Genomic DNA, 522,873 nt, shown 5'->3' on the forward strand with positions numbered 1-522,873 from the left:
TTCTCCTCTGAGAGTCAATAACACACTGAGGATTTTGGAAACCCTGATCGCGCCCCCGCTCCAGCGCCTCTTTCCTGGCCTGCGTGGGGAAGCCCCTCCATGCTGCTCATGGTCCTGGCCGCCTTTGCGGGCCCTTTTCTAGTCACAGGTTTGAAATCAGTTCCTCGTTCCTAATATTAATGATGGAAAAGGAACCAGGACAGGGACAGAGGGCCGGGCTGCAACCCTGTCCTTGTGGGCCCTGGCTGTGGTCTCGCCCTTGGGGCCTCGTTTACACTTCTTCTATCACACACGGCTTGTCTGTGCCAGGGTGTCTCAGAGCCTGTGGAGACGCTTTCCCTTGGCAATGGCCCCGAGGCCTGCCTGCATGTGGGAGCTGCCCCATCCCTCTGAGGGCAGGAGAAGGACCCATCGTTGGAACGGCGCTCTCCGCCGCCATTTTGAACAGCGCGGGCCCTCAGGTGAGGCTGGGCCCATCGATCACTCGGCGTTCCCCGCCGCCATGTTGGACGCTGCGGTTCCGCCCTCAGGTGAAGCCGGGCCCATCGATGACTCGGCGCTCCCCCGCCGCCATGTTGGACGCTGCCGTGCCGCCCTCAGGTGAGATGATCCGCAGTGCGGGCTGGGTGCGGGCGGTGCCGCAGGTCCCGCCTCTCGCGGTTGAGCGGGAGCTAAGCAGGGCTAGGCATGGTCATTATGTGGATGGGAGACCGGGGGGTCGGGTTTGCCCCCTCCCCTAGGAAAACCGCCCGTGCAGTCCTCAATGGCCTTTCCCCTTCTTGGCTGGGATCAGGCCTGCACAGAGGTGGGCAGTACCCACCTGGCCCGTTTTGTCCCCATGTTTCCCGGCCCCGTCTCGTCTGGCGTTGTGAGGGGCCCCACCGGGCATGTAATGGTGTCAATTTCACTGAATCCCTATCAGGAGAGCCCCCTCTCGCTATAGGGGTCTCTTGCTCTGTGCATGTCACCAGACTGACTCCACAGAAGGGCAGTCAAGCATCCACTAAATGGGGATAACTCTTAAACTGTATGGGGAGGGGGGCTTCGTTTCAACTAATGCCAGCCCTCCCTTAGCGATACCCCTGGCTAGTGTGTACTGGTGTGAAGGGACGCTGACATTGCCGAGGCAATTGATCGCTCAGGATTTAGAAAACCAGCGCTGGTCACGCCTCCCTGTCGCTTTAGACTATCCAGTCCCAAAGATAGGAAGGTGAAGGGGATGAAGTACAGTCCTGTGTATGGTAGACCAGAGGCTGATAAAGCCATGCTCAATAGTAAGAGTTGTCAACAGGAAAACATTTTCCTGGGCTACAGCTGAGGGGGTTGGAAAGCCTCTTCTTCCCTACATCCCCCTCCTAAGAAACCTTGGGTGGAGGCCTCAGCCCTGAACGCAGGGTGCTCGCACGTCTGGAGTACAGTTATTTATACAGGCTTTTTTTATTTCTGCTACAAGAAAACATAACCACTTTGCCTCTCTCATCACTTGCCTGTCACATGAAGTTTTGGCACGGAGAATCAGTACATGAAGGCTGCCATAAAATTTCCCATAAAACGTCGTTACTCTCAACTGAGAGATGAGTTGTGGGATGTTGAACACTGGTGCCCTGTTTTAAAAGCCGTAATAGTGAAGACTAGATTGAAAGGGGAAAATAAACATTACAACGATAACATTTTCCAGAAATTAATATGCTGTCAGATTGCTTTATTTGTAGAACAAGGTAGTAAGTAGTATAGTACCTGGAAACTTATAAATGATTAATTCATCATGATGTCAATTAAGTAACTTAATATAGTTACTAGGTAATTTGCCCATTAAAAAAAAAATCTACTGATTGAGCAGACTTTCAGCATTTTTAACCAATAAGTGACTTGATTATAAACATGGTGTGGCATACGGTCTAATACAATTCATGCATGAGAATACTGGTAGGCAGCGTTAAAGCAATACAGTCAAAATATTAATCACAGTTGGATAGCATGCTATGAGTATCTTAGCTTCTAAACTGCAATGTAATCACCAAAATTAACATTATTTTTGCAGCTACATATGGCAAATAATTTCTAATTGTTTTTAAAGTGCATCTGACAGAACGCTAATCAGGAAATTAGTATCAGTTGAATAGAAAAATAGAAGACATAAGCACCCAAGAAACATGATCACAGTTCCCTAAAACGGCATTGCCATATATTTCCAGTCAAGTGATGCTCTTTAAGGTCCTGATCCTGTAAACATGAGTAACTTACATGTGTAAATGTGTGCAAGATCGGAGATGAAGCTTGTTAGTTCATGTGAGATCATGTGCAAGTTTGACTGATTTTAGTGGTTCCTGGTTTTGAAAGAATAGTACAGCGACTAACCTAGTTCCCGAGGTAAGTTATGCTAAATGCTTCCCAGTAGGCATACTGCTAGCAAAATTATTTCAGAATGCAAAGAAATAGCATGGCGTCAGAAATCATCTTAAATTCAGGGAATGAGTATTTGTAAGAATTTAGATGCAGCTGGGTATCATGCAAACTTGTATACTAGAGGTGCAGTTTTGCCCTCAACTTCTTTCAGGACAGTTGACACCTCTTGGAACTAGGTTCTAGAGTAGCATTTGGGAATTGAATGGGTATATGCTAAGCAAATTTTGAGGTGCAAACTACCATTAACTTCCATTGACTCATGAGAACAGTGAAGACGTAGCAGGCAGCTAGTGAATAGTACTTACAAAAAAAAAAAGAAAAGTACTGCTTAAAGAGCAACAGCATTGATCACTTCTTGAAGCTAAATGATGTGTGGTAGCTCTTTGATACCAAAGAGTTACATGCTACTCTAAGTATTTTGGATTTGTGCTAATTAGCTTTTAAAATTATAGAGACATAGGAAGTAGAACTGGATTTTTATATGATTTTATTTGAAAATTATATCTGAAAATATGGATTCCTGTTTGATGATAGGGAAACGTTTTCTTTCTTTTTTTGGCAGAATTTCATTTACAACAAACTTTTTTCTTACTTTCAGCAACATCGTTAAGTGTCTCATTGCTTATTTGAGCTGCTGAAATTATTTTCCAGCTGTGAAACATCTGCAAGAATGTTTAAAAATGAATATCAGGTAAAGCAGCGATAGCTATTCTTTCTGTTTCACCCATGGAAGAAACGAATGGAAGCTACAAACTGTGTAGCAAAAAAAGTGTTGTTGAAATTTTCTTGGATATTTAGTCATACAGTATCTTCTAATCCCTGTTTGCAAATATGGAAGTAATTTTCAACGTAACTGCCAGTAGTGTGGAATATAAAAATATCCAAGTTTGATGTTGCAGGAACCGTAGTTCATGCCACAGTCCTCTTACAGGCAAATGGTTCCATTAACTTTAAGTCTCTTGTCTGCAGTGGGTTTATTTCCCCCCATTTCATCCCTTATTCATTCAAAAGAAAATTGGGCCCGTGTTTTCATGAAACACCACTTTGAATCTTCACTGAATTTAATGATGAGTTAATGGGCTTGTTGTTTGGTTGTAAACCTTTAGTCAATTCTGTGAAGGTGCAAAGCTGGCATTCTTGGAGACCATCAATTAAGTGTTTTCATGGAATATTGGGGAAAAAAACAAACCCTCCACAATATCAGCTATATTCATTTTACCTTTTTATTTAGTTTTTTTAGCTGGGTGTGACTCAGAAAAATCCTTTTTTGTCTGAGTTGCAGAATTAAACACGTCTCTATAAAGCCATTCATCTGTTGCTTATTTAATTTTTTTTACATACCATGTAACTTTTTGCTCTTAAAAGGATAAAATAGTAAGAACAGTTGGTGTTTCTTTACTATATCCATGGTGTATTGGCTTTACTTAAGCATCAGTTCAAATATACAGTCAAATATCAAATGTGATGTGTGCTGTTTTTGGATTGATTAGAAGCTGGGATTAAGATTGGCATCAGAATTGTGGTCAATAATATTTATATTGACTGTGGTTAGCCATTGTTTGGCAGTTTGCCCTCATGTGTTCAGCTTTTATCAGACTCCGCTCAGTGATGAAGCCATGTTCAACACTTGGATGGGGTGATGGATCTTTAAACTGTTTTTTTCACAGGGTGGCCAGTTTGTTGAAATATTCAGTGCTCAAGGCAAGAATCCAGGAGCAAAATGGAAGATCTTTGGCAGCCCATCAGCAATTTGGAAAGTAAGTTTTATGGGGAATTTGTAGGTCGCAGAGTATAAAACATCCAATAGTGTACTTGGAGTTCAAAATTAAAAGGTAATGAGGGCTTTGGCCTGAGTATAGAAAAGTTGTCACTTGCAGTTCCATCATGATGACAGAATAAACGACCACTTAAATTTGCACTGTATGCCTATTTGCAAACTGGATTAGTCACAACTGCAGTTTTGTAGTTGAACTATTTCTAGTAGAAAAAAACAAAGTAGTTCTGTTATTCCAATATCTCTTGAGTCAAGTCTGGGCCAGTGGGTCACGAATTCAACACGTCGACACAGTCTATTCACAAAATATATGAATAAAAGGGACGCTTTATGGCATGTGTTTTTTTTCTAACATCTCTTAATTGTTCTGCGATTGACTGCCATGTATCGTAGTGTAAATCCTGTTTGTCTTGAAAATAAAACTAAGCTAACCTTACATGTTGGCTATGTGTTATTGCGGGGATGACACTTGCTTTCTTCAGCGAGGAGGCAGCTATTTTGTTTGTTTTGTACACTGTCCTGTTTTTGTAGGAGTTTGATAAGGAGGTCAAAGGCTTTATCTTTGTACTTGAGGGAAGCAGTCAAACGAACAAGATGCAGCTACCAAAGGAAGCGAGACAGACTCGTAAGTATCAAAACATTAAATATTTGAGATGTTATTAAAACTACTAAACCTATCTGCAATACTGTCTCTTAGTTTGGCCTCTTCTACTGTCAGTTAAATAAATGATGTCGCTGTTCCGCAAGGCAGTCATTACCAGTGAGCAGAAGGTTTAGAAATGCCACACACAATTAAGCATTTTGTAGCAGGAGTAAATTGTTACAGCTCCATTGTTATCACTTCATTTGTTCCATTCCTGACTCTTATTGTCTGACCTTGGGCAAATAACTTAGGGTCCAAGCCAGTGCTCATTTAAAGCAGCAAGTTGTTCAGTTAGTGCTAAATGGGATCATTAATCTATTTAATTTTATTCTTTAATTTAGTGATATTTTACCCACTTCAGAGATGTTTAGTGGCTTTATGGTAAAGGCCATTGTGAAAGATGCTATAGAGACCAAGGATAAAGTATTATGTTGGTTGCTTCCGATTTGCTTTTTACAGAAGAAATGTCTAAACCACTTCACTTTTAAAATTAGAATAGAAAATAGGAATGGATGAAAAGATTTTCAACAGCATGAAACTGTATTTTTACATAATTTCTCACTTTTTAAAAGTACTAAAGTAACTCTCATGGGTTCAGGGATTTTGGCAAGCAATTTTACAGACAGATATTTGTCTTCTGGCAGCTGGGTCCTGACCTGGGGTAGATTGGCATCATTCCATCAAACTCAGGGAAGAAATTCTGACTTACATTGTCTGGTATGTGATCTTAAATCAAATATACCAAATATATCTAATTCTGACTTTCATTGTTTGGTCTGAGATTTCCCACTGAATAAACCCAAACTGATCATCACAACTTTGGCTGCTAAAATATTCATATTTGTGTATAAGGATTTTGTCTTGCAGATTGAACATCAGCTTAGGCCCTTTTCTTGTAAGCTGATTCATAAGGACTGACCCATGTACCTGTTCAAAGGCCAACTGGATCCTAACACGTTATCAACACTAACAGATTACAAATAAACTTTATTTTCTAAACGTATTACTTGCATTTTCCCCCCATAACTAGATTTTTTTTCCTATATGTGTCATTCTATGGGTGGTAAAATACCACTGTCCCCTAATTTAAAAAGTGTTTAGAAATCTTATCTCATGAAGTCTCTGACAAGCATATATTCACTTTTCATGTTTCTTTTATTACCAAATTCATCCTTCAGGGTGAAATACTACCTTTGTGCAAAGGGTCTTACGAAGCTTTTAGCCCCATTTTAAGCCACTGTAAAGACTGTTAAAGGTCCAGTAGCAGAGCCCCTGCCAAAAGGTAAAACCCTGACGTGGAAGTTATACCCCCTTCCAGTAAGTCTGTGGCTGAACTAGAACTTGAAGTCAGGTCATTCCCCATCCATTTCCCTGTCCCCTAGAGCAGTTAGGTCCAAACTTTTTAGCAGGTATGCCGCAAATTGGCTGCACAGCCTATTTGAATGCCACTCTGATCCTCATGCCCTGACAATCAGCTGCTCTACTTTCTGCTGTATCTGCCCCTGTGCTGCCTGTTCCTTCTCTGATCTGCTGCATGCCATGCACAGAGGTTGTCCATGCCACTTGTGGCATCTGTGCTACAGGTTGGCCATCCCTGCCCTAAACCAAAGATCAGCATCCTACAGCCTGTGGGCCACACCTAGCCTATAAAATTGGATATCAGCAGCATTTTGGTAGCAGACCAGATTGGTGGCATTTCAGCAGCAGGCGACTCACATCAGTGGCACCAGTGTTGGAAGGACTGGGCTGCACTACTTTGGCCTGCCGCTCCAAAACAGGTTGCCAACCCTTGCCCTAAACCATCCTTCCTACTATCTTAATTTTTGGTGATAACCTGAGTCAGAATGTGCTAGGCCTTTAGATTCCAGAATGAATTTGGAAAGTTAGCATTTAGAAAGGTGGAAAGACTGGGGACAAAGGTAGAGGTGGCAGAGCCTTCCTTGGGAGAACCTTGGTGTTTAGGACTTGGGCCTCTGACCATCATTTACTGGGTGGGCCTCTCTTTGCTGTTGTTAAGACAAGTCTGCAGTCTCCTTACATGTCAGTCTCTGCCTAGTAAGTCTGGCCTCATTGCAAAACTTTCTCCTCTTTGAGAAATAGTGACAGTGATCAGTCAGCTATCACGAAGCATAATGCCATTTATTGTCTGGGGACTCTGAATTCTGTGACAGGTCATGTCCCTCAACTTTTGGTAGCCTGCCAGAGTACCAGCAGGCAGGATGGAACAGTTCCCAGGGCCGGATCAGGCCTGTGGGCCATGTTTGACATTCCTCCTGTAAAGCAATATTTTACAGCTGTGCTAAACGTTCCAGATATTACCCATTAACCTCAGGAGATCCTGGCAGTTACGGATGCCACCTCATCAGGTCTTTGTCCCAGTCTGCATATCCCTTGACCTTGGCTCAGGGTTGCCTCTTTAAATCCTTCTCTTTTGTCCACTTATGTATACCAGGGCAAACCAGTGTACTCTGTTTCCCCAGGAGGTAAAACTTTCCTAGACTTGTTTATCAGCTGTGGGATTTGCATTAGTTACCCCTTGCTGAGCCAGGAACACAGAGCTACATAAGACTTACAGCAGCCATACAGTCATCTTTTTTAATGTTCACTGTGTTTAGAGCATCTACCACATCTCAATATAATAGTCTTTGAAGTTTCTGTGCTTCCAAGGTCTTGCATCTGTCACACCTAGGAACAAGGCAGCCTCAGGGGACAGCTTTGCTAAGGTTTGTATTTTGCTATTTAAGACGGCAGTAGACAAACTAGAAAGAGAGTAAGTTTGCTTTTTTAATGCAAATCCTGTGTATGTAAAGTGAGTTGATAGAGCAGGATGGGGACTTGGGTCATTCATATAGATATTAACTAATGGTCTCCTATACAGTGGTTGTATGAATGTTTATTGTATCATTAAATATCTTCTGTGGGAGCTGTAATAACAAATGAAGCTATAGCAATGAGTTACCGAGTATTTTCATAAGGAAATAGTTTTCTGTAAATTATGCAATTTTTCATGTTTTTAAAACATTCTTTAAAATTATTGCTGCACTTAGTAGAATTCTTGGTAATGATTTTTTCCCTCCCCCCAAAAAAGTCCTTACGGAGACCTAGAAATTGGATCTTTTTCATTTCAACACGGTCATAGTTTGGGGAAGATGGTAATAATATCTGAAAGAACACCTGACTCTTCCCCCAAATAAAACTGGCACTGCAACAGTCAGAAAAAGTCTGCCCACGCTTCCGGCATGGTTATATGATCAGTTGTCTGATCAGCAGTATGGATTGTTTTCCACTATTGTCTGCTCAGGCAGCACTCAAGCTAAATTCAGAGGCAGTTATTTTCCTGTGAGCACACCACTAACCCAACTGCTTGTATCTGAAACTCTGTGGCAAGATGTAATGCCTGTATAAGGCCTATTGTAATGAACCAAGCTATGTGTGATTTAACTGCTTGCTTTTTTTTTTTTTTTAACTGTAAGACAGTTAGTTATTTTAATTGGGTCAAACAGGAATCTTCTAATATATTTCTTGTACAGTGTCTTGTAATTACAAATTAATTTAACTTTTCTCAAGCATACACAATGAAGTAGTAAATGAGAAATTGTGAAGTCTGGTCCTGCACTAATGATTTAAAGATTAATTATTCTGATTTTACAAAGGAAATTCAGCACTATCTTTAGTATTATAAATATTACACTAATGAATCTTTATAAGAAATCCAACTTCAATTTTTTATTGGCAGTGCTAAAATAAACTGTTGTGACTTAAATTGAAGATTAAGAAGTAATGCATTGTGGAATCTCTGGGCTAAAAATAGATTTGGTTCTAAATTAACTCAGTATTAGTGTTGTAATGTTGTTTGCAAATTTCCATCTGTTATCATTCCCTCTCCTTTGGGGTATGTGCTGCAAATATTTCAAATGTTGGTAAACTGAATTCAAATATACAAGTTGTCAGTAGCACTGAAAATTTTGCCATCTCTCCTTTATAGTGATCTAAAAACTTGTTAACATGGCATTTGATTCCCTCTCTGCACCACTAAAAGGCAAGTCATGGATGGAAGCTTGTGAGAATAGCTGGCCGAGATTAGCCATTTTTCCCAATTAGTCATCATAAACTTTTCACAAGGATTTGCAGACCCTGGCTTTCATCTTTGTCTCTCTTTGCACTGAATGTTGCTCTAAGTGTCTCTGGCCCTTCTCTCGCAATGACTCCACTGTACAGGTGCTCATTTCCTGAGTATATGTACGTGCTGTGCCCCGCCCCACCCTAGCTGAAGGACAGTCAAAGTCTTTGACCAGTCCTTTCTAGCCACCTTTAACATAATTTATCACTCCTTTACTGTAGCACGGAGCCCTGTAACAGGGTTGCCATGCTCTTCCTGTCAGGATGTACTGCTAACTAAGGTCTTTCAAGACCTGGCTCAAATGATGCAGAATGCTCTTAACTTGTGACATGCAGAAATGTGCATTATATGGTTTTCTTTATTTTAACAGAAGGCAAACATTCATTCACCCTTACATCAGGGGTACCCTGCTCTTTCTGTCTGTTTATTCCCTGAAGCCCTTTCCATGGAATGTTTCAGGGATGTATTTGGTAGCCGTGTTGGTCTGTGACAAAAAGATGAAACATGGAAGATGCCAAATTTTGCCTGATTTTGGAGTTATAAACTTCACTGCTGAACAACAAAGAAAGACTGCTCTAACTCCCTGCCTTTCTGCCATCTGACATCACTGGGGAAGGAATCCTGCCTTATGTGCATATCAAAGAGCAACTCGCACAAAAAACTCTCATGGACCCAGAGGAACAGATATTTAACTTCAGCTTCTTCTGTGCAAGATGAAGCTTATTTTCTATCCATGGGGGCTTTAACCATCTTTAATTTTCCCTAAGCCTGAGAAAGGGCACATGTGCCTGAAAGCTTGCAGCAAAAAGATAAATGTTTTGCAGTTTCTTAGCTGATCTAATAAAGGTATCATCTCTGAACCAGGAGTTTAGAGTTTTGCATTTCTTCTTGTCTCAGACCAACATGGCTGCCAAATACATCCCTACCTGCATAGGAGCACCTGTGTATTTCTGGAAGAGTAATACTGAGTGGAGAAGAGTACTTTGCTGCATGTTACTGAGAGATTTTATTTTGTTGCTTTGTAAGTTAAAGCCAAAACTTTAATACTACAAAACTATAATGGGTCATTCTGGTCTCAGTGGTCTAAAGGGGGGATGGTAGGTCTTGGGCAGCCTCCACTGTATCAGCAGAATTTGCTATAAATACGTAATATTTTCATAGGCTTCTAGGGCTGAAATGAGTGTTGTTGGTCTTTGAGCCCTGTCCATTGCTGTCATGGGCACCCATGACATACAACACCTTTCATAAACTGATCAAGTTCTCTGATGATTTGAAACCTAACTTCTAGTGAAAATGTATTCAGGGTGCTTCATATGTAGTAAGCAACTGTCAGTCCTCTGGATCATGGTGTACATGTAAGAGGTCTAGTCAGATGCCGGATGAATTTGCTTGTACCAAACCCTGCGACTATCACACCACAGGACCTTTGACGTCTAGGCAAGAGTATGGAGAAATGGCGCCTGGCCAAGACCTACCATCCCCTGCTTTAGACCACTGAGACCAGAACCCAAAGACCAGACCAAGTCCAGATGTTCAGTGCCTCGCTGGGGTAGCTTCTGACAGAGAGCAGCGGATCAGAACTAATAACAGATAAGGCCTAATGCCTCAGTAAGGGCACGTTTCTGTCAAGGTGATGTCACTTAGCCTTTCTCCAAACAAGTAGTACCCACAAGGCAGTAGGGGCTAGGGTTGTGAGGTGCCCTATACTCACTGGCTGTATTCTGGAGGTTGCAACATTAGTATTTAATGGGAGCTACCCCTCCACCAGTAGCCCCACCACACTGCCCCCAGGCTCACCATTAGGCTGCAGTTTACAGTCATACCTGGGACCAACTTCATATGTAGATAGCAACAAACCAGCATAATCCTTACAGAACCAGTGAGAGGTAGGTAGTGTTATAGGTTGTTTATTTATGGTGAAAACTGAGAGGCTAAAAGGTTATGTGACTCTTTAAAGTGTATGCAGTTGTCAGTGGCCTAGGAGTAAAGACTGGTGACTTCTTATGTTCCAATCAAAGACATAACAAAATCAAAATGTTGGGAGTTAAAGCTAGAGAAACTCATTTCACATTTTAGAGCAATTGACTGCTGGAACAAATTCACAAGTTATGTGATGGACTCTCCATCACTAGAAATTTTCGCAAGAAGTTTGGATAGCTTTCTACAAGATACGCTGTAGCTCAGCCAGAACTTATGGACATATTGCCAGAACTGCTTGGTGAAATTGTTCTGCTCACGTTTTTATCAGGGGTCAGAATAGGAGCGCGTCTGTCTGCACTTTACACTAGCTTGCTCAGGAGCTGCTGTAGTACAGAGCTCTGCACAGGCTACAGAACCTGCCCAAGACTCTGCAAAAATACGTGGGTGGCTCCCCAACGCTCAGCTCCATGCTGCTGCAACTGCTGTTCATAGTAACTAAGCCAGCTAATTTACCTCTAGCCAGGATAATGCTCTGGCTAGCTCTGAGATATTGCTTTGATTTGCTGCCGTAAACTAAATAGTAAGCGCTGGAATAACTGTTGTCTTAAGCTCTGTGGTTGAGCTTTTTTTGTAAATTGGGGGGTGACCAGCGGTAGCACAGGAGCCAGACAGGTAAAAACAAAGAGCTGCTTTGAGCTACTGCTCAAAGGCTTTGAGCTTCTGTGTGGATGATCAGAGCTCGTGCAGACCTCCTGAGACTCATGCGGCACTTGAGGCTAATGTTACTTTCTAGGCCTAAATCTCCTCCACAGTTCCATGAGGGGGCAACTGCCTCCCTTACTGAATCAGTAAGAACAGATAACAAATTTGGACTCGAGCCGTCTTGTGCTTGTAAGTATATGGCTTTTCCTGCACAGGGAATTGGCAGGACCCTATTGTTTGCTCTTCCAGTTAAGCTGTATTTTTACTGCCTTAAGCATGTGAATTAGATCTACCTCATCAAAGCCTCAGTTGCCCACACTTGTCATAATCTGGATTGCATTTTTGATAGATTGTTTTTGATTAAGTTCTTTAATAAAGTTTAAACTGTCTCAACAGTGAGAATAAGTTCCACATGCTTTTATGTAACATTGGTGTGAATCTGTTGTTTTGTTTTATGTGTCTTCCTGGGATACACTGAGTTTACATATGTTCACAACACAACGAAGAACTGTAAACAGAAGAAAAAAAAATAGTCCTTTTGTTTTCCTAAGAACTCCGCCAAAACCACAACTGGGACTTTTAAAACGGCACATTTATTATGGTTTGATTTGGTTTTCTTCAGTTCTTTTTTTCATTTCTTATATTGTGTGAACCTGGGGAAATAGTCTTACAGCAGTATGCCTATATATCTTTGAAATGTTAAATGGCAGTTCTTTGTGCAAGTATATCCTTAGTTATATGTCTGTGTCTTTTCTCTCTTTCTAGTTGGACTAATCCAGCGGTTTCTGGTACTTCAGATTTATGTACCATTGGGACAAGACTTCTCCACTGAATTACTGTAAGAAATGTAGAACACCCTAATATATTTTATGTATAGTAGACACTAGATCAATTGAACCACTATCGGAAGCTATTAATAGCAAGTAGTAGATTCTGTATTAAAGACTTTGTATCAAGTTAACCTGAAGTAATTAAGCTAATTTAATGATGACACCTCTATATTCTGGTATTCCTCTGGGGAAAGGAAAGAAAGCAAATTCTGTTAACAAGAGTGAAAATAATGGAAACATACAGAGCAGATGGGGATCTAACCATATGCAAGGTACATAAATGGAAAAAGTGGTGCTTGAGATTCCTCTTGACATGCAGGAGAGAATCAGAAATGGTATGCATTAAATTAGTCTCCCCCAGCTGGGGAAGAGAGAAATCTGTTTAGTTTAAGAACATTTTTGTGTACTTCAGAGGGATTAAAAATAAAGGTGCTTGACTTTAGTAATTTGTTCAATTGTTCATGTAATCAATAATCTAGTACATTGGCACTTTCAGATGATTCATAAACTTTTCCAGTGTTGCCTATTGAAATGTCACTAGTTGTGGTTATCTATTGAAGTTGGATGGTGAACTTGACACAGATTCACTAAAAGAATCTGTCTTGAGCTCAAAGAATGTTCTTTTCTTCTGTAAACTGATTATTTACTTAGAAATTGGTGAAGGAAACAGAGGAGAAGCTTCCTTCTTTGTGCCATTTCTCTCAGCTCACAAGGTAGCTCTACAACTAGACCACTAGTCTGAGAGATAACCTCATTATTAAAGGGAGTGCTTGCTTAGGCCAAGGTTTAGTGGATAATTCTGAGGGGCCTTCTATTCACCAGCCTGTTGCCAAGATCTAAAAACAAAGAAAAAGCTATCTAGGACCAAGACCAAAATTACTCCTCACAAAATAGGTTTGATTTATAATAGCAAATACACCATATGCAATATCAGACTTGTGCTATTCCCAGAACTATACTACTATAATAAGAGATGCTGTTACACAAGCCTATGTCTGTAATACTGCAAGATCACATCTGCCAAATGGAAAAAGATGACAACTTTGTTATGAAATTTCATTTAAGTTTCTTTAGGGGAATTATAACTAGTAGAGAGGTTGTAACAAGGCATATGTTTGTCCTAGTTTGGACCCTAATCAACTCCACTCTGTCCAAGACTATCGCCCCCTTTCCCTGTCCCAAAGAAAAGATGGTTTGTCTTTTTCCGGCTTGGTTCTAAAAGGTTTACTGACCTTGAAACAGAACTTAAGTACTTTGTCCCTAGATAATATTTAAACAAGAAATGTGAGTTTTATTCACCTCACATCAATAATAAAATAGTAAACACAGACAACAAGTGTGTAGGCATATTGCAAGACCAAGACATTTCAGAAAAGTTTAGATGAATAATACAAAATTATGTCGCTTGTATGAACAGCTCATGATAGATGCTACTGAGTTCCAGAAGCTGGAGGCAGAATTCTGAAGTGATGATTCTGAAGAAGAGTCGAGTAACAGCTTCCACGCATTTGTTACTTTTGGGATTTGCTTTTTGTTGTTTTGTTCATAATGAACTAAAACATTGAGGGATTTCTGTAACCTAATTTATTCCCTGAGGGATGGAGACCTATCAGTTTTTCTTCAGTGCATTTTCACTTGCAAGGCCTTGAGCACAGAACCAGATTTGAAAGCTACATGTGTTCTGGGCTGCTCTGAAGTCAGTTTTGCTTGTCAGGACTGCAAGTGTCTCTTCTGAAACAGTTACCCTAGAACTACAGAAAAGGCTAGTTCTAATTGGTCTGTGACTATAAACTGTTTTATCCATCTCTGCTTTAGCACTAGCTAATGTACATATTTTTGGTATGTGGTAAAGACTCCAACAATACACCCCTGAGCACGTTTCAATAATATCTATAGCTAACATGCCTGATAGCCAGTTGCCTTTAGACTTTCTTGCTTATGACAAATTTTCCTGAGACTACAAAAAAAGGTTGGGAAAAAATTAAACAATAGGCCTCCTTTCTTGAATTCATATTCCCCGATTCTTATTCTTGGAGTTTGAATTTAAATTTTTGGCACAGTTTTGAGACAGTGTGGAAAGTGGCTCCCCTTTGTGGGCCACACAGGCAGCTAGCCAGATGTGAGGGATGAAGGAGTTCCCATGCAGCGGCAGCCATCCACCATCCCACGCAGCCGCCACTTCATTGATTCTGATAACCAGAATTTTTACATAACCAGCACCCTCCTTACCCCACTCATGCCAGTTAACACAGCTTCTACTGTAATAAGTAGAACTCAAATATAAGAACCTGCCTCTTGTAAACCTGTTAGTCTCAAATTCTAATTACCATCACAATCTTGACCAGGTCTCCACTTCCAGTCTTCCCTTGTCTCTGGGCAATTTGCCCACTCCACTTACCTGCCATGCCTTGATGAAAATAAAGTTCAGCTGTTACTCGAGCGGAAGACTACCATTTGTATGCCCTGATGACTAGAGCTGTAAGTGCATACTTTGACCACCCCTGTACATGCCCCAACCTTTGCAGATGTTCCACTGTGTGTTACCTCTCTGGCCTAGGTCTGGAGCAAACTGGGCATATAGTTGTAGCTCTACCATACTACCCTGGAGGGCCACTCTCACACCACCCGTCTCACCGGGGTCCCATTCACTCTGCCAGCTCTCACCTGGTCTCTTTCATGCTGCACACTCTCCTGGGCCACATTCATACCACCTGGCCTCACCCAGCTTCCAACTTGTCTCTCCACACCTAGGTCAGCCCTGGCACAGTCTGTTGGGCATCTTCCACTGCCCTCACATGAACGTTTCCACTGCCCTCACATGAACGTTTCCACTGCCCTCACATGAACAACTGTTAGCCTGCTTTACTCCTGGCCCCGCACTAGGCCTCCATGGCCCCATTGGGTCTTTTCCCTCTTCACTATGCCCCTCTCTTAGGGCCTCTATTCACTCACAGGACCTCTCTCTCTCTGTCACCCCTCTCTCACTGGGTCTGTACTCATGCCCCCAGGCTTTACCCTGCTGCCTGGGTGCAGCTCCAGGTCCTTCTTCTGGCCTGGACTCTGCCTTGGGGCTCTTAATGAACCTGGGCTCTCCCTGCTCTGCTGGAGCACCACCAGGGATGTGGGGCTAGGGTTATAAGGTGCCCTTTCCTGCCCTTCCTTTCCTGAGGAGGTAACTGGCCTGGCATTTCCTGGGGGCTCCTATGCCACCAGAAGCCCCACAGGCTACCCTTCCTCGGCAGGGTGCAGTTTCACATCTTAACCAGGACAACAGGAGCCTCCACCTCCCCATAGCACTTCTCTTTACCTCCAAGTCCCCGAGCAGGAGCTCAGTCAGCTGATGTTGCTGCCTCCCTTGCTAGCAGCCAACTGCCCTCTTTATATAGCTGGCCTGCATTTGAAAATGGCTGCTGCAATCAGCCACCTGGCAGCTGCCTGCTCCAGTCCTTAAAGTGACAGGCACCAAAAGTGCACTGCCACAGAAACCCTACCAGATAGCAGGGATTGGCCCCAGAGCCAAGTCGGAAGAAAAACTTCAGATCTTCCATGCTTTTATTTAGAATTTGTCCATCTTCTGCTTACCTGTGGCTCTTTATCAAACCTTTTCAAACCACTGGCGGGAATATTAGAACGCTCGTGGCGCACGGGTCAAGTCCCGGAGGACTGGAAAAGGGCCAATGTGGTTCCCATTTTCAAGAAGGGGAGGAAGGAGGACCCGGGTAACTATAGGCCAGTCAGTCTCACCTCTTTGAAAATCTTTGAAAAAATCATCAAGGCTCACATTTGTGAGAGCCCGGCAGGACAAATTATGCTGAGGGGAAACCAGCACGGGTTCGTGGCAGGCAGATCGTGCCTGACCAATCTAGTCTCTTTTTATGACCAGGTCACAAAACGCCTCGACGCAGGAGGAGGGGTGGATGTCGTATACTTGGACTTCAGGAAGGCCTTTGATACGGTATCCCACCCCATACTGGTGAACAAGTTAAGGGGCTGTGACTTGGATGACTGCACAGTCCGGCGGGTGGAGAATTGGCTGGAGGGTCGCACCCAGAGAGTCGTGGTGGATGGGTCGGTTTCGACCTGGAAGACTGTGGGCAGTGGGGTCCCGCAGGGCTCGGTCCTTGGACCGATACTCTTTAATGTCTTCATCAGCGACTTGGACGAGGGGGTGAAATGTACTCTGTCCAAGTTTGCAGATGACACTAAGCTATGGGGCGAAGTGGACACGCCGGAGGGCAGGGAGCAGCTGCAAGCAGACCTGGACAGGTTAGACAAGTGGGCAGAAAACAACAGAATGCAGTTCAACAAGGAGAAATGCAAAGTGCTGCATCTAGGGAGGAAAAACGTCCAGCACACCTACAGCCTGGGAAATGACCTGCTGGGTGGCACGGAAGTGGAAAGGGATCTTGGAGTCCTAGTGGACTCCAAGATGAACATGAGTCGGCAGTGTGACGAAACCATCAGAAAAGCCAATGGCACTTTATCGTGCATCAGCAGATGCATGACAAATAGGTCCAAGGAGGTGATACTTCCCCTCTATCGGGCGCTGGTCAGACCGCAGCTGGAGTACTGTGTGCAATTCTGGGCGCCGCACTTCAAGAAGGATGCGGATAACCTGGAGAGGGTCCAGAGAAGGGCCACTCGTATGGTTAAGGGCCTGCAGGCCAAGCCCTACGAGGAGAGATTAGAGAAACTGGACCTTTTCAGCCTCCGCAAGAGAAGGTTGAGAGGCGACCTGGTGACTGCCTATAAGTTCGTCAGGGGGGCACAGAAGGGAATTGGTGAGTATTTATTCACCAAGGCCCCCCCGGGGGTTACAAGAAATAATGGCCACAAGCTAGAGGAGAGCAGATTTAGATTGGATATTAGGAGGAACTTCTTCACAGTTCGAGTGGCCAAGGTCTGGAACGGGCTCCCAAGGGAGGTGGTGCTCTCCCCTACCCTGGGGGTATTCAAGAGAAGGTTGGATGTGTATCTAGCTGGGGTAATGTAGGCCCAGCACTCTTTCCTGCTTATGCAGGGGGTCGGACTCGATGATCTATTGAGGTCCCTTCCGACCCTAGCATCTATGAATCTATGTTAGCATCTCTTGCCCTCAGTCTTCTTCACTGGGGGCATTTCTCCTTCCTGGGTCTCTTCACTTCTCAACAATTTCTACCTACTTCTTCCTCAACTCTTTATTCAGCCTGGAGCCATTGTTCAACTCTCCTACTTAACAAAAGAGCCATTCACTTGAGTTGATCTTCTCTGAATACTGTTCACATGTGTACTCATTCACATACTTACGTGCATATGCAGTTGCTCTTTCTTTTTCCAGTTATCACCTGATCTCTTGTAAGATCATTTCTTAGTCCTTGTCCTGTGGCTCATCCCATTTGCTGTGACTTCTGGTCCAGACTGGCTTTTCTTCTACTCTAGTTCTATTCCAGACAGTATCCGATGTGGCTCCCCCCTGCTCTCCACTGAAATGGCTCTTCACACTTCTATGGTTTCATAGATTTCATAGATTTCATAGACATTAGGGCTGGAAGGGACCTCGGGAGATCATCAAGTCCAGCCCCCTGCCCAAAGGGCAGGAAGTCAGCAGGGGTCATAGGATCCCAGCAAGATAAGCATCCAGTTTACTCTTGAAGGTGTTCAATGTAGGCGCTTGAACCACCTCCGCTGGCAGACTGCTCCAGACCTTGGGGGCTCGGACAGTAAAGAAATTCTTCCTTATGTCCAGCCTGAAACGGTCTTGCAGGAGTTTGTGACCGTTCGACCTCGTCATCCCTTGGGGCGCTCTGGTGAACAGACGTTCCCCCAGATCCTGGTGGTCACCCCTGATAAACTTGTAGGTGGCCATCAGATCACCCCTGAGCCTGCGCTTTTCCAGGCTAAAGAGTCCCGTGGCTCTCAGCCTGTCATCGTAAGATCTGTTTTCCTGACCTCTGATCATGCGCGTGGCTCTCCTCTGGACTCTCTCAAGCTTTCTCCACATCCTTTTTGAATTGTGGACCCCAAAACTGGACGCAGTACTCCAGCTGCGGCCTCACCAAGGCCGAGTACAAGGGGAGAATGACGTCCCGGGATTTGCTCGAGAAGCATCTATGGATGCACGCCAGCATTTTGGTTGCTTTACTAGCCGCACCATCGCATTGGAGGCTCATGTTCATCTTGTGGTCAATGATGACCCCCAAGTCTTTTTCTTCTGTAGTGCTAACCAACGTAGCACTGCCAAGCCTATAAGGGTGCTGCAGGTTTTTCCTCCCAAGGTGGAGAACCTTGCATTTTTCTGTGTTAAACACCATGAGGTTCTCATCTGCCCATTTGCTGAGCTTGTCCAGGTCAGCCTGGATCACCCGCCTATCTTCTGGCATGGATGCTTTGCCCCAAAGTTTGGTGTCATCGGCGAACTTGGCCAGTCCACTCCTGACTCCAATGTCCACATCGTTAATGAATATGTTGAACAGTATGGGTCCAAGGACAGAGCCTTGAGGGACCCCACTGGTCACAGGGCACCACGATGAGTGGCTGCCATCTATCACAACCCTCTGGGTCCGACCACGAAGCCAATTTCCCAGCCAGCGGATCGTGGTGGAGCCAAAGCCACAACTGGGCAGTTTGGCCAAGAGGTGATGGTATGGCCTTTCCTTTCCATCCACACAGCTAAAACATTCAGCCAAATTCCTTCTGTCTTGCTTCTCAGTTACTGTCACATCCTTTTCAAATACAGTCTTGGCCCACTCTCATTTATTCCAAATGCTGCTGCAACGATATGCTTCTAGCCTTCTTCTTTGACTTACTAACCTCTCTTTGAATCCCCCCAATTGTTTCCCTTTCTTTTGTAACTCTGAACATCAGGTGTTTGTCTTCAGTAACCGTGCCATCAGCCTCCTTGCCCTGACCTGTCATTTCTGTCACTGTTGCTTTTGTCATCTCCTGTCTCAGATCAGCCAGTGTTATCTATCCCCACTGCCCAGCTGTTAAATTTCCAAACAAATACTTTCATGTTTTCTCTCTTGCTGTCCTTCCTCCCTGGAACCACCTCTTTGTGAACCACTGTAAAGCTACTCATTGTCCCTCTCCAAAGACTCCTCTTTTGCTATGATGTGTCCAAACAATTGGAAAGTATAGGTTGCTAGTGAATTGATACTGCCACAGTCATCTGTTGCATCTCATCTTAGATCGTAAGCTATACGGTGCAAGGACTGTTCTTTTTGTTTTACAGTTTGCTCAGTTTTCTGTTTCTGGCATTGAAAAGACTGTCTCTGTATTGTCTGTCTGCAATACACTTCCCTCTTCTCTTTTCACTTTTGTCTTTTCTTTCTGGGATTTTCCACGCTCTAGCCCTTAAGTGGAACTGCTAACAGAAGATTGTTTGAAAGGTCATAGCAGTAGCATAATGTGGGGTGGAGGAGTGGGGCAGGTACCCTAGGTGCGGCTTAGGGGAGGGGCACCAGAAGGATGGGGCAGGGAGCAAAGAAAAGTGGAGTGAAATTTTCTTGTCTGGTAGCAGCAAGCTCCATTGCTACTCTAGAGAACGATGATTCCTTGGGTGCCCTCTGCTCTGCTTGCTGCTGTTCCTGCACCTGCGAGCGAGAAGGTAGGAAGGATGAGGAGAGGCCGCTACCCCAGGTGCATTTTTCCATGCTATGCATCTGGATAATAGTTCTGCTGTACCCTTTGTTTTCCCACCACAGCTGGGCTTTTCAATTGTACATGGCTGTTAATGAGTATCAGATTCACCTGGGCACCAAAATTCACTTCCTTAACACAGAAGGGATGATGCAGTTGAGAGCGACAGTTATAGCTGAAGTGTATGATCCAGGTGATACATGCAATGGAGGCTCCATTTTTTTCCACAAAGTTAAATTGAGACATGGACATAGCCCTCAAATTGTCACTGTTATTACAGGAGGACAACGAGGCTCCAGCTAGGATGGGGGCTCTACTGTAACAACACTCCGGTAGATATAGGCCATGAATTGAATAAGAGCTTTATTTCCTTTATCTTTTAGCTCCAGGATCACTCACATGTAGTGAAACACAACGGCTTTGTAGCAATGGCAGAAAGAATTAAAACCAATCCCATATGCAAGGTAGAGAGATGAAAATACTAAAATATTTGGTTTTTATATCTCTTACCTTTTAAATAAGAAGAAAAACAATTCCTCCTCTAAAACTCTTGGTTACAAGCTTCAAATAAGAAAACTGGCAGGAAGTAGTAATTACATCCAAGCATTCTCTCCCCCCCCCTCCCCTGCCCCACCCTTTTGCATTAATGATCTGTCATTTAAATTTTATTTCAGGTTTTATTTAAAATGCTATTTTATGCAGCCCTGTTTGCATTTCACACACTTGCCAGTTTTCTCAGAGTTTAGCTGTATATTAGTCATATTGTTGTTACCAGTGAACAAGAACAGCTTCCCTGCCTCTACAGAGATAAAAGCTTCATAAACTTTCCCTACGGTTACAGACTGCTGGCATTTAACAATGGCTTTAAAATGGCTGCTGAATCCGTCAGCAGCCTGTGAAGTATGACATAATAAACCAAATTCACCATGTTTATCATGTAAAATTAACTGTATCTTGGTTTAATTTTCTTAATATTAAATTCCCTGCAGTATATTCACCAGTTTAAAACAGTGAATCCATAAATGAATTAAAATTGTGAATATTGAGCAGGACTTTAGGAGAGACTACAAAGCTATCATAATCTACTTTTATGAGATTTTTCACAAACATAAATGTCTAATTCAGTACAGCTGTTTGTTTCACTAGTCCCTGATTTATATTATCCTTAAATTGAAAGGAAAATATCACCAGTAAAGAATAAAAGAATTTGCTATGAAAGTCTTTGTTACCAAGTCAAAAAACTGAGCATTGTATATCTTTAGGTAACTCTGGTCTAACTTCATGAGTCTGATCTTCTTAGTTAGCCCAGCTACTATGTAAAAATCATGGTTTAAACTTCTTTTAATACTTTATTACCATTTCTCCAAAGACATTAAGTCAAATACATGTAGGCAGTTGAATTAATATATATGTGGCTGACCATCAAATAAATAATAAAGGTAAGTCTCTTGTTTGATATTGTATCAGTTAGTGAGCTGCTGAATGAACTTTGCTGTTCAACTCTTAATAGTTAAGACTTCACTTAAAGAATCTCCCCTCCTCTCCCCCCTCCGCTGTCTATTTGTCTTTAATCTGGGAGAGAACATACGTTTTTGCTTAAAATTTTGTGATTTTAATGTCACAGGAGGGTTCCTTACATTCATATTAAAGCCAAGTCTTGGGTAGTGGTAAATTTCAAAGTACATTTCAGACACCTTAGCTTCAAATGTGCTTTATGTAAAAACTCTCTTTTGATTTTTTAATAGCTGTACATTATAGTTTATGGTACATTTCTTTCTGTCCCAGTTTTGCATACAGGTGGAACAGTTATGAATCTAGTTTGAGGCTGATCCCTTTTTTTGCATTCTGTTCTGTGATTGATCTGATCAACAAAAAAGAATTTCTTTCAGGCCATCCATCACTCCTGGCGCCAGCTGAGCTAAACCCCTAACTTGCTGCTACAGCCAGTCATGCAAGATTCCTGTCATAAATACTGAATGTGCACACAACTGTTTAAATTAGCTGTCTTGTCTGTTTTAAAGAAATTTAAGTGGAAATATAGGTTCATATTTTGTTCAGTGGCATGGGATTTGAAGATACAAATTTAAGGTATCATTACATTTAAGAATCAACATATTGGCCTGTCAGGCAAATACTTGAAATAGGTTTGAGATTAAAAAAATGTTTAATCAGGCATAATGAAATTAGAACTAAGGTAGCAGAGCATGTAATTTATGCAGCTTTTTTTTGAAGCAAATAATAGCAAGACTGTTAATAATACTGGATACAGCCAGCCATCTGCTGTAAATATAGTAGCCAGTTCATAAACACTCATTTTTATAATTTTGCTACCTTTTTGAGAAAAACAAAAGTAGCTCACTGTTTGGAAAATATTTGGGCATGAAAGAAAACAGCATCTGGCTTGCATTGGCATTCTTGGTAAATCCTCCAGAATATGGGGTATGTGCAGGTGCTAGTACTTCTGCTGCCTGGAGTCTTACCAAGTGTACACACATTCATTCTTGTTGAAGTACTAACCATGATGCCAGTCATTTGTCATCATTTATATCCAACTCAATCTTATTTTACATGTCAGGTATTAAGCAAGCTGTGAAAATAAAAATAAAAAATCCTATTATACCAAGTTCTATGGCAAATAAGTAGACATCTTCATGTGAGAAAATGGGTCTGTAAAATGCACAACGCAGTTAGACTAGAAAGGTCTGGAGTAATGAGCACAGCATCAAGAAGCCTTGGAGTTCGGATTCTGGTTGTGTTACTGACTTGTGTGACCTCAGGCAAGCCACATTGCCTGTTTGCCCCTGGTGTCTCATCTGTATTTTGAGAATAATTCTTATATATTTGCCTTGCAGGGGTGATGAGAGCTAACTAACTCATACTTTTGTGATATGTTGAAACATATGAAGTGCTATAAAGAGGGCAGTAATAACAGTAACTTAAAAAGAACCTTTTAAAAGATTTTTTTAAAGGACAGTCAACTTCCATGAATGTTCAGGATGGTATATGTTGGTAAGATGTGGTTTGTCTCTCATTGAGTCTGTCACCCTTTATCAAAGGTCAGCTTAGAGAGAGAGCCTGCTCACCAAAGAAAAAAAGAATACTTTTTCTTTCTAGTTTCAATCTAGACATGTAGATTGACTGCACAGAAGATCCTTGTTCAGACTCCCCGACTTCTGTGTAATACTTGTGACTCATGGATCTCAAAATGTATTTCAGAGGAGGGCCATGAATCATCCTTGCATTTCCAGATGGGAAACTGAGGCACAGAGCAATTAAATTGACTTCTCCAAGCTCACCCAGCTATTCTCAGAGCCAAGAACAGAATCCAAGTCTTCTGAATCAGAGTCTTATGCTCTTGTTAGGCCAAACTTCTTAATGTCTCAGCCTCAAAGTGTAGTTGTCTAAAGATATACTGTTTGACACAAACACTGAAGAACGCTTATTTATTAGTATATATACCTATCCAGTTTCATACTGATTAGGCGTGTGCCATGTGTTGCTTATGTGTACAGCTGCACATTTCATTTACACAAACATTTGACAAAAGCTAGTTTTCATTTTGCACCCTATTTAAGTAATTATCGTAAGTCATTTCCTAGGGATAAATAGCAATGCCACTGCAGAAGCTCAGATTTCATTAGAGACCATCTCCAATGCAGACCTATTTAGAGAGTTTTTTGCTGCCCATTAACAGTCAGAAGAACGTGGTAAAGATAATATCCCACTTTCTCCTGAAAGACATGGTCTAGATTCACTGGGAGATGCTTCTCTGCTACAAAGAATGCTGCCAATGTCTGCAAAACTCAAAACACTGAGTCTGTCTAACTCATGCTTCTGCCATCAGCTGTATTCTGTACCATCTTGCTGACTTGAATATGATGGTGATGGCAGCCTGTATAATCATCCACTGGGAAGCTAGCTGTGCTCTTTTGTCCCGCAAAATATTTTTACCTCCTCTAGTAGGGTCCAACTAGCAACATGCTTATCAACATACTTGCTCCGTCAACAGTGGGCTGCAGTCTCTGGACTTCTCCCCAAACTGGGGATTCGCTTACCACTGGCTATCATAAATTCCAAAAGTTGTTAGTCATTATTATGCAACACCACAGGAATCATTTGATAGTGAATAAGTAAATATAGTCTGCAGGAAAATAATTATTTAAATTACATTTCAACTATTGCAATCTAATCCTGTGCCTTTTGCTTTGTCAGGATGTAATTTTTCTTACCCCCTCCTCTGGCATAGGAAAAAGCCTTTATTGTGGAAAAGAGAGGTTGAAATAAGAACTGCCTGTCCAAAAAAGAACTTGTGCAAAGCTGCCCTTAATCTTAAACTCTGTCTCCTCTTATTGTGCATTTGTGTTTTGAATATCTACATTTTAGAGCTAAGAATGTTTCCTTGTAGTGCAGCTGTCTTAGACAGTATATATGATGTATCTAAAAGTGTGAAACATAATAAACTGTGCTTCTTGCAGTACACTGTCTGAATTCTAATGTGAAACATTACCTACTAGTCGTGCTGTTGCAGTGGTTCTACCTGCCCCACACACTGGAGAGCCAATCGGAGTCTGAGCTGAGGGGGTTTTAATGCAGTATGTCTGAAAAATTGGATGATGACTTCTGTACATGTGGTGAAGTAGATGGAAATTTGTAGTATGGAAAAGAACCACTAGGCCAATGGGAGTTTAAATTGTTCATGGCCTGTGAACAATTAAAAACACGTTTAAAAAAATGTGGAAAGTACTTGAAATAATACAAAAGAGAACCTATACCACCAGGTTTGGGGCATGGTGTGGCAGAATATGGAGATAAAACATACTGTGGATCCAAATTCACAGCCTTTCACACTCTTATCTAGTTTTACAACTTCAGAATTTCCTGGCTTTTGAACTTCTTACAAACAGAACTGTCTACAGGTATTTTCTGAAATAATAGATGGGTTTAAGTATTTAATGTGAATTAAATTAATTTGATGAATTTACTTGAATTGTTTAATAACCTAGTTAACTTTTCGCACTTATAATGATGGGATAAATTATTCATCTTTGCTATAAAGACAGCATTTTTCAGATATAGGGCAACAAAAGTATGAAGCATGATTAACCTCTTAAAACTTAGACTGGCCTTATAAATCTTGCTGGAATTAGCATGTATTTCCTGATGCTTTTACTTTTGACAGAATGGAAGATTTTAGATACAGACTAACAGCATTTTTTTAAACAGATTTAGCCAGTGAGCAACATTTGAAATTTAAAACTTGATAACTGACAATAGTATGCACCTTATTCTTTGATTATTTTGTGAAATAAAAATGAAATGTGGAAATGGAACTATTTAGAAGATTTGAGTACACTTATTTCTATAATTTATGGAAAGGGATTAACTCTTACATTTGCAAGTAATATAAGCATTAAGAAAAATCTCTTCTACTTGTCCCTTTCATTAGAGCATTGATGCCACTTTAGTCATGTAGGAAACAGTTATTTAAAATGAACACCTTGCGGGTTGTCTTGCTAGCTGGGTATCAAAGCAAATTAATGCAATTTTTTATGGAATTAATAATAAAGTGTACACTCCCAGCTGAAAAATGAGCCTCCATTTTGATTAGTATGTAGTCATAAGGAAGATGAATTTTTTTTTCTCCTACTCCAAATTCATTTCTTAGCTTCTGTCTGGAAATACCTTTTAATCCTTGGCATTTGATCGCATTCATTCCTCCCTTGTCTGCGATTCTGTTCAAATGTTACATTTTTATGAAGTTTTCTTAAATCAGGGATCATCTGGTTCTTTCAGTATTTATACAAAACTGAAAACTAGTGCTAGCACTGAAGGGTTTCAGTGGTGGGGAGAAGGCCTGTTTCCTGATGATAGAATACACCTATTCTGGAGGAGACTTTCCTGAGCAGCAGAGGAATGAAGACTACTTTGTGCAGATGAACCTTTTAATATCCTCCTTAGGAACAGTTGTCATCAGGGTAAAACTAGCGGCTGCAAGGTAATGCCCCTCGTCATTGCAGTAAGACTAATACAGGTAGAGCAGACAGAAGGTTGAAAAGGTACACAAGTTTTTAAAAATATAGTTTTAAAATAGAAAAGGTAGGTTGAAGATATGAGAGATTAGTCTACTCTTTGAGTACCCTGGAAAATAAAATGCTAACAGGCAGCATTACAGTTGTGCCTGCAACGGAGCAGGGAGGCAAAAGGCATCGTCACGCAAAGTCAGTATGAAGGAGCTGACACGTTTAGCCTATTTCATCCATACCTAAGGCATCTTGATGTCAACTCTGTGTGAACCCTTTCTTTCTCTTTCTAGTTTTCCCAGGAGATAAACTGATAGATTCATTTTGTAAGTATTTCTCTTTAGGGTGGGTTTGGGTTGGTTTGGTTTTTTAACTCCTTGTATTAAAGTGCCCTTGCTAGGTTCTGAAAAGATTCCCACTTAGGTGTCTTCCTCCAGGGCTGTTTCCTGAGGCCTGGACACAATGCAGAGGCACTGTTATGTTCAACTGTTAGGATATAACCACTTTGTGAAAGCGTGACAAGGGACAGAGCTTTACTGCAACTGCCCACATTCGTGCTTGTACCCTAGCATAAATGAATGAAAGCTGCAGTAACTTGGCCACTCGATACCTCTGGAGTCAATCACTACAGGCTGCTTCAGCACCTGAGTGTAGCCCTTTGTACCCTTAGGTACACCCTTGAGAGCTGGAATACCCATTCCTCAAGTTCTGTTACAGAGACAGGTCCCTCGTCAGAGAAGATTCACACACCCATGCGTCATCTCCTCCGCGTCTTTAGGCAAATAAGCCAAGCCCCAGTCTTCCATGACAGATTTACTTTGTGGTCCCCATAGGAAGACCAGCTATCTCTGTTCCCAGTTTCAGGGTCTAGCTCTCTCTTTTCCTTTCACCTCCCCTTAATTTCGAGGGAATCTTTTTTAACCTTGTTGCATGTACCCAGTTTCTTCAGAAAAGCAGAATAATTTCATCTACTTCTGAATTTATCCTTTGAATTTCAGGCTTTTTGCATAATTTAATATTAATCTTCTCTTTGAAAGGGTAACAGCCTAGACAACAAAAGATCTGTGCGACTTGCAGTGTAAATACATGAACCTCTCTGTAGCCATGGACCCAAATCTGTGAGTCCCACAGTGCACGTGTCTGTCTGTGACCGGAGTAATGCACCTGGCAGGTGAGACCTTGGGCCTTGCCCTCAGTCACGTAACTGAGTGGGGTCGGCTTGATTATCCCTTTGCTTCCTTCCCTTAAAAGGCTGGCCTTCCATAAAACTCCCAAACTAAGATTAAATTGAGCACAATAATTAAAAAAGTGAGTAATTGGCTTAAGACAACACATGACCCTTCACCCTTTGTTACCCCAAATAATCTTTTTGCAGGTAAAATAGAGTAGATGTTTAGGTCACATTGACCCTCAGCCCTGAAAGGAATTGGGATTGGAAGAAGTTCTTTTGAGATTTTAATTAACCTACTTTCTGCTGTGTACTGTCTCTGACTGAAGTGTTAGCCTAGCAGAAATTTCATGGTCTGCTTTGCTTCTGAGTTTGAAGAGGCAACACTCGTAATTCTTCATAATTAGACTTCCCTGAACATTTTATTTCTTTTCTAGCTCAGTAAGAATTCTTGACAGATTAAAACCTGTCTTGCCCTCCTTTAGGCAGTTCACAAACCTTACAGACAGTTCAGACTCTCAAAATTTATGTACTGGTCCAATTTAGTTATACTGTTACTATTTCACCACTTTCTGCTGCGTTCTTGGTAAGATGGGTTGTGTGTGTTCCCTTTCTTCATTATGCACCTTCTCACTGCATACTTTTGAAAGAGATTATCATTGTAATAGCTGTAGATGACAACTCCCCACTTCTTAGCCATCTGGCCCTCCAGGTGTGACCAGTTTCCCAATGTTTTAGGATGCTTATTCAGCACCAATATCCTCATTACCATCCTTCCATTCTCAGCTTGGAATATCTTTATCTACATATTAAGTGGTTTCTTTGCTTCACTTCCAGCTTACAATAGAATTCTCTCCATGGGAAGTGATCTTATTTGAGACAGTTATACAATTATTCTGACAGTTCTGAATCCCTGTATTATATCATCTTAGTATAAGTGACTGTAAAATGCTATGGGATACTCCCCAAGATATGGCATGGGCAAGAGGAAAACCAATTTCTATTGCTCTTTCAGTGGGGGCAGGGGCGTGTTTGTGTGTGTGCGTACCCAAACTTGGCTTTTACCTCTTTGTCCATGCCACAAATCTTGACACACAATTAGGTTTAGGAATCTGACGACCAAAACATCTTTCACACACAAAAGGAAATTCTGTGAATCTGGCTTAACATTATCCTGCCCTAACTTCCAAAATTCATGGAAAACAACTATTTGTTACAAAAGGTGCAAGGCATTCATAGTTTCATAGTAGCTAGGGTCAGGAGGAATGAATGCGAGGTTCACAAGACCAGGAATTGCCTACCTTCCAATAACCTCATTTTGGCAGAGACTGATTTCATAGACTATTCCTGCCCAAGTCCCAGGGAATGCTGGCTGCCATGGTTGGCTGGAGATTTCTGTGAGGGGGCTGATTGGTTTTTGGTTTGTGCTGGGGTTTTTCCCCTCTGCTTATTAAATAAAGCTTCAGATTTTGTTTCTAGAAGAGTTTGAAGCCAGAATAAAAAGGAGTCATATTAAAATATTTTGGAGTCTTTTACCATAATGTAGAAAATCCTTTATCATCTGGAACCATTCAAACACTTACCTGCTTTTAAAATTATCTCTGCAAAACATTAGCAACTCTGTGCTTTGCTTTTACCCCCATCTTTATGACCCTACTGTCATATGATGGTCCTAGTGTTTCCTACGCCATTCAGTTGTGGAGCTCATTTCACCTCAAGGCATCTGTTACTGTCCAGGTCTTGCTTCATTTAAAGAAAGAGGAAAAAATGCAAATATGCCTTTATTTCAGGTGACTGTTTCTGAATAAACACTGGCCTCACATCCAGCAGCCTTAACCCCTTTATTACTTAATGCTATTAAATGGTTCAGTGAGTTTTATGTTAGTTTCTGAAGTACTCATAAAAATCAGCATTTAGCTTGTGCACCTTTGTGTGGATGAGTGCTTTATAAATTAAATGATTCTTGTTTGTTTGCCCTCTGCCTGTGAATTTAGACTGAATCTCATGCAATAGCACAGTGTTTCCCTACAGTTATTTCATAGCCCTTGTTGGCCAAGGTGGTCCATCAACCTTATATCCTGTTCACACTACAGATTATTAGGGTCAGTGCTACAGATGTTACAAATGTGTATACTCTAAACACTGTCTGACAGTCCCAAGAGGATTCAGCATGACAAATGTTCATTCATCATTCTCCTCAGTGGTGTGCAATCCTTATCCCTTGTGCAGTCAATGTGCCAAATACAACACGTTAGTTATTTTCCCAGTTGTTTCCCTTTACCCAACGTGCAGTTTTAATCCTTTTATTCATGCTGTAAATCACTAGTAGTCTATTTTTTGTGTTGTATGGATTCTGTAGTGGGCCTTCATAGAGCTTCGGATATACTTGATAAGAATGTGTTCCTTGTTTTTCTGATAAGCTTTTGCTTTCTTGCAAGAGGTGCTTGTGTAATCTGCCTATAGCAGGTTGTCAGTTCATATAACACAGTATTTATTTCCCTGGGTAAACTTGCCCCATAGGACACCACATAAACTATCGATCAATAACCAAACAAATACATACACAATAAAAGGGTTAACTCATACCCTGCAGTCTTTCCCAGACCACAAGAGAATATCATGTCTCGAAGCTGCAGTCATGCAGGCTCCTCCTCTTTCCCTGCACCCAAGCCTTTGCCTTCCTCTGGGCCAGCCAGTTATCCTCATCATCTGGCCTTCTCCTCCTAGGCAGGCTTACAATCAATCACTTTCTTACTGCTGGCAGCTGGGCTGCAGTTACTGAGGTGTGCAGCCTGCTACTCTGCCTAATTTAGAATATTGAAACTATATACACTAGACCAGCATTTCTCAACTCATGGGTCGCAACCCAGAAGTGGGTCACAAGAATATATGTGTGATGGGGCAAACTCAAGGCTGGATCTCAAATTGGCCTGCCCACCTGTCTCAGGCAGTCTGCCCTGACTTGCCAGCCACGAGTTGAATGTTATCCTGATGTATTAAGTGGGAGGCTGCCCATTCACTACCCCGGTGCCAGCAGGTGCTATCCATGGCTCCATACCTTCCCTACACCATTGCCCATGCCTTGCAGATCAAAGGCATGGACCAGGTCAAATTCAGTCCACTGTTGGGCCTCTATCATGCACACACTCACTTCACCCCCCTCTCACAGGGGCCTCTTTCACTGCACCCATCACCGACCCACTCTCTACTGCCCTGCTCCATTGAGCGGCCCCCTCCGGCCCCCCAGGCTTGCCTGCTCCTGCTCTGGCACGACACATGGAGCACCTTCGGTTCACTCGAGCTCCCCTACTCTACATGGCCTTTCCTTGTGCCGAACACTGGGCTGCTTTTGCCCCTAGCCCCTCACCAGGCAGCTGATTTCCCACACCTACCTGGGGTTGGCCCATGTACCACCCTTCAAGCTGCTCAAGCAGCCCTACTCTACACCCCACACACTCAGTCCTTCAGACACCCCTTATTGCACCCTACTCTGAGTGGACCCATACCATCACTGTTCACAACACTGCTACTCCCCTCTGGGTCTCCAGGACTCTTTGTCCCTACAGGACTGAGGTGCCTATTAACAGGCACGCCTGGCCCCACTGCTCCCATGGTTCTCACAACTACCCACCAGATGGTGGGGACAAGGGTTAAGGCACTCTGAGCCACCTTTCACCAGGGAGGTTAGCAGTCCTGGCATTTTAATTGAGACTGCCCTGCCATAAGAAGTCCCACCAGGCCTCCCTATCCTGGCAGGGTGCAGTTTAGGTTATGCCCAGGGCCAGGAGCCTCCAAACCATCCCCTTAGCTCCTGCCCTTACCTCCAAGATAGTCCCAAGCCATAGCTCATCTGGCTGATGTTTCTCTCTCAGCAGCTGGCTGCAAACTGCTCCCTCACCTATAAGAACTAAGTCCTAAAACGGCCTCCCTAACAATCAGGCACCTGCCAGCTGCCAGCCTCCAGCCCTTGAAGAGGCAAGCACCCAAAGGTGTGCTGCCACAATATGAAAGGGTCATGAACAGACTTTAAAAATGGGTTCTCCTTTAAAGGAGAAAAACATGGGGAACTGTGGCTTTTCCCTTGCAGGCAGGCAAAGCTGCCCCCCCATTCACCTTATACCCCCCTGCCCACACCCAGGAGGGCTGGGACAGGGGGCAGCGGGTTGTGAGTGAGGGGCACTGGGTCAGGACTGGCTATCTATGTTTACAAATGAGCTCTGGCACAAAGAAGATTGAGAACCACTGTGCTAGACTCCTCTAAGAACTGTGAAGGCTACCCCTGAAATAACATTAAAACGACACACAAGTTACCAGAGTTTCCTAACAGTAAAAATTAGAATTACTGCAAGAAATGCTCTTATTACCTAGATGTAAGTAACAAGCATTTCTTCGTGTGTCCATTGTCTTGTACACAGTTTGCTTCAATTTCTAACAGGCATTGTATGCATTAGCAAGCCTACAAGAGAATTAATACATTGCATATAGATATGCACAACACAAGGGCTCATTCTACAGACAGTCCTTAATACTGAACACTACATCTCTCCTCCTACAAGTTTCACATAACTTGTTTTTGTTTTTTGTCTGCGTTTGAACTCAATAAATTAGATGCATCATTTATCTCTGTATTGTTTTATGTTGCTTTCTTTTCCTTTTCCTATCTCTTTCTGTTAAGAGTAAATTGCTTAAGGCAGGAAATGTTATTCATGTTTGTAAATACCCTCATACATTGTTGGCATTGTAGTTAATTGGTAAGTAATGCAGTTCTGGATAAGAAACTTGAGGTAGCACATTTTGCAATAGAATTCAATCTGTCCCTAATGCACTTAGCTAAATATCAGGGGGTTTTTTTCCTTTTCTTGCAATAGTTCACCTCTCTTGTAATGATAAAGTCAAGCCACTTATGTTGGCAGCTTGATATGATTTTGGTTCTTTTTGTATTTTTCAAGGAATGTCTCTGGGTGCCATTATCAAGGCTTTTTTGAATGTTCTGCACTAAACAGTCATAGTGCTCTAAATGGGAAAAGTGAACTCATTACTTTGATTTCTGCTCATACTTCTCATGAGTCAAGACCATTAAAGCAATAGGCGCCGAGACACATTGTGATGTTATCAGTAGTTTTTGATATGTCGATATCACCGAAGCGCCTACTCTTAGCTCTGATGTCTTGATGTGTTTCAGGCAGGCAGTTCACACTCAAGCTCCCTGAAAATTATCTTGCAGATTGTGTCAGGAAACTTGTGATGCCATCCAATTAGAAAATTATCAAATGTTTGATATGCAATAGCATCTGAAAGAAGATGAAAACTGTGTTCTTTATCAAAGATTGTTGATCCTCTGTTAGGGAGAAAGGAAACTGGGGGGGGGCAGGTTATTTATTTCTTTATTAAAAGCAACTGTTGTGATTTTTGGATCATAGCTAAGATTTGTGAAATATCTTTTCAGCTTATTTCCTATATCGTAACCTTCCTTCACTTTGTTTCTATTTTCTGGTTTCCACAGATTGTAGCTGTGATGATAAAATAAGTAGTGCTTTCCTCTTGGAGTTAAATAACAAATGTAAATATTTTAAACTTTTCTGAGTTTTTTTTTGCTTAAATCCAGTTCAAGGATAAACAGAGATTTAAAATACTATTTCAATAAAACCTTGAAATAATATTGGAAACACACTGGATTATTTCAGCTTGAGCCTTTATACTTGTCTACCCCTTTCATTGAGTTGCCTTTTTGTCAAATTAAATGACAAAACTTTAACCTTGACCTTTCTTTAGTTCAGAGTTTAGTTGTCTGTCCAGTGGTTCTCCCCAGGTTCCCTCTTTCCTTTGCCCCTTGTAGTCGATGCCCCTGAAAGACCCTCCCATCCTTATTTTATCTTTTCTGAATGCCAGAAGTACTGAACAGAACAGTGCTTCCTTCTGCATCCCATGAATAAGGCAGTTATACAAAGACATGCAGGTTAGGGAGATCTAAGGGTAAAGATGTGCATATATGAGAGAGAGAAAGAGACTAGAACAAAACTAAGAATACAAAAAAAGGCTCCCCTTGCTCTCCTCACCTTGAAGCAATGAATTTCAATAAACAACATAAAAGGTATCTTATGATAATATTAAAAGATACAGCCATAAAGTTCACAGAGGGGTATTTAACATAACTTCTGTTGAAGACTTCTGGTAGCCTGTAATTTGCATGAGAAGAATGAAACTTTGCTTATTTGGGGGCAGAATTAGGTTAACAGCCATTTTAGGCTCTGGTCTTTTATTCAGATCGGTATGGCCTGGCTGTCATCATTAGCTTAGCACATCTGAGGACTCGAACCAAATCATATCCAGTAACAGTTCCGGGTGTTTGCTGTGTTATTTTAAAATACCAGTAGACAAAACTGTTTCTGGCTTTTGAGATACTTATTTCCCCATCCCCTGAAAACAGACCAGAGCAAAGTGAAAACAAAATAGCTTCGCTTACTGAAGTCTTAAATAGGACCGTTTCGCAAAGTCAAAGTGGGAAGAGGGGTCAACACAGTGGAAAACCAGTGATATAAACCTTGATGGAAATAATTTTGCTGCACACTACAAGAAACAGAAGAATACAATCAAAATACAATTACCTACTCTTTTCAGTGACTCAATTAAAAAGAATGATAAGTTAGACACTGTATTTCCCTCCCCCACCCCCCAGTGAAATTCATTTCTGTAATAGCAAGCATGTCCTAATTCTAGGGAGAGGAACGGTCTGTTCACAGGAACTTCAGTCCTCTGACAGGAGATATTTTTGCTATTGGCAGGATGTAACCAGTAAAGTTTCATAGTAGGAATTAGATGTGATCATCATCTTTCCTTTGTCTTTGTTGTTGCAAATTTGAAGGGGCATATTGCCTCTTCTGAATAGAATAATTTTATGGAAAGATGAACAAAATGGAAAAGATAGCAGCCAGTAAACCAAAGGAAAGAGCCAAAAAAATTAATTAGAAGTATAAATAGCCACACTTTTAAGTATAAATAATCTAGGCTCTGGAAGAGAAGTGTTTCCTGAACATTGTATCCATTTATACTCATTACAGTACCTTGTACTGAACAAATTAAAAGCTATTTTGCAGAATTACATTTTCCTAAACTATCTGGCACAATTAGCCAACCTTCAGAAAAGCAAATCAAATTTAATTTAGTAAATATTGGAAGCCCAAGGAAGAAGCTACAGAGATGAGTTTGTATACAGTGTCACAAACAGATATGTGAAAGAGTCTCTATTAGAAATTTCCAGGAAGTATGACATAAAAACGTATTTTGTATCATTATTTCTGAAATGGCTTTAAAATACATAAAGCTGTGAGAGGGGTGAGAGCAATAGAGGAAATATTTCCTATTCGGTCAGTGTGTCAGGGTTACTCAGCTCCTTGTATACTGATTTCATGCATCAGAAAGTCTGACGGAGTGCCATGAACATCCATTCCTCCCCGTTTCACAGCCCTTGTATTTGCAAAGTGCTGCTCTGATTCAGCCTCTCCTGAACACACTGGCCTTCAGGAACTTGATTCCTTTTCTGAGCCTTTGCACTGATATTGTTGCCATTTTATAGATACTCTTTTTTTTTTTATTGTATTGGGTAATGTGAGATCTATGGAGAAAAAATCATGCTATTAAATTAAACAGACAAGGGTCTTTGGGTGAATCTGATATCTTTTATTAGACCAACTTAAATAGTTGCAAAAAAAATTTCTTAGCAAGCTTTCGGGTTTAAAAACCCTTTGTCAGGCTGAGAAAGCCTCTGCAGTTGGTGTGTGCTCTTCCTGGCTGGAATTTACATCTTGACTGACTGCCCGTCTCGCGTTGCAGCCCAGCCCAGCCTCTGGCTTTACTATTCATTCCCAGCCAGGAAGAGCACACACCAACTGCAGAGGCTTCCTCAGCCTGATGAAGGGTCTTTAAACCCAAAAGCTTGCTAAGAATTTTTTTTTCCAACTATTTAAGTTGGTCTAATAAAAGGTATCAGATTCACCCAAGGAACCTTGTCTGCCTGTGAACTTAGAACAACACGGCTACAACCTACACCCTGGTATTAAATTAGGCCTATACTCAATAATTGTTCAATCTGCTATGATTACCTTCTTGAGTACTTAAATTTGTAGATGGGCTGTTGACGTAGCCAAGTGTTATGAGAGGACAGAACTAAATTGCATTGGATTTTGGGCCATAGGGCAAAATGATAAATATGCACTATTAGCTGAAAGAGGGAATTGAAGTCTGTGACATTAGTGAGTCTCTTCAACTTTTCTCTTCTTTGGTTGCCTGCCTTCAGAACAGGAATAATGATCTTAATCCACCTGTACAAAGCAGTTTGTGATCTATGGATAGCTCATATGAAGGCTGAATACTTTTAGAATACTAAAATTAATGTTTGTATCTGCATACCAGTAATTAACTCCACTCTGTCTGTCTTTACCAAGATACAGAACCACAGTTTTAAGAGGCTTAAATGAATAGGTGAATTATATGGAGTTTTCTTTCTTCATCAGCCTTAGCAAAAGATCTGCTTTCATATTTGGCAAACTTTCAGGCTGATCCATTTAAAAGGAGAGGAAACACACTGATTTTTAAGGACAAGCAAGTAAAATGAAGCATCCCTTCAACAGTCCAACATCAGTTTTTTTCTAAGTTGTTTTTAAGCCTTGAAATGAACATTAACAAATGTTTGTAAAGTGTTGTATATATAGGAGCAAAGTGAATAGGTAATCTGAGCAGATGAGTTTATCCTCTTGGGTAGTCGCTACCATTTACTCACATTTTCGCTATAGTTGCCATTGTGAGGAGAATAGTCAATCAAAGTTGAAGATATAAAATAGAATTTGAAAATTGAATTCAAAAGTAATTTTACTTTCAAATGGGTTTGCAAATGTAGACGTTAAGTGTGAAATGAATGCAGTTAATGACCATAGCTGGGAGAGTTATGCACCTGCTGATCACAGGGATATTATTATAAATGAGGTTGATTTTCCTGTTGACTACCTCATTTTTTCTCAACATGGTCTCATTACTTTTCTATCACATGTCTGACCCTTAGATATGAATGCTCAAGCACAGACATAATAAAAGTACATTAACTCTTATATAGCTTTTTAAATATGTCTCTGAGTACAAGGAGAGTAATGCTCATGTTTTTTGTTTTCATAGGTTTAACATAGGTCAGGTTTCTTGATAGCAACAAAAAAAAAGGAAGCACAATATGAGCCATTTTGCAGGAGAGATTCCTAAATTCTACCTTAGCACCTGGATATCTACATTAGCCCAATAAGAGTTGTGCGTGTGCGTGTGTTAACTGTCAAGATCTCTATTTGCTTGTATTATTAACAAGAATAAAACCTGTACTTCTGAGTAAAAAACTTAAGCAACAAGTCAGTTGTCCCAAAAGCAGACATTTTTAGCACTTTCCTCAAGTCTGCCCCTGGCCGTTTGAATGTTTCTGTGGGAGAATATGAATGCACATATAGATCTAAATTTATTTCAGGAAAAAAACCCATCTCTTTAGGAGTGATTATAATTGTATGTCTTAGTGTAGCATTTGTTAATACCAGGCATGTGATATGATATTGGACTCTTGTGTTTCATAGCTGATTGTTTAAATTGGTACATCTTTATCTGACAGACCATGCTTTGTATTGAGCCTGGATATTACTGAGCTACACATATGCCAATGACCATTTTATTGCTATGGTAGGTAATTTATTCCAGAGGAAGGACAATAAAAAGAAATGTAACCAAATCAGGACAAAAGATTAGGTTTAAACATAGGTTGCAAACAAATCTTGGTATTTATGGTATGCTATTAAGTTTTTATTGCCACTTATTTGGAAAGGCAGGTCTAACTTATATTTGTATGGTTTCAGTTGCATCCAGTCTTATTCTCAGCACTTTGCTGTTGCTCTATCTGGAGCAGCCCTTTCCATTAAGAATTGTACCTTTTTGACTTCAGTGATAGTAGGTTTGGGTTCTGCTTAAGTAATGAGATCATTACAGCTAATGGCTTCTCATTTTAGCTGTTGAAAATAAGACACCAGCAGCTCGATCTTCAAGAAAGCTGACCAACTTTTGTTCCAACTGTGGGAGCTACAAGTTTTCAGGATTTCTAAAAAATGGTATACTGGTTAACCCAAGTGAATAGCCTCCTAAAATAGCTCTCAGTGGGTGCATCTACATGGGGCCATACTGCGCCATTGTTACTGCACTGTGATTTAGTACTTCATTTTGGAAGTACAGCTTTAGCAAGGACCCATTACAGCTAGGTTAATTCTTGGAGTGTGCATGATATCTGACACTTTGTTCATCTGCTGTCCAAAACCCTTGCCTGGTGACAAGACTGGATAACAAGTAAAGGGATTCCTATAAATTCTATGAAGTTGCTATTAACTTTTAATGGGTTTATAACTGGGTCTTTGACTCGGTTATATCTGTGGTGTGGACAGGGTTGGAGAGACAATCTAAGTATGTGTCACAGGCTTCAGAGTTGCACCCTGTTGAGGGGGATGAAGGCACTTCACAGTGTGCTCTCAGGATACCCATCAGCAGCTCCAGAAAGAAGGTGTTATATTAGCTCAACTCTGGGAGGTTGTCTTCACAGCTTACAAAAAGCTAGAAACAGTCTCTATTTTCACAATGCTTTTTTGTAGAAATCAAAGGGGAAAATGCCACTTGTGCTGAGAAGAAATTCTTGCTTGGCTTTGGACTGAAACACCTGCATTAAACCAGCTTTGATTAAAATGGGGGAAAAAAATCCAAACTCTCTTAACATTAATTGGGAGTCATTTGTCAGAATGAATTGTCATCATCTTCCCGGGGGGTTGTTAATTGCAGGAAATGATGAGTCTAGTAGAAATAGATAAAGTTGTTCAGAAATAATAAATGAATTCATCATGATTTCCCTGTATAAAAAAATAGCCTTTAGGGTAACATCAATTTTCCAATATAACAAGGCAGGACAGGTAGGGGGATGCTAAGCCTGCTGTGCTACCCCTGAGACCTAAAGGGAACAGAACATAAAAATGAGCCTCTTTATCAATTTGAAGCAAACCTAATCTTTGTGATTACGGCTGTGGTCTAAATCTATTAGAGCTGTTCGGATTCAGTGTCCTTGGTGTCACTAGAAGATGACCTGAATTGTGAACAATAAACTTGTATATTATAATTCACATTTGGAGATATGTGCTTAGGAAGTGAAACCGACAGTCAGTGTTTTGTGTCTATCCTTAAGTTGACAAAGAGTCTATATAAAATGACAGGTGCATTTTTAGGAAAAGGCGGCCCATAATGTTTTTCTATTTAGTAGGTGACAGCGTGTCCCAAAATAACACAGGCTTAAGGGGCAGTAACAAGCATGATTATTAAAGGCTAGTGGCTTCTCAATGCATACAAATTGAATTCTTTCATAGGCTGAAGGGCTGTGAAACTCGAGTGAAGAGTGTAGAGCATTGAAATAGAATTAGCATGTAAAGTGATTTTATATATGCAGGCTTGTAGCCACCAAGTTTGGATTTGAGCAAGAAATCTCATTACTTATCTTGTAAAAGAAGTAATTCTTAAATTCCCCATTTGCTATTGCTGATATAAAGGTTCTGCATATGAATAATAGTTTTCTGTAGTTGCCCAAAGATAGTGGGTTATTGAATTGACAAAGATCCATCTCTTCTAACACCCCCCACTTTCTCTTTTACAGAGTAACTGATTTAGGAAATACTAAAAGAAGATTGTATTTATCAACAGTCCAGAAAGAGTTGTCTATAACTCCTCTGCATGCAAAAATTCCTCTTTTTATGATCAAGCGCAAAATAGTAGGTATTTTAAGAATGTTACTTAATGTGCAGTTTAACTCTGTTTGTTTGTATTGGAATACATATACATATGTAAATCTATTTTATTAAGATTGGTGTCATATTAATGGTTGCAACTTCCTCAAGATATTGTTGAGGAGACATGTATCATGTTGTGTGTGTGTGCGCATGTATGTGTGTGTGTTCATTGAACTCCCCCCGCACTGAGTGACAGACAAGCTGCTCAGTAGCAAGTAGCCCAAGCTACCTTTGCACACAGATCTGAGGCTCCTGGCACACATTGTATTTCTGGAGCAATTAACATGTTAATCATGCCATAAACAGCAACTGACCACACATTCAAATTTATGGAGCCATAACGTGGCCAACCAGCCACACAGATATAACTCAAAAAATATGTGAACATCTTTGTGGCAGGTTAGCATGGTGCCGTAAACTGAATATGTGACATGCCCCATCATCCTGATGACAACTGTAGGCTAATTGTCAGCATCAGGATGCAGGCTTGCCAGGACTGACACCTTCAAGAGCCTTGCCCTGCAGCCCCCAATCGTTACGTTTCTTTAAAGTGCCAGACCCTGGCAAGCCTCAAGGCATGGTGCAGCTCTGGAGTGTGACACTCACTGATCCTGAGGATCAGGCAGGGACAGCTTGGATCTGAACCAGGACTAGGGCTGCCTGGTCCTGAATCCTGATGCTCAAATGAGCATCAGGGTCCAGCATGGGGTATCTGCAGGGTTCAGGACAAAGCTGCCCCTTGCCCAATTGGCAGGATCAGGTTGGAGGCCGCTCCAGGTCCCGAACCCAGCTATCCCTCAGAGGATGCTGGGTGTACAGCTAGGGATGGGGGAGCTGCTTCTAGCCTGTTGCATGTGCTGGTTTAAAGAGGTGCCTGATAGGAGCAGCAGGGGAGAGGGGAGCTTTTTCCATCCCCAGCTGCACATGTCCCTTTAAAAAGATGCCCAGGATGAGCAGCTGGGGGTGAGGGAGCTGTTTCTACCCCACACTGCTTGTGCAGGCACTTCTTTAAGCCAGCATTATGCAGCAAGGGAGGTGAGAGCTCCCCCATCCCCAGCCATGCTCTTGGGGCACAGTGAGCCTGACACTGAGAAGCACCTCCCCGATGCCAAGATTACTGCGCTTGGGAACATAAAAAAGTGCATGGACATTCATTCAGGGGTCCCACCTCCACACACACATTTTAAAGGTCCAGAGCTCTGTAAACCCAGCACTAGGGAAAGGCTTCCTGATGTTGGGCTCATGGCACTCTGGACCTTTTTAAAGTGGGCGTGCAGCTGAGACCCAGATACCTGTGGAAGTGGCACCTAGAGTGAGGGGAGCTCCCAGTTCCCCAGTTGCTGTTTTCAGGTGTGTGGGGGGTGAAGCTCAAGAGCTGGGAACTTTCTGCTCCCCACTTGTAGGTACCCCCTATTTCCAGGTGCCCACCACTCCCCAGTTGTGTGTGGCATGGCAGGTTGCATGATTTGGGGAATGGAGCATAATATTCCTCAGACTCCAACTGCATGACTGCCTTCATCCCTGCCTCCAGCCTGAGTGACAGCCAAAGCCGAGGTGGCCGCAGAGCTGTGGTATAGTTGGCGTTTTCTGTCTGTTATAACAGATCTCTGCTGCTTCCTATTCTGCTACACTCCGTTTATTCTGTTACTCTTTCTATTCAAACGCATCATGTCACTTCCCACTTGCTGTTCTCTCTGGCTACTGCTCATCTACCTATATAAACCCACAGCCTCTGTATCGGGTTTTTTCTCTTGTATCATCTTGACCCTTCTGTCCTGATAAATTTTGAACTCCTGCGGTCTTTCTAGTCTTAGTATCACTCATGACCAAACTCCATCTCTCCAATTCTCCTCCCTTGCAGTCCTTGAACTTCCCATCCTCTCCTAAACCTTTGTCTCCTTTAATGGAGTTCAGGGCCAGTAACCCTTTTCAGCCACCTCGTGGGGTTTTTTTTGCCGACTCTAAAAAGCATGAAAATGACTTGTTTCAAAATAATAGAATAAAAATCAACCTCCACTCTTTAGAATTTCACCACATCATATGATAAGCATTTAGTAGAACAGAAATCTGAGTAGTTAGTGGGCACCTCATAGAGAATCAGCCGTGTCAAATACTGCTGCCACTTATAGAAGTATCTGAAGATGAGATGAGTGAGTTTACTAAAATTGTTTAGGAGTATGTATACACTGCACAAATACATAACATTCATAGGATACTTCACAGCTTTATATATTTCACAGATATAAGGCCAGATATCAGAGAAAATATTTCACCAATTCAAAAATTTATTAAGGGTTATTTTAAAATAGTTTAGTTGAAGGCAGTTGTATTAACTTTGTACTTTTAAATTCCATGAGTTTTTCTACTTTTATGGCAAGAACTGTTATTTAAAAATGAATATGCATCAGGCCATACCCTTGAAGTAGTTATTAATTCAAGATCCATTGAAATAAATTTTTTTTCTTCAATATAGTTTCAATTAGTTGGCCTTGGTGTCAGGCTAACAATAATGTTTCAGAACTAAAGTATGCATTAATGGACAATAAATTAAGATCAATCAGAATATGAACTTCAGTTATAAGGTTTAATTCAGAAAATAAATCATTCATCAGAAATCTGACTAAACATTCTGATCAGTTATAATGAGAAAATGTTTTAATAACTTTAATCCTTGAACAGCATCTGTATCTTAAGGTTAGGTCTAAATTCTTTGGACACTGAATATGTAACTATGTTTTTAGTTTGTTGGCTGTCCAGCTTTTTATTGTACATCTTGGTAGAAGCTTTGTTGTTCTTTCTGATCAAAATTAATATTTCTGCACATCTAATATTGTATGTCTATGAACATGTTGATAATTACTGGTGGCTCCTCTCTTCAGTGTAAAATCAGTATTTCTATAAGCATGCTAGTCTTGTATAACTAGGGGAATATTTGTTGTGCGTAGTTCAGTGCTGTTTCCAAATACATCTCTTGTTATTCAGGAAAGCCAGGTGGAGCATGGTTTGTATTCTTACATGTTGATTGCTCTACTGCAGTTTTATAAGTGATGCCATTTTTTGAGCAAGATAACTTCTCCAGCAGTAGACTTAGAAATGTCAGTTATGATTAAAATTTGCATTTCTGTTCCATTGCATAGTTTATTCATAATAAGTATTCCTTACCTTTTTGAACTTCCAGAATTAGGGGCTGAACAATAATGGATGCCATTTTCATCTAAGGTTGGCTGGGAGTAGATTTAAAGTGTGCACCTGATTTCTACTGCCTCCCCTCCCCCAATAAGGTTTTACATTTGACATTTAGAAACTGGTATTTTTTATAATAGATTCTTTTTCCCCTTGTATTTTCTAGGAGAATACTGATTTGTATTATATTCCACACAAGAAAAATTTTCAGCTACTTATCTATCAATACTATACAAAAATGAGCCTCATGCAGATGTCAACCTGCTAGAATAAAATCAAAACTGACAGGTGCAGAAACTATTGGAACAATATAAGAACATTTAGTGCAGTGATACTATACAATTTTTGTCATAATGTTTTATGACCCTACTGGGAAAATCGTCCTTTAGGCTTTGTCTGTATAAGAAATTGTATTTAAACAGTAATTTTAACCATCTGGTCATGATGATATTCTCAACTTTGCTGACAACCTTGGACAAGAGCAGGTCATATGTGACATGTTTTCTACCTGTAGTTTAACCATGATTATCTGCTATACTTCTGGTATCTTTCTAGCAAACTTGGTTGGCATCAAGTTAGCAGTTCAGTAGTTAAAAAATTGTTTAAACCGGATAATTTCCTAAAGCACCTAAGGCCCTTATAATGTCATTGCTTGGAAGAAAGATTGAGAGGTCAGTACCTGGAGCTGTATTAGTAGAAGTTATCAAACAGCATTTCAGCATAGTCTGCAGAAATACTGAGGCACTGAAGTGAAGTTAAAAAAAAATAAAGTAATGTTGAAAGGAAAAAATATTTATCAAAGCTCTAGCAGTTAACAATTTTGTTTAACTGTTTCCTTTAGTTAATAGCTATAAAACCGTTCTGCGTGGATATGCCAGATATTAGTGCTTATTTGAGTATGCAGTCATCAGTTTAGATGTGCAGATATTGATTTCTGGATATAGTGATTATTGTAGGTACAAATACAACAATAATAACTGAGATAATATTTTTAAATAGCAAAACACAATGGCATAACAGAAAACTGCCAGTGACTAATCCCATACCACAGTTTTGAATAGTAGCGAGTTAAACGTTATCACTGTAGTGCAATAATTTAAGAATTGAACTAAAAATGTTTTGTTTCTCTTTTCTAGTGGTGTAATCTGTGTATTGACTTAGTAGCATTCACCGGTGAAATATTCAAAGGCGCTGTCTTCCAGTCTTTGGATGGAATCATTATCTCAGCTAATTGTAAACTCAGAAAGATCTTCACTTTAAAATCAAAGCCTCAAGATACAGCTGAAGGGGATGGTATGTTTATAGATAATATCCTGCAGTGCTGTCATTAATTTTCCTGTTACAGAATCAAAAGCTTCTTGGATCAGTCTTTGGATTAAACATTTCAAGGCTTTCTTGAAAAATGGAGTATAGGCTATACCTATCTATTCTTGGAGTATATATTACATCAGATAAATGCATGTATATGTAGCTCTGTAGACTAGAGGTTGGCAACCTTTAAGGCAGCTGGGTCTGAAGGCGAGCTGCTGCTTGCACCCTGGCAAGTGGCACTGCCACTGCTTTTCTGGATGCTGCTCTAAAGGCATAACTCTCTGTAGTGCCCAAACTGCCTGCTGCCACAGCCCCAGCCTTCCCTGCTTTGAGCTGGGAGCTGCTGTCTTGCTCTTGTCCCCCTCTGTTGAAGCTTCCCCAGCTGCTCCTCTTGCCTGTTGTCATTGACTGCTGCCAACAGTGAAACCAGTGGTAACAAAACCAGTAAAAGGGTAAAGGGCAGCACAAGTGAAGCCACATAAAAATAGTTGGGGGCAGAGGAGTGCAAGGTTAAGAAGAGGGACTTGCTACAAGGAGTTGCACTGCAGCAGGTGGAAGGGACCTACAGGTGTCCCCTCTGGATCGGCAGTGGTGCCTGTCACCCACCACTACTGTGCCCCATCCTGGGAGGGGCGGGGAGCAAATGCCACTACTGTCCTGACTCCAAGGGCTCCATGGATGTGGTCACCTGGAAGGACAGACCCAGCCTGTAAGCCGTAGGTTGCCAACCCCTGCTATAGAGCATCAGCTTCATCAAACCGCTTTTAGGTTAGAATGCCTGGGATTATTTTGGCACAGAAACAGATTCCACAGAATAGTCTAGAAGAAGATGCAAACAATCAAATAAGCTGTATTTCACCAGTTCCCAAATTCAGTGCAGTGATTGGAGCATTAACCAGTGATGGAGGCTTCCTTCTTTAAATAACCAGACATATTCACAGGGGCAAGACGATAAGAAAAGGGAACTAACCCCATCATGTTGTCATAGATATCATGCCCCTGTAGTCTCTATAGTCTGTATGTGCCTATAGTCTCTGTGCCCCTCACAGTTGCTAGCAGCCTTATCTGCAGTATGGTCCAGGTCTGTTGAAAGTAATACTGCAGCAATTTTGCAGCTGGGGAAATTAGAAACCAAGAGTTTGAAATGACCTTCCCTTCCCTTCCCTGTGTCCCAGGAAATCTGGAGAACATTGAGAGTTTACTGATTCTGCAGACAGGGTTCAATCTGGAGGCTGCCCAGAGCCCGTTTTAAGCCTTTCATGAAGGCTAGTACAGCTGTCACCCTTGTTGCAGTGGCCCCTCTTGGATGTTGCAGGATCGCTAAGCCCAAAACGCCCCATCTTGGTCAGTGCATAATTGGTTAATTTAATTATTATTAAAAACTTTTTCTAAATATTTACTGAGCCTTGCAAAAAGCGTAGAGGGAGCCATGGTTCTCGTTAGACAAAATTACAGAGTAAATTGGACATGTGATGAACATAGTAACAGGATGACAAGTTCCAAAACCAGCATATAGAGTTGGGGATTTTCTTATCAATTTAGGTAGCATGAATTCCTCAAGGATTAACTTTGAAAGATGTCACACAAAACTTACTAGCATATTTTCAAGAGCAGTCTGAACAGAGGGAGTACTCAGTAGATGTACTTGAAAAGTTCTCCCAATGCATCTTGCAGCACGGGGAGAAAACGCATGGCAGCAGGTGAGGAACATCAAGGGAGACACTAAGTAGGTAGCTTGGACAGGGTAGTGGAAGCAGGAAGAAAAGGCCCTGAACATTAGGGGTGGCAGAGGATTTTAAAGTGCCTGAAAGCACCCAACTCCCTGGGTACCTAACCTGATTTTGTGCTTTTCAAAGTGATCTGGTACAGTCTCTTGTATGTGAGTAGTGGCCACTGAAGCTCAATAGAGGAAACAGTGTCAGCATTCACGTGGCCCAAATTATGAAGAGATTGTGATTATACATAACTGGCAGTAATTACATTTATTTTGGAACCATGTAGACTGATAGAGAGGTTTTTCTAAAGAATGTGTCTGCCCATGACTTAAACTACCATTTTATGTATTATCACATTGATTGCACGCAGTGTTCCAATCCAAGCTATTCTTAATTGTCCAAAAAGACATCAGAGAAGCATTCTGCTTGGTGCTATTGTATCCAGGTTATTTAAGTTTGTAAAAGATTCTGTTTTGAAGGACTGCTGTTTACTTCACAGACCAATGCGGCATGTGCAAGTATCCCTTTCAGTATCTGTTAGCTGCTATGTCCGTCTGGAATTACGTCTGTCATATTCAAACCTTCGCTGAGTGGCTTCTGACGCTGACAGCTGAAAGGGGGTACTGAGAAAAAAGACAATTGGCAATGTCCTTATTTCAACTGACGTGACTGTGGATTCTTCAAATGTTGACTCAAAGCTGGCTCAGGATAAATTTTTCCATCTTTGTTTAGTATTTTAGGTTAGATAGCAAGTGCCTACGAAATAATTAATTGGCTGTTAGAATATTGTGTTTTCAGTGTGGATTCGTGGTAGGTTGTAGTGAATTCATCTTCTGTATAAAGGAACGTGACACTATGAAGCTACTTCACATTTTTTTTGTGATAAAGTTTTTAGAACAAATTATTCTTTGCAGAATTAATCATGAACCAAATCAGAAAGTCCAGTGTGGTCTCAATTAGTACATATGGTGATGCTAAAGGTACTTAACTGGTTTTAACTTAGTTCCATACTAGCACTATATGTTGTTTCTCCTTTCCATTCTCCAGTTTTTAAGTCAGTGCAAAAGTGTCCTAAATAAGCTGCAAAATTCAAAGTGTGATGTGGGTAATGGAATGAGTAGACAGTTTTAATAAATTGCATGCATGGCACTGTGTTGCATTTTGGATTATCACATTCTGTGATTATTACACAGCTGGTGGGCATTAATATTTTCTGTGCAATTATGAATTTTCCTTATCTAGAGAAATGTTACAATTAGGAAACTGCCCAGGGTTTAGTTGCATTAAAATAGCCCCATACTATATTCTCAATTATAGATTAACAATAATTATTATTATTTATAAACTTTCAATTAACTTTTAATATTTTGATCAAAGTTGGCTTGTTATCTAAGAAAAGCAGGGACCAGATATTCAGCTGGCTTAAATTAATTTAAGTCCAGTGAAAGTGCTGAAGTTAAGATGATTTATATCTGCTGAGGTGCTAACTCTGTGTGCATGTTCAGTGGTTATTCTTGTTTCCAGGTTCAGAGTCATCCTCTTTCATATTAGCACCTGGGAAGTTATTTTCCATGCAAAAGCAATTAGGTGAAAGGGAAAGAAATATTTTACTATGCTGACAGCTTTTCATTATATCACTACATTTTTAGGTCTAATCTCTAGTTTCTACCCTAATCTGTCTGAAATGATTTTTTTATGCATCTTCAAGCAGTGAGAACTGCTTTCTCATTTAACCATCTTGATGTATTTGTTGTTTTAGCACTTTTTTTGTATGAAAACCAGAGTCCAGTTGTGCTATTCCTTGTCTGAGCCTGTAAGAAAAATATGGTCCCTTTCCCAAAGGGTTTATGGTTTAAGTATAAAACAAGAAACCGCTTTGTGTTTGCTTAATCAGGATTAGAAAAGGAAGGTTGAAAGCTGATAGGGATCTTTGAAGTCCAGTATTAGGTGAATAAGTAGATTCCATATTGCAAAGATTTAAGAATATTTCTCTAGAGGCTGAAGTTCATTCCCACTCTTGTTTTAGTATTTCACTTTATTAAACTAGGTTGTAGGAAGATACCTTTTTAGTTAAAGATGACAAGTGCACCTACAGCTTACTGCTGGATTCTTCTTCCTTTATCCATATGATTTGATTTTTTCCTTGCTCACATGCTGCTTATGGAAACTAGGCTAATATGACTTAGTTTGATTCTATCTTATCAAAAATGTGAAGGGTTTTTTCCTTAACACTGCAAGAATGATTCAATATCTAGAAAATTTGCACTATAGAGAGAGACTTAGAAAATTCAGTTCATGTAGGTAATGCAAGAGAAGGTTAAGAGGTGACTTGATCAGTCTCTTCAAAAGAGAGAGATTTTAATGGTTAACTGCACTTTAGTCTAGCAGGAAAAGGAGAAATCGGATCCAAAGCTTGAAACTGAAACTAGGCAAATTCAGGCTAGAAATAAGGTGGAGAGAGTAATCAGCCATTGCAGTCAACTTACTTAGCAATATAGTTGATTCTCTAATGCTTAAAATTCTTAAATGAATCTTTAAAAATATGCTCCAGTTCATACAAAAATGATCAGCTTGAGGCAAAACTTACTAGACGAGTTAGTAACCTGTGATAGGAAGTCAAGCTTCAGTAGTACTAGAATCTACAAGACTTTGGTTTTGTACCACTTAGTAATGTGTTGATGTCATCAACAGCTAACAAAGAATTGGGTTTATAAATTAAATTTGTAATGTTGGTATATGTGATTAAGGGCGCATCTACACATGATGCTATGTCACTATAGCACTATTGACTATTTGACTTTGAGACTATGAAAACAATGCAGAGTATGAAACACCTGACTCCATTTTTAACCTGTAGTTTCCCTTTGCAAGTACTGTGATTCCCTTTAAATGAAGCTACATTATAGGACAACATGGATGATGCAGAGGGTGGCTTGTTAGAGCTTCAAAATCTTTGAGCACTGCACCAGAGAAGCAACTGAAATTGAGCAAAAGGTAAAAAGAAAAAGCAGACCCAGTTAATCAGGGTCTGAAAGTCTGATGCTTAGAATCTGTAATATAATGTAGATTGACATAGTTTGAAGATGCAAGAGAACCTTGCCTCATGCTTTGAACACTCTTATTTTTAAAGCAAACAAACAAATTACTGCACTTTTTCTGAACACCAAAGCCAAGATTGAATAGTGGAGGTCCCTAGTATTATTAGGCCTCAGTTATTTGCTTCTTCAGTAATTCTTCCTTTACCTACTGCTACCACTGATTTCAATACAACTTTGCACGCTCAGCCTAGCTGAAAATGAGAACACTGAAGTATTCCAACTTAAGCCTAATTTTCAAAGTAATAAACACAGTGCATAGTTAGCCCAGTCATTTGCAGACTTGTCAGTTTAATAATAGTTTACATTTTGGGCTTAAACATCTTTGCCTTTAATTTTAGAGATGCATGGGTTATTCACAGCTAATGAACCCACTGATGTCATTCCTCGAGCCTGCCAATTAAATCAAGATGTGCCACAAGTTATACAGCTGCTGAACATGAGTAAACTTCGCCAACCAGAAACAAGATTTGGAAGTCATCCCTTAACTTCATCAGAATCAGGTATGCTGTCATACTGAAACAGTTCTCTGTGGGACCTACTGTAATATAGTGTTCATACAGCTAAACAGATACACCTCATGTTTCCTATAAAACTAGGAGTCCAGTTTCATTACCTTTGACTTCACTTGCACTTGCTTAAAATTGTGCGTGGAAAAATGTGCCTGCATTTTGTAGATGCAAGGACCAGTATGTGGTCTTGACCACGTGGCTGCAAACCTCTGAAATACAACAATAAAAACATACCTAAGTACAGCCTTGGAGATGCAAATTCTCATGTTCGTGCATCCGGTGCTGTAATTTTAAAAATGTACATGGGTATTTAAAACAGAATAACATCAGGGAGCTCATGATCCGAAAGGCTGTAACCATCATAGGAATGTGAAAGTTTAAAGGATCAATTGTTTAACCGATAAAGTGTAGTGATAACTGGTTAGCCCACCAGTTATCCTTTAGCTCAGGGGAGGCACAGTCTGGCAGGGAAGTGGGGATGGGAAGCTGCATGGTGCCCAAGCAGGAATCAGAAGGCATCCGGGCAGGCAGGAGGGAGTGGGGAGGGAAGCTACTCTTATAGCCTGAAATGCTTTGCATTGCTTACCATTGAAAAGTGTATATAATAACGAATGGTATAGAACAGTGATTCTCAACTGGGGTGTCACAGCACCCTAGGGTGACAGTCTTTGAAGGAGACTCAGGGAGAAGGGAGATAAGCAAGATAAGTGCAGTCTCATTCCTCTTCACTGCAGGTGTGGGTTCTTCCCTGCCAACTGTGCCTCTTCCTTCAAGCAGGTTAGTAGTATACTAAATAAATTAGTTTTTGAATCAGGGTGCCACTCAATTCACAAAAGGGATATAGGGATGCTATATACTGATACAGAGAAGTAAATCAAGACTTTCTGTTCTTTCCATCTTGAAAAGCAGAACAAAGCAAGGGATATTTAGTTAAATTGGTGGAAAAACCTGTAGTCATCACTGGATTCAGTAAATACAGGCATACAAAGGCTAAGAGCTACCTCTGTAGACCCCAACTCGCTGACTAAAGAACTCCCTAATAAGGGTCCATCTCCCAATTTCCACATTCCTCAGTCTTCTGTTTGGGAGCACCTTTAAATTAGCACCTCTAAGTTATAACTTCTACTACAAAAACTGTTAGAAGGAAATAATTGACCCATGTGATTAAACTGAGCTTAAGATTCCAAGAGGTTGAATATTTGTATAGAGGCCAACAATATCCAGAGTTATTTCATGACAGCAGAAATTTGGGGAGGGGTATTAAGCTGCATGCTTAAAGATTTTGCCAGTCTCTCTTGAGCTGAGGATGAACAATCTGCTTTGCAAGCATCTCTGCAAGTCTTTACTGCAGGGTTCTTGCCCTGTGGTTTGAAAATCCTGGTTTTAGTCATTGTCAGAGACACTTGCCTGCAAAAGCATAGGCCTGTCTGAACCAGGTAGTCTCTTAAGGGCATCTATACACATGCTCTGGGGTGGGGGGTGGGGGATGCTTTAATTAGAGTGGCTCTCTGAGCTCTAAGTAAAGCACCCGCAGTGTCACACGTGACATGAATACAGCATCACATATATTCAGTGTCCCATGCCTCAAAGTGGTGGTGGGGGCACTTAACCAAGGCTTAGGTGCCCCAAGGTGCAACGCTACCCTGCCATCCCTCTGAGACAGACACTGCTTTAGCTGAACCATTGGTCTGTTCCCACATGACATGCCTGGTTCTGTATTTATGTGTCCACACGGTACATGCGCATAACATTTTATGTGCTGTTAAGGTGAGGCTTGGCAGAGACCAAGCGCCAAGACTATGTTCCGCATCTCTTCACTTCCTGTTACAAAAGTTATTTCTCTTTCTAAACGATTTGGTAACAACAAAAATATCCTTATTAAAAACCTGCCGCAAAATACAGTCATTAAGAATTAAAATATTATCTTAGTATCATATGCCTGTGAAAAATATACATAAACAAAAAGGTAACAGGGCTTATTTTAAAATATAATTTCAGATAACAACTTAGGATTGAGAGAGTTGTAATTATTCATTATTTTTATTCCATTTTTCCCATGACAGCCTGTTCTAGTTTAATTTTACAAGACTTTTAATTAAATGTTTGAATAAAAATTCAAGACTACCCCAAGAATTTTAAGCATCTTTTTACTTTAAAGTTCAAGGACACCATGATGCATTGCAGTAAAAGGGCATTTGGAGAACTCGTAACTGAACTATTAATTAATTCTTTTTATTCCCAAGTTAAAAATTCTTGATAGCTGTTATAGTTGAGCCTGCCCATGAATTAACAAGTAATGTGTCACTGTGTCTTAGTGAGGTGGTGAAGATGGACTCTCATTGGAGAACGTTCTCCAATGAATCTCATGATCATATGTTATTCAAGTGGAATATAAACAGGGAAGAGTCTCCATTCAGGAACTGTTCCTACTAGGTCCTTGGTGGCATGCACCTTCATCGCTTTGAGACTGAGTACGTAGAAACTTAAAAAGATCTTTGAACAGTCACTAGTGAATATGAATAATATTCATTGCCACAACACTATGTTCACATAAATCACAACATTTACTTCTGAATGGATGTGTAGTATGAGAAAAGAACTGACAAGCATATTGCATAGATTCTGTTTAGTTCATGGACATATTTACATTGTTTCCAAAAATTAAGAGCATGCTGCAGCTTATAAATTGTTATGTAGGATTAATTTTCTTGAATTACAGATAGAAATGTAACCTGTTCAGGAGCAGTAGTGTTTTGAATCCTTTAAATGAAATTAATAAAACCAGCATGTATTCAGTAAATCATTGTGTCTAACTTGACTAAAAATTTACACTGCTAATTCCTTCAATTCCCAGCCCCTATTAACTAATGACTGTTAGTCAATGTAGGACTGTAGGAAGTAATTTTTTTTTCATTAATGGGACCTCAATTTAATTGAACACAATATCAAGTCTGGTTATGGAAATTGAGCAGTTCAGCTCACTAATGACAGGATGTAGTGGTCCACTAAGCACAAATCAAAACCAGTAATTTACTGAAAAATTAGTATTCAGTTTGCCTGAGAGCTTTCATTTCCAGAGAGCATTAGACTTCCTTCCCCCCCCCCACTTATACAAAGAAAGGGCAGCCATATTTCATTTGACCTACACTTTTTAATTGTAGGAATGGAAGAACAGGAAAAATACTTTATCTACTTAAAACAAATACAGAAAAAATGTCTGTATCAAAACTAATGATACTACTAATGTTGCTTGGCTTTATCTCAGTGCTACAACTGCCTATAGCCCAACTAGTTTAAAACAAGAACCTTTTTCTCATGCTGCATACATGTTTCAAATACTGGAGGGACCCAGTTCACTGCTTGCTTTTGTTTTTCTTCAACCATAGTTATATTTTCATAGGATAAATTAAATAAACTGAAATGGAAGGAAAACATGCTTCCTTGGTAGCATATTTATGAATATGAATTTTGATATTATATATGTAAATCTAGTTTTGCATACTCATCCATTATTTCCAAAAAAAATAAAGTCCATTTGCAACACTGAAACCCCCTGGAAAGTTATCTAGCTGCTTCTAAGGAAGAAAAAAGTTGCCTTTTTGACAAACATGCATGTAGTATGCCCACATTCAGATGTCGTTCTACAGAACTTTTTTCCTGCATTTCTCTCAGATTTTTTCCCTATTCTTACATCTTCCAAATTAATTTTTCATCCACCAAATAACATAATAGGTTTTGTAGCTGTAATATGAACCTGGTCCAGAATGACCTACATGTGTTACAACAGCAGTTCCAAAGCCTGCATCCTGATGCCAGCCAAACCTCTCCCTATTCATGGTCCAGCCCCTTGTTTCCAAATCCTCTCAGTTCATCCTGCCTGTGAGAGGTGCTTGTAAGTACTTCTATCGCAGCCTTACAGGTGAGGAAACCCCGTCCTTGTCATTCACTTCCCCCCAACAAGGAAGCCAGCCATGCTAGGGCCAGGTGCGGTCATCGGATCTTTCACAGTTCCAGGGGCTCCAGAGTTCGGGCGTCCATCCCGGGTCACCTGGCTGTGGCAGCACTGCCCAAAATAGGAGTCAGTTCTTTGAATGCCTCAGTTCTGTATGTCATCTCTGCTTGCTGGCATTTTGCAACAGGAGTATGTTCTTGGGCAAAGCCTTTTGCTTCTATTTGTACTTGGCTGGTATGTTCAGACTCAGTTGGAAGGCTATCTTGGAAATTAGGGGTGTCATATACAAGTAGGATGAATTAACTCATGGGCTATTGGTGTTCTGAGTTTGGTGCTGGGCCACAGGAGAAGCTTCTGTGTACAGCTGGAAAGTGGTCTGTAGTTCATCTCTACCCAACAGAGCCTAGAAGGGTTTCTCATTGTCAGTCAGTGGCTAGACAGCCACGCTGATGACCCTTGCAACTCTCTTGGCATAGTCCACATTTCTCTCCGAGGCCTTTAAACTAGATTTTATAGCCAACTGGAGGGCTGCTGGGTAGTTAAAGAGAAGGATTTCAAATACACTAGAAGGTTGCAGCATTTCTGCTAGGTGCACTTGGCCTCCAGCTTCTAAAGACCCCACATATATGTACTCAGGTGTAGGTCTTACTGGTAATGGGAAGCTTAAGGCATCCTTATTCCTAGTGCCTAAGGAAGAGATGTTGAACTTCTTTCCTGGTGAAGTTGGTTTTGTTTCTGGTGTTAGTTGTTACCCGAGTTTAGTACATCTCCGTTAACTTCACATGTTTAGTGGCTTTGACAGAATGGATCTTTTCAGGAAGGACTAAAAATCACAGGGAAGGAGACCAACAAGTTGTGACTTCCTGCTCACTAGTTCCATTTGTTTTCTCTGCTTCTTCTAATAAAGTTCACATGTCAGAAAAGGTGGTAACTGAGTGCAAGTCTGTACTGCTCAGATATGCTTTTGATAGTGTGGGAGAAAGGAGGCTTTTACAGTTTCTTTTTTTAAGAAAAAAAAAAAGAAAAAAAAGAAAAGTAACACCCACCTCCTCCTTTCATTTTAACCAACTTTTGCATATTTTACTCAGGAAACTCTTTTTAATCCCCTGCTGTTATCTTATGGATGATGTCTGATACTTTTTGTAAATTTTTTAAACTTTTTGCCCTGTTTTGATTCAGCTCTTCACTAATTGAGGGCTCAATCCTAGGATACTGAAACTAATAGGAGTTTTATCATTTGTTTTGATATGAGAGTAGCACAGGAATATCAAATGAATACAAAAGCATTAAAAACAAGTTTAAACAAGTACAGGTGAGTATTGTTATGTGAACATCAGAGAATAATATTCAGAAACAGATAATATTTGTAGTGTTTTCTGGTCCCAGATACAGTCAAGCCAGAGTTGTGGTAAAGAGTTTCAAATGGATTTTATTGTTCGAAAGCAGAGAAGGCTGGAGTTTGACCTCAGTGACAGTATTTGAGAACAAAAAAAAAAAAAAAAAAAAAAAAAAACACACACCACACACAAAAAAAAACCACAGCAGTTTTTTTTGGTCAGGCTGTGGGTTTGGGGGAAAACATAAGTTTTAAATGACTAATATAATGAGAATGATGCAGCTGGAGAGAGAAGTGAGTGTTTATTCAAAAGATGACAATTAGACAGAGCCCTCAGGTTTTACCATCTAACTACAAAGACTTGTAGCCCTTGGTAATGTGGCAAAATAATTAGTGGTAACATCCTTGACTTGCCCAAAGTTCATTTTCTCTAGTTAGCAAAAAATGGAATGCCTTGAGCTACAGGTTTAATCTAATCTTTATTTTTAACCTTGTATTATGAAAGTAACACGAGTGCTTCTGGATGCTCCTCCTTTCAGAGTTCAGATAGCAGGCCTTTTTGCACATGCCGGCTTTGATAAGTTTAAGTTAGTTTTTAATTAAAAACTTCTCTTTTCAGTCCACTAAACTTTTTTCTTGTTTACTAACCAAAGCCCAAATTATTTTTGATCACATCTATTTGTTAACTACACACGTTTTTCATTATGGCAGGTGACTGGTATGTGTTGATGTAGGCAATTAATTGCAGTTAATTCATGTGATCATAAATGGAGATTTTTATGTTAATCATCTTTTATAATTGGTATGTGGACAGCATCCCAAAGCAGTCAGCAAATTAAAGAAATTGATGTAAACTGGAAAGGGTTATCTTTGAAATGGCAGCTGGTAATAGCAACTGAATATGAGCTAAGGAAAAGGAGAACAAGAAGCTCATGGCATACAAGGGCTTCTCTTGTTTTATTTAATCAGTGAATTATGCCATGTGCTGGTGAATGTATGAACGTAGACATTTAACTGAATATAAAAATCAGGTAGATCTGACTTCATTTAGCTAGCTTTGTTATGAATTTTAGACTACTTTAGAATATTTTGCTTTAACACTGATGTTTTACAGAAATTTTGCATCTCAAGACAGAAGATAGCTATCAACTTACATTGAAGAAAAGTGTCTCTTTTTCCATAAAACTGCATTATTAGCATTGCTTTTTCTTGAGCCATGTAATTTTGTTATGAAGATGTCCTCCACCTTTATCATCCTTAGACGGGAGAGATTGTAATAAGATGATGTTAGGAGAACCTTAAAAAAAGCCTCTTGCCCATAACTCTCTGAAGAGAAGCTGTGTGCCTCTGCGTAGCCAGTTACCACTAGGGTGATACTCAAAATTTCCATCTGTTTTTTCCTGCTTTGACCAGCTATTCAGCTGACAGCATTTTAACTGTTTAAAAATATTGTCAACATGGGGGGGATTTTTTTTTTTTTTTTTTTTTAAAGTTAGAGATTCATTAAAAATGGAATTTAAAAAATTAACTGGGAAGTTGCTCAGGTCTGTATATAGCACTGCTGGGCAACACTAGAAACTGAGCTGTCTCTGGATGGTAGAAGGAAAGAGAAGTGATTCTTGTTTCAGTTACTTCAGATTTGTAACTAAAACGTTGATTAACTAACTACTGTTTTACTTTGATTCTTGACTGATTTGAGCTGTTTCTTCTGCCCGATTCAGACTTAGCTGTTCTGTTGTCATTCTTTCATTGTCATGTAGAGAAAACATGATATCTATAACCACAGTTATTAAACAGCTTTTAAATTCAAAAATGTCATATTGACCAGGAGCTTTTTGCTTCAAGTGGGTAAATTATATGGTGGTAAAGAAAAGGCATATGCATCTGAATTTTTTTAGCAGTAAAATAATCCCTGAATCTATATCTCTGGGGGTTGTTAGAGAGAAATATAGCTATTTTTTGGATTTATTTCCTGTATGTTTTGTAAAAATAATTTCTAAGTGACTAACGAGTAATAGAAGAATTCAAGACCTCTTTTTCTGTTTAAATACTGTGATATTTTCTGCCTATAATTACACTCAGTCTAAAGCATAATGATCATTTAAAGTCAGTTCTTTTAAATCCGTCTTCTTTCCCTCCTCCCCCAATCAATCCTCGCAAATAGACCAGTTACTTAATAGAGGACAAGGCAGTATCCGCCACTGTAAAACTCAAGATGTGTCACACATTGCATTTGGATCCAAGGTCCTTGGACCACCTCCACCTTCTGGCAGAAGACTTAGTACCAGAGCATCTGGAGAGGTAAGAAGAAAGGCTAAAATATTTGCCTGCCCATGTCATTAACCAATACAGCTACAACCAAAAACCCAGCAGCATAGTTCAGATTACAGATAAGTAGTAAGTTTACCAAAAGCAAAGTATTTTCCAAGTATGCTTGGCAAATATTCTCATGGGAAAGGGACACATAGATCATAAAGCCAGGGGAGATTGCTGAGACCTTTTAGTTTGACATGTTGTCCTTCATAAACAACAAGGCTTCCCCAAATTAATTCCCATTTGAACTAGAGCCTGTCTTTTAGGCAAAGAACCAGTTTTGATTCTGAAGTGCCCAGTGATCATGAATACACAGGTCTTGGTAAGCTGCTACAGTGGTTAGTTACCCTCATTTGTAAGTTTACAACATATTTCTGTTCTGAATGTCTAGCTTCAGCTTCTAGCTATTGGATCTTGTTATACCTTTGTCTGCTAGATTGGAAAACCCTCTTTATGATTGTGCTCGTTTCCCCACGTAGGTACTTACAGACTGCTTATGTCACCCTTGTGACTCTGTAAAATGAACATTCTAATAATATCTTTGAGACTGAAGAAAAAAATTCCTTAATCTTTGAATTATTTTGGGGACTCAGATCTTGCTTCAGCACATCACCATCCCCCTTCTCTCCCCAGTTATGGAGCTAGAACTAGGCATAATATTCCAGTTGTGCATTTGCTGGTGACAAATACAGAGATAATATAACCTCCTTACTCCTACTCAGTGTTTCCCTTCATAGACCTAGAGATTGCATTACATTTTTGACACCGTGCTGCCAGTTCGTGTTTAGCCAATTAGCAATTACAGCTCCCCAAACTTTCATTGTCAGCACTTTCCAGAATACAGTCCCTCCTTGCCATAAACTGTTGACTTGCAAGATCAGGCATCCAGCAACAATGAATTTAAGCTAGACAGGCTATGCCCCTAGAGATTTTAGGCACAAACACAGAAGAGAACCTCCATTTAAGGGAATTGTACTGTAAAAGCAGCTCCCCAAACTTTTTAACCTTGTTACTGTCCATAGTAATGACAATGTGCTTTTGAAATATCAACTTCCTACATGTGAGGAAGGGAATCAACTTGTGTTGGCTTAACCCAAAGTGGATTCTGACTTGGTGCCCTCCGCTACTTTCATTTTTCCCCCTTCCCCTCTCCCAATGTACAGGCACAGGGTGTATAATCAGGGAAAGCAGTTAGAAGGCAAAGAGAGGCAACATAGGCACTTCAGTGTCTTCCTTCACTCAAAAAAGTTACTGTGGAAAATTTATGATGAAAAATAAATCATCAGTGTTTCACTAGTTTTTTCAGTAGTTTGTTAGAGTAATTTATATTGCATATTATTAAATAATTCTTTCCTTTCCCTCTTCCCCCTACCTTTAAAAGATAAAACCTGTGGGGAGCCGAAGTAATAGATCATGCCAACAATCAACCTTAGAAAAGGGAAGCGAATTGCTACAGGACACTGAGCAGCCTGAACCATCACCCTCGCTATGCTCTGAAACTTTAGATCAGGGAGACAAAGAAAACATTCACCAAACAAATCAAACTGCAAGTCAAAATGGTAAGAATCCACATGGAAGAATACCCGAGGATTGACTGGTTATGGGGTGTTGGTTGTAGCCATGTTGGTCTAAGGACACAGGTGAACAAGGTTCTTTGGGTAGATGCGATCTCTTTTCTTGGACCAACTAATTAGCTGGAAAAATTGTTCTTTGCAAGCTGTTGGGCAAACACCCTTTCAGGCCAGAAGGATGCCTGAAAAACGGTGTTTGTGCCCAACAGGTTGCAAAGAAGGATGGACTGTTAACTGTAACATCAGCCTGTTGCTTAGAGCTGCAACTTCCAACTGCAGGTAGCTTTTACATAAGTCTCTCAACCTCCGATGTCATGATTATTTGTCAAGATTGCTAACTGATAATATTTATGTTTAAATAGGATGGCACAGGAAGAAGCAACAACTATCTCCCCAACTGATAGTACCATTAAGTCATAATGAAAGAGATTAATATTAACAGATATGTTAACAACACTGGCATGGCCGTGATGCCTCCAGGGCTCCATGACTGTGCCAGCTTCATGCTGCAGGCATTTTGTAGTCTCACCTGCCATGTCTTGTTGGTTAAGATATAGATAGGGAGGCTGCCCTCATATTGCTGTGCAATCACAGTCCTGATAGACTCCACTAAACCCTGTGGGTTCTTAAGACCCCTTGCTGGGTTCTGCTATAAGTAGTTGCCTTGCAAGGCACCCCAAGCCTTATGGGCTAGGTGCATGGCTCCAAAACCTTCTCTTTACCACATCCCATGCTGCACAGGTGGTATTTAAACATTGTCACTTTTGATGAGGCCTTAGTTCAGCTCAGCCTCCTTTAGTTCCTGGGAGCTCTGCAGCCCTGTCTCTGCACCCTCTCCAGTGCTGGGCTGTCTGCACAGGAGTCTGCCCCAATGAGGCCTCCTCCCTACTTAGCCTTGTCCCAGTCCACATAACATGAATACAAGCCCCTGGACTACAACATAACCATAACCATGAGACTGGAGGTCACACTCTGTTCCTTTAAGAAGGCAAGCTTCTCTCTCAGCAATATGTGCCTCCTAGCCCCAGGTACTTTAGGAGCTCCTAGAGCCCAGTCTTACCTGCAGCAAAATAGGCAACCCAGCAGCTCTAAGTAGCTTTTTCTGCAAGAGCTGCTTCCTCCTGGCTGTAGCCAGAGCACTAACTCCAGCCAGCCCCAACCCTAGGGCTTATATGTGCCCAGGGCCCTGTCTCCTTCCGGCCAGCTGACCAGTGCAGGTGCAGGTGTAGGCTAATTCCCTCATTAGCCCCCTGTCCAGGCTACTTGCAGCTGTGGAGCCCTGCCTAGCTCTCAGGGCTCTCTAGCTAAGCTGCTTTTGCTCATAAAGGGAGCAGGCACACTTTAGTGCCCTGTGACAAACACACAACATTGAAGATGGTTAACACTTCCTATTATGTTTCCATTTTTTCCATTGCTTATAACTTTGCCAAACTTTGGCCAGCTTAGCAAGTTTTAGGGAAACTAATGCTAGAATCAGATTAGTGGAAAATATGGCTTTCTGCCATTGCTAGAAACTTTCTACGAACTCTATGCAACTAAGTTATTTGTATACCAGAACAAAGATTAAAAAAGCAGAGCTGCTGTTGCAGGTTGTAAAATATGGATTTCATAGATTTCATAGACAATAGGGCTGGAAGGGACCTCATGAGATCATCCTAATGGGTAGGAAGTCAGCTGGGGTCAGATAACCCCAGCGAAGTTATCATCCAGACACTTTTTGAATGTGTCCAGAATAGGTCCTTGCACCACTGCTGGGGGGAGTCTGTTTCAGACTCTGGAGACTTGGACAGTAAAGAGGTTTTTCCTTATGTCCCCAATTTAAAATGGTTTTCCAGGACTTTGTGACCATTAGACCTTGCCTTCCCTTGGGGTGCCCTGGTGAACAGATATTCTCCCAGTTCTTGATGCACACCCCTTATATACTTATAGGCTTCCATCAAGTCCCCCAAGCCTTCTCTTTTCTTTGTTGCCTGATGCCCAACCCAGTGTCCTTAGTGGAGACTGGCACTTCTAAAGGGCTGAACTGGCTTCTGTGCAGTGACAGAGCTGCAAGGCCAAGGCCCAGCACTCCCAGAGAGGGCTCAGATAACTCAGCTAGGGTTCTTTTTGAGAGAGGTTCCCCAGCCTTAGGGGATACCATGCAAGGCCCCCTTAATCCTCTGCCCCATGGCAGTTCTTAGACTAGAAACAGAGTGGTGACTACAGCAGGAAACAGAAACGCATGTAAAAATGAGGGAAATGGTACATTAATGAGGTGATAAGAGTATAAAGAAATCAGAATGGAGAACAGGGGTAAAACAGAACTGGTTTGGTTCAAAATCACTGTGGGAAAGAATGGAAAAAGGGCTAGTTTTGAGGAGCTGTTAAAGTTGCTGTATGGACCCTCTGAGTCATATTTTCATATGGATTGCAGAGAAACTGGGGAGATAAGTACAGATAGGAGCTGTCATTCTAGAAGACTTTAACTTTATAGATATTGATTGGAGAACAAATGCAACTAATAATAGAGGTTCTCATTTATTCTTCAGTGTGGTAGCTAACATATATCTTTTCTAAACAAGCACTGACCAAACAAAAGATGATGCTTTTTAGATTTTATTGCTACATTAGGAGGACCATATAACAGAGCTACTTATATAAAATAATGTTGCATCCTGAGAATATGAGACTGTAAGAGACCTCCTGGGTCACTGAGTCCAGCCACCTGCTATCACAGGAAATCATGTCATATATTTCCTTACATAAACTAATCCAGCTCCATCTTAAAAACAGTAAGAAGCAATGGGGACAAGAAATCCTTTTAGAAAGTTGTTCTGGAATCTAGTTTCTGATGGGTAAAAAATCTCAATTCCAGTTCTTCTCCCTCCTTGAATTTTAATCCACTGAACTATTTAAAAAGAGATGCCCTGTCCCCTTTCAGCCTTCTTTTAATATGTTCATTTATGGCATAAAAAAGCAGGACTGCATTAATGAAACATGCTTGATAGAAACTGAATCAGATGCCAAGAAGGTCTACTAGGATGGTCAGGGGAAGGGAGAGGGGAGAAATGTAGCTTGGCTTGTTTAGCATAGCAAAGCAGAGATGCAAAACCATTGTTTTGTAGAGTTCTATAAAGGAATAAAAGCTGAGAAGGAAGCAGCACTATTTAAGTGAAATGTCAACAGTGGTACAAGAACAAATGGGTAAGAAGTGGCACGAATAAATGTAGCTGGAACCTGGGAGGTTTCTAGGTAGCAGAGCGAGGACGTTTGGAACAGCCTCCTGACAGGAGTAGAGGGTGGAGAAATCATAATTATTTGTAAGAGGGATCAGTTTATAAAAAGCTCTAAAGAATGTGATTGCCTGGGACTGCAAAGAACCTGACTCGGTAACCCTGTGGGTCCCAACCTATCCTTTGTTTCTATTTTACTGAGCTCAGTGCAGGGGTAACTGGTGAAGTTTAATGGTCTGTGATGCTGGTGCTGTCTTCTGGTCTTTAGCTCTGTGAGTCTGTAATGTGTGCATCTCTCTGTAAGCAGCCTGAACAAAGGCTGCAGAAGCCACTTTACTTTAGCATTTCCTAACTCCTGAGTGTTGACTTCGTGAGTTTAACATTTTTTTTTTGCAATTTTTACATAAATGCTATTATATATATAGTTCCTTTGATTGCAGGATCCAGCAGAAAAGTCTGTTCTATTAGATTATAAGATGTTGCTAAATCACAGATTTCTAGAGTAAAGAAGTAGGTAAAGGGGCAAGCCAAATAAATTGATCTGTACATAATTAGGCTCTTTAGAAAATTACACCAGTTTGAAATAATTCCCTTTAAAGTGTTCATACAAGACCTGACCTGCATCATTCAAACCTATCAAAGTTTTGTCATTGACTTCAACACATAGAAGATTGGCCTTTCATTCCTCCAAATGCTGCTAGAAAAATCAAGTACAAAATTCTGAAAGCAGAGTGCCAAGTAGGCTGCATGGATGATGTATGTGTTAGTGTATGGATACAGCAAGTTCATATCTGCTTGTTTCTGCTCAAATGCTGGGTTTAATTCTGCAGTGGTTGCATGTACAGTTATTGTGTCAAATACAACGTAGTAATTTGTAACCTAACTTCTTTATGATAATTACTGCAACACTACAAGTTTTGCTTCATTTTTTTACTAATGGAACAGCAGATCGTCACACTGTGAAGCTCCATCTACCCCAAGAATCATTACCAGACAGGACCATTCATAGAAGATATTGGTTAAAAAATACTGGCATCCCCCACCCTGAGATAATCAATGGTATGGCGCTAATTTTCTGTTGCTTTACACCTCTGTTCTATCCAGGGTAAGAGACTATTTCAATGTTATAAATTTCAAAGTATTCTGAGCCAGTTCACATAAAATATAAATGTCTCTGCTTTAGGGATTATGGAAATCAAACACCCTGCAACAGAATTGCTTTAGAGCATTGATAAAGATTTGCAGGATTAAACAAAGAGTAGCAGAGCAACACATAAAAAAAATCTTCCCTACTTTCATGTTTAAAGAGAAGTAAAATAAATCATTCTTTAAATCCTTATTAAATTTAACACTGAAGAACCCAGTCATCAAGTATACCTGAATTTTTGCTTGTTCCAGTTAAATTTCTCCTTTTAATTATTTTGGTACCTATGCAGAGTTGAGTTGCATTTATTAAAGCTGACTATGTAATATAAATTGCATCACTTATTTTTCTTCAATTCATAAAACACTAACCTGTGTGTCCTTCTCTTCTCCTCCCTACCCCACCGAAAAATTGTCTTGTGTTTTTCATCCATGGGCTCCTGTCTATAAGAGAATGTCATTGTGCCAAAAAACAAAAGGGAAAAGTAGTGATATTTTGAGAGAAGAGTTTTCTCTGAAACATGCACATTCCAATCCCAGGGTGAGCAGCATGTTCAAAATCAGCCAACGTAGGTTAATACGGAGTAGCTGTTTTGATGCAGAGGGTGTTCACAAGCGATTGGATTTACCATACTGAAATTATGGCATTTCTGAATAGTTGTTGCTATACATTTCTGTGTCTGCCTGTTACCTCTCATCCCGAGAATGTGGACTTTCTGGATAATGTTGAGTTTCCGTTTGCCTGGATTGCAAGCATCATGCCTCAGGAGACTGTCCTTCCCATGACTTACTTGTTTAACATGAAACAGAGGAGTCCATAGGCTCACATTCAATAAAGATAATATGTTTGTTACTTTATGCAAGTTTGGGACAGATGGACATGAATCTCTAGAGAGGCTATGGTGGGCATAAGCAGTCCTGAGACTAAATATAGGCACAGGCAATCTGAGAAGAAATCTTGAGATGAATTTTATTGTTAATTATGTTAATAAAAATACCACCAGAAAGTCTGTGGGTCAAAGAGAAGCTTGGACCCTGCACATGTATACTGTTTTTCAAGACCAGGTTAAAAAAGTACCAAACCAAGCAGTAGATTTCTGTTCCCTGAAGCTGCATGTCCAACATGCCCTGCTATCCTTCTTCTTCTTGGCTGGTGCTTTGGCATATTTGCAAACTCCAGTTCCGGTTTTATATGCAGACATTTGACTACGTCATGGCCATAACGTTCTAGCTGCCTACCTCGCAGCTGTGGGCGAGTCTGTCTTGAAGAACTAGCTGTTCTGAGAAGGATGGGGCCTTCTTCTGGGCTCTGGCATAAATGCTCCCCTCCAAGTACGTGTTGAACATGCAGTGTCTTAGAAAAAACGTTTGCAGAGAAAAGGGATACATTTGGAGGGGGAAAGATTGAACAGTGAAGGTGAGGCCTCATTGCCTTAAATAAAACATCGCTACAGTACACATGACTTTGGGCAGGAAATCATTCTTGTCAACTTAAAAATACTGTGCAGAAATTGTCTACAAAAGAGAGGAAATGATTGTATGCTGCTGGTATCAAATCAGAAAAAAACCAGCCCTTGTTTCCAAAACAATCTCCAACATTTACATTTACATTTGCATTTCAAAAGCAAGCAAGATTTTTATTTAAAAAATAAAGAAAAGACACTAGGAGCAAGGTATATGTAATGAAGTAATCTCTCTTATTGGACTAACTTGTATAATTGGGAGATGGGTGACAAGATTTTAGGCTTCAGGCCCCCAGTGTCAGGTCTGGGAAAGAAGTGTGGCTTTCCAGGCTCTCTTGTCAAAGAGTGCCGGTTGCAGAAACACTGAGCCACCCGGATGCAGAGCATTTCGGGAGCTAGCTGACTTCGGGAGAAAATTGATGCAGGCCCCCATGATGAAAAGGCTGTGTGAAGAAAACTGTTTACATTTTTCAGTTCTTCCTTTCATAAAATGCATTGTTGACCTATTCAGACTAAATATTAAAATGTTAACTATCCCTAGAGGTTTCGTTTGCAATTGTCTTCTATCACAGGATCAGCCATATTTGCTTGTGGTACTTCCATTGCTATTTATAATGGCAATTCTTTAGATTTGTAGCAGAGAGCGCATAAACATATCTTCCCTAGCAGGTGTGCAATAGTTTTACAAAGGTAAATTGTTTTTGAGCAAAGGAATAAATAAAATAAATGAATATTGTTTATAGTTTGTCAGTCTTATTTATGCAATGTTGAAACCTTCATTAAAATGTTAGGCTGCAATTAGAAGCTCTAGCATAAATCTGACTGTGTAGAGAAACTAATTAGATGTTTAGGTGATCATTCTTGCATTTATCTTGTTTGCTGCAATATTGTGATTACACAGTAATTTACATATTTCCCTAAGAAGATGCACCAAATTATTCATTACAATTGATGTGGAAATACTTGAGGTAAAAAAAGGAAATTCCAGTATGATTTGTAGTTGTGAGATAATAGGATTTGGTTTGGTCCAAAACATCCCATCTCTTTCACATGTAGGCAATTAACACTGCTACATCAGCTGCAGGTCACGCAGGTTGTTGAACTACATAACCAGTGCGAAGTGTCATCCTATAATCTTCCCCCATTCATGCATTTATATTTTCCCGCTGCATTTTGGCATAGAGATAAGTAGTGCCGTTGTATAAGCTAATTACATGTGTTTGGCTTATTTCTAACCTGAATGCACTTTACAAACGGTGCTAGAAAGTGCTATTGTGAAGAAGAGCAGTCTGGGGAAAGCAGTCTTTTACAGTAGGTAGGGCTTTTAACACTTTCACTGGGCCTTTAATCTGGAGGGTCCAGTACTTTATTTTCTGTGCAGGTAAGTATTGCCTCCACTACATTTGTGGATTAAAAACTAGTTTAATGGATTGATTAATGATACATTTGTCTGTAAAAGTAATTATAAATAGAGAACCTTCATCAAGGAACTGAAGAAAGATATAGTCTTTGCTTTTTTTTATGTGGAGTTAGCCATTGGAACAACTTTCCAGTCAATGGTTTTATTTATTAATCCGCTGTTATGGTTGTGCAGGGCTCTCCATCACTGCAGTAATTCCATTAACAATACATGTTTTTCTCAAAGATGCTGCAGCTCACATCCAGATGTTGAACATGGAGTAGCATTATCCTAGCTGTTGTTATGTAGCACAGGGCTGTCCAACTTCAGAGTGCCTGGGGGTCACGTGCATGGGCAGACACTCCCCTCCCTCTCCCCCCCTGCACTGGGCACTTGGGTGGGTACCCCCAGCAAGCTGCACTGTCTGAGCAAGTAGGTGCTTGCCTGCCCTGCTACGCCATGTACATGGGTGGGCAGTCCCCATTCCAGTGCACCATGTGTATAAGCAGGTGCCCCCCCTACCCTGCTGCACTGTGGGCAGGTGGCACCTTGCCTTGCCTTGTTTCCTATGGCATGGTGCCACCCAGGTACTCTGGATGGCCAGCCCCCCTCCACACTGTAGGATGTCACTCTGTGTTATGCTGCATCACCCTGTGGGGCAGGGGCAGGGGCATGCAGCATTCAGCAGAAGCCAGACTACGGAGAGGGAGCCCCAAGACCCCACCTGCTGCTGCAGCAAGAGCAACAGGAGCAGCAGCCAGGGGGGAGCCCAGGGCCATCATGTTAACCTCCCACAGACCATCAGTTGGACAGCCCTGCCATTGAAAAAGAGAGCAGCCTATCTGCACAGTCTCCTCTTAAAATGTATGACTATAAGCATATATGCCTCAGGAGGAAATATGCTGGAGGAGAGATGGATGCTTGTGCTGGAGGATAGAGAAGAGACAGGATGGTTGTCCTTGCCCCTGCCAAAGGGGACCCTGTCTTAGAGCATGTACTCTGAGGTCAAAATGTTTCTTAATTCTAAAAAAGTCACACATTCTGCTATGGTGCTTAAAGGAACATCTCCCACCTGTCATTCTAGAGCATCTTGATAATTCACTTTGTTGCCCTGTGGGATCAGGCCAACTCTCAGGATCTCAATATTGCGCTGTTAGACAGGGGGGTGTGACACAATTGCACATATACAAATACACAAATCAGTTAGGTGCTTACACACACACACACTACCAGCTCAGGCACATACACATCCAAACCAGCCTAGGCACATGCATACCTATGACCAGTTCAAGCACATACACTAGACACCCCAAAAGTTAGACACAGATCACTGATTTGTATATCATGTACTCAGTGACATATATATACACACACACACACCAGTTCACACACATACAATCCACCTACACATACATACAGGTAAGTTCCTAACTTGGATGGTACAGTGTGTGTGTAAGTGCTTGGGGTACCTGGGATACTTGGGGGAAGGTTGAGATGAGAGAGAGAGAGTTAAAGTGTAGGCAGTGAAAGTTGCCAGAACCAGGATTAGAATCGGTGGACTAGAGAGAAGCTGGCTGAGGAACTGAGGCTTGGGTTTACTTAAGGTAGACTGGGGCTGAAAACTGAGGCAGACAGCTGAGATAGTGCAAGGGGGGGCAGATAAGTGGTGGCAAGGAGGAGACAGCCAGGAAAGAAACTGAGGCACAAACCTAGTTGCTCAGGGGAAAAGGAAAAGGCATTGGGGATAAGACAATGGCAAAGAAACGGGCGTTAGAAGCAGAGAGGAGCTCAGGACAGGTGCTGGAGGTGGCAGTGAGCCAGAAGCAGGAGAGGGAGAAATGAGACAAAAGTTAAAGGGGCGAGGAGCAGAGATTGGAGCAGGGCCAAACCATAGTAAAGCAAAACCCAACTTATGGGTCCAAATAATAGTTTTATTAAACAGACAACACGCCACACAGCCCCATGAAGTTACTGGTTCACACATACACACGCACGCGCTCACAGTGGCAGCAGAAGAAAGAGAATCAGTGGAACGGTTGGAGTCCAGGTGGGGAAGAGAAGCAGAATCCAAGTCCGTGGTTGAAGAGGGAGTGGGGGATGATAGCTACCTATCCAGGCTGGAAAGGGGTAGGTCCAGTAGGTGTTGTCCAGAGGGGGAGCGCCGGCAGGGCCTCTGGGTGGATAAATGGTGTGGCATGGCGCTGGTCTAGATGGAGAGAGCATCCCAAGGATGCTCCTTTTATGGGGCAGATGACTTCTGATCTCCTATGGGGAGGGCCTGTCCAGGCAAGGTCAGTCCTGTCCTAGAGGCTCCAGGTGTTCTCACTGAGCATGTGCAGCCTGGCACAATGGTGGGTTACCTCATCTTTTGTGTCTTGAATACAGAGGGCGGCTCCAAGGGCTGGGTCGTTGGTTCAGGTATTGGTGTTGATGGTTCAGTCATTCAGCGGGAGCTATTTTTAGACTTATTGCCATTGTCTTTCAAGCACCAGCATTCATCACCATTCATTCAGGAACCAAGTTACATAGGATTTCATAGATTTCATAGACATTAGGGCTGGAGGAGTAGTATGAGTCATGGGTTACACAACCAGACCTGGGGACAGGATGGAGACTTGACAAACAACATGGAAACTTGACATGACTTACGCTAACTTACACATGTAGGCCTAAATCATACAGTACCACTAAAACAGTAATATAGAACAGTAAAAATCAATATAAGCATAATAAATTATACAATATAAAAAGGAGAAAAAACAAAACAAATACAACTTGCTACTGAAATAAATGCTGAAGCTTATCTTATGTCTTAGCTCACTTATACTTATCTATAGGGAATAGAGAGGGAAAGAAAAAGTCAGAAATAGTTGGGAAGGGGAGGGAATGCATTTTAGAAGAAAAGAAAAACGGGGGGCTTTGCTACAACTTGATCACTTGTGGGAAGTTCATGGGAAAATACACTTGTTTCAGTGTTCTCAGAAAGAATGGTTACTTCAAACGCTATATTTTACATATATATTAAGATAAAGTGATAATGTAGAAACTGAAAAATGATTTGTGCAGTATGATACTCTTTCTTGTGGTTTCAGTGTACAGATTTAGTAATGTATAACACATTAATTTCCCCTTCTGGCAAATGCATTATCTGATGAGTTAGAGAAAAGGTTTTCATGACATGTTCACTTGTGATTGGTTTGGACAAGGGTACCGAACAATTCTGTAGAAATTCTGATTCTTCTTTGGAACAGAAATCATTTACACAAGAGAGAATTTCCAAATTGCTGCTAAATATTCTCTGTCATTTGCCATGGCTTCTGAAAGAATACTCTACATTCTTCATCAAATAAACCAGAGCATGTGTGTGTTTGCCTTAATGCAACCATGTCATTTCTTTTTCCTTTTCTTAATGTAAAAAAGAGAGATGAGCTAGACCTATATTACTCTTAGCTGGACTTTTTTTAGAAAACATCTCATTTAGCTTACCCAAATGTCATGGGCATATCAGCTAGAGCATCTGCTCTGCACCTTCTCCAGAGAGATTACTGAAAGCTTCATAGGACAGATGAATGAGACCTCAAGACAAACTGCCTTTGAATAAAGCAAGGTTCTTTCAAGTGCCATAGGCATGAAAAGAAGTATTTGGTACCAATGTCCCTTCACCTTTCACCACATTTCTGGGAGAAGCTAGCTTCCCGAGTTGGTTTCCTAACCCAGGTCTGTTAGTCCTCTGTTGGCCAGCTCTATGCCCACTGCAGAAGTCACAGCAGTTACAAAAAAGGCAAGTCAGATGACATCAGCTTCTCCAAAATTGCATTCTCATCTCCTCTTTTTTCAGTTGTTTTTTGCCATCTAGAAACAAAGTGCTTCCAGACCGAGGCCCTGCGTCTCCTCTGCCCCTGCCCTGCACTTGGTGGAGCCAGGTCCTTTTTTAAAATGCTGTTAAACTATGAAAAAAAAATGTTTGAATCCCACATGAAACCTATTTCTTTATCAGTGACAAGCCATGTTGCTATAACAGGGCTACTTCAGTATTACCATTTTAGTACTTTATATTGAGGTTTTTTAATGTTAGTGGTGGTAACATTGGTTTATGAAGCCAGTAAGTCTCAAGCTCTAGTGAACAGTCCACACTACAGTACATTTAATGAAGATAAGGGAGTATTGCATACTTGAGCAATTCTCCTGTTCTCAGATGCTATTTGAGATATACCTTAATCAATCAAATTGACACTTTTTTTCCTCTACCATCATCCAAACAGTAAAATATAACTTAACAATGAGAGTATAAAAATGGTCTTTTCATGTTTATCTGGTGCACTCAATCTTTAAATCCATTTTGGTAGTTTATTGTTTGTTTTAAAAGTGGCAGATTAGCACTGCCTATATGCAGGAGAACTTTATAAAATAGATATCTTCATACATTTTTCATGTCACACCATGTTTCAGCAGAACTGTAGTTTTGAAATTCAAATTGAAACCAGACTTGCAGGCCTAAAACAAAGTGTAGGATTTCAGCAATGGAGAAGAAACAGGTTGTAACTTCGTGAACCTTCTGCATAGCACATCCAGCTTTTCTAGAACGTTCCAGCCAGCAAAGGGAAGTCCACGTCACAGACACAGGCCAGGGCCGACCATAATGAAACGTGTTTGACTTGAGCTGTCTGGATAAATGTTCATTTTCAGTAAGACTTGTTAGTTTGTCATGTGTTGTTACTGTGGCCTGCAAATCAGTTGCCTGGAGGGGTGGCCAGTAAAATCTTTGGCGTGATATAAGATCATTAGACTAGACAGTGTGATTTTTCCAGCTCTTCCACATGAGAGTGTCTGACAAAGGTTATTGCCTACAAAAGCCCACACACCTCTTCGAGTCAGGTAGTCTGTAAGGTGCCTCCCGGTCTGAGCTAGCTAGTCTCTAAGGTCAGGTAGCCATCCTGCCTTGCCACTTCCCTGTTTTCCAGCATTTTAAAACTGAGAGTGAAGAACAGTTTAGCATGTCAAAATCTGTTTGCTATGTAACTTTAGTATTTTACTAATAAAGGTAGTTTACGGAGATATGCTGTGGCAAAATACTCATTTTACTGAAAGCTACAACATTTTTGTAACATTTAAGCAATTGTTCATTTCAGATGAACAGTTATGTCCTGAACATCGCAGGAAAAGCTCTCACCTGGATCCCAGTGGGCCGTTGACTGAATGTGCAACCTACAGGAACTTGGTCGTGCCACCGAACACAGATGAAGGTGAAAGCAAGCAAACAGGTGAACGGCAACTCGGCTATAAACAGATTTTCACATTTTCATCAAAGCCTCGATCAGCCCCTCGTGGGAAGTCCCCGAGTATGTCGCCAGAAAGGTGTACATTTCCCTTGGATGTAGATGAGACCTGCAATGGGCTCCGCAGAGAAGCCCAAATGGAAGATGACTTCTATGGGACTGACAGCAATGAAGAGGTAGGCTGCTTTATTCCAGTAACTCTTAGTTAGGCACTTTTCACCCTAAAACTCTAAAGATGAGATTCTGTCTTGAGGTTACATATAGGTCTTCAGAGGAGAGACGCCAGTCCCCCCTTCTCCCTGCTGTTCAAACTCTGTAAGCAAGTTTCCCTTAGCTGCATTAGTGTCTCTGTGTTGGGGAGGCGGGGAGGAAGAAAGTGGACATGGGATGAGGAGTGAAAGGCCACCTTGCCCCGACTCTTCCCAGCTGAGTGACAAGGGTCATACGCTGAAAACGGCAAAAGAACCGTAGGAAAGCTTGCACTGTCCTGGCCTGACGGGAGTAGACCTCCTATGCTGGCCTGAGCCTCACGGCTCCCCCCAGCACTGGAGAGGTTCTACAAGCCGTGTATCCCGTCACAGTACAGCCATGTGTGGAGTTGCTCAGCAGCACATTTCAGCTGTTAGGCAGCGAAGAGTATTTCACAAGCCTTACAAGGGGAATGCAGGAAGGCACATTGGGATTTTACAAGGCAGCGATTTGACCAGAAAAGCGGATCTGATACTGCAGTTTTACATCTTGTCTGATGTATGCCAGTGCCCTGCACAGTCCTGGGTTTTTATCCTTTTGCAATTTCAAAATTTCGGAGTAGTGGGATTAGTGAGAGAAAAGAAAAAACTTGCCAAAGTATCAACTGCCACTGTATTTATAATATTGCAGCAGATTGTCCTGTCAGTGAAGAGTTGTATCAGGTTGTTATGGTAACTGCTAAGCGTTTCTTCCTTTATTCCCATACCAGTCTATTCCATTTTTAATTATAGAAATTGTGTCTTATCATGCTAATCTTTCTCACAGCCCAGGAATGAAGTACAACTGAGTTTTGTGATAGCAGGACAGATGAAACTTTGCAAAAACATTGTTTCATTTCTCTAGAGAAATCATATTGCAGATGCCAACTATAACCCATAGACAATCTCTTGGGGTTTTTTGTACCTCTTGTTTTCTTGTCACCTTAGACCTGTCAGGCCTCATTATTTCAAATATTGTCCCAGAAATTCAGGGTTAAACCAATTAAAGTTGAGATAACGAATCATGAACAATGCTAGGGTCTAATCTATGCCATATGGTGTCTGTTCTGGAACAGCACAAGCCAAAGATTTTCTCTGTGTCAATTGTCTCAAGAAAAGCAGGACAGGTTACTAACTGAAGCTAGGTTAAGATGGCCTGTCTAAATCATAGCATGTTGGTAAACTTTGCCCTTTCTCTAAATATTGTACGTTTGGAATTTTTTTGGTATTTGATTTTTCAAAAAAAGAAAAAGAAAAGAAAAAAGCAAGCTGCCTCTCCTCTCTTGGTGCACGCACATATTCATAGATTCCCATTCCATTTCGTATAGGTTTTGGGTGTACAGAATCAGTGTTCCTCATTTATTATATTGTACACAGCGGACACATCTACACAAGACACTTACTGCACATTGGCTTTGTGCGCAGTAGCGTGTCATAGCAGAAACCATGCTAATAGCTCACTGCACAGTGTTATCAGGCTAATGCGCAATAAGCATCACTAAAAAACTGTGCGCTGGCACTACTGTGCAGTAACCCTAATTACTGTGCATTGGATTAGTACTTCATTAAGGCAGTACTAAACTTAATGTGCAGTATCTAAGGCGTATTAATGAATGTGTACATGTGCCTAGTCATGCCAAACTGGGTTAAAAAACCCTGTTTGCATAGGGGCTTGAATACTCTCAACTATTTGAAGTTTAATGTTAATGTAAGATTTTTAGGTACTTAGTAATATACATTGCCTTTCATCCTTGATTTTGAACTGTATGGAGTACTGTATCAGAGCAGTAAGTATAACTAGTTTGAGAATGAAAACATGTAATCTGTTGCATCTAGTAAAAGCATTTTGAAAAGGCAAAACATAATTGCATTAGATGCTCTTTCATCAAGCAGTGTAGGTTAACATACCTTTTTATGAACTGATATGAAGAGATTCTGGCTCTCTGTCTTGTTTGAACCGTACACCTTCAGCAGCGTGGTGTGACAGTGGGTAGGTCCAGATTGAGAGTGAAACTGAATCCTTGACCACCGCTTCCTGCAACAGGAATCCTGAAACTGATTCCTGCAACACCGCTTCCTGCAATGTCTTTTCCACATATGTACCTAGCATCTTCATATCCTGATTAGCTAGCAAAAACTGGCAAAATAAGCGTAGTGATGTAGTCAGAAGCTTTTGAATCTGGCTACAATCTCTTCCAGAAGACTCTGCTAAACATTTGCAAGTTTAGTGATGATATATGAAGCAGGTAACATCAAATTGCTGGCACAATGATCCACTGTAGTGAGCTAATTATTTTGTTCTATATTCAGAGATAAAGCTTTTAGCTATGGTATTAAGCCCCACGCAAGTGCATAGTTACACGTTAAGTTTTATATTAAAGAATCTTAAAAATACAAAAAGGCTGGAGGAAACCCTGGATTTACAACTAGTCCAACCCCCTGTTCAGGGCAAGCTCATCCATCCTTGACACGTTTGTCTGACCTGCACTAAAATCTTCCAGGGATAGAGATCTCACTTCAGCTGGACAGTTCTGTGTTGTCATGTTGCTCATTATATCTTCGTTGCATTGTGCTTTTCCAAGTGGTTTGACAACTGATCAATTAGATGGCAAGCGTACACACCATTATTTATGATCCTTTTAGAAATAATGGATGGGAGATTATCCCTTTTGGTCAGGAATAGATTATTTTAAATATTGCGTAAACTAAAAACTCTAGAGAATGATTTTTGATTTGTGCATTATCTGTTAACATGGCCTATATGAAATCCTATCAGTACTGCAGCTAAAGGAACATTACTTGTACATAGTTAAAATGCAATTAAAATAAACAAGTGTACTGCCCAGTAACAGATTATCATAGCTTTTTTACTCAGTTTCAGAACTAAATTAGTGATTGAGAGTTAAGGCTTTTCTTCATGTGAAAAAAGTCACTGAACCAAGAAATTATTTAGCAGTTATATTTTGCTCATATTCATACCGTTTCATGTACAAATGTATTTTATGTTACTTCAAGTCATCTTTGTACTGATATTCCAGGGGCTCATTTAATTTTCAAATCATTCTATATTTGAACTGCAAAAACAAATTATAAAAGTTTTACAATAGGCTATACAGTCAGGACTACGCGCTAAGATGATCATAGAAAAGCCATGAGAACTAAGCGTAGAACTAACTTACCGTACCCATTATATCAGCACAATCTAAGACATCATTGGAAAACCATCATCAAAATTCATTGGCCCAGGCAAAATATCCATTCCGTTTTATCACCATTACAACAGAGGGGGAAAAAAGATTCTTCACTTAGTCCAGTTATTTTGCAAGCTTACTCAATATAATGTCTGGCATGCTGTTAGCTGCTACGTTCTTTCACAGATGATCCCTTTGTGTTGTGGCCATGTAGCTACATCAGCTTTGCACCCTATTTTTAATTCTCATACAGAACATTTTTTAAAAAACAGAGTCACATATAAATATAGATGCAGATAAAAACTTTTTTTCCATATGTATGTCTGTCTCTTGTACCCTTCTCTTATTAGGTGTAGTTGTTTTCTGGATGTCTTTTAAATTAACTTGTACTATACCTAGTACCTTACTGCCAAGAAGCATACGTTTCATTGATCATTAGGGTACGTATATTGATTCAGGGGTAGCCAACCTGGGGAGCACGTGCCGCAAATGGAACGGAGAGCCTGTGTGCGTGCGTGTCATGGCAAATCAGTGTGTGCGACAGCCTGTGTGCATGTGTCATGTGGCAAATCAGGGAGGTGGTAAGCAACACTGTGGTAGATAGGACACAAAGCAGAAAGTAGAGCAGCAGATAGGGAAGGAAGCAGAAAGCAGAGCAGCAGATCAGGCAGGGGAAGGGGATCAGAATGGCACTCAGGGAGGATGCACGGCTAATTTGTGGTATGCCTGCTAAAAAGGTTGGCACCCACTGCATTCCATTGTACTTATGCTGTCAGCCAGTGCCATCCTAACAGGTTACGTCCACTGTCTATGACAAAATACCATTGGAGCCTTTGTGAAGAGCTGCTTTTGCCGGCTGTGTGTATTTCACAATTGATGACTCGATAGTAAACTCGCAGATTGTGGAAGCTAACACTGGCAGCTAGCTATGTACTAGCAGACTGGAAAATAGACTCCTGCTTGACAGAGCCCACAGACTCTTGATTATGACCTCTACCTTATTTTGAGACATTTGGAATATAGTGAGCAGCAGGGAATAATTAGGTGGGAGTAAGATATAGATGGGCAGAAAAAAAGAACGTTCCACCTTTCCTGAAATTAGTGCAATTCATCTATTTTACCGTTGCTTTGAAGCATCTTTTTGGCAAAGCATACTTCAGGCTGGGCCTAGTGTTCCCCTCAGTGGCCATGTTTACATGTGCACTTAAGTGCAGAATAGACTAATTAGCTGCAAAGTAAAGCATCACCATCTACACGTGACGCAGTTAGGCTGCAGTAAAGTAACACTACTGTAAGAGAGTATTGTTGGGGACAATCCTATCTTATGGCAGGGTAATTACATGCAGTTAAATGCACATGTAGACACTGTGCCTGGGAGTAGATTACTCCAGGTCATACTGCTCCAGAGTTTATTGCTTCAATTAATTGCATGTGCAGCAGCACTTTAGAAAGAATGGAGACTGTATAGATCTGTGTGGTCTAAATGTTATGGAATGGGGGCAATGTCTGTCTCACAAAGAGCATCGTCTTCACAGATATTTAACAGGAAGTTCTAGGGGCCAGAGCCTGGTCTGACATTGGTGTGAACTAGGAATGAAAAGAGTTACTTCAGTCCTAAATGAAATCAGAATCTGGTCCTAGGACTGTAAAGTTCAGAAAGACAAGTTGTGTCCCTGGTACTAACATGTTAGGAAAGTGGGGTTACCTGAGCATAAAGAATAACTCACCTAGAGGCATGTGAGATAAGCCAAGTCATTTTGTTTTGAGAAAAGTTTCAACAAAGCAAGCTTTGAATCTCTTATGCCGTGTGCTGGAGGCCACATGATTCCCACCTACTCGTACATCATAATAGTGTAAGAGAACTCACCGTGGCGGTAACTTCCCTTTTTCTGTTACATGGTGGGAAATGTTTGGCTTTGCAAATTAGTTTGCAAGTTAGAAAAGGCAGGTACTTACAAATACTTGTAGTGTCTAGCTAATTTGTTATTGAAACAGCTGAGTGTCATAATTAAACTGCTGGTCCCAAATGATCAGAAAAGACTAAGGCAGCTTCTTGTCTTGCTGTAGCTTACCTCCAGTGACTTATTCTCTATTTGTGCAAACAACTGTATTTTCAAACCAAGAGATGTACTGGCTGTACATCTCTTTTGTTATAGACTCTATCTAATTAGACTTGGCTGTCAGCGTCCACACATTCAGTCAAACCAGCAGCAAAGCAGGAATTCACGCTGGTGTGAAATACAGCGTAGAGCTCGTGCTGGTTTCAGCCCAGCATAACAACTGCAGCATTACACAGTGTTACCGAAAATGTTGTCTTGGGTATAACAGACAAGTTCATCTGAGAAGGTTTCAATTAAATCTGGAAATTTCCTGCACTTTTGTAATTAAAAGAGCAAGAGTAATACAATTAAATAAGAGTGTATGTACTCTTACAAAGCCTACAAGGCAATTTGACTTCTCAACATCAAAGCTCTGTATACAAAGGGAGCACGTCCCATCTGCTCCACGTATGTGGCCCTCACAAGTCATTAAAATGATCTTCTTAAAATTACAACCCAGCAAGAGCAATCAGTTTTATGTATCCAGAAATTATTGTCCCACTGCCCATCTGCATGTCTTTCAAGGAATGTAGTACAGAAAAGGAAGAGCTAGCCCCTCAGGGAAATCATTCTCATCTTCAATATACATATGCTGTGCTACAGTTAATCAGACAAGCTGTATTGATGTCCTTGGCACCACTGCACAATTGAATATGTAACAAACAAATAATTCTAGGACCCAAAGATATACGGTACTTCAGGTCATGCATAGATGGGAGGGATTTAAATAGTAAGGTGAATCAAGGTTATCTCTTTGTCTCTTGCAGGTTAAAATAGTGTGATATTGTCCTGAATCACCTGCCAGATCACACTAATTCAGTTTAGTAATGCTGCTTTACACTAGCGGTGTTAAAATGACTTCATAACATATGAAAAATCTTGAAAAAAAAGAGACATCTCTCTTTGTGTCTCAGTAAAATCACTAACTACAGGAGTAAAGCAGTATTTACAACTTCCCAAAATGCATGTAACTTCACTAGTAACAAAAATAAGATGAACAGAAGCAGCACATTTAAATATTTATAAATTTCAAAGGCATTTCATATACCAGTAAATGTCTTCTTCTGCCTTTAGAGCCTACCAGAAAAATAAATGTTGTAGAAAGGACTGCTTAGCAGTGCTGTTTCAGATGTGTTTTATAAAAATACTGTGTGTTTATTTCTTGTCCCTAAGCCAAGAGAGGTCAGTTATGTGAACTTTAACGATGATCATTTTATAATCACACTGCATTCTCACTTGTATATCCCTATAAATGCTGTATCATTGTATAAAGGAACACATTTTCCAGTGTATGACTAGCTTTTGCAATGGAATGTGTTCTTAAAGTATTATGAAGCATTGTGGGCACATCAATAGCTCATGTCTTTGTGCAGGCATGTCACAGATCAAACGTAGAAGGGTTAGCCCAAACAGATTCCTCTCGGGGTCCTGGAGGGTACAAGAGTGGATTTTGACCTCCTTCATCTCCTTTGCATCCGGCACACATCCCACGTAAGCCTCCATTCAAAAACATACATCATTGTGACAGGAGTATTGCTACTGGAGCCTTTCTGTTGGTGACTCCGCCCTCCTGTTACGAACCAACCACCTGCTTACTCGCCTGCCATGCCTTGATCTTAATTGATTGATGTAATTAGTGGGAGGCTGCCCACTTTATACGCCCTGGTGCCAGGGGGCACTATCTGTGGCTCCTTTTCCTCCCCTACACCATAGCCCAAGCCTCGCAGATGGTAGTGACATGGTTTTAACCTGGGCCCTGTTGTGACTTGGGCCCCCCTTGCCCTGGGGCTCTGCACTGCCCCTCTCCCTTGCCCTGGGGCTCCTTGCGGCCCTCTCTCTGGGCTACTCACTGCCCCCCTTGCTCTGGGGTTGGGGTCAATGCACCCCAAATGCTGCGCCCTCTCTGGTGCCAGGATCCCCATGCTACCGTGGAGCCCCTATGAGGCCTCCTCCAACCCCTAATAGCCTCACCTGGTCCTCTGGTGTAACAACAACAAAAAAAACAATAACACAAGCCCCTGGGCTATAACATAAAAAGCTAGACCATCCGGCCAAACAACATTCATTCCCTACCAGGAAAACACTCCAACCCCCAGCAATGACCAGGGGCTGCTCATGCAATCAGAGTTCTCCCCTCCATCTGCACTGGCCAAGCTCCTCTTCCCTTGGCCGCCAGAGGGGAACTGCCCTCCTGGCCTGCCGCCTGGGCTTATATGGGTCAGGCCCTGCCCCTTCCTGTCAGCTGGCTCCCCAGCAGCTGTCCTGGCAACCAGCACCTGTTATTCCAGCTGCCCTGGTAACTCCCTCTTCTTGCCACTGTGGGTCTCTCCCAAGCTGTTTTCTGCTCTGCATGCCCTGCGACAGTCATGCACAAGCTTCACTTTGCATGGAACTCAAGCATGTGCTTAAGTACGGGAAAGACAAGATGAAACACTTTAATCAAATCAAGTGCACCGTAATACATTTGGCTCTATTACATCTTCCAGTGTGAGGTAGGAAGCCATGAGCTTACGGAGGCTATCTAGAACGCCTCTGCTGGTTATCGTTCTCCTCTTCCCAGATAGATTTACACTCTCGTGGCACCTAGCTCATGTAAGTCACCCTCGTGTAACCATCTCTGTTGTACGCTGCTTCCCAAAAGATGGTGGATGACAGAACAGGAAAATATCAGTCCTCCACTCCGAGAGCAGTGTTGTTTTTAAATGTCTAGGCTACAGAGATCAAAGAGAACCTTGCAGCTAAAATGTCTCCTGATTTATTTACTGTTTCTGTTGTTTACTTGACTATTTCTGTGGTCTATATTTGCAACTAACCTACTAATTCCTTTGTAAAATGTTGTATAAATGGACAGTGCTATGCAGAGGTGTTTAATAACTAATACTCTAGCTCTGCTTGTTACCCTTAATCTTTTTTCAGAGGCAAGTGAAATCTGGTGACTTGAGTGCCCAAGATATTTTTTTCCACACACACAGCTTGGTTCTTCATAGGGAAAGCTCCGTGAATGAACTGAGACTGTTTGGTTCTGCCATAGCATGGTTGTATTAGAATTTAGGAACAAAGTTATATGAATGATGGACTGCACGTAACCGAGAGAGTTGCATATAATCGTTACTCCCTAGACTGAAATAAAAGGTCCACTTAACTCACAGTCCATGTAAGCTATCCAAAGGAAACAAAAGAAAGCAGTAACAGAGATGTCTAGCATGTGTACAGTACTGGTATGTGGCTGTCTAATCCAGGGCTTTTTCCCTTAATTGAGCACGGCACTCTCTTAGGGCCCAGTCTTAGATCTACCGAGGTGAATAACAGAGCTCGTTTTGATTTTAGTGGCAGAGGGCTGGACCATACAAGGTGACCCTCATCTTTGTAGCCAAACTGTGTTACTTGTCAGGGATGGTGTTTCAGAGGAGTGGTGTTTCAGAGTGGAGGACTGATATTTTCCTGTTCTGTTATCCACCATCTTTTGGGAAGCAGCGTACAACAGAGACAGTTACACGAGGGTGACTTACATGAGCTAGGTGCCACGAGAGTGTAAATCTGTCTGGGAAGAGGAGAACGATAACCAGCAGAGGCGTTCTAGATAGCCTCTGTAAGCCAATTCAGAGTTTCAGTAGGATGGCTTCCTTTTATGCCTTTCCTGGTCAGCAGGGACCCTTAGATGACTATCCCTTTCTTATCCAATATCTCCATCTTCCTTGTCATTTGGTTTTCTGCTCAGTGTTTATTTTTTGAGTTTCAATATCAGGGTACTCTCGATGTGTAGTTGTTGGGTGTCTCATGTAGACCTTGTTTGGAACAGGAATAGAGAATGAGTAACATTGCACTTTTTAAAAAGTCCCCCAAATGATTTTTTTAATTAACTTTCAAAGAAAGGGAATCTCTGCAGGAAGAATTTCTTCTGTTTGTGACTTAAACTTATGGCAGGTCACATATCAGTTCAGCAACGACATGAAGAGACACGTGGTGCTTACTGGTCGGCACCCATTGTCCAAACTGTAGTAATATTGGGACCCACGGGCTTCCATCAGTCTGAGCTAGAACAGGATCTGGACCTGTTTGCAAAAGTGTCTGATGTGGGGGTTTCCACAGGAGAAGCAAAAATTTGTGTTTAAAGTCCTGAGCCCCTGTGTTCTCTTCCCACTCCATGACAGTGGGAGTTGCTTGCTCAAATATGAAAGAGTAATTTTGAAAGCCTATGTCCAGATGTTCTGAGCTGCATCATAAACATCATCATGTGCTACAGGTTTCTTTCACAATCACAGTTGTTTTGTTTTCCAAATTTAGGATGACCTCAGTGAGTCCATCCAGAGCCCTCAAACCATCAAGATCAGTCATGGTACATCGTTTGATTTGCCACTATTAAAAGTGATCCCATTAAAGATGATGTCAAGAAGTCCCGAACACTGGAAGAGTGAAGGATGGAGCAAGTGTACCCACGTGGAAACAATGTCCTCAAAAACAGGAGACTTACTTGTGAAAAAAGTAGATGCTAATAACACTCAGAGCAGCTTGATGCCCACCCCCTGTCTTTCTCCAACTGGAAATAAACCTGACTGTAAAGAAATCCCAGAGGCCTCTGAAAAGGTGAAGGGGAGTGCAGTTGGTCAGTTAAGAGCATCAAATAGTAAGAAGTCCCACAAAAAAATCGCAAGAGAAAATTCAAGTCCGGCAGCTGAGACATCTGTAAGTGAGTTCACTTTGGAATTAAATGATTTCCATGGTTTGAACAGAGATGCTGCAACACATTTCAGACCTATTTTATTTATTTATCATACCTACTTTGCACCAGTTGAGAAAAAGTAGAATAGTGTATTTTTTTCTCTAGTGTTTTCATGATCACCACAGTGTTTTACTGATAACCAGTAAGCAAAGCACAGTTTAGTTCCTATACTGGGTTTTCCAGTATTAGACTGACATTATCTTGCACATAAAAATATTACTGTAGTTGCAAGTAGAAATCAGTGAGTTTACAACCAAAAGGCAGTATGCTCGTACAGTCCCACAACTTGGGTTCTCAGACAGTGTGAACTGTAAATGCAGACATGCTGGTAGTTTTGGGCTGAAAGGCTAGAGAGGCAAATTGACAGTTTTTTAGTAACAATCTACAGGAGAAACTATACAAAGATCATTAGCCTGTGCACTTCAGAGTTTCTCTGCAGCAGCCCAGAAACATAATAAATGATATGATTGAAGGCTAACAGTAAGGCAGTGTCATAGACCAAATCCCCGGGCTACTCCAGAGACTGCATTCATGTCCATCAAATTGTTTTTTTTTCCCTTGTGGTTTTATTTTTTTTCCCTTTCTGTGTTTTCCATATAAGAGGACAAATGAGCCTGTTCTAAACAAGTGACATTGCTGTGCACTCCTTAACAGTGCAGGCTCTTTCCACCAACTTTTTATGTTCAGTAAATAGCTTTGAATATGGAATTAACATTTATTATTCAAGTGTGTTCTGTATGTAGAACATCAAAGCGCATATTCTGATCATGCATTTGCTTGTCCTGTTAGGCAGGTTGCCTTTTTAACTGAGTTATCCTGCTTACGTGATTGTAGGTTTAGGAGTATCCAATACCCAATTCTCAAATATCCTCACGCATCGTCACACTTATTTCTGCCACTCAGTATTGTTCAGTTGTTTTAGCTTTGGGAAATTGTTGAATTTTTAAAGCACCAAGTATGTTAGTCCTAACCAGAACTATGTTCTCTTTGCCCAGAAGAAGTACACTTAGTTCAGGGCAGGCAGCTCAGTGATCAGTTCACTTCCACCTATCTTGGGTATTCCCAACAAGAAAACTGCTAGGTCCTGTAGATGGAGGCAACTTAGATAGAGACACTTTCCCCCCAAAAGCTGCTTTTGTTTTTATCCCTCCATATGTGGTCAATGAATTGATTTGTGCCATAATTTCTCCTGAATTTTTTGGGTGGTTTACTATATATTGTGCTTATGTTCACTTGATATAACATTTTGTTACTTCATTTTTCAGGGATTGCAGACTGTTTTCTTCCAAGATGTCTTTCTATTGCATCATTGTCATTTTTTCCTACCACCTTGCCCAGCCCATTAGGAAACATCTATTTTAGCACCTGTTATTTGAAAGTTACCTGTTCTGTTTTGGATTTGGAGTGCTCAGCTGCAAAGAAACAGAATCTCTCTTTGTGAACAGAGCTACTATATGATTATTTTTTATTTATAATTACTATCATTATTTAGATTTATGTCTCGCCTGATTCAGAAAATTGTTGGTGAAAGCCAAGCATATGAATCTCAAAAAGTAAATCGCTCTTCATTTTCTTGGCTTATAGCATACTTGTAGAGTGCTAGAGTGAAAAATAAACACACACTGTCACAGTCCTGATCCTCTTATCATACCTGGCCATTGGGGAGCTTCGTGTGCAAGGAAAGAGAATTAACAGCTGGAAAGAGACGCCTAACTAGAATACAGGATGGCTCTAGCAGGAGTGGTAGCAATGAAACAATCCTGCTAATATCTCGCCCTCCCAATCACCTTCATTGCTGCTGCAGAACATAGGAAAGAGCCAGAGGAAAATGTGGTGTAGGACCGCAGGAAACCAGGCATGGTGATTTATAGCAGCGTTTCTAAACCCGTGGGTCATGACCCAAAAGTGGGTCGTGAGCATATATGAAAGGGTCGTGAACAAACTTTAAAAATGGATCAACACACTTCAAAAATTTTTCTCCTTTGCAGGAGAAAAATGTGGGAAACAGTGGGTTTTCCCTTGCAGGCAGGCAGAGCTCCAGCCTGCTAGGGGCTGCTTGGGGGCCCCCACGTCCAAGCTGTGGAGTCAGTCTTAGCAGGGCTGCCATTGTGGGTAAAGTAGTCAGGTGTTAGCAGGACTGCGGTCTGAGATGGATTATATATACACAGTACTTGGTTAAAATTGGATATAGCGTTTTCCAAGCTGCCTTTATAGCTGGGCATTCTTTGCTCCTTTTCTTTCTTATTTCCTTGCTACAGATTTTGTGCCAGAATGGAAATACCACTCACTGCTCTGAGTATTCTGTTTTGGTATTAAAACCAGGCTTTTTTAACACGTCAGGAATAAAATCTACTATATTTTCTGGTGTTAGAGTATTATAAAGATATGGGTCATTCCAGTTAATTTTAGAATAATTCTAACAGGCTGTTAGAAATGGACTTTTCTGTATATTATTACACAATTAGAACATGTGCAAACCTAGAATTAGGGATGTTTTACATTGCAGTGGTTTTAGGTTTCCATCATATTTCAGGAAAAATATATGGAAGTAACACATCATTAAGGATCACTAGACAACAGTATTTTAGTCTGACTAATGTAAGGAGCTCTTCTTTCACACTCCATTTTTTAAAATGTCATTGAGCTAAGAATTGAAAGGGAAGTGATGCAGCCGGGTGACAGAGGCACTTCCATGTTGGAGGGCTTGCCGTTTCCAGGGAAGGGACCTCTTCCAATCTTCTCGTACAGAGGGTTGGTGAAGATGCGTAAAAGACTCTTAATGAAATTGATTTGCTAACTGCTTAGTAAACTTTAAGGACCTGGTTGCTTGCAATGTTTTATTCATGTTTTAATAGAGTTCTCTATTATTAAGTTCAAATATTTTTAATTAAGAAAGAAGTACAGCCCTCTGGGTAATATTGCAACCATGTAGATAGCTGGTAATTAAACTTTTCCGCACGCATAACTACATTCAAACAATTCTGAATAAATCATTTGAGCCTAGTAGAATGCGAATGTCATTATGTGCATCTTTAACAGAGGACAAATGCCTTTAAATAACAGGTTTTGTCAATCCAACAAAAGTTTAAGAGCTTAAGAAAAATGTTTCTTATCATAAGGAGAGGATATACAGAAAGACAAGATAAGCATTTAATTACTAACTGAAGTATTCATTTTGAAAAAATTTAGGAGCACGGCAAAATTACTTTCTACATCAAAAATGTCCTATAAAATACAAAGTGAACTTAATCTCAAATTCAGTTTTCGAATTCTGTCTTTGAAAATCAGCTAAGACACTGAATTTTGTCAAAGGGTTTTGTAACTAGGCATCTGAAGCTGCAGAATACTTCCCCAACCTTCCCTTTTTTGTACAATGGAGTTTACTGAAGGGAAGGAAAAAGCAGAGGATTGATCAGTCTTCTCTTCTCTAAAGATGTTGCTTGCACTGAGGAGGAGGAGTTTTATGTAGAAGGGAAACAGACTGCCGAATTCTTGATATTTTTAAATAAGCATAAAAATATCTCAAAAGACCAAAAAAATGTAAATGGGGGATGAGGAGGATAATGGGTTTTCTTTTCTTTCTTGCCTGGATTTTTCTCTCTGAAACTCACTGAAGGGATTTCACAAGTTCATGCCATCTGAGTTATTCCATGCCAGCTAGTCTGAATGAGAGGGCTGCAAGAAGCTCTGATCAAAAGTAAACTATATGAAGCAGAAAGTTCATCAGCAGGAGAATTCGTGAGAAAGCTTTCAACAAGTTCAGCAATAGAGAGATTATGGTAGTGAGAGCTCTTATTGAAGATTGATGCAGCAATGAAAAAGATGGGGGTTTTGCTACACAGTCTTCATGTTATGGTCACAACTGAAAGTTACTGTATGTATATTATTGTCAGTTAGAGTTGAGAGAATCTGGCACGTGGTGTAAGAGGATTCGACTGTGGTGATAGTGATCACAGGACAGATGAAGAAAGCAAGAAAGCCTGGGACTCAATACCCCCCATCAAAATGGAGTTAAAGCGTTAAAATGATGAGGCCAGTTGTCACTTAGACATCATGGAGATAGATGCCTTAACAACTGCATGTTTGCTGCAAAAATCCCTGGGTTAAAATATATCTAGATAAAAGTGATTTGTGCCAGCATAAATCATCAGTTTGCATAGCAATACTGAGAAATACCAATGCAAATTCTTTGCACTACCATGAAACCAAGAAATGCTTCTCGATCCAGAGAGAGAGATTTTGGAGAAGTTGCTGGTGAGCCATTAAGCTTGGAGACCTGGGAACACACCAAACCTGGGGAACGCAGTTTAAATCGTTACGTTTCCAGGGTGGACTTAGCGCCATGTATCAAGAGAGACAGGTATTCGTGCATGGTCACACCTGTGGCTGCAGGACCGCACAAATTCTGCAGTCCCAGAGCCTTTTGGCCCAATAAGGCCTGACAAGAACACAGCTACCTGCATCGGAAAATCTTGTTGCAGCGTTTAAAACTATTGTGCAGGTTCTCTCTGAGTCCATAAGTCCAGAGAAGTGTTTTCTTCAGAACAGTAGGGTAAAGGGGGCTCAAGGTGTGTGCAAAAGGTTGTGAACTAGGCTTTGATCTCGATTTTACACCCACCCCAGCATCCTCTCTTTGTATACTCTGTTGTACAGGATGAACTTGGCCACATCCGATTGAGGCTGGCTGTCAGCTGGCAGGCACGTCTGCCCATTTCAAAAAGCGTGTAAATGAGTTTTGCTTTGTTACAAATCCCCCAGTGACTTGGGCCATTCCAGGGGGCTCGCAATGTAAAAGCAGTCTGAAATGCATCAGTCTGAGACGAGTTGTCAGACCACCTCAAAAAGCATTATCCTGGAAGGCATAAACAAGTGTGAAAAGGCACCGTGGAGGTGAATGACAGAATGGGGCGAAGATGGAAGACCTGAGGAAACTGGGAACGATATCGTTGCCTTTAAACTCGAGGATGGACCTGGCTTATTTTCCTGTCGTGTGTCGGAGGAAGTAGCTGCATCTGCACCCGTGGGGAAAACACTACACCTAGCAGCTGTAAAACTCAAGAGCAAGCATCCCGAACTAGGAGAGCCCTCTGGAGCAGGGGCTCTGCCTTCCTCTAGGTGGATGGCACTGAGTGTGTCAAATGTGAAATAACAACCGCAGACAGACACACACCAAAGCTTTGTTGTTGATCACTGCCTGGCTGTTAACACAGCTGAGGGGACGGCAGGTTTGAATGCTGCAGCTTAAAAAGCTAATTTCCAGAAGGAGCTGCCAATGATTAACAACTGGCTGTCAGCTCAAACAGGTCTTGGTGTTCTGAAATACATTTGGTCTTGAATATTTCAGCACTTCAGCACAGTGGCTGGGAACATTTTATAAGGCACAGTTTGGGCACTGTGACTCCCTCAGTTGGCTGAGAACACCGCAGGCCATTCAAAATAACTCTCATAATACAGAGGGATTGAGCTAGATGTTGATTTTTGGATACTACACGTAGGCTTCAAAATAATGAGATAAGCTTAGTCATGAGTTTTTAAAAACATGTAATAAATGGGTTCTCCTTATTTAACACTGTTTTCTACATTGGCCTTTGCAGCGATGAGAACTAAAAAGTTCTTCCTGAAAACTGAGATTATCACAGAATCTCTTGCCTCCATAACCTGGGGCTTTCAGTAAAATGCTAAATATTGCAGACCTGCAACACTGCGTATGCATGTCAGGAGTAAATAGTATGGTGGCTGCCAGTAGGTCCTGCAGAGTGGCACCAGAGATGCCGAAATTTCCTCCCCCACAATTAAAACATGATTTTGCACATCACTGGATGGGAACAGTTCCTCTGTTAATGGTGGCCACAGCCCGCAGGTAAAAATACGCTGCATGTCTAAACACAAGAAATTGAAGCACCAGAGCAGTCTAGGTGCAGAGTGAAAAGCAAGTGCCCGCCTGTTGCGTGATCTCTTGGCATTTCTGATAAATAGCAGGCTTCTCCATCTCGTGATCCCAGTCTCCCTCCCCCTGCCATTGCACAGGACACAGCATACAGTGCTTCAGTGCTGGGAATACGCACTGGGCCCCAGCCCGGCCCTTATTTCGGTGAGGAAATGAGCAGTGCTTGCTGCAATTCACCCTCAGCAGGAATCTTGATAAATCACACCCAGAAATTTGGAGGCATTTTAAAAAGCAAATGCCATGCTTAAGCAAGTCATTAGCCTGGTGGCAGTGGAAAATTCTCTCAGTAAAATAGATCCAAGCAGCAAGAGAAGCTTCCCTATGTCACCTTGCCCAAACGCTTCGAACTCCCCGGGATGGGTTTGCTTCTCTTGTGTGAAGGCTTACCTAGACAACACCAATTGTTAGTTTTGATGCTAAACTTCATTCAGTAGGAGCCGGAGTAAGAATACCAATTCATTTTTGTAGTGCTGCCGCCACAGTATTGCAGCACTCAAGCCAAACTCCACCACTTAGGATTCACAGCTCAAGTAGGAAAACTTTGCAGTCCCTATGAATGTTGCAGTGGCTCTTAACACCTCTGACTAAAAGTTTCAGAAGTCCTTCTTGTGCTGCTCGGAGAAGCAGGGATCCTGAAAGCCTCTTTTAAAAGTTGAGGTTCCGCTGAAAAAAAGAAAGCCCATTTAAGGCCCAACCTGTTGTGACATTACCTATTTTTTCTTTTATATTGTAAAGGTTTTCACATGAGCCAGACTTATTAATGGCAACGTAGGTGACAACGTAGCTCATTGTCATTGCAGCTTTTGGATTGAATACGAGGCAGTGAGAAGAATGAAACGTTCTCTGTGAATTCTGCAAACTGACCCCTCTCAAATGACTGGACGTACAAAATCCAATATACACCTCAAAGTAAATGTCGCTGGGTAGTTGCCAGAGGCCAAATCATCTTTCCAAAACCCAGATCCAGTACGTCTGTTATGGAAACACTGTATGTGATGTAGCTTGTGGCAAACACTAGACCTTCTGCTTTGTGGTCTTTGACTGCTCAGTAAATGGAGGCTTTGTCATCTTCAGCATCTTTGATTCTTGCCTTATTGGAGACCTTCTACCTGCAGAGGAACAGGGACTTCCCCGCATGCTGTTGGTTCAAACTGCTGCACTGCACAGCAGGATTTTCCAGTTTAGGAACGTATTTACAGCTGGTCCTCACCACTGAAACAGAAATCTGTTCCTTATCCCCTTCTAATAAATAGTTTGCTTTTTTTCTTGCCATGTTAGCTGCTTCTAGAAAAAAATCTCTTCTGCTCACTCAGAGAATCTATTTTGCTTGTATATTCACTTCCACTGTCCTTTCTGTGCTAACTTTTGCAAGTGCAATTTGGTTTCCTTTCTTAGGAATACGACTGGAGAAAATATCAGCCAAGTGGCCTGAGCACGTCTGAACTGCAGATGTTGGCCAGCATGAAGAGGCAGCAGAGTGAAGACTCTGAGGATAACGGGGTCCCACATGGGCTGAGCGCCTCTCAGATTGACACCTGCAATGTCAGCATCAGCACGAGCAGCGACGACACGACAACCTGGAACTCCGGCCTGTCACCCGTGAGTCTGTCCCTTCACTGTACTTCCGTAAAGTTGTGTGAATGGATAACCAATGCCAGTCTCCAGCAGAGGTCCAGTGGGCTCATTTAGTAAGATTTCTGTGGACATGCCTGAAAAGGTAATTCTGATATTGTAGGAATGCACACTTTTAGTAGAATTTAGCCAAGGAAATGTGGTCACTGCACAGAGTTTAAATTCCCTGTGCAGAAAGCGCTCCTCTCGCTTCAGGCCGCAGACAAAAAGAATGCTTTGCCCTCTTCCCCTCGACGCCATTGTTCAAGAAACATAATGTTCCACCCCCACGCACCCCTCCACGGATGTGCTTTCTTTAAAGCTGTAGAGCTGTAGTTTAAATGCAAGGTCAGCTGATAATTTAAAAAACAGCCCCTGCTTTGATTTAATTCAGCTCTGATCTACTTGCTTCTTCCAGTGCTGGAGAAAGAAAAACTGGTCCCCAAATGTGCGCTGCTCCAAGAAGCAGAGGAACATTTGTTATGGTTTGCTGAGAACTTGAATGCCCAAGGTCACAAAATAACATTTCAGCAGCATACAGAGGCACTTAGAGACTCTACTCCAAAGCAAGACCATCTTAGTCCATTTAACATAGTTCTTATTTCATAGTTCGTGAAACAACAGTAAATGCTGAAAGTGGCCTGTGGTTGGGGAAGACTCAGAGCACATCTAATATGGGCAGGCTCGACCCGGGATCAGCTGCACACGGGCACACTGGTTTGCGGTGCGAGGGGGACTGGAACTTGACTGGCTGCCAGTGACCTCCAGGGGCTGCTTGGCACTTGGGGGTTGCTGACATGCAGATCTTTTGTAATGAACAACAGCACGTTCTGCATTGGAGTTTGGTGATAGCCCAGGAAGTCGAGGCTGTTTAATAAATGTACAATTATCCCCATAACAGCCAGATTACAAAGCAGTGTTTGGAGGAGGTCAGAAACGTGGTTTTAATTGTTTAGGACACGTTGATACTGTCATTCCTTGGCGGAGTCCAGTCCAGCTTACCCTTTTCTAGGATTCACTTGATAGACTCAAACATAAGGCGTAACTTTCTGTCCCTACTCATTGGGGTCTCAAGTAAAGGAAAAGACTAGAAGCCTCATTAATTTTTGAGTAGCTTAATTATCAAGAAATGGATAAGAATATGTAGACATGTCAAGTTTGGTTTTACAGGCATTACGTGCTTAAAACAAAAAAGAACTTTTAAAATAAAATGTCCGACTCCAATATTTAGCCAAGCATGATATGAATGCAGAGAGAGTTTGTTTGATCCTAGTGCTTTGATCAAATTCTCTACGCTTCAGACTAATGTCTTCAGTTTAAAAATGTTTAGATATAATAAATTAGTAATTTAAAAGTGTAATTAGATGTAGCTGTGGTTATTCATAAAAGTCTTTCGTGGCCATCTCTCTACATAAATCAAGCCTACAAGGAAATCTATTGGGCTTTGAGAGAGACAGGTTTTTGAAGGTTTTTTAACTTAGGAGCAAATTCAATTAAAAAAAATAATTTCCAACATCTGAAGCTTTCTAAGCCCAGGCAGTCAGTGTGGCCATCTTACCTGTGCAGCCCTGCTCAGGCTCCTGCTCTGGTCTTTGCAAGCTGGGCAGTGGGCCATTAGGATACCTAGGTGCCAAGTGTACTGCCTGTTGCATTTCCAGTTTTGGAAGTGATTTGTAACATTCCTCGGAGATGTGAGATGGAGACCACTAGGATCTGAAATCTACTGTGTATCCACAGAGCCACTGCAGCAAGGGACAGTGGCCTAGCAAGAAATACACCTCTGCCTTGACCAAGAGGAGTCTGTGGACCAGCAAGGTGGCAGTTGATCAGTTGCTGTGACAACTACCAGGGTGCCTTTGGATACTAGTTTTGGGGGTGGATGGGAGTCTTCTAGACACCGTCAGCCACCCCGAGTGTTGGATTGCAGTGCTATATTTGGAAAGAAGCAGGATGATACACTCATATCTCTCTAAGTGCTTTCCAGTCCAGTAGTGTTAGATTGATGTTGTAGCCATGAAGCCATGATGAGCCAGGAATGAGATCTAACTTTATCCCAACCATGCAGTTGGTCCAGTAAAAGGTATCACCCACAAAGATCCTTGCCTCTTCCAGTGCAAAAGTGTCTTAGGGGAATGTCCATCAAAACCTACTTGGGAGGAACCTTTTTAAGTCAGCCAGCCCAAATAACTGGCACCTCTAGCCTGTTGTTAATCTTTAGTACACTTGGTAACCTGGGAAGATCGCAGAAGGGTGGAGGAGCTGATGTTGTGCCGGTATTCAACAGGGGCAAAAGGGCAACACAGTAACTGCAGGACACTTGGCCTGGTAGCTGTTCCAGGCACAGCACAGGAAAAGTGTATATGGCATTCAGTTAATAAAGAATTGAAGAACAGAAATAATGATTGATGCTAGTCAACATAAGCTTATAGAAAACAGGTCTGGTCAAGCAATAGGTTTCATTTTTGGAGAAGAAGAGTTGATAAAGGGAGTTGCTTAGACAGAACCTGCTGATGTGTGTGTAACACAGGAGTGGCCAACCCCCTTGGCCCCACGGGAAGCTGGAGACCCTGGACTCGGGCAGGCAGGTTGCAGGAGGGTGATGGTGGTCTCCACTGCCTGGGTTGCAGAGCCGCAGTAACACACTGGCTTCGGCAGCTGCTGCAACTTAACCACTTGCCAGCCGCCAGTTGGACAGTCCTGGTACAGAGCATCTGACCTAGTGTCATGTAATACCCTGTTAAAAATGAACAGTGCCAGGATCAATAAAGCATATGCTGAATTGCTGAGGACCTGGAACCTGAGAGATGTTGCTGGGGATCAGCATCGAATAAAGGCATTTGCAGTGGGGCTCTGCAGGAAAGCATTCCAGACCTGATGATAGTCAACATTTTCATCAGCAATCGCTGCTGCATGGGAGGTCGGACTATGATCTGATGGCTCCTTCTGGCCTTAAACTCGATGACTCCTTGATCTAATTTCATAGAACTGCCAGGCAGAGTTTTAATTGAGCCTCAACATTAAGCACATCTCAGGTGTGCTGTGTGGGCTGCCCCGTGGGCAATCTGAGTAGCAGAGAGATTAACAGTCAGCCTATTTGGAGTCCATGTGGAGTCCCCTTCCGTGACGAGCAGATTGTGTTTGCAGGCCACTGCCCCCGAGCCCCTCCTGCCTCATCCCTGCACAGCCCAGCAGTGAAGCCAAAGGTGAATCATGCCCTGGATGCAGGAAGGCCGTCTTTGGCTAAGGCTCCATTTCATATTGAAGTTCAGAATTTACATAACTAAAAGGCCGTTTGTCTTCACTCCAGGACTGAGCGCCAGAACTGGGAATCACTCATCACTCCAGCCGGCTCTGCGGGAGCTGCAGGACTGCTGGAAATCAGCCCCTTGATAAAAGTTGTATGTAGACTGTGGAGCAGCAACAGCATATCTGCAGCCATCTTCTGTTTTTACACAGCAGCAGGGGTTGCATGATGTATAGAAAATGAATAAGAATAACCCAGCTATTCTGTTTTAAAAAATTAAGGGCAATTTGAAAAATTGTTTCTGGCTGTTATTAACCTTGAGAGATTACTTGCATTTCCAGGTGGTATCTTTCCATTAATTTAAAGCAATAACATCCTTTCCTCTCTATTAAATCCAGCTCTGACTAAAAGTTAGGGGGGGCGGGTTGTTCTAAAAACTGGTTAATTTTATATAACCTCTCTGTCCCTCTGTGTAATCTATAGCAACAGCACCACCAGAAGGCAGATCATTGTTTATCTTTTATCTCTAGAATACACTTTATTTCCTATAAAGCAATACTGTGTATAGGTAGATTGTACAGCAAGCATATGTATCAAAGAAATATTTTACATGTAACATGTTTTCTGTGACTAAATTTTCCATCATTTGCAGCTTCATTAAAATGCCCATGTATTTTTGGCTTAAATGAGGTTCAGAAATCCTTCTGAACAGCAAAGATATATAGATCATATAGTTGAGCTGCAGTTGGAACAGATGAACAGATGTTCTTATACAACTATAAAAATGATATACTAAAAACTGTATTTTATAGCCAATGATAGTTTACTGAGAACTGAAATGTAATATCGCTGCTGTCAGGAGAAATTGTTGAAATATAAGTTATTTAGCAGCTGTTCTAAACTATGACAGCCCAAAAGGAATAAAATAGCTTTGGGTACAGTACATTACACAGCATAGCTGTCAACTGTAGATATATTAAAAAATGCATTTTACCTTGAAGGTGAATTCTAAAGGTTTATAAAATGTGAAAAATTAAAAGTTAATTGCACTCCCAATCAGCATCAAAATACATATTTAGAATTAAACCTTTTAAATGTTTGTGAAATGAAATTTTTACAGTGCATCTCATCTGACCATTTTCTTTGAAACCAAGAGCTGCCGTGCTAGCTTTGCTGGTATGAAATGCAAAATTTTCTCTATGAACGACAATAGTAGAGTTATATAATCATACCTATAACATATAGGTAAATGATACTTTAATATCACGCTCCACCGTGTATATATATGCTGTACAGTTCATATAAATGTATCATATGTGAGTGTTTATGCTATAACTGAAACTGTAGAACGAAGAGGGAAGTCTTATATTTAAATTTTACTTTTATGCAATTAGGGGCTGACTGCCCTTTTTGAATTTTAACCACAAAGGAAGACTAAAAAAGTCTAATATCAGATATTACAACAATCTCTTCCCATGTGTCATCTACTTGACACAAGACACGAACATTTGCAAGGTGTTGTCTTACTGCTGTTTCCTCTGTCTTCCACAGCCTGTCAATCAAGGTCGTCACTACCAGAAAGAAATGAACCCACTTTCCCATTCCAACCCACGGTGAGATTCCATTTATAGCGCAGGCAGTGACAATTCGATTAGATGCTTCTGAATAGTAAGTGCAGCGTTCTGTGATTGAAACTTCACTCTCTTTCCATTGTTACCTCTTCATGGAGCGTTCTGCTCCCGCTTTGGTTTTCAGTAACTTTCCACAAGGCAGTTAGTCTGCATTGGCCCAGGATGCAAGGCAGAGCTCTGCTGCACATAGCCGTCATCTAGTGTCACATACTTATCAATGTAGAGCCTGTTCTGTGCTATGTGACTCGGGAGCCTGCCCCCCATCACACTGCCTCACCTACCAGGACTGGATTTGTTTGAGTATTTGTGCATGTCTCTCACAGTTGAGGAACCTGAATGGTCATGAATGGGGCGTGTGTTTAATACTACCCAGGAGGATGACACCGTCAGGATAGGAGAATTTTTACGCATGCTCAGGGGTCATGGCAGATGGGGCTTGTCTATGATGTGTACTAACTGCGCAGATTGGCAGTTGTTTCTGTTCCCCATCAGCAGTAAGAGTCCCATTGGGACCTTTTTATTTTTGACTGGAGCTGAGAAAGAACCAGTTGTCCACCATCTGCGTCTGTGTGACTGATCGCAGTTCAGTTGGCACTCCTCCTGTAAGCCTTTGCTGGGACTGGAGTGCAGTAACAAACCATTCTGCCCAGTTTTCGTTCTGTTCAGGTTTCTGTGTGTGCTTGGCTGCATTTTATACACAGAAACACACACAGATTTCATCTAATAGGCATGGAGTTAACATATTAAGCTAACACACTCTGAAAGGTGAGTCGTTTATCTAGCCCAGGGGTGCCAAAGGTGCAGCCTGCAGTGCTCGAGAGCTGACCCGCAGTGCACGTGGCGCCTGCTGGACCAGCCCCATGCACCAGGCCCCGACCGTGTGCTGTACACAGTGCCTGCTCTGCCCAGTCTGGAACCCATGCTGCATACGGTGTAGGTCCCAGACTGGCTGGAGCAGGTTCTGTGCAAACTGGATCTGGCATGGCGGAGGAGAAGGGGTGCCTGTGGGCCTGATCTGACCTGCAGGGTTGGCCCTGTGCCACATATCCAGCCCACAGACTGACCCAGCATCTCTTGTCCGGCCCGTAGGACTTTGACACCCCAGTGTAGTCCAGCCCCCTGCTCAAGGCAATGTCATCTCTGCCTGAACCATCGCAGACAAAGGCTTGCCTGACCTACACTTCAAACAAGCTTCAAACAAAAGATTCCACGGCCTCTCTAGGCAATCTGTTTCTGTGCTTAAATACCTTCATAGATAAAGTTCTTGTAAATATCTAACCTAAATCTCTTTTTAGAAGTTAAGCCCATTACTTCTGTCCCTGTGAACACAGAAAACAATTGACTGCCCTTTTTTTTTATAACAACCCCTCCTGTATTTGAAGAGTATTATCAAATTCCTCCTCAGTCTTCCCTTGTCTAGATTAAATAATTCCAGTCCTTCCAGTCTTTCCTTATATATAGATCTCTTAATTATTTTTGTGACTATCCTCCCTGAACTCTTCTGCTTTGTCCATGCCCTAACTGAAATGCGCTGCCCAAAACTTGACATGGTATTTCAGGTACTGTCTCACCGTTTCAATGGAAAAATCACTCCAGTCATTTCTGGTGACTGCATATGACACTCCTGTTAATGCCTCCCTGTGGGCTGTTGTCTTTTCTGCAGAAGTATTGCCCTAAAAACTCATAAGCCCCTGACAGACATTATACTTAGAATGTGATTAACTGGTTAATCGTGCCTTAAATAATAACCTGGCTGCAGAGTCATGCATATTTTGTGTAATAGCTGTGTGGCTGGTTCCCATCATACCTAAAATTATGTATGGCCGGGATCAGCTGATCAGTGCCCCCAGGCTCATGAGCACATGGGAGCCCTTGAGTCAGCACTCCTGAGGCTGGGAGTGTGGATCCCCTGCCTGGCTTGCTACTTGCTGGTGCGAGGAGAGCGCCGGATCATGATCCCAGGCTCCGTCTGCACTGACAGCTTGGAGCAAGGGGGATCTGATCCCTAACCACAGTTGCGCCGCCTGTCTTGTATGTGTAGCATGGGAGGAAGCACAACTGTTGGGGTCACACATCAAATCCCATTGTGCCTTTAAAGCTAGAGGCAGAAGGTACTCATAAACCAGTTTAAGTGATCAGAAACTGGTTTAAACCTGTAACAGAACAAAAGTTCAGTGCACATAAACCAGCTTCAAAATGGCCAAAACTGGTTTAAGATAAATCTGGTTGAATGTGGTATCAGACTTAACTGATTGAGGTCAAACTGGTTTATGGCACTTCTGTCCCAAACCCCTTCCCGGTTTAAGTTAAATCAGAGTCCCCCAGCATCCCAGCATGCTATGCAGCCCTGGGCTGGGCTGTGCTGTCTGCTCCAGAGAGCAGGGCTGGCCCTGCCCCTCTGCTCTCTAGCCGAAGCAGTGAGAACTGGCTGACAAGGGGTGGGGGTGGGAAACCTGGCTGGGGATTGGATGTGCATTGTGACTGTTCTGTCCTAAGTGCACCGTTTTGCACTTATCCATGTTGAATTGCTTCCTATTTCTCAGACTTTTTCCAATGTATCAAGGCCATTTTAAATCCTAATCCTGTTCTCTAATGTATTCGCTACTCTACTCGGCTTGGAGTCGTCTGCCAGTGTATAAAGTGCACATTCATTTCTATCTTCCAAGTCATTAGTGAACAGGACTGGACCCAGGGCAGCTGCCCTCTGAGCCACACTTGAAACCTTCTCCCTGTGTGACAGTGACCCATTGCCGACTACCTCTGAGTACAGATATCCAACCAGTAAGGCACTTGCCTTGCAGCCATTTATTTGGCTTGTCACCTCGCCAGAGCAGGAAATCAGGTTAGGCAGGCATGACAGGCTCTTGCTAAATCCATGGTATCTGCTCCTTACCACCTTGTTATCGTCTAGGTGTTTACAAATAGTTTGTTTGAGGGTGTGCTCCAATATCTTCCTAGGTATCAAAGTTAAACTGACCAGCTTGTAATTTCCTGAGCCTCCTTTTTTTTAAAGATGGCACTACGCTTGTCCTTTTCCAGTATTCTGGAAAATCCAAGTTGCTACTGGCCTTGGCTGCTGTTTAATCTGCCAAACAGAGTTGTGTAGAATTTTTTAGAAAATCATTTTTGAGAAATGCAGGCAATCAAAGTATTTGTAAAAAGACTGACTTGTAACTACCTCATAAATTCAGTAGCTCTTATGAACTGCCAGAAAGGCATTAGTAGGCTGTAAATATAGCTGATGACCAAATTATGAGGTCAGCTTACATCATGATATGAAAACTGGAGGAGAGGCATGTAATACATTAGCAGTTTATAGTTTGTGACTGGAATCAACAACATTTTTACACTTCACTTAAAATAGACAACTGAGAAATATTGTTCACGGGGGCAGGGGGCAAAAGCTGTAAGTAAAGGAACAGGGAGATCTCATTACTGGTGAATCTAAAATAACAGGAGTCCCAACTCTGCCTAACTCTGCCTTAACATTACATTTAACAAATAGGATGATACCTTTCCGCTGCCCTCAGCTTGGAATGAATTCACCTTCCAAGTACAAGTCCTGGGAACTGCAACCCACCGTGCATCTAACTGGTTACTGTTTTAGCTGTCTTATCCTCTTATCTTGAATACCAACCACAGTTTTCACAGCCCCCCAGTGCAGACACAGCAAGCACAGCAACATCCAGATATCTTAATCCCAGTAAGACTGAGAGATTTAGGAGAGTTGTTAGTGTCTTAAAAGCCTAAAGGAAGTCATCGATCTCCCAAAAAGTCTAGTTAGGCCATGGAAGTCTGGCAAACCTACCGTGGGTTGTTGGGTGCTGCTGGTGTGACCAAGGCTCCAGTCGGAGGGCCCATCCATGAGTTCACTACACGGACCAGCCGGGGCTTGGATCTTCAGAGGTTCCATCGAGTCCTGCGGGGTTTGCAAGAGCCCCTCCATGCTTGTGTACAATAAGTGTGTACAATCACCCGTATGATTAGAGACTTGCATGGCAAGCCATACAGCTGAGGGACTTGGGTCTCCTCAGCCTAAAAAAGAGAAGGTTGAGAGGGGATTTGGTAGCAGCTTACCACTACATCAGAGGAGTACCTCAAGTGCCTGCGAACAGTTGTTCACCAGGGTGCCCTTGGGGTAAACCAGGAGTAATGGCCACAAACTGCTGGAAGACCATTTCAGGCTTAGCACTAGGAAAAACTTCTTCACAGTCAGGGTGTCCTTCCAGAGGTGGGGCAATCACCTAGCCTGGAGATCTTCAAGAGACCGGACGGTCACCTGACCCCAGCAGTCTTTCCTGCCTAGTGCAGGGGGCTGGACCCGATGCTCTTGCAAGGTCCCTTCCAGCCCTTGACATCTGTGAATCTAATTGAAGTTGCAGATGCCTTGGCTGCACTCTTCCCCATTGCACTTCTGCTCTGACCTCATAGGTTGTGTTCATCTTGGCCTTTCTTTCTAACGTTTAGAAATAAGAAAAGCCCCAAACTGAGCCAGTTTGGAGAAAAACCAGTCAAGTTATGAAGTGTATACTAAATGCCCAAATGGAATGGCTGAGGCAATCTACATCAGCATTTTGTCTAGATTTATATTTTATCTATAAAATGTGTCAGCTGTGTATTACAGTGTAAAGACTTGGTAACTTTGCCATTTGTGGGTGTGATATAAACTTTCTTGTATCTATAATTGCCTGATAAGGGCCTGCAGCCCTTGACAAATGATTAATAGCCATTGACCTCCCTTCACATTGGCACAGGGTAGGCTGACTAAAGCAAGCTGTCTTGTCATTACAACCTCCATGTGTAGCATAGGACTGATCGGGTTGTCGTCATTTTTCTTTCCTCAACAATCTCAAATATTTTCATAAGTAAGCATGAGTTTTTTTACTCCTTTCCACTAGAAGCAGATAAATAGCATAAAGATCAATAAATTAGCAGAGGTTATATTTCACACAGGCTCCAGTTGTTTAATCTTATAACAAAGTTCTGTAGTTTTGGAATTGGTATCTGTCAAAAAACATTTTTGTTGTATTAATTTGCAAATCAGAATGTTTTAAAAAGTTAATAACTTCAAAAGATTAGGAAGGAGTCATGTACCTTTTCCTAAAAAGAGCAGAACTACAATCTGTAATCATTACTTAATCCCAGCATGTGATTTTTCTAATTTTTGTTATCATAGCTGTCTATAGTGGCTTCAGTAATGAATCACAAAAATGGATAAGCTACTTTGTATAACAGAATTCATTTTTAGCTTTGTTTCAGCCTTCAGCATTGGAGTCTTTTGGTGAAAGGAATATATGAATCTTGGAATCGTAATTAGAGGAAATTTTAAAGATTGGAAGAGGGCCACTGTGGTGCCTATCTTCAAGAAAGGGAGGAAAGTGGATCTCATAGTTTCATAGTTTCATAGTAGCTAGAGTCGGAAGGGACCTAGGTAGATCATCTAGTCCGACCCCCTGCCTTAGCAGGAAAGAGCACCGGGGTCAGATGACCCCGGCAAGGTGCTCATCTAACTTCCTTTTAAAAATCCCCAGGCTCGGAGCCTGCACCACTTCCCCTGGAAGCTGGTTCCAGGCCCTAGCCACCCTGACTGTGAAGTAGCGCCTCCTAATATCTAATCTAAACTTACCCTCCGCCAGTTTGTGACCGTTATTCCTGGTCACTCCTGGCAGCGCACGGGGGAACAGGGACTCCCCCAATACCTGCTGATCCCCCCTGACCAGTTTGTAGCAGGCCACAAGGTCCCCCCTTAGCCTTCTCTTGTGGAGGCTAAACAGGTTCAGGTCCCGTAGCCTATCCTCATAAGGCCTGCCCTGCTGACCCCTGATCATACGAGTGGCCCTCCTCTGAACTCTTTCCATATTGTCCACGTCCCTCTTGAAGTGTGGCGCCCAGAACTGGACGCAGTACTCCAGCTGCGGCCTGACCAGTGCCGCATAGAGGGGGAGGATCACCTCCCTGGACCTGCTCGAGATGCATCTGTGGATGCATGATAGGGTACGATTGGCCTTCTTGACTGCCTCCCCACACTGCCGGCCCATGTTCATCGTGGAGTCAATGACGACTCCAAGATCCTTTTCCGTCTCCGTGCTGGCAAGAGGAGAGTTCCCCAACCTGTAAGTGTGGTGCCGGTTCTTCCTCCCCATGTGCAACACCTTGCACTTATCAGTGTTAAACCCCATCCTATTCTCATCCGCCCACCGTTGCAACCTGTCAAGGTCAGCTTGTAGCCTATTGCACCCTTCTAGTGCACCCACATCCCCCCACATCTTAGTGTCATCAGCAAACTTGAACAGGGTGCTTTCTACCCCCTCATCCAAGTCACTGATGAAGATGTTGAACAGTGCAGGCCCGAGGACCGAGCCCTGCGGAACCCCACTGCCCACATCCTTCCAGGTCGAGAAGAACCCATCCACTACCACCCTCTGGGTGCGGCCCTCCAACCAGTTGGCGACCCATTTGACCATGTGGGCATCGACACCACAGTCTCTCAGCTTTTTGATGAGGACAGGGTGAGAGACAGTGTCGAAAGCCTTCCGGAAGTCCAAAAAGACTACATCCACAGCAACCCCTGCGTCTAATGATTTGCGTCTAAGGATCTGGCAAACTACAGGCCCATCAGCCTGACCTCTATCCCAGGGAAGATCTTAGAAAAGATTATTAAAGAGGCCATTCTCAATGGACTGACCGACCCCAACATACTGAGGGATAGCCAGCACGGGTTTGTTGCTTGACCAATCTCATCTCCTTTTACGACCAGGTGACCTATCACCTGGACAAGGGGGAAGAGATTGATGTCATATATCTTGAGTTCAAAAAAACCTTAGATCTGGTATCCCATGATCACCTCTTGGCGAAACTAGCTAACTGCAGCCTCGGGTCCACCACGATCTGCTGGCTGGGGAATTGGCTCCGTGGTCGGACCCAGAGGGTGGTGGTTGACCGGAGCCAATCGTCTTGGTGCGCTGTGACCAGTGGGGTCCCCTAAGGCACTGTCCTTGGACCCATATTGTTCAACATCTTTATTAATGATGTGGACACTGGAGTCAGGAGCAGACTGGCCAAGTTCGCCAATGACACCAAACTTTGGGGCAAAGCATCCACACCAGAAGATAGGCGGGTGATCCAGGCTGACCTGGACAGGCTCAGCAAATGGGCGGACAAGAACCTGATGGTGTTTAACACCAAAAAATGCAAGGTCCTCCACCTTGGGAGGAAAAACCTGCAGCATCCTTATAGACTTGGCAGTGCTACACTGACTAGCACTATGGATGAAAGGGACTTGGGGGTCAGGATTGACCACAAGATGAACATGAGCCTGCAATGTGATGCTGCAGCTAGTAAAGCAAGCAAAACGCTGGCTTGCATCCATAGATGCTTCTCAAGCAAATCCCAGGACATCATTCTCCCCTTGTACTCGGCCTTGGTGAGGCCACAGCTGGAGTATCCTGTTTTGGGCCCTACAAGTCAAAAAGGATGTGGAGAAGCTCAAGAGAGTCCAGAGAAGAGCTACACGCATGATCAGAGGTCAGGAAAACAGACCTTACGACGACAGGCTGAGCGCCATGGGGCTCTTTAGCCTGGAAAAGCGCATGCTCGGGGGTGACCTGATGGCCATCTATGTTTATCAGGGGTGACCACCAGGATCTGGGGGAACATTTGTTCACCAGAGCGCCCCAAGGGATGACAAGATCAAATGGTCACAAACTCCGCCGCGACCATTTCAGGCTGGACATAATGAAGAACGTCTTTTACTGTCCGAGCCCCCAAGGTCTGGAATAGCCTGCCACCAAAGGCAGTTCAAGCACCCACTTCGAATGCCTTCAAGAGACATTTGGATGTTCATCTTTTTGGGATCCTTTGACCCCAGCTGACTTCCTGCCCCTGGAGCAGGGGGCTGGACTCGATCTTCTGAGGTCCCTTCCAGCCCTAATGTCTATAGAATCTATGAACAGGAAACACTTGCTGACTTGTACTTCTATTCAAACTAAGGGGGCACCTCTGCTACCTGTTGAAAAAGTGTGGGTTAGGGGCTAAAGCTCCTGGAGATCTAGGTTTCATTCCTGGTGTCTGTGTGTGCGTAGATAAATCATTTTAATTGAGGACCTAGGAAACAGACATAATACTTAAGTCGCAGGGGCTGGTTAGTGAAATGTGTTTAATATTCATAAGCTATTCTGCCATCCTAAAAAAGAAGACACTTCTATGGCAAGTATGCATTTATTTATTTTACTTACCTGACACTTCCGAAAAATGTCATTACATATTGTCACATATCACCTGCAGTTCTGATCATACAACCCCATTCAGGAGTTTATAACTCAGTATAAAAGTTAATTCTGGGTTTAACCATTTCCACAGTAAAGTAACTTGGAGGTGAATGAAGTCAGTAGATAAATATTCTGTTCTAGTGTCTAAAAGAAAGGGAGGAAATAAGAGAGGCTATTCTCTAATACATCTGTCAGTATAGCTGTCGATTCCTCTTGCCCACCATTTGTATGGTTGTTTCTCATTTTCTTTGACTAAAAGTTCCTGTCATGGAGTTCTCTTCTGCGTGCCTCATTTCTGAAGACATCAGTGTTTGCCCCTATCACCCAGTCCGGGATCTACAAGGGCCACATTTCTCCAGGAAGGGTGCAAAACTGCTATGCCTGAATTGCAGTTCAAGCACTCTTGTCCATCCTAGGCAGTGACAACCAAACAGACCTCTGCCTCACAGGCTCATGCTCTCAAATTGTACCGCTGAGAGATGCAGAAAAATTCAACTCCCTTGAAATTCAGTGCAGTAAAAAAGGATTTTCGACATCACATGTATTTGTACTACAGCACATCTGCACCCTGTAGAAGTCATACGAAAAATGGTTCTCACCCGCTTCTAAGCAAGGACTTGGTTGCAGAATACCTCAAGGTTGAAAATGCAAGCTAACAAATGAACTCAGCAAACAAAGCAGCACATTCATTTTTATGATTCATTACAAGAGCCAAGTCCTACAGCTTCATTACTTTTACAAAACAGACAACATTACATTATGAAGTATTATAAAAGTACACTGCAGTTGTCACAATAAGAGAACAGGGATAATGTATCACAAAAGGCACACTGCTCTTTCGTGTTGCTTGTTCACTCAGTCTACTCAGCCACAATGCACAGTCATTTGCAGTGGGTCATCTTGTTGTTAATCTGAATTAGGAAGGATCTGCTGCACTTGTCACACCTTAGCACACACACAGGGCCAACATGTAGAAAGTGTTCATGCATTTGACTGTGGCACAGTCCAGATGGAAGCCCTTAGCAGGATTGACCTCTTCCCTGCTCCTGCAGTATCTGCCTCCTCTCTCCCAGGCAGTCCCTCCCTGGGGTTGTGGTAACGGGTTCTCTGCGTCCCTCTGTCACAACCCCAGTTCTTCAGAATTGTACCCGATGTTTCACTCTTTCTCCCTTGCTGAAACCTCTTGACCTGTCTGCCCTCTCTCAGTTATTACTTAGCTCCATGAAGCAGTGGTGCATCTATTTGGTCTCTCTGCAAGACGGTGTCACAGTAAAACACAGCTGTATTGTTTCAGTAACCGGCTACACTCTAAACAGCTTCTTTCTGTTACTTAGACTTTCGTGTCATGTGGCGCCATAAGAGTGGAGGATGCTGTCGCTGCTCTCTGTCAGCAGTGAGCTAGACTTGTGCCAGGCTAAGAGTACAGAGAGACCCACGCTTTCTGGGACATGGTGATGTCTGGGTATGTCGCTGGAGGGCTGTGACAGTGCTATTTACAGCTCGTGCACTCTTCGGCTACGTACAGATGTGGGGGAAAAAACCAACAGTGCTTTACTTTCAGCTTGGCACACCCACAAGAGGAACTGCATCAGTTTGACCCGCCTTGCCCAGCATCTGTATAGCTTATGCACTTCCGCAGGGCTTTTTGGGATTTGTATCTAACAGCTGATTGAATCAGCATATTGAGTCAAATAGCTGACTGAACCAGCTATTACATAAAAGTGCCAAAAAGCCCTGCTGAAACACGTGAGCTATGCAGACACTGGGCAAGCCGAGTCAAACTGAAGTGATTTCTCTTCCAGTGAAGCACTGTTGGTTTGGTTTTTTTTTCTTTTTTTTTGGGGGGGGGGGAGGTGGCGGGGGTTCCCATATCTGTCAGCACCCTTTATTCATATATATCAGGCCAACAATTTGCCGAAGCACAGGCCAGAGGTCTACCTTCAGGACTTTTCAGAAACATGGCACAGCATGAAACCTCATGGCTGTCGTATGCAAAACCCCGAGAAGCAGGCATCAGCAGCTTCCCGTCCAACTCAGAGAGGGAATACTATACAATTTATTAGTAAAACAAGCATGTAATGAACATGAAAATGTTATCAGTAGCATTTGTTACACTATGAATAACTTCAACCAAAACTGCTAGCTTGGTTTTCAAAATCGACTCGTTTTTCCCGGGCTGTGGAGCTCAGGAGTGTGGGCTGGGGGAAGAGCTGAGTGCCAAGAGAACGTGACAGGGTCAGGGCCGGGATGCCACGTTGCCACAGCCTAATGAGATCGGTCAGTCCTTTGTCACTGACAAGTTTCACTCTCCTATCATTTTTAATTGTTCCGTACAGCTTGTGCAGTGGACAGAAGTAAGTTTAGGCGGGAAATTGGAAGAGGATTTCTAATAGTCAGAGGAAGGAGCCTGGAACAGCTCTCCAGTAGGAGCAGCAAGAGGAAAACAAAGGAGAAAATGAAAACCCTGCTAGCTTTGAGGTGGAACCTTATCGTTTCTTTGCCTGGGCGGAGGGATAGGCTGCAGCTGTGCGATACCAGGGACCTGGACCCCAGTGACCCAGCGGGGACCTTCCAGCCCTGTGTCCCGTGTAAATTATGCATCTGCTCTGCTACACAAGATAAAAGAGTTCTTTGCTCTTCGCAGTTCCTTTGCAAGATAGCCTGTTATTGGAAAAACTTGTTGCAGCTAAAGAAAACTAAATTGAAAAAGCATAGTTTTTCCTATGTGGCCCTGAATAAGTTTACAGCATCTTGGAATATGATTTATTATATCAAACCAAAGCAGACAAGCATAATGAACATACCCAAAAGCAGGCAGTGTCCAGCATGTGTTCATTTTAAAGTATTCCTCTCACAGGCACTGGAAAGTAATGTTAGCACGACTTTTAGCTGCTTTGATAATATTCACATTATTTTTTGCCACAGGGTCATACCTGCCCACTGATTTTTAAAATCCCTGGTTCCCTTTTCATCATAAGTAAAGGGATGCAACCTGTAGCACAGGGCAGGAGAATGCAACTCCATAGAGAAGGCAAATGATGTTAACTGCCCAGGACTAGTTAGCAGCCACCTTCAGGTGTTTTATGAATCGATGAAGCATTAACGTGTAATTCCTAAAAGCAGTGGTTTGCCTATGTTCAGCTTTTTAGTTATTCCAAAAATCCAACAACCTATTTGATATTTCAGAAAAGTGTGGGCATTTGAATCAGCAGATGATGAGAGATAACTGATACACTTCACTATCATCCAGTGGACTGAGATTAAATGCAGTTATGCAGCAATTTTGCCAAGTAACATTTTCCTTTGCAAATTCTGAGCATCAGTTTATGCAGCAGATAAACAAATGAATCAAAGTAAGCAAAGAGGAGAGGCACAAGAGTTTTAGCTAAATGGAGAACCTAAAACATTGTTTTCCTCCAGTGGAATAATTTGTACTGCCAACAAAGCAGTGAGCATCACGTTTACAATCTAGGCAGTACAGCAGCATCACAAGGAAATAGAGGTTTAGTGTGTCAGTATAATTGCCATGTCCTGTGCACAGAAGTATGAGAGGTGCTGCATGCATTTACCTGAGGAAACCTGGCCATCAAAGCATTTGGCCTGTTCATTAGTAAATAATCATTAACCTGCAAAGTTAGGGCTGAGCCCTACCATTTTCAAGCAGACAGAGATGAATGGACATGTACTTTTCTTTTTAACAAACTACTAGAATATATCTATTCACCTCTGGTGCTGAGAGGGAAGCCTGCTAGCTTTAATGGACTGGATCCGCCGTGGTGCCGGCAGCGCCGCCACGCCATTCTGCTGGAGTGTGGCAGGTCAGCAGCGTCCAAGGCGCTGACTCAATGTGTGGAATTCATCTCTGTTTTACTCTGTCTTATCTGACACCCAGAGAAAGCAAAGAAAAGATTTTGAATAGGAGGGTCAGGTCAGTGGGGTCCGTGCACACCAGTGGTGATCTCTTCTTTAATTATTAACAATTAAAAATGAAATCTTTTGGCCTCAAAAAAAATGTCTTTGCTCTCATTAGGAGTACAGCAGGGTTGGGTGGCTCTGCTTGCTGAAGCGGTGTGGAGCAGGGAAAGACGGGAGCAAGAGCTTGTAGCATTTTGTAAATAAGCCTGTGATTTTTCTAAGTCTCAGTGCTAGCAAAAAAAAGAAAGTTCCAGTAAGGCATACAGTAAATGAAGATATTATGTATTAGGGATGGAATGAATCTGTCACTTTGACGGATTGTGAGGCAAAGAACAGATTAACAGATTACTCATAGTCAGAATGCAGCTCACTGTGAAAAATGTGCAGGAAATGATAAGTGTTGGTTTGTGCTGATTTAATGATATTTTAAAACTACAATAACACCCTAAGAGAGTAATATAATGTAGCTCATGCCTTGCATTTTTTAATCATCAACATATTGCTGGTTTGACCTTAACATAATTTTGATATTCCCTTTAAAATATAACTTTCAAACTATACAAACTGATATTGCAATATCAAATACTTAGTCATACAGAGATAAATATTTTTCTATTTAAGCTTTCTAGTAAAATTTGCACTTGAAAATCACTTTTTTCCTGATTTGTGTGTATAAGTTACTCTGCATTCTTGTAGGTAATGTATCTTATTATTCTTCAGCACATTCACCAAGTTTTCCATCAAAGAAATGTTTTCTGACCTGGAGCTGAGAAGAACTGAACAGTTATGTGACTAAGGACCTTATTTATGAACCACTATTGAATTTTTCATGGTGTTCTGGCATTTATATAAGAGACTGTGGGAATGCACCAAGAGCAGAACTGTTGGAAGTGTTTTTTCAGATGTGGCAATGGATGGCCTAAGATGTGGCAGTAGATGACTGCTTCATTGTTCTAGAAGTCGCTGTTGCTGGGAACTGAAGTTTTCCTTCAGGGTTTTCTGCCCCCTTGCAGATCTGAGATGAAGTTATGTATGTAATACAAACATCTTTTCAGATTCTTTGTTGTTAATGGAGTTCAGGACTAGTAGATAGTCTCTCAAACAAGTACTACTGGCCTCGTTTCATTGGAATAGTTGCCATAAAATGGATGATTTCTCCAGCTGCATGCCCATCATATATTACAAAGTAAAGCCCCAATCATCCCAAGAGTTGGTGTCGTCAACCTTATCCTTGGCATTAATTAGACTGAAGTCAGGAGGACAGCATGTGTGCATAGGGCTTAGTATTTGTGAGAGTTGAGCATGTGGTGCTCATTCAGTAAGCACTGACCATGCAAAATCTCTACAGTTTTTTAAGCAATGTTAGGTCACCTTGTATTGAACTGTGTACGGTACTGAGTTAATCACTGGTAGGTTCTCGTAGATATAACGAATGCACAAGCCAGTAAAAAAAAATCTCGTTCTCCACCACACCTGAACTAAACACTGCAGGCTTCATTCGGCCACCCTAATTCTCAGTAATAAGTGCCTTTTAAATTAATGGGACGAGTCATGGAACAAGGTATTAGGTACCCATTGCAAAGATGGGTGGCAGAACTTCGGCCTGTTCGGTTCCAGATATATTTAATACAGCAGAATCATGGCACGGACTATGTTCTCGACTGCCACGGACAAGTGAGAGAGAAAACTAGCTCCTTTTCCCCCTCTAGAATGCTTTTCTAGCCTTGGCTCACAAACTGCCCTGCTTTGGCCTTACTTAAGTTTTTGGTGGCAGAAAGATTCAAAGTTGGCCCTTCCCTTCTGTTTGTAAATCACATGCTAACCTGTTGTTTATGAATCATAACAGAATCGTGTATTCACTTACGTTGTTCCCTGGTTACGTTGTTTCCCAGTTGTTCACGAATCTGGTGTTCTCTCCAAGTATGCGCTGTTCGTTGTTTCTGGTACGTGACCGGCTGTATGATACCGATGATGCTCTCTCTGATCCCTGATTGGCAAACTGACTGTGGGCACAGAAGAATAATCAACAGCACATAATGACTGAAACACTTCCTAGACCATCAGGCATAAAACATGCATAAACATGTTCAGGTCAATATTTTTATAAAGTGATACGATTGCCTGAATACTCAAAGATCGAATACAATCCAAAAAGCAAGAGTAGAGCAAATGCACCGTCTTCAGTTACAAAGGTGGCTGTAAATCTTTGACTAATTCTGGTTTCATTTCCTCCCATTGTAAAATCAGTTTATCAAGCAAATTGAGAAAGATTTGAAGGATGGGCCCGTACTGCTCTGGGATTTGTTATTGCTGTCGGTAGGTCTGAGTCAGAATTCTCACTGGAAAAGGCTTTGTTTCAGCATTTGTTAATACAGTACCAGCAAGGTTTCCTAAACACGTTTCATGACAGGCACAATTTGCTGCAAAAAATAAGTTTCAGTCACATATTTCAGTCACTTCCCAGACATGTAAAACAATGATGGAAGAACTTGAGATGATAAGTAAAAGTGTTGAGACTTACTGTGCTGCACCCTGAGCAAGTTACAGATTCATTTAGAATTTCAGTGCTGAAGGGAATGGTGAACCTAGCTTTGAATATGTAGGAAAACGGCCCATTTTGGATCTTGCCACAGTGTGATGCAGGGTGTGGTCATTCCTTCAGGTATCTCGAGTCATGCCTACCCTGTTGCAAGAATGTCATGAATTGGGAATCGGTTCACCTTTGTCCCTGGACAGAAGTGTCTGCATGTGCACAGCTAGGGGCTCCCAGGAGAACTGTGACCTTTGAGGGCTGTCACTACTCCTGAAACAGCACCAGGGGCTGGTTGAGTATCCAGACCATCAAGGCTCCCACTAAAGGAGGAGGAAGACCTAGACTGTCTGGTTGCCAAGGAAAAGGAAGAGGTCATAGCCCACAGTTGCAGTTTCTGCTCCCCTTTCTCAAAAGAAAAAGAAAAAAGTTGGGTTGAGAAGCTGCAGAGATCTTGGAGGGCCCACAGCACCCTCCCCTATGGCACCACAAGCAGAGGGCCACACAGCCCCTCCATTGGCACCCATAAATCAACCTGCAAACCCCAGGGCACAGCGCTGGTGAGGCCCCAGCTGGAGTACTGCGCCCAGGTGTGGGCGCTGCACTTCAAGAAGGATGTGGAGAAGCATGAAAGAGTCCAGCGAAGGGTCGTGCATATGATTAGAGGTCTGGAAGACAGGCCATGTGAGGAGAGGCTGAAGGACATGGGGTTGTTCAGCCTGGAGAAGAGAAGACTTAGTGGGGACTTGGTGGCAGCCTATGAGTATATAAGAGGTGAACATCAGGGCCTAAGAAAACATCTGTTCATCAAGGCACCCCAGGGGAAGACAAGGACTAATGGACATAAACTGCTACAAGATCACTTCAGATTGGACAAAAGGAAACACTTCTTTACAGTTCATGTGTCCAGAGTCTGGAACAAACTCCCCCCAGAGGTGGTACAATCACCTACCCTGGAGATCTTCAGAAGACGACTGGACACACACCTTGGGGGTCATCTGATCCCAGCAGTCTTTTCTTTCCTGCCTAAGAGCAGGAGGCACTGGACCTGATGATCTCGTGAGGTCCCTTCCAGCCCCAACTTCTATAAATCGAAAACTGACAGGCCCCTTTCCAGTGCAAGGGCTGAAAAGCCCCTGGAGCATCCAGCCACACAGGCACCATAAGCAGGGGCCATGTGCCCCCGCTCCCAGGACCTGGCAACCCTTTCACTCCCACCACCCATCCCAAACAAGGCTGGTACGCCACCATCTAGTGTCTGAGGCAGAGAAGGCAAGCTGAGAACGAAACCTTTGCTTCCCTAGTCATGCCAGCTGTGGTCTGTTGTTGGCACGGTCAAGTCCTGGCTGCTCCAGGGCAGCCCCTCGCCCTCCACGTGTTTGGGAGTAGAAAGGGAGGTGAGGAGCAGTGCAATCTGGCATACCTGGATGAGTGCCCAGACGCTGGGTGTGAAATGCTGCCTGTCCCCACGTAACGCTGAACCAGCTCGCAGAATAGTGGATTTTCCTGGTGTGCTCTGGAGACGGTCCAGGAAGTTTGACCTGGTCTTCAGTGGCCTGCACACTAAGACTCTTGGGGGTAGACGTGTATGTGGGACGCTCTAAACATTGCGTCTGTCCGCACCCTCAATGTCAAACGCTGTGCTGCTTAGCATTCCTCTTTGCTATCAGGAAAGCCGTGGCTGGGGGTTTGCATGTTGATTGTATTGATTACAGCTTGAGGCCCTGATAGCATAAACAGAGAGTGTGTCTAATTAATCACAATGCTTGATTAGCTTTTCTGTATTGAGGAGATAAACTGGCTTCTTGGAAAAGTTCACCCCCAGAAGAGTCTTTCTTCAGTCAATGCAGAAGGAAGGGTAAATTGGACACAGTCCACAATCCACATTGCTCAGCAGGCCGGCCCCCACTTGTCTTCATGCAGGGCTCTATTTTCATCTAAAAGATCCCAGCACAGGGATCTGAAGAAGTGTAACTCGCTCATGCTGTCTCACGAAGTAAGCACATATGCCGTTTGAGATGCTTCCTTGAAAGCCGAACCTCCAGAGGCTGCAGATTTCATGTGTGTCTAACGCCTGTCTTGGCTGCTAGAGTAAAGCATCTGTCAGCATTTCCATTATAAGCCCACTTCTTAGAGTTTTATCAGTCAACTGCAAATCTTTCTCTCTGCTGAAACTTGGCAGACAGTGTTTCTGCAGAGGTTAAAATTTGTGTTTTGGGAAAGATTGGTGTGGTCACTTTACTGTCCACACGTGGCTTTGCTGTTGCTGGACAGGTTTTCATCATGCACTTTAATAAAAGGCTTTAGCTTTAGCAGTAACATTTGGTCAGCAGTGAGTCCATAATATTGAATTGCATCTATTAACGGAAATTTAAAAGAGCCAAGATATTACAGTTTAAAATTGGCTATTGAGGCAGTATAAAAATATTAAAAGGCACCTACTGGAGGCCTAGTCTTTTAGATGAGAGAGACAATATCATTCTCTCTCTTTGGATCTCATCCACCACCAATCTTTAACAGCTCTGTGTGTGCCATTGTGGTGATGGTGGGTGTTTAACACTCATGCTTTAAGAAACATTACATGTAATCTTCTTTAGATTGGTCATGTAATTTCTCTTGGGTCTTATCTTCACTGGGAAACCTATTGTGCTTGATTGCAGTTGTGAAGGATCGTCTAAATGTGCTTCACCACAACTGACCACCGGTTGTAAACCAGCACTTTGCATTAAGCATCAGCAATTAAGTTAAGCATAAACTAACGAGGATTAAATCCTGGCCCCACGGTAGGACAAAGACTCAAGGACTTTGGCTGGATGCAGAAAAAGCAGAAGTCTAAATATCAGCAGGTGATGCGATTTTAACTGTGACCTCCCTTTGCCCAACTGGTATTCTTAGGAACGAGGGGCGCTCAGAGCCAAGTGGACAGAGGTTCTGCTCAGAGCACGTGCACGTGCTGGGGCTGAGCAATAGCACAGCCTAGCTGCGATGCCGGTCCTACTAGAGTGAAGGCGTACACAAGAGCATTTTAAACGTCCTGTTGTGCAAATGCCGAAGTGATGGGAAGTTTGCTAAGTAGCTTTCTCTGGATGCCTGCAGTATTTGCTGAATTTCTACACCAGCTGTTCTGTTTCCCAAGGCAGAGAACTCGTTTTCGATGTTGGCTGCAAAAGAGCAGGTGCGTGTCCTCCAGACTGTGTGTACACACCAGCAGCAGATGATGTGGGAGCAATAGCATGTGCTCCAGCAGCAGAACAGCAACAGACAGAAGGAAAGCGCAAGGCCTGTTGTAGCAGCCACTCGTCTGACTCAGCTCTGCCAGGCTCCCCTGTCAGGAAAAAGCCCTCCAGTGCGCGGCGTGAGGTCAGCATGCCTTCGCAGAAATCCCAGCAAGCACCAGTTCTCTCTTTACCCTGGCCTGGATCACGGCCCAGCCTGGCAGCATAAAGCAGTGAAAAGTCAGTCAGTTCAGCCAGCTTTGCGGATTAGAGAAGTCCTGGTGTGATAGAAAGCCGTGCCGACTGCTCTTGTGCCTTGCACTTCTGGCCAGTGGCTCAGGGATGTGACCAGGATGTCCTCATTTCCAGGTGCTGAAACGGCCGTGGAACTGCTGTTTCGTGCCACGGATCTGTCCAGTTCCCAGCCAGCCGCAGCATCAGGCAAGCATAAAGCACTGGGTTAAAGTCCCTTTCTGTGGCTTTCCACTGAGCACAGCTTGGGCCAACCTCAGAGAAGACGTCTCTGAATGTATGAGCATGCAGGTAGTATGATTTGCGCTGCAGCGCAACCAAGGGACTTTGTGGCGTGAAGTACTGACGTGGCACATAACGAAAGTATCGTCTGGACACTGTGGAGGTTAGGATCTAACCCAGTGATTCTGAACCAGGGTGCGGCGGCAGATCCTTTCAAGGGTGCCACGCAATGTTAGCCACGCATAGGTGGGCAAACATGATTCACAAGATAAACCCAGAGATCTGCAGTAGGAATCCATCGAGTTAAAAGCACCTGTAACTGCTGTGGTCTTTCTGAGTTCTCTGCAACAGGATAACTGCTCTGGTATTTTTCTGCAATCAAAAAACAAGTGAAAACTAAGAGCCGGCCTTCCCTGGGGGTGCCTCAAGCCGATCCAGGGAGGCCTCGAGTCTAAAAAGGCTGAGAACTACTTGTCTAACTATCATGAAGTTTTCCCTCATGCTTCAGGGCAGCCTCGTGGACACTGAGATATGGAGCTTGCATTGCTGTTGTATTTAGGGGGGGACATGGTTTGTATTATCACTGTCCTTGGTGGAACAGTTTCTCCATCTTCCCTCCCTTCCCCTCATCACATCACATTCATTTGCTGTGTCCTGGAAATGATGTGGAAAGTCGGGGGGAAAAGTCTTCCCTGAAGTTTTATTGTTGGAAGAGACTCTCTGGGTCGAGTCCTTTTCCACCTCTTTCTTGTCCCCGTGTCTTACGTGCAATGCTGTTTCATCCTGCCAGAGTCCTGAAGAACCATTTACACGTCTGCTTTTAATGGGCAGTCCGCTTAGGATTAAGTCAAAACAAAGTGAGGAGGAGAAGGGAGACCTACCCAGGCTCTGTGTCGGTGGGTTTTCAGGGACTTGGGGAGGCAGACTAGGGCCGCGCTTGGAAGGGTAGATGCCCAAGAGGTGGAATAGGATCTGGCTGGATGAAGGGGAGGATGGGCATGGCAGGGGGACCTGGTTTTCCTGAGTGCTGAGCCCCCACAAATACCACTGGTAACTGGGAGAGGCTCAGCACCATTGAAAGTTGAGTTGAAATATATGTGTGCAAGTTTACTTTTTCTAACAAGCTGTTTTCTAGTCTAATGTAAACCTGAAATTTGTTGCCATCCAGGGTATTTCAGGCTGCCATAATTAGGGAAACTAAATAAAATGTTATCAGAAAATTCCACATTAGCATGAAAGTCCATGACAAACCTTTGTAGATTTATTTTAATGTATTAGGATGAAATTCTAGTGCATATCATGTTAATTGTGCTTATTTTATTATTAGGTTTGATTTGATAGCTGGCATTAGCAGATGAATCTATAGCAAAATACACTGTACATCAAAAGAACCATGTCAAAGCAAAAAAGTTTGTGGGTTTTTGGTCAGATATTTTAGTTATTATCAAATGCATTATTTTCTTGAAAGAAAATGTCGTGAGCTCCAGCGCCAGCTGAAGAGAAGCGTGTAGAAGTCTATGTGGGAAAGGCTGCTTCTTGTAATGTATTTACCCAGGAAAGTTCAGCTCATAAGCAGCCTCTGGTTTTCATTAAGCTCCTGCTGTTATCCAAAGTTACCCAATCAGAAATCAGAAAACTTAGTATTCCTCATCCTTTGCCCTGAGCACACAAAATGTGGCACTTCTTCTTACTGAAACACTATTGAAATTAAACTGCTTCATCAGCATTGGATTTTTCCCCAGCTGGGCCAGACTGAATGGTGAAATATTGGTGCTTCTGTGTCTTTCTGTTACTGGTGCCGTGTCCATGTAGGAGCGCTTGACTGACACCAGAGCTTCTGAAAGCCTCCCCCGGTGTGGACACTGCTGCATTTTACATGAGTACAGTACAAGCCCAACGCCACCTGCAAAATGGGCTCTACTGACACAAGCGCAGTGTCATTGTCCCCTTTGGAGCCCTGAGTGCCACCACGGTGCTGCCAGCCCAGCACACACCTGGCTGGAGGTACTGACCTTCGGCTTGAGCAGAGCAGAAAGTGCTACCAAGAGAGCCCTCACGTTTAACTTCCTGCTCTGCTCAAGCTGAAGGTCCGTGTTAGCAAACACATGCAGCGTATAATTTGGCCTCATCTTACATTCTGGTTTCATTCTCTTCTTATGAAATGGTTTGAAACCAATTGAGAAACTGGAGAGGAGCAGAGAGCTTTGTTCGAATGACTGATATTTGGATTCCTGTTTTTCAGAGACTGGCTAAACGTGTTCAGCCCACCCATCATCCCGCCGAGCCAGCAGCTAGCTGGGCACACCAAACCGCCAGCAAGCGTAGGCGCTCCAGGTAGGAATTTCTAAAGCGTAGGTGACTAGGGGTAACCCTGCAGACTGACCGGGAGAGAGATCTCTAGAAGCCTGTCGTCATACAGCAGCATGGGATTTGCCCTCAGAAGAAATGCCCCATGCTGGGTTTGGAGGGGTAGTGAGAGCCCACAGGGTGTACACACTGTTTACTCAAGCAGTTATTTCCACCCAGAACCAATCCACCTACTTGAAAGGAGTTGGGCTGAAACTCATTCAGAAGGGACCCCTTGCAAGTCAGCATCAGTCAGGAGTGTGGGTCAAACCCAACATGGAAGCTTGGCATTACTCGTGAGCACTGGTAAAGGCCACTGAGTCACCACCTTAATCAGATGCCAGCACCCAGGATGTCAAGTCTGATGGTTGCAGTGACGAGGAGCCTAGCTGGAAACTGGAGAGCCATCAAAAATGGATCAGAAGCAAATACAGCCCCTGCAAAGGTCCTTTTCCCTTATCTGCTGCCCTAGGGAGTAAAGCAGGTTCCTGCATTTTTCTTCAGGTGCAGAGAATTTATTGTGAGAGCTCATAAATCTCAGCTGTGTTTTTGGGCCGCCCAAGGGATGAAGATGTCTCAGTGATTTACTGACTAAACTAGATTATGCCCCTCAAATTGGGAATCCTTTCAGAGGTATACATTTGTAATTGCTTATGACAGCAGAATAGGACTTTGCTGTCAAGAGAGGACCTTGTTTTGAAGAATCGAATAATATGTTATGTTAAGTGTCCTAAGTAAGGCTAAGAGAATGGGACAGTAATCCTTGAGTTAAAGGCATGCTGAACACACATTTCTGCTAGGTGCTGGAGAAAGTTCTTGGAGCTAGTATTATGGAACATACAATTTACTGCGGACATCCAGCATTTCCATAAAGTTAAACACTGAATAAGCCTGCTAAATTGCGGCTTTCTCCCATTCAAGCAAGACCCTGATCAGCATAATCTGTGATGCGGTCATAAACTAATTTGGCATTGGTGGTGAAATCTTTTGAGACACATTGATAGTATTGCTGTAGGAAACGGAGAACCCCTGTTCACTGTAGCAACAGTGGCTTTTTTGTTTTCCTCTTTCCAGGGTGGGGGACCCTAACTTCTGACCTGTCGTCTCACTGAGGCAGCTCAGATAATCCCCTTCCAAGCATGCTGGCAACCATATGTGCCTGCTGAGCTCACTGGGCAGCATGAGTCCCTTCACCATGGGAGCTGGCAGATGTAAGGGAGAGTGACCGAGCAGCCCCATGACTCGCGCTGCCCAGACAGGGACACTGCTGGGCTGCCTTTCCTCCCTGCGAGAGGGTGATGGTCAGCTCAGCAGCTCAGAGGAGGAGTGGACACAGGTGCCCTGGAGAGCTCTCTGGGAAAGGAAGGAGCTCTTGGACCAACTTTGTCCCAGCTCCACTGAGTCCCAGCTGTTCACCTGCAGACCTTGGGAGGTGGTGATACAGGCAAGACTGACTGTCTGTGTGTTTTGGTCAAACACAAGTTGTTGGGTGTGGTGAAATTTAAGGGCCTGTGATAAGTGGCATTAAACTAGGCAACCTAGCCTGGTTTCCTGTAAAACACACATGCTGTAGAACAGATGCGCTCACCTTAACTCTGTGAACCTTTATACACAGCCTTGTGTAGCCAGATTAGGGATTTGACCTGGAAGTAACAACTGGGTACCTTGCTGTACTTCTTGCAGAGCATCTTTCATGCAGAAAGGTCTTATTTTGTTATAAACCCACGTTAGATCGGCACATACCATGAGCAGCTCTCTTCAATCCGTTATTTCCAGTCAGCACCTAGGCCACAGCAGAAGCACTCACAGCGCACGGCCTGCCAGATCCCAACAAAAGCCATGTGTTCTACTAAAGGCCTGATCACAAGCATACGGGAAAGGAAAGGTCAGAAGACCCCGCGGCAAAAGAACGGCGTGTTGGTACTTCGTTCACAAACAGAATCACTGCAGGAGCTCGAGGAATCCCTGCTTCTCCGACTGCATTTTGCTCCTGATGTCACATTAGAAATTTAGTTCTGATATATTTGGAAGCTATACAAATAGCAACTGCCAGACTTCAATAACTTCTGGCTCTTAAATCACGAGCGTTCAGGTGCCACAAGATAACACAATCATATTATCAGTAATGAAAACCTTTAATTATGTATAACCCTCGGAAAATATCCTTGTCATTTTAACCTTATCTCAAAAGAAAATGGTGCATATAATTTTATTAATCCTGCTAATAAAAGATTTGGAAGATATCGTTTATTTTGGGCTTTGCTCAGGGAAATGTAGAAGTGCACATTTTCCAGGACTACCGTTGCACTTGAGCTTTCAGTTTCTTTCTTAACATTTGTTTCTTTAGAAAAGTAGTTTTCTGTTAGGTAATGCAAAGTAGACTTAAGAGTCAGAAGTGTTGCACCGAGGTCACCGAGAGCAAAATTTGGGACAGTGTATTGGATAACTTCTAAAATAGTTTATCTCCTTTGGGTATTGATGTTCCACACGCATTATCTCCCTCTTTCTCAAACTCTTTGGAATTGGACCATTTTTGTATCAATACTACTTGTCTTAACTGCTTATAAGACAGGACTCTTCACAACTATGAAGCTAGAGAGTTTTTTTCTTAGACTACCAATATCGACAATATTTATATGCTAACTCTGGAGCACAGTACAGATTTTGAGCACCTTGGTTCAATGTTCAAAGGTCAGATTGGAGAAAATATTAATGATGTTCTTTTGAATTTGCATCGCCACTGACATTGATTGCCCTGGAGAACCAACCGCTGATTCCAGGTCAGACATGACCCAGACACCTTGTATTGATCCCTTGACCGTGAGTAGTGTTCAGGTGCTAAACTCGGGAACACAGTGAATATGGAGGAGGATGTGTTTATACCGTGCACTAATGCACGGACAAATGCCAGGACATCTCCTTTCTGGGTGCTCACCGTTGGACATGTAGATAAGCTGATCTCCATTAGACATGGGGGTGCCTCCCATGACTTCACTGGGACCCACGCTCTATCACAGGGCCTGCTGCTTTTGTCACTTAGCTAGAAGGCAGGTTCAGTGTTCCTAGCAGGCCTAAGCCGAGATGCCCAGACATTTTTTTTGTTTTAACATGACTTTGACAGTAAATAGCGCTGCTCTCAAAATCAGGTTATACTATAACAGTTATATAAAGTCCTCCTTCCCAGAGCTTCAAACTCTGGAGCATGCTGGGGCAGCCAGGGGAGAGGCAGGTGGGGGAGAGAAGTTAGCACCTGAAAAGGTAATGGAGAAGGTGAATTAGGCTCAGCCAGTTGGAGGGGAAAGCATATGGCAAGACAATGGAAAACAAGACAATAGAAGGGAGAGAAAATGAATGGATTAAGGATGCGGTTGCAGATGAACAGAGAGAATGGAAATCTGAGGCTGCATGAGGTGGGGAGGCCCGAATGTTTGCCTGCCTTGGGGGTTTAGCTCAGCTGCAGAGTAAGACATCTGCAGGATCCAGGTGGCCCTTAGAGCAGCTGTTCTATCAAAGCGCTGGCCGGCCTGGCCTGGCCTGGCCTGGCCGCTGAGGATAGCAATGCAGCTCTACCGGTTTACTGCTGATTAAATTGAGACAGTTTCCTCCTGACTACATTGTTAACACTACTCAGAGCACAAAAACTGAAATGAAAAGGTATATGTTTCCTTCTCTGGGCACCTAACACGCCAGCCTTTCTTTCCCCTTTCCTGGCTGCAGATAATGTAACCTGTATTTCCTTGTGTGATCCCAGCTGTAAATAGATTGAGGGCTGTGAAACTGCTGCTGTTAGCATAACAGGCCATTACTTGTTATGAGGTAGCAGAGCATACACGCCACTTGGGTTTGTATTAGTGCTCTGAGAAAGAGATAAACATTTATGATGAAATGCAAGATACAGATTGCATTCAACTGTGAATTATTTCCTATCAAAAAGTTATACATCGTATAACTTACGTTGAGCTTGTATAAAACACAGGATTGAAAAAAGAGCTTGGCAGTATGAAGCGCCTGTAGTACATATCCATCTTCAGCTCTAGCAGCAGACTTGTGCTAGAGGCTAAGAATTAGTTTCTGTACCCAAAAAACATTCTCGCAGTTTACATAATGCTCAAAACACTACATTTAAAATGATTTATTAGCTGACAGCATCTAATTTCCGCGGTGGTGCAGCACACCCTCCTATATCCCTTACCTATAATGTCTGTTTGGCTGGAAATCTGACCCCCTGGCATTAAAATCTTGTACACCAGGATTAATTTGCAAACTGGCTTTCAGGAAATAGAAATATTGCATTGTCTGAAAGCAGCAGAAATCGTATATAAAGCAGGAATTCCTCTGTGCCTAGCATTTCAATATTTACTTACAGCAGACCTGCGGTGGGCTGGTTGCCTTGATGCCTCTTTTGCTACCCTGAAAGAAGTCCTTGATGACACACACTAATAAGTGCAAGTTTTTCTTCAAAGTTTCTAACTTGGAAAGACTGGAGACCCAGGAAGGATGTGGCGAGCATCTACTTGCCTTTTAAACTGCGTTTTGTCCCCAATGAATCTTTTTTAGCATTGCTAGGCTCAGAACTCACATGGCTTCCTTTCAGGGGCTAGAAGAGTTGCCAGGGGCTCCTATACAGCGTCTCAGTCTGTTCTCTCGTAGAGACATGGGTGAAATAAAGTTCCTCTTGCATATTTGCACAACTGTAGCAGACAGCCGAATGGAGTCCAAAGATCTCCAGATTTACCCCGAAGCTTTGCTTTTGGGTTTCAGGGGCTTGCACTAATAACATCTTGCCACCATGACCAAAATGTGATGAAACTGTAATATCTTTAAGCAATTGCTGCCCTGATATCAAGACACTTGACAGGTTGCAACGGTGGGCGGATGAGAATAGGATGGGGTTTAACACTGATAAGTGCAAGGTGTTGCACATGGGGAGGAAGAACCGGCACCACACTTACAGGTTGGGGAACTCCCCTCTTGCCAGCACGGAGACGGAAAAGGATCTTGGAGTCGTCATTGACTCCACGATGAACATGGGCCGACAGTGTGGGGAGGCAGTCAAGAAGGCCAATCGTACCCTGTCATGCATCCACAGATGCATCTCGAGCAGGTCCAGGGAGGTGATCCTCCCCCTCTATGCGGCACTGGTCAGGCCGCAGCTGGAGTACTGCGTCCAGTTCTGGGCGCCACACTTCAAGAGGGACGTGGACAATATGGAAAGAGTTCAGAGGAGGGCCACTCGTATGATCAGGGGTCAGCAGGGCAGGCCTTATGAGGAGAGGCTACGGGACCTGAACCTGTTTAGCCTCCACAAGAGAAGGCTAAGGGGGGACCTTGTGGCCTGCTACAAACTGGTCAGGGGGGATCAGCAGGTATTGGGGGAGTCCCTGTTCCCCCGTGCGCTGCCAGGAGTGACCAGGAATAACGGTCACAAACTGGCGGAGGGTAAGTTTAGATTAGATATTAGGAGGCGCTACTTCACAGTCAGGGCGGCTAGGGCCTGGAACCAGCTTCCAGGGGAAGTGGTGCAGGCTCCTAGCCTGGGGATTTTTAAAAGGAAGTTAGATGAGCACCTTGCCGGGGTCATCTGACCCCGGTGCTCTTTCCTGCTAAGGCAGGGGGTCGGACTAGATGATCTACCTAGGTCCCTTCCGACTCTAGCTACTATGAAACTATGAAACTATGAAACACTGGGAAGTGCAGTAATTATAGTTCCATGTGTAGAAGCCAATTTTCAGTTACATTTCTTGAATGTTTTACAATCTGGTGTATATTTTTAATTGCTACACTGCCTCACTGTACTTAAGGACAACTTACAAAATCATGGATTTATTTAAAATATAAGCCATTTTTGGTTTATAGTCAGCAGACTGCATATGGCGCAGGATCTAAATGATTATTTATGGTGCTCTGTAAGTAAAATGTTTATCAGAATAATACCCGTCTGCTTACCAGCCCTGTAACATTTGGGCTAAGTCTGTTCACCAGTTTTCAGTGGGATCCAGTATGAAAAGGGCTCAGAGTTAGAGGAGAAACACCAGTGTGAACTCTTCTACTGCAGCAATATTGGCATGGCTCTAAGCGTTAGAGTTTGATGCAGATTTTGATGCAGAATTTCCTCACCCAGTTCTCTAAAGCCAATCAGTGAAACAGAAGTAGTTAAGCATATTCAATATAGGTAGTACATTTGTAATGTATAATAATAGAAAACCTATAAAAACTCAATGAGAAGTTAGCAGGCTTGAAAGTAAATGATGTGAGACCAGCACAGCAAGGCTGAACTCTTTGGATAAAGGCCTTTCATTTTATGTTTGATTTTCTGATTCTTCCACCTGGAACATTTTGATAGTGTGCAGTTTCATTCTTACAGATTTTAAAAGGCAATTGACTGCATTTTTATGTGCATGCAAAATACATTATTATTTAAGCAGCTGATTGGGAAAGATCTCCATTAGGAGTACTTTGACCAGGTATCAACAGGATTATTTTTTGGTTAGCTTTAGTAGATGATTCCAGCAAGCATGGTGTTATCCAGTTCTTGGGCGAGCCCTGAATGATGTATGTTCAACTGAAATACAGTGATATCTTAGACTCTCAATGAAAGCATAAATTCACACTTTGAGGGTGACCATTTTAAGGTTTTGCACAGAAGTCAAAAGAATGACACCCCTTTGGGGAGCGTGTCACGTGTGACAGATAAAATAGGCGTCTCCCTGACACTTTGTGAGCAATGGAGCAGTAATCTACTCTGTTTTTCCCCCTTCACACAGGTGAAGATGACTTCAGTGCTGAAGATGATGAGGAAGTCTTGACTCTTCAATATGATCCATGTCTGAACTGTTATTTTGATCCAAAAACTGGGAAATACTATGAACTGGCGTAGCCAGGTTGCACTATGGAGGGCGTTCCTCTGTTGAAAGAGATGTACATGTTTAGTTCCCGGTAAAGTACTGAGCAAAATATAACATTTTTGTGTCATTTCAACAATTGACTTGACAAGCAGTTTGCAAATGGAATGTATTGTTTTGTAAATAATATCCTATTGTTGTAGTTTTGTACTCGGTTATGTTGCAGTGAAAAATCACACAATGCACCAGCTCGTGGGGCTCTGACATTGCCTCTGATGCTGGCTTATTTTATATTCAGTATTAAGGACTGTATGTGAATAAATTCAGTTTTTGCAGCACTGGTCTGTAAATTATGGCTTGATACAAACAAACTATATTTTTTCACTCCTTGTTTAATGGATATTTGTTTTAATTGGTTCCCTAGCATCTTATCTTTATTCTTCAAGAAATACAGTGTGATGTTCCAAGACGTGTTCTGCGAGCACTCTCTCCTTCCTCGTCACAAAAGGCAACTTTCCTTCCTCTGCAAGAAAGTTTCTCACTAATTAAATGATATTACCATATCAGTGCTTCTGAGACACCTTAACCACCTAGTTGGGAGCAGTCCTGCTTTGAGCAGGGGGCTGGACTAGAGCTCTCGAGGGCCCCTCCAGCCCTCGTTTTCGACGGTTCGGCGATCCTTGGTGTTGGTGCCGACAGTTTCATAGAAAATGGGTTCTTAATAAGTGAAAGCAGCTATGCACAGTGTTCGCAGGTCGGATGCACTCAGCCTGCGCGCTCACACACAAGTATTTTAATTGCTGTGTTCCAGTAAAAGACAGTCTCTGACTGGACCCATTTTTATGTTCTTGTATCACTTTGCGATCCAGTCAAGCTGAGGGGGAAATAGCCAATACTTTTTCCCCTTGTAGATGCCGTTCTCCTTTTCGTCAGAAAGAAGACTAATGTAGGGGATTTGTCCATGGTTCACATGCTCTTAAATCAAGGCAAACATCTGAAGCATAGTAAAATACTGGAAGGCAGGTGACTGCTGATGTTTTGTGCAAAGGCCACTTGACTCTTGGGCCAGATCCTGGCCTCCCCATGCTTGCAGATCAACGTGGGCTCTGCCAGCAGAACTGCATGCACTGTAACTTTACAGGATTAGCTTTGCCCTGGTAGCTTTGTTATTCAAGCCCATCTTGAAGGCATCTCAAGAACATCAAGCATCTGGGGGAGAGGCATTTTACAACAAGTTCATTTCTTCAAATGTAATAAGGGAGCCACTTTCGAAGTTGTCAGGCTTCCTTCCGAGTCCCCTTGCAGGTGTTACAGTTTCAGCTACAGAGCATAGATTCTGGTAATTAACATTTATTCAGGAGCAAACCCCGAGCTGCTCACAAAGACTTTATTCAGGCAAGGCAGCTTAGCTGGCCTTTAGTTTAGCCTGAGTGAGGAACGCAGGATTCGGCACTCACTGTGCTAGCCATTCCCGTTTTAAAATGTCTCCAAGCATTTGAGACTATTTGACAGAGTATACACAACGGTCTACTGCCACTTTCAAACAAGATGAGTACAGATGCAGCAGTTAGACCTGCGTTGTCATTCAGATGCCAGGACAGGGCCTCACATGAGCACTGCCTGGTTACTGCACTCCTCGGGTCACCCGGCAGAAGACATGAAAGATGTCAGACGCTAGCCTGGCCTGTATCACGGCATCCTTCAACTGGTGCTTTCAGCAGTGCATGCGTGGCTTAACTTTGCCTTACTCCTTTTTTCTGGGGAGACTTCTAGACAATGTTAAACAAGTCGACATACTGGTATGTGAACAAACCTTTTTTCCCCACTAAAAAAAGCACAGCCTTGGAGAGAGAGAAATTAGAGCTTGTTTAATGGTGCACCTGTGGGTGCCACATTATTCAAATAACTTCATACTTCTCCAGAAAAGGTTAAAGGGAATGTGTTACTCACAGGAAAAGTGAGTTACAGGCATTTCTACTGACACTTGTCCTAACCCTCTGCTTATTATACACAGTGCTCTGCCACAGCAGTTATCTGCAGAAATTCAGGCTCTGAATTTCTGTTCAGAAAAATGCGTTCTAATGTCACGGAATTAGCCCAGGTGATAACTGGCAAGTGGTTAAAAATGATAGGGCTCTGAATTGTTTGTAATTATGGATCTCAGTTAATGCATATTCTGGAATCAATTGAAAAATCTGTTTGTTAATAGCAGTTTGCATAAGATCAGATTGTGCTTCCTTGGCAGACACGTGCACCCCCTGCATGCTGTTGTGATCTTGGGTGCCAGTGGGACCCGCACGCTGTAATTACAGACCTCATGCACTGCTGGGCAGACACTTTCCCTTTTCGTGCTAGTCCCATGGTCAATTCAAAAGGTTGCTTGACACGATAGTTTGCCCTTTAAGGATCATATCCTAGGCTATGAAAAATTGGGCTGATCCACAATGTGCCATCATGGTTTTTGGAACTGGACAGTTTCTATTCCCTGTTACTGCCCTGGGTCTCCCAATCTCAAAGGTGCAGTCTGCTGTTGCAGGGCAGCGCTGAGTCCAGACTGCTTCCTGGTTCCTGGTTGTCTTTGAATGGTGACTTCCTTGGACAAAAGCAGTGGTTACACAACCATGCATCGGGAGCGTCGAAATCTCCAGTGGACCAGCAGATAGACTGGTCTTGTTACATGCGTCTCTGCCTGGGGGAAATGCTGATGCGCTGATAGGGCTTTTTGAACTGCCTCTTGGGAACGATGGTGACTCTAGCACCACAGCACAATGACTAGCACGAGTCCTCACCTGGGAGGCAAAATTAAAGTTCTTTATTTCAGCTTGTATAAATAGCAACAGCTCCTTCCCCACATCCTTGTCAAAGTGGTTGTGAAGTAGAAAGCCACAATTATCGAGCATTTAGATCCCTTGAAGTGTCTGAAATACCCTTTTGAAAAGAGATGATATTTCCCAGTGACAGGTGGCAACACGGGAGAGGTCTGCATGGGGTTTCCATCGCTTGCGAACGCTGCTCCTTTGTGTAGTAACGCTTCTCTGAGTCAGGAGCCTGTATCTTCGAAACGGAGCGTGCCGTGGTTTTCTCATTTTCCCTTCCTTGTTCAGCAGCAACTCCTCTGCCCCTGCCATGTTGTTTCAATAGGCCTTTATTTTAAATAAAACCATCTCACTTTCACAACTAAAAAACACAGGCATTACTGAGTATCAGGGTCTCTTGGGATCATTAATTTAGGCTGATTGCTTTTGTGAAAAGCCGCATGTCTTTGACATCTTGTAGGTCCGGTGTCATGAGAACATGAACAACTGCAACAAGTCCACAAACCACTGAGGCTTTGCTACAACTAAAGGGTCTTTGGTTACTGAGATTCCTTCTCCATCGTCACTCCAGGAGCCCAGGACGAAGCATTTCGAAGGTGAAGCCCAGGATAGCCTCTCGCTCTCCCAATTTGTCAAAGTTATTGTTTATGCTGAAAACGGCAAGTCTGAAGGAAGCGCACTGATTTCCTCCTAGCCACTATGTGCGGCACTGACTTGTGGTTCACGAGACTCACCTCATTCCCAGGAGTGTGGCCTTTCAAGCATGTATAAACGGGCTCAGCATGAGATTCCAGACTAGCAAACCGTTTCCAGAGTCCCCGTGTCAGACAGGATCCCAGAGCACGGAGCGGTGCTAGGAATGCAATCGGTTTTCATAAACCTGCATTAACGCTCTTGAGACCTGCTGCAAAGATGCAGAAATCAGCGCTAGCTTGGTGGGTGCTGTCTGGAGTCAGCACATCTCCAGGGAAGGTCATCAATCACAGACCTCTCTCTGCACGCGCACATTGAGCAAGAGAGACTCCTCGGCTCGATTCTAGTTGTAGGAGACAGCAGACTGCCCCTTGTCAGCTGGATTTTGACTAGCGTGGGTTTTTTCTTCAAACCTTTAACTCAGTTGGGCCCCAGTGTGTCCACATGGGCCCTTTCCCTGAGGTCTGCTGTTTGCCTAGTTGAAAATGCTCCCTACATTAAATAGAACAGCTCGATCCATTGCTGATGCATCCTCCTTCATCCCTCTGCTCTTAGACCCCGCTGCCTTTTCCAAGGCCCAAAGGAAGGTGCTAAATTGAATCCTGATGTGCCCGAGAGTCCCAAAGGAGCTCACTGCTGCCTCTGGGACACCTGCCCAAATGCCACGCTGAGTTCCCTGTGGAAACTGAGTAGCAGGTATGGGCTGTCAAACCCGGGTTCGACACTGCCAGGCACTGAACACACCCAGAGCAGCCCCTGGGCAACGTTGGTCCCAAACAGGCGCAGAGCTGGAGCCCACCAGCTGCTTCCGCGGCCATAGGGACCAGGTGCAGGCACGTGGAAGGCAAGTGCTCCGCTACCGGCACGGCTCCACTCGGGACACGGCCATCCAGCCGCTGTGTCAGAGAGACGACAGCGAAGGTTTTGTGCCCCGAGATGTACTTCTGAAACCTGTTTTGGTTAATAATTGTACTGAGTGCTACAAGAACCTTCTCCATCGTCTCTCATTATATAATGAGGCTTATGGGGAGATGAGGGCATGTAAGCAATGACCTACACGTGAAATAAATATCTATAATAATAAAACCAATCTGTCTTTGTTTTTTGTAGTAACATTACTGATTGCCGCTGTCTCCCATGGTTACTATAGTAACGCGGCATCCACAGCTGCCACCTTTTTTGGCGCTTAAAAAGAAAACCTACTTAAAAGCAGCCCCCTGCTAAACTGCCAGCTTGGCTTCAAGCCCCCAGGGAGGTGCAGGTAACAACTCTGCCTCTCTTTGCTGATCTGAGGCTTAACCTCAGAGCCTGTCAGCAGCTGTCCGGGCAGTCGGAGCTGCGGTATCTCAGGATCCTGCTCGGGCGCTGGAACCGGGCCAGGCGCTGACGCCCCTTTGCACCTGCCCTGACGCCTTTGAGCCAGCCTTCGTCACTGTCCCCGCACCTCTTCAGCAGCATCCCAGCCTCCGAGCTGGCGCGGGGTGGCAGCTCTGCAGCTCCATGCTAGGACCGCAGGGGACTGCTGACAAGCAGCAGGCCTGCCTGTGCTGGGTTCGGTGGTGCGAGGAGCCGCTCGGCAAGGCCCCAGGGTCTGCTCGCTTCACATTAAAATGGCCAGTTCCTCAGTCAGATCTGCAGGCCTCTAGACAGCTTTGACCGATGCAGCGTGCTCAGAAAGGAGGGGCACTTCCTTAGCTGAGGGCGCTGAGGAAAAATACTGCCCCTGCGACGCACCTGCTGCCTGGTACAGAGACCCAGCGCTCGGCTTGGTGACTAAGTCTCCCTCGTCCACTCACATGGACGGTGTTCGGTGCAGGCGGGCAGCAGACACCTGAACTCCAGCTCTTCTCTGCAGCACCTCACTTCCTGCGCTGCAAAAGGAGAAGCCAGTCAGGTGCAGCAAACCCACTCGCCCAGCCACAGCTCTCCAGGGAAATCCTCTGGCCGCTCTCCCTCCTTTTCCAGTTGGGCCAGCACGTGGGCACAGACAGCAAGCGCCTCACCCCCAAAAGGGTGTGCTGGAAGTGCCTGGCTCCTGGAACGACCCCACGGCTGACAGTGAACGTCGGCCTGGCCCCAGGCGTGGGGTCGAGGAAGGTCGGCCCAGGGGGAGCAGGCCCAGCGTCTCTCAGTGTGGGAGGGCAGGCTGGCTTGGAGGGGCCGTGGTGGCTTTCTGCACAGAAACGCTCCCGTCTCCTCGGGCAACTGCTGCACATGCGGAGCATGCCTGCACATCAGAAGCCGTTTGCTTCACGCTGTTACAAAGTCTCGTATGGGATGCTCCTATGTTAGGTCTGTGCAGGACACCAAAGGGCAGGGGAGGGAATGCAGGGCGCTGAAATTGCAAATGCACTTTTAAAACACTGCATATTTATTAGGCCATCTGCTGCTGCAGCATTAAGGGCAAAAATCGTACTACAGGCAATTTATTCACAGCTACAGTTTTACCACCTGATGTGCAGAATAACAAAGCTCTACAGGCATTTGTTACTGTGCTGAGTAATCGCCAAATGAATTCATAAAGTTGAGGAGAGTTTCTGTGAACAGTCTCCTCCGCGTTAAGGTGCTGCTGCATCACTGGAAGCACGATGCCAGTCCCCCGGGTGCTCGCGGGTGCCGAGGGCACGAATCCTCCGGTACAGGCAAGCAGATGGGCGCAGCGGGCTGCAGCCGGGTTTTAAACTCTAACGTTGGGGTGGCGGCGCTTTGGTTAGCTGGGCTGCGTGTGAGCAACTGGGCTCTGTGCCGAGTTCTGCTCGCCCCGAGACCAAGGGAAGCGTATGTTAAAATAGCTGGGTTTTGACCAAGAAAAGCAGCCTGCAGCTTTTCAGAGCCCCCGCTGCTGCCTGGGCGAGCTGCGTGACTTCCACACGGAGGAATAACAAAAGGTAATAAAACCTCATTTCTATGAACCAGGGAGCCCTTGTGGCAGCACCCTCCTGCCCGCTCGCACACTGCTCAGCTGCTTGCCACGTGTCCACCCTGCTCGGCAGTGCCAACGACTGGCCCGTTGCTGGCTCATTGCTGGAGCTGGGCCCAAACTGGAGCCCGAGTATAAGGATACGTCTACGTGGCACCGACCGTCTCCAGCACTCCGCCACCTGACGGGGCCTGGCCGTCCATGCTCACTCACCCTGCTCCGGATGTCATAACCTGCTCCCGCCTGCCTTGTCTTGCTGTTGTCCCATCCCATCCCTGCCCCTTGGAGCCTCACCCGTTTACACTACTGCCAGCAGTGATCTCTGCAGCATTAACACTGACACTCCCTGGCTGCACTGGAATGAAATCTCAGCTTACAATCACCAGTGAAATAGAGGGGTAGGGGAGAGGGAGTGAAGAAGGGAGGCCCGTGAAGGTGCAAAGCCCCCGGCAGCTCCCCAGAGAGCACGCATTAGCCTGAGACATCTCACTCGTGACACCCCGGTGTCAGAGCCCAGGCGCCCCGGGTTCAGGGAAAGCAGCTGCGGAGCCTGCCCCTCACCCAGGAGCCGCCTGCAAGGGCCAGACTGGGGACACCTAAAGTACACAGCTAGAGAAGTCGCCGCTGAGGGGCAGTGACATCAGGTGCCGCGCAGGGAGGCCTTGCTTCACAGGCTCTCACAGCACCAGACTTCCCGACTCGGGCCAAGCCTCTGCTAGTCTGGGCTCCCTTTCTCCTGCGGCCCCAGCTCAGAGGGCTGCATGCTGCCCGTGCCTGCCCACCTTCGTCGCAGAGACCAGCTATCCCTGTGCACCATGCTGCTCGGTCCCCACGGTCCTGCAGTGCACGCAGTAGAAATAACCGTCTGACTCCTTGGCAGGTCATGTCCAGTGTGTGTCCATCCACTGGCTCCGCTTCCTTGACTTGTAGAGCACCAGCGATGCCAAGCCAAGCGGGGTGTGACCATGCCTGGCTTCTCTCACTCCCCTGGCCTGCTCTGACCCCTGCATGCTGTCACGAGGGCAAATGCCTCCTCCCTAATTCACTTATGGTGCAGGCTGGTGCTCTGCAATGCCAATTATAAGCAAGGTATAAATGCCTTCCTCCACGTGACGTGTGGGGTTTCATATTACCTTGTGCGCTAATTGTGTTGAATGTAATAGTGGGAACACTTTGACACTGTTAAAGTTAATGACCCATTGTTTAAATGGGAAAGAGACATTTATAGTCAAATTTATTGTTGGCTGAGCCGTGTTGAGCAGCCTGCTCCAGAAGGCGCAAAGCACCAGGACGGCGAGGATGGCGGGAACGCCCTCTATGTAAGTGATAGTTTGCGGGGGAATTCTGTGCGCCAACAGCCCGTGCCCACCCCGCAGCGAGCGCATGCGCAACGGCTAATGTGGGCCTACACAGAGCCTCTTTGGTTCCACGGCGCAAGCAAACGCCCGGCAGCTCAGGGATGCCGCCGTCCCCGCTGGGCTCATGCTCAGCGTGCTGGCTCCGCCTGACATGGGGGCTCAAGCCTCTTGCCCGTTTCCTCTGGGTGCAAGCACAGGCTGCCAGGGCTATGGGGAAAGTCCACAGTTTGCCACCAGACAGCTCCTTGGCCAAAACTCAAATCAACCCCAGCAGCTGCCTGCAGCTCTGCACGTGTAGGATACAAAGCCCTTAATTCTCAGCCCTTTATTGTTTAAAAAAATCTCAACCCAGCTAAACCAGTGTTATGTGGAGGCAAACAGCACCCAGTCCTCCAAGGAAGAGCCTTCAAACGAGGCTTTGCATTGCGACAGCACCAAGCCATAGCTCCACGGGTCCAAGAGCAGCCTTTCCTGCGCTGTGCCACTGGGGTCGGCTGTCCAGCATCCCAGCCCGTCTTAGCTGCTGGGAACTGATTCCCACTCCTGCACAAGCAGAGGCTGTTCTGGAGTTAAAAGGCTCAACGGTGTAAGAGTGACCCATGGTAATGCGTGCGTTTGATTCCCCTTATCTCTCCTCGGACGCTTCCAACCCTGCAGTCGCTCTTCTTCTCTGCGTCTCTGGCACTAGAAACTGTGCTTCGCACAATTTAAATGTGCATGAGTTAAACGTGTACTATTTGATGCTTTATGAAGCACATAAAATATGATCTGACACGGCCCCTCAACAGGGAAGGATTCTGCACAACGTCTTCAGTCCCAAATTCAATTTCAGGGCTCTTCTTCCATTAAAATGGGTGCATGATGCCACCAAAAAGCCTTGACTGAATTATAACTTTGTATTTCTCTTAGGGCATTTTTTCCTCTTTAAGCAGCAAGGTTTTATGTTGAACTGAAAACGAACCTAAAAGGTCTAGGAAATGCAGTTACACTCAGACATAGGTTTGTTTGCTTTGGAAAGCAGGAAACATGCTGGCACCAAGATCATAACTGCTAACACCAGGTATACTCCAGAGTAATGGATAATTATTATACTGCGGAAATTATTTTCCAATAAACGTTGAGTTTTCTCTTTCTGACTATTCTCTTTCTATTTGCCAGTGGTTCGGTGTTTCTCTTCTGGTGAGTTAATGGTGTTAACATGTGGGATGAAGTTTGGGATGAAGTTTCTGACAATTTTTGACAATTGTTTTTCAGGCCCTGTGTACGTCAGCGTAACACACAATAAAGTCCACGTGTGCTGAGCAGCTCTGAACTCTTCTTCCATGCAATGGCCCCCAACAGGATTTCAAGAGCAGTTGCTGTTTTCTATTAAACACAGTACTGGCATTTTTCATAACTGGATTATTGAGTAGACTCCCACGGCTCTTAGGCAGCTTTCTCTATCATGGAAATCCTTCTTCATCCACAGTTTATTGCCCAGAATGGGTCTGAATAAATATTTTTCACCAGTCTCCCTGGCATGGGCACCAAGCCACCAGCTGCCACCTCTCTTTCAAAATGCCCAGTGTCATTTGCGCCTGGATAAAGCACTGAGGCCAGGCTGAGAGCTGTGCAGCTCCGTGCGCCCCCACTGCACTGTGCTGTGGCACTGCAGAGCACAGCCTGGCAACGCCTGGGCGCTGATGGTCAACAAGTGTCCAGCTTCCCGCTACTGAGCAACCTTCAGCCACCCGCGGAGCACCACCATCCGTTGTTCTCGCTCCGGGGACATATCGAGGTGCCGGCTGAGATCAAGGGCGCATCCTGCCAGAGGCTGAACGTGCGGAGGCCCCACTGTGCTGCGTACACGACACAAAGAAAAGGCTTGCCCGGACGTGACCAGGGGGTGAGGTGAGGGCCCGGTGGCTCAGCTGTGCACCCTCAGCCACTGCGGGAGGCGTTTCCGTGCCAGGCGGACGCCGCGCGGGCAAGCCCCTCCGGTTACCTGGTGGTTTCTCCAGGCGGTTGTTTGCGTGTGGATGTCCGCAAGGGCCTCTCTGATGGACCAAGCCAGCTGGTCCCAACAGGGTCCCTGAGCGGTGGTGCATGCAGGTGCAAGACTGGTGCCAGGGCCTCTGCCACAGCTCTCCACTTCACAGTAGACAAGCTTGCTGAAGGCACCAAGGGGGGGAAGGAAGGGTCATCCCTGTAGCAGTCTCCTAGACCTCCGCTTGCCTCAGGGGAGCGGAAAAGGTGCTCCTATGCTGACGAGCTCCACTCTGAGCTGGTGGGACCTTTCCTCGCTGCCTGCCGTGCCGCACAGGGAGCATCCTTCCAGCTCACACTCCGGAGGGGCGCTGAGCATGCCCAGCGCTTCCCAGCTGATGCAGGCTTGACTCCTTGACTGCCCCAGCCCCAGCCTAGAGCCCAAAGGCAGGCGGGAGGGTTGGAGTTGCAGACTGGGCAGATATGTACGGTGCTGTGCCCACCAGCGTGTCTCCTATGGGCAGGGCCACCTGCACGGCTCCAGAGGTTGCACACAATAGCAGCTGCAGGCTCTCCTCGCCAAGAGGCTCCTGTTTCAGGGGAGTGGAGGCAGTTGGGATGTTTCTGTCGCTGCTTTGCCTGGTTGCTGATGCTCTATGAGACCCTGCTCAAGTGCTCAGGCCCTCCGGCATGCACCAGCCATGTATTTGTTTTAATAACATGGATCCTTATCAAGGAGAGACGATGATGACTGGCAAGAGGAACAGCATTCACGCAGCCCGGGACTGGTGGTAATGAGTGCCCAGGTCGCTAGCGGAGGAATTTGATTTCTAAATCTAATTGTAATACTGGACACTTAAATTGCTGAGACTGACATTTTTCTGTGAAACTAAGCTCAATCCATGGGGAAAAGACTGCAGATGTGATTTCTATCAGAAGCTGATCGTTGGGCGCTTACTAAGAGAGCGCTGGATTACACCGGCAGCCCTTGGTATCGATGTGCAGTCAGTACGGCACAGCGACCTCTCAGGGTGGGGCCCGGGGGCTCAACACGAGTCCTCGCCGTGAGCCGTGCCAGGACTGGCTCCTTCCTACAAAACGGAGGAGGCAGACTGTGCCGGGCGCACGAAGCACGTCACTGACGCGTGGCATCTGCCGCAGCAAGCTTCTGATGAACAGTTAAATCTGCACGAGCATCCGTTACGACCCCCTACACCCCTCAGTGGTGAGGAGCACCAAGCCTGGGCAGCACAGAGCCTGTGGGCTGGGGCTGGGGCTGGGGCTGGGGCTGGGCAGGGTGGGAGAAGGGGATGGTGGGAAGAGGAAGGGAAGGAGCAGCCAGACTCCCGAGATTTCAGCACCTGCAACACAGCATGGAGGACAGTGCCGGGTCTTGTGCTGGTGCTGAAGGAGGAAGAATTACGAGTGATAGTAATTAGCTCAGAGCACAGGGCTGACCTTCTGCGCTGCACTGCTCACCGGGTCATTTGTGGCTGCAGCAAAATTACTAGTATCAATACCTGTCTTCTGGATAATAACAGAGAGCTTGTTACAGCAAGGAGGGCGGGAGCTATTCAGGATGGCTAAAGGGAGAAGAGCTGGGAACTGGAAGCAGGAAAGGAAAAGGGAGGGGAGAAGCTGGATGCTGAGACAGTCGGGGATGGGACGTGTTCCCCCAGGGGCCGATTCCAGAGCAGACGCCCTGGCTGTGTTGAAGTCACGAGCCCAGGAGGAGCTTCTGCCGATGCTGAAGCAGGCTCCGGTGCTTCACCCTGCGCATGACGGGGCCCCACAGTGCGACAACAGAGACGCTTTCCCCCTGCCTCTATCTCAAACTAGAGCTGCTCAAATGGTAAAAGAACCTCCCTTCCCCCACAAATGCGCCCTGAAATGCCTACATGAATCTTTCCCAACTGAAAGTGCCAGTTCACGCGCCCATCACTGCTGAGGTCGGGTCCTTCGGTGGATGCGCTCACTGCAGCACAGACAGCCAGGGTGACGTGACACCATGCTTAGATCCCATGCAAGGATGGACTCCGCTGGCTAACGGCACAGGGGCAAGGGCCACCCGCTGTGGAAGCATTTGGACAGTGAGGCACAAAGATGTTTGCAAATCTCCCCCGTTGCCTGGACCCTCCACAACAACTCAAGCAACACTGGACTTCTGGGACATCACTTGAGACATGTGAGCCAGCCCCCCACGGGGGGAGACGTGGTACTGAGCGACTCCCTGGGCCTGCCCCACAGCTGAAGCAGCCGCCCCACTGCAGGCTGATGACTCCTGGGTAGCACAGACGTCCCGGGAAGGGTCTCACCCGCCAAGCAAAGAGTTACGATGGCAACAAACATTATTAACAAGGAACGGTTCAGCCAGCAATAATTGAAACTCAGCAGCATCACCACTGTCTATCCATCACTGTCGCAGCGGCTGGCACGCTGCTCCCGACAGCGTGCTGTGCCATGCCCAACTTCCAGCCACGCTGCGCCGGTCCCTTTGTTCGGAGTAATAAAGCTAATGGCTACAGTGACATTATGCATTCTTCCCTCTGTTGTTGTTTTGATGCCTGTAAAATTTGAATTACAGTTAAAAGACACCAGGAGCTGCTTGCCCAAAGCTGCACACGCAGGCAGGTCACAGGTGGTGGTTGGTATTAAGGCAGACTCTAGCTCCCTGCGTAGCCGAGGATTTCTTGCTGGGGCCCTTTGTCACAGTATCCCTGTGCTGCTAGGCTGCCCCATAGCACCTGTGAGTACAGCCCAGACGTAAGAAACCCTTGCAAGAGATAACAAAGCGTAGGAAACTGCTACTGCATCCGTGGAATACAGAACCAGGGCCGTGCTGTGCTACTGGAGGAGACCGATGAGCTCGGTGAAATATTGGAAAAAACTATATGGAAATCATATTCATAATAATTGCCAATCTGGATGTTGTCATTGCTAGTAAGGCACTAGGCATCCACAGATACAGGGCTAATAAGGCACAGCATCTTCTAAGGACTACGGTGCCTGCTTCAAAGAAAGATTTTTCACTATCAAAAGGCAACTTAACTCAATTTTTCTCACTACGGCGGATGTTATACAGGAGAGTCAGCAACTGAAATGTGCCCTGTGCCATAACAGACTCAGTGATTTATTGTCAGGACAGAGTGTTTACAAATGGACACAGTCAGTTTGGTCAGACAGGTCCTGGGGTGCAATAGTGGGGGCTGCTGCCAGGCGGCCGCGAGCTGGTTCACAAGTGTGTAAGTGCTTCAGATGAAATCAGCCGCTGGAGAGTGGGGCAGCAGTAGGCTGTCCTCAGTGACCCCTGATCTGAGAGTTTGAGGGGGATTTCAGTGCTGCACAGGCCTTTGCACAAGGGTCTTGCACCGTGCTACCAAGAGTCCACGTGACCTGAGCCCACTTCCTGAGCCCTGGTACCTGGAAGCCTGCTCCATCTCAGCAAACAACAGTGCCCCCCAGCCTGTGGCAGAAGGGCATCTCTGTCTCTTCCCAAACTCTGCTATCAGGTGGGTGACCAAGCTGACAGTTTGGTTACCAGGGTCACTACAGAGGGCAGATACCCCAGGCCCCATTGGCTTCAGGTAACCCTGAGTTGTAACCTGAGCTGGATACATTTCTGAGGCAGGGGGAAGCCTGCTCCCGCTGTCTACATGACTGGCCTCACACACCTGGGTAGGGGCTTAAACTCCCTATTGTTTTAAGCAGTATCATAATTTCATAGTTTCTAGGGTCGGAAGGGACCTGAGCAGATCATCTAGTCCGACCCCCTGCCATGGCAGGAAAGAGTACTGGGGTCAAACGACCCCAGCAAGGTGTTCATCTAACCTCCTCTTAAACACCCCCAGGGTAGGAGCCAGCACCACTTCTCTTGGAAGCTGGTTCCAGACCCTAGCCGCCCTGACTGTGAAGTTGTGCCTCCTGATATCTAGCCTAAACCTACCCTCTGCCAGCTTGTGACCGTTATTCCTGGTCACTCCTGGCAGTGCTCGGGGGAACAATGCCTGCTGGTCCCCCCTGACTAGTTTATAACAGGCCACAAGATCCCCCCTCAGCCTTCTCTTTTGGAGGCTGAACAGGTTCAGGTCCCGTAGCCTCTCCTCATAGGGCCTGCCCTGCTGTCCCCTGATCATACGAGTGGGATGACTGGGAGGGGGCTAGAGACCCTGCCAGTCTACCCGGCAACCAGTCATGCATTTCAAATTGGTTGGCTGGCAGCCAACAGCTGCTGGCCTTCATTGGATCGGGTAAATGAGGTCATAAGGCCTATATAAGTTAAGGACTGCCCAGGAGGCAGGGCAGCAGCCATACTGAGGACTCTCAGAGAAGCTGGACGATCTGAAACTCGCTCTCTTTCTTGAAACTTCTGGTCAATGAACTGCCTAACTCCAGAGGGAATTGCCACCTGCCTCTGGATAATACTTGTGAATAAGCTACTTGAGATCTAACTAGATATATAGCTTGCAGTAATTCAGATGCGTGATCAAAGGCTACCATGACATTGTTTGCTCTAAGTTATTTCTCTGATATTTCTCTACCCAGTACTCTAACCCAAAACCTACTCCTTGTAACCAATAAAGTTCTCCTCTGTCCCTAGTGTAGAAGACTTATTGGGAGGGGGTCTAGATTATGCCTTGGTTCGGCTGACTGAGGGAGACCACTATTTGTGCTTCAGACTGAGGGAAGTACCCCAAGTTCTTGCAGTGGGTAAAGTACCCTCAAGGACTACTAGGCCTGTGTTTCCCAGGGGGCACAAGGCCAGGATCAATCCAGACCCTGGGTGGTGGCAACATTACTCACAGGCTTGCAGGTGTGCTCCAGAAAGGGGGTCAGCCGGATGTGAGGCTCCCCCAAGGAGGCACACAGAGCCTGGAAGGTGGTCAGGTGCAGTGAGGTGGGTGGCCCAAGTGGGATTTCAGTGCTGCACAGGCCTTTGCACAAGATGCCTTGCACCGTTCTACCAAGAGTCCACATGACCTGCCACTTCTGAACCCTGGTACCTGGAAGCCTGCTCCAGCTGAGCAAACAACAGTGCCCCATCTCTGGGAGGAAGCAGGAAGGCTGTGCACAGTAATGGATTTTAATGTGCTGTAACAGAGGTGCAGAACCTTCTCCAACATGTACAACTGATCCAGGTAAGAAATAACGAGGGCCTGCTTAGCCAAACAGTGTTGGTTCCTGTTGGTCCACATTCATTTTCAGGTGATCTATACCATTTGCATGGGTGGTACAGAAAGATGGGGAAAGCCCCGGCCACAGGGTAAACATTGCAGGGAGCTGGGTGGGAGACTGTCCCACAAACACATTGCCACATCCAAGTCTAACCACAGGAAGAAAGGGGGAAAGAAAGAGAAAACCCTAAAAATAAATGTTGTGCAACAAGTGGCATAGGTCAGCAGAAAGGTACAACTGCTGCAAACTCAATCCAGTGTCTGAGAGAGAGTCTTTGCTTTCATTTTCTTTTAGTTGTAATTTTTCTGATGCAGCAGTCAGTCCACTGGGCAAAGGAAGCAAATGATGCCTGCCCGTCAGGCTAAGCGTCAGATGGGTTCCCAAGCACATGCTTCTGGGAGGAGGGAGATGGCCAGGGAAAGGAGGAGAGTGATGCTCAGACACCGCAGCCTCTATGAAGCCTCTCCATGAGCACACAAAGCTGGTTTTGAGAGCACGATGTTGCCGTTCCTGCATTTGGGGCTGCTTGTGGAGTAGACACCAGGACCTAATAGAACGTGCTAGACAGGAGCCAGCAGGTCAACGCAATACGGAGACTGGCTGAGCCCACAGTGAAGAAGAAGCATCTGCAGTGTGCACATTTGCAGTGTCTCCGCGTGACAGAACCCGATCCCTCCCTCACGTGCTGGCAGAAGCCAGGGGAAGCACCCCTGGAGCAGTGGAGCTGTCCTCATTTCAAGCCAGTTCGCAAGAGGGGAGAATCGGACCCACCAGGTTTGCATGAATTCACAGAAACCATAGCAAAGCAGGAGCACGAGAGAGCACCTCTCTGGGCAGCTCAGCCCCAGGTTACTGGTCCCCACCGTGCCATTTACATGACGTGGATGAACGACTTCCTCCCCTGCAGGTATGGTGGCAGAAACCTAGGTGATTGCAGGGGTGACTCCCGGCCTTATACCCCAGGGGAATCCTGGCCCCACTGAAGCCAACAGCAGCTTTTGCCATTTACTTCCACGGAGCCAGGATTTCACCCCCTGGGACAAATTCTCTTCTGACACAACTCCTTTGAAGTCCAGACAGCTCTGCCAGCAGAGGACCTGAGCTGCTGAAAGCAGAGTGCATGTCACAGGATGATTGACATCCTCTTTTGTGCAGGAAGTCTGGGGGAAAACAGTGCAATATTTAAATAACTGGCAGAAGAAAAGCACCTTGTAACCTGTAATAAGAACAAAGTATTTGAGATGACACCAAAGGTCACTGCCGAGATAACAGAGCTAACGCTGTGATGGGAAGGATAAGCCAGCATCGTTCAGAAGGACTTAACTAATCAGGAGAATGAGATCTGATTTATTGCAAAATGAGATGAGAAGCAACCCCTGGCATGAGGTTCTCCAGGTGCCCATCAGAGAGCTGCTGCTCTGCCAGGGCAAATCCAGCCCAGAGCCCACTTGCACGAGAATGCTCCTTCCTCCCATGGGGCGGAGGGACGTGTTTCACAAAGTCCCTCCTAGGGCAGTGGATTTAAAGTGGGCAGAGAGAAATGGCCGAGATACTCTCCAGACCTGTGTGCACCTAGCAGAGCTCTTCCTCTTTTGGGAATTGCTTAGGGTTTATCCTGTCAAGGAAGCTTTACAAGATGCAAAACTCCACCTTGACTAGAGCATCTCCCCTTTGGCGATTGCTCCTTTGTAGGGTTCAGCTCATGCCCAGCACCAGATTTCCCTCCAGACGCTAGAGTTTGCTTGCTGTGGGCTGGGTGCGCAGGAGCTCACGGGAGCATCTGAAGGACACTCGCCTGCACGTGAGGCTCAGTCACCGCCTCGGGCCCACAGGTCTGGCCAAGCCATAAGGCTACTTTACCAGTGTCCAGGAGTTCCCTTGGGGCAGCAAGCAACCCAGAGTGGATGCAACCATCCTGCACTTTCCTGCATGCTGGCCCTGGTGGGAGGGCCCCTGCTGCAATGCACAGACACTAAAATAGCCCCAGGATATCTGGGCAGCTTTGAGAGGGCTCCACGCTGCTCCCGGGGTGGAACACATTACAGAGGCAGCAGGTAGCTGCCTTCACCCTCCCCTCCCCTCCCCTCCCCGTCCCAGCAGAGCGCAGCGGAGCAGGGGATTTGGCTGTGCAGCTCCGGCATCCGCTGAGCATCTCCCTCGTCTCCTGTGAGGTTTCAAATCGCTTTTGCTGGCTCTGAATCCGAGTCAGGCTGAACGTGGGGGTGTTTTGGTAGCAGGCTCCCTTTCTGCCAAACTCAAGTCATACGTGTAACCAATAAAGACCAATTAATTTCACTAATTAATCTATTAGCTTCCTCCTGAAATAAGCTTCCAAACCTTAATTAGACCATTGTAAGAAACTCAGCCCTGGAAACAAGTCAGCTAGGAATACATTTACTCCCCTTCTTTGCCAAAACCCAGAAAGACTCCAGGAAACAGGCAGGAATACACCACGAGAGGTAATGAGAAGAGAGGCTTTACCGGAAGAGGCACAATGTGATTCACGCACAAAACCCAAACCCACCATCTGCTTAACCCAGGCCCCACAAAAACGAGGCAACAGACACGACTGTAAAGGAGAGAACAGAAGACTTCCGAGATGCCAGGAAATGAAGAGAGATTTCAACATAAATCTTTAGACCATAAAAAGAGGAGGGGGAGCTTTGGGAAATTACTGTCTGTAATGTTTTGTATTTACATAGGAATTCAAGATGACTTTATAATGTAAATAGGCCACTCTGTGCTGAAGACTGTAATGGAGGCGGATGGTGGGCTGGTCACAATGGGAAGCTTGCTGATGTTGGAGTGCTTTGTCTTTGTTCCTTTTAAGCCGCTGTGCCTGGGCGAGGGCTCCTTTTCTTGTTTATTTGAATCTTAAGCTTGCCCCTGTAGGTGAGCAGCAACTGCAAAATGCACAGGCTGCAAAATGCACTGGACAAAGTATCTGCTGCTTTCAGGCAACCGTCCCTGTTGCATAAACTACTGGCCAGCGGTAATGCAGAAAGCGTTTGCCTCCTTGCTTTTTGGAGTCATTGCCAATGGGAGATTGTTGTGTTGTGGGGTCAAATCCAAGGCAAGAGAAGCAGGCAGAGGAAGTGCTACCAGAGTAGCAAGGAAAAAGGGGCAAAAGAATGAGAGATGGGACCAGTTGTACTGGGCAGGGTGGCATTTGAGAGGCCTGGGCTGTGCCACATTTAGGGGAAGGCATCCTTGTTTCCTGGGGTGTCATGATAGCCTTGTAACGGGGCTGTGCAGTGCTGCATAACATTAGCATGGTCAGGCCTACCAACACATGATTCACAAGACAAACCCAGAGGTTTCAAATAGGAATCCACCCTGCCAAAAACACACCGGCCTCTTGTGATCCTGCTGAGCTCTCCGTCATAGAAGAGTTCCTCCATTGCTTTTCCGCAGGCAAAGCGCTGGCGTTTTCTGAGGAGGGGCCTTGCATCTAAAAAGGCTGAGAACCACAAATGTAAAGAAATTAACTCCCTTACTCCAGATTCAGGGCATCTCATCTGCCTTTTCTACTTTTTGACCAGATAACAAAGCTGCTTTAACAGGCCATCCCACAATGGTATTCACATTATAGCTTGTAGTGAGCTGCAGTTTGAAAGCCAGGCGGGTTCCTTTACGGTCGCCTGGTGCACGCTGCCCGCGAGGCTCGCCTGCCCCGAGCGCTGTGCGTGCTGGCTGTTAGAAAGTCGGCAAGTACAGTTCCTGAGCTCCTTCCTACTCTGCTCACAGAGGCAAACGGTGGCACCAAAGACAAACTGGCACCATCTGGCAGCTATTAGCAAACAGTGGTGGCGGAGGTGAAGCTTCCCGCGTTTGCTCCCTTCCGGCAGACACTCTATAACTCACCCGGCGCTCTCTGACACTGGTGTTTCTATCTTTTATTTCCTGAGCAAGCTGAAATAGTCTTTAAGGAGTCCAAGAAATACAGCCTGAACAAAATTATATGCTCTCTCAATAAAAACGGTCTATTTGACAAATAACATAGAATATCATAAAACAAGAGAAGCAAAGAGCTGGTGGTTCTGTTCTCAATGAAGGGCTTTAATTTCCACTGCATTTTCATAAAGAGATATTGTGCCCATGCAGTAATGGTTACTGGGATGTTAAGTTTCATTAGCAGGAAAGGACCAAACTTTATTTCCAGAGGGGATATACGGTGCTGAGTGCTCGAGAGCTGCTTAGCTTATCAGCGCGTGCGCTATAAATAAATAACAAAAATGGGCTGAGCACGCAAGCGAAGGGAGCCATTTGCAGCGTTGGAAGTGGGTGCGTGGTGCACCCCTTCCCTGCTGACAGGAACCTCTGTCGAGGCATTTAGTGCCCATTTGAAATGATGGTTAGGTTCTTAATGGAGTCAGCAGTAAACATAAATTTCACTACCATGCTTAATTCTCTTTTACTTATTTATTTATTCCTTTTATTGCCTGGCAATCTGGAGCCTATTAGGACTTCTGTGGCTGGGCACAGGGGGCGCAGGCGCCCAGGCCCGGCTGCGGGCACACTGCTTGCAGGGTGTGCAGGACAGTAGGATGCCCAAGTGCAGACAGGGCGCCGTGACTCAACACTGCTGGAGAGCCGCACGGCCGCTGGCTGCAGGCAGGGACCCGAAGCGCCACTGAATTCCCTCTCCTGGTCCAACGGGGATTCTGGTGCCGGGCCGGACGGGGAGTTTCCAGGTTCAAAGCCAGCTTGTGAAGGCCAGGCACAGAGAGAGGGCTTGGGGAGAGGGAGGCGAGAGGCTGAGCTGGCAGCAGAGATGAGGCCCGCCTGGCTGCTCGAGCTGCTTACTCCTTGCACGCGCTGTGCCGCCCAAGCGCTGAGATGCATGCCTGGGCTCCCAGGGGAAGCTGCTGGGGCAGCCTCAGAGTGACTGACCGGAAAGCTCCAGCACCAAGGCCTAAGCCTGCTGGGTGCAGAGGACACACATCCCATGTAGGCTTTAGGGTGCTCAGCCCCTCAAAAGCCCTAACCCCAGGCAGGTTTCTGTCCTCCTGGGCTGCTCCTGCCCACACCCTGCACCAGCCAACGGGTTTAGCCATGCGCTGGGCTAAGCCAACAGCACCTTGTGAACAGGGGAAGAGAGAGGTCTTTTTCCTTCCCACTTCCTGCGAGAGAGCAAGGGAATCGTGATGCAAGCGGGTCCCGCGCCAAGTCCGCCAGTGGGGAAGGCTCTTGGATACTGGGGGCTAAGACCTACCTGTCTTCCCCGATCTCAGCACGGCCAGCGCTCCAGGCCCTGGCGCTGAGGACATGCTGCCTAATCCTCCGCTCGCGGAGGTGTCGGGAGTGAAAAACCTCCTCGCTCCTCATGAATCTGAGGAAGCCACACAATGGGAATATAAAGCTCATGGAGATCAAAGCCTCACTCAATAGGCAGGAATGCAGAACAGCCACGTGCGCCTGCCTCTAAATCATTAAAATATATTTAAATGAACCCCAAAAATATTAAAATCACACTCTACGGGGCTTTATTGCAAACATAGGTTATTTTACCAGCTGCAGACCACCCAAGGGTGGCTGCAGGCACTTAACTTAACCTCCTGCCTCACAGCTCATTGAAGATCATGTAATAGATAATGAATTCTCAGACTCTTTTTCTTTTTTCCCTAATTATGCCTAAGTTTAGCATGCTACATTGCCTTACCTGAATCAACACACACGTTATAGCCTTGTTGGCACTAGATCCACTGAGGAAGCATGATAGGCAATTTGCCCAGGGCTATTAGCTCGCCGTCTCTTCAATGATCTGCAGACTTATGATGGCAGTGCCTCCTTCAGCCAGGTGTGCTGCTGCATCCTGCACTCGTCCCGGAGCGAGGAGAGTGGGATACAGTCCAGTTTGCCCTTGCTTGCACCAGGGGATTGCTGGTGTAGTGCCGAGGGTCAGGGAGCTGCACAGGACTCAGGCAGGAGCTCCTCAGCTTGCACTCGGTTTTCCCAAGCAGAGAAGCCATCTAAGCCTTGGGATCTGTCCCAGGTCCAGCTGCCCATGTGCACGGCCCAGCCATTGTTCGTACGGCTAGAGCTTAATCCTTCCAAAAACCAGAGGGTGCTGCACAAAGGCCAAGAGTGCCAGGAGTGTCTCTGCCAGGGAGCTCCCCTCTTCCACCTCGCTGAGTGCAGGACTTGTGGCATTGCTGCGGTGGCCAGGGCAGGGGAGACCCTTTAGGATCATAAGAAGTCATGGAGGGACCTCACAAGGCATTTAGTCTAGCCCCCTGCTCATGGCAGGATCATCCCTGGCTAAACCACCCCAGGTGTCTGTGCACCCTGCTCTTGGAAATCCCAGGGATGCAAATCCCACAGCTTCTCTAGGCAGCCTGCTCCAATGCTTGACCACCCTCAGTCAGAGACTTCGTCCTCATCTCCAACCGAAATTCTCTTGGTGCCAGCACCTCCAAGAGTCATGGCTTCCCCGGACGCGCGGTCATTGGCAATCGAGCTCCAGGTTTGCAAACCTTCCCTCGGTGCACAGCGAAGGTTAGCTGCGACTCCTGATTCCAGCGCTCCTGCGGGGACGGCTCCTACCTCATGCCGTGTTTCAGAGAAGCTGCGTGAGCACCAAACCACTACAGGCCTCCGCGTGTCCTCTCTGAAGTACAGGCATCACGGGGAGAGGGAACTTTGTACCCCTGCTAGAAGGAGCTGTGCTGGAGGGCCATTTCCAGGGAGAGGCTGACGGGAAGGTCTGCCATTCACAGCATTTCCTACTCGTGGGCTGGGACACCATGGAAAACATTATGCTTAGCAGCCAAGCCGGGGAGCTGGATGGGGTCAAACCCAGCCGGACAGTGCTGGTACTTTTTCAGAGATGCTTAATTTCTTCTTGGCCCCACGCTTCGCTCAGCATCATTGTATTTATTTACTGCTTGTGCTGCCATCTCGGCAGCACAGGAGAGACATTCTGCGGCAAATGGAAAAACTCCCAATTAAAAAGCATGTGGCACGCTGAAATGTCAGGGAAGTCTGGAGTGCTACGGTAAAAGCGGTCACCTCTTGTCCTCAATTTCTGCTGCTTCCATCACCCTGGGCATTGTGTTTGTGCTGGCAAGGCCCAGTTTAACCCCTGTCTGCAATCTAATAAATGTGCATGGGGGAAGCATACATGATCCTTCTTCAGTGTCTTAGGGAGCCAATGCTGGCAGTGAAAGAAGTGCTGCTGCTGCTTCTGTGTGGACAGAACTGCTGGCTGGAATAAATGCCACTGTGTCCAAGGCCTGGTGCAGGCAGCGCAGAGCCCTGGGCCAGAGACTTCCTAGAAATGCCCCTTCCCCTCCCTTGGGGGTGACCCCATGCAGCAGAGGGCAAACACCATGCGCCCCAGCTCATGCCACCACCTCCAATTCTCCCCTGAGTAGCTGAGCTGGCCTCTGTGCTCCTCAGCCCCCAACCTCAGAAGCCAGGGGCACTGCTGTGGGCAGCATCCCTGCTGGAAGGGGCAGTGCTGCCCAGGGGCCCTGGGGAATATTGTCTCCAGAGCCCCCTCCCAGGGCTTCCTAGCAGGGGACTTGCATGCAGCCCTGCAGGCTGCTTCTGCACTGACCCTGGAGGCCTGTGGGCACAACCAGGGTTCGACTCACAGGGGAACTCGAGGGGGGCTGAGCCTCCCCCCACGCCATGACTTTCGAAGCAGCCCTTTCAGCTGCCACTGCTGCAGACCCCCCGCAAGAGTCTAAGCGTATTCAAACCCTGGGTGCAACCCAGCTGAACCCCCTTCCTACCTCTGCCTCCTCTGCTGTGCCCCTCCACTGGAGCAGGAGCTGCAGGGAGCCCCACCTCGGGGGCTCTGGGAGAGGCAGTGTGCCCCTCGCGATTGCACGGCTGCTCCAGCTAGGTGTGCACCATGCACGCCTGCCATCCCAGCCCTGCTCCAGTGTATGGATGGACTCGGGTCTATTCCCTACTGAGCAGCTTCCCTCTCTTCCAGCAGGGACAGTGGCCTCCCCAGTGCTGAATCGAGGGGATGAATCACTGCCCTCGATCTGCTGCAGTGCTCCTACCGATGCAGCCCAGGATGCCATTGGCCTTCTTGGCGACCAGGGCACCCTGCTAACTCATGTCCATCTTACTGCCCGCTGTAACCCCAGGCCCTTTTTGTGCAGAGCTGCTGCTCAGTCAGTCGGTCCCCAGCATGTCGCCAGCCTGTTATCAATGTTGTGGGCTAGAGTTTAAAAATAAGACAGGGCCTCGGTCCTCAACTTCAGACAAGTCTTTCAGCAAAACAACAGAACACAGGTTTCAGTACAGAATACAGATTGGGGGACGGGGAGGGGAGGAAGGATCGCATTAGATGTAACCTTTTGGAAGTCAAAACGTATCCTAAATATAGGTGATGAGGGAGGGGCTGATAATTTCCTAGGACATGCATAATTACTGCAATTCAGGATGTTAAAAATGCAAAATTAGGACTAATCAGTGGGTGTTTATGATCTGTGTCTATAATGTGAATCCAGCTAATAGGAGTAATTACATTCCTCTTAATTCTCAGAATTGATCATCTTTTGGTTGAAGAGGACTCCAGTGAAACAATAAAACAGATTAGCCACGTATTGGGCTAAGCCTGTATGCTGTGGGTTTGGTATTATAGAGCTAATTTCTCCTTTAAAGGATAGAACCAGTTATTATCCGGCTTTGCTTATATTTCTCTCTTAATGGTGAAGCACCTATTATCTGGCTGTACTTGTACAGCGATGTTACACGCACCGCAGCGGAGCTCGAGCACACACGAGCTGATCATCAGCTACACAACAGCACCACCACTAGGCCATGGCGGGGCCTTACCAGGAGGCGCTTCGGATGTTTATCTCGTGGCAGTAAAAACTGAAAACGTAACCTCCGCTCGCACGGCACGCCACAGCTTCCCACGGGCACAGTACACCTCCCACCTTCTCTGTCGAATACTGTGGATCCCAACCTTTTTAGACTCAAGACACCCCTCGTTAGACTGAAGGCCCCTGTGGAAAATGCCAGCTCTGAGGTTTCACTCATTTTTTGACTACAGAAACATATTAGAGCAGTTCTCCTGGTGCAAAGAATGCAGAAAGACCACAGCGGGGCCGGGTGTTTTGACATCATGAATCCCTGTTTGAAATCTCTGGGTTTCCCTTGTGAAGCATGTGTACTACCAGTGCCAGTATTGCGTGATGCCCTGCAGCATCCTGAAAAGGATCTCGCAGCACCCCAGGGTGCCATGGAACCAGGTCGAGAATCACTGCCGTAAGGAACCAAAACACTTTTATTGCTGCTTCTCAAACATTTGGCAGCAGAGATTGCAGTGGCTGCGAGTCCAGCTGTACAATGCGGATGTACGCTGAACGCATGACCCGCTGGCTAATGTGCAATGCCCCTTAGTGCAATTAATCATTCCATTTTACCAATCAAATGTCCATGTGCTAAAAAAAAAAAAAAAAAAAAGTGTACAGGACCATAAAATACCTGGGTGGATTGAGGCTCTTTTTTAGCAGAAAAAGCTCCTGCCCACCTGTGGATCTGGCAATGGAAGTGTTAATTCTCAGTCTCCTGCAGCAAGCCTGGACTGTCTTCTGCAAGACGGGACTCAGGGGTGAGGCCGACCCTTGTTTGCTACTGAAACCAATGCCCAAGTGCATGGCCAAAGTTGTTTGCTTTATAAGCTGCTATTACTTCCAGGCATCCCTGGTTCCTGGGTTGTAATATTACACAGCTCTGTCCCACGCCTGGGGGCCTGAAACTGCCTGGCTGTTTTTCATTCCTCGTGACACTGATTGTAATAAGTAGCCCTGGTCGAACTAGTATTGACAGACAGCATTCGTGGTGCGAGGAGTCCCTTTTGGTGACAGAATGGCCTACAAACCAATGCTGCCTCCTTAGATGTTCACCAACGTGTTTCAACAGAAAGATTTCCTACTAGAGGACGCACACGTGCTCTTCCCTTTGATGGCTGAGCGGCCCCTGCGGTCTGTCACCAACGCTACCTGCCACCTGGCAAGACGACACAAAGCATTTGAAACCAGAGCCTGCCGAACAGCGCTGATCACACGTGTGCCTCGGGGATCAATCGCCCCCCGTGCTCAGCTCCTCAGACTTGCCCCAGAGGTATCTGCAACCTCACACAGGGCGAAATCCACCTTGATGTCCTGGCCCAGCACAAGCTCTGAGCAAAATCCAAGTCAAATCGACTCTGAATTGAAGCTCTCTGTCCATCTTGGGCAACAGGCATCACTGATGCCAGCGGGCATGGATGTTGGTGTGCTCAGAGGTGTTTCGGTGGCGCACGACTGCTGCCCATGGCTCAGGCTGGGAGACGGTGCTCTCTGGGAAAGGTGCAGCCAGGGAAGACAGAGCATCCGGGGAGACCACACCTCCGCCTTCAGGAGTGCCAGGGGAAAGAAAGGCTTGCCCTGACACTCAGCCCCGAGCAACGCCTGTGACCTTTTGGGGGACCTGTCCATTCAATATGGGTGTGAGGGAGCGGCGACTAGGGGCGGCCGTGAGCTCCCTAGCGCCGCCTACCATCACGTTAGGGTGACGTAGCACCCTCAGAACCTCGCCCGCCACGACTTTGATGGTAAGATATATGATGTGGAGGCTGCCAGTTTCCCTAATGGACGGTCTAGTTGTTCGTCCCTATTCCAGACTGGGGATTTTAATAAGCGTCCTGCCTTAAGGGCAATGCGTGCCTCCAAGCCTCCCCCTTAGCACGCCCCAAGCCTCGCAGCTATTCCGGGGGACGCTTGTATGGTCCCTCGCCCCTCGGGTGCCCTTGTTCGCACTCTCGGGCACCGGGGCTCTTCGCCCACCTGGCGCCTCCTTGGGTCGGGCCCCAATCTCTGGCCCGTTCCCCACGCCCTGGGCCTATCACGCTGGCGCCCAGCCACTTGCTGGCGCCTCCTGTGTCGGCTCCACCAGCGCCGCTCACTACCGGCCCCCCCTGGGCCGGGTTCTAGCCGGCGCCTGGCTAATCGCCGGCTCGGTCTGAGTCTGGAGCACTCCCTGCGCCCTAGCCTCGGCGCCGTCGGGCCGGCTCACTCCCTGCGCCCTAGCCTCGGCGCCGTCGGGCCGGCTCACTCCCTGCGCCCTAGCCTCGGCGCCGTCGGGCCGGCTCACTCCCTGCGCCCGGATCTCGGGTCTCTCGCCGCCCTAGTCTCGGCGCCCTTGGGCAAGTACTACCGCCGCCCTCGTCTCGGCGCCCTCGGGTGGCTAGCTAGGCTGCTCTCGCCGCGCTAGCCTTGGCTCAATCGCTGCCCTAGTCTCGGCGCCCTTGGGCCGGCACTACCGCCGCCCTAATCTCGGCGCCCTCGGGTGGCTGGCACTATCGCCGCCCTGGCCTAAGCTCCATCGCCGCCCTGGCCTCGGCGCCCTCGGGCCGGCTCACTATCGCCGCCCTAATCTCAGCGCCCTTGGGTGGCTAGCTAGGCCGCTCTCGCCGCGCTCTGTCTCTGCCCTGCTCCGGGCCTTGCCCTCTCGGGCTGACTCTGCGCCTCCTGCGCTCTGTCACTGCTCCGCTCCAGGGTTAAACACCGCCCTTCTGGGCTGGGGTCTGTAACCCGCACACTGCGCCTCCCTGGCGCAATACCATGCCCAGCCGCACTGACACTAGTGCCCCCGGCACTGTGCCTCAACTGGGCCCTGGGAACCCCCAAGCTGTTGGGGAGCTCCCCTGAGGCCTCCTCGCTCCCCTACAGCCTCCCCGGTCCTCCGGATAAACTGTAACTTAATACTCCAGCCATCTGGCTATAACATAAATACAAAGGCTCCACACGCCTAACAACTCCAAGCCTCACCAGGGCTCTCAATCCTACCTCCAGTTAGGGCGATCCTGTTCCCTGCATCATTGCAGCCGGTTAGCGCGATGAAGTAGTAGCCACTAACCCCGGCCGCTCAGCTCAGCCGCAGAGCTCCTGCTCCTGCGGCAGCCAGAAGGGAACTGTGTCTCAGGCTCTGGCCTGAGCTGGTTTTAAAGGCCTGGCCCTGCCCCCTTCCGGTCATGTGACCACCTGGTTGCCCCTGGCAACCAGGCATCTGAGCTGCCTGGGTGATTGGCAGCCCTGCCAATCACTCTCACAATCACGGAGCCCTTCTGTGACTCCGTGACAATGGGCATTTGGATTGATGTTATGAAGCTATCACTAGGAAAACGGGTATATCATGAATGCCTCCGCTAATATGTTCCTCTTGCTGATGAGGCTTCCCGCTTGTATCCACCCAGACCAGGGGCAATAGAGAGCACTTCACATTGACCACCGGGCTTATATTAGCAAAGGAGAAGTTCAGGGCATGGCTGGGGCAGAAGGGCCATTGTCCTGCCTCTCAGGAGCAGGGAAAGGGAAAGAGTAAAAAATCACTGGAGGTAGGGGAGGGGAAGAGATGAGCTGGCTCTTGTAGCAGGATGAGCAGACTGGTTCTGTTGTAGGACTGATCGAGTCAGAGAAGACAAATCATGAGCTGCCTGCCTGAATACAGTCATCCAAGAGAAGAGCGAGGCAGATAGAAAGGGAATTGGCTTAGGAATATTGGTTTTTAACGGCCTGTTGTCTCTCTGCTTTACCTCCCAAGTATGAAGTATGTCTTCCAAAACCCTGTGCAAAGCATATCTGCTCAGGGCTACCACTTCTACCTATTAAAAAGCTCCTGAAAAGCCAAACTGAAAACCTCAGGTGAGCTTCTAGAAAGATGTCCCATAGCTGGGAGGGGGCATTATAGAAATTGAGACTTTGAACAGGCAGTTGGGCTGCAGGATCTAGGTCTTGGGACAGGGAGCTAGACAGAGGGCCAAGAAGGTAGAGGGACGGTGCCTGGACTCGTCAGAGGCTTAAAACACCAAAGGGTCCAGCAACTGAGTCCTTGGCAGCAGGCTCATCACGGGCCAAGAGATGGCCCTGATGCACCTGAGTCAGATTTTGGTATAAACTCAATGGACAAAAGTTCAAAGGAAAAATCGCTATCTATTGTTCTCTGCTGGTATCCAAAGGAACAGATGGGGTGGACCACGCTTCATTTACATGTCAGCTACCCACCATCCCACCCTGAAAGAATTGGTCAGTTCTTGTTCAATTCATCTACTCGAGGCATGCTGGGTTAAAGGAACAGAATGATCCTCAGTGCAGAGTGAAAGGGCAATACGAATGAAGCTAAACACAGGGGGTGACGCCAAAGCGGCGCTCAGTCTTGCACGGCTAAGTGATGGTACTCAACTTCTCTTCTTTTCCCCCGTTTGATGCAGTGTTGCACTCCAAGAGGCAAGGGCCTTGTCTGGGGATTGCTTTCCAACTAAAAGAGCCAGCAGTTTGAGGAAGGTGGCGGGGACTGCTACCAGTCTCCAACTGAAATAATCTGATTTAACTTAATCTACCGAGAGGTCGCAGCGTACAGGTTCCTTGGAGAGGTGACAAGACCTGTGCGGACAGCTGCCCTGGAACGATTCCTCATACAGGAGCAGGCCGCAGACGGAAGATGGAGACAGCACACAGCAGGCGCCGGAGCGTATCAAGATGGAGTGTGAGGCTTCCTGCGAGTTGCTGGGGTTTCCGGCCAGGTCCATCGAGCACTTCGGTCTGGAGGCTCCTACGTTCCTCGCCCGTCCATCAGGTTCCACGTGCTGGTACACAGTGTGCGGCAGTGGTCCGGGAGGGCTCTGGTTTGCGTTGTTTCCCTAACCAGGATGTCAGGACTCACACCCAGCCTGGTAGCATGACCACATGGACCGTAAACTTGGCTCCTTGTTTCTGCCAGCACACCTGGCAGAGAACCACGCAAGAAATCAATGAAAGCTTTGTGACCAACTTCATTGGGAACAGGATAGTCCTGTTATAAAGGCATTGTGTAGTATTCGTTCCCCTGCCTGCCAGCTTTTTAATGTCACATGTATTTGTTTTATTCTTGTTTTGTCTTTCTGAATTCCTCTTTCTCCTTAAGAAACATGAAAAAAAGTCTCCCAAAGGAGGGACTGCACATTGAGACTGATGTAATCTCATTACACTGCACTACTTTATTACTTGCTATGCTGCGATCAAGTTAATGAGCTGTTCCTAAAGTTTGATGCATTAACTTGTTATTGAATAATGCTGTGTGTCATTTTAATTGCACCTTGCTTTCATTCACTATAATATTACATAGCGGGGGGGAGCAACCAATTCAAGCCAGACTCTGGATCTGAACTTCCTTCATATCAGAGATGTAGGTAGCCATGTTCAGGTTCCAGCTCATTCCCAGCGATTTCAGAAGAAGCTAGACAAAGTGAGCGTCATTGTAAAATGGCTTTCAAAAATTAGGATATCATAGAAACCTAGAGCAGTAGGGCGGCAATGGGGAGCTTTAGGGGCCATCTCATGCAACCCCCACCTCCCTGACCTTCTTCAGCCATACAAATCCATGGCCTATCCATCCTATACAAATCCATATTAGCAAAACTACACAGTCGACCCTGACAAAACCACAAGACATAACACCATAATCTGCCACAGGTAAAGCAGGGAGACCACTGCAGCCAACACCCTACTGCTGGAAAGGTTGTTAACATGCCCTCAAGAAAGCCAAGGAAGAGGGCCAAGCCCTCTGCTACAGCAGAAGGCAGAAAGCGCCCTACCCCCGTAGTTATCACACCATGGGGTAAAATTTATTCCTGACCCCAAATGCAGCGTTGGTCTGACCCAAGGCAGACGGTCAAGACCCTCCTGCCAAGAGTCCAAGAGAATAGGGCCCACTGCCTTCAGGAGGTTATATGGTGCCTGCTGTGACTAAGTGCACTGATAAAATGCCCACAGTAACATTCATTTGGGGGAAAGAAATGTCAGCAAAGGCCCTGGATCAACAGGAAATAAAGAACACATTGCAAAATCTGTGCATGTCCCAGAAAAGAGCCTGCACTTTTAAACTGCTAATCACAGTGAAGTATCTGCCACAGACCAGGCGCTGCTCCTGAACGCCGTATGCCAGAGGCCCAGCCTCTCGCTTCTCCAGGCCTGCCATGCTGCTGCGGTGAAGGTGACGTCAGCTGCCTTCCTCTTCCTTGCCCTGCTCCTGCCTGTACAACTTTTCTGGAGCTGAAATCCGCTGTCTGCGTGGTCATGCTGAAAACTACTTTGGGAACCTCCAGAAGAATCCACCTGGGCTCCTCTGAAGTGATCAGGTGGGGAATGAGGAAGGAAGTGGGGACACTCTTGCATTGTGCGCCAGGGAGGTGAGCACTGGGCTTGGGAAGACAGATGCTGCGTGCAGAGTCAACAGAAGATCCTGTCTCTCTCCAGAGAGTCATTTCTGCCATCTGAGATGTAGTAATAGCACCAAACGCTTTCAAAAGCCTGCCCAAATATATATCTTCTCATCTCCCCTTTAAGAGTCAGCACACGCTGTGTTTCTGAACTAATAGATACTCGCTCCAGAAGGACACCTGAGAGTCTCGCAGTTGTACCTGCACAAAGGCAGGGAAACTGCTGACGGGAGTGGGCTGACTCCTGACTCTCACAGGCTGGACTGCGAGCAGCCAAGGAAAGCCTCTGTCTTGTCTCACAGCATCCCAGTTAATCAAGACACCAACTGATCCTTGACGTGAACAGCCAAAAGCAACCAGGAGTAAGATACCTGCCCCTCCAGCTGACACACCACTCGGGCGTCCAAGGGGGGCTTCCCACACCCCGGCAGCCACCACGAACGCCCTGCTTTGGTGTCACTTCCTCTCCTGACACCTGAGTGCCATTTCACTTAACACGAGAAAAAACCTCTACGTTTTCCAGAGGTGCAGCGCATGTTGGACCACTTGCCCGTACGTAGGCTTTGTCCTCACTCTCGGAGTAACATGGTCACGTTGAGAAGTGGCCAGGGCATCCTGCAGAGATGAAGCTTTGCCTCTCAACACACATTTGAGGCCTGATCCTGGAATCACTTGCTTAGGGAAGTGCTTTCACACCCAGTGAGACCTGCTGGGTGAGCACACATTTGCACACATATGTCCCTCTGTGCTACCTCTTGCAATCCCTACACCTGAACCATGCAGACTACATGAGGCCCTAGCACAGCTGAACAACTTCCTGGAGTACGAAGTTCAGCAAGAGATGGGTGAAAGACAAGTGAACACAGGCAAAGAACAAAGGCAAGGTATCAGTCATGCACGAGTCCAATATCCGTGACAGATCTCTCTGTGTGCACATGGATTTTTCAGGGCAGAGCTGAGCTTCCTGGTGAGCAGCCACAAAGACTTCCTCATTCTTTCCTTTATCTTGGAGCTGTTTTGCTGCCCGCAGTTTGCTTGACGCTTACAAGATCAACAGGGCAATTCACAGGGCAGGCGTTCGTAGTGATTCACACAAGGGCTGGGCTATGCAAAGGAGTCTGCCACACGGCACACTGATTGCTGGGGTTAGTAGCAAAGGTGTCCAAACAGAGAGACATGAAAAGATGAAGGCACACCCGGGCCACTCTGCCTGGTATGTATATTTGAATCCAGCCTGAAAAAGAGCTCTTGTGTTACTCTAAAAAATATATGGGGAGTGAAGGTTTCTATGAGTAAAACAGCAGGCTTTTCTGTTAACTTGCTAGTTCACTTTTTGCTGGTTATAACTTGTAGATGGGCGGTCTTCTTGCTGTTCCCTTCTCTGTGGTCTGTGCTCCAGATTTCTAGCACTGTGGTTTCTAGGGCAGGTTCTGGATAAGGTAACTTTACACATGGACGGTTGTTGCAAGAGCGAGTGTTAAAGCCATGCCCGGTTTCTGTTTCCGCCTGCTGACTGAATAACTGGAGACACAATCTGTTGTGCGATCTATGTTCTGTGTATCAGGTGTCTTTATCCATTATTGATGCCAGAGGAGCACCAGAAGTATTTCTAAAAGAAACGCGGGTTTCTTAGTACCAGGGGAAGTGCTAGAAAAGTGCTGTTTGTGGCTGCTCTGCAGTCAGGCTTCCAATATGGATTTTATTTCTTTGCCTTTCTCTTGGGCCCAAACTTCTCACACAGGGATCAGGCCCTCTCTGTGCTAAGGGCTCTGCACACATGCAAGAGAAAGTGCTGTACTTTCCTCACTAGAGCTTATAATCTCAGCCCCTGAAAGGAGAAGGCAAGAGGAACAAACAAGCAGGAGGGTCAGCAGGGGCAGGGGTCCTAGGAAGTGCTGGTGTTGAGTATGGAGAGCAGCAATCACAGGCCAGAGGAAATCCCACTCTGCCAAAATATCCAACTCTCCCCGTCTTACAAGAAAGGTCTTGTCATATCACCATCGACAATGCTCTCGGTTAAGGCTGACTGGAGCTGCAAGTAAGGGCATGGATCAGTGCCTGGCCGTTCTGCACAGCCCTCCGGCACTTTGTGCGGAGTCATTTCCAGCTCCCCGGTTCCCAGGGCCAGGCACAGCCCTGCCATGAGTTAGAGCCACATGCACCAGAGCATGGACACTCGGAACAACGCAGCTGCCCCCTGCGACATCCACTCGTCCCCTGGTCTTGCCCCACGTAGCAGGAAGGGGTCAGACTGGCAAGCAGCAGCTTTGTGGCACTTCTCAGCTACTGCTCTCTTGCTTGGGAGTGTGGAGGCTTCTCTAATGTATCCCAGAGTGGGGCAGGCTCCAGGGACCTGGCCTTTCCCCTTCACAGAAGCCACCCAGTCCCAGGCTACTCTTCACTTGCTTTCTGTACTGCATTTCCAGACCTTATGGCTGGTTGGAGCAATCCTCCTTCACCTGACTCCTCCATCTGAGGGCTCGTCGTAGTGGCAGTCAGCACATGAGCCACGGCCCAAGCCAAAAGGACAGGTCATTAAACCTTGAGCTCTTGGGGCAGTAGCCCTGTGCAGCATGGTGGTAGTGGTGCTGTGCATCAAGTCCTGATAGGTCTGCTTTGGCACTGGCTTACCGTTTTTGATTCCCTGCCTTTTTTATTGTATGCTCTGCCTGTTACTCCTTCGTGACTTATTATTTCAGCATCCAGAAATGGGTGGCTGTGCTGGGTATTTGTATTAATGCTGGCATCCCCTTTGGCTTTCTCCTTGCTTTGTCACCAAGTCTAATAAACGCTGGGCCGAACATGAGCACTGAGCGTGCCAAGGATGGGGAAGCAGCTGCAAGCCTTAATCTGCGCCAAGGTCCATCCTGCTCTGACAGCGAGCAGTACTAGTAGCTTTACAGGAAGGTGCAGGAAGCCATGCAGAGGTAGAAAGTTTCCTCAAAGTAATTAGCAACTGAGTTAAGCATGAGTGTCCCTGTCCCTCCTCTAAGGCTGACTGCTTTTTGAAGCGAAGCGTTATCACTCTAGATTGGCTTTCCACATAGCTGCCCAAATCCTGCTAAGCTTCTGGCCTCTCTTCCCAGTGCTAAAGGGAAGGCAGCAGCTGGGTTGTAGGACAGGACAGTTTTCAGTACAGCGCCTTGTGCCATCACGCTGGAGCGCCCTTCTGCTGGGTTGGATGCTGGCTCCGAGAGCCCACAGCTTTGTCACTCCCTCAGCCACCAGCCACACACCTGCAGGTCTTCCCTGCAGCAGCTAACAGAGGAGAGCTGGACAGGCCCAACCTGATCAGCCAGCAAGTGATGCAGCCGGGTCACATCAGTGTAAGGAGAGCAAGACAAGCTCAGGGATGGTGCCTGCATTTTGTCTGGGCTACTCTTCTGGATTGCTTTTACAGAAAAATCCTTATTGCAGCCAGCTCAGAGCACAACATTTTCTACCTGCAACATGAAGCCCAGAGCATCTCTCCTCTCTCCTCTTCCAGTAGTATGTCCTCTTCATCTTTCCCTCTTCTCCTGATGCTATTACACAAACCTCAGCAGTGGACCCACAACCAGTTTACTATGTGAAGGTCCTCATCCTGCTCGAGAGAGACAAATTCAGCCACTACATAAGGAAGTGGGGAGGGAAGAAGGCATGCTTTGCTGAGGGAGCCAAATGGGGCTTTCCTCCAGCACTGAGCAGAGCATGGGAACATCCACAAACTGGAGGGCTGCATCTCTGACACACTCCAAGGGAGGGGGCAAATACTCTCCTGTTTCTCCTCATAATAACTGAACACAGTCAGCACAACTGGGGAAGAGTCCAGGACCTAGGAGACAGGGTCCCACCGGTGTCAGGTGGTGACAGGAATCCTAAATACAGAAGCCCAGTGCACAGGTCATACCAGTGAATGAATCTTCTTATCCGTGGAAAGTGTTTTAATTGCTCAGTCACTTGCCTCCTGCCATCCTCCACAACTTCCTCCTTCCCTTGTCACCAGATGGCAGCTTCCTATTATACTGTCAAGGGAACTGTTTTTGCAGTGGGTCTCTTCCAAAGATCCACCATGCAGTTACAAAAGAGCAAGACACAACTATCCCTGGCACAGCTGGATGACGGTCTATGGACTTCACCGGGGGGGTGGGCCAAGGAGTTTCACTGGAGATGAAGTCAGAGAAAAACAGCAGAAACAAACAACTGACCTGAAGTGGTGCCACATGTTGGCTCGCAGGCTTTCTATTTCCCTGTTGCTCTGTAAGGGTGGATGCGTTGGCAGAGCTGTTTCTTGTTGTGGATGCCAAAGTGTGGGTTTGAGCCTTGCTCTGGGCTTGTGCCAAAGGGAGCCCACACGTGAGTGTCCAGCAGGCTAGGCTGGGCACTCAGAGGCAGACAGCTGCAGTGCTGGTCATGCTCCTCTCTGGTGTGCCATGCGCTCCTCAAGCTGCCATGCCTTAGCACGCTGGCCTATTGAGCTCTCTAGGCTCAGGCAAACTGGGGCCAATGTGCTGATGCTCTGCTGGGTACAGCAGGAGCTGCCAAGCACTGGGGCATTTCCACACCAGGGCTGCACTGCCCATCTCCAGCAGGCCACAGGGTGAGAGCCCTGAAAGCAGCACGTAGGCTGGGAGGTGGCTGCGGCTCGCTGCAAGACCTGTCGAGCTGGCTCCGTCTTCCAGCTCAGACCTGCCTCTGAACAGAGAAGGTCTCCTCAGCCCTCTCGAGCCTTGCTGAGCCCTGGGTTTCCAAGGCGCTGCCGTGGCCTGCACACGGCTGTAACCTGGAAAGCGGAGGAGCACGCTGCTGGGGAAGGAGTGTCTGCAGCAGACAGAACCACAGCAGGGATGAAGCAAACAGGCCCAGAGATAAGACTGGCTCAGTGCAAGTACCTGGCCCTTGCCAGCAGCCTGCCCAGGAAGCCCCCTGCAGACATGTGTGCAGTGCTGCTCCTCGATCAGCCTTGCAAGAGGAACTCTTGCTGGCATAGGGGAAGCACAAATGTGAAACTGGAGGCTTACCCCTTGTAAAAATTCCTTAGGGGAGGGACCGGATGGCTTTTGGAAAGCTGCTGTGAGCTATCATTCCTTCCACCCCCGCATCGCTGCCTGAAAGCCAGGCCGGGCCAGCAGTGCCCAGAGCTGTCAGCAGCTGAGAGCTGCCTGCGTGCTGAATGCGTCTCCTCATCGTGGTTCAGCTTGCACTTGCCGGCTGCACCATCGCCATCGGCACAGCACGTACAGACCTCGCAAGCCTGCCCTTTATTACAGTCCTTGTGCAAAGCAGTGGTAAACACCTACTGTATTTGATATCTCTCCTCGGCAAACATACCGTTCATTGCATTTGGGGCAGATGTCATTTAAATATCACTCTAAAGATAAGTGAGGCTTGTAAAGTTTCCTGAGAGCACTGGAAACCTTCATGCCATCAGTGCTCCAAGAAGCGAAACTTCAGGGATGACGCCAGACTCACATTTCAGACAAGCTGCTGAGCTGGACAGGTGGGTCTGGAGGACAGTGGGGTTTCCTGTCCTACACCAGGGCAGGTGTGCAGCTCTGGCTGCTGAGACTGGTAGCTCCCAAGTGTGTGCAGGGTTTGTCTGTTTGCCAGTAATTCCCATCACTGGTGAGGTTTCAGGAGGCGTCACAGCAAAGGAGACTCTCAAGAGGGGTATGTAGGTAGTGGTAAGTGGCTTTGAGGATGTTTGGGGAGCTCCTCCCCAAAACAGGGGCAGCGTGGGAGAAAGCACGGAGGGGCTTGTCTCCTGTCACAAGCAAATGATAGAATCATAGAATTAAAGGACCGGAAGGGACCGCAAGATCAAGTCCGGGCCCCTGCCATGGGTAGGAGGTTATCGGGCTCAAGCGAGCTCAACGAGGTGCTTGTGCAGCCTCCTCTTGACCGCCTCCAAGGATGGCGACCGCACCACCTCTGCTGGGAGCGTGCTCCAGACTCTAGTTACCCTTACAGAAGCAGGTATCATGTCCTGGCCTCTTGAAACTGAATGAGAAATGAGGCATCAACTCTGAAGTGAAGACAAAGAGTTTTCATTGCTCCTCTTAATACCCATGAGATGGCTGAACCAGCACTAAAGGGTTGTCGTAGCTATGGAAAGGATAGGCAGACAGCTACAACCTGGCAGAGGGCCTTCGGATTCCACAATCTAGTGTTTAACGAGATTCGGCCATGGCCCATCACAGGGCACCAACCAATTTCCGAGTTTCCTTGATTAATGGTGGCATCCTGTAAAACAAACATTGTGGGGGGAAGACTTCCCCCTTTTTTCTTTCCTTGACAGTGGACACTGTATGGGAAAACTTGTCTCGCATGTCTGCTTCAACCTCAGATACACCTGCTGGAGGGAACAGGCCTCCTCCTTTCCTTTATCAACAGAGTCAAAGCCAACAGTAGTGGGCTGTAATGTGACCAGTGTTTGCTTAGCAAACATCCTGTCCGTAATAAATGAAAGCACGATGCAAGCAGGCAAAGCCAAGGTCGCCAGCAAATAAGGAAATGGAGACCAGATTTCTGTCATGCATTCAGCTTAGGTGAGCAAACAGCTGTGCTACCCCTCTGTGCCACGCTTCACTATCAGCGGTGAGCAAAAGTGAAACTGCAGCAGTCTTTGCGCTGCTCCAAACTGTGCTGGGAGGATGGGACCGGGGAGAAAGGCCGGCTCTGCGCTCAGCAGCTGGAACCTGCCCTCTTGGGGTGGGGGGCCAAGCTGGTGGTTACACGGAGACCAGATGTGAAAGGAAAAGATCTTGGTTCTGCTGCCACCTCCCTGCGTGCCCCTGGGCAGACCTGTCTATCAGGCTTCTTCACCATGCAAACATGCTCCTCAGGTCCTGAAGCTGCTTGAAATAAGTCTGGCATTGTCAGCGTTGTGGCTGCGGCACTGGTGTGTCTGCTGCTGGTGATGTCTTCAGTGCCCGTGGAGGGCAGGAGTTTCACCACCCCAATCACCACCTTTCACCCAACACGCATTGCTTTTGTCTGGGTAACAGTTATGTGTTTAATACCTGTTTCTTTTGCTTCTGCAGGTTGACTCACAATCTCTGATCACTGCCCTCATTTCACCGCACCCAAGTCCTACCATGAGGCCGACAGGTAAGAGGAAATGGAGCTGTGCCTTTCAGAACAAGCACAAAACGTTCCCCTTGTTCATACTCTCTGCGCCCGTTTCTTGCCCGCACAAGCACTTCTGAAACACCCTGACACCCACCCGGCGCAGCCAGGGGGGTGCCGAAGGGCCTCAGTGTGACTACAGAGCCTTATTTTTAAAATAACTTTCTATATTGCAGCTCATTGTACTTTTACAAATGAAATCCCTCCCGGCCGGGGGTGGGAGATGACTACTGAGAGGTCCCTGGTTCCATAAGAGCCATTCAACTGCAGTATAAATATTGCCTTCAATCACATTTCTATGGCAGGAGAGGAACGCTGTGCTCCACTGAGCCTTGCTGTAAAATCCAGTGCCAATCACACTTTTATGAACAGCTGGTCGGCTGGACCTACTCACTAACTGGGGGTTCGCGAGCCTCCCAGCTCGGGGAATTCAAGACACACTTGCATTTCCATGGCTTTTTAACCCATTATCAGGTTTAGGTTAATGCAGACAACAGTAGCAGTAATGTCTTGCTGTCACACCGTGCCTTTTACCTGAGAGGGACCTTCACCACCTGCCAGGCTGACTTCCTGCACAGCAAAGGCCACCGAGTCCCACCCCGTGCTCAGTCCCTCACAAACCCGAGGCCTGGACGGCTTTCCCTGCACAACGCATCTCTCAGAGGAGTGTGACCCATTATTGCCTTCAAAGCTGGGCAGATTTCTACCAGCAGTTCACTCCCCTCTCCCAAGAGCAGTTTGCAGGAACTGGCCGAGGGCAGGAAGGGCCCCGGGCTACAGGCCCATTGCTTGCACCTGAGAGCAGGCCTGAGTGGCCTTCCAAGCACAACTCCCCGACTCCTGCTCTCCGGCACACAGCACTGCACGACGCCGAGCCCCCCACTCACCAATGCCAGGGCAAGGCCGCTCCACGGCGCCGCACCATAACGTGACCTTCTCCCCATGCCCTGGCAGGTGTGCTCCGGGTGGTGGCCGTGGCGTGCACACTGGTTGGAACGTGGTTCCTTCTGCAGATGTACCTCAACACGAGCTGGAAGTCCATCTCTTTACGGAGCTGGTTTGGTAAGAGTGGTTGTTTCATGAGCTAAAGCACCTCTGGGGTGAGACTGAAATACGTCAAATGCATCTCTGAGGAGGGACCAAACCTAGCCCTGCCAGTAGCAAGCCTTGGTCTCCCACATTTCTGGAAGGAGGTTGAAGGGCAGGAGGTGAAATAGAGGGATCGCAGAATCATAGAGAAGTAAGGCAAATCACCAAATCCTTAGACGCAGGGGTAGCATTAGACATAGTCTTCCTGGACTTTCGGTAGGCCTTCAACACTGTCTCTCACCCTGTTCTCATTAAGAAACTGGGGGACTGTGGTGTTGACACCCACACAGTCAGACGTGTCGCCAACTGGCGGGAGGGCCGCACCCAGAGAGCGGTGGTGGACGGGTCATGTCCGACCTGGAGGGACGTGGGCCGTGGGGTCCCCCAGGGCTCGGTCCTCGGGCCCACACCGTTCAACATCTTCATCAGCGACTTGGACGAGGGGGTAAAAAGCACCCTGTTCACATTTGCTGATGACACTAATATGTGGGGGGATGTGGGCACGCTAGAAGGGAGGAATAGGCTGCAATTGGACCTAGACAGGTTACGGGGGTGGGTGGATGAGAATAAGATGGGATTCAACACCAACAAGTGCAAGGTGCTGCACCTGGGGAGGAACAACCGGCACCATACCTACAGGCTGGGGAACTCCCTTCTCATCAGTGCAGAAGCAGAAAAGGATCTTGGAGTCATCGTTGATCCCAAGATGAACATGGGCCGGCAGTGTGGGGACGCAGTCAGGAAGGCCACCCGCACCTTGTCGTGCATCCACAGATGCATCTCGAGCAGGTCCAGGGAGGTGATCCTCCCCGTCTGTGCGGCACTGGTCAGACTGCAGCTGGAGTACTGCGTCCAGTTCTGGGCGCCGCACTTCAGGAGGGATGTGGACAGCATGGAGAGGGTCCAGAGGAGGCCACTCGTATGATCGGGGGCAGCAGGGCAGGCCCTACGAGGATAGGCGACAGGACCTGAACCTGTTCAGCCTCCACAAGAGAAGGCTGAGGGGGGATCTTGTGGCCTGTTACAGACTAGTCGGGGGGACCAGCAGGCAATGGGGGAGTCCCCGTTCCCCCGAGCACTGCCAGGAGTGACCAGGAATAATGGTCACAAGCTGGCAGAGGTAGACATCAGGAGGCACGACTTCACAGTCAGGGCGGCTAGGGTCTGGGACCAACTTCCAAGAGAAGTGGTGCTGGCTCCTACCCTGGGGGTCTTTAAGAGGAGGTTAGATGAACACCTTGCTGGGGTCGTTTGACCCCAGTACTCTTTCCTGCCATGGCAGGGGGTCGGACTAGATGATCTACTCAGGTCCCTTCTGACCATCTCCCAAGACTTCAAAAAAATAATTGCCAAGGTCTCCGAGATCACCTCTGCTGGGCCCTGCTGACTTGAATTCATTAAGACCCATCAAAATCTCTCTGACTCCCTCTTTTATAATTTCATCCTTCATCCTGCCCCTTTACTAATCCAAATAATCCCTATTAAGTGCCTGGTTGCGTCTTAATTTTTTCCTGAAAACAGGCAAAGTAACTGTTGAGTGGCTCCACTTACTTTTCATTTTCTGCTGAGAGCTCACCCTGGCTATTTAAAGGTGGGCCCACAGCTTCCTTGGTTTTGCTTTTTTGGGCAACACACACACAAAACCTCTTCTTGGTGTCTTTACCTTCCCTCACCAGATGCAGCTTGTTCTTCATTTCTCCTCTGCAGATGCATAGATCTCATCAGTGCAATAGAGCCAGGAGCCAGGGTCTCCTCTCTTGGCTCTCCCCGCACCTCCTCCTGGCTCCGAGCAATGGGAGCAGCTGCTAATGCAGAACAAGCGAGGAATGAAATGCACTGAACTCAAGCCAAAAGGCTCCACAGAGACAGCAGGTCCACATCATCCCCTGATATATATGTATGGCATAAAGCAGGAGGGCCAGGACAGTGACTGCACCGAAGGCTACCCTGTTTGCCTGAGGAGGGTGGCCAAGTTGTGGACCAGCAGGTCTGTTTGGAGATGAATCCCACAAATATTTCTTTTCTCCTTGTTTAGTGTGAATACTTCAGCAGTCCAGAGAACTGCTGTGCGGCCAGATACGCACCCTCATCTTTAAGTCTCCTCCTTTGCTGCCAGCTCTTTCTGTATGTCCAGGAGAAGCCCGGACACTGGGATATTTCACAATGCTAATTCTTCTGTTCTAGGTTCCTCGGTGCTTGCAGATCCCTCGGCCAGTCATGCCCGTGAGTACAATGTGACATTGAACCCTGGCAAGAGCAAACTAGTGTGGATAGTGTGCTCCCAGCATTCGCACTGCGTGTCCCCCGGGGAGGGGGTGCTAGCTGCCTCGGCAGAGGAAGCTCCCTAGGCCGGGGGCCTGCACACAGGCTGGGCAGTGAGGGACAGCAGTCTCCATGCAAACACCCACCAGCTTTCTAAAAGGAGCCAGTGCGAAGCTGGACAGGAATGCCAAGCCCAAGCAGAGCCCTCAGCTTCCAGTAGCTGGGATTTGACCTACCAAGAAAGATTTAGTCCTCCCTGAATTGCATCCAGACACTTCATGGAAAATGTGGACGCCTACTCCATACGTGGAGAATCAAAGAGAGTCCAGGTTGCAATTGTGATGCAATTTTTAGATGGGGCAACACATTGTGAACAACTCCCCAGTTAGATCATTTAATGGAAATCTAAAATCAATCCATGCAGCTACTCCTGAAGCAGTCAAATAGTTAACAAATTTAGATATTAATCTATGAATGTTGTATGAACACTGTAATCCTAAAATGTCATATGAAAGAGAGCGAGTGAGCTTCCAGGGTGGACAGACTGGGGAGTGGACTCCACAGGGCGGGGTGACGGTTATCAGGAAGCAAACCCCAGCCCCGGAGCTGTACTGGGAAAGGTCCTCCTCCTCTTCCCCGCTGCACGGACCACCATGTACTGTCTGGGCAGGGGTGGCAACCTGACCCCATCACGGAGAGAAGTCTGCTGGCTACAGACTTCATACCTTGCCCCACACCACTGCAAGTGCTCCAAGCTCCTCTTAAGAAAGGTCCTCGCGCTGTCCATGCAGAGCAAAACCCCTCACAGCCTGTTCTTTCTCCCCCTCAGAGCCGCAGACCCCACGGAATAAGTGTGGCAATGTGAAAAGCTGTCCCCAGAACCATTTTGCCTTCAAAATCATCAGCGGAGCAGCAAATGTTGTTGGGCCATCCCTGTGCTTTGATGATAATCTGTAAGTACTGCAGTGGTCCCAAAAGCACCTGATGCCGTGGAGGTGGAAGGGGCTCTCTTGGGGCCTGAGGGGTCAGAAGAGGCTGGGAAATCCTGAGGGTGGGCCTGGAGAAGCAGCCCCACAGGACATCTGTTGATTGATTCTCTTTGATAATCCCAGAGTTCAGGTCAGGGCCGGGCTGGAGTCTGCACGGCCCAGGGACCGTGCCTGAAAACAAGCTGGTAAAGGCCCAGGAGCACATGGCCAGGAAAACCTCACCCTGCTTGCTAACAGTGGCAGTAAACATCTTTTGGAGGAGGTTTCTTTCCTGCTAAAGTGAGGCACATTGCAGCTGGCCAAAGATTCACCCCCATGGCACGCAGACACTTCAGCCCTGTGCTTTATTTTCTGTTTTGTTTCCAGTATCATGAGCAGTGTGAAAAACAACATCGGCCGTGGATTAAACTTCGCGCTTATGAATGGTGAGTCTGTGACGCAGAAACAGCCCCCCCACTTTGGGGTCATGGGCCCTGGCTGGTGCTTGGGACACACCTCCCCCAGACCTTTCCATGCGCTGGCACCGTCTGCTCCAGCCAGCCCACAGCACCTGCACTCCTGCCCACCTCTAGGAAACTAGTGGATGGGCACAGCTCTGCCTGTGATGACTCTCTGGCCTAAGTCTATGGCCTGTCTCCTAACGAATCAGTAGCGCCCTGTTAGCTAACTATGAGTCAGCTAATGCTCTGCCAGTGCCCACAGGGTTGGCAAATGCCTTGTGATCACAGGTCTCGGTCATGATAAGTTGGCAATGATAAACCAGTTAAACAGCCAGCACACTACAGCGCAATGGGAGTCAACACAGTCTGGGAACTTGCATACCAAGCAAGCAGGACTGTAAGTACAGTGGCCTACCCATGCACTACCGAGCCAGGAGCAAAGCTGCTTTGGGACCAGAGTCTGGCAGAGTTCATGAGCAGCAGCTGAGTACCAGTGGATTTGTCCTGACTAGTGGCAGATATAACAATGCATGCCTCTCTGCCGCAGTTACCCAGCGTGGTGCCTACCTCCCTGGGCAAAAAGCAGACTAGCTTTTTTTCTTGGCTGAGCGGCTGTTCTTATCCTGAGAAATAAATTGTCTACACCATCAGTTTCCAAGTTTAGGAACAGACAGATCAGAGACCCTCAATATCCCTTGTGAACTACATACCATACCTGAAAATACTGTTAATGCACATGGGGCCCAGTGCCGTTCCTGAACTAGCTGTGGTCCACTTACCGTGACCTCACCAACCACAAGCTATCCATGGGCCACAGCTTAGGAACCACTCTCCTACCCAGGGTCCAGCTCTGAAGGAAAGGAGCTGCCACGGCCCATCAATAAGCCTTTTCCACTCCAGCATCTTACAACTATCCAGACGAGCAATTCATTGCTGTCGTTTGAGGCCAAGAACCAGGAGTCACCACTTCCACTCTGGTTTGATGCCAATGCAGCTCGATTGCAATAATGGAGATGCAAAGGCATAAACTAGGGCAATGCATCAGTGAGTAGGGCTCAGAATATCCTGATATAGAGCCAGTCGCTGCGGGTTGGCTAGGTACTGTTTACAGCTCTACAACAATGGAAAATGAGTTACCAGGGGAGCTGGGAAGTGGAGAATAAACCCACCTGTACAATACACAATGGCTCAATAAACTCCACAGACTGAGGCAGAATGCGATGCAAAGCAGCAGGCTGGAAGAGTGTTATACAGAGTTTAGGTTACGGCTGTCTGGGCTGGTTTGGACAGGGCTGATCCTGCCTCAGGCAGGGGTTGGACTAGATGTGACCTCTGCAGGTCCCTGCCAGCCCCACTTCTCTATGATTGTGTGAGTGATTCTCAGTAGCATTTGCAGAAAGGCTTCCACACAGCCCCCTGGCTTGCTTTCATGCTGTGTTTAGCATCCAAGTTCCTGCGATCGCCCTGGAGCAGGGAAGTTTCAATTTGGCACATGGTCCCTAGGAATCACTCTCACCCCCATGTGCTACTGTACAGCCAAGCAGGTTCCTGATGGGTCATATGGGCAGATGGCAGGAGATCAGAGTGCCTGGTTTCCTTCCTTCCTTCCTATTGTTTCTCTCTTTGGGACACACTCCACGCCGGCCAAGCATTTTGCTAGGCATGCTGCCACCTCCTGAAGCAAAGCCTTCATGAGATCTCTCATTTGACCCTATGGTCCCAGCCCCCCAGGAGCGACAGGGGAAAAGACCTACGTTGGCCTCCCTAGAGAGTGGTGCAGGGGTCTTTGCCGGTGTATCTCCTTCAAGGACGATGGGCAATCCATCCTTGTTTGACATCTAAAATGCATTCCTCTCTCACCCCTCCTCTCCCAACCACTGGGTCAGGGTGCTAATCCCACTGCTTCTCTCAACAGTAAATGCACATACTGGCTGAAATCCCCCCGTCCCAGGAGAAAACCATCTTTCACACAGCACAGACCCTGAGCAGAAGCACTGCCGTGCTCTCAGTCCAGGTGCTAATTTTATAGAAACTAAATTCTATTTTGATTTTAATCACTTAGGGACAACAGGACAACTCATCAAAACAGACAGCTACGACATGTACTCTGGAGGTAAGTGGCTGCTTTCACTAATACCACTGCCCGCATACCTTGTGCTCCTCCCTGCTGTAGTGCACACAGCACTAGTCCAGCATGTGAACACTAAGCGGCTAGATGCTTGAACCGTGCCCTCCTGAAAGCATGTTTTAAAACTGGCTTTTCATCTACCAGTAGGGTTAGCATCCCTGCTCTCTGTATTCGCATGAATTATTCTGCTGCGTTCCAGATCTGGGTGCGCAGGGGGTCGCGCAGTCTGCATTACGCAGGAGGTGGCACCACCCTTTTTGGGTTGACAACCTCCGAATCAGTGATGACCCTCTTGAGCCAACTGAGCAGGACAAGGCCCACATTTCAAGTCATGTGGCCCCAGGGCCAGGGCCAGTCCTGGAATGCAAGCTAGATTTTACAGACAGGCCCCTGCTCCCGCCATGTACTCTACGTGGGTCATAGTGGAGAAGCAAGGCCAGAGTTTGGCATGAGAATAGCTGCATCCATGTGTCTACTAGCAAGGGCTGCTTTTCACACCACAGCACTGGGAAAAAAACAGTCCTGGTCCCAACCATCTCTGTCCTGCAAGATACATGGGGCCTTCTGCAAAATTCAAACCCCGCGGGAGGGAAAAGTTGCTGACAAGGCACTTGGCATCTGCCTGGATCCTGCCCCCAAATAATGCTCATTCAGAGCAAACGAACCACATGCTTTCCTCTGGGTACATAGGTCACAAGGGAATTTGCAGTTGGGTTTGCCCAAGGGATGCTACTTTGCACAGCTGGGAACCTGTAATTAGCCCACACAATCAGACTGCACAATGCATGTGAGGGGCACCTGCACTTGGTCCTAATGAGTTTAGCCCAAACACGTTGAGCTGATTAATCAACATGGAGGCATTTCATTAATTAGTGTGAATCCTACTTGTGATCTACATGGAATCTGATAGGAGATCCATGAAGGATACATAATTACAACTGTCTAGCTCTACTCTCTCAGGGAACTTTGCACAGAATAAATGGAAAATGAAACAATTCCTAAAAGACAGGCACCATCTTTCAAAAACACTAACACTACCAAAAATGCTAACACTGCCCCCATATCCAACCAGCTAGTCAAACACGTTAATGACCATTTCTGTCTGGGCTCAGTCATTTCCCCCCAGAACTGCAGCAGCAGTGCAGTAGGAAAGTCCTGTGGCACAGGTGAGACAGTACGAGTCCCATTACTGCCCCTGCTCGACAGTCTTAAAATAAATGGGATGAGAAGCCAGCATGACTCACGAAAGGCACATGTCCTCCACTGGTGCAATTTAAGTCCCCCAAGACTCAAGTCCTTTGCTAAGTCCTTATACTAGGCTTCTACCTACTGTCTGCTGGGAAAGCAGCAGGTGTTGGGCCCTGCATCTTACACCAGAACTTAACACTTGCTTTTCTCTGCTTTACCAGATATCAAACACCTAGTGGACTTCCTGAAAACCATCCAAGATGGCACCCTGGTGCTTGTCGCCTCCTACGATGACCCAGCCACCAAGTATGTACCAACCCGAGGAGCAGAATTTGCCTCCCAGGAGCCAGGTCTCCTCACACAGAGTCAATGGCAAATCTTCCCCTGGGCTCAGGACAGTGTGATCAGACCCCAGAGGAACAACTATCCACCCTCCACTCGGTCCTAACTACATTTGGAGCCAGGGTGGTACATCACTCTCTGTAGGGGACTGCACCTTCCAGCCCTGGGACCTGTCGGCTGGCCCAGAATCCAGCTGCCTGCATCTGGGCACCATGTCTCAGGCACAAAACTTGTGGCATCTGTGCTCAAGAGCGGCCCTGGATGCCCAAACGATCTGTCACCTAGAAAACATCCAATGGTTTGAATCACTCTTCTCTGGATAAGATACTGTGGCAGTAGAGGCCAGTAGGGGCTCAAGCTAATGGCCCCCATGTGAAAGAGTCCAGTAAAACGTAACAGTCTACATGTGCACTGGTACTAGGGTGAACCTAATTAAGCAGCACACTTATAAGATTGGAAACTCCCTTCTTGAGAGCATGGAGGCAGAAAGGGATCTTGGAGTCATTATCGACTTCAAGATGAACATGGGCCGACAATGTGAGGTCACGGTTGACAGGGCCAACTGTACCTTGTCATGCATCCACAGATGCATCTTGAGCAGGTCCAGGGAGGTGATCCTCCCCCTCTATGCAGCACTGGCCAGGCCGCAGCGGGAGTACTGCGTCCAGTTCTGGGCGCCGCACTTCAAGAGGGATGTGGACAGCATGGAGAGGGTCCAGAGGAGGCCACCCACATGATCAGGGGGCAGCAGGGCAGGCCCTACAATGAGAGACTGCGGGACCTGAACCTGTTCAGCCTCCACAAGAGAAGGCTGAGGGGGGACCTGGTGACCATCTATAAACTCACTAGGGGGGACCAGAAGGGTTTGGGAGAGACCTTGTTTCGCCAACGCCCCCCCACATAACAAGGAATAACGGCCACAAGTTGTTGGAGAGGAGGTTTAGGTTAGACATCCATAAGAACTACTTCACGGTCAGGGCGGCTAGGACCTGAAACCAACTTCCAAGGGAAGTGGTGCTGGCTCCTACTCCGGGGGTGTTTAAGAGGCTTGATGCCTACCTGGCTGGAGTCATTTGAGCCCGATTTTTCTCCTGCCCAGGCAGGGGGTCAGACTTGAAGATCTACAAGGCCCCTCCTGACCCGACTTCTGTGATTCGATGATAACTCTGCTGTAGAGTAGCACTGTTAGGGACAGTACTAACCTATGGCAAAGTAATTTACTCTGCCAAAATGCAAGTGCAGACAGTGACAGGGGCTGGCTGGACCACGAAGGTGCCAAAGTGTGAGGACTACCTCCCACCTAGCCCCGCACTTTAGCAGCCTTGTGTCCCAGCCAGCCCCTCCACTACCCGATGCCACCACCCAGCTCCTCTGCCAGCCCGGGGCTGCTCCCCACCAGCTCAAACTGCTGCAGCCCCAGGTACACGTGCAGGGGGCACCCAGGAGCAGTTTCTCTGGTGCAAACTGCACTGGAGTTTATCTCGTCATTTTAATGGCCCATGTAGATACACCCAGGAACGTTTACAGCTGCATTGTGAAAATACAAAGCAAAAAGCTCTCGTGCACACATGACAGGTATTAGTTAATGCATTTCACACACTATGGGAAGGGGGTCAGCTACTAGGAGAGTGAGCAGGATACACAAACCCAAGCAAGGTAGAGTACAGCAGAGCTCAGAAGTCCTCTCTCTTTTAGGATGAACGATGAAGCACGGGCACTGTTAACCAGTCTGGGAAGCACCTATGCAGCCAAGCTGAGTTTCCGGGACAACTGGGTTTTCTTAGGAGGCAAAGGTCTCAAGGACAAGAGCCCTTTTGAACAGGTACTTTCCCCTCTCCTCTTACTGCAAACATGACAAAGGGAAGAGACTGTGGCACCTTATGCAAATTGCTTCTCTCCCAATCCCAGCACCACCCATAGCATCAGGCAGATCAGTGCAGCTTCGGGTCATAGAGACAGGATCTGCACGTTCTGTGTCCCTCTAGACACGACTCCCCCTACGCACACGCTTCCCTTCACTTGTCCTGCTCCCGGAGCACACGGTCTGCATGGAACAGCGTGTGCCTGTGGGCTGGGAGCCACCTCTCCCCTTGCACACATCGATGCTACTTTGGCGTGTGGCCGGCAAAAAGGAGCAGAGTCCAGAGGGGGGCCAACAACTCGGCAGTGACCCAAGCACGCTGATTAGACTGGCGTTTCTCAAACTGGGGCATGCATACTTCTGGGGGAAAGAATGGGGTGGGAAAGTAGGAGGATGGAAAGGGGGAAAACAGATGTGGATGGAAAACATCTCTGAGGGTTCAGTGTTGGTGCAGCAGCTTATTTACTTTTTTAAGAGCCATAACTTTTTTAAAAGCAGTTTGAAGCTCCTGGATGAAAGCATTGTATACTCGTATCCTATCAGTCACCCAAACTCAGTAGGCTAGGACCATTTGGCTACACTGCCTCCCAAAGCACAACCTTAATCTGGCATAGCAAGATTACTAGCTGAATGGCAGGTCCTGAAAGGACACCACCCCACCAATGCTACCACAGAATGGGATTGCTCTATTGGCTCAAGTGCAGGGATGGGCAAAATATGGCTCACCAGGCCTTTCTATCCGACCCACAGGGCCCCTAAAAAAGTTAGTAAATTAATATTTATCTGCCACTGGCTGCATGTCATGTGGGCCTCAATGGCTTGCCAAAACTCAGAAAGCGGCCCTCCACCCAAAATAATTGCCTGTCCCTGCTCAAGTGTCAGTGCTAAGCCGGCCTACTGTATGTGGGGATATGACATTATCCATGCATTATGTCTATTAGCAGCCTTGGAAAGAAAGTGTAGGTTGGTGGTTCTCAACTTTTTTAGAGTCACTGCACCCATGAGAGGCTTGAGGCTCCCTCTCAAGGAAAATGCCAGCTCTTAGTTTTCACTTGACTTTTTGACTACAGAATATTAACAGAGCAATTCTTCTGTTGCAAAAAACTCAGAAAGAACAAAACAGGTCCAAGTGTTTCTTACACTGTGGATTCTGACTTGAAATCGCAAGGTTTATCTGGTGAATCATGTTTGTCCACCTAACAGTGCTAACACTGCACAGCACCCCATAACACCCTTGAAAGCATCCACTTCCAAGCCGAGACTCACTGGTGTAGGTTCATAGCCTTGTTGTGAATCTGACAGCCCTTTGCCTTTCATTAGCTAATGCCAGGCTCTCTGCTGTATTTCTTTACTCCCCCTGCAGCACATAAAAAATGAAAAGGAAAAAAACAAATATGACGGCTGGCCTGAGGTCTTGGAAATGGAGGGCTGCGTACCACAGAAGATGGATTAGTGGCGTGTGGAAGATAGCTCCTGCATCAAGCCTAACTTAACCATACATTTTCATCTGCCTGGAAAAAGTCATTTCCATGTGGATCCTTCAGTCTGAACTGGTCCCAGTTGTGTGCCTGTTGAATCACCCAGCCCAGCACAAGCCAGCTGGGCCTTTTCAATTGATCAGCTATTGTAAAACAGTCATTGAGCCCTGCTTTAAAAGCCTGTAGTCCATGCTATAACAGCATATCTCCACTGTCGATGCCCAGCAGATTCCAACATGCTGTTCTATTATATTAATAAGGCTCATGTTGAGAACAGGAAGGTATGTCATGACTGGGCGCTGTAGTTTTTTGTCTGCCTGAGAATTACAGGAGGGGACAACCAATTCTGGGGCACAAGGTGTTTTGAGCTATTAATTAAATCAGGTATTAAGTAATATTTCTTACTGATTCTTAATAAATGGTTGTGTGGTTTTACAAATCTATTGCCTTGGGATATTTGCCTCTGGCTGGGGTCCCGGAGGGAATGCAGGGGACAGAGAGGCGCAGTGATTATCTCCCTCTGGTCCGACCCATCCCAGCTGCACCTTTTCTGAATAAGCAAGAGCCAGCTCAGAGGGAGCAGGGAGGAGATTCAAACTGTTGCTCCAGTTGTCCTCTCGCACCAGCAAAGCCCTCGTGGCAGTACTGGAAAACACCAGCAGCTGCAGGAAAAAGAGCAGACAGCAGAAAGGCAGAGGTGGCAGCTGTCACTCATGAATGCACTTGGGGCACATCAGAAAGAAACGTTCAGGAACCGGAAGAACAATATTGCAGCAGGTTGAAGTGTTGTGGGCTAACCAGCAGATGGAAGTCTGCTGCCGGCAGAGATGGAGACACAGGGTGCTATATTTGAGATCTCTTCTGAAAAACCAGACTGGGCAGTCTCAGTATAATAGAAACTAGAGCTGTATTCAGCCTTGGCCAGCGGCGCATGCAAAAGACTTCTCATAAGCATCACTTACAGTGGGTCTTATTGGCGGCAGATGCGTCACTTCTGCATGCCAGGCCTCAAGCCACTTTTGTGTATGTGTGCTGCAGTTTACAGGTTGGCCAAATCCAGAGGCTGTCCATGAGACCCCAGGATGATCAACATCTTGGTCCCTGGACACTCACCCTGCCAAATTTCAAGACCCTGTTCTCGAGCCCCAAGGGGGTAGAGTATGTAAAACTAAGAGAGTCCACAGAACTGGTGAGTGCGGGCAGTGCTGCTGCTTCTCCTGAGCTTGCAGGGAAAAATGCAGCCCAGTGCAGAAAAGCAAGCGCACAACGTCACATGCAGCTGAAAACTGAGGGTCACCATAGGAAGCTTTTTAGCAGGTGCCACTGCTGCCGGTGCCTGTCAGATCTAATTTATCCTAAGGGGAGTGGAGAGAGGTTGGAAGGTGAGTGCAATGGGTTCATCGATTCTACCCATGGGCTGACACGTTTGTGCAGAAAGCGGAAACTCATTGAAAATGAACCTTCAAGGGAACCAAATCTTGACACATTTTACTGCATATTCAGATCCAGTCGGTCCCACTCAGCCAATAAACTCTCCTGCTGGTGAGATCACCCCAGGTCTCCTCCAAATCTGCTGGGATCTGGGGGCCTTATGAAAGTATCAGATTCTGGGGCTGTTGGTGGGCCATGTCTGGTATCCTAGACTGACCCACAGCAATTTGGTTACATTAAGAGGAGCTCTCTCAGAGGCCTGCAGAAGAGCCATAGGCCACAACCAGCTCCAGATAATCCCAAAGAACTGCCTGCACATCAGATGCCGTGCACATATATGTACACACATGTATGCACAAAGCACAGGCTCTAGATTTGCAATCCCCACCAAGGATAACGTCCACTCAAAATGCTCATGGTAACATTCATCTGGGGGAAGGAAATGCCAGCAAAGGCCCTGGACCAACAAGGAACAGGAAATAAAGAACACAGGGCAAAATCTGTGTATATCCCAAAAAGACCTACAAAGGCTTTAAGAAGCCTGCCCAAATATACATCTTCTGTTAGCTTACCACCCCTTTAAGAGTCAGCACACGCTGTGTTTCTGAACTAATAGATACTTGCTCCAGAAGAACACCTGAGAGTCTCGCAGTTGTACCTGCACAAAGGCAGGGAAACTGCTGACGGGAGTGGGCTGACTCCTGATTCTCACAGGCTGGACTGTGAGCAGCCAAGGAAAGCCTCTGCCTTGTCTCACAGCGTCCCAGTAAATCGAGACACCAACCGATCCTTGACGAGAACAGCCAAAAACAACCAGAAGTGAGACACTTGCCCCTCCAGCTGGCACACCACTCGGGCGTCCAAGGGGGGCTTCCCACACCCCGGCAGCCACCATGAACGCTCTGCTTTGGTGTCGTTTCCTCTCCTGACACCTGAGTGCCATTTCACTTAACATGAGAAAAAGCCTCTACGTGTGCCCCACCCAGGGCAGGCCAAATCCAGAGGTGCAGCACACATTGGGCCACTTCCCCATGTGTAAGCTTTGTCCTCACTCTCAGAGTGGAGCTGTCCTGCAGACATGAAGCTTTGCCTCTCAGCACACATTTGAGGCCTGATCCAAGCATCACTTCTTTAGGGAAGTGCTCCCACAACTAGTGAGACCAGCTGGGAGAGCACACATTTGCACATGCATGCTCCTCTGTGCTACCTCTTGCAATCCCTATGGTAACTCCCTACACCTGAACCATGCAGACTACATGAGGCTGCACAGCTAGAGCAGATTCCTTGGTTAGAAGTTCAGCAAGAGATGGGTGGAGGCCAAGTGCCAATAGAGGGGAAAAGAAGGAAAAGAACAAAGGCAAGGTATTAGCTATGCAGGACCTGGATATCTGTGCCCAATCCCTCTTTGTGCATGTGGATTTTCCCCAGGGCAGAACTGAGCATCTCTGTGAACAGCCACAAAGACTTCCTCATTCTTTCCTCTAGTCCTGATCCGCTGAACTGCCTGCAATTCACTTGTCTGCCTATGTCCTTAGACCAACACAGCTACAACCTATACCCCTGCAGTTCACTTGACACTTACAGGACCAGTGGGGCATTTCATGCGGGAGGCGTTTGTGGTGATTCACCCGAGCGCCGGGCTACACCATCTAGTCGACCATGCAGCGCGCTGATTGCTGAGGTTAGCTGCAGAGGTGTCCTGGCAGCCCCATCTGGAACAGAGACGTTAGCGGATACAGACACGTCTAGGCCACTCTGCCTGGTATGTATATTTAAAGCCAACCCTCAAAAAGCTCTTGTGTTACTCTAAGAAATAGCTGCCGAGTGAAGGTTTCGTTAAGTATGATTCAAACTGCAGGCTTTTCTGTTAACATTGGCAGTGCTTTCCACAATGACGTCCAGCTCTGTCTCTCCGGCAGGTGTGTCCCAGTGGTTGACACAAAGATCCTGGGAGGACCTGACTGTAACATTAAACCAGCCGGTGGTCACTGCTGTAGATAGCACGTGGTTTCTCTGATTCTTCCACCCCTTTCTGTAGCAGGCAGAAAGTGAAGGACAAGTCAGATTTGCTAGTTCACTTTTCGTTGGTTGTAACTTGTAGACAGGCGGTCTTCCTACCGTTCCCTTCTCTGTGGTCGATGCTCCAGGTTTCTAGCACTGTGGTTTCTAGGGCAGGTTCTGGACAGGGTAACTTTACACATGGACGGTTGTTGCAAGAGCGAGTGTTAAAGCCTTGCCCAGTTTCTGTTTCCGCCTGCTGACTGAATAACTGGAGACACACACTGTTGTGTGATGTATATTCTGTATCAGGTGTCTTTATCCATTATTGATGCCAGAGGAGCACCAGAAGTATTTCTAAAAGAAACGCGGGTTTCTTAGTACCATGGGAAGTGCTAGAAAAGAGCTGCCCCGTGCTACATCCACTCTTTCCCTGGTCTTGCCCCACGTAGGAGGAAGGGGTCAGACTGGCAAGCGACTGCTTTGTGGCATTTCTCAGTTACTGCTCTCTCGCTTGGGAGCGTGAAGGCTTCTCTAACTTCTCCTAGAGTGGGGCAGGCCACAGGGACCTGGCTTTTCCCCTTCACAGATGCCGCCCAATCCCAGATCACTCTTCACTCGCTCTCTGTACCGCTGGACTGTTCTCAGTGGTGGCAGAGGACCGAAGAAGGCGCAACAGGCAGCAAGGGAAGTTGAGGTTAGATATTGGGAAAGAGCTCTCTCACATGGAAGGTGGTGAAGCACTGGAACAGGTTACCCAGAGAGGTATGGAAGCTGTATCCTTACAAGTTTTTAAGACCTAGGTAGACAAAGTCTTGGCTGGGATGATGTATTTGGGGCTAGTCCAGCTGTGAGCAGGGGGTTGGTCTGGAGACCTCCTGAGGTCCCTTCCAACCCTCATTTTCTACCATTCCAGAGAACAAATTGTTCTGACTAAACTGACCACCCTCCTGCAGAGCAGTGGGGTGGATGCTGATGGTCCCTGGGGGGCCTTCCATGCTCAGGCAACCTGGGACTGACACTCTGATGCTCTGCCCCAAACTTGCTGAGTGCAGTAGGCGCCCTGACACTGCCGTGGGGCTGAGGCAATTAGGATGAAGCAGTCAGCACCTCGGGTGCTTTGCAGGAGCGTTCTCCTGCTCCAGGTGGCCTCTGGGCCTGTCAAAATGGAGCTGTGCTGGTGCTCATGGCATGGTCAGGGGAATGGGGGACTCTCCTGTTGGTATTTCCTCCATTGCCTCGTTCTTGCTTCTCTCCTTGCTTAGAGATCCCTGTGAGATAACAAGCCAGGGGACTTCCCCAGCCCCTCTCTATGTTGTGGGAGTGCTCTGCAGCACCGTGTCCCATGGAGGCACTCCGTATACATGTCCACATTCCCCTACAGTCTCACTGGAAGGGGTGGGAATCTCCACACCAGGGCTGCACAGCTGGCGGGTCTTGCATCTCCACAGCAAAAACAAGGAGCTAACATTTCTGCTCTGAAAATCCATGGGACAGATGAACCACAGCCTTAGCTATGGAAAGGCCAGGTACACAGCGACAAGCTGGCAGACGGACTTCAGATGCCACCCTCTGGTTTTTAACAAGCCTTGGACATGGCCCATCAGGCAGCATGACCCAGTTTATCACTGTCTTTCAGTTCAAGATGCAAGCAGGCAAAGCCAAGGTAGGATGTCCTTCTTGCCACCAGATAAGGGCATCTTTCTCACCTCCAGGCCAGCTTTCTGTCACCCACTTAGCTTAAGTGAGCAAACGGCTGTGCTACCCCTCTGTGCCACACTTCACTATCAGCGGTGAGCAAAAGTGAAACTGCAGCAGTCTTTGCGCTGCTCCAAACTGTGCTGGGAGGATGGGACCGGGGAGAAAGGCCGGCTCTGCGCTCAGCAGCTGGAACCTGCCCTCTTGGGGTGGGGGGCCAAGCTGGTGGTTACACGGAGACCAGATGTGAAAGGAAAAGATCTTGGTTCTGCTGCCACCTCCCTGCGTGCCCCTGGGCAGACCTGTCTATCAGGCTTCTTCACCATGCAAACATGCTCCTCAGGTCCTGAAGCTGCTTGAAATAAGTCTGGCATTGTCAGCGTTGTGGCTGCGGCACTGGTGTGTCTGCTGCTGGTGATGTCTTCAGTGCCCGTGGAGGGCAGGAGTTTCACCACCCCAATCACCACCTTTCACCCAACACGCATTGCTTTTGTCTGGGTAACAGTTATGTGTTTAATACCTGTTTCTTTTGCTTCTGCAGGTTGACTCACAATCTCTGATCACTGCCCTCATTTCACCGCACCCAAGTCCTACCATGAGGCCGACAGGTAAGAGGAAATGGAGCTGTGCCTTTCAGAACAAGCACAAAACGTTCCCCTTGTTCATACTCTCTGCGCCCGTTTCTTGCCCGCACAAGCACTTCTGAAACACCCCGACACCCACCCGGCGCAGCCAGGGGGGTGCCGAAGGGCCTCAGTGTGACTACAGAGCCTTATTTTTAAAATAACTTTCTATATTGCAGCTCATTGTACTTTTACAAATGAAATCCCTCCCGGCCGGGGGTGGGAGAGGACTACTGAGAGGTCCCTGGTTCCATAAGAGCCATTCAACTGCAGTATAAATATTGCCTTCAATCACATTTCTATGGCAGGAGAGGAACGCTGTGCTCCACTGAGCCTTGCTGTAAAATCCAGTGCCAATCACACTTTTATGAACAGCTGGTCGGCTGGACCTACTCACTAACTGGGGGTTCGCGAGCCTCCCAGCTCGGGGAATTCAAGACACACTTGCATTTCCATGGCTTTTTAACCCATTATCAGGTTTAGGTTAATGCAGACAACAGTAGCAGTAATGTCTTGCTGTCACACCGTGCCTTTTACCTGAGAGGGACCTTCACCACCTGCCAGGCTGACTTCCTGCACAGCAAAGGCCACCGAGTCCCACCCCGTGCTCAGTCCCTCACAAACCCGAGGCCTGGACGGCTTTCCCTGCACAACGCATCTCTCAGAGGAGTGTGACCCATTATTGCCTTCAAAGCTGGGCAGATTTCTACCAGCAGTTCACTCCCCTCTCCCAAGAGCAGTTTGCAGGAACTGGCCGAGGGCAGGAAGGGCCCCGGGCTACAGGCCCATTGCTTGCACCTGAGAGCAGGCCTGAGTGGCCTTCCAAGCACAACTCCCCGACTCCTGCTCTCCGGCACACAGCACTGCACGACGCCGAGCCCCCCACTCACCAATGCCAGGGCAAGGCCGCTCCACGGCGCCGCACCATAACGTGACCTTCTCCCCATGCCCTGGCAGGTGTGACCCGGGTTGTGGGCACACTGTTCACACTGGCTGGAACGTGGTTCCTTCTGCAGTTGGAGCTCAACACGAGCTGGAAGTCTGTCGCTGAACAGAGCTGGTTTGGTAAGTTGATGTGTGGCTGTTTCATTAGCTGTAGCGCCTCTGGAATGAGTCTCAAATGGGATAAATGCATCATGTGGGTGGAAGGTCGGGCTCCAACACACGTCTTGGAGGAGGTTTAAAGGCAGGAGCTGGAACAGAAAGTTACTTCTCTACAGAAGAATAGATCTCATCAGCAGAATAGAGCCAGGGGTCTCCTCTCTCAGCTCTCCCCACAGCTCCTCCTGGCTCCGAGCAACAGGAGGAGCCGCTAATGCAGAATAAGTGAGGAATGAATGAAAAGCACAGAGCTGGGGCTGAAGGCCTCTGCAGTTAAACAGTTGTAGCACAGCTGAAGAGTGTCTCTCTGCACAGCTCCCCACTTCGAGCTGAGGCAGCGGGTCCAGATCATCCCCTACTACATATGTATGACATCCTCCCCATACAGCAATGAGAGGGCAGTTTTGTACAGCTAATGGGGCAGTTTTAAAAGCCCCAGAACCAGGAAGCAGAACTGCCACCAACTGTGCATTATCAGTCCAGGGCCAGGGCAGCTCTGCCCTCAAGAGGTCTGGGGGTGGGAGAACGACAGGAGCAGGGCCCAGGGTACTGCACCCTTCACCCTGCTTGTCAGAAAGGTCCTACCATCGCCCCAATGCCTGTTTTTCGTTCCACTCAGTCTCACAGGAATTGCTGCATAAGTGTGGCAATGTGCATAGCTGTCCCCAGAACCATTTTGCCTTCAAAATCATCAGCGGAACAAGAAAACATGTTCGGCCGTTTATGTGCTTTGACAATGTAATGTAAGTACTGCAGTGGTCCCAAAAGCACCTGATGCCTTGAAGGTGGAAGGGGCTCTCTTGAGGTCTGGGGGGTCAGAATAGGCTGGGAAATCTTGAGGATGGGCCTGGAGAAGCAGCTCCACAAAACAGAGAGGTTCAGGAGATCTCTGTTGATTGCTTCCCTTTGATAATCCCAGAGTTCAGGTTGGGGCCGGCCTGGACTCTGTACGGCCCAGGGACTGTGCCTGAAAACAAGCTGGTAAAGGCCTGAGTGCACACAGCCAAGAGAACCTCACCCTGCTTGCTAACAGTGGCAGTACACGTCCGCTGAAGGAGGTTTCTTTCCTGCTGTAGTCACGCACATTGCAGCTGGCCAAAGATTCACCCCTATGGCACGCAGACAATTCCTGATTCACAAAGATTCACACAGAGAATTCAACCCCCTTCTTTATTCTCTGTTTTGTTTCCAGTGTTTTAAGCACTAGAAGGAACAATGCCATGTATGGATTAAACTTCGCACTTGTGAACGGTGAGTCGATGCAGAAACGGTTGTGGGCCCTGGCAGGTGCTTGGCGCATACCTCGCCTGGACCATCCCACGCCCTGGCACCGTCTGCTCCCGCCAGGTCAAAGCACCTGACTCCCACCCACCTCTCAGAAGCTGCTGCTTCTTCCAGTGGATGGGAACAGCTCAGCCTGTGATGACTCTCTCTTACCATTTCTTACCTAATTAGTAGTCCCTGTTAATTAACTATGATTTACCTAATGCTCTGGCAGGGCACCCAGGGCGGGTCCCCACTGGTACAGATGAGCCCAGCTGCAGGGATGCCTGTGGACCGCCAGCCAGCCCCAGACCAGAGAGAAGCAAGCAGCAGTGCTGGGCCCGCTCCTCAGGATGCAAACCCGATACGAGCTCCCTGGCTTTCTTCCCACTTGGGCCGAGCCCACAGGGGTCGGCTCCTTGCTGGTCGATGACCAGGGCAATCACAGTCCCTGAGGTCAACCTTCCTAGTAATTGGAGCGTTCCTTCAGCTCTCAGTCACTCCAACCACATCCTTCTTTGCAATGAATTTCCCAGAGCATGAGCTGAATTGCAGGCACAGGGCCATGCCAGGCACAGAAAACTGACACACAAACATTACATCCCCAGCTGCACACTCACCCATGCCTGCTCCTTGTGATGGCTAGTCTCAGTAAAGACAAGCTGGCAATGATGAAATGGTTAAATGGCTGGTGGGTCCAGAGTGCAATGGGAACGGATGCAAGTTGGGAGTTTCTGTACCAAACATCCTGCACAGGCCCCCAGCAGAAGGACTACCTATCCCATGCTCTCTGTCCAGATGTTGATGTTATAGAAACTGAATTCTATTTTAATTTTAATCATTTAGGGACAACAGCCTACTTCAACATGTGGAGTGGAGGTAAGTGGCTGCTTTCCCTAATACCACTCGGAGTCCAACAGTGCTTCGGATCTGCAGCAGAATCCAGGGCACCCAAAGCAGCATTCACACCCTGTGGGGTACAGCCTCTCTTCTACAGATCGAGGCCCCACTCCCTCCCTCCCTCACCACAGGACCCTTGATCTGCACCCCCACCCCACCCATTTCACCACTGCTCTGCCAGCTGCCAAGATGCATATCGGAGTTCGGATCGACATTGGCCAATATGCCTCCTTAAAAATTAGCTATTGGTATTGGCCCCAAAAATCTCTATCAGTGCATCCCTTCTAGCAAGGGCTGCTTTTCACACCACAGCACTGGAAAAAAGTAGCCTTTGTCCCAACCAGTCCAGTCCTGAAAGATGCATGGGGCCTTCTGCAAAATGCTTTGCACCTACAAACCCCATGGGAGGGAAATGGAGCTGACTTGCACCTGCCTAGATCCTGCCCCCAGATACGGCATATTCAGAGCAAATGGGCCACATGCTTTGTCCTTAACACTTGCTTTTCTCTGTTTTACCAGATATCAAACACCTAGTGGACTTCCTGAAAACCATCCAAGATGGCACCCTGGTGCTAGTCGCCTCCTTCGATGACCCAGCCACCAAGTACGTACCAACCCGAGGAGCAGAATTTGCCTCCCAGGAGCCAGAGTCAATGTCAAATCTCCCCCTGGGCCCAGGACAGTGTGATCAGACCCCAGAGGCACAACTATCCACCCTCCACTCGGTCCTAACCACATTTGGAGCCAGGGTGGTACATCACTCTCTGTAGGGGACTGCACCTTCCAGCCCTGGGACCTGTCGGCTGGCCCAGAATCCAGCTGCCTGCATCTGGGCACCATGTCTCAGGCACAAAACTTGTGGCATCTGTGCTCAAGAGCGGCCCTGGATGCCCAAACGATCTGTCACCTAGAGAACATCCAGTGGTTTGGATTCTACCTATTTTCGATCGCTCCTCTCTGCTGCTTCAGTATCTAATCCAGAGGCCGGTAGGGGCTCAAGCTAATGGCCCCATGTGAAATGAGGGTGGTGACTAAGGCATGAGCATCCAGGGACAGGGTTTGGAACCACTGCAGGGCACGGCCCCCAAAGGTCTCCCATGGCCTGGCTCGGGACTCTGGAATGAGCCACGGTCCATCACAAACCTCCCCACCTTTCCTGCAAAGGCAAGGTGCACCTGCCTCCATGACCTCGCTTTCTCAGCCACAGAGAGGCAGGAAAGGGTGGTACCATTTAGCAGCCAGGAACATTGACAGTTGCACTGTGAAAAATACAAAGCGAAAAGCTGTCCTGCACATGTGACAGATGTTAGTCAAGCAAGGTTCTTTGACTGGATGTGATATCTTTTATTAGACCAACTGAGTACCAACTACTCACTTGGTCTAATAAAACATATTACATCTACTCAAATAACCTTGCCTGCCTATGTCCTCAGACCAACATGGCTACATCCAAAAACCCAGCAGATGTTAGTCAGCGCTCTTCATGCACTATGGGAAGGTGGTCAGATCCTATGGGACTGAGCAGGTACACAAATCAAAGCTGGGTAGAGTAGGGTGGAGTTCAGAAGTCCTTTCTCTCTCTCTTTTAGGATGAACGATGAAGTACAGACACTGTTAACCAATCTGGGAAGCACCTATGCTGCCACACTGCATTACTGGGACAACTGGGTTTTTTTAGGAGAAAAAGATCGAAAAGATAAGAGCCCTTTTGAAAAGGTACTTTCCCTCTCCTCTCCTTGCAAACGTGATAGGGGCACAGACTGTGGCAGCTCATGCCTGGGCACCTCAGGGCTATTACTAGCCAGAAAGGTTCCTTTTTTGAAAACTCATTCTAGAACCCATGGCACTGAATGCTGTTCAAAGAGGAGGACCTGCTGCAGGCAAAGCAGCTCCAAACCTTCTCACAGTCCATGGGGAATATGAAAAATTGCTTCTCTCCCAATCCCAGCACCACTCGCAGCATCAGGCAGATCAGTGCAGCTTCGGGTCATGGAGACAAGATCTGCACGTTCTGTGTCTCTCTAGACACGACTCCCCCTACGCACGCACTTCCCTTCACTTGTCCTGCTCCCAGAGCACACGGTCTGCATGGAACAGCGTGTGCCTGTGGGCTAGGAGCCTTGGGTGCCACCTCCCTCCTTGCACACATTGATGCTGCTTTGGCGTGTGGCCGGCAAAAAGGAGCGGAGTCCAGAGAGGGCCCAACAACTCGGCGGTGACCCAAGCATGCTGATTAGACTGGTGTTTCTCAAACTGGGGCATGCATACTTCTGGAGGAAAGAATAGGGTGGAAAAGCAGGAGGATGGAAAGGGGGAAAACAGATGTGGATGGAAAACATCTCTGAGGGTTCAGTGTTGATGCAGCAACATACCTACTTTTTTAAGATCCACAACAGGGACATGGCAGCAGTAAATTTAAAAAGTGGTTTGAGGCCCCTCATATACCAGTATCCCATCAACCAGCCAAGCACAGTAGGCTAGGAGCAGAGGACACCAGGATACCACCCCTTGAGAAAACAGAATGGGATTTCTCTGTTAACTCAAGTGCCAGTGCTGAGCCTGCCTACTGTATGTGTGGGTATGAGATTATCCGTGCATTGCGTCTCAGAAAGAACATTTGGGTTTGCAGCCTTGCTCTGGATGTGCCGTTCCCTATTAACAGACCAACTACTGCCAAGCTCTCTGCTTTATTTCTTTCCTCCCCCTGCAGCTTATGCAACTCCATAAAGAACCAGACAAAAAACTAAAACTTTCTGTGGCCTTGCAAATGGAGGGCTGCGTACCACAGAAGATGAAGTAGTGGTGTGTGGACCTCCAAACAGCTCCTACGTCAAGCCTAAATGAAAGATTCATTTTCTTTTGATCAGCTCTTTTAAAACAGTGATTGATCCCTGCTTTACAAGTGCTTTAGGCTGTGCTATACCAGCACATCTCTGACACCCTGGCTGATGCCCAGCAGATTCCAACATGTATTCTAGTATATTAATAAAGGCTCATGTTGAGAGCAAGAAGGTATGTCATGACTGGGCGCTGTAGTTTTTTGTCTCTCTCAAATATTACAGAAGGGCACAACCAGTACGGGCCACAAGGTGTTTTGAGCTATTAACTGGAATGGCAGGAATACTAACCGGAAGCACAAGTACAATATTGCAGCAGGTTGAAGTGTTGTGGGCTAACCAGCAGGTGGAAGCCTGCCGCCGGCAGAGATGCAGATGCAGGGTGCTATATTTGAGACCTCTTCTGGAAAGCCAGACCAGGCTGTCTCAGTATAATAGAAACTAGAGCTGTATTTAGCCTTAGCGAGTGGCGCACACACAAGATTACTCTCTTACACACACAAAGCATTGCTTGCAGTTAGTCTTACTGGTGGCAGATGCATGTGGAAGCAGGTCACCTTTGCAGGCCAGGCCTCGAGCCACTTTTGTGTACGCGTTCTGCAGTCTGTAAGTCAACCAAACACAAAGGCTGTCCACAGGGACCCCAGGATCATCAACCACTTGGTCCCTGCACATTCACCTGGCCAAATTCAAGACCCCACTCTCGAACCCCAAGAGGGAAGAGCATATTAAAAGAAGAGAGTCCACAGAGCTGGTGAGTAGGGGTGCACTGATAGAGATTCTTTGGGAAATAGATGGCCAATTTTTAATGAGCCATATCGGATGATACCAATCTGATCACCGATACGCTGCTGGGCAGCTTGGAGAGCAGCATCCGGCCAGTAAGTCTGTTGGGTGGGGAAGGGACATGGGGAAGGGAAGGGGCATGGGGAGTGGAGATCAAGGTCCCTGCAGAGAGGGTGGGAGTGGGGGGACAGAGCCATGGCTCCTACTGCTGCATCCACCCCAGGGGGAGGCATGAGGGGCATGTGCCCTGGATCTGCATGCAGGGCAAGGGCAGGCTGCCAGTGCAGGCTGGGGCTGGGGCTGCACCAGGCTCTTAAATCCATTGATTGAAAGGCTGGAAGGGACCTTGGAAAATCATCCGGTTCAGCACCCCTGCACTAGGGTCACCATAGGTAGCTTTCTGGAGGTGTCACTGCTGCAGGTGCCTATCAGATCTAATTTATCCTAAGAGGAGTGTGGACAGAGGTTGGAAGGTGAGTGCAATGTGTTCATCAGTTCTACCCAGGGGCTGAGCCAGAGCTGGCCATGAGCAGCCAGCCTGGGGACAGCAAGCTTGTGCAGACAGAGGAAACTCATTGAAAATGAACCTTCAAGGGAACCAGATCTTGACCCTTTTCACTGCAGGTTCAGATCCAGTCAGTCCCACTCAGCCAATAAATTCTTCCTCCTGGTGAGATCACACCAGGTCTCCTCCAAATCTGCTGGGATCTGGGGGCCTTCCAAAATGTATCAGACTCTAGGTTGGTTGGTGGGCCATGTCCGGTACCCTGGAGTCAATGGGGCTGCATTAAACATGAGCTCTCTCAAAAGCCTGCAGAAGAGTCACAGCCTGACAAGAGCACACGGTGCACTGGACAAAGGGCAGCTCGTTCTGCTCCTCATTAACTTATATCTTCTGAACTCCCAAACTTTGCCCCCTTGATCTTTGGCCACTAGCCTCCAGTCCCAGATTCCTAACCCTGAAAAAAAGGGACTCAGAAAAACAACCTTCAGCTCTGCCCTACATGAACAGAAAGGCAGAATTCCCTTGGTTACTCCCAAAGCCCAAACTGGGAAACCAGCCTTCACCCTCACACCAGGATCCTCCTGTATGTATCCTCCGTTATGATGAGTTCAGCCACCCAATGGAGCTGGGATTTACAAAAAGAATAGGTCTGGCTCCTGCTACAGGAACGTGGCTCTTAAACTCAACTGCTTAATCCTGCACACCCACAACAGCTGTTAGAAACCATGTCAGCTGAACCAATGAAAGCCTTTCAAACAACACATGCCTAGCATGCAGGCAGCAGACGTGTCAGGTACCTGAATACCATCAAAGAGGAATTCCACAGCAATTAAACACCAGCTGCAGGTATCTCCCATAAGTTTACAGCCTTTCACGTTCATTCTCACAAAGTTTGGTTTGCACCTGGTTTCAAGTGTGCTCATTTGCTTTTAATCCAAGGGATTTCTCCAAATAGCTCTTGTTTCAGGTTATGGCACAGAGCAAAGACACTGTTTGGAGTTGATGCCTGAGCATTTAGTACAGACCAAAGGTTCCAGAAAACGCAGGTGAAAATTTAGGCTCCTGAATCTAGAATGAGACACTGTGGTCCATCAGTGGCCAGTAGCCCGTCAGCGTGGTGCACACAGCTGCTCCCATGGAGCCTCTAACTTCAGTGCTGAAATACGGACTCAGGAACCACACTTGGGCGTCTGGCTTTTTATGCGACTGTACTAATGCGGGCAGGGGTTCCTGGTGTCCCAAGGACTCCCCTGCTTACAGGTTCTTTACTGCTGAGATCTTACTGGGGCGCGGAGAGGGGCCAGGGACTCAGCTGCCTCATCTGGCACCAAGCTCAGCAGCAGCAGGTTTTGTGGGTGCAACACCCAGGCAAATGCACAGGGCCACAGCCCACTGAGGGAGTCCATGAGAGAAAGTCAGAGCGAGTTACCCAACATAGGCATGAGGGGACGAGGGGCTCATGCCCTGGCCTCTGTCCTGGGCCCCCTGGCATCCCAACGAGACTGCAGGACAGAGCCCTCAAATGGCAGGGCTGTGTGTGGCTAGCGGGCCCCCAGCAGGGTCCACTGCTCATCCTGTCTGAGACACTTGCCTGTGGGCAGCAGCAGGCACGTATGCCAGCTGGAGTGCTGCCTGACCGCATCTTATAAGGTGGGCCCTGGTGCCCCACCCCAGCCACGACGCAAGAATCCTACATTGTTCCCCGAGAAGTGGGGCTACGTGGTTTTTTTCCAGGGCGTTTCCACAAAGCCGTTGCAAAGCGCAAACCAAATAACAGCCAGGCGCCTGGCAGACAAGGAACTCGCGGTTCTGGGACCGGCAGAGCCCGGCAGCGTGATCCTTTCTCAGACCATCTCTGCATTCTGCAACATCTTGCCCTGTCAAGTGTAATTACTGTAATCTCTCACAGCCTTTCAAAATAAGGAGCCCAACTTAGAAGCAGGGCATCTACAGCATGAAAGCTGCCTTTGTGTCCGGCCAGAGCCTGTGTGCAAGCCAGTCATTAGGTGTACAAGGACGAGCTTTTGACGTGCTGGGGTAATAAAGCAAAGGTCTACCTTTCTGCCCATCTCCTTTAAGACCCTGCTGCTCTTTGCCTGCCTTCTGCTGCAGAATCAACGGGTCTGTCAGGGAGCCAGGCACTGCGCCTTTGCACATTCCCTGCTGTTTAATGCAGCCCGTGCCTCTCTACAGACTGTGGGACACCATCAGAGAACAATACGGAGTCTGCAAAGTGCCAGCTCCGGAGGACAATTTGAAGGGACTGCCCGCACGCTGGACGCCTGTGCCATGGGAGCAGTTCATGGGAAGAAGGTAATGGGGTAATTTAACTCTTGGGTACTTGGGCACTAAGAGACTGGGAGGGGCAATGGGGTCTGCTCACCCTATGTAGCTCTGGTTAACCCCTTGTGAGCAGCAATTTGGTGGCAGATGAGGGACGAGGAGCCATGCTGTGGTCCCAGGTGTCAGGGGCTGTTGTTTGGATGCAGAAATTGCTGCCTGATCAGACTGATAAATCAGTCATCCCTGTCGGGCCTTTCTGGAGCCAATGAGGAGAATGGGGTGGAGCTGAAGAGAGCAATAAGTCTGACAGCTACAACCCTGCACACACACACATACACATACACGCACGTGCAAAGCACAGGCTCTCAGTTTGCAATCCCCACCAGGGACACAGCAGGACAGAGTCAGGAGGGAAAGGAACCCCTTGGGATGCCACACGGAGCAGCACAGACTCTGGGGGTCAGTGCAGGACAGTGACACCATGCCTTCCCAGACAGAAATCCAAGATATGAACATTCATCAGAAGCAATAGCATCTTCCCAGGCTCTAGGCCAGGCTAGGGAGCAAAGCGGATAGAAACAGTTGAAAAGTGACTTGATCCTCATGGGGGAGAGAAGGGGGGCAGGGAGGCAAATAATGCAGGGTATCCAGGGAGCAGCCAGGGAGCTTTGCCAAGGATATGGGCTGGTGCCGGTGAGGCTCTGCAGAGGAGCTGGTCAGGGGAAAGCAGCTAGGCAGCAGGTGAGCCCAGCAGACGCACAGCCTACTCTGCAGCCTTTGAGAGGCACCATCTTCCCAGCGCATTGCTCTAAACAGCCCACCCTTTGCTTTCAGACAGCCTGGTCACTCTTCACCACCTGCTTTGCCCTGCAGAAGCAGAGGTGCAGGAACTGGGCATACAGATGCCCTGCAAAGGTGAGCCAAGGCCGATGCCCACAGACTGCAAACAAAGCCATGACCAAGAGGTAGAGAATCATATGGTTTCTCCCTGTGGGCCAAGTGATGGTTCAGGGCCCAAGACTTGCCAAGATGGTTCACGCGGAGAGATCAGGAGGGGTCAGAAGCACAGGTCACTCAGTACCTGTGGCAGGAAAGACAAGCCAAGGAGAAGGAAATGCCCAATAAATGGCTTCATGGGTTTAGCTACATACAAGTCCTGCTGGTATCTCGGAGACAACAGGTTTTGAGCGGGTCCTTACTGCGACGACGCTAACATTGCATAATGACACAGAAAAGTGGGACCGGAGCCCCTTGCATTAGCAGGCAACCCTTGGTCCACAAGCATGTCTACTCTGGCCCCACGGCCAGCCCACCTACGGTCAGCACAGGAAGCACAGACACTGGAGGAAGTGGGTCTCTGGCTCTCTCTAGATAGTAAGAACTTTAACATCTATCCATGATTACCATCTCAATCTTATTGAACTGAGCGGACCCCTCAGCAGGTCTTTTCCCATCCCCACAACCCTGGCTCCTGCATCGCTGCTCTTTCCTCCAAGGCAGGACAGAGGTTTGCTCAGTTCCTCCAAGGCAGCTTGCCAGGAGGCATCTGATCTCAGTGGATGCTTCCTCCCCAGCCACCTTTTGGTCCCTGTTCCTGTGGAGAGTGATCCCAGTTTCCTTCAACAGACATGTTGGAGCCTGCTCATCCCCCACTGTGCCCCACTGCATTTGCAGCAGTGCCCAGGGAATGGCACTGAGGAGCCAGGTCCGGCTCACTGGGAATTGGCTTCCTTCTGCTTCGTTTAGCTTCCGTTTGACTGAAAATTAATCAAGTGGGTCAGGCCAGTCCTTTCAAATTGTCCTCACCAATAACGAGCACTCCATGAAGAATGGCCTAGCAGCATGGGGCACTCTAGGTCTATTCACGCCTACTGGTGTGCAGCAGCTCACAGGAAGACTGGGCTTCCTGGCTTCTACACCTTCCTCATCTGGGGACAGTGTCACTCCTGCCTCTGCAAGCAGCAAATTGGGCAGCACAATCCAAGTGCAGGTGAGAAAACAGCGCAGGTCTGGGGCTTGCAAACTTCTCGGTCAGGTTGTGTTTGGCTTGGTGATTCCAAACAGCCAAAAGCTGGGGTGTCCTGCTTTATGGTCCTGCTGCAGCTGAAAGCCCTTCTCACGTGTTGGCAGGCAAGTGAACAACTGATGCAAGAAACACAAGTGCTCCCTAGCATTCAGCCTCTGTAAGGAAGTTTGGGGATGGGGTGGGGGACTTGTGTCTCCCCACTACCAGCTCCTCTCATACCTGGTTTGCAAACCTCCAGGCACAATGCCCATTAGGCACTGAAATGGAAAAAAGTACCTGTGTTGGCCATATTTAACTCCCTACCCACCTCACACAAGTATTGACTCAGGATCGAGGCTACCAATTATGGCCATCTACCAGCTGGTGCCTGTTCTTTCCCTATGCTCTGCACTTCATTTTCCACCCCAGTCTCTCTTCCCCATCAGTCCTCCCCTGTACAGGCCCTTTATGAACATGTTGCTGTGACTTCTCTAACCTCCCACCAGAACACATGACAAGACCTTTCTCTGCATGGTGCCTGCAATGCTTTTAGGGCCACCCAGAGACCAATAAGCTGCAGCATGAGAGCATGACTCACCTCCCTAACAGAGAGCAATGGGGGTGTGGAATTATCTATAGTAAAGTGATGCTGGCCCCGGAGGCCAGGCTCTTGGGTCCAATTCTGATCACATACCCAGGCTTTATATTGATTTCAGGCATGTTCTTGCTGCTTTGCACTAGTGCTGGTGTTTTCTGTGCAGCTGAGTGAAAGACATGGGGCCCTAGCTGCTCAGGTGGCCATCAAGGTACCTCAAGAATAGAGGAGAGATGCATTTAGTGCAACAGTCCCCACCACCATGAATGCTGCACACCTCCCGAGGCTGGAGGGGCACAGTTCCTGCAGGCGGCAGTGGCGGTGTTGGTGATGGGGGCGTGCCGGCAGCGAGCGGTGAGCTCCTGCAGGCGGCGGTGGCAGTGTTGGCGGTGGGAGGAAGTGGGGGATGCTGAGCAATAAAAAAATAGAGGGCATAAAGACGTCCAGTTTCATATCAATAGAGGACAGAGGACCAGAAAACTGGACTACCCTCTATAAAACCAGACAAATGGCCGTCCTACTAGCTGCTCTGACCAGAGCCTCTGTACTGGATACTCTGATCTGCTGAAAGAGCCTGAGAGACAGTGTCCAGCACAAACCCCCACGTCCCTGCTCCACAGTCTTCTAGGAACAGGCATCTGTATGCATAAGTTCTCCAACTGATTTCTGATGGGCTGCAATGCTTGCCTGGTTACATGGCGGGAAGAACTCTGGCCTGCCTAGCTCCAGACACCTCAGCTTTCAAGGCAGACTGCCTACTGCTGAGCTAAAGTCACCTCCATTAGTATGTTGATAATGACCTGCAGCATTTGATAATAACCTAGCAGAATGCCCAGCCCCTTTGCCTGAATCGTCAGGTCCACCGGCCGTATCCAGTAGCCTGGCTTTCTGGGTGTGCGAGGGAAGAGGAGCACCACCCCATCGTGTCCCACCCAGCTTTGCTGCACGCTGTAACAGGGCTCTCACAAACTTTCTGCACCTACCCGAGCCGACCCCACGATACGTGTGTGGTAGCCTTGTGCACAGGGGCCTGCAGGACGGCTCCACGCAGACAGCACGCTCTTGTGCCACTTGTCTGTGCAGACACCTGCTTCCCTTCCACGCACACAGCCCCCAGGTGGGGCTGGGAATGGGAAACCAGGGCTGGAAACTCTTTTGATTGCAAACCTCTCATAGGTAATGAGGGAAGGGTCAGACAAACCACCAGGGCCCCTCTGCATTTGTTCTTCCACCATCCTGCGGCACAGTAGGCTTAAGGGGCAAACCTGGGGTGTCTGGGCCCTCCCGCTGAGCCCTGCTGCCATGTGCATGAGCAACCAGCCCAAGGGTTTGAAAGAGAGGAGACATTTTGAGGAAATCCAGTGATTAACACGTCAACTGCACCTGGAGAGGCTCCCAGACCTCAGATCACCTCTCAGAGCTGTAAGCAGCTAATGAGGCCATTAGCCACCCCCTCCTCTCCCCTCAGACCCCACTCACTGGTTGTTGTCCACAGCTGGCAGTGTCCACCGTTGGTGCAAGTCGTTCTCTGAGCCCTTGGTGACCGGCTGCTCTGGGGGCTCTGCCTGTGCCCCCACTCGGGGGCCCTCACCAGAGTCCCGCAGCGAGGCGTCTGCTCCGCAGTGTCTCTCCCCATTGCCTCGGCTGCACCTGCTTCCCCTGCAAGGAAAGGGAGAGAGGTGAGGGTTACCCCAGTACTTGTGGAGCCCCCTGCCCAAGCCCCCTCCACACCGCCATCCAGGAAGGGGCACGGCAGAGCCACTACCCCCACGTGCACACGATGACGCCCTCTGCCCTCTCTGGGAGGGCAAACAGCACTTCATTGCCTCCCAACTGTGAGCTGTCCTCCCCACCAAAGCGCCTCGTGGACAGGCAACCCTGTCCCCTTGCTCACCCCCCAGGTGGCCTTTCTTCTGCTGAGCCCTGGGAGCTTTGGAGGGGCTCTGGCTCCAGTGCCCACCCAGAAACCCGGGACAGCGTCACCTTTACTGGGGGCAATAAACGAACAGCTCCGCCACTTGCAAGTGACCTAGATACCGACGGCATCTAAAAGCTTCTTCCGCAGGAAGAGGAAGCCCAACTAGACCCTACGCAACACAACAACTGCGAAACACTACAACTGCTCCAAGCCCCAAACAGCAGAAGAGCCCCTCCAAGCAACAAGTCCCCCTTGTCTCCCCGTGTCCACGGAGATGCCACCTCGCCCAGGAAATGGGGCGACGAAGAGCGCCTCCTCGGTTCCCTGGGGAGCATCTCGACCTGCCCATGTTGGCGCTGAAGTGTGCCAGGCAAGCTAAGGGGAGTGCGGCCTCAACGCCGCCCGTGGCTCCCCACCACTCAGGGCGGCGTTGCTGGCCACCTCGTGATGGCGCTGCTCGGCTGCTTCTCCCCGCTGGGGTCCCCCTCCGCCCCACCAGTGCCACAGAGGTGTGCGACTGCCGGCCGCTCGGGGGAGTCCGGCCTCTGCCCTGCGAGGGGACTGCGCTCAGGCTCTCCAGGCCTTGGCCCTCTCAACGGTCCACAACCGCTGTGGAACCCGCCCGGCGCAGCCCCGCGGGGCAGAGCTCCAGGACCCAGGCGCGGGGCATTGACTTCAGCGCCGTTACCCTTCTTTCAGTCGTAGAAAAGCGCTCCTACAAAACTGCCCGTGCACCCTGTCCTCCCCATCTCGCCCGCACTGCCGAACGAGGGCTCCGCGCTTGGAAATGCAAGGATCCCCCACCGCATCCCGTCACATCTCCGGGCAGGGTTTTGCTGGATGGTGTCCGCTGCCTCCTTGTTTCACTGGACTTTACACCAGGCCAAATGTCACCCTTTATCTTGGGTGGTCCCTACAGTGAAAAGGCAAGAATCTGGCTGGGGGAGAGATGCACAATGCTTGGAGAAATTTTAAAGGGAAAAATCTATATTACTGAGTGGAAAACTTGTCTTGACTAAGAGCTGGGGCTCGCTTCCAGATTTCGGAAACCCTTAGCACGACTCTTAGAAAGTTGGGCCCTTATTTTGGAAAGCAAAGCACAGAGTAAAGGCAAACAAGAGATCCAGTGTTTGTGGCTGGCAAGACAGAGGAGAGCTTTATAATGAGAAAGAGAAAAGGGCTGTTTCACTGACTACGAGGCAAAGAGCAGGGAAGAAAGAAAAGCAGAGGTTTCCAAGGCATTCTGCCTGCCACTTCGCCTGGTCCTGATGCTGCCAGAGTTATAGATCATGGAACATTTAAAAAAACCCAAAGAGAGGGTCCTAGATAGGATTATGCCAAGGCTAATCTGTTCTCCACAGCTCAATTCACAATTCCTTCATTAGCCTCCTCCAGTATCAGCAGAAAGACAAGAACTGGTAATAAAAACAGCCTCAGAAATTAAACAAAAAGTGGAATATAATGGGCCCGGATCCTTGGCCGGTGGAAAACAGCACATCTACATTGAAAGCAACAGTGCCACAGCAAGCTGGCATCAGCTGAAGAGCTGAACTAAAATGCATATACGTAGACATGCACATTTTCTCCAAATTAATTAATAATTCCAATTAAGCAGGACAGCCAGTTCTAGAAGGCACGCCAAGAACTGCTGACTATAAGCCAAAGCCAGACAATAAGGTGCACTTTTTTAACAGTGCGGGCAGTTGGCTGCTGAAACAGGCTCCCCCAGGGAAGCCGTGGACCCTTCATCTCCTGCTGTCTTGAGATGAAGAGCAGGTGGCTTCTCAAGACTCTTTCCTAGAGGGATGTGCAATAAGGGGAGATGAGCCTCTCCAGTACTCCTGTTGAGTGCAATAGGAGGAAGGCTTTGGCTGTAAATTCTTTAATCAAAAGGAACCTCTGGGCTTGTGGCACGCATCTGGCAGCACCAGCATCTGTGTGGGAACAGGACTGTGCCAGGGGATACCGTGCACAAACTGGAATTAACAGCGATGACAGCAGGTGCCATCAGCCTATGGTATAATGTGCCCTAACTGTGCTTTGCAAGGTGGGTATGTGGGGAGGGCTGGCTGAGGTCTGTCTCCACCTGGGTCCAGAAGAGCATGCTGCTGCGAGCCCCTTGTGGGCTGTGTTATGGACTGGGAGCCCACGGGTGGTGCAGAGCACTTGCCCCTGGGCCTGAGCTTCCAGGAGGGCTATGCACCTTCGGGCTTCTCCTCACTCCTTTTACGCTGTTTTGTAAACCCCACCATGAGACTTCCCCCAGTGCACAGCAGCTCTGCCTTGCCCAACCGAGGACACAGAGCAGGGGCACAGAGCCTGCCGGTGCTGCTGCATTCACTGCCCAGCCGGGGATATCAGACCCTGCACTGGGGTGGGCAGCAGAGCAAATGGGCTGATGATCCCTGAATACTGCTGGTTGTTCCACAGCACGGGAGCTGGGGCAGGTCCAGCAGCCAGATTCAGATTTGGAGCTGTGATGCCTCAGTGTCCTGGAATACTATAAAAGGGACGTAAAGAAAGACAGAAGGGGCAGGATTTCCTTGCATTGTCTATAATGAACGTATTTGTCCAGGGGAAGAAACAAGAGTTGAACTGGGATGATTTGCATGGCTGAGGCGGAAAAAAAGCCTGTTTGTATCTAATAACATTGGAGAGATTGTGGATGAAGAGTTCATTCTTACGTAAAGATTCACACACCCACACGCACGCCCTCCGTCTCCGCACAGCAGCATTCGGGCTGGCCAAAGATGGCTGGAGAACAATTCCACCTTCTGTAAGGATCAGCACATGTGCTCACCCTGCCCTGTGGCTGGGATGGTGGTAGTGTGGGGTAAGCCCAGTGACTGTCGGTGGTTTGAATGGCCATGGGAATCCCCACAGCATGCTTCCTCCTACCACGGCATCTTTCTCTTCCTTTCTCTCAGGGGCCGTGACAATTTGCGGGGTCTGTCTGGGCACAGCTTGTGGGTTCAGTTGGCTGCTGGGTGTCCTGTGTTTGCTTGCAATGATCTGCAAACTCCACACTGACTGTGGGCTTGGGCACCTTCTCAATGGTCTTTTTACCTCCATGTTGGACTGAAATCCCACAGGGTGTGCATCCAGGGCTAGTGGAGAGGCCATCACCCTGTAGCTCTGCCGGGGCAAGGGCAGGATGAAGAGAAGGTGACCAGTTTTTCCTATAAAAGGTGGTTCTTCAAACAAAGCAGGAGAAAGTTTTCTCTATCTTTCTCCATCTTCTTGCCCAGCATGCGACCTCCCCAGAGCCTGAGCTAAGAAATCTTGTCTGTATTCTGTCTAAATCGGTATGTCGCTTGTGCTAGCTGGGGCCAAGGCAGATGCATTCAAATACTTTTACAGACCCTGTGAGTGAATCGACTCCCACCATCCCCAAGGAGAGAACCATCACCTGGGCTCTGCTCAGACGCATGCCACGGTCATGACCAATAGACACATGTGCAAGTGCACCTACATGCATTGTAACCTAGCTGGTCCTTTCAGGCAGCCCGGCAAGCCCCCTGCGGGAAGCCTCCAATGCAGACTGCGGCTGGGATGCCCAGCTGGGTGCTGGCTGCTACCAAGCGGGGCTTTGCACCTCCCAGGGCAAGGCCAGCATCCGCTCCTTAAAAGCCGCTTTCCCCTCTGTCTCCGAGTCAGGCGATACCAGAGAAATTGACAAAACCCAGGCATTTTTTTTTGCTTTTTCCCCATAAAACTACTTTGCCCAGACACCGGCTTTGTATCTGGGATCCAGGCAGGTGTCTCCACTGTCAGCAGGCCCCCCAGATACCCGGGTGTACCCTGAACACTGAGAACAGGGACTCTCAGCCCCAGACTCAGCCCTGGACTTGTCTTTTAAGGGGCAGTAAAAGTCACAGGAGTGCATCCAGCTGGAGCAGTGCCTGACAGCAGAGCATGAAGGGACGCATCCAGCCTGCAGAGCACAAGGCATGTGATGCACCCGTGGAGTCGCTGGTGGGGAAGTGACCAGAAACATCACTGCACAGTGAACACACCAGCTGACAGTGCCGTGAGAGAGCAGCGACTGCCAAAGAAAAGCCGATCAAGCTGATTAAAGGCCTCAAGGCTGGTGCCTCACTTCTGCTCTTTGCCAAGCCAGCTACAGGCGGGAAACAGAAGAGTTACCACTGCGCGAGTCTCTATGAACTTGATCACTAATGGGTCCCAAAGCACTTAGTGCCGTGATCCCTCCATATCTAGGCGCTGATGCTCAGCCCTCTCCTCTGCACCAGGGCTGGGAGTGTGGCTGGGTCCTGTTGCATGGGAATATGAAGCAGGGCACATTGGCCAAGGGATAAAACCATTAACCCAGCAAAACAGAAGTTGCCAGAGGACTTGGTTGCCTCTCCATTCCCTCCTGTGATCCGCAGCTTGCCCTACCCATTGTCCAGACCTGTGAGCTGACCTCAGTCTGCAGAGGAAAGGGCCAAACATGGGCACAAAGCAAAGCTGTCTCTACCACTTTCTACTGTTGTCCCCATGAAAGCAGCAGAGGGGGAGCCAGCAGGGAGGCCTCTTGAGATAACCTCCAGCAGCAGAAGCGGTGTGATAAGAGGATGCTCAACCCCCTGCGTGCACCTCCCTGTGTGCTAGGTGCTGCACACAAAATACCAAGAGACCTGTCCCTGCCTCCAAGTCCTGTGGCCGCGGAGACACTGTTCTGTGGCTGCGTGGTTTGAGCCACATCCGGCTCAGTGGCTCAGGCGGGAGGTGCTCTGCCCTGCCTGCCCCAGCCTCAGCGCTGCTCCTCAGCAAGCTCATGTGGTGCTCCCTGCCCCACAGGGCTGTGCCCCTTCCCTGGCACAGTGCAGCCCAGGGGTGCAGGTGCCCAGGAGCCAGGCGGGGAGCAGGAGGAGGATCTGCCAGCAGGTGCCCTCCAGCAACCTTCACTTGTGCAGGCTCCCCTCCTCCTGCAGCAACAGGCTGCTGCAGCCAAGGAAGGCATCCGCTAGATGGCAAAGTCACACAGCGCAGCGAGCAGCTGCACAGACGCACACTGAACCCCTCAGGAGCAGCGCACTAGTCCCCTCCCTCCAGCCAGTGCCTGCAGCCCCCTCCTCAGAGCAGCGCCACCGGCACTCAGGAAGGTGTCTGTCTAGGGCTGCAGAGCCCTGCAGACTGCGCTGTAGCAATGCACATCTGGACAAGTGCTCACCACCCTCCCTCCTTGCCTTTCCAGGCCTCACGTGATGTGATGCCTGTGTACGGGATGTCCCTGCTGGTCCAGGAGCATCTGCTGGGCCATGGGTTTTGCCTGTGACTGATCAGCTCCGCTCCCAGGTCTTTGGTTGCTGGAGGGAGCCAAGAGGGATGCTGATTTCCCTTCCAGGGTGCTACACCAGGAGGATGTGTGTCTGCCCAGGTCACCTCTGAGCCCAGGTTTAAGGTCCCATTCCTGGGATATTTCCACACCCTTAGCTTGTGTCCTTTGAGTTGGCGTGTCACACTTGACAGCTCTGTGCTTCCTAAACTGTCCCTGACTGGCTAGGCTGGAGGTGCCATGTCCTGCCATTAATTGCTTCAGCTAATTTGCAGGAAGTCGGCTGTCCAGACCAGAATAAAAGTAGCACTGATCTCACAAGGCCAGGCATTCGTTAGTGCTGAGAGTAACTCTTGTTGTGGGGAGAGGGTCCTTCCACTTGGACTAAGCCAGGGGCTGTTCAGAGTGAGAACAAGAGGTTATTTCTTCCCAGCTTCATCTGGGCAATCTGTAAAAGTAGTCCTCATTCATCCATTGTTTCTTTACATTAGAGCCCCCCTGGTTGGTTACTCCATCATTATCTCCATTGTGCAGCAAGCAAAAAAAGCTTTACAAAGAACAAAATCCAAATGAACGAGGCAGAAAGGAGTCCCTGCCTGGGAAAGATCCAAGCCCAGAGGCACAAGAAGACAGAAAAAGCAACTGGGACAGAGATGAACTAATTAAATCCATACCAATTGCCTTCTCTGACAGTGTTATAAGGTGAAGCAAGTCACACAGTGCAAAAACACGTCTTTTGAGCAACAAACATGCCTTATGTGATGCAGACAATTGCATGAAGCACTCAGAAACGAGAATCTGCTGTGTTTAATGTTGATGCATTTACTGCTCATGAGAGCGACGCCTCACGCTGGTGAGAATCCAGCATGGGGCTTTGCCAAGGCAAGTCAGTCCTGACCTGTCACCCCCAGACTGCAGCCTCTCCTCTGCACAGCACCATGCAACCAAAGACCAGGGGCTCCAAAGGGACTGAGGCCAGGATGTAACCACTAAACTGTTTGGCCCTTTCAGGCTGAATCCAACTGTGAGCCCAGGCCTCTGGAAATGAAAAGCTCTGGTCAGGAGGTCACTGATGCTCTTAGGAGCTTTCTGTCCCTTACCCAGATTGACTGAGAAGCCTCCGGCCACCACCGCACTGCAAGGCAAGTCCATAAAGCACACTTGCCAGCAGCACTGTCCCCCTGCGTTAGTCCAGTCCCAGAGCACCTTGTGGTCTTTGTGTCGCAAGGACCAGCCGTGGTCGAGTGCGGCCATGCCAAATGCAGCCTCTTGGTATTTCAGGTGCATGTGGGATTTGTGTGAAAGGCCAAATGGAAAGAAAAACAAACCCCAAAGGTCAGGGAACCATTCATCCGTGTCCACCAGTCTTTGGTTTATGAATAAAATAATACAAAGCGCTATTTCAGGCATTTGCAATCTTCTACTTGAATAGCTAATAATGTGGCCGCCTGGCTGATATCCATAGAGAACTGCCTGCGAGCAGCAGTAATGTGATAATAGTGCCGTAATGAGATCTTGTGACTGGCCTTAAAGGGCACGCTTCACTTCTTTTTGCTACAGCTGTCAGAAAACCTTCGGGGTCACTAAGCATTTTCCCTGGACAACCCAGAAGGCAGTTTGTAGAGAAGTCTTATGGCCATGAATCAAGTTTTAGCCCCAGTGAAATGTCACAGATTTTAAAGGTCAGAAGATCAGTGATGAAATGTTACACCAATAATTTAATATTCTGTAAAGCACCTTGCAACGTGATAGTGAAATCTACTGTGTTATGATCAGGGAAGAGAGGTAATATTACCTTTGTGCTTTGCTTGAAAAAAATAATCAGAGGCAGCATGTTCAGAGGTATGCACATGAGTGCCAAACAAAGGGGCTGGCTTAGAACAGCCTTGCCGTGGGGCACTGAAGCCAAGGTGAGATCACATACTGTATATGGCATCAAAGAGCCAGGCTCTGCTCGCATAAGACATTCACTCAGCCCTTAAGTCTCTTTCAAGATTCCCAATAACTAAGAAATACATGCAGTTTCCAGCAATCCCAGGGAGGCTTGATCAGAGCTGGAAACGTCAGAAGAAAGAACGCCGAAGCAAACCGATCATTAGAACAGCGCTTGCCGACAGGCCTGGATGGTACATGTGAGTCCTGAAGGACATCAGGAATTAAGGGGTGAGCCACCAACAAGCACAGGTTATGGCTCATTAGAAGGAGACCTGCTCCCAAGGACTGGAGGGTGGCAAAGGTGGCACTCAGGTTTACTAAAGGTTCTGCAGGAGACCCCAGGGACTGCAAAATAAACTTCACACTCATCCCTGACAAAGGGGATGGACTGGTGGCGATAAATAGAATTATGGAATACAATGGAAGATCACACTGAGACAGAGTGTAACCAGCACGGTTTCTACAGAGAACAAGTATGGTTCACTAATCACTTCAAACACTTTGAAGGCGTCCATACTGACACCGATCCAGGCAAGCCAGCTGGCATGATTTATGCCAACGGCTGGGGACTGAAAGAGCCAAGGAGCCATGGGATGAGAGGTATGTTGGATCGAAGACTAGCAAGGAGACGGAAAGCAAAAAGTAAAATTAAATGGTCAATTTTCATCATGGCAAAGGTATTACAGCAGTCTCCCTCCCCCTCCTCTGCCCTGGCCTGCACAGCACTGCCGCCTGAACCCATAGCAATGCAGAGGGAACGGGAGGCAACGGGGCCTGCTTGTGAGCGAACAATCAAAGACTTGGCTGCCCTGGCAAGCAGGGGCTTTGGCTGAACGCTGAGCAATGGCTTGCCCTGCCATGCACTGTTTGCTCCTCTCACTGTACATAAAGACGACCTCTTTCCAAGACAATGGGACTGCAATGGCGGCAGATTTCATAGCAACCAAACTCTGGAGTGCCTGCATGTGCCCAAATACCAGCTTTCTGGGTGACGGCCAGCCCCGATTGCGATACCTGCCAAACTGCCATTGCTCCATCATGTGCTTAGCACAGAGAAACTGTCCAAGAGACCACTCTCTTCAGTGCTCTCCCAGCTCCTCAACCACTACAAAGCAGCCCCCATGCACCAAGCGTACTTCTGTCTCACCACTGCTATATACACTGATACAGTCAAGTGATCTCGATGGGCCTCGATGTCCACTTAGGTCATTATTTGCCTATCCCTATCTGACCAGTTGTCCCCTCTCTACCTGATCTGCAGACAAAGGATATTTCTGAGGCTGGTACCAGTTCTGCTGTAGGCCTTTGGGCACTTATGCTGGGTACGCCCCGTCTGTGATGTAGGGAGATTGTGACAGCAGCCATGCAAGCATACGCAGCAGCTTGCTAAGCTAAACTTCAGTCTTGCACACAGCAGATACCTGTAATACTTGGAAGGAAGTAGATCAGTGCCCTAACAGACTTCTGTACCTCTGCACCACAGATGGAAAAACTGCTCCTCGTCCAGTGGATGATTTCACCCGCTCTGGACCAGGTCCCAAACTCTGTGAATGAGCATGAAGAGATAGGTCATTTTGGAACAGTTTATCTCTCTGATCTGCCTACTGCTACTTTAAGCAATACAATGGTTTAATGAATCAAAGGATTCATTCACTGACCAGCAGCATCCATAGTCTCTATGACAACTTACAGGAATCATGTACCATCTTTCACTCTCGATTACATGAAAGTAAATGGGGTAAACTCCAGCCATTTTCATGGAGCTTGACTAGCAGGGTCCGTGTGCATCCGCGATTTCAGCCAGGCTGTGACCGTTGTGATACCTGGTGAAATTTTGTACACCTTAATATTTCTTAGTCACCAGGATCTGATCAAAACAATCCCTTTCCTAACTCGTTAGCTCAGATTTTGGCTGGCAACATAATACTGCAACTACAGTGCTGTAACATAAGGGCTTTTATGTGGATTTAAATCTATGTGGAGGTACAATTATCACAGAGCAATTAAATGTGCATTATTGCTACTTAGATTCTGGCCCTGCTGACAGCTGGCTTATCGAACAGCTTTAATCAAAGCACAAATACGAGTCAAGATTACTGACAGTATTAATTTTGCTGAAAACCAGCACTGTGTTATCCGGGTGCGGGACAAGCAGCACTTGATTAAAACTATGTAAATAGGAAGGCTGGCATGGCCTTTGGCAGAAGTGCTGCAGGCACCAGCGTGGAGGAGCCTGGTGTGCAGCATTGCTGATGGCGGAAAGGAAGGAAAGTTGCTGCTGGCTCCTGCCAGCCCATGAATGGAGTGGCCCTGGCCTCAGCTTCAGAGTGGTGGCGCCTGGCTCACCTTATAACAGCTCTTCATTCACAGCACTTAGTAGTAAGAGACCACTATTAGTCCTCTACATAACAACCTGCCAGGCTTTAAGAGACAGGTTATTCTACTGATCCTATGAGTGCCATGCTCATCCAGCCGCTGTGCAGCACAGAGGGTGGCATATCTGGAGGAACAGCAGTACAGCAATAACCCTGCAAGTAACATACAAGTATGGATGCCCTATGCGGGGGAAATCCACGTTTTTCCTAAATACACATGTTAGTCTAATGGAGCATGCAAGGCCAGATCACTGACTGTGGGCATCACTTAAAATACAAGGCCAGATCCTTAGCTGCTGTAAGGAAATGTTGCTGTCTTGAAGTCACTAAGGCGAGGTCAATGGATGTCAGCCACTGACCTGGCTGTAATTGGCAGTGGGTGTTGGGTGCTTGCTACAGGGCCATGGTTTTAGCAGTCTTCTCTGCTGCTAAAGCAGCTGTCTGGCTGGACTTGCACCGGGCAGAGGCTGTCTTTTGTTGCCAGTGTAAAATATAGCCTAGCTCGAGGATGTTCAGCCCCTTTGGAGCGTCTTCGGGGATCTGGGCTAGTGAGCCCTGAGGCTCCTGAGCTTTAGGGTTTTCAGGAGTTCCTGTTTTATTGGCTGGGGTGGGCACTGAAGGGAGGCTGCTGGCTGAACACACACAGGCCAGTCAGTGTTCAGAGCACAGGTGTCCACCAGACTGAAGTGATGCACGGACAGGTCGCGGCAGAGAGCCCTCTGCTCCCAGCAAGTCCAGCTGGGATGGGAAGCACGCAGGCCTTTGCTGGTGATGCCTAGTCCTACGCAGGATGAGGCCTGTGGCCCCTTCCACCTCCTCTCTTCCAAGGACTCTCTTCTAATTGAGCTCTTTCTGTCCGGTTTTCAGCTGTGGGCCATTTTCTCCTCCTGGCCTTTTTGTGCCTTTCCCACTGCCCTAAAACCAAAGGCCAGCGGGGAAGCACCCCACTGACTTTCAGCAGGGTGCATGGGCCTACCACAAACAATTGTGACCATGACACAACACAGCACATCCCGTCTCTGCACCGCACTAACCCGGTTAGTGGTCCACACTCCTGCAGACACCACAGCAGGCACACTGACATTTGGCCTTTGCCTCTGCATTTTTTTCCTTCGGGTGTGCCCTAAGTAGCCACTTCTTCCTCTCCTCCCCACCCCCAGAGCCCTGCTGTGCTGCTGAGCATAGTACATGCCTTTCAGCCGATGCGCTCGTGCTGTGACGCCATCGCCAAACGATTTGTTTGGAGCCTCACCTGCAGGCTGGCTCTTTCCTCTCAGGCAGCTGTCACTTCAGAGCTCTTTTGAACCCCCAGCCCTGGCTGCTGCTGGAGTCCTCATCTTTTTTCAAGCACGTACGTTTCTACGTTCTGTGGCACAGTTGCAATTCCTGACCTTGGAAGCGTGGGCAGTGTGAGACGAGGCCACGTGGGAAAAAGATGCATGTGGCAAACTCATGCCCTTGTCTCTCTTGCGAGCCAGAAAGGGACTAGCAGATCTGCTGATCTGCAGCATGAGTCTGGGGAACTGCTCACGAGACTGGCACAGAGCAAGGGAACCCTTCCAGGCAACACCTGCCTGCCCAAGAGGTTTGCTTGCACAGCAGGCTGGACTCCCAGAGGAGCACAGGCCTCGCAGACAGCTTCAGCTGCACAACAGCACTGCAGTCCCCTGCGGAGCATGGGCTGTGAAAGGTGGTGACGTGGCAGAGACACCACGCATCTGTTGCTTGGGAATGAGCCGCTGAAGGGGCTATACAAGGAGATCCTGCAGCTCCTCTGCACTATGAATTCAGCAGACAACAAAGGGGCACCACGCCCCTTCAGTGGGAGGGCACGCAGGCCGTTCGCTCATGTGTGCCAGGCTACAAGACCAGCAGAGAGCCATTACCCCGTCGCTGCAGTCCAGAGGCCAAACACTCAGCAGCCCAGCAACACAAGCCCGGAGCTCCAGAGCGAGAGCCACACGCCTTCCTCCACCCAAAGCAGTTTCCTCACGTCCTCGAGTCAGCATGTTAAACCCAACAGGCCTCATTCATTCCCCACGTGACCCCGGCAGAGTGACTCCTGATTGCCACCAGCAGACAAGGAGAACCAGACCGAATCGACTGCCACCTGGATGAGGTGGCCTCCCGGGCCAGCCTCCAAGCTCGTTTACCGAGGTGCCCCTCGGAGCCTCGTTTCCTGAACTCCCTTGCCCCTGCCCCTACTACTGGAGCCGGGCTGCCAGTGCTGAGCTGGGGCGTCAGCTCCCGCCTGTGCACGGCTCAGCTGGGGAGGTCAGAAGCACCAGTGTGCTGAGAAGAGCAGAGACAACGCCACGGACACAGAGCTCTAACCAAGCAATGCGCACCCGCTGGGGGATTTTAATCCTGTATTTGCCTTGAGCAGAGGCAGAGCTGCATGCACATGGCAGGGAGACACCCCAAGAGAAATGCACTCCCAGAAGTGGTGGCCACGTTTCTCAGACTCTGCTGCAATCCTGTCCCCAGATTCGCGATCTTATTTGAAAAGCAATGCCTTGTCAGTTCCTGCCTTCACACCCATCTTGCTGCATGGCGTGTATGGCCCAGCAAGAGCCAGCAGAAACTCCTATCACGGAGGTAATTCAATTATTAACTCAGCCCCTGAAGGGTATGACACTAAAGGGCACCCCTCCCCCTGGGCTGCACAGTGTTACTCTAGTGATTCGAGTAGAAATCCTCCTATAACCAGCCCCAGCCATTTGTGGACATGCCCACTACCGCAGAGTTTTAATCCCAAAGGATTAAAGTGGTCACAAGGGAAACAGAGGTCCCAGACCTCGGGCAATTATTTTATTGGGCCCCTAGCTTTGCTAACCAGGACCCAGGTCTCCAGAGGGGGAAATCAGTGCAGTTCCTTCCACTCCAGTGCAACGACACCAGCTCGCACCGGCTGAGCTCTGTCCTCTGCTGTTTTCATCTCCCGGGGACAGCGGAGCGTGTTCTGGTGAGTGGGGTCAGCAAGCCCAGACTCCTGCCATCGGACTTCGGTAATCCTCACGGACTTCGGTACAGTCTGCGAGCTAAAACGGTGCTCCGTATTACTCCTCCTCTGCCCACAGTGCTCACAGTGTGCTGAGCTGAGAGATTTAATAAAGATGCAGCCAGAGCGGCCCAGGAGGAGGAAGCCCTGAAATGTCTAAGCACGTGGATGGTTCCTGCACGTCCCAGCCTGGATCAGCGGGACATGTCTACATTGCCACAAGCTTGTGGAAGAGCAGCTTGTGCCATACAGAGCATGGAAACGCCAGGGGCTCGCTGGAGTATTCATGTCACATGCTGGATTGTTTTGAGTGACTGCTCACTGAGATAGAAACAGAAATAAAAAGCCTCCGTGAAATTAACTCGGCCAGTAAGAAACCAAGGCAGGGAGCATTCCCTTGAACTCCCACATGCTGGAACAGACCCGTGCCTTCCCCGACAGCCCTGTCAGATTAATGATTTCTGATTAGCAGTGTTTCATTATTTATTTTACATTACCTCTGCGGTGGCTTGGTGGAATTTGTACTCATCAGAGCGATTTATTCCCTTGCAAGGTACTCAATTAACACAGCAGGCAGCTCCCCAGCAGGTGGGAATCAGCGAGTGCCACAGAAACCCCGGGCCTGCTTATCCCGCTGCCCCAGGACCTGGGCCCTGTCTGTGGCTCTGCTCTAGGCTCCCCCCGGTGCGACTTTCCCTTCCTTCCTCTGTGCCGCACTTCTCCATCTCTAAAACATGGGACTGACTTTAGGCAGCGCGTGTTAACTTGTGGAACTCATTGCCACCGGAGGTTGTAGAGGCAGAGGGGTCACAAACACATCAGATGAAGAGAGGACAGGTCTATTAGTAGCTAGGCAGAACAGTTAGGTTCGTGGTATCAGGATATCAGATACCCTGATATCACTGAAGCCGTGATGGTGGAAGCCAAAGTTTGTCTGACAAGGGATAGATGTCTCTAAACATGCCCTGTTCGTAACCGTTCGCTCTAAAGTACCTACGGGAATTACTGCCGCTCCTAGAGACCCGAGAGTAGACAAGAGAGACCATGGGTCTGACCCAGTACAGTGCTGCGTATGGTCTTGTGATGACATTTCCTTTCTCTTCCCATTCTTTTTCTTCCTCCTCTACGACAATATTTAGGTCTTTGGGGCTGCCCCGATCCCGCTGTGGCCTCTAGCCCTGCCGCAATGGAAATACTCAGCAACCATTCCCACTTCTGCTCAAAAGCAAGGCAGCTTCTCCACGGGAGCCTTGTTTTCCTCTTCCCGAGCTGCCCGGGAGTCCCTATTGTAGTACCAGACCCGGAGAGCTCTGGGTCATGACATCCATCTGCAGAGCTGCGCGGATACAAAAAGCAACATAAGGAACATGCCATCCTAGGTGACAGCTTCAAATTCAGGATAGAAAAAGTGAGAAAGGCAGCCAAGAGCGCTGATAGTGCCCTGGGGTGGGCTGTCTTTGTATTACTTTGTCTCGGGGGGGAGCGCAGGAGTCCCGGCTGGGTAAGGGATACTGGGGGAGTTTGCAAGCCCTGCAAGGCATTGTCTGAAGGAGCTGCTCCAGATAAGCATCACCTAGCAACCAGCTGCACTGACACAGTAACCTTCAGGGAGCCCTGGAGAAATACAAAGGCTTTTTGTTAATCCCGGAGACTTCAGAGCGCAGGTTGAAATTGTTTACTCACTGAGAAGCCAGAGTGAATCGTAGCTCAAGCAACTCCCAGCCGAACAGGTCTGGGGCAAGACCCTGCCGCTCTCTGTGGCTCCCAGAGGTTTGTCTTTCCCGATCGCTCGTCTTCGCACAGGGGTTGCCAGCACGTCCCTGCCGCAGCAAGGGGATCCTGAGAACGGCGCACGGAGACGAGCTCGTGGCGGCATCCGTGCATGTGGTCTTGTGAGACTGTCTGAGGGCCTGGAGGCACAGTCACATTTTAAAAGTATTTAGTATGTAAATGCCTCTGTTTGCCTACCGATTATCCAAAGCAGGTGCTCAGTGATAATAGTTTCTTCATGGTCCCACATCTCTCCACCTTTCCAACTATCCCCTGGGAATTTGATGAAACGTTTGAAACCATGCTGTGTTCCCCTTAATAAATTCCCAGCAAACTGGCTTATCCAGAGCTCAGCAGAACCCAATGGCCCGTTCAATGATAACCCTGAGAGCAGGGCAGACAACAGCACCCATCCCTCCTTGGGCAGAAACCAGGCTGTGGCACTAAGAACGAAAAGAAAGGGAAAGCACAAGGTTGCAGAGACAAAAGCAGAAAGGCCAAGGCACAGAGCAGGATACAGCCAGACCGGGCACAAGGAGCCATCCTATGAGCATGTTAGCAGACAGACAAAGTCCAAGGACTCAGCGAGGAGGCAACATTCATAACAGGATGGCCAGAAGGACAAAGTGTTTAATGCCTTTTTGGCTTGAGGCTTCCCTAAAAAGGGAAAGTGCGATCACAGAATGAATAACGCAATCAGCACGGGTGACACGAACTGAAGCTGAGATGGGTGAGGAGGAGATTGGCGATTGCTTAGAAAATACAGACGTTTTCAAATCAGCTGGGTCTGACATCCTTCTCCCCACAGCACTGAGGAAGCTGGTCAAAGCCACCCCAGAGCTGACAGCCATGATCTCCAAGACACACGGAGAATGAGAGAGGCTCCAGGGGACTGGGCAAGGGGCAACAACAGTGGAAAAGGGAAGACGGGCTAAGTGCAATTCCCAAAACGATACTGGAGCAATAATCAAACACTCTTTGCAAGCAGCTAGAAAGTCATAAGTGGCCAAGTAACAGCCAACACGGATGTGCCAAGAGCACGTCCTGCCAAGCCAAGCTGAGGCTCGCTCTATGACAGGGTAACAGACCTTGTGACAAGGAGGAACCATGACACATCTGAACTTTAGTAAAGCTTTTGACACTGTCCCGCATGATATCCTCTTAAGCAAACCAGGAAAATGTGGTCAAAGAGGACACTTCCATAAGGTGGCACTGCAGCTGGTTGCCAAACCGGTCTCTAGAAGGTATCCATGGGTCACTCCTGAACTGCAAGAACCTATCGAGTGGGGTCGGCAGGGTCTCTCCTGTGCCTAGCCAGTCCATATTTTCATTAACGATTTGGATCCTGGACTGGAGAGCATGCTCATTAAATGTACTGAGCAGGGAAGGGCTGCAGGCACACCAGAGGAGAGGAAGAGAGTATAAAATGTTCCCGACAAACTGGAGAAACAGACAAATGCAAAGTGCTGCCCATACATAGGAATAGTCAGCTGCACAAATACAAAATGGGGAACAGCTGGCTAAAAGAAAGCTTTCCAGAAAAGGATCCGGGGGTTATAGCAGATCACAGCCTGAACATGAGTTAATAATGTCAGGTCGCTGCAAAAAAAGACAACCCAACAATGCATCTACAAGCAGGAGTAGAGTGTGCAAGACCGGGAAATAATCCTTCCGCTCTCCCCAGCGCTGGTAAAGTTTCAGGTCTCAAGAAGAATGTGGACCAATTGGAAAGAGTCCGGAAGAGAACAGCCAAAACGATCAAAGAAGAAGTGCTAGGTTAGACGTTAGGAACAGCGTTCCAACTGGGAGGTAGCTCAGGACTGGGAACAACTGGTTCAGGTGCGGCTGGCCTGTCTTGGGGCACAGCAATGGACTGACCTCCGAGGTCTCTTCTGGCCCCGTGTCCTGCTAGTCTACGACAGAAATCCAGTCCTGATGACATAGTAGCTTGACAGGGTAATGGGAAATACAGGAAGGGTCAGCAAGGCACCAAGAGAGACCTGAAAGCTTACGGACACGGGAATGGATTCAGCTGTGCTGTTGGGCAGTTTACATTTTAAGCGGATGGTCTGAGCTTGCTGTAAGCAGACCTGTATAACGGAAGCTTAAATCAGAGAGTCTTTGTTAACAGCAGATGCTGGGGCCATATACTGCAAACAATGTAACAGGGAGGGAAGGGGCCTGAGGCTCAGTGCAATTCCCCAAGAGCCAAGACCCTTGGCTTCGGCCACTGACTTACTGTGGGACTCTGGGAAGGCGATTGGCAGTGGACAACTTGCTGTGCCATTGCATGCCGCTCGTGTAGATGTGGAGGTCTGCCTATGTGCCAGGGGTCCGGGGACCCCACTGCAGGACTTCAATAGATGGCCCTTCTTTACCACTGCCATTTCCTAGACAGCCCTTTGGCCTGTCAGTCCCCTTTCAGATGCAGCCCTGTTGTACCGTAAAAGTGCATGTGTGTGTGTGTGCGCACACGTACATGTACATACAGGCACCACCACTGAGCAATGGATACACACAGCTCTTCAACACCTGAGTGAGGGTGCAGTGCAGAGCCCGGCCAGGGGCTCTTCCACAGCACAGGATGGCTCAGAGGGGGAGGACACACATCCCCTGCTCCCACACAAAAGGACGGTCACCACAGGTCTCTCTCTTTTGCATTGCAGAAAGAATATTCCCTCCAGCCCCTACTCCATGGTGGGAATGGAAAGCACGTCGCCAACAGCTCGGGTGAGTGACGTGGGCCAGCGCGGCTTGCACAGCTCAACCAACATTTCACTGGGCTACCTGCATGTCTGGGCTAGCTGCATGAGTCCGCCCCTAGCTGCAAAGCGCTGGGAGGAGGGTCAGAACTAGGTGTCGAGCCAGCTGCTAACCTGGGCCCACCCTGGTGGGGCAGAGAACGTGCAGCGGGCAGCCTGGGGGCATTTCAGACCAGCCTGAAACCGGCAACAGTGGGGCTAGCACGCTGGGGCCTGGTACAGCAGCATGAGGGGAGGAAAAGGGAGCAGGGAGGCCTCCGTCCTGCATGGGGACTAGCCCCGGGAGAGAGCACGAGCAATTTGAGGACCTGGTGTCATGGGCCCCACCCTGCACCAGCCAATGCAGGTGAGTGGGTGAGGAGGCCAGCACGCGCCTCCACCTGGAATAGGCTGGCCGAGCTCCCCACCACCCCTGGAGCAGGAGGGACCCGGGGACTCCTCCGCAGCGTGGCCCTCTGGCCCGACCCCTACAGAGCAGGCTGCAACACTTCAGCCCTGCGGTTATTACGCCACAATTGCAGCAAGCTGGAGATCCACATGCAAGCTGCATTCAGCTCCCACGCTGCCAAGACAGCCCCTGACGCAGCCACCCCAGCAGGAAAGCCCTCCATGGGTCCCCCACCTTTTTTTCCAGGTGGCAAATGATGCAGCAAGGCTTGGGGACTATCTGGCCTCAGAAGCATAATGCTGAGGGATGAGGTCAGGGCAAGCGCTACACCCAGAGGGGAAGAGCGAGAGAGGGGTGAAGCCTGGGCAGTAGCTGCAGGGCAAGGGCATGGTGGGGGCAGCAGCACAGGGCAGGGCTGTGGCCTCCACCAAATCCAGCAACACCAACAGACCACAGTCCTCGAGTCAGCCTCCGAGACACCCTTGCTTTCTCACCCGAGGAGCCTTGCTGTCTGTGCTCATGTGACACCGATGCTCCTGTCCCCTCCCTCTCTTTTCCTGTACCCGCACATCCCTATTGACTCATCCCTTCCTGCTGCTACCCCAGTCCCTTTCCCCATGGATGAGCCCACAGCCTTTCTGGCTGTGAATTATGCTGGCAAGGGTGGCAGGGCCCCTCAGAGCTGAGCTCCTGCTTTCTCACAGCTCAGGGAGCAATCCTTTAGAGAGCTGGGGGTCAAAGGTCCCAGGATGCCACCCCCAGGGCCAGCTCTGGTGCCTGTACGCCAGTGCACTATTAGCTTTGTGGATAGTAACTGGGCTGGAAAAGATGCTGCCTCCATCAACACAGTATCACGGCTCACAACAGCACAGCAGTCCTGATTCTAGGTGCTCAGCCACAATGGCTTCTACCAAGGCCCCCACAGCCACCCCACCTGGCTAAGGAGGTCTGCTCAACGCACATTTGGGAGCTTGCTGCAACCCAGACAGCAATTCGGACACCTCCGTCAGCTCAGCGCGGCTGCTCGCGGTGTGGGAGTCGCTGTGAATGTTCTTGCCCAAGCTGCTGTTCCCGGCGCTTGGCACATGGGAAGCTGTTTTATCAGATGAGAAGGATCAGCTCATTCCTTCACGCTGGGCTGCTGCTTGCTCAAGGGGGAAAAGCATCCCAGAGCTGAGCAATTAATGTGGGGTGGGGGGGTAAGCTCTGCATGCAGTACTGCCCAGGAAGCTCACTGTCTGGGCACCAGACTCTTGCAAAGGTGTTAATACTGCCCCCCCCGGAGGCATGGGCTGCTCCCCTCACACCCCCGTAACACACTAGCACAGATCCAAGCGGAACGGTTTTGTTAGAGCAGAATGTGCTTGTCAGCAGGGGAGGGCAGCAACTATACAGCAGCTCAGGTCACGTGGCTGTTTATTCTCGCTCCCTCTGAAAAGATCTTACAGAAGTGAGAGAGCTTAGCAGTACCCAGCCAAAAGTCATGCACACTTAGGCTTGCACAGCACTGACAGGAGCAGCTCATTCAGCCCAAGCCATACTGGGAAGCCCCAAGATCTCAGCCCCATGTCTCAGAGAGTGGAGGACCAGGTGAGGGTACCACCTGGAGCTACCGGACTGTACAGAGCAATGCTGGTCAAATCAGGTAAGCACAGGTGTCTCTCGTAAAGCCTTCCCGGGAAATTTCCAGGGCAGCCACCAAAATCTGAGCGACAGGAAACTTCCCTTTGGGTTTCTGCGTGCTTGCCCAGTGCTTTCCTCTGAAAGCAGATGGAGCGCTTCTGAGTGCCTCTCTCCTGGGCAGACGCTGCACCACGCATGCATTTACCCTGGGACTATTTTACAGCCAGTTCCAAGTTATGCTTTTGAGACGTCTCTTCCCGTTAATCCTGCTGTAGCTCAGTGGCTTTAACTCCTTTGTTTCTGCCTTTCTAAATGGTTCCCCAGGCCCCTGTACACTGTACGCAATTCCCCTCTGGACAGAAGATACGTGCTAGTGAAGAAGATAGTGCTAGCCCTGTTTAACTGCTGGGAACTTACTCTCTTCTCTCTTAAATATATCTGGGCTACCTTAAAGCAGTCACTGGTGACTGGATCTCTTTCAGCATACCTCTGTTAAAGCAGAGCAAACAAGTGATGATTTATGAGCAGTAAATGATCGGTAGGCATCTGTCACTTCTTAGCAAAATAAATCAGCCATTGCACTGGTAGTCCTTAGCAATACCTTAGAGGGAGGAGTCCTGTACAGCCCGGACAAAATTATTCGGAACGCTGCAGTCACAATATTGTTTTGGCTGCTACCATAAAATACTATGGCGTGCTTCTCTTTGCGCAGCGTTTGACAAGTCTGAAAGGCATCCAACTGATACACCTTGTTAATTGTTAATAGCAGGCGGGATCCAAGGCCATCATGTTTATTTAACTATCACAATCGGAGAAGTTTTGAATGAAATTGTTAATTAATACGCAGGATTTCACCTGCTTCCACAACAGAAGGGATGTTGCTGCAGGCTTAACTTTGTAAGAGGCTTCAGGCTTAGCTGATGTGCAATAGGAGAGGTAGGAATTTTAAATAAAGATTGTTTCGTTTGTGGAAAAATCAGTCAGTGTTTGTTTCCTGTGAAAATGTGCCACTGAGCACAGCTGGTGAAGTCCCAGGTCCAGTGGCCTGCCTTTCTGAAAGTAGCAATAACTGCAGTTTGGGAGAGGCTCCTATGTTCATCGGAAGGAACTTGTTAGCTCCAGTGGAGTTTCCCCAAGCAGTGGAATAATTGAGTGTCCAGGGGACGGGAAATCTGTCCCAGTCCTCACATTTGTCCAGGAAAGATAGGAAGCACTGGGAACAGACAGGTGAATGGGAGTACCACCAGCATCTAGATGGCATCAGTGGGTAGTTTACATCTTGCACAATTACTTTTTGACGTACTGGGTCAAGTCGCCCCTCTACGCAGGTTTTACAGATCAAAGCTGGTAGAGCTCAGGGGACAGGAGGGGCTACGGGCTTATAGGCAGGACAGGACGCCTCTGGCTTCCACAGCAGATTAATGTTACCCACTAGGGGGCACAAGAAGATGCACCACCTAAAAGCTGCTGAGTGGCCTACCTGGAAATAAGCTATTTGATCTCCTAAAAATCACAGAATTGGAAGGGAGTACACAGGCCATTTCTCCGACCCCCTGCACAGGTACAGGATGTGCCGTTCCTAACCCAGTGCAGATGTCTTCATCATAAAGGCAGACATCTCTCAGGCTCTGGTCGAATACACGGCTAGATACCGATATCCTGATTTTCTTGCTTCCTTTTACCAACAGTGGGCATCAAAAAAGGGTGTTTTCTTCTCCTCTGACTCAAGGTGAAAAATTCTCTGTTTTGTGGACCACCCCTTGAGAAATTCCCATGAAACTGCTACGAGAAGATGGTTTCAATAAATTTGCAGGGAAGAGTTGCTTCTACGCCCAGATTAAAACATGGCATGTAGATGGGTGCAGAGCGCACACTGTCTTGGGCTGGCTGTCATCTCTCTGCAGGCTCAAAACAACGGGCATTATTTAAAACCCGGGGAGGGTCAGTGCTGAAGGACCCCCCAGCAAAGGCAGAGAGGACTGCTAGAGGGTCAAGTCCCGGATATGGCTGAACTTGGGAAAGGGCCAGACGTGACCTGCGGCTGGAGGCTTCCCACAAAAGCTGCTAATCCCTGAGAGCCGTTTCCATTTCCAGTAACACTGGCTTTGCCTTCTCTTCCTGACACGTTCCCTTGGTTCTTCCCTCTGCTCCAGAATTTCAGTCCTGACCAAGGCTGTGGGAACCTGCCATGTGCACATTTGCAGCTCAACCTTAGAGACCTGATTGTTCAGGAAGCATTTCCCAGGGTGTTCACATCAGGTTACATTGGCCCTATTACATTATAAATGCCAGAATTAGGCTTGGTGAATTATTTAACGCTATAGATTAAAAGCATACAAAGGATTCTTGCTCTTCCTTTTGGAGGCTGCACTATTGTTCCTTGGAGATACAATCACCTGGTGTAGGGGTGAGTGACAAGGAGGGGAGTGGCTGCCAGGTAACACATCTCCGTGATGACATGCAAGTAAAGACTGAGGCCAACTCTGTGCACAGCAAGGTCCGAAGCCTGCTTCCTTGGCAGACAGTGTGGCTGGAGAGAAATAATACTGGGGTGTTGGTGGGAGCCATCTGAGACGGTGATGAGAATTGGCATCTGCCTGTCTTCGGGCAGCTGCAGTAACAACTGTGACGCCCAGGACCACAGCAGCATTACACCACTGCAGGCATTATGTAGCCTCCGAGAGTCTGACTGGCCTTCTGTCCCAGAAGTGGCCTGTTAATGACACTCTGTGACTGCTTTGTGTCACACACTGTGGACTGAGACCCTTAGAAAGTGTCTGCCTGCAAAGCCCCACCACTGCACCTCAGACGTCATGCCGACTCCAGACTCTGCTCCCTTCCGTCCGTACAAACCAGACAGCTTTGCACCGGGCTTCTTGACAGAATCTACTGACAGGGAAAGGGATGCAAACAGCTTTCCAGAACGGTTTGTTTCCTGCCTTTTGGAGAACTCCAGAGGAGAGGAGCACCTCCCAACTCCGAGTGCTTCTCACTTGCAAGCGAGATTCTTGCTAAACTCCTACAAGACAGACCGTCCTCCCCGTCAGAGAATTGTAGCAGCACGGCCCAAAGCTGGGAAGACACTAGGACTTTTTATACCACTGCTTTATTGCTTTCTGATATCAGGTTAACATAGCTTCAGCGCACAGACTACGTTTCTCCAGTTAGGATCTAACCTTATTTTTTTCTGAGCTCTCAACATACCGGGCAGGTCTATAGCTGTTCCAGCCCCAGCGCCTTCCGTAGCACTATTAGTTTGCGCTAGCTCAGGATCTTCTCTGTGGGCCTTGCTGTGGGAAATGCAAGGCGGCAAGGACTGGCCAGATTAGTGCTTCATTTGCAGTGCTAAAGCAAAAGGCAGAACAAATCTCCATCACCTCCTGACAGCCTCAAATTATACCAGAGTCACTGTGCATTTCAGCCATGCTGCATTCTGACCTTTACACACAGGTACGTGGGCACCCTTATAAAAGGGTTGAAAATCTTACCTAAGACTCAAGCAGGGATCTGAGAAGCGCCAAATGCATAGGAAAGCATTCAAAACTCCCCAGCAAAACATCAGGCTAAAAGCAAAACAAAAGCCTCCTACTGATTTGTTACTGCACCTTCCCAGTGTCTGTATGAAACAGCAGGCACCTACGCGTTGCCATTCTTACCTCTTCCAAGCAACATCTCAAGAAAGGCACCTAATATCAGGCTTCTTTTGTAAAGCCATGACATTCAAACTTAAAAATAGAGCCTTTACCTTAACAGTGTTTGTAGGCTCTGCATACCTTCAGGTCTCATTATACTAGAGAGGAAAACACCTATAATTTGAAATCCATTTAAGTCAATGGAAATGCTCCCACTGACTTCAAATAGTCTTTGGATCGGCTCCAAAAGGCACTGATCTGAGACACCTGCAAACTAGCACAATGGCCAGATGTCAGTCAGCTTGGCAAGGCCCCTGGGAAGCCAAGCACTGGCAGACCGGCTGGCTCTCACCATGCCAACATGCTGTTAAAACTTCTGCAAATAGAACGGATTTCCTCCAACAGAGCCGCAAAGCTTCAAAGCACCTAAAGTGCCCTGAGAATCATTATGGAAGTAGGAACATGGGACATGCAATGATGCATGGGACTTCTGGTGCTTAGTGTGCACCTTTTGAGATATTGGATGGCTCCTTGGGCCAAAAGCAGCTCTGTCAATTGATTTAGAGACTTCTAAGATGTGGATATTAAAATAGTAGTCCATAGCAGGCCGTGTTGCATGGCACTGCCGTACAGAGGCTGTATTGTTCTTTTATGGGATGCTGCAAGTGCTAAACACTGATGCATCTGGGTGAACTGAGGGTAACCAGGTGCAGGGGGACAGGCGCAGCAGCTTCTCTTTTAGACAAACCCAACTGCAGGCTGCTGATATATATATATATTTTTTAAAGAAATAAATAAATCAGATTCACGTTTAGAGCCAGCAAGGCTCAGGGGGCGCCTGCCCATTCCGACACACACAAACCCAGTGTGTTCCTGCAGCAAAAAGCAGGTGCTAATGCATCCGGACAGGCACACGCACCTTCCCCCTGTGTCGGAGTGGTGATGCATGATTGACTCTAGCCTCCTTCGGGGAGTACTGGAGCCAGCACTTAGCTCCCAGCTGTTTCTTTAGTAACTGGGGGTGAGACAGGGTGGCAGAGGCAGCAGATCTTAGCCAGTTTCGCAAGCTGCAAAGCCTGTTTGTCTGGTAGCAGCCTGCCTGAGCGTGCACTCCTGACCCCCTGGCATCGTATTAGACTGGGTCCCTCCTGAAACCTGCCCTTCCTTCTCCAGTTCCACTGATCTTACTGCACCGTCGGCTTCAGAGTTCAAATTAGGTGTACAGTTTGCTGGATCAAAGCACAAGTGCATACACACAGGCCCAGATACGTTCTGCTAGCGCACTAGCAAGGGCACCAGTGCTGCTACAAACGGTGGCTCAGCTGGGGCAATTGCTCAGGTCACCAGCTGAGCCAGACTAAGCCTTTCAGGCGAGTTAGCCGAGGCATCTCAAACTCATCCTCCACCCCCTCAAATGAAGCTTAAGGCAGAGTTTCAAAAGTGGAGGACAGGTGCTGTTATAGGCACTGGGCACAGCATCCCGCTTCAGCGCGCAGAATCCTCCATCCTCCCTGGCCGCGTTAAACACCCTTTGTGCCTCTGGGCAACCAGGGAGACCGAGCTGCCAAACGAATGAGCAAAGTGCAGTGGTGCTGACCCTTTGCAGCGAGAAAAGGACAAGTCAGCCATTCCTAATTGCAATGGTGCGTTTTTTTTTCTAAAGATAACAGCAAGACCTTTGTGTCTCTGTACCTAGCTCAAATATCTTCCTGATCCCCCTCCCAGCTTTGACTAATCTATTATTCAATATATATTAAAGCTACTTTTATTTTTTTAAGCATCCCCCCTCCCCCAGGTTGTATCACAGATCGCTCTGTACAGATGGTATTTCAGTGTAATTTTGTCAAGATGCAGCAGTTTTCACTTTGGAGTTGGACTGTTCTACAAAGTTGGGTTGATTGAGAGTTTTGAAAGGAGCTGGGCTGGGCCCTGGAGCTTTGGTGAGGGTCTGAGTTGCCATGGAGATCTGTTGTCCTTAATACTTGTACTTTGGCAGACAAACTGGTGCTTCAGTGCAGAACACAAGTGGGATGTCAACAAGCTTCAGGAAAAGAAAAGAATCCTGCTGTTGCAGCGGGGTGTCATGCATGCAATTCAAATTATTTCACAGGGTCAGAGATGCAGCAAGCTCTGCTGAGCCACGCTGAGATGCAGTGTGGTTTTACAGTGGGTTGAAAGGTGCAGGCTATTTAAGAGGTGCATGTTATCACACTGCACATTAAAACATATCGACAGGAGACTAGCCCAGCTCAGCAATCCACCGCTGCTCATTTCCATTTGGTAGTAGTGACATGAGATTTCTTCCTTTTAACCAGACAGCGAACGCTTGATATAGAGAGAGAGAACGCTATGTACATCTCTGTTATCAGTGAGCACTCAGACCAGGTGCCTGGTAAGGACACTCTCCCCAGGAAGTGGTTTTGCGAGCCCCGAACACACAAACCTGCACCAGAAGTTCTGTATTTTGGCCAAGACTTTTTGTCTTTCTGGCCAGTCTCTGCCAGGAACAGCATTTCCTATAATTATGACTATTAACTAACTTTCCTGTCTCCTGTGGCTTGACCCCCATTCCTTAAAACTAGGAATTGCAAATTTAGATTTTGCAACTCTTGCTGAACATTAAACTATGAAACCACACTGAAGAAAGTTAGTTGTAAAATTATAGTTAAAGCATTGTTCTGAAGTTATTCATTTTGAAAGGCAGCTGTTTTGCAAGGGTATATTAGAACTTCCCCATACATTTTTGTGAATATGTATATTCTGAGACACTTCTGTGAAGGGCATATTTCATGGTGTCACATATCAAAAGGGTGCATTCATCAAGGATACACTAGTTGGCAGGATCAAACATGTATAATTTAGACTTCTAAGAAGTGACTTTGTTCAGCAAAGATTTGAGTTCTGAGTGTAAATAAGATGGACCACCTCAGTCCAATATTTCTGCCTTCTGGCATTTTTAAATTTTCTGTTAGCACTGAGTTAGAGGAAAGACCGCAGAACAACAGGCCCCTGGTTCCTGATATATCAACCCTCTTAGCAAAGTCAGCAAAGCCCATGAGCTCCACACCAGGTGAGACAAGGGAGGATGTCTAAAGGGCAGCTGCAGCAAGAGGGCCTCTGGGAAAGGCAGCCTGAGGACTGTGTGCAGCCTATTAACCATGCCTGGGCCCTTTGGCCTATTATCATCATTTGCCCTGATATAATCATAATCATAGGCCCACCTTCCAGACATCTTACATTTAATCAAGTGACCTGGAATGAAGGGCTTGGAAACCTGAATGTGAAAGCCTGGAGTTTCTGTCAGCCCCAGGTGCAAGAACTGTCTGTCTCGAGTCTACACCCAAGCTCAGGGGAGGTCTCCACTCCCAGACAGAAGAATACCCACCTCCAAAAGGAGACTGGAGTAAGCAGAAGGGTGATGAGGGAAAAGGGACTGAAAGCAAAGAAAGCAACATCTTGGAGGTTAGAAAGTGAAGGGATAAACAGAGAACTGCCAAAAGTCACGATGACTCAGGTCTTGCACAGGAAAGTTAAACAAGAAGCAAAAGATGCTTCAGCCAGAAAACTGAAATGAAAACAAGAAAAGGAGATATGGGACTGCTATGCAGCGAGGGGGGGGATAGCATTGAAAGGTAACCTGGATGGCCAAAAACAAAATACACATTTCTCCTGGGTTTTCAATACGGAGAGCAATAGAGACAATGGGGACAAAGGCAGGTTGGCTAATGAGGATGTGCATACAGACATGGACATTGCCATAGCCAAAGTGCAAGACTTCAATGCACTTGCACTGGAGGGGCCAGTTAATCCCCCTCCCAGAATACAGAAAGAACTGGCACAGTAAATCATGAGCCTAGCAGAAGGATGTTTAATAAATCTATCAAAGTAGAAGTGATGTCATCGGACTGGAGAATAGCAAATGTAGTGTCTCTAATGATGAAAGGGGAAAATCCATCCAAGCATCTAGAGACCCACAAGCCTGACCTCGGTAGTATGCAAGGCTTTAGGCCAAACTTTAAAGGGCAGATTTAATTAAAGACATAGAATTAAATGGAAAGCATGACAAAATGCAGCACAGGTTTACCAAAGATAAATCTTGGCAGGTTTTCCTGAGATAGTCTTTCGATGAGATAATTGGTATTTTTAGATAAGAGAATGCAGAAATACTTAATCAATCTGTACTTCAGAAAGGCATCTTAAATTATTAAATTAACCAGAGAACCAAGAACTGTAAGCTGGACAAGGCTCTGGCTAAATGGGAGTTGGCAGCAGGTTGCGCTAAAAGAAAAACTGTTGGGCTGGAGAAAGATTTATTAGTGCAGGTCATTAAGGATCATTCTTGGAATCAGTCTGAGTTAGCATTTTCATTAATGGCCTTGGCACACAAAGGAGGAGCATCCTAATGAAGTCTGCCGATGATACAAAATTGGAGGTATCATCAGTACAGAGGAGGGTCAGAATCTCCTTCACAAAGGACTGTATGACCTCGAGGACTCAAATAATAGAAGTGGGATCAAATGTAATATGGCAGCAGAAGGTGCACAATCATAAATATATGCACTAGTAACAAGGCCTTCTGGTGTAGGCTGGCGGTTATCCATTTGACACGAGAGAACAGAGAAAACCTGGGGGCGTTAGTTGATTATTGGGTGACTGTGAGGCTTCCAGAAGCTTCATCAGCCACATGGCTCCAGATTTCTCTTTTCCTCAGCCCCTCGTCCCTTAAAAAAAAAAAAAAATCAGCTGTAACCCAGTACTGCATCCCTACCCTTTGCCCATTTACCGTCACTTCCTTTTACCGGGGATGCTAATCCCCTTCACGTTCCTACAGCTTTCTGGCCTGCACACTGCCTGTAAACAAGGCAACAGGGCCGCTTCGCCAACAGTGTCTGCAGGGCACCACGCACGCTCTCCAACACGCGTGGGGACGCGCGGTCATGGCACCGTGCATCAAGCTAACTGCTTATCCAAGACACGCCGGATGTCCAGAGCATTCAAACCAGATGGTGACAAACAGATGAATGCCAAATAAATTCTGTGGAGTGTATGTCCGGTCCCCCCAGTCCTGTCACAAGTCTCACAAATTGCTAATTTCAAAATTTCCCTCTTTTGATTTCTGCCGTTCCCAAAATGGCTACTGCTGCCCTAACATCACTGGGACTGAAGAGCAAAGGGGTCACCATCTCCTTCAGCAGATGAAACCAGGCCACCCACAGCAAAGATGCGCACAGCGTGCACATTTGCAATGGAGCTGACTGCAGGGTCTTGGGAACGCTTAGTCCCATGCAAGAGCCAGGCAGGGATCAGGAGAAGGTGGGCAAAAGCAGCACGGGCTTGGCAATTCTAGACCATTAAGGCACTTGTTGAAAATGGGCCTGTGCTTCGCAGGGCTCAGACGAGAGGCTCTGGTTCGCGCCAGGGGGCACACACAGATTAGGAGAAATGGAAGTATAAATGTGTCACTCCTGCTGCTGCAGCCCATCAAAAACTAGACCCAGAATGGGTGTTCATGATCCTACAGCCTGCTGTCTATGCCAGATATAGAAGGGCACTGCTTCTGGAGGAAAACGTCCCCTTTGTGCAACAGCAGACACGGTAACAGTCACTTGATTTTTCTTGGTCAAGGTGTCCTGCAAGTTGGGTATGGCACAACTACTAGGTGAAGCAAGAAGTTGCTATAGGAACTCTTTCCTTTGTACAGCTTTGAGGGTAAATATTGACTTAAAATGTACCTAGCTGGCTAGCATGCCTGCTCCAGGTGACCAAGTGACCTACCTGCTCTGCTTGTCAAGGATTTTAGTGGCCCAAAATGCACAATTTGGGGAAAGATTCCCTTCACGTAGGTGCCGTGCAGCGAGGGCTGCAGAGGTCAGGCAGCAGGACAGGCCACGGGGCTCTGAGAAGAGAATTTTGCCCTCAGTGTTTGGAGCTAAAGATTGGCTTGGTAAATATTTCTCAAGGTGAGCTCCCCTTTCCTCTCATCCTATGTGTCCTCAGCCTGTTCTGTGAAAGGGAAGGGGCCTGGCCCCTGCTACTCCTCACGGCCCCTCCAGTCTGAGGTCTTGAGGAAGCCAGGAGGTTTGCATTTCCCTTTGATTCCCCCTGGCTCAATTGGCAAAGGCTCTGGGCACACAGTATAACCGCAGGCACATAACAAAAGAATGGCACGCCTAGCTGGAGCACTGCGGGCTCACTTAAAGGCTCCTGTCTGCACAGCACAGTGCAGGACTGATTAGCCTGGGCACAGACTGTACTCACGTGGCTACACTGCTTCTAGCTCTGGAGGTACCTGATAATGCTACCTGGCACCGCACAGCTCTGCTGCTGGTGAGGCTTCCCTGATTGACTGCAGCCGAAAACCTGGTCCAAAAATAGGCAGAAGCTCGCACAGGCTGGTGGCTGCAGCACCTCCCTCGGTGGTGGCGGAGATCTGAGTCGCCTTTTATTTCCACGTCACAGTACCCCACGGAGTTGGATGGGAGGGTTTGATCTTGGCCCATTTCTAATTTAAAAATATACCATCTGGAGAAATCTAGAACGACAGTCACGACGGGCTGGACCAGGCACAGAGCAGGCCTGATGTCACGTGTGAAACCTCTGCTCCTCTGCTGCTGAAACCCCAGCGCCAGGCTCGTGGGCTCCTCTTACTCAGGTCTATGCATGGACTGCTTGACCAGCTATTCCAGGGCTCCAGGCAGATCCACCTGGGAGGTATCTCAGCTAAGGGCTGTGTTTCTTTTTCCAGAGGAACCCGGTTCAGCGAGCACCCATCAGAGGGGACTGTCCAGCGTGAGACTTCTCAGACTTGTCACAAAGGCTGAGCCCTTCCAAAGAGCTGCGCAAGCTGCACGTTGTCCCCGTGCCTCCGATCTACAAGTGGCAGCTCTTACTGAGCAGGGAGAGGCTAGGAGGGGAAGAAAAGGGCTGGAAATTCAGCTGTCAGGCTCGCTGTTCTGGGTCCACGTCATTCCCCTTGCCCTTTGCTGTCATTCTTTCCAGCCTCTCCAGGAGAGCGATTTTCTTTCACGTTCTGCCAGTTGTTTTTAAATTGCTGCCCTGCTTCCAAGAGGGCTGTCGCGGAAACCTTCCACTCTCTGCTTGTCCACAGGAGAGACGATGGCTACCCCGCAGGACTTGTAGGGCCAGTTGTCTGCAGGAGAGGCCAGCTGGTCTCTGGGGCTACCTAGTCCGTAACCTGCCAAGCGGCTTTGGGGAGGTTACGTAGGAAACCAAGTGTGACCATGGACTCATTTCATAATGGTGCACAGAGGTGGGAATGCTGCTGAGTGCTTAGTCCTAAGCAAATAAACTCTGGTATATGCAGCCTTGGTCTGGGCATCGAGTATGAGCACTCTTGTGTTATTTGTAGGGAAAATTTACCTTGAAATGTAGTTTCCCTTGGGATCTGCAGACCACTAGGAACAAGGGCAGGGAAAGCAGCTTGACACGGAGCACACCGCTGAGTGTCAGTGAGTAGGGTTTTAAGGTATCAGTCCCCAAACAGCAGCTTTTCAAACCCCATGCAATCTTCCCCAGGGCTGCAGAGAACGCATTCAGGCACAGTTACAGATCTTGGAATAAAACACGATGAATGCCCTTCAGTGGTCTATGACAGGACAGAGATGTGCTTGGTGACAGATGGCCAAATCGTGCAACAGTGGGCAGCAGGCTACAAGTGCCCAACAGAGAATGGTCCCAAGAAATGGCCCAACGCTGCTGAGTCTTTACACTCCTTGAAATGAATGACATCAAGTCCTGAACCAGAGATCCACCCCAGCAGAAGCATTTTCGCTGTTGTAGGGGGAGGGCCTGGGCCTGGTAACACGTAGAGGAAAGAATACCTGCTCTTAATCCCTGTGTAATCCGGAGCCACACCTCATTTTTCTTTCTATACTCAACCCAGTGCTAATTACACCTTGCCCTGTGCTTGACAAAGGGCTGCTGGAGGCTTAAAGCAACTGTGTTAGCCATGCAGTTCAAGATGGCTTGACACTCACATTTCTCTTCGCCAAAGGGCAGGTCTCTGCTCAGGTCTTACTGGTAGCTGGCAGACCTACAGAGACCCCACCAGAAACCCAGGTGTTCGTGCTGCAATATCAGCCAGCAGCTTCATGACATCTGTGCATCCCCAGCCAGGTCTGACTCAATAGAAACCACACTAGAGGCCACCTGCTTTCTACAGGTACCTCCCTGTCTTAATGACTCAGTCCTAGGAAGTGTCTGTACATCTGCCACAGTTACTGGCCAGAACATGAGTCCGTCCTTTGCAGGGCCCCACTGCATCTCAGTCCCCATCCCCACACTCTCACAGCCACCCCTTGTTCCTAATCTACTTGGTGCATTTGTCCTGGGTTCAGAGACAAGAGCCAAACGTGGACCAGTGGCTTAAAGTTGCAGCCAAGTAAGTTTAGATTGAATATCCGGAAACACTTCTTCACTGCGAGAGCAGGAATAGGCGCCTAGGGAAGCTGTTCAAGGACAAATTGGACAGGCACTTGGCAGGGATGATCTAGGTGGAGCAATGCCTATTTTCTACCACAGGTATTTCACAGGCTTCTGGGCTTTGATGGTTGCTCCCACCTCTGCCTTTTCCTGCTATATGTTTCAGGGTGTTTTTAAGCCTCCCCAGAGGCACTGGGTGTCTGTTGGTTACATCTAAGGCTTGTGGACTTCAACTGGGGTGTGCCAATTCTTCTGCTGGGAGCAAAGGCGGAGGTTTCTGCCCCTCCACCTGGGGTCAGGCCCTATATTTGGGGTCAGGCAGGAATTTTCCCCCGTGGTCAGGCTGCCTTCCTTTGCAGCGGGCAGCATGGCTCTTTAACCAGGACCTCTTGAACAAATATTGACAACATCTGATATAAGCAGGACGTTGGCTGCTGTGGCTCCCCTGCTTTACCTGTGGCAGGGTCAGGTGTGAGGTCTGTGTTGTGTCAGGGCTGAGGGCAGTCTTATGTGGGGTTTAGATGCTGATTTGGACAGGGCTGATCCTGCCTCAGGCAGAGGTTGGACTAGATGTGACTCTGCAGGTCCCTGCCAGCCGCATACCTCTAGGACTGTATACCGGGGTGGAGGGCATCAGGATGATCCAGACCCAGCTCCCAGAAGGGGCTGGCTCCCTCCCGGACCACCAGCAGCCAGGGGAAAGCACGTGATGCCAAGAGCTGCTGCTGGAAATCAGAACAGGCTTTGCTGATGCCCCAGACTCCCTGCTGACATATGTCGGCATTGCTAAACCAGAATCAAAACCCAGCGTGGTTTAAATTGGGCTCAGTTTAACTGAGCCTGCCCCTGGCTCTTCTTAAAGGGATCTGGGGATCTGTTCTCTTAACAGGATCTGGTTCCTAAAGGGTTCTGGCCTATGGTATTATTTTACTTTCGCGCTCGCTACTTGCATTCGGTTGCATTGCCCTGTGGCAGGGCCAAGAACCTGGGCTAGGAGGGAGGATTGAAAAAGAAGCCCAGAGGAAAAAGCCAAAGACAAACAAAACTATTCCGCATTGGTGGCAAATGACACATCACTGCCTGTAAAGCCAGTGTTTCCATCAGGTAAAAAGCATTTTGACCAAAACCCCCTTGCATATTCTAACCCTTGGCTGTTTTTCAACCAGTGCCTGTCTCTTGAGCACACTGCAGCTCTGCTGATTTTGCCAGCTGAAAATCTGGCTCTGTAAGTACATGAATCAACCAGACATTTGTCACCAAACAGCTAAACACAGTCACCTTCCCTTGCTACCAGCAAGGATATAAAATTGCAGTGGAAAATAATTTGGTGCAGAAATTCACATATCCAAGTGGTGTCTACGTGTCCTGAGCTCTCTGCCCCGATTACACTGATGTGACAGGTTCTGATGCGTTTCCTTTCATTCCCAGAGCACCGGACACCGCTCCCATTAACATTCAAGAGAAGCTGCTCTGTACCAACTCATTTTCTTCAGCATTTTTTTCTTAGACAGCTTTATTTGATCCCAATCCATTTTAAGTTCATTAAACACTCCCAGCCCATGAAGGGATGGGCAGGGGGGCGGACTCGGTGATCTACTGAGGTCCCTTCCGACCTAAACATGTATGAATCTATGAATAACCCTCCCCTGCCTTCTTCTCTGTATTTCATGATTTCCTTTTCAAATGGGCTTTGTTCTTTAAATACACGTGAGCTAGCCAAAACATAGAGAACAATGATGTTACAGAACAGCGCAAGTTTGCCTTGCTGGTGCAGAGACCCACATGCCTTCGCTCCATGCTCTCCAAAGCCACGAAAGAGAGAGACTCATGGCTAGATTGCTACACATACCTTGTCCCTGGGACTGTATACACGGATTAGGAAACGCTTCCAGTTTCTGTGTTTGCACAGGAGCAAACTGCTCTTCCGGGCTGCTTGAATTCCCCGATCGGGTTTCACCCTGGCACAGATTTGCCAGCTCAGCTGGACCACATACTTAAAGCCACAGCGCAGTGCAGGTGCCACACCCTACAGCTGATGCTACGCCCTTGTTCTCTACAGGTTTTTTAAACTAACAGAGTCACCAGATCTTGGAGGACATCAGCAGGCAGATGGCCAATTGGATATGGAAAGTGCTGTCCGTTACAATACGGCTGCCGTTTGTTCTGACACCTTAGCGTGTAGAAATGATTCTGCTGTGACGGCAGGTTACGACTGCTGTAATTACATCTGACATGTTACAGGCATGAATTCTGATACTGCGAGAGGCGCAGGGATGGGTCTCAAGAACGAGACCAGCCTGACATCATGAAACTGTTTCATAAGGAGCCTTTCTTCAAGCCTGCTCCTCAGGTCCTACCATCCTGGGGATGCCTGGACATGCTGGCCTTAGGGACCGCTGCCCCAGCTGTGAGTTCGCCAGCACAGAACTACTGGATCCCAAGCTGGGGGGTTCATTTTTACTGAGGTCTATTTTAGTCTTACAGGATGTTACACTGAAGTGAGCTGCCTGAAGTTACAGTGGGAAGTAAGTGGTGGAGCCAGTGACTGCACCCACTGCAAGCATAGTGATTAATCTGTGGCAGAGTTGCACAACGAGGGAATCTTGTACCCCCTGACCATTTCTGAGTGGACACAGGCAGGCATACATGCGTGCGTGCACACCTGCACACACAGGGATGCTCCCTGAGACCTCAAGCTGCTTGGGGCAGGGCCAGGAGGTCAGGCTGTGAACTCACACTCGCTTTGGTCCCATCAGCAGTGGGACTCCTCATGCAGTTACCTCTATTCTCTTCCAGCCTCTATGTATTCAGAAATCCAGAGGGAGCGGCCAGAGGTTGGGAATATCATGGTGCACCCAGACTACATCGATGGAAACCCTGGCCTTATCAAACCAAAGAAGCTCCTAAATCCTGTAAAAGCCTCAAAAAGCCACCAGGAGCTCCACAGAGAGCTGCTTATGAACCACAAAAGGTGAGAGCACCCCCAAATGCTCCTTCAGATCTGTGCGTGCCAAGTGGGACGAGAGACGTTGTACTTTGCCGTGGCACCCCTTGGGTGCTCTGGACAGACCCCTCTCCCTCTGCTTGGGTGTCATGCACCTCAGATGTGAACTGCCCTTTCATTTGGGATCACAGAGCAAGGCCTGAAAGGCCTGGGCCTCCTGTTCAGTGACCCAGCAGTCACACCACTTCCCCACAAAGGCAGGGGAGGCTGCAGAAGCAGATCCCCAAGTAAAGAGATGCCTTGCAGTCTCTTCTCTTGCTCCCTGGTACAACAGGCTCTGACCAGGTAACACCCTGATATCCAACCTCCTCCCCCCCTTAAAGAGGGCCTGGGGATGCAGGCCTGGGTACAGATGCTGGCAGAGGGCCAGGAGGTTGTAGCCTGCTTACTGACAGCGGACAGTCTCCACGCTGACTCCTGCTTCCTATAAAAGCATAAGTGCTCTTGGTTCCAGGTTCGCCTAGTATTGATCTGTCCACGTATCCCACTGGGTTAGAGCAGTTTGACACTGCTGAGACCAGTGGGGTCATACAGGTGCCACACTGGAGCATGTCACGGTGACGAGGGGATGGAGACGGGTGGTGGATGCAGTCTGAGGAACAGAGCAGGGAGTGAGTGCCCTTTGCTGAGCTGAGCGGCGGTGCCAGAGCCCTGCCTCGTGTTATTCCCACATAATTCGCTAGATGTCATCGTAACACAACCGTTACCATCACCACCGCCTCTACCCCGACACACACCCGCTTCCCACCCAGGGGAGCCCAGGGCACCTGGGGTTAGACCTGTAGCTGTGTGCACCAGCACCCAGCAGCAGCACCAGACATTTGTCTTAAAAAAAATATGGAGAGCAAATGCTCCTGCAAACAAGAATCCCTGCACTGGTCTGTTGTTGCTGGGTTGTTGTAATATGCCCTTACCCTGGAGTTGTTTTGTCTTAAAACTGGGAAGCAATCGAAGCCGGATTTATCCAGCCCAGCCTTTGCTCACAAAAGCTCCATCAGACTCAGTCATCTTTAATACTCTCTCCTGGTATCTCCTGCTTCAGTTATACCAAACCCGTTTCAGCCACAGCCTTGAAGGCTCAAAAGCCCAGAGAGTTAATATGTGTCTTTGAGATAGCAGGCTGCCAATATCCTGCGTGTCCCAACCACATCCTATCTCCTGTCTGAAGAGAAGGGTGGAGGATAGAGAGAGAGTTACACAAAGCTTATAATGCAGCTTGCTCTGCGTATTCCCCTTGGAGCAGGAGAAGGAAGCAGCTCAAAGGAGCGCTTGGCACAGCCAGACTTAGATCCTGAACAAAGCTTCTCAGTACAGAAGGCAAATCAAATAATACTCAGAAACCCAAACCCAAAGGGAAATAGCTTCTATTTCCCTTACGCTTCCTGCCTGAGACCCAAGCCCAGGCAGACTCGCTTTCTCCAAGTCAACAGTAGTGAGCAGCCTTGACTACCAAGAGGAAGGCCTCTGCGTAGCATTTGAATCTTCCTGGTGTAGACAATACCATGGAGCCCCTGGTGCCAACGCACTAAAGCCAAAGCAGAAACAAGGGTGATGGGAGGATGCATTAAACAGAGTCCTTCAAACACGCTGCCTCACCGGGAAAACCCCTCCCTTGTTGGCCCAACTGGTGCCATAGCTAGATACTATTTACCTCCCATAACTGCCCATGGAGGTGAGATATTCCCAGAGCACTTGTCACTTTGGTGCGGAAGCTGTGCACCCGAACACTTGAGTTGCTTCTGCTTTGGAGCAACCCTAATGAAAATCACCACGTGAAGGCCACGAGGGGCCAAAAGAGTATCAGAGGTTTTTCATTTCCTAAATTCCATTGATTTCAAGCACCCTGAGCGTCTGACTGTGCACTTGGTGCTAGCAAATGGAATCCCATTGCTAGTACATACGTCTCGTGCCCTGACCCTCAAGTCAGGCGGTTCTTTCCGTACGACGTGCTGGTCCTTCCCTGCACTGACGATTCTCCCAGCCTTGTGCCCAAGACAAATTCCATTAGCAAACTCCTGCTTTTTGTCCCATTAATGGCAATATTAAATAAGGCTGGCTACAAGAGTAGTCCTTCTGGAACTCAACCCCAGCTCGATCTAATCCCTTGCAACACAACACAACCCCACCCATTGGTGTGTCACTCTTGGGCGGCTCCTTACCTACCCTACAATTCTTTTACTGATTTCCACATCAACTGATAGTCTTCCAAATGGCGCTGTATCAAATGCTCTCTTAGCTAGTGAAGTCGGAGGGTAGACGTGCTCCGGGACCTGAGTGCAGAGGCATCTTTTAATGCTCTCAAAAACGCTCTGGAACTTGTGTGCCAAGGACAAAGAACATGTAGGGAAAGGTTTCAGATCTGACGAGATGAATTACCTCTTCAAAAGGAGAGCAGAAGCAAGCAGGGAGACTAAAGGGCATGGGAATAAAGACTGATCAGCCAAAAAGCTGTCACAGGGGTCACAGGACTGCCAGAAGTCAAGCTGTGACAGCTGCTGTCAAGGAGAATTTAAACAAATTACAAAGGACTCCTGAGCAATACAGCAAAGAAGAGAGCAAGGGAAGAATTAGGGCCATGATGACCTGAAGGACCAGGTGTCAATTAAAAGTAACATGGCCCTCCTGCATGCTTGACTGCAAATCTCAGTACACGTGTCAGGTAGATTTGTGTGCAATACATATTCCTCTGCAGAGGAAGAATCAGAGCACAATAACTGCTATCCAGCACCCCAGGGCTGTGGGTGACACATCAGGAAGAAGATTAGGGGCACGGGGCAAGCCTGGGTCTGAGGCTGGATTGTGAACATCCCAGAACCTGATCTGCCGTCAGCCCTTCTCTCACGCCCATGCCAGGCACGGCGCCTGAAACGGGCTGCCATGCAGGTGAAGGCTCCTGACACAATTAGTTTCCTGTTCTCCCATCAGGTAACAAAACACCCCTGCTTTGAACAAACCTCAGGATTTCAGACGTACTGCAAGGCTAAACAGCAGTGCCTGTTTAACTGACAGACACGGTCACTTGCAGGAGAAGAGCCCTGTCATTTTGTCCAACAAGCCCGAACTCCATGTCTCTGGGCAGCGTGCCACAGGGGGCTGGGACTCCTGCTGCAAGCAGACACGGCTCCAGCTCTGACGTGCTCTGTGTTTTGTTCACAGAGGCCTAGGAGTAGAGAGCAAGCCAGAGCTACAGCGAGTACTCGAGCACCGACGGCGAAATCAGCTGATGAGGCAGAGAAAGGAGGAAGAGGAGGCAAAGAAACTGAAGTCTCCGTTTGAACAAGAGCTCTTGAAACGGCAGCAGAGGCTGGATAAGGTAGCCACTGAATTTCAAATCCCTCCAAGTAATGTATAGTAAATGCCCCACCCGAGGTCTGGACAAGCTGGAAGGTGCTTTAGGAGCAGGCAAGCACTGGCAACGTTTCTGCTGCCCGTGAATCAAATGGAGTAAGAACCACAGCGGTGGTGCTGTGGAGCTGAGCACAGGGCACCGAGGGTGCTATGGGCATCCCCCGAGACCAGGCATATGCTCCCCTGTGCCTGCCTTCAGCCACGATGGACGAAAGGAAAGGGTCAGGCCCAGCCTAGCCACCCACAAACCCCCATTCTCTGCCCCCCTGGTCCAGGAGCTGGCTCAAGAGCCTCACTCTCCAGATCCCTCCCCCCAACCCTAGTCAAAGTGATGCAAGGAAGAGTTTCCATTTCTCTGTCCTCCTCCCCTATTTGCCACTACCCCCACAGACACGACTGGCACATTTCGGGAATGGCATTGCATCAGTGACAGTCCCGGGGTGAGAGTGGCCCATTGGTGCCGGTATGAACTGCAGCTGAAACAACTGAAACAAGCCCTGAGGCAGCCACAGCAACATTCACGCTTACGAGGCACTTGCATTACCAGAGTGCCAAGGGGGGTCTGGGGGCGATAGCCCTTGCGCCAAACCAGACAAGACAGAGGAGCAGAACAGGAGAGGAAACAGGGCTGACAAGCGAGAGGCAGGCCCACAGACTGGGAGGGCAAGGGGACAAGACGCTGTCAGGCAGTGTGATGAGGCTGGGTCTCAGCCACTTCGCCGCTGGCAAAGGCAGGTTTGCAGGAGGGATTTGGGGGCGGTTAATGCTGAAGCTTTGCAGGTGTCAAAGGGAAGCCCATACCCCATGCAAGGGACAGTAGGGGAGTGGGGACCATGGTAGGCCAGGGACAACAGGGGCTGTGGTCACTGGCCAAGCCGTGGTAGGAGCTGACATCCCAATTCCACACCGGCATAAAGGCAGTTAATAAAATAAACAGCTGAAGAACAAAGCTTTGAACTCAATGTTCTCAGCCCTGGTAGCTTAATTAAGAGGATTTTTCCTTCTGCTGGGTTTCATCTTCACACCCATGCCACTGCCAATAATTCTTTAATTAAACCATTGCACCAGTTAGCAGGCAAGGACATGAACCAGTCTTCTTCATCAAACAACACTTCTGTGGTAGGAGGAAGATGACCTGTCTTCCAAAGGTCTCAGAGCTGCATAAGTCTTGCTTTTACCCTGACCTTAACCCTTGTGGGAGAGTGCACTTGTTTTGGAGGCTGGGTCACACTTGGGAGATTTGGTTGTTGATACAAGGGTTGGGAAGTTAATGCCCAGATTTGCAAACGCAGTCCCTGCATGTATGACGCCGACACTGCCTGTGGCCAGATACCCTGGTTGCACCTGAAAATGAAGTAATTCATGTGCTGCTGGAATGAAAGAGATGGGAGTTGGAGCCAGAGTCTGAGGACTGTAAGTAAGGGTGCAGCACACCGCAGCACAGCCAGTGCAGTGCGCTTGTGCTCTCCTGCATCCCCACCATGCACAGATAACATTTGCTGCTCTCTTGTTTTCAGCTGGAGAAAGAGGAAGAGAAGCACGAAGAGCATGCACCAGAGTTTATTAAAGTAAAGGCAAACTTGAGAAGAACGGCAACACTGACAGGGGAGGAAAAAGTGGTGTAGCACCTGCCAAAGCTAAACGCTGGGTCACATCCAGCTGGGAGCTAGTACCTGTACACTGACATCTCTGTCTGTGGTGGACGTTTGCAACCATGTCTCTGGGGCTACTTACTGCTATTAATGCTTGCTGCAGTAGAAATGCATACAAGGGCTTTCTCCTCCAGGACAGGGTATGGTAACGGTGACGGCACAGTATCTACTAGTAGAAGTACTCATATGAAAAGATGAGGAAGCTTTCCTCTCTAATTATGGGTGCATGCTAACATCCACCCCTATTAACTCATGGCTAACCCCTTGAGGTAGGGCATACACTCACACTGCCCAGTTTACAGTGGTGGACACTCCTGGAGGCTTGGCAGACTCTCCTAGGTCTGTGAACCATTCCTGGAGCTAAATCTTAGAGCAAGCACTCCTGTCACTGGCACTGCCGGGTACAGGGCAGCAGCTGGAGAGCTTCTTGGAAACCTCCAGGTGACACCCTGAAGGGATGGACCTGCATACAGCAGGGAATGGCCAGGGTGGCCGGGAGCTCCAGCTCGCAGCACTGCCTCTCTTCCCGCCACGTTTATTTTACACAAGCTTTTGTGTTGGGACTCTCTCATGCATGGTCACCAAAGACCAAATGAAAGCTGAAATCAGCTCAAATGTCCTTGAGTCTAAACGAGGCTTTTCAGGTCATCATTAAACCAACCCAAGCGGAGCCTGTGCTCATTACCTATATGAGAAATGTAACCAGCTGAAAAGGGCCAAGGTACACTTGATACCTGGCTGTGGAGGACATGGTGTGATGTCTCCCGAGCGGTGTTGGGTTAGATGAAACTGTTCACATCAAACAGGGCTGGGTTTCCTAACTCTGTTGCTTCCTTTGAAGGTGTACGGCCCTAGTTCAGTTGCCTTCACAAAACATCTCCAAGAAATGACACAAACGAACATTGCTTCTCCCACGCACACAGCCTGCACCAGACTCCATGCACCAGTTAAGCCCCACTCCACTACATGGGGACCCCCGCCCCAACGGCCCACACCAAGCACCCAGATTTCCTGGTCTGGCCACAGTCAACAGCTGCGGTAACACTGGCAAAACAACCTAGTTCCCTCCTGGGGAAGAGCGCTCCCTCCCCTCCCAGCGTGAGTTCTCCCAGAGGGTAGGGGTCTCATGGGGTGGGAGCTGTAGGCGTTATGCTTTTATGAGCTAAGACAACTGCATTGTCTTCACACACAGCATCCTCACCCCGTGGTTTGGTGAAGCTCTTACAGGGCTAAAACCACAAATTGCAGAAGCCTCCACTGCTTTTCACCACTGAGAGTGCCTGTATGTCCTGACATGCTGGCTGGCTGGGAATGCTGGAGTTTGGCTTTGCTTTTGTGTGTGAACCAGTAGTCTGGTGACAGGAGGGTTTGGGGTTGTGAGCACTACAGGAGAATGTGTAAACCCAAAGGAAAGAAAGACCAGCTGTCATTACATTAAAACATTATACATCAGTGGAAGCATCATCATCAACACATTTTGTAAACTCTTTTTTGCCTTATTTTGTACACAGAACTCCAAATTGTGGGCTTAAACTTCCATTCAGTATGCCCATAAAAAGCTTTCCTAAATAAATGTGATTTACGCAAAAAATTCAAGCTCCCAATATTAGTGAAAAGACAACCTTCTGCACAGTTTATGCCACGTACCAGCCTACCTGGTATACATGCTGTATGTGTGTATGTGTATAAATGTGTGTATATACACATACACACACATGTGCATGCACACACATATTCAAATTAACTGTCACTTCTCACGTTACTTGATGCAGACCTTTCTGAAGACATATGATCAGCAAATAAATTGAGTGATGGTTGTATCATAGAATCATAGAAGTGGGGTCGGGAGGGACCTTGTAGATTTTCAAGTCCGACCCCCTGCCTGGGCAGGAGAAAAACAGGGCTCAAATGACTCCAGCCAGGTAGGCATCAAGCCTCCTCTTAAAGCCCCCCAGGGTAGGAGCCAGCACCACTTCCCTTGGAAGTTGGTTCCAGATCCTACCCACCCTGACCGTGAAGTCGTTCTTGCAGATGTCTAATCTAAACCTACTTTCCAATAACTTGTGTCCATTATTCCTTGTTACCCCGGGGGGTCGCTAGGGGAAACAGTGTCTCCCCCAAACCCTTCTGGTCCCCCCTAGTGAGTTTATAGTCGGTCACCAGGTCCCCCCTCAGCCTTCTCTTGTGAAGGCTGAACAGGTTCAGGTCCCGCAGTGTCTCACTGTAGGGTCTGCCCTGTTGTCCCCGGATCATGCGGGTGGCCTCCTCTGGACCCTCTCCATGTTGTCCACATTGTATATTTTGTTCTTTTCCACTAAGGACTGAAAAGGCTCTGTGGATGAAGGAATACAACAGCCAAATAAACTGATTTCAAACAAGAAGGTACAGTACTGACATCTGACAACGACTGGTCCACAGGCTCTGCATTCTCATCTCCAGGCACCCAATCCTGCATTTCTTGTACGCCCAGAACTCCTGAAAACTTTGGGTGTACAAAAAACATAGGTACTAAAAGGCCTTTCTCCCCTCCAAAATATGAAGTCATGATTTTTTAAAGTTTTTAGCAGGCAAAGCTTTGGCTTGCTCTTTCAAACACTGCCAGGAGTAGCATCCCATTTCTGGAAAATCAGTTACGCAAATATCAAAGAAATTGTTTTGCTGTAGAGGAAAAACATACAAAGCTGAACTCCCAGCCTTTGAACTCATACATAAGAAAGCCCCTGGAGCATAGCTATTCTACCAAACACATACCTCCTGCCAGGTCACAAGGTACCTGTACATGCAAGCATTCAGGAAGAGGGGCCCTTTCAGCTGTTTTCACTGGACAAGACTATATCCAAGCAGTTATTCTGTCTAAGGGCCTCCTACAGCACCCATGATTGCAATGGGACTCGTCACACTTCTCTTGCTCATGAAGTTAGCCTAAGAGTTCTGCTTGCGTGGAAAGGGAACCCAGACACTTGTGATTTTTTTGTCATTATCAGAAGCCTTAACTGGCTGTAGCAGCAAGCAAAACAACCATGGTAAACCAGGGAAAGCCGTTCCAATCTGACAAATAATGCAAAAGAAAGTTCATCATCCTACCCTCTGGGTCAGGCACTGTACTGCTTGGCTCCTCATGTGGAACAGCTAATGTGGAAGACAAAGTAAAAGCCTGTCTGTTGCTTATCACCTGTTGTTCATCAACTTTTCAAAAGCCTCCTGCCCACTGGTAGTGCTGCGGGAGGTGACCATGCCTTTCTCAGTACTAAAGAGCAGCTGAAGCTGTAACTTGCCCAGCTGGACTGGAAATCTCCTGATTAAGGAGTGCCCAGACCCAGGGCATGGGCCCAGAAACCAGCTGTTCATGACACTAGAATCCAGCTCCAGGTTCAGATTTCAGATGCCCCAGGCAATCTGGATTAGGGACTTCAGATCTTTATTCCATGCTGCTAAAACCAACTACCTGCCTCTTTTCCCAAGCGCACACATGCACACAGGCATGCCTGCAAGCCTGTACTATTTCCCTGCTGGAGAACATACCCGTCACTAAGATACAAAGCCAGCTTAGCGCTGGATGTGATAAAACATGTCTTGGCTTCGCACCTCTCAGCCATCACAGCTCCTGTCTAAATCGGATTACTGACCACACTAACTGCAGGCAGTAAAATACATCACCCTTCACGCCCAAATGCCACAATTAGCCTTTCATGTTGACAGAGCCCCTTTTTTCTCAGATAAATTACTAGTGTTCTTGGCAGGGAAACTGCCCCTTGAAGCTGCATTCCCATTACCCCACAGCTTGGGTTCCTCGCATTGCCACAGGTTTACCAGGCCCTGCAATCTCCCAGCCCGCTGCAGCTGCAGATGGACTTCATGACACTCACCCACAGAGGACCCTGATGGCTTGCTGGGACCTAACTGCCAATTAAAGGACACCTACTTTCCCTTCCCCACAAGTCGCTCGGACTCACTGCCTCAAAAATAGCCAATGGGAAGAAATATTCTGCCCTGAGCTGCTTTCCAGAGCCCCCCAAACTCCACAGCCAGCCCCGCAGCTCCCCCAGGGAAGACACTGCAGCAGTTCGCAGGAGGCATGCAGAGGCTCTCGCTTTGCCAGCAAGGAGGACCGGTCCCACTGCCGCCGAGCACCTTTGAGCACAGACGTGAGCTGTGGACGCCTGGGTCCTGAGATCTGCCACATTGGCACTGGTCTGCGTGCAAATGCCTACATACCACTCACAAGAGAAAGCCAGAGATGTCAGACTGGATCCAGGGTCTTGCTGAGCTCTTTGCAGCAGCAGCACCAGAATTGCTATGTTATTCTGTACTCAAAAAAACAAATGAAAACTCAGAGCTGGCATTTTCCAAGGGAGGACCTGAGTTTAACAAGGAGGATCTTGAGTCTAAAAGGGTTGAGAACCACTGCCTTAGGGCCCCTACAGGTCTCCTACATGCTGCTGCCCTGGGCACCAAGCCCCTGGCTGCTTTTCTCACAAGAACCAAGCCCCGCGGGAAACGTACCGGGACTTCCTTCTGCACAAACTCCTGGCTGCTGAGCCCTGAGAGAGAGGAGCCTGGCCCAAAATGCACAGAGGGGTTTTCACCAGGCTGCCAGCTGCAGCCTAAAGTCACTGCTTGCAAACAAATCCCATCACTTCCAGTGAGCCCCAGTGGGGAACCCTGCAGGCAGGCAGCACAGCCTTGCATGCTAGATCGGGCACAGGGCTTGATCCAGGCGCAGCCTAAGATGGGGTCTGGGCAGTGTGAGAAGGGATATGGGTGGCACAAGACAGAATCCAGGCACACAGGGTCTGATCCTGGGGCCAACCTCCTGGGTCCAGCTTGTGGACCAGCCCCAAGCCACTCACCCAGCCCAGGAGGTCACAAGATTGAGCACCACTGGAAGAAACCAGCCCCTCAAGTGTTATTTGAGGAAAACACCTAGCTGCCTTTCAGCAATGTACCCTGCTTTTCTACAGTAGTCTCAACTGATCACAACGTGGAAGACCAGGGTTCAAGGCTCTGCTCTGCCCGAGGGGATCCTAGCCCACATGTCCCGCTTCCTGGGGCTGCCCTGGCTGTCAGGCTTTAACAACCCGGCCCTGCACACCTTCAAGGCTGTTTATAACATCACACAGTTTAGCCAAAAAGGGAGCCAAAGAAGGTTTCACAATGTCTGAAAGCATATCGAGTGCCAGCCATTCGTTCATCCCTTGGGTTGCTGCCAGGTATGCCCCTAGAAGCAGAGCCTTTTTCAACACTCTGGAAAACCCTCCTGTGGCTCCAGGGCAGGGGCAAGGCATGGGCCCCTTCCCCCCGACACCAACTTGCACCAGCACATGCTAGTGGGAGCCCAGGCTACGGCCCTGGTTGCTCCCTGCACCGTGCTCTGGACCCATGGGGATTACATGAGAGAGCGTGCATGCTGAGCCCTGCATGGGGCCTGTGTGTTTCACTTCAGCGTGGGTGTGAGCAGACCAAGATTCAGCTGCAAACCACCATGGACCAGGAGCCTCACGCTGGCTCTGGGCAGGGCAGGGTAGACCATGCCTCTTCCCTGAAAAGAGATTCTTTGGTGCAGCATTGCAGCCCAGATGCAACCTGGGGCCATCCAAGGTCCTCTGACCCTCAGAGCAAAGCTGCTATTATGGTGGGTTTCAACATTTTTACACTCAAGGCCCTTGGAAAATGCCAGCTCTGAGCTTTTACTAATTTTAGGGACTACAAACAAATACAAGAGCAGTTCTTCTGTTGCAGAGAACCCAGGAAGGCCACAGCAGGGTGGAACATTTTAGCCCCCTGGGTTCCTGTTTCTAATTTCTGGCTTGAGCACCCTGGTTGAGAATCACTGCACTATCCTGCTGTGCTGCACCCTATAGCACTTGCTGGCGGCTGCAGGAAAATCGTCAGAGGATGGCCAAAGCCAAGAAATGCTGCCACTTCGGCGTCAGACTGTTCAGGGGACAAGGCTTCTTTGCAAGCTGTGGCTTTAGGCCGCACAAACCGAGAGGCTTGTGAACCAACCAGAAGAGGTCAGTGGCAATAAGCACACACTAGCTAGCAAAGCCTACAGAGTTAATCGCAAGCCACGAGGCTCCACACAGCATGCTGGGAAGTGTAGTCTGAGCCAGCTGCGCACAGGGGAAGATGTCATCTTTCCTTCTGCCGACTTCCAGGGACAAGGTACGTGCCCTTCGTGTCTGCATCTCGTGCATTAAAGGCTGACACGGGAGCACGCCGCCACATCTCTCTGAGTGCTGGTGAGCAGACAGCAAGGGCAGGCCACAGTTACGCTTGTCTCCTCAAGCTGCTCTGTACCGAGGGCTGCTTCTGTGCTCAGAGGACAAGGCCTGGGCTTTGGATTCAGTGTCTAAATACGAGCACCCCTGATGGCAAGATCACCCTGGTGAGGTTTCCCAAAGCTGGATGTCCTTGGAGTGAAAACAGGCAGCTCCTCTGCAGGATGAATTTCAGGGCTTCTTGTTTGGGAATGAACGAGCAAACCCTCAGTCGTTAAGAAGAGGTGGAGGTTAAGGTCAGAAAGGGCTGAGTCTGGCCTCCAGCACAGCTTAGGCTAGGGCCAGTCCACTAGACACCCCTGCGCCAGCCCTACACACTCGGGGTTGTATCAGAGGACGCGGGAGAGCGTCACTGCCGGCAATCCTCAGCGCTCGTTCTCTGTCCGTTCCGCTTCCCTGGCGCTACATGACTCTGCACATACCAAGTCCTTGTTTTCCAGGCTCTGCTAAGCCCAAGAATGCCAGTCCCACCTTATTAAAGCACCATCTAGCATACACACAAAAAAACCAGACAAGTATCAGAACTAGAACTGGGAGAAATATTCAGGAAGATCGCTCCTAGCTTACCCCTTAGCTGGCAGTGCTAACATGCAGCATATTAGCCTGGAATCATTAACCCGGTAAAAACAGACTTTGACCAGAAAGAGAGACATAATCAAAGAGGAGTGTAACCCCTCAGAGTCTGATATAGCTTTTCCTCCTTATAAGGAAATCATTAAACACGTGATAACTAATTAACATGCTTTAAAACCTGCTGCACACGCTCCCCAGGACCAGCAGACTAATCTGCACCATCCTTTTGCAGTCCTCCCAGCATGGCCCCAACCAGGTATCTCAGGAGCTCGGCCAGCAGGGATGTGAACCCCGACCTCGACATTGAGAGAAAAACTCCCTCCTTTGATGTAGAGAAGCTCACTACCATATTGGATGGAGGCGCTGAGAACACACGTGTCCGAAGGGCAGTAGGTGAGTGGGGTTTAAAGACTTGGCACTAAGCCTGACTAGAAGCAGCAGATACGCTCGTAATGATTTATAGCCAGAGAAAGGCTGTGCAGAGGGAACTGGGCTCCCGAGCAGCTTGTTATTTCCACTTGACTTAATACCCACCCTTATTTAGACACTCTTGTGTTTTTAGACGGTGCTCCTTTCATGCCCAGCCATGTGAGCAGTGATGTGCCAATACCAGCTCTCAGTGCCAGTTTCTAATGTAAAAAAAATCAAGATTTACAACTGAAAAGTTACTGCATTAACTGAGGCTTTAAGATCCAAATCCTGCCCTGCCAGCTCAGTCAGGTACACTAAGACCCGCTGTGTGAGGAGCAGGACAGATGGACACAAACAGCCAGTCTTTTGCCCTATTCCCCAATGTGTCAGACAGCCAGAACAGCTGGCAAACACACACCATGTCAATCATTTACAGATGACACCGAGTTGGGGGAGGTGCGGACATACAGGGCTAGGATCCAGAATGACCTGGGTACGCTGGAGAAACGGTCTGCAGCTAACCAGGTCAAATTCAACAAGAACAAGTATGAAGTCCTGCACTTGGGAAGGAATAATTGCATGCACAACTACAGACTGGGAAATGATTTGCTAGATTACAGTACTGCAGGAAAGGGCCTGGGGTTTGAAGTGGACCACGTGTTGACTGTGAGCCAACAGGGTATTCTTGTTGAAAAAAGCCGACAGCATCCTAGGCTGTATTAACATTAGCATCACTTGCAAATCAAGATTCTTCTGCTCTATTCAGCACCGGTGAGGCCTCACCTGCGGTGCCACATCCAGTTTTGGGCTCTGCACTTCCAGAAGGATGTGGATAGACTGGGGAGAGTTCAGGGTAGAGCAACATCGTGATTAGAGGCCTGGGAAGCAAGACTTCGAGGAAAGGCTGAAAGAACTAGGATTATCCAGCCCACAGTAGAGAAGACTGACGGGAGATGTGATAACAGTCTTCAAATACCTGAAGGGAGATAATAAGGAGGGTGGAGATGGGCTTTTCTCTGTGGCCAGAGGGGACAGGACTAGGAGCAATGGCCTCAACCTGCAGCAGAGGAAATGTAGGAAGGGGCCAAACACTGAACCGACCAGCACAGTAAGAGAGGTTGTGTTTGGTCCTGCACGGGGCCCGGGCTTTGTGGAAGGAAGACAACAGGTCCGACCAGGAGCAGAGCTCCCTGAGGCAAGCTGACTGCCCGCTCTGTTTTACAGAGGCTGTGATTCACAGCGACCCTGTGTTTAGCAGGAAAGACAAGTACTTCCTGAGCCAGAACGAGAGTTATGAAGCAGCAGTCAAAAAGGCCGTGCACCTCAAGAAGATGATGCACCAGATGAAGTGGAGCTGGGCTGGGTCTGAACGCAAGTACTGCAATAGGTACCTTGTTTATTTTCTTTTTACCAAATGCCTGCCAGCATTTTCACCCTTCCCTCCTTTTATCTCAGTATTTCTCTCTTTAAGACACCTGTATCTACAGGGCCCATGGGGCACACTGACCAACTGACAGGCTTTCGGCACAAGCTCGCGCAGGTGTTTGCTGCAGCACTGAGCTGGCGAGGCAGCGCGCCTGCTGGTATCACCCGCTCGAGCAGCTGCATGCAGCGGCTTCCACACAGTCACAAGCAGAGCACAGGGTCCTGTAAATAGCCACCTCCCCAGGCCTGCCGTGTTGCCCTCGCACTCACACACACACCACTTCCATAGGGACTCCCAGACACACCTGGGATACACAGGAACTGACCCCAGTAACAACACGCTGGATGGAAAGGGACCTCTAGGGTCACTGAGATCCAGCCCGTGCTGCCACAGATGCTCACCTCCTACAACCCCTCTGACCAAATGATCTGCTTCATCTTAAAAGCCATGAGCTTCTGGCCCTTGTGGCTCCCATCAGAAGACTGTGTTAGGACCTGGCTTCTCGAATGCCACTCATACTTCCTTGTCTGCTAGCCTGATGCCTGATGCATTGCACAACCGTGTTTGCTGCTTCCAAGGCTGCAGCACATGGGTGCTCCTCAGCCATCCTGTGACCGACTGATACTTCCAGACCTTCTCACCTGTTGTCATTTCTGACTGCTGAGCTCCCTGTTCACAGCAGGCCCCACATGCCCGCCCTTGTACTTGGGGCTATTGGGTTTCATCCCATTTCTATCCAGCCAGTTTGCAAGGTCGCCCCGTCCTTTCTGGTGCAAGGTCAGCACTAACAATGCCTCCCAGCTCCATGTCAGTGGCTAATTTCATCAGCACTTTTGGGGGTCGAGGTCTTCCTAGAAGCTCTGAAACAAGACCAAACCTTGAGGCGCCCCACAAGTAACTTCCATCCAGCCCGATGCTTTTCCCTTCAGCAGAACCCACAGGCATGTCCCCTCTAGCCAGGCCCTCGTCCCCTTGCAATTTGTGTTCTACCCCCCACCGTCTCCAGCTTCTCTAGTCATGTCTCACAGGGTGCTGTATTCATGTTTTGCTAAAGTTCAAATAGATTGGGTCTCTTGCATTTAACTTGCCTAGCAAATCAGTTCTCGTAACAGAAAAGATACCAGGTGAAAAGTTAAAGACAACAGGTTAATCTGGGAAGTTCATATAGTATTTTATTCCATTTTCTACCTCCAGGTCCTTAGTCATTCCTTTCTTCCAAATATGTTCCAAAGCCTCGCATGCTCCTGAGGCTAGACTCTGGTGGGGTCCACAGCTGTCCATACCACTTGTATCCCCTGCTTAGATACAGGTACAGCATTTGCCATTCCCCAGTTAAATGGTTCCCCTCCTGCCTGGGCAGAGATAAAATTCCAAGTCTGGATGTGTGAGCAGGTGATAAATGTGTTTCCCATCAGGACAGAGAAGAATGGGGTTAACAAGTCAGGCAGAAGGCAGGGTTGATTTGCACTTTATAGACTAACTACAACAGAGATGCATAAGCTTTCATAGGCAGAAAGGTTCTTTGGGTAGATGTGATATTAGATGTGATATCTTTCATTAGAGCAACTAAATAGTAGGAAAAATTATTCTATGCAAGCTTCCAGGCACAAACACTCTCCTTCAGGCACAGGAAAAAGTCTGTTGGTGTTTGTGTGCTTTCCTGGGTAGAACAGAAGCCAAAATGCAAAATACAGGTCTGTGAAAATGCAAATGTGTGGCCATAAGGTTTAAAAGGAATGGGAGAACTGTTTTTTCCTGCAATGCCAGGCCAGATGCACCTTCTGACACCAAAGGGAAATGACCATTTGGGGTGGGCGGCAACTGGATTCTGTTAAATGCCCCAACACACACAGTGTCCTTGGACCTGGCAGCCCTGTGTCACTAGTGACCATTTATTCTTCCCAGGGCACTTGGAGGGGAGGTTGCTTTCAACCTTCACAATATCTTTATGGAGAGCATCCTGGCACTGAGCACAGATGAGCAGACGGCCAAGTGGATACCCCTGGCTGAGAACTACCGCATTCTAGGAAGCTATGCTCAGACAGAGCTGGGACATGGTAAGGCTGCAGAGGACACGTGGCATTTCCTCAGGCCCACAAAGTGTAAATCAACTTATCCTTATGACTTCATCTGAGGATCTGGCCCCAAGAGGAGCAGCTTAGGGCAATGAGCTGCACTCACCTAGAAGTTCAAAAACTTGAGTTCAGAGGTTGAGAGGAGCCGTTCTTCCACTTTCATTTATGGATGGCCATTAAAAAAAATCACCAGAGCTGCAGAAAAGCAAGTTGGGCTAAGTGGCTTTTGATTCTTGCAAGTTACGGGAGTAGGAGAGAGAAGAGGTAGAGTTAGCTTTTGGATGACAGAGACACAAGCGAGTCACCAGGACCAGGGAACTGGTTGGGAGCACACATTTGGCTTTAAATATTGCATGCTTGAAGAGAGCTGTCCAGGTTGCATCAGGGTGGTACTGCCTGACAAACAGGTTCTAGAAACAGGTAGTGAAGCAGGCTGGTTTGTTCTAGAGATGGGCAACAAACCAGCCTGGTTTGCAGCTCTGCCCTTCAGAGTAAGCCACAAATGGTTGGGGGTGTCCACATGAGCTTCTAGAAATTACTTCAACTCAGCTGGAGTCTAAAGCCCCAGGAACTTCAAGAGGCTAATCACTGAGCCCATCATAATCCACAGCCTCTGGAATAATGAGGTGCAAGAACCAGCACTGACAGCACAGTCCTTAGCAGTGAGGGAGAAGCCAGGTCAGGCAGGGGAGCTCATAATATGCCAGAAGTGGCCAGAGCCATTTTTCTGCAGGGGAGTCCTGGGAGTTCCTTGGGCAGAAGGCAGAGCTGCAAGGGTGATCTGTGCAAGGAGGAGCCTGACTCCTCTTGCTCAAATGACCCTTCTGACATGCTGAGCCAGGATGTACATTTATTCTTGCAAAGGGACTTACATTCGGGGTTTTGAGACAACAGCGACTTTCAACATTTCCACCCAGGAGTTTGTCCTGAACACGCCGAAGATCTCTGCGATGAAGTGGTGGCCTGGAGACTGTAAGTGTCAAACCCAGATTGCAGACTGGTACTCCTACTAGAGGTGTGGGCCCCTGGGTGTCAATGAAGGCAAACTCTGTATGTATCATGTTAATGGGCAAACTTTCTGATGGAGGGCTTATCAGAAGTAGTAGGACGGCCAAAAGACCATCATGGCCTCTGGTGCAGAGGTTCCCAGACTAGGGTCACAACCCCAAGCAGGGTCATAAGCTCAACACAAAGACTTCTGAAAGGGTCAGAGTCGCACCAACAGTAGGGTGGAGGACTCAGGAAGCTGCTCTGTTCTCTTGCACACCACAAGCCAGAGGCTTTCAGCCCACAGCTCCTGCAGAGGGTAATCTGCACAAATATCCAACTATTTAGTTCTCCGATCCCCAAGAGACAGGCGAAATATGCCGACTTCACAGATATAAACTAAGGCAGAGAGACTAAGTGATTTGCACAGGATAACTCAGAAAGTCAACAGCAGAACCAATGTCAGGCCTCAGGATGCCGTGGCTCCTGCTGTCCACATGTAGCCCACCAGACTGTGCCTCTCTCAAGAACCTAAGCACTGCTGACTGCTTTGCCCGTCACATGCCAGACAGCCGCTGTGTCCGGTGCAGTGGCCTGGGGAAGCAGTTGCTGTATACAGCCTCAGAGCAATGTGGCTTTCTCCCCCTTGCAGTGGGCAGATCAGCAACCCACACCGTGGTATTTGCCCAGCTGTACATTAAAGGGAAGTGCTATGGCGTGCATCCTTTCATTGTCCAGATCCGTAGCCTCCATGACCATTCGCCTGCACCAGGTAAAGTGGCTCTTCAGCTGTTTTCCTCCACAAATACCTATTTGGATGTTGGGCTCATGCCCAGGCCAGTGCTACAGGTAGCCATGAGACCTCCTCAAAGCATCTCACAGAGCAAGGAAAGTTTCTGAAGTTTGAGGAGCCACAAAGAGTCCAAAACTAGCCGGGACTGACCCCACCCGTAGCTGTGATCACCCCAAGCCAGAGATGTTCCAGCAGAGGCTCTTGACCTGTGCGGCCACAGGCACCCCGGCCCCTGCAGCACTGACTGCCCATGCACAGCACTACGTGAACAGGCTGATCCTGCTGCCGGCCTAGGAGGGAGCAGGCACAGCACTGCCACTCGCATGATCAATGCACCCCAGAGCACATGCACACAGCGCTGCTGTGCTCGGGAGCAAAAGCACAGTGCCCCTGGTGTGATGCAGCCTCACAGCCTCCCTTCTCAGACCTCTGAGCCTTGCCTCCACTACTTTGCACTTTCTGGCTGCACTGCCCGTGCTGCTCTCGTTATGGATCTGCTCCAAGCCTGTTAGTGGCAGAATCACTGGTAACACTGTCAGGCAACTCCAAATGAAACCTCCCTTCCAACTGTGGGGTGCTGAGATCCCTGCCCCGTGCTGCTGCTTCTGATTTATGTATTAACAGCTCAGCCCCAGCCATGAACAGTACACGTGTGGGTAGGGTAGGCAGATGGGCTGGGACTCAGAGCCCTTTTTCCCCACTCAAAGTTTCCCCCGAGGGGAAAACTGGAGGAGGTGAACTGCACCTTGCCCCAAGTCCCCAAACCTGCTACAGAACAGGGAGGAAGAAGTAAATAGGATCCATCTTCCCACCCCTTAGGAGTAACTGTTGGAGACATTGGCCCCAAAATGGACTTCAACCACATTGACAACGGCTATCTGCTACTGCAAGACGTTCGCGTTCCTAGGGAAAACATGCTGAGCCGGTTCTGTGAGGTATGTTACCAACTCACCCATCGGGTTCCCACCCTGGTACCAGAAAGGATATTAAGGCCCTTCTAGATTTAGGGCAAGACCTTGCCCCCAGGTGTGCATTCAACGCCTGCCGAAGTCACTAGGGTGAGAAGTTCGGTGGGGGGGGCGTTCTTCTGAATCCAAAATTAACCCTCTCCCGAGTTGCGTGGAGGATTAGGATTCAGGCAGAATACACCAGAGTCAGTAGAAGAAAGACCTTGTACCTCTTCGCATGGGTCATTTTACACCCATGTATCAGAATATTTAGCTCCATTGTCACCGAGTGTTCATTTTGCTCACTGCAGAAATACCAGCAAAACCTCTATTTTAATGAAAACTGTTCTAAGACTTCAAAGGATGACATCTTGTTACCGGCTCTGTCAAATTCCAGGTCCTAGCAGATGGTACATATGTGAAGCGAGGCTCTGAGAAGATTAACTACTTTAACATGATCATAATACGTGTTAAGATGCTTTCCAATGAAGTTGTGCCCACTCTGATGAAGGCATGCACCATCGCCATCAGATACTCTGTGGTTCGCCGGCAGAGTGAGCTAAAGCCTGGGTAATGGACTTTCAGGGTCACAGGCCAGGTCCTACTTTTATTTCTATCTTTCACCTCTGACGTCATTGCAGTGACATCAGCTTATGGCCTGCCACAAACAGAAAAAATTATATCAGCAATTTCCCTTGCAATTCGCAATCAGGTGATGTTCACTGGCCAAGATCATGGCTGAGCTGTGTGTATTGCACAGACAAGAAAGACCGTTTTTTACCCTGCCCTAACTGGCCTTTCCACACGATCACATAACCCAGCAGAACCTAGAGAACGTGCCCACCTGCCATGCCATTAAAAGTTGACGCTAAATTAATTGCCTAGTGAACAGCTACATGGTGCAATACAGACTTTTTATGACCGCTATAAGCACATCCTTAAGAACATTTTTGTCTTGAACGGTTATTGTTCGTGTAGGCCCCAAACAGTCACTTGAAGAGCCTTATAGGCAATTCCAGCAAAAATGTGGTTTGTCTGGACTGTGACACCCAAACACTGCGCCCACGGTACTAGTGCCTGGGACCCAGCCTGGGAAACAGTCCGATTTCAGTAGCAAGTTGAACTGTCCCCAAGAACTCCATGCAGCAGAAAAAGTAACGGGTAAATGAAGGCGCTCAAGAAAAGTTAAGAAAATAGGTCAAGACAATTTCAAAAGGATACCAAAGTTTGGCTTGCAGAAAAGAATTCTGATTTTACCCCTTTTTTCCTGGCAGCCTGCATTAAAAAATGCACACCGCAGTCAAGGGAGATTTTCAGTTTTATGGCCATTTGGATCAAGCCACTAACGTGGATAAGGATACAAGGCAATCTCTGCATGCAGTTGTTGCTCTTTAGATCCTTAGTCACCTTAGGCTTACTGTTCTCCTTATCGCACTATTGCATCAGAAACAATGGCGAAGCACCTTTGCCTCCCCAGCCTTTATTGCTTCAGCAACAGCTACTAGTGTCGGCAGTCTGTTAGCTGAATTCAAAACCAGACAATTCAGCTCGTAAATCAAAAAATGCTCTGGGATTCTTAGATTACCAAGGGATTTTAAGCTAAACTAACAGTCACTGCTATTGCTGTCCACAGTTTTCCACGCTTTATAAAAATAAATCATCCTTCTACAGTGACCAAGAGGCAAAAATCTTGGACTATCAGACACAGCAACAGAAGCTACTACCTGTGCTGGCAACAGCCTACGCCTTTCACTTCATGAATGAATATATGAATGAACTCTTCAGCAAAGGATACAGAGAAATCAAGCAGAAAAACTTTGATTCACTGCCTGAGGTACTTTGCAGTAAAAATAATCATTGCTATAATTTGCACCCATCCTGTAATTTTCTCTTTAGGTGCCCTACCAAGGGGGTGGAGCATTGCTACCCCCATCAGAGAGCCAAGGGAACTGCAGTACAAAGATTAAATACCTTGTCTAAGGCCATGCTGCGAGCCAGTGGCAGAGCAGATGTTACAGTTCAGAACTTTCTGTCCAAGAACAGAAAACGCCATTTGAAAACCCCAGATCACTCATTCTGGGGCTCAGAATAGAAAAGGGTTTGCCTCAAGCCTCCCTCTTGAGTAAAAAGCCATACATCTGGGCTATGGACCAGCATGTTGCTTGGTGGAGCAAACTGCTGAGTACGGTGCATTGGTGCCTTGATGAAAGTATCGCCTGCATGCAGCTAGCCACATCCTATCCTTGACTGCAGGAGTGAGAGCTCACAGAGTGCACCATGAATAGAGGTGCAATAAGCCACAAACTCAAATGGTGACTGGGTTCAGAGAAACAGGCAACATGCCGGTGGGTGCAATGAACCGTATTAGCAAAAAAACACTTTGTTTTTTAGAGGTGTACTAGCCTTAATCAATACAATATTGCAAAAACCTTCTGGTGCTAATGTTTTCTCCCCCCTGCACAGCTTCATGCATTTTCCTCAGGCCTCAAAGCTATTGTTACTGAGCACAGCACTGCAGGAGTGGAGACCTGTCGCAAGGCATGTGGCGGACACGGTTACTCTCTGCTGAGTGGACTCCCCTCCTTGTATACTAGACTTGCAGCTTCTTGTACATATGAAGGGGAAAATACGGTTCTGCTCCTGCAGACAGCCAGGTAACTACCCCCTATTTGCTTTCTAGAGCATCTTCTCGGACACAGCTAAGATCAGCTTCTTTCCCAGGCTGCCCTTTCATCAGTGCACCACAGGTCACGAGCTATTCAGGTCTCCCTCCCAATGGAGGGAGAAAAGGAGGAACGTGATGACTGTTGCTGTTTGAGGGGCTGGGACATGCTGAAATACTCTGGTGATGGAGGAGGGGGTTGCAGGGACATTGTGCCAGCCCTTCATGACCTCATCATTTAGGAGCAAAGGGCGAACATGCTAGATGTTACGTAGGCAGGGACAGAGATTTGAATGGGATGCACTGCCTTTTAAGAGACTTGTAAAATAAGCTTAGTTACAAGAAGGCAAACTTGTTCCACTTGCTCTCGGACCTGCCCTGTTCCAATAATGTTGTTTTATCTTGGATATACAGTCTGACAATTAACAACAGCATGTAAAGCCCAGTAAAGGGGCAGCAATAACACTAACTGAAGTCACAAAGCTGGCACCTACTCATCTAAAATGGAAGGTGCCTAGCACACATCCCAGGGGGCAGAGGTCCACACGACCACACACATACACATGTACTAACCAGGCTAGTGTTGCCACCAAGAAGGCCAAGAAAGCAAAAGGCTGTAACCTCTTACACCTGCAAAGAGTTGATCCAGGTCACAGCTGAGTCACATCGGTGGGGCAGGGATGTGCATCTGCTCTGAGGAAAGGGGACTTCGGTCTCTGGGGTGACGCACACATTCATTTCACAGGCACCCACAAGCTTTTCAGAAAAGGAAAGAGCCACTAAACCCAAACTGGCGTTAACATTTCTAACTCTGTGGCACAGAGCATTTTGAAGATGATAACGCAGGTCATTATCACACAGATGGCAGCATAGTAATAGCAACTGCAACATCGGCGCTAACAATTCTCATCAAATAACATTTCTGCATTGCTGAATACATCAGAGTCAGGCCTAGCGTGTCAGGGCTCTGTTCACTCTGTGGTGGGTTTAACCAGCAGTACACACAGCGAGAAGGAGAGGGACCGACCTCTTTCCCACCACCCACCAGCAGGAAGAGGCCTGGTATTTTACCGGTGACTCCCAGGGCTTGGAATCATGGCCTGAAGGACACATTTGGATGCACTTCCCCAGGTTTGCACCTGGGTTCAGCCAACAAGTCTCAACCTCCTTTAGCAGGGGTGGCTGTCTGGGCACACCCCCCGCTAGTCAGAGCAGAGACCTATGCTGATGGTTACCTTGTTCCCAGGTTCCTGGTGAAGTGCCTGGGGGCAGCTCGCTCCGGGCAGCCTGTCCCTCCATCCGTTGCCTATTTGTCTGCAGTGAACTCTGAGAGGTGTCTGGTAAGGGACAAGAGGGATCTTCTCCAACCAGATGTTTATGTCGAAGCCTATCAGCACGTCGCCATCAGGTCAGTCGTGGGATGCTGAGGTGTGCAGGCGGGGGACTTTGCTCAGCATGCCATTCGAGAGGCCCTGGGACCAATTCCATCCTCACTTACAGTGAAGCCACTCAGTCAGCTGCCTGGGTTAAAGAAAAGACAGAGACATGACAATTTAAATTCAGCAATGGTCTGTTTGTGCAGGTAGGACGGTTCTCTCCCCCCTCTCACAGGACCTATTAACATTCAGCTTTTCAGTTCACCAAAGCAGGTGGCGGGGGGAAGTATACATCTGTGGGAAACAATGATCAGCAGCTACTTCCTCAGCAGGGCTAGCCCCTACAGACCAAGAACCACTCGTGTCCTATGGAAATGCAGGTCACCCCATGGAAGCTTTGCTCCCACAGGAGCCTGCTGGGTGCTTTAGTACCAGGCCTTGCTTAGCGTTGCCAACAGAGGGGAAGGCCAGCTGAACCCTGCTGATGTTTGGCCCAGCACAAATACAGAGCAGCTCCTTGGAGAGGCACACGTGCATAGCAGCAGGGTCTGGCCCCACGTGCTGGGGGCCACGCGCCTGAGATCAGCCCTTAATGCTCATTTGCCCTTTTCCACTCATTGCCACTTCTGCCCTCTGGAGAACAGGCTCCAGCTGGGCAGGTTTGGTCTCTAGAACCAAAGCTCTTTGCATTCAGGGGATGGAGAATGCAATGAAGCCCAGAAACATCAAGGTGTATGAGCAGGGCTGTGAACCCAGAACATACGTGGCAGATGGTTTGCATATATGTCCAGTGTACAAAAGGGTGTTTTCTCCCCTCCAGGGTCCTCAGCAGTGCAGCGGCCAAGCTGCAGGCGCTGGTTCAGTCTGGAGCAGAGCAGCATGAGGCATGGCACCAGTGCACAGTGCAGCTGGTACACGCTGCAAAGGCAAGTACATACCCCTGTGCCCTGCGTGCATTAAACTGAGCCAGCCTGGTAGCAGGGACTACGGCTAGCTCCAGCTGTGCTCATTCTGCATCCTGGCACTTCCTGGTTGGACTATGTAGCACCTGGAGCTTAGATCAGGGCACCATTCTGCCAGGCACAGGGGAGGAGGCAACTCCTGCCCCAGGGAGCTTGCAGCTGCAGGGAAACAAGCGTGCAGGGAAGAGAAGTGACTTGCCCAGGGCCATGCTGCAGTTAGTGGCAGAGCCTCCCTCTCCCCATTTAAGGCCCAATGGCTGGACTGTACAGGCGCAACCCACCACTCAACTCCACAAGCATTAGCATTAGCAATGGCCATGGTTCCTTTTACACACTGGGGCTAGAATCAGGCTGTTTCAGAGGCCCTGGGTCAGGCTGACCCTGGTGTCTACTAGAGCAGTGGGAAGGGTGAATTGTTTCCTTTTTTGCTTAAAGGAACATTGGGCTGTTCAGTGACTGTAGGTAGACATGCAATGAAGTCCTGGCTGCCCTTGCCAGAGAGAGTCCACCAGAGAGTCCATGCCAGCCCCACCACACACCACAGCTACAGAGCACCAGCCACAGGAAATGAGAAAACTCGACGTGTCACGGAGCCTCTAGAAGGCCACAGACAAAAGCAAAGGCGCTCCTGGGTTTGCAAGTTACAACCACATTAAGTGCACACTAGTCTTGCTTCCTTTTAACCCAAGAGGAAAAGTCAGAAGCTACTCCGGCCTGGGCTCCTCCTAAGCGGGTCTTCATTGCAGTGACACTCATTTCTCCTGACTGATGAGACACCCCTGCTCTACTTCAGCCTGGGCACATACCAGTTAACATGGAGTCTCCCTTGACCCCTCAGGCTCAGGGTGCATGAAGGAAACAGGCAGCAGGTCAGATGTTCCCTTCAAGAAGCCACAGCTGCCGCATGTGGTCCGGGGGTCGAAGCTTATGACCACCCACGTGGTTCTGTTTCTGCAAGCACTCAGGAGGGGTGCGCTCTCGTGCTGTGAGCGTGCACAGAACAAATGCTGCATTACCACCTCCCAGGCAAATTCAATTTTACAAGAGCCACTCGCTAACTCCAGCAAGTGGCATTATCTCTCTGCCCTTAAGTTAAGCCCAATTAGCTGCCTGTTGTGTGTGCTGCCTATGCTCTTCTCCTGAAGAGAATGGTAGGCAGCCTCAGTGGAGGCAAGGCCCTCCTCTCATCCCAGTCCCTGCATCAATGCCCAATAAGACGTGTCCTGAAGTGCCCCCGTCCCATCCAAGCATGGGACTCAGGACATTTGCCTGCTCTGATGCTTTTGAAAACTGCCCCACACGCTTGAATGCAGACATGGCCCTTGCTTCTGCTTCACCTGGCTTGGAGGGCATGCCCTGCTCTGCATTCTCCCTGCACCTCATGCAGGCTTACCTAAGCCAGCTGTGAACAAGTGAACACGGGCACTGCTAGCAGTGGTGCTGTGGGAGCCTGGAGCTCAGTAGGGGCCAGCTGCCTGAGTGTTTACCCACAAATGCGAGTCGTGCAGAGATCCGTCCAGGCTAGCTGGAGCAAGGCAGCGTGGGTCTAGCGGCTCTAGCTGTGAATGCTAGCTGCTGCAGCATAGGCAGCCTGCTGGGGCCGGAAGCAAAACAAGGCACCCAACAGGACTGCAGCCAATAAGCATGCTACAGATAGTACAAAAGAGCCACCTGGGAGCAAAGTCACAACCGAGATGCCCCGGCCTACTTTGAACAGGAGCTGGCTGGGGGCTGGGACTCAAACTCCATTCTGCGTCTCCTGGAGTCCATGCTGCCCCGTGAGGCACTGCTACGTCAACCCTAACACACTCCCAACGGCTCAAGCCAGGACTACTTATTCACAGTGAAGGTCCTCTTGCCTCCTGTCAATCAAGGCACGGCGCCTCTGGGCTCCAAAAGCTTTTTGAAGCCAAGTGGTCAGGCCAAATGGCAGGAGCCAGTTCTGTTCATTTTGGTTCAGCAGGCAGTAGGACAGAGTCAAGTACCAAAAGGAACAAGAGCACCAGGAAAATGCACATTCATCCAGCTCTCGCTGAAGAAAGACCAAGGCCCCGGGGCTCTGAAACCCTGCAAAGGATGAGTGACAGACTAAGCACAAGGTTCTTTGGGTAAATCCAATATATTTTATTAGACCAGCTCAAAGAGTTGGAAAAATTCTTCTTTGCAAGCTTTCGGGCACAAACACCCTTCATCAAGCTGAGGAGCCGTCTGCAGATGGTCTGTGCTCTTCCCGGATGGAGTGGTAAAGCAGCCAAAGGCCAGTACGTATGCCTTTAACATACGATCTTTAACAACACAGCTTTGTTGTTCCTGTACCACAGCCATGCTGATTTTCCAGGAGTGAGTACAATAGGATTTTAATGCATTCATGCCATTCAGATGAATTGCTCGCTGACGATACTCTGAACATTCGTTCCAAATTGTTATATCATTGCTATAAATATCAGCAGGGTGACTCCAAGTTTCTTCCAGCATGCAGAAATAAAATTTGAATGTAGCTGGCTTGGCCCCCCAAAGAGCAAAGAGCACAGACTGGGAGGAACGTTGCCAGTCCAAGCGGACGGTTCTATAACCTCTGCAGGAACGTTGCAGTCATCCGGTCAGCCTAGCACTTAATGCGGGAGGCCTTCAAGGGGAGGCATTCACAGTCGACTGTAATTGTTTTCTAGGCTCACTGCCACTACCACGTTGTGAAAAGCTTTGCAGAAGCAGTCGAGAAACTTGGACAGGAGGCTGGAATCCAAAGAATAATGAAACATCTCTGTGGGCTCTTCGCATTACACGGCATCTTCTCAAACACGGGTGATTTCCTGCATGATGGCTACATATCTGGGGACCAAGTGGACATGATGACTGCATCCTACTTGGACCTACTTGCTATTGTACGGTGAGCTATCAGAATGGGAGAAAGCAACACATTAGGATTCCCCACCACCACCACGAGATGGGGAAAATGTTAAAAAGCAAACAAGGATGTTTGTACTTCTCCAAGTTCAGTATCTCAACACTGCTGAGCCAAATGCCCTTTCCCCTGCTATTAGAGTTCAGTTTCTAAAATTAAAACATTGCCACCAGCTAAAGGTACACTCCCAGGCATATTAAACTCAGCTAAAATGTGTCTGACAAAACATAGGCAGACAAAGTTCTTTGGGTAAATCTGATATCTTTTATTAGACCAACTATATCAGATATAAAAGATACCAGATTTACCCAAAGAACCTTGTCTTCAGACCAACACGGCTACAACCTACACCCCTCTGACAAAACATGACACATTTCCACACGCACTCAGAAGAGTCCATGAATTCTTCCCTGAACAGAGATATTCTGCTGTAGAAGTCACAGCCCAGCTGGTGCGACACTGGGCTGCTGCCAAGGAACACATGACACAACTCACAAAAATTTAACTGACTATGAAGCCAGGACATTAGGTGACAGAGCAAAAACTGCCTCAAGGGCAAAAAGCTCAATTTCTAAAATGTTTGCAATTATGCAGCCTGCTGTGCTGCTCTTAGCACCCAGAGGAGGGAAGAGCCCATGTTCAGGGCACAGGCTTGGGAGATATAATGTGCCATGTTGGTTTTGAGTAGAAGCCAGGGTAGCCACCTTACAGACTAACCAAAGTTGAGATATACACAGCCCAAGCTTTTGTGGACTGAAGCTGACTTCATCAGACACTGTGAAAAGATGTGCAGGACTTCCCAGTCAGGCAGGTGGGGCACAGGCACCCTCCAGCATCCCCCTGGTTTAAACAACTCAACTGCATTCATTAAGGATGCTTATGAGGCTGAAAACTGCTTTCTGGAGAAGGTCAGAGACAATGGAAGTACCTACATTGTGCAAAGCTTGCAGCACCAGCTGCTAGGCCTGCTGAGCAAACCGATACACGCCAGCCCTTCAGTCCTAACGCAGGGAACAGTCCAGAAACACCAAGCACTGCGCAGCCTGCCTCTGAGGAAAAGGAGTAGGGCTTGGCCCATAACCAGCCCCTAGAAGAGAAACACTAGTGCAAAGCAGCTGGTGAGTTGGGGACTAAGGAAATTAACTCCTTAGTAAATTTAGCAGCTATTTCCCATCCACAGGCAGTGCAAAGCAATGACTTTGTTAATCGTGTAAAAAGCACAGCTCCTTTGCTCCTCTAGGAAAGACGCTGTCCCACTAGTGGATGCTTTTGACTTCACGGATGAGACCTTGAACTCTGCGCTGGGCAGCTACGATGGACATGTCTACCGGCGACTCTACCAGTGGGCTCGGAAGTCACCATCTAACACAAAGGTAAGGGCCGGGGGCAAACAAACCTCCCCAGTTTGCATTCATCAGGGCAAACCAACTTTGCTGTCTGTCCTTTGGGCTTGTACTATGTAAACCAGAGAAACTAAGTGGGGTGACAGCCTTGAGTCCAGAGAGGAGTAGGGTAACCTCCTCCTCCCCTCCCCAATTCATAGCTCAGGAAGGAGCTGCACCAGCTGCAACCAGGGCTCAGAAAAGGGCATCTTGGATTCTGGTGTTGCAATGAACGCCATGCAGTGGGGCACCACACAAGCACAGAGAGCTGCACAGGGGAGTCACCTGCCCTCTTCCTTGTGCAGAAGCCCTGGGAACAGCAGGGTCTGGCCCTGGGGCAGTGGTAGGAAACCTATCTGTAGATACGTTCAGACTGGCCACCATGCATTTGTTCCATCAATTCAGTGCTTGTAGACAGGCTGGCCTGCCCCTGCACCAGGTTCTGCTGATCTACAGAGCAGTGCAGCCACCACGCGCCTCCTCACACACTGCCGATTTGCCACTTCTAGAGGGAGTGGCCTCCAAGGGAGGTGAGACGCCCTGTGCGGGCTGTTTCACCACTGGGCAGTCTCAGAAGAGCCCAGTAGCTCTGTTTAAACGTCAATCTTCTTGTGACGGGCCCTGCTGCCCCCTGGCAGCTGAAAACCCACCAGATGGGGTAGTCCTTTAGTCCCCAGCAACCAGGGCTGGATTTGAAGGAGCAGTGAAGAAACTGGGGCCTCCACAGCCCGTTACCAGTATGCGGCTGTCCACTTCCCTGGCACAGATTACATTCCATTACTTGACATTCAGGTCTGGTTTTTTTACACCTGAGCTACCAGAACACAAAGATACACACAAAAACAACCCCTGTGCACACACTTTAGCACTACAGGAAAAGTAGCTGATTAAAACAGCCTGCAGTAGCAGAATCTGCTTTCTGCACAAGTACCTTTATCAGGATACCACTCATCAATAAATATCTTCTTGCGGTACATTTAACAATAGGAGCAGACTGCAAACAAAACAGATTCATGCCTCGTTGTCTTCACTTCTTACACTGCATTAGAGGTGAATTAACCATTTTACCACACAGTTTTATGTTTTTATCCAATCTGAAAACCAGCCATCATGTATTCAAACAACTGAATACAAGATGTTAAATTGGCCTGGGCAAGTACTCAGAATGAAAGTATGCTTTTTGAAAATAGCTTGGGGACTAGTCTGGGTGACTGGTAGCTTGTAGTTAGTTACATAAGGGGAACACTGGGGAGCAAGGCCTTAAGAGCTCACTGTGACCCTTTAAAAAAATTCTCTAGCTCCTGCACCAAGAAGATCACTTAGAACTACTGAGAAAATCATTGTGCTGTCCTAGTCCTTAAGTCCCTGTTAATGTCTGTCTTTCTCCATTCTCCCCTTCCAGCAGGCAAACCAAGTCTATGAAAATTATCTGAAGCCACTCTTTCAGAATGGTCTGTCCAAACTGTGAAGATTATAAACTACTCAGCACAGACAGCATCTTCTTCTGTTCCTTCTTATATGGTGGAAGATTGCACTAGCAAGAGCAGTAACAGACCACTCACTTCTACTTGCTGCAACTATCACATTTAATTTTAGCTACTTGCTTGCATTTAAGAAAGGGATACCTCTTCCAGCTGTGTCTACTATTAGGTGGAATTCAATTGCAATCCTAGTCTTCTTTTTTTGCGTCTTCAATAGGGTTAGAGGTTGAAATATTTAGCACTCTTGTTCTGTTAGTATATTCAGGTTAAAAGAATTTATTTGCTTAAGATGCTGGCTGGACCATTATTTTGTTTAGCCCATAAGATATCGTATACAGAATTAAGGAACTGAACTTTTCAAAAGGGCAAAGGTTTCTGATGCCTACACAGTCAGATGGATTGCAGATTGGCTCAAGGGTCATATTCAGAGGGTGGTGGTGGATGGGTCATATTCAACCTGGGGGGAAGTGGGCAGCGGAGTCCTCCAGAGCTCGGCCCTTGGGCCTGCGCTGTTCAATTTCTTCATCAGCGATTTGGACGACGGGGTGAAAAGCAACCTGTTTAAATTCATTGATGATACCAAAATTTGGGGTGAGGTGAGCACGCTAGTAGGGAGGGAAAGATTGCAGCAAGACCTGGCTAGGTTACAGGAGTGGGCTAACATAAACAGGATGCGTTTCAATACTGACAAGTGCAGGGTGCTTCACTGATGAAGATGTTGAACAGTGCAGGCCCGAGGACCGGGCCCTGCGGGACCCCACTGCCCACATCCCTCCAGGTTGAAAATGACCCGTCCACCACCACTCTCTGGGTCACACTCTCTGGCAACACATCTGACTGTGTGGGTGTCGACACCACAGTCCCCCAGTTTCTTAATGAGAACAGGGTGAGAGACAGTGTTGAAGGCCTTCCGAAAGTCCAGGAAGACGATGTCCACTGCTACCCCTGCATCTAAGGATTTGGTGATCTGATCATAGAAGGCCACCAGGTTGGTCTGACAGGACCTGCCACTAATGAACCTGAAGCTGAGGGCTTCAATAGGATGTGCACCATTTGGACTACTGTTTGTTAAATTATCCTCCATAATTGCAGGAAGAACAGACATTTTTCTACTAACAACAGAAGTAACAGTATATTCTAACAGTATTTTCTGAGGGTTTCAGATTCTTGCCCAACAACAGAAAACCAAGCAGATTTCCTGAGCTTCCTCCACTTAACTAATATCTTTTTTTTTCTTTTGAATAAAGCACTTAACAGCAATAAACAAAACAAAGGGGCTGGGGTAAGAGGGGGGGATACAACAAAGGAAAAGTGACACCCGAGTTCTCCACTGCCAGAGAAATGCAAACAAACTGAATGAGCTAAGATGAAGCGCTGCCAGCTCCTGGAACTCTACACTAAAGGAAACAGCAGCTAAGAGCTAAGGCCCAGGCTGTTTCTGAACATCTCCAAGAAACTGGGGTACAGACTAGCCACATGGCAAAGCAAATGAACCAGGTGCACAGGGAGGTCATACACATCGAGACGGGTGTGGATCACTTAAGGCAGAAACATTGACCTAGAAAGAGGAGTGTGTATACAGCTGCACTGGTCTGGTCCCTCAAAGCATAGATCCAAACAGCAATTCTACCATCTTCTAACTTTAACCGATTCTCATAGAAGGACTCTGTAGTATGAGATACGAGTAGCTCCACAGAATGCACAGGAGAGGTAGAAGCAGTTCTGTGAGATTGCCTGGGAAGAATGCTGAGCTAGTCCTTTGACTACAATGGTAGCAGCGGCTGTCCCAGCAGGGGAATGGAAGTGGTGACATGTACTAGAATTCATTTGATGAACATTTCAAATTTTGATCATATCCCTTACTGAGTTATAAGGACTCAGCTCCTAGGAACGCCATGGACAGCCAACCTGCCGACCAGCTTCACTGCTTTTCAACTGCCCATTATTTTAAGCACACACTCTCCCCTTTAATTTCTAGTATTAAAATTATCCCTGTTGCAAAAGCACAAGAACTTGTAACTTGAATTTTGGAAGTGAGCTGTTTTCATGATACTCCAGAAAGATGGTATTGAGGGTAGTAGACTGGCAGCTTCAATTCCATCCACCGATATATTTTATTTTCTGTTTTCCTACCATAATAAATTACAAAGAGGCAAACAAGATAAAAAGCTTATTTTCATAGTTCACATTTTTATTAGCTTCTTGCTGGCAGGCATTACACTTGGGAATAATACTGCACCAGGCATTAAAAATATGAATTCTACCACAGGAACATTTTGCATTCAGAGTCCAATATAAATATTTCTAATCATATTTCCATGGCTACAGATAATATTTGGTTGCTTGATTTATATGCATAGAAAAAAACAGTTGTCATAACTGCAAGAAATCGTACTTAACAAGTACTTTAAAAGGGGCTGGATTTGTTTTCCTAAAATATTACAATACTGTCTACTGATTTAGAAACTAGGTTACACTACATGATTGTAGCTTTTCCCCAGCTGCATCTTAAATTCTGTTTGTTCTTTACTCCTGGAGGTTTAGCATTAGGTGAATTAGAGACCATTTAAAACGGAGACAATTTTAGCACTTCAAATGACTCAGCTGTGCTAATGACACATAGGATCCTATCCCACTGGTTGTTAGGACCCCTTTTCCCAAAACGTGTCTCAACAGTTTGAACAGGCACATGCATTTTTGTTTCTGGACAAAACAAAAACAGCTGCTAGAGAAAGTAACTTCTCTAGACCTTAATGAATATTAATAAATAGTCATAAAAAAAAAAAGAAGCACACGCTGTTGGTTTCATCAAACCCAGGTCCACACAGGTGCACTGTCCAGAAAGCTGCTAGCCACTGACACAGCTCCTGTGGAGTCAAACATCAGTCATCCGTTTTCCGTGCCAGCCTACAGAAAGTCCAGTTGTGCTCCACCGTGTTCTCATTGGCCCGTTCGCTCATGTGGTGGACACGTGTGTTTCTGATTGTGAAGCCTTGCTTTGTGATGTACTCCATCAGGTGGACTCGGAGAGAAACCTCCTGGTGGTAATCACATGGTCCAAATGTGAAGGAAACTTGGCAGTCTCTGGTGTCCATCATGTGCTTATTCCACTTGGTGAAGTGGTTTGAAATGCCTTCTAGTAAGGAGTGGACCTTGGTCGTGATGGTTAACTGTGTTATAATCACTGCCACTGGATTGGAGTATTTGGAAAGCTTCCGTGTGCTGGACAGCTCCACTACTTCTTCAAAGGTATCCATAGGATACAAAGGCTTGGGGTCATTAAGACACTGGATTAGGGGTTCAATCTGGTAAAAGTCTGCTTCTTTCCGGAGCAGATCAAATTCCTTGAAGTCCAATGGCAAAGTCAGCTCCGAAGTCCTTAAAAAGTTAAGAACATATCGGAAAAGTGGTCCATCTCTGTCAATAAAGTAATTACCCTGAGAGTCCCTGGCAGTGGGAAAGTCTCCCCTGAACATGGCCCCAAGCATTGAATCTGGATACCTCGTGAGAGTGGTCAGGGAAGTTGTATACATGTGTCCACCCACATTGATTGTGACTGGATCAGTCATCTAGAAAGAAAGAGAGAAATGACAGAGTTTATCAAGTCCCCACAAGAATTTTATCACCAAGGCACATGGCAGTTACTGCTAGAAATGGGCTCAAGAAAGAACAGCATCTCCTCAGTTGCAAACCCAGGAGAAGCCTCACTCTTGAGCAAAGACAAGAAACCTGGTGACACAGCACAGCTGGTTACAAGAGAGAATATCCAGAGCTCGGTGCAAATTGTGAGGTTCTTTACAGACACTTAAGGCCAGCATGAAGCTTCCCGTCAGCACAAAGGACTCTCTCATCAGCAAGGTAACGTTTCCTATTGTGCAGAATGTCAAAGAGATGCAAGAAATGATTGTTCTGAGCCTACAGAACCAGATGGAGTCAGACGCCCAAGGATCTGTCTCATAGCATGTCTCATACTTCGGGAGAAACATAGCAAATATGCCCCAAATCTCTTTGCAGAAAATTAAAGGACATTTAAAGTCAACCTTTGCTTTGGCTGTTGGGAGCCATAAAGACAATACTGTAGCCTCAGCTTGTAAAAAATGCATCGGTCAGACAAATGGTTGACTGCATAGAGAAGGTACCTGGGGACTGAAGGCAGCCCATAGCTATAACCACCCACATCACACCCAAAAAGGCAGGTGAGAGAAGAAATACAGATCCCACGCAGTCACTGACTCACGGTCAGGGCTGAGGGCCTGCCAGACGTATCCAAAGAGAATGCTTAGAGGAAAAAGGGAAGGAGCAATAATCAAATGAATGAGTCTAGCCTAGTTTTGGAAATGCAGTTTAAGAGACAAGAATACTTTTTCCCCAAATAAAGTGGCATCAAAGTACGTTAAGGAACACGGAAGGAGATTTTGCTTTTTCCAGGACCCTGTACATCAGGGAGGTTGCTTTCCAACACTTCCTAGCCCATCATTGTGGCCCAATCTTTTTAAGAGAATTGTAAGTGTTGTCTTAAGTCGGCCTACGTGCCCTAAGTGGCCTGGGCAATCTCCATGTGTGGCATGTGGCAGATAGGGCAGACAGAAAGGCAGGCAGGAAGCAGAAAGCAAAGCAGCAGATCAGGCAGGGAACACAGGGAAGGGAACAGAAAGCAGAGCAGCTGACTCGGCAGGGAACAGGATCAGTGTGGCACTTGGGGAAGTAGTGGGGCTAGTTTGTAGCACAACTGCCAAAAAAAGCTGACCCCACTGTTTTATGTAATTCCTGCTCTTTGTCTGGAGATTAACAACGTGAAAGGCCCCAACAGCCATACTGAAATGAAACACCTTCTAAAGACAATGTAAGTAAATTGTTTTTAATAAGATTTTTCTTCTCATAATATTTTCTTCTCTGGGTCTATACAAAGCCAACAGACTGGAGGGGATCCTTGCATTAAAATCTGGAAAGCTTAAGTCTCTCTCAGCATGCACATACATCTGTATTGGCTCACTTACCATATATCCCCAGTCTCCATTATCCATCTGTTCTGTTGCTTGATCTATGGGAGTCCAAGTTTAACAGAAAGTTGCTGAAGGGATATACAATTCACGTCTATTCCCCCTGCAGACAAACAGATAGATAAAACAAATAAATAGAGAGATCTGTCAGACTGTAAGCATTGCTGGTCTTTAAGTGATTCTAATCAAAGACAGGCTGGGCCTTGCTGTCACCTATTCAGGCAGCATAGCAGCAACACCCACAGATGAGGACTTCCCTGTACTGATCTTCCAGAATCCTTTCCACTGCCTGAACACAAGCCCCATCTAGAGAGAGCAGCGCCTTCATACACTGTCCTCAGTATTCCAGATTTGTTAAATAACCTATGTTGCATTTCTGAAGATTTATACTCACACATCAGCTACATTTCATCTGGATGGTGTACATCTGTCTTGAAAAGTAACCCCATTTACATAAGCCAAATGCTTGATTTATTCATCTACTGAGATGGACCTTCAGACATAAGATGTGGAGACCTGTGTGCTAGCTTTACGGGTCAATAATTCTGTATCTCAGCATCAGCAGGAACTCAGAAGTCACTTGGGGGGGAAGGAAGTAAAAGAAAACTTCCTATAGGTGGTCAGGAACATTCACCTTCAGGGCAAGGTCCCATTAAAACCTTCCATCTTCCCACTGCTGGAAGGATGGATGAAATGCTGTGACGGGTTGGTGGCAGACCAGGCTAGACAGTAGCAGAGCTCTCCTTTGGCTTAAACTCTAGGATTTACAAACAGTTTGGTAAATTTGGTAAATCCACAGAAAGGATCTTGTGGGAGCTTTGGAAAACAAATTAATCCAGGCATGTGTTACCCAGCAAGTAAAGTCACAGCGTTTAAGCCAAGAGGTAGAGCTCTGCACCAGTCAGTGACTACAGAAAGAGTGTTCAATTTCTGACCCAAAGTCTGCTCTCTGTAGCAGGCACAGGCCCATGTCCCCACCTGAGAAGAATATGGTGAGAGCAAAGTGCTTTCTGCTCAAAGTAGGTCTGGACTGCAATGGCAGCTGCACGTGGAGAGCAGAGGCCTATACAAAGCAGGCATTGCATCTCACCAGCCACAGGAGAATCCTGTGTCCAACCTTACACCTTTTCCCAAGCACTACAATAAGTTAAACACAATATAGGCAGCATGGATGACTCATGCTGGACAAAACAAAGGTGAGGCTTGCCTCAGCACAGCACAAATGACTGCTGACCAAGGGAGAGACACAAACTCAGATCAGCTCTTCTGCGCAGGCTAATGTCCATCACACCAGTGGTAGAAGAACTAGCCAACAAGACAATGAGCCTGCACAGCTGTTCTGTGCTTTCCAGCTAAACAGCAATTAACTCCCACCCCTAGCATTAGCCTGGAGGTTGAGATCCTAGGCTTCTCCTTTAGGTAACACTGCATACAGGGTCAGTTCTGTTCAAGCGTAAGGTGTAAGATGTCACCTCGTATCACACAGCTGCACTTCACTTCAGGAAAGTGACAAGGAGGGCCTCTGACAAAGTCCCCACAATAAGGAGAGGAGGAACCACACCTGGGAAAACAGTGTGACATCAAAGTTATCCACTTACACGCCATATAATCAATGATGTCTCAATAAACGCTCAACGGCACCAACTCTAAAAAAGGAAGAAAAATAAGAAGGTACATGCCCATCTACTTAAAAGATTTTCTCTGACAAACACCTCCTCTGTTACATAAGCGAGGCCATCTTCAAAGTCCCTGGTACCTCCATCATGCCAAGGCTACCTTTTGGGTGATCACAAAGAAAAAAGAATAGATAATGTCCTCCTGTCTGCACCCTGTGAAAAGCTACCATTTGATTACAGTGCTACTGCTGTAACGCCGGAGTGAATAATTTATAGGAGCAATTAGCTCAGGCAAGCCCATGTTTTGATAAATAAATAAATAAAGCAAGCATCTAGAAGTTTCATTGATTTTGTGTAGGATTTAACAAAAATAATGCTTGGCATGCAAAAAGTCAGCTGGGCAAAGCTCACGTTACAATGAGGCGCACCTCTGAAGTGTGCAAGGATAACATTTGAACTGCTCCACACTGCAAGTTAAAATGCTACCCACTTCATAAATATTTACGCTTCCCTCATCAGCATGAGCCTAGGCATTCCAAGTTCCTAGGCTCCTCTCTCAGGCAATCTGCATGCAGCAATTACTCTGTCCGGGCACACGTCAAGCATAATGAAGACCTGGGTGCTAGAACTGTGGTGGCAACGGAAGCCTGTCAAAATGCTGCTGCCGCGTGACCTGCACCAAGGCTTTTTGCAGGCAGGATTCTCCAATGAAACCAATTTGAGAGTCTCTATCCAACTAACCGGGGCTTGTGGTAGATAGAAGTGACCTCTTTTATTCGACCAATGAGGTCTTTGCATGGAAAAAAATATTTTGGGCACAAACACCCTTCATCGGGCATCGGAGAACTAAGGAGCACAAACATCCTCTCGGGACAAAATCCCACAGGCTGGCGCGAGCTTGGGGTTCAGCACAAGCCCCACCGAACGCCCGCAGGGGCCAGGCACCTGCCCCAGAGGGGGTTCTTCCAGCACATCCAAACGCACCAACCTCATAATGCAAAGGTCACGGAGACCCTGCACGTGGAGGCAACTTGGTGGCTTCGTGAGGAAACGGGAGCGCTGTTTTGCACGCACCACGCGGGCAGGCCCAGCGCCGTGCTCGCATCCCCTCCGCGCAGCGGGAGGAAATCGAGGCCTATGTGTCTGACCGTCAGCAGTTCTGCGATAGCAAGTGACCGACTGCGCTCGCCCATGATCCTGGCGCGAGACACCGCAAGAGCCCACTTAGGTACGAGGGCTTTTCCTGAACCAGGAGCCCGGCCAGACCCTTGGTTCACGCCGCCACGGACGGACGGAGCGCAACGGTCAGTGGAGGCAGAAGGGCAACGCTGCGGGACTACCTCTTCATCCCGCCACGGTGGGCGGCGGGAATGGGCTCGTGGAGGCTGCAGAAGAGAAGGCTGAGGGAGGTGATGGCGGGCTGCGGGGGGGGATGCTGAGCGGGGCAGGGAGGCCGAGGCGCGCCGGGCGGGGGCGGGGGAGGGACGCGAGACAGGGCCGCTCCCCTCAGGCGGGCGCGGGGCCGCACTCACCGCGCGCCGTCCCGACCCAGAGCGGATGTGATGTGACGCGCCACCGCCGCGGCTTCTCGCGAGATGCCGCCGCGGCGCCTCGTTGCCAGGCAGCGGGGGGGCGGGGCCGGGCGCCCATTGGGCGGCGCGGGCGTGACGCCGCGCCCTGCAGCTGGAGGGCACATCCAAGATGGCGGCAGCACTGAGGGTGCTATCGCGGGCGGGGCTGCACCGCTCGCCGGGCCCGCTGCGCCGGGGGTTCCGCGTCTCGCCGCCCGCCGCCGTGCAGGTACCGGGGCCGGGGCCGGAGCCGGAGCCAGGGCTGGGGCCGGGGGAGCTGGCGGGCCCGGTGTGAGCGCGCTGTGCGCCGCAGGTGACGGTCCGCGACGCGCTGAACCAGGCGCTGGACGAGGAGCTAGAGCGCGACGAGCGCGTCTTCCTGCTGGGCGAGGAGGTAGCGCAGTACGACGGCGCCTACAAGGTGAGTGGGGCCGGGCCGGGCGCGGGGCGGGAGGCCGCGGGCCCGCCTCACGCTCTGCCTGCGCCTGCAGATCAGCCGCGGCCTGTGGAAGAAGTACGGCGACAAACGCATCATCGACACCCCCATCTCCGAGGTACCCCCGTGCAGCCCCCTCCCCCCGACAACCCTGCCCTCTGCCTGCCTGGCGCTGTGCTCACCCTGCTGTCTTCCCTCCCTTGTAGATGGGCTTCACCGGCATCGCTGTGGGAGCCGCCATGGTAGGTGGCCCAGTGCCGCACGCATGGGCGAGGAGCTCGTTTGGAAACGGGCCGGGGGGCTGCACCACCTGGGCCCCGTGGGACGTGCCTGCTCGGTGCACTGCGGTGCTGTAGCCCCAAAGGGGGAGTGGGGTTAACTCCCGTTAGGGCATCGGGTGCTGCGGTCGTGGGACGCCAGGAGGCTGGACCCAGGAACTGGCCGTCGTTACGTGCCGATCCTAGGCCATGAGCTGGGAGGTTTCGTGACTCACCTGCGTCCTCGTTTAACAGGCTGGGCTGAGGCCAATTTGTGAATTCATGACCTTCAACTTCTCCATGCAAGCAATCGACCAGGTGATCAACTCTGCGGCTAAGACGTATTACATGTCTTCCGGCATGGTCTCGGTCCCAGTGGTCTTCAGGGGCCCCAACGGCACCTCAGCTGGAGTCGGCGCACAGCATTCACAGTGCTTTGCCGCTTGGTACGGGCACTGCCCTGGACTGAAGGTGGTCAGCCCTTGGAGCTCCGAAGATGCAAGAGGTCTCCTTAAGTCGGCCATCCGGGATGACAATCCAGGTAATTACCAGCAGAAAGTCCTGCTGTACTCAGATAACTAGTCTGTGTGTGTGTGATGCTGAGGCTACGTGCCCTCTGCTTCCCTTCTCTACCCTGACCCCGTGAAGAACGTGCTTAAAGCATGTGACTCAAATCATGAAGCTAATCCTGGAGAACTTTTCTCCTGACTGCGGCCTCTTCTTCAAAAACCAAAGTTAAACTAGAACAGCATTTCCCAACCTTTTTCTCCCCATGACACTTACCTAAATAAAAAAGCATCACGGCACACAGGGCACGGAGCAGGGGGGTGGTGCACGGCCAGCCGAACACTGACAGGGAGGGGTCAGCAGTGTGACAGCAGTGTGTTGGGCTGGAGTCGTGCTCCTCATCTGTCTGCGTCCGCCCACAGCAGCAGCAGGCAGGGGGCTTGGCTCCAGCCCAGCATGCTGCAGCATCGGTTGGGAAACGCTGAACTAGAATATGGGCAACAGACGATCAGTTTGTACATTGCTGTCCTAAGAAAAGGATGACAAGCATAGCAGTGTCTCTTCAGACCCACTCCTGTAGACATCACTTGTGTGTCTGTGGAACAAATGTGGAAGTAGTCTTGGAGCAAGTTCTGCATTTCTGATTACCTTCCAAATGTTGCATCTCCAAATGCTTAGTGTAAAATCACCCTCAGGATATGGGATCAGTCAGTCAAAGAAGCCATTTCAAAATTGTGCAATGCTACTAGTTAGTAGCTACTTAAGTGAAGCTTCAAGTCCTTTGGGCTTGTCTAAGCGTGCTGCTGCATTATACTTGTCCTCCAGTAATTGAGCCAAAAGGAAGAGTCCACCATCGTGGGCCCTGACAGTCTTGGAAAATGTTGTATGGCACCTGGATTGGGAACCTCCAAACTAACCCAAATGACCACTCTAATGATCTTTAGTTGTGATGCTGGAACATGAACTGATGTATGGAGTTCCCTTTGAGATGTCAGAGGAGACTCAATCAAAGGACTTCTTGGTTCCCATTGGCAAAGCCAAAATAGAGAGGCCAGGTAAGTTCAGAATACTACTGTTCTGTATATTCCCACTTATAAAAGTTCTCTTTCCTTGCTAGACCAATTGAACTGTTTTCCATTATAAAGTTCTTCCTTCTTGCAAAACATGGAACTATTCAAAAGGACACTACACTAAGACTTCCGGTCATTTGGATTTTACCAGCTATTTGTTTTTTAGCACTTATTACTCGCAGACAAAGTAATTTAGGGTAGGGCCATCTTGACCCAAAATTAAAATACTTTCTAATGGCCAGCTAGGCGTGGTGCAGGTGTCAGGTGTATGGACTGTCTGAAATGAATGAAAAGAAAACAACACCCATCAGCTAGAGTTTAGAGCCTTTGCTCAGCATATCAAGACAGTTCACTAATGTGCAGCATTTCAAACCTGTTGTCAGTTGTGTATAACTTCAGTGTAGAAGCATGCAAGCAACTTGTTACTCATGGCGTAGTAAGTTGATCCCATCCATTCTGCCAATATGCAGAGCACAAGAATGACGCTCTTAAGTAGTCAAACTCAGGAAGAGTTCCAGTAACAGACTTCTCAGGCTAGTCCTGACAATGCAAGTCAGATGCCGAGTACACTAGACTTGACCTAGGTCAATAAGGTGAGGTCTTACACTTACCTTTTCCGAGATGTTTAGTGTTGAGCTGCTTGACGGGAAGATCTGTCTTGATCCACCACCAGCTTCTGTGTTTCAGGAACGCACATTACATTAGTGTCACACTCGAGGCCTGTTGGACACTGTCTGGAAGCAGCTGCTGTCCTTGCCAAAGAAGGGGTGGAGTGTGAGGTATGTCCCACTCACTCAGTGGTATTTCAGGCCAGGATGAAAAAATCTTTCGTTTAAATTGGATTCATTCTCAACTGCTTTGATTACTGAGCTAAAAAAGGGATTTGGCTATGCTTGTGCTGTGCCAGCAAAGTGGAAGTTTGCATTTGAGATTTCAAAACAGCACGTCACACTTAGTGGGATTCCACACTGTTTTACTGATGCAGTTCCAAAGGTGCCACGAACACTAAATTCATAGCTTAAAATCCGTGTTCAATACATTTGAGCCCTTAATTTTTGTTATCTACTGAGCCTTTGGCACTGGCTCCAAAGCTAGATGTATACATTGCTTGTGTGAGCACACTTATGTTCCCCTTGCTTGCTGTCTGTGGGTAGCTAAGGGTCTTGTTTACTGTGCAGGGAAGCTTCATGGAGAAACATGCAAGTGTGCAAGTAGCCTTGCACTCCCCTATAAAATCAAGGGCAGTGAGGTGAGCCACGGTAAGACAGTTTGCTACAAATAGTGTGGCTACAAGTAACTACCGGGTTGATGCCACTAGAGGCATCCCCTCTGGAGACAAGGTGAAGAGTGCATCCTACAACTGTGGAGGTAGCTGAAGTAAATACAGCAGAGTAGAAGGCATAGGAGAGATCTAATGTGTTGTCTTTCATGAGACTCCTGGTTCTGGGGGAAGAGGGTAAGACTGCCTAAAATGAACGTGGTTCCAGTCTTCAAAAAGGGGAGGAAGGAGGACCCAGGAAACTATAGGCCAGTCAGTCTAACCTCGATCCTAGGCAAGCTGTTTGAGAAAATTATGCTGGCACACATCCAGGAGGGGCCGGCAGGGGACTGCAGGCTTAGGGGCAACCAACACGGGTTCATCAGTGGCAGGTCCTGTCAGACCAACCTGGTTGCCTTCTATGATCAGATTACCAGATCATTAGATACAGTGGACATAGTCTTCCTGGACTTCTGGAAGGCATTCGACACTGTCTCTCACCCTGTTCTCATTAAGAAACTGGGGATGTGTGGAGTTGATGCCCACATAGTCAAATGGGTCGCCAACTGGCCAGAGGGCCGCACCCAGAGGGTGGTAGTGGATGGGTCCTTCTCAACCTGGAAGGACGTGGGCAGTGGGGTCCCCCAGGGCTCGGTCCTCGGGCCCGCACTGTTCAACATCTTCATCAGCGATTTGGATGAGGGGGTAAAAAGTACCCTGTTCAAATTTGCTGCTGACACTAAGATGTTTCATAGTAGCTAGAGTCGGAAGGGGCCTAGGTAGATCACCTAGTCTGACCCCCTGCCTTGGCAGGAAAGAGCCCCGGGGTCAGATGACCCCGGCAAGGTGCTCATCTAACTTCCTTTTAAAAATCCCCAGGCTAGGAGCCTGCACCACTTCCCCTGGAAGCTGGTTCCAGGCCCTAGCTGCCCTAACTGTGAAGTAGCGCCTCCTAATATCTAATCTAAACTTACCCTCCGCCAGCTTGTGACCGTTATTCCTGGTCACTCCTGGCAGCGCACGGGGGAACAGGGACTCCCCCAATACCTGCTGATCCCCCCTGACCAGTTTGTAGCAGGCCACAAGGTCCCCCCTTAACCTTCTCTTGTGGAGGCTAAACAGGTTCAGGTCCCGTAGCCTCTCCTCATAAGGCCTGCCCTGCTGACCCCTGATCATACGAGTGGCCCTCCTCTGAACTCTTTCCATATCGTCCACGTCCCTCTTGAAGTGCGGCGCCCAGAACTGGACGCAGTACTCCAGCTGCGGCCTGACCAGTGCCGCATAGAGGGGGAGGATCACCTCCCTGGACCTGCTCGAGATGCATCTGTGGATGCATGACAGGGTACGGTTGGCCTCCTTGACTGCCTCCCCACACTGCCGGCCCATGTTCATCGTGGAGTCAATGACGACTCCAAGATCCTTTTCCGTCTCCGTGCTGGCAAGAGGGGAGTTCCCCAACCTGTAAGTGTGGTGCCGGTTCTTCCTCCCCATGTGCAACACCTTGCACTTATCAGTGTTAAACCCCATCCTATTCTCATCCGCCCACCGTTGCAACCTGTCAAGGTCAGCTTGTAGCCTATTGCACCCTTCTAGTGCGCCCACATCCCCCCACATCTTAGTGTCATCAGCAAACTTGAACAGGGTGCTTTCTACCCCCTCATCCAAGTCACTGATGAAGATGTTGAACAGTGCGGGCCCGAGGACTGAGCCCTGCGGAACCCCACTGCCCACGTCCTTCCAGGTCGAGAAGAACCCATCTGCTACCACCCTCTGGGTGCGGCCCTCCAACCAGTTGGCGACCCATTTGACCGTGTGGGCATCGACACCACAGTCTCCCAGCTTTTTGATGAGGACAGGGTGAGAGACAGTGTCGAAAGCCTTCCGGAAGTCCAGAAAGACTACATCCACAGCAACCCCTGCATCTAATGATTTGGTGACCTGATCGTAAAAGGCCACCAGGTTGGTCTGACAAGACCTGCCACTGATGAACCCATGTTGGTTGCCCCTGAGCATGCATTCCCCCGCAAGGCCCTCCTGGATGTGTGCCAGGATAATTTTTTCAAAGAGTTTACCCGGGATTGAGGTCAGACTAACTGGCCTGTAATTTCCCGGGTCCTCTTTTTTTCCCTTTTTGAAGATAGGGACCACATTGGCCCTCTTCCAGTCCTCCGGCACCTCACCAGAGCACCACGAGTGCTCATAGAGCCGCGCCAGGGGTCCCGCAATGACCTCGGCCAGTTCCTGTAGAACCCTAGGGTGAAGATCGTCCGGACCAGCGGACTTGAACACGTCCAGCCTCTCCAGAAGTACCCTAACTAACTCCTCGCTAACCCCTGGCCCAGGCGTGTCTCTCCCGGGGCCCGAGGGGGGCCCGGCAGGGAGGTGGCTGAACTGGTCCCTACTTAGGAAGACAGAGGCAAAGAAATCGTTAAATATGTTAGCTTTGTCATCTGGCGTGATGACTAAGTTGCCCATCGTGTCCTGCAGGGGCCCCACATTACCCGGGACCCTCTTTTTACCCCCTATGTATTTGAAGAAGGACTTCTTATTGTCCTTAATCCGGGAAGCTAGTCCTATCTCCATCTCTGCCTTGGCCCTCCTGACTGCCCCCCTACATCCTCGGGCGACTGTAACATAGTCCTTCTTGGTGATGACCCCATCTCTCCATTGGGTGTATGCCTCCCTTTTAGCAAGGAGACATTCCCGGATGCTCTTAGTGAGCCATGGGGGTTTATGTACCCTCCTGCTCCCTTTGACCCTTGTTGGGATTACCTCCCTTTGGGCATGGAGGATCGTCTCCTTAAGGAGCAACCACTCACCTTCGACATCTGATTCCCTTCCCCTCTGGGTCCTCAGCGCTTCCCCAACGATCCTCCTTAGCTTGTTGAAGTCAGCCCTCCTAAAGTCTAGGGCTGTTGCCTTGCTGCAGCCCTTTGCCACCTTACGCTGGATGGTGAATTCCAGCAAGCGATGATTACTGTCTCCCAGGTGGCCCATCACCCGCAGCCCCCTCACCAGGTCATCACCCGTGGCCAGCACCAGGTCCAACAAGGCGTCTCCCCTGGTGGGACTGTGCACCTCCTGGGTTAGATGGAGGTCCTGCACTCTGGCTAAGAACCGACGTGAGCGATCAGACTTGGCTGACTGCTCCTCCCAGCAGATGTCTGGGAAGTTCAGGTCCCCCATGATGACCACATCCTTAGCCCTCACTGCCTCTGTGAGCTGACCTAAGAATTCCTGGTCGAGCTCTTCTCCCTGGTTGGGAGGTCTATAGTAGACTCCCACCGTTAAGTCTCTCTCCCCTGGACTGCCTTTTACTCTAACCCAGAGCACCTCAGAGTGCCCCCCCTCTACCCCCTTGCTAATTGCCGAGGAAGTATATTCCTCCTTGATGTAGAGTGCTACTCCTCCACCATGTGGGGGGACATGGGCACACTGGAAGGATGTAACAGGCTACAATCAGACCTAGACAGGCTACAAGGGTAGGCGGATGTGAATAGGATGGGATTCAACACAGACAAGCGCAAGGTGATGCACCTGGGGAGGAACAATCGTCACCATACCTACAGGTTGGGGAACTCCCCTCTTGTCAGCACGGAGGCGGAAAAGGATCTGGGAGTCGTAATTGACTCCCAGATGAACATGGGGAGGCAGTCAGGAAGGCCGGCCGTACCTTGTCATGTATCCACAGGTGCATCTCGAGCAGGTCCAAAGAGGTGATCCTCCCCCTCTATGTGGCACTGGTCAGGCCGCAGCTGGAGGACTGCGTCCAGTTCTGGGCGCCGCACTTCAGGAGGGATGTGGACAGCATGGAGAGGGTCCAGAGGAGGCTACTTGCATGATCAGGGGACAGCAGGGCAGGCCCTATGGGGAGAGGCTACGGGACCTGAACCTGTTCAGCCTCCAAAAGAGAAGGCTGAGGGGGGATCTTGTGGCCTGTTATAAACTAGTCAGGGGGGACCAGCAGGCATTCGGGGAGTCACTGTTCCCCCGAGCACTGCCAGGAGTGACCAGGAATAACGGTCACAAGCTGGCAGAGGGCAGGTTAGGCTAGATATCAGGAAGCACTACTTCACGGTCAGGGCGGCTAGGATCTGGAACCAACTTCCAAGAGAGGTGGTCCTGGCTCCTACCCTGGGGGTTTTTAAGAGGAGGTTGGATGAACATCTTGCTGGGGTCGTTTGACCACAGTATTATTTCCTGCCATGGCGGGGGTCGGACTAGATGATCTACTCAGGTCCCTTCTGACCCTAGAAACTATGAATACAGAGTACTCCTGAAGTGAAAGACTCTGCTCCAGTATGCAAGGTGGTGGGGGTTAGGGTTAAAGGACCTAGTACCAAATCGCTTACCACTTTCTCTTCCAGGTGATAAATCTCCGCACCATTCGCCCAATGGATGTTGAAACTATAGAAGCCAGCATTATGAAGACAAATAACCTTGTAACAGTGGAAGGAGGTTGGCCACAGTTTGGAGTAGGAGCCGAAATATGTGCCAGAATCATGGAAGGTATCTTTTGCTCAGCTCCTGTAACTTGTATGTATCTGTACTTTGTCACTTGCCTCTAATCTATTGCTTTCCTGGTACATGAACTCCTTCCAGCCAATCATAGAAGTAGGGTTGGAAGGGACCTTGTAGATCTTCAAGTCCGACCCCCTGCCTGGGTGGGAGAAAAACCAGGCTCAAATGACTCTAGCCAGGTAGGCATCAAGCCTCTTCTTAAAGACCCCCAGGGTAGGAGCCAGCACCACTTTCCTTGGAAGTTGGTTCCAGATCCTGGCCACCCTGACTGTGAAGTAGTTCTTGCGGATGTCTAACCTCCTCTCCAATAACTTGTGGCCATTATTCCTTGTTATGCCAGGGAGCACTTGGGGAAACAAGGTCTCTCCCAAACCCTTCTGGTTCCCCTAGTGAGTTTATAGATGGTCACCAGGTCCTCCCTCAGCCTTGTCTTGTGAAGGATGAACAGCCAAGCCTGCCAAGTACGAGGGGAAAGTACAAAGCCTGTTTTGCTGCCATACTAGATGCTAAGTCAGAAAAGTGTGTTAACTTATGAAGTAACAAGAGCCTTAGTCCCTTGTTCTACCGCACTCATCACCTCTCTGATGCATGGAGCTTCAAGCAGCTCCTGGGAAGCTGAGCACGTAAGGGCCACCGGATCACTTTGCTGAAGCATTCCCTCTCAAGTGTTTGCTGAGTGAAGGGACCAAACAGCAAAAACATCTGGTTTCATTTAACCAAGGAAGGCTGCAAGAGCGGGTTTGCAGTGCAGTTGTATAAGACCCCAAATACCCAGAGCAGGCCAATTTTGTGAAACTGCAGGTACATCAAGGAACAAAAGCTAGCTCTGCATGGCTTAAGATGCCCTTCTTTGTTCCAGGACCTGCCTTCAATTACTTGGATGCTCCAGCTGTGCGTGTCACAGGGGCAGATGTTCCTATGCCTTATGCAAAGATCTTGGAAGAGAACTGCATACCTCAAGTGAAGGATATCATCTTTGCAGTGAAGAAAACGTTAAATATCTAGACTGTTACAAACATGTTCTTCTAAAATGTCTTAGTTTAAAGCATATGGAGTGTACTACAAACTATTGTATTCATAACTGCCTTGTATAGCTTCATGAACCTTTCTGTACAGAAAGAAAAGGTTAAATGACACTTTAAAAGTTATTTATATGGCTAATTGTGTAATAAACCAGCATTTCAGTCACCCTTCCAGCTCTAAGCAGCTCCATAGGGAAGTATATAGCTGTGTTTGTTCCAGTCTCATGCTGTAAGTTTGAATCTGTACCCTCTCCAAGACTTGATAGTACCAGTGAATGGATTGTTCTACTATTGCTTTCAGAGAGTCTCATTCTAAATGGTCTTAATTTAGTATGAGAAATAAATGACTACCCAGCTGTGCTGTCTGTCTACTACTTACAACAGGTCAAATGAGTGGTTTGAAAGTGAAAGAACAGCCTAAAGGCTGCTACAGGGCAGTGGAGCTGGACTCTAGGCTTAGACTGGCTCTACAGCTGCCTTTTATCACAACTCAGATGTCAGTCTGCACTTGCACGGGCCTCTTTTGCACCTGCTTCTTATTGCTGTAGGACTAGGGTGCCCATTTCTAGAAACAGGTGTGGTGATGGAGCCATTACCACAGAAAGTGTGTGTACTAGACTTACACTTCTGGAATTTCTGTTCACACTTTGGGGCTCTAGAGCTGCAAAGGCTCCAGTTGAGGTTGATGAGTAATGTCAGCAAGAAGCCCCCAAGACAGCTTTTACCTTGTAGATCAGACATTTTAATCCTTCCACCTACAGTCTCTCCAGTATTGCCTAGTCAAGCTGTTCTTGGCTTCTAGTCCCCTGACCCCCTTCACTCAGTTCAGTTTCAGATCAGCTGAAGTACCTGGTATGGTAAAACAGCAGCCTGGGGAAGATTTTCCTCCACCCTATTCACTGTTTGGCTTAGTTCTAAAGGCTTTCTACAGTGCAGTTAAAAGAATAAAACCTAGGTAGGAACCCTGTAAAGCTTACATATTAGATACATATTACTATACCACAGTTAGACAACTGCCACAGTACTTTAAAATACAGGGGGTTTGTGGACAATGGAGATTAGCTAAGCCTGAGCAAAATCCCTGACACACATATGCCAGTATCTTACTGCTGATCAGCTGGAGTGTTGTGCTAGCATAGCTTGTGGCAGCTTTCCTGTGCCAATACAAAGGCTCAGCTTTTACAGTAGAAGCTATTTTGCTAGTATAGCACCACCATTCTTAAATCCCTCTGTGCATGAACACAGCCCAAGGCCAGAGGAAGCCTGCACCTTGGCCTTTTCATGGCTCAGCAAGCTTGGGTACAGAGAACATCTTAGAGATGCACTTGTAGATGTTTGGCCTGCCCAGGCTTACTTCTGTGGTGTATCCCCTTAGCAAAATGTTACTCTGCTATTCAAGACCCCAATTTCTACCCCCATGAACAAGGCTAGCACAAGGGCAGTTCCCCGTCTCACTCCACTTAGTAATGCCAACATGTCTTAATTCGTATGCAAGCAGAAACTTACATTGGAGTTTCTTTGCAAAGTCCGGTTTACAACAGATCTGAAAGCATCTACCACCATTCTGATTGGAGAAATTCCATTGACATTTATTTTAATAAAAATAAGACTGAATATATATCACAAGTTACATGAAACTTTATACACAGACATTCTCTGCATAGTAACAAACACTGATGTACTTGAATTTAAAAATGGATTATCATAATCCTTTAAAGTGCAATTTGTTTAAGGTTTTAAGCAAATCTTAGAATAAAGGATCTTTCAAATAAAGATATTAAATTGTAAAATTGTGTTTTGTGATTTTCCCCAAAAGCAAAATTAGTTTCATGTAGATGAAAAACTTGGGTGTGTTGAATAATATTCCAGTGCCAAATTAACTCTTTCTTCAATTATTTCTTGAATTAACACACCATTTCCCCTGCAAGTGCAATAGATAGCTAGGAAGAGCAGGTTTGGGGTGGTTAGTTCAAGCATGTGTAATCCTGACCAGCATTCAGGCTACTCCAACAGCAAACACGTGAAGACAGAATCAAGTCTGCAGTTCCCTCTCCCTCACCTGTGTGCTACACTTTGCATTAAGTGCTTTTTTTAAATGATTTAAAACAAAGTTGCTGATTTGGTGCAGCAAACATTTAATGTGCCAACTATAAGACAATGCTGGAAAGTAACTCAGAGCAGACCAAAATTAGATTTGAGCATTTGAAACAAGAGGAAGAGTAGAATCAGAGAAAAAAAATTACTGATTCACCATTGTCAGAGCTGTTCCTAATTTCAGCCTTTAATTTGTTGGTAGAAAAAAAACCAACCTGCTGCACCTCTAGAAACATGCATTTGGCTAAAGACCAGAATTCCTTTACCTGGAATAAAGGAAGTGGATACTTGTCACCAGGGCATGGCAATGCAATTCAAACTATGGTGCTGCTAGTTAAAGGAGAGAAATTCCTAGAACAAGCTGAAATGGGTCTGAAGAGACAGCTGCAGAATACCACCCCTCGCTGGTGGCTCAGTCATCAGGTGTGAAGGGTATCTGTCCATGGAGAACATGGGAGGGAATCCAGTCCTGGCGTAACCAGTAACTTCAACTGATCCTGGGAGCACTGTGGTCACACGTCTCTGTTTTCTTCAAAGTTCCTTTCTGAAACCTTTGAATGGAGCTAAGTAAGGCTCCTCGGCTTGCACTGATGGCAGGCCGAGGGTCAGGCTGTATTGGCACATCCGTATGAGGAAGAGGGGGAGCTGCTGGTGGTGGCAGTGGTGGAGGTGGAGGGGGTATTGATGCTGCTCCTGTGGAGTTGAGAAAACATGTAAATCAATAAATACATCCACAGAACTTGCTTGCAAAGGCACTTGAGCCAAAGACTGCAGCTCCCTTGCTACATTACTAGCCAGCATATTTGGCAGTAATTCTTGAGCGTGTGCAGCTGCAGATTGTGGAATAGGAGGATCACAGAAACCAAGGAGGAACAACCGGCACCATACCTACAGGCTGGGGAACTCCCCTCTTGTCAGCACGGAGGCGGAAAAGGATCTGGGAGTCATCGACTCCCAGATGAACATGGGCCGGCAGTGTGGAGAGGCAGTCAGGAAGGCCAACCGCACCTTGTCGTGCATCCACAGATGCATCTCGAGCAGGTCCAAAGATGTGATCCTCCCCCTCTATGCGGCACTGGTCAGGCCGCAGCTGGAGTATTGCGTCCAGTTCTGGGCACCGTATTTCAGGAGGGATGTGGACAGCATGGAGAGGGTCCAGAGGAGGCCACTCGCATGATCAGGGGACAACAGGGCAGGCCCAACGAGGAGAGGCTATGGGACCTGAACCTGTTCAGCCTCCACAAGAGAAGGCTGAGGGGGATCTTGTGGCCTGTTATAAACTAGTCGGGGGGGGGGGATCAGCAGGCACTGGGGGAGTCACTGTTTCCCCGAGCACTGCCAGGAGTGACCAGGAATAATGGTCACAAGCTGGCAGAGGGTAGGTTTAAGTTAGACATCAGGAGGTGCTACTTCACGGTCAGGGTGGCTAGGGTCTGGAACCAGCTTCCAAGAGAAGTGGTGCAGGCTTCTACCCTGGGGGTGTTTAAGAGGAGATTAGATGCACATCTTGCTGGGGTCGGGTCGGACTAGATGATCTGCTCAGGTCCCTTCCGACCCTAGAAACTATGAAACTAAACTATGAGATAGACCTAGCAGATCTAATCCACCCTCCTGCAAATGCAGGGCACAGGGATCTACACAAAGTCATCCAATCCATGTCTGAAGACAAGCTCTGGGTGCCCCATTTCTTGGGAACTCAATGAATCATGCAACTAGAAAATACAAGAAACTGTTATGCACTGGCTCAGAGGAACAAACCAAGGCTCTGAGGTTATAGGCTCTGGCACCATGTCATACAGGGCATATCTACAGATGTGCCAGACTGTGCAGTCATTTAGTATTTGCTTACACAAGTACTAAATGTCTATGCAGTAACTGACGTTGCTGCACAGTCACGATGCTGCACGGGTTGCTTCCAACACTTCACTGCTGTAGTGACAAGCTATGGCCATGTAGCATCTCTTGTAGATGCGCCCAGTTACCTATTCATAGCTACATCACAATCTCAGGTTCTTAAGGAGGTATCAGCTGTCACTGATTGCCAGGGTCCTGCGTATAGACTGACGATACACAGAGGCCAGATAGTTTCTGAAAGCTCACCAACAGTTTTGCAATGAGTGGAAAGAGCACTTCTTATTAAGTCATACCCTTGAATCGTGATATCCTCGTAGCTCATCAGACTCGTGAGGGCTGCGAGTATGAATCACAAATGCCACAGGAATGATTCCTTTTGCATTACATTACAAGACCATGACTTTGGGTAATTCCGTTACGTCCTGACTTAGACCTGTCCTCGATTGTCTGAGAGCTGTGCTGCCATGCACCGGACATAAATACACAAGTAAATAAGATGTTCAACTGCGATCTCTAATAGTTCTACCACACATGGCCACACAGTCAGATGTGGCATTTCTAGTTCACCCTCTCTCAGGTAACAAGATGAGCATTTCAAATATCCTGTTCACATATCCTACAGAGAATGGAGAAGGATAAGGGCTCAGCTGTGTGCTTATTCAATAATATTCAAGTCCTCCATGCAGGTAAGCTTTTGACAATGTGTTATCCAGTAACCAGACTGAAAAGCAAGGAATCTGAAGTCAATGGGACTGCATTTATTTTTGCCAGATCTAGCATATTGGAGAACACTGCTAACAAGAGATGAGAACTGTGCCACTGTCTGAGAACGAAGGGAAGTGGCCAGGCTAACAGAGCAGTTACCAAGGTTTTCACTGGCAGCAAATGGCTCTAATTAAAAAGACGCAAGGGTGCATTTGAGGGGTTTTCAATGAAGTGTCAGGCCTGTGGTTGAGCAACAGAAAGCAAGCATAGGGAAGCCATTCTGTTCTCTACTTGTCACATTTCTCCTTGCTGCACAATGATCTTAGATCAACTACTGATGGTGAAAGAAAAACAGGCTTGGTTTGAGAAGACAAGTGACCTTAGCTCAAATTTCCCTTGTTGTCATTCTGTGTCAGGTCTTACAGGCTTTTTTCCTCCCCCACACAGGAACAAACCTGGAAAAGAAACTGCAGATACAAAAAAACCCAATGTGTGACCTGGGCAGTACCTAACTGCATTCATAGTATCATAGTGCTTAGGGTTGGAAGGGACCTAAACAGATCATCAGGTCTGACCCTCTGCCCTGGGCAGGAATGGGTGCCAGGGTCATATCACCCCAGAGCATTCTTGAGGTTCGTGCTCTTCAGCCATTTATGAGAGGGGGAACATCCCAGCTACACACCAGCCAGCACCCAGAGGGGCACAACACCACGTTACCATGGAAATGCATGACCATTTCAAGTCTATGAATTCATCTCCTGCCCCACACAGAAATATCCAAGCTCAGGGGGCGGACTCCAGCTCTGGGCAAACTGGAACAATTTGACTTTGTTGCAGGAGGATTCTTTTAAAATCAACCTCTCTCATAATCAAAGCACAAGGCAAAAAGGTAGCACAAACTGAAGACGACCCAAAGGTTCACTGTGTAAGTCACGGACTTGTCTGAATTGTCCTCCTTATTCAACTCAACCATCCCGGCCTCTTAAAAGAGAAGAAGCCTTTAAGGCCTGACAAAGCAGTCTAGTAAAATATACTGGGGAGTCATCCCAAGCATTGGTCTTTCTAAACTGTCCCATGCTCACTGATGATCAACATTGCGCTGGAAAATACCATGGAAAGTTACAACAGAAGAAAGAACGACTTCAGTTATAGTGCAGTCTCGTTCTACTCAAGTCACAGCAGAGCACAACAAGGGAAGCATTTTCCCACATCCTCACTGCTTAACTTGTGAACAGAACTGCTAGGTATTAATACAGCATGCTATGAAAGAGTCGGGAACATCTGGTAAGGAAAGGGATAGCTGGAAAAAAGATACAGAAAGCAGAACTAGGACTGAGGTGGCAGGACTAAAGAGGCTAAAAAAGAATTCAGTTGTAGACTGCATCGTATGAGCGTCACAAAAAATAAACAGTGGCTTGAATTCCACACAGGGCTCAGTTAGAGCAGTAGCACAGGGACCAAGAAAAGGACACACTTGATGGGAAAAGGCAGAAAGCCCCCACCATTCACATGATGATGGATCTCTATATACAATTAGGCCAAGGCACTGTTGCCTGGTTTCTTTTCTTGGAGGAGCTGTGGGGGAGATGACATTTTTTAAATCCTTTATAGTTAGGTAATATGTAAATAATACATGGAAATAGAACAGCTAGCAACACTGCTCGAAACATGGGGAAGTTGAGTTTCTCCATTGTGGAGGCATCTTACCAGCTTCAGCAACTGTTCCAAAACCTTCAATCACAACTTAGCCTTCACACACAGATGCAGCAGTTGAAATTGGTGAAGCCACACTAGAAGATAGCCTATGAGTAGTAAATGCTGCACTTGCCCACGTACATAAAGGTTTGCAACAGCTGTTTCATTTCAATTAGGTCATCAAAAACAGGGACAACCCTCACAGTCTCATGCTTAAAAGGAACCCCTTGCTCATTTAAGTATAACCTCACAGCAGGGGCAGCTACTATTTTTCTTCCATTTGTCCAACAAGGAAAATCCTTCCTAATCTCTGGGGAGTTGGGGGGAGAAAAAAAAAAAAAAAAGAGTGATTTAATGCAAGAGTCTGATTTGTGGTTCCCTGTTACCTCTACACACACACTGGAAGCTGCTCACAGCCAAATATCTGTTCATTCACAAAGTCACAGGAATAAACACTCAAACAAACTTACCAAGGTTTTACAAGGTTGTTTTTGTTATGAGGGTGTTAAAGGAACAAAAAGTTTATCAGGTGTTATAGAAGTTGATGCCCAAATTGAAACAAAATCTTAATAATGGATGTAGTGACAGGAACTGTGAAAACTGCACTGAAGTTTGCTTAGTGAGATGCAAACAAGGAAAAAAAAAAAAAATCAGTGATATTTTTAAAGATGCCGTATTTCATGAAAACAACTCAAAGTAGCTTAAAATCTACTGCTCTTTCATTCACTTGTAGCAGAAGTTCAAGGCTGTCTTTGATTTCCCAGACAGAAACAGAGCATCTTTAAAGAGAAAAATCAATGTTAGCTTACTTTTCTGAAATTCGCGTTCAAAATGATGCATGCTCTATTGAAGACAGCAGAGAGAGAGAGAGAGAGAGGACAAATTATTATTCTGACTGTAGTATCATTCAGTCACACAGTAATTAAAAACAGACACTGCTAGCTGTGCAGTTATCTAGGTTACATAATGGTTAGTCGTTTTACTACTCCCATAAACATTTTTCTCTGAACAAGAATGTATCGGGTTTGAGCTCTATGCATAAAAGGCAAACAAAGTCAGTCAAGTTACTGTGTACATAATACAATGAACCACATTCTTCCACACTGATAATCTTATGTACTGGTTAAACATGCTTCTAAAAGCAAAACACGCATGCATTCATTTTCAAGTGCCAGATGTCAAGCTTTGTGGGTCTTGAAAGCACTTTCAGTTAGTGAAGGTACATGTTCCTTGTACAACTTTAGTGCTGAATGACTCTGAAGAATAACCATAGAACACAAAATCCATTCATTTGACAGAGTGTAACAATTCTCATGCAATTCATGTCTACATTTATTTACTTTTTATCCTGAAGCACTTGCATTGTGTGGGTGAACTTTCAGAAGGAAAATGTTTTGTTCATACATGCCAGTTGGCTTACAGAAACCTCCTTTGTGGGCAAATCCAATCCCTCCACTCCATTCTCACAAGTTATCACAAAATAACCTGTTGAACTCATAAACTTTAGATGGGGAGGATGGACCAAGCAGAGTCATCATCTTTCAGCCCTTAGTGCTTTCACAGAAGAGCGTGCTTATTAATAAATGCTTGCCAGGACCAGCAGGGAGGGAATGAAGATTCTGACATTCCTTTTTATCATGTCTTCCAGCCCATCTGGCCCCAATTACAGTTCCTGACCACACACAAAAAAAACGAATGGATTTGTAAAGTGACTGCAGAATTAATATTGTTTAAAGATTGAACATGCAACAGGAAGTGACTTAAATCCTCAGACAGAGCTCTGACCCACAGGAAGCTGTATGACAATCAGCATTTGCCACCATCTAAATCTAAACAAAAGGATCCCAGAAAGATTTCTTTCTATTTGGTAGTAAAGCAGTAAGTAATTTGCAAAAAAAGTTAGACTTCCCCTGTTGGCAGAATGCTAGTTAACCAGCTGTGACTTCCTTGTATGCACTGCTGGAACAATCACAAGCAGAAGACTCATGTTATATTGCTTATATCAGTGGCATGGTATGGCTCCTGCTCCCCGAGCAGGTGAGCACCCAAGCTTCCCAAAAAACACATGGACAGGCAGCAGTTTTTACAAATACTCATGCATACATCTTTGATATGGGCTTTCCACACAAAAAGCACTCAAAAGCAAACATGAGAGGGCCATGAATATAGCCAGACTGAAGCCATTTAAAAAGAACCAAAACATTTGTTTGCAATACTCATCACTGTTTGCTGGTGTCCTTAGCTCTGACACTATTAAAACCAGGAAACAGATAGCCTGACTTCCCTTTCTGGGGCTGGATTCTTTCTTTATCCTTTGTTATGCCAGAAGGTCAGGCCCTCACAATCTGCAATCCAATAGAGCATCACTGTATGTTTCTTCTCATCTAGCTCAGACCATTCTAACAGCAGATGTTCCCAGTCCACTAAATAATCAACTAGAAGTGCATAGGAGGAGGCAGTCTTGAGACAAGGCTCTGATGTGCTAATGCAATTTAATTGCTCACAGCAGGGCACCACTAAAATGCTAACTATGATCACCCACAGCTCCAATCAGCTACTTCTCCAAGCTCAATCCTGAATGTCATGGTCTTCCTCCCAAAAGGTCTAATGCAGCACTCCAGCTCTGAGTCATGTCTCAAACTTACCTATTCAGCCTGAGCCTTGAAATTGAAACAGAACTGTATTGACCAACTACTGTCAACTGAAAGAAAATACCTAGGGGTGGGTTTTTATCCAATTACAAAAGGTTCCAAAAGCCCTTAGTTCTTGAACCAAATTTAGCTGCAGAATTTAACTGTACTTTAATTTCATTTAATTGCAGAAATCTCACTTAATGTGCTGAGCAACTCCACTGTGCAAGCAAGAGACATGGCAATAGTGGGGACAGGGCAGGGGATGATACTGCTGTCAGATGCCCTCCCCACCACTGTGGTGTAGGTGTATCCCATTACCACAACACGAGGCATTGCCTTGAGACTACACTGTCCAACATAGAGAAACGGGATCCTGACAAGAAGCCTAGAGTTGAACGGACTTCATACCCTCTGCCATGCACCTCAGCTAGGTAGAACCATTATAAGAATGCAGATGAGACACTGAAGCAGAAAGCAGAAGTTATCAACAAGAAACAACCCCAGGCTTCCCTTTCTAGCTACCACTGGAAGTGGTACTACTACACAATCACCCCTATTCATGCAAGATCAGATGAGCTAATAGCTTCTCAGATGCAGTAAGTCCCAACAGAATACTTTTTTAAATGGTGGCAATACTCAGAAGCCTTCACACACAGCGACACAGCGTTACCAACCACGTCACAATACTTTGTCAGAAGCACGTGCATGGATCACACAGCAGATTAGCCCACTATTGAGCAGACAGGCATGAGGCAGCATCAACAGGATGAGTCGCATCATGCAACAGACGTTCTCTGAACATGGGATGAAATGTTCTTGCAGACTACACAAGTCTCAGGCCACATCTGTACTGCCTCTGGACCATACTAGGGAGCACCAGCAAGCCATGGCACAGCCCTGAGACAGGCAGCACCAAGATGGAGAGCTTATAGGTTGCTATCAATGGAACAGGAGGCTTCTCTTACAGGAGAGAAGAGTTCAATTATTATTAACATATCCTGAGCTTGAGTGAGACCATACTAGTTATTCCATATATTGCTGCATGATGTAGAAGGTCATTCTATGACCAGCTAACTAAAAACCACCACCAGACCAGACCACTTCCCCTACCATTTCATGGATCTTAGACAGAGGTCTTTTAAATATCTTCTAAATAGCAAGGTACTCATTCCTGAAATCAGGTGAACTAGTCACTATAGCCCAATTTTCTCTGAACGCTTTTCCTCCTGGCAGCACATCATTTTAGCAGTCTCTATTAATACTGCTCCTGAATGACCCTATAAATGCAGATTTGACTATTAACCTGGATATACAAAGACAGCACAGGAGACTGCTGAACCACAGAACAGCGCTGGGGGATGCAGAGAATGGAACATCACAGAGCAAAGCCTATTGTGACATAATGGAAAGCCCAGAGGACATTCAGAACGTAACAGTGCAGGAAGCATTAGGGCAAAACAGACTGAAGCAAGAATTTATACTGTGTGAGTGGATTATATGCAGGAGTATTATAGGGAAACCTGTTAAAACAAGAAGTCTTGTATAACACAAGGCTATGATGCTCAAAAGAATCCAGCTGCCTGCACTTTTGTTGCTACAAGGTGAAGAATGTCAGGTGAATGTTGTATTAGGGCTGCCTCTTGCCCCCCCAGTGTCATCCTTTCCCTTCCCTGAAGTACAGCTACCATAGGGACAAAATGGAACAAGAGACAGACAGGCACTTCCGTAGCTGTGACTTACCTGCCGTCGAGGGCGGAGTGGGAGATGACGGCGATGTTAACGGGGAGCTTGCCCCAGAGCCTGCTGAACAAGACAACAACAGAGCGACTCAAGTTTCACTTCTGGTTACTCAACATACAGCAGGTCTTTGAAAACAGCCTTTTACTGACTGCTGAACCAATGCTGCCTCAGACAGTAAGGCATGAATGGTAGCAGAATCAGACCCTCTGTGAGCAGAAACACTTTGCAGGGCAAAATCCCACAGCAGGACAAGCCCCACAAAAATGAAGCACTCTGGGCAGAACTCCCCAGCAAGGACCAATTCTTTTCAGAAGTGGTCAGGCTGAGGAGTTTCTGGGTCCAAATTCTGCAGTCCTTGAGACATGTGTGCTCCCTAACTGCAGCTCTGACCACATCTCTCCTAGGAGAGAAGTTTTTAGTTCATTTGCATCAGCATTACAATTTGTCTTGACAACTAACTGTTTCCTGACAGGCTGCGTTCTGAAAGCATTTGATACAGACACTTAACTAACTGCCTTGCAAGGGGAAAAAAAGAAACACAGACTGAACAACTACATTGTTCAGTAAGGTGAAACTTCCCCACAAACAGTCATCTGCAGAACTGGACAGCAACGTGGTTAACTTTTCAGCAGATCATCAATTTGTCTGTGTAACTTTTTACTGAGGAATATAAACTGCCATGGGGATAAAGTTTCAAAATGGTTGAATGGGTGCTTTTATAAAGAGAGATCCTTCCAGAGGGTCAAACACCACTCTGAGATAGGTTTTCAATTAAGTAACTAATTAGTGACTACATTTTTTACCGCATCATTTGATCTTTACAAATAATGAAGACAAGGATCAGCTTTTTCATACTCCAATCTTACTCTAAGGTACAAAATTCACTGAGATTCTGGACCTAACCAGCAAATGATCTAGTTCAGAAAGAAGATCAAGACTTTGAAGTAAGTGTGGTAAAACTGGTCTTCTCTGCAATTACCTGAATTATTTGAGTTGCTGTATTTTGCTGAATGTTCTTCCCCGCTTTCAAAGGTTGAGCGTTTTGACTTCTTGAATCAAGAAGAAAAAGGAAGAGACAAGAAATCATTCTCCACCACTGTTACTCAAGGACCACCTATGTTTTACTCCCACCCCTTCTATAAAGTATTCCCTAACATCACAAGCCTTACACCAACTTGACATCAGGCAAGGAATCCCATTTTGGGAGGATATCCCCAGCAGCCCACTTAGAAACTAGTTCCCAGCCCTCGCTCTGGCAGATGATATGGCCATAAAGTCACTCTGTCTGGTTGAAGACAGGAGCTGCCAAGTTCATGATGCCCACCTTAATCAAAGTGCATCCAAGCAGGCTGTTCTGTGAACTCTATGAATTCATACAGCCAATTCTCAGAGGGGTTTATTTGGCTCACTCAAGGTTAAACTAATTATCAACACTTAAATGTTGTTTTGCAGCACATCACCTGACTGCACAAATTAAAGCACTCTGAGAATGGCCAGCATGTCCTGGGGCTGTACGCATGTGCATGCATGCGTGTGCATAAATTCCTGCAACACTTCTCTCATGACCTTCACATGCAGAGCACCCTCTTTCTCCAGAATGTGCGCACACTTCTGCATGCAAGAAACTTGTTCTGAAAGATCCTGCTAACCTTTCGTGCCAAGATCTTCCGCCTCTTTTTTTCTTCTTCAGAACCATGGTGAGACTGAGCCCGTATCAGTCTTCGGTGCTGGTGAATCTTCAGAAGGGGAGAGACCAAAGACAAGCTATATCAAGTCAAAAGCTTTACTTTTGACCTCAGAGACATTCCCTTAAGCTTAGAGAAAGTTCTCAATGTTTGTTTAAATACTCAAAATTTCTCCATGAATGGTTTAGAGATACCATCAGCCCTGGTCCCTGCAATGAAGTTAGATTTATAATGTCTCAGAGCTTGACTGGAGCCACAATGTCTTTGGAGCCACTACTAAAGACAATGAGCACTTCACACATACAACAGCTGTAACATCAGAAGATTACTGGATATATTCTGAAGTGGGTGAGATGGGAAAGTCAAGTCTCCTGCAACTAAATATATTTTAACACCACTATTGTTCTTCCTAGGGATTGGAAAGTTTAGCCTCCCAAAAATAAGTGTCCAGAGGGCTTGCACTACTGACATTTTTTCAGCTAGAGGGGGCCTGAAACAAGCACAAAGACACCAGCTTTACTGAAATTGGGGAAACTTCTGTTCCAAGTCTGAAGGGGGGGGCCGGATTCCCTAAAATGGACTGTGGAAAAAAACCCAGGTTTTAAAAGGACCAAGGCTTTGCATCCAGACTTTATGACTTAGACTCACCCAGTCATTTCAACAGCTTCTTGATGTCTACTAAGCCATAATTTATGTAATCAATGTATTATAGACTATTGATTGCAACTAGTGCATTTGTCAAGAACAAGCATTTGTCAACAAGAACAAGTCATAAAGAAAATAAGAGGGCTGTATTTCCAAAGTTTCTTCCAGTGTTGTAAACATTTGTTTAGAATTTTTTTTTTAATTTTAAAAACTTTTTTGTTGTTGTTGAAATAATCAGAGGAGAAAATAATGATGTGAGAACCAGACAACACACAGAAAAATTACCAATTTCTGTTCTTCAGTTAGTCTCTTTTCTATGCATTCCTTGGCAATTTTCAATGCCTCTCTTAACTTAGTGGGAATCTGATAAATGAGAAAAAAAAAATCATGATAGGGAATATATAAACCAAAATTTAATCTAGAGCTTCACTATTGGATACCCACTTTTAATCTGAAGAATGTATTGACCTGTGATGAGGCCCCAGGCTCTAATATTAGTGGAAAACATGGAATTACTGCAAGCAACCTTCCCTCCAGATATAGCTGAAGTCCAACAATGAGGACAGAACATTATGGACAATGCATGAGGCACTCAAGCGCGCAGTCTAATAGCTGCTGACTGGATTGGGGAGTGGTGGATAGGCAACAGAGTGGTTCTACCAATTCTCACAGGTGGGTTTCAGTCACTGTTAGCAAGAACACTTACCCAGCAAGAACTGCATGCAAAAGCACTCAAGTAATTTGGCAGTCAGGCTCTTAAGTGTGACAGCATATACTGGAGGCAGGTGGAAATGCTTATGAAGAAAAATGAGGCTACACAATTCTTGTCTGGTGTTTACAAGCACCTTGGCCAAGTCAGCATGGAATAACTGCTGAACTCAGCGCTGTGTAGCCTCAGCATAGCCCTGTTCTGCGCTTCCCTCCTTCCCCACAAAAGCCTCTGCTTTGTTTGTTCCACCCTCCCTGGAAAGGAGCAGCAACCAAGAACCCTCTCCCACACCTCACATTTGCTAATCCCTGCTCAGCCCTGTCCCTTTTGGCTGGCTGGAGTCAACACCCAAGGCTAGCCAGCTAAACATGCTCTTAGCAATGATCCAGGATATGCTGACGTCAGTCAATTTTACCTTGAACTGTGGCTTTTCAGAATTTGTTAGTAGAACGTCACTGAATAATCTGAAAGAATACGTTAAGATCAGTACACTCTTCCCAAGAGTGGTAGGGACCGTCCCCTCCCTCACCTGCTACTACTTATATTTGTGCTGATATTTATGTGTTGCCTTCTCATTCTGAAACCTTGTGCTGTACAAGCAGCAGTAACCCACCCAAGAGGGAAATGTCATCACTCTTGATGTGAAGCCAGCAAGACTGAACAGTTGCAGGAAAGCACCTGAAGAAATGGTCTACACCAGGGGTGGGCAACCTGCGGCATGTGCGCCAAGTGGCACAGGCACCCTCCAGGCGAGTCGCATGGCAGATCAGGGAGGGGACAGGCAATACAGCAGCAGATCAGACAGAAAACAGAACATGAACCAGCAAACTGGGTAGGGAGCAGGGAGCCGAAAGGGAAGAATAGCAAGTGAAGGAAGGGGATCAGAGTGGTACACAGAGAAGGCACGGGGCTAATTAGTGGCTCACCTGCCAAAAAAGACCACCACTGGTCTACACAATGGAAAGATGGGTCATTTTGGTAGGTAGGGTTTGGTAGGTATTTGCATAAAATGCTCTGTGTTCTTTAATAAGCAACAAAGGGTCAGAGCTTTTGCTTCTCATGCCACCCAAACAAACAGCCTGAGAAACTGTGAGTTCTCCCTTTACACAATTATTACAGACTATTCAAAATAATTATGCGCTTGGAAAGTATCTGAGCAAAACCAGACATTTCTGCATAACTGGATTCTAACCAACACTCCAACTGAAGCAACAGAATAAGGAAACCAAGTGCTCTCAGATCCATTCCCTTCCCTCAGTGAGAGTAGCAACAGTACACATGGTTAACCCTCTCCCTTCAGAACAAGGTTGAAGGACACCAGAAAGCAATGGTGATCTGAACAGCCTGAAGTGGAACTGTCACCACTTTTCTATATCCTCTCTGTGTTTTGGAAGACTTTCCAGAAACCTCTCCAGGAGTCACAGTTAAGCTTCCCACAACCAAAAAACAGTTTAGAGATTCCACCCTACACACATGCACCCACGCCCACTCAACTACTGCCAATTGTCCCAAGTTTATGATAGCGATAGATCTGATCTAAATTCTCCAATCCAGATACCTAGGAACAGCAGCAGGTAGACAATTCAGACAGAAGTGAGATTAAGATAGTAAAGGACTTTTAAAAATGGTTTGCAGTTCTCTTTCTTCTCCCCTCCCCATGTTTAATTATGTGGCCTTGCAAAGTTAAGTGGATTTGTTCTATGGAACATACTTCAACACAGAGTACACATTGTATTGGCACACTTATGCCTTGAACATGCACATAAAATGAATGTGAAAGGAATGAAGCATAAAATAGTATGCTTCAGTTCAGGCTGGACATGAATCATCATCTCTAAATCCATAACCTTCAAAAGCTCAAATTTCCTGTTATCATATTTATTTACTGCCTAATATCTCCCTCTGCCTCAGAGAAAAGAAAAAGGAGGGGGGACAGAGACATGACTTTATTAGTTCCATCCAGAGAATAGGGAACTTCACATCATGTCCCCAAGGAGGGCAGATGATATACCCTGACACTAGCCTGTCATTTTAAGGACTGAAGTTACATTTTCCCCCACACCTTATTTGGAATACTGCTGTTGAGCACAACAACAAAATCCACCTTGTAAATCACATCTCAGGCTACCAGAAAAAAAATATAAATTTCAAAACTTCTGGAAAGGGGACAAGCAACCAAAAAATCCCTTAGGTTAGGCATTTGAAAAGCATCCTGCAAAAACTGGTACATGCATTTGGAAGCGTGATGTCTACATCCATTTAAATAACCGAAGCAATATATTCAAATCCGTGCAGGTAAATGCACTTACACTAAGATATACCAAGGGATAAAACAGACAAAGAAACATCAATCATATTTTATAAGTGATGTAGATCAAGTATATCAAGTAAAGCATGATCATAAATGGCTTCATTTTAGATTTGTTACCCGCTTCTCCCCCTTCCCCAAAGTGACAAGGAAATGTTCATTATCTACAATGAGAGCACGGAAATTCCTTTGCTCATGTTAATACTGCTATAAGGATTACAAAAACACAAGTCAACGAGGACTTACGGCATCTGTAAGAGCCGGGAGACTGTTGGCATGCCATTCTTCATGGCTTCACATGACAATATGGATTCCAACACAGACACTTAAAAAATGAAGAGAAAAAGCTTGCACATTTTTATACTGCTTGAACACATCAGAAAACCATTTTCCCCCTCAATTTAGGGATTATTAACAACTGCAGTGATGAATCTAGGGGATGTACACATACTTCAAGTGTGTTTAATATTAAAGTTTGACATTTGCAGATGTAATTTTTAATCAGATGACTAATGACTGTGCAATTACTCAGGTAAGGACTGATCAATATGATTTACCCTTTTATTTTTTATTTTTTTGAAGTGGGGGTGGGAGAAAAGAATACATCCTTTGTGATAAAGGAACCTCTCAGTAAAGAAACAAGCAAATAGCATACATTTTTACTGCAGTTGCTCCATTTAATAAATAGTTACCCGGCCATCAAATTCACATTCTAAAAGCACAGGACATTTTGGGTAGGTTTTACTGCATTCTAATATGATATGAGCTTTTGGTTTGATTAAACGGAAAGGCAGGTAAGAAATATTTGTAAGCAAAGGACAAGAATTAACAACAGCATACTGACCAACAGACATCGATGGGGCAGGAGGGAAGCTGTCCACCGGAATCGAATCTGGAGGCCTCCCATAAGTCATTTCATACAGTAAGTGACCAAAACAATGAACATCAATGCCTTCTAGCGTCTGCAGAAGAAGAAACAGCTCATTAAGACCAACACACTGTGCACTGCAATATTCTGAAACCTATCTAATTCATGAGAGGAAGAGTGTGGTCTTATGCTGAAGGCACCACATTTGGGCTCTGGCAATTTGGGTTCTATCCCCAACTGTCATAAACTCTTTGTGTAATCCTATCCTAGTCACTTCACTTAGTACCTCCACTCCCCCACGTGATGGATGGGGATGATTACACCCTTCTCCTCAGCCTTTGTCTTTTCTATTTATATGTTACAACTTGGAAGGCCTAGTTATCAGATCACATGTACAAAGGGCACTCAGTCTGAATGCACTCACTACTGTAATGCAACTAGAATAACTCCCATAAGGAAGTATCCACCTGACACTTTTCATGCAATTAACATTACAGATTAATTATTGACCAAATGTAGTCTTGCCAGAACAATCTTTATTTGTACAAAATATTCAAGAAGCATTCTTCAAAACCTTATACTGAAGTGAAATATTTCCCTAGCACATCTAACAGTAGATAACAAGGTTTAATGAAGTAGCACTAATTGACACTGATTTCCAGCCAGGGGACAAGCAGACAAACAAAAGTATCCCCAGAAGACCATTATTCGTACAAAAAACCAGCGCATATTTAGTAGATTTGAGTGTGTCTAGCATAGACAGTTAAATGTTAAAAGGGGACAATTGTCAGTTTTGGGAACTGCATTTTGAAATAGACAGAAGTAACTTCCCTTATCAGCCAAGACATTAGTAAATGTTGATGGCAGTGATAGATTCGGACTAACCAGGTACTTTCCGTCATTTCTTTAACAATGCAGTAAACCTGTTTAACAAGGTCAGCACCTGCTGTCCCGTGTGATCCCTTCTGGGATTTATTATAGCCAACACTTGCAGGTAAGACAAGACACAGGCTAAGACCCTACAGTGCAACAAGGTAGATTTGCCAACAGAGGTGGTGGCATTAAACGTAGTATCTTTTGTAGAAACACAGCAAACTGCCTGTGGTAGAGAGGCGAATATGAACTGGGGAAAGCTAGAATTCTATATAATGTCTCTAGCCTACTTATCTCTGAGGAAGAAAAAAAAATCCCCATTTCATTCCAGAGATTGAGTTTAAATCTAGCACACTCCTACTGAAGATATACTTTCCAGAACAGCACTATTATTAAAACAATATTGTTAGGGTTGATAGACTAAGTTGTTTTTGGTTTGTTTGTTTTTTGTCTAGCACAGTCTGTCTTACTATCACATCTATGACGAATTTTCACACACAAAATATCAACTCAAGCCTTTATTTTTTAAATAACTTACATTAATTTTCCGAAACTGTGAAAAATGAGATCGATAAAATGATGGAAGTCCTAGCAAGGAATTCTCTAGATCTAGCAATTTGCATGCATCACCATCCAACATCACATTGGCAGAGTGAAGATGGCCATAAGGAAATCCTTTTTCATGCAAGAATTTTAATACCTAAACAAAGAGAGAAGGGGGAAAAAAGGTGTCAATGCAAGGAAGTCTGTTTGGGCAGAGCTTGGAAAGGCATGAAACTTATTTAAAAGAGAAAGCACTGGAAGTATAAGCTCCCCAGCATCTCGAGCTTTAAGTTTCACCCATTCAGCTCCCATCTTCATTCACAAGAACTGTCCTGCAGAATGCTCACTTGTACTCTTTTTCCATGGCCACAGGAGAGGGCCCTAAAGAATGGAAGCAAATTTGACCTCTTTTCACACAGTCCTCTACCCCTGTTTCCCAGAAACCTCCATTTCTGCACATCAAACAAGAAACAGTAGGCTAAATGGAGGGTACCAAGGATAAGAGGATACAAAGTGTTTTTATTTAAACTAGCTAATTTTTTTAACTGAACAAAGTGTTTAGGTTAGGTATTTTCTGAAGTCTGCAAAACATTTTCTGATGTCAGCTGTGGCAAGCATATGATTTAAAGAAAACACTGTCAATTTTAATGGAATAAAAAACTGTTTGGAAAAAAAAATTCAACTTCCTGATTCTGTACCCATTTTAAGCATTAGAATGGTAATAAGGGTCTCCTCTCTTCTTCCCCTGCACCCAATCACTACATGTTTCTGCACCCACACGGAGTAAGTCCCCATCACAGGAAGCAGTTTCATACAGGCAAATCCCAGCACTTCTGCAGAGCTCCAATTACATCACTGAGGGCTTGACAGGAGTGTCTCATTGCAGAAGGAGGAACTATAGTGGAACTAAAAGTACGCAAAGTGCTGTCACATGCACAAAATTAAACTAGCTAAAAAGGGGGAAAGATGCTAGTTTCTTGCAGTTACAACAATCTTAGATGTAAAATGCACGAGGACATTTCCAAGGTGATAACCTCCCTTTCAATGCAAGAGTAATTTAACATTAAAAGCCATATACCTCTAATATTTGTCTCCCAAATGTTTTTATTTGCTGAAGTTCAAGACCTTGGATTTTTTTGGGATTACAGTACTTTTTCAGGAATGGCTCTTTTGGTTTTGCCTATAAAAGAAATACATAGTTTTAATGAACATTACAAAAATGCTACCTTTAGTATGTTAACTATGAAAGAAACTGAATCATCTTGATCTACTCAACTGTATATGATAAAAAAGGTATTTTTTTTTTTTTTACTGTTATAAGATATATTCTATAGACTACAAAGTAACCAAACATGGCAGAATATTTTCCTACATATAAGCTGACAAGTATAAAACTACCTTACCTTATAAATAAGATCTTTTAGCGTTCCTTTCTCACTGAATGGTCTGATTACCAGCGCAGAGGATTCATTGGCTGTAGCAAAAGTGACCTTGTAAATGTAAGGGTGCTGTCGAGACAAGAGGCCATTATTAACATTTAGCTACCTAATTTACAGCAAATTAACTTTTTTGCTCAATTCACACAGGAGAGTACAGATACCCTGAAGTAATATCAGGTTTTTAATTATTTGTTCAACGTGACAAACCAGTCTTTGTTAGTGACATCACCTTACATTACCAAGTATCCAGACTCAAGTTAAGGCTATCTGTAAAACTACCATAGCAGGAGCTTTATCTGACTTCCATCAAAATCAACAAGACTTTTACCACATGTTTCAGTGAGGGCTGAACTAGGCTCCTGTTTTGTAATCCAAAATGAGAGATGTATGTAAAACACTCCTGAAGACAGCAGAGGATTTTGCGATCTCTTCCCTTCCTGCAACCCCTCCACCCCCCTCAGTGCCCAAACTTGCTGTGTGTGGCCTTCTTGCTGATCTCTGATCAGATTCATAGCTTCCTGCTTAAAAGGTAATATAGATTCAGTCCTGTAAACACTTTTTCAAGTGAGCAGCCTTACTGTAAGTACTGAGGAACTGTATGGTATAAAGATATCCTTGGTTGTGCATATGAGGCAGAATTCTAAAAAACTGAATGGTGATTTCACAGTCTCTTCAGAAGTTTCTGCAGTAATTCTGTGCAAGTGGGGGCTATTTATTTCCTGCAGCAACTTGTTTCCAAGTTTCAGGTGGGTTTTCCCCTCCCAGTTTCAAAAGGTTGAAAATTTGGCCATAAGATTAGCCTCAAACTGACAGAGCAAGAGCAAGGCATCAGCAGGGGTGCATTTCTTAGCTAACAACTCCACTAAATGTGTCTGTTTTCAAGTTCCAGGGCTGCGCACAGATGTTTAATAGTTTCAGAACATCCCTCCCCAGCTGGTTCTCACACACCTAGCAGAGTCCTAAAGCTGTGACTCCTAAAGCTGTGAAGCCAGAAAATACAACTCTGTATTCAGACAAACCTGCTTGCTGGATCCACCCTGCAGCAGTCTCTGTAACACTGCATCTCCAGATTCTAAAGAAAGTTTTTTTGCATGTCCTAATGCAAACATTACACAGCTATGCACTGCAGCTTTAAGATACCTCTCAGGCAGTGATAAACAATTACATTTAGGCAGCATGAAAATCTTGGAGATTTACAAGCAGATCTGCCATTAACTCCCAGTATCTGTCCACAATACTGTAAAAGAAAAGCACCATCATCTGCCATAGCTTTGAAATTCCTGGCATTACTTTCTAGGAGAAAGAATATTATCTTACAAAACTGTGGGAGGCTTAATTAGGGTCTGAACAACTACAGTGCAACATACTTTTCTGTTAGACTGCATGCACTTGCAGGATTAACCCTCGTCAGGGATCATTTTGATTGGCACACTGTAGAAGTCACCAAGGTAATACTCACAGAGCAAGTAGAAAGAAGTTTCACAGCACATTGCAACTCTTTGTCAGACAAGAATTTATCCGGGCCTAGGTCGGCCTAGAAGTAAATACAAAGGCAAAAATCAGAGAGGCATCAGCTCTATTGCATACAGAAAAAAAGATGACTAATAAAGGACTGATTAATAAAAAGTCACCGAAATGCTGCTTCTGCAAAAGATACCCCTAGAGAGTAGTTAAGGGCAATGCTAACATGAGGTAACTCTGCATGCATCCTGAAAAGAAACAAATCTTTAACTAACTTAGCACAGGAAGTTTGCACAGCAACAACTGAACCCTTCAGAAGGCTAGACTCCCAAGTCTACCTGCTTCTGCTTTTTACATATAGAGCCTGACAACGATACAAAGCCAGGCATCCCTAAAAGTACTAAAGATGCACTTAACATTGTTTATGGCTTGGTTGAGGGACAAGCAACAGATTTCTTTGGCTTATCCTTTTTTAGCTGTCTTAAGAACCTGAAAGAAAAATACAATCTGCACACATACCCAGCTTAACATTAGTCGCTCCTTTGGTTGATTCTTAATCCTCATTAAGAAATACTTCTTACGTATTCTCCAGCCTAGAAATAAACAGTCAGCACAGTTTCATTAGAATAGCCACTGAATCACAGAAGTGGTTACAAGTTAATTTTCTGCATATTAAAGGAAAAAATGTCTTCTGATCTGCCTAGGCATGTCTCTCAGTAAAGTAGCCACCAGTGCACAAAAATTATGACAAAATAGAAAGTTACATCAATTACTTAAACCCTCTCTGCTTGGTATCATTATGGAAACATGACATCCTCCATCAGGTTCACCTGTATAAATACTAGCAACATTGAGACAAGTTAGAAAAAACACACTGCCTTCATGATTTTCCAGTTAAATGGAAGAATAGCTATGAAATATGGAAAGAGAGAGAGCTGATAAACATTCTCTCCCCAAGGAATGGCAGCATGGCAACAATATATTCCCCCTTTGCTATAGACACAAGCTACTGATTTCTTACCTATATCTTTCAGTGGTTCTACAACCTCCCACTTTGGCTCTGACCGGAAGAACATTGAAACATGCTGTAAGGCAACTTCTGTAAAGAAATATTTGAAAGTCTGTTAATTGCACACACATTAGTGAATACTCATGGCCAGAAGCGAGCCTGCAGGGATTCAGGCTTCGCTTCATTCATGTCAAGGCAGCACTTGGTAAATATACATATCAAGTCACCAAAGTTGATTAAAAAGCATTCAAGTCCCTTGCTATGAAACAGTTCAGGTCCCCAAGGAAAACAGTTCAAGCTATCTGGCTTAGAAAAACTTGGCTCATTAACTTTGTATTAGGTCTGTGCTAGAAGCAAACCTGAGCTGCATCCCTAGTCCAAAACACTCACAGGTTTAGAACTAGCAAAGTTCTAAACCAAATCAAAAGCTCACAGCTAGGATTCCCCCACAGCTGGGCTGCATCACACCATGTCAAGGAAGATCTCTGCTGTTTGTTCCTAATGCACTATTTAAGATCTACCTAATTTCTGTTTGCTCGCTCATTGTTATGAGCAAACTATTCACTGTTAGTTCCACTACTAAGCAGACCAATGAAGCCGACTAGGTCAAAGGCACTCACTTTTCCTAGACATTCCACTATCGGTATCCAGCACGTAACTCTGAAAGAATGAGATCCTTCCAGACTTCTGGAGGCAGACAGCATTATCCCACAGCTGGAAACACAGTTCTGCCAAGAGCTCACAAGGCAACTGCAGTGCAACTGGTGGGCTGGAGGAAAGTGTGCCAGCAATGAAACTTCTCCAGTATCACTGAGCTCGACAGAGACCAACAGCATAAGCACATAAGAATGTCTTGTATTTGATCTGACCCACGCTCTCAGCATGGCTGTAACAGTGTGTGGAAGTGTGCTGAGGAAAGGGAGAAATGGTGCAAGTCATTTGTTCATTAGTCCAACAGCATGAACCAGGGCTGTCCAACTAGCAGCCTGTGGGCCACATGCAGCCCACAAGGGATTTAAATACCATCCCAGGCTCCCACCAAGCCACCACTACCCTTACTGCTCAGGCTGCATTAGCAGCCCCCCACTTCGGCATCTGTTGTGGTATGAAGTTAGCCAGCCTGGGCATAACAAGACCAGTCTGGCCACGACCCTGACCACTGACTTGAGCATATAAAATTCTATTGGCATTTGCCATAATAACAGCAATCTTCATGAACTCATTTGGAACTAATATGGATGTGACAGTATTACAAAATTTCCACTGTCTGTATTACTAATGGTTTCAGGTCTCTTCCACAACTTACCATAATTGGTGAGCAGGGTGTTTAAGGACAGTTCTTTGCAGCTGAGATGCAGCAGACTCTAGGATATTTCACAATGGGAGAGCAAGGACACATATGGAACACACGCAATAAGCTTCTGCTTTGCCATGTTGGGCTTTTCCAAAAATATGGTTTGCACTTTGCAGTTCATAGAGGAGGCAACTTTATATCTTCTGAGGTAGGTATGGATATTCAATTTATTCATGGGTTAAAGCTACTGGACCGAAGAGTTTAAAAGTTCATTTTCAGGGGTGCAGGAGGCTGTCCTTTTACATGGGTACTGGAAGTCTTATACTTTTTGGTTCTCACACCGTGAACTGCTGCTTACCAGAGAGAGTGTCTGCTGACCACCACCCACTTCTCACTACAATCCCGAGGACCTCCCTCAGTGCCCTTCACACCCACCTCACTGCAATGAAGCAAACTACAAATAAATAAGAGGCAACAGAGAAAAGAAAAAAAAATCAATGGTAAGACCGCAAGAGTTCTATGGACCCATCTGTGAGCTGCTTTTATTGTATTTTAGTGTTTCTGTATTTTGGGTTGCACAAACTGTTTTCAGTCATCCAGATCAGAAGAGTTCCTGGTCTCCCACTACAGGAGTTTCACCACCATTTCATTTAATTTGAACTGTTTAAAAAAGTAAACATTTTCCAAGTTTGGGCAGTCTCCATGACATTATATTTTTCCTCCTCTTCTCCTTGCTTGGTACATGGGGAAGGAAGAAATGCAGAAGTCCAGAAATAATACGGAAAACGAGAAGGGTTGGTCCATAATCAGGAAGCTGAGCAAGCTCCCAGAATGATGTCAGCATGATTAGTTATTTATTAGGTCTGGTATTGCTCAAAATCTACATCATTAATGATTTAGATGCTGGGATCAAGTGCAGATGACACCAACTGTCACTTGCAAGTCAAGGGTAATGATTCTTCCACTTCATCTGGCATCAGTGAGGCCTTACCTGCAGTGCTGTGTCCAGTTTTGGGCCTCATACTTCAAGAAGGATGTAGACAGTTTCGAAAGAATCCAGTGCAGGGTAACAAAAATTATCAGGGGCCTGGGAGACAAGACTTACAAAGAAAGGCTGAAAGAACTAGGGTTATTAAGCCTAGAGAACAGAAGACAGAGGGGGGATTTGATCACAGTCTTCATATACTTGCAGGGTGATAAAGAGGGTGAAGATGGGCTTTTCTTTGTGGCCATAGGAGACAGGACTAGGAGCAATGGCCTCAGGGTGCAGCAGGGGAAATTTAGGTTGGAGATTAGGAAGACATTTCTGACTATGAGGCTGAGCTGACATTGGAACAGGCTGCCTAGAGAGGCTGTGGAATTTTCACCCTTAGAAATTTTCAAAAGCAGGTTAGACAGACCCTTGGGCAGGGATGGTTTAGTCAGGGATAATCCTGCCTTCAGGAGGCTGGACTAAATGACTACTGTGATCCCTTCCAGCCCTGCCATCCTACGATCCTAAGATCAGTAGTATTAAAGACAGGCTTATTTTTTACATTTTTCTACCCACCAATTTAAATTTTGCACCTACCAACTTTACTCAAGATACACAATCAAAGGATTTCACATGCATCCATAGGAGCTGAGGCATGGCCAATACATCTACCCAATACTTTACAAACAAATCAATTAGCAACTATGTGAAGAGCAGAAGTCTGATAACAGAGAATTTGTTTCCCAGATCAGAACCCAATGGGTGAAAGCTGAAGCTAGACAAATTCAGAGTAGAAATTGTTAATCATGAGGGTAATTAACCACTAGAACAACTTGCCAGTGGCTGCGATGGATTCTTCCTGACTGAAAATTTCTAAATCTAAAATTTCAGGATGTTTCTTTAATAGCTATGCTTTGGTTCACCCAAGAATTATTTTAGGGAAATCCTACAGCCTGCATAATACACAATGTCAGAATACATGATCACAATGAATCTGACTTTATTATCTCTGAACCATGAAAAAGGGAGTCCTCATTTGCTGTCTAACGATGTGCAGTACAGTGAGAATTTTTCATCTTCCCCCACACTCCAGTAAACAGCCAATCCTTTCAAACACCAACTCTCCCTTTTACCACAAATGAGCCACAAAAAGTAATGGGACATGTGCAAAATGAGATTAGTCTTTTTCTGGGGTCTGTGACAAATTTAATCTGTGTTCTGTTACTGGCTGCTAGGAAAATAGTGGTCTTTTGTAAGTGCCATCTAAAAATATTTCACTTACCAGTATAGTTTACAGAATAGTTGTTTGGGTCCAGGAATTTCTTTACCAGCTCACAGTTAGACAGTATGTGATTGGTAGTGATTACATCAAGATAGCTCTGGAGTCCTTTCTGTCTTTCAGCTATGAATTCACGCTCCATATTTCCAATCAACTTTTTGGGAGGCAGAGGTAGACTTAGAGCTGATATCTTAAAAAGAAAACAAAAATAGTATCATAACATAACTTCTTGAAATGTTTAACAGGAATAAACGCTTATGCCACAGAACACTGTTTTGTGCTGTTCTAATAGCCAAGATGATTTTTCAAAATTATATGCATTCGATGCCCACACGGTCAAATGGGTCGCCAACTGGTTGGAGGGCCGCACCCAGAGGGTGGTAGCGGATGGGTTCTTCTCGACCTGGAAGGACGTGGGCAGTGGGGTTCCGCAGGGCTCGGTCCTCGGGCCCGCACTGTTCAACATCTTCATCAGTGACTTGGATGAGGGGGTAGAAAGCACCCTGTTCAAGTTTGCTGATGACACTAAGATGTGGGGGGATGTGGGTGCACTAGAAGGGTGCAATAGGCTACAAGCTGACCTTGACAGGTTGCAACGGTGGGCGGATGAGAATAGGATGGGGTTTAACACTGATAAGTGCAAGGTGTTGCACATGGGGAGGAAGAACCGGCACCACACTTACAGGTTGGGGAACTCCCCTCTTGCCAGCACAGAGACGGAAAAGGATCTTGGAGTCGTCATTGACTCCACGATGAACATGGGCCGGCAGTGTGGGGAGGCAGTCAAGGAGGCCAACCGTACCCTGTCATGCATCCACAGATGCATCTCGAGCAGGTCCAGGGAGGTGATCCTCCCCCTCTATGCGGCACTGGTCAGGCCGCAGCTGGAGTACTGCGTCCAGTTCTGGGCGCCGCACTTCAAGAGGGACGTGGACGATATGGAAAGAGTTCAGAGGAGGGCCACTCGTATGATCAAGGGTCAGCAGGGCAGGCCTTATGAGGAGAGGCTACGGGACCTGAACCTGTTTAGCCTCCACAAGAGAAGGTTAAGGGGGGACCTTGTGGCCTGCTACAAACTGGTCAGGAGGGGATCAGCAGGTATTGGGGGAGTCCCTGTTCCCCCGTGCGCTGCCAGGAGTGACCAGGAATAACGGTCACAAGCTGGCGGAGGGTAAGTTTAGATTAGATATTAGGAGGCGCTACTTCACAGTCAGGGCGGCTAGGGCCTGGAACCAGCTTCCAGGGGAAGTGGTGCAGGCTCCTAGCCTGGGGATTTTTAAAAGGAAGTTAGATGAGCACCTTGCCGGGGTCATCTGACCCCGGGGCTCTTTCCTGCCAAGGCAGGGGGTCGGACTAGATGATCTACCTAGGTCCCTTCCGACTCTAGCTACTATGAAACTATAAGGACTTATGTTGGTATTTTATTTGTGTTAAATTCTAAGTTTGTATAGGACTAAACAGTCTGAGATGTATTCTCATCTTTGCATGTAAAAATTTGGCATTATAACTGTACTGAAACTACAAGGATATTTAAATGCGTGTCTCACACTAGCAAAATAAGAATATTGCACTGTGCTCTCTCAGTCCCAACACAATCTGAAAATATTCAACTGTTAAACTCTTACAGTATTTACCCACCATGAAATGTTCATGTCATGGTTTCACCACAGCACAAACCAATCTTGTGTGCCTACATCTGCTCGTTATGAACTTTCTTCATTCCTATATAAGTTTGCATGGATTGTTAATAGTTTCTTTTACACCCACTGCCCTTATTGGGAATTTTAAAGAAGCTGACATTAAGGGCTTTTAAATGCAGTTTCAATTACACTAGATAACCTTCAGTTCTTAAGCTAAATCTTTTGTCATGTGATATTATACAAGCATAATCTAGCACAGCTGAAGTGGCCCCATTTGAAAGTGGGACAACACAATCAACACTGACAAGTGCAAGGTGCTGCACCTGGGGAGGAAGAACCGGCAGCATACCTACAGGCTGGGGAACTCCCTTCTCATCAGTGCAGAAGCAGAAAAGGATCTTGGAGTCATCGTTGATCCCAAGATGAATATGGGCCAGCAGTGTGGGGATGCAGTCAGGAAGGCCAACCATACCTTGTCGTGCATCCACAGATGCATCTCGAGCAGGTCCAAGGAGGCGATCCTCCCCCTCTATGTGGCACTGGTCAGGCCGCAGCTGGAGTACTGCGTCCAGTTCTGGGCGCCGCACTTCAGGAGGGATGTGGACAGCATGGAGAGGGTCCAGAGGAGGCCACTCACATGATCAGGGGGCAGCAGGGCAGGCCCTTAGAGGAGAGGCTATGGGACCTGAACCCGTTCAGCCTCCACAAGAGAAGGCTGAGGGGGGATCTAGTGGCCTGTTATAAACTAGTCGGGGGGGATCAGCAAGCATTGGGGGAGTCCCTGTTGCCCCAAGCATTACCAGGAGTGACTAGAAAGAACGGACACAAGCTGGCAGAGGGTAAATTCAGACTAGACATCAGGAGGTGCTACTTCACTGTCAGGGCAGCTAGGATCTAGAACCAACTTCCAAGCAAAGTGGTGCTGGCCCCTACCCTGGGGGTCTAAGACCAGGCTAGACAAACACCTTGCTGGGGTCGTTTGACCCCAGTACTTTTTCCTGCCATGGCAGGGGGTCGGACTTGATGATTGGCTCAGGTCCCTTCCGACCCTACAAACTATGAAACAATATCTAGGTGTTGCAAGGCTTTAGTTAATGTTTGAGAAATACACAGAAACAGGATGAAAGATGTGGCAGAAATGCAAAAGGTTATGAAACAAACTTACACCATAGGCCATGTCTGGAAAAACAAAAGAAAAAAAAGTAGGCTGCTCATAGGGTGCAGCATGTGTGTATATTGGGTCGTATATATACACCACAAAATATATTTTTACTTTTTTCAACATATCCCAGCTCAGCAGACAAGAGTAGCTGCCTCATGTCCTGAGCCCCTGGAAGGAGAGATACTTAAGAGGTATGCTGCAGAAAAAGAAAGTCTGTGCAAACGACAGCTTTATTTCTAAAGAGCTGTTTGGCCACTTGGAGGGCAGGGACTTTTGGGGGTTCCATCTTCCTCACTTCTCACTTTCACCAGTGGGAGACCAAAAAACGGAACTGTTCAAAAAGAAACTGTCACTTTGTGACAATACCTTCCACCTTTCCTTCCTCTTCCTCCTCATGTCCCTCCTCCCAGGCTCTGACTATGAATCACAGGCTGACAAAAACACTGGTATGAAAAAAGCAAGCTATGTCTGAGTTACAGGAACAAATGCAAATCTTCCTAACCACTATGCACTAGGGCGGGGGGGGGAGAAAACACAGCACTTACAGAATAAACTGAACCAGTGGAATTTCAGCTCAGACATGCACGCAAGCTGTTGTCTGGGCAAGAACCTGAATTAAGATGTAGCTGAGATCAAAGTGTTGCAGGCATGTTTCTAAACTGGAAAAGCATCCAATTCTGAAATAATCAAGTCAACAGGAAAGCATATCAGATCACAGTCGGTATTTTTCCTCTTTTCCCCCAGAGCCAGCCACCGGCTACACAGAGAAGAGGCTCTCTATTTTAGACCTTTTGATCGTTTTCAGAAAACTTTCTCTGCATGCACCTGGGGAAAGTTTAGCTCCTTAATGTAGCAAAACAAAATTTTTAATTTTAAGCCAAAACTAACACATTTACCTCAGATTTCTAAAATCCAGTCTGCCAAAACACGCATTGCATTAGGAACATATTTACCAGGGAAACGCATCTCACTGAGGCCCTGGCCCTGCAAAGACTTATGTGCATGCTTTAGAGCCCGAGGCAATACTTTCCACTGGCCCTAATTCAGCACGGAGGCCAGTGAGAATTTTGCCAGACGAAGACCTAATGCCTTCACATTCTTATCTTTAAACCACAGGATTCTCAGAAGCCTTGCTTATGAACTGTATTTCTGCAACCAGATACTGCAATTCAGTCATCTGACCCTCTAGCCAAATATTATAGATGGAGCTTGCGCAACAAAATGGAGATTAAATGGACATATGATTTCCACACTTCTATATTAAAGACGCTAAAGATATGCAGAGTTGGGGAAGAGACAGAAAGTATAACAGGGATAGTTTTGTTTGGGATTTTCTGGCGCAGTTCAGGGGCACTGCCATGTCTCTCATGAATCTGAGAGGGATCAGCCTGGCTCAGCCTCACCAGGCTAATCAGCTCTGAAAAATCTCAGTGCTCACTATTATTTTTAGGTGGCGTCAGGTAACAAAGCAGAAAAGATAACACATAAAAAGCCAAGCTATTCAAAATGTCCAGGCACAACAGCCAGAAGCAAGAGGCAACAAGCAGGTCAGGAATAAATGTACCAGGAAAGAATGTGGATTGCCTACAGCTGTGCACCCAAGAGAACCCATAGTCCTGCCTTTCAGGAACACATCAAGATTTTGTGAATATTTTCATTTTGAATTATAATTAATCCCTACAGGAGGAGTTTAAGCTTGTTAAAGTGTCTGAACTCTGTCCAAGTCCTTACCATCTATACAAGTTGCTTCCAAAACTCCAAACATCAATAACTAGGGACTGTGCTTCTTAAAGAATCAATGAAGTTACACACTTGTATGCAATGCTGAAGCTATTTTATGGAACTCAGTGGAGCAGCAGATGGAAAAATGTAATTTGGAAGTGTCTCTTTGAAGATGCTCTCAAAAGCCTGAATAAGGAGTTAGGCTGGAAGGGGTAGGTCAGCAGCAGAGCACAGAATCTCTCAACTTTCCACAGCTGCCAGGAAGGATTTCCTAAGAAAAAGGATGCGTCTTTACTCCCAGCCAATGGAAAGTAAAAAAGTGTGTTGCCAAAGACTGGCAATTACACAAGTTGTATAGCATATCTTCTATTACTTAAAATAAGCTTGTCCCAAGGATAGTGGCATGAGCGCTGCCCATGAGTACGACTCTCATGCACTGCTACATCACAGATCCTCCAGCAAACTCAAATGAGCTGCACCACACTGCATCTGGCCTTAGTCTATTTTCTGTTGCTTATACTCACCCCCAAAACCTGTGTTCGACATGGTAAACGTCACAAGCTCACTCTTGTGCATTCCTGTCTACTACACTTCACCAAGTGGTCAGTTATCTTTCCAGCAAGGAAATTAAAATCAAAAGCAGCCTTAAGGTCCTGCATTCACATTACACATGACAGGGAATGGGAGGGGAAAAGTGAATCATAAAAATCTATTCTTAAAGGATCAGCAGCATTCCCACCATATGTTATCTGCCTGATACTAGACTGAGTGTTTCTTATGCTCCAGGCTTCCCTGCTGTAAATGCCAGTCACTGTGCACCCTGTCCTTTCCCATGCAAACTAAAAGAAGCAACTGTCCTAAAAAAGAAAAGAAAACACACAGTAGGTTCACTGTTTAACTGAGGAACATTTTGCAGTGATACAGAAACCCATCACATGATAAGCAGCATCTGGAAGTGCTTTTAAAAAAAGACAAATAATAAGAGACTGCAGTGCTTAATTAAAAAGGTCAGTATGTGCCTCCATTTTCTTCAAGTGAAAGAAAAAAGGGGTAACACCACACAAATCCAAAACAAGTTACATTGCTGCAGGAAAGGATTCAATACCAGCGAATCTCTTGTCTTTGGATTTAACTGGTCATACTGAGGCTACAATCAATATTTCCCATGGCAAAACCTAGACCAGAATTGCTATTTGTTTAAAAAGTAGTCTTTGTAATTGAGGTCTTTTCCTTTGAATCCATATAAGGATTATGATTTTCTTGTTCAGTTCATTGTCATGTTCAAAAAAGTACTTATTTAAAAAATACAGAATATCAAATAAAACAAAACTTACATATTGGGGGGGGGAGAATTTACCTGCAAACTATTATTAAGCAAGTCAAAATCACTGTATCTTCTCACAATCTGAAAAATACAAAGAAAACATTGAAGAAACACACTAATATTTTTATCCTTCAATTTACTTATTACAAAACTCTGCAAGGGGGAAAACAATCCCTACTTAAAACCTTAGCTCTTCTAAGCTTCTCTACAGAAATCCACAAGTAATAAGTTTATACTGCTCTGTGAGCAAGCAAAAGAGGAGACTTGTTGTTCATGGTAATGTCTGAACTTGTATAAAAATAGCTTTCTAGCTGTAGTTTGATATTACAACAGCTTTGCTGTAGTTGTTTGCAGACACCTTGCAATTTTTGCATGTTAAGGACAACATCACTTCAAGATCATAGACTTAAAATTTAGGAATAAGTTCAACTCTTCCCAGAAGCCCTCAGACACCTTTTCAGATGACAGTGCCATTATTAAGGATGTTTTTATTTATTTATTTATTTTTAGTACAGCAGGGTCTGGCCAAGACTGCTCCAGGACTAGCAGAGGGGCAGATTTCAGTTCCCACAGTTTAAATTTAAAAACAAAAAGACGACTGTCATCCTTGCACAGATACATAATGAGAACGTACTGCACAGGTTGTTTCCCTGTGTGGCCTGCAACAATCACCATACAGGGGACCTTGTTTTCTGCTATCTCCAGCAGCTATATTGTTTTTCTAAAAGGAAGAAACTAGACAAAATGTTCCTTTTTGGCCAAAAGTACTGAAACTTGCAACTGTTAAATAAGGAGCCAAAAAGTTTATTCCAAAAAAATCTCAATTATATTCAAAAACTGAACCAAACCATGTGGAAGAAAAACAAAACCATGATTATTTCTCTTGCTCAAGACTTAAAACAATAAAAGCATGCTAGCAATAAGCATGAAGGATCAACATGAGGACTTTGGTCATGTCAGTTGACTGGAAATTAAAGGACTCATCCAGACAGCACTTACCCAAGGACAATGCCCCACCAACCCTGAAAAAAGTAGTTGGACAGACAGTGAGTGACGCTCAGCCCAAGAGGCCAGAAGTGAGTCCATTTAGGTCATGCAAACATAAGAAGGCAGGCCACACAAACTGTTTATTTGGAAACCCTGATTGCTGAAGTCTTTATGCCAATCATTACAAAACACAAAGTTCACGACCAAGCACATTCAAGAATTTAGTGTTCCTGATTTTCACTCTAAAATAGCACAATCTCTAGCTTAAAGTAGACCAGGCAGCATAAACTCAAATACTGTCTGTTCCTAGGAAGACCTTCTGTTTTGGTGAATCTTAAATCACGAGGAAGTTACCTGCCAACTGTTTTCCATGGAAATCCCTCTCTGCACACGAATAATGTATTCCTAGAAATGAAGGGAAGAAGAAGGAACAAAGTTAGCAGAAACAGGAAATAAATGTTACTACCACTGTGCATTTAGCAATTCGAACTTCCAAACAGCATAGCACTCAGTGTAGCACTCAGCTCTGGGGTCCTGGTTCATTGATTCATCTTTGGAATAGTCACCTATGCTCCTGAACACCGAATGATGAAAAAAGAATTTCAAGAATTTATAGCTTTCTGAAGTGTTTATGCACTTTCTTTTACATAAAGACCATACTGAAAGCATGCCATGCAAGAGCCAAGGAAGATCTTTGAGGAACATATAAATAATCTCCTAGAATTAGAGCTGAAGAGTTTTCTGTTAAATATTCCCAATTTACCACCCCTTGCAAATTACTGTGGAGAATTTAACTACATGAAGAAGGGATTATACCTAGTATGACAGGTTTGAGGAATCAACATACATAAACTGCTCCTGATGACAAGACTTTATTTTCAAATGCACAGCTAATGTCCATAGCTTACAGATAAAGCATATAATTATATCAAAAACCTTACTGAATCACATGTATGTTTTAATAATTGGTGATTTGCCTTTATTCTGCATTCCTTAGGATTAAATATTTTCGAACTCTCCATTTCCACGTTCTTTTACACTGTGCCTACTGAAACATGGTGCCAGGTTACTACAATAATATCATTAGATACACCTTATAAAAACATCTCACTATAAAGTAAATGTATTTAAATGACTAGTTCAGGGGTGGGCAAAATGCAGCCCGCCAGGCCATTCTATCTGGCCCACGGGGCCCCTAAAACATTTAGAAAATTAATATTTATCTGCCCCTGGCTGCCTGTCATGCGGCCCTCAATGGCTTGCCAAAACTCAGTAAGCAGCCCTCTGCCCGAAATAATTGCCCGCCCCTGAACTGGTCCCATTCAGAGCTACAAAAAAAAGTTCTGATTTTACTAATTCCTACTTCAGATATTAAAATATATATATCACAAACATGTATGTGGCACTTTAGGGAACACAGAAAGATAGATGTGGGCCTTGGAGATTTGCATGCTAAATTTTAGACAGGATATAACTAGCAGGGGAGGACGGAAAGAAAAGTTAAGCTGGGCTAGGAGTGCAAGTGTGCACAAGCTATATACACTTTAGCATGTGCACACTTCAGTGGTTCTTTCTTTTTTTAAAAAAAACCTTATTTCCTGCCAAGAGATAGCCCTAACTCCCTGAATATTCATGGTAAGAGATGTGAAGTTCAAAAGCAGCAACAAAGCAAGGATCTCCATAAGATCATGCAATACTCATCATTTGTAAGCAATGAGGATCACAAACTAACCCAGCTCTTCAGCCATACAATCACAATGACTAAGCTTTCTTCTAGGTTTGGATCAATTTATATCAGTGATGCCCAACTTTTTTGGGGTGCCAGCTAGATGAGCAGTGTGGGATTTAGTTTACACCAGCCCTGTATGTGCCAGATCAAGCCCATTGCTCCAGCCCCACACTAACCTGATCCAGAGAATGAGGCCACATGATCTGGCCCATGTCGCTTGGAAATCCAGCAGCAGTGGCAACATTAATTGCCACCATGGCCAATTTATTGACCTGTGGGGAGCCCCATGGGCCAGCTGACAGCTTGGAGCTCCAGAGCTGGGTTTTAGGCTACAGGCTGACTACCACTGATTTAGACAGGTTAGGATTGCAACTGAGCACCCAAGTTATTGGAATGTCAGACTCTTAAAGCATTATAAAATGATGGTTAACAACCCATTACAGCTGCCAGCTGATACCTTGTGGAAACTGTTTTACACAGCCAGAAACAGCTGAAGGGTTATCTTCACAATCATTAAAAAGTTACTAAAACAACATAAAACTTAGTGTCCTGCAGAATGAATCATGGGAGCCAACACGTCAGTGATTCCCAACCAGGGTACTATGGTATCTTGGGGTGCCGTGAGATCCCTTCAAGAGTGCTGCGGGGTGTCGCACAACATTAACACTCTTAGGTTTTCAGACATGATTGTCAACATAAACCTGGAGATTTCAAATAGAAATTCATAGCTGTGGTCTTTCCAAGTTCTTGGCAAGAAAAAAAATTGCTCGATTGTTTCTCCGTAGTCAAAAAAAAAAAAAAAAAGAAGTGAAAATGAAGAACTGGCATTTTCTGTGGGGTACCTCAAGTCTCTTCAGGGGTGTCTCGGGTCTAAAAATATTGAGAACCAGCGGTCTAAACTAACCCAGAGTCTATTCACTCAAGTTGCTTCCAGAACATATTAGTGAACAGTCAAGAACACTGCTGCCTCTTCATTTGTCACCTGAAGCACCATTTCTGATTAATGCCTATCAAGTCTCAATATCAATTTCTAATCAGCCAGCCCCAAAAAGAGATGCTAGGCCAGCGAACAATGCGTGGAAACTCAGAAGCAAAGAAATTGAAACAATGCCACTCAGGCTTATCTAGCTCTGGATTTTCTAGTCAACCCCAATTTATATCAGTCTGACTGAGGTCAGCATCTGGCCCGAGACACCCACTGGTGACAGATGTTAATTAAGCAACACTTGAAGCTCCAACGTCACAACCAACATGTGGCTTTTCCTGTTTTCAGATTTCTAATCTGTACTTTAGGAAGCAGTAAGAGACTACTTTGTACACACATAGGAAACAGCAACAGCTTATTCAGCAAGTCGCTAAGAAACTTGAGCAGCTTCTCTGAAAGAACGTAAAAGATGATGATTCATCACATGTGGTCATTCACTTTTTTCTACTGTTTTTAAAGACGCAGAGTCATTGCCCAACCTCCACTAGCACTTGCTCTTTCCCCAGTGCTTGACCTTTACTAGTGTACTACAGGAGAACATACTACAGGCGATTGGGACATACGGCTGCTGCTGGATCACTGCTACGGAAAACACGGCATCGCTCAGGTTGATAATGTTCAGTTCTCTCCCAAATAACTAGTGATGACAGTTTCCCTCAGCTCCCCCCTTCCAAGCCACTGAGCCAATCCTCACACCAATCCAATCCAAATTCACCTTGGAAAAAACTGATTCAGTCCACAATTATCTTACTCATGAGGCATAGCAAACTTGCGTCTCGCACAGCTGTGCTTTGGTCTCCCAAAACATCCTCAACAGCCTATCCCAGTTCTGTCAGCCCTCCCACAACTTGAAATCTCTGGCTGGAGCTCCACTCCTCCTTGCAGGGCGATCCACAACTGCATGAAGGACAGCCTCCCTCAGGTCAGACACAAAGGTACCCATCGTGCTTCTTCTCCACCACCACAGTTGGGGAGAACTAGCTTCCCCAGGGCTGATTCTGCCTGTGCCTGTACAGGGGAGGCCAGAAACGGGGCTGGTGGGCAGCTGCCGCAGAGAAGCCCTGCCGTGAAGGATAACAGTATTCCCAGTGCTCAGAGCCACTTCTTGCACCTAAGAGGGCTGCACCAAGGGCCAGTGACTCCTACTGTGACAGGCCAGCGACCATTATTTGGCACTGATGACACACCATTTTCACATGAGCACAGATGGGCTTTTACCTTTCCAGGGAGAATGCCTGAATGCAAAACAGTCTTGAATTGAACTTTTTAAAAGAAGAAGAATACAAAATAAGAGTCCAGTCTGCATTGCCACAAAAATTTTAAACCAAGAGCCTCACACGGAACAAGACAGGCTACATTCACAGAATTAAATGACAGGTGACTGTAGCATGAGAAGCTATACCAAGACCTTCTTGAATCTAGCTAGCACAGATGACAACAGTAACAAACATCTGTCATAATTTTGTAGAATTCATGTTGAAGTAATGGGAAATTACCATACCTGTCTTGGTCATACCATTTTACCCAATTTAGATGTTGGTACATTATCTTTATTCCAGTCCTCCAAGATTTACCCAATATTCCAGGGTAGTTACCAACAGAAGGAGCAGCTCAGAGCTCCTCAGTCAATTCTTCTAACACTCTCAGATGCATGTCCAATACAACAGATTTTAAAAGGTCTAAATTTTAGCAGCTTCTGTTTAACATCCTTCCTAACTGTTGAAACAGAAACAAGACAACTCTGCAGGAGCACAACAGGAAGAAACATGGGTGGAGGTGTCAAAAGGTTGGATCCTAAAGAGATCAAGAGCCACCAGTTGCAATTGTGAAAGATTTCTACTGATGAATCCCAAAGTAGCTTCTGGCTTTGAAACTGCAGCTATGTCACAGGTTCTTCACTCCCTGAGTTTAAAGACCCATGACAGCTTCAGTTTACACCAAAAGCTTGGAGGCAAGAACAAAACACAAAGGCCTTTAAAACCTTCAGGTTTTTAATGCTTGAAACTGGAAACCTAATTAAGCACACACTATTAACAAAATCCCTATTTAAGTACACTGGATTGGAACAGTTTCTAATAAAAAGGTTTTTTTCAGGGCCTCTTAAACATTTGTTTGGAAAATCTTCTATAATGGAAAGTAGAAAAATAACCAGGAAAGCAGCTCAGACCTGGAGATCCTTCTCTGAATAAAGGGCAAAGTACAAATGTACTGTTGTACAACATGATATGAAGCCATCTGAGCTGAGATACTGTTAGCAACAGCAACACTCAGCACTGTTTAAACACCACCACGTCTGAGGATGCAGCGGAGTCCTGTGTAAGCTTTACCTTTATTCTAATAATGATCCCGCCATTCCATTAATAACATTTTAAAAAAGGTGCCCACAGATGAAAATTATGGGTACAAGTTTATATTCACTGGACTTTATTGAAAAAGATAACCATTTTTGGAGAGAACAGAGAAACAGATGCTTTCCTTCCACCAACAGCAGCACCTAGCTACATCTCCTGCCTTCATGAGAGCACTCTCAATTTTGGTAATGGTGACTTGTAAAGGATGAGTTTACACGAGGAGAACAGAATGCTGCAGGGTGCTGGGCACTCTGAACTCCTGTAGGTATCAGTGGAATAAGGAGACACACAGCACTTCACAGATGTCAAAGAGATGATAAAACCAGACATAGTCTCAGACTGTGGAAAGGGAAGAGTCTTGTTGTAGCTATGATGGGCCAGGAAATTGCGAGAAACAAGGTTTGTTTTTTTTAATCACATCTCTTCTTGGACTAACAGTATAGTTGGAAGAAATGTAGACTGTTATAGTCTGGCACAAGCCACTGAAGCATTTTGACCATAGCCCACATTGAAGCCCTGTACCCTACTACGATAATATTCACTACTAGAACTTTGGATGTCGAGATGTATAATATAAACTGTGTGCTTATATGGGTGCCTTATTTAAACTCTGATTTTGTCAAAGAAAACTTTTACTAATTACATTATAGTAGAGTTTGTTGTTTGCTGTGTTTTTTTCTTAAAGAACCTCCAAGAGCTGTCAGACTTAAATACTCATATTTCATTAATACTTTATTATAAAGTAATATTCAATATAATATCATTTTCAATATATTAATATTGAAAAACACAAAGGGGATGAATTCCCTGCAAATAACGGAACAAAGATTTGCAGATGTTCATAGCTGTTTATTTCTGGGTTTCTTTAAAACAGCAGTCTAACAAAGTAGTCCATTCTAGGACACAATGATAGTTTCAATTCACATTGCAAAAGTTGGGAATTAATTTCAGAAAATAAATAAGACATGTTTGGAGAACATGCACACACACCCTCTGATGGTCTCTCTGCTCTGAGTAGCTCTGCAGATGCCATATCCAAGTATGCAACTCTTCCAGCAGGGATCTGAAGAAAACATCCCATTCTCAAGGCTTCAAAATGCAAATTATAAAAAAGCAATTTTTCATCTACAAGATCAGAGTGGTAAGTAGCACTGCAAACCTAGTAAAGCCTCTCTGAGGAAAACGACTCTGCTGCAGAACACAACATCTTGACATTAAGCCACTTAGAAGCAGTTATCTTAACACACTGGACACAATTTTACACCCACTGAGAGAAAACAATGGTAGGAAGAGCCAGCATCTTTTCAGTAGCAGCAAAATTCTTGGTGCACAAGCACAACCTCATTTGGTAAGAATGAAGAACATATCGCTGTGCTGGCAAGAAGCTACATGACATATGTTGCTTAATGCACAACAGGAAGATGCTCAGATCATGAAGAGGTGAATGTAGTATAAGTAGCTATAGCAAGAACAGAAAGAGTCTGAATGAAAAATGGATGGGGACCTGCCTGTGCAGACTGAGTTGCAGGATGTGGTCCTGAATACAGTGTTTTCAATGTGGTGCCCTTTAAAAGCATATAAAACACTAAATCACTTGGCTTGCAAAACAAAGAGGAGGACTACAGTAGGTACTGTGGCATGGAAACAATCCGAGTCCAATTACACATTCCAAGACATTTCAGAACCTTTACAGCCCACGTAGTAACAAAAACATCCCAGGAAATAGTCACCATGCCCGCTTGTTAGTCACTGACAGATCAAGTTTACAAGCAAAATGATTCACATTTGTACTGGGACTGTGTTTTGTTATAATACTGTCAGCATTGAGATCTGACAATCAAGCTCTGTTTTGGTTGGGTTTTGTTGTAGGGAATTTGAGGGTTGCCTCTTCAATCACCATTGGTAATAAAGATTCAGCAGCCAGGTGACAACTCTGTTGCTACAACCCGAAGCAGAATGGACTCTTATATGGGTACTGACTGGTATTGCTAACTAAAGCAAGAACATTTGAGCCCACATGACTCAAGAACATATGGGGAACAGGTCTGTTGACTGAAAATGTAATTTTAACAATCATTTCTCTAATAGCCAAACAATAATATTTGCTAGGAGCTTGACATGATTTTGTATGTATTCTTTGTCAAGTAAATGTTCTATTTATTAGTACAAAGTGCAAACCCTCGTCAGAACATGTTAAATACCAGCTTTGTCCCCTCTTTGGCTTCTGGCTAATTCAAACACGTAATGGATTATTTATTTTGTAGTTTCTCCCTCATCTGCAGGAAACAGAAATCCAACTGCTGCCAAAAGTAGAGCTCTATTCATTAAAACAGCAAGGCAAATGTTAATATAAAAGTAATGTCACACCACCCAGAAAGTCATACTCTATGTAAATTAACAGATGCAGGCTAATACAATTATAGAGCCAATGCTATGCATCAACACTATTTGTGGTCTTACATTTCGTATTTTTTAAATTTCTCCTGCAGTTCATTACCTTTCCCTGGTATTCAAAGGTTTACTCAGAACTGCAGCCAATTTCTGCACCTACAGAAACATCAAGCTATTCCTACCATCCTTGTCCTATTGAAACACTGTTGTATCGAACTGACTTTACATCTTGAGTTTTGCAATTGCTTTTGCAAAACCAAAGAGCTGTAGAAAAGGGGGGGGGGTTTAGAATATAAATCCAACATAAAGGTTTTAGGTGATTGTTTAATGTTTTGCTTTAGGTGGTAGACTACTGATAGAGCAGAAAAACTGATTTTATTTATCCAAGCAGCAATACAAAAATAATGAAAAGGATGTTGGAACTTTCCCATATTCACTTTTAACAATCTTGGATGTTATCAGCAAAAGAAAAATTAAAATCCTTACTTCTATAAATACTGAACATTAACATGGACAAGGAAAAAACTAAGCTGGATGTTGGGAAGAGTTTTCTAACCATGAGAGGAGTTAAGCACTGGAATAAAATTACCAAGAGACGCTGTGGAATCTCCATCATTGGAAGTTTTTAAGTCTAGACTGGACAAACACTTAGCTGGGATGGCTTAGACAGGGATAATCCTGCTGTGAGTAGGGCTTAGACTTCAGGATATCCTCAAGTCCTTTCCAGTCCTATTTTTCTATGATTTAGATTAGGGATGTGCCATGCCACTGACAAACAGTCATTTAGTTGCTGTCTCATTCCTGGAATGTTAAATTGTCAAGCCTTGGCTCTCCAAGTATTTGTATAGGGTAAACATGTTTGTAGTAAGGGTCTCTCTCTCTTTCGGGGACAAAGACACTAATCATACTTTGTAACCTTTTCAATTGTATTTAATATTTCTATTAATAAAATATCAGTATCAACCAGTTCATTATCTCAAGAATATAACAATATATACTCCTCTTCTTGAAGGAGTTCATTCATGCACCTACTCCACTTGGAAATATCTGTCACTAATTTATTTTACCCAGGAAAACTCAAATCAAACATGTCTACCACCAATGAATCTCTGCTTTACTGTTCAAATTAACCTAGTTTTACCATTCAGATAAACAGTCAGGAATGGAAGAGGTCAGAAGATGACTTATACCAAACAGAAGTCCAGGACTGCTGTGGCTCTGCACTGCCCCGCCCCTGTATAAACTCTGTATACCACCTACCTCAAGAAAAGATTTTCTCCAACTCTTAGTAAGGCACCTACACTTAAAAAAAATTATTAGAAAAATATAAGCATTCAATACATCTCTGAAATCAAAAGTGCAGTGCTGCATCATTTTGATCTTTTCTGCATAGTAGAAGAAATTCTTATTATATTTTCTCCCACGTGCATTCATAGAATCACAGACAGTGAGGGTCAGAAGGGACCTCAGATGGTCACATGTACTTCAACCCCCTGCTCAAAGTAGGACCAGCCCCAACTAGACCATCCCAGCCAGGTTTTGTCTACCTAGGTCTTGAAAACCTCTAAGGAGGGAGACTGCATCACCTCTCTGGGTAACCTGTTCTACCTAGTGCTTTTAATATTCTCCTTGTGAGAAAGTTTTCCTCATATCTAACCTCAGCTTCCCTTGTTGCAACTTGAGACCTCGTTCCACCATCTGTCATTGCTGAGAAGAGCCTTACTCCATCCTCTTTGGAACTGCTCTTCAGGTACAGTAGTTGAAGGCTACTATTAAGTCTCCTCTTCTCCAAACTAAATAATCCAATTCCCTCAGCCTCTGCTCAAGTCCTGTGCCCCAGCCCCCAAACCATAACATGGAATAAAAAGGTGAACGATCAAAGGGTCACAACATTTGGCATTGAACGCCCACACAAAGAAAAAAAATGACACACTGAGCATTTGGGTTAGAAAGCTGTGTTTAAGGGCTTCTGCTTCAAATGAACTCACAATCTCTTCTGGAACCCATGGCTAGGAAAACCACACGTATCAAAATGGGGAGAAGCTATCGTTATAAGAGCGCTTACAAAGGCTCTCAACAAATCATAATGAATACAGCAACACCATGCTGGCCAGCAGCTTCTCTGGGAAGGAGAAAATGTGCAATTGGACTAGAATCTGGCTTGGTAACAAACACATCAAAACGTTAAAAGCTACATTATCTGTCATGCAGCTCAGCTTCTGTGTACATCTCGGGTCACTGGACACAGAGAACTCTAATGGGATTTCCAGCATGTCAACAGAGCGTTTGGACACAGCTTGGGCCATGGTGGCACAAACCACTCATCATGCCTTCTGAAACATCCCTCTTTTGCCAGAGCTGGCCTGCAGAGGCATTTAATTGATTAACTTCATCTTCAGCCAGAAAGTCCTGTAGATTTTTAGCACCACCGCCATTCTGGCTCCACAGTGCATGTGTTACCTGTATGTGCAGCTGCCTACCCAGTCCCACGGCACTCGGGTTGCAGCAAAAACCAGGAACAGGTTCAGGCACCGCGCACAAAAACCGTGAAGAGGGCAGGAGGACACACCCCACCCACCACGCTCACAACAAGCCTCCTGCCAGGCACCTGGAGCTGCCAAGGCACCCAGGCCTCCTCCCAGTCCCCATCCCCATGGGGCAGGAAGGGGCGAGAAGGCTGCGTCTCCCTTCCACGGGGCCTCCCGCCCTCGAGGGGTGCAGGTGGGGCACACAGCTTCGCCCGGCCGACACCTCCCAGGGAGCAGGGTGAGGCTACAGCCCCGCTCACCTGGCGCGCAGAAGGCCAAGGCGGGCCCGCAGCAGCCACAGGTGGCTTTGGTCGCTCCAGCCACTCCGCTGTGCCCGTCCACAGGGCCCGGCCCTGCTTGTGCAGCACCGGGGGGAGGGGGGGGAGCGGCAGTGCAAAGGGTGGGTGCGAGCCGCACCCACCGGGCGCACGCCCGTGGGGCACAGCTGGGCCTGTGGGCATGGGCTGCCGCTCACGTCACTGGGCCCCCTCTGACCTGCCGGACACTACCACCAGACCCCCACCTGCTCCTCAACCCCCCTGCCCCCCTCACCTGCTCCCCAGCCCCCTCCGACGTGCCGGCCACCCCCAGACCCCTTCCCCCCTCACCTGCTCCTCAGCCCCCCTGCCCCCCTCACCTGCTCCCCAGCCCCCTCCGACGTGCCGGACACCCCACCCAACAGACCCCTCCCCCTCCTACGTGCCGCCCCTCCCAGCTGCCCCACGGCCCCGTCCCCGCGCACCGTGTGCGAGTGCAGGCTCTGGCTGGCCTCGATGACGGCGCTAAGCGGCACCGTGTCGTCCAGCAGCACCTTCCCGGCCGGCGGCTTCTCCAGGAAGGCCATGCCGCGCTGGCCTCGGCCCCGGCCCCGCGCCGCCCGGCCCAGCCCGCCGCTGTCAGCACTGAGTGCGCGCGGCCTCCGCCGGGTCTTAACGCCCGCGTCTCCCGGCCGGCCCGGGCGCGGCTCGAACCCGCCTCACGGACAGGCCCCGCCCCCGCCCCGGCCCCGCCCCCCGCCCTCAGGGGCCTCTGCCCCCGACCGCCCGAGGGTCCCCTCAGGCCCCTGAGGGAAGAGCCTCCTCCTGGTCCTGACACCGGGACCAGGCCCGCCCCGGGGCTCCCTCTTCCAGCCTCCAGGCAGCCTCCACTCTACCGCGCCTTGGGTCCCCAGCGCAAAACCTCAACAGTGCGAGCCAGCGTCTACATGGGGGGACCGACGCCTCCGCCTCCGCCTGCCCCGTGCCCGGTGCCTCGCCCCATCCGCCTCGAGGTCGCACGGCACTGCCCGGTACCTGGCGCTCCAGGCGCCCATCGGGGCTGAGGGTCAGGTCGCAACGCGTCACGTTTCGTGCTAAAAGTGGTATGACAAAACGAGACAATCCAGTGAGAAAACGCCCGGATAGGTGATTTGTAAACCATTATTCTTTCTGTGTCTATTGAGTTGCTCATCAAACTGCTACCGAAAAATCAAGCGAAACTCAAGGTTCAGACTCTGTTTTTCCCAGCCGGGTCACATTTCCCCACTGTGACAGCTTAGAGGCACGAGATGGGGTCAGTCCAGGAATCCGAGCTGGACTGAAACCATCCCAAAGTTGGTATTTTAATCAGCGGCACCCAAGACTACTGCTTAGGATTGTGACAGGACATCCGCACAGGAAATTCCTGCTCACACGAGCGTACAAATTCATTTAAGAGGGGTGCAGATGGCTGCAATGTGAGTCTGTCGTGGTCCTACAATCATCGCTGCCCGGGGACAGTGGGCTCAAAACTATATGCCAGGGGAAGCAAATATTAAAGGAATCAACAAAGAAAGGGGCCGGGGAGTGGGATTCAAGCCTGGCTTAAGTCTTCCCCCAGAAGAGAAGCATAGGAGCCAGATTGAGCCCACCGGGCTCCTAGAGGGCACCGGGAGTTCAGTGTGTCAGCATCTGACCCAATTTGGTGACAAAACAGGAAACTAAAGCAACACAAATGGAGGAAAAGAAACTGAAAGTCCTGAGCAGTCAGTGTGGGTCTTGTGCCAGGAGCTGCCAGTTGGAGCCAACTTTGTTCAGACAAAGTAGCTCTAACATCTTTCCTAAGAGAATACACCGAGTAAAAAATGCCTTCTCTACCCACCCATCCCAATCTTAGAGCCAAAATCATGCCCAGGCTGCTTTTTGAACACTGGCCCTTGTGAGGACCAAACACGATTTCCTTCTCGAACTACATGCAACTGCATAGCCTAAAGGTTTTACTGTCATGGAGTTTTGCCTGCAAATGAGTGTTTTACTACTGAATAGTTCTTGGCTGTCAGTAGTCTTAAAGCTTAAATTCCATTAATTGAGGGGGAAAAATGCATTGTGGCAAAGGCAAAGGAGCAGACTTTTGGCCAGCAAACCGTAGATTTACCTGCCAACAAGCGCTCATACTTCTGCTTCTGACACCCACCCTTGCTGCAGTGGTGGAAGGCATTTTGAAAAGTTTATGGCAACGTGTCTGTCTGCATTGGTAATAAAGCAACTGGGCTTGGAACGATTCAGGCTCATTTGCTGTTTATTCCCCATAAAGCAGAGTCCATTTGGAACAGACCTTAGCACCCCTGCTAACACAGAAGTACTGAACTGCTTGTATACGAGGTACATTTCCATCAGCTGAAGGGAAATTCAAGACGCTTAGCCACGTAAGTCAGTCTAAGACAGAAAAAACTCAGGGCCTGAATCTTTGCTGTCATATGCCTTGCTTAACTTGAATGCTTTGGGTGCACAAGGCATGACAACAGGCAACTCAGAGCTCTCAGGCCCTTCATGTATTCCCTCTCACCAACTGTCGTTTGTTAAGGTAATTATATCTGTTTGTTTACAGGGGTTTGTAAGACAATATGCCATTTATTTTACGATACCATTGAACCTGATCTCTAGACCAGCCATTTACCCTCCCTGGTTTAGCACAGAGGCTGAGAAGCACACAGAGGGCAAAGGGAGCAAGGATATTTGGGAAACCATATTGCAGCAACAGCAGCTGGAAGTGATGCATCTCATGAGAAGAAATCCTGCAGTGTGTAGCAATATCCTTCTGCTCTACCCCAGACTCCTTGATAAATATATCGTTGTTCTTTGCCATTGGTATTCACTTCTCACTATGATGAGTGAAATAATCAGGGCTAGATTAATGTGAACTCTGTGGGGGTGCACGTGCGCAGAGGTTTGTTCCACAGGCCCTCAAAACATAATCTTCACTGCTACCCTTGATAAGTTGTATACACAACATGAAATAACCCATTATTAAAAATAATAGGCTGTATTCCCCCAAGAATAAATGTAATAAGCACTGAACACTTTTGTAAATTTGCTCTAACTCAATTCATCTTCAGTTTGTGAAGATGAACATTTAAGTGCAGTATATTTCAAAGAAGTCTTTGATTCAACTTGCCAAGTGCAGCATGCCCCCTTCCAGAGCTGACATTTTCCAGACAATGACATTAAAAATATTCAGCCTTATGACCAGGTCAAAACTTACAAGCCAGTCATGACAGTTGTTCCCAATCTTTTTGTGCAGCAGCCCCACTTCTGGTCTAAGTTTGACTGCTACAGATTAATTTCAGTGGGACTCAGAACTCAGTGAGTCACAAGAGCCCTGGACACAGGTGTCGCGGTGGACGTAGTCTTTCTGGACTTTAGGAAGGCCTTTGACACTGTCTCTCACCCCATCCTCATTAAAAAATTAGGCGACTGTGGTGTCAACACCTACAGTCAGATGGGTCACAAACTGGCTGGAGAGTGGTGGTGGAAGGGTCATTTTTGACCTTGAGGGATGTGGGCAGTTGGGTTCCCCAGGGCTCGGTCCTTGGGCCCGCACTGTTCAATATCTTCATCAGCAACTTAGACGAAGGGGTGAAAAGCACCTTGTTCAAGTTCGCAGATGACACTAAGATGTGGGGAGAAGTGGGCATGCCAAAAGAGAGGGACAGGTTACAACTAGATCTGGACAGGTTACAGAGGTGGGAGGATGAGAACAGGAGGAGTTTCAAAATGGACAAGTGCAAGGTGATGCACCTGGGGAGGAAGAACCAGCAGCATACCTACAGGCTGGGGAATTTCCTTATTAGTACAGAGGCAGAAAAGGATCTTGGAGTCACTATCGATTCCAAGATGAACATGGGCTGCCAATGTGGGGAGGTGGCCAGGAAGGCTAACCACACCTTGTCGTGCATCCACAGATGCATCACAAGCAGGTTCAAGGATGTGATCCTTCCCTTCTATATGACAGTGGTCAGGCTGCAGCTGGAGTACTACATCCAGTTCTGGGCACTGCACTTCAGGAGGGATGTGGACAGCATCGAGAGGGTCCAGAGGAGGGCCACTTGTATGATCAGGGGGCAGCAGGGTAGGCCCTATGAGGAGAGGCTACAGGATCTGAACCTGTTCAGCTTCCACAAGAGAAGGCTGAGAGGGGATCTGGCGGCCACCTACAAACTTGCCAAGGGGGAACAGCAGGCAATAGGAGTGTCCCTGTTCCCCCAAGCACTATCGGGAGTTACAAGGAATAATGGTCATAAGCTGACTGAGAGTAGGTTCAGGCTAGACATCAGGAGGCGCTACTTCACAGTCAGGGCAGCTAGGAGCTGGAACCAACTTCCTAGGGAAGTGGTGCTGGCTCCTACCCTGGGGACCTTCAAAAGGAGGCTAGACAGCCACCTAGCCGGGGGTCATTTGACCCCAGCATCCTTTCCTGCCCATGGCAGGGGGTCGGACTTGATGATCTGCTTAGGTCTCTTCCGACCCTACCTACTATGAAACTCCATTCACAAGTTTGTGAATCTGTCTGGAGTCTTACATGAGACCCTCAAGATAGAGAGTTTAGTTGTATGCAGATCTTGTTCTGTCCCTCTGCACAGGGATGACTTTTACCTTAATGGGTCCTAAGCATTTCAAGTAGTGTGTTATTAGAGAAATTTTGATGCAATTATTAGAAATACATGCCAAATTCTGATTCATCATCTTATTGCTAAAATAAGAACACTAACTAAGGTATCACCAGCTATCCACCACCACATGGGCATATATTGAAGTATTATCCATTCCTCACAGTGCAATAAACCAATTAGTACATTCGAACATTGAGCAATTATAGAAATAGCTCTTTATAACAGACAACAGGCAACATTTTAACACAGAGTTTTATGCAGCTCTTCTGCAAAACACAAAATATTTGAGCTAACTTAACCATCGGAGGCATCTAAGTTTTTCCTTAGAGCTTATTTCCCAGAAGAATGCTCTTGGTATAATATGGGCCTCCCTCCCATAAGGATTTTCACTTCTGCAGAATGTGGGCTTGTGAAACATCTGTCTTCATTTCAGTGGTGCTGCCTGGCTGACGTCTGAGGATATCAAAATCCTTTGTGCACCAGGTCTGCAAGTTCTTTCCCACATCTCCATGTCAGGTAGTGAAGCAATTAGAGCAGTGATTTCTCCGTTCTCTTGTCAAAAGTTCTTTTATGCCTCCCAGTCTAGACTGTAGCAAATCTGGGTCTTCTGCTTTTAAAGCCCTTGATGTCCTGGCAAGATTTCTTGCAAAATACTGGGCTCCTGGCAAGATGCATGTTTAGGGTGCAATGGATTTTCAGAACTTACTCATTCTGTTCCTAAGTGGAGCAAGAACTTTGGGAACATTTTTACTGAGCATCCATTCTTTTATGACCCCAGATGTTCTCTACCTTTTAGTGAATCACTTCTTTGTATGTTAAGGTCATTAATATTGGAAGCGTAATTGTCAAGTTGTTCTCCACAGAAGAGGACAAGTGGTAAGCAATTGTTTTCAGGTGTCCATACAATTTACATAAGCTCTGAGAGTGCAACCTCCACTTTGAAAGGAGTTGAAGGAAATAGGTATTATGATGTGTCAGTAGCTAGACTAGAAGCCACAACTTCAGTGTCAAGGTTATTAGCTATCAGATTTATTTCAACCCTTCTCCAGGTGTATTTATATTCCCAAGCTGAAGGGACTGTAAAAGGGCCTGAAGCAAAACAACATGGAAGACAAATGATTGCTTTAGTGGAGCACACAGGAAGATGTGCCTGCTGAGGCCGGTTTTTAGTAGTTTTTGTCTGGTTTTTGAACAGGACACTAGAGATGAAAGTTGCTACAAAGCAAGAAAATGAAAGTGTTATGTTTAAGCAGGCTGAACTGTCCTAGGAGGATCATCAAAAGAGCTTTAGATACGATTTCCCTTTCCTGTTTTGTTAATTCGACAGAAAGCTCCACAGCCAAGAACATCTCAAGCTCAGTAGATTTCATAGACATTAGGGCTGGAAGGGACCTCGGGAGATCATCGAGTCCAGCCCCCTGCCCAAAGGGCAGGAAGTCAGCCGGGGTCACAGGATCCTAGCAAGATAAGCATCCAATTTGCTCTTGAAGGTGTTCAGTGTAGGTGCTTGAACCACCTCCGCTGGCAGACTGTTCCAGACCTTGGGGGCTCGGACAGGAAAGAAATTCTTCCTTATGTCCAGCCTGAAACGGTCTTGCAGGAGTTTGTGACCGTTCGACCTCATCATCCCTTGGGGCGCTCTGGTGAACAAACGTTCCCCCAGATCCTGGTGGTCACCCCTGATAAACTTACAGGTGGCCATCAGATCACCCCTGAGCCTACGCTTTTCCAGGCTAAAGAGTCCCGTGGCTCTCAGCCTGTCATCGTAAGATCTGTTTTCCTGACCTCTGATCATGTGCGTGGCTCTCCTCTGGACTCTCTCGAGCTTCTCCACATCCTTTTTGAATTGTGGAGCCCAAAACTGGACGCAGTACTCCAGCTGCGGCCTCACCAAGGCCGAGTACAAGGGGAGAATGACGTCCCGGGATTTGCTCAAGAAGCATCTATGGATGCACGCCAGCGTTTTGGTCGCTTTACTAGCCGCAGCATCGCATTGGAGGCTCATGTTCATCTTGTGGTCAATGATGACCCCCAAGTCTCTTTCTCCTGTAGTGCTATCCAACGTAGCACTGCCGAGCCTATAAGGATGCTGCAGGTTTTTCCTCCCAAGGTGGAGAACCTTGCATTTTTCGGTGTTAAACACCATCAGGTTCTCGTCCGCCCATTTGCTGAGCTTGTCAGGTGTGCCAAGTTAGCCCCACACCTTTCCCCATGTCACCTTTCTCCATGCCACTTCAATCCTTTTTCCTTACCCAAGCCACTGCTCTGCTTTCTGCTACCTGTCTCCTCCCCAGTATGCCATGTGGAACACATGACTGCCCGGAGTCACTTGTGGCACTAGCAAGTTGTCTACCCCTGCTCTAGCTGTTTGCCCAGTGAATATCTTCCTTCTGAAGACCCAGCACCCTGCTATTTTTCTTCTTTAATCTGAGCAATTAGTTCTGGAAATTGATGCATCCTTGTTCTAAGAACAAGCATCTGGTTGGCCGATATCCAGAATAAGTGCAAAGTCCATCCACCTGTAAGGGACAATGTTCCACTCAGGTCTGCTTTGTTATTTTCCCTTTTTGGTTGGCCCAATTCTGTTGTTTGTGGTGCACTGTTCTGAGCATAGGGTACCTAGAGATTTTGTGACTGCATAACAGCTTCAAGGGAGATGAACCTTTAGACCATTGGTCAATCAGACCAATTCTGCCATTAGATCCACAACTGTCATCTAGGTTGTTTTGGTGTTTCGGTGCCTACAGCTGTGGTTTGTACTGTTCGGAGCAGTCAGAGTAGACAGTGCTAGCCTAGAATTTGCAAGAGCCATGTTCATTTCCTCACCATTACAGAGAGTTCTCTTGTGACCTTGCACAAGTCCCATAGTGCTGTACTTTTAGAAGTATTTACATGCCTAAACTGCTAGCAAGTGTTCTGGCACCTATCTGCACCTCTAAAATCCCCTGTTCCCCATCAGTAAAATGGGGTAAGTGCACTTCCAGGGCTGAGGAGAGAATAAATACATGAAAAATTACAAGATGGCCAGACACTGGTACCAGGATCCAGCTACTGCTTTACAATCAACAGAAATACTGAAGCTCAGCTGGACTGTACGAGATGATCACTGAGGTCCCTTCTGATTCTATAAACTGAATGTTTAATACAGCCATGCCACTTACTTTGATCTGCTCTATTTCTAATTCTGTCAGCCTCTAGAATGCATATTTGTTTTGTGTAGTTTGAAGGGATAGTTTTTAAGAACTATTCACAGTGCTTCCATAGTCCCTGCTTTTGAAAACAGAACAGAGCCCAATGTTGAGCACCAACATAGGATAGGACTTCTTGAAGTAACATGTTAGGATTGCCGTTTGGGGGGGGGGGCAGGTGGAGGAGAGGGAGGACAGACTATTATCCAATGGCAGTTAAACTCTAGCACTGAGAAGTCCTTTTCACAGCCCATTTTTATGGAATTTAGGGCTAGTCTTGAACAAAGCAGTGCATTTGCCTCTAAGCAAGGAGTAACAATACATTCGTTAGAAGAAACATCACTCAACTTATGCTTTCACAAACCTTCTGCACCCTTCCCACAGGTTCTGGTGGGCAGCAGCAGTCTGTTTATTTTGTCTGCTGTGCAAACAAGAATACAGTTGACATAGGTTCTCTTGCCATGGTGTGCAAAGTGAGCACGGATCAGTGATCTACATATTTTCTGAAAAACACCTCCCCCCCAGCACTGTTGTACATGGCTCACTTACAGGCACAGCAAGTCTCAATGCTGACAACAAGCTGGGTCCTTTGAAGTGTCTGGCAGACTTATTCTTGCCAAGTCTTGCACTATGATACCTGTAACCTACACATCTATGAACTTTACTACAGAGTAAAACACCATGTGGTCAGGAGGAGTTCTGTCTGTCTGACACCAAGACTTTCACCATCCCCTCCATAACAGTCTTTCCACTGTCCATGACAGTACATAATACTGAAATGTATGCAATAGATCTCTTCAGTTTCTTCACTTCTGCTGCAGCTAAGACTTCTTCTCCAACATATAAAGGAGCCGGGAAGTTAATTTCCTGAGAAAGAAACACACACCCATGACCAGGCATCTTAGTACCCAGAACTGCAGAAATAAGTCCATTGATCAAAACTCCATGTACAATTGTTCTCCCAAACCTTGTCTTCTTTGCATAGTCTTCATTCAGATGCAGTGGGTTAGTGTCCCCTGTTAGCTCAGAAAAACTAACAACATCCCTTCGTGTAAAGGCTTTTTTAAGTTCAGCTTTGTCTCCAACTTGTACATGTAAACACCTTAGAGATGGACATCTGAGACATGAGCTGGTAATGTTTGGCTTCATCCAGCCTGTTCTTTGGAAATCCCCACCACAAATCATAGATCTGAATAGTGCCAACATCTCAAGCTTTTTACAGTTCAACCACCTGTCTGTGTATTCAGTCCAACACTAGCTCTCTACTGTTCCCAGATAACGCGAGCAGGAATGGAGATGTCTGGTGGGAAAAAAAAAAAGAAACAAATCACAGACAATATTATGAAATAGTCTGCGTATACGTGACGGTTACTAGGAGGCAAATTAAAACAATAGCCTCATGTAAAACAGAATCAAAGCAATTTAAGTAAGCCAAGTAGATGTCTGTTCAACTATCACTGTGGAGACCAATGCCAGCTCCCATGCCCAAGTGACTGAACTGGCAGACTGAAGTAAAGCATTTCGTAACAAGCAGCCCTGAGTTTTGAACTGAAAATTGAAATCCAATGTAAGGTTCCCAGTGGAATCATTTGATAAATAAAAAAAAAAAACAAACCAAAACCCTCAACCCCATAGATTTTCACCATGAAGGACAAAATGACAAAGCAGCAATGAAATTAGGTTCCACCAATATGCTAATGAGATCAGTCAGCCCTGATCTCTTTGGAGCGGAGATGTCAAGTGACAAGACTCGAACACAAGTCTAATTTTACAAGGTCATGTCTACAGACTCCAAGAAGGAGAGACGAATCACAGACAACACTAAGCAGAGGATTGTTACAAGCACTGTACCATAAAATACTTTGATTACTTTTCACTAGTTACAAAATGGATCTATCAAATCTGTTTGTTTCACAGCTACACAAGAGTACTGAGTTCTCAGAACTGATACATTCTACATAGGTAAACCATGTTTTCTGGTAAGAGACTCTACATACTTGACTAAACTCACAGTAGTCCTATGAGAAGAAAACAGTGGAGGGTCACCAAGCTCCCAGAGTCTTACCTGCACCACTCTGAAGGCACACTTTCGGTTCTGGTATGAGCCCAATAAAGTTAAAGCACTCCACAGTTTGACAAGGCCACTAAAGGAGGAGAACATTAAGAATGTTAATAGGATCTGCCAGTTTTCCTGCAGTATATACAGCTTTGATAGAGACTCAGTGAATAAGAAAGTGGTGAAGTCTCAGTCACACATGGAACAGGTAGTAAGTAATTCCATCAGTGGGTTCTGGTCACATCACAAACACAGTTGTGTCACAACAGTCTATCAGTGTAACCAGTCCTGTCTACATTGCGAGAGACATGAAAGCTGGAACCTATGATTTCTGTCTTAGTCAATCCCACTTTTTCCTATGCCTCATTCCTGGACCCTGTCCCCTTCCCCCACCCAATGTCTTTAGCCTCCTTGCAGATATTCCTTGGTTGGAGGAAGGAATACCACCCTGACAGAAACATGCCCTCACTAAGGAATTAGGCATTCAACAGCAGTTCTTATCTGTTGCTGTCTGGCAGAAGCTACAACCATCAGGGCACTGAACGTCTGGACTCAGAGTCTGAAGGCCAGACTGTCTCAATGGTCTAAAGTGGGGATGGGTAGGTCTTGGGCAGCCTCCACTCCTCCATACTCTAGGTGGATGCGCTGAAGGTCTTGATGTAATGGTTGCAGGACTCATTACAACCAGATTTGTAAGGCACCCAGCTAGACCTCTTATGCATATGCCACAATCCAGAGGATCGACAGTTGCCTACTTTAGTCTCTTTCTTTGCAAGCAACTTCCCCAGCTGTTTATTGTTGAATTTCCCCAGCTACTCCTGCCATCTTCCCGCAACAAAGGGACAAGAGCTACAAGTTTCAGGAATGTCTCATTCACACCTGATAAAGATGGGCACAATGTATTGATCCATGTTTGCTATTCACATTCACACCAAGCTCACTCAGGTTAGGCCTTTTCCAATCTTACAGCCTGGTGTTCTCCACTTAGACCTGAAAGCCTTTCTTTCTGATGTCAACTCCAGGAAGAGATGGGGGGGGGGGGGGGGCAGCAAATCCCAACTTTGTTTTCACTGCAACCTGAAAAATCCAGTTGACTCAAGCAATTGTAAATGGGCCAGTCCTGGAACTGAATAAGCAATTTTCCTGCACAAACAGCAAAGTCACAGTGACTCTAATCTGTCTTGGAACTGCAGGGGTATTACAGCAAGCATGACCCCACATATACACAAGGAGCAAAAATCTGCCAAGGGTCACTCTTTAGAGTTCATTCTCACTTAAGAATGTCCCAGGTAAGGAGTTATTGTGTTACTGAGACTAGAAGTGCCAGTGGAAACGTATTGAGTTTGAGATAGCAGTAAGAGGCAGACTAAGAACCTCTTTTCCGAATGCTTTGACATTTTTCTTAGAAATAAATGATAACATTGAGTTAATTCTAGAGGAGCAAGAATCAATAGATACAGTACAGGGTACCTGGAGACCAGTAAAGCTGTCACACTTTTTGTTGCCTTTCAGAATGCCTGATCCAGACACACCAGCGGCCTCCTGAGAGTAAAAAGCTCCCTGCTCTCAGTCGTGGATTGTCTCCCATCACTGAAAGATGCAACCACTGACTCACCACTGGGAGACATTCACACACATCCCAGCAACAGACCAGATTACTGGTGACACTTTCTTCTATGTATTTACTTTATTTTGATGGGAAAAATAGCAACAGAAGTTTTAAACTAGTTTATTAATATGCCATTGTTATGCTATGCAATGCATCTTTCCATGTCAATATTTACACAGCACGTACAACCAGAAACTTACCTGCTAGAAACTCTCAGTATAGCAGACAGGGTTTTTTCATCATATGTTAAAACATCAACAGGCAAAGCTGCACCAACCTGTGCAGAAACAGAGCACTGTTGGTGTGGAGGAATAAAAAGGCATTTGATAGACAAGAGACTCGAGTCTCTTTTCTCCAACTGGACCTTTTAAAGTTGTTTTAATAAACGCCCACCTCATATACATACAAAAAACTAGAACTCTTGGTTCCAAAATGATACCTTTTATTAGACCAACTGGAAAATGGCAAGAAAACTGTCCTTTTCTGCAAGCTTTTGGGATCAAAGTCCCTTGGTCAGGCTCTGGGAAAAGTGTAGATGGTACAAGATGGCAAAAAGTCCCCATAGGTAGGAAATAAATCCAAAATCAGCTAAAATTTTCCAGTTGGTCTAAGAAAAGGTATAATTTTGGAACCAAGAGTTTTGGTTTTCTGTATGTCTTTTTGTCTTAGACCAACACAGCTACCAAGTACACCCCTGAAACATGGATGATGCCAAATTGTAGCCAATTTTGGATTTTAAACTGCACTTGCGAACAACAAGGAAGTTTTTTTTGCCTCCTTGCCTGCCATCTGACACCTCAGGGAAGGAATTCTACCTGATCAACACATCAAAGAGCTACTCAACACAGCTCACAAAGACACTCATAGACCCAGGACAGACTTCCATCTTGAACTCCCTCTCTGCAAAAATGAAGCTTATTTCCTACCTATCGGGACTTTTTACCATCTTGTACCATCTACACGTTTCCCAGAGCCTGACGAAGGGACTTTGATCCCAAAAGCTTGCAGAACAGGACAATTTTCTTGCCATTTTCCAGTTGGTTTAATAAAAGGTATCATTTTGGAACCAAGAGTTCTAGTTTTTTGTATGTCTTTTTGTCTCAGACCAACACAGCTACCAAGTACACCCCACCACATATACAGCACTTTGCATCCACAGATCTCCATGGGCTCTACAAAAGATGCCTGTATCATTTGTTTTTTTCAATTCAAAGAACTGAGGGAACCGATGAAACAATTTTCCCAGGTCACTCACCAGTCCAGTGGCAGATGTCAGGACATCTGCAACACAAGTCAGGACATCTTGCATTGCAGTCCAGCAGACTGCGTTGCTTGCTGTGGTTTTCCCTTTGAAGCGTAAAGGATAGCTCAGTTGGACTGCACTTCTCTGATGCAACTCCTAACTATGGACGCTCAGGCAGGAAATGCAGCAAGGCTCCGAGTTAAACTTTGCCTCTTAAAGTCAAAGGCCAAACAAAGTAAAGGGCAAAGAAGCAGAAGAGAAGTGGATGAAGGCAGGAGGGAAACTGTCTTACACCAGGTTAGAGGTCCTAGTGGAAAGCAAAAGCTGGGACCAAGCACCAGGGGAGCCCTGTCCACGTATACCCTCGACCCTGTTTGGCTTCGGAGCTCTCAGCCTGAGGTCCCAGATTGGCCAGGGGTGTCAAACCCAGGGGCTGGACCCGGCCGTGGAGCCACGTGCTGCACCCCTGCGTGGTGTCCGGGGCCGTGCCGGGAGCGCGGGGGCAGGTCCGCCGCGTGGGCCGGAGGCGGCAGCGTCACGCACCTCCCCGTGCAACTCCTTCAGGGCCGAGACGACGAGCTGCTTGAAGTGCGCGGCGTTGAGGCGGGCGCCGCCGTCCGGGAACTCCCTGCAAGGCAAAGCCCAGGGGCTCCGTCATCGGCCCCGCCACTCCCACCCCCGCCGCCCGAGCCCCGCCGCCCTTACAGCGAGACCCGCAGGTAGTGGTGCTCGGCCGCGCTCTTCAGAACGAGCCGCTCAAGCGGGGCCCGCGGCGGCCGCTCCCCAGCGCCGCCTTCCGCCATCCCAGGACGCCGCGTCCGGCACGTGGACAGCGCCCGGCGCGAGACCGGAACCGGAACCTCCTTGTCTCTCAGCCAACCAGCGAGCTGCTCTGCGCGGCCAATGGCAGGGCAGCAAGGCGGCTCCGCCCCCTCCGGGGCCCAGCCCATGGGAAAGGCGGATCCCTGCGGGAGGGGGCGCCTACGGCATGCGCGGGGGGCCCAGCCACACCGCCCCGGCAGCGAACGGCTTCGCCAGCCCATGTCCCGCGCACTGCGCATGCGCCCGCGGGGACGTCCGGCGGGCAAGGGCAGCCGGGGCCGCGGCCCCCCAGCAGCGCGGGGCTCGGCCCGACCCTCCGCCCCAGGTCACTGAATAAAGCACACGCACGCTGTGGGCCAGGAAGGCTGGACACAACGTCAGCTCTTTATTAACCAGCAGCGAAGCTGCCCCCGGCTCGGCGGCCCGGGCAGGTGACACTCTTCCGGCTCGCTCAGCGCCGCAGGGCGAGGACCGAGCTCTCCACAATCAGGCGTCCTTTGAGAATCAAATACTTCATGGCAGATGCATTAAAAGAAGGGTCCCCCAATGAATCCGTCAAGACAGTGACCTCGAGGCCACAGCCCAGTTTTCAGAACTGACTCGTGCACTTCTCCCAGCTGACAGACCTTGGCAAGCACTTGGAGCCTTGAGGTAGCATCTTTTGGTAGAATTCAATTTCTTTTTTCTGAGCAAAGGAAAACACTAGTAGCGTATCGGCAGCTCCCGTCAGACGAGGTGGACTTCAGTAATTCTCGGAGAGTAGTGACTTTCTCTTGCAACTTCAAATACAGGTCTAGTGCTGTAGCCTGGTAGGAGAAGGCCTCTTGAAAGAAAACACCATTGAAAGAACTGGAAACAGCAGTAGCAATAATTGTAACAACAGGAAGTGACTGGAGTGAAAAAACCAAAACATTTGTATTTTGGCAAGACCGATTTACAAATACATTTTGAAAACAAACTCCCATTCTTTAACTAACTGGAAAAGAACGGATGGGGACATTCAAAGGGGGTTTGTGTCTTCCTCCGTGCAAAAATGCACTTTGGTTTTTTTTATTTTTGTTGATTTTTTTTTTTTTAAAAAGAGACGGCCTTTTTTGTACACTGTGAAATCTGTGCTGCGATGGTGAACAGAGATGCTGTAATATGCCAGGACACTGTTGACTACCAAAAGCTCCTCTCACTGACTTCACAACAATCACAAGCAGGGAATCAGAAATTAAAGATACTTCTTCGGGCCTCAAAGACACCTTCCTCTTTACCCACTTTGCTGCTGAGTGCTCTTATTAAACTAGAGCTTTCCTCTGCCACTTTCCGAGAATTTCTGGCAGCTCCACTCCACTGAACAGAGAGCAGTACCTACAGGGAACTTGCATGTGTACTCAGAGACATTTGAACAAACGTGACAGAGGTGGCTGGGATAAGATGGGAAGCACCGATGCTGTCAAATGCCTACCAGCCACCATCTCCACATTGGTTCTCAACTATGTCACCACTCGCAAGCAGTCTCCCCAGCTTCGCTCAGTGCTCTAGCTGGCTAGCCAGAGAGGCTGACATGTAACCAGCCCTCTCAAAGGACACCCTCCTATGCCACACAAGATAAACCAGTCTGGTCTGGCCTGGCTCAGCACCTTCCAAATGAGACCTCCAGAATCAGCAGCCCCCCTGAGAGGCTTCTCATCTCCCTGCACCATACACGCCTCAGAGCTGGGTGGGTTGTAGCACTGCCCAAGGACAGCCGTGGGACACGGCGCTGCAGTGATGCATGCCAGCAGCCCAAGATGGGAAAACTGGGCAGGCTTGTTCCCCACTGCTCTGTGACCTCAAGACATCCCTATCTCCATTCCCTTCCTCTGCCTTCTAAAGCCGCTGAATCCTTCAGGCCCGAGCCAAGGAAGCCAGCAGGCCTTGCTTTCCTTGGACCAGGCCTCAGAACAACATATAGAGGCCAGGTCTGTGATGTAGAGAAGTGATGGTTGAGACAACAGAGCCCAACTGAATTCACAGCTGTCCCCTTGATGGCTGCAGTGGAAGAAGGGAGGAGCATGAGGGAGGAGAGCTTCTGATGGCACATGTCCTTGTGACAGCACGCCATGCAGGAACTCAGCCTGGTGCAGAGACTGCTTTGTGTGGGCTTATCTGGACGGGCTCCAGCTGGCAGCTCCACCACCCAATTCCAAGCTCCCTGGTGCTGCCCTTCCCCTGCTCATAGCTCTAATGAAAGCTCATGTCTTTGGTGTGTCACCTAGGAAGCATGAATGAAATTCCTGCTGCTTCTTTGGCTGTAGTTTAATGCAAAACAGAACCCACATGACAAAACAGGGAGCATACACCATTGCAGAATGGCTGCAGTCCGAAGAGCTGCTGGACAGCTTGATCAGGGCAGTAAGGGCATAGCAACTGGTTCTGCCCTTTCCATTACAAACCACTTGGATCACTTCGACATGCCATGCAAGCCAACTACTGTCACTGAATGACAGCATTCAACCCAGAGCGGCTCCATTCTAATAAGCAGCATGGGTAGGTGGAGGAAGAAGGCAGGATCTGCAGCCAACTGAGCTAGTGTCCAGCCAGCAGTGCTTCCCCACAGCTGTAGCTCTGCATCTTCCACTGTAGTGGAGCAGATCCATCACGCCAATGAGAAGCAGGATTCCAGACCTTTAACATCCTCTCTCTTTGCCCACATGGCCACAAGGAGTGAAGGGCAGGTCCTTTTCTGCTGGAGTCTAACATTAAAAGCTCTGCACGAGCTGTAGAGACTGAGGATGGAAAGGCTCATTAGAGTTATTATTACCTGAAAACTCAGTGTTGTTGTAGAAAGATTCTGGGTTTTGCCATAAAAAGGTCCCTCTTGATGTCTGATTCTCATTTAGATAATACTCTGATAAAATCTCAGCAGAAGGAGAAGTCTGTCTAATAGATGCTGCAATTTAAACAGGTATTTTAGATAACTACCATTAGCTGAATTATTACCTAAACCATAAGATCTCCCAAACATACTGGCTGCTTTGTTAGCAAAGGTGCTGGCTTCACAAAGTCAAACACTGCTAACTCGTGAAAGGTTTAACAAGGAGACTTGGCATTTGGAAGCATCTTTGTGTCTAATCCAGTTAGATTACAGTAAAATATTAGGACTAAGGAGAGCTCATGTAAGTACATAAATATTCTTCCTTTAAATTACAAAAAAATTGCCTCCTTAAAAAGAGTTTTAAAACTGACCCAGACAACAGCAGTGCCACGTGAAGTCTAGCAGTACAGAGGATCTCTCCAAGACAGAGGGTCATATGTTGCAATGCCTCAATCGTAAAACCTGCCCAGGTGAGGAGACGAGGAGATCTGGGGGACAATACAGCTACAGCCCCTTCAGGCCACTCCATCTCTTACTGCACAAGCCAAACCCCGTGGGCTCTGGCAGCGCAAAGAAGCAGAGCCGTTCTCTGTGCTACTGGGGACACGCCTGTTCCCCCCCCCCACTCGGCTGCACTAGAGAACTGCAGTTTTTGCAGCTTCCAGACAGTGGCGCAGCACCTCTGTGCCAACTTATTCATGGCTCTGACAGGTTCAGCCCCCTTGATACTGTCAACCTCAAACCCAAGTGCAGCAACTACAACCAGATTTTTGCCGCTCTGTAAGGGAAGTGTCAAAGGAAGATAGCAAAAGCCTGTAACAGGAAGGCAGCGCCCGCCGTGGAGGGTAAGCAGCCTGCCGTTACAGACCACACTCTGAAAACTTATCACTACAAGACAAGAAGGAAAGAGAGGGCTCCATATGTTTTACACTTTGGGTTTCGTATCAGGCACTTATTGTTGGAGAGACACGCCACTCTGAGCCAAGCAAGTGAATAAAGGGTTAGATTCATCTTTAAACTAGGCCTAATAATGACATTTCAGCAGCAAAGTGGAGGCATGGAGCAAGCCTCTACCCATCCATCTGTGCTGAGACTTATTTTATGGTTCTAAAATGCCCAAGAAGACAGCAGCAGTAACTGTTCCATAGTGTCCATTTTTTCTTGTGTGTTGTGTTGCTGAAAGGAGGCTTTTCTGTGTCTTGAACTGAGAAGGCATTGAAGGCGCCCTATGCCTAATTCCCTGGATCCATCAGGTCCATGCTGGAGCCAAACAGTGCCACCAGCTGCTCCTCATAATGTGTTATATTCCTCTTCATAATGTCCATGCAGGGCCCGAGCAACCTCTCAAATGCTTGCACATCCATGACTAGAGAGAAACACAAGGAGAGAAGGGGACACATAACCAGCTACTCCAGAACAAGGAATGCCCAGCTGGCATCTCCTCCCAGCTGGCAACGCCTGGAAAATGAGTCCAGCCCACCTGGTTTCGGTGCTTCAGCAGAAGCCACTTCCCACAGAAATCAGGCTTCCAATTTGACACTGCTGTCCTTGCATGGAGCCACAGCCCTGCCCTTAGGATAGACAAGCAGGTCAAATGCAACTGCAGGACAGCCACAGCTGAATTATCTCAAAGTCCCAAGTGACACGTGCTCCCCAGTAAAAGTCAGGCCAGACGGAGGCCGTGCTTTCATGCTGCCCACCACACTGCAGATCTCCTGGAGTCTGCCCATGATCCCCCTGTCCGGGGACAGCAGGCACCAGGTGAGGGCCAGAAACAACATCTAAGCTATTCTGTGATTCCACCAAACCCCTCCAAAAAGGGGGCAGGCTGCAAAGGGGCAGGAGGAAGGAAACGGTGGTTCCCAGAGAGATAATGAAAGCCCCTCCTAGGCCAAGCCTCCGGCCCTAACTGAGGTACCAACAGGCATTGGGGGCCTAAGTGGCTCCACAGCCACCTAAAACAGCACTCGGCAGCGGAGGCGATGGGGAATGGCATGAGGAATCCTTACCTAAACACTTGACCTCCCCAACAGCGTAGGCAGAGGCTGCTCTGGGTTTGTTGGTAACAAGCGCAAGCTCTCCAAAATACTGTCCCTTGTGACACCGGGCAATCTCCACTTCCTGGTTAGCCTCTTTACTTGTCATTGTCTGTACCGGAAGAGAAGGCGAGAAGCAGGTATTTTTGTTACTGTACAGCAGTATGCATACAGCTCTTCCTTCAGAGAGGATCACAGATGTGTGACGGGTCAGCACTCTACGCCAGGGGCGGGCAATTATTTTGGGCGGAGGGCCACTCACCCAGTTTTGGCAAGCTGTCGAGGGCCACATAGGTAGCCCCGCCCCTTGACCACCACCTTGGGACCAATGTCCCAGGGCCAGCACCGGTGGGGCCCAGAGCGGGGCACAGGCCGCCAGGGGTCTGTGGAGCCGGGCTGGGCTGCACCGGCAGGGAGGGGAGAGCTGGCCCGGCTCCATAGAGCCCCTGCCAGCTGGGACCTTGCACTCCTGCCATCTTGCTCTGGGCCCCACCGGCACTGGCCCCGAGACACCGGTGCGGGCCCTGTGCTGCCACTAGCCCCCAAGCCCTGCAGTACAGACAGGGAGCAGCACACAGCCCCGATCCCCTGCTCGCCAGCAGGGAAGAAGCAGGTGCTGAGCACGGGGAAAAGTGGCCCCTCACCTGCCCCATGGCTGGTGCCCCACATTGCAGCCCCGCGTGGGGCTGTCCGGAGCAGGCACAGGCAGCCTCATGCAGGCTGTGAGCGGCTACAGCGCGGGGTGCTGGCTATGGGGCAGGCGAGGGACCACTTTCCTCTGAGCAGGGAAGGAACCCACGGAAAAGCTGAGCGCGGGGCAGGGGCGAAGCAGCCCTGCCCCATGGCTGGTTCACCGCGCTGCTGCAGGCACTCGCAGCCCACATGGGGCTGTCCGGAGCAGGCACAGGGAGCCCCACACGGGCTGCGAGCAGCTGCAGTGCAGGGCACTGGGCATGGGCAGGGCTGCTCCCCGCCACTCACCCCCCACTCCAACTTACCTGAGCTTCCCATGTGGGGGCAGCTACTTGCTCCCAGCCCAAAAACCCAGGATGGGGCTTCTGGCTGGGCGGCGGGGCCAGGAGGGCCAGCTGTTCTGGGAGTCTGCTGGGCTTCCCCTGGGTCCTACTGCCCTTGGTTCCTGTCATTTTTTTCCAGGAACCAAGGGTAGAGAAATATTAATTTTCTACCTTTTTTAGGGGCCCCCGCAACCCAGATAGAATGGCCTCACGGGCCGTATTTTGCCCACCTCTGCTCTAAGCACAGGACCTTTAGATTACTCCCTGGATCTAGCACACACATTGAGCATGACGCACACACGGTTTTGCTTCCAGTTTGTAGGGGAGAGGTACCAGTTTCAAAACAAGTCTCTACTAAAAAGGCTTAAGAAAGGCAGAGGGTTAAAAAGACTCCACACTCTAACTACTGGTTGATAGCCACCGACTCTAGTCCCACCATGGCAGGTCTCCACGTTCAGTGTTTGGAAGAACACACCACAGTTGGCTTTTGCAAGAGAAGCATGTGGCTTGGACAGACATGCAGCATCATCCCAGCCTGTTCTGATGGCCACAAGCCACCATGGGGAAGACAAAGACTGCCTCCAAGGGCTGAGCAAATACCAGATCTTAACACAAGCTGGGAGAGATTGTGGAAGTGCTGTACAATAAACTGCAGGCCAAGGTCTTCCAGGGCCCCTGTCCTGGGGAAGGGTGCCCAGTACCAGCAGTTCCAGGGGAAGATGTAAAAAAACCTCCCTTAGTCCTACTGCCAGGCACAGCTTCTCAGGCCCATGCACCATGCCCCTGACCACGCGCTGTGACCACAGATGTACACAGGCAGTACATGCCAGCAATCCTGCCTGGGCCTCTTTAAAACAAATAGTTCAGAACAGAGCGCTTGGGCAAATTGTTTATCATTTTCCTTCCACAATCACTTGCACTTGTCATCACTCAAGTCGACCTGTCATCATAGAGCCCAGTCCTCTTACACCATCAAGCCCTTCAGCAAGCCTCTGCCCTTCTGCCGTCTTGATTAACTTACATAATTATGTCTCGTCTGCAGGTCTGCCATCTCATTACCAACATGCAAGGAACAAATCTGCTAGCCACTACCAGCCCTTGAATGGATAGATCCCTGGCAGATGCTTGTTAACCTCTGCCCTACTGAAAACTGACCGTTTGTACCCAAGTCCATCTTCAGAGCACCTTACCTTGCCCTGCAATTCTTTTTGAACTCACCTTGCTCTTAATCAAGATTTTGACTTCACCAGATTCTACGATGTAAAAGCTGTCTGCTTTATCACCCTGTGAGAACAAGAGGGGAAACAGCAAATTAGTCACCAGCCTATTACAAGAGGCAGAAATTATATTCAGCTTTTCACTCTGGGCTTTGATTTGAGTACGATCACAGGTAAAAATTTTTGCAATATGTAGCATAGAAGTTGGTCTAAAATGGGCTATAGTAGTATCTGAGGATAGAGGAACACTAATAATATCAGCCTGGCTTAAAGGAAGAAAGATTAAACTTGTGAAGTTTAGGAAGAACACCGCAAGGAAGTCGAACAGGAAGGTTTTTAGAAGTACCTCCAGACAGAGAGAAAGACAAGAATAAACAGAAGCTTTATAAGCACAAGAATGCAGGGCAGGTACAGGAAGGTATCAGAAGAGCCAACATAAGAAGCAGCTAATTATCCTCAGCTTTCAGCAACAGCCTTGTGGAGGAAGCAGTCTAATTATCTATGCTGGCATATGGGAAGGCAAAGGGTAAATGAAAATAAAGCATCTGACAAAATTATGTGTCTGCCTGCAGAGCCCAAGAAAACAGCCATTAACTAGCAAAACTAGCACAGGCTCAGATCTCTGGAAACAACTTTCAACAAAACATCTGGAATCTGCAGAGGTTCCTGATGCCTGGAAAATACTACACGTGGTAGCCAAAGCCAACGGCAAGAATGAACCACCAGCAAATTAGCCTGATACATTCTGGACAAGACACAACAAGAGAATCCAAAATACAAACTACTGTTTGGTTTTTTTGTTTGTTTGTTTGGGGGGGAGGGGGAGGCAAGGTGCCTAAAAGCTGCAGATTTCTTAAAACTAAGCCATGCCAGCCAATCACATGGTGCCGTCAGCAATAAGACAACAGGGAGCAGGATTTTAATATTCAATATGAATGCATGGTTTAATGTAATGTGGAGTGCTTTATTAATATTATTAATGAGATGTAAATGCATTTAACTAGGGAAAGGAATAAAAGATTAGCTGGTGCCCAGATACCTGCACAGCAAACAGATGCAAGAAACATTATGAACTGGCCCCAGACAGTCAGCTAAATGAACCTGCAGTGCAAGCAGAATGGGGGAAAACAGGTCTGGATATACATATGCACCTGATTAACTGATCCTCACAGTACTCTGGGGGTCACCCTCAGGTTATGGAATGAACTACCCAAATCTCGCCAAGGCATAAGCCCTTAACGAAGATTGTTTGTGCTTAGAAACTTGTGAGAGTTTAATCTCCTGATGATCTCCTGTGCTGTGCAAGGCTTTCCCAGCACATGCAGCTGTGTGTTGGTCTGAGCATGAAAATGGTAAATGGTTTGTTTCAGGGCAATGCGGAGGAGGAAGCAGAACAGAACCCAGATCTGCAAAGTGAGCAGCGGCAGGGGGAGTAGACAGGTCGTCAAAGAGGTGAAAGAAACAGGGTCTGGAAGAGACAGAGAGACCAGCTGGATAAGGAAAGTGGGAGTCAGTAAGGCAAGGAGAGGCTGGGAGGAACAGACTAGGACTGGCAAGGTGAGGAGAAAGGAAGGGAGACAGGGAGATGGGGCTGGGCAAGGAGGGGGTCAGCTTTGAGAAACAAGCAGGAAAAAAAACTGTCCAGTAGAGCACAGCCCCGTCCAGGCAAGGAACAGTCCTCAGTCCCCAGTGTCTCCCCTTCCTCTGCTGTCAGCAACTAGCTATGACACACACTGGCAAAGCATCTCAGCCCACACATGATGCCACTGCTGCTATCACTGTTTCTGCCAGATCTAGGGCCACTGGTCTGTGCAGTGGATCCAACAGCCCAGAAGCCGGTAAAGGCTCCCATGGTGTCTTTATGCCACATGACAGCACTCGTGTTTCCAGCCAGCCAGCCTTTTGAACAGTTATGTGCAACAGATGCATAAAATACCAAGGAGTTTGTGTAGCCAGGTATTCAAACACTGGGAAGCACCAGAATTCAGGCTGCACTGAGAACATAAGCACAACCCTCTCCACACACCCTGAGGCATTTGTAAGGATGTGATCACAGAGCACCTTTGCCAAAGGACCTTGGCACCATGCAGTGCACAGGCTGGACCTGTGGATGAGCCAGAAATATTTAGTGAGCAAAGTCTGGCTGGCAGGGCCATGTGCTGCAGAAGCTGGAAGCCACATGCTGAACAAGGGGCAGCAGGAAGAGGAAGTGTGGCTTCCTGGTGAAGGCAGGTGCTGCCCTGGGGAACTTTTCTCCGTCTCTGGACAGGCTTTAAGTGATACTAATTAGCAGAGACACCCATCACAGGTAGCTGACCTAATACAAGCTCTTTGTTTGCTGGCACACCTGGGGCCTGGATTAGAGAAGTGCTGTGCAGTGCACTGAAGCCAACAGGAGCTGTGCTCTGAACACTGTGTACTTTAAAAGTCAGGTCCTAGATGTCTCACTGGACAGCTGCAATTGCATGCTTGTGACCATGTTACTTAGCGTCCCCATTCCTCATCTGAAAATGGGGCTAATACACAGTCGTCTCACGAGTGTTGTGAAAATAAACCCATTCACATTAGCCAGGCACTAAGGCCCATAAAAATCCATAGGGAAATGAATCCTTCTGTCGTCTGAGAAGGGTCTGAACACCAGGTAGGAAATATGGAACAAGGAGAAAACAATATATTGAGCAGCAGCTCATTAAGGGATCCGCAGCATCCTGCCCGTGGTGGGGAAGGAGGCAGTGCTCCCTCCTCTGGAAAGAATGCAATGCCATTAAATGACTGTCTCATATTGCAGGTGTACAAAGGGTTGAATTAAGGTTGTGTGCGCAACCATGTTTCTGACATGCTCATTTTAGAGTATCTGACTGTGCAACTGGAATAGCGCTCTTGTAACTGTTCTGTACATGTGCATGGCATGTAGATGGGAAATACAGAAATTATGGAGAATCAGACAGAGGGTAACTAGCCAAGAAGCAGGGGAACAGGGAAGAGGGAGAAAAGGAGACACAACTACAACCTAAAAATACATTCCAGAGTGAAAGAAGGGAAGTGGGCTTAGGAAGATAGCACAGCAAGGAGCAACAGCCCAAGGCCTAGTGTGAAGCCTCTGCAACAGAGTCAAAAGATAGACCATGCCTAGACGTGATACCACTCCTCTGCCCTACCGGAGGCAGACGCCTCTCTGAGCAGCGTCCTGGGAAATCCCAAACCATTGACAGCAGGCTAGATAACCCAGGAGACCCAGCCTACAAACATCCCTGAGGAGACTAGTCAACCCGAATGTTCTCACATTTCATGATGGCTGGAATACCAGACCTGCCAGGAACGTTACCAGGCACTAAGCTGAATGCACTGTGGAGGTGTAGAAAATATCAATTCAGACCACAAATTCCACTGGCAACATTTAAAAGGATAAATCCGTGATTTGTTGAGATTTTTAAAAATAAGATGTATGACTGGACTGCTAACTCCTCATGTTCCCAGATGTGACACTCAGGTCTCTGTTTCTGACTTTAATTCCAAGATTAAAATGTTGCTTGGTGGGGCGGGAGGTTCACACTCCAAATACCTGAGAAATGATGCGCTCTCCATCTTGATAAATCTTTTCCCCTATCACATCAGCTATCTTCATACGCTCGGAAACCTACAAGAGAAAAACAGACTCCATTCAGCCCGCAAGCACCCACTGCAGCACAGGTCCATTTAGATTCAGAAACCAGTCACTTCCCTACCAAACAAGCATTCACAGGCGAGTCTACAAGTTAACAGTGAAAAGGCTTGTGTTTGGGTAGTGACAAACAGGCACGCTACAACGGATGCTTTGCCATATGGTAGCACAGCTCTCAAGAACAGCATGCACAGGGAAGGACAGCTTCTGAGTTGTAGCCTAAACTTTTTATTGGATCCTTTTGATTTCCCCCCACAAGATGAAATCAGCAAGCTTCCGGTCCACTTACGACCAGAAAAAAAAAGTGAACAAAAATGTTGCATAACTGCAGCAAAATAACGTAAATTGACCTGACCTCCTAATTCGATGTTAAACTAGCTTCTATTTCAAAAACTAGTCTAAACAAAAGCCAAAAACCAAACTGAAGCAAAAACAAAAAGAGAAACACCTTACAAGCACTGTATTATCATGCTGAAAAGAAATTTTAATAGACATGCTGGAACCAGTGCCAAGAACATAAATGGATGCTCACAGCCATCTCCCCCAAAAGACTTTACCTCCAGTGATTTAAGAAGGGGCACGGACTCAATGAATAATTCATATGTCTTCCTCTTCTTTGCATTGTTTTTCAATATAATCCTTCTAAATGTCACTCGATCCTGCAAGAGAGAGCAGAGTTAAATTTCCTCAGGCCAAAACAGCCATTGTTTAAGAGATCTGCAAAGCCAGAAGGCTGCAAGTATTAGTCAGCGTGTTTGAAGGGTCTATTGTTAAAATAGGACCTCTATCAAATCATCACTGCCGACTGCTTCTACAAGTGCTGCAGTGTTGACTCGAAACAGTAAGGATGACAAAACCCCCAAGTGATCTTCCCCAGATAAGTTTTGGCAATCCCAGTTTTATTCTGTCTGGCGCTGGTTTTCAGTACATTCTCCATCTCAGCCTCCCACGCACCATGTAAAGGAGTCACGATCTCTTTTGTTTCCTCCATTAGGAACGGGGACTTGGAACCCTTAACATGACAGCTTCCTAACAGCTGCAAGCATGACTGTACTTGGCTTTTCACTTCCTGGGACCAAGAGCTTTGCAGGGTTCAGAAAGGGACCAAACATTTAGATGAGTAACACTAATACCCTGGTTTCACAGCAAATATTAAGAGTAAACAGTGTGGAAGATGTAAAGCCTGCCTCTTACTCTGGGGGCTTAAGGGAAAAACTTTCCTTAGGGACAGGCCACTCCATAGCTGCCAAGCGTCCATTTGTGTCATCTTCTTAAGAGTCTCTCTCCAGTAGGTCCCAGGCTCTGCTGGAGCAAGACAGTGGACCAGATGGGCCCCAGTCCCATTCACTACGGCTGTTCTACCCTCCTCCTCCTCCCGTCCAGTACGGCACAGCCACTAGGTGGCAGCACTTGACCAAACCAAAGCTTCCCCGGCACCAGAGCCCACGCTCCCGTTTTATTACCTGCATTATCACAAGTATTGAAATGCTAAAAATTTCCTCTCAGCAACCTGAGGGAAGGGTTCTGTACTGCCACCTGCAATTGGGGTTCAATCGCTGGAGCCAGCTGTAAAGAGAGTATGTTTAGCCCAAGGACAGGGTGATTTGGGCACTTACCATCTATTCTGTGCCCCAGCAGGGAGCCATGGCCCTGGTTAGGATCAGCACTGGGTCCTATCAAGAGCAAGACTTGAAGGAGTTGCAATGGAAAAGGTACAACAAGTACTTGTAAGAACGCAGGGAACTGTGGGAAGGAGAAGTGTAGGAGACAGATCAAGGAAAGACGTGGGTTCACGTGCCCAAAAATAATTCAGATAAACAACTGCGGGCCTGTGGCCCATCTCCGTGACCAGGACCACCTGGCATTTCCTGGAAACATCACAGCTGAAATCTCTGTTGAAGAGGGATTTGACAGATACGAGGGGGGGGGCTTTGGTTACATCCAAGCTGGGGAGAGGGGCAGAGTCCATGAGTAAGAGACTGCCTAGAGGAAAGTGAATAAATTAACAACCGAGCTAGTACCAGAGGATCAGAGAAGGGGTGACAGGATACAAACATGGACAAAGACATGGGGCTCCAGCCTGCATTCAGTGTAGGATACAGGGGAAGACAGCGGCAGGACTGAAGAGAGAAGTCTCATGACTGAACCCCCCAGGAATGATCTCAGTGCAGCATTCTGCATGATTCCACTTGGATGGATGGTTTAGTCAGGGATGATCCTGCCCTGAGCAGGGGAACAGACAAGACAACTTTATCAGGTCCCTTCCAGCCCAACTTCTATGACCCGCAAAAAGTAAGGTGAGCCAGCAGAAGGGAGGATTTTCAGTAGCAAGAAAGATGAAGAACTGGGTGACCATTTTAGTGCCGTCAGAAGCAGCAGCAAGATTTGGGCATTGTCTCAGAGATGGCAGTCAATGCTGAAGGATGGTGGTAAATCACAGAGAAAGGACTGGAGGAGGAAAATGAAGATGAGTTCAGTCTTGGTTGAAGGAGTGCAAGGGAAATAGGGGCCATCAATAAAGAAGGACAGACAAGAAACCCCTTGGATGAAAAGAGAAAAGGAAATAGGAAAGCAATAGCAAGTTGTACTGATTTTTCTCTGAAATAGCTGATTAGATCTTGTGTGGAGACATAGGGGAATCCTGTAAAGACATCTGAAGTTGGGACTGAGGGTATGAGAACCAGCAAGGGAAGAGCAGTACTGTTCAACCAGGCAGACAGCAGAAAAACCTGCAATGGAGGAAATGTGCTTGGGTCATGAAGCTCTCCTCAGAGGCTTTCCATAGCACAGAAGCAGAGAACATGGATATTCATAGATGCTAGGGTCGGAAGGGACCTCAATGGATCATCGAGTCCGACCCCCTGCATAAGCAGGAAAGAGTTCTGGGCCTACATTACCCCAGCTAGATACACATCCAACCTTCTCTTGAAGACCCCCAGGGTAGGGGAGAGCACCACCTCCCTTGGGAGCCCGTTCCAGACCTTGGCCACTCGAACTGTGAAGAAGTTCCTCCTAATATCCAATCTAAACCTGCTCTCTTCTAGCTTGTGGCCATTATTTCTTGTAACCCCCGGGGGGGCCTTGGTGAATAAATACTCACCAATTCCCTTCTGTGCCCCCCTGATGAACTTATAGGCAGCCACCAGGTCGCCTCTCAACCTTCTCTTGCGGAGGCTGAAAAGGTCCAGTTTCTCTAATCTCTCCTCATAGGGCTTGGCCTGCAGGCCCTTAACTATACGAGTGGCCCTTCTCTGGACCCTCTCCAGGTTATCCGCATCCTTCGTGAAGTGCGGCGCCCAGAATTGCACGCAGTACTCCAGCTGCGGTCTGACCAGCGCCCGATAGAGGGGAAGTATCACCTCCTTGGAACTATTTGTCATGCATCTGCTGATGCACGATAAAGTGCCATTGGCTTTTCCGATGGTTTCGTCACACTGCCGGCTCATGTTCATCTTGGAGTCCACTAGGACTCCAAGATCCCTTTCCACTTCCGTGCCACCCAGCAGGTCATTTCCTAGGCTGTAGGTGTGCTGGACATTTTTCCTCCCTAGATGCAGCACTTTGCATTTCTCCTTGTTGAACTGCATTCTGTTGTTTTCTGCCCACTTGTCTAACATGTCCAGGTCTGCTTGCAGCTGCTCCCTGCCCTCCGGTGTGTCCACTTCGCCCCATAGCTTAGTGTCATCTGCAAACTTGGACAGAGTACATTTCACTCCCTCATCCAAGTCGCTGATGAAGACATTAAAGAGTATCGGTCCAAGGACCGAGCCCTGCGGGACCCCACTGGGGAGCAAGTGCTCTTCACTACCATGCAAGAGATCCAGATCCCTTTACTGCACATGCTGCCAGCACAGGCAAGGTGCTCAAGAGGCTCACTTTGCAGGGACGTGGCCCAGTGAAGTAAGAAGCCAAGAAAGAGCAGGCAAAGACCCAGTGGGAAGGTAGCCATAGCTGTGGCCAGGCAAGCCCATGTTCACTACCAGGGTCCAGCAACGTTTCATTCACTGCACCTGAGCTAAGTGAGGAAGTTTAACCCCCAAAAGGCAGAAAACAAAACAATTCCTTTGATCAGAAAGGAAGGTAACCCAAAGAGTCATGGCATTCCCATCGCATGACTGAGCTCTACCTGCAGGCGGTTTCCTTTGTATTATTCCTCTGTGAAGGAAATGAATGAGAGTCTAACGCTGCTCCCAGGGTAATGACCAGAATCTGCCCTTTTCTTTATGAGCTGTAAGCAGAGGGAAGTCCACCCTCTCTCCTCAGGCACAGAGATCGCACAAACAGGCTGCGCATGGCAGCGTCCCAGTCGTAAAATCAAGGTCATAGTGCAAGCACTTTTTAGCGATAACTGCTGCGGGACCAAGCATACAGTGTGTGTACGGTACTACAGACTCCACAGCCCCTGTGGGCAGTTTATTATGTGAACAACAGCAAGTGAGTAACAAAGCATCAGGAAGGGGAACTTCCCCAAGTACGAGAGGGGAGAGGGCTAATAAAGAAACCCAGAGCAGCAACAATGTCAACAAGCCTGGAAAACAGGAACATCTAAACAGCTGTGCTCACCTGGGGAGCTCTTCCAAAATAACATGGAGAGGAGACCAGAAATATCTGAGAAGTATATTTATCCCTGGAAGCTGGTAATCTCCCCTGACAGCCTCTTGGAGGGGCAAGAGTTTTATTCAGCAAGGCCACTCAGACAGCATAAAACATGTGCCTAAGTTACCCACACCCTACCCCGCTGCAGGATGAAAGAGCTGGTCAAACACCAAAAGCTTTAGACTTCAATATCTGCAAAGTAATAAAACACATTGCACTCATACACCTGGAAAGAGTTTATCGACAAATAGTTTTAGGGAAGTGGTAAAACGCATTTGCACACTGGAGCTCTTCTGCCAGCAGGTAGAGATAACAAACCATGATAAAAGCTGTTAGCACAAGGATATACGCTAGGAAAAGTACCTGCTGGTGCACATTCAACACTGCAGAGAGCAAGTTCCCATACTTACCAGCCCCCAAAGAGATCCTTCGGTTGTGGCAACGATGGTAGCAGCTCTAGGAGTGTTGTACATCAAGGCCAATTCCCCAAAACTGCCGTGATTATCATACCGGCCAACACAGCGACTCTGGTTATCTCTTGTTACAAAAATATCATACAATCCCCTGGAAAGACAGAAGACATCCTCCATTAGGCCAACTGAGAGTGCTACTAGTAAAATCATTTTCATATACGCTTGGCTCTAAGAAGTGAATGTTTTTGCAATAAAAACAAACCTGGTGGCTTTCCTCTCTCACCGGTGCTCAAAAAGCCAAGCTTGGCTGAGTTCTGCCATTAGCTGACTGCAAGTCACATTTTTGTGTGAGATGCCTTAAAGCTCTTCTCCATTTTAATTCCTGGAGGCCTCCCCTTGCCAGTTAGGATCCTTTGCTTTCCTCTGCCTTCGTTGCAACTTCAGCAGACATCAGGTGCACAGGAGAGACTAGTTGCAGCTAGTTCTGAAGTCTGACGTGCCTGGCTCTTCACACAGTATTTTATCAAACTGCATTTAGGAGTGGGGCAGGCCATGGGGTGTGTACCTAGCTACCATGTGCCAACTAGATGATGGGACGATATCTCAGTTTTGTTGTGCGGGGCTGATGGGTGGACAAGTTTTCTCCAAAACTCCTCCACTGTCTGATGGCAGGATTCTGTTCCTCTCCAAAAAGCCATCTTACCTGTTTTACTCATGGGCCAGTGACAGTGGATGGCTGTAACAATCCTACTGCCAACGTATCTCCATTTATCGTACGTCCTTAGACTTGTTCAGGGCAGACCATCTACTGCTTTGCATTTTCAGTGGGATAGCAAATAACTTGTTCAAGGGGATAATCACTTTCCCATCTGATTTCTGGATGAAGCCTTCCAACAAGTATTTTCTAACCCACTCCTTCCCTCCAAATGCATGCTGTTTTAAAGACATAATGCTGCTGCATTAGGGCTCTGATCACACTTAAGCAGGCAGGAACTGGCTCGGTGATAGACCCTCCTGGTCCAGTCCCTCCCATGCTCCTTATGGAAAAAGGCACACGGGACAGCTCCGCCTGTACGCCTGTTTCCATGAGGAGCAGCAGGTATGGGGCAGTTTTATCTGGAGGCAGCAGAACTCAGCTTTGAAGCACTGAGGTCAACTGAGGCAGCACCAACAGTGCTCCTCGGCCAGAGGTACCACCACATTGGAGTGGTGCCCTGACTCTGACACAGCTGAGAGCCACTGCTCTACAGACAGACAGAGGAACACTTAACCAACCATGACTGACTCCGATTATAAAAAAAAAAAAAGAAAGATAGAAGCCCTACAGTGACAGGGAACCACCTGCCCAGGAGCCTCACTCCTCTTAATAATGACTGGTGCAGCAGTGCATAAGTGCCAAAAAGAAGGGGCTTCACTATACAAGAGAGACCCAGTGTCACAGATCTTGCAAATCTAATTAGACAGAACAGACAGGACAAGGAAACAGAAAGAAAGAATGTGATGGCTGCAAACAAGCTACCTTCAAGATTTGGGGAAGCAGGGATCTGCTAACAGAGCTCAGGCAGGGAGAAGAGGCTGCAAGGTACAGAGTGAAGCTGATGAATAACTGCTCACAGGGCAGTCTGGCCCAGGCCGTCAGAAGTTCAGGGAAGGACTAGAGGTCACCAGCTTTGGCTCCAACCAGCTGGAGTCTCTAACCAGCATAAATGACAATCCAAAAGAAATGTAAAATCTTAAGGAACTGCTATGAAATTGTTTAAAATCTATAGGATGACGCTATTACCTGAGGACACCCCATAATTACAGGATGAGTCAGCATTTGTAGCTGAAAGAAGGTCTTGTTTCCAGCCACTTTTTTATTGCTTTCCCCAAATGATTCATGTTAACAATGTTCCTTCTCAGGGTTAGCGATCCGCGGACGATCCTGGCTGGGAGTGCGCGGGTATCAATGTGCCCACCCCGCCCCACACCTGCAGCAGCCTGTGGCCGGGCTGAGGCAGGTGGCGAGCAGCCAGATGCAGGACAGCGTTGGCAACCCCTTCCTATGGCACTGGCCATCCCCCCCATCCGGTGCCCGGGGGCCATGGCCCCCTACTGCTCCCCCTCCTGGTCAGTATGCTGCTGTGTTCATGGCATTAAAAAGTTATTGCGCAGCATGATTTTTTATTGTGCGTGGCTGTGCACGCACACAGCTTAGAGGGAACACTGCTTATTAACTTCACAATTCTCCAGGGAAGTAAATTTGCATTCGTCACCACTTTGTAGAAGTCAATGGGTGTTCACTGGAACTGTCATTCAAAGGGGCATCTAAGAGGAGATACCAACATACCAGAGCTGCCTATTAACCTTCGTAATTAAAAGTATAAAAGGCTGGGCAATACACATAAATGACAGAAAACAAACCTTCATAGCAAAACCTACTAATTTGCAAGAGAATCTGTAAAAGGATTTGCTTGGTGGTAATGAAAAGGCACAACAGCACTTAAAATAGCTACAAGTATAAACCTGTATCTTTATCTAAACAAGTATAAAGATAATGCAGGCAAGAGGCTTTGGAGACTTTAATAAACCAATGAATCAAAACTAAACAAGGAAAATGGAGCCATGTGAGTGAGTCATTAAACATTTCCTGTTATTTTCAGGGTAACTGAAATGTAACAAAGTAGTACATGTTGTAGATGTTCCTCCCCAGGGATTTCCTACAAGCCTATGGCCAGGCCTCCTACCGTTCAATGACATAGAAGTTGTCTCCATCATCCCCTTGGTCAATCACGTGTTCCTGAGGTTTCACCTTTCTCTCAAACATGGCATCGAGAACCTGAGACAGCTGCTCCTGCAAAGGGAACCAAAACACCTCCTCTTGTAGCACGACACACTCGGAAAATTCTGGTGGGTTTGATTTGTTCTGGTTGGTGAATATGAATATTTAAGTTATTCATAATACTCTGGCACTACATAGCTCCCCATTTTATGTTACTGAGATTCTCACTAAGTGAATACTGATATCAGACTGAAGCCAAGTGTATGTTAAATTCTGCAAACGCAAGTGATTGCATTTCTTAAAAATCTCATTCAATTCAAAACCTAACTGGGCTTAATCTACAGCTCAAGTTTCAATGCATAAGCACGACTACGTGGATTAACTTTAGTCCACTAACAAATTACTTTCCCTAATTTCAACCCACGCTTAGGAACCCCAAGTTTGACATTTAAATCACAAGTTTCCAAAATGCATTTTAGGAGTATGTGTGTGCACACGCATGTGGATGTATACACACACACACACTCTGCAGTGTCTCTGGTGCTTGACACAGTGTAAGTATTTTTACTGCCCACTTTTATAATGTGACTAATTACAGCAGCACCTGCAGGCGCCACTATGTAAGGAGTATTGTCTGCCTTTTCAGTAGAAATCTCTTCTTTTTTCATCCTTAAAAACTCTTCTGGTATTTAAACATAGCAGTTGGCCTCCTGGAAGCTGTTTATTTTAACCACATACTTAAAGGATGTGTTACATTACAGAAGCCAGGAGATGTGAACAGTGAAGCTATAAATTAAAAGACACAGTAGAGTTTTGGGGGGAGGGGGTGTTAATGGGGGTCAGTGAAAAGGTGGAGATTTATTTAAATAAACAAAATGCTGAAGTTTGACTGTCAACAAAATGACTCACAGATTCATAGATGCTTTGGAGGACCTCAATGGATCACTGAGTCTGACCCCCTGCCCGTGGCAGGAAAAAGTGCTGGGGTCATCTGACCCCAGCCAGGTGCTTGTCCAGTCTCCTTGAATACCCCCAGGGTAGAGGAAAGCACCACCTCCCTTGGGAGCCCATTCCAGATTCTGGAGGCCCTAACCGTGAAGAAGTTCTTTCTGATGTCCAACCTAAATCTACTCTCTATCAACTTGTGGCTGCTGTTCCTGGTTATACAAAGGGGTGCCCTGGTAAACAGAGCATCTCCTATTCCCTCCAGCCCCCTGGCAATTTTGTATACTGCCACAAGACGACATAGCACTGCTGTATATTACAGTGTACACTATAAACCGCTACCAGAGTTGAACACCGAGTATTGTGCATGCTCAGCAGCTCCATTTAAACTGAATTAGCACCACAGCAGATGCAATTCTCAACACAACTGTGAGGTTCTACAAATTCCCAGCACAGCACCTTTTTGCAAGACCCTTCCCAGAAGAAGCTTTTCTATTTACTTCTCCTATATCACAGGACACAGTGCTATAAAGTCTTCAGCTGGTGAAGGCACTCAGATCTGCAGCATCAAGTTCAGCAAGGAGTCCAGGCTGGTTTTCCTCCAAACTCCTGTGACACTCGCAAGTGATCCAAAGGACACTGACTGCTTCATCCTCAATTACAAGTGCTCTGACAGCTAATTCACACCTGTCAGAAAAACTGGCATGCCAGGGATACATTCATTGAGCCCAGTCACTCAACAGAGGTTAAACAAGGGATGAATCTGACCACCAGGTCTGTTCCAGTCGCACACACACATTTACTCAGAGGCTGTAGTTTGTGTATTTACACAAGTCAGTAAAACACTTATACATCTCACAGCCATCCTGGCAAAGGGCAGGAGGGAGCCTGAGTGCAGAACTACTCTTGACAGCTTCGCCAGGCTGCTTACCCACCTCAGCCATTCCTACTGCGAAGACTGCCTCCGATGCTGCACACAAGTGGTAGCCGTGCATGGTGTTATCACTCTCCTCAGACCTTTTCAGTTAAGCAGCAGGAGCCATACTCCATTGAGATAGCTCCTGCCCAGAGGTGCACCCCTGCTGCCACAATCCCCTCAGTCTCCACACTGCACTGTGCTAGAGCTGGAGCCCTAGTAACAACCACACTTCAACTGGCCCACGGTTTTCCATTATAGGCCTCTCTCCAGATCCTTAAAAACCTTTTTACTTAAGAGATAAATGTTCGTCAAGTCTTCTGTTCTTTTAATAATAAAAAAATAATAATAATCAAGCTCAATCTGGTAAGAGATCTTTCTACTGTCCAGTGACTTGCCTAACAGTTATCAAATTTCTCCCATGTAAGATATTTTGCACTGACTGTGTACTGTACTTGGCTTCGGTGTCTTAGAATTTTTTAAAGGTATATTTGGTTTTCATAGTATAGTGCAAGAGGTTAACAAAGCCAAGAACCCCAGCACGCTCAAAGAACCTTGTCTGGAAGGATTCCAGCAGGGAAGAGCCTTTTGACGGACTCCTCAGAAGTACTGGACTTAAAGCTTTCCAACCCCCTTGAGAAGGAAGTCCACTCTCTGCTCAGGTTGATTTTCCAGTTCCTACTGAGTGGTGATTATTTTCTTTCTATAAAACTGGGCTTTAAGTTTGGGCCTTCAAGTGCTTGGAGATAAGAGAGGTTCTTCCCAGCCATTCTTTATAAAAACACCTCTTTCCGCTCTGCAGTTTCTTCTTGGCTATTTCCGCACGATAAACCACAGTAAACAGAATTCTGAAGCAACTGCCTGGATCTATTATTATTTTAGTCTTGTCGAAGGTTAAACCCTCTTTATTTAGGAAGCTACAGGAAGAGATTCAGAGTGGCTTGCCTTCTTACCACGCAACTCCAGTTCCTGCAATATTCCTCTTCTGAGAGTAATTTAGATGGCCGATAACTACACAAAGCAAACTACTACTGTAGCCAGTTAGCATTTATAGCGATTTTACCTGATCTAGGTTTTTGAAGAGAAGGATATCTTTACATGCTTCCTGAAGTCTGCATCTCTGCTCATCAGTTTTTGGATGAACTACCTGCAAAACAAAATTGTCACAACATTAAAATCTGGTATTTTCTGAAGGACAGAGCCAGTTACTTGAGAGAATTTATAACTTCTTTAAACTCTGGAGTTCTCCATTCTTCCCCACTTCTGAGTAGTTTAGTCCCCTTCTGGCAGCTGTAGCACAAAGCTTGCCCAGCACACTAAGGCAGAGAAACAGTGGCAGCAAAGGGACAAAACCCCAGCCAGAATCTGTGAGAGGGACCATGCGCTCTCAGGTGAGAATATGTTCAAGGGGGAGGAGGAGGAGTCAGGGCAATCCCCATCTTTGGGGAGTGGACTGCATAACCACTAACAACAAAACACTGTAATGCTTTCTTAACTTAAAAAGAAACCTTATACACAAGTAGGTTTTAAATACATTGTAGAGAACAGCAGCCAAGACAGTAACAAATGCAAGGAACAAAAAAAGAAGGTATCTGGGCAGAAACAACTTAAACTTGCAGGCGCTTGTTATACAAAGGCACATATTTGCTACACCAAAGGTCACTTGGACAGATTTGGACATTAAGCAGCATGGAAAAGGATGTTAACCAAGTGGAAGAAGGCTGGAATAGGCCATCAGTTAAAAATCTATAAAGACTAGAATGAGCAAACCTGGAAAGCTTGATTTAAAAGTAAATGCAGTTCTTAAGTTGTAGAAGTAGTCTAGAGAATCAATTAACGCACTCTTGAAAAACACCTTTAATTTTCCTCTGTGTAGACTAGGAAACAGACATTTTCCTCTCTATTTTTCAATGTTTTATAAAACATATACAAAGAATCTTTTCACTTAGAAACTGAACTGGTTTCAGGTTTTTACTACAGGAAACTTACGAAAGTCTGAGGCCAATATGGCAACTAAGCTTTATACCAGAGATCCATAAAGAAAACACTGATCCTGTGAATCAGGCCACAGGATTTCCTCTTATGAAATTGGCTTCTAAGAAATGCAGCTACACTCTCTGGACCGACTCCTACAAACTGCCTGCGTCTAAAAACCACGGTGGTGGTTACAGGCTCAAGAACAGTTCAACAAACATTTTTCCTACAAGTGGCAGGTACCATCTTCCCAGGCCAAACTATTTTGACAAGACAGGCAGTGGAAAAACTTGTGAGGAATTTTAGGCATCTATGAAAGAACAGCTGAACTAAAGCCTACCAGGTCTTCACCCTAGCACCAACACTGCAGAAATTGTCCAAACAAGGGCTATTTGAGCAGATAATTAAGAAAGACAAATATCCAAGTTCACTGAGATGCGAGGTCTTGTTACAACTTTCATGTAAACATTGGGACAACAAAGGATTTTTGAAGTTATAATGCCCACGTGACTGGAGACCTAATACTTCAGAATCGCACTGCTTCACCAGTAATCACTTCACTCTGCAAGTTCACAGAGCTAAATGAAAACGAGAGGACAGATGATGCAGTGCCTATCAACGTGTGGACCAACATGATCTTCTCGCTCTTACCCGTGGTTCTGTATCTTCCTCTTCTTCATCTGGATTGAAAGCTTCAGCACAAACTTAACAGGAAGGAGAAAAAGAGAAATTGTTACCCAAATGCTATTTCACAAGAGTGCAAGACAAACTGTATCACAATTACTTCCATCTGTTAGCAGCCCCATAGTACACTTTTGCTCGTTCAGTGATTGTATTTCCTGGAGAGCGATGCCAAGGACTGGAACTGGGTTTATTCTCCTAATAAGTGCAACATGGACACAGTCCAAAAACCAAGGTGAGGAGCACGTCAGAGCAAGAGTGCCTAAAAGATACCACTTTAAAAACTTCACATCCCCTCCAGCCACCTCCCCTGGTCCCCTATCCTTATAATGTCCCAGAGTGCGCACACACATTGCGATTCTATTTCTTGCAACTAGATTTTTAGTGATGCTTTGGAACGACCTAACCACAAGCCTTTCCTTCCCCTAGATTCATAGATTCATAGATGCTAGGGTCGGAAGGGACCTCAATAGATCATCGAGTCCGACCCCCTGCATAAGCAGGAAAGAGTGCTGGGCCTACATTACCCCAGCTAGATACACATCCAACCTTCTCTTGAAGACCCCCAGGGTAGGGGAGAGCACCACCTCCCTTGGGAGCCCGTTCCAGACCTTGGCCACTCGAACTGTGAAGAAGTTCCTCCTAATATCTAATCTAAATCTGCTCTCCTCCAGCTTGTGGCCATTATTTCTTGTAACCCCCGGGGGCGCCTTGGTGAATAAATACTCACCAATTCCCTTCTGTGCCCCCCTGACGAACTTATAGGCAGCCACCAGGTCGCCTCTCAACCTTCTCTTGCGGAGGCTGAAAAGGTCCAGTTTCTCTAATCTCTCCTCATAGGGCTTGGCCTGCAGGCCCTTAACCATACGAGTGGCCCTTCTCTGGACCCTCTCCAGGTTATCCGCATCTTTCTTGAAGTGCGGCACCCAGAATTGCACGCAGTACTCCAGCTGCGGTCTGACCAGCGCCCGATAGAGGGGAAGTATCACCTCCTTGGACTTATTTGTCATGCATCTGCTGATGCACGATAAAGTGCCATTGATATTAAAGGAAACCTTCTTACATCCCCAAGGCCTCATTCATCCACAATACGAGAGAAACAGAACTGCGCACAAGGTCATTCACGAGCCTCACGCAAACAGAAACATAACCAATAATGAATGGCCTCAGTTCTGGGCTGACTGATGTTGATTGCTTGGAATGACGATGGAGATGTGGCTCACGGGTGACAGAAAAGTAAGCAGATAAAGCTGAAAAGGGGAACTGATTTGCAGAAGAGGTCTGGTACTCAGTGACCTAATTCCTTGCCTTTCTGGTCTACACTGGGGGGACATGGAATTCATCTGCCTTACGTCAGGTATTTTGGTGCAGAAAGTTCCCAGTTTCTCAATACTTATCACTGCAGACTATTCTGATGGATAAGCATTAATCCCTGCACAGCCTCTTGCGTCACATGTCCCCTTGCCTTCTGGTCCTAGAGAGGGCTGCATTCCCTCCCTGTCCCCTGTACAGCCCCGTTTTCCCTGGGGCAAAGCCATCTCTCCTGGACTCACCAGCACAGAATCTGGCATTGCCCATGAAGGATCCAAAAAGAAACGTGGCTCGTTTGACACCGTGTCACCTTTTGGAAATGCACATTGTTCATTTTATGCATGAGCACAGACTGCCTAGTAGAGAGAAATTTTAAAGTTTTAAAAGCCAGCAATCAGCTTAATTTTATTCCATTATATGGCTAAAAGCATAGAAATCGACTGATGCTTATAAACACTCAGTAAATACTTATACCGCACACTAGATGCCAATCATTAAAGTCCAAGCCCAAGAGTAAAATGAGATTGAAATAGTGCAACTGAAAAGGACACTGTAAGCAACGAGCACTTATGGCATGTATAACACGCCACTACGGCTCCCAGCCAAATACTTTTAACTAAGCGGGTTAGTACTGAGATAGGCATGACCTAAGAGGCAAAGGGACTGGTTGGTGTCCAGAACATCAAAACCATTTAAATTCATTTCAAGTGCTTCAGTGTAAACTTTTCCTATATCAAAGACCCATAACTAAGATAATCTAGTGCACTAGGACCATATTTGGAAGAGTAAAATCAACTATCTTCCCATTCCTATAACAAAAAACAAGAGACTTTAAGATGTCTTTCATTAGCCTAAGGACATCGACAATCCTTACATTTCTGGGTGGATTCTGGTTCCTCTCGCACCAACTAGATGCAGATATTCAGAGGCAAGGCAAGAAGCCAACTTTGTTCTCACCAAGCCTTGCTTTTGCTTTAATAAAGATGATTTGGCATCTGAACCTGTACGCCACTTAAATCACACAAGGAAACAAACAGGCACTTTCACTTGTACTTTTTGCTCTATCCTGCCAAAGCCAAAGGTTTGGCAGAATGCTTAGCTCCCTTCAATGACATCTGACAAGTGAATGAATTTGGGAAGGTATTTCAAAAACAAAACAAAAACAGATTTAAAAACCCTGCAAAACCCCCAAAACCTAGCATTCAGCAACCTGGGAACAGAGAGAAGCACAGAGTACTGACCACTGATCTAGTCATTACCCTTTTGTAAGGGTTATAACAATCCACCCTCGCTCATGCAAGATGCCCGTGTGTGTGTTCCATAAGCGTAGGCATCAAGTCACTCTGCTAGGAAACGAAGTTTGAATTCCTCGTCTCTGGGAATGAACACTGGAATATAATTCAAACCAGTAATTTATCACGTTGCATCAAAAAGCCCAATAATAAGTCAAATCAAATAATATCAACTGCTCATCAACTAATACATCAGTTTATTTTCCCTCTTCTATCTGATCTAACGCACCTTGTTTTACAAAATGTCACCACTTCCTTCACAAATTATTTTGGGTAGACATCAGATCTTCAGTTCTGATAAAAGGAGCTCGGATGCACATTCCACTACCTGCACTTCATCATCTTCTGCCTCTGACTTTAACCTCTGACCTGCGTATTTCAGTACACTTATATTGGCAAGTAGTGGAACTGTCCCATTATCCTGCCCCTCAGTCGCACTCTGCCCACACGTCCCTGCTTGGCACTCGTATAGGGTCACACCTTACAATTCTGCAGCCTGCCATGTCCGCTAGGGACTCAGCAAGCCAGGAGCATTGAAGCCCTGCCTTAGGATAGGGACAGCAGCACCAGCAGCAGACAAAGCCAGAGACAATCTTCTGGCTCCAGCAGTTTGCTGGGGGTGGGAATGTATGTGGAGAAGAGGGAAATGGAGAATGTCAGCCAGGGATCTGTCAAGTCCTCTCGAAACTTCCTTGATGAGCTTTTGCAAGTGTAATTGCTCCCTGCATAATTCTTTGTTCTGTGAAGTGTGCGCTGTGCAATGAGCAAAGTCCTTGTGCTCTGCAAGTTCAAAATGCAAATGTAAACTCAGTCTTCCTGCAATTCCCCAGGATCCACCTGGGAAGCTGGGGCTTCAGCGTTCCTCTTCAAAACCACTGGACGCAAGGCTGAGGTTGTGGCAGAATTTCTGGGCTTCCACAAAGTGCTTGGTTCTGTGTTTAAGTGTGACGCTTTGAGGTGCAAAACTTCCTACAGCAGCAATGGCTATAACAGCAGAGAAGCTTTTGTCTTTTCCCTGGCTGTGTTGTGATCTGGCCAGGTAGCAAGGACTGACTTTATCATATTTTTTTCCCCGCACACTGGGTGAAATCTTCAGTAACCTGAACAGAGACACAGACTCAACCAGAAGAACTGCACCTGCAGGGATCCTCTATCTTCTTGTGTGGCTTTTGTTTCCAGAGGGGAAAATCCACCCGGTGAGACTGCATCTAAGAAAAGGGATTCCCCCAGTCTTTGGTTAACTGCCTCACCTGGGGCTCCGTTCAAGGCAGTGCTCTTTTCTATATGAAAAGCTTGCAGCTTTGTTAACGTAGGCCTTGCTTCTGGATCACTTGCTGACTTTTGCAATCCCTATCAAAGAAAAGCAGGTTTGTGCCCCCAAAAAAGGGGACCACTGAAATGCCTCTGTAAGGCCAGGAACAGATTTTTCAATAATTGTGGGCAAGTTTTAGTAACAAATGAGGCCATTAAAGAAGTCTTACTTGCAATATCAAGCTTACTATTCTGCTGTTCCACTTTCATGGCAAAAATTTTGTTCAAATGGACAAGAACAAAAGAACCTGAGCACGTGACTGTTCTGCACCTGTGAGATGACACTGAAGGCTGCAAAAACAATGAGCTAGCCATTGTTCAAATAAAATGGCTCACGAGACAGACTGTCTGCTAAGCTTTCAGACTCTGGACGCTGCATCTTGGGAAGTGCACCCTGAGGTACAAGGCCACCTGTGGTCCCCCGGGAAACAGTCCCGGGCAACAGAGCTGCAGGAACCCGTGCTTCACGCTCACCAGGACGACCTGATCACAACATGCCGCTGCCAGCTCTCGCTTACCCCATGGCTGTCACAGGCCTGGGCCCCAAGATGATCCCCTTCCCGTGGCTTCAGGCATCACTGTCTAGGCATCCCACTCAAGTCCGGAACGATGTGCAACAGATCCAGACTGCAGATAAAGTGGGTGCCAGCAAAGCTACCTGTCAGATGTTAACTGAGCTATCTACAGCACACGTGCACATGTATGTGTGCACATGTAGACAGATATAGACATGTACACACGCCCACACACTCTAAAATGAACTTTTTAACAATAACAATGTACTGGTGCACATCCATCTTCATTACACAAATTCAGAATACACTGCTCAAATATTCCAACTATTTCCACTAAGGGTTGCTCTAAAATTCTTTTAACTTCCAGTATGCAGTATAGTCTCTATAGTACCTTACCGCAGTCTCCCAGTGTCTTTTAGTATGTCAAGATGTTATAATAAAACAAAAAGATTAACTACAGATTCAATTCAAAAGAAGGGTTAAGTTTACTAGAGTCTTTAAATACATTGTTTTCCTTAGGACAGGGGCAGGCAATTATTTTGGGCAGAGGGGCACTTACTGAGTTTCAGCAAGCCATGGAGGGCCGCATGACAGGCAGCCCAGGGCAGATGCATATTAATTTTTTAAATTTTTTAGGGGCCCCACAGGCTGGATAGAATGGCCTGGCGGGCCGCATCTGGCGCCCAGGCCGTATTTTGCCCACTCCTACCTTAGGGTCAAATGAAGAATGAGGGAAGTACAAGGAATGAAACAAATTAATGAACAGAGCATTTTCACCAGAATTTGATGTATATACAAAGAAAAATCATTACTTAAAATCATTTTTGATAGAGCTACGCTAATAACCAAAAAGCAGCTACCTGAAACTAGTACGATTCCCACCTTGATATTTCAGCCATCCTCAGTATTAAAGATTTATATAAATCTATTATACACTGATAGTTATGATCCAGCTGACAAGCAGCTTGCCTGAATTCATCAAGAGGCCTCACTGTGGATTGTGCCTGTCTCAGTTCAAAACGTATTTAAAATTACTCTTCTATTCAAAAGTTCATTGCTTTAAAAACAAAAACAAAAATCTATTAAACATTTGCACAGGCTCAGACCCAGAATTTTCCTTTATCCTGTGCAGGATACCTGCTCTTCTGTAGTTCCCTTTGGGATAATGGGCCAAGGAGATGACACCCAAAGTTCAAACAAGCAGTTGCTCTCTGCAAATATCTGCAAACTTAACAAAACTTTCCCTGAGGAGTTTACGTTTCTCTAGCAGAATGCAGATTTACAGGCACAACTACAAATCAATACCTTTGTGTATCTAATTTAGCCGGCATCTAATGTGATTATTAAGCAACTTGATTTTCCCTGCAAGAGAACCCATGTGCCAGAGAATGAACAATCCACGTGGCACTCACTATCCTTTCCCAGTTCACAATACTGGAAAGAAACACCGATTCGGTGTGGAGGCCTGAGGTCTACATGATGCTAAACACGTACATGCACAGGAAAATTTTGCTTTTGGCCAAACTATTATTTTGACTCTGGAATACTGCAGCCAAATGCACGGCCTCAGGACAAGAAGGCTACACGCTTCCCTGGAGCATGCACTTACGCTGAATGCAAGCCATGCTTGTGTAGTACACCTGGCACTACCAGCCCTAAAATAACCGGCTCCTGCCATTTTGAAGGCTTCTTACAGTAAGTGTCAGGGCCTCTATCAAAAGCCCTGAACACAAGGGGAGACAACAGGGATCCCAACCATTTCCCAGACTTCTAAATAGCAGTCCTCTGACAGCTGCTTTCCTTCACAGTTTCTAGTGCTCTTATGACATAGCTCACCATACACAAACACATTATAGAGCGAACACGGGACCAAAGCTACTATCATGCAAGAGGCACACAGATAGCTGCACTTTGTTATAATGTAAGCAACAGACCAAAAACTGGGACCCATGTTACGCTACACAGCTAAGAGCATAATTTATATGATTAACATTTAAGTGCAGTGCACAGTAATTGGAAAGCAGCTGCTCCCAAATTATGTGGTATTTTTCATCTTCAAAGCTACTTGCAGCACTGTCAGTAAGCCCTAAAGCCCTGTGAGAGGTTTCCCCATGTGACAGACAAGGAGACCAAGACAAAAAAAAGACCAAGCGATTTCCCCAAGGTCACCTAGGGACTAAAGCAGGATTAAAATGATGCTTCCGATTCTGTTCAGTCCTGAGTAGCTACCTCTGAATATCCACTTAAGACACTAATTGATGTGGATGTCACAGTAGCAGAGAACTTGGCACAAAGAAATTACTCAGGACTGATTGAAAAGAATGCAACTTTGTAGAAAAAAAAAAATCAGATACTTCTGATATGGTCAAAACCAAGATGTTTCCTATTACAGTCAATATATTTTAACAGTAGCTCAGGGTTGCTACTGCCTTTTTAAAGTGATGTTTAAACAACAAGAGAAGAACGCTCAAAATTGTGCCAGCGTAACCTACAGCTACTCGCTGGGCGCAAGCTTGTTGTGTACTCAGATACATGCATGACTTGCTGCAAGCTTCCCTTCTCCCAGACCCAGGAAGCAGAAAAGTGGAAGGTAAACACGCTGCTGATCCTGATCCAAGCACTCCAGCGTGGGGTAGCTTCCGAAGAGAGCCTTACTGATGAGATAGTCATCCATAAAAAAGGTCTGCTGGAACATATGACGCTGCTGCCATTTCAGAGCACCCAGCTCTACAGCGTAAAGCAAAAAACTCACTTTTTATAATCTGCACTGTTTTATCCTGCTTCATAACAATTCAGACATACCAGAAGATTTGAGTGATGCAAATTAGACTAGCACCTGGGCACCAAAAATGTCAATGTCCCTGATAAAAATAAGTGATATTTTACCCTGGCTACAAATAGCAGTGGAAAATGTTTCATTTTACATTTAGCCTTTTTGGTTCAGTGCCTCAAGACATGAGGTTCCCAGAAATGACTCAAAGCTGAGCTTCCAATGTCAGCATGCTTTTACACACAGATTTTAACTGCAAGGAGTTGAGAGCAAAAATAATCTAGCATCAGCAACCAGAGTACTTTCTCATATCTGTTAAACAGGAACTTCTCTTTCAGTTCCCAAACTGAGTATTCCCTGTGCCTTGCCACCAGCATTGCTGTATAGGAATCACAAACTGATCCAAAAAAGGTATGTATTACTTGGAAGGAGACCCTGGACCTTAGGAAAAATCCAGACAAGGCTTTCACAGTAAGGAAGATGTCAAAGAAAACACAGCAGACATTCAGTTTGAAAATTACCTGCATCTTTCTGTCATCTATCATGACAGCAGCTTGAAGGATGTCCTCATAAACTAAATGAAGCACTGCTTTGGAAATATCAGGTACGGGAGCTTTAAGAAATGTCCTCCTAAGTAGATCTGGCTTCATATCTCTTTAAATACATCTAAAACTGGATTTTCCCTAATCGGATAACTTTTGTCTCCATCCGTGATGAGCCATGAGCACCACAAAACCAGCAGAACTGACACGTAAAGGAGGTGACAAGCACACAAAGCTGTCGACACCGCATCCCACCTGCAAAACGGAGCAGCTGCTATGGAGGCTGCTCCATCACTGACACTGCAGGAGCAGCGACAGAGTAACACTGATGCTGCTCCCTGGTAGCAGAGACTGCTGCAAAATCCAATCACTGCAAATCCCTCTACTTTATTAATGAGTCTAACTTCTCAAATACATGAACTTCTTTTCTTCCTTTCAGTCTCAGGCAATTTCTTTGTATTTCCATAGACAACTGACTTTTGAATGTGAAGCTCAGGAAGGCAATTTCATTTCCTAAGGGATGTGTGGCTGGACTAGTATGAGTTAAACAGAGAAAGGGTTGAGACATTATGCATTTTATTTACAACTTACTCTGTACTTAACTGATTTAAAACACCTGACCTTTCAAAAGCAATGACTGCTCATTGTTCTCCCATCCCAGAATATCAGCATTGGGCAGATCTGCATTCAGGCTGAATCCAGTAAAATCTTCCACCAACCACATATCAATTTGCCTTAAGAAGGGCAAGGCTTGCTCAACCATATCATTAAAAAGCGCTTCCAGTGGTGCACATCCTGCCTGCCACCCTGGCCCCACTTCTCCAATGGGGGGTCCTACGAGAACATGCCCACACACCTGGATTGCTTGCACTCTGCTGGACAGGAGACAGAGATGAGCTTGAGATCTGAACTCAGACTTAGACGTTAACTTTTAAAAATGTAACATAAATCCACAGATACTCTAGCAAGCAAAGCAACAAGCTGAGGACCTGCTGCTGCAGAGGAAAGTGAAGTAGCATTTGACTTCCCATAGGACAAGGCATGGGGGGGGGGTGCTGTTATTACCCACAGTAAAACTGAAGAAGAGTGCAGGCTGGTGCAGAGGGAAGGGTGCAGAAGTCCCAAAGCTGCCATCGAGAACGACTATTTCAAAGGACTCCACTTTGTAGAGGAAGAGGGAGGCTGACCACTGAAGGGTCAGTCAGCAAACACCCAGAGAGCTTACCGCTCTGCTGCTCAGAAGGGTGCATTTAGGTTTCTGAAGGGACAACTGGTATTATTGTTCAGATTTTTTTAAATTTTATTTTTAATTTTTAAAAATGTTTGAAAAGTTATCCTGCTTCAAATTTCCAAATTTACTATGATATATTCAACATTAAATAAAAATAAGCTGCAACGAGGTTGAAGAGGGGGAGGGGTTAAAGAGTTTTTTGCATTTAAAAAAGTAAGGAAAGAAGATGCCTTTGATTTAAGATCAATTTAAACTTCATAACCACATCAGCGTCATGTCCTGTATCAAGGGTTTCTCTATCTTGTCAGCCTTTGCTTATGGCAGATGTTTGGATATTTACATCTTCCCAAGCGGCAGTAACTTCACTTTCTGCTGCACAGAACAGCTTTGGACAAGGTCCCTTCCAGCTTACAATTTATGAATAAATTTCTTTGTTTTCAAGTTATCTAGCAAACGTAGAGAACATTTTCTTCATTTGGACTTGTACATTCAAACTTGAGAAAACTGGGAGCTGAAAAACCAGGAAAGTTTGTCTTCCTCTTCCAACCTGTGACTAACAATCAGCTCTGAGGAAGAAACACACTCATTCAGAAAACCTGAAGGATGTGGGGCCACATTTCAAAAAATATTAGGGACCCAGAGATGCAGACAGCAAGCAGGCACATACATAATGGGAGGCAGGCCCTAACCAGTACAGACACTCTGGAGAAATCCCAGCTTTAAATCTGCATTTCCCTTTTAATGCCTACATACAGGGCGACCCGTAACACCCTGCCACTTCATTAACTCCAGTCACTGAAAGCAACATTTCTGATGGCTTTTCTATACAGCCATCACATTTAAAGATATGTTTTGCTTAACTAAACATTTTTTTTTTTTACAGAATTTCAGTTTCCAACCAAATATAACTTGCACAAACAAGTGAAAAAGTTTCTTGTATATGAGAAACACATTACTCATTTTCTTAATATAATAAAATGTAAAACAACACATTATACTGTATTAAAATATAAAACTGCTTTATGATTGTGCAGAGTCTTATTATCTAATAAGAAATAAAGAAGTTAGTTTAAAGACTATTTGCCTGCAAATCAACAAGAGTTTAATGGCGGAACCTTCAATAAGAGTGAATTCTTCTTTAAAACATAGCTAAAAATTACAAATTCAAAACAAAATGAAAATCAAGTATTTAACTGAATTTTTGCTAATGTAAACATTGTTCAATTAGTAAAACAAATCGAATGCGATTTAAAGCAATCCATCCCGACACTTTTTGTCCCCGTGGTACTTGACTTGAATTATGTGGACAGGGACAGATCTGGTTGGGTCAACAACTGTATTTACTTTATTATTTTATGGAGGTGTCAAAAGCTTTAAAATGCCTCTTTTTGGTATAAACAACTATAACAAAATGTCACCAACCATTCTGACAGAATTAAATACAACTTCTATTGGCAATCTGAATAATTGTGAAGTCAAATTAGTTTTCTGAAAAAAAATCTCCTTTTTTAGAATGTATGAAATGTCAATAATAGTACTATTTTTAAAGAAATTCCTGCACTGTCGACCAAGGGAAAGGGCTTCTTTCTGCTTACTTAATGAATAGTGACTCAGACATGCCTTACATGATGAGAGCACCTACACAATTCCCCACTTCATCACCTTCATCTGCCCTCCCACACACACTGCTTTCCCTCATACCAACATTTTTCAAGACGATTTAGTGTCATGTCAGTTGTGATGCCAGTTCTGTGATTGCAAAAGCAGCGAAAACTGAGAGAAGCACTGGCTCACGGTTGTCATAAGACTGTAAATGGTTTGCATGATTACAAAATCCAATCTATACTAAATAATCTCTTGTAAGAGTTTTATCATCATCTGCGTGTAGACACCCCGAGAGGTTCCTAAACCAGAAACATGCTAAAACAGCACATGCTAAATAAACAGCACCACAGGAATTCCCACCAGCCTCGGGGTGGGATGCCAGATCACCATCATTTCAACCTTCAAGACAGTCCGCGCTTTTCTTCTGCAGGTTGCTGAAGGGCCTTTGAATGCCAGGCCCTCTCCACGGTCAGCTCAGACTGCACCAACAATATCAGTCCGCCCACTTGTTTCTCCTCATCTGCTTACAAAAGCTTTGTTTTCTTCCTTTCTATCCTCAGCTCCCAGAAGCTCTTCTTGGGCTCGCCCACAAGGCTATCACCATCTGCACGTTCCAGTCATCTCTGGAGGTCAGACTTGGCAATGCCAATTCAAAGGTGCATTTCTGTGAGAATATTCTCAAGTGCTCCAACACCCAAGGCACCCCCCGTCTGAGCCCCCGCTGCTGCCTCCACCAGGGAGTCACATTTACAAGTTCACCTCACCTCCAGGGGAACTCTGCACATGCAGCAGCCCTTCTTCCAGGAGGGGCCTGGAGGCATTTCCAGGCCAGAGCTGCTAGGAATATTTCTATCAGTGATGTGGTGGGATGAGGAATCAGATGATCCATGGAAATCCATTTCTCTTCTGTAATTTAGAGCACTAATTGTTTTCATTACAAATTCATTTGCAACCTGACATTTCCCATCTTAAATCAGAACTGCAGATTTATCCAACTGCCTTTGAAGTAAAGGGGAAAAAAAGCTGTAGCAGCCTCCAGAGCTTTGTTCTGCAGCACACACACGACAGCTCTGCAGACGTCCCAGGTTCCACCACATCACATCACATCACTCCATCGTTGAGAGGACAGAGATGTTTCAGTTACAACACCTCACTTCTGTTTCAAAGCCTGAAAACCTGAACAAAACACATGCAAACTGTTGATGCACTCGCTTTCACATCACAGATGCCTGTTTGACATACTCTTCAATTCAACTGAACAGGAAGATTAATAATAAGTAGATGCACAATTGTACCATGCTTTTAAAGGTTCCCTCCTACTGAGCAGTGCCAAGATTCATCTTTCTGAATGCCCAAGAGAGATGCACTGTGGCAAAGTTAAGTACCACACCTGTGGAATTAATAAATGAAACATCTTTTTTTAATCAGATCTGTGTTCAAATCTGAAAAAACAAAAAGAATCAGCTTGTTTTAGACACCTGGGGCAAGCTATGACAATCACCGCAAGTAAAAAAAAAAAAAAAAAAGGTTTGTTAAAAATGCATACAGCTCATGTATTCATAAGTCTTCAGGACGAGTGTAAATGAGAGAAACTGGCAAATATAATAATGGTCACACATGGTTAAAAGTACCATAATGAACTAATCATTTGATTATTAATCTCTATGCTCATTAGTCATGAAACTAGCTCGAGTAGGCTGAGTTAGAGTTTTAAAATGTTCTGCTGTCGTGCCTTCAAGAGCTGTGACCTTGCATGTGTTGACAAGGTAGCAGAGGCTAGGTTTGAAGTAAAGACATTCAAGAAAAACCTAGATGCTGCTGAAGTGGCACTTCCCCCTGGCAGCCCAATCCTGCAGAGATCGATGGAGGTTTGTGTACAACCAGTCATCAGGTCCAAGTCATGCTCCTCCAGAGGTGTCTTCCAGTCACTAAAGATGTCAGGGGTTTCCATCCTAACCCAAGGATGACTTTTCACCTCACTGATAAAGTCAAATTCAGGCCTGGTTAATTAATTAATCTTGACATGTCCCTCTGAATCCAGGTATCTTGTTATAGGTAATAATACTATGCTTTAAAATTACCCCCTCATTTTATGATATTCCACCACTCTCAAAGAAATGTTGCTTCCTCTTCTCTTTCCCCGTCAAATGAAGATGTGATAGTTCATGTGCCAGCCAACAAATGTACAGCATCAGCATTTTTTTAACAGCAATTACTTTTGAGGTATCAACATGGCTGATAAATTGATACGGTAACTTAAAAGCTATTACAGGCACCCAGCACCACAGAACAAGTTAAACCTATTTAGGCCTCACAGGCAGTTACAAGTTCCCCACTTCTATTTACTCTAAAAGGCCATTGGACCAGGGGGCAGACATCCTCCGTGGATCTCACGTCGGATAACTAAGCAACTTGCAAGGAAAGGGTAAATCAACCCATTAACTTATCAAACAGTGAAAAAATTAAGACAAATAAAAGAAATCAGATGGTGTTTCCAAACATCAGTAAAGATACACAAGTCAGGGCAAGAATTTAATCTCTATGTTTTCACTTGAAAAAAAATTAATACTGCTACAAAAATAGCAAAAAAAAAATTACTGAAACAGATATGCAGCAGAGATTGCACAAAGACTGCCAAGGATGATCAAGTAGTGATATAATATGTTGGACAAAAGCTTGTAAGCAAGTATGTCACGAGTGGAAAGGAAAGCTGTACCATGGGGATGTAATGCAGGGAGGCAACAGCCCTCTCCGTACAGCCGCGTAGAGACTCCACGTACAGATCTGACCACCAGTACTAGAACATTAGATATACACGGTTTGGCAAAAAGTGACAGTGATCTAAAGGAGAATTCAAGAGAACTGGTAAAACGTGATTGAGTCAAACTTTTAATCTAGGAGGAAAAATAAGTTTAGAAGATGACAGAATAAATTTCAAAGGTAGTGTTGGAAATGCAACCGTGGAATTAATTTCATACAAGGCTGAACAAGATACGGTATTGAAAATATCCTATGTTGCAACAAAATGGAGGCACATGCATTATTAGCATTGTGGAATCTATGTTTTTTTGGCACATGCCCCTTGAATCTGTAGCATGGACTGACTAAAAAGTCATTCAACAAATTCTTACAAAGGGGCAGTTCATGAGGACAGTTCTAGCATATGGAAACTAGCCTGACATTCTCTCTCCATACCTTTTCTTAGGGAAAGTAAAAGGACAAATATATGCAGACATCCTTTCACAGAAGCTTTCACACTTGCCCAGCTGAGAAATGAGTTAGCAGGCCAACAACGCTCACTGGACCAGGTCTCGAAAAAAGGCAGTGCAAAACAGTAAATAAAGGTTTCTTCCCTCTGCCTCCTTACTAAAATATCCATTACTTAAGGGAAACCAACTTGGCGTTCAGTTCTTTGATAGCACCACAAAAGGCACTAAGAGATGGATTTCAGCCCTCATTTCAGTTGCTGGGAATGAAAGGAGTGCTCTCAAAATCAGACAAAATGTCTTTGGGTCCCGAGGCACTGGGGAATGTGGCAGATCTCCCCATACCATGGCTTGCAGCAAATGTAACTGCCCTGATGAGAAAGCCTCTGTTCCAGTAAACAGTGAGCTTGGAGCCAACATTTACCACTTGTAAGCAGAAAGGGAAGCATAATTTTTTTTGTTTTTTAATTTATAAAAGTAGAGACCGAATCCTGATAAAGGCTCTCTCTACTGGGAGTATTAAGGGCAGGAGTAATGCTGCCACAGGAAGGAGTACATAGAGTTTTCCACCTAGATTAATGCCAGAGATGTCTTCAATCTTTTCTTAAGGTAAGTAGCCTCCACTTTCCTAAAGTGCATTGAAATACAAAGGGTAACAGCTGTCCCTGCATCTAGCATGGCTGCCCGACACGGATGGGAACCCAGGAGTCGCATCCTCGTGCCTCTTCATTCTACAAGTGCCACTAGACGACGCTGTGTTAGGATTCAATATAAATCTAAAAAACTAAGACTCGTTCACAGATGTAAACCTCCTTAGTCACCCCAAGTAATATGATGCACTGAAGTTTGTTTCTATGTATAACTGACAGTCAAATATTGGCTTTACGGAGGGAAAGTACCAGTAACGGAAACCAAAAAGGAGTTGTTTTTCTGCTCCTTCATAATAATTTGATTTGCAAAATCAAGCACTGGCATCTCATCACAATTTCCAAAAGTATCAGCAGGGTAATCCCAGGAGCTACTTTGTTTTGCCAAGATCAAACTGACACCATTCTGGATCACCTTTACAACATTTTACCGTTCCCAATTATGTACAGTTACTTACTTGTCTATTTAATTAGTAGACCTTGTATTAGTTTTACTTATTTTTCAAAACATGCAAAGATAAAAGATAAAAACCGTGCTTCGGTTACCTTGATACTTAAAAATAATCCTGAAAAACAAGTGCAGTTGCAAGAGTATTTAGACTGTTCAGACTCTTTGTTGCATGTAGTGATGACGTATAAAATGAATGCAGTGTAACACCAACAAGCATCTGTGTGTGTTTAAGGAACTTGCCACATGCCTTGTTAGAAGAGAAGTTCATCTTACCGTGGTTACTGGACTCGAGACCTGTACAAGTGCCTCCACACTTATATCTTGTACCTTGCCCTTAACAAGAGGAATTCTCATTACAGTACCATTAAATATTTGTTATAATAAAATGAAGCCAAGGACCATCTTTAAAGCTAGTTTTGCAGTTGATGAGAAAGAGCGAGTATAATCAAGTATAATCAAGACCCTGACCTGTCCAGCAGGAAGCTAGACCTAAATGCTCTTCCCTTCCTTCAGGCCTGTGTTCTAACTACCGGTTCTGGAGTTTACCCGAATTGGCTGCAAAGTGGAAACCTTTCCTGGATAAAACATGAAAATGAATGAAAACTGAACATACATGTAAATCTGCAAAGTATTTTGTGTTAAATCAATATTAGGTTCAGTTTACTTCACAGTACTGCCAAGTTTTCAGTATGTCACTGATTGTATATTAACATGGCTATACTGGAGGAGCTGAGGAGGTGGGGCCAGGGGTGGGAGGAAGGAAGCTATGGCATCTCAGAGGCTACTGTGCCTTTCAGGAATGGTGAACCAGCACAACATTTTGTTCTGAGTGACAGACTTGAACAAAGGCTTCAGATCCAATTGAAAAGCTAAAGCAAGAAAGCAAGGCTAAGTTACCACTAGGGAAGCTGACCATGGCAGAGGGAGGGCAAGTCAGAAGTCAAAAATCAAAAGAGAGAGGCAGGAGGGGGCAGCTGGGTGGACAGTGAATGACACCAACAAGGGGGAGAAAAAGAGTTGAATGCAGTGCAGCATAAAGGAGAAAAAAAGAGTAGATAGGGGAGGTCAGAAGAGTTGGAAGTGGCAACCTTGAGAGATGACGACCAATGCTCTCACCAGAATCTGGTCCCAGGTGGGCAGCGTGAGAAGAGATGACCTCCACTAAGATTGATTATATCATTAAATAGTAGTGTTGGTCTCTACAGATTTCCACCTCAACACTACGGAGTTTCGGCTTAGACTATTAATGTTTCACTCCATGAAGATGAAAGCTGAACAAACAGAACACCTGGATAACAAACTGACAGGCCACATTAACTATTCAGAAGTCTACAAGGAATAACACAATCATATCTGAGTCAATCTAGAGTAAATGTCACATTCTCCTCTGCTTCATTTTAAATGCACAATTAACCTTTCATTCAGAAACCGACAGCAGCAAAATTCTCCCCAATGTAATTCACTGTATTCAATTTTTTAGTGGGACAAATAATAAATATTATTGCTGTTTTCACTCCCAACATTGAGTCAATTAGGTGTCTACTGCCTGAGAATAACAGCATTTCTGAATACTAAGCTAATTCCTGACCAAGTGCATCGCAGTCTGTTAATGGTTAGTGATTTTTATAAGCCAACAGGGATGTTTGCTACTTGACCTGGAAAATCCCTTCCTAGAAAAGCCAGGTCTACAGCCTGCAGGACACAGCTGCATACTCTCCTCACTGCTACCTGGAAATTGTCAGCTCAGGGCTGATACGTCATAGGATTCTCTGTGCTCTCTCACTGACGCCAAGGAGCACCGCTGACTGGCCCCAGGAAGCGCTCCACCTAGTTCTCCTCTGCTTCAAGGAAGAACAGGGCAGAAGAGAGTCCCGAAAGGATGGAACTTGCTAAATTCCAAGTCTATTAAGGAAGGGATCTCTGAAGGCACGGAGCCCATGCAAACATAATGCACATGGGTGGAGTGAACACATGGCAACGTGCTGTGAATGAGACTCGTCTGATGCCAGCTGAGGACTCATGCACTGCTAACGCATTAAGAACAGCAGCCACGAGACCATCCTTTTGTCAGTCACTGACATCATCAGCACTATCACTGTCAAAGCTATTTCCATTTACGTTTGCAACAAGCCCTTAAAAACAGAAGCAAAGATTTAAAAATGCTGTGGCCCACTTATATGGCTGGAGAATGTGATGAATGGATCCAGAAAGGAGAAGGAACATAAAATTTACCTGGCGTTAACTCATCAGTTGTATACAGGGAAGGCCTGGCCAACCACCACACTGTGAGAACACTATGCACGTTTTACAGCACATAAAAAAGTTACAAGACTGTCTGCATGCACATATACTTCTAAATATAGGAGGGCCAGTGCAATTGTCTTGAGATCTGAAACAAGATAGTTTCAAGGGGACATCGAGCTCTCGTTCTCCTTGGCCCCAAGCATACCTCCCTGAAAAAACTGTCTCCCTTAGCCCCTGAGAATGCTACTTTACTGCACGGCATTTCTGCAAGAATTCATTACACGCAGTGAGTTAAATCCTCCTTTTCTCCAGAGACTCCTGCTGCACATCCTCCAAAGTGTCACATCCCACCCACTCCCCCAGCTCTGCACACAGCGTCTGCCCAGCATCACAACCACAATCTGTTTGGTCAAGAAGTGGGATTCCCTGCAGAGCTATTAAGGCTGCTTAATCATTTGGAAGAGTTTAATGCTGAGCAAATGAATGCACACCCTCCCTCCAGGGAGAACAAGCTGCCTTTTGGAGCACAGAGAGCAAGTGACTGGGAACAGAACAAAAATACCAGAACTGGGGAGAGGTAGGTGAGCAGCCCAGTGCCCCCAGCTTCTCTGTGCTGCTGATAACAAAGAAAACATTGGGAATGCTCGAGCGACCGTCACCTTTGGGAAACGGAGAAAATATCACCACATTTCTTCACAAACTGGAATGCTGCAGGAAGAAAAGGCTCACTAATCTCTCTCCTCATAGTGCAGAATACAATCATCACAAGGTCATTTTAATTTTCAAGGTTAGTTTGACCCTGTCTGTATAGTACAGTCTATTAAGCAGTTTGTTCCTAAAGTATTTAGTTATTAGTTAAATTAATGCACAACCTAGAACAGAGTAAACATCCCCACTGGCAATTTTCCAAGCAACCAAAATGAACTTGCAGACCAACTCTTAGTGATAACGTATACAAGAAAACTGTTGTATTTTGAATGACAGCTTTGAAATATTAAACATTTCTTCAGCAAAATGTTGACTGAAAATTTTGTTTTTAAACCACCAAATTGTTAATGGATCTAAGATTGAGGTCCTGAACTAAGCTCTTGCATTTAATTTTGTAAGTTCTGCATTTTGATTTCCATTTTCAATTATAGTAGTTTCCCAATGCATCATTCCCCTTTCGTGTTGAAAACCCAAATGCTTCAGCATCATACCAGTGTGTCGCCTCCAAGTGAAGCAAATCTGAGACCAAATGACAAGGTTCAGTCTCACTGCACTGTCCAAGGCAAACAAACAGCTTGTGGAAATGTAAACCAATGACAGAAATGAGCAAAGAATTAGGTGTTTTATGAAGTCTCGTTTAAACAGCTTGGCCGCTAAAATGAAAATGCCCTGAGTCATGTTATTTGGACTGTTCCTTTAATCTCCAAAACTTCATTTGGTATTGGGTAAAATCCTATTCTAGGCACTGCACTTTGAGAAAATCCAGTGAGTTTTCTATCCACTTTTCTAATGCATGCTGAGGTCTGGAAAATGAGAGGTAGGCATGGTCAGGGGAGAAAACCAAAACTGGTTGAACACCTCCCCAGAGCCTTAGTTTTATCCTGTGTGCATGGTAGGATCATGCATGAACATTTTAAAGCTGCAGTTTGGAAGCACCCACGCATGAACTGGGCAGCAAAATTCACAAACCTGTAAATAAAACTCCATGCCCCTACTTCCTCAGCCACCAGTTGCTTGGAAGAAGTGGCAAGAAGAAGATGACGAAGAAAAAAAAAATGCTCAACCCTTAGAATCAGTATTTACATACCCAGGAAGATAATCACTGTGACCTTGTCATCATTTATCTCCATCTGAATTTGTCTCAAGGACTAACATTTCTTTTAAGAACCAGCTACAAAAAAAAAAAATCTCATCCCCATTTTTCAGTCACACTTTTAATATTAAAAGTATATTAATATTAGAATTAACAGAGACTACAAGCAAGTTAGACACTGATGTGTGATATGTGCTTATAAACAAACCACTGACCACTTCTAAGACTAGAGACAGGTAGTTCGTCATTTCTGAGACCAATCATATGTACACCGTTTGTAAATGGTTAATACATATGACGACTTCTTTTTTTTTTTTTTTTTTAGGCAATTACTATATTTCCTTAGATTTAGAGTAATAACTTTCCCTGACTTCCATGCTAGACCCAGAAAGTCATTTAAGGGAAATGTTGCAAGAACTTAGGATAAGCCAAATGTATTTGTCAGCAGGAAAAAATGCCTTGGTTTAACTTAAGAAACTCCTTTTTTTAATATGTGCAATGTCAATGTTTTTATATCTGCCCAATCTGTTTCTCCTTACTGCTGATTTAAATCAGAATGTTATAATCCGTAGTGCTGTTTTGAAAAATTCTTGATATAGTATTAGCGAGCAATCCAGCTCTCCCTGGAAACAGATTGGCAGCTGGAGAGAAACCCAAATTTAACTGGGACTGCCAGAATGTTCCTCCAAACAGGATGTCAAACCATGAGTTGAGCAAATAATGTTTGAAGGTAATAAACAAACTCCATGTGTCAGCTGGTCTCCTTCATGTTCGGTTCTGTTTTACTTTATATGTAAAAAAACAAATATTTAGGAGGTGCTAATTCCACATAAAAAGGAAGTTTAAAAAGCCAATGAAATGCTCTGAATTATTACCTAACGGAACGAAAGAGGCAACTGAAATCCCAACATCCACCTAACAAGGAAAGCAACACAGCAAGACAGACCATCCAAAGCAGCAAACCAGCCTGACATTTCGGATTAGGAAAGGGATTATATGACACCGTGCCTGCAACAGCAGGGGGCTTGACTCCAAGCAGGGGGTGGGGGTGCTGCCTGGCCTGGGCTCCAGGTTGGAAGACTTTGACTCCAACCACAGGAACGAAACAGAAAACAAGCATAGTTCCCGAACAATTCCAGAGGGGAGGGAACAGTGGCATTCTGCGACCTCAGGGATGCCGGCAGCCTATATTTCATTTATTTTAACTGCTCTCAGTCTGATCTTGACCTGGTGCACAAGCCAAGAGTGTGCTTATATGGCAAGAGTGAAGGAAAACTTATTTTAGAACAAAGAAATTTAAAAAACATAGTAAGACTTATAAAAACGTGCACACCACATAAAGCACACTCATCTGTGTGGCACTCACTCAAATGTTCTAAACCATCACTTTTGCTGAACCAACTCCAACATTTGGATCGATACCATAAAAATCAAAACTGAAGTTGTGTCCACAAATAAAAATTTATACATCTACATTAGTTACCAGCGAGGTCTTGCACTTGCTGACAGTTGTTCAAACTAACCATTAGCCCCCTTCACAAAAGGGCCACACTTTTCTATGGACTGGCTCAATCAATCAGCTGATGAGCTGAGGGCTGTGGCACCAGCATTTCCTTGCAACTTCAGTGCTCAAGTGTCCCCTTCTGATGGAGACCAGGACATTCTGCCCCCACTAGGGGGCTCCAAGTCTTGGGCTCAAGAATAAACTACATCTTTTCTTTTAAAGTGAATTCACTGTAGATTAAACGGATGTTAACTGATCAGCAGCAGTAGCAGGCTGTATTACTTTAATTTTTAGGTTCCCATACAATGCCCCAACAGGATACAATAATACAAGGTTGTTCACCTGGACTGCAAATATGCTACTTTATAAGTCCACCATTAAGCCAGAGGTATTCATCCTTTAAATTAAAATATCATCTTATCCAAACCTGTCATTCAATGACAACAGAAAAGACTATGCTAGTATCAATAATTTACAAGATCATACCCCCTTACTCATGCTTCCTCACCCCCAGTCCTCAAACCCCATCCTCAAGTGTGCGTAACCTGCAGCAAAGACAAAAGGGGTTACATGAACTCAAGTGAGGAAAGTTTGCACATGGAGGGATTCTTTCCTTCTCATTCATAAACTCTTGTAAAGCCAACCTGAGTTTAGACAGACATGACGGAAGTCTCACTAAAGATTTAGAAGAATTGTAGTTATGAACTGAGCGTACATGACCCGGAAAACATTAACAATTAACATGAAACTCTCAGAAGCAATTTCACAAAGGTATTTTTACAGGCAACCATCAAAATATACCAATAGTTAAAGAGATGATATGCAAGGACTCCGATAGAAAAATAATACATTTCGTATGTTGATATTTTTGATAATTTAATGCCGCTCCAGGCAAACTGCAAGAAGAATTGAACAGGCACCCTACAAGTGGTAAAAATCAAGCAAGAACAGCACACCAATATTCAAAAACATCAACGATCAGGACTGTGAGAAACTGCAGGACTTATGCTTCATGCACAAGCAAACACTCCCAAGATCCAACATCTTTTGATGTTCTCTGCCATTGCAGGCACCTCTAGCCCTTAACATAGCCATCTCTTCAGGATAATACACAGCAACAGAAATTACCTGCATCCTGACCAAAAGGCAAAACTAACAGCGACATGGAAGTCTGGAGCTGCCACATCTTGCCAAATGAATGAGTTTGAAATCTCTTGAGTTACCCATATCAGCTCTTTCCATGAACCCAGCACTGAATGGGGATCCTTTGCAAATCCACCCTGATTGAACTGTTACTAATGCTGAAGCTGCCTTAATCCTGAAACAGCCTGTAGGAATATTGTTTCCTTACCAATTTATAATTTAGCTATTGATGCTAGAGAGAAATCCAGAAGCAGAATTAATTCTTTAGAATACAAGAACAAGGCACAATAATAAATACAACATATTCTTGTTTAGTGTAAACAGGTTACTTAAACAACTTCACTTCATTCAACAAGTACATATTTCAAATTCTTCTGGGGAGGATACAAGAAAACTGTAAGACTTACCTGATACTCTTCTGTTGAATCTGTTGATAACTGGAGCTGCAAAACAAAAATAAAAACGATATCAACTGAAGCTGAAAATGTAATTTGCTAACAGCAAATTCAAAATTGTCACATTTGATGGCACTATTATATATATATGAAATATATTTTAAAATATCCCATACTTATAAATACTTATTTTCATTAGTTGACATTACAAATTTGCATGAGTTTAGATACTCAGAGCTACACTTGATTTCCAATGGTGCCAGGGGGATGTGACTTGCAGAAATGTTCAGAATTGCAAGAGAACTTGCTGCAATATAACAAGGTCTGTACAGGCCCATATGATGCCAGGCTATAACCAAGCAATAATAAAACCACTCTCCACGAATCTGCTCAGGATCCTACAAACACTCAGAACTCTGCTTTGAAAAGGCAGACAATTATCTACATAGCACAGATTCATCTATTTGAGAGCAAAAAAAAGATCAATCTATTCCAACCTCCTGTACAATACAGGTCATATTTCATCCAAGTTAGTCTTCTATTTTTCTCTATTACTCATGCCTAACTAAACAGGCCTTCCAAAACAACATCCACCAGTCTTGATTTAGATGTAAAAAAGTCTACAACTTCCCTTGGGAGTTTGTTCCAGTGCTCTGAGTAGATATTCAAACTTTTTTTCTTATTTGAATTTACCTGGCTTCAGCTTCCAGCCACAGGGTTTTGTTGTGCATTTCTCCACTGCATTAAGGGCCCGCTGGTACCCAGCATGTTCTCAGCACTGCACTGCAATCCAGTTACTGTCTTGATCATTTTGTTAAGCTAAACAGACAGAACTGCTTACATCTTGCTGTAAAGTGTTTTCCAGCTTCTAGTATTTGTTGTAGCTTTCTCTACTCTCCATTTTTGCCAAAATCCTTTCACAACTGTGGGGTACAGAACTAGAGACAGTATCCCAGCACTGGTTTTTATCAAATCGTGTACTACCTACTTGCCGGTTTATACTTCTAAGTACCGAATTCAGCTTTCTGCCACAGCATGTTAAAGGGTCTTACACACTGCCCACTGATTGACCTATTCTGCATGAATGCGTTCAGTCTTTTTCAACCTGGCAAAGTTACCAGTCTCTACAACAGAGGTGGCCAACTTGCAGCATGGGCACCAAATGGCATGGGCAGGCTCTGCATGCTTCATGCGCAGCAACAAGACAGGAAGCAGAAAACAGAGCAGCAAGGCACTCAGGGAGGGTACAGGACTAATCTGTGGCACACCTGCCAGGAAGGTTGAACCTCACTGCTCTACATCTTGCGGCAATGAGTTCCACAAGTTAAGTACAAGCTGTGTGAAAAATACCTTCCTTTTGTTTTTATTTCAAACCTGCTTCCTAATAATTCTACTGCATGCCCCTAGCTCTAGTTTTGAGAGATGGTGAACAGTAAACCTCTATTTACTTACTCCACACCATTCATTATTTTATAAACCTCTATCATATTCCCCAGAGCTGAATATGACCCCCAAGCTTAGTTTTTTCTCCAAGCTGAAAAGTCGTAGTTTATTTAGTATTTCTTTATCAGGAAGCCTCTCCATACCCTGATCATCCTTGCTGCCCTTCTCTGCACCTTTTCAAGTTCCATACCCCTTTGGAGCTGAGGGGGGCCAGAACCACATGCATTATTCAATGTGGGCAATACCATGAATCTGTATCTTCCCATTGTGATTCAAATCCTTCTCAAGTCTCTGTTCTTCAGGGTGCACTACTTTGTGTTGTAGGTACTGCCTGCTTTCTTTGTTCCTACACCTCACATTTGAATGTATGCATTAATACATCCTGTTTCTTCCCAAATGCAGAACCAAATGTATTTAACACCTTTGCCTGTTCTGTATCCATACAGCGATCCTTCTTCCAACCAGGAAAGGAGAAAACTCAGAAATAGCAAGAAAAGACTGAATGATACTGTTGAAGACAATGGCACTAGCATAAACACTCCCATCGCTCTGCTAATGTGGAAGAAAGCATGGCCAGGCTAACTGGGCAAATAACCACAGTCCCTTTCATGGAGGGAACAGTGAAACTATGCAATCAAAGCCAGACAGCCCCGACCTACTGCTGCAAATGGATAAACTGGCAGAGCACTACAGAGAACAGTGCACACGACCAATTAAGAGACACACACACCACAGCTATACCAACAGAGTCACGCCAGTAGAGAAAAAATCTTTCAAGTGAAATAACAGATGACAAGAACAATGGATATAAGAAAAGTAATACAGCCTACAGCGTGCAGGTCATCCATGGAGAGACAGTATCTTGAGAATTGTATCTTTTTCTGAAGGAAATGAAAAGGAAAAAGCAAAAAGTCTAGAATTTACACTGACTGATTTATCAGCGTTTCCGTATCTAAACTTCAAAGCATAACAAAATACAGAGCTGTTCTCAAGAACAGTTATCTTAAGTAATGTATGAACCCATGCATAAGACTTAAAGCAGCAACAGCATACTGGAGTGAGATGAAAGTCTTATTAAGAGCGTGTCAAAAAGGGTTTTGCACTCAATATTTTTAAAGCTTATTCCTTTATTTTTATTCCTCTGTAGGTTTTATAATGGCAATTTGGTTGTAGGACTAAATGTGTGCATTACAAACACAGAATTTGTATGCCATATAGGTCAAGTTTGGTTATACAGACTTAAATGGAAAGGAAAGCATAAAAGAATTTACTTTTCTGAGAATTCCTTAGAGCAATAAATTTCCTCTACAGGCTTGGTGTGGGCAAGTGCACTGACTATAAATAAAGTCATCATCCCAGACTTGTCTAATTACCCTGGCTCCTGTTTTCGTGAACAGTAGATTTGGAGCTCATATGCTATCTGCTCAAAATGCTTAATTGTCCACATGGCCTTTCTAAGAGCTAGCCCTGATAATCTAGTGATTTTAACTCTGCAAGTGGTCACTTCAAGACCATCAGTCATGACATCAGGCTAGAAACAAATCAAAATCTACCTCTATTTCTAGAGGTGTCAAGCTTGACACGCATGGTTTGCCACACATTTTTCAAGTTGCTGAATAATTTTTAAATGAATTAAGCCCATTCTAATATTTTACCACAAATAAAAAAGCCAGCACATCATACTTGGTATTATTAGCATAACCAAACAAAAAAAAATAAAGTTAGTTACCAGACATGGTAACATAGAAGTGCTCAGTACATTTAAAATTCCCCATGTTTCACTGCAGACCAACACAGGCAGCACAGAAAGGAGATTCTTTTTGCTGAAATACAATTTCATCTCATGAGTAAGGAAAATCAAATATTTCTGCAGCTCCCCACCAGCAGGAAGTTGTCCCTCCACCCCACTTCGGAGCAGGGGGTCTGAAAGAAGTGGCGGCAGAGTGGGCACAGCTCCCAGGTGTCGGGCCCCTGTGTGGACGCAGGAAAAGCCCACCGTCTCTGACACACTGCCAAAGCCACCCAGCCCACGCTGGACCAGAGCTGGGTTCTTCCAGCCCACAGCTTGTAAGAGATTGCTGTTGTTGGCTCCTGATTTATAGGCCATACAAAAAATGCTTTTAAAAGGACCTGAATGTTAAAACAAAACTCAACCATTTGGCAACTGTCCCTCTCACCAGGCTGCTAGCAGTGAAAAGGTATCGCCTGCTATATTATTTGCAAACATGAACCAGGAGAAGGGTGCAGCCTCTCTCAGCCAGCACACTATTGTAGGGCAGAAGCCTCAACAAGGCACGCGGCTTGGGCAGCAGCAGGTCTCTCTCTGCCAGGGAAGACTCTCTCTTTTTAGAAAAAAAAATTATGCTTAAAGTGGTTTACTTTATTAGGAAAATCAGAAGGCAAGCAAAGAAACCCACACTTCTGCATATTTAAAAACCAAAAACAAACAGCCAACTAACCAATTACCTCTTGGGAGGGAAGCTTTTAAGTTCTGACCAACAGTTAAAAATATCCTGAATTAAATTTCAAATATGACTATGTATACTAAGGCCCAAACTTAATATTAATCATTTAAGCAACAAAAACTTCATTCCAGTTTGAAATCATTTGCCTTTTAATTTCACTGATTGCTCTCTTGATTTATCAAAATGTATCATATTATCATACCATTTATAGTTTGAAAAAAGAAGAGTCAGTTTTTTTAATCGCCTTTTATGGCTTCTATTCCTCTGCTGCATGCCTGCGAGTGATAAACCAAAAATGAACTCATCTGTCAGTGGTTACATGTTTATGTAAACTACTTTATTTTTTTTTTAAATCATGACTCCAAACTGAGACGACGTCCTCAGAGTGCTCCACAGTAAAGCTTGCCATCATCCCCTGTGTGATGGTTTACAACTAACTTGGTACCCGATACATCTGACAATGAAGAACAGTGGGGCCGTCAACCTTCTGGCCCCATGGGCCAGATGCGTAGCACAGGGTTGGTCGACAGGCTGGATCCAGTGTGGGTGGCGCACCAGGTCTGTGCACAGAGCATCTGAATTGCTGTGGCTCTGGAAACAATTGCCATGACAATTAATCCTTCCACCTCTCCCCTGCTGGTGCGGAGCCCCATGGACCAGACGACAGCCCTACGGGCTGGATCTGTCCCACACACTGGAGGTTGAACCCCACTAATGAAGAGCGACTGAGCCACGACAGACCACTGAAAAGCTACTAGAACTCAAAAAATCTTTGAATCCAGATGCTAGAGATCGCTGTCCCCATCAGAAAAGCGCACACAGCACTGCCTCAAGGTCCTTCTACAGACACCGTGTGACGGTTTACAACTAACTTGGTACCCAATACATCAGACAATGAAGAACAGTGAGGGGTCAACCTACAGGCAGGCACTTTCATAGGAAGAGACTATGCAATGTCAGAAACTGTCTGATGCCTCCTGTCAATCAGCCAGGCAGGAACTAGTTGCATATAATTTAGCCAGATGAAGGCTGTAATGACTTTCCTTCCTTTACCTAACAATATTTATTTTCCTCTAAACTATTTTTTTTCACTGCTTGGCTACTGTACCAGACCCACAAATGGGACTGATATCAGACAACAAGCAGCACTGCTGGCTTTTAGCCAAACCACCTTGGGCTATGAGCTACTGAAGTCAGGCAGCAACAATACCCTGGGTCCCTGCTCCTCCCAACTCTCTCCTTCAAGCGTCCTCTAGCTAGTCAGTCCCCAAAGAGACAGGGCTTTGCGGTGGTCACTGCTTCTCCCTGGGATCTTGCTGTGCTCTTGGGGCTGGTGACCAGCATGTGGGGAGAAAGGCAAATACCTGAAGTGTTGTTTCAACAGCAGTTTGAGGCAACTGCACTTGGAACCTGCACCGCTGGCTCCAGTTCTTCAGGAAAATCAATGAGGATGAAAAGGAGAATGTGACAAGGTGGCAGCACTGCAATCCAGAAGCGCAGACATGAATTATACATGTACATGAAGCTACGTCAAGCCGTGGGGCCCAGTTTACCTAGATGAGTGCCTCAAGCCGTGGAACAAGGAATACAGTGATCACTCTGCTCCTCTAGATCAAGAGGACTATCACAAAGGTGAGGCTTGTTCAATCAGGAGACATTTTTCAAGATGAGGTGCAAGACTGCAGAGCACTTCAGCACCAAGCACCTCACTACTTTCCATTTCAAGCACTGGGGGCATACTTAAGTTTGCTTCTGCCAATACACAAACGACAGCATACAAAAATAACTCCTTCCAGTCTGTTCTGTCCTCCCACCCCTCCACCCATAGATGGGAGGATCAGGAAAAGATCCATTCATAACAACTAGTCATATCACTTCTCACCACAGCGATGGGTGTACTTTAAGATTCTGAAAGGGGTGGGGAGAAAAAAATGACTTCTATAGTCTTGATACAAAATCCAAATTATAGTAATTAAAAGCAAATAAAGATTTGCTGCAAATAATAATAAACGGAGCTCCTTGGGATTGGACTTGTCAAGTTTGTGCTGGAAAGCTCAGACAAATTAGCAGGATAAATCTACAAGTTGGCATGTGCCAAATGACATGCTAAGAGCCACTGAACTCAAACATGACCCTATTCTGCATATTGTGAAAGGGGGGAAAATATGGAGATTTCTCCCCAGTGTTCTGGCTTGGAGATTTTTAACACACATGCCCACATACATGCAGCTACAAATGACTTGCCAAGGCATATTCAGCTCACAGAGTTCTCCCTAGCTGTGGCCATTAAGCCCAGCTCTGCTCTGTACACCTCTAAGCAGGGCTGGAAAAAACAAACAAGGAAGGAGAACGTAAGAAGCACTGAACTACCATCAGACGGTGCTCATTCTCAGATTGCAGACATGGGACATGCTTTGAAAATATTCAAACCAAATACATTAATTAGTAATATTATTTGCCAATTTGCATGACAAAGCTCAAACCTGAAAAATCCACTTTTCCTACAATGCATGGAATTTACCATAGCCAGTTTAGTGGAGAATAATGAAAAAAAAAATGTTAGTACACCCCCCGAGCACATTTCTGCTCCAACAGTCTGTTTTATGAATGGTTTAACAGTTTTCTTTACATTTTCATTTAGAATTTAATGAAAGCTACAAGAAGCTGAACTTGAAGAGGAAAGTGGAAAAATCAGAGTAATTCTTTTAGTGATCCATCAATTGCGCTATTCTTACGCTTACTAACAGTTGCTAAAGTATTTATATTAATGGGTGGGTAAGTTCATCCAGTACCCAAGAGGGACTTGTTTTTCTTGCATTTGGGACTCCAGGCCAATTTTCTGTCTTGCTGAACAGCCGAGCTGCTGGTTTCAAAGTGCATCCCCAGAAACACCCTGAGCAGGTAAGCTGCCACTGTTATAATGATGGACTGCTGGAGTTTACCTGCACAGCAGCATCTGTGAAAAAACTAATGCAAGAGAGCTGCAGAAAACACAACCCTCCATGAAGTCTCTCCTTCAAGAGTCCTTTCCCTTCAGATGATGGGATAAAAATGACACCGCAGGAATGGACTTAAACTAAAAATCCAGAATGCTAATAATACGTATTTAAAAGGTCAAACAAAATTACCTGAACAACACTTAAGATCACACTGGCTGCTATTAAAGCTACAAATGCCAGGGGGAGCTGGGAATAAATCTGTTGAGGTGCCTGGCTCTGTGGAATGCCATGTCAAATTCTGATAAGGACGTGCGAGACTACAGCTGTCAAGCCATTTTTCTCACACTAAAATGTTAATGGACTTGTACCAATACAAACAATTATGATGGTGAGAAAGTTTAACAGACTCAAGTATCAACACTTCAGGATTTCCAGCAATGAAAACATTTCCCAGGCTCCTACAGACTCAGGACTTCTACCAACAGACAAACAGTTAACTGTAGTAGATACTGTACATGTTCAGGCTATTGTGCAACACTCATGAACTCAATTCAAACAAGCATGTTAAGAAAGAGTCAATACCTAGTTTTACCAGGACTGGCAGAATTGCTCCACAGTAATATTTTTTTTATTCTTGAATCTCACTCGAATAAAGGCAGGGTAGAGAAGCATCTTATAGACTAACTGGATCAGAGATGCATAAAATTTCAAGAGCAAAAAGCTCACTTCATCAGATGCTACTGACATACGCTGGGAGCAGAAAGGAGCCATCATTCAGGGTTGGGGGCAATAAAAGAACAGTGGGCTATGGGTGCCCCTCTGCACTCAACTTGCATTGAGGAAACAATCGTACTACACAAGGAAATCCCAATTCACACTGCCAAAGAATTCAAGCAGCCTGACTGAAGTCCGAGTGCAAGTCATAGAGAATGAATAACCGGAACAGCCATGCAACATTAACTGACATTGCAATGTTTGACCAACACAGCCTTCTCCTATTTCTCCCTGACATTTTAGAAATCTTGGCAAATGCTAAAAGCTTTTGTTGAGGGTTGATTTTAGGAGATTTGCATTATAAGGGGTACCCATTCGGAGCAGCACATGCAAAGGATGTTTTACAACCATAGAGCCAGACACAGTCCTCAGTAAGGTAGGGAATAAATCAGAATGATGCAACATGGCAACAGCTAAGGATGTGGCTGTATACTGACAGCACAATAAAAGAAGTTAGGGACTTAAGTCAACAGGGTATATTGTGCAGAATAAACAGCTGACGTACAAGGAAAGACATACAAAAAGGTACAAAGCAAGGAGTGGGAGAAGACTACCGAGTATTCAGAGCAAGAGAAGGAATGTAGGAGGGACATGAGAGCAGAGCCAGAGGTGAGACGGTCATCAAGAACCTCGGGAGGAGAGGGAGGACGAGGAACCCAAGCTTGCTCCTGGAAGACCAAGCAAAGACAGAGGGATTTGAGAAAGAGGACAGCAACCTCTCCCAAAACCAACACTACAGAGGTTTCAACAGTCAAAAGGAAATTTGGGCAAGTACCACCCAGGACTTGAGCAGCTAGCACAGATCTTTTTAGGATGCTGAAGGCAGAATCTGGCAAGAGCCATCATGAGGAAGCAGGCTAGAGGGGACTAGAGAGAGTGTTGTGTTAAAAACTCGTTACTGTTTTACGTTACTGGTACAGCCATGTTCATCTGAAGTCAGGCAGAAGGCATGGCAGAGATGGACCTCGAATCAGAGACCCATCAGCTTCCGTGAGCCAGAGTTCGCTTCATCACATGCTGTGAGAGCTCGGGTAATACGCATACATTATACCGTAGCTTTAACGGTAAAAGGTTACAGCAAGATACCCTGTTGTTCCTCCATCACTAACAATACATTTTGTTTTTGTTGTGTGAACACCAGTTAAATTGAGATCGGCCCCAAGCTGTTGTACAACTACTGCAGGTGCTCATTCCTGAACGCAGGCAGTTGAATGACAGTAATACGAGCAGCTGCTTCTGACTAACATGCTGTTGCAAAACATACAGGAAAAAAGCATGGCACTTGATCAGCATTCAGCTTCTACCAGAAACCAAACCTTAATTCAGAAATCGTTTTCCATTACATATACTGCATTTAAGGGTATCCAGTCTGTAGTACACATTAAAATTCAGAAAATGTCTGCAATGTGCAGACTGAGCCTTTAATTGGAATCATGTCACAGCCACCAGCTCACAATACTGCAAATGTAAATGATGGATATCTGCACTTGGCAGACTTTAGAATACATTCTTACTGCACAGATAGCATCTTTAAATAATGTAATATCAGGATACAGATGGGATCTTGAAAATCAAATACTTAATATCCTGGAGCAATCTTACAATACTGTCCACATCTAATGTAATGTTTGCTAGCAATCTGAGCTACTTAAAGGCAACAGTAATATTTATATGCAACCACTATCTTCAAAAAGGAAGAGCCAGACAGCCTGATGTAACAACTGGTCAACACAGCCTTCACCTGGAAAGACATTCAAACACTGGTTGTTGTGTAAAATGGACATGTATAATGCACTGCTCTGTCAAGCTTCACAAGTTGGTAAAATCTGCAAAACTGTCCTGGCTAAACGCACAAGGAGAAAAACAGTGGACAAAAGAGGTCAGTCTGAGAAGTGTGCATGATGCATACAGAATAGGCCCACTGCCGCATGTCAGAAGACTCGATATATCGAGAGTCACACAATTATTTTTAAAACAACAAATTTAAAAACTACTTGTGTAGTCCAAATCCCTCAGTCATAAAATAATACTGTTCTGGGTCTTTAGTTCTCTCTTGTTGCATTGGCAGAGAAGGAGTTAGCCACAAGTCTGAATTCAGGCACGAGGAAGGGCATGGTGGGACTTTTGAGACCAACTGATTCAGAAAAGGATGAGTTTTCATGGGCAACAACATACTTTGTCTGATGAAATAAGCTGTTGCCTACAAAAGCTCACGTCTCGCTGAACCAGTTATTCTCTTCGGCATTATCAGCTAGCCCTGACAATATACACTCCAGGGCACTCCAGGAGCTGGCGAGTGTCATAGCCCAGCCCCTGGCACGGATCTTTGAGAGCTCCTGGTGCTCTGAAGTGCCCGAAGACTAGAAGAAGGCCAATGTGGTACCAATCTTTAAGAAAGGGAGGAAAGTGGATCTGGCAAACTACAGGCCCATCAGCCTGACTTCTATCCTGGGGAAGGTCTTAGAAGAGTTTATTAAACAGGCCATTCTTATGCACTGGCCGACGCCAACATCCTGAGGGATAGCCAGCACGGGTTTGTTGCGGGTAGGTCTTGCTTGACCAATCTCATCTCCTTTTACGACCAGGTGACCTATCACCTGGACAAGGGGGAAGAGATTGATGTCATATATCTTGAGTTCAAAAAAACCTTAGATCTGGTATCCCATGATCACCTCTTGGCGAAACTAGCTAACTGCAGCCTCGGGTCCACCACGATCTGCTGGCTGGGGAATTGGCTCCGTGGTCGGACCCAGAGGGTGGTGGTTGACCGGAGCCAATCGTCTTGGTGCGCTGTGACCAGTGGGGTCCCCTAAGGCACTGTCCTTGGACCCATATTGTTCAACATCTTTATTAATGATGTGGACACTGGAGTCAGGAGCAGACTGGCCAAGTTCGCCAATGACACCAAACTTTGGGGCAAAGCATCCACACCTGAGGACAGGAGGGGGATACAGGCTGACCTGGACAGGCTCAGCAAATGGGCGGACGAGAACCTGATGGTGTTTAACACCGAAAAATGCAAGGTCCTCCACCTTGGGAAGAAAAACCTGCAGCATTTTTATAGGCTCGGCAGTGCTATACTAGCTAGGGCTATGGATGAAAGGGACATGGGGGTCAGGATTGACCGCAAGATGAACGTGAGCCTTCAATGTGATGCTGCGGCTAGTAAAGCAAGCAAAACGCTGGCTTGCATCCATAGATGCTTCTCAAGCAAATCCCGGGACGTCATTCTCCCCTTGTACTCGGCCTTGGTGAGGCTGCAGCTGGAGTACTGCATCCAGTTTTGGGCTCCATAATTTGTGGAGAAGCTTGAGAGAGTCCGGAGAAGAGCCACACACATGACCAGAGGTCAGGAAAACAGATCTTACGATGACAGGCTAAGAGCCATGGGGCTCTTTAGCCTGGAAAAGCGCAGGCTCGGGGTGATCTGACAGCCACCTATAAGTTTATCAGCGGTGTTCACCAGTATCTGGGGAAATGTTTGTTCATCAGAGCGCCCCATGGGATGACGAGGTTGAACAGTTATAAACTACTGCAAGACCGTTGGACATAAGGAAGAATTTTTTACTGTCCGAGCCCCCAAGGTCTGGAACAGTCTGCCATCGGAGGTGGTTCAAGCACTACATTGAACACCTTCAAGAGCAAATCGGATGCTTATCTTGCTGGGATCCTACGACCCCAGCTGACTTCCTGCCCTTTGGGTGGGGGGCTGGACTCGATGATCTTCCGAGGTCCCTTCTAAACCTAATGTCTATGAAATCTATGAAATCATCCTACCAAACCTTCTGCATGTCTTGGTATATTGTAAGAGAAGTTCATGGACAAGACAGGAGGAAAGCTGTCAAAGTGAGTATGCCACTGCACTGTCAAAGGCAGAAAACAAATTAAAATAAAATAATACGCTGTATTTTCTCATATACAACATGCCCCCCCCTTTGTTTCTGGGAGGCAGAATGTAGGGGAAAAAAATATTTTTCCAGAGTCAGGGCCACTGTGTAACGAAGGACGTCCTCTTGGATACAGAGTGTTCAGGAAGCATGGCATCAGAAACTACACAGTCTCCTGCAATGCCACATTTCCTGGACACTGTATCCAGAAGGACACACATACTCTGTGTCATACAAGGGTAGGCCCCAAATCCTTGCAAAGGGAAGTAGCTACTTCTTTACAGGAAGAAGTTATTTATATAAGTTCCTGTAAGTACAAGCATTGTTTCCACATAACAAGCTACATTAAGATACTACCAACACCTCAAACGCTGCTTCAGGCACAAGCTACAGGACTCCGCCAATATATACAGCTGCATGACAGTTAGCACAAGACTCTGCCCCTTTGGTTTGCTGAGCAGACACAAGCAGCTGCTATCCAGGCAGCTGCATGGCATGCACAATGTCTCCAAAAGTACTCCTTTTCCAGCAAAGAAAATAGCTTCCCCACTTAAAACATGCACCCCAATTTTGGGGAGCAGGAGGGAGGTGCATATTGTAGATGAGAAAATATGGTATTCTGTAATCTTAGGCAGCAGTAGAGGATGAGAATACATTTCCAAACACACGTTTTTCACAAGTACAGGCACATAGATTCCACAAAGATTCACATTCTCTTGCACGATATTTGATCTGTATTGTTTTTCCATACAGTAGCATAGAGCTAAACAAATGCTTTCTGAAAAATGAGTTTACAAAAAAAGACAGCTGTTCCTTGGGAATTAGATGTGGCATCTCAAAAGCAACTCGACAATAAACAAGCAACTCAACTTCCAATTTTAATTCCCCTTTTTGTCAGGGTAAGTGGCTTACAGAATAAGAGGGAAGCAGAACATGTGATAATGTTTGATTTCAGTAAGGCTTTTGATATAGTTCCATTTGACATTCTCATTAGCAAACTAGGAAAACATGGTCTAGATGAGAACACAATAAACTGAGCTAAATACAATTGTAGAACAGCACTGAAACAGGATTTCAAGTGGGGTTCTGCATGAGTCTATTCTGGGCCTAGTTCTAATTGATATTTTTGTTAATGGTTTGGATGACAAAATAAACTATATTCTTATGCATATGACAACGGAAGCATTTTGGAGAACAGGATCAGAATTCAATATTATTTGAAATGACCATGTACATTTTTGCTGCTAAGAACACACATGAACTCAAAATTCAACCAAGCCTTCTTTATGTATAAACAAATAGAGTACAGCATTTAGCTCTTGGTGTGTGTGGTGGGACAGTAGGGGGTGCTACTACGCTAAGCCCCCCACCACACTGTGCCCAACCCAAAACCACACTTCAGGAGTCTCCCCAGGGGCACCTGCTTCTGACCCTCCCCCTTCCTAAAACACACGTGGCAAGCCTGGGGTGACGCTGCCACCACACAGGCCATGGTCTCCATTAGGGCTCTGTGCCACCTGGTGTACACAGGCCCAGGTGACCTTGGTGGGAGGGTACTTTGCCCACTGGTAATATTTCTGGGTTTTTCTTACAGCTTGAAGCTTTCCAAGGTAATCTTAGATATGTGCTAGAGGTAGTTAATAAACAGCCAAGCTCTTCTGGGACCAAAAAAGCATCTCTGACCCCTTTTCCCTCATATGGGAGCCAAACAGCCTTTTAATGATCAAAGAGAGAGAATAGGGAGGGGGATATCATAAAGGAAGTTGAAAGAAATACCTTGAGCAATTCCCAGTTCATTGAGTCTTGTAAATATGAGCTCAGTGGTTCTTTTAATATGCAACTTCCTCCACATAGATCCTAATTTCTGGTTAGGGTCCCAGTTTCTACTTGCATATCAGCTTCAGGCAGCTGCCTAAGTATGATGCTTGTCTGTATTCCAAGAGATGCCTGCCCAAGGAGGGAGTACCCTCAAGACCAGGTGACCTGACTTTTAAATCATTTCTCTGACCTCATCACCTGGTTCCAATCATAAGCATGCATTATTTGATGCAGACCAATCCTTTTAAAAGTTGTCAGCATCCCCAGGTAGAAGGCCCACGGCCCAAAAGCCATCCCGGCAAAAACTCAGGACAAAGGACCTAGATACAGGAAGTGGGGATGGGAGGAGGTCCTCTCCAGCCCGGCTGCCCAGGTGACTATGCTGACCTAACAACACACAGTTTGAAAGGAGGAAGGGGAGAGCAAGCGAGCTGCCCCACTGCAGGGCAGGGAGAGATTTCTTCACAGTGTGAAGAGGTGCTTTGCTGAAAAGCAACATCATTGAGGAAAATGTGAAACAATCCTAGCTTTCAAAAGCTTTGTTCTACACGTTTTTCCAAGGACAGGAGCAGGCAAAGCAAACCATTGCTTCTGTACAATTATGTCCATGGGAACTGCTAGGTTCTCTGGCCACCCCAGCAAATCACCAATGCCAGGCCCAAGTCTGTGTCAGGCCCCTGCCAGAGGGCACAATTTATTATGCAACTGCAAAACTCAAGTAACGTCAAACAAAGACTCCTCTGGGCAAAGCAAGACAAGGCCTCACCTTCCATCCCCCTTCTCTAAAAGGAGCATGCCCTTTCTATCAATTCCATGTGATGGATAGGGGCTGTCAGCCTATTTCCTGGCTGGTGCACCCTATCACTGTATCCGAGAAAGTCCCTAGCACACAGTTGCCACTAAGTGGAAATGGCAGGGCAATTTCCCAGCGGTGTTGCTCAAAAAGGGCCATTATATTGCTCTGATAATTCAGCAAATACATCATCCTATTAAATACAGACAGACTTGAGTAACTGCAATATTTGGTCAGCCAGCATAATTTAGTTTAATATATAAACTATCACAATGCCAAGATTATAATTGTCTTCATCCCTTTATATCACTTTAATCTGCTTTACAGATAAGTACAAGTACAAGTACAAGGTCTTTGCTCTGGAAAGTTCACAATGCAGGGAGGGATACACACCAAGCATGGGAAAGGATTTTAAAGTGACAGGGTTGAAGTTTGCAAGTGTTCTGTTAGATCCATGAGAGTTTTAGTGGTGGGATTAGTTTAAGTTTTCCCAGTATATTTTGTTCACACTTAAAGGAACAAACTGTCTATATCAGTGTCATTAAAAAACAAACAAACAATCTCATGGACATTGTCCCTCCCATCTGATCACAGAGACTGCTGCCTCTCCCATTAGCAGTAACATAGCATCCATGATGCAGTTAGTGAGAACTTACAAGGAACGAAAATATTAAGGAAATATGGAATTTTAGCATGCTAAATACAGCTTAGTTTGTTTTTGAGAACTTTCATTAACCACAGCAACTCTCCATCCCATCTGGTCTCTTTGTTTCTCAAAAGGAAGTGGAAACAAAATGGACTAGAGGTCAACCTGGACCCAAGTTTGGGAACTTCTGGTTTACAAAGTGGTAATATACATGACCCTAGATTTGTTTCTAGGATGTATATCATTATTCTTCAACCACTTACTTCACAGTAGACCCTTACTAATTTATAATGTTGACAAAGGAATACTGCAAATTAGCAAAAAAGGAACATAAAATAATACAAACCAAAGATAACACAGTAGCCAATAAGCATTATGCATTTTGGCAATTAAGTTCTAAATTTGCAGCATTGATAATACTAATAAAAGGGTCTGTAATGTATTTTGGGAAAAAAGACTTCATTCATTATAATTTCCATTGAAGTATTTGACAAACAGGAAGATATGGAGGTAACAGAGCATGTTGCAAACAACCATGTTCCAAAACAAGGGAAGAGTAAAGGGAATGCCATTTTGTGAGAGGAAACTTCTGAAACCCACTTAATTCTTGATGCGAAGTGGGCCTTGAAACCGTATATACTGTCAAGTTGCAAGTGGTTGTACTGACACCAAGCAAGGAACTCCTGATGTTCCTACTTTAGTAGAAGGCAAGGATATTTGGGAAGATTATACCTATAAGTGAACCAACTACATGGTTGGGAGAGATTTTAGACACGCTTTCAAGCACAATGTACCAGAGGAAAGCTAATTTGTACCCAAAAGCTTATCAAAAAACCTCTCTCAACCAAAATGAAAGGCAAACATTCTTCAATGACAAACTCTTTAATCTTTAAACCCCTGATCCTCAACCAGGACAATATAAGCACCCTGGAGTGCCTTGCAATCCTTTCAAAGTTGCAGTGGTGTGCCATGCAATGTTAGCACTATTAGGTGTGCAAACATGATTTATAAGATAAATCCAGAGATTTCAAATAGGAATCCATAGCCTCCAAAACATTCTGACCTGCTGTGGTTTTCACAAGTTCTTTGCAACAGAATTATTGCTCTATTTTTTTTTCTGTAGTCAAACAAGTAAAAACAGAGAGCTGGCATTTTCAGAGGAGTACCTTGAGCCTAAAAATGTTTAAAGCCACTGTTTAAAATGAACACTATTATAGTAAAATATAATATAAAAAGAACAAGAATTTGTCTTTCTTGGCCATTCTTTTGGAAAATTATACCCATTACAGTCTTCTCTTTAGCTTAAGATCCTCTACTATCCTTAACATATTCAAATAACATACCCTATTCAAACCCTGCAGGCTGTTCCCAATTTCTGTATCAATGCTGATAATATAAAGGCAGAGTTGATCATATTCTGGCTTCTGTTTGATTTCAAGTGTCTCTGAAAATTATGTGGCCTCCAATTACCCTGTTGCAGTCTGCCTTTTTTTTTTCCTAATGCTGCTATTCCTTGAGTGCCTGATCCAACAGCGCCTAAACAAAACTCCTGTTGAAATCTGCTTGATTTCTGCCCAAGCTGGAGCTGGAGGGCTGATCCTGAGACTATGTTTCAAGAGGGAATTAATATGTTTATATTTAATTATTTGAAAAGATTACTTAATACTTTCTTTGTGCCTTTTTTGCTTCCTTGTGAGAGGTGAAAAGGCTTTAGATATTAACTAAGTTTAATTTTAATAGTAGAAAAACCAGGTGTTCAATTCATCCCGTTTGCTGGAGGCCTAGTGGAATTATAAGTTACATATCTCTAAAGCTACTGACACTTTGACACCTGAGTGTCAACATCACAGAAGACTGAAATTCAAGTAGCTTGAAGAAAAACTGGTTTTAGACAGACTCTTCAAACCCTGCTGCAGCTATCTAATTGAAAGCTATGGTGAGCACTTGGGGGGGCGGGGAAGCTCTCAGAAAGAGCACCATCATCCACTCAGCTGCAAGTTCAAAACTGAACTCTTCATTCTCAACTGCAAGGATTTCCCCAAATGCACAGAAAATAAGAATTGCTATTATTAAAATAACAACACTATGCTTGCTTTTTATAAAATCCTTTAGTCCTTCATAAATTGTGAACAGCAAAAAAGGGCAGAGTGACTGACTTTGCAGGTCACCTTTGAAAGAAACTGAATTTCCTCTCTATCCGAGTAGGACACTGAAAGAAAAATGCTGAACAACATGCTTTCTTTCTGTTGTTCTCTTGATAATGTGAGAAAGATACTCTGTGTCTGAGTTTATTGCTCTTAAATACCCTCACAATAAAACATTGAGAAACTTTGCTTTCATGTTGTGCTTGTCTCAGCTGCCATTTATTGATTTATGTTGAGTTCTACAAATCACTAGAGATTTATCCTCTAACTGATTTCTATAGAAAGGTCAAGGTGGCCACTGAAATCACCACCTTAAAGGTCAAAATAAAAAGTTATCAGAAACATACATCGTACTATTATAATTACAGTGGGTATCAACTATCACAGGGTCCAAATTCCAGACCAACTGACTTTCGATGGCAGAAAATATAGCCAATATTTACAAACAGCAAAAAATACATACTTTATCTACTAAATACAATGCTAAGGTGTTGTTTGAAAACAACTTGCAGCACACCCAAACATTGCAAGTTTGTTTTATGGGATCTCAGCTGCATTTCCACAAGTCTGTCTCTGGTTGAGCTAGATGGCACCAACTGTCCTTCTTGGTACAGAACCCCAAAGAACAGAGCATGCATTTCTGCCTGGGAGACTAACAAGGCTAGTCCTCCAAATAGTGCTGCCTTCTTAGCAACTGCGCACACATTTCTGAAGGGTCATCTGCTGAAAATGGGGTAAGCTTGATGATAGGCTATACTCTGTCTCCTCAAGTCATGTTGGCATTGCCTCATCTACCATGCTGAAGCCACGAGTCCAGATATGCTTCCCTTCTACGGGGTCTAGCATTCATATGGATGACACGCTTCTCTGACCCAGCATCAGATAGACATTCAATATTCGCAAAAACGACAATACTGATCTGAACCAAGATCTTGATATATCAACTTGCTGCTCAATGACAGCAGATAAAAACAGTGTATAGTATCCACACAAGACCAACTAGTCGAAGAACCAAGCCAGAAACTAAGGAGAGATTTGCTAGCAACTAGTTGGCCAAACATTATCTGGTTCCATTTCGAAAGAAGGGAGCATGAGGTTGTAACTCAGATGCTAGGATCTTGCAAGAGCTGTAACTGGCTCTTCCACTTGCTTGCTCAAAGCCATGTTTCTGAAGGCTTATGCCATCGGTTGCTAGGCTCTGAATAAGTGAGGTCATCCAGAAAAGGTAAACTCTTCAAGAGAAGGAAAATGTATTGTGTGTCAATACATACGCAGAAGATACAAATTCAAAAAGGGAGTCCTCTGTATCAAAAAAGCTTCTCAATGCAGCAGAAGCTAGCGCATCTTCGGCGGCCTCCACCCAGTCACATCTTCAGTAGATATGCAAAAGGAATATTTTCATATTCTTGAAGTTTGGGGAAGATAAGTGTCCTGGTGGGTTTTAAAGTTTAATATCAACTTGCTGAGAGACTCAAAATAAAGTTGGCTGCAACCCATCATTTATCTTTATGCCACAAGTAATCTTGTGTCCTTTCCAAAACATTTCTCTTGCTGTGTTACCAGTTCTGCTCTTCCAATAGACAGAGTTAAATTAAGTTTTTTCTCACTGGCTGCTGTGGTCACTTGATGTCCTAGGAGTTCTGCAAAATGTGACTGTGGCAATCCTGATCAAACTATGGACCACATCACAGCACTCTGCCTGCTATACAAATTTGATGGTGACATTGCAGAGATACACTTCCTTTCCTCAAGAGCATTAGACTGGTTAACTAACCTTAAACTGGACTTATAATTGCTGCCCCAAGTCAGCCATACGAAAGAAGAAGACTGGAAGAAAAGTCTTCTATTGCCTTTATTCCCTAAAGCCCCAGTGGACTGCCGAGTGCCTGTTCTCCCCGGAGATACTGCAGACAACATCAGATTTTAAAGGCCAACACACTCAGCATGTCCCAGAGGAGCCGCCATAGGCCTCCTAGGATATACCTGTGGCACTTTGGGGCATAGAGCAATAAGAGCCACGTGAGATACCAGCCCTGGACAGGCTGTTGGGGAAACCTAGCAGCTTTGTAAATTTAGGTTCAAGAGGTTTTCTGGTATTTCATTTTCTAAAAGCATAAGCACCTGTTAGGTTAGATTTTAATTTGTGCATGTGCATGTCTCCCCATGCAAACAGCAACTACCTGCAGACTGGAAGAGGAGAGAAAGGAAGTCCAAAGTTTCTCAAAGTCCAACTCCCAGAGAAGACAACATTAAATCACTTCATCCAATGCTCCCTGCATTGGACCAAATGAACAGAAAGAGGGAGCCAGAACCACTGGAGAAAAGACACTCATCAGTATAAAAAAACTCACTGGAGAAGGCCCCTTTCACAGCAGAAGCCTCATAGATAAAACAGCTGGTGAAAAGGTGAAATGTTTTGCAACTCTCTAAACCAGTGGTTTTCAAACCTATTTTTTCATCACATACTCATTTTCCTCCAAAACACTGCTGCTTCTAACCCCCTGCGCACTTGAGGCATCTTGCATGTTCATTCTCTAGGGAAGACTGGCAACACAGATGTGAATGCTATTACTCACCACACATCGACCAGTCAAAAACTCCACCACCACTATTAAAATTCAGGCAAAGCACCAAATAACCCAGTTTGAAAATTGCTGCTCTAAACTCTTAACACAAAATTTGCTTATTTGCCAAATATTTATTTCTTCCTCCATGTTGCAACAGAAGGACCTTGCCTGTTTCTGAAATTCAGAAGACTCCAGTAAAACCTCCAAGCTTGCTCTGCAAGCTCTTGGAATGAGTGGGGCCTTTGGAAGAAAAAAGAAACCAGCCAAATAAAAAAATACCTTCCCTCACTCCTAGTTCTATGCTATCACAATGAAAGAATCTTTCATGTAAGCTACTCAATCATTTTGGCATACACTTTGCCTATGCCTCAACTCAGAGCTAAGTTATACTTTGGTCTGCTCCACTACCTTGTTTTGGACCTTGGCCATGCACTAGCTGGGAGCCAGGTTTCACTGCAGAACCAAGTGAGCATGAACCTCACCCACACCCATCTAGAACTGGTTTTGCTGTGCTCTACTCAACTCTCTCAACATGAACCTTGTCCATGTGCCAGCTGAAGGCAGAGTACATTCAGCTTACCTGACATCTCTAGAAAAAGAGAGGAGCTACTTTTCAAGCTATCCTCAAAAGACAAAAGATTTTTTCAGAAAAGGAAGTAGCAGTTTGGAGAACTAAATCCAGTGAAGTAACTCAGACCCTGTGACATCCTTGCTACAAAGTGAGACCCGGAGTTTCTCACACACATCACACAGAAAAGGAAAAGTCTAGAGACCACTTCCTTAGGGGCAGCTTAAGCCCAGGTTTAGAACAAATATCTGTTTTGCTTTCTGGTCTCACAGAGAAAGGGAATGTCACCTTATGAAGACTGAGGGGCACCAAGACAAGAGGGAGCCAAAATAACCACTCGGTGATCTAATATTGACATTTATTTTAATAGGAAGTGACTTATCTGATGCTGATATAACCCCAAGATCTAAAGAAAGTCTTAACAAAGAAAGCCTACCGCAGACAAAGCACTTCTGCAACCGTTAGGTTTTTATTTCAGAGCTTCATAGATGAATCCAGAAGAGTTTCAGCAAATGTTTAGATAACCTAATGATCCTGCACTAGCAGATTTCTAGATTTTTTACCTTGTCTTCTTACTTGTAGGCCTCTGTCTTGCAAAAAAAACCTTACCTGTTTGACTTCACACACTTTATATGCAGGTCTTTATGTAGGATTGGCACCATGATGTTTGATTCTCTTTCTGACCTTTTGTGATACACTTTGGTCCTTTCCTTACATCCAGGTTTCTCAGAAATATTCATCATTACCTACCTTCCTAAACTACATCTTTGTCCTCTTTGTCTGTTGTTTATTATAGAAAACACTGTAATAAGACACACGGGTATTTTACACTGTGCCATTTATTGTAGAGTTTATTTGCAAAATTTCAAAATAAACTAAGAGAAAGAAGCCAAAGGAGCAGTGTTATTCTATGAACCCATGTCACTAACCACACTCACATTTATGAATGTAACTGGAAGCAAAGTACTCACAAGACAATCATTCAGTGCATTTGAGTAGCTATAAAGTTGTTACAATTTCCATCATTTTCTTCAAAAGATTATCATTTATATGTAAATAATAGCTCCACATACAAGTACAAAATATAAATAAAATACAGCTGCAGTAATCCTTCATGTAAACCTATTCCACTGACAGATTGATCCTATAAACCAGCTCTTTTCATCTACTGTAGTAATCCTGCTGCACAAGTACAAAATCTGCATGTTAAAATCCTTTATACAGTTTAATGTTAGTAAGCACAGGAAAGAAACTGCACTTTTAATGGATATCATCAATCAGAGATTTTTTTTATCCTAAAAGGTTAAAAGTATTAGCAGATAATTTCAATCTCGTATTTTTGATCCTGAAGAAGCCCAAAGCATCTCATACTGGGTACAAGAAGTATTGCCTCTATTTTCTTAGCAGCTCAAAGCAACAGCTTCTAGGAGTTTAGGACTAGAAAACTTTCTGTCACTGAATCTGTTGGGGCTTTGAAAAGGCAGGACGTGGCTATCCAAGCTAGGGGTTGGACTTGCTAATACTACAGCTATTCAGACATGTGCAAAGGGTATTTAATGACCATAACACAGTCAAGACTTTAATTTTACTTCTCATCTGAAAACATAGCTCAAACAGAGCAGTGTCCCAATCCAATACCACCAGGACCCAGGATCATACCAATTCCAAAGGAGGCATGGCCGCTAATGAATCTCCGACAGCATCCCATGTCATTCACACTGTTGCTCACCCTCAAAAAGTATACCACCCAGGCCCTGAAAAAGCTTGATCTTTCTAGTGTGTAGGCTGATTTCTCTTACATCTTTTCCCCATGCCTCTCCTGTTTTTTCTTTAGGCTGTAGATAGACCTTAACTGGGTTTTGTTGTCTTAAAAAAACCAAACCCTTTTTAAAACACATTAGACGTTCAGATCTTTCCCATCTCTAGAAATCTTTGACTGAAGTATTAGTGAAAAAGAAGAGTCAAGATTAAACTGTGCAAATGGAAATGGAAAAGAAAGTTATTTTAGTTAGAATAAATAACATTTTGAGGAGAAAGACAAATGGGGGGTTAACCCTATTGACTTCTTGCAAAAGGAAAAAAAAATGTTAAAAATGTGATATTCCAGGTGCTCTAAATCAGCTGTGAGGATAATATAATCTAGGACACCCAGAAGGTTCTCTAGGAAAACAAAACAAAAAGACGTACGACAGATCTGACATGACCGAGGCTAAAAACCCAAACGAGCTCTACCTGTTTTGTTCTGAACACCTCTTTCAGATGGCTTTTCTAACATTAAAACAATGCAAGAGAGAACAATCATAATTGTTTAAATAGCTTTTGTAAATCTTCCTTGAAAAGTTAAGGAGTACTGGCTCACTCAGAGATCATGCTTTTACACGGAACATCAAGCTTATTCCCATGTTTGTTGGGCTTCTGCTACATGAATTGTTTTTTAATGACACTTATCTCTTTTTACATGAATATCCTGGTTTATTCTATAGACAGCTAATTAGCATCTTGCCAAACAGCTGATTAGTAATTTACCTTCTCTGAGTAGGACGAATATTCAACACTCTTGAGCTAACCTTTATAATTATTTCTTAAACATTAAGAGACTTTGTACTTTAGTAAAATAAATGTCCTGCATCTTACAAGCCATGGTTGTCAGATGCTCTCATTAATCGGATTAGAGGTGAACGCAGGATATACAGTCATGCAAAACAAACAGGTCAGCATTCCCAATGCTCAAAGTATTTTCCATGCTCAGGAAGACTAAATAGTCTATAAAAGCAAGGTAAAGCTGAACACAATCAAGTGGTTCTGGACCCAGATAAAGATTAATTCTGAGAAGGTGTCAGCAGCTGCCACATATAACTTGTTCTACACTCAACTGATATCACTAACCTTTGTGTGCTCGTTTTAATCCCACTGACCATTCGTTCCACAGCTCTGTACAGAAGCCTCTTTTCACTAAAGCAGCTCACCGTAATTTCCATGCATTACATAAACTTTATTAGCCATGGTATATAGGGAGATCAGCCTCTGCATCAGAATTTCCTAAACCTCTGAATGCTAGAAGCTGCAGTGGGAGAACAGCAGAGGATGGGAAATTCTGGACATGCCCTGTACACCATGGACCTCTAAGCATCCATGCTCTGCTACTGTGCAAGACAAAATAAGGGGCTAGATAGATCTACCACCTGACCCTGTAAACAGCTGATCTTATGTTATATACTTGTGTTTAGCCCAGACTCAAAAAGCTGCTGTGAATATCAGGTTCAGGATCTAAGATAACTCACCACGGGTACCACAGCTTTGCAAGGCTGCTTCAGGCCTGCAACTCGTCTAGATATCATGTCTATGGAACCCTTCGGACAAAACTCCTAAAATCTGAAAAAACCCACTGTACTTTCATCCATGTCACTGTGAGGATTATTTCCCTTTTTCAACTGATTATAGACATAACTTCCTAATATGCAAAACTTTTTGCATGTAAAAAAATGCTAGTAAAAGGGAGAGACTGGAGGGGAAGAAACTGGATGAAGATTATTTCAACTATTAATTGGAAAAGTGAAGAAACTAATGATAAACTGAAAATACATGAAACAGGTTCATGCAGAGCTCAATAAATAATTAAAACGGACCACAAATGAATAGGAATGTAGCTGGCTGACATGCCTGAGGTATGGTAACAAGTGATCCTGGGTTTAAAACAAAAACTGAACAAGTGCACAGGTTGGGCTTTTATTTATAAAATGTTTTACTCCAGGAAACATTAGCACCTACAATGGAGCTACTTATGCTCAGATGCACAAACACTTTCCATTTTCATATTGACAAAGCAACATTTTGAACCTAAGAATGTCGAATTAATTTACACAAGGGAATTAATTTAAACTTCTGCTGAGGGGAAAAGTAAGTGCAGTTACCTACTGTAATATTAGGATAGTATTAACAATTAACTCAAATGCAAACTTTGCATTAGTTTATCAAGCCATTTATCCAGACTTAAGAAGACACAATGAACACTGACCCATAGCAATAAAGGTTGTTTTTTGTAAAGGGCTGTGTGCACTTACAGAGCAATAGAATAGATAAACTACATCACCACTGTGTTGACATTTACTGAACATAAAATCATGAAAGTCTATAAAGAATGTTAGCAGTCATAATATGGTACATTTATAAGTAGTTAAGGAGTTTTTTTTAGAAAAAAAGAACATGTCCCATAGGTAAACTGACAGGCTGTTACAAACAAAACAGATAGTAACACAAAGTCAGCTGCACATCATAAAGACAAGAAAGATGACAAGAAAATACTGCAATCAGTCCTGTTAGTAAGGAAAAAGCCTTGGCAGACACTGACTAGCCATTACTCTCAATATTTTAAGGAGGCAAAGCCAATGATAATTAACTTTTAAATGTACTTGTTCATAATTGCTGATTTAAGGTGGATTACTCCTGCTAGAATCTGCAGTCTTAAAACCAGAGTGCTATTGCAAAGCAGCATCAGTATTCTGGTATTATTCAAAGGAGAAGGGAGTACAGTGACAGAATAGTTTACAAGCCACACAATTTCCAGGATTTGAGGTTCCTTTAACCTAAATGTCAAATCCATGAAACCTACAGTTGTCAAGTATCTTTCTTATACATAGTACTTTGCTCTTTTTAACAGGATCATCAAAATAATTCTCTGATGGCTTTAAGTGTGCACATTTTAGAGCTCAATAAACTGAGGCACAAAGAGTTAAAATAATTTGCCTGAAGTCACAGCATATCACTAAAATACTAAAAATAGAACCTATGTCTTGAACTACATGCATCCTGCTATGGCTAGGACTAGACTGGTTTTTCAGGAAACATCTAGCCAGACAGTTAAAGAAAAGACAATTCTAGAAAGCAAGAGAATGCTTTACTTATGTCTGACCACCACTCTCTCAAGCATGAGAAAGGTCAAGTCAGTAGCACGGCTGTGCTATTAAAACCCCTCTCCGTCTTCTCTTCTCCAGATTAAATCAGTCCAGTTCCCTCAGCCTCTCTTCACAGGTCATGCGCCCCAACCCCCTAAACCTAATTTTTGTTGCTCTCCGCACATCCTTCTGGGTCACAGGACTCCAGATATGCCCTCCCCAGTGCTGAACAGACAGGAAGAATCACTTCCCTCCATCTGCAGGCAGTGCTCCTACCAATGCAGCCCAGGATGCCGTTAGTCTTCTTGGCAACAAGAACACACTGCTGGCTCCTGTTCAGCTCACTGCCCACCCTCACCCCCCAGAGCTGCTGCCCAGCTGCTGCCAGGGCATGGGATTGTTCTGTCCTAAGTGCAGGAGGTTGCACTTGTCCTTGTTGAACCTCACAAGATTTCTTTTGGCCCAAGCATCTAATTTGGCGAGGTCAATCTGAATCCTAACCCTGCCCTTCAGCATATCTACTCCCCCTCAGCTTGGTGTCATCTGAAAAACTTGCTGAGGGTGCACTGCATCCTATCTTCCAGGTCATTAATGAAGGTATTGAACAAAACTGGACCCAGGACAAACCCCTGGGGCATTCCACTTGATGCCAACTGCCAATTAGACATCGAGCACTGATTACTATTACACTTTGGGCCTTACAATCCAGCCAGTTTTCTATTTACCTTACAGTTTATTCATCCAACCTGTACTTCCTGAGCTTGCCTGCAAGAATGTTGTGGGAAACTGTACCAGAAGCCTTGCTCAATTCCCCATATCTCATGGCCTCTGCTCTCCCCATATCCAGAGCCAGTCATCTCGTCATAGAAGGCGATCAGGGTGGTCAGGCATGACTTGCCTTTGGCGAATCCATGCAGACTGTTCCTAATCACCTTCTTCTGTAAAAGCTACATACAGTGAACTGACATTTCTCTTGAAGAATGTGAGGCTATTCTAAAATCTGTTACACCAACACATTGTAACCTTTTATTATATAGCTAAATTTTCTAATATAATGTTCAAGATGCCTTTGGAGGTTGAAGCATGACCTCTTCCTTCCTCATAAGTCAGTATTTTTTCAGCACTACGAAGTAATGTCTGCTTATTTCAAACAGGTGATTTTGAACTTTTTTTTTAAACTTACCAAACAAAGAGCTCTTATCCCCCTTCAGGTGCCTGTTTTCATTCTTTCAGTTTTCTGCTTATATGAAGAAATAAACTGTAATTCATCTACATATTAAATCAACGTTCCTTCTGCACTTCTAAAAATTCTTGAAAACATTTCTTCTAGACCTTCATTAACATATAAATAGACTCCCTTACTGTTGCAACATTTGCATGAAGCACAGTTCAAAAGTGCAACAAAGAAAACACAGTATTAAGAATTAAATAGATATTTAAAAGAATAAAAGCTGAATAGCAAGTTATATCTGACAACTACATTAACAAAGCAAAACTCTAGATATTTTGTTCCAGTACCAGACTAAAAGAGAATGGAAATAGGTTGCTTATTACTGCTGTCCTAACAGGCCAAGGACATGGCAAACCATACTGCAGAAAATAATTATCACTAATCATGAGTTAAAAAGAAAAAACAGGAGAAGCCATAAAGGGAGGACACCTGTGTAGGATTTAGCCTCATATTAATGTACAAGTATCTAACTGATCAACCAGCACAGCCTGTCATCAGTTCATTTTTTTCTGCAATTTTATCCAAGAGTGCACCCATGACAAAACCACAAGGCTAAGAAAAGGCACAAAAAAAAAATCAAAAAAATCAAAAAAAAAAAAATCAAACTTTTTAGACTCAAGCACATCCTTTGTCCATCCCTTCCTCCCCCATTAGACTCAAGACACCCCTCAGAAAATGCCGGCTCTTAGTGTCTACAAATTTGACTACAAAGTAGAACAATTCTTCTGTTGCAAAGAACTCAAAGACGACAGTAGGTCAGCATGTTTTCAACACTATGGATTCCTGTTTGAAATCTCTGGGTTTATTGTGTTAATCAAGTTTGCACACCCATCTAACACTGCATGGCACCCTAATGCCGCCCTTTAAAAGATCTAAAAGGATGTCAGGGTTCTGCAACACCCTGGCTGAGAACCACTGACCTGGCCTCCGCTGCTCCAAAATACGGGGCTAACTTTTTTGGCAGGCATGCCACAAATAAAGCCCCACACCCACCCTTAGAGCTACTCCAATCCTCTTCCTCTGCCTGATTTTCTCCTCTGTTTTCTGCTCCCTACTCTATGCTCTCTGTCCATTCTGCCACTCTGCCTTCAGCTCCCTGCCCTGTCTGCTCCTGTGTTCCCTGATCCCTCCTTGATCTGCCATGCATCACATACACAGGCTGCCCCTAACACTAGGGGCACATGCTGCAGGTCAGCGACTCCTGCTTTAGAAGGGTAAGATAGCACTGCATCCATACTTATTCTGTATATATTAAATAGCTCAAAATTCCTTCATCTGTTCAGGGGAAATGTAAAGATAACCCCATTAACTTTAAAATGTATTACTTTTATTTAATCTTGCAGGTGTCATCCTAAAAACATTAGTGCCTTGATGTATTACATGTGCGGTTATGTATAAACCACTATTTATTGTTTGGTACCTGTTCTTCCCCAAATACCCACAGAATATCTGTTATGCCAAAATGTCTATAAGAATAAGGAAATGTCATTATGCCCAAAAGCTTGTCCACCATCTTTCCCAACTATACAGTTGTCCAATAAAATATAATACTAAAGCCCACTTCTCACATAACTGTACCCCCTGCACCATTACAGCTATCATGATACTAATACAGTATTATAAAGAATTAACTGAACAATAAATTAAAATTTTCCTTATTACACTGTCAGGAGGGATAAATCATGAATCCTTCCCAAGTCAAAGTATTAGAAAAAGGTGAGGTAAAGAGAAACAAAACATTAAAACTCATTTTCTGGACTCACATGCCCTGGCCATTCAAAAATACATTCACAAAATGTACAGTGTTTTCAGTGCAAGACTTTTCCCCCTTTCATCCTCAACTTCACTTAACATACTATGGAGGTCCCTTCAACCCTAAAACATCTATGGAATCTATAGTCAGGTTTGCTAAGGCTTCCCCATCACTTCTGAAGATCTAAACACAACCTCAGAGGTTTGGAGTTAGTCAGAATCCTATCTTCTTTTGGAGTTTGTACACCACAATAAGGTGTGAAACAATTTTTTATCACCACAATATTAGGGTACAAAGGTGCAAGTTGTGCCAACTTAAAGGCAAAAGTAGTGGCATAAGTCTCATGCCATTAGACTAGCATAGTGCCTACAGTGTACTAGGCGATTTATCAACAGCACACTAACCTTTTGGACTTGTGTCCTTGCATGTTGCAGCACTAAGCCAAGTTGCAAACTATAGGTAAACAGCAAAAAATGCAAACTAGAATAAGGGGAAGCAGTACAACTAGCATCTACCTTATTTTCAAGGAAATAGCACTTACAGACACACTGGTTTATTTGGCAAACATGCTGTTCAAATTAAAACCACTTTCATTTTAGAGAACACACAGGAAAGCTCTGCAGCAATCCCTTGAATGGAATCGCATTTGAAAGTGAAAACAGACTGCATCATAAACTCCAACGTTCCTTATTTCCTTCACCAAAAAGATTGACCCCAATTAATTTTTGCCATAGAAAAAAATTCCAGTTGCCATTTCACAAGCACAGGAACTTTGACTTGTCAAAACATAAACAAGTTATACAAACTTAAGTCTCTTGAAAGCTTAAAATACAAAAATACAAAATAAAAAATCTACTCCTCCATCTAGTACGTTGTAGGAGAGTGTAGAACCAGTGAGATTCAGTAGGAAGAGTGTTAATAAATCTGTGGCAGCATTGCAAGTATAACTGATTTTACTAACAATTAAATAGATGACAAAGGCTTCAATTTTTCTTTCCACAGATGGACTGGATGCTCCCACCACTACTCAATCACTTTGTAGCAGGTGACATTTTAGGAGAACATATTTCCTTGTTGATTTTTCCAAAGATGCCCTGAGGCTTTAAAGATGTCAGTTTGTGAATTTATAGAGTTACACCAGGAAACTCTCTGCAGAAGAGCTAAACAGGTGGATCTTTACCTGTTCTTCCAGCACATTTGCAGAATTCTCCATTGCAACAGTTGAGCACAAAGAGGATTACTTCAAGGGCAAGCACTTGAGAAGCATTTATTTTTGTCCTTGAGTCGCTTAGGAGAGCAGATCAAAAAAAGCACACAATCGTTCTCCCACCGCATCAAGATGCAATCCCCAGTAGCAGCTGCACTAAAACAAATTGTGATTATTGAGGAAACTGAATTTTGTAAGCGCTGCTATAATACATGCAGAAAAGCAGTCCATTTTACCAAGATTAGTTTGTTTAGCATTGCCTGGAACAAATACAGTTTTTATATTGATATGAAAAGGTAATTTGATCATTATGACAACTGTTAACAAGAAAAAATGAGGAATTCAGTTAAGAAATCAGAATACCATCATGCAACCTCTGGGCAGCTGCCTCCATAAGACAATAAAGCTCTCTTGCTTCCCTTAGCACTTCTTATCTACCGCAGAGCCAAGTACAACACATGTTCAGTTTCTACTGGGAGAATCATCCCTCTCCCAGTAGAAACCGTAAGTGTACAGAAGTTCCAGATTTTTTTCCCAGAGCAAAAATAACTATTCTGGGAGAAAAGCCACCCAACTACAACCACACAGAAATTGCTCCCAGAAGCGTTTTTCCTGGAAGAATGAACAACTGTACCCCTTACTATGGCTTACCTTCTCCCAGAATGAAAGGTTCCCACGCTTCCACTGCTAGAAATAAAAGTTTGTACATAGCCTAGAGATGTTTCTCAAGGACTAAATAACAGCAATAAGATGATTTCAAGAAGCTCTGCTTCATATATTTATTATATTTCCTTTACTGGGAAGGGCATATTTTGGATCAATGGTATCAACATGCTGCTTGCTTTAATAATAGGTTAAGGAAGTGGTCTCCAGTTTACTTGTAGATCTTCCCTATTTTATCTGTTACTCCTTTTAATCAGATAGAGATCAGACTGATGTGTCTGATAACACAAATAACACAAAACTCAAGGAAAAACACTTTACTGCTAAGAATAAAAGGACTAATTTAACTGTCTTCTCCCATGCAGATAAGTGTTTCTGGTCTCCCTCAAGAACTTACAATTTCTATTTAAGTGTGCCATCTTATTCTACTTTAATAGTAATGGTACACACCCACTAATCTCCTCTCTTTACTGAAGAACCAACTTCTGCAATAAAAGAGCTCAAAGAAGTTAAAATTAAGACAAATTTAAGGGAAAGGGACAAGCACTGAGATTCAGACAGATATCTAGTGGCCTGATAAAGTAGTAAGTTAGCACAAAGCTACAGTGACTAGACTTACAATATACTTGGGTTGGGTTTTTTTTATGAAGTCTGGTTAACTCTCATTGCTTTCTATAACATAGCTATAGTGCTATTACTATAAGAAAAGGAACCACATAGTCGCTAGGGTACCAACAAAAGAACTTTCACACATATTTCACTGCAGGCTTGGAGTCTGTTCTGATTACAGATTTTATCTTAATTGCTGAAAATACTCAAGAAAGAAAAAATATCTGTCATCAAACCCCAGACTATATTCACAATCACGGCAGATATAAAATACTCTCCCTGTATGTTAAGGTGAACAAATGTAATATGAAACCAAAGGTGCAGATATGAAAACTATGTTTCTTCTATTTCATTTTTTTTTAAATATAGTCATCTTCCACGCTGTAACTTTTTGGCCTAAGTTTTGGGCCAAATTTGACCAAGACTAGGTATCAGATTTTACGAATTCCAGAGCTAATGTCCATGATTACACTTAAAATGTTTCATTGGAAGCAAGTCTTTAAAACACCCAATTCCCTTTCAGGTTTTCAATTTGCAGGGCAACTGTATGCTACTCAGTTGTTCAAAGGGCAACAGACCAGAAACTGACTACTTTAGGTTGTGCCAGCAGGAAAAAATTTAAAAAGAAATAATGCAGGGGGCTACTATTAATAGTAGGACACTTGTTAAAAATATTACTTTTGTCCTGTGTCTTTCTGGTGACAAGACCATAGAACAACAGGGGAGCAAGTAAATGACTAATTATTCTCCTACTCGGTAAGGTTCAGTAGTGACCAATACAATTCTCACACTCTTTGACTCCAGCTTTTTTCAATTACTATAAAACACTGTGATACCAGTTGTATCCCAACTTTCATCCACCATCAACAGACATAAATGATCAACTCTTCCCTAGCCCAGAGCTTTCTGACTGTTATGGAGGGGCAACCCCAGCAACCTTTGTTTGGATTCTCTCCCATGAATGACCCCAGTGTCTGCACAAGTTCACTGTTTTCCAGAGCAGCAGCAGCAGCAGCAGCAGCAAGGTGGTAGTATTACTGACAGTGTCATACCTGTCTGTGGTATTCTGAAAAAGAAAACCAAAGCTGGCCAGTCCTGTTGATTTAACTCTGCTGCTATCTGGAAATATGCCATGAAGAGACCTGGTGGCAGTGGCACCGCCTGCACAGATGTGAAAACAGCACTACAGCTATTTACACTTAGAAAGATAACCTTGCAATCTTTAGGTGCAGAATCTTAGTTTTCCTTTGGAAATAAAAAATTAGGAAGTGTATAGTCTGGTCTCACAACATCCATCAGAAAAGGTGCCCAGCTCCTGATCTGGAAGTGGATCTTTCAAATTCTGCAAGAGCATTAAACACAGAACATTAAGACGACTTCTATACTAGGGACTACAGCCCGCACAATAGCAGCACATGGACATACCCTTGTAGTTAAATGTCTGCAAGAATTTCCATTTTTTTAATTAAAAAGATACTGTTTTCCAACCAGTTCTGTATTTCAATATCTGATATATATTCACAGATTCATAGATGCTAGGGTCAAGTAGATAAAAAAAACAAACCAAGGGATACTTTGAAAATATCTAAAGTGTGTAGTGTAGTTACTCTTGATGAGACAAAAATTAAGTGGAGACAGTATGATTATGCCAGACAGGCTACTGGTCACTACTTTAACCTCCATTCACTCAATTTTCCTCCCTCTTCTTCAATGTCTGCTGTCACTTTATTTTTCTACTGTCCCAGAACAGAACATCCTACTCCACAAAATATTAAAAAATTAAAATTAAAAAAGCCAGAACTCCTGAAACTGGCAAGCCATCATGTCACATTAAATGCTTTCCCTCCCAATTCCCTGTCTTAACTATAAATTTCTCAAAGAAGAACTTTATCTTGGTTTTTACAGTGGCTATCCTGAGAGGACCATGATGTTAGTCTCTAAACATTGCCTTAAGTGGCTAGTTCAAAGTCTGTCCTGAAGTTTAATATGCTGCTGTTTCAATAACATCTGAAAGAGCTGGAATATAGTGTGAAAACAAATTGTATCAAGAGATGACACTTAATAACTGGTCTTAAAGCACTCTCACAATATCGAGAGCCATAAACCTTTACTCACGTTGTATGTCAAAGAGATATGACCTCAAAGCAAGGCAACTGAACATTGCAATGAGTGGGAGTGGAGAGTGTACTACTTTTTAAAGACATAAATAACCAGAAAATGCTTTTTTTTCTCCTTGTTTTAGTTAACTCAAGATTAAGAATAGCATTAAGTATCAAATAGTTTATATTTAAATCTCTGATTTTATTAAAAAGTGCTGTTCCAAAGGCTCTGAAAGCATTTTGGTTTTCTTTGAAGCTCAACAAAAACCTTTTTAAACATTTCACTTTCCAACCCAAACAAAACAATACATTAGTGCATAACAAAAATAAAACTATAAGGGTATCAGTTCCAGCATTAAGGAGCAGCTAAGTGTTTACCACCTCTCCCCCACATAAAGCATCAATATAAATGGGGAAAAAGATATGAAATGTTCAGAATGTCTGCCCTTTGAGGATAAAAAATAAGGAAGTCATTTCAGCACATTTTTATTATAGTGGGTTACTGCAAACAAACTGCACAGCAAAACCATCAAGTACCCAGATCATTCTCAAAGAAAAATAAAGAGTTGGGCTTATAACTCTATTCTTGAATGACCACACTGGGGCTCAGGACTGCACAAACTGCACAGCAGCATGAGACCCTTCCTGCCGCATACGTAGCATGACGTGCATTTCATGTTTCAATACCTCAAGCCGTGCCCTAACAACCATTCTGGCCGTCCCTGGGCCACTCCCCACACCTTTGCTTTCTTTTCTTCCAGAAAGACCCAGCAAGCTGAAGCTCCCAACACCAGACCCAACCCCCTCTCCCCCTGCTCATTTCCTAGTGATAATGGGGCAGGACACTGAGCCCTCCCTCAACAGTGCTCCTTCTAACCCCGTGGACAACACAAACCAAAGGAGAGCAACACAAATTCAGGGGGGGGAGGGGGGCGCAGCAAAGAATGCTAGGAAACAAATAGTTAGTGGGAGCCACCCCAGCTTCAACTGAAGCTAGCAACAGAAAAGTCCACCCAGGACCTCTTGAGATTACACTGACAACATTTCATAGAAGCAGGATGTTGGCCGCCATACTTAACCTGTGGCTGGTAAAACAAATGAGGTTGTTAGGCGTGTGGTGTCAGGGTTGACAGTAGTCTTGCACAGAGTTCAGACCACGGTTTGGACAGATCCTGCCGCAGGCAGGCGAACTACTTGACCTCTGGAGGTTGCTTCCAGCCTCACTTCTCTATGGCTCTGGGACCAAGTTTTCTTTCACACAGCATGTCATTAAAGCGTGGAACTCACTGCCACCAGCTGTGAACTGCCAGTTCAAACTGGGATCAGACATGTGCTTGGCAGACAGGGGCATCAGTCACTACTGAGCACAGAAGTGAAGGGCACCGCCACTGAATCTGAACTTCCTCCACTTTAAACGCTGGAGGCTGCAAGTGAGACCCTGGTCAGACCCAGGTCACTATCCCTTGCAGCCTCCACTCTCGGCCGCCATGGGACAGGACTTTTTACACATCAGAGAAAAACATGGACCCCGGCCCATGAAGGAAACTATAAATGCCCTGTATTACTGGAGGCCACTAGTGACGTGTTACTGAATGCTTGGGACAAACAATAATGAAAATAGGGATAGGAAGGGAGGTCAGAGGTTCATTACCAGAGCGCCAAGGGGGGGGGGACATGGAGCAGAGCACACCGGACAGCGCCCACTGGCCCTCAAACGAGCCCCAGGAGCCAGCGGACGCTGCCCTGCGATACTGCGCTCGGAGACAGGAGTGAAGCAGAGCGAGGAAGGCAGCCCTGCAGTCCCCAGGGCCCCTCCGGCCACCGCCTGCTTCCCAGCCAGAAGAAGGTCGACCAGCAGGTCCCAGACGGTGGAGGGGAGCGCACAACTGGAGAGATGAGGGGAACTGCGAGCTGCCACAGGACAGGCCCATCTGTCCACCTGTAAGACGCGTGGGTCCGGCCCGCCAGGTATCACTGCGCTGCGCGAGTCGGGGAGGCTGCAGGGAGAGGGGACAGCCAAGCGCGGGGAGTGGAGTGCCACAACCAGACCAGCGCGCCCACCACCCACTCCATCGAGACACCGCCCAGCCCCGGTGAGGACAGCAGCCCCGCGATCACTCCGGCCACAGCCGCCGTCCTGGAGCTTGGCTGGGGCAGGACGGAGCTCGACGGAGGCCGGGCCGGCGGCGAGGGGCTCCCCGCACCCGCACCCCCCCGGCCCTTACGCTCGAAGTCGGAGTCGTCGGAGTCGGATTCGGCGCCGCGCTCGGGCTCGCCCTCGCCGTTGGACTCGGTCTGCATGGGCTCCCCGTCGAAGTTGACGCCCTTGCGGCCGGCGGCCGCGGCCTGCTGCTGGTCGCGGGCATCCCGCAGGCGGCTGAAGTAGTCGGCGGCGAAGCCGAGCAGGTCGGGCGGCCGGTGCCGCAGCACCTCCACCGTGTAGCCCTGTAGCAGCTCGGTCAGGCCCGGCGGGATCTCGATGCTCATGGTGGAGCCGAGCCGGGCCGGGCCGGGCCGCCCCTCCCCGCTGCGGCTGGCTGGGCGCGAGTGCGGGCTCGGCCTCCCTCCGGGAGCGGACTAACTCCCGCCGCCGCCGTCACGCGAGCCGCGCCGGAGGGAGGGGCGCGAGGCGCATGCTCCGCGGGCCGCAAGGGGCGAGACCCAGGGCGGGGCGAGGCCGCGCATGCGCCCGGGCTGGGATGAATGACAGGGCTGGCCGTGCGCATGCGTCACAGTGTGAGAGGAGCCAAGGGGCTCGGCGGGCTGGGAGGGGGGGGAGTGGAGCGCATGCGCATTTTGGGGTGGAGAAAGGGGCGGGGCATGCGGCGGCCAGTGCGCCTGCGTAGGGCTGCGGCTAAAAGCGCGGGAAGTGCCTGCATGGGTGGCTGTTGAAGTCCTGGGGTTTCGGGTGCCTTGCCGGCCTCCCCTAGCCCTGTGCAGGTCTCCCGGTTCTGGCATGTCTCTGCTGCCTGCAGTGCTGTGCCCACTCCACCTGCTGGTATCCCGCTATGGCCAGGGGCATTGCAGCTTGCTTCTCTGCCTCTAAGATGGCCACTGTTGCCTGCTTCTAGAGGTGTCAAGGTTGCTTGTCCATGTCCTTAGCTGTGGGTGCACATAGCCTGTGCTCACAGGCCTGCTGATTTATTCCAAGTGCAACTTGCTGTTTGGGTTTTTTTGTTTTTAAATGAGCCTTAACAGTTGAAAAGAAAGTTTTGGACAGGTAAGACAATCAAATAGTGCTTTAGTGAACCTGGAGGTAGTGGAATTGCTCTGGCCAGAGGTGGTTCAGACCCTGTGCAGAACAGCCAGTGCCAGTTCTGAAGCTTAATGCTGATGGCTTAAATAGCAAGTTGTCTCTGTTTCTTATCCTTTCACTGAAAATATCTGGCATGTCATGAATGTGGGGGTTGTAGATGAACTGAGCTCCACTGGAGTACCATTCCTATTTTGGATGCCAGTGAAGACTCTGTGATATTTGCAAAACCCAGTGTGACATTTGATAGAAATGTAAATGCAAGTCTGCCTTCGGAAGACCTTTGCACAGCACTTCAGAAATAAGTGAATCCTCCTTCAACTGAAGAGTCAGCTGTGGAAACCTGCATGTTGTCAGTGCCCTGGTGGTGATGGGTGACACGCTCGGACTTTAACTGCTGAACAACATGGGGCAGAAGACTTAGCAGGTACAGTGAGATTGATCCTAGCGTTCAAATCTCATAGAACTGTTCCAATAGCAACATAAGCAGGAATGGATTGTGCCTGGTCCACTTGTGATATGACTGTACTGAAGTGAAATCACAACAGAGAGATTCTTGGCCAAATATGTTGCATTATTCCATCCATCCTGATTTAAAAGCTAAAAATATTTCTAAGGAGCAACTAGAATGACTTGGAAATGTATTCTGCAATCATATATCTAGAAATATTTTTGCTTGTCATTAATGATCTTTTTAATTCATCATCATAATAATAATAGTAGTATTTTTGGAACATGGAATAAAGCTGACCCCTTTATACAATAGCGAACAGAATATTACTGATGGAAATTCAAACTTATGTTAAGATATTGTGGGCATCTTGGGTAGAGTAGAGGCTCTACATCTACAGTTTTTTTTAACCTGAGGTCCATAAACCCCTTGGGGTCTATAGACTATATATAAGGGGTCTACGAAAGATTATCATGTTCAATCAAAAGTTTGCGAGTACCCACACTTACAACTCAAAGGGGTCCACACCTCCATTCAAATTTTTTTTAGAGGTCTGCAAATGGAAAAAAGGTTAAATAGACTGATCCAAATAGGTGTTTTTGATTGTTTCAGGTTAACCAAATCTTTGCATGAAACTAACAAAATGTAAGGGGATTATATTAATGATAAGAATTAAAAAATCATATCTATGACAATATGCTAACCCATATGACTTGTTTGAAAGGGTTTCCAAAGTGCCTGAAAAGGCTGTGCTGACTGACTATTTGACCTTGAGGGTTAATGGTATACAGGGAATTGGGAACTCATTTTCCTTACAGTAGACAGCAATATATTTTCAACACTTTGACACCTCACCCCCCCCCATTACCTGTTGGATACAATCAATTGAGAAAGATAGATAGATTGATTTACATCAAGGTGTCAAACATATAGCTTGTGGGCCAGATCTGGCCTGTGGATCTTCTGTTTGGGCTACTGGCTGGCCACTGGAAGTTAGGGGGCAGAGCCTACTACAAAATCTGGAGCCCTCTGTCCCTGCTGGGGTGGCCATCAGCGGTGAGCTTGGTGCACCACCTCTGCCCCTGGACTCACTCTCATGAGTCTGCTGCCACTGCCAAACCTCTCACTGTCACTGTAGCAGCTTTCCTGCCCCAGGCTGGATCCAATCTACAAAGAACCCCATGGTCTGGATCCAGCCCAGCGCCTCAGATGAGTTTCTCATCTCTGATCTAGATGAGTGAGCATAATTTTGGGAGACATCTGCTTTTGAAGTTTTGTCTTATTTGCCAATTACTTTCTTTGTGGCCTCTGATAAAGCCCTTACTTTGCCTGAAATGTTTCCTTCCTTAAATGCTCTATTCTCTGAGTTACAGAATTCTTATTTCTGTTCTTTGTGCATGGCATACACATGTAGCACTGTTATCTATTTATATGCATACTTAAGGCCTGGCAGACATTCAACCAGTGACCACCTTCTGCATGGTGCAACACTTGTCTGCCCTTATAACTTGAGAGTATTGAAGAGTTACAGGATGGGAAGAAAATTGGCTATGACTAGGAAGGAGAGAGATGCTGGTTGGGTAAAGTCATTGTAAATACTTTAATTTTGTTCTGATTTTGCTTCAACAATAGTAGGGAACAGAAATCAACAAGTATCTGAATTATGAGCTTCACTCAAATCCAGTGTTGTCCAAGGCTATTTATGATGTGTGTTAGCTTTTGATGGCTCGTCCTGCCAGTACATCCTGTCTCTCATCCAGGTGGCTCTTAACCCATTCCCATGCAGCTAAATGCATTTTACTTATCATGAGAGTTGGGCAAGAAGCACAAGTGAGGACACCAGATCTCCATATTCATAGTTTTTGCTGGGTTTTTTTCCACTGAATGAGAGAGAGGCTCATTAGAAACCTGCTGGTATTTATACTGCACCCAGTGTTTCTGTTACAACATTTATTTTTATAATGCTTCTTCCATAATTTTGTGTAGGGTAAGGGTTTTGGGTTTTTTTGTACAACTAACAAATGTAATTAATTAAAAAATAAACACAAGAAGGCATCCTAATAAGATGTAACAAATCTCAGACATCTGAGAGTAACTGTTTCACTATACGCTTTATGGCACCAGCTAACAACAGAATACTTTTCTGGTATATCTTTGCCATATCCTGTCATCTGTCCTCGCTGATACCAGAACATATTGCACCAGCCTAGTAACTATACCTACACTGCTAATGTAAGGGTTCAAGGCAAGTGGTCTTGACTAAGAAGAACAAGAGGCTGCTTTGGTCTCCCTGCAACATTACACGAAGTACATGAGGTTTTCAATGAGACTCTCTGTCCTTTGACACTTGTGTTAGGAGTGCTACTATTAAGAAGGTTGGATGAGGGGAATTGGACACACTGAAAAAGGAAGAAACATTGGCAGATAAGAGCAGAGAAAGAAAAGGAATCTGCTGTTCCAAGGGAGTAAAATTATTTCTCTTTCCAAGTCTCTTGCACAGCAGCCAGCCACCTGGCTATCCCCTGCTATTGGCACTAGTCAGCTCTTGTACTAGCTCTGAATGTTTGTTGATAATTATAACTCATTTGTCCCTGTGTATATAAATCTGGTTATTTATATGAAAAATGTGCTGCTGGTAAATATTGTTAAGGTTCTGGAAAGCTATGTTGTGTTATCCTTCTGACTGTTCATGTGTCCATACAAAGTAACTCAGCCTCAGAATGAGTTCAGTAAAGAACATTCTGTAAAGGAGACTAGCACATAAACATTAGGTCCGTTTAGCTTCTGTCTGAAGGTCAGTGGACAAAGTGGTGAGCATCAAGGCCACATGAAACACTTTTTATTCCATGGTTTATTTCATTTCATTGTACTTTTTTTATTTGTCTGTGTGGGACTGATAGCAAGCTTGCATAACAGATTTGTCCATGGTCAAGTAGTACTGCCCACTCTGCAAATTTTTAAAGCTCAAATAACCTCTCTCAGTTTATATTAGATTTTTGTCATTAGAAGAATCCATATGGTGAGAGAGGATGCCGAAGTTGAAAAATCAAGAACCAAGAAGTTGGCAAATACCCTTGCAATCTTAATTCTGCCTCTGTTATATGCAAGGAGGTATTGAAAGACATCTTTGCACAGAATCTCATTGTGCACTGAATAGCACAATGAGATAATCCAGAGTTGTGTAATTATTTCAGCTGTTGTCTATGGTTCCCCTAGTCAAACATTTTTCTGCAGCAATATTTCTGACGTCTTTTTAATACCTGAATACACTTTCTTCCATCTTGTTCCTAATTTCAAACCCCCACACTTTAACATCTCTCTTCTTTTCTCAACTCACCAACTTGCTCTTTCTTTTTGTAATTGAGATGCATTACTCCGGCTTCCAATAAGAGAGACATGGTTACAAGGCAAGTAGCAAAATAATCCGTGTTGCCTTTTACTTGGAAAATAATCAGTTTAACCATTAAGACTTCAAAAGCAAGTAAATACATACAGTTGAATAAATCAGTTACTTTGGATAATGCTATCAGCAGTAGTCAGAGCACAGCAGCCCCAAAGTTATATAGAGCACCTGTACCTTTGTCAGATTTGATTTGGTGCCTCTAAACTCAGTAGAAGCATCTGCAACTCAGTAAATGGTTTGGTAGTTGATGTTACAAAATGGAGTTTACTTGTATAAAGGAAGCTGGATTCTCACTGATCTGACTACAGCTCTTGCAGACTACAAGTAATACCCCTTAGTGAACTCTTGGTTGGGAATGGTAGCATATAACCCTAATACATTTATACCAGTACGTACATACACTCTTAAAAAAACAAATACAGCCCAAAACAATCCAGAAAAAAATTAAAATAAAAGATTAAGGCATCTATCAACAGAAGTCCAAACGCTGCCCTAGGCCTACTCAGCCTCTCCTTACTGAGCCATTCAATCAATTCTCTCAGCTGTTTAACTTAACAGGTACTAACATTTGTGAGGTTGTTCCATCTCAGTATTGTTTTTAGTAAGACAATGAGTCCACACATAAAGAGTACAAAGACTACATTGATAAGTATAGAAAAATGAGTCAGAAGTCACAAAACACCGTGTCCATGAGTCAATAATGAGGCTCTCATGTTGCTAGTTCTCTGTGTAGAGATGACTATGGATGCGGTATGGTCTTTTGGTTTACTGCAGGCTTAAGGCCTCTCCAGCCCATCCGTTACATTCCAATGCCTGTGTCAGACAAGGTTCTTTGAGTAAATCTGATATCTTTTACTAGACCAACTAAAATAGTTAGAAAAAAATATTCTTTGCAAGCTTTCATGTATAAATACCCTTTGTCAGGCAGAGGGAGTATCTGTAGTATGTCTATGTCTCTATCGAACCTAATATGTTGTTTGGCTACAGCCTAACTGCCAGATGGAGATCTAGTCTTGATTAAAAAATCTTGAGATAAAGAATTCATCACTACCCTGGGTATTTTTCTCCAGTACTTAATTGCCCTCACTGTTAGTTTGTGCCTAATTTTTAGTTTGAATGCATCTGGCTTCAGTTTCCAGCCATTAGTTCTTATGCCCTTCTTTGCTTCCTATGTTCTTGTCACTGATGATGTGTATGTACCTCATATAAAATTGTAGAAGTGGTAGACAAAACCTTCTGTGTTTTCATTCTGGCAGAGTAAATGCTAACAAAGATGCGAATGATCTTGGACTTAACAACCAGGATGTGAAATCCTTCAGTAGCATGTACAGGATAAAACTGCTTCCCCTTCTTTTGTTTGTGTTTTCTTCTTAATAGAAGTTCTAAGTAAATCAAAATAATTGATGTTTCTGTACCCTCTAAAATGTGTGAGTTGTTTGCACTTGGCAGTAAGCAAGTTTCAGTTAAACCATGCATTTCCCCATTCAGCTTTTATAAAATTTCTCTCGAAGAATGAGCATTTTGCAGGGGGATGTGAGGGTGGAGAGCTGTTTTGTTTTATTTTTTTTTTACATGAAGGCAAATTGATTTAGAATTCTGTATTGCCAGTACCTCACCCTAGATAGACTAAACTACTATATGAGGTAAAGTGAAGCTCTTGAAGCAAACATAACTTCAGCAAAACCAGTAATAATTACTTACACCAATGCTAAATTTAGTTGGTACTCCTGAGGGAGACAGAATCATCCATCTGTCATCTAGACCTGGAATCCCATAAGGCATGTACTACATGACCAGTGCCCAAATGAGAGAGCTTGCCAGAACTTAACTGCCTTTTGGACCCATTATACCTTCCTGTTCATCCAACTAAGTACCAAAGATGTTGCCACGAATGGCCTTGAACAGCTCAGAGAGGTCTTCCAAGGCTTTGGGTGCACAGTTTCTAGTCTTATTGCCCTCCACACTTCTTGAATGTAAATGCCCAAAAGGTGCCTATGAAGGTGGTGGTGGTGAGATGGCTCTGGCTTCTTTGACAATAGAGTGAGGTTCCACAATAGAGGACTGTTGTGCAGGGAGGGGATCCATATGAGAATGATTAGGGAGAGCATGTCTGGGTATTGCCTGGCTAACCTGGTGAGGAAGCCTTTAAACTAGGTCCAGCTGAGGATGGTGATAAGAACCCACAAGTCAATGCAAAATTAAGATCAAGGGATAAGGACCAGAGAAAGGGAGCTTAATTCTGTGGAAAGGATAGGAAGCCATAATAGGAGTTAAAAAAAAGATGCAGGAGGAAAAGCAGAAAGGCAGACTGAAAAGTATCTCCAGTGCCTATATACAAATGTGAGGTGCATGGGGAACAAACAAGAGGAATTAAAAGTCGTAGTTTGTAAAAGAAACTGGCATGGTTGGTATTACAAATGCTTGGTCAGATGACTCTCATGATGGGTAATATCAACATTGAGAGGCATTGCTTATTTCAGAGGATAGTTATTGCACTAGTGTTAAAAAATAAGTACTTGTTCTGAAGAAGACAGCTGCCTACCTGTGCAGTCTGTGTGAGGGAAGATAAAGAGGAAAAGAATGGTACTTCTCTTATGATGACAGTTTTCAGTAAACACTGAATCAGGAAGAAGAAATGGCTGAAGTTATTCTCTTACCCCCCAAAAAGTAATAAATATCTAAAAACTATGAGCTTGTACTAATGGGGGACTTCCCTTATATCCTTTGGAAGAAAACATGGCAAAAGATAAGATGTTCAGGACATTTTTAATATGTGCAAACAACAACTATGAGAGTGGTCAAGCATTGGCTCCCTAGAGAAACTGTAGAATCTGCATCCTTGGAAGTTTTCAAGAGCAGTTTAGACAGACACTTGGCTAGCTGGTTTAGCTAAGGATGATCCCGCCTTGAGCAGGGGTCTGCACTAAACGAGCTTGTGAGGTGCCTTTCAGCCCAACTTTTCCCATGATCCGAGGTAACCAGGAATTCTGTACATCAGGAGCTTATAGAGTTAGACCTTTGTACATGGTTTGTGTCTAGTTGCTTACATGTTAGTACTGACCCTGCAAGAATAGCTATGTACAAATGACAACAGTAAGGTATACTTGCAGTGTTGTTAAGGGCCCATTTTTTTCTTTAAAAAAGAAAACAGCAATTTTAGAACATAGCCCAGCTCTGCAGGGGTATATTGTGCAAGAGCAAATGTCAAGTTTTCAGTTTTCTGACAGCTTTTATTCAGCAAAAGGCCTAATGAGAAGGTTTTCCAGGCTTCTTGGTTTTGGCCTTCCTTTTACCACTTGCCTCCAAATTTGGAAATGTCCTTGACTCCACACCCTCCTTAAGAAGGTGGTGGGGTAAGCAAGGGGGGTAAGAGTGCTCAGAAATCCCCTTAGCTCAGCGAGGACATTCAGGAATGCCTGAGGACTAAAAGGGTGGCGTACAACCAGTGGAAGGGAGGAGCTATCACCAAGGAGGAGTACTCCTCTGCCTGGGAGTGTAGGAGGGCTATTAGGAAGGCCAAGGCAGAAATGGAACTCAGGCTAGTGTCCAGGATTAAAGACAACAAAAAGTCCTTTTTCAAGTACATTGGGAGCAAGAAGAGGGCACCAGGCCTGTAGGGCCCCTGAAAGAGTCAAGTGGTAATCTTGTGGCTATGCCAGGCGAGAAAGCTGATATTTTTAACAGTTTCTTTGCTTCTGTTTTCTTGAACAGGGACTGGGACATCCCTCCTACCAGAGATAGGGACAATTCAAAAAGGATGTGGAGAAGCTTGAGAGAGTGCAGAGAAGAGCCACGCGCATGATCAGAGGTCAGGAAATCAGACCTTATGACAACAGGCTGAGCACCATGGGGCTCTTTAGCCTGGAAAAGCGCATGCTCAGGGGTGATCTGGTGGCCACTGACAAGTTTATCAGGGGTGACCACCAGGATCTGGGGGAGCGTTTGTTCACCAGAGCGCCCCAAGGCATGACGAGGTTGAACGGTCACAAGCTACTACAAGACCGTTTCAGGCTGGACATAAGGAAGAATTTCTTTACTGTCCGAGCCCCCAAGGTCTGGAGCAGTCTGCCAGCGGAGATGGTTCGAGCACCTACACTGAACACCTTCAAGAGCAAATTGGATGCTTATCTTGTTGGGATCCTGTGACCCCAGCTGACTTCCTGCCCTTTGGGCGGGGGCTGGACTCGATGATCTTCCAAGGTCCCTTCCAGCCCTGATGTCTGAAATCTATGATAGCTCTGTCAGGCCTTCGGTCAGCGCAGATGTAGTTAGGGATCTTCTGGAAGGGCTAGACATTTTTAAATCTGCAAGTCTAGATGCCCTCTACCCAGGGGTGTTGAGGGAGCTAGCAGGGGTCATCACGGAGCCCTTGGTCCGGCTGTACGAGCATTCATGGTCATCTGGACAGGTGCCGAAGGATTGGAACCTGGCTAATGTGGTCCCCATTTTTAAGAAAGTGAGGAAGGAGGGCCCAAGTAACAATAAGGCCGTAAGCCTTACTTCGGTGCTTGGGAAGATCTTGGAGAGAATCATCAAGGAGCACATCTGTGGGGGGCCTGCAGGGGAAATTATGTTCAGGGGCAACCAGCATGGATTCATCAAAGGCAGGTCCTGTCTGACCAACCTGATTGCCTTTTATGACCAAGCAACTAAAACCTTGGATGATGGTGTCACCATGGACGTAGTCTTTCTAGACTTTAAGAGGGCCTTTGACACTGTCTCTCACCCCATTCTCATCAATAAATTAGGCAACTGTGGCATTGATGCCTACACAGTTGGATAGGTAAAAAATTGGCTGATAGGGCGCACCCAGAGAGTAGTGGTGGATGGGTTGTAATCAGCTTGGTGAGATGTGGGCAGTGGGGTCCCCCAGGGCTTGGTCCTCGGGCCCGCACTGTTTAACATCTTCATCAGCGACTTGGACGAGGGGGTAGAAAGCAGCTGTCCAAGTTTGCTGATGGCACTAAGATGTGGGGCGAGGTGGGCACACTTGAAGGGAGAGAGAGGCTGCAACTAGATTTATACAGACTACAAAAGTGGACAGACAAGAATAGGATGGGGTTGAACGTAGACAAATGCAGGGCGCTGCATCTTGGGAGAAGGAATCCACAGCATATATACAGGCTGGGGAGTTCCTCTCTTGAAAGCACAGAGGCAGAAAGGGATCTTGGAGTCATTATTGACTCCAAGATGAACATGAGCTGCCGATGCCAGACCGCAGCCAGAAAGGCCAGCCATACCTTGTCATCATAGAATCATAGAAGTCAGGTCAAAAGGACCTTCAAGTCCAACCCCCTCCCAGGGCAGGAGAAAAAAATGGGCTCAAATGATCCCAGCCAGGTAGGCATCAAGCCTCCTCTTAAAGACCCCCAAGGTAGGAGCCAGCACCGCTTCCCTTGGAAGTTGGTTCCAGATCCTAGCCGCCCTGACCGTGAAGTAGTTCTTATGGGTGTCTAAACCTACTCTCCAACAACTTGTGGCTGTTATTCCTTGTTATGCGGGGGGGGGGGGGGGGCGCTAGGGGAAACAAGGTCTCTCCCAAACCCTTTTGGTCCCCCCTAGTGAGTTTATAGACAGTCACCAGGTCCCCCCTCAGCCTTCTCTTGTGGAGGCTGAACAGGTTCCCACAGTCTCTCACTGTAGGGTCTGTCCTGTAATCCCCGGATCATGGGGGTGGCCTCCTCTGGAGCCTCTCAACGTTGTCCACATCCCTCCTGAAGTGGGGCGCACAGAACTGGACGCAGTACTCCAGCTGTGGCCTGACCAGTGTCGCATCCAAAGATGCATCTCAAGCCAGTCCAGAGAGGTGATCCTCCCCCTCTATGCGACTTGGTCAGGCCACAATTGGACTACTGCGTCCAGTTCTGGGCACCACACTTTGAAAAGGATGTGGCCAGCCTGGAGAGAGTTCAGAGGAGGGCCACCCATTTGGTGAGAGGGCAGCAGGACAGACCCTATGAGGAGAGACGGAGGGACCCAAACCTGTTCAGCCTCGGCAAGAAGAGGCTGAGGGGGAACCTGGTGGCTGCCTATAAACTCATCGGGGAGATCAACGGCAAACAGTTAGAGCCCTTTTCTCCCCAGCACTACCTGGAGTGATGAGGATCAATGGTAATAATCTGATGGAGAATAGGTTTAAGTTAGAGATCAGAAGGCAATATTTTACAGTTAGGGTGACCAGAATCTGGAACCAGTTTCCCAGGGAGGTGGTCCTCGCCCCTACCTTGGGCAAATTCAGAAAGAGGTTAGATGGTCACCTGTCTGGGGTCTTGTGAACCCAGCATTCATTCCTGCCTGTGGCAGGGGGTCAGGCTAGATGATCTGATCAGGTCCCTCCTGACCCTAGCTACTATGATACTTATCCCCTCATACTTCTACTGTCTGCAATTCAGAATATTGCCACCTCTATCATGTATCTTTGTACCATGGCCATCATCACCCATATCTGCAACTACCTGCATGTTCACTGTGTAGAGTTACAAAAAAACAAGCACCTGTCTCTTCATGCCTTTCTGACTACAGTTCCTCTCTTCCCACAATGGCCATAATCTGTTCCAAATATTAGTGGCCCCTCCATAGCCTTTGATGATATGTCCTATCCACATGTATTGTTTCCTTTCCCTTGGCTCTGCCACTTACCCCTCTATTCTGCCAGTTTGGTGGCCTCTCTTAATCCTCTCCTCCATGTGTAAAGGCTATGTTTTTATGAATGCATTATACTATTAATTTGTACTGTGTGTACAGCATATTGCTGATCCAGCCTTTTTCTGTTCTGACATAAGCTGACTTACTACTTCTAAGTTCTAGACATAAAACTTCTGTAATAACTGAGCTTCATCCACCAAACCCCTAACATTTTTTTAAATTTTACTTTAAAAATCCTGTCATGACTTATTGCACCCGGTAGCATCAGCTTTAATTAAACTCATAGCACAGCATGCAGTTCAATTTACCAATAGTTTAAGGCTCATTTCAGTGGCATTACAGACATTTCCTTTCAGAGAAAATTAGTAAGAGGTCCTGGTTGTTTTTTATTAAAACTAGTAAGAGGTCCTGCCATTCATCACATGCTGTGCTTCAGCATATATTAACAAAAAAAAAAAAGTAGAGAACTGCATAGTTCATGAGACTAGTAATTGAATGTGGAACTTCTAGGTTACTTCATCCAATCCAGCTCAGGTCCATAATGCATAAACATCATTTGTATCTGGCTGCTATTTGTCCCTCCAGTCAGATGTGTCACCAACTGGCTGGAGGGCCGGACCCAGAGAACGGTGGTGGACGGATCATGTTCGCCCTGGAGGGATGTGGGCAGTGGGGTCCTCAGGTACTACAGTCTTGGGGAATGGGCTGTGATAAGACACAGATGGAGCCAACTGTGCAGGACTGAGCCCATGGTCGTCCTCTGGAAGCATAAGAGCCCATCACTGTTTTGACTCTGCTTTCATGCTCCATTGCTTTCCAAAACTCTGTTTGTTTTCTCTGCAGACTAGAAATGTTGTAGTGAATATCTGGTACTCTCATTTGTACAATGGGCTGCATTCTTGGTTGCCTTGTAGGCACTACCAGAATGCAAATAACAAGAAAAATTAAAGGACATTTCAGGCTTCACTAAGGAGAAGCAGGGAAAGCCCTTCTGCTACGAAAAAGAGGAAATCAACAGTCTTGCCCTATTTCTATTTTAAAAAATGAAACAAAACAGGGAACCTGGTACAAGCTTTCTCCATTTGTTCTGTTGGGTCAGGAGCAGTCATGCCTCTCTCGGGCTGTCAAATACCCTCCTTTCACTGGCTTCAGGTTAATCGAAATGCTTATTAATAGTAGCCCATCTACAAGTGATTCTGTGTTGAAAGAGGCTGCTGAATCACTAGTGAAATCCTGAGAGAGCAGAAATGCCAATACTACACGTCCAGCGTGGAGCATCTCTGCATTCAACTCAACTGTAAAACATACCACATGAATGGGGCAGGATGCACAGTGGGAACTCATTCAGAATAGACTTTACTGTGGATGCAGCGAAGCTGTAGTAGCAGCCAACCAGGGGCTTTCATTCCAAACCACTGTGTAATGATGGTTAAACATTTATACATCTTTATTTATTTCTCTCTCTGCCCTGCTCTTTCTCATCTCCCTCCATCCACTCCTGACATCTCATGCCACAGAGAACAGATTCCAACAAATTCCAATTCTCCATCATTTCAATGGACTGAAGCAGCAGCTGCAGTCAAGAGCATCACGTTGCTAAGCAACACATCTGAGTTTTCCCCTGGGTTGTGTTACCATGGTGACATCTGGGAGGGCAGACGCTGTCGGACTGAATTTTGTTAAAGCAGCTGCCCCTTGAAAAGCAGGACGGCTCATTCTTAAACAGAGAGCCTTAAATGAGCAAAGGTAAATGGAATAATGAGACGGGAGGGTGCGTTCACACCATCTTCACTGAGTGTGACTGCTGCACATGCCGTGCCTAGAAGGCAGCAGATAAGAAAAGGTCCCCCCTAAAAAAGCTTACCATTTAACATATTAAGATAACACTGCTGGCAAAGACAATGTCAGACCAAGGGAGTGGGGATTAGCTGCATGGAACAGGTGCTGGGGCCATCACTCATCTGGTTTACACAATCAGAACCTGCGAACAAATTACAGCTTCATAAAGGTTTGGAATGCATGCCATTTGTTACAGGATGTGGCTGTGAAAGGAGGCAGTCTTGTGTGTCATTGTTAAGATAAAACAGTGCTCTTCTGGTGATAGATATCACAGTGCACCTCGTAAGGTGGGATTAAAATCTTGTTTTACACCAATAGATTTGTCTGCACACACTGCAGGGGATGCAGCCACCTGCTCCGGTAGCTACAAGCAACCCAGCAACCAAGCCCCAGTGGTATGAAGAACTTGGTAAGAGGAGGCTGATGAGCTTTCAGAAGGCCATAGAGGCCAGTTCCATTACCCACAGTGGTGGTCAAGTACCGACCCAATAACACCATGGACTTCAGAGAAGCTGTTTATGTAACTGCCCCCTGACATCAAGAAAGAGCCCCACAATCTGGCTCATAGGCAGCTATTATCCAGAACACCTGGAGAGAGCTTCCAGAAGGAGGCATGCACTCAGGAAGCCCCAAAAATTTAGGCAAGGAGATGGGCAATTTCCCGATATGGCTGCTCTTGCTGCACAAAAATGTTTTTCTCTTAGGATTCAAGTAAAAGGAAGCCTCTTTTCTGTTGCAGATAGCTCTTGAATAAATTATATCTCCTGAATTCAAGCCTGTCTACCAAGGTTCCTAATCTTTAGCTGTTGCCTCAGAGGTCCTAAACCTATTCTAAGTATTTGTTCTAGGGTGGCCATCATAGAGGACATTCTGTTTTTCGCTACTCCGTCCTCTATTGATACGAAACTGGACGCCTTTATGTCCTGTATTTTTCTTGAAGAGAAAAATGGAGGACAGAAAGGCGACCGGTTTCATATCAAAAGAGGACAGAGGACAACCGGACTGTCCTCTGTAATGGCCACCCTAATTTGTTTGCTGTAAAAGTCTCTGTCTTCTGCAGGGAACAAGTTAAATCTGGGCAACGCTGGCTAGAAAGCTCTATAGTTCACTCCTACAGATGAACATAGCCAGCCTTAAGGGGGTAGCAGTTCTGTAATCCAGGGACACCCTGACTGCTGTAAGTCATGTACTAGGGAAACATACCTCCACACATCTTGCTTAACCTAGAAGTATGTGAAAGTCAAGCATTGCCTTTATTTCTTCACTGCTCTCATTTAGCAGAGTTACTGCACTTACAGCAAAATATTGACTGTCTGTAGCCTTGGAATCCAGGCCCCATTGTGCTAGTAGTCATTGTACAGAGAAAAGCTCCTAGACAGGCTGTGACCCAGACCGTGATCCATGGCTCTTAGCACAGCACTCATTTGCATTTTGACACGCACTGCTTTTTCCTTGTAACACTGTATCACTTATTTGAGGTTTTGATAATTTCTGAATCAGCTTGCTATCTTAAAAAGATACTGGAATGTCATGGCTAATAGCAGCCTGTTGCCTTAATTCAGTCATCGAACTCTTCACCTCCAGACTGCCCAACTCATGGGGTTTCTTCCTGTACAACATGGCTAAGATCCAGTTTTTCCTTTGTGTCCACATTCATGTGCATTCAAAGCTCTGTGATGAAGATAATTTACCTGGCTTGTCACTTTGACCATGTCCCTCTCCCCCAGCTTCCTCTTCTCCACTGAATCAAATGCAAACTCATTGCCTTTGCTTGCCAGGTCCTTCTCTGCCTGTCCCTAGCTGATTCTGTCTTATAGGATCTTGATGTTCATCCTGCCAATGTTGTCCGCCTTAAAGACCCACTTACTACATTTTTTAACAGGCCTCTTGGTGCTTTTTTCCTGCTGTCCCTCACACAGGAGGAGATCCAGGAAAACTCAAGGAAGGCAGCAGCCATGCTGAGATGCTGCCAATCAGTACATCTGTCCCAGAACTGAATAATAGACTTATAGCACTGGAAGAGGATTTCAGAGTTCACCTGGTCCAACCTCTTGCACAGACACTGCATTCACTCTTCCTAAACCATCTCAGGCACCCATCCAGCCTGTTCCAGAAAACCTTCAGTTAAGTCGATCCCACAGCTTCCATAGGCCACTTGCTGCACTGTTGTCTTGCTCTTATAGGCAGGACGTTTTTCCAGAGATTTGTTCTAAATCTTCCTTGCTGCAGGTTAAATATATCACAGCGTGTTCTGCCTAATGTCACAGGGGAAAAGAGTGACAGTCTTCTGAATATTTAAAAACAGATCACATCCCTTCTCATTGTCCTTTTCTCCAAACTGCAGACACCTAGTTTTTTCAGCCTTTCCTGCTTACCTTGGACTTCTCTGTCTGCATGTCATATTTCTGTGGTCTCTTTTCTCATAGTTAGCCTAAGTAGTAGTACCAAGGGGCAGAGATTGGGTTTTTGTTCTATGTTTGTCTGGCTCTGAGTACAACAGCGTCCTGATTTATGACAGGCCTGTAAACACCACTGCACTGCAAATCCCAAATCTCAAACCTGCGTGCTCATAAGTCTGTGACATTTACCACAAAGCTGTTGATATCCAAGCCTGGCAGTTTCTGAGCTCTTTGCAGTTATTCAAGGATTATTGTAATTCTTTCCACATGTACAGGAGCAGCAGAAACTCCTTGATGGTTTATTTGCAGCTAATAGGGAATTAGAAAGCAAAATAAATGGTTGGCCACAACAAATCTCCCTCCCTGACTCTGCTGCCTTGGTTTTTCAACACTGTTAGAAATGACCAGGCTTTCTAGCTGATAGCTGCTACAAACTCTGTCAGAATGTGGTTTTAACACATCTTGAGGTCTCAAAGACCTCTGAGGTTACTTAGTCTACATCCCTGCAAAAATTGTTATGAATAATTAAAACAACCACGCCACCCGGCTTCAGCCAATCAGATCCCTTTTTGCATTTTGTCCCTCTTATTCCCCACAGCCGTTGAGAGCTGTATTTCATGGGCTGAACACAAGTAGATCAATAAAACAGCAAGATGTGTAGCAAAGTTCTGTCTTTCTATTTGCTTGTGTGTGAACCCCAGCACAGAATATACAGGTTAGAGTGGACTTCTTGTTTTATTTAGTTGGGGGGTTTTTAGGAGAAAAGCTGCTTTTGCTTTTCTTTTTTTAACGTAATTCATTCTCTATTGTGCCTGCAAGTATTTTTCTACCTGGACCATACTGGGTGCTGCGGCTTACTGTGACAATTGGAGAGCTCCTTTGCAGCTGCACAACAGCAAATCTGGAATTGTTCTGCCAAGCCTGCTCATCCTGTGTTCTGCAGGTCCCATGTGATAGCAGCTGCAGGGAGAACCAGACCTGTTAAAGGAGCATGGCCAAGTTTCTCTAGTGAAAAGCAACACTTGGGATGACTAGAAGCAATAAGTATTAGAGGCACTTTATTTGCTGTTTGCTTACCTTGCACACTACAGAGCCCTTTGGCCATATTCAGCTTGTTTCTTCCCGGATGAACATTCCCTTATGCACATTAATGTTACATTTGAGGATACAATATCAAAAGGAGGCATCATCAACTGGATTTTTGCTAATTAGTAGAATTTTAGAAAAATTAAAGTGGACAGGACAAGATGGCACTCTGAACCCTGGGCCGTAAATGGATATAGCAGATTATTTTGCTTCCATCCACCTCTCAAAACCTGCTCAGCTTTTCCAAGAATGCAGAGTACCTGGCTGCAGAAGATGCACCTCAAAGGGCGTCTGAAACTCTAAACACCTCCCCGCAAAAAACAAACACAATGACAACAAAACCCCCTTTGCTAAAGAGGATTGTTTCAGGGTTACACTGCTGGAAGGCCTCTGACTACAAGAGCAATCAAAACTGGAAGGAATGACAGGGACAAACAAGCCACCTACAAACCAAGGCAGACTACAGGAAGTAGACCTCTGACTTTTTAAAGCACCTGGAAATGATCTGACATTCAAGATCTGAGCAGGAAGAGTGGAGGCTATAGGCTTGGAACATTGCAGCACTGTGCCAGAAGTTATCCCAGGAAAAAGTGAGGGAAAGGTAGAGTCACATGGCCCTGCAAGTGCAGAGCAAGATGCAACTTAGCTTTGTTTTCCACATCATTTAATTGAAGTGAGACAACATCAGAATGAAGGGTTGCTGCCTGAAAAGGCTGAGGGAGATGACCTAATTCAGCATGGAAGCACTCTAGTTGCAGCGTAGTTGAATCTGAGCTCTCTGGAAGAGCTGACAGCAGACAGAGCACCCAGGGTGCCATTACCTCTGCCCAGGCCTCCAGCAGACCCAGGGATCTCATTGTAATGTTTCATCCCTGTCAACAGGAATAATTAATAATGGAAAAAAGCAAGAGTTTAGCAACAAACTACAAATTTCCTTTTTTACTCTGACAGAGATGGGGGAGATTTAGGGTAGGGCTCAGGAAGGGAGAAATCTGTTACAGAAGGAATTCTGATTTAAATTGTTCAGTTTACAAAATCACTGTTGTACAAGGGGAGACTTTAAACACAGGAAAATGGAATAGAAATATAACTTTTAGATGCACAAGAAGATACTCCAAAAAAAGCGCTAGTGAGAAAAACACTGGCAAACAAGGCAACCCAAGAAAAGGAGGGTAAAGAATAGATGAGTCTGTGGAATGCAGCAACAATGGTAAAAGTGAAGCTGAACAAGAGGATTTAGATATGTGAGGAATAAGCTCACTATTAATAGGAAGGAATTGTTTAACTAGAACTATGTTAATGTTGTACATAAAGTAGTAAGTTTGGATTAATGCTGTTATCGTTACTAAGGTCTGAAGGCCTGCTGTGTTTGACACACAGAGCAGTAGTTCCACTCAGGTTGATGCAATCGGAAACACCCTGCATGGCGGGTCTGCTTTGTAATCTGGCAACTCCCCATCTCACTAGTGGGTGCAATTCATAGAGACACAACAGTGCGTTTAGTATTGGGCTCATCTTACTCTAAACGCATTACAGTGGCCTCTGGTGTACAGCATAACAATGCTGTAGTGTGTGTAGTTATTTACATATCCGTTCCAAGTCAAATGGTCTTGTAGGAGTTGGTTTTCCTTCTCAATGATCCTCCCTGGACTGGGCGTGTCCCACACTAGGCTCTTTCAGTATTACTGTTTCCTATTTTTTAGCACATCTCAGGGCCAAATCGACTGAGTTTCTAATTACTCTTAAAGCATCCCTTAGATTTATTGACTTTGTATGTGTCACCTGCAGCGTTAAATCAAGCACTTTGGAGTGCCGCAAAGTAAAATAATTGAATATGGGAAGAGTGCAAGTTTTGACATACCTATCCTATCTGGACCAACAGGAGGCGAGAAATGGTTATACATTAAATTCAGCCTATGCTGGCTACAGGGAAATGCCACGTATTTTAATTCCTGAGCTGCAGGAGACATCTGCTGGCATCCACAGTGGGAGTGTCATGTATTTCAGAGGAAGGAAGAAGTAACAGGTGAAGGAGCGTGCGCTTGAAACTCCCCCACATATTGTGGAGAACAAGAATGAACCTTCGGTAGGACCTACTGAGCAAGGTAGCAACGATGTCTAATCAGTGGTCATAATTAACTCTTTCTATATATGGGAAGTTTAGAAAGAACTCAGGACAAGGTGAAAATGGGGAAATTAAAATGTAGAGAGGAAAGTAAGAGTTAATATGAAGCAGGAAAACATCTAGTGACTAGTCTATATAATCAAGCCCAAGGGAAGTGCTGCCTACCATGTGAACACAGTGAAGCAGGTAAAATAAGGAAGCAGGATATTGACGTAGACCAAGATTTGGCAAAGGAGAGGGAGAGAGACTCCAAGGGAAGATGTAAAGAGACACTCTTTCTTCCTGGGATTTCCTTTAGGACTTTCTGTGTTTAGGAGAAACACTTCCCTCTGCTCAGTTCCCTTAGAGTCTGCACAAGGCAGAGCTTTGAGACTGCTGCACAGATCAGTCGGGGGTACTGTGTCAGTCTCCCTTACAAACAGATGTCTATGACATTTCTGAAAGGTGCCAAAGCTTCTAAACACAACAGCTGCATTGCTGTGCACATGCTCTGCATTGGTTTCTCTGCAGTTTGTTCCACGGGCAGCCTGCAACTGCTAAGCTGTAGGAACTGGTGGAAGTCCCTACACATTTGTTTTGTGGCTGCAGTCAAAGTGAATCATGAGCCTTGGCAAATCTAGATTCTAACAGTCTTAATCAACAATAGCAAGTAAGCCTGGCCTACAGCCTGTTTCTAGAACTGTGACATTGACTTTTGCTGTACTGGTTCCAGCAAGTAAAGAGTGCTCAGGGCTTATTTACTATCTGAACAAACTTGGCCAAATCTCTCATCTGTTGTTTCCATTGAGTTGTGTTAGCCAGATGTCTCTGATAAGTGACAGCACACAGAGCATTTTGTATAGAAGTCCATTTTCCTCCTCTTTCTCTACACCCATTCTCAGGTATGGTTTTGTAATAAGGAACAGCAAAAATAGGGCCTCTCTTCCTGCCTCCCCACACAGCAGAGGGGTATTCTCCAAGGTGTCGCAGCCAGCAATGTTCTTTGCTAGGAGACGGGCTGAGGGAGAAACAGAAGCCAGCCCTGAGCTGCAGAGCTCCTCACACACTGAACTGAGAAGGTCCATCTCCTCTTCTCATACCCCTCCAAAAATGCAGTCAGGCCCCTCCATCAGGTTCTGGAACACCAAAGGTTGACTTGGATGCAGCTGAACTCCTTTTGGGGGTGGGGTACAAAGGTAGGGGGCCCAGCTGAGAGCACAGCCTCCAGAGGGAGCCTTAAATTAACTGGATAGGGGGAACAGGCCTGGCCTGGAACCACTCCTCTTCTTTCCCTTTGCACCTCAACAGAGACATAAAGCAGGGACCCTTTCACTAAACTCAATAGTAACCTCCCTCCCCCCCCACAGCCTGTGAGAAGCAGAGTATTTGCTTCCCACAGAATGAAAACATTGTTAGAAGCTAATTCTATACTTCAAAAATGTTTTAAGCTGGAAGATATAATGGAGTACCCAACAGGACTCTTGTACTTTACATTTCAGGGACCTGATGTACTGCTTTGTGGCTCATGGTGGGTGCAATAGCTGAAAGGTAAGGAATTAGCACCTGAGGACATGCCATGTCATGCTATTTCCCACTGCAGATCTCAGAACTAAGTGTGTGCTAAAATGCAACATGCACAAACACCAATGCACATTCTAGCTGAGCAGTAGTAAACTTTATTGAGTTCTGATTAACACAGGATCATTGCACCACAACCAGAACAAATGAGAAAGTGTCTCCCTTTGCTTATATCAGTCATTTCTCAGCTCAAAATTTGATTGTGCTCAACAACATCTCTTCAAGCTGAGTTGAGGAACAGAAATAAAAAAGTTAAACATTGACTGTGTGGCTGACTATCCCTGCTAGGCAAACCAGAATGGGAATTCTGCACATTTCCCACTTGGAAATCTTGGTACTTCTTGGGTCTGTAACCATGTCCCAGAATGCATGAAATACACCAAGGCTGCAAGAACTGCTTCAGTATGGAATGAAGTTCCAAAGGAATTTGGAGAAGCAGTTAGATCAGATAATCTCTGTTGAATGCTTCCTAAAGGTTTAACCAAGAAATCTTGGCATAACTCATGTTTGCTCTCAGCTTTACAGTTTAGCCTTGAATTTGTTCAAGGTTGTCACAATGCAAGGTCCTTCACAGTGCTTTATAATTCCGTTATCCCAGAATTTGTAGCTTCTGGACGCAAGCCTGCTCAGTTCTATATTCTCCCATTGTATGTACATAAAATTAAAACCACTGTCAACATACTAACAGCTGTGGCTTCAATACATCAAGGCAACAGGAAAAGATTGTATCTACAGCCAATGTAAAATAGTGTCTCATACTGACATGGGCAATTGGGTGTTATGCTAGATCCTGAAAATTAAGTGGACTTTGGCTAATAATTGTGATCTCAAGTTTTTCACCAACAACAGCTGAATGTTTCTTCAGTAAACAAAGAATCAAAACTTAAAAATATCCCCTGCTTCCATGAGGAAGTACATAAAAGAAGTGTATTTAACATGAGAGCTGTCAATTAGCAGCTTTACTGCTATGGTATGTTTGGCTCAGGTGCAAGGTGTTTTCACACCTCCAACTCTTTATGAGCTCTCTCCAGAGTTATGGCTTAAGTTTCTGAATGGCACATATCACACTGTCCAGAAGGTAAGTAAGTAAGGCATTACAGGTAAGGTATTAGAAAAGTAGTAATTCCTAGAGCTTCTCAATTCATTATTCATTTTATTCCAGTGATGCAGCTCAGTGCTGCACTCTTCTTTCTGTCTCATCAGTCCCCAGGAGGTACTTCCTTGTCTTCACAGACCTGGCAAAACCCAGTTCAGCAACTTCATAGCAACTTCAAAACCAAGGAAACAAGCCTGAAATGGAGATGGGAAACAAGGAACATGTGAGCATTAGACACCTGAAGTAACAGCTGTTTGGAAAGGGACTTTTCAAAAGCTCAGGAGTCTGACCAAAAGGCCACGAGTGAATCTGCTCCCACTTTAAATGGTAGGGTCTAACAGTTGACACTGCACATCAGAAATCCTATCTCCACTCTGCTGGACAGACATGGCAGTGTCATTACATCTGGTTCAGGATCACTGATATGGGGGCCAGGGGGACATGACAATCTGTTCACATGCTCCTATGCCCTCAAGAAAAGAAAGCCAGCAAATATACTCCTATCTACAGAGCACCATTAGAACAAGCCAACACAAATAAGAGTTTAGGGCAAAGCCAATAATCTGATTTCTGCTAATGTGACTTTACAGGCCCGTTCTGGTTCCCTAACTACAGGGACCAGAACTAGTGTTTCAGAGCTTGCAAAGATTTCCCAGAACAGCCAATGTACAATCATTCCAAGCTGCTACACTTAGCCACTTGTTCTGTAATCACTAGATAGCCTGCCAGTTGCCAGCTACAGGCAGCCCCCAAGACCCTGCAGTTTACTTACTGCGTTAGCTGGAAAGGCCCTGATCATAACAGCTGTGAACCCTTTATACAGGGAGGATACACCTTCCTCTCGGATAAGCTCCCTCAACACATCTCTGAAGCCACTGGGATATTTTCCTGGAGGAGCTGTTAGGGGATGCAAAACACACCTGCTAAGTTTCGTGGACACTGAAAATGTAACAGATGCAACATGCTGAGCCTCCAAACCTTCATCATCTAGGCTTAGATTGCTGCACAGTATTTAAGTGACTCTGTACACTGAAGTGCAGTAACTTTATTTACAAGAAGTATGATTTTCTGAGCCAAAATTATTTCAAAGCATCTTAAGACTTTTCAGACAGTAACTGACAAAAAAGAGCAGGGACCAGCTGAACAGAAGTCACTTGCTCATCCACAAAGGATTTATACATAACTGGAACCCCTGGGAGAAAACAAAAAAATAAAAGAAAAAGCAGAAGAAGAAAAAGGAGGAACTTATCCTAGAAGTTAGAAGGCCACGATCTCCAATCGAGCCTGGCCACTAGTGGTTACAGTCAGCAGTAGCTGCTGGGAAGGAGGAGGAAGCTCAGTAAAGCTGATCTGCATGAAACAAAACCGGTTTACTCTAAAATGAAGTGTTCCTCTCATACAGGAAAGCCAGGAATGGCAACCACTGTCTCATGAAAAGCCCTAGCTCCACAATGTGCTTAAAGAACATGACTAGATAAGGATACATTTGTCTGTCATCTCACGTTAGAAATCAATACGAGTAATTATCCTTACCAGCTGCTTCAAGCCACTAATTCACAGGGGTCACAAGTAGACCACATTACCTATCAGGAAGTTTTGGTGAGCAGCTCAGTGGAACAGAGGTGTGATATTCTGTAGCCCATTCACCCTTTCCTTGTATGGTGTGAGCATTACAGAAAAAAAGTTGACAATTATGGAGGAGGGAAAAAAGGAAGATTTTTCTGCACCAGCAACCCCCCCTGGTCATATTGGGACAGGAGCTCTGCCTTTGTCACCAGCACATGACAGAAAAATGCTGAGGTCTTCTCCGGGGTGGGGCAGAGACTGATGATAGCCTTGCTGCAAGGCTGTTGTATGGGGACAGTCTTTGGGAGGAGTACTGGAAGGGCCTTTGAAATGCTTGGAAGTATGGCTGATATTCGAGGTGCCTGGGCTTCAGCATTCTCCCAGGGGACTCAGGTTGACCCTGTTACAGAAGGAGGGTCAGCAGGGTGTGCAGGCTCCATACATTTTAGGAACACCTTCAAGTTTGTCAGTCAGATAAAACAGTGGCTTGGACAGGGCACACAGCTACTGGGCTGCCTGCTCCGCTTGCATTTTATTTTGATACCACCTGCCTGAACTGAGGCAATCATGTCTGAAATGAAATGATCAAATGCTTTCACTGGGCTGCAGTTATAATAAACAGTGGTTATACATAGTTCTTATGCAGCACTTTTTCTCCTCAGCTCTCAAAAGTGCCATGCAAAAAGAGGTTGGTATTATGATTCCCAGTTCACAGATGAGGAGTTGGGGCGAAGAAGCTAAACCAATTTACCCAAGATCACTGGGCTGGCCAATGGCAGAGCTGGAAACAGAACCGGGGGGGCAGGGTGGGGCATGAGTCCCAGTCTGGTTCTCTACTTCACCACACTGCCTCCCACCTAAAAGGATGCCCAGTCAGAAGGCTGCATCACACTGCCCACCCCCTCACAGCAAAGCAACCTTGTGTGCAACTGACACCTTGCTCACCAGTCTGGAAGCGGGATTTCAGCACATCTGGAGGAATGGCAACAGCCCAGTTGAAGATCCCTGCCATGCCTCCAGCGAAGAGAACCTGGGGCACACTGAGGTCACTGACACTGCAGAAACATTGAATAGAAAACATGTCTGATTTTACATAGTGGAAGACCAGCAGCACAGCTTGCCTGAGTTGGAGAAAACATCATAGCGCTACAAACCCAGACTGAACACACATCGTGGCTGGGCAGGAATTCAGCGAGCAGCACACCTGGGGTCAGAATATGCTGTCTCCACAGAAAAGGACATAGCAGCAGCACACACACAAGGACTGCCTAAAACACACCTTGTGAGACAGGAGCATGCCCAACAGTAAATACTTCCTAGTGGTATCACTAAGGGAAGAGGGCAGGAGCTGGAAGAAACAACTTCACATCCTATGCAACTCTCAGTCAAAGTCTAGAGCAAGATGAGTCAGCTTAAAAAGAGAGAAACAGTGAAAGATATTCCTCTGGCCATTTTGGTCATGTTGCTCTAACCCCTCACTTAGCTGGAGAGACTAATCTGCAGTGTCTAGGGAAGTCAGGGACATGCTGATTTAAGATTCCACTAACCTCTTTCCCTCAGGGGTCAGAGTGTTCTTCAGCCATTCGTACGTCATGAAGTACATTCCACTGGCTGGAACATCTAGTAGGGCAAACAAAGACAGACCAAGAAGTGGGAAACAGAATGAGCTCTGGGATCATGGCAGCAGCCAGGATCAAAGTCCTGCAACCAGCTCAGTGATGTCATTGGTATAACCAGATTCACTTTTTGAGCTTCCCTAGGGGCACCATGCAAACTGCCAGTCTATGCACGAGCATTTCCAGAGGAAGAAGGTGAAGGGCACAGGCTGGGGAGTTTCCATGGAAACTTCTGTTCTTAAACTGCCTGATTCAGCAGATCTTCGAATCAGACTTACCTGGCTGCTGCTCACTGCCTGACTACAAGAATGGTCTAAGCTCCCTGATACACTGGTGAGCAGCAGACCAGGTCAGTCTTGGGACCTTGGAGGTTTTTGAATGGCCATTTGTTCTAATCAAACTGTTTGTATTGTAATGTTCTCCTGGAGCCCCTGAGTAGGATCAGGAAACTGGCTTCTGCCTGGCATGCTGTAATACCTGGCATAGTAGGCACTCTCATAAGGATGTTTCCTGATTGGGTGGAAATGTGAAATGCTTGAAGTTGCTCAGTTTCTTTTAGTTATGTTCTGGGAAACTGCTGCTGCTATATGGGCATCGGGTTTACCTTGTTTAGAGGAGAAGGCATCCAAAAAATTTATTTTTTTTTAATTTAGGCCCCAACAATTTCTTCTTCCCATTATAGGCCTGTTTCTTACGGGGACAAGGTATCTTTGCCCAAAGGTCCAAAACTCTTTACCAGGAGGAAAGGGCTACACTCCAATGGTGTCCTTTGGGAATGATCTGTATTTAGACTGAAAGCCAAAAGTCTTGGGAGAGGGACTGCATTTACTGAGAAAAAGCTCGCTTCCTATCTTCTCATCTTGGTAGTTTTTAGTACCCCTCAACCTCTTGTGTTTTGATTGGACTCTTCATCTCATATCTTCTTATATGCATTAGGCTCTTCCTTACCTCTCATTCCTATTTGTTCTTCAAGTCCTAGTCTCCCTGACCCCTCCTCAGCCCCCAACATCTTGCTCTAGATTCTCCCTTGGGTCCCAGGGAAAGCCACAAATATTGTGGAGACAGTGATGCAAAAAGTACACTTTAATGGACTACTGGCAACAGACTGAGATTTATGAGACTAGGCCAGTTTTGTTCCGATGCTTCTCCTGAGGGGATTTCCAGCTGTTACCTCTCATGAGAGTGAGCACAGTTCCCTTGTACACGCCTCGAATTCCAGCCTCACGATATAGCTGCTTCATACAGTCCACTGGGCCACTGTACTTAATTTCACCTGATGCAGCTTGTATCTGGAGAATTAAAGTGAATGATCACCAGCCAGAAACCACAACCCAAGCAGTGATGTGAGAGCTTTGTGCTTTCTAAAGCTAAAATACAAGTATAACTGTTAAAGCTCAGCCCTTTCCACACAAGCAGAAGCAGCTCAAGGGACAAAGTCCATGTGATTTCTGTGGATATTTAGACAAAATGATATATTGCAAACCAAGTCACTGGAGCCAGATGCTCTTCTCTTCAGGTTCTCATCCATTTTATTGCTATGATTTCCCCTTGACAGGCAGCAAACATGACTGTGATGCAGGCCCTTGTATCACCAGAGCAGATCAGCAAAAGCACCAGTGGTAAGACAGGCTGATTCACAAATTAAAAGTGGGCACATAACCCTCAAGCATTAACGTAATCACCAGCTATCAGAGAGGCAAGCACCCATAACACATTTTTGATATCACTACTAGGATCTCTTACATTTACCAACATTTCTCTCTTACTGAGACCGAGAAGGATTTAGTTTTGTGCGTCTCTGCTAATCTGTGCTTTGGTTAGATGATGTTTAACTAAGGGACAAAGTCCTCTCATGTTCACCAGTGTAAACTTGAAATAACAGTCAGTTGGGGGGGTACTCCACATTTTCAGTGATCAGAATCTAACCCCATTTTATGAAATTCAGACAATTTCTGTAAGTTCAAGACATCCCGATAATGTTTTGTATGTTAGAACCAGTGTCTGACATCTACCACCACTCTAACAAATGGCAGATTGGTGAAATAGGTGGATCTGATTTTTGCCACAGATGATGCGACTAAATAAACAAAAATGTTTCCTACTACACTTTAGAAAGCCAGAACAGTGACTGATCTTGCGTGTATGAATACTGGGACAATTTTACAATACCTGCTCCACATATTTTAAAATACATTCTTTGGTTACATGTGTGGACACCCGGGAATCTGGTGCAGAATCTTTATCATTGTTACCAGACCTAATAAATTTATGCGTTGTTCTCTAGGCTTCATTCTCCAAGAGAAAACTGGATACTTCCTAAATTTCAGAAGTGCCTAAAACATCAGATGTCATTCTAGTAAAATGCATGTGCTCTGTATCGTGTAGAGGAGTGAATGCTGTATTTACCTAACAGGCTGTCAAAGGGAGCTGCACAGTGTTTCTTCATGACAGAACCACTTCAAATTATACTGCAGCCTGCTGAAATAGGTTTTCTAAATTTGGTAGAAAATATGCTAATCAGAGGAGTTATAGCATCCTGCCAGGACTTCACACAGCAAATTATAAAAGTCTGGTAAAATTCCCACCACTGCCCAATGCTTTACCTGCAAAAGGCACTTGATCCTTTCTCCTGGTGCCATGATTGCTGTTGTGAACACTCCAGATAACATGCCAGCAGCAAACAGCTGAGGATAACTGCACAGAGTAACCAGGAAAAAAAAAAAACTAAAAGGTCCTGTGATTCATTATCCATAAACATGATAGTTGGGGATAATCCTGCTTTGAGCAGGGGGTTGGACTAGATGACCTCCTAACATCCCTTCCAACCCTAATTTTCTATGATTTTATAACATATAAAAATCAAAGGCAGTAAGGTCTCGCTACAATGAGTCTTCACACCCATCCCTCTAAATTACAGACAAGACTGGCCGTGGGATTTGTGATAGATCCATTTCAAGAACAGTCAGTACAAAAGAACTTCGTTAATGCAGCGTTACAAGTTAAATACTTCAGAGACTGGAAATTCAATGCTATGGTTCCCACAGAAACCGCCACTCAACTTCCTTGCATTAGTAGTACTTGCTATAATTTACTGTGCTTAGGTTTTATGCTATTGCCTTCCTCACCAACTCCTGGTTTTCTCTCATCCTACTCACTCTCTCTCCTTGCTGATTTCAGCTTCCATGGTGATGAGCCATCCAACTCCCTGGATAAGCATTTCCTTGCCATCATCCCTTCGTTTGACCTGCAGCCACAACTGAACTCTCAAGCTCATCACAAGACCCAGTTTCTCAGCCTAGTTTCCCAAAAACATCATTATCTTTGATCCATCTGTCATAGAGCTCCCCCCTCTGACCATCACCTACATGTCTTTCAGCGTGGCTTTGCCAGTCCCAAGAATCTCCTATCTGTCTTCTCCCCTCCTTGATATATCCAAAGAGATGACTAGATTAAAATGTCTCAGAACAAAGGCTGATCATGGAAATACCTTTTTGGCCTCAGTTATAGCAGCATTCTTGCGATTACTAAAACAACCTACTGAATGGATGTATCAAGTTACAGCTGGTCCTGACTCGTGACCACAGGTCCTGTCAGATGGTAACACTAGAGTATAAATTCAGTCTGTCCACTCAGGTTCATTTAATCGTGGGACTGTTCTAAGTCTGTTGTTATGCAACACCTATTATATGTTCAATCAAAACACCGTCCTTCTTTAATGGCTCTATTTTTACGTAGAAAGGGAACTGCATCGTATCTGCTCACACATACCATCTGTTTTTAGCCTGTGCTATCAGTCCCACACTTTGAGAAGCATTAAAACTCATAAGCGTTATATTTTTTTGAGAGATAAATTTATAATCAGAAGAGACAAATTTATAGCACATCTGAACACGTAATTCAGCAAAACAACCCGAGACTCTTAAGGCATCTTTCTTAGGCTAGATAACTTGGAACTCACGTCAGAATGTCATCAGGTTTCCTCTGCTGGAGTTTCTTCCCCAGACCAAATCCAAAGAAGCACACAGCAAACATGGGAGACACTCCGATAATAGGAGCTGCCATTCCCTTATAGAGGCCTCGAACTCCCTGAAAGACACAGTGAGTTACCACAAGAGTTACCCTATTCTCTGTGGCACTCTACATGGTGAAACAATATCCTTTAGGGGATTATGTACAACACTACACTTTGAGGGAAAGAATTTTCAGTTTGACAGAACTCTTTCGATTTCAAACACTTAGGAGGACACAAAGTTTCTGCAACACAAAACACTTCATCTATGGCTACTATAAGGCACTCAAGGGACATAGCATAACTGAGGTTACCGGGAGAAGGCTGAATATTAGTATGAAAAGGAGATCCCATTGTCCTATTCAGAGACTAACACATGAATCAAGAATTTTTTGCCTTCAATACTTTCAACACACTTCCACGTTTTCTTATGTTGACAGGCATGACTCACTAGTTCTACCTAGTTGCTATTATGCAAAAATTCTGTGTCTGAGAGACCTCAAACTTCAGCTCAGCCATCTCACCAGCAGATGGTATGGAAGATCTTCAGTACAGAAAAAGGCCTAACTTTTTTGCTGTATAAAAGGGAAATATTTAGTCAAAGTAGGTGGTATTCTTGGATTCAGCATCAGTGAGACTGTTCCTGGAACACCATGTCCAGTGCTGGTGTCTGCACTTCACAAAGGACACTGAAAAGCGGGAAAGGATTCAGAAAAGAACTACAAGAATGACTCAAGGATTGGAAGAGGACTTTCTAGTGACAGACTAAGATATTTATTCTACTTAGTTTAGTCCAATTAAGGTTAACAATGACTTGATTACAAGCCTGCAAGTACATACATAGAAGGGAGATTCCCAAATTTAGAGGTCTCTAAACAAATGTAGCCAACAATGGGCATAATGAGCCAATGCTTGGAAGCTGAACTTACATAAACATAAATAACTGGAAATAAAACACAAGTTTTTTTAAGCAACAGGGATAATTAGCATCAGGAACAACTTACTGGAGGACATGACAGATTTTCTCTCTTTTAAAGTCTTCAAAATCAAGACCAGGTGCCCTTTTAAAAAAACCAACACCCAGCATACACTTAACTCAATCATGTGACAGAGGCTTAATGCAGGAACTCCTGGCTAAAATGTAACATCCTGTGTTATGAATATTTGGTTTGACCTACATAAAAGTCACTTCTCACCTTAAAATCTATGAACCTAAACTAACTCTTCTTCTTTCACCTCCTCAAAGTTAGCTACGGAAGAAGTAAAGGCATCGTTCACATTGACAAAAGTCAGTCTCTATTTTAGGATTTTCAGAGACAGCTCTGCATACCACAGGCATCAAGACTCCACTACCTATAACAATATGGCCAGCAAACACAACTGCTAATGCTCATTTCAGCCTTTAACTTTAGGTATACTGCAACGTTTCTGACCATTGGTCTTGAAAAAGAAAAAAAAAGAATCACACATAAGTGAGATCTAGACACAACGTCCTCCTCCAAATATCTCTCTTTTCAAGTTCTGGAATCTGATGAAAAATTTGAATTTGAACCACTAGAATCGATAACCAAGGAATTTTATAGCCAAGGGAGCTGCATTTCTGCACAATTCCATCCCAGTGATGTACGTGAGCAACTGACATTTTTGGCAGGCATTGCAAACGCCACGCTAATACAGTACCTCTCTAACAAGAGTCTTTCTGAAACAGTCAAAGGTCCCAGAATAGAGTGGAGACTGCCCAGCCTGTGGCTTTGGTTGGGTCTGTAGTCTGACCTGTTAAGACAGAGAGAGAGAAGGAAAAAAGAAAAGGTTTCCTTTATAAGTTATGTGCATGATGCTTCAACCTTGGTTCTACAGAGCCCCAGTAAATAATGATAGATGTTACAATTGGACATTATTATAGTGGTACAAAGACTAGAAGTCAATATTTCAATTTCTGCAAGAGCCTGAAAATGTGAATATCTTAAACTTTTTTAACAATGTTATAAATCTTATACTTATTCTGGTCGGCTTACATGCATTGTTGCCCATGGAAACATTGTTTACTCTCAAACTGGAAAACGGCCATAAAAGAGTCATTTCATAAAGCTTTTTACCTCCAGCTCCATCAACTTTCATTTTTCTCAGGCAGAACCAAGGCTTTTTACATTTCCAAAGCCCCGCTTCCTGAGCCCTCTACGCAGGGAACTGCACTCTGCAAGAGCCTCACTTGTGTATCAAGGTGCTCTGGAGTCCACCGGCCTCCTGCCCAATGGACACTGAGCTGGGCCATTCCTGCTTCGTCAGCCTGGTCTTTTTCCCCTCAGGCTCTAGGCCCACTTAGTTTAGCACAGTCTAAGCACATAACCAAGCCGTTGCACTGGCCCGAGCTCCCATGCCCCTCAATTACTAACGCTCTGCTATTTTTTGCCATGACAGTTATGCGTTTCACACTTCAGTTATTTCTTTGGCTGCACACTAAATGGTCCTGGAAGTGCTGGAAGGACAAGCACGAGCCAGATGAGAGCAAAGCAAGAACTAGATGGAGACAGAGCTCAAGGAGTGACGCTGCACCTGGAGCAAACAGCTCGTCCAGTGCGTAGGGCGCCGGTCTGCTGGAGCTGAGCCCCTGGCTCCCCCATGGACGTCCCACAGGGTCCCAAGCAGAGTGCTTGGGGCCAGACCCTCAAAGCCATTCGGGCACCAAGAGCCTATGGACAGCCGGCACCAGGTGTGGACCCTAGAGACAGGAAGGGCCATATCCAGGGGCAGAGGCCAGAAGCCCATGTTCACACTGCCCAGGAGCAGTGCTGCCCCCAGGACCTGGGGAACAGCTCCAGCCCAGGCAGGAGAGAGGCCCAGGGGGCTCCTGGGGGACTCCCCAGCACCTTCACCAGGCAGCACACTCCCACCCCCACCCATCAGTGGGGCATGCCGAGCAGTGGTCCCGCCCACACCTATCACGTGACTGCGGGGCATGGCGGGATCCGTAGTTCCCCCGTCACCTGGATGGCGGGCATGCCGGGAGCTATAGTTCCTCCCATCACCCGGACGCAGGGCATGCGGGAAGCTGTAGTCCCTCCCCCAGATCACCTGGGCGCGGGGTATGCCGGGAGATGTAGCTCTCCCCCCTAATCCCAGCGCGGTGCAGCTCGGGAACGGCAGCCCGCCCCGGGCTGCGGGGCAGGCTGGGAGTCCCGGCCGCTCACCTTGATAGTGTCCAGCGGGTGCCCCACGAATACCAGGCAGACACCGCCGAAGCCGCCAGCGAAGAAGTTCTTGACGGGGCTGATGGGCTGCGGCTGCTTCGCCATGACTGCTGCTACTGCCTGCCACCCGCCAGGCCCCGGCCCCGGCCCGAGCCGACCTTTCCCCCGGCCCGCCGCCGCGAAAGGAGGGGCCGGCGCGGTGCATGCCGGGCCGCCAGCGGGTGCGCGGGGCATGCCGGGACACCTTGTTTTGAAAGGCAGAGGCCAAGTGAAGCTCGGGCGACAGGTCCCGGGTTCCCTCACGTCTCCCCGCAGATCACCCCGGCCCCGAGAACATCGCAAGGAGCCACAGACACGGCGGGTGGAGGGGTCCCATCTCGTCCGCCCGCCCGCCCCTGCTCCAAGCAGCTCCCGCCCCTGCTCCCGCTTCGTCCACCTGCGCCGCGAACACCGCCAAGGGCGGAGACTGGCGAGAGAGGTCTTCCTGTCACCCCGCCTTGACTTACCCGCTGCAGCTGGAGCCCGCTGCGCCGCAGCTCGGAGCGGTGTCATTTCGCAGCCACACGGGTCGGCTCTGCCCATCTCACACGGTGCCAGGAACCAACCCGGGCTGCGCGGGGAGTCCCGGCGGAGCCGGCGTGTCGCCACCTCCAGGCAGCCACAGCCGGGGCCTCGCGCCTCGCCGGTAGCACGTGCGCCCCCGCTAATGGTTCCGTCCGGGCGCCTTGGTGGTACATCCCACACCTCGTATGGTCTTGCCCGCCCCGCGCGGGTGGTACATCCCACGCCTGCTAATGGTTCCCCCCGGTTCCCTTTCCTCCTCCCCCACGCGCGGGTGGTACGTCCCACGCCGCCTGCGCTCCATCAGCTCTTCTCCCCGGCGGAAGTGACGCCCCGGCGCTTCCGGTGCGCAGGCAGTAGCGGCCCGGCGGGAGGAGCTCGGGGAAGCGGCCCCTCTACCGGCGGCGCCCGTCCTCCCGGCGCCCCGTGCCCCCCGCCCCCCGGGTAAGCGGGGGCGGGGCAGAGCCCCAACCGAGGGTCCTGGGGGGGGCATGAGGTGGGGCGGGTCCCGTTTGGCGGGTGGGGGGTTCTTTCCCCCCAGGCGGCTGGTGCTGGTGCAGGTGCGGAGCGGGGCCTGTAGCAGCGGCCGGAGGCGCAGCCGTGATGACTGAGGCAGGACCGTCGCTCAAAAGCGTGGTGGCATCCCCGCCGTGTGGAACAGGCACTGGACTCTCTGGGAGGCCATGGGCCGTGCGTGCCAGAGTGTAGTCAAGCTGGAGTACTGGGCGCCCCAGAGCTGGCAGCGCTGCCCGCGATGACACCAGCCCGCGGCTGGCAGTCCGCCTGCCCGCAGTGCCCAGGGAGCTGAGCGAGCTGCTGGGCAAGGCAGTGATCGCACCAGTGGGGTGCTGCTGCTTGAGAAAACCGAGAGCTGTAAGCACAGGGGCCAGCAAAAGCAGAGCGTAAAGGCAGCCTTTGTTTGCCGTGACAGCCTGAACCTGCCGGGCTGGAGAAGGGCTTTCCTGCCTGGTGGACGGCGCGGCACTCTCCTGGTGCAGCACTTGCAGGAGCTGGTGGGCACGGCACAGCGCTGAGCTTGGAGGAAGGGAGGCAACTAGTTGGGCAAGCTACGTGAGGTCTGTTCCCTTCCTCTGCCAGCTGCTGCATTTGTCTGCTCCCCTCTGCCTTCCCTGCAACAGCATTTGCCTCTAGCATTCGTTCCTCCTGTTTCTCCGCAGAAATGAGTGTGATGCACATGGTCTACACAAGACCAGCAGGAAGTTTATGATGGGGTCTGGGAGGATTTTAAATGAGGCTGGTGGCGTTGCAAAGCAGCGCCAGGAGAACATTGTGTATTGGGTCCGTTGCGGAAGGAATGCTTGAGGATGCTTGTACTTGAAATGATTAGTGTCTAGAAGCTAATGGTGGCTAAGCAGAGGGGAGAGGAAGAGGCCAGATTAGTATGGAGGTATAGAACTATAAGCGTCTTGAAGATTGCTACAGGAATTTGGACATGAAAAGCAAGTCAAAGTTGGGGAGCAGAGAAGGAGGGAGTAGGAGTTTGGCTTTGGTCAAGGTAACTTTGGAGATCAACCTCTGTTGCCATGTCACATGTCAAACACTCTGGGAGCCTCCATCTCTGTCTCCACAGCGTCTGCCGGTGCCTTTTGGCCGAAAGAAGTGTAGAGTGATAAGTGATCCAGGTGCTGTTGGAGGCACAGGTGGAGCTTTGAGATTGGATGGTGGGAGGAAATTTAGGGACTGAGACTCCAGCTCACCAGCTCAGAGATGATGGTGGAAGCTATACGAGATGATGAGGTCACTTGTGGAGAAAGTGCCTGCAGGGGTACCTGCTGAAAAGGCAGCAGAGGGAAGGAAGAGCATCCACCAGGAAGACAAGTTAAAGGTGCTCTCAGTAGGGCGGATGGAGAATCAAGACAGGACGCTGTCATCAGTTCCCAACAAGATCTGAGAGCTCAAGTGGGTGGGTGTTACTTGTCACTGCATTATCCAATGCCACAGAGGGGTCCAGAAGACAAAGATGAAGGAGAGATACTAGAGTACAGCCAGGAGACCCCATGGAAAATAATTCTGCTGGCAAGACCGGATCCATGGTGGAGCTGGAGAAGAGTTTAAGCAGTGGTTGTGGACTGTTTGTTCTGGCACTGGCTGAAAAGGGAGGCGGGACTCAGCAATGGAGGATGGAAGTGAGCAAAGCTAACTTAAATGGTAAGAAAGCCAGACAAGACCAAAGACGCTGAGAAGGTGGGAGGCACACAGGCGTAGCTGCAGGACCAGGAGAAGGAGAGACATGCGTATTGGTAACGGGGAAGGAGGGGCATGTGGGAAGTGGAAGCCATTGTTGTCATCTTCCCCCAAGAATGCAAGTGACTTTTTTTTTAAAGCAAAGTGAAGTCCCCAGAGTGTGTTAGAAACCCCAAGAGCTGCTGAAAGTGCCTGGATCTGTTTGTGTCTTGATTTGAGATGGTTCCAAGAGGTGTGAACCCTCATCCATCTCAGCGGAGCATGGCTTTGAAACCTGATACCCTACTAATGGGCCTGTTCCAAGTGACTAGAACATGCCCCTATGTTCTGGGTTTGCCTGTGGAGTTGTTACACTTGTGCATACCGATGGTTGCACAGGCAGATGTCACTGCCCCTCACCTCTTTCACACCCCAGTCCCTCTTCTGGGTGAGACAACTGTAATACTATGTGAGGCCTTTACTTTATGTGCATATCCCTGAAAACATCCAGTGTGTTGGGAACTTGCTGTGCGTGGAGGTTGTACGTGGGCCATGATTTCAATGTAGTTTGTCCTCCTTCGCTGTACAAGCATGGCTAGCTGTCCTGACCCGTGATGTCTGTCTGTGTATGGGGTCCTTTAGGATGTGCCAGCTGAAATGGGCCTGTGCTTCAGGCTCTGGAAGCATTTCTTTAAAGCATAACCATTTTCCTTACAGACTGCCTTGGGGGCTGGTCCTCAGCTCCACCAGACTGTATCTTCTTCCAGGCTGAAATTGTGTGTTTGAGGTCAGTGTTAGTGGGTGAAGTTGAGGCCAGACTTGATCATAATGGCCCTGTTTGGCCTTGCCCTCTCCTCTGGCTGTAAGGAGACCAGAGGGAGCTCATGGACGGACAGTATGAGTTTGCTTTGGACTTTTCCAAACCAGAACCCAGCATTGGTTCAGGAATACCCAATCAAGAGGTCTTTGTTTACAGAACACAAAGTGCGTACCCAGCAAGAAAGGAAGCCTAGCTACCTGGATCCCAAGCCTGCTTCCCAGAAACAGCAGTGTTTTCCAGCCTTCTTCTCTGCAGCTCCACATAGGGAAGCCTCAGGACTCTCCTGCTGTGGCGAGATGGGTTGCTGACGGCACTCAGCCACCCTGTATCAGTGCCTGCTATGTGAATGATTTTTCAAAGTGGTGACCTGGTGGATTTGGATTTGGACCTGATAACCAGTGGAGAAGGAGATGCTTGTCTGAATTGCCTTTTCGTGGATGTTTCCTCAGTGCTGCAGTGAGGGGATTTTGCTTACTGACAGTTGTCACTTAAAATACTTTCTCTTCCAGTTGGGCAAAGCAAGGTCCTGCCATGTCTTAAGTGTTCTCATTGTTAAATGTCGCTCCTTCTTGGTTTTAGAGGGAAACAAGTGCTATGCTGCATTTGGATGTGATGTACATTATATATGGTCAAGAAATAATAAGGCATGCTCTAGGCATGAAAAGCAGGATTCAGAAGGCTGCTGATGCAATTAGCTTCTCCAACTGAAGGAGGTTTTAGTTTGCTAAAATGACTACAGTACCTCAGATTAAGTCTACTCCTGACTGCTCTGTGGTACCTATCCAGTGCTTGTAAATCAGGTAACAAATGGGGTGGGAGAAAGCAATGAGATCATATAGCTGAGATCTTCTGTGTTTTAAAGTCATGATTCCCACAGCAGCTGTAATGTGCCACCTGGCACGCACATACCAGTGCCTTGAAGTCACCTGCATAAACAGAAATGCAGGATGCCCCACATCCACAAGCAGGGATTCCTGTGGGAAGTGTAACTTACTAAAGGTTTGCTATCATGTGTAAAACTCAGCCACAGCATTGCAGTCAAGTTTCTGTGTATCTAACACAGACCCTCTGGAGACCTAGCAAACTAGGTTAGATGCAAATGGGATTGTTTCAGCACAGAGAGACCTGTAACTTGAGGATGGACGAGCATGTGCTGTCTGATGACCCTGTGTAATTCTTAGCATGGTGTGGTGGTTAGTGACTTGAGCAGAAGACTTGCTAGCTAAGTGAGTGAGGTCAAGCTGACACCTTTGCAGAACAGCAGTCTAAATCTTTGGGGTATCTGTGTTAGGCGGAACAACCACTGGCACTTGTACACATTATGTTCATTTTTACTGAGACTGTCAAGTAAATAGACTCTCACTACTGTTTTATTTTCCTCTTCAGATAGAAGGCCCAGCCCAGGTGTAAGTCCTACTGTGTCCGTGTCCATCAGACCCCAGTCAAGGAGGTGTGCTAAGATCTGCCTTCCAGAGTCAGTGCCCTGGGATGTTACATGGGTTCAGAGGAGAGCCCCACATTTGTCCTTGCTCATTCTCAGCCTCTCCTGAAGAGGCAGGATTTCCTGGATTCTCTTCCCAGCTCCTCCACTGACTTGCTGAGACTCTGGACAAGTTTTTCTATGTGTGGAGCGGGATCCTAGCTACATCCCTGAGCAAGCCATACAGTAGAGATGACGCAGCCATTTCCCAGATGATAAAACATCTTTGGGAATAAAGGTTCTGGCAAGGGCTCTTACAGGTGGCACAGTAAGTCTTCTCTGTCAGAGCATCCTGGCCCCTCTAGTGAGGTGTACATCATTTTGGCAGATGCAGGAGTTGCAGCTGATCCAGGATGGACTTATACCTCATAGAATTTTAGTTTTTATTAGAGCCATTAGGCCAGTACCTTGCTGACTGTGTGAGTGTCTGTGTGGCTTTGACAAGGCCTCTGTTACAGTTTCTGAAGCACAAGAATAAAAATCTGTTTTTTTTCCCCCTTAGGAGACAGAAGTCAGATGAATTCAAAAGAGCGCTAAGGTGTGGTGGAGAACAAAGAAGCTGCAGTTGCTTTCCTGTTCATTAGTTGGACAGGGCATTAAGATGTCCGTGGACATGAACAGCCAGGGCTCTGACAGCAATGAAGAGGATTATGACCCAAACTGTGAGGAGGAGGAAGAGGATGAGGATCCTGGGGATATTGAGGATTATTATGTTGGGGTCGCTAGTGACGTGGAGCAGCAGGGAGCGGATGCCTTTGACCCAGAGGAATATCAGTTCACCTGCCTGACTTACAGGGAGTCGGAGGGCACTCTGAACGAGCGCATGGCTAGCTTGGCCTCCACATTAAAGGTGAGGAAAGGTTTCTGCCTTCAGAGGGGTGCAAATGGGGCTACATGGCTAAGCAGGCAGACATTACAGTCTGAAGTCAGAGCAGTGAAATGACCATTACCTCCCTGGGCTGTTGGGGATGGTCAGTAGTTCCCAACTGATGCTGAGGACTTACCAGTCCTTGTGTGTTGATTCTGGTCTAGAGGTGAGTGAGAAACTGCTTACCCAAACATCTGTTCCCTGTAATGTTTTGGAGTTGAGCAGCATGAGCAAACTCTCTAATGCTAAACCTACCTAAAGAGAGGGCAAGGAGAAGAGAAGCAAAGGGTGGGGCCTGCAGTTGAACGATGCATACAGCTGCACCAGTGTTTGTTTAGAAACTGCCTGGCAGAAAGTACTTAAGTATTCAGTCCCTGCACAAAACTCTGCCACATTGGTTCTGAGGGAATCATCGCAGACTTTCACGAAAGTGGATTCCATCTTATGCCCAGCACTCCCCTCCCCTGTCATCACACTTACCAACCATTTGTCCGTGCAGAGTGAGCTCCCCAGCTCTTGCAGTACTGACTGATTGCTCACTAGAGGAGGTTTCCATGCCTTTAGGTTGGTGTTGAGTGCTCTAAAGAGATGATGTGATCTGCCCCCGTTTTGCAGCTGGGAATATAGTGCATATCAGCAGTGAGGCAAGTGACTTCCAGTGTGCTGCCACCACAGTAGAGAGTTGCTGCTCAAGATGAGGTGGAAGGCAGGCCAGGGCAACTTAGAGACTGACTGGTTCAGAGAGGCATGCACTGAGCTGACTGGGTCTCCAAGGTGCACCACTGCCCTGTTTTCTGTCCGACTGCAGGCAAACGTAGCTACCTACCTCTCTGGTCAAAGAAGAGGGGAGAGAAGAACCTCGTATCTGAGATTTCCAGGCTTTAGCCAGGCTAACACAATTGGCAAGGCTGTCCTATGACATCTTTTGCTACACTTGGCTCTGCCAGGGACCCTGGGTCACTAGAATCTGGGCAGATGTAGTTGTGGTCCATATAAGCCACCTAACCCTGCTAGACAGCCGATTTTCAGTCCCTTCCATCTGAGACTGGAATTAGACTGGCAGCTCGGAGATGAGAGGGAGCCTCGGAGGGATCCAGGTTCCTTGAATTATCTTCCTCTCTAGGCCAGAAAGTCTGTGTTGTCATATTGATAGCGTGTAGGCCCAGAGGCAGCGGAGTGCTTTCCACCATGCCAGTCTTGTTGCTCTCAGTGCCCACGGACTATCTCTTAGTGACGTGGTTGTGCCTGGAATAGTCTCATTTCACCTCTGGGCCCACTCTCCCTACAGATCTGGCTACTGGAGGATGATAAAAAGAAGCAGATATGGGGGGTGTTGGCTGGCCCTGGGATCTGAACCTCAACCCCTCAGCACCAGTAAATATCAGTAAATATGTATAAAAGGGCTGTTCTGCTCCATGCCAGGTGGCTCCTTGTGTCTGTGGAGTCAGGTGAATGAGAGTGCTGTTTGCTCTTCAGTCTGGACAGTCTGAAGCTGGTCTCTAATTTCATAGTCTAGGTTCACAGTGTTTGTTTTCCTGGGTTCACTTCCCATCTGGAAGGTCCATCTATTTGCAGCATGAGGCATACTGGATTTGTCTTTAGAAACCTTTGTGACTATCTCCTCCTTCACAAAGCCCTCTGTATCTTACAGCTTGTAGCCTGACTTCGTCTAGCTGTTGCTGAAGCTAGCCACAGGCACCCAAACACATTCCTTTCAATTGGCCAACTTTGGTCCACTTGACACTTGATGAAAAAAAGCCTGTATGCTCCATTTATGATGGCAGCAAGTCACGTGGCTTTTGGGTTGCAGCAAATGTCACTTATCTACCACACACTTAGCTGTGTGCACCACTAGAGGGGCAGAGCTATACACTATAGACTGGCCTTTGGACATATGAATGGAGTCTACAGTGATCAGGGATGATCAGCTACTTTGGGTTGAGTGAATCATAGGAGATACCAGTCTTCCTTTGAGTGACTCCAGGTTTGCTAATGATTATACTTTTGAGTGCTGGCTATGAGCACATGGCTTGTAGGGCCTCTTAGTGACCATGATGTATTGGTGCCATCCAAGCGGGTAGAATTCTTTCAACTTTCTATTTCTGTGGACAAGTAGCACTAAGCTGGCGGCATTAATAGTGGTGACCTTGCCGGGGCAGTCAGAAACATACAGTGGATTGTTCAGTCTTTGTGGGATCTTCATGAGTGATGCATTGTTCACATAGATTGGTAGTACGCACATGACATCAGATGCCTCTCGTCTGTGGCACAATTTTTAACATTTCCTGGGGAAAGAGGTTGTCACAACCTGGCATTGCAAGGAGTACTGGGGACTTGTTCTTGACTTATGAATATTAGTGTGTAATTTGCGTTGCTGAATTCTTCCCCAGGCCAAGCACAGGGGAGAGGGGTATGTTTTCCAGTCTTGTGATTGCTGCAGTGCCAAGAGCTGCATTGGTATCAACAGCCCATGCAATAAATAGCATGACTAAGCCCATCTGTGCTTGGCATCTTGCATGTGCAGAAACATCCAAGAATTCTGTAGCCATGAAGAAGCAGATTTGTTTCCTGGAGTGTCCCGGGGTCTTGGTGATTATAATATTCCTGCCTGGTGGCACAGGGGTCTCATACATAAAACCTGCTAAATCCAAAGAGCTCTGGCTTGCCATTGGTACAGAGAAACAGTTGCCTATTATTTGGGATTTTAAAGATCCCTCACTGACTTCGAGATCCCTAGTTTGGGTGCTTTCATGGTGCCTTTTAAGAGTCTGATTTTTAAGCAACTCCGGTATTGAACCCTGACACTCTTCTGGCTTTGCCAGTGTAGGAGGCTAGCCTTATTTGATGTATAATAGCCAAAAGTTATGCAGACATCTGGGCATAGAATAGTGCTAACTGCTGCTGCCACCAGGACCACAGTACTGGCAAGTAGATCACAACTTGGCAGAGTTCATAGTATTTTCAGGATACTTTATAAGACTGGCTTTGTTGCCAGAGCTTAGCTCATTGTTTTTAGAGAGAAGTAGAGGCCAAGGCATTGTGGATTTTTCCCTCTTTTTTTAGAAGGAACTCTCACAGGCATCTCTTTCTGTTGACAGGCAGTGAATTACCTTGAAAAAGGAGCGGGATTGCTTTTAAGAGTGATTGCCTGCTGGGTCTTTTTAAGTGACTTTCTGGGAAATCACATATGAACAAATTGTTTCTGGAAATTGTCTCAAATAATGGTTTGTTTCCCTTCATGAGTCTTTTAGTCACAGCGTTATTGTATGGTTTGTGGAAAGCATCTTTGGCCAGTGCAGGGAACAGCCAGACAGCTCAGTGACTCTTCCATGAGCAGTTCTTCATATTCAGCACATTAATAATCAACTTTCAAATCGCACGGGTTTCCATGTGCCAGATATTGCTGTTGTATCCAAGCGTAATTTTGGAGTGGTTCAGGCCTTAAATCGGTCGGGACGCACAGATCTGTCCTCATGCCAAGCTCCATGCTTCGACATCCAGCCTGCTGTCTGTCCCATGGCACCAGGCCCAGTCAAGACCTCTAGGTCCTGGTGCAGCACTCCTGCCTGTCGCTGTTTCTGTCCTCCAGGTATGACACAGCCATGCTGTCATCTGCCAGTATGAGACAACTGGGTTTTGCTTATGTGCTGAACTGGGTTGGGGCAAGGGATGTTTGTATTATGCAAACCCTGGGAGTTCAACTTTCAGTATCTGCTCAGAGAAACTGCTCTGAGCTGAAATGAAACTCCTTGAACCATTACCTCCAAATGCAGCATACCAGAAAGCTGGGAGACGACCTGTGTCTGCCCAGATGATGGGGCTGGTAGGAAAGCCCAGGCCTGGCTTATGGAACCATTTTGTGAGGCTATTCGAGGAAAGAAATAGGGTTTCCCATCAGTTCCTTGCTGCTCAGGGCTGTGGCCACTTTCAGTTTGACTCAAAGATAAGCTGTATGTGTGGGCTAACAGTGTCCCACTCCTTCCCTCTCCTTTCAGAATCATGTATATACTAATGCTTGTATCCCTATGGCTCTGCTGTGAGCAGTTTCAATGTGCAGCTGTTGATGAGTTTGGTGGTGGCAGGAGGTGGAGGGATGAAACTGCTCTTTGAACATGTCTAAATCTTGTTGCAAGTCTGGAGTTTCACATTGCAAGCTTACAGCTGGCCCAGATGAATGTAGAAACTGCACAAAACAGCTAAAACATGCAGTCAAGCTCTCGTGCTGCGGCTGGCAAATGCAAAGCAGCTCTAAAGAGCTGTCCTGCATGCCGTGAAATGCTGTTCCTCACATGACCCATTCCTTCTCTTCCGTTCGGTTGGTACAAAACAGAAAGGTCTCCTTGCAAGGTGGTGCTTGAAGGCAGTGCAGGGTTAGTCGCAGCAAAATCGTCTTGAACACTGCCCCGTCAGCTGCTGATGCCTGCTTGGTAACATGGATGCAGGCTTGCTGCACTTCAGTGGTGAGATGGGCAGCTGTCTGCCTCCCCATGTTTCCCTCATGTCCAGCAAGGTCAGAGAAGAACTGTTTCACAGAGGAGGAGGCCCAAGAGCTGCACTTCTTGTGGCACGAGAAGCCCTGGGCTGTGTCACTAGGAGTGTTGGTGCCACATGTAGGGGCAGCCCAGCACCTTGGTTGTCTTGCTGCACAGCAGTTTTCTTATGCAAGAAGAGTAATCCAGGTCAGCCCCATGGGCAGGGGCAGCCTGCCTTCTGCTTTCTGTCTCTACCCTTTCCTCCAGATCAGGAGTCTGTTGAATCCCTTTTCCCATGGCCTGTTTGAATGGTGTCTGTCTTGGAGTTTGTTTTCCTGGGCTTTGGAAAGCCCTGGGCATGTCACTCCAGTTTGAGAACTGCATCACTCCAGGCTTTGCTTAACCAGGGTTCTGCTGATCCTATGCTGGAAGCTGAAAATAATGCCACGTTTGGGAGAGCAGGTAGTTCAAGGCTAGTGCAAGAAGATTAAGTGCAGAGAAGGCGTTAAGATTTCACCCAGGATCCCCTTCCTGAGCACGCAGCACACGAGGCTGTGGACTGGAAGTGTTTGCAAGACTTGCTTAGTAACACATGGTGTGTTTATCAGTCCTGAGCTGCACTCTGCCTCATAAATATGTTTCTAATCTCGTGGCCTGACGTCAGGTGTCTGCATGCCTGTGGGCAAGTGACAGGGTGTAGATTAAAACCCTGTGATTTAGAAATAGCTACGCCCTGCTGCCTGTCAGGACTGCTCTGTAGTAGCGAGTCAGCCCTGCCTGAATTGGAATGGTCTTTCCCTTGCCTCCAAAGGAGACGTAGTCAGGGAAGGCTGAAATGTCAAATTAATTCTAAGTAGAACTGTGGGTGAATGTCTTGGGGGATGGCTCCCTTTATGCTTTGCTAGGCAAAAAATGCATCTGCTGGTCTTTTTTGGAAAAGGTTGTGTTTGCTTGGTTTTACCGTGGGGAGGGCTGTGATTGTGCTGGGTTCCACTTTCAGACTGTTTAGAGAGCCGGCAGACTGGGGTGACTGCTGCTGCAGTCTTGGGGATGGGGATGCCATGAGTGTCAACTCTTGTGATTATTTTTTGTTTTTACTGCAATCCTTGCAGACTCTTGTTAAAGCCCCAGCCCTGAGTGATACGACTTCAGAAGAAAAGTTACTTTCCTTTTCCTAAAAAGCAAGTTTCTAGTTTGTCCTGATTCGCAGAAAGAAGTTGGACAGTGTGGTTCCTGAAGTCAATTAAGGAGGATTTCATGTTAGGCGGCCTGGTGTTTGGTTTAGTGCTCGATGTGGGCCACACTAAAGCTCTGTTTTCTGCCAGGAGTGTCAGAGCCTGAGCTAAGTACCGGTAGTTATCCATCAAGCAATTTAGACAACCTAAGAAGAGCTTGTGACTGGGCCAGTTGTTGGCTTCTTTTGGTAGCTTGACCTTCCCTATTTGTTCAGTTCTCCCAGGAAACCTGCAACAAAAACAGGGATATGAGACTTGGTTTCCCCAGCAAAAAAATTCTTCCAGATCTCTCTTGCAAATCAGAAGTAAGCCCCACAGGCATTTATTTCCCTTTGCAGGTCATCTTCTACTCGGGGCTCTTCATTCTGGTTCAGGAACAAAAGTCAAGCATGTCTGGAAAATACTTGCCTGCCCAGCTGGGCTCTGACCTTGGGATTCGCTCCTTCCTGCTGTAGCTTGAGGAGGGGCAGGGAGGGGGAGTCCAACTTGGCCTCATCTATTCTGCTCTTCATTGCTCATGAGCCAGGGTTCGGGCAGTGGCTCTGGAGGTCCTGGGGCTGCTGTTTATCTGACTCCAGACATAAATTACTTTTACTTTTCTGTGATGGGGGAAAGAAAAACCAGAGTCCCAGTCTCTGGCAGTCGGGTTGTGGCATTGGCAGGAATGGTTCTCAGGGTGATTGGGTTACTTAAGCTGCCATAAAACCCCGGGTCAGGTGGAGGCCAGTGAAGGAGAGCATCTTCCCTGCTCCATGAAGAGCATCCTACTACCAGCAGCAGCTGAGTAGAGGCCTTTGTGTTTCTTTCTTTCTTCCTCTCTTCTTTCACTGCCTGCAAGGTTTGCTGTGGCCTGTGGCCAAAGATTTCCCAGCAGAACTTGGTTTACCAGGATGTTTATCAGCCTGACCTAAGGGAATACAAGACCCTTTTCCAGCTTCTAGGAATTGGATTCCTGGAAGAGAGAGAATTCCTGTCCCAGAGGGGACTTGGCACTTGACGGGGACAAGGCTGCAGCTGCTCAGATGTGATGGCCAGTACAGAGGAAAGAGCTCAGGAATGGTTCAGTTGTTAACACTTTCAGCCGCGTGGAGGAGCAGGGTCCCAGGACTCCCTGTCTGGTCCTTCTGACATTCCAGCTCTGTCCTGGGCAGGACGAACTGTCCGTCAGCAGGGCAGAGTTAGACCAAGATGAGACTAGCTATAGAGTGCATGAAAGTGTTTCCAGCAGTTACCTCGGCAGCCCCTGGCCGCCACAGCACACGGCTGCATGGGGTGAGCATGCTGGCCAGTTTATCTGCATGTGCAGGATTTGCACAGTTTCATGGAAGTTTAGGGCTGGAAGGGACCTCATAAAATCATCAGGTCCAGCCCCCCCTGCTCTGGGCAGGAAAGGCTGCTGGGTTCAAATAACCCCAGCAGGGTCCACATCCAGTCTCCTTTTGAAGATCTCCAGGGTAGGTGCCTGCACCACTGCGCTGGGAGTCTCTTCCAGAGTCTGGTTGCATGAGCTGTGAAGAAGTTTTTCCTTACACCCAGTCGGAAACCTCCTGGCAGTTTATAACCATTGCTCCTGGCTTTCCCCTGGGGCGCTTTGGTGAATTGTTGTTCGCCTAACCTCTGAAGCTCTCCTCTGACATATTTCTAAGCTGCCACCAAATGCCCCCAAAGTTTCATAGTTTCATAGTAGCTAGAGTCGGAAGGGACCTAGGTAGATTATCTAGTCCGACCCCCTGCCTTGTCAGGAAGGAGCACCGGGGTCAGATGACCCCGGCAAGGTGCTCATCTAACTTCCTTTTAAAAATCCCCAGGCTAGGAGCCTGCACCACTTCCCCTGGAAGCCGGTTCCAGGCCCTAGCCGCCCTGACTGTGAAGTAGCGCCTCCTAATATCTAATCTAAACCTACCCTCCGCCAGCTTGTGACCATTATTCCTGGTCACTCCTGGCAGCACACGGGGGAACAGGGACTCCCCCAATACCTGCTGATCCCCCCTGACCAGTTTGTAGCAGGCCACAAGGTCCCCCCTTAACCTTCTCTTGTGGAGGCTAAACAGGTTCAGGTCCCGTAGTCTCTCCTCATAAGGCCTGCCCTGCTGACCCCTGATCATACGAGTGGCCCTCCTCTGAACTCTTTCCATATCGTCCACGTCCCTCCTGAAGTGTGGCACCCAGAACTGGACGCAGTACTCCAGCTGCGGTCTGACCAGTGCCGCATAGAGGGGGAGGATCACCTCCCTGGACCTGCTCGAGATGCATCTGTGGATGCATGACAGGGTACGGTTGGCCTCCTTGACTGCCTCCCCACACTGCCGGCCCATGTTCATCGTGGAGTCAATGACGACTCCAAGATCCTTTTCCGTCTCTGTGCTGGCAAGAGGGGAGTTCCCCAACCTGTAAGTGTGGTGCCGGTTCTTCCTCCCCATGTGCAACACCTTGCACTTATCAGTGTTAAACCCCATCCTATTCTCATCCGCCCACCGTTGCAACCTGTCAAGGTCAGCTTGTAGCCTATTGCACCCTTCTAGTGCGCCCACATCCCCCCACATCTTAGTGTCATCAGCAAACTTGAACAGGGTGCTTTCTACCCCCTCATCCAAGTCACTGATGAAGATGTTGAACAGTGCGGGCCCGAGGACCGAGCCCTGGGGGACCCCACTGCCCACGTCCTTCCAGGTCGAGAAGAACCCATCCACCACCACCCTCTGGGTGCGGCCCTCCAACCAGTTAGCGACTCATTTGACTGTGTGGGCATCGACACCACAGTCTCCCAGCTTTTTGATGAGGACAGGGTGAGAGACAGTGTCGAAAGCCTTCCGGAAGTCCAGAAAGACTGCATCCACAGCAACCCCTGCGTCCAATGATTTGGTGACCTGATCGTAAAAGGCCACCAGGTTGGTCTGACAAGACCTGCCACGGATGAACCCATGTTGGTTGCCCCTGAGCATGCATTCCCCCGCAAGGCCCTCCTGGATGGATTAGTTGGTAGGGTAGGGTCAGAAGGGACCTGAGCAGATCATCAAATTTGACACCCTGCCATGGCAGGAAAGAGTACTGGGGTCAGACCACCCCGGCAAGGTGTTCGTCTAGGGTCTTCTCTTTTCTAGGTTGAACGGTCCCATATCTATCAGCCTTTCCTCATGGCTTACTCTTCAGGCCTGTAATCGTACGAGTGACTCTTCTCTAAACTCTCTCAAGCTTCTCCACATCCTTGTTGAAGTGCGGTGCCCAAAACTGGACACAGTACTCCAGTTACAGCCTCACCAAAGCCAAGAAGAGCGGGAGAATAACTTCCTTAGTTTTGCTGGAGATGCATCGGTTGATGCATGCCAGCGTATTGTTTTCTCTGCTAACTAGCATCACGCTGGTGGCTCCTACTTATTTAATGCCCCATGTCCCTTTCAGATGTGGTGCTAGCTAGCATAGCACCAGCAAGTCTCTAAGTTTGTTATGAGTTTTTCCTCCCCAGGTGGAGCACTTTACACTTCTCAGTGTTGAACAGCATCTGATTCTGGTCCTCCCATTTAACTAATCTGTCTAGGTCTGTCTGGATCATCAATCTATCTTGATGTGTGACAACACTTCACCAAAGTTTAGTGTCATGGGCGAACTTTGACAGTGTGCATTTCAGTCCCACATCCAGATTGTTGATGTAGTTGTTGAAAAGCACTGGTCCAAGTACCGAAGCTTGGGGGACCCCACTGACTACCTTCTGCTAGGTCAACACAGATCTGTCTGTTAGTACTCTGGCTCTGACCCCATAGCCAGTTTCCCACCCATCTGACTGTTGAATTGTTGAGCCCATAGTTTTACCTTGAGAGCCTTATGGGACACCAAGTCAAAGGTCTTCCTAAAGTCCAAGTACATGATGTCAACTTCATCTCCCTTATCCAGGTAGTGAGTAACCTGTTCATAGAAGGACATGAGGTTAGTCAGACATGACCTACCCGCGACAAAACCGTGTTGGCTGTCATTCAGAATTTTGCCTTTTATTAGCTTATCATATATAGACTCCTTGAGACCTTTTTTTGAGGATTTTTCCTGGGATCGAGGATGTGCCAGCTCCTTGCATGTGCACAAGTGGTGCTCGGCAGTGCCTTGTAACCCCATGGAGGTGGTACCGGGAGAGCAGCTGAACTCCCTGGCATTGCACAGTAACTTGGGCCATTTTTGAATGGCTGTGGAGAGCCCCTGCTCCCAGAACTGCTTTGCGCGCTCTTCCCGCTTCTCTGGCATGTGGGGAGCTTGTGCATCTGCTCCCTGGGCTGTGGTTGGTTTGAGGCTAAACTCAGCTCTGTTGTATCTGGGGGCTGTGTCAGTGTCTGCCACTCACACTAGTGGAAGTTTTTGAGAGCAGGGGAAGGCTAGGAAGTCTGAGGATAGAGGTGTGAGCCTGGAGCTTGTGGCCTGGCTGAGAGGTTGGACAGATGGCTTCCCTCCTGGGAGGATCTCTGACAGGGACGTGTCTTGTCTCAGCTTAGATCAGAGTTCAGCTCAGTCTGGGCCCAGAGCTGCTGATCAGGGTGGAGGTGGAGGGATGCAGGGAAAGGAGTGGGAGTCTTCCAGCCAGGCTCCACTCAGGTCATCTCTTTATAGAGAGGCATTAACCAGCTTATCCAGAGGTAACAAGCCTAAGCATGGGAAGTCATACAGAGCTGTTTGAGCCAGTTCACTTGCAGGCAGAAACTTTATGGTTAAGTTGAAAATCCCTAGGTGCATCCCCTGTGGCATGGTCTGCAGGAGCATGGTGTTTCAATGCCCTGCCTGAGGCCACCATACTTGGCAGGGGTCTTGGCAGTTCTTTCCTGACCCTTGGCAAAGAGCAGTGTCCTGAGGGCAAACCTCTTCCACAGTCGCTTCTCTTGGTTGTTGTTGCTTCTGAGACTGCTGACATGTCTGTTAATAGGAGGCTTTTCTGCCCCCTTCCCCCTGCAGCAGATGCACTGATCACAGAATCAGTGAGTTGGGAGGGACCTGGACAGATCATCTTGTCCGACCCCCTGCCATAGGCAGGGAGGAGCACTGGGGGTGGAGGGGCCATAAGATCCCAGCCAGGTGCCTATCCAGTCTCCTCTTGAAGATCTTAATGATCTAGGGGGCTTCTGGAGGGGCTGGACGTGTTTAAGTCAGCCGGCCCGGACAATCTCCACCCTAGAGTCCTTAAGGAATTGGCCGAGGTCATTGCAGGACCCCTAGCATGGCTCTGTGAGCACTTGTGGTGCTCTGGTGTGGTCCCAGAGGACTGGAAGAGGGCCAATGTGGTTCCAGTCTTCAAAAAGGGGAGGAAGGAGGACCCAGGAAACTATAGGCCAGTCAGTCTTACCTCGATCCTAGGCAAGCTGTTTGAGAAAATTATGTTGGCACACATCCAGGAGGGGCCAGCTGGGGACTGCATGCTTAGGGGCAACCAACACGGGTTCATCAGTGGCAGGTCCTCTCAGACCAACCTGGTGGCCTTCTACGGTCAGATCACTAGATCATTAGACGCAGGGGTAGCAGTGGACATCGTCTTCCTGGACTTCCAGAAGGCTTTCGACACTGTCTCTTACCCCGTTCTCATTAAGAAACTGGGGGGCTGTGGTGTAGACACCCACAGAGTCAAATGGGTCGCCAACTGGCTGGAGGGCCGCACCCAGAGGGTGGCAGTGGATGGGTCCTTCTCAACCTGGAAGGACGTGGGCAGTGGGGTCCCCCAGGGCTCGGTCCTCGGGCCCGCACTGTTCAACATCTTCATCAGTGATTTGGATGAGGGGGTAAAAAGCACCCTGTTCAAATTTGCTGATGACGCTATGAGGTGGGGGGACGTGGGCACACTGGAAGGATGCAACAGGCTACAATCAGACCTAGACAGGCTACAAGGGTGGGCGGATGTGAATAGGATGGGATTCAACACAGACAAGTGCAAGGTGCTGCACCTAGGGAGGAACAACTGGCACCATACCTACAGGTTGGGGAACTCCCCTCTTGTCAGCATGGAGGCGGAAAAGGATCTGGGAGTCATAATTGACTCCCAGATGAACATGGGCCAGCAGTGTGGGGACGCGGTCAGGAAGGCCAACTGTACCTTGTCATGCATCCACAGATGCAGCTCGAGCAGGTCCAAAGAGGTGATCTTCCCCTTCTATGCAGCACTGGTCAGGCCGCAGCTGGAGGACTGTGTCCAGTTCTGGGCGCCGCACTTCAGGAGGGATGCGGACAGCATGGAGAGGGTCCAGAGGAGGCCACTTGCATGATCAGGGGACAGCAGGGCAGGCCCTATGAGGAGAGGCTACAGGACCTGAACCTGTTCAGCCTCCACAAAAGAAGGCTGAGGGGGGGATCTAGTGGCCTGTTATAAACTAGTCAGGGGGGATCAGCAGGCAATGGGGGAGTCCCCGTTCCCCCGAGCACCGCCAGGAGTGACCAGGAATAACGGTCACAAGCTGGCAGAGGGCAGGTTTAGGCTAGATATCATGAGGCGCTACTTCACGGTCAGGGCAGCTAGGATCTGGAACCAACTTCCAAGAGAAGTGGTGCAGGCTCCTACCCTGGGGGTGTTTAAGAGGAGGTTAGATGAACATCTTGCTGGGGTCGTTTGACCCCAGTACTCTTTCCTGCCATGGCGGGGGGTCGGACTAGATGATCTGCTCAGGTCCCTTCCGACCCTAGAAACTATGAAACTATCTCCAGGGAAGGTGAGAGCACCACCTCTCTGGGAAGCCTATTCCAGGCTCTGGCCACCCTTACAGTGAAGTATTTCTTCCTAATATCCAACCTAAACCTCTCCTCCCTCAGCTTGTGACCATTGTTCCTGGTGACCCCAAGGGGGGCCCTGGTGAACAGACTTTCCCCGAGTCCCTGCTGCTGGCCCCTGATAAGGTTGTAGGCAGCCACAAGATCCCCCCTCAGTCTCCTCTTGCGGAGACTGAAGAGATTCAGGTCCCTCAGCCTCTCCTCATCGGGCTGGCCATGGAGGCCCTCAACCATACAAGTGGCCTCCTCTAGACCCTCTCCAGGTTCTCCACGTCCCTCCTGAAGTGCGGCGCCCAGAACTGGACACAGGACTCCAGCTGCGGCCTGACTAGCACCGCACAGAGGGGGAGCAAGACCTCTCTGGACCTGTTAGTGATGCCCCTGTTGATGCAGGACAGGGTGCGGTCGGCTCTGCCTATTGCTTCGTCGCATTGGCGACTTGTATTCATCCTGGCGTCAGTCCTGACTCCAAGATCCCTCTCTGCCTGTGTGCTGCCGAGAGGGGCAGCCCCTAACCTATAACCATAATGCTGGTTCCCTCTCCCCAGGTGCAGCACCCTGCACTTGTCCTTGTTGAACCGCATCCTGTTCAGATGCGCCCACTTCTCCAACCTATCCAGGTCTGCCTGGATGCGGTCCCTGCCTGCCGGTGTATTCACTTCACCCCACAGCTTGGTGTCATCAGCGAACTTGAACAGGGTGCTCTCCCAACCCTCGTCCAGGTCGCTAATGAAGATGTTGAACAGCACCGGTCCTAGGACCGAGCCCTGGGGGACTCTGCTGCCCACACCCTCCCAGGTCTCGACATCGACCCGTCCACCACCACCCTCTGGGTGCGCCCCTGGAGCCAGTTTGCATGCACAGCCTCCCCCAGCTGCCTGGAGAATTCCAGATCCTTCCCAAAGCATTGCTCCCTGGATCAATGCCCACCCCAGATCCAGATCCAGCTCTTCCTCCTGATGTGGCAGCCTGTAGTAAACCCCTACCACCAGATCCCTCTCCCCCTGCCCTCCTTGGAGCTTGACCCACAGGGTCTCAGTTAAGCCTTCCTCTGGTCCTATTTGGAAGGTAGAACTGGTATACTGGTCCCTAACATAGAGCACAACCCCCCCACCACCTTTTTTCCCCTTCCTATCTCTTCTAAACAACCTATAGCCCTTTATGTTTACAGCCCAGTCAAAAGTTTCATCCCACCATGTCTCCACTAGGCCAACCAGGTCGATTTTACTTCTTGGAAGCAGGAGAGCAAGCTCCTCCTGCTTGTTCCCCATGCTTCTTGCATTAGTGAAGAGACACCTTAATCTCCCGTGGGAGCCTTGGGCACCCCCCCTTCCTGGGAGACAACTGGTCCCTTGACATACCTGAGCTCTTACTTGGGCAGGTCCTACACTTGATCTGGGGCTGAGTTGTGTGTGTCTGCAAGTTGTAGAGCACTCGGTGTGTAACGCTGCTGACTGCCTGTTGTTGGGAACCTGGTATTGGCCTGTGTGTCTGGGATGCCAGCCAGGGGGCTGGCCTGGTGGAGCAAGGGGTGGCTGGGGTGCATGCACTGCTCCTCGTGCTGCTTTCCAGGTCAGCAGATTCTACCTGCTTAGTGCAGATGCTTGGCTGCTGCAGCATTGTGCATGCTCAGCATCACTTGGGAACAAATGCATCCATTCTCATTAATGTGGGTGGGTTTGTGGAGAAGCCTTGGCCAAGCCATGGGCATTGCTGTGATGAGCACAGAGCTCTCCAGTGTTCTCCTGAATCCCTGCTGTGCGGTGCTGCCCCTGCAGCGGGTCCTTCCACCCAGCCTGGCCTGGCGCTGCCTTCCAAAATGCTGGGGCAGCAGCTGTTGGCACACAGCGCAGTGCGAGGGGTCATGGCCTGACCAGCAGAACTCCCAATTCAACCCCCTGTGGAGCTACGGTTCCTCAAGGAGCTCATGTGCCTGTGGCAACTGCCTCTTTCCCTGGCCTCACTGTTGAGGCACACCTGGGTGCCCCTGATTCTGCTGACAGGAGTCTTCTGGTTGGGGGAGCTGGTGTGACCCCAGCAGATGGCAGGAGCCTGTGGACTGAGGGAGGTCTTTTCCCAGTGCCAGCTGCTGGGCCTCAGTCCTTGTCTGCACAAGAGCTCCACCAATGCAGTCTGTGCATCTGCAGCAGGGAAACCATATAAATTGCCAGGAATAGACAACACCAGGCATGCATTTCAGGGCTGTGCTGTCCCTAATGCTTTGTGTGTTGCAGTAAGGTGGGACCCTGGTTTCTGAGACGTCTCCCCAGATGCTGGAGCTAAAGAGGGTGGAATGAGAGGCATGTACCAGGGCTGGGACACATGGAAAGGGAGACGCAGCATCCTGTTTCCAGGGGCCTGCTTGTCTGAGGCACAGAAGGGCCTCAGCTTCCCTGGCATTAGAGCCTGGGGTGCTACTGGTAAGTTGGAGCAGAAGAGCGCTCTTAGAACATGCCTTGCTTACATGTTGCTTCTCTCTCCAGGTGTCTCATGCAGTTGCAAAGCTTGTGCTAGTCAACTTCCACTGGCAGATCTCGGAGATCTTGGAAAGGTAAGTGTCAGGCACCCAGCCTTTGCAACTGGGGCTGTGCTAGATGGCTTTCCACAGATGTCCATGCAAGAGTGTGACTGGCCAGCTCAGTGCTGTGCCCAGGGAGAGGAGAAGCAGGCTTCTTTTGGCTCCCGTAACTCTCCCGTGTCTGCCTAGCCAGTGTATGCGGGCGGAAGGAAAGGGTTGGCATTGGGCCTGGAGGCTCCTGCCCCATGTAGAGCCTGTCAAAGACCTGCACATGAGCTCTGCTGTCTGCTTTGAACCTGGATGTGGAGGGAGCTGCAAGGCAGGGGGGGTGGGTTGTTTTTAGGCTGGCCACCATTAAGTTTCCCTGGTAACTGGTGTATAGCTCCCTCGGGTTGACAGCCTGCTTCCTGTGCTCCACATCTGGCCTCTGGGGAGGTGCGTGCCCTGTCTAGCTGCCTTTATGGCAGCCTAGTGCTCTTCTGCCCATAACTGGGGGGAGTTGGGGAAGGACCTTTATTTTCCAAGCCTGGGCACTACAATGTGCCCCTCACTTGGGCTGGTTCTCAAGCTAACCGGCAAACTCCTGTCTTTCTTAGCTGTTCCTTGGTGGTCAGGAGCAAGCACTTGCAAGTCCATGTGTGAGCAGAAATGCCTCGCTGCAGGTGCAAAGTTCCCTCCTTGCCCCCCCCCCCTTTTTTTTTTCTCTGGACAGGAGGGGAAGTTTGGAAAGTTGTGCTGCCCAGAAGGCAGCCATTGCAGTTAGCAGGAAACCTCCTTTCCAGGCAGGTTAAGCATCGTGGGTAATTTGGGGATTGTTCCTTCCCCTAGCGGACAGGCTGTACAATGTGTGGGGGGTATCCATCAGGGAGGTTTTGGACTCTCCCTGCAGAGTTGCCATAAGTCAGGCCAGGACTGCTCGTCACTAGAGTCAAAGTGGCTCCAGGACCGAGGCTGATGTCGGCTAATTCTTATTTCCAGGCACAAGTCCAATTCGGCCCAGTTGCTAGTGGAGGCACGAGTTCAGCCCACCTCATCCAAACACGTAAGTATGCTTGTTGCTCTGGTCTGCCTTTGGCAGTGATAGCCCCAGTCCTGTGCCGTGGCTCTCTGCCCGACTTGCCCCCACTAGCCCTTCAACAGAGTTGGATCTGCCACCTCAATCAAGAGACTCCAAGTGCTTCAAAGAGCTGTGGGGTCTGGCTATGTTCCTGCCCCCAGGACAGTCTCCATTAAACAGGTGGTGAGGTTAAGACCTGGAGTCCTGGGTTTGTCCCCATTCTGTGTATGTGTCCTGGGTGCCTTGTGTTGGTCACCAGTGTTTCCTTGCCCCTTCTGTCAGTATGGATCCTCCCTGCTGGCTGGCTGAGGGGGTAGCTCTGCAGGCAGGGGCTTTCTCTTCCCTGGCTCAGGCAGCACCTCCCATGTTGGAGGCTTTAGGGGAGGCCACTGTGGCATGTTGGATGTCTCCACACAACAAAGCTTGGCTGGGGGGGGGCTTTGCTTTCGCCTGGCTGTGCCAGGATGCACTTTGGTCCTGTGGGGCACTGACATGAGGCACAAGTCCCAGCTGGCCTTCTTGTGTCCCCTTTGAAAAGCTGAAAGCTCTGCAGAGGGCTTTGATAAAGCACACATAACACGGAGTGGTGCAGCAGGTCTTGGCTCCAGGATACGTAGGTTCTACCCCAGATTGCAGGTGTCCCGTGTACAAGCCAGCAGGTAAAGGCTACTGATGCTGCCTTGGGATGCCCACAGCTGACCAGAGAACTTGTCTAGGATGGCAGTAGTGAGAGGAAAGTTTTTCTTGGTGCTCAAGGATGAAATGGTGCTGAGGGCTTGGTCTGTGCTCCTTTGTTTAGTGCTTCCCTGCCACAGGGAGACCCAGCTTCCTTCCCAGAGCATTGCTCCCTGGATCATTGAGATTGGGGTGCTGGTGACAAATGGACCAAGCTCTGCCAAGAGGCATCCACTTTAAATTTTGTGTACGGGGAGTGGGCAGGGAACTCTTTCCCTTCGCTCTGTAACCAGTGGCATGTGCCCTGGCCTCGCTTGCCTTTTATCCCCTGGATTTGTCATTACATAGGACAATTGGCATCAGGTAGGATTGTGGAGGATCAAGGCTTCTAGCACTGGCCGAGCTGGTGGGGAGATGGAAGGGAGCAGAGTGCTTCCTGGAGAAAAGGGACAGGCCTGGACGCAAACCTGATGTTGGCACGAATGTGCCACATGGGGGACCAGCTCAATGCAAACGTCCCTGTGATGCAAACGTACCGGGGAAAAGTGGAGCAGCTCTGGCTTGGATGCGAAGAAAGCATGTGATGCCCTGACACCAAGGGCCCCAAAAGAGAGCTACTCAGCAAGGTGGCATGCACCTTCTCCAGCCAGTGCCAACTGATTCCTAGAGCATGTGAGCTAGGCACACATCAGCTTGTGTCCAGGGAAGCTCTAGTTCAGGCTCTGAGCCATGGTGCCAAAGGGGGCAGGCCCACTGTGGCAGGGTAAAGAACACCCAGGGCAGCTGCACAGCTGCGTTGACTTGCACCTCTGTTCCAGGCAATGGTACATTCCTCCCACCACTGTGCAGTGTGCATGCAGTTTGTGCGCAAGGAGAACTTGCTCTCTCTGGCCTGTCAGCATCAGTTCTGCCGCAGCTGCTGGGAGCAGCACTGTACAGTGCTTGTCAAGGACGGCGTTGGAGTTGGTGAGTGCAAGGCAGTTGCTGCTGCGGGGCTGCGCTGGGTTGTGGGCCCCTGAGAGCTGGGTAGTTCCATTGCTGCAATAACGCCTTGTTAGGGGGAAAACCAAGCAGGGAAGTGTCTGTGTGGAAAACCAGTCTGTGCCTCAGATGTTTCAACTGGCTACTGGTGTGGCCTGAGCCCAGGACTGCAAATATGTCCAAGACCTTGGCTTGGTCCCTGCAGGGTGCCGCTACCGCCAAACAAATCACTAGGTGGGTTTTCTCTGCTTGCGTCCCCAGGACCCCAGTGGCTTAGTCACTGGTGTATGCTTGAAGCCTCAGCACCCTGGTGTTCTGAAGCTGCCCATCTTCATAATGAGCCCTTGAGACCTGGAGGTCTCATGGCCTCTGGGTGCTCACATGTGCTCCCTTTGCATCAGTGGAAGCCTTTGGTCACTAGTGCTGGCGTGAATGGCCTAGGTTCTCCTGCCCAGTCATTCACAGTGGCAACTTGGAGCGGCTGCGGTAGGGGTGTGACATCGCTGGGCGGTGGTTGGCCCTGCTGTATCACCGTCCAGCAACAGGAGCCAGGCAGGGGGTGTCTCCTTTGTCGGAATTGTGAACAGACGGTCCTCGGGCACTGAGCTGAGAGCAGCCCCCTGCGGGCAGCAGCTTACAGCACATGTTGCCCAGTGCCACAGCTGCCCTTTGTCATTGAGCAGGGGTCTCCTGCATGGCCCAGGACTGCCCGCTCCGAACACCAGAGGACTTCGTGTTCCCATTGCTGCCTAGTGAGGAGCTTAAAGACAAGTACAGGCGCTACCTCTTCAGGGACTATGTGGAGGTGCGTGTGCCAGGCTGGGGGAGTCTTGCTGGGCCCTCCTGGGAGCAGAGCTTGTGGGGCCCAGTCTTCAGAAGTGACCACCTGCTTTGGGGGGACCTCAGTTTTTGGACCCCAAGATGAACTGTCTTTCAAGAGAGTGAGTCAGATGTTGAGCCACCTGCCTTGAGAAGTGGGACCCTGTGATCTGCCTGCAGCTGGGCACCCCAGCCATGGTGGTCTGGGCACCTGGCATCCTTCACGATCCCTCACTGGAGCTCAGTGGCTGGAAGCGTGAGCAGTGGCAGCATGGGGCTTGCTGTCAAAGCACTGTGGTAATTTGCCAGATGTAGGCTTGCTGTGAGGACAGTCCAGGGGCTCTCCTGCGGGCGCTCGGCATTCCTTGAAGCAGAGGGCTCCAAGCATCTGAGCAGGGACCTTGAAGCTTAGGGCTGAAGACAAAAAAGTCCTGCAGCAGTACCTGAGATGCCTGTGGGTGGGCAGCCAGGGCAGTGATGCATGCTCTCTATTGCATGGCATCCTCTGCTCACACTACCACTCTGTGAGCTCAGAGTGAGGTTTCTCAAGTGAGATCTCACAGGAGGGCTCAGGACCTTGGGAGGGAGCAGCCAGGTGAGGGATGTCCTTTCCCAGTGATGGGAAAACCCTGAGGGGAGGGGGAGGGAGACCAGCTGTCCCAGGTTGAGAGCAGAAGGTGGAACATAGGGCCTGGAGTTAGCCCTCTTGGTCTCTAGGCAGTGCAGCCATGGGAGCCTGAACTCCCTCTTCATGAGTGAGCAGGTGTGGTTGCCCTCCATGGCAACTGAGCGCCCTCCTGAGGCAGGAGGGGATGTGTCTGCCCCAGTGAGGCCCCCTCTGGCACAGCGTTCCCTCCCTTCTTGCCCCACATGCTAACCAAGCTCTGGTGTACTTGCAGAGCCATTACCAGCTGCAGCTGTGTCCTGGTGCTGACTGCCCCATGGTCATCCAGGTGCAGGAGCCCAAAGCCCGGCGAGTGCAGTGCAACCGATGCAACGAGGTCTTCTGGTAAGGAGACGAGTGCCCTAGAGCTGTGAGGGAAGTGCATGGAGGTGGTCTGAGAACTGAGTGCCTGTGGCCAGAGCTAAAACCTGATGGAGAGCTTGGGATGGTAAAGCCTTGCTTGAGTGAGAGGGTGATGCTTGCTCACCAAGCAGGCAGCCAGCTGCCTTTCTGCTCCCTGGTGGAGAAGGAGCCCTGTTTCCACTGTCCTGCAGGGGAAAGATGTGGTAGAAAGCTTCAAGAGCAGAATGCACCCTCCCTCCAAGGAGCTGGTTCGGGTTATCCTATCACTGAACACAGAGCCCAGCTTCTGTAGTGTTTGGTTATGAGTCCAGATGCCAGGCTTCCTGCCATGACTGCCACCCTGCCTCAAGGACAGACTTGCTGCTTGGCTATTATTGCAATGCCTTAGTGTTAATGGGAAATGAGAACTTCTTTCTTTCTCTCAAGCTTCAAGTGTCGGCAGATGTACCATGCCCCTACAGACTGCGCCACCATCCGGAAATGGCTCACCAAGTGTGCGGACGACTCTGAAACTGCCAACTATATCAGTGCTCACACTAAAGATGTAAGGCGGGTGCCTGGCTTCCCAACCTGGCTAGAGGGGGCAGCAGCTCTGAGCATGCTTGGAATCCTAGGCAGTTTGGCAATGGTGCTATCAAATCCCCTCTCTGGGGCTGTTGGTGCAGGGTTGCCAGTGCCCTGCTGTCTCTAGCCCAGCTCCTCGCTAGTGCTGAGGGCTGATCACAGAAGTATTCCCTCTGCGTTGATCCCCTTGTACACAGCCCTGCAAGATGAGGCATTGTTACCAGTGCAGTTGGCATTACCCCAGTGTAAAAAGTTGTAGACAGATTATGTAACCCCCCCAAGTCAGAATAGCTTTGTCCAGATGGTGGAGAATTACCCCTGGAAATATCAGGGGGCAGGGGTAGAATTCAGCTGATTATATGTTCCACCAGTTTGGGTTTCATCTATCTACAACTGTCATAAGGTAGCAGTTTTCCCACAGCAAACAGGCTGCTGCTAGGTGGAAAGTGCAGTAATAGCCTCCCACACTGGGACAGCTACCCTCATCCTGGTGTAACATATGTTTGTACATAGGACAGATATAGATTACGCTGCAGGGCAGGTTTGTCTGTTCAGGCCCCAAGACTGGAGCAGACATCAGGCTGCAGCCAGACGTATTGCAGAAAGGCAGCATGTAGCTGGCTCAAGGACTTGTCCCTGTGAGCAGATGGAGCATATTAGGAAAAGGGCAGAATGCCCTGGTGCAGGGAGAATAGAAAGCAATTCGTGAGGCATGGTCCTTTCCTGTCCTGTCCATGGCTGCATCTGGTTTGGGCTGTTGCACCTTGGAGTTGAGAGTCGGCGGGGGGGTCTTTCATCAGAAGTGTTTATAGATAAAAGGTGCTGACTTTTGGGCATCTCTTCCAACAGTAAATCTGCTCAGGCCAGCAGAGTCCTTTGTGACAACATAAGCCAAGGGTGATAGTAGTGGAAGAAACTATGCCAGCACATCAGTTGAATGGCCATGGAACCAGGGCACCTGTGTGCAGCACTGCACAGTCAAGCAGGCATGAGATGTTTTTACCTTTGGTCACTGCTGGTAGAGGCAGATGGTCCTGCAGCCTGAGCCGTGGTGCAAATGCTGCATTTCTGCATACGTGGGTGTAGGCACTAATTCTGAGCAGCCCAGGAGTGGCAGGTTTACGTTCTGGTCTGAGGGACATGCTAAGACTACTGGCCTTGTGTACTGGGAATGTTAATCCAGAGCCACAGTTGTGATGTGCTGAGCTGTGATGTTCCTCCTGCTGGAACATGGAGCTGTCCAGCATAGTGTGTGTGCGATTAGGGTACAGGAATCACGGTTGTATTCTCGGGATGGTACATAACAGCCGGCTCTAACACGCACTTCTGTTTCTCCAGTGTCCCAAGTGCAATATCTGTATTGAAAAGAATGGAGGCTGCAATCACATGGTGAGCAGTTCCCTGATCACTCCATATGTTCCTTATCCTAGCTGAAACCTTTGTGTCCTTTTGCCAGTTGCTAATGCTGCCTCTTTCCTTCTCTTTCAGCAATGCTCCAAGTGCAAGCACGGTAAGTTGCAGCATCTGGAATCCACTCTGTGCTTCTTTCTGGAGGAGGAGGCAGTGTTCTCTCCTTTCTGCCTGACTCTCCAGTACAGTGCTTCCCCTGGTGAAGGATGATGGGGTTGTTCTGTGAAAGAGGCCTCTTGTCTCACTTGCTGTGTTCTCAGTTGGTTTCGGACTCTGGTGTTTAAGTTCCATCTCCTTGAAATGCCTACACATCAGATGTCTCCGTCTCCCTCTGTCATGATGATAGCAGGCACTGGTGTCTGAAAGCTTTCTGGGTAAACAGATTATGGGCCACCAGCTGACATGCATTGCTTCTGCCATGGGACTGCAAGGTGTTAAGTCAGAGCAAGCAGCTAGGATCACACAGACGGACACACCAGGCCACATCCACCCTACCCCATTTGTGCAGCAGCAGCCCGTCTGTCCTAGGTCTTGAGTGCAGACTTGCAGTGCCAGGGATGCATACTCATCCAGTCACGTGTCGCAGACGAGCTCATGCCATCACAGAGTGGCTTTTGAGGGGTGCCAGAGCCTGCTCACCCTGGAAAAATGACTCAGGGGGGCGGAGCTCCTACACTGCAATTTTGCCTTCAGCTACTAGATGCTGGGAACAACTGCTACACAAACCCTGTCACAGAAGATCTTTAAAATCTCCTGCCCCAGGTCACTTCCTTTGCACTGGCAATGACTTGCGGGGTGCGGTGGAGAACGAGCTTAGGTACAGCAGTGCCTGGGATTTGAGCATGTTGGCTGGCACTCTGCATAGAGCAGATTTCAGCCCAGCTGAGCAGGAAGGGGGACCTGCCTGCTGCTCTGGCAGCCCTGACAATGTCCATCAGCACTACAGTGTCTCATGCCTAAAGCCAGGAAGCTACATTTTGTGGGCTTCTGAGTTGCTCTGCGTGTCCTTTTCAGTTCTCACCTGTCTCTGCATTTCAGTGGCTTCAGATCTGAAGCCTTTAAGCCACTAGAGAGAGCTAGGTCTGGTAGTAGCTGCTGCAGTCAGAGGTGAGTGCAGACCCTCTGTGTAGACTTGTGCACCATGAGATCAGATTAGGATTATCCACTTTGGCAGACTGGTGGCACCCGGAAAGCTGCAGCTTGCTTGCAAGTAAAGCCTTCCCTGTGGTCTGTGGTTTTGCCAGCATGGCTGTGCCAGTGAGGCATTGGGCAGGTTGTTCGCTGGAGTTGTGCCAGCAAAACCTCTGGTGTGAGTGGGTACAGCTTTTCCTTGGGGGTCTCAGCTACTGTTAGAGTAGCAGCAGCCCTATAGTGTGAGCTGAGCTAAAGGCCACAGCCATCCTTGTTTGTAGCGAGGAGGTACAGCCTGTGGACGTAGCTGGTCCCAGTGTCCAGTGCTCCATGCTGACCCAAGCCACGTCCCAGTAGCACTTGCAGGATGCAGTAGTCTCTGCAAGCAGGAATTCCCCGTTCAAGGACAAAGGTTTGTACAGTGCTGACCACCCCCTTTTCCCCCCACCATAATGTTGCATTTGTAGTTCACAGATCACAACCTGGCTGCTCTTGGAATTGAGAAGCATTAGGTGCTCACTGGCCATGGGACACTGCTGACAAGTTCCAGAGAACAGCCCCTGCATTATCTTTCTGGAAGCTGTTGTGGTGTTCGCATGCGTCACAGTGATTGTGCTTTGCTGTTCTTTGCAGACTTCTGCTGGATGTGTCTGGGAGACTGGAAGACGCATGGCAGCGAGTACTACGAATGCAGTCGGTACAAAGAGAATCCTGATATTGTAAACCAGAGTCAGCAAGCACAGGCCAGGGAGGCCCTTAAGAAGTACTTGTTCTATTTTGAGAGGGTAGGAGACATCTCCTTGGCCAGAGCTGCTGTAGCCTTGTAATGCTCCCTGCCTGGTGTAAAGGTCCCTGCCAGTAATGTCTGTGCAAGAAACTGCCTCACCAAAGAATCTATGCAGATACCATAACATCTTGAGCCCAGCATAGGTCAGACTTGAGACCAGCCCAACAAATCCCCAAGCTCGTGCCCTGTGTCCTCCACCAGAGCAAGTGTGACATGTTGTTTGTGTTGCCTGTGATGCACCACATGCATCCTGCTCCCTTGCCCCCAGCAAGCCGCTGCTCTGTCCTCCTAGAGGAAATTGGGGAAGGTGATGTCTTGCCCACAGGGCAGCCTGCCTGGCAGGAGAAGGTGTAGTCTTGGAGGTGGATTCCAAAGTCCATTGTGTTTTTGTAAATGCTGTGGGGACTTCCTTGTGAGTCATATGCTTATGGTTTCTGGACTATGTCACTAGCCAGTGAGACAGCTGCAGCACTCCTTCTCCCTGCAGTGGGCATGGCTGGGATTGGCCAAACTGAGGCATTCTGATGGAGCTTCTTAAGAAGAGAGTTCCCAATGGCCCTTGTCAGTGAGGTCAGCAAGCGCTTGCTGCTGCATTCAGATCCCCAGCTTGTTCCACATAGCATGAACTTGTTCTGAAAAAATGACCTGTAATCTCAACCTTTCTGCCCCAGGGCTTCTGGGGAGCAGCTGTGTTTACAGTGTGTCCTAGCACAGATGTTAGATTTGGCTGAATTCATGGGAAATGTTAATCTCTGCTTACAGAGGGGCTGGGTTTGCTCCCTGCCTCCTGTGGCCTGTGCAGCCTCTGGCTTGCAGCAGGGGCGTGCTGCCTTACCGCCATCCTTGCTGCGACCAATCCTGCTTCACTGGACTCCACCCCACCTTGTTTTCTGCTTGCTAGAACTTGTCTGCCAGTGGCAGCGCTTTGGTCTCATGGCTGTGTCCCTCTGCTTTTGCAGTGGGAGAACCACAATAAAAGCCTCCAGCTAGAGGCACAGACATACCAGCGCATCCAGGAGAAGATCCAGGAGAGGGTGATGAACAACCTGGGAACATGGATAGACTGGCAGTACCTGCAGAACGCTGCCAAGCTGCTTGCAAAGGTGAGCACAAAGGGCTCATTCACTGCCAAAGGCGAGCTTCCATACCCAAGTGCTCCACTCCAGGACAGTACAGGAGAGGGCCCGTGGCCAGGGATTGCACTGCCAAACAGGTAGTCCTCCTGGGCTCGGGGCATAAACCCCTCAGGGTCAAGGAGCTCCTCTGGGAGTGGCTCTGTTTTTCTTTGTGCTGGGCTGCTCTGTGCCTCAGAGCATCCACTGTAATGCATACAGTCATACTGGATGAGGCTGTGGTCATGTTTCTGTGTCTGTCACACAAATGTGCTATGCTAGTGTGGTCTGGATCTGAGAGTCACTTCCCCCTCCTCTCTTGCAGTGTCGCTACACCCTGCAGTACACTTATCCGTATGCTTACTACATGGAGTCTGGCCCCAGGAAGAAGCTGGTAAGGTGTCTGACGCTCTGTTTCCGACTGCTTAACTTGGGACTCAGGTGGTGGGCCAAGGGGACCCTGGGCTTGTCTCTCAGTCCCAGAGTTTAAGCGTGAGCTGCATAGGTGTGAAACTAAACCCTGTAGATCCCTACGCTTCGTGATGGCCCCAGATCCCGGACTGCTCTATCTTCCCACAGTAAAACTGCTGCTAAGTCCCCTTCCAAGAGCCTCACTTAAGGCTCGCTGTAGGGCAGTGCTGGATTGTGACACCTTCAGCTTATCAGCCTGTTTTCACTGTTAGAGTCCATGTTGCTGTTCTAGTTAGTATAGAAGCTAGTGTGTACCTGGGAGCTCAGAGTTGGTTGCTCCCGGCCATCGGCCCTGTTTGGGAGGGGGCGGGGAAGAGGAAGGAAGGAACAGGACCTTGGCTTCAAATGAGCCTTGTAGAAACTCCTAGGAGGAGAGAGACTGTGGACACCTGAAGAGGGAAACCAGGAGCATGTGGCTCAGCTGTGCTGCTGCCAAGAGGCATCAGGTGTTTGCAGCCTGCCTTGCCACAGGGTAACAAGCTCTGGGAGGTCTAGGCAGGACCAGGGTGGCCTGTGAGAGTCCAGGGCTGTGAGGATCCCGGAGCCCCTCTGGTCTCTCTTCTGGGCATTCTCTCTTGCATGGGGAGTCAGGATAGGAAGAACAAATGAGACTGACTGACCCCCTGCTAATCGCAGCTGCTGGATCCTTGGACATGATTCCCTGCTCTGCATGCCTGCGCCTAGTGAGAGATGTCTCCAGCAGGTCCTAGAGACTGTGGCAGGGGGTCTGCAGGCCAGGTATTGGGGTGGGTGGGCACTTATCTCCCTGGGGCACCATGGATGATTGTGGCAGTTTCTTCTGGGTCCAGAGTCTTGGAGCGCTTGGGCAGTCATAAATAGAGCTGAGCAGCACCAGCCCCCAGTGATCATGAAGCTGCTGCTTCTCCTGCAGCCTTATTGCTTACTGCTTTCCCCAGTTCTTCAGGAGGCATTTTCGGCCACCTTCTGTTGTGAAAGGCTGGGCTGAGAGCAAGCTTCTCTTCTTGCGGCTGTTGGGCAGTGGCGTAGTTGCCCCTTGACATCTCTAATGGTCTGTGCTGTTGGTTGCAGTTTGAGTACCAGCAGGCCCAGCTGGAGGCAGAAATTGAAAACCTCTCATGGAAGGTGGAGCGAGCAGACAGCTACGACCGAGGCGTGAGTATTTCAGCTGGCCTAGATGGTTGAGAAACAACACGCAAGCCCCTGCCCAGCCTGGCAGTTAGGCGAGCACCAGGGATTAGCTTCTCAGGCTGGCCTTTGGCCTGTGGCTGCTGTGACAGCAATGCCCATGCTAGCAGAGAGAGTAAGGCTTCTGGCTGTTCCTGGCTGACTGGAAGGAGCCAGTAGTCCCTGCAGAAAGCGGCATTTAGCCCTTGCTCCAGGGCTGGTTATCTTGGTGCAGAGCCTTTGAGGTTGGAGATGTGAAGCAGAACCCCCACAAGGGGAGAGCTGGGGGGTTCTAACCCAGGGTTGGAGACCATGGGGCGCAAGGGGCACGGAAAGGTCCTTGCGGAGAGCTCCGCTCCATGTTGTGCAGACTGACAGCGCTCTCTCCTGACTCCAGGACTTGGAGAATCAGATGCACATAGCAGAGCAGAGGAGGAGGACCCTGCTGAAAGACTTCCATGACACGTAAGGTGGGAGCAGATGGCAGAGTGCAGGGGTGAGAGCGGCAAGCAACATGACGGTGGCTTCCTCGTGAGACACAGGCACCGCCTCTGGGAAAACACAGCCAAGGACAGACCCACCCCCGCCCCTTGCAAAACAGACACATGCAAACACCACCTCTTAGTCGGTTCCTGTTCTTATCTCTGCGTTTTGTTTCTGCCAGGCTGGAGGGCAGAGGTCAGAATGGCATAGTTCACAGGACACTTTCCTCCCGCCCTGGATGGTTTTGGAGGGAGGGAGTTTTTTCTGAATGGCTGTTAATAGTATTAGATCATTACAACTTATGTAATTTTCAACGGTTGTACAATTATACAAACAAAGCTTAGAATAACACACAACCCTTTTTAAAAATAAATTGGCAGTGGAGTGTTTTTCCTCAATAATCTGCTTGTAAATTCCATGGGCTTTTTCTCCCTCCCTCTGCCTCCAAATCCTCTTAGGCACTGAGAGTTGTGAAGCCACCCAGCTGCGTTCCCCTTTCCTCCTGTAACACGTGCTTCATAGCATTGGCCAATGACTGCATGAGGAGAGTGGCTGGTTCTCAGGGGGGCGGCTGGAGGTCTGAGCCTGAGTGCCTCTGGCTGCAGATTAACGCAGTGGTGTGTGGTATCTCTTCTGTGGAACACCCCAGCAAGAGTTTGTGCTGCACAAATGGAGGCATGATGGAGACGGTGTGCCCAGGTACAAGTGGGAGCCTTGCCGTCAGAGAGTTTGTCTTCTGCATGGATTTTTGCCTTACTTGTTTTATTGGAGTGCGGGTGTTCTTTGCTGCAAAGACTACAGCAGTGAGGGACTGTTAAATTGCAGCTGTCCTGATGGTGTTGGACAGAGCCTGGTGGTGTGCAGCAGCTTGGAATAAGCTGTGTTGTGTCAGTGTCTGCAGGTTGGCAAAGATCAGATCAGTCTCACCTGCTGTGTTACCTGGATAAACAAGGCTGATCCTGTTCCTTCAGCTAAGGGAGAAGAGCCCTGTTGACATGAGCCCTGACACATGTGGGTCATGTAGTCAGGCTTTTGGGAATGAATGCACGGTGCTGTTGGAGCCTGTGCTGAGCCATCTTGGAAAGTAACTGGCAGACTTCACTTTATTTCTATCTCCATGTGAATGATGCTGAGTGGATCCTGTGAATCCTATCATGTTTGCAGGGGCTTGGAGCTCTTCTACAACCTTTATTTTTTAATGTGAAACCTAAGTAAATTGAGATATGTGAATGCCTTGTTCATCTTGGGAAGGAACTAACCTCAAAGCAGTTACTGTAATGTCAGCACATGAGCAGGCAGTTACTTACCAGGTCACAGGTTAATAACAGGGGTAGTAGACTCTGCAAGTCTCTCTGGTGCTCTCTATCTGCTCTAGGCTGGCAGAAATGGAGTAGATGGAGTCCCCCGCTCTAGGCAGAAAGGAGTGGAATTCCCTTCCCTGCTGCTCCTGTGAGCATTGCCCTGACACAGCCCAGTGCTAGGATGTCACCCTGGATGGATTGAAGGGTTGTTAGTTTCTGCATAACTGAGGAAACTAGAACTGTGCTTTGGGAGCTACATTTTTCTGTCTGAAATGTGGCTACCTTGTGGCTCTGGTAGCCAGCACGGTGTTGTAGATTTAACAGTGTAAAGGTGGCAAAAGCAGAAGGCACCTTGGTTTGGGAAAGAAATAGCTGTTATATGAACTAATCCTTTGAGCAGAGTTTGGAGAATACAACAGTGTGGAGATTCAGTGCTTTTACAGGTCTTTAAAGACATCCTGTGTATTGATGTAGGCTACGAGTTGGCATTATTGTTAAGCTAGCTGCATTCAGACGAGATTTAGCCTCTTTGCAAGAGGTATGTGGAGGTGTCTAATTCCCACAGCTCAGCCCTGCCTGTTTGTCCCTGCGCAGCAGGTCAGCTTTGAGCAAGGATGAGCATATTTTCTCCGGGTGCTTTGTCACAATTTTCATGCATAGCTAGAGCAGCTCCATCCCTAGCTGGAACCAACCCCTGTGGGCACTGAGAGCTGATTTGCAGTTCAGACTGCTGCAACACCTGGGTGATGAGCACTGTGGAAATGCCCAGCGCCAGGTGCTGCTTGGGAAGCCCCCTCACTCTCCGGGATCACCTGCAGCTCCAGCTTTGTCAGCAGGTTGTGTTCCCTCAAACAGTCCTGGCAGGGGATGCTGAGAATTTCCTGGTTCTCATGCACAGCTCCTCTATCCACTCTCTGCCCCTGGCTCCTGCGGGGCAACTCAGGTGTCATCTCTTGCACCCTTCAATCTGCTGCTGGTGCCATCAGAGGCAGGTGCCTGTCAGGAAGGAAAAGGGGAGCTCTGAAGAGCAAAGGCGAATGGCCCAAGTCTGCTCTTGCATGTGGGAGGAAACAGGGTTCCCCCCTGCAGCAGTAGCGTGTCTGTCTTGAGACGCTTTTCTCCCTCCCTCCTTGCAACTAGCTGCTCGCTGTCCCCTCGCCAGCCTGCCTCACACTTCAGCTTTGCTCACGGTTGCTCCCCTCTAACAGTCCTGAGGCTTCTCAGGCAGTAACCCGGCGTTTTCTGTTGGTTCGAACTGCATGACTGCTGCCCCGCACACGGGCAGGTGTGCTGTGCCAGCGCGGGGCGGGATGGCAGGAGGTTTCTGTACTAGAATCGCGCACTCCAGGTTTTAAGACGTTTTCAACAGGCGATACATAGAACTTTATTTTTCAATGAGACGTGTTCTAGGGGTTTTTCCGGCTCGGCGGGGCGGCTGCAGTTTTCTCAGGTAGCTGGGGCTGCTGCGGGAGCCGAGTGTGATGCAGAGCGCTGCCCTTTCCTGGCTGCCTCAGGGCGTTGGGGGGGAGATGTCTGCCAGGAACAGGGGCTGCTCCTAGCCTTCCCCCAGAGGCTGGTGGGGGGCAGGCAGAGGAGGCTGCCCTTGAGATGTTTGCCAGAGGTGAAGTGGTTTATTTGAAATAAATTGTGAATTTCTAATTTTAAACGTGTGCAGAGTCTTCATTCTGCAGAGGAAGTGTGGCCGGCCCTACTCCCGGCGCAGGGAGGGCAGGGCAGGGCAGGACAGGGCTCCGGCGCCCCAGCCAGCTCCTCCTTGCTTTCCTGTGCCTGGGGGGTGTACCCCACAGCTCGGCGCAAGCGAATGGGGCCTTGCAGCCACCAGGCTTTGTAGTTGGTTTAATAAAAGGTGTCACCTCTGCCCCTCGCCTGCCCTGTACCCCCTCCTGGCCCTGCGGGGTGGAGGGGGCCCCCGCCCCCGGTCCACAGCAGAAGATGCCTCCTGGCTGCAAGCCATCGCAGAGGACACGCGGGTGCTCTGCTGCTCTGCCGCCTCTCCTCCAGTGATGCGAAACACGACGCCTTTATGTCCTCTATTTTTCACTGAAAAAGTGGACGCAGGGTGTCCGGTTTCGTAGCGGAAGACAACGGGGGAAGGTCGGCCGCGGCAGAGGACAGACAACGGCGCGGAGACACCGCAGGCCACACGTGCCCTCACTAGCTATGGCTGCGCCTGAAGCCAGAGGCTGTCTTCACTCAAGATGGCCACTCGCTCCGGGGGGGGCGTGCCCTCACTAAAGATGTCCGCCACCTCGCTCTTCCTCGCCCGCCCGCCCGAAGCCGGCTTGCCCTTAGCTAAGATGGAGGCATCCTTGATGAGAGCGCGCGACGCGTGCGTGGTGACGTGTTGCCGCGGCGACGGTTGCCGGGAGACCAGCAATGGCGGCGGCAGGGGGGGCGGCGGAGGGGCGGCCGCTACCCGGGCCCCCAGGCGGGCGCCCGCGGCCCGTGTGCTCGCGGCCCTACTTCGTGGTGCTCATGGTCTTTGCGCATCTCTACGTGCTCAACGTGCTGGGGCTGCTGCTCTTCGTGCACCTCAGTGCGGGCGACGCCGACCCCGACCCGGACCTGCCTCCCGCAGCCCCGAGCCCCGGCCCCGCCCCCACCGCTGCCCTGCCCCGCCGCGAGGGCATCAAGGCAAGGCCCGGGGGGCATGACCTGTGACCCCTGACCTGAGACAGCGCATCAGTGCCCAGGGGCTGTGACCTCTGACCCCCGTCTCTCCCCTCAGGTCGGCCATGAGCAGCGGCTGGAGCTGGTGCCAGGCCGGGTGCACGTCATGAGGACCCTCAGCCTGAAGCCACTGCTCTTCGGTAAGGCGCGGGGCAAGGCAAGGCGGGCCGGGGCTCGCGCGTCCGGGAAGCTCCGCGGTCCCCCACCGCCGCCCGCCCGTCCCTGTGCATGGGCTGCAGGGCCGCGGGCCGCGCTTGCACACAGACCCGCATGAGCGCAGTTGGCCAGGGCAGCAGCGCCCATCACAGGCAGCCGCGGTGCTTCTGGTCAGCCTGTGAGCGGATGGGGAAGGAGGACGGGCCTGTTCGTTTGCCCTCGGGCACGCTGCCCATGAGTCCTGCCAGGTGCGGGGCAGAGCGGTGCTGGCGCCTGCCTGCGGGAGACGGATCATGTGGGCACCTCCTCATGTCGAGACACAGTGCCAGGGCAGCTAGGAAGATGTGCAGAGGGAGGCAGTGCCGGGCTCCCGAGCGACATGGGCGCAGAGTGCTGCCAGCGCAAGCGGGGCTGCTTGGTCTGATCGCAGTTGCTGCGTGGGGTTGGGGCCAGGGGCTTTGTAAGGAACTTTCTTTTCCTCTCGATCAGGAAGCGAGGAAAGGCCTTGTGGTCACTCATGCTCCCTGCCTGGCAAGGTGCTGCCCAGGCAAGCAGCCGCTCTAGTTGTTTCACTCCCTTGTGAACAGAGGCTGGTCGCTTGTGGCAACTGTTGAGAAGAGTGGGTTTGGAGGGCTGGCTGGGGTTTTTCCCAGGGTTTCCCCCCACCCCCAAACATCCCTGCCTTGCTTTTGTTTTAAATCTAGGGACCAAAGTGCTTGCTGGGAGTGCTGCAGAGCTCGCTGAGGGCAAGGGAGGGGGCAGAGGGTCCTGGTCCTCTGGTAAGAGTGGTCGGCCAGGTCTGTGGTAGGGGCACTGACAGAGGAAATGGGTGACAAGTTGGTGAGGGGGTGGCCTCCTGTAGCCCCTGTGCATGGCCCTGAGCTCACGCTCCTTTCCCTTTCCACAGGCACAAAAGCCCTCCATGTGAAACCCACTCCATCCTGCATTTTGACCCCCATGGACAGCCTGGTTCTCCTGGCACTTGGTTCTAGGCTTCCTGGAAGTTCTCTCTGTCCCACTGGGAAGTGCCTGCATTCATCTTCCTGGCAGTAACGATTCCTGAGCTCTCTTGGTAGGGCAGAGAGAAACTGTGCCTAGGGCAGGTACTGGCACAGCACTATCACTGACTTCTGCATGGCACTGTCCCTTCCTCTGATAGGGAAAGGCAGGCACAGTGGCTGACACAGAGCGAACCACACACGTTTCTTGTTGGATCCCTTTAATGCAACAAGCATCCTTCAGAAACCTGCAGCTCGGTCATCATCGGGTCTGAATACACAGTATTCATAACTCACACGTTCCAACAGTGTTCCTTCTGGCAGTGGGAGAGGACCCAGATGTGGAGTGAATATCTTCCAACAGTCACCCCCATGATAAGAGCAGTGAGACAGAGTGTGGCCTGGGGGTACAGGACAATTGGGTTTTGCTAGTCCAGTTTCCCTGGGTCCTGGCTGTTTTGTCTTTGTGAATGCTGTTTATTTCAGAGAGCTGGTCCCAGCCTTCAGGAAAGCTGTGGACCATCAGCAGACTTAGCCTGGCACTCCAGCCCCTCTGTCTGACACGGGAGGACTTGCTCTGGAGAGGCAGTGCTACAGGAATGTACTCAAAGTTCAAAAAGAGGCCTCCTTCTAGCTGGCTCTGCTTTGTCCTGGGACTGGAGAGCTCACTGGGTAAGGGGGGCAGTGGGAAGTCTCCCTCACCCCTGCATTCCCTGGCTGTCAGTGCACATCTTTCTTGAGCAGTTCCCAGCTAACTCCATACCGTAGGCAAGGCCTGTGCAGCCTGGCTGTTCACAGACCAGCTGGCAGTGCTGAGCTGGACTGACAACTAAGGGGGAATCTTCCCTCCTGACACAGGGGCCGGGGCCCAGCTGACCTCCCTGACCCTATTTCAATAGGGGAAGGCCTGGGGACTCCATCCCTGACTTTAGGGAAGTCTCGTGGCCAATTAGTGCCATCATTAGGGAGACAATGGTATCAGATGCATCTCCAGCTAGGGGATGTTTACAGTGATTTGCTGGTGATCAGCTTCCCTGTTGTAGGAAAGCAGTAAATCCTGCCCTGGGGCTTCCCTTTCTCCAGGGCACTAGGTCAGGGGCATCATTAGGTGCTAACAAAGGTGCTAACGAGCAGTTGGTGCAATAAAAGATATTACCATAATAACCTTGCCTCTCCAGCTCCCTGAACCGCCTCCAACTGCCCTGCTTTCTGCCTTCTCCAGTTTGCCCACTGCCCTGAACTTCTGTGGGAGTGGGAGAGCAGAACTCTCTCATGCTGGCCTTGCCTCTCCCTGCTCTGGCCCTGGCCTGGTGCTGCAGGGTTGAGGCTGCCAGAGGGCTGCGCTCAGTGCTGCCTTGTGCTAGCGCGGTACAAAACTAAGCCCTTGCTCCCCTGCACAGGGAGCCTGGGAGGTACAAGGTGTGATGGAGGATACAGCTCCCTTGTCTCTTCCTGCCAGGCAGGTGACCCACATGATACCTCTGTGCCTGGAACAGCCTGTGGCCCTGTGTTGAAGATCAGTAACAGCGCTGAAGTGCCTATGGCATGTTGCTGGGAGGGAACAGGCAGGGCTAATTAGTGGGTGTCTCCATGGGGCAGCTCTGACCTAAGGGGTCCCCTTCACTTTCGCTGTGATGCTTCCAGCTGGGCTCCAGTGTGGCGGGAGGAGAGTGCTGTGCCCTCTGGAGCAGCAGTGCCTCCCTAGCCTCTTACAGGGATCCCATGGTGTAATGCTCTGGCCTGGACCCTGGCTAGCAACTACATCTGACCCACTCAAGCGCCTGGTGCTCCAAGCCCCTTCCCCTGGCCAGGGCTGGCACGGGTCGTGCTCTAGGCCTGGGGAGGCAGCAGCCTGCCAGCCTATCTGCGGCACCGGTGCTGCTTCCAGCGCCGCACAGCCAGCTGCAGGGCTCGGTTCCTTCTGTGCCAGTCGTAGGCCTTGTTCACCACCAGGCGGCCCTGGTGCATGGTCCCACTGACGACATAGACACCTGCCTGTGTCCCCCGCATGATGTTGTGCACACACGTGGCGTCCAGGTCCAGCCACTGCTGCAGCTTGGGGTAGGTGTCGGCCCACAGCAGGGGGCCGTGCTTCAGCATCTCCACCCTGGTGTCCAGGCTGAAGCCAGCCAGGGTAGACGTCACGTTCCTCCGGGATATGCGGATTTTTGCGGCTGGGGGAGCAGGAGACAGACACATGGAGATGTCCTAGTGGGGTCCCTCCTGCAGCCAAAAAGCCAGCTCCAGGCTTCCCCTCCCTACCCAATCAGTGCGACTGCACGGAGCTTGGGAGCTTCCTGAGCAGGCCCACGTGTTCCCTGGACCTGATCCTAGCTCTCTGCTCTTGCTCTTTGCTGGAGCAGAGAGAGTGAAGGGGGTGCCAGGATCACTTGAAGCAGCTGGGCAAGGGCCCCCCACAGCCCTGCCCTGACCTCCAGCTCCACCTCTGTTCCAGAGACCCAGGCAGTGGCAGGACTGGGCTCAGCACTGGTGCTGTGGGGGATGGCATGGCTGATGGCTGTGGACAGCCCCTTTGCTCCCAGCCCTTCGCTTGAGCAAAGACAGTGAGTTTCTGGGCGTGATGTGGATAGGAGTTACGAGAGCCACTGGCCTGACCCCGCTGGGTGCTGCCCGCCATGGAGACACTCAAGCTGCTTGGCTCCCCTCCACCCCCTGGGGGTCTGCAGCTCCCCAAGCCAGCTGGGGGAGAAGCACGGTACTCACTGAAGTCGCTGGCACAGAAGCCCTCCAGGACCTCCCTGGTAGTGCCGGCCTCCTGGAGCTCACAGTCGTTGCAGCTGGCTCGTGGTACGGCTGTAAGAGAAGGCATCAGAGCCTTCCTTGTGCACAACTAGCCCACTACCCTAGGGGCATAGGAAGGACAGCTCAGGCAGCTTCTGCCTCTCCCTTGGCTGTCCCCTCTTTGCTTTGCTTGGGCCGTTTCCTCCAGCTCTTTGCCTCCTGACTGGTGTCTAGTGAGAGCTGGAGCCCTGGCTGGACTGCTTCCTTGCCCCTGGAAACGTGGGTTATCTGGGCTAGGTCCTCCACAGACACCCAAACCTTGGGTGTGGCGAGGCCAGCACCAGGGCTGCACAGGTGTAAGGGCAGTTAGCTCAGAGCAGCACAGAGGAGCTGGCTTTTCCTCAGAGCTGCTACTCCGCCACTATCTGAGAAGCCCCCAGGAGTCCTGGGCAGGTCAGGCCCGTGGGGAGGAATCTTAGATGAACTCTGTGGCTGTTTCTGCTGTCTGAGGCGTGGGAGGTTTTAACCTTGGAAATAGAGTGTTGCCCCTGTAGCAGGATGCTTCTCAATGCCCTGGACAGCAGGGTGGGTTAGGAGGCTCCTTACCTCTCCGGCTGGCAGTCTCTTCGGGGGTGATGGCTGCGATGCACAGGCTGTGATCCGCAGGGAACTTGGCGCAGTTCAGGATTTCAGGCCATGGGTAGCCATAGCACTCCATGATGGGGGCGCAGCTGCTCCGCACGGCCTCGCACAGGCTGCGGCATGGGTAGATGAAGCTGGAGAGAGTTGGTGGGATTGAGGTGAGCCTTTCCCCATAGCCTTCCAGAGCCTGCTTAGGGGCTCACACTCCCTATCCATTGCCCTGCACCTTTCTCAGCCCAGGCCTCATTTGTCCCCATCTGTTAGATAGGGGACCATGCTCTTCTGGCCCTGTGCCCTCCAGGTTGGGAACCAAATGGAGCCTTGTATCTGGGGACCCCTCTGCTACACCAGCCTGTCAGACAGCCCTTGCTGCAGGGACAAGGGTGAGCAGTGGGAGCGAAGTGCCTGAGCCCAGGGAAGGCCAGGGAGCTGCCTCCTTCCCACGCCTCCCTGACAGGCAGCACAGGTGGCTGTGGGATGCTGAGGGGTTTGTGGCTCCGGGGCAGGTAGGGGAATGTCCGGGGAGGGTAAGCTGCTTGCATGCCCCAGGCAGAAAGCAGCATGGGATGAGCCTGGGGGGGTACAGAGGGGCTGGGGCAGGGAAGCGGGGCAGTCGCAGGGTCCGTGTGGGGCTGCTGGCATGCCGAGTGTAGCCTGAGGTGGAAGCTGGCAGGAAGAGCCCTGTGCCAGGCGGGTGCACAGCAAGGGGCTGGAGATGCCAACCAGCCACAGGCACCTTCCGCTCCCCTGGCAAGATGGTGGCAGCTTACCTTTCCAGGCAGACGGGAGCAAGGAGCGAGCAGAGCAGGATCCGGGCATCCGGGTGGCACTCCCTGGCCAGCAAAGGCAGCCAGCTGGAGGCCTGCTGAGTGGCCTCGGCCACGGTCTCGTGCTCCAGCAGGTTGGGCATCCTCATGTTGGTGTAGCCGAGGCCGTAGCACAGGGCCATGCTCTTGGGGACAGGCACGCACTGCGAGGTCCTGGGCAGGGTGTTCCCCTGGGCAGCCAGGTGGCCCGTGCCCAGCAGGGCCAGCAGCCATGGCCACGTCAGCACCCAGCCCCTGCCACTCTTTGGACCCATCTCTGGTGGGAGGCAGGCAGCAGATGTGCCGTTGCCCTCAGCCCCTGGCTTTTATAGGCCGGGAGTCCCTGTGCTAATCCAGTCTGGCTGGGGCAGCCCTCTCTGGGGGAGACAATGCTGCCCTTCTGCTTGCCAATTGCCCTGATTTCCTGTTTCCTGGGGGGCTTGGCTTGGACCAGAAGGTGCTGCTTGGCCCCTGACCCTGATTGACTCTCTGCCTGACAGGTCTCTGAGGCCCACCCCCTGCTCCCGCCTCCCGGATTAGTCGTTGTTGTTGTATAAACCCTGATGCTTCCCGCTCCTTTGTTTTTGCAGAGGAGCAATCAAGTGTCGCCCAAAGTCAATTAGGAGCCATTTGCTTAGCTCCAGCCATTGTTAAGGGCAGCAGGCTGGGCGCCCAGCCAGCACTTAACTGCTGCAGGGAGCTTTCGCACTGGCTCACACAGGGTCGCTGGCATCGTGCCGCCGGTGGCAGGGCACTGGCAGGGAGCCCTGCTGCAGGGCTCGGGGAGAGGCGCTCTCATGTGGCCTGCAGTTCAGATGCCCAGGCAGTTGTTTCACTGTCCACCTCCCGAGGGGCTGGCCTGTGTCCTGCTGGTCACTGTGGGGTGTGTGGTGCGTGCCTCAGGGACCCCTCTGTCCAAGAGGCCGTGGCTGCGGCTGGAGCCGGCTGCCTGGGAAGCAGGTGGCTGTCTTGGCCCTGGCTCTGACCGCTGCAGAGGTTCTGGGTCACAGCCATAGAGCAGGAGCTGGGAGCACTCCTGCAGCAGCTCTTGTCCTCACCCTCAACTGTCTGGGGCTGTTTGAACTTAGGTGGCATGTCCCATGGAGCCTCCCTGCGTCCTGTGGCTGCCGCTGTGTGCTCCAGGCACCGTTCAGCCAGAACTCCCCCAACCACGTGGGCACAGGGAGATGGTTTTGCTTTCAAAATGCCAGGCCCTCTTGGCATTAGCTGCCTGTGCCCAGCTTTGTGCTGCTGACCAGGGCCAGGTGGAGTGAGATTCCTGTGGGGTCCAGGGCAAAGCTGGCCCTGGGCACTGTGCAGCTGTCATGGCCTCCAGCCGACCCTCAAATACAAACCCACATCCATGGTGTCCTGAGCTGAGAGCTTCTCGCTGCGGGTGCTGAGCAAGTCCATTGGTGGTTGCTCTGGGCCCTGGGGTGTAGGGGCTGTGCCAGGCCATGTGTGACCATCTACCACACACTGAATTCCTGTCCTGAGGGCAGGGGAGGTCGACATGCCTGACAGTTTTGTTAACGCGAGTGCCTCATCTGCCCCTCCAGCGTAGCTGCCTGCCACCAGCCAGGCCCCGGCTCCCCACGTCCTGGGGAAGCTCTGGGATTTTCCAACTAGCTCCCCTTCTCTCTGCAGAAATTCCTGACTTCCTGACTGAGGAGGAGTGCAAGCTGATCATCCACCTGGCCCAGCTGAAGGGGCTGCAGAAGAGCCAGATCCTGCCCACCGACGACTACGAGGAGGCCATGGAGATGATTGAGATCAGCCAGATGGACATCTTCAACCTACTGGACCACAACCAAGATGGGCAGCTGCAGCTGAAGGAGGTAGAGGAGGGAAAGGGGGCCGGAGCAAGACCACTCTGTGCCCCTGGGTGACCTATGGTCTGTGGCTGCAGGTGCTGACGCACACCCGCCTGGGAAGCGGCCGGTGGATGACCCCCGAGAGCGTCCGGGAGATGTACACTGCAGTCAAGGCAGATCCTGATGGCAATGGTGAGTGCAGCCCTGGGGCAACCCTCCCCCAGTGTGATGGAGCCCCCGTGGCTTGGATGCATGGGCCTTGCCCGCATCTGTTCTGCAGCAGATTTCCTGCCCTGGCCCCCGCCCCATGGGGAAGAAGTGGCCAGAGCCCATGCCACATCCTGTCTGCAGAGCCTTTGGCCTGCCCTAGGCCCCGCAGCCCGTGCTCTCTGCCAGCTGCACAGCACCTGTGGAACTGGCCCTGGGGTGGCTGAGCCAGGGAGGCCTGTGGGTCTGTTCACGGGGGGGGCTGGAGTCCCAGGGTAGGTAGCACTGTGGAGGCCGGGGCGCTGCGTGAGATGCCACGGTGCATGGGCAGGTCACTTTGCCCTTCTCCCTCCCTGCCCACCCCACCCCACCCCACCCAAGTGTGCGAGTGTTCCCAGAGCCCCCCTCCCCCCGGCCTCCTGCTGGCCTGGTCCCCCTCTAATTAGAGCACTCTCAATGGAGTGCCTCTCCATTTCCTGGTTAAATCAAGTGCATGCACAGGCTGGGCCCACTCACTTCCAGTCGCCTGGCACGCTGAGCCACGCCGGGACCAGGGAGCCGCCCCCGCGCTGGCCCCATGCTCTTGTGGCTCGTGACCTCCTTGGCAGGCAGCGGGCGGAGGAGCTAGCCGTCTGCGGCTTCCCTGCTGTGAGCGCTCAGGGAGGGGAAGCCTCGGGGCCAGCTCCTGTGCCCGGCTCTGTGCCACTGGCAGGGCCTCATTTCTAGGCCTCTGCTTCCCTCCATTGTTGCCCGCAGCAGGGGCAGGCTGGGTCAGCCCCGGACGTGGCAGTGTCGTGGGCAGTGGGAAGGGGAAGGGCAGCAGGGAGAAGATGTATGCAGGCAGCTGGAAGTGGAGGCAGCCAGCAGTCTGGCTGTGCCCACACTGGGGGAGCTATCCCAAGCTGACCCTGTGACCAGGCACCCCTTTGGACAAGGGGCACCGAGGCCCTGGAAGCACCAGCTGGGGGCTGCAATCTCCCCTGCGCTTCACTGCACAGGCTGGCTTCCTCTGGAAAAGCAAAGCCCTGCCCTAGCACACTCCTATCTGGGTGGAATATCCTCTGCAGGACGTGTCTCCCCACACAACACAGGCACGTGCTGTCGTCTCCAGGTCATGCCTGTTGTGTGCACCCCTCAGCCAGGCACACACAGCTGTGGGCACTCGCAAGGGTTTGCCCTTTTCTAGGACAAAGCCCAGCGGTGCCTTTCTGAGGGCGAGGCACAGGTCGTGCGCACTGCTCAGAGCCAGCTGCTGACCCTCTCTCCTGCAGGCGTGCTGAGCTTGGAGGAGTTCAAGCAGCTTAACATCCGCGACTTCCACAAGTACATGGGGAGCCGGACTGTGAAGATGAGCGAGCTGGTGCGGAACAGCCAGCACACGTGGCTGTACCAAGGCGAGGGTGCCCACCACGTCATGAGGGCCATACGGCAAAGGTTCGGGGTCTGGGGAAAGGGGTGGAGACGGCGTCCACACGCTCACAGCCGAGCTGTCTGCCCACGCAGAGCCCTGCTGGGACAACCACGGCCTGTCTTGTTAGTGTTCACCCCGCTGGAAGGAGAAGAGCCCAGTTTCCCATTAGGACTCTAATTCATCTGCTAACGCAGCTCACGCTGTGCAGAGTCAAGCCTCCAGCACATCCTGCTTCCGGGGCAGCCCTGCAGAGCCACAAAGACTCCATGGAGCTGGTGGGGGGATAATTAATTAGAACTGACAGGAAGACTGATTGGGGGAGAGCAGCAATTTTCCCGTTACTGGGTTGCCAGCAATTACTGGGTTGATTGCATGTCTCACCTGAGTCCCAATTAGGCAGAACCAAGGCATTAGGAAGGGGGTTTCCTCCCCAGTCAGTGATGCCAGAGCTGCGACTGAAACCCCACCAGGGGAGGGCTGAGCCTGCTGTCTTCATCCAGGTTGGGAAGCAGGGTTGTATGAGCACTGTCAATGTGCATGGTCCCAGGGCCTGTGCTCCTTGCCTCCCTCTCCACCTGCCCTCAGGGACAGTCCCCCAGGCAGGGCCATCCCCATACAGGTTTGGGACTGCCCTGCATGTCATGGGTAGTCCTGGGGGACCTGAATTGGGGGTAGGCTTCTGAGCTGCAGAGCTGGCAGCCTCTCCCTCAGTGCCACTCCTGCCTCACCTGCTCTGTCCCTTGCCCCCAGGGTGATGCGCCTGACGCGCCTGCCCCCAGAGATCGTGGAGCACAGTGAACCACTACAGGTGGTGCGGTATGACCAGGGAGGGCACTACCATGCCCACATGGACAGTGGGCCTGTGTTCCCCGAGACCGCCTGCAGCCACACCAAGCTGGTGGCCAATGAGAGTGCTCCCTTCGAGACCTCGTGCCGGTGAGCAGGGCTGGAGGGGAGGGGGCTCGAGCCGGAAGCAGGATCTGTGCAGTTGTCAGATGCTGGGGGCCTTGTATGTGTGGCTGGTCTGACTGTGACCTCGGGAGCCAGCTCCAGAGGGTGCAGGAGAGGGGGAAGCCCGGGGAGAAGCAGGGGGCTGACCCTGGCAGAGGCAAGCACTGGGCCCTCCTTGCCAGAGTGTTTCTGCCCAACTCTGCTCCCCAGACAGCAACCCAGCCCAGCCCCTGGGTGATGGCGGGAGCCTGGTGTCCGAGCTGCAGGCTGCGCCCCCTCAACCGTGCTTTCTCGCAGCTACGTGACGGTGCTGTTCTACCTGAACAACGTGACCGGGGGTGGCGAGACGGTCTTCCCCATTGCTGACAACAGAACCTATGAGGAGATGGTAATACAGCCACCTCTGGCCCCCATGATGTGAACTGGAGCCTCTCATGCCCAGGGCAAGGCAGGGTCTGGGTCTTGGGTTCCTTATGCCTACCCTTGCAACTCTCTGTCACATCCTGGGCCCTTGCATTTCATAGTCCAATAGTGCCCACATCCAGGAAGGCGCAGAGCATGGTTCTCAGGGGTTGAGGTGGTGCCCTGCTAGGGGGGGGCATGGAGCATCTAGGGGCAGCAGCTGAAATCAGAGCTCGACGGGGCTGTTCCTGAGGCAAGCCGGGGCTGTCTGTTGTGGGCCGGGCCAGGGGCGCAGTGGTGTCGTGTGCTCAGCACTCTGGCACACTGCTGTATCGTACGTCTCAGTCTCTGATCCAGAACGATGTTGATCTGCGAGACACCCGGAAGAACTGTGACAAGGGCAACCTGCGCGTGAAGCCTCGGCAGGGCACGGCTGTCTTCTGGTACAACTACCTGTCGGATGGGGAAGGTACTGCCTGCCACGGGGCAGGGTGAACGGGCTCTGCTGCCTCCTGGCTGCTGGTGCGGGGGACCCCAGGGCATCACACGCACAAGGGAGATGGGGGGGGTCTGCAGCCTTGAGCTGGAATCGCTTCCTGCTGTCCCCACCGTGGGCTGTGGGACCCCTGCCCGTCCCGGGAGGCTGCAGGGCCAGTGTGCAGGCTCGTGACCTTGGCAGGCAGCGCGCGGAGGAGCTAGTGGCCTGCGAGACGCTAGGCTCTGTCCTTGTCAGCTGCAGGCAGCGAGGCCCAGGCTGTCCGGCCCCACCCTGTGGTGGGTGGCACCTGGCTACCCCTGCACGCGGAGATCTGGCCCGGGAGGCAGCGGGAGAGCCCGAGGGGGGGAGGAGCTGCCCTGCCCTGTGGTGCTGGGCCGTGCGGCCTGCCCCGCGCACAGCGTGCTGCCGTTGCCCTGCAGGCTGGGTGGGCGAGCTGGACGAGTACTCGCTGCACGGGGGCTGCCTGGTCACGCAGGGCACCAAGTGGGTAGCTAACAACTGGATCAACGTGGACCCCAACCGGTGGCGCCAGCTGCAGTTCCAGCAGGAGGTGGCTCGCTACGTGGGCGAGGACGTGGATGTGGGCGCAGGCGAGGGTGCGGCGGCCCAGAGCCAGCGGGCGGCGGACACGCCGGACAGTGATAAGCACGCGGAGCTCTAGGGACTCCTCGGCCGGCCCGGCCCGGCCCTCCGCACGCTGCCCGCGCCCCTGCCACGTGCCCTGCTCCTGCAGCCCGGGGCCCTCCCGGTGCGCACGCGCGGGAGGATGACGCCATCGCCGTCGCTGTCTCCGAGCAGCGCCCCCGGGCGGTGCAATAAAGGCGGCTGTGAGGCTCGGGCTCGGCCCTGCTCTGTGGGGGGGGCCTGGTAACGGGACGCGCACCGCCCCTAGCAACCGCGGGCCAATGGCGCGCCGCTTTGCAGAACCCGGAAGTGCGGCGGCGCCCGGCAGTGCGGGGCCGCCGGATTGGTCCGCCGGCGGGGGCCGTGCGCTGCGGGAGGGGGCCACGCCCTCGGGTTCCCGCGGCGCCGGCCCACGTGCGCGCCGGGGCCGCCATGGTGCAGGGCGAGGCTGGGGTCGCCGCTGCGATGGAGTCGCTGGTGCTGGTGGCGCCCGTCACCGCACTCGCCTTCGTAGGGGACGTGCTGCTGGCCGGTGCGTGCGGGGCGGGGCCGGGGCGCGGGGCCGGGCCCCGGGAAGGGCCCTCTCCTGACCCTCCCTCCCTCCCTCCCTGCAGGCGAGGGCCCCGGCGTGGTGCTCTACAGCCCGGCGGCGGGTGCGGGCGCGGGGCGCCGGGCGCGGCGGGTGCTGCGGGGCCACACGGTGCACGGGCTGCGCGAGCGGCGGGAGCCCCTGGCCGGCGCCGCGGGCCACGCGCTGGCCGCCTTCGGGGGCAAGGGCCTGGCTGTGCTGGAGCTGCGCGGGCGCGGGGCCGCGGCGGAGCTGGTGCCGCGGGGGCCGCCCTGCGAGCTGCACGACTGGGTGTGGGACGCGCGCTGGCTGCGGGGCGCGGGCGAGCAGCTGGCCCTGGCGCTGGCCCACAACGCCGTGGCACTGTTCGACTGGGCGGCGCGGCGCACCCTGCGCGAGGCGCGCTGCCAGGACCACAGTGTGCTCTACTCGGCACTGCTGGCCGGTGACACGTGGTGCGACCTGGCGCTGGTGGCTGGCACCGTGGGCAAGCAGCTGGTGGTGTGGCGTGCGGCCGAAGCGACCCAGGCGGATGGTGGGGTGCGGCCGCAGGCGCGCCTGACCGGCCACGATGGCGTCGTCTTCAGCATGTGCTACGCGCCTGGGCGCGGGCTGCTGGCCTCCGCCGCTGACGACCGCAGCGTGCGGCTGTGGGATGTGGGCGACCTGCGCGCCCCCCGCGCGCCCGCCCGCTGCCTCTGGGTGCGCTACGGCCACCAGGCGCGCGTGTGGGCCGTGCAGCTGCTGCACGACGGCCTGGTCAGCGCTGGCGAGGACTGCGCCTGCCTGCTGTGGAGCCCCGGCGGTGACGTCGTCCGCAGCTTCCAGGGGCACCGGGGCCGCGGTGTCCGGGCCGTGGCCGTGCATGAGGAGCGGGGCTGGCTGGCCACGGGCGGGATGGATGCAGGGACGCGGCTCTGGCACCTCCGTGGGGACGGGCTGCAGCAGCAGGACCTGGTCATGCCCCCTGGCAGCGGGGCCCCCCGGGCCGTGCAGTTCGTGGATCCCAACCAGTTGCTGGTGCTGACGGACGCGGGCGCCGTCCATGCCTGCGACGTGGGCTCTGGGCGCTGCAGCCTGGTGCTGGAGGACGGGCGCTTCTGCTCCTATGGGCTGCTGGAGGTGGCGCGGCCACCAGGCCGAGCCGTGCTGGTTGCCATGGGCAGCCTGGCGGGGCTCGTCCGGGTCTTCCCCTTGGAGCACGTGGCAGGTGGGGCGGAGCGGCAGCTCTTTGCAGGCAAGGTGCACAGCCTGAGCTGGGCCCCGCGCCCAGGCAGGGACCCTGGCACCTGCGTGCTCTTCGCCTCGGGCCCTGAGGGTGCCTTGCTCTGGCTGGAGGCCTGCTGCGGCCCTGGGGGCCAGGGCTTGGTGCTGATTCCCCGGGGACGCTACCTGCTGCCACCTTGCAAACACCGCTGGCACACCAGTGCTGCCTTCCTGCCCCAGGATGGGTTCTGGGTCTGCGGCGACCGCAGGGGCTCCCTGCTGCTCTTCCCCTGTGCCCCGGATCCTGCCGGAGGGGAGGGAGAGAGTGAGCAGCCCCCGGCCTGCAGAGATGCCCCCGAGCGTGCTGACGAGCCCCCCGTGCAGGGTCCCGTCTCCCTCCTCTTCGGGCTGCATGGGAAGGCAGGTGTGACCTCGGTGACCTGCCACGAGGGCCTGGTGTACAGCACGGGCAGGGACGGCTGCTTCCGGCAGCTGCGGGTGCGAGCCGGGCAGCTGGAGATGCTGCGGCGCCAGAGGCCTGGCAAGGGGCTGGAGTGGGTGGAGGAGCTGCGCTTCACACCCGACGGCGACCTGCTGGTGCTGGGCTTCCACGCTGATAGTTTCGTGCTGTGGAGCACCCGCGCCGGCGCCCTGCTGCGCTGCCTGCCCTGCGGCGGGGGCCACCGCTCCTGGAGCTACCACCGTGGCACGGCCACGGATGCCTTCGCCTGGGTGCAGGCCAGGGCGGTGCGCATCTGCTGTGGCCAGGCGGGCTCCTCCGGGCTGCAGGTGCTGCGTGAGGCCCTGCATGGGCGGCAAGTCACAAGTGTGCGGCATGTGGGGGCCGTGCTTGGACCGGGCCACCCTCCCATGCATGTGCTCGTCACGGGCAGCGAGGACACCACAGCCATGGTCCTGGCCCTCGACACGGAGGACGGCACGGCCACGCCGCTCACCACACTCAGCGACCACATCTCTAGCATCAGGGCCTTGGCCGTGGCTGCCGGGAGCAAGCCTGCACCTGGGGAGCTGTCGGCCCTGCTGGTGTCGGCGGGGGGCCGGGCGCAGCTGGAGTGCTACCGGCTGCTGCTGAGCGCAGCCCCCTTGGGCCCAGCTGGCATCAACTGCCAGGTGCTGCACGTGGCCTCCCACCGGCTGGACGAGCGCTGGGACCACATGAGAAACAGGCACCGTGTCATCAAGATGGACCCTGAGACAAGGTGACCCCCCCCCCCCCCCCCCGGGTGCCAGATGGGCCCCAGATGAGGGGCTGGGGGCTCTTTGGGTGGGGCTGGCAGGGCTATGCTGCTCCTGTGCGTGGGGCAGGGGCCCTGGGGCCTGGTTCTGCAGATGGAGTGACAGTGCCACGTGCTCCAGGTACATGCGCATTGCGGTTGTGGCTGGCACCGATGCCACAGAGCTGCCGCCACCTTGCCTGGTCCTGGCTGCTGCCTGCAGCGATGGATCTGTGCGGTGAGGCCCTGCGGGGGCTGGTTTTGGAGGGGGCTGTGGGGGGGCAGAGCTCCATGGGCGCAAGGGCCCAGCTGGAAGTGCCCTTGGCTGGTTTGGCTGGAGGCAGGGAGCTAGGGGAGCCCCTGCCCTGGTGCTGACCCCCATTGCGTTGCGGGCGCAGGCTGTTTGTGCTACAGGAGGCTGCCCGGCGCCTGCGGCTGGTCGCCGAGTCCTTCCACCACCAGCGCTGCGTCCTCCAGGTGGAGGCCTTTGTGCACCGGCCGGCTGGCCGTGCCAGGTGAGTGCCAGCCCCTCCTGCCTGGGTGGGTGAGGGGCAGGGACCCCAAGCAGCAGCCGGCATTGCCCACAAGCCCCTGGCAAGGAGCAGCCCGGGGTCGAGGCATGGAGTCAGCAGGGGCTACCTTGGCTGCGGGAGCCGTACGGTGTGGAGCATCCTGTGCCCCCGACTACGCTCCCAGCCTGCCCGTTTCCCCAGGAAGCACTTCCTGTGCAGTGCTGCCACCGATGGCAACATTGCCTTCTGGGATATCACCGCCACTGTCGCTCAGGTCATGGCAGCCCCGGAGCCAATGGATGAGGAGACGCAGCCCTGGGGTGAGCGATGCTCTGGCTGCTGCCCGCACCCCCCCCCCCCCGTGGTGCGAGTCCAGCACTGATGCCCCTCTGCCCTGCAGACCTGGGTGCCCCGGTGCTGACCGTCCTGGCACACAGCTGCGGCGTGAACAGCCTCCACATCCTGGAGACACCCAGCGGGTGCTTCCTGGTGGCCAGCGGCAGTGACGATGGCTCCATCCACGTGTGCGTTGTGGCCGTGGGTGCAGCCACCACTCAACTCCTGCTGCAGGAGCAGCTGCGGCAGCCAAGCGCCCATGCAGCCCCTGTGACAGGGCTGCGGCTGTTGCAGCCCGACCTGCTGGCTTCTGCCTCTGTGGACCAGCGCCTTGTGCTGTGGCACCTGGGCAAGGCAGGCCTTGCCTTCCTGGGTGCCAGGTTTTGCCCTGTGGCAGACGTGGCCGACCTGGACGGCTGGGAAGCCACGGGGCCAGAGGAGCAGCCAGGCTACTGCTGTGCACTGGCCGGGCAGGGCCTGGAGGTCGTACGGTGCCAACGCTGAGTGGGCAATAAAGGGCTGGTGACCTGTGGCCACGCTGGCACTCGTTCCTGGGAGGGGGGGCAGGGGTTGGGACCATGCAGCTGCTGCAGGGAACACTCAGCCCTTGAGCCTCATGCCTATTTTGTGCCCAGCTTGCAGCTGCCTGTGCCCTTGCTGTGGCTGCTTCAGAGCTGCAGGCTTGGCTGGGCTGTGGTGCTGCAGACACAGCTCTCCAAGCGAGGTGTGGGGCAGGTGCCCCATGGGCACTGTGGCAACCAGCACTGCCGTCCATGACCCAGGTGCTGGCGCTACCGTGTCAGACCTACTGCCTGGCTGGGCTGCACTGGGCATGCAAGGGCAACCCTGCCCTGTGGGAGACATCAGGAGGTAGAGATGGAGCTTCTGGGTGTATGGGGAGAGCGCTACTAAGCCGGGCTCGGTGCCGCGTGGTCCATGAGAGGCTGCTGCTGTCACCACGCAGGCTGTGCAGTTGGTGTCTGGAAGTGCCTTTCCTGCGGTCCCTGGGGTAGCCAGCTGCCAGCCAGCCTCACGGGTTCACAGGACATACTCCCTGTCCTAGGTGGGTGGCATGACTAGATGCCTCTGCCCCACAGCTCTGGCGATTCCTGCAGGACAGAGCTGCCCGGAGTGCCTAGCATAGCGCACGTGGAGTGCAGCAAGATGCCCTTGGTGGTTGCCCCCGTGTCCGGTTGTAGCTCAGAGTAGGTGGCAGCGGATGGAGGCTCGGGAGAGCACTGAGAACCCAGACATGGGTGCTCATTACTGCTGCAGGGCTACAAGGGCTCTAACTAGCTGCCACCAAGCACAAGACCCTGAGGTGCCTTCTCTGCCCCACGGCAGGGGAGCAGCTCAACCCTCACCGTGCCTAGTAGAGCCAGAACCTGGGAGGCAGTAATGCTGCACCCTGGGCCCAGCCAGAGCCCTCACTCAGTACCCTCCTGTCCTTGGTGCCCCCCAGCACGACGGCCCTCCTGCACTCACTGGCCCGGGCCTCGGAGAGCCAAGCCCTAGGGCCTAGGACAGCAGGGCCCAAGCAGCTGTGCTGTGGCAGAGGTGTGCACCCTTGGGGGTGCCACAGGGGCAGGCTGCCCAAGGCAAAGCTGCCACCTGTCACCAGCTTTTGTTTCAGCCGCAGCTTCACCTTCCAGCCCCTGGCGTGCCCACACCTGCTCCTCACCCGCCAGTTGCTGCAGCCACTGTGCTGGGGACCCACAGCACCTGCCTGGGGTCACTCCCTCCCCCCACCGGAGATCAGGGCAGGGAGGAAGCAGGCACAGGGCAGCTGCTGAGGGACAGCCTGTATTTGGCCCCAGGTGGGCAGAGGCAACAGGACCTCAGGAAATCACAAGCATAAGTCTCCATATGAGGGTGGCTCCCTGGAGCGCCCCCAGCCTGGCATGAACTCCTGTCTGCTCCAGACAGTGGGCACCCTTCTCAGGTGGAGCAGACCCCTCCACCTCCTCTGTCCAGTGTGCTCACCGGCACCCTGCACAGCCTCCGACTCCTGAGGGTGGTGACAGGCCAGTCCCTGGCTGGCATTGGTAGGGTCTTCACTGTCAGACCTGGTTGAGGGGTGGCAGGTGGAGTGTGGCCAAGGCGCTGTGCAGCACGTCCCTCACCGCACTCAGCAGCTGTAGCCGGGCCAGCATCGGGGGGAACAAGTGAGGCAGCGGCTCCTGCGGAGAGAAAGCAGCAGTGAGAGCTGCAACTGTGGGACAGGCCCCCATGGCAGGAGCCATCGCCAGTCACAGGACTCACCCCCAGGACATGGACACGGTTGTAGTAGGAGCTGAAGTCCATGCTGAGCTGGACCAGGAACCTGCACACCTGCAAGATATGGCACATTAGCCTGGGCCGGCAACCCCAGAGTCTGCCCCTCGCCCTGCCTCCCACCAGCTCCTCTGCCCCTCACCGCCTCGGTGTTGGCCGTGATGCGGATCGTGCTGCTCGAGATGGGGAGCTGAGCTGCTTGCTGCAGGAGCTCGGGGAAGGGGAGGATGTGGTTGAAGAGCAGAAGCCACTCGCCCTGGTAGGGAGCGGAGATGGGGGTGAGTGTTGCCTTGCCCCCTTCTCAGCCCCTGGCTCCAAGCCTGGGAGGGAAGCCCCAAGTTTGGAGCAGACCTAACACTTCCCCATGGCACCAAGTGGCTGAAGCTGCCTTGCTCCGAGCTAGCAGCAGCCCCTCTGCCCTGCTCACCTCTTCCCGGAGGCAGGAGAAGTCCAGCTCTGGCGGTGGCGGCATGGCTGGGTAGGTACCTGGAAGCACAGGCCAGACTGGTCAGTGCCCGTGGCTGTGCGGACTTGGGGCCAAGCGTTTCCAGTCCCCGGTGCTCGATGCTGGTGTCTCCACAGCCCAGCCTGCCAGGGCCGTGCTTCCACCCCTGCAGTCCTTCAACTGACCCTCTAGGCACAGAGCCCCAGCCTGGTCCCACCTGCCTTGTCCACCCTGGCATCAGCTGCCAGCACTTGCCCCACCCTGCCAGCAGGGCTGGCCCATGCCCACCTTGCTCTACGGCCTGCTGGTACGTCTGGAAGAGTGTGGCCATCCGGGCGCAGTTGTACATCACAAAGGCCCCACTCCGGGTGCCCTTGGTGGAGATGCCACCATCGGCCAGGTCCAGTGTGATCTGTGGGGAGAGGCTGCCTGGTCCCCCACCTCCCTCCTCCCTTCTGCCCGGCTGGGCCTACCCCTGCTTCAGGGAGCCCTGGACCCCCGTGCCCTGGGGAAGGCCCTGCAATGTCACCTCCTCCACAGAGACCCTGGGCACATGGCCAGGGGGCACCGTGCTGCTGTTCTTGGGCATGAGGCAGCCTCGCAGCTCTTACCTGGCTGCGGTGGGCTGCGCTCAGCATCTCAAAGCGTATGGCTGCGGAGGTCAGGACCCTGATGACCTCGGTCCAGGACTCGTCTGTGCGGAGGAGGGGGCCAGAGTAGGGACACTGCAGGTACCAACCTCTGCCTTCCCTGCACCGCCTGCTCCTGCAAGCGCCAGGCAGGGCCCTGAGGTGCTAGCAGCTCCTTTCCCCTGGTGGCAGGCCACACGTTACCATGGGCGAGGTCTCCGTACTTCATCACCGAGGCTTTGTGCAGCTGGCGCTGGCGGAGCCTGGGGAGATGAGTGCAGGTGAGGGCCCAGGCAGCCCTGCAGCTGTGACCGCCATCAGCAGCACCCATGGGTTGGCCCAGGCAGCGACTGCAGTGCTGGGTGCCGCCCCTGGCAGAGCACAACAGCAGGCAGTGCTGGGGAGCCAGGAACCGTGTGCGGGAAGGGAGCGACCGGCAGCAGACCCCCGCTTACTGGTAGTACTGCGAGGCCCCTTCAGGGACTGAAGCGCTTGTAGCCTTCACGGGCCCACACACGAGGTGTTTCTGAACGAGAGAGAAGAGATCAGCCTGGGCCAGGGACAGCCGAGCCCCGGCCCCCTCGCTGCCAAGCACAGCAGGTCGAGCTCCCCCCTCCGCCCTCAGGTGGGCACGAGGCCAGCGCTGCCCTCACCTGTGCGGCAGAGAGCGCCCCGGGCTCCAGCATCCTCCAGAGCAAGTCAGCCTTCTGCTGCTGGAGCTCCTCCTCAGCGCTCACCACATGCACCACGGTGCAGGTGCCCCCCAGGGCCTCAGCCTGCGCACAGCACGAGGTGAGCGGGGGCTGCTCCGCATGTGCCCCGCGCCCCGCAGCACCAGAGCTACTCACCATACTGCGCTGGGCCGCGCACTCCAGCTCCGCCAGCGCTCGCAGCTCCTCCTCGGTCACTGGAGGGGGAGGGAAGAGCTGTGCAAAGGGCCTGCTTTCTCCATCGGTCTGCCCCACAGCCTGCTGCCTTGAGCTCCTGCCTCCGTGCAGCAGGGAGCGGCAGGGGGAGAAAGGGCGAATCCAGCCCCACGCTGCCGCTGGGCAAGGAAGGAGACCCTGCTGCCGCCCCGTGCCCGCCCCCAGCAACGCTACCCAGGAGGACGTCCAGGCTGGGGTCGTAGCCCTGCAGGCCCTGCTGCTCTAGGAAGCTCCTCAGGCGCACGGCAAACAGTGTCCCGGGGCCCTGCTCCCCCGCCACGGCGTGCGGGCACTGGCTGAGCACTCGCTTCCAGGCCGCCACGGCCTGGGGGGCGGACGGCGCTTCCGGCGCCCAGGGCCAGTCCACCCCCAGCTGGTGCAGGAGCTGGCAGACGCCGTCCTCGGGGGCCGCCGGGACCAGGCGCACGTTCACCCTGCGAGACCAGCGCGGGCGCCGGGCGTGAGCGCGGGCGCCGGGCCTGAGCGCCCCCCCCGCCCCGCCCCGGCAGCGCCCCACTGACCCCCGCGCCCGGAGCACCGCGGCCAAGTGGTCGGTCACCAGGACGGCGCGCAGCTGGGCCAGGCCGAGCGGCGCGGGGCGGCGGTGGCGCTGCAGGGCGGCGCAGTGCAGGACCACGCGCGGCGCCTCGGCGGCGGAGGGCGGCGGCGGCCGGGCGTAGCTGTCGGTGGAGCCCAGGACGCGGCGGAAGACGGCGGCGCGGTGCAGCTGCACGGCCAGCCCCGCCGCGTCCTGCTGGCAGCTGCGCACCGGCGGCAGCGCGCGCAGCGCCTCCACCGCCGCCCCCGGCACCTGCGGAAAGAGCGCGGTGAGCCCCGGACCGGCGGCGGCGGCCCTCGTGCCCGCGCTGGGCACGTGCCGGGCTGAGTAGGCCCCGCCCCTTCGCCCAGGCCCCGCCCCGACCTGCCCGCCGGGGAAGAACCAGCGCAGCGCGCCGCGGGGCGCCAGGAAGTCGCGGCTCCGCAGGTTGCGGGCGCTGCTCTCCTTGAACCAGAGCCCGGGGCCCGCGTCCCGCCCCAGCGCCGCGTTCAGCGCCGCCAGCGTGTCCGCCACGGCCAGCCGGGCCTCGCACATCTCCATGGCGGCCGGGCCACCGCCGACTCCGGAACCCAGAGCCGGAGCCGCGGCGGGAGAGCGGACCAGCGGCCACTTCCGGCGCGCGGCAGTGAGGTCACGGCGCGGAAGGGCGAGCTGCGGCGGCCATCTTGGATGCGGCTCGGCGCCCCGCCATCTTGGGCCAAGCGACCGGGCGGCAGCGGCCATGTTGGGTGTGGCGCGGTGGGGGCGGGGCAGCGGCCACGTCGGGCAGAGCAGGAGTGGCGCCTTCCCCGGGCTGCAGGCGAGGCCTACGTCGTGCGCGCTGCCTCCGGCTCGGGCCCGCCGGAGCAGCGCAGGGCCAGGCCTGTCCTCACGCAGGGCCGAGCTCAGGGCCGCGGGCCCAGCCTGTCGCCACCCTGGCAGCTCCACAACCGTTTGCACCATGCCACGCCCGGGGTGGCGTCTGCCGCCTCACGGTGTCACTGCTGGACGTGGTGCTGTCCCGCAGCTCTGCCAGGCCCAGGCAGCATTGGGCAGGCTCGTCAGCAGGCACTGGGCACTGCAGCGCACCCAGGGATCTCTAGGCTGGGCCTGCAGAGCCCTGCAGCCCGCTGGGACGGGCGGGCCACGGCCTCGGGTCTAGACCCTCACAGAAAAGCCGTTGGAAACAAAAGCGGAAGGAACTTTCTGGCATCTCTGCCCGCAGCAAACAACGACCACAGCAGTCAGGAGCAGGCAGGGAAGCAGCTTTATTGTGCATGGGCAGGCCCCTTACAGCGCCCGTTTCACTGAGGCTCCTGCTGTCTGGTGACGAGGCAGGCTCCGTAGCTGGGAGGCGCAGGGGGAGCCGGGCGATGGTCCCAATCCGGCTCCGGGCCGGGGAAGGAAGCAGCTGTGCACTGGCGAAAGAGGAACAAGGCAAGGGAGCAGCTCCTCTTTCCTCTGCCACAGGGGCACACGCGTCTGCAAACGGGAACCTGCTGGGGCAAGCCTCCCTGCCCCCCCGCACACGTGCACACATACCCACACGCACAGCTGCCCCTTTCCCCAGTTCATGGCGGCAACCGAGGCCTCCAGGCCCCCTTCCCTGCCGGAGCCTGCGGCGCTCTCTGCACCACCCACAGCCAAGAGGTGATCTGAGAATCCTGCTCACGCCAGACCAACTGCTGACTGTCTGCAGTGGCAGGAAGAGGCCCGGGCACCCTGGCTGCCAGCCGGGGGCCACAGCAGACCCCACCGCTGCAGCATGGTGGGGGGCAGCGATGCGTGGGGCTCTAGTACAGAGCAGGCGCTGGCGTCGTTACACTGGTTGGGAGCAGGACAAGACCAGGCTGGGGGGGCAGCAGTGCGTCCCATCAGCCTGGGGCCAGGCGGGCGCATCCTGGAGCCATCTCCATCCACAGCAGGGGCTGTCGCTGCCCATGGGCGTGCTCTGCTCCAGGTGGCGCCGAAAGAGCTTTGGACGGACACGATATTCCCGATGGCTGTCGGGCGTCTCGCTCAGCGGGAGTGATCGTGTCATTCCAAAGCAATCTCTCTCCAGAGGGCTGTCCCTCACCAGCTCCAGGGTCCGTCCTGGGCAGCCGGGACCCTTTCCCGGCAGGCAGCAGGCCCAGCGTCTATCCCCCGCCCCCCACTGCGCTTGGAGCTGCAGGACGCATGTATGCATCGCGTGATCCTGCCGGTCGCTCCAGCCTGCTGCAGGTGGCCACATCCACATTGTGGCTGGCAGCCGGCGGAGGCTGCTGCTGCTGCTGCGGTGGTTTCTCCCCAGGAAGCTGGGGTCTATCTTTAGCTCGCAGTAGCACGAGACCAGTGTAGAGCCTGGGCTTGGCCTGCCCCCGTTCCGCGCTCCTCCCGGGGGGCTCCTGTGGGGTGGGCGCTGGCCGGCATCCGGGGCCTGCCAAGGTGGCCCAGGGCAGGGGGAGCATGGGCGGGAGAGCAGGGAACGAAATCCAAGCGCAGCTGAGGTGCCGAGCGGAAGACAGCTGCTTTTGGGATTCCGTTGCCCGCTGTCGCGCCGTCAGGGTGCCCGGATGCCGGGTGGAGCGGGCGAGTCCGTTCTCAGCATGTGGCTGGGGGCAGAGTGAGGACACGGGGGGAGGAGGACGATGACTTACCGGAGCTGTCCCCACGGCACCCCGTGAGTGTGGGAGGGGACCGAGGCCGCCGGCAGCCGCGAGCCCTGTGTGGGGAAGCTGGGGTCAGGGCTGTTTGGCCCCTGCGGCCAGGCTCCAGGCCTGTCTCCAGAGGCAGAGGGACGGGCCCTGCGGCCTGGGCGGAACTGGTGCCGGGGGCGCTGCCCCTGGAACAAAGCCTGGCGCAGGGCCGGCCCGGGAGCAGCGCACCTGGTGCTGGGGCTGTGCCAGAAACCTGAGACCGGGCCCCACCCCAGGCTCTGCACCCCCAGCCGCGGGCCACCCTCCCCCCGCACCAGCCTGGCCAGCCCCACGCCCCAGCCCCCCCGCAAGGCGAGGCGAGGCAGAGAGGAAGCACGCTGGGTTGCCAGGGGATTTCCACGCCGGGCCTGTAGCCAGTGCCTGGGGGGGGCGGGGGGGGTCCATCGCCAGCAAGGCTGGAACTGGGGGTGCACCCCCATCTGAGCCCCACCCAGAGAAAGACCCCGGGTCCTGCCCTCCCCGGCGGCGAGGCCCAGGGCAGCCCCGGGGCACCAGCACACACGAGGTCCTGGCGCCAGCGCCACGGGCCCTGCCTGCAGCTGCCCCACCCCTGGCCGGGGCCGCCAGCCCCCCCTGCACCCCGGGCGGGAGGGCCCGCGGGGCGAGGGGGCGCGGGACACAGGCGTCGGCGCCGGGGCGCTCCCACGGCCCCGCTCCTCCGGCCACGGGGCACCCGGCCCGGTAGGGCGTCGAGGGCTGGGCGAGGCCCTGGCACGGCTGGGCCCGGTTGGGCTGCTGCCCGGCGCCGGGACGGGACGGGGGAGCCGAGACCGTCGACGGGACCCCGCGGGCCCTTCCGCCAGCGCCGCAGGGGAGACGCCGCCCGCTCGGGGCCCGGCCCGGCCGCGCGCCCCTGCCTCCCCGCGGCGCCTGCCCCGGGCCCGGCCGGCCACTCACCTGTGGGCAGCAGGTGCCGCGTGTCCCGGCCCGGGCGCCTTTGCCTGCTGCTTTATGCAGGACGGGGCAGCTCCCGCCGCCGCCGCCCGCTTCCCCCTCGCGCCCCGCCCGCCGCCGCCGCACTTTCACTTTTGCTCTCGCGGCGACGAGTCCGCCCGCACCGGGCCGGGCCGGGCCGGGCTCGGCTCCTCGGCTCCCTGCGGGCAGGGCGGGGCGGGGCGGGGCGGGGGTCACGGGGGCGGGGCGGCAGGTGCCGGGGCGGGTGTCGGCGCCAGGTGCGCGGGCGGGGCCGGGGGGCGGGGCCGACTCCGCCCGCCGTCATCACGGCGCTGTCGTCATCACATGGCGACCGCGATGGCGCTGCGCGCGCGCCGGCAATGCGGGCGGCTTTTGGCACTGGCTGTGCGGGGCCGGTGGGTGCGGGGGTGCCGCGCGCGGGGGGCGGGGTGCTTCCCCGCCGCCCCCCGTGACCGCCCGTCCCCCTAGGGCGCCCTGCCGCGCGCACGGGCTGATCCCGACGGACGACGAGCGCCTGGCCCGCACCTGCGTGTCGCTGCTGCAGCGCGAGGTGGGCGGGCGGCCGCTGCTCGAGGGCTGCTCGGCGAGCGGCTTCATCCTGGCTGGGGCGCGCCTGATCGGGCCCTGCATGCTGCTGCCCGCCACGCTGCTCACCTGGAACGTGAGTGCGGCGGGGCGGGGCGGGGCGGGGCTCCGGGCAGGGGGCGGAGTCAGTGGCGGGGTGCCTCACTGCCGTCCCGCAGGTGGGGTCGCACCGGGACATCACGTCCGAGAGCCTCCTGCTGTTCCGCCTGCTGATGCCGCGCATCGGTGAGTGCCCCGCGCGGCGCGGCGCGGCCCGGCCCGGCCCCGGGCTCCCCCTCGGGCTCGGGCCGGCCTGGAGCTGCCGCGGGGAGAGGGTGGGCAGGGCCGGCTGCAGGCCGCGCTCCCTCCCTCGCTGTGGTCCCCCGGTGCTCTGGGGCAGGGGTGTCGCAAACGCTGCCCACGTGCCGGATCCGGCCCAGAACCTCTGCCCAGCCTCCTAGGTGCAGCCTGCTGCAGAGCTCAGCCCCGCTGGCCACCGCCAGCCCCGGCCCAGCGCTGTGTCCCCAGACCCCTCGCCGCTGCGCTGGCTGGGACGGCACCCCTGTGCCCTGGGCTGCGTCCAGCCCCTGAGCGCCCCACAGTCTGGGTCTGCCCCGCAAGCCCAGTTGAGAGGCATCGGCAGGGACACCCCAGCTGTTCTGTCTCGCAGCTCCTCCTGCAGCCGTCGGCCGCCACTTGTCTGGTCCCTCGTTGAACCTGCCTGTGCTGCCCGCCTTCACGCCTCCCACGGGCAGGACTTCAAAGGATCCGAGCAGCCAGGGTGGGCCAGGACCTCAGGATCGCATCTAGTCCAACCCCTGCTTCAAGCAGGACCAGGCCCAACTACATCATCCCAGCCAAGGCTTTGTCTACCCAGGTCTTCAACACCTCTAAGGATGGAGACTGCACCACCACGCTGGGGAGCGTGTTCCAGTGCTTTACTACAGTCCTCCTGAGAGAGTTTTTCCACATATGCAACCTCAACCTCCCTTGCTGCAGCCTGAGCCCATTGTTCCTTGTCCTGTCATCTGCCCCCACTGAGACCAGTCCAGCTCCATCCTCTTTGCAGCCCCCCTGCAGGCAGGTGAAGGCTGCTGTTCAGTCCCCCTCGGTTGTCTCTTGCGCAGACTAAATCAGCCCAGTTCCCTCCACCTCTCCTCACCAGTCCTGTCCCCCAGCCCCTGAACCACCTTCGCTGCTCTCCGCTGGACTCTCTCCAATGTGTCCACATCCTTTCTGTAGTGGGGGCCCAGAACTGGGCCCAGGACTCCAGACGTGGCCTCACCAGTGCCAAATAGAGGGGAAGAATCACTTCTCTTGATGTGCTGTCAGTGGTCCTACCAGTGCAGCCCAGGGTGTCGCTAACCATTTTGCCCTGGGGGCAGGGGGCTGGACTCAGTGATCTTCCAAGGTCCCTTCCAGCCCTCATGTTTATGAAGCTTTCTTGGCTTTTCTGCAGAGCTGCTGCCCAGCCTGTCAACCCCCAGCCTGTACCGCTGCATGGGATTGTTCTGTCCTGAGTGCAGGACATTATACATGTCCTTACTGAACATCAGGAGATCTCTTTTTGCCCCGATCCTCCCAATTTATCCAGCTCTGAATCCTAGCCCTACCTTTCAGCATATCTACTACACCCCCAGCTTAGTGCCCTCTGCAAACTTGCTGAGGGTTCACTCTGTTATTTTCTAGGTCATTAATGAAGACATTAAATGAAACCGGCCCCAGGACCAACCTCTGGGGCACTCCATTTAATACCAGCTGCCAACTAGACATTAAACCATTGATTTACTCCCCGTTGAGTTCAACACTGCAGCCAGCTTCCTGTCCACTGTACAGTCCATTCATCCAGCCTGTACTTCCTCAGCTTGCTTGCAAAAATGCTGCGAGAGACCATATCAAAAGCCTTGCTAAAATCAAGGTACACCACATCCACCAGTGTCCCTGCATCCATAGAGCCAGTCACCACATTATAGAAGGCAGTCAGGTGGGTCAGGCATGACTTGCTCTTGGTGTAGTTCTCTGGATCCTCTTTTCCCTTAAAAATGGGCACTATGTTTGTCCTCTTCCATTCAACTGGGACCTCCCCCAGTTGCCATGAGTTTTCAAAGATGATGGCCAGTGGCTGTGCAATTACATCAGCCAACTCTCAGGTGCATCCCATCCAGCCCCATGGACATATTCAACTTTTCTAGGTAGTCCTTAACCTGATCTTTTAGCACTGAGGGCTGCTCACCTCCTTCCCGGACTTTGCTGCTCAGTGCAGTAGTCTGGGGCCTGACCTTGCCAGTGAAGACGGGCAAAAAAGGTATTGAGCATTTCAGCCTTTTCTGCATCCTCTGTCACCAAGTTGCCTCCCCCATTCAGGAAGGGACCCACACTTTTCCTGATCCTCCTCTTGCTACCAAACTACTTGTAGAAATCTTTCTTTTACCCTTCACATCCCTTGCTAGCTGCAACTCCAGTTGCACCTTGGCCTTCCTGGCTTCATCTCTGCATGCCCGAACAATGTTCTTATACTCCTCCCTAGTTGCTTATAAGTTTCCACTTATAAGCATCCTTTTTTGAGATTTAGGTTATTGAAGACTTCCCTGCTAAGCCAAGCTGGTCTTCTGCCATACTTGCTAGTCTTCCTGTGCGTTGGGATGGTTTCTTCCTGCCCTTTCATTAAGGCTTGTTTGAAGTCCAGCCAACTCTCCTGGACTCCTCTCCCCCTCAGTTTGGCTTCCCAGGGATCCTGCCCATGAGTTCCCTGAGCGAGCTGAATTCTGCTTTTCTGAAGTCCAGGGTCCTTACTCTGCTGCACTCCATTCTTCCTTTTCTCAGGATCCTGAACTCAGTCATCTCGTGGTCGCTGCTGCCCAAGTTCCCATCCACTACTACATCCTCCACCAAGCCTTCTTTTGTTTGTGAGCAGCAGGTCAAAGAGAGCATGCCCCTAGTTGGTTGCATCAACACTTGCACCAGAAATTTGTCTCCAGCACCCCAGAAAGTTTGTGGATTGCCTGCATGCTGCCCTCCCACAAGTCCTTCCCCTCATTAAGGCTAAAGCTGTCCCCTGCCCATGGCAGCAGGTGCCCCTAGTTCCAGTCTTCTGGGATGCGGTGAACAGCAGCTCCCTGTTCACTTGGTCCACACCCTACATGATTTGTATAGGCCTTCATCATATCCTCCCATCTCCAAACTGTAGGGTCCAAGCCTCTACCACCTTTCCTGGAGAGGCAGAGACCAGATGTGCGCACAAGTGTCAAGATGCGGGTGCCCCAAGCTCTGCACAGCAGCACGATTTGGCCTCCCTTTTGTTTTCAGTTCCCTTCCCAATGGCGCAGGATGCATTAGTGGCTTTTTTTGGCAGCTGCTGTGTGTGGAGCTGACGGTCTCAGAGCTCTGCCCTGATGTTGGTGACCAAGTCATAAGAGCGGGTTCGGCACTGCCTCTGTGCCCCTGAGTTGTTTCCCCTGTGCAGCACCTTGAGCTGGCCAGCACTGAAATTCCTCTGCTGTTTTCATTTTGCCCAGTTGCTGGCCTTGGTGCTTTCTGCAGCTTCTCTCCCTTGGCCTCAGCCCTTGGTAATTTGGGCAGCCTCAACACAGAGCCCTGCAGGATCCCATTGGCGACCTCTGCCCCCTGAGAAACGTGTTAACCCCATCCCACCCTGCGTCTTGGCCTGTCACTGGTGCTCACTGCTAACTGGCTTCTTTCATGCAGAAATCCTGGTGCTGGGTACGGGTGACCGGATGGAGCAGGTAGACCCTGCTGTCCTGAGCGAGGTGCGGCAGCAGGGCATCGCAGTGGAGGTGCAGGACACGGTACGGGGGTACAGGAGTGCTGTGCAGCCCTGGCTGGTGGGACGCACCCCCACCCCTGTGCAGGCAGCTGCGTCCTCTCAGCACTGTGGTGGCCACTGCGCTGCAGCAGCGGGAAGGCCTAATGCTCCCTGGCGGGGGAGGCCTCGGGACCAGGGAGCTGCAGGCTGGGAACAGGGCCCCACCCGACCCCCTGACCCCTCTCTGCCCTCTCCTAGGCCAACGCCTGCGCCACCTTCAACTTCCTGGTGAGTGAGAATCGACTTGTGGCTGCCGGCCTCATCCCTCCGCCCTCTGTAGGCAGGACCCTCCCCTATGCCCCACCCAGCACTGCGAGACTGCCCGACCGCGCTGCTGCTGGAGCAGGGGAGGGCGCCCCACAATAAAGCGCATGCTGCAGACAGCTGGGTGCAGCCTCTTTTGGGCAGTGGCTGGGTCTTGGGAAGGGCTGCTAGGGCTTGGCTGCTTGGTGAGAGCCCCCCAGTGCTGTTGGCAGCCGAGAGGAAGCAAGGCCTGAAGCTGGAGACTGCAGCAGAGGCTGCAGCCTTATGCAGCCTCTGCCTGCACTCGCTGCTGGCCTGGGCCCTGGGCTCCAGCACAAGGCTGCGGGCAGCTCTCCCCTCCCTGCATTCCTGCCCCAGAAGCAAGCACAGGGAGCCTTGCTAGGGCTGGGGGCTAGCTCACCCGCACAGCAATGGGCAGCAAGGGCCGTGTGGGGCCAGCCTGGGCTCAGGCCTTGGCCCCCGAGTGTGTGTTGGGGACAGGAAGAGGGGCCATGGGTGCCACAGAAGGACGTCTGGGTGCAGCGGTGCCAAGAGGATGGGGCCTGTAGCAGCCCCTGTGGCATGTGACTGCCCCAGGCACGAGGGTTGTGTGTCCCTGTTGTGCACATGGTGGTTCTGATGCGCATGCACAAGATGCAGCTGTGCACAGTTGACGCTGGTGGTGTGAGCAGGGCCATGGGCGAGGCAGGAGCAGCTGAGCTGGGTTAGGGCCAGGAGCAGAGGGCATGAGCCAGGCACAGGATGCAGCACGGGCACGCGCATGTGTACTTGTGGGTGCATGCACACACATGCAGCCTTTCAGTGGGAGCCACAAGCAGGGAGACAACCTTGCTTGTGCTGCCACAGACATGGCCGCATGCACGCGTGCAGGCCCCGCATGTACTTGTGCATCTCTGGCAGAACTCCCGGGACTTGCTACAGGGAGAGGGCCCTCCACCACGCACAAGTGTGTAAATTGGGCCGTGGCGCCCTGTGCTTGGGGGGGCATGTGCACACAGTGCTCCTCCACTGGACCCGGTGCTGGTGGGAGGGGGCAGGTCTGTCTCACGTGTGCAGATACAAGTGCACGTGTCCAAACATGTATGTATGTTCCCTCCACTGTCACCAGACCAGGGCACGTGACCACATGGGGCGAATGAGATTGGAGACGGGGCTGAGCACGTGACCGCACGCTGCTGGTGGGAGGAGGCAACACGCACATTGGGGGCCGCAGGAGCACATGTACAACTGTGTGCCACCATGCATGCGCACACAGCGCCCCCCCAGTCCCTTGTAGGGGAGGGTCACCCGCATCACTGCCGGTCGCTGGTGGGAGACCCCATGGCAGTTGCGGAATGGGGGGAAGGGATGATCAAGCACAGGACAGCGCCTCGCTGGGGCTGGGGGAGGTGTTTCCCACACGTGTGCAAATGTGCATGCATGTGTACGCGCCCCGTGCCACTTTGCGCGTATGCGCTGGGGATACAGATGGGGGGAGCAGCTGCTCGTGCACTCAAGTCAGGTGGGGGGGGGGCAGAGACCAGGGTTCAGTTCACTTGTCATAAGCAGTACAAAGGGAACTAGCATCCGCCCACCTTCCTCCGCCACCAACTGGCGGAGAGGACCGCCGTGTGTGCCACCCAACCGTTCAGGGATGGGAGCGGGGCTGCTGTCAACCTGTGCGGATGCACGCATTTCCCCGGAGTCCCCAGCCCCCCCACCCCCGAAGCGTGTGAAGAGCCAGGCCAGTGCAGGGGCGCCACGTCCTTCCCCGTTTATTGGCGGCACTGCACGTGCGCGTCCCCCCGCAGCTGGTCCTGTCCGGTCCAGGCATCGCGGGCACGGGCACTTCTGCGGGCAGGGTGCTCAGAACAGCCGCTTCTCGTACCTGCGGGACAGGACGGTTAGCACAGGGCAGCCTCCGCCCCGACCCCCCCAGCCTCCCCCCCACGCCCGGGCACTCACGAGTGCAGGCTGTGCACCCCGCCTTCCACCTGCGCCGACGCCGTCCTGCGCTCAAACTTCAGCTCCCCCGAGTACATCATGGCCCTGTAGGTAGAGGCAGTGCTGGACCAGTGCCAGGCCCAGGGCAGGAGGGAGAAGGGGCGACGCTGCGGGGGGCGGAGAGTGCAGCCATGCCCCAGGCCCCATGGGAGACTGCAATGTCCCGAGACTGTGCAGCCCAACGTGAGGGGCCAAGCTGGGTCCTATCTTGTGCGAGTACAGTGCCAGAAGACACACGGCACAACTAAGGCATGCTCCATCTCGCCTCCACCCCAACCCCTGGGAGGAACTTGTGCAGGGTGTGAAGGTGACAGCGTGGAGCAAGCAATCATGATGCTACAGTCCCAGCTCCTGAGCCAGGGAAGGCCCCAGGTCATGTCATCTGCCTCAAGGCACTGATATGGGCAGGGCAGGATGGACTGAAGGAGACAATTGCACTTCCACCATGCACCTGTCCTGGGAGGATGGAAGCACAAGAAAGGCAAAAGCCCAGCAAGGCTGCAGGAGGCTGTGAAAACCCCTCAGGTGCAAGAGGAAAGCATGTGGCAACGGAAGGACGCGCAGGTCACCCAGGACACAGACAGGAAACGGCCAGACCTGCAGGGCTAGACCCGGAAGGCAAAAATAGGGACAGAGCTGCACCTGCCAGGGGAGTCGCGCACGAGGTGTTGGCAAGAAAAGAAGGACCCAGGAAGCTGTTAAGGTGCCAGGGAACTCAGAACCGAAGAGGTGAGGAAGGTGGAGCTGCTCCACACCTAACGTTGCCTCAGTCTTCACAGAAAAATGAAGCTGTAGCCAGACACCGAGTGGGGATCATCTGGGTACAGAAGGAAAAAGCTGAGGGAGGAGATATCAAAAGCTCTCGGACCATCTTAAGTCAGAGCAAGTTCAGTCAGCAGGGCCGGAGGAGCCTCAGCACAGGGTCCTGAAGGAAGAGGCAGAGATGCCAGAGCCCTCGGCAGTGATCTTCACCAAGCTGCGGGAGACAGGCCAGCATGGCACCCTTCTTTAAAAGAGGCAAGGAGGGGGACGCGGGGAACTACAGAGCGGTTACTCTCACCGCAGTAGCGAAAAGAAGTCTACGGGCCAACGAGAGGCAAAACGCTGCTCGACCTGGTACTGGCTACGGGGGACGACCTAGTGCTCGATGGGAAGCTGGGTGACAGCAACCACAAGCTGATCACCTTCACCATCCGCCGTAAAGCTGGCAAGTCAGTCAGCAACACGGAAGTCCTTGACTTCAGCAAAGCCGACTTTGACAAGCTCAGGAGGCTAGTTGGTCAGGCCCTCAGGGACCGTGACCGCAGGGAGAGGGAAGGGGAGTTCAAGAAGAGTGGTTGCTCCTCAAGGAAGCAATCCTCAATGCACAAGCTAAGCGTATTCCATCTCAGCGGAAAGGCAGCAAGAAGGCACAGCAGCCCCCCTGGCTCTCCAGGGACCTAGCAGACCTCCTGGAGACAAAAAAGAAAGGCCTACAAAGAATGGAGGACGGGATTCACCTCCAAGGAGGATTATTCTGCACTGGTCCGGTCCTGCAGGGAGCAAACCAGGAAAGCCAAGGCTGCAACTGAACTCCAACTAGCTTCGAGCATCAAGGACAATAAAAAGTCCTTTTTTACATGTATGGGGAGCCGGAGGAAAAGCAAGGGCAACGCTGGACCCCTGCTGAACCAGATGGGGCAACTGACGCCCAGGAAAAAGCCAACCTATTAAATGGGTACTTTGCATTGGTCTTTCATCAGTCCCATGGGACGCCCATGCCCGCTACTGGACAGGGCGGTCCGGGTGAGGGAGATCCCCAGCCCTCCATCAATGCTGACCTCATGAAGGAACACCTTGAGAAGCTGGATACCTTCACGTCAGCCGGCCCTGACAATCTGCACCCCAGGGTACTCCAGGAGCTGGCGAGCGTCATAGCCCAGCCCCTGGCACGGGTCTTTGAAAACTCCTGGCGCTCTGGTGTAGTGCCCGAAGACTGGAAGAAGGCCAATGTGATGCCGATCTTCAAGAAGGGGAGGGAAGTGGATCCGGCTAACTACAGGCCCATTAGCCTGACTTCTATCCCAGGGAAGATCTTAGAAAAGTTTATTAAAGAGGCCACCCTTAATGGACTGACTGACGCCAACATCCTGAGGGATAGCCAGCACGGGTTTGTTGTGGGTAGGTCTTGCTTCCTTCGATCTCATTTCCTTCTACGACCAGGTGACCTATCATCTCGACAAGGGAGAAGAGAGTGATGTCATATATCTTGACTTCAAAAAAGCTTTTGATCTGGTATCCCATGATCACCTCTTGGCCAAACTGCCCAGTTGTGGCCTTGGCTCCACCACGATCCACTGGCTGGGAAACTGGCTCCGTGGTTGGACCCAGAGGGTTGTAATCGATGGCAGTCACTCATCGTGGTGCCCTGTGGCCAGTGGGGTCCCTCAAGGCTCTGTCCTGGGACCCATACTGTTCAACATCTTCATTAATGATGTGCACACTGGAGTCAGGAGTGGACTGGCCAAGTTTGCCGATGACACCAAACTTTGGGGCAAAGCATCCACGCCAGAAGATAGGCGGGTGATCCAGGCTGACCTGGATAATCTCAGCAAATGGTCGGACGAGAACCTGGTGGTGTTTAACACCGAAAAATGCAAGGTCCTCCACCTTGGGAGGAAAAACCTGCAGCATCCTTATAGGCTCGGCAGTGCTACGCTGGCTAACACCATGGAAGAAAGAGACTTGGGGGTCATCACTGACCAGAAGATGAACATGAGCCTCCAATGCGATGCTGTAGCTAGTAAAGCGACCAAAATGCTGGCTTGCATCCATAGATGCTTCTCGAGCAAATCCCGGGACGTCATTCTCCCCTTGTACTCGGCCTTGGTGAGGCCGCAGCTGGAGTACTGCGTCCAGTTTTGGGCTCCACAATTCAAAAAGGATGTGGAGAAGCTTGAGAGAGTCCAGAGGAGAGCCACGCGCATGATCAGAGGTCAGGAAAACAGATCTTACGATGACAGGCTGAGAGCCACGGGACTCTTTAGCCTGGAAAAGCGTAGGCTCAGGGGTGATCTGATGGCCACCTATAAGTTTATCGGGGTGACCACCGGGATCTGGGGGAACGTCTGTTCACCAGAGCGCCCCAAGGGATGACGAGGTCGAACGGTCACAAACTCCTGCAAGACCATTTCAGGCTGGACATAAGGAAGAATTTCTTTACTGTCCAAACCCCCAAGGTCTGGAACAGTCTGCCAGCGGAGGTGGTTCAAGCACCTACATTGAACACCTTCAAGAGCAAATAGGATGCTTATCTTGCTGGGATGCTGTGACCCTGGCTGACTTCCTGCCCTTTGGGCGGGGACTGGACTCATTCTTCCAAGGTCCCTTCCAGCCCTGATGTCTGTGAAATCTATGGAAGTGACTGGAGTTTCCTGAGGAAGGCCATCGCAAGCATCTGGGGGAGGAAAGGCTGATCCCAAGAAGTCAGCATCCATTTATGGAAAGCAAATCATGTCAAATGAACCTAGCCCCCTCCTCTGATGAAGTAACTGCTTGGGTGGATGAAGGGAACTCTGGGTATCGTGTATCCAGACTTCAGCCAGCCTTTTGACCTGGGCCCATATGACCATCTCAGAAACAAACTGGAGAAATGTGGCTGCTTAAAACTACTACCAGCAATTATTAATGGGTCCATATCAGAACGGCAGGAGGTTTCAAGTGGAGTCCCCCCGTGCTATTCTACATGTTTATTAATGATTTAGATGCTGGCATTGAACATTTCTTGAGCATGTCTGCAGATGACATGAAACTGGGGGGCACTGGGAACATGCTGGAGGATGTGAGCACAATTCAGAAGGAATTAGGCTAGAGCAACAGGATGCAGCTCAGTGCAGACATGCCAGGTGGTGCACCTCAGGAGGGATAATCCCACACACAATTACCAAGTGGGGGACACCCAGCTGGACAGCACCTCTATGGAAAAGGACTTGGGAGTCTTGGCAGAACACAGACTCAATGTGGCTGCACAAAATGTGGGTTTAATGCGACTGCACAGCCTCAGCAGGGGAGATGCCTTGTTGGACCTGGAGCTGGCCATGGGTGACGACCTGGTGCGGGGGCTGCAGGTGCTCGACCACCTGGGCAACAGTGATCACCACCTGCTGGGATTCGCCATCCAGCGCAAGGTGGCAAAGGCCTGCAGCAAGGCAGCAGCCCTAGATTTCGGGAGGGCAGACTTCAATGAGCTAAGGAGAATAGTCAGGGAAGGATTAAGGTCCCAGAAGGGAGGGGAGTCGGGTGTCCAAGAAGAGTGGTCGCTCCTTAAGGAGACGATCCTCCAAGCCCAAAGGGAGGTAGTCCCAACACGGATCAAAGGGGGCAGGAGGGCACACAAGCCCCCGTGGCTCACCAAAAGCATCCGGGAACATCTCCTAGCTAAAAGGGAGGCGCACACCCAATGGAAAGGAGGGGCCATCCCCAGGGAGGACTACACTGTGGTTGCTCGGGGATGCAGGGGGGGTCAGGAAGGCCAAGGCGGAGATGGGACTGGGACGAGCTTCCTGGATCAAGGACAACAAGAAGTCCTTTTTTAAATACATAGGGGGCAAAAAGAAGGTACCGGGTAACGTGGGGCCCCTGCAAGACACGCTAGGAAATTTGGTCGTCACACCAGATGACAAAGCTAACATATTTAACGACTTCTTTGCCTCCATTTTCCTGAGCAGAGACTGGATCAGACTCCCCACCGGGCCCCCCTCAGGCCCCAGGGGAGGCGCACCCAGACCAAGGGTCAGGGAGGATCTAGTCGGGGAACTTCTGGAGGGACTGGACATATTAAATCAGCTGGTCCAGACGATCTCCACCCCTGAGTGCTGAGGGAATTAGCTGTGGTTATAGCGGGACCCCTGGCTCAGCTGTACGAGCACTCGTGGTGCTCTGGTGTGGTGCCAAAGGACTGGAAGAGGGCCAACGTGGTTCCCATCTTCAAAAAAGAGAGGGAGGAGGACTCTCCCAGGAAACTATAGGCCACTTAGTCTTACTTTGATCCTGGGCAAGCTTTTTGAGAGAATTATCCTGACCCATGCCCACGAGGGACCAGCGGGGGAGATTATGCTCAGGGGCAACCAACACAGGTTCATTAGAGGCAGGTCCTGTCAGACCAACCTGGTGGCCTTCTACGACCAGGTCACCAAATCCTTAGCTGCAGGGGTAGCAGTGGACATCGTCTTCCTGGACTTTCAAAAGGCCTTCGACACTGTCTCTCACCCCATTCTCATTAAGAAACTGGGGGCTGTGGTGTCGACACCCCCACAGTCAGATGTGTCACCAAGTGGCGGGAGGGCCACACCCCGAGAGCGGCGGTGGACGGGTCATGTTTGCCCTGGGGGGATGTGGGCAGTGGGGTCCCCCAGGGCTCGGTCCTCGGGCCCGCACTGTTCAACATAGGCATCAGTGACTTGGACGAGGGGGTAAAAAGCCCCTGTTCAAATCTGCTGCTGACATTAAGATGTGGGGGGATGTGGGCACGCTAGAAGGGAGGAATAGGCTACAATCAGACCTGGATGGGTTATGGGGGTGGGCGGATGAGAATAAGATGGGATTCAACACCAACAAGTGCAAGGTGCTGTACCTGGGGAGGAACAACCGGCAGCATACCTACAGGCTGGGGAACTCCCTTCTCGTCAGTGCAGGGGCAGAAAAGGATCTTGGAGTCATCATTGATGCCAAGATGAACATGGGCTGGCAGTGCGGGGAGGCAGTTAGGAAGGCCAACCGCACCTTGTCGTGAATCCACAGATGCATCTCGAGCAGGTCCAGGGAGGTGATCCTCCCCCTCTGAGGCACTGGTCAGGCCGCAGCTGGAGGACTGCGTCCAGGTCTGGGCGCTGCACTTCAGGAGGGATGTGGACAGCATGGAGAGGGTCCAGAGGAGGCCACTCGCATGATCGGGGGCAGCAGGGCAGGCCCTATGAGGATAGGCGACGGGACCTGAACCTGTTCAGCCTCCACAAGAGAAGGCTGAGGGGGGATCTAGTGGCCTGTTACAAACTAGTCAGAAGGGACCAGCAGGTATTGGGGGAGTCCCTGTTCTCCCGAGCACAACCAGGATTGACTAGAAATACGGTCCCAAGCTGGCAGAGGGTAGATTCAAGCTAGACATCAGGAGGCGCTACTTCACTGTCAGGGCGGCTCGGGTCTGGAACCAACTTCCACGTGAAGTGGTGCTGGCTCCTACCCTGGGGGTCTAAGACAAGGCTTGACAATCACCTTGCTGGGGTCGTTTGACCCCAGTACTCTTTCCTGCCATGGCAGGGGGGTCGGACTTGATGATCTGCTCAGGTCCCTTCAGACCCTACAAACTATGAAAAGGCTAACACAGTTTTGGGGTGCATCAATAGGAGAATTAGGTGCAAGACATGGGAGGTGAGGGCACCTCTAAATGAGGCCTGAACAGTGTTGAGTACAGAACTGTGCACTGTTCTGAGCTCCCTGTTTTAAGAGGATGTGGAGAAGTTTCAGTGTCCAGAGGAGGGTAACAAAGATGATGATGGGCTTAGAAGGCAAGCCCTACAAGAAAAAGCTGAAGGAGCTGGACATGTTCAGCTTATGGAAAAGATGCTAAGTAAGGGACATGAGAGCAGTCTGCAAATACTGGCAGGACTGCCATGAAGAAAGAAAGCACCTTTTCTCTCTTGCTGCAAAGAGGAGGACATGGACCAATAGCTTGAAGTTGCAGCAAAGAAAGTTTAGAATGGATCTCAGGAAACACTTCTTCACCGTGAGAGTAGGGAGGCAGTGGAACAGATCCCAGGGAAGGGGTGGACTCTCCTTCATGGACACCTCCAATGATGAGATTGGACAGGCACTGTTCCAGGTGCCCTTAAGCCTTCCACAGAGGCCCTGGGTGTTGGCTGCAGCTCAGGCTGCGGACAGGGACTGGGTAGTGCCAATGCTCAGGAGATGATGGTTTGTTTGGGCTGGTTTGGACAGGGCTGACCCTGCCTCAGGCAGGGGTTGGAGTAGCTGTGGCCCTCCCTCCCAGCCCCACTTCTCTAGGATTCTATGATCCCTCGGCAGCAATGGAGCCGGGCAGCAGGCAGGCCCAGGGATGCCTGTTTGGGGATGGGAAGGGCAGCAGCGCATGAGGCCGAGTGTGCACAGTGCCTACCTGACTTGGGTGAGGCTCTTGGCACCGATGTCCTGGCAGGAGTGCTGGATACCAGCAATCAGGTACGGAATGAATTTGTGGATGGAGCCTTTGTCCTGCACCGCGCCCGAGACCCCCTGTGCCACTTTGATTTTGTCTGCTTCGCTGCAGTGGGAGGAAACAAGGAGGCTGTCATAGCCTGCCCCGGGGCTGCCCGAGTCCCTGGTTCTTGCACCAGGCTGCTCCTACCTGAAGTACCGGTTCTGGCTGCCTAGGTTCTTGTCCATGGCGTCCAGCGACCCCATCCCTCGGTATTTCTTTAGCCGGATCCCATCTGAGAAGAAGTACTCACCAGGGGCCTCCGTGGTGGCAGCCAGGAGGGAGCCCATCATCACTGCAGCCAGAAAAAGAGCAGTGGGTCAGCAAAAGTAGGGATATCACAGCAGCCCAAGCGGGACAAGGTGGCACTTAGTGACCTGGAGCAGGCTGGGGGGCTCCTGCGTGCCACTGCATCCCAGTGGGGCTGAGGGATGTGAGGGGGCCAGACATGCAGCAGGTGCTGGGAGAGGGCTGCATAGTTCTGCAGAGGCACCAGGGAAGGACTGCTACCCACCCATGGCGAAGGGAGGTGGGAGGACTCTGAGGTGGGGGCTTCTGGAGCAGAGTTCTGGCTCTGATGGAACAGGAGCTCAGCGCCATGAGCAGATCAGTCTCCAGGCATTTGACTGACCCCACCCCTGGGCAGGGCAGCCTTAGGAGAGCCCCAGAGCTGGGTCTACAGAATCCGCTCACAGGCCCGGGGGTCTAGGGAGGCTGCAGGGGGGTGCCAGATATGGGCTAATGCCCAGAAATCCAACATCAGGGCCAAGCTCCCTGCTCACCTGTGGAGGCACCAAGTGCAAGGGCCTTGGCGATGTGGCCCACTGTCTGGATCCCTCCATCCGCAATCACAGGCACCCCAAACCGCCGTGCGTACTCGGACACCTTGTACACAGCTGTGGCCTGGGGCCTGCCACACGCCAGCACTGGACCCAGAGAAAGAGGAGCAGGAACTGTCAGCCCAGCCCCGCCACGGCTCCCTCCTCACGAGATGCATGACCTTCTCACACGCGTACTCACATGGACAGGGTCCCAGACCCCCAGGCTGCTGCTCCCGAGACGAGCAGCAAATGACTGTGGAGAAGCTGCATGGGCCCCTCCATCCCTGAGGGTTTCTGGGGGGGATGTGGGGCTGTGCCAGCAGCCTGGGCACGGCAGGGGGCACAGCCGCAGGTCAGTCAGGGGCCCCAATTCAGTGTCTGGTCAGGCCCAGAGGGGCAGGGAGGGATGGGGGGAAGGGCCAGACCGAGAACACTGAGAGTCCCCAGTGCGTCTACAGCCCACCGCCCGCCCCAGCCAGCAGCCTCCCGACGCTCACAAGGGTAGAGGGAGGGGAGCCCTGCCACCTCCAAAGGCAGGAGAAGAGACAGAGGCAGGACTCAGCAAGGGCATATGGGGACTGGTGCTCCCTTCCCCCTCCCTCCATGCAGCCACAGGTCTCATGTGCAGCCAGCAGCACGTGCCAGGAGTCATCAGGCTCAGATTTACTGGCACTCTCCCCGGATTAGCAGTCACAGGCCCTTGAGGACAGAGGCACATTTGATGGGGCCCCCATTCCCCAAAGGCTGCTTCCCCATGGCAGTTAGTGCAACAGAGCAGAGATCACGAGCATGCATGATTAGTGATCCAGTGCAAGTCTTAGGGTTGGCGCAGCGTCCTGGCTGCCCCAGGGGCCGGCCAGCTCCTGGGCACTTGGGCCCTGCTGCAGTGTGGAGCCTTTCACAGCTCCTCATGTCAAGCACTGGCAGCCCAGACTAGAAGCCTGACTACAGGCAGGAGCTTTGGCGGAGGGTGTTCTTCCGAGCCGCACCCTGGCCAGCCACGGAGGAGCACCTGGTAGCAGCAGCATGATGCTGTTAGTACTGAAGGGGTGGTCTATGCTGGTGCCATGCTGCCACAGGCTGGGCTGAGCCCCAGCCTGCCTGGGCAACAGCCCCCGATGGAAGCAGAGCCCCCGCCACAGCAATGCAGCAGGTTTGTGGCTGCAACATGACAGCAATGGCAAAGACCAGCCCTTTGTGACTGAGCTTCTGGAACTGGGGGTGGGAGCACCCAGTACCAAGGCTCGGTGGGGCCGGTACAGGCTTCCAAAGCAGGGTTCGAGATGCTGCCTTGGGCTTGCAGGAGAGCCGGCTCCTCCCAGACTGCGCTGAAGGGGCACAATGTGGGGATCTGACCCTGAGCCTCTCCCTGTTGTGATGCATCAATGAGCAAGAAGGGGAAAGGCCCCTCCTTGCTCCTGTCATGACAGGAACCCGGGGGGGGGGGGCAGGATTCCTTCCACACTCCTGGCCCCGGCATCCCTGGGAAAGCGCCTGGAACTTCTCTACGGTGAAAGCCCCTTCTCAGTGCAGGCTAGCTCAGCACAGCTGAGCTGCTGCTGCTGCAGTCCTCCTGCCAGTGATGCCGGGGGCGGGGGGGGCAGGCTCTGCCAAGACATTGCTCCATCCCCACATTCAAACCCCTGCTGCAGCATCAGAAGAGCTAGAAGGGAGCTCAGCTGAACTCTGACCTGGGGTCTGGAGTTGCAGCTCTGCACCCTGCTCTGGACCACCAGAACCCTGCTTTAGAGACTCCGGAAGGCTCCTCGGCTTCCGCCGGGGGCAACACCAGTATCCAAAGCCACAAAACCCCAAGTGCATCTACCACTAAATTATTCTCAAACAAGCAGAAGGGCCAAGTGCAGCCAAATCAGGGTCTTGCTTCTAGACACAGAATTGGGATTGGGAACAGGGCAGGTGACTTACTATAGGTGCCCGTGACAGTAGAAGGGCATTTGGGGCTGTGGGACTTTAGGTCTGGAGGGATCTTTGGAGCAGCTAAACAGAAACAAACACACACAGTTTAGAAACAGCAGCAGCAGCAGGAGGGCCCCGGCGGGGGCGAGGAACTGGGTAGAGCCGCGGCCTAGGGGACAGCAGGCTTCCCGAAGCTGGGCTGAGCTGCTGGGCTGGGGGCAGGATGTGCCTTGCAGCACTGGCTCCACAAGCACCTGGCGCTGCTCTGCCCTGCCCTGAGGGTGTCACTTTGGGGGCTCCCTGCTCACACAGTGGTTCTACACCCATGTCTGCTGGGGAGATCAACTGCTCTGCCCCCATCCTGCCCTAACATTGCTAGCTTCAATCAATGGGAGCCAGTGGAGGGAAGCTCAGAGCTGCTGGTTCTGAAAGGGCCAAGCTGAGGCCCCTGCCAACACAGCAGGACAGGGAGACTCCCAACTGAGACATCCCTACCACAAGACCCTTCCAGGCCTGCTGCTGCAGGCTACTCTGCTCAGACAGCTACAGGGAATGCAGTAGCCTGCACACAGCCTGGGGCTGCTTCCCTGGACACCAGCCTCAGCCTTACACTCAGCCTGGCCCTGGCCGACCCTGGCAGACTGCAGTGCAGCCAAGAGAACTGTCGGTGCCTGGCCTTGGCTGCCATGACACTCAAGCCTCCCCTGGCCTGGCAGGGCCTAGCAGCTCCCTCCACTCCTGTGCATGGTTTTCCAGGGTATAAGGCTCTTGCTGGCTGCTGTGGACACCACAGGTAGGCACTTAGGGATGACAACCTCCTTGCTGCTGCCTCCTTGACCACACTGGGCACCTCATGGCCACTGCCCTATGGTAGTGCCACCCCCTGTACCCCTACTGTCTCTGGTCTGCAGCTGAGCTCTTGGCCAGCACTGGAAAAGGCCCTTTCTGCTGTCACGAGCCCAAAGATTTGACCTCAACAACCACAACCAAGCAAGAGGTGCTGGAAAGAGAAAGATAGAGAGAAAGGAGAGCACAAAAGAGGAAGGGGAGAGTACACATGTGCCCTGGGAGGAGGGTCACAGCTGGCACCAGGGGCTGGCTGGTCCTGCGGCACAGCCCCCACCCACCCACGAGCGCCAGGGGCTGCCAGTTTCACCAGGTCCCGAGGGGTGCCCCACATTCAGCCACTTTCTCTGCTCCTCTACTCACGCAGGAGACATGCAACGGCTTTGGTACCTTCCTGTGTGATGCAGATGGAGCCGCTGCCCATCCCAACCCTCAGCGCATCCACCCCAGCGTCGATCAGGTTCTTTGCCTGGGCTGCCGTCACCACTAGGGAAGACAGAGCAGTGACACATGGCTTCCTCCACTGCCTGTAGCTGTCACCTGCCACATGCCTCAGGCTGGAGAGCTAGACCTGCCTCTCTGCTGTTCCTGAGCTCAGTCCCAGTGCGACAGGATGCGGAGGGGAGGGGGAAGGAGGCCCACAGCAGGCTGCAGTCTAGGACAACTGGAACCCCAGCATGGTTTAAACCTACACAACTGAACTGAGTGAAAGGGCCATGGCTGGGGACTGCCCCCCTGCCTCACTGGGTCCTAATAGCTCTCAATGAGTGGCTTGCTCTAAAACAGCTCCTGGCATTTGCAGGGTGGCTTCACCAACATGAGGGAACACAGCAGGCACAGGGGGGACCCAAGTCCCACTGCTACAAACTCCCTTGCACCTGAAAGCAGCTAAGCCTAGAAGCCAGGCCAGTGCAGGGAGGTCCTTACCGTTGCCACCGATGACCTGCAGACTGAGGTACTTCTCCTTGATGTACTTGATCATGTTGATTTGGAAGATGGAGTTCCCCTGAGAGGAATCCTGGCAGAGAGAGCACAGAGTAGGCTGACCAACGAGCCCTGCAAAGCCCCACTGAGCCGGGTGTGATGGACACACACCATGTGTGGTTGGGGCAGGGCTCAGCAGAGACGGCAGCTCTGGAACAGAGAGCCCAAGGCTGCTTTGATCGACGTAATTAAAAGACACATCATGACCGTTGCTACTTAGCAGTCTGTGGAAGATCACAAGGAAGGCAGGCACGTGACCTTTTTTGGAAGTTTGGTCAAGCTAGAGGAGGAGCCAAAGGTGCCATCTCAAGGCACGCAGCCCACCCAGGTGCTCACCAGCACGACGACATCCACGCCGGCCTGCACCAGGAGGTCGAGGCGGTATTTGTCATCCTCGTGGGTGCCGATGGCTGCCCCACACAGTAGCTGCTTCTTGGCATCCTTTGAGGCCAGTGGATAGTCACGGTTCTTCTTGAGGTCTGTGCGGGCAATGATGGCGACCAGCTCATCATCCTCGTTAACAATGGGCAGCTTGCCTGGAAACAAGCACAGACATGTCACTGCCACTGGGTTTCCCACGAGACAGACATCTACACATTGACCCTACAAAGCAGAGGCCCCCCTTGCAGGAGCCCAGCTCTAGGCCGAGGGCCCCAGCTTGAAGCGAGGTTGCAGCCCAAGCAGGCCCAATGGCATTTTGGCATGGATGAGGGTATAATGAGCAGGGTATAATATCAGAGACCTGCCATCAGGGCACCCTCAGTGTTTGTACTTTGTGGCCTGGAACTGGCAACAACCCCTTGGGTTCAGGACAGATGTGAGGGGGCAAGTTCAGCTCCCTGGTGCAAGCTCAGGGGTGCCCCATGTATTTGCCTGTGTCTACTCTTCCACCAAAGTCAGGAAGCCACATGCCTGGAAGACCCCACATGGCCCTTGGCTCTTGGCAGACCCTCCCATCCTGTCGATGTGCACAACCCAGGCTGGAGGAGCAGGAAAGCATTTCCACACATGTGCAGGAGTATGTGCTCCCACATGCTATGCCATGCATGGCTTCCCCATGCCACACAGATGACCCTAGGTACCTTTTTTACTCCTCTGTAGAATTTCATTTGCTTCTTTCAACGTGACCCCTGCAGGGGCCACGACGAGATCCTCCCGTTTTGTCATGATCTAAGGAAGACAAGGACGGAGCAGACATGTGCTCTTTCCTGCTAAGGCAGGGGGTCGGACTAGATGATCTACCTAGGTCCCTTCCGACTCTAGCTACTATGAAACTATGAAACTATGAAAACCTGCCCAACCAGAGATGGAGCCAGCCTGTCTCGTGGAGGTACCCCAGCACAGACTGCAAGAAGCCGTGGACCCCTGGTTGTCTCCCATGCGATGGTATGGGAAGGGAGCCTACAACGCATGGGGAATGTACGGCTCAGCCTCCTACCCCCACCCTGCCACAAGCCAGGTGGGCTCAGACCCAGGGGAGCAGGGCACAGCCTCCACAAGTGCATTGCTTGAAGCAGATGGAAGGGCCCAGGCTACAGCCAGCTCAGCAAGATGGCCCAGAACAGGGAAGGGCCTTGCTCACTCCTCAGGATTTCAACAGCACAGACCACAGACCCAAGCACCCTGAATAGACTGAACCAGGCAAATGTGGGACAGGGCCCCAGCTGTTCCTGGCATGTGTCCCCACAGGTGGGCAGGCTGGCAAGCAGACAGCGCTAGGGGCAGGCTGGCCTTTGCTGGACTCTGCCTGGAAGCACTCTGTACTTCAGGGAAGGCTGGGGATGGGCACGACAGGTTCTAAAACAAAACACACCCACCCACGCATGTCCCGACAGCCAGGCCCAACACGCACTTGTACACTATCCTACAGCACAGCTTAGGGACATGGGGGGAAGCAAAGCTGTCTGACCCAAAGCCAAGGCAGGGATGGGCTTGTTTAGCCTCAGGCGGCAAGAACAGAGGTGCCAGAAGAAGTGGCCATGAGCAAAAGAGCTGGCCGGCAAGGACGGGTGCAGCTCGTCCTGGAGAGGCCCCGCAGGCTTCCCTGCAGCCTGTCCGCTGCATCGCAGGCTGGAGTCCTGGGCTCCCGGATGGCTGTGCAGAGCCCGCTCGCAGCCCTGCCCAAGAGCTGCGTGCCCTCGCAGGAATGTGGGCCTGGTGTGGGGCCCAGACAGGCAGTCAGCAGGCCTGCTAGCTCCTCCGTGGCTCCCGAAACGTGAGCAAGCAGCACCAGCTGGAGCTAAATATAGCCCCGAGACAGCAGGCAGCTCCAAGAAGCGCGGCACGCTGCAACCTGACAGCGCTGCAGCTCTGGTTACAGCCCCGCAATGGGTGCTGCCAGCAACTGACACGCCGTCCAGCGTGTGGAGCAGAGCACGGAGCCACAGCTGACCACCACCACCCCCTGCATTGCGGGGCCGCGGCTGACCTCGCTGAGGGGCAGGTCATGCTCCAGCTCCTTCAGGAAGTCGATGTCCCGTGAGGAAATGATGCCCACCAGCTTGCTGCCCATCTTCCCATTGTCCGTGATGGGGATGCCGCAGAATCCGTGCCGCGCCTTGGCTTCGAAAACGTCTCGCACCCGGTCCCTGGGGCTCAGCACCACGGGGTCGGTGATGAAGCCCTGCTCGTATTTCTGAAAGGGGCGAGGGGAGGAGGTGAGCGCCGCGCCGCGCAGGCCCCGGCCCTGCCGCGGGGGCTCCCGGCCCCGGCTGCTCACCTTGACTTTGCGCACTTCGTTGGCCTGGAACTCGGGGGTGCAGTTGTGGTGAATGAAGCCGATGCCGCCGGTGAGCTGTGGGAGAGGCGGCGGTGAGCCGGGGGCCAGGGGGGCCGGGGGAGGGGGGGCCGCATGTGCCGGCGCTCACCGCCATGGCGATGGCCATGCTCGCCTCCGTCACCGTGTCCATGGGCGACGACACCAGCGGCGTCTTCAGCGTGATCTGCTTGGTCAGCGCCGAGGTCAGGTCCTGGGGGGAGGAGGAGGGGGGGGAGGGGCACGGTCACGGGCCGGGCCGGGCCGGGCCGGGCCGCCCCGCTCCCGCTCCCGCACTCACCACCTGCTCGGCCGTGAAGTCGATGTAACCGGGCAGGATGAGGAAGTCGCTGCGGGGGTAAAGGCGGTGAGAGCTGGACCCGGGGCCCCCCACAACCCCCGCCCGCCCCGCCCCGGCTCCCGCTGACTTGTAGGTGAGGCCGTCGCCGGCGCCGAAGAGCTGCGCGGCCGCCAGCCCGTCGTCGGGCACGTAGCCGGTGCCGCCGCTGATGAGGTAGTCCGCCATGGCTGCCCGCCCGCCGCGCCGAGACCTCGGGCCGCCCCTCCCCCCAGACGGCGGCCGGGAAGGGCCTGCGCGCGCAGCACGAGCGGGCGGAGCAGCGCCCCCGGCGGCGGGAGGCCGCGCGGCAGCCGCGCCACGCGGGGGCTTCCCGGTGCCGCGGGCGGCCCTGCTCCTGCCGGCGCTGGGCAAAGAGAGTCGGACAAAGGCTGCAGGGAAACAATTGTTTTATTTCCAAGCCGATTACAAAGAGCAGAGATCAAAGGAACGTAAAAAATAGTGAAGTGCATCTTGCAAACCACCTGCGGGAGCAGTAAGGCGGGCGAAGCCGCCGGGGAGCGCGGAAGGTCACTTTGCGGGAAGCTGAGGGCAGGGGCTGCGGCCCCAGGCGGGGGCTGCATGCTCGCTGCGAGGCGGCCCCAGCACCAGGCCTGTCCTGCCCTAGCTGCCCCGGTGCGGCTTCCTCCACCAGCCCCTGCGCGGGTACAGGGACACGGCCCCTCTACAGGCTTCCCCCCACCAGGGGAAACCCGCCTCCAGACTGAGCACGGGGCCTGGGCCGCTGCAGCCTTAGGGAAGCAACCCGCATCTTTAGAAAGAAAGCAAGGGTCTAAGGGCACAGCAGGCCCCGGGGCAGTTAGAGGTGGCAGAAGCAGTACCACAGGACAGGGCCGTATGCAGGTCAGACATGACGGCGAGGAACGTGCACAGGTCAGTCGCGCTTGCTATGGTTTCTCCTGGTCCAAACGCAAGAGGGACGCGACACAAAGGCAGCCCGCCTCAGCTTAGCCAGCCAGCCAGGGACAGAAAGCCGAAACAGCCCCTGTGCAAGCCAAAGCAGGGGCCCAACGCCTGGAGCAGAGACCTCCGCAACAGCCACGTGACTGGTACCCAGTGCACTCACGCTGCAGCTCTTACAGGAGGAAGCAGCAGACTAGTTTGCACCATGTAACTAGGAACAGCCTTCCCATAACCAGGCTCACAACTCCAGGCCACAGCACTCTGCTAGGCTCGCCTAGGAGCCCTTCTGGGAGACATGATCTCAAGAAATAAGGTGGATCTCAAACTGGATCCACAGCCACCGGCTAGAGACAGGTTCCAGAAAACCCACCCATAGATCACAGCATATCGGTAGTCTCTAAAACAAGGAGTGAAAGGGGCATGGCTGCCCTCCACACAAAGGTCAGAAAGACAAAGGTGAGCAATGGAAAATGCGCAGGTCAGGAAGGCAAAACCCGGTGAGGTGTCTGCACAACCCCCTGTGCCTGCCAGCACCCCAAGCTAGAGAACTTGCTCAAGACAGATGGGAATCCTACTCGGGGTCTCTTCCACCCGCACCGGGCCAGAGCAGTGGCTTTGTGCAGCAGGGTGTACAGTTTCAGCACACAGAGCTGCTGGCAGGTCCCTGCTCCTTCCAAGCCTGCACCTGCCCTCACTGCTCTATTTCTAGCCTCTCATGCTTGGCAAGTGGTTTCAGGCTCTTGCAACATTGCATTATCTATGTGGTTTTCCAAACCAGATATGGGACCATCCCATCTGTTCAGCAGGTCGCAGGGAACAGAAATGCTCCCCTGCACTCCTGGTTTTTATCTTTGCGCTGCTCTCAGACTGATCGCCCTGGGCCTGCATGTTCTGAAAGCCAGGCAAGCTGCAGCTGCATTCTTGCACAGCCTCCTGGGCATGCCACCCCCTCAGCCAAGTCCTTCCTCTCAAGGTCACTGGGTTTCTGGGCAGGAGGCAGGATAACTCCCTCTCAAATCCAGCCAGCATGAGGAACAGAGCAGTGGGGCCTCCAAGAGGCCCGCTCCGATCACCAAACCACAGGGAGGGAATAGAAGCATCTTGCAACCAACTGCAGCACATCACTGACACTGAGAGCCCCCAGCCAAATGGACCACACTGCTTGGGAATGTGCTGGTCTCTCCTCCTTCCCAGCACAAGCTCAGCCAGACACAGCCTCTCCCTACTATTAGGTGGGATGAGCTATACTTGGGGAGGGAAGAGGGAGCTACTTACACTACCATTCTGCTGCTTGCTTTGGTCACTAACCAAGGGAGAAAGTCCACTTCAGCGCATGGCAGAGCTGGCCTGATTTCCCATCCCCTGACCACAGCCCTCTGGTTCTACTGCAGCAGATTCCTCACTATCTTGTTCCTGGGCACATCTGATAGCACCCCAAACTCTTCCATGCTGTACACCTCCTTGTCTAACACAGACAGTACGCGAGGGCCACTCCTAGCTGAGGGCTGACATCTACCCCAGCATGAGTGACCTACAGGCACAGAACAAGAGCACACGCTCTCCTTGCTATTGGGAACAGGGTGGTGACCAGTGGGAGCCTCCAAACCTGACCCCTTCTCAACTCCAAGGGAAAAGCTTTCGCCGATTCCAGCACATCTCAGAAACAAGACGGGGAAAAGAAGGGCAAAAGAGAAGAGATTCAAG

At 47.9% G+C, this 522,873-nt stretch overlaps 19 protein-coding genes and 1 long non-coding RNA gene across 48 annotated transcripts; 10 read left to right on the forward strand and 10 right to left on the reverse strand.

Moving 5' to 3' along the window:
• Nucleotides 1–456: 456 nt before the first annotated feature.
• CFAP20DC (CFAP20 domain containing) lies at nucleotides 457–121,734 on the forward strand. 5 transcript variants are annotated; one of them, XM_090021422.1, is made up of 17 exons: nucleotides 457–600; nucleotides 3,005–3,097; nucleotides 4,074–4,163; nucleotides 4,712–4,805; nucleotides 12,331–12,403; nucleotides 38,902–39,016; nucleotides 43,354–43,510; nucleotides 48,680–48,841; nucleotides 56,303–56,439; nucleotides 57,833–58,010; nucleotides 62,180–62,293; nucleotides 70,369–70,691; nucleotides 80,317–80,715; nucleotides 88,095–88,298; nucleotides 93,106–93,167; nucleotides 113,829–113,920; nucleotides 115,616–118,995. In XM_090021422.1, exons 2-17 carry the CDS (start codon nucleotides 3,077–3,079, stop codon nucleotides 115,678–115,680), a joined length of 2,286 nt encoding a protein of 761 aa, XP_089877548.1. In that variant the 5' UTR covers nucleotides 457–600; nucleotides 3,005–3,076; the 3' UTR covers nucleotides 115,681–118,995. The 5 variants fall into 5 exon arrangements, with proteins under 5 accessions (XP_089877548.1, XP_089877550.1, XP_089877547.1 ...); XM_090021421.1 differs by lacking the exon at nucleotides 115,616–118,995 and adding an exon at nucleotides 120,697–121,733 and having other exon boundaries at nucleotides 458–600; nucleotides 62,183–62,293; XM_090021420.1 differs by lacking the exon at nucleotides 115,616–118,995 and adding an exon at nucleotides 120,697–121,731 and having other exon boundaries at nucleotides 458–600.
• On the reverse strand, nucleotides 18,368–246,463 carry LOC149855968 (uncharacterized). The gene is made up of 4 exons (XR_016438436.1): nucleotides 246,334–246,463; nucleotides 189,292–189,471; nucleotides 107,232–107,370; nucleotides 18,368–19,966 (listed from the first exon to the last, which is right to left on the reverse strand). It is a non-coding gene; the product is annotated as an uncharacterized LOC149855968 (long non-coding RNA).
• On the forward strand, nucleotides 151,977–170,212 carry LOC149855969 (protein FAM3D-like). Of its 2 annotated transcripts, none has more exons than XM_090021778.1 (10): nucleotides 151,977–152,116; nucleotides 157,926–157,992; nucleotides 158,965–159,072; nucleotides 161,284–161,322; nucleotides 162,191–162,314; nucleotides 162,717–162,775; nucleotides 164,853–164,903; nucleotides 166,328–166,412; nucleotides 168,144–168,270; nucleotides 169,673–170,212. In XM_090021778.1, the coding sequence occupies exons 2-10, from the start codon at nucleotides 157,980–157,982 to the stop codon at nucleotides 169,760–169,762; spliced, it is 696 nt and encodes a 231-aa protein (XP_089877904.1). In that variant the 5' UTR covers nucleotides 151,977–152,116; nucleotides 157,926–157,979; the 3' UTR covers nucleotides 169,763–170,212. The 2 variants fall into 2 exon arrangements, with proteins under 2 accessions (XP_089877904.1, XP_089877905.1); XM_090021779.1 differs by lacking the exon at nucleotides 151,977–152,116 and adding an exon at nucleotides 156,320–156,382.
• Nucleotides 175,510–181,601, forward strand: LOC149855970 (protein FAM3D-like). Its single transcript, XM_090022550.1, has 8 exons — nucleotides 175,510–175,522; nucleotides 176,495–176,602; nucleotides 177,258–177,381; nucleotides 177,831–177,889; nucleotides 178,748–178,780; nucleotides 179,321–179,405; nucleotides 180,391–180,517; nucleotides 181,512–181,601. Exons 1-8 carry the CDS (start codon nucleotides 175,510–175,512, stop codon nucleotides 181,599–181,601), a joined length of 639 nt encoding a protein of 212 aa, XP_089878676.1.
• On the forward strand, nucleotides 185,176–231,295 carry FAM107A (family with sequence similarity 107 member A). Of its 2 annotated transcripts, XM_090021435.1 has the most exons (5): nucleotides 185,176–185,242; nucleotides 206,759–206,822; nucleotides 223,736–223,910; nucleotides 227,100–227,256; nucleotides 228,809–231,295. In XM_090021435.1, the coding sequence occupies exons 1-5, from the start codon at nucleotides 185,219–185,221 to the stop codon at nucleotides 228,914–228,916; spliced, it is 528 nt and encodes a 175-aa protein (XP_089877561.1). In that variant the 5' UTR covers nucleotides 185,176–185,218; the 3' UTR covers nucleotides 228,917–231,295. The 2 variants fall into 2 exon arrangements, with proteins under 2 accessions (XP_089877561.1, XP_089877562.1); XM_090021436.1 differs by lacking the exons at nucleotides 185,176–185,242; nucleotides 206,759–206,822 and adding an exon at nucleotides 208,683–208,887.
• Nucleotides 235,036–253,489, forward strand: ACOX2 (acyl-CoA oxidase 2). 4 transcript variants are annotated; one of them, XM_090021427.1, is made up of 15 exons: nucleotides 235,036–235,108; nucleotides 236,030–236,190; nucleotides 237,433–237,595; nucleotides 239,540–239,691; nucleotides 240,574–240,681; nucleotides 241,349–241,468; nucleotides 242,309–242,424; nucleotides 242,834–243,006; nucleotides 244,108–244,270; nucleotides 244,900–245,090; nucleotides 246,345–246,506; nucleotides 247,295–247,400; nucleotides 250,106–250,323; nucleotides 251,579–251,711; nucleotides 253,123–253,489. In XM_090021427.1, exons 2-15 carry the CDS (start codon nucleotides 236,040–236,042, stop codon nucleotides 253,186–253,188), a joined length of 2,022 nt encoding a protein of 673 aa, XP_089877553.1. In that variant the 5' UTR covers nucleotides 235,036–235,108; nucleotides 236,030–236,039; the 3' UTR covers nucleotides 253,189–253,489. The 4 variants fall into 4 exon arrangements, with proteins under 4 accessions (XP_089877553.1, XP_089877554.1, XP_089877552.1 ...); XM_090021428.1 differs by having other exon boundaries at nucleotides 235,079–235,185; XM_090021426.1 differs by lacking the exon at nucleotides 235,036–235,108 and adding an exon at nucleotides 235,209–235,331 and having other exon boundaries at nucleotides 253,126–253,489.
• A 149-nt stretch (nucleotides 253,490–253,638) lies between these two features.
• On the reverse strand, nucleotides 253,639–261,391 carry KCTD6 (potassium channel tetramerization domain containing 6). Of its 5 annotated transcripts, none has more exons than XM_090021430.1 (3): nucleotides 261,350–261,391; nucleotides 258,199–258,304; nucleotides 253,639–256,770 (listed from the first exon to the last, which is right to left on the reverse strand). In XM_090021430.1, exons 2-3 carry the CDS (start codon nucleotides 258,223–258,225, stop codon nucleotides 256,084–256,086), a joined length of 714 nt encoding a protein of 237 aa, XP_089877556.1. In that variant the 5' UTR covers nucleotides 258,226–258,304; nucleotides 261,350–261,391; the 3' UTR covers nucleotides 253,639–256,083. The 5 variants fall into 5 exon arrangements, with proteins under 5 accessions (XP_089877556.1, XP_089877557.1, XP_089877559.1 ...); XM_090021431.1 differs by lacking the exon at nucleotides 261,350–261,391 and adding an exon at nucleotides 261,158–261,305; XM_090021433.1 differs by lacking the exon at nucleotides 261,350–261,391 and adding an exon at nucleotides 260,806–261,127.
• Nucleotides 261,392–261,463: 72 nt separating this feature from the next.
• On the forward strand, nucleotides 261,464–270,819 carry PDHB (pyruvate dehydrogenase E1 subunit beta). The gene is made up of 9 exons (XM_090022918.1): nucleotides 261,464–261,617; nucleotides 261,702–261,809; nucleotides 261,880–261,942; nucleotides 262,031–262,066; nucleotides 262,337–262,622; nucleotides 263,533–263,643; nucleotides 264,346–264,437; nucleotides 269,284–269,425; nucleotides 270,297–270,819. The coding sequence occupies exons 1-9, from the start codon at nucleotides 261,519–261,521 to the stop codon at nucleotides 270,440–270,442; spliced, it is 1,083 nt and encodes a 360-aa protein (XP_089879044.1). The 5' UTR covers nucleotides 261,464–261,518; the 3' UTR covers nucleotides 270,443–270,819.
• Nucleotides 270,820–270,956: 137 nt separating this feature from the next.
• PXK (PX domain containing serine/threonine kinase like) lies at nucleotides 270,957–314,028 on the reverse strand. Of its 6 annotated transcripts, none has more exons than XM_090022916.1 (19): nucleotides 313,828–314,028; nucleotides 303,456–303,506; nucleotides 302,148–302,195; nucleotides 296,270–296,456; nucleotides 292,733–292,810; nucleotides 292,231–292,304; nucleotides 291,710–291,784; nucleotides 290,215–290,319; nucleotides 289,890–289,991; nucleotides 288,807–288,968; nucleotides 287,372–287,489; nucleotides 286,774–286,852; nucleotides 284,635–284,683; nucleotides 283,796–283,873; nucleotides 282,830–282,916; nucleotides 282,160–282,229; nucleotides 281,181–281,240; nucleotides 277,617–277,650; nucleotides 273,108–273,246 (listed from the first exon to the last, which is right to left on the reverse strand). In XM_090022916.1, exons 1-18 carry the CDS (start codon nucleotides 313,927–313,929, stop codon nucleotides 277,634–277,636), a joined length of 1,542 nt encoding a protein of 513 aa, XP_089879042.1. In that variant the 5' UTR covers nucleotides 313,930–314,028; the 3' UTR covers nucleotides 273,108–273,246; nucleotides 277,617–277,633. The 6 variants fall into 6 exon arrangements, with proteins under 6 accessions (XP_089879040.1, XP_089879039.1, XP_089879037.1 ...); XM_090022915.1 differs by having other exon boundaries at nucleotides 281,181–281,243; XM_090022914.1 differs by lacking the exon at nucleotides 277,617–277,650 and having other exon boundaries at nucleotides 270,957–273,246; nucleotides 281,181–281,243; nucleotides 292,733–292,807.
• A 7,499-nt stretch (nucleotides 314,029–321,527) lies between these two features.
• Nucleotides 321,528–322,385, reverse strand: HTD2 (hydroxyacyl-thioester dehydratase type 2). Its single transcript, XM_090022366.1, has one exon. The coding sequence runs from the start codon at nucleotides 322,383–322,385 to the stop codon at nucleotides 321,867–321,869; it is 519 nt and encodes a 172-aa protein (XP_089878492.1). The 3' UTR covers nucleotides 321,528–321,866.
• RPP14 (ribonuclease P/MRP subunit p14) lies at nucleotides 322,343–326,959 on the reverse strand. Its single transcript, XM_090022367.1, has 5 exons — nucleotides 326,793–326,959; nucleotides 326,631–326,715; nucleotides 325,045–325,121; nucleotides 323,245–323,323; nucleotides 322,343–322,479 (listed from the first exon to the last, which is right to left on the reverse strand). The coding sequence occupies exons 1-5, from the start codon at nucleotides 326,888–326,890 to the stop codon at nucleotides 322,423–322,425; spliced, it is 396 nt and encodes a 131-aa protein (XP_089878493.1). The 5' UTR covers nucleotides 326,891–326,959; the 3' UTR covers nucleotides 322,343–322,422.
• A 305-nt stretch (nucleotides 326,960–327,264) lies between these two features.
• Nucleotides 327,265–407,097, reverse strand: PRKAR2A (protein kinase cAMP-dependent type II regulatory subunit alpha). Its single transcript, XM_090021060.1, has 11 exons — nucleotides 406,662–407,097; nucleotides 371,951–371,986; nucleotides 349,941–349,993; nucleotides 348,379–348,462; nucleotides 345,420–345,526; nucleotides 342,691–342,844; nucleotides 338,242–338,343; nucleotides 337,586–337,660; nucleotides 334,025–334,090; nucleotides 331,764–331,902; nucleotides 327,265–331,120 (listed from the first exon to the last, which is right to left on the reverse strand). The coding sequence occupies exons 1-11, from the start codon at nucleotides 406,921–406,923 to the stop codon at nucleotides 330,987–330,989; spliced, it is 1,212 nt and encodes a 403-aa protein (XP_089877186.1). The 5' UTR covers nucleotides 406,924–407,097; the 3' UTR covers nucleotides 327,265–330,986.
• A 20,179-nt stretch (nucleotides 407,098–427,276) lies between these two features.
• Nucleotides 427,277–439,430, reverse strand: SLC25A20 (solute carrier family 25 member 20). 2 transcript variants are annotated; one of them, XM_090022733.1, is made up of 10 exons: nucleotides 439,176–439,425; nucleotides 438,670–438,913; nucleotides 437,162–437,254; nucleotides 435,431–435,558; nucleotides 434,076–434,166; nucleotides 432,644–432,761; nucleotides 431,404–431,476; nucleotides 430,802–430,911; nucleotides 429,063–429,187; nucleotides 427,277–428,484 (listed from the first exon to the last, which is right to left on the reverse strand). In XM_090022733.1, exons 2-10 carry the CDS (start codon nucleotides 438,901–438,903, stop codon nucleotides 428,422–428,424), a joined length of 1,035 nt encoding a protein of 344 aa, XP_089878859.1. In that variant the 5' UTR covers nucleotides 438,904–438,913; nucleotides 439,176–439,425; the 3' UTR covers nucleotides 427,277–428,421. The 2 variants fall into 2 exon arrangements, with proteins under 2 accessions (XP_089878859.1, XP_089878860.1); XM_090022734.1 differs by lacking the exon at nucleotides 429,063–429,187 and having other exon boundaries at nucleotides 439,176–439,430.
• Nucleotides 439,431–439,535: 105 nt separating this feature from the next.
• Nucleotides 439,536–474,163, forward strand: ARIH2 (ariadne RBR E3 ubiquitin protein ligase 2). 2 transcript variants are annotated; one of them, XM_090022730.1, is made up of 15 exons: nucleotides 439,536–439,674; nucleotides 444,217–444,564; nucleotides 459,499–459,566; nucleotides 460,512–460,575; nucleotides 462,084–462,231; nucleotides 462,930–463,051; nucleotides 463,965–464,074; nucleotides 464,519–464,636; nucleotides 465,995–466,045; nucleotides 466,145–466,166; nucleotides 467,831–467,982; nucleotides 468,944–469,087; nucleotides 469,422–469,490; nucleotides 470,618–470,701; nucleotides 471,111–474,163. In XM_090022730.1, exons 2-15 carry the CDS (start codon nucleotides 444,316–444,318, stop codon nucleotides 471,180–471,182), a joined length of 1,473 nt encoding a protein of 490 aa, XP_089878856.1. In that variant the 5' UTR covers nucleotides 439,536–439,674; nucleotides 444,217–444,315; the 3' UTR covers nucleotides 471,183–474,163. The 2 variants fall into 2 exon arrangements, with proteins under 2 accessions (XP_089878856.1, XP_089878857.1); XM_090022731.1 differs by lacking the exon at nucleotides 439,536–439,674 and having other exon boundaries at nucleotides 439,770–444,564.
• A 680-nt stretch (nucleotides 474,164–474,843) lies between these two features.
• Nucleotides 474,844–486,649, forward strand: P4HTM (prolyl 4-hydroxylase, transmembrane). 4 transcript variants are annotated; one of them, XM_090022727.1, is made up of 10 exons: nucleotides 474,844–475,152; nucleotides 475,247–475,328; nucleotides 476,049–476,123; nucleotides 482,180–482,370; nucleotides 482,442–482,538; nucleotides 483,825–483,987; nucleotides 484,715–484,900; nucleotides 485,213–485,303; nucleotides 485,675–485,786; nucleotides 486,236–486,649. In XM_090022727.1, exons 1-10 carry the CDS (start codon nucleotides 474,895–474,897, stop codon nucleotides 486,475–486,477), a joined length of 1,497 nt encoding a protein of 498 aa, XP_089878853.1. In that variant the 5' UTR covers nucleotides 474,844–474,894; the 3' UTR covers nucleotides 486,478–486,649. The 4 variants fall into 4 exon arrangements, with proteins under 4 accessions (XP_089878853.1, XP_089878852.1, XP_089878854.1 ...); XM_090022726.1 differs by having other exon boundaries at nucleotides 474,846–475,152; nucleotides 485,663–485,786; XM_090022728.1 differs by lacking the exon at nucleotides 476,049–476,123 and having other exon boundaries at nucleotides 474,850–475,152; nucleotides 485,663–485,786.
• LOC149855982 (secreted frizzled-related protein 5-like) lies at nucleotides 478,203–480,938 on the reverse strand. Its single transcript, XM_090022551.1, has 4 exons — nucleotides 480,497–480,938; nucleotides 479,691–479,860; nucleotides 479,067–479,156; nucleotides 478,203–478,516 (listed from the first exon to the last, which is right to left on the reverse strand). The coding sequence occupies exons 1-4, from the start codon at nucleotides 480,805–480,807 to the stop codon at nucleotides 478,203–478,205; spliced, it is 885 nt and encodes a 294-aa protein (XP_089878677.1). The 5' UTR covers nucleotides 480,808–480,938.
• A 140-nt stretch (nucleotides 486,650–486,789) lies between the features above and the next one.
• Nucleotides 486,790–490,829, forward strand: WDR6 (WD repeat domain 6). Its single transcript, XM_090022725.1, has 6 exons — nucleotides 486,790–486,972; nucleotides 487,055–489,434; nucleotides 489,592–489,687; nucleotides 489,848–489,964; nucleotides 490,163–490,281; nucleotides 490,362–490,829. Exons 1-6 carry the CDS (start codon nucleotides 486,873–486,875, stop codon nucleotides 490,799–490,801), a joined length of 3,252 nt encoding a protein of 1,083 aa, XP_089878851.1. The 5' UTR covers nucleotides 486,790–486,872; the 3' UTR covers nucleotides 490,802–490,829.
• Nucleotides 490,830–492,071: 1,242 nt separating this feature from the next.
• Nucleotides 492,072–495,760, reverse strand: DALRD3 (DALR anticodon binding domain containing 3). 5 transcript variants are annotated; one of them, XM_090022341.1, is made up of 13 exons: nucleotides 495,494–495,759; nucleotides 495,093–495,382; nucleotides 494,746–495,005; nucleotides 494,494–494,552; nucleotides 494,299–494,421; nucleotides 494,101–494,171; nucleotides 493,850–493,908; nucleotides 493,628–493,710; nucleotides 493,305–493,461; nucleotides 492,999–493,057; nucleotides 492,714–492,827; nucleotides 492,560–492,628; nucleotides 492,072–492,477 (listed from the first exon to the last, which is right to left on the reverse strand). In XM_090022341.1, the coding sequence occupies exons 1-13, from the start codon at nucleotides 495,668–495,670 to the stop codon at nucleotides 492,358–492,360; spliced, it is 1,641 nt and encodes a 546-aa protein (XP_089878467.1). In that variant the 5' UTR covers nucleotides 495,671–495,759; the 3' UTR covers nucleotides 492,072–492,357. The 5 variants fall into 5 exon arrangements, with proteins under 5 accessions (XP_089878467.1, XP_089878464.1, XP_089878465.1 ...); XM_090022340.1 differs by having other exon boundaries at nucleotides 492,073–492,477; nucleotides 493,305–493,428; nucleotides 495,494–495,758; XM_090022338.1 differs by having other exon boundaries at nucleotides 493,305–493,710.
• Nucleotides 495,761–498,982: 3,222 nt separating this feature from the next.
• On the forward strand, nucleotides 498,983–503,491 carry NDUFAF3 (NADH:ubiquinone oxidoreductase complex assembly factor 3). Its single transcript, XM_090022342.1, has 5 exons — nucleotides 498,983–499,118; nucleotides 499,192–499,384; nucleotides 499,467–499,533; nucleotides 502,993–503,093; nucleotides 503,309–503,491. The coding sequence occupies exons 1-5, from the start codon at nucleotides 499,048–499,050 to the stop codon at nucleotides 503,474–503,476; spliced, it is 600 nt and encodes a 199-aa protein (XP_089878468.1). The 5' UTR covers nucleotides 498,983–499,047; the 3' UTR covers nucleotides 503,477–503,491.
• Nucleotides 503,492–505,112: 1,621 nt separating this feature from the next.
• On the reverse strand, nucleotides 505,113–520,484 carry IMPDH2 (inosine monophosphate dehydrogenase 2). 2 transcript variants are annotated; one of them, XM_090022021.1, is made up of 15 exons: nucleotides 520,337–520,484; nucleotides 520,210–520,258; nucleotides 520,021–520,122; nucleotides 519,873–519,947; nucleotides 519,582–519,788; nucleotides 518,236–518,323; nucleotides 517,490–517,689; nucleotides 517,097–517,187; nucleotides 516,560–516,655; nucleotides 515,333–515,404; nucleotides 513,368–513,511; nucleotides 512,736–512,880; nucleotides 512,508–512,651; nucleotides 505,319–505,402; nucleotides 505,113–505,241 (listed from the first exon to the last, which is right to left on the reverse strand). In XM_090022021.1, the coding sequence occupies exons 1-15, from the start codon at nucleotides 520,432–520,434 to the stop codon at nucleotides 505,220–505,222; spliced, it is 1,617 nt and encodes a 538-aa protein (XP_089878147.1). In that variant the 5' UTR covers nucleotides 520,435–520,484; the 3' UTR covers nucleotides 505,113–505,219. The 2 variants fall into 2 exon arrangements, with proteins under 2 accessions (XP_089878147.1, XP_089878148.1); XM_090022022.1 differs by lacking the exon at nucleotides 515,333–515,404.
• Between the last annotated feature and the right edge of the window lie 2,389 nt (nucleotides 520,485–522,873).

Source organism: Crocodylus siamensis, chromosome 11 (assembly GCF_052110815.1).
Source record: "Crocodylus siamensis isolate JL-2025a chromosome 11, ASM5211081v1, whole genome shotgun sequence".
NCBI lineage: Eukaryota > Metazoa > Chordata > Crocodylia > Crocodylidae > Crocodylus > Crocodylus siamensis.

Bases quoted from the DNA above. Each gene is read 5' to 3' on its own strand.
- LOC149855982 (XM_090022551.1), bottom strand. From the start codon at position 480,807: ATGGGTCCAAAGAGTGGCAGGGGCTGGGTGCTGACGTGGCCATGGCTG. The intron at 479,861-480,496 runs GTAAGCTGCCAC...AACTCTCTCCAG, and splicing joins GCTCCCGTCTGCCTGGAAAG to CTTCATCTACCCATGCCGCA. The intron at 479,157-479,690 runs GTAAGGAGCCTC...CTTCTCTTACAG, and splicing joins AGAGACTGCCAGCCGGAGAG to CCGTACCACGAGCCAGCTGC.
- LOC149855970 (XM_090022550.1), top strand. The intron at 177,382-177,830 runs GTAAGTACTGCA...TTTTGTTTCCAG, and splicing joins ATGTGCTTTGACAATGTAAT to TGTTTTAAGCACTAGAAGGA. The intron at 179,406-180,390 runs GTACGTACCAAC...TCTCTCTTTTAG, and splicing joins TTCGATGACCCAGCCACCAA to GATGAACGATGAAGTACAGA.
- IMPDH2 (XM_090022021.1), bottom strand. From the start codon at position 520,434: ATGGCGGACTACCTCATCAGCGGCGGCACCGGCTACGTGCCCGACGAC. The intron at 518,324-519,581 runs GTCAGCCGCGGC...TGTCTTCCTTAG, and splicing joins ATGACCTGCCCCTCAGCGAG to ATCATGACAAAACGGGAGGA. The intron at 512,881-513,367 runs GTGAGCAGGGAG...TTCTGGCTGCAG, and splicing joins TGCACTTGGTGCCTCCACAG to TGATGATGGGCTCCCTCCTG.
- PRKAR2A (XM_090021060.1), bottom strand. From the start codon at position 406,923: ATGAGCATCGAGATCCCGCCGGGCCTGACCGAGCTGCTACAGGGCTAC. The intron at 345,527-348,378 runs GTAAAATCGCTA...TTCCCTTTGCAG, and splicing joins TCTTCAAAAACCTAGATCAG to GAGCAGCTGTCTCAGGTTCT. The intron at 342,845-345,419 runs GTAGGAGGCCTG...CTGTCTTTCCAG, and splicing joins AACTTCTATGTCATTGAACG to GGGATTGTATGATATTTTTG.
- CFAP20DC (XM_090021420.1), top strand. From the start codon at position 3,077: ATGTTTAAAAATGAATATCAG. The intron at 56,440-57,832 runs GTAAGAAGAAAG...TACCTTTAAAAG, and splicing joins GTACCAGAGCATCTGGAGAG to ATAAAACCTGTGGGGAGCCG. The intron at 58,011-62,179 runs GTAAGAATCCAC...CTAATGGAACAG, and splicing joins TCAAACTGCAAGTCAAAATG to CAGATCGTCACACTGTGAAG.
- LOC149855969 (XM_090021778.1), top strand. The intron at 162,776-164,852 runs GTGAGTCTGTGA...TTAATCACTTAG, and splicing joins AAACTTCGCGCTTATGAATG to GGACAACAGGACAACTCATC. The intron at 168,271-169,672 runs GTACTTTCCCCT...CTCCCCCTGCAG, and splicing joins ACAAGAGCCCTTTTGAACAG to CACATAAAAAATGAAAAGGA.
- WDR6 (XM_090022725.1), top strand. From the start codon at position 486,873: ATGGTGCAGGGCGAGGCTGGGGTCGCCGCTGCGATGGAGTCGCTGGTG. The intron at 486,973-487,054 runs GTGCGTGCGGGG...CCCTCCCTGCAG, and splicing joins AGGGGACGTGCTGCTGGCCG to GCGAGGGCCCCGGCGTGGTG. The intron at 489,965-490,162 runs GTGAGTGCCAGC...CCGTTTCCCCAG, and splicing joins CGGCCGGCTGGCCGTGCCAG to GAAGCACTTCCTGTGCAGTG.
- FAM107A (XM_090021435.1), top strand. From the start codon at position 185,219: ATGGGAGCAGTTCATGGGAAGAAG. The intron at 185,243-206,758 runs GTAATGGGGTAA...TTTGCATTGCAG, and splicing joins GAGCAGTTCATGGGAAGAAG to AAAGAATATTCCCTCCAGCC. The intron at 206,823-223,735 runs GTGAGTGACGTG...ATTCTCTTCCAG, and splicing joins GCACGTCGCCAACAGCTCGG to CCTCTATGTATTCAGAAATC.
- ACOX2 (XM_090021425.1), top strand. The intron at 239,692-240,573 runs GTAAGGCTGCAG...ATTCTTGCAAAG, and splicing joins TCAGACAGAGCTGGGACATG to GGACTTACATTCGGGGTTTT. The intron at 240,682-241,348 runs GTAAGTGTCAAA...TCCCCCTTGCAG, and splicing joins GAAGTGGTGGCCTGGAGACT to TGGGCAGATCAGCAACCCAC.
- HTD2 (XM_090022366.1), bottom strand. From the start codon at position 322,385: ATGTTGGCACTATTCAGATCTATGATTTGTGGTGGGGATTTCCAAAGA.
- SLC25A20 (XM_090022733.1), bottom strand. From the start codon at position 438,903: ATGCCCCGCGCACCCGCTGGCGGCCCGGCATGCACCGCGCCGGCCCCT. The intron at 429,188-430,801 runs GTGAGCAAGGTG...ATCCCCTAACAG, and splicing joins GAAATCCCGCTTCCAGACTG to CTCCTCCAGGAAAATATCCC. The intron at 428,485-429,062 runs GTAAGTAAACTG...TCTCCATTTCAG, and splicing joins GGGCCTTTCCAGCTAACGCA to GCTTGTTTCCTTGGTTTTGA.
- RPP14 (XM_090022367.1), bottom strand. From the start codon at position 326,890: ATGGCGGAAGGCGGCGCTGGGGAGCGGCCGCCGCGGGCCCCGCTTGAG. The intron at 325,122-326,630 runs GTGCGTGACGCT...GTTTCTGCACAG, and splicing joins TGAAGGAGTTGCACGGGGAG to GTTGGTGCAGCTTTGCCTGT. The intron at 322,480-323,244 runs GTAAGACTCTGG...TTTTCCCACCAG, and splicing joins GTGCCTTCAGAGTGGTGCAG to ACATCTCCATTCCTGCTCGC.
- NDUFAF3 (XM_090022342.1), top strand. From the start codon at position 499,048: ATGGCGACCGCGATGGCGCTGCGCGCGCGCCGGCAATGCGGGCGGCTT. The intron at 499,119-499,191 runs GTGGGTGCGGGG...CCGTCCCCCTAG, and splicing joins GCACTGGCTGTGCGGGGCCG to GGCGCCCTGCCGCGCGCACG. The intron at 503,094-503,308 runs GTACGGGGGTAC...GCCCTCTCCTAG, and splicing joins CAGTGGAGGTGCAGGACACG to GCCAACGCCTGCGCCACCTT.
- PXK (XM_090022911.1), bottom strand. From the start codon at position 313,929: ATGGCCTTCCTGGAGAAGCCGCCGGCCGGGAAGGTGCTGCTGGACGAC. The intron at 291,785-292,230 runs GTATGTGTGCAG...ATTTACTTCTAG, and splicing joins AGCGACTAATGTTAAGCTGG to GCCGACCTAGGCCCGGATAA. The intron at 282,917-283,795 runs GTAATTTTTCTG...CCCCTTCTGAAG, and splicing joins TAACTGAAGAACAGAAATTG to ATTCACCAGCACCGAAGACT.
- ARIH2 (XM_090022730.1), top strand. From the start codon at position 444,316: ATGTCCGTGGACATGAACAGCCAGGGCTCTGACAGCAATGAAGAGGAT. The intron at 459,567-460,511 runs GTAAGTGTCAGG...TCTTATTTCCAG, and splicing joins ATCTCGGAGATCTTGGAAAG to GCACAAGTCCAATTCGGCCC. The intron at 462,232-462,929 runs GTGAGTGCAAGG...GTCATTGAGCAG, and splicing joins CAAGGACGGCGTTGGAGTTG to GGGTCTCCTGCATGGCCCAG.
- PDHB (XM_090022918.1), top strand. From the start codon at position 261,519: ATGGCGGCAGCACTGAGGGTGCTATCGCGGGCGGGGCTGCACCGCTCG. The intron at 262,623-263,532 runs GTAATTACCAGC...AATGATCTTTAG, and splicing joins CATCCGGGATGACAATCCAG to TTGTGATGCTGGAACATGAA. The intron at 269,426-270,296 runs GTATCTTTTGCT...TCTTTGTTCCAG, and splicing joins ATGTGCCAGAATCATGGAAG to GACCTGCCTTCAATTACTTG.
- P4HTM (XM_090022726.1), top strand. From the start codon at position 474,895: ATGGCGGCGGCAGGGGGGGCGGCGGAGGGGCGGCCGCTACCCGGGCCC. The intron at 475,153-475,246 runs GCAAGGCCCGGG...CTCTCCCCTCAG, and splicing joins CCCGCCGCGAGGGCATCAAG to GTCGGCCATGAGCAGCGGCT. The intron at 483,988-484,714 runs GTTCGGGGTCTG...CCTTGCCCCCAG, and splicing joins ATGAGGGCCATACGGCAAAG to GGTGATGCGCCTGACGCGCC.
- DALRD3 (XM_090022337.1), bottom strand. From the start codon at position 495,670: ATGGAGATGTGCGAGGCCCGGCTGGCCGTGGCGGACACGCTGGCGGCG. The intron at 492,828-492,998 runs GTGAGCAGGGCA...GCTCCCTACCAG, and splicing joins TCTCCTGCCTCCGGGAAGAG to GGCGAGTGGCTTCTGCTCTT. The intron at 492,629-492,713 runs GTGAGGGGCAGA...CATATCTTGCAG, and splicing joins TCACGGCCAACACCGAGGCG to GTGTGCAGGTTCCTGGTCCA.
- KCTD6 (XM_090021430.1), bottom strand. From the start codon at position 258,225: ATGGATAATGGAGACTGGGGATATATG. The intron at 256,771-258,198 runs GTAAGTGAGCCA...CTTTCTTTCTAG, and splicing joins ATGGAGACTGGGGATATATG to ATGACTGATCCAGTCACAAT.